The 576,716-nt window shown below is 41.9% G+C and overlaps 2 protein-coding genes across 5 annotated transcripts; one reads left to right on the forward strand and one right to left on the reverse strand.

The window, feature by feature from the left end:
- Positions 1 to 40,577: 40,577 nt before the first annotated feature.
- LOC126334835 (sialin-like) lies at positions 40,578 to 441,269 on the forward strand. 4 transcript variants are annotated; one of them, XM_049997496.1, is made up of 12 exons: positions 40,578 to 40,755; positions 275,740 to 275,783; positions 292,928 to 292,986; positions 387,052 to 387,275; positions 389,105 to 389,341; positions 409,722 to 409,806; positions 410,080 to 410,288; positions 416,944 to 417,093; positions 419,377 to 419,509; positions 420,595 to 420,750; positions 437,001 to 437,086; positions 438,142 to 441,269. In XM_049997496.1, exons 2-12 carry the CDS (start codon positions 275,767 to 275,769, stop codon positions 438,364 to 438,366), a joined length of 1,581 nt encoding a protein of 526 aa, XP_049853453.1. In that variant the 5' UTR covers positions 40,578 to 40,755; positions 275,740 to 275,766; the 3' UTR covers positions 438,367 to 441,269. The 4 variants fall into 4 exon arrangements, with proteins under 4 accessions (XP_049853453.1, XP_049853451.1, XP_049853452.1 ...); XM_049997494.1 differs by having other exon boundaries at positions 40,601 to 40,755; positions 410,080 to 410,300; XM_049997495.1 differs by lacking the exon at positions 40,578 to 40,755 and adding an exon at positions 218,770 to 218,931 and having other exon boundaries at positions 410,080 to 410,300.
- Positions 441,270 to 505,698: 64,429 nt separating this feature from the next.
- LOC126334836 (rho GDP-dissociation inhibitor 1) lies at positions 505,699 to 531,910 on the reverse strand. Its single transcript, XM_049997499.1, has 5 exons — positions 531,772 to 531,910; positions 531,285 to 531,490; positions 531,089 to 531,198; positions 530,897 to 531,011; positions 505,699 to 507,603 (listed from the first exon to the last, which is right to left on the reverse strand). Exons 2-5 carry the CDS (start codon positions 531,475 to 531,477, stop codon positions 507,404 to 507,406), a joined length of 618 nt encoding a protein of 205 aa, XP_049853456.1. The 5' UTR covers positions 531,478 to 531,490; positions 531,772 to 531,910; the 3' UTR covers positions 505,699 to 507,403.
- Between the last annotated feature and the right edge of the window lie 44,806 nt (positions 531,911 to 576,716).

Consider the following 576,716-nt stretch of genomic DNA (forward strand, 5'->3'; position numbering starts at 1 on the left):
CAATACAGATCGGAGACAGGGAATTCGAAAGAATTTAATATTCTTAAAAACTACGGAACTACACAGCTACTCACTGAAAGAGATTGAAAATTATGGTAAATGATACGCATGGTAGAGTTATATAAGATAGGCAATGAAGTGGGGCAAAATTTACCAACAGCTCGAAATATAAAAACATTATTAAACATGTGTTAGCATTATTGACAGTTAGAATAAGAAAATTAAGAACAAATCACCCCAGTACATCTATTACGACGACCCCAACAAAATAGTTGAACGATTATGCTTGCTCACAGGATCATCTACAACTGGAAATACAACACATTCGAATTAAATTGTTTCTATGATTTGTAAGCTTAGATTTCTCAGCTTAGGGAAGAAAGTATCATCAAATAACCAAGGAGAAAGTTGTTCAAGAACTCCATAAACCGGCATGCAGGACTTTCTCGTGTATGTAGGTTATAATTTGTGGTTTGGATTACTTACGTAGGCGGATCTCGTAGATATGAGACAATATTCATGGTAGAAAACGGTGTCAAACATATTTTAGTGGTCAATTGACACATATTCGAAATTTTCTTGGGCTCTGCCTGTGGAAACAAAGACGGGGAAGACTTGCCTGAATTTTTGAAAAACTATTACAGACAGGAAGCAACCACACCCCTCATACTCTACAGACAGCTCATCGAAGGTGAATTCTGCCATAGATACTTCAAGGTGGTAATGAAGCAGTATGTAATGCATCACTGTTTGAAGTTCTCTCAGGTGAAAGCACGTGCTGTGGAGTGTTTGAATTGAGCAACAAAAAGACAAATGTGGATGATTTTTGACTTTCTTGATTCTTTGAAGTGGACTGATATCGTCCCACAAATCATCGACATATATAGCCAATCTGTCAACATGACAATAAAAATCAGGCCAGTTGGCGTATGTGATAATAAGTTTTAAAACACTCTTTACAGACATATTAAAATGCTAGATCCACGCAAACAGAAATTTAATGTGGGTGATTTTGTACGTATTTCAAAACACAAGATACTATTTGAGAAATTGTTACCTCTCAAACTGGTCAAGGAGACATGTGCAGTTTCTAAGGCACAATGAACAAACCACGTAACTTACATCTTAAATTATAGCAAAAGTGGTGAAATTGCCAATAGTTTTCACACAGAAGAATTACAGAGGCTCAGTAAATCATATGTCTTCCTCGTACAACGTGTCATAAAGCGAAGGGGAGAAGCTCTTCCTAAATGAAACTTCCTGTCAGGTTAAACTGCGTGCCGCACCGAGAGTGCACTTGCCCGCGAGGGGCAAAGGTCCCGAGTTCGAGTCTCGGTCCGGCACACAGTTTTAATCTTCCAGGAAGTTTCATATCAGCGGAGTGTGCGCTGCAGAGTGAATATCTCATTCTTCCTAAATGGTTTGGATTCCCTTCATCACATTACAGTTGGGTGGATGACATTGATTAGCTCGCAAACCACAAACAGCACAGCTGCATAACTTGCGTGATAGGGAACATATCAGCAGAGGTAGTGGTACTTTCTTTCGATAACCTACCAATATAACTTCATACCACTACATGTAACTTCTGTAGACCTGGAACTAAGCTTGAGAAACAACTCGCACATGGTGAGAAGGGATCAGTATTTCTAGACAAGCCCTACAGACATCACGATATAGCTTACATAGCAAGTATGTACCAGGACGTCATGCTGCAGGTATAATATTTTGACCAAACCATGGAAATACATTTGAAAATGGATATCAGTACTGGGCAGCTTATCGCCGCACTTTTAGTAGGTAAAGCAATGAATACAAAACTGAAATTGGGTATGTGGATAAATTTCAGTCGACCTATAAACGCCAAGAAAACTACCACTGCAAATCACATGAATTCCTTCCCTTCTTAATTTCATCAGCGTTTGGCAGGGCTTTCCCCATGGGTTTCCTGGCTGGGGGTGCGGCAGCTATAGCCACAATAGTGAAAGATGCGGAAAACGCACAGCAGCAACTTGACGAGGCTAAAAGGAATAATACAGTCGTGGACTATGTGGCTATTGGAAAGGGATTATATTTAAAACATCACAGGAAAATGCTTGGATTGTTCATTTTAAAAAAATTTAGCTATACTATCCAACAGATCACTTATAAACATCGATCTGCTTAAATTAGTCAAAAAGTTCTCTATCGCAAGTATTGTGGAATGTTCACGTAGAATACCTGGAAATTCAATGAATGTGGAATTTTAAATTTAGACATTGTGGGAAGACCTGGAACTCACTGGATAGCATATTGTAGGGGAGCAGCCTACTCACGCCGTAAAAAATTCACAGCAGTCTTTCCATTGTGTGCCACCCAGTCCGCTGTAACTAGCTCTGACGTCATGAATGTTGCGCAATACTTTAAAAATCAAGTAAATAACCTGAAACGTTGCTAGCATGTCAGAAGTGATACTAAATCAGTATGTGTTGAAAATCAGTTCAATAACTTTAACCACTTTCGCAATTTGGACGTTTTTCTGTAAAAATCATTGGCGCAACGGAAAAGAGCTAGAAATTTAAAAATTTATATTTAGATTCCTTTTGCATAACAATTTAGTAGAAACAGTATTCTGGATCTCACAAATTAAAAGTTTAGTTGAAATTCATAATTTTCTGGATTTTGTCTTCAAAATTAAGGAAGCAAGAAAGATTAAGTAGGCGAATAAATAAAACTAGGATGTTTAAATTTCAGTGGAAGGGAGATACGCTACAATCATAAAGATGTGAGAAGTTTCAACTGAATAACTATAAAACTATAGCGATAGCGTATCTCCAAAGGGCAAGTTCAGAGCTCGTCTACTGCGGGTAGTATAATTAAATTAATTCTCTCGCCCAAAATATTGGACTTAGCCACGTCAAACTTTTATTATGAGTACTTACCTGTGTGCTGATTGCACATTTAGATTGAGAGCTTCATTGGCGATCAGCAAAGGAAGCAATGATTTATTTAATAACTTAAAGTGGTGCATTACTAGCCCAGCGGCTAGTCGGGAAAGCCGATTTAATCAGGCGTTCCCTTAGCCGTCCGCACCGCGGTTTTATGTATAAGAACGCTGCTCGAGCTCCACCCCCATCGGGGCGGGAGCCCACAGAGAAAATGGACGCAATGGAAACGGACCCAGATCCAGCACCGCCGCCTCCCAAGAAGAAGTTGGTGGTGTGGATCTCCAAGGACTTGGAAGGGTTGCTTGCACTGGCCGCCTCCGAAAAGGTTGAGGCTGCCACCAAGGAAAACGCAGCCCCGGTCTCCGACGAAGAACAGAAGAAGGTTGTTTCACGACAGCCAACACTCGTCCACATCTTACCACAAGAAGCCGGGAACGATCTCGCCGCCCTCCTCAAGGGGGGGAGCTCGTTCGCCGAGCCACAACGCAGTCGGCGCGTTGGGGCGAGAGAAGCCAAGAAGACGTCGATATCCGATCCTATCCCAATCTCAGATCAATCCGCACCCTAAATCATCCCAGAAATATCTTTCCAAGACCATACTACCAACAACCAAAGAAACATTACTCACGATTCTTCCCAAACCCATCATTCCGAACCCCATATTATCCGACAGAAGGTATGGGCTCGAACAGTCCCGGTCCTTCGAAACGAAACGAGGGATACAGGTATCCCATCTGACAACCACACCGAGAAAGAAAGGCCCCAGTTCTCTCCAGACGCTGTTTAGCGCACCATCTGTGTCGGGAGTCGCGTCGCGTCGGTATCATTGCTATAAACAGCCTCGGATGCCGTAATAAGTTACTCGGGATACGCGTAACCATGAAATCATTTTCGAGTGAAGTGTTAATTCTAGAATGACTTTAATGATATCTATTTCCTCAGAGCTAGAAGCTGTAGCTATAAGTATATTTCTCAGTTGAAGTGGGCACTAGGATTTCTAATTACAGGCTTCACGTTTTGCTAATCACTTTCTGGTTGCCAATATTGTAGTTAGAGAGCCAGTGTTGAGAACGGCAAAGAACAGCATTAAATAAATCATAACAATTATTCAATAACAATAATTCCACCCGCCGCGCCACATATGGTGCATCGTTGGGAAAGACATTCCACATTTATTTTAATAACAATTAATTCCATACGCCGCCCCACAATATGTTACAAAAAGAACCCAAAATAGTGTTTATTACTTACGCTCATTTGGCAATTTGAGGCCCTTACAACTTTCAGCCCTACCAAAACTTCAGTACACACGTTTGTGGTCACCTATGTCTCATGTTTATCCTTAGAACTGCACGGAAGATATAAAAACAGTAATCACGCACACCAGTTTGTCAGCTGAGCTTGAGAAGTGAAGCTTTTTAAGAAAAAAAAAAAAAAAGAGGTGGAGCCCCTCCACGCCCACACCGGCACTATAGGTCTACTACCATCTCTACATAAGGGTTAGTATTCCCTAAAGTGAGGTGTCGCAGGATGTGGGTACTGCTATGTTTGCGTACGTCTGGTTATGGTTAACCATTAAGGCGCGCTCATCTGGAGATAGATTGGGTCGAAATAGAACGAAGGGTAGCGGTTTGAAGGGCAGAGGAAAAAAAGTGCCAAGGCAAGAGCCAAGGGAAAAAAACTTCTGCGATAGTTTGGTCGGGTGGTAAGAGCAGTAGCGGATGTCTTGCTGCCTGCGATAGGTTGAGCAAGGATAGGCTTTGTTAGTAATAGGTATCATCCATGTCGATACCTTGTTGTTATGCGGTTGTGTTGCTCGGAGGCTGGCGCTGGGAGCCGGTATAGAGTCCTCGTTCAGCGCCAGCAACCTGCGACAGTTAGGTTTATTATCGTTTTTGCATCCGATAGGTCATGCATCGGATACACAGTGTAAGGTAATGTTGACGGTTTGTTTGTGCGTCAGTGGGCGAGCTCTTCGGTGTCCCTGCTGTGGCCTGCTAGTCGGCTCTAATAGCACCTGGTAATTACCAGTCAGTGTTGCTGATATGCAGGGGCTTTCCAGCGTTAGTTTGAAATATTGTTCAGATGAAATGACTAAAATCATGGATAAAAAAAGGAGCGTAGTGATTCGTTTAAGCGAAAAAGAAGAGCGTAAGAGGAAAAAGAGGAGAGTAAACAAAAATTGACCAAAATTGACAATTTATTTACTTCTACGAGTAATTCCGACCCAGACATTTGTGTTGATTTGACTCAGATAACGTGGTATGTGTTGAGGAGCCTATTCTGGTATACAATTGCAGTTACAAAGACTTGGAAGAGCAGTTGAATTGAATGGATAGTGTCTTGAAAGAAGGATATAAGATAAACATCAACAAAAGCAAAACGAGGATAATGGAATGTAGTCAAATTAAGTCGGGTGATGCTGAGGGAATTAGATTAGGAAATGAGACACTTAAAGTAGTAAAGGAGTTTTGCTATTTGGGGAGCAAAATAACTGATGATGGTCGAAGTAGAGAGGATATAAAATGTAGACTGGCAATGACAAGGAAAGCGTTTCTGAAGAAGAGAAATTTGTTAACATGGAGTTTAGATTTAAGTGTCAGGAAGTCATTTCTGAAAGTATTTGTATGGAGTGTAGCCATATATGGAAGTGAAACATGGACGATAAATAGTTTGGACAAGAAGAGAATAGAAACTTTCAAAATGTGGTGCTACAGAAGAATGCTGAAGATTAGGTGGGTAGATCACATAACTAATGAGGAAGTATTGAATAGGATTGGGGAGAAGAGACGTTTGTGGCACAACTTGACTAGAATAAGGGATCGGTTGGTAGGACATGTTCTGAGGCATCAAGGGATCACCAATTTATTATTGGAGGGCAGCGTGGAGGGTAAAAATCGTAGAGGGAGACCAAGAGATCACTACACTAAGCAGATTCAGAAGGGTGTAGGTTGCAGTAGGTACTGGGAGATGAAGAAGCTTGCACAAGATAGAGTAGCATGGAGAGCTGCATCAAACCAGTCTCAGGACTGAAGACCACAACAACAACAACAACATGGCATAGGTCATCCTTCGATCCATTGTAGAACTTGGAAACCCATTCAGGGAATATTCGTTCACATTTTTGTTGAACGCAGTTGGTTTTTACCATCCTGTATTAAAACATTTCCTTTTATCAATAGTGCAATTTATAAATAGTGTTTTGTGAGTAGAATAAAATTTCCAATGGTAAACTTAACTGTTTTTTCGATGTTAATTTACCAGTTAACAAAAAATAGGAAAGCCATGAACACCTTCCACTAAATTTAGTTAGTATTAATATTCTTTTACATGGAGTGCAGTGGAGCTGACGCTAAAATCATTAAGTATTTGGTTATATCATCGCTAGTCTCACTGAACTCTTCTGAACTCTATATGTCATGTGTGGTCTGACGTCTCCTTACCAGCAACAGGTCCCAGGTTCAAACTAGTCAATTCCCTAAAAAAACACGCTCACAGCGTCGTTGCGCGAGAGTGGTAGGGAGACACGATATAGAACAAACAGACACCACTAAGAATGTTAGAGAGCCTATCATCAGCTCTTACCAACAGGAATTGGGACTCATCTGACCAGCCCACGGATACGTTCGTCATACACCCCTCTTGGGTTTCTGCAATTATATCACGCAATGTTGCTTTTGGTAACCACTGACAACTCTACGCAAACGGCGCTCATATCGGTCGTTAAGTGAAGGCCGTCGGCCACTGCGTTGTCCGTGGTGAGAGGCTACACCTGAAATGTGGTATCTCGGTACACTCTTGTCACTGTGGATTTCGGAATATTGAATTCTCTAGCAATTTCCGAAATGCAATGTCTTGTACGTCTAGCTCCAACTACTATTCCCTGTTAAACATCTATTAATTGCCGTCATGCGGCCACAATCACGTCAGAAGCATTTTCACATGAATTACATTAGTACAAATGACAGCTCCACAACGCACTGCCCTTTTATATCTTATGTACACGATAATACCGCCATCTGCATATATGCGTAACGCTGTCCCATGACTTTTGTCACCTCAGGGTATGAGAATGACAACGAGGAAGGGAGAGTAGTGACGGTGAGGAAATACAAAAGCAGTAGGAAGGAAGGAATGAAATATTAGTAGTAAGAGAGAGCAAGAGGGGGACAGTGACAATGAGTGGGAACTGTAGAGGTAGGATAGAACGAAGAGAACGGTGGCTGTTACACAGGGAAAATGACAGAGAGACACAAAGAGAAAATGGCAATGAGTTGGGCTGAATGAGAGAGTGAGAAAGGACAACTGGTAGTGGATGAGTATGAGCGAGTTACAGTGATGTACTAGTGGACGAGAGTAAGTTACAGTTGGATAAGTTTGTGGGGGTTTGAGGGGAGTTTCATGTTTAAAAAAAAGCGCGAATATATTTGCATGCCAAATTTTTTGGGAAAATTTTTAAAGGTGCTGGGGAAAGTAGTATGAGGTATCTGGTACCCAATTTTCAGTCAGTCTTGTAAATAAATAGTAACATGTTCGCATTTTTTGTGCTCTGATAGGCGCATTTTTCCGGTGGTACAAAAATACTCTTGTCACAAGGCGCTAAGCGTCGATCAACAGCTAAATAATGGGATCCAGTCGTGATCATAGCATGAATTTGACAGCGACACAATCACTCACTATCCAGAGGATGATTCTGTGAGCGCAGCGCCTCTCGTAAAAGGTTCCACCGCGCAAGTAATGGAAATGAGCAGCTTGTTAGAAGGTGTCGACCACATATGACTGTGGTATTTTTAGAAATAAGTTTCATTCTTCGTTCTAAAGGGTAGAGAGGGCTGCTGGAGACTTTAAATCAGGAGACACCTCATTGGGGCAGAGGGGCGGCAGTTGGTTAAGTCTGGGGGGAATATCCAGTTTTAGCTTATGATATACGACCAACGGAAATGTCGGGAAAAATTTGATCAGGACTGGAGACTGGAGCTAGTTTGGATTTATTTCTGGCAAACTACGCGCCATACAGAAAGGTGAAAATCTTTTGACTGTTTGAGTAGCTGTTAGTGTGTGTAACAGACGAAAGTCGATCTACATCTACACCTACATCCATACACCGCAAGCCATCTGACGGTGCGTGGCGGAGGGTACCTTGAGCACCTCTAACGGTTCTCCCTTCTATTCCAGTCTCGTATTTTTCGTGGAAAGAAAGATTGTCGGTATGCCTCTGTGTGGGCTCTAATCTCTCTGATTTTATCCTCATGGTCTCTTCGCGAGATGTACATAGGAGGAAGCAATATACTGCTTGACTCCTCGGTGAAGGTATTTTCTCGAAACTTCAAAAAAAGTCCGTACCGAGCCACTGAGCGTCTCTCTTGCAGTCTGCCATTGGAGTTTATCTGTCATCTCCGTAACACTTTCGCGATTACTAAATGATCCTGTAGCGAAGCGCGCTGCTCTCCGTTGGATCTTCTCTATCTCTTCTAACAACCCTATCTGGTACGGATCCCACACTGGTGAGCAGTATTCAAGCATTGGGCGAACAAGTGTTCTGTAGCTTACTTCCTTTGTTTTCGGATTGTATTTCCTTAGACTCTTCCAATGAATCTCAGTCTGGCATCTGCTTTACCGACGATTAATTTTATATGGTCATTCCATTTTAAATCACTCCTAATGCCTACTCCAAGATAATTTATGGAATTAACTGCTTCCAGTTGCTGACCTGCTATATTGTAGCTAAATGATAAGGAATCTTTCTTTCTATGTATTCGCAGCACATTACACTTGTCTACATTGAGATTCAATTGCCATACCCTGCACCATGCCTCAATTCGCTGCAGATCCTCCTGTATTTCAGAACAATTTTCCATTGTCACAACTTCTCGATAACTACAGAATCATCCGCAAAAAACCTCAGTGAACTTCCGATATTATCCACAAGGTCATTTATATATATTGTGAATAGTAACGGTCCTACGACACTCCCCTGCGGCACCCCTGAAATCACTCTTACTTCGGAAGACTTCTCTCCATTGAGAATGACATGCTGCGTTCTGTTATCTAGGAACTCTTCAATCCAATCACACAATTTGTCTGATAGTCCATATGCTCTTACATTTTTTATTAACCGACTGTGGGGAACTGTATCGAACGCCTTGCGGAAATCAAGAAACACGGCATCTACCGGGGAACCCATGTCCATGCCACTCGATCCTGTGCAAGCCTCTTCATCTCCCAGTACCTACTGCAATCTACATCCTTCTGGATCTGCTTAGTGTATTCATCTCTTGGTCTCCCTCTACGATTTTTACCCGCCACCCTGCCCTCCAATACTAAATTGGTGATCCCTTGATGCCTCAGAACATGTCCTACCAACCGATCCCTTCTTCTCGTGGACGAATAGCGCGGACTGGGTTTCACACGATCGTCTTTTTCGAAGCCCATGCTGATTCCTACTGAGTACATTTCTAGTCTCCAGAAAAGTCATTATACTCGAACATAATACGTGTTAAAAAATTCTACAACTGATCGACGTTAGAGATATAGGTCTATAGTTCTGCATATCTGTTCGACGTCACTTCTTGAAAACCTGTGCCCTTTTCCAATCTTTTGGAACGCTACGCTCTTCTAGAGACCTACGATAACCGCTACAAGAAGGGGGGCAAGTTCCTTCGCGATGTTGTTGTTGTTGTTGTCTTCAGTCCTGAGACTGGTTTGATGCAGCTCTCCATGCCACTCTATCCTGTGCAAGCCTCTTCATCTCCCAGTACCTACTGCAACCTACATCCTTCTGGATCTGCTTAGTGTATTCATCTCTTGGTCTCCCTCTACGATTTTTACTCTCCACCCTGCCCTCCAATACTAAATTGGTGATCCCTTGATGCCTCAGAACATGTCCTACCAACGGATCCCTTCTTCTCGTCAAGTTGTGCCACACGTACTCTGTGTAAAATCGAACTGGTATCCCATCAGGTTGAGCGGCCTTTCCTCTTTTGAGCGATTTTAATTGTTTTTCTAACCTTCTGTCATCTATTTCGATATCTACCATTTTGTCATCTGTGCGACAATCTCGAGAAGGAACTACAGTACAGTTTTCCTCTGTGAAAGAGCTTTGGAAAAAAGACATTTAGTATTTCGGCCTTTAGTCTGTCATCCTCTGTTTCAGTACCATTTTGGTCACAGAGTGTCTGGACATTTTGTTTTCATCCACCTACCGCTTTGACATCAGACCAAAATTTCTTAGTATTTTCTGCCAAGTCAGTACATAGAACTTTACTTTCGAATTAATTGATCGCCTCTTGCATAGCACTCCTCACACTACATTTCGCATCGTGTAATTTTTGTTTGTCTGCAAGGCTTTGGCTATGTTTATGTTTGCTGTGAAGTTCCCTTTGCTTCCGCTGCAGTTTTCTAACTCAGTTGTTGTACCACGGTGGCTCTTTTCCATCTCTTACGATCTTGCTTGGCACATACTCATCTAATGCATATTGTACGTTGGTTTTGAACTTTGTCCACTGATCCTCATCACTATCTGTTCTTGAGATAAAACTTTTGTGTTGAGCTGTCAAGTACTCTGAAATCTGCTTTTTGTCACTTTTGCTACACAGAAAAATCTTCCTACTTTTTTTAATATATCTATTTACAGGAAATCATCGATGCTGTGACCGCTTTATGTTCGCTGATTCTCTGTTCTGCGTTAACTGGTTCAAATAGTTCGAGTCTGTTTGTCACCAGAAGATATAATATGTTATCTCCAAGAGTCGGTTCTCTGTTTAACTGCTCAAGGTAGTTTTCAGGTCATGCACTTAAAAAAATTTCACTGGATTATTTGTCCCTGTCGCCCGTTATAAACGTTTGAGTCTCCCAGTCTATATCTGGTAAATTACAATCTCCACCTAGAACTATAACATGGTCGGGAAATCTACTCGAAATATTTTCCAAATTTTCCTTCAGGTGTTCAGCCACAACAGCTGCTGAGACATGGGGCCTATAGAAACATCCAGTTACAATGTATGAGCCTGCTTTAACCGTGACCTTCACCCAAATTATTTTACATTTCGGATCACCGTCAATTTGCACTTTTTATCGCTATAAACACGCCTCCCCCATCACAAATGGTTCAAAGGCTCTGAGCACTATGGGTCTTAACATCTGAGGTCATCAGTCCCCTAGAACTTAGAACTACTTGAACCTAACTAACCTAAGGACATCACACACACCCATGCCCGAAGCAGGATTCGAACCTGCGACCGGTTCGGGACTGAAGGGCCTAGAACTGCTTGGCCACCGCGGCCGGCTCCCCCTTCACTGTCCAGCTTGTCTCTGGGTATACATTCCATTCTGAGCTTAGAAATTCGTTACTGTTTACATCTGGTTTCAGCCAAATTTCCGTCCCTAGTACTATGTGGCAATTGTGACTGTTTATTAATGAGAGCAGTTCTGGGACCTTTCTATAGACGCTCCTGCAGTTTGCTATTACCACATTAATATTGTCATTCCCTGTTGCGTTTTGCCTGCTGCTACCTTGTCGCGTCTCAGATGGCGCTTGTCGGGCCTAGGGAGGGAATTCTCTAACCTAAAAAACCCACATGTGCACTCCACACGTACTCCGCTACCCTTGTAGCCGCTTCCTGCGTGTAGTGCTCGCCTGACCTATTGAGGGGGAACCTACATTTCTCCCTCCGATAGCGGAGGTCAAGAAATTTGCACCCCAGATCTCCGCATAATCGTCTTAGCCTCTGGTTTAAGCCTTCCACTCGGCTCCAAACCAGAGGACCGCGATCGGTTCTGGGAACTATACTACAAATAGTTAGCTACGATTCCACCCCGCGAGCGAAGCTTTCCGCCTTCACCAACTCGCCCAACCACCTGTACGAACTGAGGATGAGCTCTGAACCCAGACGGCAGGAGTCATTGGTGCCGACATGAGCAACAATTTGCAGCCAGTTGCACCCAATGCTCTCTATCGTCGCTGGCAGGGCCTCCTCCACACCTCGGATGAGACCCCCCGGCAAGCAAACAGAGTGAACACTGGCCTTCTTCCCCGACCTTTCCGCTAATTTCCTAAGGGGTTCCATCACCCGCCTAACGTTGGAACTCCCAATAACTAATAAACCCCTCCCCCCGTGTGCCTGCTCGGACCTTTCTGAAGGAGCAGCCACATGTCCACTCACAGGCAGAGCGGGCGATGCCACACGGCCAGCCTCCACATTGACCCTCCGCCTCGTGCGCCGCGAACGCCGTTGAACCCGCCACTCCCCTTGGGGAGAGGGTGGCCCAACCGCGCGCGGTATCCGCGAAGATGTCTCGACAGCAGGGAACTTGGGTTAAGCATGTAACACCTGGTGTGTACCATGCGACGCACCAGACTCCCCACTGCCGCTACACTCAGAGGCAGCAGCCGGAAGACGGCTGAGCGTGGCCATCAGCACGTTCAGCTGTTCGCGAACAGTGGTCAGCTCCTCCTGCGTCCTCACACAGCAGTCACACATCCTATCCATCCTAAGAAATCAATTTACTGTAGAGAGTTAATCAACTTTTAACTAGACTGCTAATTCACTAAAGGCGGCTGATACCTGACTAAATTGTGGTTACTAGACACTTCTTGATGGAAACAATGAAAATGAGCACTAACTCTCCCTTGACTGTATTCAAAACAAACACAAAATCTATGGAACACTATTACCAGTACTCGAAAGTTAAGGCTTCCTAAAAACAAAACCACACGGAAAAAGACGTGACAAGTAAGAAAAACACAGTTAATACTTAAATTTACGTAGCTTGCTGTACAGGAGACGTGAAGCAGGCCGTAGCTTGCTGTACAGGAGATGTGAAGCAGGCCGCAGTTACGACTTCGACAAGTGTAGTGTGCCTGTCCCATGATCGTAGGCTGGTCTGCAACCGCTTTTATTTGCAGCACATCGCTACTGGACACGACCATGTGGCTAATGGGGGCATGAAGTGCAGCCACCTGGTGGGTTTCGGCTCGCAGCTGCATGAGCATCTCTAGAAGTGCGGTACTGATAGTGCTATCAAACACAGTCACACTCAACCGGCGGTCACTGTGACGCTGTGTAACGTGCTTGTTACTCCTCAACTAGAGGGGGCTACTGTGCATCCAGCCTGAAGCTGGACTTGACGTGCTTAAGAGAATTAGTAATGGGTGTGATACGGAAGGTGAGTCCGTGAATTTCACTTGGCTAGCCTTTTACAGCCCTACCAATTGTCAAACCGCTCCGAGTACACGTGTTCAGCTGGTTTTCCACCGCCCACCTCATCAGGGATAGTGTTTATCTATCTGAGGTTTAGGCTGCAGTATCGCTAACCATTGTGTGTATACATAGGTATTATTACTCAGCGGTGTTTTTTTGTCTGTACGGCATATCTCCCGTATAATTTAATCAAAATTAATCATTAAGGTATCATTTTCAAAGACTTCATTCACCACTGATTACGAAAAGTACATAAATAGTTTAAAGTGAAGTTATTGTTTTCCCTAAAAACCTTATTTTTAAAACATTTCCATAAAACAATGTAGAATGTGCCATCTATTGACAATATGGGCTAACATGCGCAACTGTTGCACCTGTCGTTAAGTTCTTTACCCACACTTCGCCCATCACGCGATTTCTGCCATACACATCGATGTAAAGAATTTACAAGGCGCCATCTGAATACAGTCTTATTTAACTATTACGCACAACGGTGGTTGGTGTTTACTTTCTTTGAGGAAGCATTGTGTACTGCTCGAAAATGATAACAATGTTCACTAAAAATAGTCATCTCTTTGATCGTTTATAAAGGTCAGACGCTACGAAGGGTGGAACTGTATCTACCAGAACCTGTTTTTTTCCGCACAGACCTTTATACGTGGCCTTTTCACCAGTTCGTATTTTCAGTGATATTTTATGTTTGTGCTAAAGACACAGCCAGAAAGTAAACGATGATCACGTCGTAACTGTTAACATTGTTTTCTAAGAAGTTTTCTAAAATAAGGAAGTTTAAAAAAATAGTACTAATCTGACAAAGGCAATATGTGCCTTTTATATGTTTTGCAATTGACCGTATTATACATAATAATGCCGATTTCTTACAGGGAGACTAATATTTGTTACTCCTATTCAAAATATAGTACAATTTATTAATAGATACTGCCATTTACTCATTTATCAAATGGTTGAAATGGCTCTGAGCAGTATGGGACTTAATATCCTTGGTCATCAGTCCCCTAGAACTTAGAACTACTTAAACCTAACTAACCTAAGGACATCACACACATCCATAACTTAGGCAGGATTCGAACCTGCGACCGTAGCAGTCGCGCGGTTCCGGACTGAGCGCCTAGAACCGCTAGACCACCGCGGCCGGCTACTCATTTATCCATTACTATATTATCTATCGGAGACTGATCAGGATAGAGTGCGAATTATTTGCACTTGTCAGCTAGTTGTTATTTTAAAGGTAAACATATCGACAGACAAACGCTTGAATTACTAACTGTACATACTGGAATGGAAATTTTATGTTTGTTAAGAACTGAATTCAAATGAGCCGCGTATTCGCGGCAAATGACTGTATTTTATGATAATCAATTATTTTTTAAACATCATGGAAGTCGATGCTGGTGTTGATGTCCTTAGGTTAGTTAGGTTTAAGTAGTTCTAATTTCTAGGGGACTGGTGACCTCAGATGTTAAGTCCCATAATGCTCAGAGCGATTTGAACCATAAAAGGGATAAACTGATCTATTACCACCATTTTGTACCAGACATGCGTTGCCTGTTATGGGTGAGTCGTACCTTTAGTAAGGAGCTATACTGGAAACAAGTAGTTTTTGGTAACTGCGTCTCTCTCTGCTTACGAGCATTCCGTATCCACGCGTGATGTAGCAGTCGGCAAAGGGAAACTACTTTGTAGCCATAGAAGGAGGCACACGCAAACGCGTAACATCAGCGCACATTTTCCTTGCACCTTCGCGGAAACTGGGCCGAATAGACTATGGAAGCAGAGGCGTAGGACACGTCTCGCAGCTACCAGGAATAGACAAACTCTGCCGTCGAGTTTTGTTTAAGCTTACATAAACAACAGCAGCACAACAAAGGAATATTTGAAATGCGTTTATACGTGGGACGGTTGCTCTGCCTAGCTGTGGCGTGTTTCCGGGAATTTCGGCTATCGGAGACCTCGCTGAGGCGTCATTCTGAGAAAGATCCAGCTGCAGCGCGCTACTAATCGTACTGGTTACGGAGATGGTTTTCCGGATGCCGTCTTATATATGAGGGGATCCAGTTGGAAGGCCATATACCTCTTGCGTAGGTTACTCCTTACAACATATCCACAGTTCGTCGCGGTGATTGGCTCTCTGATCCTTAAATTCTGCATAAGCGAGGTGAAGTAAATTTCATTTTATGGTGAGTTCTGTGCATTGCGAGTATTACCAGCTAACGGATGTGCTATTTACAGTAAACTTACGTCTTTTCCCTTTAATACCGAGATAAAATTACTTACATCAAGGTGTAGTATACGACATGTTGATTATTTCTGGTATGTTAAAAGTATGTCTAGGCGGAAATGGAATCTTTTTCTGTCTTACGCAATGTTTTTCCAACGTAACGACTTGAAACACTGAACGGACGCTCTCAACAGTTCAACTCGTCACTGCCTCCTCCCGAATAACTCAATATTCGCCGGCTCTTGCTTACAACTTATCAATCTTTATCAAAAAATGGTTCAAATGGCTCTGAGCACTATGGGACTTAACATCTATGGTCATCAGTCCCCTAGAACTAACCTAAGGACATCACACAACACCCAGTCATCACGAAGCAGAGAAAATACCTGACCCCGCCGGGAATCGAACCCGGGAACCCGGGCGCGGGAAGCGAGAACGCTACCGCACGACCACGAGCTGCGGACCAATCTTTATCATTTCATTGTAAATTAATTCTGTTCTTTTAATTATATGCCACAATAACCCGATTTTAGAAAGTAACGCACGTGGCAATTTATCAATAGTGAGTATTAGTTTATCTACCTTAAACATTTTAGCTATACTGGAAGCAAACACTGTTACTCCAACTTTTTCTTCGAAGGGTGCTACCTGACCTAGGTGAATTTTAGTTCTTACTACGTGAGTTGGTATGTTTTCCTCTAAAGCGCTATTTATGGTGTTTTTAATTTTATTTTAACCTGTACTGTATTATATTGGTAAAACAATGGTCCTCACATGGTACAATCCAACTTCGTTTTCTAGATAGTGTGAAACTGCGCCAACTATGTACATAATCTGTTATTGGTTCTAATTTAGCACATGACGTATTTCTTACTAAATCACAGCTGTATTATTTTGTAGACTGGCTACCACATCTCATTAAGAGCACCGACATAATCTTTTGTATTCGGACTTGTGCCGTAATTTCTAATAGTAGATGCGGCATGACATATGATGTATGATTTTCGATACTCTATTTTTAATAAGATACCATATATGAGAATAACGTACGTAATATTCTAGAGAATATTGCGACAGTAGTTTACTTAACGTTATCCACCATCCATAGACAGGATTCTCAACATCTTTGGCCATACCATAACACCTGTTCATATACTAAGATATGGCAGCTTACTGTAGGTGTAGGGTAATGGGGCGTAATCATATACGCTATTGTATTGTTTTTGTGCCAGAGATGTAGTAAAATGCGAAATGAATGGTGAAGCTTAAAATACGTAAGTAACTTATGCACTATTGATGTCACCATTTTCGAACTATTACAGATGCCTGAAAATGACCTATGGTCGAAATTGGCTCACTGCACGGATAATAAACTGATTACAACATACTTGGACCACGTTTTCATTCTCAGAATCAATTATGTGTTTGACCTTTAACGACAAATCTCGATCAGACGTGACAAACGGCAGTCGGTAACGGCGCCCAGGCTAACGTCACGTTTCTAGACTTTCGCAAAGCATCTGAAACATTTATGCACTATCACCTAACGAATAAAATTCTAACTTGCGACATATTTGAACAGCTTGTGACTGGACTGAAAATTTCTTAGGAGACAGCACTGAGACCGGGCTTACCTCAAACGTGTTACGGGACAGGTACAGTTCACTATAAATATACTTGACCTTGAGGATAATTTCGGAAGCTCCATGACGGTGTTCCCGGACGTCGTCGCAACAGCAGGAAAATATAGTGACATCCAAGGAGGACAGCAAAGGATCGACGCTTGGGCAGGAACTGGCAGTTGAGCCTTAACGAAATACGAGTAACGTTTTGTACGGGGAGGAATGAAGGAAAATTAGGGTATAATTTCCCGTCCTGTCATCCAGAATACGAATCCAGTGTCTCTACGAGCGCGCCGCCTTGCTCGGCCGTTTTGTGAGAAAGTACACACTGTTTGTTGTTTACGAAAGTGACAATTAGTCATTGGAAACTATATCAAGAATTATTCGTTCAGGATGACATAAAGTGAACCAACCATATAAGTTTAGTAGAAGGAAAGGTAGAAGCAGGATACCAATCATCTGAAAATTACTCTAAAAATGCAGTTCACTCACGAACTACGAACCATTGTTATTTACTAACAGTATGAAACCCTGACGTGCCTTTGGGGAGAATTGTCGGGCATTATAGGGTTAACGCAAGAGTTTATAGTACGAAACAAGAGTTGAGAATTTAGTCGTGGAAATTTCATGTGAAAGTGTCATGGAAATGCGCATCCAACTCCAGCAGCAGACGCTACAAAATAAAGCTGTGCGTCACAGAGAGGTCTACAGCTAAAATTCCTAAAGTCAAGCAATATATTCCTTTTTTTGGAGCATGTGCAGCGAAATGACACGGACGGTGAAATGAGACAAATTCTAGGCTTACCCGCTGTCATTCTTCCCGCACACAGTTCATAAGCCGGCCGCTGTGACCGATCGGTTATAGGCGCTTCTGTCCGGAACCGCGCTGCTGCTACGGTCGCAGGTTCGAATCCTGCCTCGGGCATGGATGTGTGTTAGGTTAGTTAGGTTTAAGTAGTTCTAAGTCTAGGGGACTGATGACGTCAGCTGTTAGTCCCATAGTACCGGGTGATCAAAAAGTCAGTATAAATTTGAAAACTTAATAAATCACGGAATAACGTAGATAGAGAGGTAAAAATTGACACACGTGCTTGGAATGACATGGGGTTTTATTAGAACCACCACATATTGCTAGACGCGTGAAAGATCTCTTGCGCGCATCGTTTCGTGATGATCGTGAGCTCAGCCGCCACTTTCGTCATGCTTGGCCTCACAGGTCCCCAGACCTCAGTCCGTGCGATTATTGGCTTTGGGGTTACCTTAAGTCGCAAGTGTATCGTGATCGACCGACATCTATAGGGATGCTGTAAGACAACATCCGACGCCAATGCCTCAACATAGCTCCGGACATGCCTTACAGTACTGTTCACAACATTATTCCTCGACTACAGCTATTGTTGAGGAATGATGGTGGACACATTGAGCATTAAGTGTAAAGAACATCATCCTTGCTTTGCCTTACTTTGTTATGCTAATTATTGCTATTCTGATCAGATGAAGCGCCATCTGTCGGACATTTTTGAACTTTTGTATTTTTTTTTGGTTCTAATAAAGCCCCTTGCCATTCCAAGTATGTGTGTCAATTTGTACCTCTCTATCTACATTATTCCGTGATTTATTCAGTTTTCAAATTTATACTGACTTTTTGATCACCCGGTACTTAGAGCCATTTGAACAGTTCGTGAATGGGTCGGAAGGAGGACAAGGGGAGGTGAGAGGGTGTTATGTACTCTCCGCCACGTATCGGGGCTCGTAGAGTACAAGTGTACAATGTCGAGTTACATTAACGTGACCACCTATCGAAAACCTGAATAACCACCTTCTGCAGCGCGGAATGCTGTGGGACGTGCAGGAAAAGAGTCAACGAAGTTCTGGAAGGTATCGACACAGATGTGGAGCCACGCCATGTTAGGTTTCCCGGATGACGATCCATGGCGCGATCAGCCCGATCGTGGTGGTTCCACAGATTTTCGACGGAGTTTCAAACCGGGAGTTTTATGGCCAGATGAGAGCGGTAGACTCATCCTGGCACTCTTCGAAACGCGCACGTACACTACAAGATGTGACACGTTGCGTTGTCGTGCTGGTAGATGCAATCGTGACGAGGTAAAACATACTGCGTGTAGGTGTGGACAAGGTCCCCAAGGATAGATGCGTACTTGTATTGACCCATTGTGCCTTCCAGAATAACGGGATCATCCACGGAATGCCACGAAAACATTCCCCAGACCATAGCGCCCAATCTCCGGCCTGGACTCTCCGACGATTGTTGGTGGGTGTTTTCCCGTCAAGCACAAAACGTGATTCATTTGAAAATGCTTCCTTTCGCCTCTCAGTGAACGTACAACTGCGAGCAAAATCTAGACTTCGTCGGCGATGAACAGCATTCAGCATGTATGCTTGAACCAGGTGCCTGCAGCCAGAGGCCCATACGCACCAACATGCGCTGGACAGTCGTCGAAGAGACACTGTTGGTAGCGTCTCGGTTCATCTTGGAGGTCAATTGCTCAACAGTTAAGCCTAGTTTACAAGACAACATTGGATTGCGCCACTCGCTGTGTGGAATAAGTTGCACGCAAGTGGTTTCATATATGACTGTAGGCAGGCGACACCACTATACACTTCAGTTTCGTCGTTTTGTGGGTCCCTGAGTCGTGTCTGAAATGAAACTTTTGGCAGCTGCACGTCGCTAGAGTTGTGATGGAGTTAAAGCTTGTTGCATGGAATCGTTTCATAAGAAAAAATAAGAAACGTGTTTCGATTCGTGACTGGATGAAGAAAAGACGCCAGCTCGGTTTCTCAGCATCCTTGCTGAAATAATTTATAACGGAAGATCCAAGAAATTCTTTTAATTATCTTAGAATGTCACCAGAACTGTTCACGTTTCTTCTAACTAGAGTTAATTATGCAATAAGGAATAAAGGTACTGTAATGCATCAAGCACTGTCGCCATAACTGAAATTACATATATTGTGTGCATTACAATCGAGATCACTCAGCATGTTATAAGATTCGGTTTTAGTTGTTGATGACACTATTTCATTAACACCAATAATTATTAACCTTAACAGTAATAATTATTAACATTATTAACATTATTAACATTATTCGAAGCAGGCCCTTATTAAGAAGAGAATGGTTTTGCAAACTACTCTATTGAGGATAGATCTGTACAGTGGCAATATTTCAAAATTATAACATATGTGAATGGGGAGCACTGCAGCGACGTTTTAAATACATGAATATTGAATGAAGAATGCAGCTTCTTGCATTTGTATAGCCTTCCCTCCAGTCAACAATATTCCTTAACATAGAGTTGGTCAACTCTAACGACGGGATTTTAGTCCTTTAGACAAGAGCAATGCCACAGCTAGAATTACACTTGCTTGTATTTTTTTTTAGTGCTCCTAACTCAATAAATTTTGCCCTGCAGTTCATATATTGTCAAACCATTTACGTTATGACCGTACATGACGGTCTCAGCGGCAGCAATATGTTGCATCACTGAAATCCCAAAAACGCCTTCGCAAAACATAGGTATATATAAAAAGCCGTAAATTATTCTCCATTTCCCTCTTCATATTTAAGTTTGTCTACACTCTCAAAACTCATGCAACTAGTGTCGCCAATGCTGGAACACGCCGAAAGTGTTAAGTTTCACTAACAAGTTGTTCAAACGCGCGGCGCGATTGCGCAGTGGCCGGTAGCGCAGTTGCCTGCAACCTAGTGTCGTGTAAACTAGGCTTTACACGTCGATTCGCCCGTATACACCTCTACAGCGGTTGTTCATGGTCCATGGTGCAGTACGGTTGGATAACGCCATTTTGTCGAGCATGATATACTCTAGCCACGGAGGCATGCGAAAAGTTTACAGATTTAACCGTTTCGGAAATGCTTCCACCCTTGGCCCAAAGGCAAATGATTATGTCGTTTTGGACATCTGATAAATCGCTCCGCTTACGCATTACGACAATGACTGCACTGTTTTTCGAGTCCCCGGTTCAAATGGCTCTGAGCACTATGGGACTTAACATCTATGGTCATCAGTCCCCTAGAACTTAGAACTATTTAAACCTAACTAACCCAAGGACATCACACAACACCCAGTCATCACGAGGCAGTGAAAATCCCTGACCCCGCCGGGAATCGAACCCGGGAACCCGGGAACCCGGGCGCGGGAAGCGAGAACGCTACCGCACGACCACGAGCTGCGGACTTCGAGTCCCTCCCAACACGCTTTATATACACTCCACTTCTCGTGCTCCCACATACCGTCTGTGAGTGGTTATTTCACTCTGACGTTGAGCAAAGGCAGTGGTCACCTTAATTTGACCAGACCACTTGGAGCTAAACGTTTTCCGTTCATCTGCTAAGATGGCTGGCAGCAACTGTCTATCAGTTATACTGAAAGCGCATATTCCCTATCCTTTTTGATATACTTTTTGTTTTGGGGGGCCATTATTGCTACGGTAGTGTCATGAGGGTTAGTTCATGTCTCTTTTATACTGTCGCAAATACAGTGAGGGATAAAAATCGTAACACCAAAAAATAATTAATACAGAGTAATAAAATATCGGGAATAAATTGTTCAAGGTAATAAAATATAAGTGATTAACATTGCAAGATCACAGGATAATGTAAGCACAAGATTAGTCATTGCAAATGTCAAATGCTGGTATATCAATAACCGGTTGATATGTTGAACGCAAACATGCAAGCGTGAATGCATTGTGTTGTATAGATGGTTCAAAATGGTTCAAATGGCTCTGAGCACTATGGGACTCAACTGTTGTGTTCATTAGTCCCCTAGAACTTAGAACTACTTAAACCTAATTAACCTAAGGACATCACACACATCCATGCCCGAGGCAGGATTCGAACCTGCGACCGTAGCAGTCGTAGGGTTCCGGATTGCGGACCTAGAACCGCGAGACCACCGCGGCCGGCGTGTTGTATAGATGACAGATGTCACTTTGTGGGATGAAATTCCATGCTTGTTGCACCTTATCGGTTAATATAGTGATGGTTAATGCTGGTTGAAGGTGACGCTGGAGTGGTTGCCTGATGATGTCTCATATGTGCTCGATTGGAGGCAGATCTGGTGACCGAGCAGGCCAAGGCAACATGTCGACGTTCTGTAGAGCTTGTTCGGTTACAACAGCTGCTTGTGAGCGAGCGTTATCCTGTTGGAAAACACCCACCTTAAATGCTGTTCATGAATGACAGCAGTACAGGACGAATTACCAGACTAACGTACAAAGTGTACAGGGTGCATGGGATAATCACGAGAGCGCGCCTGCTATCATACGAAATGGCACACCCAACCATAACTCCAGGTTTAGGTCCAGTGTGTCCTGCACGCAGAAAGATTGGTCACAGGTCCTCAACTGGCCTCTCTCTAACCAACACACGGTCATCACTGACATCGAGACAGCACCAGCTTTCATCATAAAACACAACAAACCTCCACCCTGCCATCCAGTGAGCCCTTGCTTGACACCACTGAAGTCGCAAATGGCGGTGGTTTGGGATCAGTGGAATGCACGCTGTAGTGTGTCTGGCTCGGAGCTGCTCTTGAAGTAACCAATTTGTACCAGTTCGTTGTGTCACTGTGGTGCGAACTGGTGCACAGATGGCTGCTGCAGATGGCGTGCGATGCGCCAGAGCCATATGCGGAACACCATAGTTCTACATCTCGTTAGTGATACGCAGCCCCGGATCTACAATATTTCCGAACCAGAACAAACACTTGGTAGTGTCACTCCCCCTCCCCCTCTTCCCCGCCACGAGGGTTTGTGATAGGAAGTCAAACATTTTAAAAGATCCGTTTCTTCAAAAATATGTTCATTTTGTAGCACACATCTTTCTGGACAGTTTGATACATAAAACATATATATTCGAGGAAATATAAGTCTGTTATTTGGTCTTAAGCTTGCCAAAGTGCAGTACCGCGCCTCTTCAAACAGCATTCTTCCAGAATACGTCACAGTTTTTCGCTCTGTGGAATTCAAACGTGTGTATTTTGTAATGGAAATCACCAAGCCTATATTCATGGAGTGGAAATTAAAATGTCCTATCGTGCCTCTCCTGCTCTCAGTCGGCCGGTCTGACGTCCTACCCCCCTTAAAAACTTATTATCCGGTTAACTTCACTAACTCTGCCAGATTTACCGATTCAGCTATCCCGCATTTATCCTGCGGCTAGGCGTTATACAAGTTTTATGCGCTATTCCGAGAACGGAACTTAAGCGGCTGCTAACCGGGGACTGTATAACTGGTAGTGTAGCGATCTAGCAAAAGTTTTCTGTCGAAATTTCGTTTTCTTGGATACACCGAGAAGAAAATACGTAACCATTCTTATATGTTATTCCTGTCAGCCATGTATTTCCACTCTGGTAGTCTGAATCTATGGATTTCGCTAATAATGACAACAACGCTGACAATTTGCACATCCAGTAAACCAAATAAACAGCGATTGGCACTCACTCATATAGATTTATTCGGCTGACAAAACTCTACCATCTGGTGAGCAAGATGTACGAGACAGGAGAAATACCCTCAAACTTCAAGAAGAATATAATAATTCCAATCTCAAAAAAAAGCAGGTGTTGACAGATGTGAAAATTACCGAACTATCAGTTTAATATGTCACAGCTGCAAAATACTAACACGAATTATTTACAGACGAATGGAAAAACTGGTAGAAACCTACCTCGGGGAAGATTAGTTTGGATTCGTAGAAATGTTGGAACACATGAGGCAATACTGACCTTACGACTTATCTTAGAAGAAAGATTACTGAAAGGCAAACCTACGTCTCTAGCATTTGTAGACTTAGAGAAAGCTTTTGACAATGTTGACTGGAATACTCTCTTTCAAATTCTAAAGGTGGCAGGGGTAAAATACAGGGAGCGAAAGGCTATTTACAATTTGAATAGAAACCAGATGGCAGTTAGAAGAGTTGAGGGACATGAAAGGGAAGCAGTGGTTGGGAAGGGAGCGAGACAGGGGTGTAGCCTCTCCCCGATGTTATTCAATCTGTGTATTGAGCAAGCAGTAAAGGAAACAAAAGAAAAATTTGGATTAGGTGTTAAAATCCAGGGAGAAGAAATAAAAACTTTGAGGTTCGCCGATGACATTGTCATTCTGTCAGAGACAGCAAAGGACTTGGAAGAGCAGCTGAACGGAATGGACAGTGTCTTGAAAGGAGGATATAAGGTGAACATCAACAAAAGCAAAACAAGGATAATGGAATGTAGTGGAATTTAGTCGGGTGATGCTGAGGGATTAGATTAGGAAATGAGACACTTAAAGTAGTAAAGGAGTTTTGCTATTTGGGGAGCAAAATAACTGATGATGGTCGAAGTAGAGAGGATATAAAATGTAGACTGACAATGGCAAGGAAAGCGTTTCTGAAGAAGAGAAATTTGTTAACATCAAGTATAGATTTAAGTGTCAGGAAGGCATTTCTGAAAGTATTTGTATGGAGTTTAGTCAAGTATGGAAGTGAAACGTGGACGACAAATAGTTTAGACAAGTAGAGAATAGAAGGTTTCGAAATGTGGTGCTACAGAAGAATGTTGAAGATTAGGTGGGTAGATCACGTAACTAATGAGGTGGTATTGAATAGGATTGGGGAGGAGAGAAGTTTGTGGCACAACTTGACTAGAATAAGGGATCGGTTGGTAGGACATGTCCTGAGGCATCAAAGGATCATAAATTTAGCATTGGAGGGCAGTGTGGAGGGTAAAAATGGTAGAGGTGAGTACACTAATCAGATTCAGAAGGATGTATTTTGCAGTAAGTACTGGGAGATGAAGCTTGCACAGGATAGAGTAGCATGGAGAGCTGCATCAAACCAGTCTCAGGACTGAAGACAACAACAACAACAGTGCGCTACTAGCACCACTCTTATGCACCTTTCGCGAAATGTGAATAGACATCATTTTTCAGATGTAACAAACACGCCTGCTAACTTCCGTTTACATCGCACAAGTCTTTCTTGGTGCTGCGATTTTTTTCCGTCAGTGTATCAAGTGTGTTTGGAGCCAAGAGCCGGCCAGGGTGGCCTAGCGGTTCTAGGCGCTACAGTTTGGAACCGCGCGACCGCTACAGGTTCGAATCTTGCCTCGGGCATGAATGTGTGTCATGTACTTAGGTTAGTTAGGTTTAAGTAGTTCTAAGTTCTGGGGGACTTATGACCTCTGAAGTTAAGTCCCATAGTGTTCAGAGCCTTTTTTTTTTTTTTTTTTTTTTTTTTTTTTTTTTTTTTTTTTTTTTTTTTTTTTTAGCCCAGAGGTATAAAATATTTCTCAGTCGGACAAGTTGATCGAGGCAGGAACTGTATTTCGAGGCGATTGCCCGTGACCATTTGGAACACGGGTGCTACGCTTATAAATCCGTATGAACCTGGCCTAAGTTTGTGAGACCGTCGCTAACGGACTGGCTTGGTCGGTGTATGTTGTCGAGCTGAGCGCACTCCCTCAGCGTCCTTGTGTATCATATTGCGTCTTCCACTTTCGCACAAGGACACGACTGCGCTAGGTTAAATCGCTTGCGGCGTAGTTAGTACGAGGACCATAAAATAAAGTGCAATCGAGAACAGATAATTCACATTAAGCGTTTATTGTGACGTTACGCAAGTTCTACGACCTTGCTTTCCTCTGACTTAGAAAAACAACCAGTTAAAGGAACCTACGGTACAATGTTGAATCCGAGTCATGCTGTACATACACAAAGCATAGTCAAAGATTGATCGAGAGTCGAAACTCTAACTTCCGGATACAAAGTCAGTTTTTGCCTATAGGTTCTTGGGGTCACTGAGTATGAAGACTACATAAGCTGTGAACCAATAAGCTGTGAATCATTTTAATTGTCTTCTTTTTTTTGAGTCATCAGTCTTCTCACTGGTTTGATTCGGCTTGCCACGAGTTCCTCTCTTGTGCCAACCTCATCATTCAGGAGCAGCACTTACAGCCTACGTCCTCAATTATTTGCTGGATATAGTCCAACCTCTGTCTTCCTCTACAGTTTTTACCCTCTACAGCTCCCTCTGGTACAATGGAAGATTTTGTGGTTGGCAGGAGACCCAACACCGTGTTACTAGAGGAGGCCGAAAGGCACGCGTTTTAGCTCACGCAGGCTGGCGTGAGGTCTGGAACACGACAAGGAAATTAAAAGTTAGAAAAACGGACGTAGCTGGTGGAATACTTAACTTTAATCCATTAATAACGAACGTCGCTATTGACGGTACATATTTCACAATATCAATAGTAACAGATAATGGCGCCTTGCTAGGTCGTAGCAAATGACGTAGCTGAAGGCTATGCTACACCATCGTCTCGGCAAATGAGAACGTAAGTAGGCAGTGAACCATCGCTAGCAAAGTCGGCTGTACAACTGGGGCGATTGCTAGGAAGTCTCTCTAGACCTGCCGTGTGGCGGCGCTCGGTCTGCAATCACTGATAGTGGCGACACGCGGGTCCGACGTATACTACCGGACCGCGGCCGATTTAAAGGCTACCACCCAGCAAGTGTGGTGTCTGGCGGTGACAACACAGAAGATATTTCCTGATGGCTTAAAGGATGTCCTATCATCCTGTCCCTTCTCCTTGTCAGTGTTTTTCACATTTCTTTTCCTCTCCGATTCTGCGCAGAACCTCCTCATTCCTCACCTTATCAGTCCAACTAATTTTCATTATTCATCTATAACGTCACTTCTCAAATGCCTCGATTCTCTTGTGTTCCGGTTTCCCCACAGTCCATGTTTCACTACCATACAATGCTGTGCCGGCCGCGGTGGCCGAGTGGTTCTAGGCACTACAGTCTGGAACCGCACGACCGCTACGGTCGCAGGTTCGAATCCTGCCTCGGGCATGGATGTGTGTGATGTCCTTAGGTTAACTAGGTTTAAGTAGTTCTAAGTTCTAGGGGACTGATGACCTCAGCAGTTACGTTCCATAGTGCTCAAAGCCATTTGAGCCATACAATGCATTGCTCCAAACGTACTTTCTCAGAAATTCCTCCTAAAATTGAGGCCTATGTTTGACATAGTAGGCTTATCTTGGGCGGGAATGCCCTTTTTGCCAGTGCTAGTCTGCTTTTGATATTCTCCTTGCTCTGTCCGTGGCGCTTTACTTTGCTGCCTAGATAATCAAATTCGTTAACTTAATCTACTTCGTGATCATCAATCTCGATGTTAAGTTTCTCGCTGTTCTCATTTTTGCTACTTCTAATTACTTTTGCCTTTCTTCGAATTGCTCTCAATCCCTATTCTGTACCCATTAGATCGTTCATTCCATTCAGATGATCATGTAATTCTTCACTTTCACTCAGGATAGCAGTGTCATCAGCGAATCGTATCATTGATATCCTTTCACCTTGTATTTTAATTCCACTCCTGAACCTTTCCTTCATTTCCATCATTGCTTCTTCGATTTACAGATTGAACAGTATAGCCGAAAGACTACATCCCTGTCTTACACCTTTTTTAATCCGGCCACTTCGTTCTTGGTCGCCCACTCTCATTACCCCCTCTTTGCTCTTGTATTTACTGCGTATTAGCCGTCTCTCCCTATAGCTTACCCCTATTTTTCTCATAATTTCGAACATCTTGAACCATTTTATGCTGTCGAATGCTATTTCCAGGTCGAGAAATCCTGTGAAAGTGTCTTGATTTTTCTTTAGTCTAGCTTCCATTATCAATCGCGACCTCAGAATTGCCTCTCTGGTACCTTTATCTTTCCTAAAGCTAAACTGATCTTCTCTACAACATACTCAATTTTCTTTTCCATTCTTGTGTATATTATTTTTGTAACCAACTTGGATGCTTGAGCCGTTAAGCTGATTGTGCCATAATTCTCGCACTTGTCAACTCTTGCAGTCTCCGGAACTGTGTGGATGATATTTTTCCGAAAGTCAGATGGTATGTCGCCAGACCCATACATTCTACACACCAGCGTGAATAGTCGTTTTGTTGCCACTTTTCCCAATGATTTTAGAAATTCTGATGGAATGTTATCTATCCTTTCTGACTTATTTGATCTTAAGTCCTCCATAGCTCTCTTAAATTCTGATTCTAATATTGGATCCCCTATCTCTTCTGTATTGACTTCTGTTTCTGCTTCTATCACATTAGACAAATCTTCCTCCTCATGGAGACCTTCAATGTACTCTTTACACCTATCCTCTCGTTCCTCTGCATTTAACAGCGGAATTTCCGTTGCACTCTTAATGTTACCGTCCTTGCTTTTAATTTCACCTCTCCCATATGCTGAGTCAGTCCTTCTTTTTCGATTTCTTCACATTTTTTATGCAGCCATTTCGTCTTAATGTCCCTGCACTTCCTATTTGTTTCATTCCTCAACGACTTGTATTTCTGTATTCCTGAATTTCCCTGAACTTTTTTGTACTTTCTTCTTTCATCGAACAACTGAAGTATTCCTTGTTCCCCATGACTTCTTCGCAGTCAACTTCGTTGTACCTATGTTTTTTTTCTTTTCAACTTCTGTGATTGCCCTTTTTAGAGATGTCCATTCCTCTTCAACTGTACTGCCTACTGGGCTATTCTCTATTGCTGTATCTACAGCCTTAGAGAACTTCAGGCGTATGTCGTCGTTCCTTACTCCTTCCGTATCCCACTTCTTTGCGTATTGGTTCTTCCTGACTAATCTCTTAAACTTCAGCCTGTTCTTTATCATCACTACATTGTGATTTGAGTCTTTATCTGCTCCTGGATAAGCCTTACAATCAAGTATCTGATTTTGGAATCTCTGTCTGACCATGATATAATCTAACTGAAATCCTCACATATCGCCCACCATTTTCCAAGTATACATCCTCCTCTTGTGATTCTTGAACAGAGTACTCTCTATGATTAGCTGAAATTTATTACAGAACTCAATTAGTCTTTCTCCTCTCTCATTCCTTGTCCCAAGCCCATATTCTACTGTAACCTTTTCTTCTACTCCATCCCCTACAACTGCATTCCAGTCCTCCATGACTATTAGATTTTCATCTCCCTATATGTACTGCATTACCCTTTAAATATCCTCATATGCTTTCTCTATCTCTTCATCTTCAGCTTGTGGCGTCGGCATGTATACTGGAACTATTGTTGTCGGTGTTCGTTTGCTGTCAATTCTGACAAGAACAACCTATCACAGAACTGTTACCAAAAAAACATCCATAAAATACTTGAAAATGTACAATCGTACAGGAAATAAAGAAAATAGTGGCTGAAAGCTTCAAGAAATCATTTAAAAAAAGAACCCTATTCCCGTTATACCATTTTCCGCTGTTGTTGATATTACCCCATACTCATCTGACCAGAGATCCTTGTCTTCTTTCCATTTCACTTCACTGACCCCCTACTATATCTAGATTGGACCTTTGCATTTCCCCCTTTCAGATTTTCTAGCTTCCGTACCACATTCAAGCTTCTGACATTCTACGCCCCGATTCGTAGAATATAAGCCTTTCATTGGTTATTCATGCTTTTTCTCATGGCTACATTATAGAAATATGTAATCTCCTTGTCTGTACATTATTCTTAGGCTAATTATTAATGCAACTGAAATTAGTCCTTTCTATCATTTGCAGCTCCCATGACGTTCAAACCCCCGTTCTGTATTAGAGATTTAAGTTTCTGGGGTTTACTTACATCGCTTAAGGTGAATGTCGGAATGGTTCATTTGAAAAGGCCACGGCAGCTTACCGGTAACTTTTTATAGAAAATACAAGTATATGCTTGTTCTCCAATGATCTCCTTCGTTTTATAATTTCAATTGAACAGGTTAAGTAATTCAAATTACGTGTCTGCTAGATATAATTCGCAAATGAAATTCATAATACGAGGACGTCCTGAAGGATAATTCTTCCGAATTTTTTATGTGAAAACTCTTAATGTTTTTAAATGAAACAAAAGATATTAACATTCTACATAGTCTTAAAGTCCACATATCTACAGCTATCTGCCGCTAAAGGGCACCGAATTGTAGCGTTTAACATGGCAGTGTGTAAAACATTCCCGACATGGTTCCATCCAATTTTCATCTGTTTCCAAAACTTAAAGAACACGTTCGAAGGTTTCACTCTGATAGTAATGAAGCAGTGGAAGAAAAGGTGAGATTGTGGCTCTGTCAAACATTCTACAATGACAGTATCAACAAACTGGTCTCTCATTGGTAGAAATGCGTTTGTCTTACAGGGTGACTATCTTGAGAAATAAATGTGTATAAACGAAGAATAAAGATGTGGAATGTTAATAACATTTGTTTTGTCTAAAAGTTGTAAGAGTTTTCACATAAAACACCTCGGAGACATTACTTTTTAGAACACGCTCGTGGAAAGTTTCAGCTATTAGCGCAGGAAGGTTAGCGGAGCTTAGGGGAAAAGTCCTGAGGAGTATTTGTGTAGAACCGTAATGAACTGTTATTGAGTCAGCGAACTAGAGAAGTTGAAGCTATGCTAAATTAAATTATTGTAGTGATAAGGAAGGTTTTGTAGAAATAGTAAATAATTAAACATTAGTGGATCTACTGCTGTGGAAATGTTAACCATAAGCATATTTGCTATATTTATGTGCCAGATAATGATAATGCTCGTAGACCATGAAAACAAAGCTAAGAACTGTAACAGTATTAGGCTGATATTTTGTAAAGAGCAGTTACCAACTTTTTCGCCAGTTTAGAGGATACAAAACTACTAATTAGGATGCATTTCTAATATAATTTAATGGGATTTTTCTGGAAATAATACAGTCATGTAAAAGTTATTTTTCAAGTACGTTCAGACACTTAAATATTAAGTATATAGTTATTTTATACATGTTAATTTAAAGAGGTCAGTCTTTGGTACGTCAGATGTTTACGTTCTCATCTTGCAGGTCATGTGATAATTTCGAGGTTATTCTGATTCATTTGGGTTTTAATGGTTATTGGCAAGAGAATCTGCTCTGTTGCAAGGTTTTCCCTCAGTTTATTTTGATGTGGAGCATCTTTAGCACATCCCAGTATGGTGGTCCTCAGACCTGTGTTATCTTCTGTCCACTGCATATGGGAAAGTCTGTCAGTCCGAGCTTTTAGAAATTCGCAGGCTAACGTGTGTGCCACAGGTTCAGTCGTGTAATTGATGTAACATGTCTCCTTGTTGCTGTTCCACGTTTTTCTTAGTATCGTGCGATAGACTGAAGCATACGTAAACCCTTTTTCTACTGCGATGTTTGCCACTGCTCTTCCAATTAATGGCACTCCTGTTTTCTTGAAATGTTGAAAAAAATCGGAATGCAGAAGTTGTATAAGTGGCGGTTTCCGTTCTGTGATGTTGTCTTTAGCAAGGTCACATTCTGCTTGGTTGTGCTGCATATGTAAGTGCCGCTGCTTTAATAACATTAGACGAACTGCGTTATTTTCTTTCTTGGATTTCATTATTCTTTCTCCCCGCCATAGGTATTGATATGAGACTTGCATTTGCGATTGCATGTTTTTCGCTAAATATTGAAATACAGGGCGTTCTAGCAAAATCTGATACGTTGAATGTTGGGTGTCCGAGCTCTTGTTGCGACCGTCTGAATGATGTTCTGGCAGGAAGCACAAAACCTACCCAAGGCACAGATTCAAGCACCACGTGATGTTTATGGCAGCCTTTGTGGAGTCACGGATAAACATTGGCGGTGAATCGACGAAATATGCTGGCAGCTAGACAAATGAAGTTACAGGAAAGGATTTCAGTTCACAGAATGGAATTGTCTGTAGAGGCCTCCGAAAGAATCAATTTACATTTAGGAAAGTTGGAGTTTACGTCAACATGGAGGTCACGAGATGCGGATCAGTACCAGGAATGTGGAATGGAATTGACTGTGGTCTTTTTGGAAGAACTAAACTGGTATGAGTCTGAAGTGATGCACGAGAACCACAGAGTACGTACACTACGAATGTCATCTATGTGCACATACAAATATTAGCAGAGCAAGCAACAGGCACAAAACTGAAGCCATATTTTCTGTAATATATCTGAAGTAAAAAAAGAAATGGATTGTGAATTACGTGAAATGAACCACCATTACGGTCGCTCAATCATTTTCGCTGAGTTTAAAGTTGAAAACTTTTGCAGCAATATTTAATCGCCTTCTGGTTCGCAGATTGCTTTTCAGAGCATTCACACAACGTTGGCGCCGGTGGCGACACCTACAACGTGCTGACACGAGGAAAGTTTCCAACCGATTACTCATACACAAACAGCAGTTGACCGGCGTTGCCTGGTGAAACGTTGTTGTGATGCCTCGTGTAAGGAGGAGAAATACGTAACATCACGTTTCCGACTTTGATAAAGGTCGGATTGTAGCTTATCGCGATTGCCGTTTATCGTATCGCGACATTGCTGCTCGCGTTGGTCGAGATCCAATGACTGTTAGCAGAATATGGAATCTGTGGATTGAGGAGGGTAATACGGAACGCCGCGCCGGATCCCAACGGCCTCGTATCACTAGCAGTCGAGATGACAGGCATCTTATCCGCATGGCTGTAACGGATCGTGCAGCCACGTCTCGATCCCTGAGTCAATAGATGGGGACGTTTGCAAGACAACAACCATCTGCACGACCAATTCGATTACGTTTGCAGCAGCATGGACTATCAGCTCGGGGACCATGGCTGCGGTTACCCTTGACGCTGCATCACAGACAGGAGCGCCTGCGATGGTGTACTCAACGACGAACCTCGTTGCGCGAATGGCAAGCGTCATTTTTTCGGATGAATCTAGGTTCTGTTTACAGCAGCATGTTGGTTGCAACCGTGTTTGGCGACATCGAGGTGAACGCACATTGGAATCGTGTATTCGTCATCGCCATACCGGCGTATCACCCGGCGTGATGGTATGGGATGCCATTGGTTACACGTCTCGGTCACCTCTTGTTCGCATTGACGGTTCTTTGAACAGTGGACGTTACATTTCAGATGTGTTACAACCCATGGCTCTACCCTTCATTCGATCCCTGTGATACCCTACATTTCAGCAGGATAATGCACGACCGCATGTTGCAGGTCCTGTATGGGCCTTTCTGCGTACAGAAAATGTTCGACTGCTGCCCTGGCCAGCACAATTTCCAGATCTCTCACCAACTGAAATCGTCTGGTCTTTGGTGGCCGAGCAACTGACTCGTCACAATACGCCAGTCACTACTCTTCATGAACTGTGGCATCATGTTGAAGCTGCAAGGGCAGCTGTACCTGTAAACGCCATCCAAGCTCTGTTTGACTCCATGCCCAGGCGTATCAAGGCCGTTATTACGGCCCGAGGTGGTTGTTCTGGGTACTGATTTCTCAGGACCTATGCACCCAAATTGCGTGAAAATGTAATCACATGTCAGTTCTAGTACAATATATTTGTCCAATGAATACCCGTTTATCATCTGCATTTCTTCTTGGTGTAGCAATTTTAATGGCCACTAGTGTACTATTTGAATTCTATTTCCATCAGTTAATAACACTTGTAGTAAGTAATATTTTTCGTAGTTTATCTGTGTCGATGACGAGCCACGGTTGGGAGCGAGCTCGAGGACAGTATGCGGTTGCCCCCCTACTCCTTCTCTCCCCCCTCCCCCCCCCTCCCCCCTCGCACCAACCAACCAGTGGAAGTTCGCCCTACTCTTTGGGAGAAGAAAGGGCGTGAGATAGGACGAAGTGTCCACCGGTGGCAGATAAATGCCACAACCGCAAGCATTGTTGTGGCTGGGCGTCTGGGCGCCGCCTTCTGGCACTTTTTCGCGTAATGCGCCCTGTGCAATACGGGGTCCAGACCAGCATTCACAGAAATTGTATAACATAGTGTGACAAACACCTGAACTTGTTCAAGGTCTTAGTTTTTATAAGCAGTGCAATCCAGCGGAAAAAGCATTTCAAAGAGACTTTGGTTTGTGCCGACAGGCCGGCTTCCAAGAGCGCTGTGCAGGGGGAAGTCAGCAATAGACAGGAATCTCTGCGTTCTGTGGGAGGTGATGGAGCTATTTTGCGGTCAGGAATTCATTTCTCTTTGTAACACAAGAGGGCCGACTATCTGGTGCTGTCTTATGCGGGGTGAACAACCTCTTGTCTAAAAATTTGTAAGAGCACTCTTCACTGGTTAATCTTAAAAAATAGCAAAGAAGGAGAAGTCAGAACGACAATCTCCGAGAAATGCGGACGTGGAGACTAGCATATTGGCTGAAATAGAAAGCTGAACAGTGGAAGCGCAACTCAAAATTGGTTAAGAACTGCAAACATGGGAGTGAAACGACTGGTTAATTTTGTAAAACTTATGCTAGGAATGGAGATTGTTGTCTCGGTAACAAAAATATCATGATCCATCACTTTGCAGACTCCTTCGCATTGGCGCATGGGAATTGCACGAACTTTTAGAGAAGAGATAGATCTCTGCTGTAAGGGAACTCTTCAGCTGCAGCAGCAGATCACGAGCTCCCAACATTCTACACTGCTGAGTGCAGGGAGAAACTGCAGTTTGGGCTAGCATGGTGTGAGAATTACCGAGCGTTGGTGGGCGTGTTGTTAGGGTGGATTATGTTCCGCACGTCTTATGTTTTCTCAGGTCAGTGATGTTGCTTGTGTGTCGTAGTTTTTTAGTCTTCTTGCAGATTCAGGCAATCACTGAGCGTCCACGGTGCATTTGTCTTCCCGTAACTCATTTGTAGACTACAGTTTTGTCACATTCACCTAAACTATCCAGGACATTCAAATGTTAAATTAGTACTGTCCCATCTCAATAATTATTCCTACCTTTTTTGTTGACTGGTAAAAATTATATTCTAAAAATCTTTTAAATTATTGATAAAGATCTGCAATCCATTATATGAAAAATTGAATATTACAAATCTGGGTCAGCTGGTGCTGAGGAATCACAAAAAGATTGAAACAAATTCATATTAACATCTCAGACAAGTGACTTAATTACGCGCATGATAATAAAATTAATAAAATTTAACCTACAATACGTGGCTATGAACTGCACTGTACCAGCAACAGACTACAACTGCTCTGTAGCAGCGAGCGACTGTAACAACTGCCGGCCGCGGTGGTCTCGTGGTTAAGGCGCTCAGTCCGGAACCGCGTGACTGCTACGGTCGCAGGTTCGAATCCTGCCTCGGGCATGGATGTGTGTGATGTCCTTAGGTTAGTTAGGTCTAAGTAGTTCTAAGTTCTAGGGGACTGATGACCTCAGATGTTAAGTCCCATAGTGCTCAGAGCCATTTGAACTGTAACAACTGGCGAAACTGCTCTGACGTGCAGCTCCATTGCAGCAAATATATTTTCTGTCGCACGCAGCGCGTGAGCAATACATCGAAATTACATTTGCTCCAACAGGGTGGTGTACCCCTTACAAGGTTTAGTCATGAAGGGCTTGTAGCACTGGTAGTACCGTAGTCGAATGCTTCGAGCTGTAGGAAGTTAAGTGCTGTACTTTCGACGAAAATCACGCCGCAAAATTGCAACTAATTTGCAACTGGGAAACGGGGTGGGCGATATGCCTTTTGTAGCTGTGTTATCGGTATCTCGATTAGACCTAGATTGGGAAATACCTGAACGATCGTACGAGCTCACCACTTCAGGGAGATCCCTACCGGTTGCCACAAAAACTAGCAAATTACGAATGGAGCCAACGTTAACTTTTAGATCAGACGTTAATGGGTACTCCAAGTTTCTGCGAGTATCTTTCTTCATGTAGCACATATAGGCTCATGAAATCATTTGAATCGTTTGGATGCACCCTGTTTCATCCACGATTCTCTTCTACAGTTTACGAGGGTAATCCCAAAAGTAAGGTCTCCTATTTTTTATAAGTACGTAGACCTGTTTATGTCTACAATGGTTTACGTCGGTTTACAGCTTGAACATTTAGCTATTTTTCGACATAATCACCATTTCTGTCGATGTAGACGTTGTGGCAGGTTTTGTATGCCCATGTCATACCAGCTCGCCGCAGTGCTGTTCAGAAAGTTATGAACCTGTTCTTTCACCTCGTCGTCGGAGCTGAATCGCTGGGATCACAAACAACGCTGACAGGTACCGTGAGACTCTGGAAAAACTCAAACAGGCAATTCAGAATCGGATAAGAGGAATGTTGAGCAAGGGCGTACACATTCTCCATGACAACGCTCGCCCACACATCGCTAGGCAAACCGTTGCTCTCCTGCAACAGTTTCAGTGGAACATAATCACCCACCCACGCTATAGTCCTGACTTGGTGCCCAGTGATTATCACCTGTTTCCTAGGTTAAAAGAACACTTGGCTGAAAATCGATCCAGCTCCGACGACGAGGTGAAAGAAGAGGTTCATAACTTTCTGAACTGCATGGCGGCGATCTGGTATGACATGGGCATACAAAAACTGCCACAGCGTCTAAAACAATGAATCGACAGAAATGGTGATTATGTCGAAAAACAGCTAAATGTTCAAGCTGTAAACTGATGTAAACTATTGTAGAAATAAACAGGTCTATGTGCTTATAAAAAAAAAAACAGGAGACCTTACTTTTGGGATTAACCTCGTATAACGACATATTAATAATTTTCTAATATTTGCTTGTTTTAATAAAACTATTCTATTTTAGAGCAAATATAATATTCTGACTATAAATGTGTCATTTGTGATGAAGAAAACACACATTTATATAAGACATGCAGTCATAATGCGTAAATCTGGAGTAATCAGTTTAGAAAATGTTGTCAAACAATGTCCGTCTTCTGCCTGATATACTTCACTTGTTTCTTCCCTTTTTACCTTTCCTCCTCCTAACTGCACATGTATAAATCTAAGTTTCTTTAACTGGTAATAACACTCAGTCTTGCTTAAACCTTGTGTCATTTTATTGTATCTTGTACAACTAATACCCTTGGTATGTTATTGACATGTTTTACAGTCGAAGTGTGGGTGAGCCTGTATTTAGGCGAATAGCTGGCTTGCACAATGTCTGTTTAGCCACCACTACTGCTATCTCACTGAGATTGGTACGAATTGTAGTAATTATTCAGAACCTGCCGGATTTTTAATTTACGAAGCCCGATGTGCTAGTGCTAACAGTATTGGCAGACCTGAGAGATTCGAAGCTGACACGGTCGTGAAAATAATAAAACAAACCAGTTATTCCCGCAACTTAAAAGCTAGACGTAGCGCCTACCTGCCTGCAGCCGTTAACGCACAAGGCTCCAGTGGTGTAGGCGAATAGAGCGCAGTTCTATCGCTGAAAGTAATCTGTTGTGCTCAGGCAAGAGTGAGTTGCTGTTGACAAGGAGTTATGGACTGTCGTCGGAAACATCTGCACCACTTGCTTTGCCGTCATGGATTGGCCACTTCATCTGAGTTGACAACTATCCAGAATGCTAGGTAACTGGTAACGATAAAGCATATGTTATTGGGGTCAGACTCCTGAGAGCACATGTTGCCGCCTACTTCTGTCATCTACCAGCGGCTGTGATGCTATACCACCATTTAAAGATCTCGTAAGGTCACCAATAGAAGAATGCGATTCGAAAAAAGTAGGCACTCCTTTCGTGAGATGGTTCGGTAAGACTGTGCAGTTTCCCGGCTTTATAACCAACCATTTCATTGCCCGATAGTGTCCCGAAGTCGCCAATTAATGGACAGAATCATTGGGAACTAAAACTAAAAGTAGTGACAGTAGTATTCTTTCACATTCTTCGCAAAGTTCTTGGACCTACACATAAAGATATTACTCATGATCAGCAGATTCTCTTTATAACAAGAAATAACTAAATATGCCGTGCTTATATCAAACTTCCCTTAAATTCAGTTACGGTACCATTTTACTATTTTGTATTTGATAATGGTAATATCAACTGTAGTAACAGTAGTATGCGTTGTAGCATCGTTCTCATTTATCTCACAGTGAATATACAAATGTAATTGAAATTAGAAGATGCGGCTTAGTGTAGAATACTAGGCACTTGGCTACAATGTAAAATAAATAATGTTACTAGTATTATGTGATTACAGCCCGTCCACACAAGCAACACGACGATATTAAGACGTAATTTTAGATACCAAAGATGGTTGTTATGAAAGCTTCTGAGTTCCAATGCTGCGACACTAGCACAGAATGTTGGTAAATTGTACGCCTAAATAAGGTAATGTCTCACTCCACTTGGTGGCAATGCCATTACCGTCAGGTAGATTTCATTGTGTGTCACACCTTCTATTTAATTTGTTTTATAACACCACGAAATTTTCCTGAAGTTAATAACATGACTATTAGAGTTAGTAGTGGACTTAAATCGAGCAGGACTGCCGCAGAAGTGTTGTGGACAACAAAGGCGTTTGGAACCATAACACCATAGGTGATAATCAGAATTATATCTTCTGTTTCAACATATATGGCAGAACCACTAGATGAAGCTCTCCTTAATCCAAAGATTGTTTTGAACACTGTAGTAATTTACTAGACATGGTCGAATTGGAGGCGATATGCCCTTCTCTTCCTCAAGTCTTGGAATTCACTTGAACAGCCAATTGCAGGGGAACGTACAGTTTAACATGGGGTCTACTTGCTTGACAAGTGGAGATACTATTACCAACTCCAGAGCTTTTAGGTATAGAGACAGGAAAATTGCGAGCAAGTATGAAGTTTCCTAAAATAAAGTCAAGATGAACGAACAGCGTGGCTCTAAGCATCGAACTAGAGTCTTGGTCTCAGACACATGCACCTCTTAAACACTAGCCAGGTGTTGCCATGAATTAAAAGAAGATAAAGAAATTAATATACTTGCAGAAAAGGAGGTAAACTAAAACATAGTATCTCAGCATGCCCTATGCATGTCAACGTAACTGGAGCAGTGTGACCCAAATGTTAAAAAACAGGAAATACCATATCTGTTTTTTCATTATTTTCAATAGTACTTACACAGTATTATTGAATCTTTGAATTTACCTCGAGAAAAGAACACAGTTCTCCACTGCAGAAACTTCACACAACGATCAGAGGAGAAGGGGATCTCTGTCCCTCTAACGCCCATGTTCACATAAACAGCATGTGTCTCAGTTTAGAAATATTTCGTAATTAATCACCGATTCGCATAAGTCGATTATACGTCTATTTTTAAAGTAGTAGCAATTGTGTATGTATGTATGTGTACGGTTATTTTGTTTTCTGCACTCGCTAGTCTGGTGGTATATCAGAAAGTCGACAGTCTATATTTCCTGAAGTGTTTCAAAAGCCTCTGGCAATCAATCACTTCCCATACGAGCTAGTAGAGAGCAAACAGAAATAATCACGTCATTCTTACATCGCTCGATTCGGGAATGCGACAGCAAAAAGTCGCAAATATATTTATAGGAAGCATACTCCGACGGAGACAAAAAGATAAGTTGTGGCTTTACGAAATGTCGGCATATAATATTTTTACATGGGGCTCCTAAAACCGGATTTCGTAAACCGATTTCCCAGTACCGCTTCTAGTTGGTTATGTAAACAACCCTAAATCGGTTTTGGAAATCCGGTTCTAGCTGCGGGTTTTCCACTTTCACAACTGATTTTCGCTGCCATGTAACTGCACAACCGTTTTTGCTTGGGGTGTCAGGTTATGTCTTATATATATATATATATATATATATATATATATATATATATATATATAGTACAGCTAATACAGATGGAGTGACTTTTTGTACAATGAAGAAGGAGTACAAAAGTTAGATTGAGGGTGAAGCTGCCTACACCTCTAATATCTAACTAAAGAGAAATAGCGAGAGTGCTGACTAACTTAAAAACTGGAACAGCTGTTTTCCAGGCGCCATATTTGACTGGGCTACAAATCAGGACTTAACATGTAGACACGATAGAGAAAAAACGGTTTCCGAAATTCCTGTTTGGTCTTCTAGGAGATGTGTCGCAGGTAAACATAGTGATAGCTCTCACAAACAGATTCCTTCGGACCATTAGTGTGTAGATATTTCCATCATGAGAATTAAAAAAATATCAATGCGTGAATGAAAGTGAGTCGTCTCTGTTCTAACTCTGTAGACATCTACGTGGATCATCCCATTTAAAACCTCTTATTAATTATGAAACAATAAACTTCAGAGTGTTTTGTCAATATAATTCATGGGCTGGAGGATCTATTAAGACGAAATTCATGTCAGAAGGGTTTACCTTTTTAGAACGTTTCAAGTAATTTTCACAATGCTCAAAAGTAAAATATTTTGCTAAATGTCGCTAGATACTCCCTTTAGACACGCCTTAAGCAATACTGAATTTTCAGCATTATTTGTCACCAAATGTGTTGTGTCCAAACGTTTGGGAAGCACACAAATCGCTTGTCATACATGTGTTACGAACTTTTACTTATAGTCAAAGTATTATGTAACTGCGAGATTGCTGAAGATCTCTGCACTACATTATGTACGACATTCAACTCCGAAAACTTTCTGATCCGAAGTTTCGGTTCTACACACCGGCGTCGCGGCGCCACTGGCGTATCGATCGCCAGCTGTGAATTGCAAAGGCGTCGTGGCGAGTCTAGCTCCCTGCCGGTTAGCGAGTCTGTAGCTTGTTCGTGCGGACACGCCGGTCGTCGGTCTGTTTCGGCAGCGGGAAGGCGTCAGCGGGCGCAGTTGGTGTTTTGTTGCGGTGGTCAGTGGGCAGCACGCCTGTCTACAGGATTATCTGAAGAGTGCAGCCGGCGCTGAAGCACATGTCGCGTGGCTGTCATACAGGCGGCACCTCTCGCCAAGGACGCGCTCTCCTTACTGCGTCCACGTGTGCGGGTGAGTTGGCTCGAGTTTTCTGAGCAGCATTAAGCGTTCGCTTTCGTCATTCTCCCATTCGTGCCATCCAGCACTGCCGATATTTACCAGTGTTGTTAATTAACCTAAACTGTCAGCGGTTAGTCAACGGCAGTTCATTTATAAATCTGACGATCTTTGCCAAGTTCTGATGCCAGCTTTATTGTCTTAGGTTATTCTCTTAGGCAGGTTATGTATCTGATTACCTTGCTCTATAACTAATGAGTATTAGATGTAATTGTTGTAGAAGTTTAAGAGGGCGTTATAAAAGCCGCGTTCACTAACGAAAGCTGTTAAATGTGTTTTCTGTCGCGACATTATATATGCTTGGTTACATAATACTGGACGGAGAGTGAGTCTGAAATAGCTGTCCCAGTAATTGAGGCACCAACTATTTTTGAGTAAAAGATGCCCTCTGTGAATGTGACTCAAAGCCGCGCGATTGCTGTCGCCACAGAGCAACAGACAACGAAACATTTCAAATATCGCGCCCTGCCATTGAGTGGAAGGAGTAATCGCGTGGCCGGCGACTGTCTTCTTTCCATACGCAAGCAGCGCACGATAAGTATTGTCACATAAAATGCGCGTGCACAGAGCTGATGCCGCATTCCTGCTACTTCGCTGACACAAGTGTACACGACAGCAGAGACGAAGACACCAATACAAATGATCAAGAACAGACTTTGCTGCATAACATGCTTGATAAATACAGTTACAAGAAAACAGCTTTTATCGTTGCTGTTTTTTAAACAATAGACGACAGCAGTGCAACTGTTTCCTTGAAAACAGCTTTACTGTCGAAGTAATAAAAATGCCTAGTTTTCTCCTCACAGACGTGGTAAAATCATTGGAATCCTCTTTTTATAGGGATACATGTGTTAAATTGTGGTACTGCTTTGTAACAATATTGTTATATTTTTGTTTAAGGACTGCATCTTCAATAACCCTCTCGTAGTAAAATCGCGTACTTTCGGCTTTCATCGAAATAATAATTTCAGTGTTGTTAGATTTTCTGGATCCGATGTTCGATGCGAGTTGACAATAAAGTATGGAAACCATAACCTTCATTCGATCTGAGTTACGGAGAACATAGCCAGAACTCTTTTGAAATACAGTGATACTAAAATCAAGCCATAACATGGAAAATAATATATACCCATTTGGGAGATACGAAATCAAATTACATCCATGTGTAATTTTGACAGCGTTTCTGCAGTGTATTGGTTACATGTGCATTTTATGTTCCTAAAATGCTTGAATACTGGCAGTGCAACAACTCTTAACACATTCGTAGTTTTGTACATAGTTTTAAGCAGTGTCTGTTGTCAAGAACAAGTCAGTTTCATTTATTCGGCGCTCGTTATTTCAAAAGAAGTTGCTAGTTCGGCAATATAAGTGTAGAGATTTTTAATAGCGCGCATGTACAGGAGCATGTGTTGCATGGTTGACTTGTGGCCCAGTGAAATAACAGTACTGAGAGATCAATTTTATTCTGGGCTATCTAAAATGTCTTATGCTCTTGCTCTTTTGTTGCATACAATGGATAATTTTATTCCTCAAAGTTAATATTTGAGGGACAGTAAGAATAAGTGGTATAAGTGCTTGCTGAAACAAACTGAGTAAATGACTGCGAAAGTTAAATGGCTATTTATAAATTATATGAGTTACTATTGGAACATCAGATATTTTGCCTAACTGTTAGTTAGTCTATGTATAGTTCAAATGGTTCAAATGGCTCTGAGCACTATGGGACTTGACATCTATGGTAATCAGTCCCCTAGAACTTAGAACTACTTAAACCTAACTAACCTAAGGACATCACACAACACCCAGCCATCACGAGGCAGAGAAAATCCCTGACCCCGCCGGGAATCGAACCCGGGCGTGGGAAGCGAAAACGCCACCGCACGACCACGAGATGTGAGCTCTATGTGTAGTTGTAGGTGTGGTTAGAGACTGTAGTGCCCCTGCATTATTTTTATAATATATTAAAAATACCTATACTGATACCTCTTAAAACTATTTAGGCCTAGTGTAAAACAGAAACAAGAGCAAAACATTTTATTTGCGCGTGCTATATTTGGAAGATGTTTTTGTTACAAGACACATGATATACATAGTACAATAAATGTTTATTTTAGAACAAGGATATATGAGTAATTAAAGATAAATTAATACAACGAGCAGAAAAGCAATAAGTAAATAGCATATAAAATTGCCAAAACGAAAATATATTGGCGTTGTTCCAACACATATGATAAATTATTCATAATCACTTTCTACAATCCCCTCACAATTCAGTATCTGTAGAATCATAACCAATTCCTACTGTGGCATGTCTTGAGGAATGTCCTTCCTGGGCAACACTCGTGAGGCTGTACGTTTGTGTTGTGCATCTTCAATCTCCCTCGTCCCTTTCTGTGATCACGCTCTCTACTTTCTCTACTCCCCTTTCTTACATCCGTGGTAACTGCTGTCCGGGAGTGCGACATATTATTTTAAAACTCATAAAATCTCCTGAAGATTATTGTTTCTCAAATTTTATTTCAAACTCATCTCGATGCAAAGGCTGCAGAAGAGGTTTTGATGGGAGCCCAGTATTGAGCCTCCTAAAATCCACTTCTATAAACTCATAATTAAGGTTTAGTGAATCCTTGAACTATCGTTCTCTGTCTTAATAGCTTTATCCTTTTCTATGGTATTCGTGGCGTCAATGAAAAGAAAATTTTCTGTTCCTTTCCCGCTGTGGAGAACACTATGCTGACCTGCTTCACTGTTTCCATCCTGCCTTTGGGAAAAATACTTGCTTGAAGCATTTCTTTGACTTCAGAGACCAAAATCTTTATCACATTACATTTAAGTATGGCCCAGAAATACGCTGAATTTGCTTCAAAATGTACAAGCGGTATTTCAAAGTATGGCCTGTTTAAAGATTAATTAAATGTAGGTACTCTTAAAAGCATACAGATTAGGCTACTTCTGTACTTAAAAAATACATATTTAAACCTTCATTAAAAATATCAGCAATTCTCGTTATGTACTAGTGACATTCTAGATGCAGTCCAGGTATTGGCTTAGAGCTTAAACTTTATGATCACAGCCTGCGGCACTGAGCAGGATATAGTTTGTACGTCTTTTACTCAGAAGAGATCCGCACTTTAGCTCATCGAATGTGCATTAGGGTAGTTTTCTTGTGAAATGTTCACTTGGGCCACTTATAATCTTAGCCCCTCAGTTTCGACTGCTGCTACCGGCAATCGTGGCACGAGTAGACAAGGCGTGGTGCTGGTTAGAGGTGCAGCGCTTGGCGCCTGCCCTTATTGATTGTCCTGCTGGTGACCTAGCGGGCTCACTGACCTTACGGCCCCAGTCGCGTCTTAGCGATTGCTCCCCAAATCTCTTTCCGCACCGTACCAAAATTGTATTCCCCTTTTCTAAATTTTCAGTACTTGATCCTGAAACAGTATGATTATATTACCAGGAAGCAGCAGCTTATTTTCTCTATTGTAGAGATGCACGCATTGAACTTAAGGGGACACGGACCATCCCCTAGCTGCTAAATTTAAGGAACCTTCTCTCTTACACTTACGTGCACAATAAAGATTTTTTAGCAGTAATGTGGGTAAGTACGACGCCTTTTATCGAAGAGACCGCAGTACGTCGGTAATTATTCGTCAGAAAGACATTTTTTATTGCTGCAGAAATTAAAACTTTTCCGCTACTTACGTTTGTACTTATTTATTAGTTTTGGACATATTATGAAAAGCTATGACAAAAATGTATAAATTTTTACTCTGTGCAAAAACTGACAGTTTTAGTTTTTGTCTCTAGTAGTTCACTTGAAAATTGCCATTATACGGTAAAAGGCACGTTTGCGCGAAACAGAGCTTGAAGTTTCAACCAAAGTTTAACTAAGTCCCGGAGCGTAGCAAGGATTTCATTACCGCCAGTAGCACTGTAGGACTTAACATCTGAGGTCATCAGTTCCCTAGACTTAGAACTACATAAACCTAACTAACCTAAGGACATCACACACATCCACGCCCGAGGCAGGATTCGAACCTGCGACCGCAGCAGCAGAGCGGTTCCGGACTGAAGCGCCTAGAACCGCTCGGCCAAAACATTTCTTCTCCTCCCTTTGTGTATGTAGGACATAGTGCTGATAATGTATTTCGCAGACTACTTTTACATTGTTGTGTACGGCAATAGTATTATACACTCCAAATAGCGGAGTATAATATACTGTCTATAGGTGTTGAATCACTGCATGCCTTGTGTCAAGAAGGACTAGGCACGTAGTGCCACAAATTACCGAGGATCATAGCATGTTTATATAGGTCTACCAAAGACAGTCATGGAAATTACAAATCAATCTTCAGAGATCTGTGCCGACCGCGGTGGTCTCGCGGTTCTAGGCGCGCAGTCCGGAACCGTGCTATTGCTACGGTCGCAGGTTCGAATCCTGCCTCGGGCATGGATGTGTGTGATGTCCTTAGGTTAGTTAGGTTTAAGTAGTTCTAAGTTCTAGGGGACTAATGACCACATCAGTTGAATCCCATAGTGCTCAGTCATTTGAACCATTTCATAGCTCTGTCTGATACTGAATTATTCCAGGCATGTCTTCATGCTTGTACGAAGTCAAAACGAGAGTGTGAACAATGTGATGTGGAGCAGAATTCTGGTCCTAAGATCGCCAGTTAACACTGTACGCATTGTCTCAAGAAACTGTGAGTTATGTTACTTATTTACCTACCTGGATGTTTCTTCTGTTTAAAAACTCGATTACTGTATTGCGCCATGGTTACACAATACAGTTTACAAAGCAACAACTCCTCGTCTGAAATGGAAACAGTTGCCTGTAGGTAGTGTCAAAGTGTGCCAAGTGTGGAAAACATTTTCCACAGTTTTATTGTGTCTGCGATTACTGGACTCTTGTAGAGAAGATGTGATGACAAACCTTCGTCAGTACACATTTAGAAAAATAAGATAAAACTTTTTTTCTGAAAGGAGGTTTGTTTTATTCAGGCTTCCAGTACGCCGTTATTATTTTTCACTATTTTCAACACAATATCCGTTCAACGCCACGGTCTTACGCCACCTTAATAGGAGGGCCCGATGCACGCAAGGTACCAATCTACTGGTCGACTTCAAGCCAACGTTTTGCAGCATCACTAACCTCCACATCATCCACGTAGCGCTTTCCGTAGAGGCCATACTTCATTGGCCCAAAACAGATGGAGGTCGGAATGTGCGAGATCCGGGCTGTAGGGTGGATGAGGAAGAACAGTCCAATGAAGTTTCGTGAACCCCTCTCGAATGCAAAGAACCGTGTGAGACTTTCCGATGTCATGGAAAAGAAGTTCGTTTGCATTTTTGTGAAGATGAACACGCTGAAGTCGTTTCTTCAATTTCCTAAGGGTAAAACAATGCATTACAGAGTTGATCATTGCATCAGGAGGGACGACATCGAACAGGTTAATCCCTTCAGAATCTCAGAAGACTGTCGTTATGACTTCACCGGCTGAGGGTGCAGCTTTGAACTTTTTCTTCGGAGGAAAGGAGGTGTGGCGCCACTCCATGAATTGCCTTTTTGTTTCCGGTTCGAAGTGATGAACCCATGTTTCACCGCCTGTGACAAATTTCAACGAAAAATTGACTCGATCAGCCTCGTAACGCGCTGGCATTCCGCATTCCCCACTGGTGATCCTTCTTCTGTTGGGCGGCGAGGTATCCAGCGGGCAAATATCATTGAGTACCCCAACAGGTGGAAGATTGTGTCAGCACTAACAACAGAGACGTCCAGTTGAGCAACGAGGTGTTTGATTATGACCGTCGATCACCTGGAATGAGTGTACCAGCATGTTCCAACACTGCAGGAGTAACAGCTATGTGCGACCGGCCGGCACGCGCGATATCGGACAGGTTTTGCGCGACCCTTTTGCGATGGATACAGACACCTCGCCCAACGACTCACCGTGCTTTTGTTCACTGACAGGGCTCCAGAGACATTCTGCAAGCGCCTATAAATTTCCGCCAAAAGAAACTGTCACAGCTTTTTGCTTGGAACGCACGTGCATTCCAGACGCCATTCTGAAGGCTACGTATAGCGTAGCCATCTATCGAATCTTTATGAAACTGTAGCGGCTGAAGTGGGAATATTCCACGATGTCCCACAATAAATTCTGCTTTTTTTCAACCGAAATTGGCCGAGAGAAAATGTGATTCATACTTACTGAACGCTCCTCGTATATGTAGAAAATACATATCAAATGATTTGTTCATCACTGCATTAAATGTGAATAAATTTATTCGAGTGCTTTGGGATATACAATATTTTTTGGTCTTTCCGTCTTATGCAAAAACAATTTTTTCGGCTGTCCCACGCGTGAGCATTCAACACATAAGTGAACATGTGAGAAGCATGGAATTTGCAAATTTAATCCACACACTTCAAGGGACTGACCTTGCGTTTTGTTGATGATCATTGAAATTGCTAGGCGAACGAGATACCGTAGTCGTTTAAAATGGAATGACAGGTTGGTTGGAATAATAGGAATGCGTGGCATGAACACATCTTCGTTTGGCTTGCCAATCAAGATTGTTGCCTCATCATGTTTGGCATAAGTTTGTTGACAGCCAACTAGGTTCAATTGTACTATCGAGGAGGATTAATTTGTACAAAAGATTTATTTTAGTGACGTATGGGTGGGACACCAGGGAGATACGAGTTTAAAAACTCAATTGGATAGTTTAAAATACCGTCCACCTTCACGAAGCTGCCACACGTTCGTAAAGCCATCGATGGCTTTTGTAATGTCGAGAATTGCAGCATTGTCTTTCTGGTAATTGGTTCTAACGGGATGCCGGTAAATAATTGATGGAAAAGTTATACACTGTACCTGACACCTTTTCCGGACAAAACTAATCATTTTGAAAAAAAAAAAAAAAAAAAAAACGCACGGAATCGAGCTGTTACATTTTGATATCATACTTTCTGAACAAACATTCATTTTTATATGAATAAGGGCTATGTTTCATATTGAGCGATAAACAATATAAAACTCTATTGAAGATTTAAAAAAAGGTGTCGAGGGGTATAACTACTGAAATAGTTGCCCTTATTTCTTTGTGAGCAGGAAGATTGAACTAAGTAAGACACTGACGTAAAACAAATGCGGGAACTTGTCAGTTTATTTAGTTTACATGATGTATGATAAGTCAGAAACACCAGAAGAATTAAGACTTGCAAAGAAAACTCTAGAATCAACAACCCTAGAACTGCCACAATCAAGCAGAGATGCAGTCCGACTGTTTTGAGATTTTGAGAAGCAGTGGTGGTGTACTTCTGGGAACACGAACAACTAGGACATCAACACTTGGTTGAGTTTTTACTGATGCAAACTTGACATCTTCGATACTGTTCACGTAGTTCGTGCTACTATGCAATTCAATTAATTCAATTTGACAACATTGATAGTATCAGGAAATAATACAATATTGAGACTTTGTAGATGCTGCATACAAGATTGCTCACACGGAGGGGAATTTCAATGGTTTCTGGACGCACTTACTTAACGCTTGTTTCTCACAGATAGACAACACTGTCGGGTGCTGGCAAACGAAAAAAAACTTGAAGTAGCGAAGTTTTGTCATTGACGATAGATCAGAGATCTTCCTGTAGGCTATAAGACAGTCTGAAGTTTTACAGTTGATCAACATTCAGTCGTAGTCACGGTTAATATTTGTGCCGTGTGATGTACACGAGTAAAATGAGTCTGGCACAAGTTCAAATGCCTTCTTGAAAATACTCAAAAAAGCTCGCGTTCTCTTCGTAGCGTGATGCTAAAGAGCTGGGTTTCTTGCAGGACCCTTGTAAGAAAATAGGTTGTCACATTAAACCGTAAAAGAGTGAAGGCAATCGACAGAGAAAAATAGTTCACCTAGGATTTATTCCGCTGGACTTGGACCAGGAACGAAATCTGAAGTTTTAGCTTTAAATCTGATCACGTGCAGTTGCTGAGTTGTGGATGCGCGAAAATATCAAGATCTGTTTGTATCATTAACCAGTCCGAGTCTTGAAAAAATCGAATTCTTAAGTATAAAACAGCTTCGAACGTCTGATTACGTGACAAGAGAGTTAACTGTGTTAAATATTTAACATTTAAGTATGTAATTGAGAAAAATATTTGAAATTATGTGTAAAGTTTTTTTGGAAGTCACTAAGTGCTCATATTATCAAACAGTGGTTGAGTCTACTCTGAGTAACTTGCATTCCGTTTTAGGCAAAACTAGTTTTTCAGGCATCTCACTGTGGAATGTGTGGACACTACATGCAAAAAATTAAAACGCCATACCTGATGCTAAGGTTTTACTGCATGAACAGCGAAAACGTAATAAGCGACAAACTTTTTTCATCATTTTGTGATGGGTGCCATCGGGAACAAGTTTCTTAAATTTTTGAAATTATGTGTAAAGTTTGTTGGAAGTCGCTAAGTACTATCATTGTCATATACTGGATGCATATAATCAGAAATCTGCGCACTGTAAACTACGCTGGCTCAAGATATATACGATATATATTTAATGACATAAACTCAATCTCTTGAAAATGGCATTAAAGGCCGAAACTAGGTCGTAATTAGACAAACAATACGTTCATATGCCGGTGTATTCATTTTAACTGTAATGCCTGACTTACTTTATTAAACTTGTAACACAAGATTATACCTCTTAATGAGTGGATTATGACAGCATTTATTTTTTTGAAATTCACTCTGTAATTGTGTGAAATACTGAAAATGAAATTTTTGTTACCCCTGTAAGCGTAGGCAGCCTGCAACTGGTTTTCCGCGGTGCATATGGTTGGCCGTTTAGTATCTTTGAAGAAGGACCCACAAAACTTGTCCAGGTCCCGTCATAGCATTATTGGTAGAACTGTCTTAGCAGTAACAGTATCGCTAAAGCTAAACGAAGTTGCGCAAACGAACATTTGAAACCGTCAGCCTAGGATTTTGCACCACACAGTGAAGAAACTATAAATGTCTATATTATATCACTGTCAGTGAGATGGTGTAATTTTGAATTCCCAGTGCTTATTTTTCAGACAATATATCAAGCTTGATAGAAAGTTACCAAAAGTTGTCAATAGATCACACAGGTCATGCATTGTAAAGAAAAGTTAATATTTCCAGTTGAAAGAAGAATTTTTTTTTTTTATTGTGTGATGAGCTGCCAGAAGATTCTGATGCCATTTTAAAGGTATGAAGAATTGTCATAGAAATACCGTTGCACGAGCAGCCCTTTGTTTTAAACAATAATTAAGGAATCATCCATAAGACTTCAACTTTGGTAACAAAATAAAATTATCAGGTAATAATGACGGTAGAAGTCCAATAACAAGAATGAAATTTTTACTAAGAATATTCATGAAAAATTGTGAAACGTTTAATGTGAAAACTATACTAGCAATAGCAAATCACATGGTACTTGGAAATAAAAATTCTATGCTTATCAAATTAATGAAAACTCACATTAATATACATTACTAGTCTTCGGAGAGAGGCATTCCTGGAATATTCTGTTTGAGTACAAACAGAGCGCGGACTAAGACGTCGCCGAGTATTCTGTGAATATCTGTCTCCGAATACTAGTAATGGATATTAATGTCAGTATTCATTAATTTAATAACGTAAGGTAATCATTTCACAGGTTTGTACCATCGCTGCAGCTATCGGCAAGCACAAGTGAGAGTTGATACCGCTTGCGGTGCTGACTTTTACTGAGCGTCTCAAATTGATTTTAAACTATTATAGTAGTAAAAATACCTTATTCTAAACTTATAACTTGGATTGAGCAAAATTTTGTGACGCACTTCGTATGACTATGGCACACAGTAAAACGTGACGACACATCGTTTCGGAAACCGTGATCTACGAGAACATCGTGCTAGAAAACCTATCTAGCCCTAATGCCGCAACATTCGGCGAGAGAATGGACATACAGGCATTTCTAAATGGATTATATATTAAAGAACGCATGAAAGATTAACAGAAATGCCTTGAAACATACTCTGAAGTTATCTACAAGAAAGAAGCACTGTGCAGAAACTTCGAATTTCCACTTAAACATAAAGATTTCCAACAAGAAGTGCTGCAATAAAAAACGTGTTATGACCATTCAGTGGTTAATGCAGTCGCAACTCTAACAATCTAAGTAGGCCTTTCCACAACATATAATTGACATGTACAAATCTGGTCATATCTGGCGTCTACGCAATCCCAAGCAGTGTCAAACTGGCAGAAATTTCAAGACACAGATCAATTAAAGAAAGAAACTGGGGCCTACATTTGCGAGGATTGCCACGAATTAATCTGCCTGAGGAAATTGGGTCTTCTAGTGCGGAAATTGCTGTTATAAAATTTATGTGTAATAGGTCGTGGGGCTGATATTGTTTTTGAGGACTACTGAATAAATGCGCATGTAACACAACACAGTATTAAGCAAAAATCTTATCAGTTGGCCAGAAACCATGAACTGGAGGCGTTGAGAACTATAGGCCAAATAATAGAGAAACAGATACAGTGTAATACCAATCGTAATCTTCCCTCTCGTAAACTATCTTCTGTCTAACATACCACAATCAGATTTATTTTTGCGGAAGACACTGGTATTTTGATCAGTTCTAACATAGGCTACATTAAACGACAAAAGAAATGATAAATAATATTCTGAAAAGTTTATTGAGTGGTTTACTGTGAATGACCTGACTATGTTTCAAAAAGACAGAATTTATGCGCATCTAGAGGAAGTACAACAATAAGTATAACATATTGATGAGAATTAAAAGCACATTTTGAAACTCCTAAAACAACTTACTTCAGCCACATTTGCACTTAGGTCGCTGGAAATCTGGGGCGAGGCATATTTTGCATATTTTCATCCGATTATGTCGTGTGAAATAATTTCTGGGGTAACTCAACTTTAAGAAAGAAAGTGCTCATTGCTCAGACACAGGCTGTGTGGTACTCACCTATGCTCATCTTGTAGAAATATAATTAAGGAGTTAGGCGTTCTGGCTACTGCTTCAAAGTACATTTATTTCGTCATGAATTCTGTTGTTAATAATACACTCAGATCAAAAGGATCAGTGGTATACATAACTGCAAAACTAGAAGAAAAAAAACATTCATTGCTCTTTAGCACAAAAAGGGGCGCGCAATGCTAACACCAAAATTTTTGATCGTTTATCCAGTGATACACTCTTAATTTTCTTTTATGTGTTACATGAAATTTCAGCCTTGTATTCCCAGTGCATAATTAGTTACACTGATTTTGTTAATACACCTAAATTGTTTTAACTGCGTTGATTCCGTCTGGAGACTTTTATCATATTTTGATACTAATAACTCGCTACATCCAAAAGTTGCGAGAGAAAGCGTGTTACAGAACTGGACCAAACGTGTCGCGTGTCATATCGCACTAGCAGAACGGCTTTTTGCCTCAGCATTTGTATATTCAGCATCTGAGGAGCACTCTGGCCTTGCTGCGGCTCTACGCTGACTACTCCGCTTGGTTCACCAGCAAGACAGCTGCAATAAGCACGAACTGTACGGAGAGTGAACAAGTGTCTATCTCCAGGATACTGACACAATTTAAAATCTCACTAACGGTAAGAGAAACAACAGGGTAAATGATAGGCAGGAACACAGTTTCCTAATGTGTGACAGAATTCAGCGACCGCTGTAGCTGCTTTAGCGTTTTGCGAATGTTACGTCATCTTTCTTCCAACGATTCCTATGTGTAGCTCGTGACTGAATTGCCTATTACAAATATAGTAGCATCCTTTTGGTTTCCTTGCATCTTTTCCTTTAATTCGATATTGTGTGTGGATTAGAATATCTCTGGTTGTAATTAGGCATTTTCGCACAAGTATGACATTGTCAGATGCAAAATCCACACTGATTGACACCAGAAAAAGTCCTGGTACGAGCAGGAGACCTAATGCCCAAACCTTTTCTTGCGCAGGTTGACATCTAACCACAAAGCTACAACGTCACATAGCCGTCCGTATGGAGTTACGAAATGTTAAATGGAAGGCGACTAAAACAAAAGCTATGTTGCACTGTCTTCACGTACACTGTATACGGCATTATACTGTAGAGGTGAAATACGCATAGTATTTGAACGATGTGGTGTGGTGTTTGCGGCTCATTTGTTGCTTACTTTTCACAGGGACTATCTTGCATCGTGTGACTGTCCCGCTGTTCAAGTGACAAACCCGTAATTTCTCTTATTAATAGGGGCATTTAGTCCATTTTGGTTTTGTTGTTGACCTTGAATCAAGCAAGAGTTTACGTAATGATTACGTCATTTGGGACAAATGGTCGCGAAGGGCGACAAAAATTACGCAAGAGGTTTGCCGAAATAAACGTTCCCAACATTTTCGTCGCTCAGAGTTTCACAACTTTTCACTAACTACGAAGCCGCTGATAGGCAGAGTGCAGGGTATCAAAATCAAAAGACGACGTGCAAATCCATTCAGATGGCGACTGTAATGTGATAGTGGTTTTCGTCGCCACAGCGTGAAATTTGAGGACTCATTTGTCACAAAGATCAATCTGACAGGTTGCTGCAGTCGGCCAAAATAATAAGATACACAGATGCAAAATGTAGAACCGATGTTCCTAATTGGCAGTAACTTATGGCCATCGTAGAAAAAAAATCATATACTCAGTCATGTATACATTGACGCAGCTCTCAATACTAACGTGAAATGTCACTTTAGAACAATGTAATACCATAATCTATTGTAGAAACCACGTAAATTACAATGGCTAGCTTTTATCGCGTAGATGGTTGATGATATGGAAATAGTCTATCAACTCTTCAATATGTCATCTTGTCATTTGTCATTACAAAAACATCAAAGCACTGAAACTTATTTTAATTAAGAAGTATATAACGTGCTACTGTTGTTGTTGTTGTATTAGGTCCGAAGACTGGTCGATGCAGCTCTCAGTGCTAATCCGTGGTTTTCGGGTCACTTCATTTCTGAATATTAGTAGACCACCATATTAATTGCATTTGGGAGAAAGCGCTTCGGTAGGCTTATCGTGAGTCAGCGCATATAGTGATAGTACACGAATATGCACAACCGACTTGAAAACAATGACAGTGCGATGGGGTTTTCTCAGCCACAACTGTACTTGTTTAACGTAATGTCATCTCGTGTTTCCGTTACCGCCAAGTGCAGTCCTATCGTGGTTGAGTAGTAGCGATTGCAGCCAACATTTACTGGAACCTACTCACTGTTGACAAGCCTGCTTGGTCTCCTTCTGCAACTTTTAATCCTCCTCCCCCCCTTTCCTCAACACTTCCTTTCATAACCAGTTTGACAAGTCCTTGAAGCCTCAGGGTGCATTCTAACAACCGATCCCTTCTATTAGTACGTTGTCCCATAAAGTTTTTTTTCTCCCCATTTCGTTAGTTATTAGATCCACCTACATAACCTTAAGGAATAATCTAAATTTCACACTTACGTTCGTGCCTTCCAGACAAACACCTCCAGAAGAGGCTTCCTGACATTTATTTTTATTTTCAATGTTAACAAATTTCTCTCATTTTTACAGAAATACTTGGCTTGCTATTGCCAATACACATTTTATATCCTCTCTACTTTGGTCATCGTGGGTTCTCTTGCTACCCAAATACAAATTATAAAAATTCTCTCATTTTTACAGAAATCTTGGCTTTTTGTTGCCAATATACGTTCTCAACTTTGGTCATGGTGGGTTCTATTGCAACCCAAATACAAAACTCCGCTAGTATTTTTAGTTTCTCATATCCTAATATGACTCCCTCTGCATCGCCTTATTTATTTCGACTTGTTCCATTACCCTTGATTTACTTTTATTGGCGTTCATCTTATAGCCTCCTGTCAAGACTGTATCCATTCCGTCCACCTGTTCTTCCAAGTTCTTTGCTCTCTGTGAGAGAATTATATTGTCATCGACAAACCACAATTTTTTTTCTTCTTCTCCCTGAACTGTAATTCCCGTTCCTAGTTTCTCCTTGGGTTCCTTTACTGCTCGACGTACCGACTGAATGACATCAGTGACCGGTCACATTCCGTCGCAGCCTTTCTCAACTACTGCCTAAAAGTGCTATAAACGTAGGTTTTCCTTTCTTCAATATGTCTTGTAAGATAAGTCGTAGGTTCAGTATTGCTTTGCGTGTTCCTACACTTCTCCAGAATCCAAACTGATCTCCCCCAAAGTCGGCTTCTAACAGTTTTTTCATTCTTCTGTAGACGATTCGTGTTAATATTTTGCAATCAGGACTTGTTAAACTGATAGTTCGGTAATATTCGTGCCTACTTCGTCTGAAATTGGAATTATGATATCTTCTTGAACTATGAGGGTATTTCGCTTGGGTATTTCATCTGTCTCACATAACTTGCATAACACGTGAAATAGTTACGTCATGGCTGGCTCTCCCAAAGACATCAGTTGTTCTGATGGAATGTTTTCTACCCAGGGACGTTTTTTCGATTTAGGCTCTAATGGTACTTGAATTACGTAACCATTGCGGCACCTCACCTCAACCTCTCGATACCAGATATGTTCTACTGTGTTTCTGTAAAGTAGTTAACATATTTCTGAGACAATATTCAGATTTGATTTCATTAATGTAGAGGCACTTTGATACATCGATATGTTTATATTGCAGTGATATTATTCTTATGTGTACTCTTTCTTTTGTCACTATGATCTTTGTCGTACTTGAAACTCTGATTTTTGGGCGCGTAAGCGGTTATTAGAGAGTCAAGTCTTGGTTGTCATGTTGAAAAGACGCAAATTGTAGTCAGTTTATAAAATGTGAACTTTAACAGTGAGGAAGATATTTTCAAGTATTTTTTATATAGTGAAGTGATGTTGCAACAAAAGTAATAAAAAAGATGTGTAACTTAAATTCTGAGTGCTGATTACTATTTTACATCACCATTATCCTAACCTGAAAAAGTTTAATCTTCAAGAATGGTTTATGAAACATATCTATAAAACTTTTGAATATCGCAGAATAACACCTAGGTCTCTTTGCATCCGAGCTTGGAATCATCACCACCTAGATTTTCGACGATTGAGCCATGAGTTCACAACGAGACCAGCGTGGGAAACACGAAAAGATCCGTTATTTCATGAAATGACTTATTAACTGTGCTCTAATAACACCTGCCACATAATACAACTTTGTTGTTGCCCGAAAATGAAATATTTAGCAGCGTGAGCAACACTACAATCATAATTAAATTTTACCTTTGTTGTGGTAGGGTTGTTAGAAGGCCTTTCAGAACATTGTCAAATTCTCCTCGCAATATCACATTCCCGTCATATTCTTGTACGTCGTCTCGCGTATTAGCCATGCGGTCTTGGGTGCATTGTCACGGTTCGCGCGGCTCCCCCGTCGGAGGTTCGAGTCCTCCCTCGGGCATGGGTGTATGTGTTGTTCTTAGCGTAAGTTAAAGTTAAATTAAGTAGTGTGTAAGCTTTGGGACCGATGACCTCAGCAGTTTGGTCCCATAAGATCTTACCATAAATTTCCAATTTTTCTTGTACTTCCTTCTCTCGTTCCAACGTATTGTCTTAGGTTTGTTTCATTCGTATGACCCTCCTATACATCGACGCGCAAGTCGCCGAAGTGGCGTCAAATCGAAAGATTTGCACCAGGCGAGCGGTCTATCCGACGAGACGCCCTCGTCACACGACATTATTACCCTCCTATACAGTTCTTCCACTTTTCAACTTTTCCGTCTATGTTTAGTATCTACTTGCCATCTGAGATCTTGATGTTTCTCCAAAAGTTGCTTTAATTTTCATAGTCGTCGCCTATCTTTTCCTTAGTCCTGCGTACTTTTGCTGCTTTTCATTTCCCCTTTAGCCATTCGTAATTAAACTGCCGAGCTTGTTGCTCGGAAAATTGCCTATGAAAAATTCTTCAGTCTTTGTATGAAAACAATAACGAATCCGTAAGAAGCGATTGAGTTTTAGGTGCTTATAAGCTTAACTCCCCTGAACGCTGTTTTACAACAAAATCGTTTCATTATTTGAGTTCAATTTTTGGCTTCAGGACAGTGTCCATAAACTGACCTTTTCGACCAACCGCTTCCCTCATCGCCTCGTTTGATATTTTTGGATAATTAATTTTGAAATTATTACTTCTGGCCTTACATGACATTATGAAATAGGGCATTTATTCAGGGTGCATCACAGTTGTTATCGTTCATGCGTGTATAGAATCAAAGAAAATACAAGAATGTGCGTACATCCGAACCACTGCATGTGCTTAACGGATCGTTACGCCACTCACGGCCGCCATTGGCATAATCGTACGTAATGTCGCGCTGGCTCCTCGCACATTTATGAGCTTATACATACACTTAGTAAAAATGTTTAAAAATGGTATTAGTCAGGTGTAAATGTGTTTCGTTATTACAGAATTTGATTTAAAAAGTAAATGAAACACGTTCTCAGTTATATCGACGAAGGAAACTGATACATGCTCCTCAGTGTCGTGGACGTACTTAGTTCACTAGATCACCTCGCAGTAACAACAAAACTAGACGGCGGTAACATGTCTGTGGCAGTTATGTGTCTGTACCACAGCAACACAGTCCCGGCTTCTGTACGAGAAAACTTTCGCTGCCATAACGTCCATCATGTCCTGAACGTATTAAGGTATTTTCTTTTTTGCAGCGGCTTTCGAAAGCCGTTCAGTCAAAATGCATGGCTCCATTCAAAGAATATAGTCAATCTCCCGTTTCGATGTGTTCAACTTTTCCGAAAATGTTTTAGCTTGGTTGCTGATGAGTTCACGTTGTCATGTGTAAGAGAGGTAAACTATTGTTCTAGTATTTATACTAATTTTATTGAAAACTTTTATTAATTGTTACTGTACGTCGTTAAGTTAAATATATTTCTGGTTATAAAAGTAGCTCCATTACGCTTAGCACATTTATACATTCTCGGTTTGTTTTACTCATACCGGTGCGTCACGGACATGATGAATACCCTAAATTGGCTGACGACTGAAGATAAACAACAGCCATCCCACGAAAAGCCACCTCGGAGTCTCAAGAAGCAACATTAAGTGAGGATTCTAGAAATACACGAACCCCCACCTCCCAAGCATCGCTCTCGTATAGACCGTGACGACAGGATTAGACATAACGGCGCCCACGGAGGCAGCGAATCAAATCATTCTTCCCGTTCTCTGTACGCAAATGGAATGGGAAGATGTCCTAAAACATGGTGTAATAGGAAGCTGTTTTGCCATGCACTTCATAGGGATTTGCAGCGCATAGATGTAGATGTAATCTGATCATACACTGCAGTTTCCCAATACAGACGCTATCCCCCTCGTCGTGTCACCAGTAATTGGAAAAAGGCATGTCACATCCGTTTGCAAGAAAGGTAGCAGAAGTGATCCACAAAACTACCGACCAATATCCTCGAGATCGTACAAACGACGTAACTCGTGATGCTGCTCTACAATTTATTTTTAACTGTACGACCGGTTTCGGTCAGACTCCATACGCTACCTTTGCATAAAAATATTATTTATAAATATTACATTTAGAAATTTGTTTTTTCAAAAAGGACTTTACAACTTCAAAAATTCATATAAATTTATTGAAAGAAGATGTAGAGCTGGGTTTAGTGTTATTTTGTAGGAAAACGCATTAAGTTCTTTTACCTCAAACTAAAGATGTTGTATGTGGCTTCCGTTGGTTATCCTGCACACATACCATCGGAAGTTAATTTCTTCCTAAACTCGCTGTAGCATTGCAGGTGTAACTTGCTCAGCGACGGCGTAAATTCTTGCTCTAAGTTCAGGTAGAGAAGCCGGCACAGGAGGTACAAACACGATATCCTTGATGAATCACAAAGAGAGAGAGAGAGAGAGAGAGAGAGAGAGAGAGAGAGAGAGAGAGAGAGAGTGATTAGTGGTGTCAGGTCTGGGGAACGTGGGGCCATGCAATTGGAGCATCACAGCCAATCCATTGGCCTGCAAAACGGTCACTGAGAAAATCCCGGACGCCAGTCAGATAGTGGTGTGGTGCACCATCTTGCATGAAGTGAACATTTCGTTTATCCCCATCGATCTGTGCTATCAAAAATTGTTGTAACATATCCAGGTACACTATCCCGCTGATGGTTCTCCACGGAAAAAAGGGGCCGTACGCTTCGTTCTTGCTCAGTGCACAAAAAACGTTCAGTTTAGGGCTATCACGAACACGATGCAACGTTCGATGTGGATTTTCACTGCTTCAAATCGTACAGTTACGTGTGTTAACCTTGCCACTTAAGTGAAAAATCGATTCGTCAGCAAAAATGATTTTGTCCAAGAAATGTTTATCCTCATGTAATCGATTTAGTGCATCCGCACAGAAGAAGATATTGCGAGCAATTTTATCCGTGTTTTTTATTGCTGGTGCGGTTTTAAATGTAAACGGTTTATCAACACACTCCAAACAGTTGTATGTACGTAGGATTTGCAGTTCGCGAGATGTACGCCGGGTCGATTTCGTAGGGCTGTTCACAAAACATTGTCTCATTTGCTCAACGGCGTCGTTAGATGTACTCGGACGACCTGATGATCTCGCATGTCTTACGGAGCACCCTGTCTCTGCAAAACATTTATGCCACTCATAAATCGTACGCCTACTAGGAGGATCTTAGCGTACTGGATACGGAAATTACGCTGACCTCTTGTCGCCGACTTCGATTCTTTAAACCAAAACACAAAGCTAGCGCGCTCGGGTCCAGTGAAGGCAGCCATCTTTAACGCAACTGCCGCTACGCTCCTTACGGTACGATTCGGCGCTAGCGAACTACGCGAGACAAAACTTGGTGTATTTCCCTACAAATCGACACTAAAATCACCTCTATAGGTACTATGAATTAATTTATATGAATTTTCAAAGCTGTTAAGTCCATTTTGAAACATCTTGAATATGTATATACTTTCTTCTCACATGACATCCTGAAAGTCGTAGATGAAAGCAGACAGGAGATACAGATTTTCACGACTTCCGAAAAGCACTTGACTCAGTACCACAGCTTCGCTTATCATCAAAAGCGCACTCGTACTGTGTATCAAATAGATATGAGACTGGGTTAGGGATTTTTTGGTCGGGGGACGTAGTAAGTGATCTTGGATGGAAAATATGCACCAGATGTAGAAGTAACTTCGAGTGTGACTCAGGGAACTACATTAGCTGAGACCCTTGCTGTTTATGTTGTATGTTAATGAACTTGCAGACAATATCAGTGGTAACCTAAGACTTCTCGCAGATGCGGTTATCTATTATGAAATATTATCTGAAAACGTAGCACAAATATTCAGTCTGATCATGATAAGATCTAAAAATGGTGCACAAATCAGAAACTTGCCTTAAATATACAGAAATTTAAAATTGTGCACGCCACAAATAGAAAAAAAACATAGTATTCTGTAGCTACAGTACCAATGAGTCACTGTCAGACTAGATCAAATCATATAGTTATGTAGACGTAACTCTTTGTAAGGGTATGAATGGGAACAGTCACACAGGATCAGTTTTAGGCAAAGCGGGTGGCAGAGTTCAGGTCATTGGTAGACTACTAAAGAAATACAGTCTACAAAAGAAATTTCTTACAAATTGCTCTTGCAACCAGTCCCAGAATACTGCTCAAGTGTGTGGAACTATACCAAATATGACTAACAGCGGACATTGAAATTATACAGAGAAGGACGGCACGAATTGTCATAGTTTCGTTTGACCCTTGGGAGAGTGTCGTAGACATGCTGAAGAAACTGAAATGGCAGGCTCTTGAGGATACGCAAACTATCCCAAAGAAACCTCGTTACTGAATTTCAAGGACCAGCTCGTGCATCGTAATACATTTTATCATTATAAGCGCTGCCTACGCTGCTGGCCTAGTGCGATTTCGTCTGTAAACGAAGAAAAAATCTCGAAGGTTTATGTGGAAAACCTTCTAGAACTGGAAGTGGACAATGCCAGACTCGTTGTTGTGCTATCAGATCAGCGCACGCTGCCCGAGGTTACTCGCCCTGCGTCTTACATAAGCAGTGCAGCCGGTTGGTGATCACATGACGGCTGACGCCGCTGTCATCGGTGGGACGCTTCCTCAGTGAATTCATCCTAGATGCTTCAACGGTAGCAGACTAGACCGTGTCAGAACCATGCGTACTGAAACTGAATCTCCAGTTATTTTTCTGTTTTGGGAAAAAGTCACTGTCATATACACTGCATGACATGCACGTTTTGAGAGTCCAGGTGCACCGTGCCTTCGCAAAATTTATCTTGTCTTTGTATTTATATTACCATCTTTTCCCACGTAGAACAATGTTTGATTCTCTTCCTTTCTGCCCGTCCTTGGGGTGACCAGCGTAAAAGCATTCCTTTTGTTCTGTAGCCGAGGTAGGTAACAGAGGCCTGTGCGGTGTCGCTCGACTCTGAGCTGGTATGTCCACATCCTACGAGTGGAAGAAATGTCGCACAGATAGTTTTGGCCATTAACGGGAGAGATGTTCTGTGTTCCAATTCCCTTCGCAGTGTCAGAAGGAATTGGGGTATGTGACGCTATATGTAGTGATTCGTCCTGTAATGTCTCTTGCAGCGGTCTCTCCGCGATATTTTCAGAAATTTTATAAATTATATAACTCAGTACATATCTCGAAATATCTCTTCTTATCTTACCGATTCCTAAACTTTAATATACGATGATTATCAATGCAAAGTAGTTTCAAGCCCTATTATTCCTTGGAGCGTCCATTTACTCCATGGAATAGCTTCTCTGCTATCTATGTTTTCTCTTACGAAAAGAATGAAGGAGATCTTGCCGATTAGCCGTGAAAGAAGGAGGACGTATATGTATGTATTGTTGAGCTAGTCGCCATCTTGATGAGATTCTGTATGAGAAGGAATTTAATACATGAACTAAACTAAAGTAAGTGCGTTCGCGGATTATTTACATGATTATTATTGACAGTGTCTGCTTACTACGCTGTGTTGCACGGGATCAGTGGGGAACGTCTGATTTACACTGGACGAACCTGCCGTTTTGTACGCTCAAGATATCCAGTTCGTTACTTTCAATAATTGGGCTAACACGGTCTTACCAGCAGATCTCCGGTCTTCCCCATGTGATCACCGAAAGTTAATAATTATTACAAATGTTTTTAGGAGATCGACTGACAATTTTCGTCGCACCGAGACTTCGAAATTGCTTCTCTGACTTATGGAATTTAAGTTAAGCTCAATTTGATCAGGATAGAACAGTATTGAACTGTGTGAATGTGATAAGCCTGCTTTGTGAATGAAAATTCCCTTAACATACGCATGTTTTTACTATCCTGATCAGTGAAGCTAAATAAGGCCGGTGTGAGAGAGGTTTTTAAATTTTATGAATACCACAAAAAAATATTAAAGTCCGTCAAACGAGGACGTTTAAGCTTGGTGGCCCAATTTGTGCTACTCGAGAGTAGTATGTTGCGTGCCTGCACCTGTTTTCCCCTCTCCCTTCTCTCATCAGAAACAAGACAGCACACTAAACACACATCTGTTAGTCACAGTGAATTCGTATTCGCTAGGACGACAGATCAAATCCCTCTACGGTCATCCAAAATTAGGTTTTTCACTAGGACGACAGTTAAAATCCGTGTACGATTATCCAGATTTAGGTTTTCCGTGATTTCTCAAAATCGCTCCAGGCAAATGTCGTTGTGGCTCCTTTGAAAAGGCATGGTTGATTTCCTTCCCCATCCTTTCCTACTCCGAGCTTGTGTTCCGTTACTAATGACCTCCTTGTCGATGGGATGTTAAACTCTAGCCTCCTCCTCTTCCCCTCTTACAGTCACCTACTACGACAGGGCAAGAAAGGAGGGCACTGTGTGCAAAGGAAGAAAACCATTTCCCATTAGACGACTAAATACAACTTCGTGGTAAATCAGCAAACAATACTATATCACTTCTATTTTTTCTTCGACGTTTGGGGAAAGTGGTTGTCCCAGAGGTCACATCATAACGTGAAATAGTCACGGTGAAGTGGAAAGACCTCCAGGGAATATTGACAGGTTTGACAGAAGGGCAGGAAAGTCATACTCCAGTGTGCTGGTGTCGGTGAACTGGTAGAGACGGGGATTTTCGTTGTCGAGGATGTGTAGTAAATTACATATGTTGTTGAGTTTTTGGTGCACTCTTGTTGATAGGCTGCAATTCACAAGAGTTTCACCATAAGCGGAAAGTATTATAGTCTAAGGAAGAGAAAATCACTATCCACCGCGAAGGAATTATCAGAATAGGACGGAACTAGTAATGGAAATGAAGTGAGCGTTTGGCGTCATTGGCCGGGAGGCCCATTATGAGGCATGTCCGGCCGCCTTGGTGCAGGTCTTGTTACATTCGACCCCACATTGGGCGACCAGCGCGCCAGATGAGGATGAAATGATGATGGAGAGACAACACAACACCCAGTCCCTGAGCGGAGAAAATCCCCGACCCTGCCGGGAATCTAACCCGGGCCCCTTAGGACGGCAGTCCGTCACGCTGACCATTCAACTATCGGGGCGTACCCAGTAGAGTGATATGCATGTGCAAACAAACAAAACAATGTCAGAAGCATTGGATCATGTATTCAAGAGAACCAGCTTCACGAATTGAGCGAGCCAGTAACGTGTTAGTCCAACTCTTACCGTCATGCAAGGGGTTATTTAGCTTGGCATTGATTGATAATTCTTGGCTGTACTCCTGAGTATTGTGCCAAATTCTGTCCAGTAGGCGCATCAGATCGTCAAAATCTCGAGATGGTTGAAGGGTTCTGCCCATAAATCTCCAAAGGTTCGGAACTGACCAAGGTAGGCTTTGGCAAGCACAATGACAAACATGAGAAAGACTTGCCGTGTGTGGGCAGGTATTATCTTGATGAAATGTAAGCTCAGGATGGTTTTCAATGAAGTAGACATAGTGGGGCGTAGAATATCTTCGACATACCGCTGTGCTCCAAAGGTGCCGCGGATGACAACCAAAGAGGTCCTGCTGTGCAAAGAAATGGCATCCCTGACCATAACGCGTGGTTGTCAGACCGTATGTGAGGCGACAATCAGGTTGGTATCCCACCACTGTCTGATGTGTCTCCAGAAAAGTCTTCACTGGTCATCGCGGCTCAGTTTGAAGCGTGACTCATCGCTGAAGACATTTCTACTCCAGTAAATGAAGTTCCAGGACGAAGACGTGTCTGGAGATACAAGCCTAACCGTCACCTGTCGTACGCCCTGACAGCCAGGAGTAATGGTCTAGGATGCCATTTTATTTCATAGCAGTCATCCACGGCATCTTTACAACACAGCGGTACGTCGACGATATTCTACGCTCCGTTTTGTTGCCATTCATGGCAGGTCGTCGTGGGCTTACACTTCAGCAAGATAATGCCCGCCCGCACACGCCATTGTCTTCGTTCTTGCCAAACCCTTACCTTGGCCAGCAAGGTCGCCGGATCTCTCCCCAACTGAGAATGTTTGGACCATTATGGGCAAGGCTCTCCAACTAGCTCAGGATTTTGACGATGTAACGCTCCAATCGGACAGCATTTGGCACGAAATCCCTCAGAAGGACACCAAACAACTCTGTCAATCAATGGAAAGCTGAATAAGTGCTTACATAAAAGCCAGAGGTGCGCCAACGCGTTATTGACTTGTTTAATCTGTGAAGTTTTTTCTCTTGAATGAACATACAATTTTTCTGAAATTGTGAACGTGTGTTTTGTCTGTCCATGCACATAACATCTACGGATTTCCGTCTAATTCAGCTAATTATTTCGTGGTGTGTCGTTTTTTTGTGCTAGAGTGGATTGAATCGCATTTGATTATGAAATCAGTATTCGTCTGGAGACTGACATTACCTGTTACGACTTACATAGTTTATAGACTAATACTGTCTCTGCACATTATGTCTCAGGAAAAACTACTGCCTACTGGAGGGTGGCGGAAGTTAAACTGCCCCGAAAAGAGCATTCTGAATTTTGGAATCTTTTTCGTCCGTTTGTGATTCAACTGACAGAAGGTGAACAACCGTGGCTGGATATCATGAGGTATGGAAAGAACCGCCAGCAAAGGCAACAAAATCTCCTGAGCCCCAAGACCGACTGTTCTCTAATTTTTAGCTGTAGCGAAAGCTGAAAAGTCACGTATACCGAAGTGTTTCCTACATACTGAAAACGCTATTTCCGAATTCTTAGCCAGAGTTTGTGCTCGTGTTTCACAGTTTTGATAAATCGTGCGTTATGGTAACCATTCCCAGCATTCTCTGTAAAAATAATTCTTGGTTCGTTATGTAGAGTAAAAAACTTCTTGGAAAACTTGTTAAACATTTTCCGTTGCTATATTGTTTCTGCACTGATGAGAATGCATGGCTGTTCTGTGGCCATTCTGTGGCACAACTTGCCACAGCGGCCGGTCACTGCGGCCGAGCGGTTCTAGGCTCTTCAGTCCGGAACCACGCAGCTGCTACGGTCGCAGGTTCGAATCCTGCCTCGGGCATGGATGTGTATCGTGTCCTTAGGTTAATTAGGTTTAACTAGTTCTACGTCTAGGGAAATGATGACCTCAGAAGTTAAGTCCCATAGTGCTCAGAGCCATTTGAACCATCTGAACTTGCCCAACTGTGCTACGACTGAAATGTAAGTTAGCAGTTTTCGAGTTAATTACGAGAAAGCCAGTACTGTGTTTCCATGTGCGAGCAATCAGGAGGGTCAGGCAAGTCGATGGAACAATTAGGAGCAAACGCGCCTTTAATTATATGAATAAATAAGGCTAAACAACTCTAGTAGTAGAATACATACTGCAGCATCGTAAACGGGGACGACGAATGTTCAACATAGCACACTTGCAGAAGTGTAAGACCTTAACAGTCTTGCTGCCGTTTCATTTTTGAAATGAAGATAGTATGAATAAAAAAAAAGCTGTTATCCAGAAAGCCAGGCCCCTGACTGTTACACTGAAACACCCTGCCTCTTTCTAGCACAAACCGCACGCAATTCTTCTTGCTTCATTCTGATTGTTCACACGCCGAAGCTATTTCGATCGGGAAAAGTTTGTGTGTTGCTTTCACAACACTGAAGCGACTTATTTTCAAAATAATTACAAATATAGTCATAACCGACAAATGACGAAAAACCAAAGTTTTCATTTAATATTTTACAAATCTTCCAATATTCTGTCTGTTTTTTATCAGGCATAATTTAAAGTGATTCTCATTTTGTAATATCTACAAGTGAAACTTTTTCTCTCACTCTTCATTGTTTCATCACTTACATTTAGTGCCTTCCTGATTTTACAAAACAGAAGGAACAAGTGGCGTTAGACTCACTGTACTACCGGGGAAAGCTCTGTTTATCGGGAATATCTTCTCTTTGCCTTCTAATGGACACGTCTTCTGTGACGAACACCATCACGTACGACGCACAAAACTTCATTTTAGACACACTTGTGTGTGATCGTGGGATTAGCAGTTGCTGCACGTTATTATTTCACGAACTGCATGCGCACTCACTAAAATGTTTCTTCCTCACCTTCTTACAAATAACAGACGCAGACGGATTCCTTTATTTTTGGAATGCCTTGCACACTGTACATTGTGACCAAGACATAGGAGTGTGTATGTTCGTACGTAGTGTCTTCATACATATAAGATTGGCTTGAAGACTTTTTCTCGTAGAGAACACGGTACGTTATATTGTGCGACAAATGTTCAGTACTTGTTTGCCCAGAAGTGTAAAATATTGCTATATTCTCAACGTGTATAGAAGGTTTATCAGATAGGCCTAGCATCACCCTGAGGTAGTTGCTATTGTGCTGATGATAATGTCTACAGGTAAGTGTCGTACCGGAAGCCTGTAAGGAAAGGCAGACCAATTTAATGTCTCCATTGTGTGAATTGAATGAAAGCTAGTTAAAAATGTGGAGGAACGGTAGAAAATTCCCTTAAAAATAAAGAAAAGCTTGATAGAATGAGATTTCAAGATTAGTGGTAAACTTCTTGAGTTAATCACATCCTTTAAATTTCTAACTCTGTAATCCCCATAAGCAAGAGAAAATTTTCCGTTCTTGATCTTATTATTTATTCTTCGACGATGGTTACTACGAAATGATATGAAATGCAAGGAATATGGAAAGGGTAGAAGGAAGGCGTCATATTTGTTAGTGCGTTCTGGGCTGTGCACTGTATCAGATACGCAAATCGCCTGCAACGCGCCTGTACGAACTGTTGTAAAGTACCACTGTGATGTTTGGCGTCGTTATTAAGTAGGCCTGGCTGTAGGCATTGACGGAATTACAGGGACGCGCAACTAAATGTAAGGTAGACGGATAGTATTTTAGCCCATGCGAATGTTAAAGTAAGACGGTCAAGGAAATTACATTAGTATTTGGAGAAAGGTCTTGGACGTAAGCTGTTCAACAATGCATCCACCTCCACCATATCCATCGCGGAGGGACCATGACTGTAAGATGAGTGATTTAAACGCGTATGGAAATACATACAGTCTTTTTACTCTCGCCACCTTACGCGCAAGGCACAGGAAGACTGCTGCGAAGTACGCTTCACTAAACACACTAAGTGGCTTGCAGAGCAGATACACTATGTGATCAAAAGTATCAGGACATCTGGCTGAAAATGGCAAGTTCGTGGCGCCCTCCATGCTGGAATTCAATATGGTGTTGCCCGCCTTTAGCCTTGATGACAGTTTCCACTCTCGCAAGCATAGGTTCAGTCAGGTGCTGCAAGGTTTCTCGGGAAATGACAGCCCATTCTTCACGGAGTGCTGCGCTGAGGAGAGGTATCGATGCCGGTCGGCGTTGCAAAACACCCCAAAAGTGTTACATAGGATTCAGGTCAGGTCTCTGTGTAGGCCAGTCCATTACAGGGATGTTATTGTCGTGTAACCACTCATCCACAGGCCGTGTGTTACGAACAGGTGCCAGATCGCGTTGAAAGATACAATCGCCATCCCCGAATTTCTCTTAAACAGTGGGAAGCAAGAAGGTGCTTAAAACATCAGCGTCGACTTTTGCTGTGATAGTGCCACGCAAAACAACAAGGAGTGCAAAACCCCTCCATCAAACACACTACCACACCATAACACCACCGCCTCCGAATTTTCCTGTTGGCACTACACACGCTGGCAGATGATGTTCACCGCGCATTCGCCATACCCACACCCTGCCATCGGATCGCCACATTTTGTACCGTGGTTGTCACTCCACACACAGTTTTTCCACTGTTGATTCGTCCAATGTTTACGCTTCTTACACCAAGCGAGGTGTCGTTTAGCAATTACCGGCGTGATGTGTGGCGTATGAGCAGCCCCTCGACCATGAAATCAAACTTTTCTCAACTCCTGCGTAACTGTTGTAGTACTTGCAGTGGATCCTGATGCAGTTTGGAATTCCTGTGTGATGGTCTGGATAGATGTCTGCCTATTACACATTACGACTCTCTTCAACTGTCGGCGGTCTCTGTCAGTCAACAGACGAGGTCGGCCTGTACGCTTTTGTGCTGTACGTTGCCCCTTCACGTTTCCACTTCACTATCATGTCGGAAACAGTGCACCTAGGAATGTTTAGGAGTGTGGAAATCTCTCGCGTACAGACATATGACACTAGGGAAAACCAATCACGTGACCACGTTCGGAGTCCGTGAGTTCCGCGGAGCGCCCCTTTCTGCTCTCTCACGGTGTCTAATGAGTACTGAGGTCGCTGATATGGAGTACCTGGTAGTAGGTGGCAGCACAATGCACCCAATATGAAAAACGTATATTTTTGGGAGTGTCCAGATACTTTTGATCACATAGTGTACAATGTGAATCCGAAATTCACCGTCACAATTTCCTAGGTTTTCTGAGTTTAAGGAACTCGTGATCTCCGCTGGATTGTTCGAGAGTAATTACATCCTGTTTAATTTCTTACTCTCATTTATCGTTGTATGTGTTTCAGTGGAAATATATGCAGAAAAGTGCAAGTCTTCTTTGGAAACACACTTGTCCCATTCACTCTCGGTACATGTTGTTGAAAACAGCAGTGCCCCTTCACTCCATGCGTTGTTGTCTGTATTCAGTCCTGCTTGTTTCTATCGCGGATTTGTCTTTCCAGCAGTGTTAGGCCCACTTCACATGGAGCCACTGATGACGCTTCACACTGCGCGCCGCTGCTCGCCCCGGTTCTCGGAAGGCGCAGCCGCTGCTTTGATGCTGCCGCTACAGCAACGCCGCTGTGCGTGAGTTCCGTCATGGACTCAGACGAGGAGGATGCCTTTCTTTTACTTCTTACTGAACAACAAATCCAAAAAGAGGAAATTTAAAAGGGAATTCTGGGTACGTCCATTTCTGTATGGTAGAATAGTTATGGATTTGTTTCATATATAACAAGACGACCTTCAACAGGACGACGGGAAGCTTTTCCTTTATTTCTGAATGTCGCGGGGTACCCTTCGAACTTTTTTCCGTGGATAAGCCTGTTATACAGGAAACAGTCCAGCGCATGAGACGCTTGCGCCCACATTAAGGTAAAACGTTTTATACTCATATCCGATCAAACATTTATTTCTTACAAATTACAGATCAACTTGTTATTCAAATTATTCTGAACGTATTTCTGAAGACATACTTGAATCTGATGTATTGGATGTCAGACTAGAACGCTGTTGACGTCCTACGTGCATGTCCGTTTCTGTGCTATTAAGAGTAATTGAATTCGTCTGAGGAAAGAGTGGGAAATTTCCATGTTGTAGATGACGCTTCAGGCTGAAAATAGGGGCCTGAGCAATGTGAGGTGTCAGATGTCAAGCTACAAGCTACTGTGACACTTTGGTTCCTCCCCTTTCTCAAAACATTTTAAATTTCCGCCTTTGTGTCTAAATTTACAAGTTCCGAAAGTTTTTCAAGTTCAGGCACTAAAGATGTTTCACGGCTGTAGAATTTAGATTTAAAAGTTTTGATAAGCTCATCTGTTTCTGTAGGTTCCTTTGTAAGTTTCTTCTTTTTATTATGAGTGTGACCGACATTCTTTTTAGTGCTTTGACTTGTGATTCATCGTGCTGGGAGTCCTCAGTATCTCCTTCAATACTGTCACATGTAGCTTTAACTGACGTTTCAGTAAAAACGCAAATCCACAAATAAAATGTATTGTTTTCTCCCAGAAACTGCAGAACGGGACTGCTCTTTCTTACTTTTTTCCAGTTCTCTAGTGTAAGAATCTCTTAAGCTTTTCTTTGGAAAGGAGATGCTGAAAAAACGAAAACAGTTATCCAATATCTGTTAGCACTGTATTCTGAGTGTTCTTATCTAATGATATGCTTCGAAAATGCTTCTTGTGCGTAGCAGACATTTGTCGTTTCCAGGTATCTTGGAGCCGAAAATTGACGGACTTTGACCTACAATATCGAAATGGCTTGTCAATCATATCTGATATATTGCAAGTGCGTCAGGCTATGTGGCTGTGCTTGAGTTTGTCGCCGCGCGGGGTTAGCCGTGCGGTCTAAGGCGCTGCAGTCATGGACTGTGCGGCTGGTCCTGGCGGAGGTTCGAGTCCTCCCTCGGGCATGCGTGTGTGTGTTTGTCCTTAGAATAATTAAGGTTAAGTAGTGTGTAAGCTTGGGGACTAATGACCTTAGCAGTTAAGTCCCATAAGATTTCACATACATATTTTTTTTTTAGTTTGTCTGCTCCCCCCTCCGACAGTAAGTCGACTTCCGGAATCTGCCACAAACTTTGAAAGGACAGCTGATTTCCCCAACTGTGTGGCAGCTGTAGATAGTAAACATATACGTGTCATCAACTCAGGTGACATTGGGTTGCTTTATTACAACTACAATTTTTTTTTCTCCCTGCTGTTAGTTGCCTTGTACATATTCAGGAACATTGACGTTGGTGCAAATTGAAGATCGTCAGATTCTACAGCGTTCAAGAATTCATTGCTTTATAAGAAGATAACTGAGCAAGACATTAAATTTCCTTAATACAGGCAGTTGTATAAAGATTCTGATTACTTCCTTATGTAACTGTTGATGATGAAGTTTTCGGTATGTCATCGATCTTGCTACTACAATCAGACGGAGGCCATTTGTTAAAAGTTAAAACAAGAGTTTTCAGCTGTCGTCTCTGTAGGGCTAGAAGATACATTGAGTGCACTTTCGGCGTTCTTCCTAATACATGACCAATTTTTGATAGACCACTTAATGTCTCCAGAACTTTCTGAAGACATAAAAACAAGCTCTGTGTTGCAGTTTTGTATGTGATCGAGATGGATACAAATTTGTGGACACTTTGACTGCTGTTTTGATGACATGCCAACAGGTCCAACACAAGTGGGAAGAAATGTGAACTGTGTTCGTGACAAATTTACACACTAATTTACGAGCACTGAGAGACAACTGCAATGGGAATCTGAAAAAATATGTGGTTACCTTGCTCAAAATTTCATCTTTATGAAGTATATTTTGTATGCTTAATCTTTAAAAAAACTGAAAGTATGGTGTGTATGTAATTTGTTAATCATTTTGTTGTTATGACATCCATCAGTTACCTCCTTCTATGCAGCACTTTTGCCTCCTACGTCCGGTACAAAGAAATTAGTGCTTTCTATACTTTCACCTTCTCTAGTTTATTTGAATAGCCTACACAAATCACGTTGCATATTGATGGATACGTTTCAACTTTAGATATCAGATCTTCTGCATTCAGATCTATCTCCAACTCAGTGTAACCTACACGGCTGCCCTACAAAATAACATAACACTGCGACCGGCCGCTTGGGCAGTCAACAGCGCCGCCGAGTTGCGTCGCAAACGCAGACGCAGCAGCTGGACAAGCTTCCGTAGCTCGGCCTGGAGCAGGGTAGGCATAGAGTGCTGTTCCTGTAGTACCTGAAGGGATCGGGATTTGTAACCTGACAGATTGAGGGTCCTAACAGTTGATTCGGATTTGTCCTGAGTCTGCTGCGAAGCGGATCACTTCCGGTCAACGTGTTGTCGGCCTTTGGTGTGGTTGGTGGCCAAGGTCCCTGACGAGCCTGTTGTGGTTTCTCGTAGAACTAGCGTGCTGTAGACCGAAGCGATCCTGTAGTTGATGCGTGGGGTAATTCCTGAGTAGGCGCAGAGCGAATTTAAGCGCCCTGTTTTAGACCGTTTGCAGTGTGACTGTCTTGAAGTCTTTGTTTCCATACGAGACACACAGCACATACCGTCGACATTTATAATGTTGTGCAGCTATTCTCAGTGCAATACACGTCCAAAGATACACCACTGGCCATTAAAATTGCTACACCAAGAAGAATTGCAGATGATAAACGGGTATTCGTTGGACAAATATATTATACTAGAACTGACATATGATTACATTTTCAAGCATTTTGGGTGCATAGATCCTTCGCAATCAGTATCCAGAACAATCACCTCTGGCCGTAATAACGGCCTCCAAACAGAGCTGCCCATGCAGCTCCAACACGATATCACAGTTCATCAAGCGTAAGTGACTAGCGTATCGTCACGAGCCAGTTGCTCGGCCACCACTGACCAGGCGTTTTCAATTGGTGAGAGATCTGGAGAATGTGCTGGCCAGGGAAGCAGTCGAACATTTTCTGTATGCAGAAAGGCCCGTACAGGACCTACAACATGCGGTCGTGCATTATCCTGCTGAACTGTAGGGTTTCGCAGGGATCGAATGAAGGATAGAGCCACGGGTCGTAACACATCTGAAATGTAACGTCAACTGTTCAAAGTGCCGTCAATGCGAACAACAGGTCACCGAGACTTGTAACCAATGGCACCCAATACCACAACGCCGGGTGATACGCCAGTATGGCGATGACGAATACACGATTCCAATGTGCGTTCACCGCGATGTCGCCAAACACGGATGAGACCATCATGATGCTGTAAACAGAACTATCCATAAAAATGACGTTTTGCCATTCGTGCACCACAGTTCGTCGTTGAGTACACCATCGCACGCGCTCCTGTCTGTGATGCAGCGTCAATGGTAACCGCAGCCATGGCCTCCGAGCTGATAGTCCATGCTGCTGCAAACGTCGTCGAACTGTTCGTACAGATGGTTGTTGTCTTGCAAACGTCCACATCTGCTGACTCAGGAATCGAGACGTGGCTGCACGATCCGTTACAGCCATGCGTATAAGATGCCTGTCATCTCGACTGCTAGTGATATGGTATCCAGCGCGGCGTTCCGTATTACCCTCCTGAACCCACCGATTCCATATTCTGCTAAATCATTGGATCTCGACCAAGGCGAGCAGCAATGTCGCGATACGACAAACTGCAATCGCGATAGGCTACAATCCGACCTTTATCAAAGTCGGAAACGTGATGTTACGCATTTCTCCTCCTTACACGAGTCATCACAACAACGTTTGACCAGGCAACGCCGGTCAACTGCTGTTTGTGTATGAGAAATCGGTAGGAAACTTTCCTCATGTCGGCACGTTGTAGGTGTCGCCACCGGTGCTAACCTTATGTGAATGCTCTGAAAAGCTAATCATTTGCATATCACAGCATCTTCTTCCTGTCGGTTAAATTTCGCGTCTGTAGCACGTCATCTTTGTGGTGTAGCAATTTTAATGGCCAGTAGTGTAGATGATGGCACGAAACAAAAAAATGCAATTACTCTGTTACGAACCACCGGAGAACATAAAATCGTTTATAGTCAGAAAATATCCCTGTACCACGTCCGAATTTTGCTCGACGGTGTTGGGATTCACTCTGTATTTATATGGAGGACGCATAGGTTTCGTAGCTAATTCCAAGAAACATCTCCATTTCTCTGAAAAAATAAAAGCTTATTTACAAGTTCTTCTAGAAAAATGGTTAAAATTGATCTGAGCACTATGGGACTTAATATCTGAGGTCATTAGTTCCGTAGAACTTAGAACTACTTAAACCTAACTAACCTAAGAACATCACTGACAACCATGCAAGAGGCAAGATTCGAACCTGCGACCGTAGCGGTCCCGTTGTACCTGACGGAAGCGCCTAGAACCGCTCGGTCACAGCGGCCGGCACAAGTTCTTCTAGAGATTCATTGAGTTGCTTATTAGGGTGAACCGATGTTATCTTACTACTTGTGCTTTCTTCATATGTTTATTACTTTCACCAAGATATGATGCGTGTCTGTGCATTTTACAGCTACGTTTGTCGTTGACACTGGTGTTCCCATCAGGTTTATATTTGCAGCGTTACGCTTCCGAGATTTTTTACTGTCGCCCTTTTGCAAAGCTTTAGCTCACTCGCTGCAGTGAAACCTACGGATTTTTGCTTATAATAATGCAATAAACTTTGTTGTTCATATAAAATATTGAGTGACGCATTCATTAGAAATCTGATGAATCATTTATGTAGTTGCCCTATAACTGAAAAATAGGCACACATTTCGGACAAATCGTATTTCCGAATGCTCTACGCTACGGACCACTGTGCCTGGAACCTCAGATCGAGTAGATTGTAGAAAACTTACTGATAGCGCATCATCAGTCATATGTTTCAGATAATGCAGCTGCAACTGGAACGTTTCTGGAGCACATCTTGTTGCACGCTTGTCGCTTGTTGTCTGTGACATATTTACCAGAACTGTCCCCGATAATACTCTCCAAATAAATTCCAAACTCGGGGAAATAAGAATTGCGCCCCCCCCCCCCCTCCAAATGGTTCTAATGGCTCTGAACACTATGGAACGTAACATCTGAGGTCATCATCAGTCCCCTACAACTTAGAATTACTTAAACCTACCTAACCTAAGGAAATCACACACATCCATGCCCGAGGCAGGTTTCGAACCAGCGACTGAAGCGCCTACAACCGTTCGTCCATAGAGGCCGGCTTCGCCCCCCCCCCCCCTCCCTTGGCGTCACATTATAAAAGACAGATACAACAAATCACTCTTACCCTACGGCTGGAAAACTGCAGCCTTAGAAAAGCCACCTAAGAGAGAGGAATTAAACGAGCCAAGAGAAAGTTGCGCTACCAATAGAGGAGACGACTCCGCAACGTCCATTGAGCCGTGTCACTGCGACGTGGCTACGTCACCCGCCATTCACCAGTGGTCGTTGCCTCTGGCTCGCCGCCTGTCAGGGCTAGCAGTGAAGCCAGCGAACTGGCTGCACCCAACACACGACGAAGCCCGCCGCCTGCCTCTGCCGACGTCAGTTGCCTATCACGTTTAACGTCATTCATTCACCGTGGGCTGCCGAAGATGAGTTGACACTTGCCGCGTGTCTCTTCTAATATTTCGTGTGTACAACTGTTTCATCATTTACACTCCGCTAATCATCGTGGGGTTTGGAAGGTAGGAGACGAGGTACTGGCAGAAGTAAAGCTGTGAGGACGGGGCGTGAGTCGTGCTTGGGTAGCTCAGTTGGTAGAGCACTTGCCCGCGAAAGGCAAAGGTCCCTAGTTCGAGTCTCGGTCTGGCACACAGTTTCAATCTGCCAGGAAGTTTCATCGTAGGGTAGATGACGGAAGAAACGTAGTGTACCAAAATAGTTCCCTCCCACCCCCATTTTCGTGTCTCATTTTCGGATGGCATATCGTAAGAGATTGTCGGTACCCCTCTGTGTAAGTCCAAATGTATTTATTTTTCCCTCGTGATCATTATACGAGATGTTTATTGGGGATAGCAGTGTGTTCCTGGAGTTTTGTTCGTATGTGACATTTTGGAATTTTGAGAGAAAGACGCTCTGCGATTAACAACTTTTTTGTAGCGTTTTCCACTGGAATTTGTTCAACGTTTCTGTGACGCTTTAGCACTTGCAGACCAGCTCTTCATTGAACCTTCTCCCTCTCATCTTCCATCTGTCTTCTCCACTTTGGGAACGGCTCCATAGCAACGAACGTCTGTCAACAATCTATCGAACTGTGGTTTTATAAGAGATTTCTGACGTTTCCCTCACGGGGACACACGGAAAACAGTGATGAAATTTTAACAAGTTTACTGTGAACGAAATACCTCTGCTTCGACGGTAAGAACAAAAGGCACAAAATACTGCATCCCACCAAGTAGTGGTACAGAGGCTTGACAGAGCTGCAAACTAAAATCGCCTGATTGTTTTGAGTATGTAGTAACACCACTAGGAGCTTCTTACGGAAAATACACTTGCAGGGACATAATCAGAGCACAGAGTATGCCGTCCTGATGAGGTCCAACACAGGCACAGAAAAACCTATCCTTAATACAATGTAAGGCCTCAGAGGAAGCAACTATGAAAGCTGAGAACAGCGGCGTCAGCCCCTACGATGGGCTTAAAAGGCCCGCCACACACCTGTCAGGTAAACCTGCACAGATATACCGGAAAGGTATACCTGTGCAGGCTGGAGGGTACACACGCGAAGCTAAACCGGAAGATTTTAATTCAGTCAGTTGAGAAATGGCGAGCAGACAAGAAGACGACGCGATTAGTCGGTTTGTTAGTGGCCATGAAGTGTAGAAGGAAGAAAACACGAAAAACGTGGTGTAAAGAGTGGCTTACAAAGAGAAATGAATACACTCAAACAAGATTAGTAAGAGTTACGTTCAGATCATTCCGATTACCGTAATTATTTGCGAATGAATGAAGACGCCTACCAAAACGTACTGTCGCTCGTGACTCCGTTAATGAAAAGGAAAAATACTGTTATGAGAACTTCTATTTCTGCCCATCAAAGACTGACAGCTACTCTGAGGTTTCTTGCAACGGGTCGATCGTACGAATGTCTCAAATATTCTACTACAATATCACCCCATGATCTTGGCAAAATAATTCCAGAGACCCGTAGCGATATCTACAATGTGCTGAAAGGAGTGTATCTTCAGGTATGTATAATAAATATTTTTAAATTGTTTATTCATAGTAACTCGTTTTACAATTCAAAGAAAAAATTTTAACTGAAGCATAATAATGAGTAATACATAAAATTCGAAAAATAATTGAAAATTTAGTAGTATTCGTCAATTTCGACCATAGAAAAATTAAAAATGTCTCAAAAATCAAATATTATTAAAGCTAGCTAAGTAAGTAGCTGCTGAGTGTGGAAGTTCTTGATTGGTTACAAATCCTACATGCGTCGTTTATTGTGTAAACTGATCATATGAAGCAGCTGCGGTAAGGCTTGGTGAGCTCGTACTTGAGCTGGCACTGCTTCGATATTGGGAGCTGTATGAACTCGTTGGCACGTTAAGTATTCCCATTTCAGCTTCATATAGGAGGTCATTGATTCTTTTTTCAACAATCAAACGCTGTCATTTTTCCAGCGCCCTCATTCTCAATGCAATAGATTTTCCAAATAGATCATACCTGTCATCTTTGGCGGAGGCTTTTTAAAATGATCTCTCACTGATAGCAGGACATCATAGGTCAATTCCACACTTTTCCTTTTTTTGCCAAATTAGGTGGTGATGTTAGGAGTTCTTTGGAATTTCGAGGACTCTCGTTTTTCTCTGAGGGTGTTTGTGGGGTAGCATCCTCGGTTCCATCCTGAAGGAAACATGTTATTAGACCCTAGAAGTCATTTACTCTAGTCTTATTGTTTATATCAGAAATAGAATTTAAAATAAGAGAAGACTGCAAGATAAAAACAACACAGACCTTCCTGAAAAACCTATTAAACAAATAGTTTTACTATAGTATTTTAAAATTCTACTTTTTAGTTTGTTTATAACCCAACTTTTTAACAAGCATTGTTTTGTGATATTTTAAATGTTATTTTTATTTTGCTTGTAAAAGTAAATTTATGAAGCCTGCCTCAATAATCATCGCTTTACATCCACCGCGTGAAGAAATATTATTAATTTTCTGTTGTTTCAGTTTGTAGACTCCGCTGAGAAATGGAAAGTTATTTGCTAAAGCTTTTGAAGACAGATGGAATTTCGCACATTGCTTGGGGCCATGGATGATAAACTCATAGACATAGTTCCCCCAGTGAATTCCGGATCTTTTTACTTCAACTAAAAAGGCAGACACAGTATGGTACTTCTTGCAATAGTGGATGCTAACTATCGGTTCCTTTTAGTGGATTTTGGAGCTAATGGACGTGTTTCTGATGGAGGCGTTCTTCAGAATAGTAAATTTTATGAAAAGATAGAGTAATGAGCTCAACTTCCAAAGCCATGCAATGTTGCAGAAAATTTCCAAAATGTTCCTTACGTTTTTTGTGACTGATGACGACTTTCCTCTTACACTTAATATTATGAAGCATTTTCGACAAGCGCAAACAGATTTAGCTAGTAAAGAAATTTAGAACTACCGCATTTCAAGAGCAACACACGTTGTCAAAAATTGTTTTGGAATACTTGCATCCAGATTTCGTATATTCCATACTCAAATCAGTTTGGAACCAGAAGACATAATAAAAGTGGTGATGGCAACATGTGCATTGCATAATTTTTTGATGGAACCACATCCAAGCTTTTATGCTCCTCCAAACAGTACCTATCAGGAGACGTAGGAGCCGGCCCAGGTGGCCGAACAGTTCTAGGCGCTACAGTCTGGAACCGCGTGACCACTACGGTCTTGCCTCGGGCATTGAAGTGTGTGATGTCCGTAGGTTAGTTAGGTTTAAGTAGTTCTAAGTTCTAGGGGATTGATGATCTCACCAGTTAAGTCCCATTGTGCTCAGAGCCATTTTTAGACGTACGATGCAACTACTGCCATTGCGTGTTTGGATACCTCGGAATCAAATATGATCGCACCGAAACGTCTAAACCACGGGAACATAACGTGTGCTGCTAAACAGCTTAGAAATGGGTTCATTTCATATTGCATGAATGAAGTCAAAGTTCCATGGCAAGACAATAGGGTTCTTCGAAACAAAAAATAGACTAAAAGAGGGTTTGCAGAAGAGCTTCTGTAAAGTTTGAAAGGTAGGAGACGAGATATTGGCGGAAGTAAAGCTGTGAGTACCGGGCGTGAGTCGTGCTTCGGTAGCTCAGATGGTAGAGCACTTGCCCGCGAAAGGCAAAGCTCCCGAGTTCGAGTCTCGGTCGGGCACACAGTTTTAATCTGCCAGGAAGTTTCATATCAGCGCACACTCCGCTGCAGAATGAAAATCTCATTCCTAAAAGAAGTAGTTCGGCCTTATTAAGTTAATAATTCATACAGTTCAAGCCATTTTGCATTAATTAATAAAACATGTGGACTCTAAACATAAACTTTCCATTTGTTAATACAAAATGTAGTTAAATTAAATTATTACTATTGTATATAATTTGAGTACGTACTTCATCGACCTCACATCGATCCTCGTCATCCCAGTTTGACACAGACGCACCGGGAATATCTTGATCGCTAAGGAAATCGAACTAATCAAAGTACCTCAGTTTGACGTGTAACGTTCTCTGTTGAAGCTCCGGATTTCATCGACATTTCACATTTCTTCTTCTCTTTACGTACATTACTTCTTAAATTATTTATTTTTTAAACTAGAGATTGCTTTGTACCATCAGGTTCTAATTCCTTCAATTTAATAACAGGTCTTTCATAGGCTGCATCTCTCCTTTCACGATCGTGGTCCTCTTTACTTTTCACCTGCCACAGCCAAGGTTCCAACCTATACATTTCTAAAACCTCTTCTATCACTTAGTTCCGTTTTCGATTTGATATGTTGATCACAAGAGTTGAGCTCTAACGTGTGTATAGTCACTAGTTAACACAGTTGTACACATAAATACAAAGACAACCGACGCTCTCTAGTCGGGGAGCTAGCCCAGCTAACTAAAAGCCTGTACAGGCGTGCCGGAGTGTCTCGCACAAACGCTCATGTCTACACTCCTGCGCAGGTACAAAGAATTGAATTGTGATTCTTCTCTCGTCGCCTGCGCAGGTCGCGAAGCATGTACAGTTTGGCCTGCAGCAGGCTGGCACACGCCCTCCGGTTTACCTGTACAGGTTGGCCTGACAGGTATACCGGATCGGGTGTGGCGGGCCTTAGATAACAAAAAAAAATGGTTCAAATGGCTCTGAGCACTATGGGACTTAACATCTGTTGTCATCAGTCCCCTAGAACTTAGAACTACTCAAAGCCAACCAACCTAAGGACATCACACACATCCATGCCCGAGGCAGGATTCGACCCTGCGACCGTAGCGGTCGCGCGGTTCCAGACTGAAGCGCCTAGAACCGCTCGGCCACTGCGGCCGGCTGCTCGGTGTTCAGGGGCTATGTAGACTGCAAGCGTCTGGAGAGGTTGCTGCTTCCTCGTGCGTAGATCTGATATCAGAATTCCTTACTGGATGAACTGCACTGCCTTAAGATCCTTAAAAAAATCTAAGACTGGGAGCTGTTTATCCCACAGCTAAATTTGTGGTCGTTCTTCCTTAAATCGATCTGAACAAATACTTCTGGTTGCTTGACAGTTGCGGCTGATTACAGTGACGATACCGAATATTTTAGTCACTTTGTGGGCATACATTATATTTATGTTTAGCGTCGGCTGGAATTCATTTTACCAGTTGCTGAACATCTGAAATTCGGCCGGCCTTTCGTACAGGTCTTCTAATGACATTACTTTCGAGCGCACAGCTGCATCGTCGGCGAGCTGCCTGAGAGATCTAGAAACGTCTGCCAGGTGATGAGTCTTTCACAATTCGTATTACAGGCTATGGGCCGTAATGGGGACTTAGTAGATGAATTTTTGACAAGAACCCTCGTCCGAAAATGTACAAAATGGATGTAAAATAAGTTTGTCGATCATACCACTTTCAAGTTTCCCGCTTCACGACACACTCTCATAGCAGATCTGTGTGCTCTGCAGTGATAATAGTACTCGTCGCCGGCTTCTCTTCAGCGTGCCGAAGGCCATTCTTTTCAAAGTCGAGAATCCCGCACGTCTGTGGAGCACCACAACCAACTCTTGGAGTTGCCAACGTACCAGTTTCTCGTAACCGTAGCTTCGTCGGGACAAAATGATACGCGATGTCATAAATACAACGCGGATTGACAGAAGAGCCCACTTTTCTGTTTACGGCATACAGTGAAGCGGGAGATTTGAAAGTGCTCCTATCTTCAAACTTATTTATACCCAAACGTTGCATTTCCGGACAGGGGTTGCTTATCAAAACTTTGTGTGCTAAGTCCCCTCGAAAAAGAATTCTGAAATACCTCTGCACATACCTTGGTGCCAGTTAATTTGTACATTTCGTGAAAAGTAGCGGTTATATCACATAAGGCCGGTTGCTACCTCGGCTTTTGTAGGGTCTCACCATTAAAAATACACACATAACTATGTTCGAAAGTAACTCTTTCGTCCAATCTATGCATATAGCTCTCTCTTTTTGCGAACAATAGAGTTTAGAGCGATTTGATACGTATTTATTGTGGACTTTCTGTTGAATACGTCGTAATTTTAGTTATGTGGATGTGCGGTAGGGTGGCTAAATGTGTTACGCCCGAATGCGCAGTACAGAATAACTTATGTTATTTCTTGACACAAATCCTGCGATGTCTTGATACATGGGAATCAGACGATTGCTGTACCCTCTGTGGCGTTGTATGTGAAGAGTACCATTCCAGGATTCGAATCGCAGCGTTTAATCACCTTAACGCATAATGACTTGTTTCATTTGGCATTAGAGGAAAGATTCTGTCACTGCTAATTGTGTTTGTATTCATAAGGGTGTAGAAGTTTATTATTTTATAGGAGGAAGACTTCTCCTTCAGACGTTCTTTTGATACCAGTGTTTCGCATAGTACAGTGCGGTTAGTAGGCGCTTGTTGCGAAAAGAGTTACGCTCTATATCGGAATAAACCGCTCTATATCGGAATAAATTTTTACTTTTCCGTTGATATTAAATTACCTATAGATCGCGTGGTTATAACGGACGTAACATTAGATGTGTCTGCTGTCGGAAGGAACGGTCTGGTCGCAATGATCGAGCCATTCTAATGTCCGACAACTAATTCACTTTGATTTCTATCAAACATTCCGACATTAGTGATTTGTATTTGTAAGCGACAGAAATTATGAGTATCAGGATGTGTTGCACCCACAGTGAAAATACAGAATTTTAGTGATGTTTGAGAATTTTCTTCGACATTCTAGCTTCATTTGTTCAACGAGCCCTTCTGTTAGAGCAAGTAACAAACACACTGTTTTCTTTTCTAGAAAAGAGTAACGGAACAGATTACGTTAATATTTCTCCTTCGTTGTTGTCGAAATAAAACGATGATGCAACACGCAAATAATTAAAAGTAAGTGTGGGTCTGCAGTTGCTATTCGCCTATATTGCTTTGACTTGACTTACTGTTACATGAAGCTTATGACCAACACGTGTTCCTTCTCCCACTTTCCTACCTCCAGTCCACATTCCTATTTCAAAGATTCACTATCTCTTGTCGTCTGAAGTTAAGATATTATTAATATATTACTGCAAGGACATCAGCAAAAGTAAAACAAAGGTAATGGAACGTAGTCGAATTAAATCAGGCAAGGAAATGTGACACTAGAAGTAATAGATGAGTTTTGAAGTTTCAGTAGTAGTATAAAATGCCGACTGGAAATATCAAGGAAAGCTTTTCTGAAAAAGACAAATTTAACATGGAAGGTAAATTTGTCTCAGGAAGTCTTTTCTAAAGATATTTATCTGAAGTTTAGTCTTGTATGGAAGTGAAACGAGAACGTCAATAGTTCTGACAAGAAAAGAATACAGGGTGTTACAAAAAGGTACGGCCAAACTTTCAGGAAACATTCCTCACTCACAGAGAAATAAAATATGTTATGTGAACATGTGTCCGGAAAGGCTTACTTTCCATGTTAGAGCTCATTTTATTACTTCTCTTCAAATCACATTAATCATGGAATGGAAACACACAGCAACAGAACGTATCAGCGTGACTTCAAACACTTTGTTACAGGAAATATTCAAAATGCCCTTTGTTAGCGACGATACATGCATCCACCCTCCGTCGCATGGAATCCCTGATGCGCTGATGCAGCCCTGGAGAATGGCGTATTGTATCACAGCCGTCCACAATACGAGCACCAAGAGTCTCTACATTTGGTACCGGGGTTGCGTAGACAAGAGCTTTCAAATGCCCCCATAAATGAAAGTCAAGAGGGTTGAGGTCAGGAGAGCGTGGAGGCCATGGAATTGGTCCGCCTCTACCAATCCATCGGTCACCGAATCTGTTGTTGAGAAGCGTACGAACACTTCGACTGAAAATGTGCAGGAGCTCCATCGTGCATGAACCAAATGTTGTGTCGTACTTGTAAAGGCACATGTTCTAGCAGCACAGGTAGAGTATCCCGTATGAAATCATGATAACGTGCTCCATTGAGCGTAGGTGGGAGAGCATGGGGCCCAATCAAGACATCACCAACAATGCCTGCCCAAACGTTCACAGAAAATTGGTGTTGATGTCGTGATTGCACAACTGCGTGCGGATTCTCGTCAGCCCACACATGTTGATTGTGAAAATTTACAATTTGATCACGTTGGAATGAAGCCGCATCCGTAAAGAGAACATTTGCACTGAAATGAGGATTGACACATTGTTGGATGAACCAGTGTGTACCCGTGGAGGCCAATCAGCTGCTGATAGTGCCTGCACACGCTGTACATGGTACGGAAACAACTGGTTCTCCCGTAGCACTCTCCATACAGTGACGTGGTCAACGTTACCTTGTCCAGCAGCAACTTCTCTGACGCTGACATTAGGGTTATCGACAACTGCACGAAGAATTGCCTCGTCCATTGCAGGTGTCCTCGTCGTTCTAGGTCTTCCCCGGTCGCGAATCATAGGCTGGAATGTTCCGTGCTCCCTAAGGCGCTAATCAATTGCTTGGATCGTCTTCCTGTCTGGACACCTTCGTTCTGGAAATCTGTCTCGATACAAACGTACCGCGCCACGGCTATTGCCCCGTGCTAATCCATACATCAAATTGGCATCTGCCAACTCCGCATTTGTAAACATTGCACTGACTGCAAAACCACTTACTGCAAAACCACGTTCGTGATGAATACTAAACTGTTGATGCTACGTACTATTCAAATGGTTCAAATGTCTTTGAACACTATGGGACTTAACTTCTAAGGTCATCAGTCCCCTAGAACTTAGAACTACTTAAACCTAACTAGCCTAAGGACATCACACACACCCATGCCCGAGGCAGGATTCGAACCTGCGACCATAGCAGTCGCGTGGTTCCAGACTGTAGCGCCTAGAACTGCTCGGTCACTCCGGCCGACGATCTATACCTATGACAAAATTGCGTACATGCGAGAATATCTCGACACCTGATGTTTGCGTCCCACAGAATCTACTTATAGTAAAACGTGGTTAAAGGTTGGAAAGAGGAGGAAAATAAGCTTGTATTAAACCAAAGGATATCTGCCTTCACTACTCTTAGCAATATAACAGTCATTTTAATCACAGCACTTCTTACGGATGGAACGCTGTACGCTACTAAAGGCTTCGTAATCTTTATGTGAGAAATGATATTTCAGCTTGAAAAATAGGTAAGCGGAAAAGAAATAACTCATTCGAATTCGTTTTACCACGTTAAGAAAATTTTAATTGGTGTCTTATCTGAACGGACAATGCAGAATAAACGTTTACAAAATGCAAGGAGAAATTGAACGAGACTCTTGGACAAACATATCTGTTACAGGAAAATGGTGGCACCGGCGAAAGCAGAACAAATCTGCTGCCGTCACGTTTCCCATTTTTTGTTTCAGATAGCAGTCTCTTTGTCCGGTACAGCCTTTCGGGAATCTGTAGCCAGTCTGTAGAAATAATACTTGTTTTTGGACAACACATAGTCTAAAAAAAGGATGGCACGCGAAGAGTCTTCACCATTATTTCTACCAGAGTTTATCCACATTTCGAGGATATACATGTTTTAATTATTTCAATACGTGCTGTGCCTATCATTAATACATGTGCAGAAATCCTTCTGTTTGAAGAATACAATTTTCTATGAAAAAAGCTATGACTGTGATCAGCTGTCTGTCTAGTAACTACAAGGAAAAATGTTGTCACGTAGGATAATCTCTGCTTCTTTGTTTACATAGGGCTATAAGGCAATTAAATGAAATAAAGCATTGCAGTGAACGTTAATATTGGTCCGGTGGTAGTAACACACTCCACGAGAACGTATAATGTTGGAGGAGGTATAATGTTTCGTGTGTCAAGAATTAAGCCAGCCACGTAAAAGGCGTGATTTTAGGTGACTTCTCAGGGAAGTGGTACGATATTGATGGTTCTATACACTGAAAAAGTGCCCTTAAGGAGTATGAGCGGCGGCTGTTTGTTTATAATGACGTCAAAATTCACTCGTGAAAGCACAATGAACGAAAATTGGTGTTCAGTCACTTTTCGTCTAGCTGACACACACCAGTTAACGGATTTACTACACACCGAAGGTCTTCCTAGTGTCCCAAGCAGCATCAGCATGGTTACAAGATTCTGTCGGGTGCTTGAACATGGCCCCCGCTCACTGACATTGTTAACTTATAGTAGTCAGTGTTTCTATTGTCATCTATGAATACTGTATCGGATGCCAGTTACTCTAGATCACAACTTTTATTTCAACAAGAATGCAGAATGTATATCCAACAGTTCACCTAACATTTCCAACACTTTGAGTGTTGTTCAGATAATTGCGATTTGACTACATGAGCGAACAACTTGATACATTGCGGCACTAATGCACCTATCTGGTCTGCAAGTCATGTTCACAGCGTAACACGTTCCAAGTTTGCACAGATAGCGGACCGAACTTAGCTATGAGAACACTGATATTAAAAACAAATAATTGTTCAGCGACGCAATATTTATAAAGTGGACGTTGCACAATAAGAGACAGTCCATGAAAAGCCAATTAACTAGTTTCAAGCAATATATACATGACAGAGTCGAGATATTAGCTAATAATTTTGGTATTGGGTATTTGTACAAAACGTGTCGCGAGTGGATCTGCTAAGCAAATACGAGAGAAAGATGTACGTTGTGCGTATGCCACAGTGCCATTTAGGGAACGCACAACCTTAATTCATACACATATTCTGTAACAAGATAGGGTATCAAAAATTGACCTAGCATTCATCTTCTGCAACTGCAGTGAAAACTTCTCGTGTAGAATACATAGTCTTGGAAACAGAGTTAAAGAGAAAGGATATGTACCATGGAACAGTGTCACATCAAATGCCTGGTATAAAATCACCACTTGTAATGTCACGATATAAAGTGAAAAACCTGCTATAGCATCACCTCTTGTAAAGGTCACGATATCACTGTGTTTAACGTACAAACAATCCTTACCAATCGAATAACTGGACTCTGTGCATTATGTCCGATACTGTGCAAATTTTCATAAACAAGACGATTTACCAGTCACTGGATTAAAACTGTGGCAATCGAAAGGTCTTCCGCGTATCCTTAAAACGGAGCGTCTAAAACTAGGATCGGGTGGCAGGAGGTACGGTGAAAAATGGAATCTCGGCCGTCCTGTCAAAGAAAAAAATGAAATAAAATTATATCAAAGGTATCCTCCATATCCCCCCCATGAACCATGGACCTTGCCGTTGGTGGGGAGGCTTGCGTGCCTCAGCGATACAGATGGCCGTACCGTAGGTGCAACCACAACGGAGGGGTATCTGTTGAGAGGCCAGACAAACGTGTGGTTCCTGAAGAGGGGCAGCAGCCTTTTCAGTAGTTGCAGGGGCAACAGTCTGGATGATTGACTGATCTGGCCTTGCAACATTAACCAAAACGGCGTTGCTGTGCTGGTACTGCGAACGGCTGAAAGCAAGGGGAAACTACAGCCGTAATTTTTCCCGAGGACATGCAGCTTTACTGTATGATTAAATGATGATGGCATCCTCTTGGGTAAAATATTCCGGAGGTAAAATAGTCCCCCATTCGGATCTCCGGGCGGGGACTACTCAGGAGGATGTCGTTATCAGGAGAAAGAAAACTGGCGTTCTACGGATCGGAGCGTGGAATGTCAGATCCCTTAATCGGGCAGGTAGGTTAGAAAATTTAAAAAGGGAAATGGATAGGTTAAAGTTAGATATAGTGGGAATTAGTGAAGTTCGGTGGCAGGAGGAACAAGACTTCTGGTCAGGTGATTACAGGGTTATAAACACAAAATCAAATAGGGGTAATGCAGGAGTAGGTTTAATAATGAATAGGAAAATAGGAATGCGGGTAAGCTACTACAAACAGCATAGTGAACGCATTATTGTGGCCAAGATAGATACGAAGCCCACACCTACTACAGTAGTACAAGTTTATATGCCAACTAGCTCTGCAGATGACGAAGAAATTGAAGAAATGTACGATGAAATAAAAGAAATTATTCAGATAGTGAAGGGAGACGAAAATTTAATAGTAATGGGTGACTGGAATTCGAGTGTAGGAAAAGGGAGAGAAGGAAACATAGTAGGTGAATATGGATTGGGGCTAAGAAATGAAAGAGGAAGCCGCCTAGTAGAATTTTGTACAGAGCACAACTTAGTCGTAGGTAACACTTGGTTTAAGAATCATGAAAGAAGGTTGTATACGTGGAAGAACCCTGGAGATACTAAAAGGCATCAGATAGATTATATAATGGTAAGACAAAGATTTAGAAACCAGGTTTTAAATTGTAAGACATTTCCAGGGGCAGATGTGGACTCTGACCACAATCTATTGGTTATGACCTGTAGATTAAAACTGAAGAAACTGCAAAAATGTGGGAAATTAAGGAGATGGGACCTGGATAAACTGAAAGAACCAGAGGTTGTACAGAGTTTCAGGGAGAGCATAAGGGAACAATTGACAGGAATAGGGGAAAGAAATACAGTAGAAGAAGAATGGGTAGCTCTGAGGGATGAAGTAGTGAAGGCAGCAGAGGATAAAGTAGGTAAAAAGACGAGGGCTGCTAGAAATCCTTGGGTAACAGAAGAAATATTGAATTTAATTGATGAAAGGAGAAAATATAAAAATGCAGTAAATGAAGCAGGCAAAAAGGAATACAAACGTCTCAAAAATGAGATCTAGAGGAAGTGCAAAATGGCTAAACAGGGATGGCTAGAGGATAAATGTAAGGATGTAGAGGCTTATCTCACTAGGGGTAAGATAGATACTGCCTACAGGAAAATTAAAGAGACCTTTGGAGAGAAGAGAACCACGTGTATGAATATCAAGAGCTCAGATGGCAACCCAGTTCTAAGCAAAGAAGGAAAGGCAGAAAGGTGGAAGGAATATATAGAAGGTTTATACAAGGGTGATGTACTTGAGGACAATATTATGGAAATGGAAGAGGATGTAGATGAAGACGAAATGGGTGATACGATATTGCGTGAAGAGTTTGACAGAGCACTGAAAGACCTGAGTCGGAACAAGGCCCCCGGAGTAGACAACATTCCATTAGAACTACTGACGGCCTTGGGAGAGCCAGTCATGACAAAACTCTACCAGCTGGTGAGCAAGATGTATGAGACAGGCCAGATACCCTCAGACTTCAAGAAGAATATAATTATTCCAATCCCAAAGAAAGCAGGTGCTGACAGATGTGAAAATTACCGAACTATCAGTTTAATAAGTCACAGCTGCAAAATACTAACGCGAATTCTTTACAGACGAATGGAAAAACTGATAGATGCGGACCTCGGGGAGGATCAGTTTGGATTCCGTCGAAATGTTGGAACACGTGAGGCAATACTGACCTTACGACTTATCTTAGAAGAAAGATTAAGAAAAGGCAAACCTACGTTTCTAGCATTTGTAGACTTAGAGAAAGCTTTTGACAATGTTGACTGGAATACTCTTTTTCAAATTCTAAAGGTGGCAGGGGTAAAATACAGGGAGCGAAAGGCTATTTACAATTTGTACAGAAACCAGATGGCAGTCATAAGAGTCGAGGGGCATGAAAGGGAAGCAGTGGTTGGGAAAGGAGTGAGACAGGGTTGTAGCCTCTCCCCGATGTTATTCAATCTGTATATTGAGCAAGCAGTAAAGGAAACAAAAGAAAAATTTGGAGTAGGTATTAAAATTCATGGAGACGAAGTAAAAACTTTGAGGTTCGCCGATGACATTCTAATTCTGTCACAGACGGCAAAGGACTTGGAAGAGCAGTTGAACGGAATGGACAGTGTCTTGAAAGGAGGATATAAGATGAACATTAACAAAAGCAAAACGAGGATAATGGAATGTAGTCCAATTAAATCGGGTGATGCTGAGGGAATTAGATTAGGAAATGAGACACTTAAAGTAGTAAAGGAGTTTTGCTATTTGGGGAGCAAAATAACTGATGATGGTCGAAGTAGAGAGGATATAAAATGTAGACTGGCAATGGCAAGGAAAGCGTTTCTGAAGAAGAGAAATTTGTTAACATCGAATATAGATTTAAGTGTCAGGAAGTCATTTCTGAAAATATTTGTTTGGAGTGTAGCCATGTATGGAAGTGAAACATGGACGATAACTAGTTTGGACAAGAAGAGAATAGAAGCTTTCGAAATGTGGTGCTACAGAAGAATACTGAAGATAAGGTGGATAGATCACGTAACTAATGAGGAGGTATTGAATAGGATTGGGGAGAAGAGAAGTTTGTGGCACAACTTGACTAGAAGAAGGGATCGGTTGGTAGGACATGTTTTGAGGCATCAAGGGATCACAAATTTAGCATTGGAGGGCAGTGTGGAGGGTAAAAATCGTAGAGGGAGACCGAGAGATGAGTACACTAAGCAGATTCAGAAGGATGTAGGTTGCAGTAGGTACTGGGAGATGAAGAAGCTTGCACAGGATAGAGTTGCATCAAACCAGTCTCAGGACTGAAGACCACAACAACAACATCCTCCATATGTGACACTTGAGGAACAAAATGAAATTAAAGCTAGAAAAAGACAAAAATAGTATAATTTGTGATAAATGAGCTACAAATAGAAGAGTAATCTGAATACGCGAAAGTATTGAGGTAGTTGTGCGTTACAGGTACAGTGCAAGAACAGCGCTATATGCTAAAAAAGATTAAAATAGTAAAATTTACTAAACTTGTCCTAACTGAACTCGAACCCAACACCTTCGAGTAATAAATCGCCGTGTTCGGGATATGTTCGCTATTTTTGCAGAGGTTAGTGATCTGTCTGTTATTTTTATTTAGGGAAATTGGCATATTCGAATTTTTACGTAGGACAAATGGATTTTTGTTTCTCGTCAGTCTCAATGGATGGGTGACGCGACCATTGTACAACTAGAAATGATCTCACCGGTGAAGGAAGTCGGAACTATCGGCCAGAAATATTACTAAATAACTACTGTTACCAATTTCGTATATTTCGTATAGACTGTGTTACAAAGTCAAGTATCACCTTCCGTGCTATTGCTAAATGGCCAAGAATATACGGATAAAATTAATCGAGTTCAAAGAAAATCATTAAATTAGCTAAGCATCTAGCTAAATCAAAAAAAGATATATTCATGGAAACCTACCTTTACAAGAGACAGTTATCTACATTGCGTTGTTTCCTCTTTTGCGCTAATCACGGTTCGAAGCAGTAGATGTTCCTTATTTACTGATCTGTCTTTTATTTAAAAACTGGTTTTGCAAGACGAAAACGTGGTCTCCTTATACACTGAAGAGCCAAAGAAACTGGCAAACCTGCCTGATATCGTGTAGGGCCCCCGCGATTACGCAGAAATGACGCAACACGACGTGGCTGGGACTCGACTAATGTCTGAATTAGTGCTGGAGGGAATGGACACCATGAATCCTGCGGGGCTGTCCATAAATCCGTAAGAGTACGAGAGGGTGGAGATATATTCTGAACAGCACGTTTCAAGACATCCAAGATATGCTCAATAATGTTATGCCTGGGGAGTTTGGTGGCCAGCGGAAGTGCTCAGTCAGAAGAGTGTTCCTGGAACCACTCTGTAGCAACTCTGGACGTGTGGGGTGTCGCATTGTCCCGCTGGAATTGAACAAGTCTGTCGGAACTCAGAATGGACATGAATGGATGCAGCTGATGAGACAGGATGCTTACGCACCTGTCACGTGTCAGAGCCATATCTAGACGCATCAGGGGTCCCATATCACTCCAGGTGCACAAGCCCCACACCATTACAGAGCCTCCACCAGCTTGAACAGTCCTCTGCGGACATGCAGGGTACGTGGATGCATGATGTTATCCCCATACCCGTAAACGTCCATCCTCTCGATACAATTTGAAACGAGACTCGTCCGACCAGGCAACACGTTTCCAGTCATTAACAGTCCACTGTCGGTGTTACCGGGCCCAGGCGAAGCGTAAAGCTTTGTGTCGTGCAGTCACCAATGGTACACGAGTGGACCTTCGGCTCCGAAAGGCCGTATCGATGATGTTTCATTGAATGGTTCGCACGCTGACATTTGTTGATGGCCTAGCACTGAAATCTGCAGCAAATTTCGGAAGGGTTTCACTTCTGTCACTTTGAACGATTCTCTTCAGTCGTTGTTGGTCTCGTTCTTGTAGGATCTTTTTCCGGCCGCAGCGACGTCGGAGATTTGATGTTTTACCAGATTCCTGATATTAAAGGTACACTCGGAGATACTATGTCCCATCGCTCGTGCACAGACTATAACACCACGTTCAACTCACTTAAATCTTGATAGTCTGTCATTGTAGTAGCAGTAACTGATCTAACAACTGCTCCAGATACTTGCTGTCTTATATAGATGTTCCGGACCACAGCGCCGTATTCTGCCTGTTTACATATCTCTATATTTGAATACGCACTCCTAACCAGTTTCTATGGCGCTTCATTGTAGTATAAAACCAACTGTTGGTTTGTCTTCTTTTCACTTTTCGTCAGGACGTACAGTGTTTCTTTGACAATCCGTTGTGACAGCTGTCAACTATTTTTAAGATTACAGTAGTGCACTTGGCTGAAGAAATTATAAAAAGTGTTACATGATCCCTACTTATCACTGCGCCTGTTTCCATCGTGTAACAGGAATCACACCTCACACAGCACTGTACTATCGCCTCGAGATACCCTTCACTGGAACAATACAACGCACTTGTGAACATAAATTGCTCATAAATGGCCTCTAACTAAGCGCGTCAGTCCACACGTATTCGTTAAGAGTAAATATTTAAAATCGATGTGTAATCGTCGGAATAGGCATGGAATGCTCACTGGGAATTTGACATCAGTCACGAAACGCCAACAACGAGGAAACCGTGATGACTTCATTATAAATATCTCGTCAGTATGCTGTTCTGTCTTTCTCGATAAGCATATGTAACAGGAAAATAAGAACGGTAACGTTTATCGGTGTCGCAGAAAAACAGTGGAAACTGTCACCTCGAGATAACCTTTACTGGGGCAGGGCTTTCTGCTTAACAACGTAAGGGAGTGCGGGGTTTCCTCCGCTTGGTCAAAGATAAGACGCTGCTGATTCGGAGAATTACTAGTAGCTAAAGCCACAGACGCCGGAAAGAAGGTTTATACAAACGGTTGTTTTAGGTCCACGGCTGGGAACTGTCGCTGCGAAACAAGTAACGTTGATGGTAGGAATGGGGGTAGCGCTGCGTCCAGCGATATGGGAGCTACTGCGGCCGCTGAGTAATAGCTCTGCGATGAGGACTGGAGACGAAATTCTGCGGCGTAAACTGAAAAAAGCGTCCCAGTGTTCGCTCGAAGTAATCTGCGGAAACTGCAGAGAACGTGAAATAGATTGAGTGGACGGTGATGCGAAGCCGCTTCGTCAAAGTACCTGTCCAGTGTCTTTGTCTCTTTGATCTGCTAGGCTAGCTCAAGTGCAATATGTTAGCTTATGAGACTCGGACGTGGGCTAAACTCAGATCGAGTCCGCACGATGGATTGACGATGGTTAGTCTGACGCACTGCCCAGACTATAGTTTTAAGCGGTTTTCGACGTTTGCTAGGCAAATGCTGGGTCGATTCCCTATCACCGGCTTGAAAAATACTTTATACAAGCAATTAAAATTAGATAACACTTAGAATAAAGTTTACACGATTCACGGTCAGACGGCGGACACTTCTTCGTTTCCTTATTACTCCTCCCTCCCTCTCCCCCCTTCATGCCCCTCTTTCAGGGTTAACTGACGACCTTGAATGCAAGAAGGGCTTCCGACCGTGAAGTCAAAATACAAGAGCGGTTGATTAAGTAATGCAGCACTTTTTTCCTCGATCAGTTTCTGCTGAAGAAATAGGAATTTTTTGTGGGACATCGTGGAATATTCTAGCTTCAGCTCCTATAGTTTCATGCAGTTCTGATTGGTGGCAGTGCTACACGTAGCTTGAAAATGGCGTCTGCGACGGAGGTGCGTTCTAAGCAGAGAGCGCGCATTGAATTACTTTTGGTGTTAAACCATAGCATCGCACATATTTATAGGCACATGTCTGTGGAGACCTGGTAGGGAAAGAAAGCCAGACGTCTGTCATCGCATCAACGTCGCGCTAACCTGTCCTGCCTGCCTCCGGGTGCTGGCCGGCCGCACACAGCTGTGACTCCTGCTTTGTTGGAACGTGCGGACACTCTCATTCGAGATGATCGTCGGATCACAATCAAACACCTCGCTGCAGAAATGGACGTCTTCTGTTATAGTACTGGCATACTCGCACACCAGATGGGGTATTCAAAGGTGTGTTCACTGGACTGTTCTTCCCCATCTACACTACAGCTCGGATGTCGTACCTTCCGACTTCCATCTGTTGGGCCCAGTGAAGGATGCACTCATCAAGAAACTGTACGTTGATGATTGGGAGATTATTGATGTTGCAAGACGTTGGCTCCGATGTGAACCAGCAGAGTGGTACGCTATGGGCAGTACGTTGTGGCCCAATAAGTTGGGTGTAAGGGTGCCGCACGGCACAGAGATTATGTTAAAAAACAGGGTTTTGAAGACAAAATAGCGAGCAATAATATGGCGTGCTAGAATCCCGAATGAAACCAACCTGATATTGGAATCCTAAATAAAAGCAACCTGCTTTCAGAAAAAGTTTGTGTCTTACTACTTACTGATCATTCCTCGTACAATAACTCTGCCAAATCACGAAAATGGTGGATCCCGTACAACACGGCAAATGCTAGGGAGAGAGATGGTGGCTTTGCCTCTTTTCCATCACTCTCAATAAGACATGCAAGACAGGCTGTTGCAATATAAGGCATATATATGTGCCATAGCATAAAAATGTGTAAAATTCAGGTGCATAGTATTCACTAATATTAAAACCAATGATCTAAGGTAAATTTGTCTTCAACTCGAACGCTGAGGTCAACAACAGTGTTTTACTGCGAATAGGCCTGATTGACGTTGCTTTTCTTCGACCTAAGAACTGAAGCGATGAATGAAAATTATCCCCCGTTTCCTTAGATACTGAAGTTCTCTTCCAGTAGAGTTGGAGAACCTCTGGAATACTGTTCGAGTTTTGGGGGAATCCCAAGTGAGAAGAGGCGGGATTTGGAATTTGAGTTGAGGGAGGGAGGTGCGTTGTGGTAGTTTGTGCATTTGTGCAAAGTTACTGCGGCAAGGTGGCGTAGGCGTTAGCACATCTGCCTAGCGAGCAGGGGACCAGCGTTCGAATCCCGGTCTTGGTATAAATTTTCATTCTTCGCATCAGTCTGCATATATACACCTAAAATTCCCCACTTCACTCTTCCGTTCGCGATTGGTGCTTGGCAAAATCAACTGTCGATGAACCTCCGGTCGAGCTTTTATTATTATTATTATTATTATTATTATTATTATTATTTCTCTTCGTGGTAATTTGGCGAGACTTAAGTGGGAGGTCGTAATATGCTTCTTGACTGTTCTTGGAACGTATTGTGGCGTTACGGTCTGGTCCCGAAGAATTTTACTTACTAAATTAACCCATGCTTGGGACAATATTTCCCACCAGAGCGTAAGCCACATATGTCTTCCCGGATTAGAATGAAATATAAAAATTCTTTTAATTGCATATTCATTAATTGTAATTTGAAGCAAAGTGGATGTTATAAATTTATTGCGTGCGCTACCGGTTTACTCTTTCCTTTTCCAAAAGATTAAATTTTTGTTGCTTTCTGCAAAGGTGCTAAATGTAACTTTTGAACTACCAGTGAAAATAAATTATTTCTTTCTGCCCTAAAATTCCTTCTCAGCACATCTGCATGTGCGCATGTTTCGCTTTGAATTCATATCATTTTATTTTCGTGGATAATATTGGCATCGCACAGAAAGAAATTTAACAATGCAATAGAATCAGTTAATAGTTGCAAATATGTATCTAAATTTTGTAGCACGTAGTAGAAGTGCGTGTGAACTTGACAAAGATCGGAAAATAAGTAAAATTTACAACATTACAGACTTCATTACAGATACATAAAGTCGTTCATTAAAAAAAATATTACATTGCTGTCACTGGCTATCAGGTAAGCTATTCCTGTGTCCGGCTCAGCATCTTTGGCCACTGCAGCGAACATCCTGCTCTCGGCGGCTTGCGTCTCTCGTATTCTGAGCATGCAACAAATGTAACAGACGTTTATGAAATATACAGTGTTGTGTTGTACAAATGCTACGGTGTCTTCTCCACTGTATTCGCTTAGGCGGTAAGTACAGCAGTGAGAAAGTTCCACTATCTTGTAACACTAAAGTTTGCTCTCGGAATTTTGATGGTGAACTTCTCCGTTATTAACAATGTATTTCCTGTAGCGTCTGTCAGTGGAGTTCCCTTGTAATTAATCCGATCTGTAATGATCCCAGACTGATTAGCAATATTCAAGAACTGGTCGAACCTGTGCTCTGTACGCCACTTCTTTCGTGACTGAATTGCATTTTCTTAGGATTCTTCGAAATAATCTCAGCCTAGCATCTGCTTTTCCTGTGGATACTTTCATGTGGTCATTGCGTTTTAAATCGCTTCTAGATATTTTGCGGTGTTTATCGTTTCCGTGGACTTATCGTCAATAACGTAAGCGAGCAGTAGTGGATCTCTTCCCATTTTCGTGCACAATACATTACATTTATTTACGTGGAGATTCAACTGCCAAGTTCATGCACAAAGCATCGATACTCCACAGATCTTCCTGTATTAAGGACAGCAAATTCTATTGTGAGGTATGAAATAACTGAATAACATACGTGGCTACGACCTCAGAGAACAACGGCCTTGCCGCAGTGGTCCCCGTGAGATCAACGAAGTTAAGCGCTGTCATTTGATGGATGACCATCAGGTCTGCTGAGCGCTGTTGGCAAGCGGAGTGCACTCAGCCCTTGTGAGGCAAACTGAGGAGCTACTTGATTGAGAAGTAGTGGCTCCGGTCTCGTAAAATGACTTACGGTCGGGAGAGCGCTGTGCTCATCACATGACCGTCCATATCCGCATCCAATGACGCCTTTGGACTGAGGATGACACGGCGACCGGTCGGTACCGTTGGGCCTTCATCGCCTGTTCGGGCGGAGTTTAGTTTATGGCTTTTAAGGATATTTGTTTGATACTGTTGCAGGCTCTGTTTTCGCGTTGGCTTTTTTACTCTCAAAACAAGTTATGGTTGGTTGAAATGGCTCTGAGCACTATGGGACTTAGAACTACTAAAACCTAACTATCCTAAGGACATCACACACATCCATTCCCGAGGCAGGATTCGAACCTGCGACCGTAGAAGTCGCGCGGTTGCGGACTGAAGCGTCTTGAACAGCGCGGTCAGAAGGACCGGCAAACAAGTTATGTTGTTTGAGGGAATGTGATGATGAAAAAGCACGAAAAATGTTAGGTTATAACTTACAAATTATTTCGTTGCGAGCATATAAGTACAAGGTGATTTCGTAACGACCTTACAAACTTTCAAGGATGATGGAGAAGTGAAAATGTATCAATTTGAGGTAAAGGGCCCTGGTCCGGAAACGAACGAGTCAGAAGTTATAAGCGAAAATGCATCGGATACCTCTGACAGTGGAATAATGTACCGGTACTGTTGTTGCTACGATTGTGTGGTAGACAACTTTCAGAGCAGCTAATACAAACGAAAAAAAGAGAAAAATCCAACAAACATAGGTTCTAAAAAGCATAACTTAAGAGTTATATGCTCTTTCTCATCTTCAGTGCTGTGAAACGCATCTCTTCTACTGAACAAGTTCTTATGGCTCTTGGGGAATGCATTTGAGCCCATGTTCTTCTAGACTCTTATCTTGTTTTGTTCAATGTTACCACCCCTGAAAGGTGCCTGCCCTACAATCTTAGCAACAACAGTACCGGTACATGTATTCCACTGTTAGAGGTATTGGAACGATTTTCGCTTATAACCTTCGACTCGATCGTTTCCGAACCAGAGTCCCTTAGCTCAAGTTAAGACATATACCATTCTCTATCGTCGCTGAAAGTTTATAACATCACGGAATCGCCGTGCATAAAATTATTTTCAAATATCCTAACGTTTCTACCTGATCTAACATCGGTCCAGTTTAATGACCTCCGACCTTGATTTTTTTTTATTAAAAAACGAATGCGTCGTGTGCTATCCCCTCTGACGGTAGCTGCTTTTGAGAGGTACTCAACAAGACATCGAAGTAGATAACAGGAATCTGGCCTCACCTTGTCAGTAGCTGCTTCCAAAATGAATAACTCACTCGATAAGGATGTGTTCTTTGTGCTAGAAATTTACAGACAGATTAAAACTGTCGGACAGGCAGTGAATCGAACGAAGTCCTTTGCCATTTTCGGCCCCATCTCAAGAAGTTTTAAATCAGTACAGTTTCCGTGCAATGTGAAAAACTTCATTCTAGAGTATGTCTTCTTTGTTGCTCGTTCTACGCAAACTGGCAAAGCCTCATGATGCTTGCCCGTCTGTTGGAGAGGTTGCCATCCAGCAGTAATTCAAAGCGTGCCAGCAGCGGTGCCCGCAGCGTTTTTTTGGGCACAGGACGCATTTCGGTTGTTGGCGACCCGCTGGTTAACCTCATCGGCGACGAGGTCTCAGCAACGCAGTGTCTGAGAGTGGCATTGGCGTTGCGGGATGGCCTCTCCCCACGGCCACTGTCTGATGTGTGGGACGCTCACATCCGCGTCGCACCACCCTTACTTTCTCACTTACCACCAGAATGCTAGTCGAATGCCTTAGCAGTGTCGCCTCTCTCGATTGGAGTAAAAGAACTCACACGCCAAACTGGGCAGCGAATGGTCTACGCAAAAAAGTAACATTGGTTATGTCCCAAGGTAGAATAATAGAACCACTTATATTTTCATAAACGCTTTGTCAGATAGGGTCAGGACCACTGTCACATCATTAGCCGACGATGCTGTTGTCTACAAGAAAATGTCTGCGTAAGGAAATTCAGAAAGACGCAGGCAAAATTTTCTCTATATGCAGTGAATGGCAGCTCTTCAAATTTGCATAAATGCAAGATAACACCTATAATACAGAGAAAAGAACGTGCTGCAAGCCGTTTACAATGTAAGCAGTGAACAACTTGAGCAAATCACACCATGCAACCGGGTAACACTGAGAATCCATAAGAAATAGGCGAACGCTTTTAGTCAGTATTATGGAAGTCGAATGGAAGACTTGGATTTATTAGGTTTCTGGAAAATTGTACTGCATCTGTAAAGAGAACTGCAATCAAGAAGCTAGTGCGGCCAACTCGTGAGTGTTGTTCCAGCGTTTGGAGTCCTTATCTAGCAGCTGTGACCACAGACGTCCAACAAATTCGGACAAGCTGCTAGGATCGTAATATGTCTGCTGCGTAGTCCATGTGAAAGTGTGACAGAGATGTTTGGAAGCCTGGGAAGACAGGCGAAACCCCACTAGGTAAATCTAGAAATTGTTTTTTGAGGAAGGCTGTGCGACCATTCTGCTGCCACCGTCGTATATCTCTCATAGTGATGTCAGAATATGACGAGAGACGTATACAGACGTTTAGCCCACGCTCAATATGCGATTGGAAAACGATAGAAAATTTATACAAAGTACCATACTCCATGCACTTTACAGTGGCTTGTGGTACGTATGTGTAAATGGGGAGTGGATTTAAGGTTACAAAAGAACTCCAGATAATTTTAATAATAAATTACATCTGAATTAAAGAGCTGCTCTATGTGTATTCCTGGACTGATTTGGGTACCTGAATCCAAATAACTGTTACCTCACTCACCACACTGCCTTATCTTAATAGTGAAATCTACACTAGTTTCACCAGTAACTCGATGAAAATAAGACTTCTAGGTGTGAAGTTGAAACTGCAAATTATGTGCCCATGTCATACGATAAACTGCCAATAATGCCTACTGATGCTTGAATATAGGGACTATTTTATAATCCTCAATTGGTGAATGTGAATGTGACCAATACTGCATTGTCACAGAAGATTGACTTGACTCTTAATTTGAACTTCTGAGGAATGGTGGTTTGAACATGAGAAACATTATTTCTGACATTACCATGAGTACAATAGCAATGTCAGCAAAAAGTGCGAAACCTCATCTTTCGATATTTGAACACGTTTTTATGAGGTCGCTTTGTTGTCTGTCTGTTCGGTGCAAATATTGCAGTTGATTTTGGTGAGCTAGAGACTTGAAATCTTAAACATACCTCAAAACTGAATGGCAGTGCAGTGTTGACTCACTTTCTGTTCTTCCTGATCCACGTAGCTCCCATGGGGGAGCGAGTAGCAGTGGAAAGGCTGGCAACACCTGACATGTCGGCTGCCCTGCAGGACTGACATGTTGTGTGGATAGTATCCGAATGAGTTACAGGCGGTTTGCGTGGAACTCAGTGATGGCAGCTAGAGGGGACTGGTACATCTGTGAGTGCGCTAGTATTGCCTCTGCAGCACTGGCCTCGTGGCGCTACAGGGCCATGCACTCCTTGCTGGCCAATTAGTGCTCGCAGTCGCACTCGAAGACCATGTTGTGTATTTGCTCTGTCGTCATATCGTTCTCATTACACAGTGGATGGATGATCTTAGATTTCGTACGTCATGTTTCTACCTCTTGGATTACTCACTTGAACTTCGTCATCCTACCGTGCTGTCTCCATTGCCCTCTTCTCGTTACTCCCCAGTTCACACTCGACTAACGACTGTTAATGGTCTCTGCCTGGTCGCCCAGACTCTTGTTTTTTTTAATCGTTCCCGATCCTTGTCAGATTCCAGTTACAATAGATTGCAACAATAAAATAAAAACTTATAACAATCATATGAAATTAATTGTGCTTACTTTTTGTAATATCTTTTAGGAAAATAATAAGCAGGTTGATATAATATTAGTATTAGGTGTAACACTGAATAAAAAGTTCTATGATTTCCAGCTGCGTCGAGTGATTAAAATTGTACGCCGGTGGGTTTCTGGTACGTCCCTTATATACACAAGTCGCCGGCTGTGACGTCGCTGGTGCTCGCTGCATATATAGTCGAACGTTGAATCGGCGTTCGATGTGCCCTCCTCAACCGCGCGATCGCTGGATTCCTTGCCGTACTGAGCTGTAGGCCACCGACTCTATTTGAGGCGTTATCGGTGATTATTTCTTTGGCTTCTTTAATTACATAGTCCCAGAAGCCTTTCGTGCGAGCCACGACGAAGGTTTCGTCAAATTTTATCCGGTGATCGGTTTCTAAAGCATGCTAAGGTAATGCTGATTTCTCGGAGTAGCGTAGGCGATAAAAGCTCTTTCTCATGTTCCTTCCAGCGTTGTTTCTCACTGCGTAAGACTGGCCGCACTCACGAGGTTTCTTATAGACACCAGGCTTTCTGAGACCTACTGCGTCTTTAACTGCTCTCCGTATCTTTAAATGCTCTCCGTAATTGACGGGTTTTTTGTCAGAGGCTTTTCAATAGGCGGCTCATGTTGTTCGTCACGGAAGCACAGAGCAGCAAGAAAACAAATTTATTTTCCTGCTCTTCGTAGTCAGTCTTGTTGTGATTCTCGGTTGAAATCACTTTACTTGACGAACATTATAGCTGTTGTTCCTGGAGACCGTGCTTAGAAGGTTCAGCTCATGAGGCAGGCTATCAACGTCTGATATCATTTCTGCACGATGCACCAATGTTTGCAACACAGTGCGCTTCTGGGCTGGGTGGTGATGGCTGATGGTGTGTAACTACATATCGGTGTAGCTGGGTTTTCTATAAACGCTGTGGCCAAGGCATCCGTTTTGTTTGTGGTGGACGAGTATGTCGTGAAAGGCCAACGCTTTCTTTTTCTACCTCCATGGTTATCTGTTAATGTCAATGCCGTTGAGGTGTTCCAAGAACTCATAAATTTTCTCACGTCAGTGGGGCCAAATGACGAATGCGTCGTCAAGGTATCGAACGAAACATCTGGGTTTTATGACGCTGTGTCTAAGGCAATATCTTCAAAATTCCTCATGAAAAGGTTTGTAACAGCTGGGGCTAATAGGCTACTCACTGCGACGCAGTCCTACTCATAGTAATACTGGCCGCTGTACAGATAATAAGAAGACGGAAGAGTGGAACTTAAACTGTGTGCCGGACCGAGACTCGAGCTCGGGACCTTTGCCTTTCGCGGGCAAGTGCTCTTCTAATTGAGCTACCCAAGCACGACTCACGACTCGTCCTCAAAGCTTCAATTCTGCCAGTACTTCGTCTCCTACCTTCCAAATTTCACAGAAGCTCTCCTACGAACCTTGCAGAACTAGCACTCCTGAAAGAAATAATATTGCGGAGACATGGCTTAGCCACAGGCTGGGAATGTTTTCTGAATGAGATTTTCATTCTGCAGCGAAGTGCGCGCTGTCATGACACTTCCTGGCTGATTATAACTGTATGCTGGACCGAGACTTGAACACGGGGGATACTACGTCCAAAGTGTCTTTGATAGCCACATTCGTAAACAGCGCTACCAGATCAAAACTGACTAGAATGTCATCCTCTCTAAGTCGAAGACGATTAATTCGGCGGATAAAATATGTTGAGTTTTTAATATGACTTTCACAGTGCCCCACTGGCCAAGTACTTCTCGAGATTCTATGTTGCTGAACGGTGGTGGGTACGATGAGGCGGAATGGCGTCCCATCCTTGTGGATTTTCAGTAAAGCATAACCAGTAAGTGGGGTCTTAGTGCCTATGAGAGATGATACTCGACCACAGTGTATTCCACAGAAGAGCGCTTGAGAAATGCAGATGTCTTTCGTATTACCCTCGGTGTTGGGTTGCGTGGGTGTTTCCAGTAAGTATCTTCATCCAGTAGTGCGCAGATCTTCGTTTCATAGTCCGCGTATTGCATAATTAAATGGCTGTATTTCCCTTGTCAGCAGGAAGTACCACAATGCTTCCATCACTGCGTAGCGCTCGCAGGCCTTTACGCTCAGCGCTGGTTACGTTGGGTGCTGGTAACTTTGTCTTCGTGAGAATAAGACGTATTTCGCCCCTGTTTCATTTGGAAGCTCTCAGGCTGTCTGTTCGACGCCACTTATTATTTGACGTACAGAAATGTCCCGCGGCGATGAGGCGAAATTACGTCCTTTAAGCGCCGGCGTAGCACCCGTGTTTGTATCTTTTGCCGTGAAGTTGATGATGGTGCATTCTGAGGATCTGTTGTCCACGTCGTTTTTTTGGGAACGGTGGCTAAACTTTCTTTTCTGCCTCTCTGTAGTTTGTTTCTGTGATGACCTATGTTGGGAAACGCTAGCTGCGTCGACGCAATCCCAGTCCCAAGCTTTGAGTGTCCTTGGTAAGTGCAGATCATGCAAGGCCCTAAGAGCACGTCCATATGCATCCAGCTGTTGCGTGGTGTTACGTATCCTTTCTCATAGTAGGGCACGACGAAATATCCTCATGAAGTCAGCGGTGGGATACCACAGCAAATCGTGGAATAGGCTTCTCGTCAAGGCACCACAATAGGAAGACTGGCGAATTCAGTAAATTTGCCTTCTTGACGCGCAACTTCCCCAGACGTTTAACGCTGCGCCACGTTGTCTCTCCGTAGAGGTACCTAATATTAGAATGCAGTCTCGGGGCGGTAACATTGTGGTTCCCTGTCGGACATGATAATCCGCCTACTGAAAAGACACAAGATCAAATCGAGGCTTCTGAAAAAAATCCTTTAATTACTGAGACCAGTTAAAGACGTAGAAGGTCTCAGAAGACCTGGGGCCTACAAAATAGCTTATGAGTGTGGCCAGTCTTACGTCGCGAAAACAATGTGCACTGTGGAACAGCCCAGGAAGGAGCATGAGGGGTTTTATCGCCTATGCTACCCCGAAAAATCTTCTTTAGCTGAGAATGCTTTAGAAAACTTTCGCCGGCTAAAATTCGACGAAAATTCTGTCGTGGCTCGCAATAACGGCTTCTTGGACTGTTGAATTACAGAAGCCATAGAAATAAAAATCACTGATAACACCCTAAATAGAGACTGTGGCTTGCAGCTCAGCACGGCATGGGATCCAGCGTTGAGGCGAGCACATCGAACGCAGAATCCACGTGGGTCTGTGACGTCACTGGTGCTCGTTTTATACATATATTGGGGGGGGGGGGGGGGTGCGAGCAACAGTCACGTCACAGGTGGCAACTTATATAAGTGGCGGATCAGCAGCCCACTGGGACATACTTCTACACAATGGCCAAGGGGTGCGTAGCCGAGATCTCGTGTAATTTTAATCACTTAACGCATTGTAAACCCGAGAACTTCTTGTTCAATGTTACCACCGTGAGACTCTGCGTTCTTACAGGTATAACAATATTCTATTTCATGTATCTGGTGAAAAGACGTTGAAACAAACTTGAAATTTAACACGTCTTGTTCTTGTAACCTCATCAAAAGTTTAAAATTCCTTGAGAAATTTCACACATAGAAGACAACAAAGCAGAAAATAATTATTTACAAAAATAAAATTTTAATATATGCATTCTTAAACTGACTTAAAAATTACAAAAAATTCTCTTGGCCGCGTACAGATTCTTAACCCCATAGAGAAGTTATGAAAATTTGTGTTTGTGAATTTTTAATAGGTATGAAAATACTATTGTAAGATTTACATCGCAAAATGTGGGGCGCAAACAGTATATAACAGTTAGGAGTTGAATTATTCACGCATCGGTTATGTATTGCTTGTGCTCACGCTTTTCGTTATAAATTTTAAAAGTATTTTCATAGCTTTTAAAAATACACAATCACAAATTTTCATAATTATCTGCATGGGGTTATGGGAAATTACTCTATACATTTCAGTGCGATTTAAAAGCAAAGCGTGTTTATTAAAAAAAATTTTTAGTTCAATAATTATTTCCTTCTTCAGTTATGTTGAGAGTAATGCGGTGGAAAGAAGAAACGAACGTGATGCTTGACAGTTTTACGCACGCACTTGGAACTGTGCGGTGACTTGTCAGGGAGCTGCGTGCTGACTTGTCAGTTCTGTGGAGTCAGAAGGAAGCAGCGAGTGGGGAAGACGTGGGCTGCGCGGCGAGTCCCGGAGGACAGATGGCAGAACTGCTGAACCGGCTCGGTGAACCTGTTTATCGCGTCCTGCCGGCAGCTGCGCTGGCAGCGATACCAACGCCTACTCCACCCCCGCCACCGAGCCTTCGACAGCAGAGCGCCTCCAATCGTGCGTGCAGAAACTACTCCAGCGCCCCTGTCATCTTTCTCTCCTATTAACAACTGCTCTCTTCCAGTTTCCCTTTGTATAGTACATTTCTGATGATTACATTGCCGTTTAACAAACTGACCAAAATGCAGTAGATACGACGAATGTAGGACTGTCAACTAACGAGAAAATTTCCGCCCAGAAATAGACTGAAACGGCTTCAACTATTAACTGGCCGAATATGAATGTCACATCCTTCCGTGATCCCCCATACCCACAGAGCCTTGATCCAGTATATCCCTTTACCTATGTCTTGCTGTATCCATCCCACCAAATTATGAACACCATGTCCTCCTCGATAGCTGAGTGGTCGGTACGGCAGAATGCCATGCAAAGGGGCGCGGGTTCGATTCCCGGCTGGGCCGGAGATATTCTCCGCTCAGGGACTGAGAGTTGCGTTGTCATCATTCTGTCGACACGCAAGTCGCCGGAGTGGCCTCACCTAAAATGCCGAGCACCAGGCGACCGGTCTACCCGACGAGAGGCCCTAGCCGTACGACATTTCATGAACACCATCGAGTCGTCCGTTTTATCTCGTTTACGTTAGTCTTTTTTCAGATTATCAAAGATCCCGCCCTCGTCGCCCGTATTAAAACCTTTGTATCATCGTATATTTCGGACAGCCATCTCCTAGAACCCAATTGTTTCCTTCCTAACACATTCCCAAACCCTACACCTGTACGAACTTCCCTTCCCTCACAGCTTTATCCCTCATCATGAAATTCGCCGCTACATTAATCCCTCTTTTAAGGTCTATTACACTACTCCCCATCCGTGCTCATATCAGTGCCCCCTACCTACTTTTCTTTTCTTGCAGTATTCATGACGCAGCATTCTTTTTTCTTTCACATATCCTAACACAAACCCTCCTCATAGAATTAATCAACATTGCTTCTTATAATTAACGATTTCAGAGTACAGGTATGTGGTCATTGAAGTGTGATGCTTCATTTAATGCCACCACTGTCTCAGTATCGTTCTATAAAAAACGGCTACAGTAAGGACACGTAAATTTCATATTAGTGTAAACCGTCTATACGATAATGAATTTCAAACACATGTTTGTTTAAATGTTTTGTCGTTACTTGTACTTTAAAATCGTGCTGCCTGAAGTGCGGAAGTTCGTGTCGATGTTAAGCCCAGCAACTCAGATACGGAAAGCAACACTCTCATTACTTGACAAAAATCAACTCTGAATTTTTAAAGCGTCTGTGATTCTTCGGTTTTTTATTGTTTGTCTTACAGATTCGGTAAAATCCGAAAATCTGGTTGAACAAGTTACACGGGAATCTGAAATTTAACACGAGAAATGAACATCGGTACTTGTTGATGTTTTTGTACACACAGATCAGATAGATGAGTAAGTAGATATAAATACACGACACATCCAAGAACACACTGGATATCTAACCGCTATGGGGTTGATGAGAACGCAAGGGTGAATCTTTGCTGTACAACGAAACTCCAGTAGCAGTTGCATGTAGCTTACCTTCTACACCATTTAGCATCAGATGCACTGCTGACCATTAAAACTGCAGTGCCACGAAGGGTTGCAACTATGGAAATTTTACTTATCATGATTGTATAGTGTAGTGGTGATTTGGGGGCCAACAACGTGAGAAATTCCTTACGTAGTAACAGTGGCTCTCGTCCGGATAGACAGCGACTCGAATTGAGGCTTGGATGGCAGATACGGGCACGTCATTCCACGCTGTTTCAGTTCTGTGCCAGAGTTCATTAATCGTAATGGCTGACGGGTAGTGTCTTGCCAGTGTCCCGGCAACCCTTGACCGGATGTTTTCAGTGGTTATGACAGATCTGGAGAACGTCCTGTAGAGCGTAACACACGAAAACCGTGTGATTGAGGTGGATCAGAACAGCATGAGAAACATGTGGTCTTGTGGAATGAGATTTTCACTCTCCAGCGGAGTGTGCGCTGATATGAAACTTCCTGGCAGATTAAAACTGTGTGCCCGACCGAGACTCGAACTCGGGATCTTTGCCTTTCGCGGGCAAGTGCTCTACCATCTGAGCTACCGAAGCACGACTCACGCCCGGTACTCACAGCTTTACTTCTGCCAGTACCTCGTCTCCTACCTTCCAAACTTTACAGAAGCTCTTCTGCGAACCATGCAGAACTAGCACTCCTGAAAGAAAGGCTATTGCGGAGACATGGCTTAGCCACAGCCTTGGGGATGTTTCCAGAATGAGATTTTCACTCTGCAGCGGAGTGGTAGAGCACTTGCCCGCGAAAGGCAAAGGTCCCGAGTTCGAGTCTCGGTCAGACAGACAGTTTTAATCTGCCAGGAAGTTTCATATCAGCGCACACTCCGCTGCAGGGTGAAAATCTCATTCTGGAAACATCCCCAAGGCTGTGGCTAAGCCATGTCTCCGCAATATCCTTTCTTTCAGGAGTGCTAGTTCTGCATGGTTCGCAGAAGAGCTTCTGTAAAGTTTGGAAGGTAGGAGACGAGGTAGTGGCAGAAGTAAAGCTGTGAGTACCGGGCGTGAGTCGTGCTTCGGTAGCTCAGATGGTAGAGCACTTGCCCGCGAAAGGCAAAGGTCCCGAGTTCGAGCCTCGGTCGGGCACACAGTTTTAATCTGCCAGGAAGTTTCATGTGGTCTTGTGTTATATTGTTGAATGATAACGTGACGGAGACCTGAAAGAGAAGGCAGAGCCACCACCGGCCTTAACGAATCAGAAATGTACCTGTTTGCTGTCCAAATTACTGTTGTCCGATTCAAATTACTTGATAGTTAGCGTCTGCCACTTGCCGCTACAGGGATGCCACAGCGGCTGCCGACTACTGCTCGATCACTCGGTGAGTCACTGCACAAATATCGGTAATATGTAATGCGGAGCAGTGCAGGAAGTGCCTGCTGCGAGGTATGTCGGGAATGCGTGGTGCTCTGCCGACAGGCGATTTTAAGTGGTCAGTGACTATGTTAGTCAATCTGTATATTGAGCAAGCAGTAAAGGGCACAAAGGAAAAATTCGGAGTAGGAATTAAAATCCGTGGAGGAGAAATAAAAACTTTGAGGTTCGCCGATGACATTGTAATTCTGTTAGAGACAGATAAGGACCTGGAAGAGCAGCTGAATGGAATGGACAGTATCTTGAAAGGAGGATATAAGATTAACACCAACAAAAGCAAAAATAGGGTAATTGAATGTAGTTGAATGAAATCGGGTGATGCTGAGGGTATTAGGTTAGGAAATGAGACGCTTAAAGTAGTAAATGAGTTTTGCTATTTGGGGAGCAAAATAACTGATGATGATCGAAGTAGAGAGGATATAAAATGTAGATTGGCAATGGCAAGGAAAGCGTTTCTGAAGAACAGAAATTTGTTAACATCAAGTATAGATTTAAGTTTCAAGAAGTTGTTTTTGAAAGTCTTTGTGTGGAGTGTGGCCATGTATGGAAGGGCAACGTGGAAGATAAATAGTTTGGACAAGAAGAGAATAGAAGCTTTCGAAAAGAATGCTGAAGATTAGATGGGTAGGTGACATAAGTAAGGAGGAGGTGTTGAATAGAATTAGGGAGAAGAGAAATTTGTGGCATACCTCGACTAGAAGAAGGGATCGGTTGGTAGGACATGTTCTGAGGCATCAAGGGATCACCAATTTGTATCGGAGGGCAGCGTGGAGGTTAAAAATCGTAGAGGGAGACCAAGAGATGAATACAGTAAGCAGATTCAGAAGAATGTAGGTTGCAGTAGGTACTGGGAGATGAAGAAGCTTGCACAGGATAGATTAACATGGAGAGCTGCAGCAAACCAGTCTCTGGACTGAAGACCACAACAACAACAAGTGACTGAAGTGAAGCAGACGACGCGTTTTGTAGCTCTGAATTTAAAATCATGTCCTAAGCTAACCACAACCTCGTAATGTGCAGTGTATCCATGAAAACAGCGGTCAACAATCTGCGGCAGAACTATACGGCGATTAGAGGTAATCTCTATGCGCAAACTGAAGACGGGAAAAATTCAGTTCAGTGCTAAAAGAAAACTGTAATTTGCCTCTGTCATTGATTACCTGAAACTATCCTCACACTGGCTGGACGAGTTGTCGCATTACCGACTGAAGAACAGTTGATCTTTGCTCTTGTTTTACAGATTTTAGGTAACACAGGCAAATTCCGGTCGAGTAAGAGGACACGAAGAAAAATATAAGCAAATAATAAAATCAAGAAGATGACTAAAATGGTGCGGTAAAGAATTAGAAATTTATAAAAATATATTTAAACCAATTAATTGAATAAAATAATTATCAAACTATCTTTAGATTAGATTTATAAATAAAAAATTAACTACATTTGACGATATTCAAACCTACGACCATCTACGTCAGATTCATACGCTATCCATTGCGCTACGCTACAACACTGGGCTAAGCAGTTATATTTATGTCTGTGGTGATCCAGTCGCAAAAGTGTTTTGCAGCCTTCAAAAATTAAAACAAAAAAAAGGTTCAAATGGCTCTGAGCACTATGGGACTCAACTGCAGTGGTCATCAGTCCCCTAGAACTTAGAACTACTTAAACCTAACTAACCTAAGGACATCACACACATCCATGCCCGAGGCAGGATTCGAACCTGCGACCATAACAGTCGCACGATTCCGGACTGCGCGCCTAGAACCACGAGACCACCGCGACCGGCCAAAAATTCAACTTCATACAATGTCGTGCGGAACTTGTGTAATATAAGAGTATCTCTGTTATTATTATAAATGTGCATGTGACGCTGAGTCGTTGTCTTGTGTGAAATGTGTGTATTTCATTTGCATCGATGTATGTGTGTGTGTTTTGTTTTTGGTGTGGTTATAATGTGTGATAAAACACGAAATAAATGTGCCAGAACCATGACTCCGGATGGGAATACACCAAGAAAGAATGTTGGATAGTTAATTGAAAGTGTGGCAATGGCAAACGGTTTACGCGTGATGTTGAGCTTCTGTTTGAAGAAAACCAGCGCCAACGCGTTAATTCTCAACTATCAAGTAATTTTAATCAGATTATAGGTATGCAGACCAGAGTTGATCGTATTGTACACAAAATGGCAACCCCCCCACCATCAACCTAGGTGCTGGCCCCGTATGCCATTACCAGTTCAATCGCCGGTCGATGTGACCGAGCGGTTCCAGGCACTTCAGTCTGGAACCGCGCTGCTGCTACGGTCGCAGGTTCGAATCCTGCCTCGGGCATGGATGTGTGTGATGTCCTTAGGCTAGTTAGGTTTAAGTAGTTCTAAGTCTAGGGGACTGGTTACCTCAGATGTTAAGTCCCATAGTGGTTAGAGCCACTTTTGAACCAGTTCAATCTGACAACGTTCGCTCTTTGCTCAGGGTGTGCACACAGGCATACAGCCACTGTGGTGCTTTACGCAGAACTGGACATTGGGGCGCTCTTCTGCGTCCGATGCAGGTGGGCTCTCCTCTGGCGGGACGCCTCGCCCTGATGCCGCAACAGCACTCGCCGTCGTGGCAGTGACTGCCGTTCCAGGCTGCTTCGCATTACCCGTGTGGATACCTATTGTGCTGCAAACAAACCCATTTCATGTCTCGAAGTACGTCTCCGAGTTATACTGTCCTTCACGGTCAGGCAACCAATATAACTTTGCTCTCGGGCGTTAGCGGAGTGATGCGGTTGACATCCTGCATGTCATTGAGTGTGGGGCTACTGAACCCATCATTCCATATCAGCGCAGCCGTCATGGGGTCCCAACCAACAAGAGTACCAATATGAGATTTTCACTCTGCAGCGGAGTGTGCGCTGATATGAAACTTCCTGGCAGATTAAAACTGTCTGCCCGACCGAGACTCGAACTCGGGACCTTTGCCTTTCGCGGGCAAGTTCTCTACCATCTGAGCAATCTCATTCTGGAAACATCCCCCAGCCTGTGGCTAAGCCATGTCTCCGCAGTATCCTTTCTTTCAGGAGTGCTAGTTCTGCAAGGTTCGCAGGAGAGCTTCTGTAAAGTTTGGAAGGTAGGAGACGAGATACTGGCAGAAGTAAAGCTGTGAGGACCGCGCGTGAGTCGTGCTTCGGTAGCTCAGACGGTAGAGCACTTGGCCGCGAAAGGCAAAGGTCCCGAGTTCGAGCCTCGGTGGGGCACACAGTTTTAATCTGCCAGGAAGTTTCAAGAGTACCAATATTGCGAAACGATAAATAGTAGTCACAGTATACCTGATGCAAGCAAATGCTAGTAATTGCTTCTTCTGCGAGGGGCATAACACGCAAAAAACGAAAATCTAGATATGATTTATAAGTGATATCCCACTACCGAACCTTATCTTACATTTGGAATGTAGATGACGTTAGTCACACCTTCTTCGTGCGTTTTTGCCGAAATGGCAGTCGATTACATATCCACGCATGTATTACTGTCCATGCCAATATGACGTCTGTTGTGCGCCGTTTTTGTCGTATGTAATGTAAATGGCTATCAGTATACTGGAGGTAGGTGAGAGTGTTGTACGTTGGTACACTTTTCCGATTTTCACCTCAAGTCAGCCCTGTAATAGAAGTTAACATATTCCTTTATTCCGTTTTTAATTATGGAACTCACTTTTTGTGTGCCGCAGTCTTTTCCTGAAACTAAAAGTACTACTTCAGAAAATTGAGGCTTTTCCAAATGTGTAAATATGTTCCAGTGTAGAACATGGTCATGTACCTGCGAACCTATTGAAATCTAAAAGTGTTGCAATGGAGAAAAATTTTGTCAATAGTGTATTTAATAGTCTGTGTGTTACACTTTTACTGTAGTACACACAAATAATCAGTCAGTGAAATAAAATGAAGCAGAAGTACCATCCAAAACCAGTGTCACGTTATATACGTTATGAAGGAGGAGATATTGGAACGAACGCGAATTTCCATTTCAAGACAGGCAAAATTTTTAGGACATTAAAGAATCTCAGTTCATTTACAAGCGTTCCATGTTCCAAGGTAAAAGATCTTATCCTTCAAAGTACGAAGATGGTGCACGACCGATGAAGTATGGCTTAACTGTCCGCATGTTATGTAAATAGTTAGAGAAGTGACATGATAATTAATTGGACACCATAGCTGCAAACAGGCGTTGATGTACTTCCTTGGGGACATTTTGAAAATGTGTGCCCCGCGCGGGACTCGAACCCGGGATCTCCTGCTCACATGGCAGACGCTCTATCCATCTGATCCACCGAGGGCTCATCATAATGAGTAATGAGTATGATAGGCAAACATCTATTAGGCACACTACGAATGTAGTGGTGTGGATATGTTGGGAATGTGGGTCTCACGGGGAGCGTGCAAGGGATAAGTCCCTACAGGCGCAGTATCCTCTGTGCCCTCGGTGCCTCAGATGGATAGAGCGTCTGCCATGTAAGCAGGAGATCCCGGGTTAGAGTCCCGGTCGGAGCACACATTTTCAACATGTCCCCAATGAAATACATCAACGTCTGTTTGCAGCTAGGGTGCCCATTTAATTATCATTTCATTTCTAGCAAAGCTGCATGGTCATTGACGGTAACTGTTCTTTCGGGAACAGATACTACCGTCACATATTATTAGAGTAGTATATGTCATTCCACTCACTATACAGTTTTGTACCTGAAGAATTAAAAGAATATTTACAATTGGTTTAAAGTAAAATACAGCATGCAAATGTGTACAGCGCGAAATAATCGCAAATGCTGCACGAAATACCTCATGTATAGTAACTACAAAAAGTGTAGAAAACCTCGGAAACTGCTTATGGCGATCTCTAGCGTGCATACCTTATAACGATTCAAAAATCAGTCACTAGCGCAATGTAACGACCAAAAATCATCATGTGTTTCCATGTAAACTATACTCTAGGAACAACACTCTAACAATGTTTTAGTTCCTTGAAAATACAACTCCTCAGCATTTTGCTGTGTTTGTCTTACATTGTGTTGTCTGTGGCTGTCTTTCTCCGGCAGACAAGCGTGTGGCTGGCAGAACCTACTCAGCACATCCGTTTCTCTCGAAGTCGAAACTGGTTTTCACCAGTGTCATCCGGCTTTACATCTACATCTTCATCTACATCTATCTATACACTGCAAGCCACCGTGTGGTGTGTGACGGAAGGTACTTTGTGCCTAATGTAACTTTCCCGCTTTCCTGTTCCACTCGCGAATGATTGCCGTGTCAGCTACAATCTCTTTAATTTTATCTTGATGGTCGTTTCGAGAAATACACTTACCAGGAATCAATATAGTTTTTGACTTTCCTAGCAACGTAGACTCTCAGAGTTTAACAATAAACCACATCGTGATGCAGAACGCCTCTGTTGCGGCGTCTGTCACTGGATTTGGCTAAGCATCTGCGTTATAATAAGAATAATTGATAATAATTAAATAAATAATTAATTAAAAGGAAATCTACTAAATGTAAAGTAATATGAACCAAAATATTCATACTCACGCCACTTTCTTAGTCTCTATAATAAAAATTATTTTTTGTCCGAAAGTGCACACGATATTATCGACTACGTAAAAAAAATCATTTCACTCCTTAGTTAATTCTACTCTTTTTTAACCTTTTTTTACTGTCTGAAGCGGAGGTCAGTAGACTCGTGGCGTGCTGGAAAACATTTAATTTGGGTTTCTATAATCTCAGGGAAATTACTGTCTTCTCGCCTCAAATTACTGTCTTCTCGCCTCACGAGAGAATTCAGAATAATTTAATTTCGTGGGTATCGCGTTGGCAACGTAAGAAAAAATGTAGTAAAGCAAAATCTGTAACATTTATAAATTGAGGATTGATGATCGTTACTATGAAATGAAAGCAGAAATGCCAAATTAAACAACTATTATTTAATGAAAGAAGTTTTTTATACAGACGTCTGACATCTCCTGGATTAATCTCACGGTTTTTGACATAACAAAGAATTTTTGCCGTATTCTGGCGAAATATGTAAAAATTACAATAATTTTAGCCCGATTCCGGGGGCGAAAGAAAAAAGTGTTCATAGTAAAGTCATATCAGTAATCGCAATTGGCGATAATATAATAATGGCACAATTAAACAAATTCCTAACAGGAATATAATTTCAGTTCATTTGAACAAAATGAAAGGAAATAAGAGTCTGATAGAGTAAGATGCTGTCGGAAAGGCGGGGGACTAAAGAAGAGAAACAAGGCGAGCGTGCATTCTTCTATAGAACAAAGTACATATGGTAATGCTACGCCGCTCTCGTTATCCTAGGCGTACATATTCGCTGAGTTGCAGCGCAGCTCATTGACTCAGTGGTTAAATTATATTTTTAGCTCTTGATATTTCGATAGGAAAGGAAAACAGTATGTTATTACGTCGTGGGCAGGGCGCAATATTACAGCGTGACGCTTTCGTCGTCGCTAAGTGAACCTATAACGAAACGCACTGCTCTTCTTTGGCTCTTCACTATTTCCTCCATCAATCCTATCTGGTACGGATCCCAGACTGTCGAGCAGTATTTTAAGTACTGGTCGAAAGAAGGTTTTGTGAGCTATCTTCTTTGCTAATAGATAAATTTCCTGAGGATTCATCCAATGTATTCGTCTGGCGTCTGTCTTTCTTCTGATTAATTTTATGTGCTTGTTTCACTTTATCGCTCTATATGCATGCTTCTGGATATTTTACGAAACTCGTGGTTCCGCAGTCCTGTAATATACACTAATGGGTATTTCTGTCCATGTATTGGCAATAAGTTACATTTCTTTATGTTGCTGGTGAATTGTCACTCCCTCCACCAACCCTCTTCCTGCATTTCGCTACAACTGCCTAGTGTTGCGACTTCTCTGCATACAACAGGATGACTCTCGAAAATCTTCAAGGGACTAACGATATTGTCTGCTAAGTGATTTATATATATTGTGAAAAATGGTGGGCCTGTAACATTCTCTTGAGCTTCGCACGAAGTCACTGTACGTCTGAAGATCTCTTTCCCGTGACAATGACATTCTGTGTTGTGTTTGCTAGAAACTCTTCAGTCCAATCACACAGTTGGTCTGATATTCCGTACGCTCGTATTTTGTCCATTACGCGGCAGTGCGAAAGAACTGTATCGAATTCGAGGAACTCGGACTCTATATACCGCCCTCTTGGTCTTGTGAACGAACAGAGGGAGCTGGGTTTCACACGTGTTTGTTTTAGGAACCCCTGTTGATTCCTACTGAATAGATTTTGGATCACCATAATCGTCATAATACACGAGGGTTGAATGAAAAGTAATGCCTCCACCTTCGTTAATTGGGTTTGGAAGGGGATATTTTAATAAATCAAATTCAGAAATAATCCTTAGAATGTGATCTTTAATTACCGATATTCACTTTTTCACGTAATCACGAGCCAATTGGATACATTTCTGCCTACGATGAACAAGTTTTCTGAAGCCGTCAAGGAAGAAGTCGACTCTGTTTCCGCAACCACAGTCTCACAGTTCTCTCAACGTCTTCATCAGAAGCACTGCGTTTCGTCTCCTGTCACAGATCAACGGAGAAAGGCGTCACCTTCATTCTCGTAACGCGTGAGGAGTTCTTGGCAAATTTCAAGTCTGTGCGCTTTCATTTCAGGAGTCAGTATTCGGGATCTTCAGATAGCCAAGGCAAGCAAAGCAGTAATGTGACCCACAAGTTCTTGTGGAATGCCGACTATGCTTGCAATTTCTCTCTGAGAGATACGACGACCGTTCTGAATTAATCTCTCAACATTTTGCTTCTGAAACTCGGTGAGGGTTCCATACTTGACTCTGTTATAACACAACCGTTCCCGCCAACTGGAGCTGTAGAGAAGAGGCTACGGAACAAGCCAGTACCTGCCGCATGCCAATGCTGCCAACTGTTGAAAAGTTACGAAGGTAGAGGCATTGCTTTTCAGTCAACCCTCGTAATTTGCTTTGTGTTCTTTCAGACCATTGTGTGGATGAGCACTTCAAGCGTTATCAACAAATTCCTCCGCTGAGATTCTCGGTGCTTGAAGATGAGGAAAGTAAACAATGTCAGTCCTCCTAAATTATTGTTTTTGTGTGTTGACCAGACACAGCCTTAATTAGTGCGAAGCACTAAAACCCAGTCGCTGCTGGTCTACAGCTACACGGCTGTTGTGCAAATCACACTTAAGTGCCTGGCAGAGGGTTCATCCAACCACCTTCACAATAATATTCTATTACTCCACTTTCGAACAGTGCGCGGAAATGACGAACATCTGTATATTTCCGTGCGGGCTCTGAGTTGCCTTATATTATTATTCAGAGGAGAAAGTTCGTGATTGAAATGTCATGGGAAGATCTCGCCGCAGCGAGAAGCGCCTGTGTTTTAATGATCTCCATCCCAAATCCTGTATCATATCCGTGACACTCTCCCCTATTTTTCGTTAATACAAAACGTACTGCTTTTCTTTGAACTTTCTCGATGTACTCCGCCAATCCTTAAACTTTCTCGGTGTACTCCGTCAATCCTATCTGGTAAGTATCCTATACCGCGCAGTAATACTCCAAAAGAGGACGAACAAGCGTAGTGTAGGCAGTCTCTATAGTAGATCTGTTGCGTCTTCTAAATGATCTGCCAATAAAACGCAGTCTTTGGTTCCGCTTTCTCAAAACATTTTCTGCGTGTTCTTTCCAGTTTAAGATGGTGCCTGTCTCTCCGTAGTTAATACGAGTGGATTACAAAAGGTAAGATACACATGTCGTTCCACGCTAAGACCTTGCGCAACAAGAGTGGCACATTGTCAGAAGAGAGTACATAGTCTGGGTTTCCTGCAGACAGTTCTGCTGCGGTATGGATAACAGGTGCATCGCAGTGTGGGAGTGAAATGGCGCGACAACTGGAAACGTACTAAAAAATATGATTCTTGTGGGCAAAACGTCTAAACTTCACATACTTTCACCATGAAATGCTGGAGGTATAGGGAACAAATGTAATGTGGAATCCAGCCGTAGAGAAATGGTGCCAACAATTTGACCGAGGCCGCGCGACATGGGTGATGTTGGTCGGGAAGGAAGGCCATCGACGCCAATGTCCAGGCAACCGAGTAACTGATTCGCAGCAGCTGCAGGTGTTCCAACGATGAGGACATACACTAATGAGCCAAACCTTACCACCTCTGCTTAAAGCTTGTTTGTCCGACTTTGGAACTAAATACATAATTAATTCTTCGACTTTTGTAGTCCTGTATTCCTCAGCTGCATGTAATATTACGGTATATTGATAATTTTTACTTTATGTACCGGCCGACTACAACTGAATGAAACACAATTATCGTGCCATACGCGTTTCGCCTTTATTTTCTGTAAGGCATCTTCAGTGGTAGGTTGCGTGGAAGATTTTCTACATATTACGCTCCTGTTTCATTTTTGGTGTTGTTCCTCTTCTTTGTGTTCACAACGCAAACCAAAAAAATCGCATTCATAGGAGACAAGTCCTGTCTACGCAGCAGCGAGCTCAATCTCCTCCACTGATGATCGTGGCAATCAGTCGCGATCACTGAATAACAAACGAAATTGTGAGATATTCCGCTTACGGTTCGTCAGAGTACTAAGTCACTTTTATTACCGAAGGGGTGGTCTTGCTGCAGGCGCCGGCTCCTGTAACTTCGACGCTCCTAAGCGTTGTTGGATAATATTTCTGGACACAGTTTCCTGTCCTCGTTTTTATTCCTCAAGACACCTTATACAACCCTCGAAGCTTACCGTAAAATTTCTGGCTGACTCTTTCGGTAACTATCGTGAAGGGAGAATCTCAGAGCCACGCGCCGCTCGGGTATCTTGTTCTCCTCGGCTGGGCATGTTACCTTTCCGCACTTAAGAGCCACTACGCTTGTGGCTTAGGGCAGGTACCAGAAGGTCCGGTGGGACGAGCGTATAAGCTGTAACCAGCGTTTCCAGAGTTCGCACTCTGTGCGGCCCAGTGCCTCCTCAGTAGATCAGATTACGTAACAGGGTTTGGACGACTCGAAGAGCTTAGCAGGCCGGCGCAGCGAGGCGTAACTGACTCAAAAAAGAAGTTTGTTTTCAAGTTGGAAAGCCCTGCACAGAAGCAAGTGGTGTGAGGCGCCGAACACCATATGGAACTGTGAAAAACTGCAAGTCCAAAGCCTCCACACGCGACAGTCCAGATAGTTCGCCGTACCTTTAGAACAAGACTCCTTATTGGTTAACAGTAATAATTTAGCAGAGGGGCAGAATCGAGCGCTGGTTTCCAGAAAGTTGAAAACTACGAACCAGCGGGTTGGCTAGAGAGAGAATTCGAAAGTAGTGTGGGGTCGTCAGGAAGATTTGCTCAGAACTGAGTCCTTCCATAGATTAACGTTGCAAATTTAGAATTTGTTTATTTTTTTCATACATACAGGGGATAGACGAAATAATGTGAACATTGGTGGTAATGGGATAGTTGTGTTTGACGGTGAACAGCGCGGGTATGGCACGTGTCGCGCTAGACTGTGCGTGTTCAGTGCGGCCTAGGCACCAGTGTAGTTTGTTTACGAGCAGTGCACAGAGGCCGATGTCGACGTGCAATGAAAGACCTAAGAGAGTTCCGAAAAGGGCAAATTGTGCGAGCCCGATTACCTGGAGCATTAGTAACCATGACAACCAACTTATTGAATGTTTGAAGAGCAACTGTTTCATCAGTCATGACAGCCTACAAAAAACATGGAAAGACATCATCGTGCAAACGTAACGGTGGGCGCAAATCAAAATAAAACGACAGAGATCGTCCTACGCCAGCAAGAATTGTGTCAAAACTACGGCGGCTTAAGTGACTGCGGAGCTCAATAGCCATCTTAGAGACCCCGTATCCATCGACACTGTCAGCCGAGATCTCTATAAAGCCGATATTCGTGGACGAGCCTCTATACCGAAACCATTAGTGACGACAACCAACACAAAGAAGCCTAAAACATGGTGTCAGCACCATAAATCCTGGACGGCTGATGAGTGGAAACACATCATTTGGTCCGACGGCTCAACATTTTCGTTATTTCCAAAATCGGGCCGGGTTTACGTCTGGAGAAGACCAAAAGAAGCCTACAATCCTGATTGCTTGATTCCAACGATTAAGCATGGAGATGGAAGTGTGATGGTGTGGGCAGCTTTATCGTGGTATTCTGCTGGTCCCATCATTACTCTCAAAGGCGGTGTTACAGCCAACGATTATGTGAACGGTTTAGTTGATCAGGTGCACCCCTCTGTTCAAATGTTGTTCCCCAACAATGATGCCATATTCCAGGACGATAATTTACCCATTCACACAGCCAGGTTAGTACAATCGTGGTAAGAGGAGCCAGCAACTGAACTGCAGCGTCTTCCCTGGCCAGCACAGTTCCTGGACTTGAACATTGTCGATCCCTTGTGGGCGGTATTGGAGTGCAGACTCCGGAGCATATTTCGACCTCTTTCGTCACTACAAGAATTACAAGAAGTTCTCATCGAAAAGTGGCATAACATTACACTGAAGGCTTCACAGCCAATATATGATAGTATTCACATTATTTTGCCTATCCCCTGTATATGCCATTGGGCAGAGTTTTGTAAAATCGTCTGACTGGTGCAGCGTAAGGCACACAGAACGGAGAGTTGGCCTGGAGAGTGAAAGATACATCACTTCTCCTCCGACCACCAAATACACTGCTTCTCCTCTGCCGAACAGGGGACTTTTCCGACCGCCGACCAGAACTCTACTTCACCGAGAATCTTCGAGAACTGGCTTCCTCCCCGCCAGCAATACCTAGCACCAGATCATGACTCCTGCTACACTACGGGGAAAGTGCGGTAAGATGAAACGATATTCGGCAAACGATTGAAGAGAAGCGGAAGTTATTGGTAGGCGCATGCACAAAATAACCAACCTTTCGGCGTAATCACTCAGTCGCTGAATAGATGCCACGAGTCATAATTATACAGATGGTTAATTTGGTGAGAACCTCACACATTCCATTTTTATTCTTGTATTTGCCAAGACTTTAGTACTATCCATGTTGAATAATCATTTAACCCCTGTACTTGCCATTCTGACCTCAATCAGATCGCATCATTAAATTCATGTCCTTATGTTCTTATCTTTCGTAATAAAATAACTGGATTTGGAAATGTTCTTTTATTTGATTACTAGATGACCTTCTTGGCACTAGTTAACAACTCTGTCTCTGTATGGCCCTTTATATTAAATAAATTAATCATTTAATTCCATGAGCCTTATGCAAATTTAAGTCACTTTACAAACGGTCGAAATCTAGCACTTATAAAGATAAATCAGACTTCTGAGGGCTTTTTGACTACTCACAAACAATAAAGCTTTTTTTTATTACTTTTTTTTTTAGACAGTTGGGACTTCGAAGTGCAGATGTCATAAAGACTGTGCCAATGCTTCAAATGGTTCAAATGGCTCTGAGCACTATGGGACTTAACATCTGAGGTCATTAGTCCCCTGTAACTTAGAACTATTTAAACCTAACTAAACTAAAGACATCACACACATCCATGCCCGAGACAGGATTCGACTTGCGACCGTAGTGGTCGCGCGGTTCCAGTCTGAAGCGCCTAGAACCGCTCGGCCACATCGGTTGGCTGTGCCAATGCGCCTTGGAACATAAATATTATGTTTTGTCTGTCGGTTACGTCACACTGTTTCATTGTCGCACTCTGTAAGCAACTGACGCACGGTTAGGATGAGATGAAGGCCACGTGCGTGTCAGTGCCCTGCTGACCCTCCCCGCCTCTCTCTCTCTCTCTCTCTCTCTCTCTCTCTCTCTCAGCGCCGTTTTCTTCCTCCTAGTTTATGTCACTCTCCCACATACACACACTCTCTTTTACTCGTTCATGAGCATGAGCTACTACTTTCGAATTATCATTGCCTTTTGTGGGAGAAATAAACGAAGATGGGAAATGTAATATTTTAAAAAGTTACTCGTTTCTTATTTATGTATTCTTACGTTGCTTATTGGTAGAAAAGTTTCATATTTAAGGTGGAATAACAAGTTAACTGTTTTTTGTTCATTTCGGCTTACTGGGCCATCTTCAGGAAACAGGTAACTAGCGTCCACAAGGGACGCTAGTTGTCAGGTAACCAAACGTTATAAACAAAGATAGAATCCATTGGACAGAATGTTGCGCTCCAAACACGTTTTTAACATTGTAAATTACATTTTACTCAATGAATAATATTAAGCATAATAAATAATTAAAATACACGATATTGGAGGATTACAGGCTATAGTATGTTTATAATGCTAAAATTTGAGAACTCGTGACATTAACTGAGAAACTGCCCAAATGAATACTCACCGTATATGTTGTGCACCTACCACATCTTTTAACATTGTAAGTTACACGCTACGCAGCGGAAAATATTAAATAATAAATAAGTAAAATACGCAATATTACAGTATTACAGGTTGCATAGCTATGTTACACATTGTAAGGTCGTGATATTGGTTGATAACTATGTGGGCGTTAGACACTTCCTTTGCACTGTAAGTTGCAGTTTACACAATGGATAGTATTGAAGACGGCACGTGCTTAAAATGCACAGTATTGTAAGTTACGTTGTTATAATTCTGAAGTTCTCATTTGTAATAGGATTTGACCGTGCAGCCTCTCTGGTACTTGAGCGTCACTAGTAAAACTTCGATTCTGCCGAATTCGAACATTGGCATTCTCATTATGCATGTATACCGCTGACGTGCGGAATACTTTAGTTTTGCTTAAGTATTGGTGCCGTAAGCGTTTCTTTAAAGTGGACAAACTGGAATGCAGCGTTGTCCTGAAATTAGTTGGGTTTGCCGGATTATCGCGTGTGGAAAATCATCCTAAGCAATTAAAGCTTTAGGTCTAGATCTTCGTAACACACTCCGCAAGCCACCACCCGGTGCTTGGCGCAAGGCACCTTCTACGCAGATGGTCATGCCTTTCCCATTCCACTTGCAAATGGAGAGAGACAAACACCTGCCCATATGCTTCCGAATGAGCCTGATTTCTCTTATCTGTCTTCGCGGTTCTTATGCGAGATGTACGTTGGTGGCTGTAGGATAATTCTACAGTCTTTCGCAGATATCGATTCACTAAACTTTCTCGTAGCATTTCCATAATACCGCTAGCAAATCTAGCAGCCTGCTCCTTCGTTCTGTACAGCTGAGAAACGGCCAAATGAAATCAAACGTGGGCATACTTCTCTTTTAGATAAACGACGAGAATGGCATCCCAAAAATTCAGACAGACATAAAACGTGGAAAGTGTGTACAATGGTACTGGACGGTCAGCGTTTACCGATGACTGAAGTAGCCGACACTATAGGTGTATTGTATGAAACACTACGGTACATGTTACACGTAGAAGTAACTATGAAAAAGCTTTGTGCAAGTGGATAGCGCGTATACTGAATGCTGATTAAAGCAAATAGGAACTCAGGTTTCTTACACAGAATTCGCCCGTTTTAAAGAGAACTTTATTCCGGTATGTTACGGTGAACGAAACGCAAGACTACCACTAATCAATGATTAAATCAAAGGTTACAAACTCGTGATCAATTCTGTAAAAGGCAAACATTATTTGGTCTGCTGGAATGCTATATTGCTTTGTAAAGAGCAAAATAACAACTCGCAAACACTTTGCGAGTCGTATGGAGAATCTGAACGAAAAAAATACGCGAGAAGAGACCTGAAATACTGCGAAGATAAAAAATTAAAATTTGGTGCTATTTTGCTCAATGGATAAAACTAGGGATTTGAGGTATATACCGTTGGACCGTGTGAGCTCTGACTTTCACCTATACCCACATGTAAAGAAATTTCATGTCTCGAAAATGATTTGAGTCTAGTTAGGAGAGTATGACAGCGGTAGGAGAATATTTTTCAGACCTTCGGAAATCGTTCTCAACGGTTGGAATCTACTCACTGCAGTAACGTAAATCAAAGTCAGTTAACGTACAAGGGGTCTGCATCGAAACATCGTTGCATTTTTACCTAGCAAACACAGTCATTCGCTGCTAGGTCGATATATTTTCCACGTACCGACGTAGAACGCCTGCCATTGAGAGGCATTCGCCCTGGTGAAATGCCTGAGATAAGACGCACGAACTCCATAAATGTGAACCAGGAGTACAGGCAGAGATTCAGTTCGTATGTCTGGTCCGTATTCTAGGAATCCCTGCATGGACACGCTGAGAATACTTGCTCAGGTTGTTTCGCCTTAGTCGCCGCTCCGTTCGCGTGCTTCAGTGACCGTATGTATGCGTTCACACGCGCCCGCTCGCAGTGCAAACATGTCCAGCCTCCTCACCGAGAATCTGTTAAAGCGCATCGTCCGAAGTGAAAATCAGCGTCACTACTGACTGCGTTGTGTGTAAGACGCCTAATCAAAAAGCAGTAACGCTCTGGGGTCACACTACCGCCCAACTCTCCCAACCCCTCTCCACCGTTGAAATGTTGGGTCATCAGCCGAGAAGAATTATCAAGAGAATCGGGAAGACAGTGCAAGAAGGTTTCATGATATCAGCAAACCGAGACAAACTGTGTTGTCTACTCACTCTATGTGAAGCATTTTGCTGTGCTAACCATTGAACAAGGTTTTCTGATAGTCTACAGACTCCTTAAATAACGTCATAGCGGATTATCTTTCGAATGACAAACTTTTTAGTCGATTAATAAAGTGTCCGTACCGGGATTTGAACCCGGAGCCTTGTCTCGTGCGATCGGAGCTCATACCCACTGATCTGTCACAACCGTCCTTCATAACTTCAGCTCTGCCCTTAGCCTTCTTCGACTTTCCAAACGAAGTTTTAAGGTAATCAGATTTCACTACAGCACACTCTTCTCTGAAAAATGAGAGATTAATTCTCTTACGCACGTCCGTAAAATGTGAAAAAGCAGCATCTTTCCGTCAGCACGTGGACGGCATACTCATATGATAATCAGATCGGTTGAGTCTCAGCATACTGCCTGTGAATGTCCTATTTCACATTCGTTTCTACGTATTAAGGCCTCTTAATTTCTTTTTCTTCTGCTTCACTGGTCAGCGAGAAAGTGCTTGCCTGTACTTTTAGTTGACCATTTACGAAGCGATCAATTTGAAGGTACAATGAACAAAAGTCCGTCTGAACAAGCCTCAGAAGGCCCAACGTTCTGACCGACCGCCGTGTCATCCTCAGCCGAGAGGCGTCACTAGAGGCGGATCTGTAGGGGCAAGTGGTCAGCACACCGCTCTCCCTGCCGTTGCCAGTTTTCGTGACCAGAGCCGCTACTTCTCAGTCAAGAAGCTAATCAATTGGCCTCGCAACGGCTGGGTGCATTCCGCTTGCCAACAGCGTCAGTAGGCCCGGACGGCCACCCATCCAAATGCTAGCCAAGCCCAACAGCGCTTAAATTTACTGATCTGTCGGGAACCGGTGTTACCACTGCGGTAAAGCCGTTAGCATATTTATGTGTGTGAAATCTCATGGGACTTAATTGCTAAGGTCATCAGTCCGTAAGCTTACACACTATTTAACCTAAATTATTATAAGGACAAACACACGCCTATGCCTGAGGGAGAACCTCCGCCGGGATCAGCCGCGCAGTTTTTATTCACCAGGTTGCGTGGGACCACGCAATTCAAAGCTACTGAGTCATGAAACGAGCCTATACATACTTTAGAGAATTATTGCTATAAAATTTATGGAGAAAAAGAACTGAAGAATTAATAAAACGTGAAAAAAAGTTGTGGAAGATTATACAAATAAATAACACATTACGTAGAAAAATTCTCTACTACTGTGAGGAATATAGAGAATAGAAAGCGTATGCCACAAGGAAACGTTTCAGTTTAGATTTGAAAACCTGTGGTTTTCCGCGCAGTTGTTTCAGTTGTGGTGGTGGTCTATTGAAACCTGCTCAGTAGTGCAGGCCTTTCAGTGCAATGCCCACGGAAGCGTTAGCCAAGTGCAAATCGTTTCTCTGTCTGTTGTCCATTGAATGAATGTTATGATTTCTTTTGAATGAGTCAACTGCGCTGGTCAGGCGCTCACGTGCGACGCGGCGTCTCGTACGTATCCTGCGTCACGGAGAGACTTATTATTAAAATTTCGGGACAGTACTTTGCAGGAGGAGTCGGACAACATATTAATTGCCCGCCACATACATCTCGTGTATTGAGCACGAGGAGAAAATTAGAGAAATTAGAGTCAATACAGAGGCTTACCGACACTCATTCTTCCCACAATATGTTCGCGAGTGGAAGAGGGTTGGAGGGATCTGATAGTGGTACCGAAAGTATCCTCCGCCACACACCATTACGTGGCTTGAAGAGTATGATGTAGACGTGCTCTGATGGAGCATATTAAGTACACAGATGAAGGAGCTAAAATTCTGAGAAACAGGGGGCTATACGAAGTTCGCGAAATGACACCGCAGATGTGCAAGGGGAAGGTTCGCAGGAGAGCTTCTGTGAAGTTTGGAATGTAGGAGACGAGGTACTGGCGGAATTAAAGCTGTGAAGACGGGCCGTGAGTCGTGCTTGGGTAGCTCAGTTGGTAGAGAACTTGCCCGCAAAAGGCAAAGGTCCCGAGTTCGAGTCCCAGTCCGGCACACAATTTTAATCTGCCAGGAAGTTTCAAGAGGAAGGATGACTAACAATGTTGGTAACTGCCAATAATGATTCGTCATGTGTAGATTGTCCTCCACAGTGGTCAGGACTGGGAGAGCGGTGCTGCGCAGAGGCCGCGGTGTAGTGTAGTGCGGTGTGGAAGCAGCAGCGCCGGCCAGGCGCTCACGTGCGCCGCGCCGGCTCGTACGTATCCTGTGCCGGGCGGCTGTGGCGACTGACCGAACGCACGTTCCTGCGACCCTGACCTGGCCGAGAAGCCGCTTTGCTGCCCCGCTCCGTCTCCATTTTCTCGTCTTTACTTCTCTTCTTCACTTTGTGTAGCTCACCTGCCTTACCCAATGTTCCTACAGCTTATATAACATAACCAGTTCTCAAGTTTTCCGAGACATCTGTACTACTACGTAAAGACAAGTTGTTGTTTAACGTTTATATCAAGTCTCCGAAAGTACTTGACCGAATTTCTTCAATTTTTTACACGATGCCTCAATAAACCCCTTTACTTTACTTTACTTTAATACATGTACAATATGAATATATATTAATACAATACTGGCCATTAAAATTTCTACACCAAGAAGAAATACAGATGAAAACGGTTACTTACTGGACAAATATATTATACTACAACTGACATGTGTTTACATTTTCACACAATTTGGGTGCATAGATCCTGAGAAATCAGTACCCAGAACAACCACTTCTGGCCGTAATAACAGCCTTGATACGCCTGGGCATTGAGTCAAACAGAGCTTGGATGGCGTGTACAGGTACAGCTGCCCATGCAGCTTCGACACGATACCATAGTTCATCAAGAGTAGTGACTGGCCTATTGTGACGAGACATTTGCTCGGCCACCATTGACCAGACGTTTTCAGTTGGTGAGAGATCTGGGGAATGTGCTGGCCAGTGCAGCAGTCGAACATTTCCTGTATTTAGAAAGGCCCGTATAGCATCTGCAACATGCGGTAGAGCATTATCCAGCTGAAATGTAGGCTGTCGTAGGGATCGAATGAAGGGTAGAGCCACAGGTCGTAACACATCTGAAATGTAACGTCCACTGTTCAAAGTGCCGTCAATGCGATGAAGAGGTGACCGAGACGTGTAACAAATGGCATCCCATACCATCACGTCGGGTGGTACGCCAGTATGGCGATGACGAATACACGCTTCCAACGTGCCTTCACCGCGACCTCGCCAAACACGGATGCGACCAACATGCTGCTGTAAACAGAACCTAGATTCATCCGAAAAAATGACGTTTTGCCATTCGTGCACCCAGGTTCGTCTTGAGTACACCATCGCAGGCGCTCCTGTCTGTGATGCAGCGTCAAGGGTAACCGCAGCCATGGTCTCCGAGCTGATAGTCCATGCTGCTGCAAACGGCGTGGAACTGTTGGTGCAGATGGTTGTTGTCTTACAAACGTCCCCATGTGTTGACTCAGGGGTCGAGACGTGGCTGCACGATCTGTTACAGCCCTGCGGATAAGATGCCTGTCATCTCGACTGCTAGTGATACGAAACCGTTGGGATCCAGCACGGCGTTCCGTATTACCCTCCTGAATCCACCGATTCCATATTCTGCTAACAGTCATTGGATCTCGACCAACGGGAGCAGCAACGTCGCGATACGATAAACAGCAAGCGCGATAGGCTACAATCCGACCTTTATTAAAGTCGGAAACGTGATGGTACGCATTTCTCCTTCTTACACGGGGCATCAAATCAACGATTCACCAGGCAACGCCGGTCAACTGCTATTTGTGTATGAGAAATCGGTTGGAAACGTTCCTCATGTCAGCACGTTGTAAGTGTCGCCACCGGCGCCAACTTTGTGTGAATGCTCTGAAAAGCTAATCATTTGCATATCACAGCATCTTCTTTCTGTAGGTTAAATTTCGCGTCTGTAGCACGTCAGCTTCGTGCTGTATCAAGTTTAATGGCCAGTAGCGTATATAAGCGCGAAACATTGTTGTCCTTATTTCGTAACGGTCCTTACCAATTTACTCCTTTTTTTACACGATATTGTATAGAGGACATTTGGATTTTTAATATCAAATATACGTAATATACAGAGGGCAAACGTTGTCACCAGAATGCTCGGAAGTTTCTTCACCAACTTACTTCAATTTTTTACAGGTTGCACTAATAAACATTCATACGGCCATAGGCTACATGTTTTTTAAAATAACTGCGTACTGGTTTTACTCCTAAAACTGTCAGAAAATATTGTGTTGTGCTCCACTGTGAATATATGCGGTTTTGTTTCCTTTATCGCTGACAGTCTTAACTACGATAGTAGGGGATTTAAACCATTAGAGAAATATATATAAAAACCATGGGCCTTGCCATTGGTGGGAAAGCTTGCGTGCCTTAGTGATACAGATATCCGTACCTTAGGTGCAACCACAACGGAGGGGTATCTGTTGAGAGGGCGGACAAACGTGTGGTTCCTGAAGAGGGGCAGCAGCCTTTTCAGTAGCTGCAGGGGCAACAGTCTGGATGATTAACTGATCTGGCCTTGCAACATTAAGCAAAACGACCTTGTTGTGCTGGTACTGCGAACGGCTGAACGCAGGGGGAAACTACAGCCGTAATTTTTCCCGAGGGCATGCAGCTTTTTTGAATGATTGAATGATGATGGCGTCCTTTTGGGTAAAATATTCCGGAGGTAAAATAGTCCCCCATTCGGACCACCGTGCGGGGACTACTCAGGAGGACATCGTTATCAGGAGAAACAAAATTGGCATTCTACGGATAGGAGCGTGGAATGTCAAATCCCTTAATCGGGCAGGTAGGTTAGAAAATTTAAAAAGGGTAATGGATAGGTTAAAGTTAGATATAGTAGGGATTAGTGAAGTTCGGTGACAGGAGCAACAAGACTTCTGGTCGGGTGAATGCAGAGCTACAAATACAAAATCAAATAGTGGTAATGCATGAGTAAGTTTAATAATAAATAAAAATATAGGAGCGCGGGTCACCTACTACGAACAGCAAGCTAGACACGAAGCCCACACACGACATAGTAGTACAAGTTTATATGCCAACTAGCTCTGCAGATGACGAAGAGATTGAAGAAATGTATGATGAGATAAAAGAAACTATTCAGATAGTGAAGGAAGACAAAAATTTAATTGCCATGGGGGACTGAAATTCGATAGTAGTGAAAGGAAGAGAAGGAAAAATAGTAGGTGAATATGGACTAGGGATAAGGAATGAAAGAGGAAGCCGCCTGGCAGAATTTTGCACAGAGCATAACTTAATCCTAGTTAACACTTGGTTTAAGAATCATGAAAGAAGGTTATATACGTGGAAGAGGCCTGGAAACACTGGAAGGTTTCAGATAGATTATATAATGGTAAGACAGTGATTTAGGAACCAGGTTTTAAATTGTAAGACATTTCCAGGGGCAGATGTGGACTCTGACCACAATCTATTGTTTATGAACTGTAGATTAAAACTGGATAAACTGAAAGAACCAGAGGTTGTAGAGAGTTTCAGGGAGAGCATTAGAAAACGATCTACACGAACAGGGGAAAGAAATACAGTAGAAGAATAATGAGTAGCATTGAAAGATGAAATAGAAAAGGCAGCAGAGAATCAAGTAGGTAAAAAGACGAGGACTAGTAGAAATCCTTGGGAAACATAGAAGATATTGAATGTCATTGATGAAAGGAGAAAATATAAAAACGCAATAGGCAAAAGGAATACAAACGTCTCAAAAATTAGATCGAAAGGAAGTGCAAAATGGCTAAGCAGGGATGGCTAGAGGACAAATGTAAGGATGTAGAGGCATATATCGCTAGGGCGAAGATGGATACTGCCTACAAGAAAATTATAGAGACATCTGGAGGAAAGAAAACCACTTGTGTGAGTATTAAGAGCTCACATGTAAAACCAGTTCCAAACAAAGAAGGGAAAGCTGAAAAGAGGGTCTATCAAGGGCGATGTTCTTGAGGGCAATATTAAGGAAATGGAAGAGGACGTAAGTGAAGAGGAAATGGGAGATATGATACTGCGTGGAGAATTTGACAGGCCACTGAAAGACCTAAGTAGAAACAAGGCCCCTGAAGTAGACAACATTCCGTTAGAGCTGCTGATAGCCATGGGAGAGCCAGCTCTGATCTTCTGGGCAAAATGTATGAGACAGGCGTAACAACCCCAGACTTCAAGAAGAATATAATAATTCCATTCCCAAAGAAAGCAGGTGTGAAAATTACCGAACTATCAACTTAATAAGTCACGGCTGCGAAACACTGACAGGAATTCTTTACAGACGAATGGAAAAATTGGTAGAAGCCGACCTCGGTGAATATCAGTTTGGATCCCGTAGAAATGTAGGAACACATGAGCAGATACTGACGCTACGACATATCTTGGAAGATAGATTAAGGAAAGGCCAACCTACGTTTCTAGTATTTGTAGACTTAGGGAATGCTTTTGACAATTTTGACTGTAATACTCTCTGTCAAATTCTGGAGGTGGCAGGGGTCAAATACAGGGAGCGAAAGGCTATTTACAATTTGTACAGAAACCAGATGTCAGTTATGAGTCGAGGGGTATGAAAGAGAAGCAGTGGTTGGGAAGTGAGTGAGACAGGGTTGTAGCCGACGTTATTCAATCTGTATATTGAGCAAGCAGTAAAGGAAACAAAAGAAAAATTCGGAGTAGGTATTAAAATCCATGGAGAAGAAGTAAAAACTTTGACATTGTAATTCTGTCAGAGACAGCAAAGGACCTGGAAGAGCAGTTGAATGGAATGGACAGTGTCTTGAAAGGAGGATGTAAGATGAACATAAAAAAAGCAAAACGAGGATAATGGAATGTAGTCTAATTAAGTCAGGTGATGCTGAGGGAATTAGATTAGGGAATTAGACACGAAGTAGTAGATTAGTTTTGCTATTTAGTGAGTAAAATAACTGATGGCGGTTGAAGTAGAGAGGATATAAAATGTAGACTGGCAATGGCAAGAAAAGCGATTCTGAAGAAGAGAAATTTGTTAAAATCGAGTGTAGATTTAAGTGTCAGGAATTCTTTTAGAAAAGTATTTGTATGGAGTGTAGCCATGTATGGAAGTGAGACATGGAGGATAAATAGTTCAGACAAGAAGAGAATAGAAGCTTTCGAAATGTGGTGCTACAGACGAATGCTGAAGATTAGGTGGGTAGATCACGTAACTAAAGAGGAGGTACTGCATAGAATTGGGGAGAAGAGGAATTTGTGGCACAACCTGAGTAAAAGAATGGATCGGTTGGTTTCCCTCTCTCTCTCTACGCAGACAGTTTTCACAGAAATGAGGAAAGTTATATTTACGGCTTATCTCCTTATTTTTAGAATACTACTGCAGAATATGCATTTGCAATAACCATGATCAAGGCTCAAGGTCATTGAGGGTGGGCGGGGGGATTGGACAGGGAGTGGGAGGGAGGGGGGGGGGGGGCAGGAACTGGACGTAAAGTGGGAAAGGCGGAGATGGACAGAGGCCGTCGGAATGCACATTGGATATAAGTGGATGCAGGTGATGAGGCAGGATGCTTAAGTACGTGTCACCTGTCAGTCATATCTAGAAGTATCAGAGGTCCAATATCAGTCTAACTGCAGAGCCTCCACCAGCTTGAACAGTCTTTTGCTGACATGCAGGGTCCATGGATTCATGTGGTTGTCTCCATACCCATACACGTCCATCTGCTCGATACAATTTGGAACGAGACTCGTCTGACCACGCAATATGTTTCCAGTCATCAAAAGTGCAATGTCATTGTTGACGGGCCAGGAGAGTCGTAAAGCTTTGTGTCATGCAGTCAGCAAGGGCATACGAGTGGTCCTTCGGCTCCGAAAGCCCATATCAATTATGTTTCGTTGAATGGTTCACACGCTGACACTTGTTGATGGCCTAGCACTGAAACCTGCAGCAATTTGTGGAAGAGTTGCACCTCTGTCACGTTGAACGATTCTCTTCACTCGTCATTGGTCTCGTTCTTGCAGGATCTTTTTCCGGCTACAGCTTTGTCAGAGATGTTTTACAGGATTCCTGATATGCACGGTACACTCGTGAAATGATCGTACTGGAAAATTCCCACTTCATCGCTATCTCGGTGCTGCTGTGTCCCATCGCTCGTGCGCCGACTATAGCACCACGTTCAAACTCACTTAAATCTTGATAAACTGTCATTGTAGCAGCGGTTACGGATCTAACAACTGCGCCAGACATATGTTTTCTATATATACGTTGCCGACTGCAGCGCCCTATTTTGCTGGTTCTGTATCTCAGTATTCGAATACGCATGCCTATACCAGTTTCTTCGGCGCTTCAGGGTAAATACTAATCAAGTAATGTAATAAAAGATGACAGAGACCGACCTTAGTTGAAAGATGTTGCGAAAACAGAGAGCATTACAGTCTCGTTAGGAAGACGGTTGGAGGGAACTGCTAGCGAACACTTAAAAGCAACTCGTGTATGCGTAAGACGACCTATGCCTAAAGCCCACAATAATTTTTATAGTCAGGCTCACACTACTTTATCATATATCCTGAAGAATTGAGCATTGTGTTACTTAAAAATAAGTTTTACCAAAATGTAGCTAAATTAAAGAAGGATGCATGTGACAGTCATAAATTTAAATGATCACTAAAAAATTCCTTTTAAGAAATCTAATGAACTTACATTTAAAGACTGTTGGTAGGGTAGTATGAGTAATCCATCGAACTACAGACCTATATCATTGACGTCGGATTGCAGTAGGGTTTTGGAGCATGTTGTTGTTGTTGTGGTCTTCAGTCCTGAGACTGGTTTGATGCAGCTCTCCATGCTACTCTATCCTGTGCAAGCTTCTTCATCTTCCAGTACCTACTGCAACCTACATCCTTCTGAATCTGCTTAGTGTATTCATCTCTTGGTCTTCCTCTACGATTTAAACCCTCCACACTGCCCTCCAATGCTAACTTGGTGATCCCTTGATGCCTCAGAACATGTCCTACCAACGGGTCCCTTCTTCTTGTCAAGTTGTGCGACAAACTCCTCTTCTCCCCAATCCTATTCAATACCTCCTCATTAGTTATGTGATCTACCCATCTAATCTTCAGCATTCTTCTGTAGCACCACATTTCGAAAGCTTCTATTCTCTTCTTGTCTAAACTATTTATCATCCATGTTTCACTTCCATACAAGGCCTCACTGCATACAAATAGTTTCAGAAAAGACTTCCTGACAATCAATGTTAACAAATTCCTCTTTTTCAGAAACGCTTTCCTTGCCATAGCCAGTCTACATTTTATATCTTCTCTATGTCGACCATCAGTTATTTTGCTCCCCAAATAGCAAAACTCCTTTACTACTTTATGTGTCTCACTTCCTAATCTAATTCCCTCAGCATCACCCGACTTAATTCGCCTACATTCCATTATCCTCGTTTTGTTTTTGTTGATGGTCATCTTATATCCTCCTTTCAAGGCACTGTCCATTCCGTTCAACTGCTCTTCCAAGTCCTTTGCTGTCATCGGCGAATCTCAAAGTTTTTATTTCTTCTCCATGGATTTTAATACCTACTCCGAATTTTTCTTTTGTTTCCTTTACTGCTTGCTCAATATACAGATTGAATAACATCGGGGAGAGGTTACAACCCTGTCTCACTCCCTTCCCAACCACTGCTTCTCTTTCATGTCCCTCGACTCTTATAACTGCCATCTGGTTTCTGTACAAATTGTAAATAGCCTTTCGCTCCCTGTATTTTACCCCTGCCACCTTTAGAATTTGAAAGAGAGTATTCCAGTCAACATTGTCAAAAGCTTTCTCTAAGTCTACAAATGCTAGAAACGTAGGTTTGCCTTTCCTTAATGTTTCTTTTAAGATAAGTCGTAAGATCAGTATTGCCTCACGTGTTCCAGTGTTTCTACGGAATCCAAACTGATCTTCCCCGAGGTCGGCTTCTACCAGTTTTTCCATTCGTCTGTAAAGAATTCGTGTTAGTATTTTGCAGCTGTGGCTTCTTAAACTGATTGTTCGGTAATTTTCACATCTGTCAACACCTGCTTTCTTTGGGATTGGAATTATTATATTCTTCTTAAAGTCTGCGGGTATTTCGCCTGTTTCAGTATCTTTTTCACCAGATGGTAGAGTTTTGACAGGACTGGTTCTCCCAAGGCCTTCAGTAGTTCCAATGGAATGTTGTCTACTCCGGGGGCCTTGTTTCGACTCAGGTCTTTCAGTGCTCTGTCAAACTCTTCACGCAGTATCGTATCTCCCATTTCATCTTCATCTTCATCCACATCCTCTTCCATAATATTGTTCTCAAGTACATCGCCCTTATATAGACCCTCTATATACTCCTTCCACCGTTCTGCTTTCCCTTCTTTGCTTAGAACTGGATTTCCATCGGAGCTCTTGATGTTCATACAAGTGGTTCTCTTATCTCCAAAGGTCTCTCTAATTTTCCTGTAGGCAGTATCTATCTTACTCCTAGTGAGGTAAGCCTCTACATCCTTACATTTGTCCTCTAGCCATCCCTGCTTAGCCATTTTGCACTTCCTGTCGATTTCTTTTTTGATACGTCTGTATTCCTTTTTGCCTGCTTCATTTACTACATTTTTATATTTTCTCCTTTCATCAATTAAATTCAATATTTCTTCTGTTACCCAAGGATTTCTACTAGCTCTCGTCTTTTTTACCTACTTGATCCTCTGCTGCCTTCACCACTTCATCCCTCAAAGCTACCCATTCTTCTTCTACTGTATTTCTTTCCCCCATTCCCGTCAATTGTTCCCTTATGCTCTCCCTGAAACTCTGTACAACCTCTGGTTCTTTCAGTTTATCCAGGTCCCATCTCATTAATTTCCCACCTTTTTGCAGTTTCTTCAGTTTTAATCTACAGGTCATAACCAATAGATTGTGGTCAGAATCCACATCTGCCCCTGGAAGCACATACTGTATTCAAACATTATGAATCACCTCGAAGGGAACGATCTATTGATACGCAATCAGCATGGTTTCAGAAAACATCGTTCTTGTGCAACGCAGCTTGTCTTTATTCGCACGAAGTAATGGCCGCTATCGACAGGGGATCTCAAGTTGATCCCGTATTTCTAGATTTCCGGAAAGCTTTTGACACCGTTCCTCACAAGCGACTTCTAATCAAGCTGTGGGGCTTTGGGGTACCGTCTCAGTTGTGCGACTCGATTCGTGATTACCTGTCAGGAAGGTCGCAGTTCGTAGTAATAGACGGCAAGTCATCGAGTAAAACTGAAGTGATATCAGGTGTTCCCCAGGGAAGCGTCCTGGGACCTCTGATGTTCCTGATCTATATGAATGACCTGGGTGCCAATCTGAGCAGTTCTCTTAGGTTGTTCGCAGATGATGCTGTAATTTACCGTCTAATAAGGTCATCCGAAGACCAGTATCAGTTGCAAAGCGATTTAGAAAAGATTGCTGTATGGTGTGGCAGGTGAAAGTTGACGCTAAATAATGAAAAGTGTGAGGTGATCCACATGAGTTCCAAAAGAAATCCGTTGGAATTCGATTACTCGATAAATAGTACAATTCTCAAGGCTGTCAATTCAACTAAGTACAAGGGCGTTAAAATTACGAACAACTTCAGTTGGAAAGACCACATAGATAATATTGTGGGGAAGGCGAGCCAAAGGTTGAGTATCATTGGCAGGACACTTCGAAGATGCAACAAGTCCACTAAAGAGACAGCTAACACTACACTCGTTCGTCCTCTGTTAGAATATTGCTGCGCGGTGTGGGATCCTTACCAGGTGGGGTTGACGGAGGACATCGAAAGGGTGCAAAAAAGGGAAGCTCGTTTTTTATTATCACGTAATAGGGGCGAGAGTGTGGCAGATATGATACGCGAGTTGGGATGGAAGTCATTAGAGCAATGACGTTTTTCGTCGCGGCGAGATCTGTTTACGACATTTCAGTCACCAACTTTCTCTTCCGAATGCGAAACTATTTTGTTGAGCCCGCCCTACATAGGTAGGAATGATCATCAAAATAAAGTAAGAGAAATCAGAGATCGAAAAGAAAGGTTTAGGTGTTCGTTTTTCTCGCGCGCTGTTCGGGAGTGGAATGGTAGAGAGAATATGATTGTGGTTCGACGAACCCTCTGCCAAGCACTTAAATGTGAATTGCAGAGTAATCATGTAGATGTAGGTTGTTCGAAGAACGTAGAACTAATCGGCTTGAGAACTAATGGACAATTTAGTGACGTTCGTGTAATGTTACGCAATGTTACATTTCGCATACTCGACTAAAAACGCGCAATCTTCTATTTATCTGTAGAGTAACGGCAGTTCGTTAGATACCTCACAGCATGGGCATAACGGGCTGCAGCTTCCCAAAATACATGCAACAGTTGATAGTTTAAGATTAAAAATAGCTTTTAACTCTATAAATGCAACGCAGATTGTGCAGCCTCCCGACGACATCCGTGGGCAGAAGCCTCGCATCCGCCGTGAACCCTCGCGGCGGAGGGAGCACGCCTTACGTAAAGCGAGCGGCTGTGGCGGCTACCAGCCCACGCCGCAGCCGGCGTTGAGATGGCTGTACCAGGCGAGCGGCGCAAACTCTCGCGTTACGAAAAGGGAGCATCTCAAGGTCGCACGAGCGTTACTGCAGACGCAAAAACTCGTGTAAATACACGTTGGCTGGAGAACGGAAACAAGAGGAGCGCGCCACCCTGAGACGCGGAGTTGGCACGTGGCACGCACGTGAGCGTGAGGGCGGACTGCAGCTGATCACGTTGCTGGCTGCCCCGGGTACTTGCGTAACAGGCGTAATAAAAAAAATCGTTTTAACGGTGTAGGTGCGTTTTGCTGCGACAGGCGGTAAAAAATTAACTGCAGCTCTATAATAGCACTTTTACTGAGTCTAGATACACTCAGAATGAAAAGAAATGTTTTTTCTCGACAACCTGTGCTAGTATCAGCCTGTGCTAATATCATCGTCTTACTGGACTCTAACAACGCTCACAATAAAAATGCAGTGCACATATGCACAGGAAGCGACAGGCGACAGGCGGTAAAACATTAACTGCAGCTCTATAATAGCACTTTTACTGAGTCTAAATACACTCAGAATGAAAAGAAATGTATTTTCTCGACAATCTGTCGCTTTACCGTTTTCATATCTGAGGCACGTTTTCCCTTCTGGTTCAAAGTGGAATATTTTAAAGCTACTAATATTGCTATATAACGTGGGCTGTGGTAATCAAGCAGAATGGTGCAGACCAATCTTGTGCCCTGTCGATCGACGTTCTTAACTGTTCATGAAACAGAATGCAAGATTGAAAGTCTGACGCACTCACAGAAAATCGACATGTATAATGTCTGGAGCACATAAAAACTGCTACGCTTGGTCAACTAACTATTGTGGCTACGCTTTCAAACGCTCAGCATCATTTTGAAATTGAGGCTACAAAAGTCATTGAATGCCTCCTAATATCGTGTAGGACCCCCATTTATCCTGAGTAATGCAGCAACTCGACGTGGCAAGAGCTCAACGAGTCGTTGAAAGTCTCCTGCAGAAATATTCTATCATGCTGCCTCTATAGCCGTCCACAGTTGCGAAAGAGTTGCCGGTGCCGGATTTTGTGCACGAACTGACCTCGCAATTATGTCCCAAAATTTTGGATGGAATTAAAATGGTTCAAAATGGTTCAAATGGCTGTAATCACTATGGGACTTAAAATCTGAGGTCATCAGTCCCCTAGACTTACAACTACTTAAACCTAAGGACATCACACGCATCCATGCCCAAGGTAGGACTCGAACCTGCGACCGTAGCAGTAGCGCTGTTCCGGACTGAAGCGCCTAGAACCGCTCTGCCACAGCGGCCGGCTGGATGGGATTCATATCCGACGATCTGGGTGGCCAAACCAACGCGAACTGTCCCGAATATTCTTCAAAACAGTCGCGAACAGTTGTGGCTCGGCGACATGGCGCATTGTCATCCATAAGAATTCCTTCGTAGTTTGCGAACATGACGGCCATGAATGGCTACAAATGGTCTCTGTTGTGTTGGCTGAAGAGCCAACACCGTTTTACGAGGGGAGGCTGAAATGCGCGCGTCTTAGCTCACACAGGCTGGCGTGAGGAGGGAAGAACTATACTGACGTGAGGTCTGGAACATTACAAGGAATTAGAATTCAGAAAGCGGACGGAATTAGTTTAATACTTAACTTCAATCCATTAATGATGAACGTCGCTCTTGACGGTACATGATTCACAATATTATCTGTTAGTAACTGAATATGGCGCCATGCTAGGTCGTAGCAAATGACGTAGCTGAAGGCTATGCTAAACTGTCGTCTCTGCAAATGAGAGCGTATGTAGGCAGTGAACCATCGCTAGCAAAGTCGGCTGTACAACTGGGCGAGTGCTAGGGAGTCTCTCTAGACTAGACCTGCCGTGTGGCGGCGCTCGGTCTGCAATCACTGATAGTGGCGACACGCGGGTCCGACGAATACTAACGGACCGCGGCTGATGTAAATGCTACCACCTAGCAAGTGTGGTGTCTGGCGGTGACACCACAGTCTCCAAGCAGTCGAACATCCAGAGGACTCAGGCCGTACCATGTAAACACAGACCACACCGTTATGGAGCCGCCACCAGCTTGCGCAGTGCCTTGCTGAAAACGTGGGTCCATGGCTTCGTGGAATCTGCGCCACAGTCGAACCCCAGCGTCAGTTCTCACCGTCTGAAATCGGGTCTCATCTGGGCAGGCTACGGTTTACCAGACGTGTAGGGTACAACCGATGTGGTGAGGAGCCCAGGAGACGCACTGCAGGCGATGTCATGTTGATAACAAAGGCACTGGCATTGCTCACCTGCTACCCTAGCCCATTAACGCCAGATTTCGTCGAACTATCCTAACGAACACGTTCGTCGTACGCCCCATATTGTTGTCCTCGATTCTGTCGCACTGCGTTGCTTGTCTGTTAGCACTGACAACTACTCAAACACCGATGCTCTCGGTCGTTACATGAAAGCAGTCGTCCATTTCCCTGTCTGTGGTGAGAGGCAATGCTGAAATATGGTTTTCTCAGCACACTCTTGACACTGCGGATTGCGGAATATTGAATTCGCTAACGATTTTCGAAATGGAATGTCCCATGCGTCTGTCTCGAACTACCACTCCGCGTACAAAGTCTATTAATTCCTGTCGTGCGGCTGTAATCACGTCGGAAAAGTTTTCACATGAATCACCTGGGTGCAAAAGACAGCTCCGCCAATGCACTGCCCTTTTATAATAACTTGTGCACACGATACAACGGCCTTCTGTATATGTGCAAGTCACTATCCCATGGCTTTTGTCACCTCAGAGCAATTGTGGCGCTTCTAATTTGTACCTCGAAAACTGATCACTTGTGAATATTTCTACTGATCTATGAATGGTGCTCAGATGCCTAAAAATTGAGAGATTACTTGATGTGTAATCAGTATGCATGAACGCCTAATGCAGATCTGCCATGAGATCCAGCCAGGGAAAGAGAGTTGAAAATTCTCTCGACGCACAACGTTTTTCAAATGGTTCAAATGTCTCTGAGCACTATGGGACTTAACAGCTGAGATCATCAATCCCCTAGAACTTAGAACTACTTAAACCTAACTAACCTGCCCGAGGCAGGATTCGAACGTGCGACCGAAGCGGTCGCGCGGTACCAGACTAAAGGGCCTAGAACCGCTCGACCACTCAGGCCGACCCACAACGTGTTTCTAAGTAACAAAGCATAGAGAGACCCAATTACAAAATTCTATTTTTGATCTATCGACCATATTAGTCATCCTACCGGTTTCTGCTTTGACAGCCAAACTGTTGTGCAGTGAACCGGCAGGAGTGGCCGAGCGGTTCTAGGTGCTACAGTCTGGAACCGCGCGTCCGCTACGGTCGCAGGTTCGAATCCTGCCTCGGGCATGGGTGTGTGTGATGGCCTTAAGTTAGTTAGGTTTAAGTAGTTCTAAGTTCTAGGGGACTGATGACCTCAGCTGTTAAGTCCCATAGTGCTCAGAGCCATTTGAACCATTTTTTTTTGTTTTTTTGTTTTCCAGTGAGTGTTATTTAAGCATTCCTCGGAAGCCCCGTGTTCGACTCCCTTTGCGATAAGCGTTTCTGAGGCAGAATAGTTGGAATGCAGTTTTCTTGATTTCATGACAACGTTTTTCAAATGGTTCAAATGGCTCTGAGCACTTTGGGACTTAACTACTGAGGTCATCAGTTCCCTAGAACTTCAAACTACTTAAACCTAAATAACCTAATGACATCACACACATCCATGCCCGAGGCAGGATTCGAACATGCGACCGAAGCGGTCGCGCGGTTCCAGATTGTAGCGCCTAGAACCGCTCGGCCACTCCGGCCGGCTCAACAGGACGGCTACTTCTTGAGACTGACATGAGAGGTACGAAGCAGCGGCAGATAGCCCATTCAAGCGACTGTCCTTATTAGTAGTGAAATTAATAAATTAGTCCTTTCCATTTGCTGTAGGTACGTTTACTATCGTAATTCGCTTTCTGCCTACGGCGGCGTGAATAAACAGCTTAGCACCAACACTTTAATGACTTGGTGGCTCAGGAGGAGGAGGAGATTAGTGTTTAACGTCCCGTTGACAACGAGGTCATTAGAGACGGAGCGCAAGCTCGGGTGAGGGAAGGATGGGGAAGGAAATCGGCCGTGCCCTTTCAAAGGAACCATCCCGGCATTTGCCTGAAGCGTTTAGGGAAATCACGGAAAACCTAAATCAGGATGGCCGGAGACGGGATTGAACCGCCGTCCTCCCGAATGCGAGTCCAGTGTGCTAACCACTGCATGGCGGCTCAGTGACTACTTGTCAAACCTGATCAATAGGGCTCGGATTCAATCTCCGACTTCTCTTACTTGTCATTTCCTTCACCCATGACAATGTTTTTGCTAACGTGAAAAATGCCGAGATACACTGTGATTCGGTGTCCACGTTAATCTGTAGGTTTCCATATAACTGACTAAGAAAATCATTTTTAAGGTCGGAGGTAGGGAAGAGTATACCACTCCCAATACGACCATGCCTAGTAAAGTTCTGTATAAACCGGCCCTTGGACGGCTTGACTATTACCTTTATCCTAAACGCAGTCATCTGTCAGCAGTAAATGCAGTGGAGAGGGACTGGTGAGCTCGCTTTACAGCTCGTTACGTAGTGAGGCCTTATGTAAACATGGTCGCATTTCTTTTGCGTTTCGCCTCGCACTATGCTATAAAGTAGTTTTCCTGTAGTTGCAATAGCAACTGTATTTTTAATTGCGTTTTAAAGTATCATTACGCGTTATTTATTTGCTAGATTCACATAAAATTATATTTTTTTAAAGCTGAAAAAATCATGTGTAATAGTGCATGTGACTGTAAACATACAGGAGGGAGTACTACAAATTTCATCGAATAACAATACTTAACCTTTTGCACCATACATCAAAACAAGTTTCAGTATCTGACTTATTTGACTTACGTGTTCATCTTGCAACTTTTTTTGTGAACATTTATCAGTGGAATATTCCGTAGCAGGGCTATTAGGAAAGTAAGGAACGATAGGTCGCGAAATGGAAACCACACTGAAAATCAAAACTGTTTTATTTGCAACAGTTAGCTACAACTTCTAGCTACTTATCTCCATAGTCGCGGATCCGACTTAGACGTTTTTCTTAGCGTTGCACCAACTTTCGAATACTCTCGTTATAGAAGTCAGTCGCCAGTGCTTTCCGCCAATTCTCTTCGCTGGCCTACAGCTCGTTGTCTGTGCCAAAATGTTGTCTTCATAGCCAGCGGTTCATGTGAGCAGAGATAGAACTCAGAGGGAGACAATTACGGGCTGTATTGTGGGTAATCAAACATTTCCAACTGAAAACGATGCAGGAGCATCTTCATTGGCCCTGCAGGATGCAGCTCAGAATTGCATTGAAGAAGAAACCTCACGACAGTTATGTAAAATGGTTCAAATGGCTCTGAGCACTATGCGACTTAACTTCTGAGGTCATCAGTCGCCTAGAACTTAGAACTAATTAAACCTAACTAACCTAAGGACATCACACACATCCATGCCCGAGGCAGGATTCGAACCAGCGCCCGTAGCGGTCGCTCGGTTGCAGACTGCAGCGCCTAGAAGCGCACGGCCACTCCGGGTGGCCAACAGTTATGTAATGTTGGCTGCATAGCTTCAGGCGAAATTTCTTACCAGGCCCTCGTACTTGGCGGGAGACATTATTGTTCTAGGTGTCTTTGTGCTCCCTGTGTGTTCGGAACTAAAAATAACGACGTAACGCGATCGACGGGCATACTAGAGACACTGCCCAACACACCTGTGCAAAACCTCATCGGATTTTCACAGTAGTTTCCATTTCGCCACCGATCGTTCCCTACTTTCCTAATAACCCTTGTATAAAGGGCCATCAAAAAGTTATCGCTGGAAGGTCGTGCAGTCCAGAATTGGTATGTGAGTCAGGCAAAATAGCCGCCAGCATTGTGGCAATCATCCCACCAACACACCAGGTTGAAGATACCAGTTAGCTAAACCACCGTATCCTGCTGCGAGCAGAAGTCCGTAACTGCCTGCTGCACATCGTCCAACAGGCATCGTGAGTTTTCAGTGCCTTCTTTAAAGAACCGAAATCGTGGGGAGAGGTCAGAAACATAGAGCGGGTTCTCTAGGGTCTCTCACTGTGGGGTGTTGTCCACAATGGTAGAGGCAGCCCTCCCAGATCGACCAGCATCTTGTGTCGATTTCGTAACCAGCGCGGAACTTGGCACATCATTCCACAACGCTGGTTTTCAACAGTCGCTATGTCCCACATACTTCTTCATTCTGTCGTTTTCCTTCGGAAGCCAAGAAACGAATAACAACACGTTGACCCTGTCTGGTCGCGTTTGGTAATGCGTTTCCACATTTATCGCACACACGTCGGAAAGATAGGAATGCCACATATCGTTGCTTATATATTCCCATCGGAGTCGCGTTACGTTGCATATACATTACAGCAACAGCTCAAACGGAAACTTTCTGATCGCTCCATATACGTTACACATAGAAAATCATACATGACTGGAGAGATGATTCCTGATAGACATAACTAATTTGTATACGGACTGCCACTATGAACATTCATCCAAGTTAGTTTTGAAATCCCAGGTAGATCACTGGAATTAACGAAGTACTGCGCAAGTGCTTCAGCTAACGCAAGCGTGTATTTAGATGTATCGGGCTTACTGGGATAGATACAAGGGCCAAGAAAAGCAAATTACCGGTTTTAGATATATCTGATAAGGGAAATATGAATCGAGAGTACACTGTATGCTAATCAGTTTGATCTCGAGAGCAGTTTTCAGTGTTGACAAAATTAACTCAGTCATCAATAAAAGTAATTGTACGTTCCTTCTATTATTAGTACTCACGCACGCATGAGCCAGCAACCGCTTATAATGAGATCATGGCAAAAATTACTCTATCGAAGAGAAATACTCCTTCTCGATATATACTTTGGAGCCAGTTACGACAGTAACTACGAATGTGTTGCAAATTTTCGTAGAATAATTTTGCTTCGTATGAACAGTTTAATACGGACGTTAGAACGAGAACGAGATTCAGCATGTGTTTTTTTTTCTCGTTCACTGAACATGGAATACGTTTTCGTATGTTAACAGTTGTTGCTGCTCGCCTGTAATGACGTTTATTTCTGTAGGGCCCGTATTCGTTGCAACATCGATAAAATGGTCACCGAGGGCGAAGAACACCCATATACTAAACGTAGTCGCTAAGTCACCGACTGTGACTGAAAGTATATCATCACACAGAAATGTTCTTGGAATAATTGGATAGTATCTAGCGACTGAAGATCTTGTACAATATGACAATGCAGCGTTTCTTCTAATAATCATACGTAGGCGATATTTGCTCTGTTAGATTACGTTTCATGCTGCTATCATATGTCTTTTCTTGTATTTGCATCAATGGACTAGAAACCAGTAATTTTCGAAATACTGTATGAGAATTCGTTTGTCGGCGTTGTTGGAGACTAAAAAATTCCCATTCTCTTAGCCATAATCCTTTTCCTCAATATTCTGCAAGTGGAAGTACAAAAAGAAAGTTTTCGAAGCAATATCTACCATGTAGCAGATAACTGTTTGCACACTGATAAATAGTAAAGGTTGGCGAGGGAAGTAGACGGGGGATCAAGACGTCTTTAATCAAAGGGTGTCATTAAATTATGACCTCCATCATTTTTTGTCAGTTAATGTGCATCAGACTGTCTAGATTCTTAAAAATAGTTAAATTTTCCTCCTTGCTTCGTTTTTTCTTTCTTTTTCGATAAAATAAATGTTTCCAGTTACGGAAGTCTTAGTGCAGAACTTTTTTTTTTGGTTTAGTGGTACTTTTAGTGACGGCTGTAATAACCTCGCCGTCGAGTGCCCATAAACTACACACACACGCGCGCGCACACACACATTGAAATGTTTGTTGTCGGTATGTAAGCTGACGTGCGGGGCTCAACAGTGGAGAATGCAAACTGCCCTATCACACGTAACGTGCTCGACACAAAAATGATATGCAATCTAGTGTATGCTTTGTATAATATTAAACCATCAAATCGCTAGTTACACTAATTGAGACTTTCTGTAATATCAATACTGAAGTAGATATACATGAGAGCAATTCTCACTGGTCATTAGTAATTCAAATGAAGTAAATTCCCTACATCACACATTAAATACTCCACGTAGGGGCACTTGTTTTACAATGGAACGCCATTTTATTTAGTGTCGCCTGACTGGAACTCCCGTAGGACGAGACGAAACACATTCCTAAGCTTTAATATACGTGTTTATTTTCTGAAGTTCGTTTCACAATTAAATGATTTACAGTTATCAATTTAAACCAACGGGTGAATATCAATTCACTTAATTATAACAAAGATGCTTACTTGAAGCTGAAGAAAGGTGATGTAGCTCAAAACGAGTTTCAAGAAGTCAGTTCCACAGCGGAGTACTCATTGACGTGCACAAAAATATAATAAACCACTGCTTGAGTGAAGCTTAATTGATACAGCGTGTACTGTAATAATTGGTAGGTATCTCTGACCAAATGATACGTTGCTACAGAACTGCGATTGCCTTTCCAAATCTGTGGAGCTCGCAAACGCAAGTTAAAAATGGATCGAAGATCGAGATAAATGAAACCACTGAAGAAGCAACACAAATTGCGGAATAAACCTCGCAAATTGTGACCTGATCAGAGCAGAGCTAAAACTAGAAGGGACAATTGCTCAAGACTCGGTTAAGTACGCCGGGCAGCAACAGGTGCCTCTCTCCTGACGTGACCTGACGACCACGCGTATCAACTCTATTGCCCTGTCTGCTTTACATTCCTCTCTGCTCCCAAAAACTGACGACTTGGAAGGGAGGAATCACGACTTTCACCACAGTGACGAACAAGAATTTCCGTAAACACACCTAATTGCAGGGTAAAACTACTAAAACTTCTCCACCATCGCCTCCTGTATGTCAGTGACTAAATATAGGTTGGTACATTCGTTCTGCTGTGTCGTCGCTCATTGGTTCAGATAAGTCACATTACAGCGCCTATGCCGCCTCCCAATATGGCAAGCTGACAACATCCGGAGTGTAGAACTCGGACATTTTCTCACACTGGAGCCTGCAAAATGGTGGTTTCGCAAGTTTGCATACTCAGGGAACTTGCGATCATTATCCTCTAATTTCAAAGGCCCATGCCGACTTGCGGTCAATCAATGAGGCCAGCTTCGGCCGTACATTTCTGCGTAAATATGAACGGTTGGGGTGAAAGGAATGGAAAGGAAATAGGACGTGGAAGAGGTAGGAAGGAAATATTGATTTCCAGGCACGCAGGCGATTGCGCAGTAAGTTTGAAAATTTCTGCAGACCGGGACGCGAACCCGAACCCGGACGCTCCGCTTCTCTAGAACAGTTGCCTTAATCACTTTTTTTATCTCATTTTGTTCGTAATTGTTCGTTGAATATGTTCGGGGCGGACAGCTCATGACACCTGTTGAAGTTCATCGTTGATCCGTTCACTCAGTTTCTTTTATTACAGAGGGCAGCTAACCCTCCTCGGTCATGCAGACACACTTTCCGGAAGACCAAAATTCCCAACTTCCCGCTCGCCGCACCACAACGTCTCCCGTCCATCAATCCCCTGTGGCTTATGATTCTCTAAGGACTTCGGACGTTGCTTGTGCTGAAACCTTTTGATCAAACAGTCGTCGCGCCCATAGAATTATAGACATGAGTGGTGTCTTCAATTGTAGATATTTGTGGTTGTAAACCATCCTATGTGCGAAATGCCAAGGCTACCCAGGTTTCTCGCAATACATGCGCTCTGGCCTGCCTCAGGGACGAAACATTCAAGAATCGTACTCAGGAAGGCACTAGTTATGCATTCCCCTCCAGCAAAGGTAAGAACATGCGACTGCGAAATTTAATTAGTATCGCAAAGAGCACACACACACACACACACAGTTTCTGCGACAAATACAATTTCTAGTTTGTACTTTGGACTATGTTTCAGAAACCTTTCAATGGTTGTTAGAGTGTAACGACGTGTGAGCAGTGAAAGCAAGTGTTAGTTCAATGGTTCAAATAGCTCTGAGCACTATGGGACTTAACATCTAAGGTCATCAGTCCCCAGAACGTAGAACTACTTAAACCTAACTAACCTAAGGACATCACACACATCCATGCCCGAGGCAGGATTCGAACCTGCGACCGTAGCGGTCGCGCGGTTCCAGACTGAAGGGCCTAGAACCACTCAGCCACAGTGGCCGGCGTTTAGTTCAACGTTATGTAGTAGATAACGAGAAGGCTATAGCATCGGTGAGCAAATCGTGGTTTGCAAGAAATGGAATCGTACACTTTTGATGAGGGAACTGTCTCAGCGTAGTAATTTGGGGAAACGACAGAAGATAAAATCAAGGCATTCTGACTCATATTTGATGTTGCCTCCCCACTAACGCGCACTTGGCCCGAGATTAAATCACTAGGATTGCTTTTCGGGTTTTTGCATTGATTTATTTTTCCGTCGTTTCTTGGTAGAATACTTTATACATTATGGATGAAAACACATACAACACTGGTGTAATGCTCTACGATATTTATTATTTATTTCACAAACCAGTTTACGACTGTTACCCCATCATCAGATGCTTATCTTTGTTTTTGACGAAGACGTAACAGCCGAAAACCGGTTTGTTAATTAAATAATAAAATATTAGAATATTAGATCAGTGTCGTTTGCTGTCATTTATAATTTGGGTTTTTTAGACTGGGGAGGGGGGATTAGTGCCACAAAGATTGGATTTTCCTGTAGTTCCTCCGAAATCGGTTTAAGAGAGAAATGGAATGGTTCCTTTGACAGAGCACATTTATCAAATATCTGCGGGTATGCGTAATGATCGTTCCACATTAAATCGCTCATTACGCATACCTCCGCTAACACCTCTCCTCCTACCCCTCCGGGCTCTGTTCCCGGTCTGCCACGTGGTTTCCAATCTGCCAGGAAGTATCAAATCAACGCACACTGCGGTGGAGAGAGAACATTCATTCTGGTGAACTGGGGAGAGAACACGAAGCCTCTCTGTGACAGTGGACGATCTGACTGCTCAGCTACAGAGGTGTAATATATGCAGCTCAGGGAGCAAATTACTTCTGACCGTGCACTCTTATACTGGAGTATCCTTCTGTAAATCCTCGCAAAACAATACTCACTCGATGTTCCGTGGTTTCCCTGAGTCATGCGGACCGAATGTGCTGAGACAATTTCTTAGAAAAGGCTAGGGGCGTCACCCTGACAGGTTGCTCCATGTTCAAAGTTATTCCGAAAACACGGCTGTTGAACGTCGATTGTTAACGATTTCTCCTTAAAATTCTTGTGCTGGTTACATAACTAGGGCCCCTGGCAACTCCTCTATCAAAGTGCTGCCATCGGTTCCGGATCTTTCACTGCATTTTGCGACGCACTGGCTAGGGCAAGTGCACTCCTATTCTGAAATGGCGCAACTGAGATTCCCGTCTGACCATGGCTGATTTATTCCATACATCTCTTGTGGTGAACACCGTGGTGGACAATTTAATGAACTCATAGCCAATTTCCCACTCCATCCGTGACGAAGTGACTCAGTGTCATATCTCTCGTTGCAATATCTCGGTATCAATGGAACGTTAAGCTCGAAGCGGAAAAATGAGTCTTTCTAAAAGCTTGCGAATCCTGTAACTGAGGCGGGATTTCGATAAAAGCCCGGTATTCACCTAATGGGATGTGGGAAACCGCCTATAAACCACAGACAGGATGGCTGGCACACAGACTCTCGTTGTTAATCTCTCCTGTGGATTTAATCTAGGACGGGAGCACCTCCCCATCAGGGAAGCAGTGCTTTAACACGCGGCCGGGTTCAGACGTTAAGTAAGTTGACCGCTCTAAATGTGCGTTCGGTACAGCAGCATCTCTTTCAGCATTTCGAACTGGAAATACCAAGGTCCTGTTTACACAAAGAGACATCATGTCCTGCAGTATTTGGAAAGTAACAGCCACTAAAGCTTTCTAAGCCGGGCTGCGAACTCATCTTAAAATTCGTTCAGCCTTTTTTGCGTTACCGGTCTTTCTGACTGGTTTGATGCGGCCCGCTACAAATTCGTTGCCTGTGCCAACATTTTCATCTCAGAGTAGCACTTGGAGCCTACTTCCAAAATTATTTGCTGGATGTTTTCCAATCTCTGTCTTCCGCTACAGTTTTTGCCCTCCACATCTCCCTCTAATACCATGGAAGTTATTCCGTGATGTCTTACCAGATGTCCTACTATCCTGTCCCTTCTTCTTGTCAATGATTTCCATATATTCCTTTCCTCGCTGATTCTCAGAAGAACTCATCTCCCTCTGATACCATGGAAGTTATTCCGTGATATCTTACCAGATGTCCTACTATCCTGTCCCTTCTTCTTGTCAATGATTTCCATATATTCCTTTCCTCGCCGATTCTCAGGAGAACCATCTCATTCCTTACCTTATCAGTCCACGCAGTCCACGTAATTTTCAGCATTCTTATGTTGCATCACATCTCTAATACTTCGATTCTCTTTTGTTCCGGTTTCCCACAGTCCATGTTTCTCTATCAGACAGTGCTGGGCTCCAAATGTACATTCTCAGAAATATCTTTCTGAAATTAAGGCGTGTATTTGATACTAGTTGACTTCTCTTGGCCAGGAATGCCCTTTTCACCACGCTAGCCTGCTTTTTGTGTCCTCCTTGCTCAAAGGTTATTTTTCTGACTAGACAGCAGAATACCTCAATTTCGTGTGCTTCGTGATCCCCAATTCTTATAAGTTTCTCACTGATCTAATTTCTGCTACTGACCATTATTTTCGGCTTCCTTCGATTTACTCTCAATCCATATTTTGGACTCATTACACTGTTCACTCCGTGCAACATATCCTGTAGTTCTTCTTAACTTCACTGAGGATTGCAGTGTCGTCAGCGAAATTTATCATTGATATCCTGACTTTCAATACAATTCTTGAACATTTCTTTTATTTGCGCCATTGTTTCTTTCATGTGTAAAATTTGAACAGTAGGGGCGAGAGACTAATCCCTGTTTCATATATTTTAATTAGAGCACTTCGATCTGTGTCTTTCACTCTTATTGTTCCGCCTTTTTACTTGTAGATATTACTTGTCTTTCCACATAGCATACCCCTATTTTTCTCAGAATTTTGAAGATCTTGCACCATTTTACATTGCCGAAAGCTTTTTCCAGGTCACAAATCCAAACTTGTCTTGATCTATCTTTAGTCTTACTTCCATAGTCAACCGATAGGTCATAACTGCCTCTCTGGTGCCTTAAACCTTCCTAAAGCCGAACTGGTCATTGTGTAACAGATCCTCAGTATTCTTTTCCATTCTTTTGTATATTGTTCTTGTCAGCAACTTGCGTGTATGGGCTGTTAAGTTGATTCTGCGATAATTCTTGCACTTTTCGATTCTTGCTATCTTCGGAATTGCGTGGATGATATTTTCGCGAAACTCTTATGGTATATCGCCAGTCTCATAGATTCCAAACACCAACCTTAATAGTATTTTTGTAGTCACTTCCTCCTACGGTTTTAGAAATTCCGATGGCATGTTTTCTATCCTTTCCGCCTCACTTGACCCGTAAGTCGTTCAAAGCTCTTTTAAATTCTTCCTCTAAAACTAGATCCCCTATCTATTCCGTATCAACCCCCGTTTCTGCTTGTATCACATCGTCTGGTAAGTCCTCCCTCCTTCAGTGTACTCTTTCCATAAATCCGCTCTCTCCTCTGGATTTAACGGTGGAACTCTCATTGCACTGTTAATGTCACGGCACTTGCCTTTAATTTTACCGAAGGCTGCTTTGGCTTTTCTATATGCTGAGTCAGTCCTTACGACAATCATTTATTTTTCGATCTCTTCACCTTTTTCATGTACCCATTTCGTTTTAGTTTCACTGCACGTCCTATTTATTTCATTTGATATGTATTCCTGTATACCTGAATTTCCGTGAACGTTTTTGCACTTCCTTCTTCCTCGAACAACTAGAACATTTTTCTATTACCCATGGTTTTTTCGCTGTTATCTACCTTGTACCTATGTTTTTGTTAACAACTAACTTGCGTTTTTATAGTTGCCCATTCCTTTTTACTTCAGTCCGGAACCGCACTGCTGCTATGGTCGCAGGTTCGAATCCTGCCTCGGGCATGGATGTGTGTGATGTCATTAGATTAGTTAGGTTTAAGTAGTTCTAAGTTCTAGGCGACTGATGACCTCAGATGTTAAGTCCCATAGTGCTCAGAGCCATTTTGAACCATTTCTTTTCAACTGAACTGCCTACTAACCTATTCATTATCGCCGCATCTGTGGCAACAGAGAACTTCAAGCGGATTTCACCATTCGTTAGTACCTTCGTATCCCACTTCTTTGTGCATTGATTGTTCTTGACTAGTCTGTTAAACTTCAGCTTACTCTTCATAATTACTAGATTTTGATCCGAGTCTGTATCTGCTCCTGCCTCGTCTTACAATACAATATGTGATTTCGAAAACTGACCGCGAAGTAATCTAATTGGAAACTTCCCGTATGACCGGCCTTTTCCAAGTATACCTCCTCATCTTCTGATATTTGAACAGAGTATTCACTGTTATTACCTGAAATTTATTAAAGAAATTAATTAGTCTTTCTCCTCTCTCATGGCTACTATGTACTCTTTCTTTTATTCCTTCCCCTACAGACACATTCCAGTCGTCCATGAGTATCAGATTTTCATCTCCCTTTACGTACTGAAGTACACTTTCAGCACCTTCATACACTTCCTCTCTCTCTACATCTTCTGCTCACGACATCGCTGTCTATACATTAACTATTGTTGTCGATGTTTGTTTGCTGTCAATTCTGATGAGAACAACGCTATCACTGAGGTGTTCACAGTAACTTACTCTCTGCTCTATCTTCTTATTCATAATGAATCCTACTCCCGTTATACCATCTTCCGCTGCTGTTGCTGTTGATGTTACCCTATACTCGTTTGACGAGAAATCTCTGTCTTCTTTCCATTTTACTGACTGACCCCAACTATATCGAGACAAAGCCTTAGAATTTCCCTTTTCTGGTTTTATTGCTTCCATATCATGTTCAAACTTCACAAATTCCAGCCTCCGACGTGTAGAACGTTATCCTTTCGTTGGTTATTCACTCTTTTTCTCATGGTCACCTCCCTCTTGGCGGTCCCCTCCCGGAAATCTGTATGGGGGAGGGGAGTTAAACCGGAATTTTTCCTGTGGAGAGCTCATTAGGACACCTTTCAATTACAGGCCACGTGTTCTGTAGATACACATTGTTTTTTTAATGCAGTGATTACCGTTGCCTTGTGCATCCTCATGCTGTTGATCATTGCTGATTCTTCCGCCTTTAGGGACAGTTTCGTACCACAGAGGCAAGAGAGTAACCTAAACCTCTGTCCCCTCTTCATCCCTCTTTGACAAGCCGTTCGCAAAAAGAGGGTGACTCCTTATGTAGGAAGTCTTCGCCCTCCGTCACTGCTGATTTTTATTCAAAATTTAAACGGTGATGAGGTTCGAACCCTGAATCCACGACGTTTTATTAATGAAAGATGCTACACATGGACCACAGGTAGTTCTCTTAATTTTTGCATAATCAGTGTTCCTCAACAGAATTTTGTTGTACATTGAAACCCACACTCAGGAGTTCCCAAACGATCGTTTGCATCGCTTGGAACGTTTATACAAGCTACTCAGAACCTCGTTCGCGACACTGCCATTAGAAGTCAAGATAAGATAAGCTTCGCCTTCTGGCCTTGATGGGCCAGTGGGGACGAACCGACCACCGTGTCATCCTTTGCCAGAGGCGTCATTGCATGTGGTGTAGAGGGCCGTGGAGTCAGCACGCCGTTCACCGTTCTCCCGGTCGTTGTCAGCTGTCTGATCTTGGAGCCGCGACTTCTCACTCAAATAGCTCCTCAATTGGAATCACGAGTCGGAGTGCACTTCGTTGCAGTCCTCCCACAAAGTAAAAATCGTGGCAGTATCAGGAATCGAACCCGGATCTTCCACATAGCAGCCAGATCTACTGACTACTAAACTACGGAAGCCGAAAATTAGCGGTTCGCTCATACCAAATTGCAGGTTCTGATATTGTGATCTCTCAACTGTTATCAAACATTGGCCTTAATTTGAGAAAGAAATTGATAGAAAGAATTTGAGAAAGGAATTTATGTATGAAATACGGAAGAGAATGATCAGCCCCATCTTAATGCGTCTGTTAGGTGAGGCTGGAGAAGGCACTGATGGCAGAGGGCATGGGACACATTTCAGTGGTGCCAGTTGAGTCTGTCAGTAGATCGGGTTTTACTAGGTATAGCCTGCACCTAAATAGGCATGGGAAGGGGAAGTTGGCAGAGCTTATAGGTGACAGTGTAGTGGGTGGTGGTGGGATCACTCATGGAAAAATTCCTGTAGTGCTTGGTGTTAGAGCTGCACCCTGCATGAAGTAAGTCCCTCTAACTAAGGGCTCACGTTCAGAGAACGTCATGTGTCCAAATAGGAATTAGTGTATTTCATCAAAATATAAGAGCTATTAGAGATAAAGTTAGTGAACTGCTTATAGATGTTGACTCTGAAATTATTGGTATATCGGAGCACCACTTAAATAATTTGACAATTCAGAGGCTTCCTTTACCAGGATACAGATTAGTTGGCTGTTTTTCTAGGAGTTCTTCGCGGAGTGGTAGAGTGGCCATGTACGTAAAAGACAGTATTCCATTTGATCCATAGACGTATCACGACCTGCACTGAACAGATATTTGAATATTGTGCAGGGGCAGTTGAATTAAGTGAAACTAAAATTCTAGTTGTTGTTGTGTATAGGTCCCCTAACTCTGACTTCAGAGCATTGCTGTTCATGCTAGAGAGGTTTCTTGATTCACTTTATAGAAAGTACCGGACATTAGTTATATGTGGTGACTTCAATATAAATTTTGTATATGATGGTGCAAGAAAAAGGGTGTTGGTAGATCTCCTAAATTCATGTGATCTTATGCAGATTGTAGTTTTTCCAGCTAGGGTACAGGGGAACAGTAACACAACCATAGACAATATTTTTAATCATTCTTCATTACTAGATGGGCCTTCAGTTGGTAAAAGGGTGAATGGCGTTTCAGATCATGATGCACAAATTTTAACACTAAAAGGCTTTTGTACTTAGACTAATGTCACATATACACTACGTGATCAGAAGTATCCGGACACCTGGCTGAAAATGACTTAAACGTTCGTGGCGCTCTCCATCGCTAATGGTGGAATTCAATATGGTGTTGGCCAACCCTTATCCTTGACGGCAGCTTCCACTCTCGCAGGCACAGGTTCAATCAGGTGCTGGAAGTTTTTTGAGGAATGGCTGCTGATTCTTCACGGAGTGCTGCACTGACGAGAGGTCAGCTATAGATGACAGGGATGAGCGACAGCTGCGGAGGCGTGTACGCGGGAATAGATGTGCAATTGTTAAGCAACTGCCCGCTAGGTCCACCAAGGCGCTACCATCGTTGTGTCCTCAGCGACACAGCGTTGTTGTGTACGGGCCTCTGCAGCAGGCGCCTGGCTCATGAACCCACGCCGAAGGTTGGAATTTGCACCCTAATACCGCAGCTGGATGCGCACTGAGTGGAGAGACGTGGTCTTCAGATAAATCACGTTTCTCGCTCCATCAGACGGACGTACACATTGACATGAACGGCGTGAAATGTCTGAAAGCGGACACCGTTCAACAATCGCCGGAAAGGACCAACCGGTGGAAGACGCGTTATGATCTGGTAATGTTTTTGTGACATTCCATGGGTGATCTCGTCTTTCTAGAAAGCACACTGCATCACTGAATCTGTCCTGAGGACCATGTCCACACCTACATGCAGTTTGTTTTGCCTCAGCCCGATGGCCAGCATGGCAATACGTGTCACACAGCTTCCAGTATACTTGCGTGATTCGGCAGCAGGATGAGTTTAGTATACTACATTGGCCACCAAACTGCCCGGATTTAAACCCAATCGAGAATCTGTAGCACAACATCGAGCGAACTGTTCGCGCCATGCATTCTCAATCGAGAAATCTGGTACAGGTGGTCACGGCACTGGAGTCGACGTGCCGGTTGCTGTGGCCGAGCGGTTCTAGGCGCTTCAGCCTGGAACCGCGCGACCGCTACGATCGCAGGTTCTAATCCTGCCTCGTGCATAGATGTGTGTGATGAACTTAGGTTAGTTAGGTTTAAATAGTTCTAAGTTCTAGGGGACTGATGACATCAGAAGTTAAGTTCCATAGTGATCAGAGCCATTGAACCATTGGAATCGACGTAGTCCCACATCCTTGACAGTACCATCCGGAACCTCACTGAGTCTGTTCCTGCACGTCTTGCAGAGGTCCGCGCTGCTAAAGGTCGTTTTTTCAGGCTTTTTACTGGCGGACGCTTTAATGTGACTGGATAGTGTAGTTGTGAGTGTGTGGTTAAGAGCTGCTAATGATTTCATTAATACTACAAATGTAATTGAAATGAAAATTGTCCTATTAATGCCCCATCAAATTGGTTTCTAATTTGATCCGTGGCATACCGTAACAAGAAATACAAATCTGCTTCATTACATAAAATGTTACAGTGTGCTGCGTTCTCATACTTAAGGAAGGAGATGCTCCACGTGTCGTCCTCGCATTCGGTGCATTACTGCATTTTTCTCTGCAATGAGTTGCTAGTTCTTTGCTGCACCCACCAGTTCATCTCGTAAGTCTTGACAGAACAGTGCAGTTCGCTGCTCACTAACGAAAGTGCTGTGCACTTCACTTTTGAGAGACCGCAGGCAGAGAAATGCAGAGAATTGAGGTCACGTCATCTTGGAGGCGAAGTTACAGAGCCTACTTTACCATTCCATCTTGGACCTTATTGGCGCATTAGGTGGCGCCTTAAATCAACAACAAAATGTCTCATCACGCCTTTACCACATCCCCTAAACGTGCAGCATACGTGAAATTTGAACCAAATTGGATGAGGACTTAACTGAAAGGTGTACGTTAGAAAATGAGTATTTGTACTAACTAGGGCAGTATTTCATACTGAAGGCAGTGTCGGTTCATAAAAATACTTTGGTAATTATTCTCTAGCGGTACACACCTGCTGTAACGTTTTTGCTTCTATTATAATATACACTCCTGGAAATGGAAAAAAGAACACAGTGTGTCAGACCCACCATACTTGCTCCGGACACTGCGAGAGGGCTGTACAAGCAATGATCACACGCACGGCACAGCGGACACCCCAGCAACCGCGGTGTTGGCCGTCGAATGGCGCTAGCTGCGCAGCATTTGTGCACCGCCGCCGTCAGTGTCAGCCAGTTTGCCGTGGCATACGGAGCTCCATCGCAGTCTTTAACACTGGTAGCATGAAGCGACAGCGTGGACGTGAACCGTATATGCAGTTGACGGACTTTGAGCGAGGGCGTATAGTGGGCATGCGGGAGGCCGGGTGGACGTACCGACGAATTGCTCAACACGTGGGGCGTGAGGTCTCCACAGTACATCGATGTTGTCGCCAGTGGTCGGCGGAAGGTGCACGTGCCCGTCGACCTGGGACCGGACTTCAGCGACGCACGGATGCACGCCAAGACCGTAGGATCCTACGCAGTGCCGTAGGGGACCGCACCGCCACTTCCCAGCAAATTAGGGACACTGTTGCTCCTGGGGTATTGGCGAGGACCATTCGCTACCGTCTCCATGAAGCTGGGCTACGGTCGCGCACACCGTTAGGCCGTCTTCCGCTCACGCCCCAACATCGTGCAGCCCGCCTCCAGTGGTGTCGCGACAGGCGTGAATGGAGGGACGAATGGAGACGTGTCGTCTTCAGCGATGAGAGTCGCTTCTGCCTTGGTGCCAATGATGGTCGTATGCGTGTTTGGCACCGTGCAGGTGAGCGTCACAATCAGGACTGCATACGAGCGAGGCACACAGGGCCAACATCCGGCATCACGGTGTGGGGAGCGATCTCCTACACTGGCCGTACACGTCTGGTGATCGTCGAGGGGACACTGAATAGTGCACGGTACATCCAAACCGTCATCGAACCCATCGTTCTACCATTCCTAGATCGGCAAGGGAACTTGCTGTTCCAACAGGACAATGCACGTCCGCATGTATCCCGTGTCACCCAACGTGCTCTAGAAGGTGTAAGTCAACTACGCTGGCCAGCAAGATCTCCGGATCTCTCCCCCATTGAGCATGTTTGGGACTGGATGAAGCGTCGTCTCACGCGGTCTGCATGTCCAGCACGAACGCTGGTCCAACTGAGGCGCCAGGTGGAAATGGCATGGCAAGCCGTTCCACAGGACTACATCCAGCATCTCTACGATCGTCTCCATGGGAGAATAGCAGCCTGCATTGCTGCGAAAGGTGGATATACACTGTACTAGTGCCGACATTGTGCATGCTCTGTTGCCTGTGTCTATGTGCCTGTGGTTCTGTCAGTGTGATCATGTGATGTATCTGACACCAGGAATGTGTCAATAAGGTTTCCCCTTCCTGGGACAATGAATTCACGGTGTTCTTATTTCAATTTCCAGGAGTGTACTTTATCTCGTTTCAAAAAAAAAAATGGTTGAAATGGTTCGGAGCACTATGGGACTTAACATCTGAGGTCATCAGTCCTCTAGAACTCAGAACTAACCTAAAGACATCACACACATACATACCCGAAGCAGGATTCGAACCTGCGACGGTAGCGGTCGCGCGGTTCGAGACTGGAGCGCCTAGAAGCGCTCGGCCACAGCGACCGGCTACCCATTCTTCTTCTACTGTATTTCTTTCCCCTGTTCTTGTCAAACGTTCCCTAATGCTCTCTCTGGAACTCTCTACAACCTCTGGTTCTTTCAGTTTATCCAGGTCCCATCTCATTAAATTACTACCTTTTTGCAGTTTATTCCGTTTTAGTTTACAGTTTATAACCAATAGATTGTGGTCAGAGTCCATATCTACCGCTTGAAATGTCTTATAATTTAAAAACCTGGTTCCTAAATCTCTGTCTTGCCATTATATAATCAGTCTGATTCCTTCCAGTGTCTCCAGGCCTTTACCACGTATAGAACCTTCTTTCATGATTCTTGAACGAAATTTTAGCTATGATTAAGTTATGCTCTGCGCAAAATTCTACCAGGCGGCTTCCTCTTTCATTTCTTACCCCTATACCATATTCACCTTATACTTTTGCTTCTCTTCCTTTTCCTATTATCGAATTCCAGACCCCCAGGTCTATTAAATTTTCGTCTCCCTTCACTATCTGAATGATTTCTTTTATCTCATCATACATTTCTTCAATTTCTTCATCTACGGAGCTAGTTGACATATAAATTTGTACTACTGTGGTAGGTGTGGGCTTCATGTCTATCTTGGCTATAATATTGAGTTCACTACGCTGTTCGTAGCAGCTTACCCACGCTCCTATTTTTTATTTATTAGTAAACCTACTCCTTCATTACCCCTATTTGATTTTGTATTTATAACCCTGTTTCACGTGACCACAAGTCTTGTTCCTCCTGTCATCGAACTTCACTAATTCCCATTCTTTCTACTTTCACCTATCCATTTCCCTTTTAAATTTTCTAACCTACCTGACCGATTAAGGGATCGGACATTCCACGCTCCGTCCTGTAGAGCGCCAGTTTTGTTTCTCCTGATATGGACGTGCTCCTGAGTAGTCCCCATCTTGAGATCCCAATGTGGGACTATTTTACCTCCGGATTATTTTACCCAAGAGGCCGCCATCATCATTTAAACATACAGTACATCTGCATGCCCTCGGGAAAAATTACGGCTGTAGTTTCCCCCTGCTTTCAGCCGGTTAACGAGAACAATTAACGCAACATTCCTGCGGTCTCTCTCAAATATTTCAAAGGTCCGTATTGATTCTGATTCTGATTATAAGATTTTCATGAATAATTTTTTCAGTAATAACGTAGAAAAAGCTTAAAAATTAATTTGAGTGAGCATAAAATAAAATTAATTTTAGTAAACACACTACTGGCCATTAAAATTGCTACACCACGAAGATGACGTGCTACAGACGCGGAATTTAACCGACAGGAAGATGTGATATGCAAATGATTAGCTTTTCAGAGCATTCACACAAGGTTGGCGCCGGTGGCGACACCAACAACGTGCTGACATAAGGAAAGTTTCCAACCGATTTCTCATACACAAACAGAAGTTGACCGGCGTTTGCTGGTGAAACGTTGTTGTGATGCCTCGTGTAAGGAGGAGAAATGCGTACCATCACAATCCTATCGCGATTGCGGTTTATCGTATCGCGACATTGCTGCTCGCGTTGGTCGAGATTCAATGACTGTTAGAAGAATATGGAATCGGTGGGTTCAGCAGGGTAATAAGGAATGCCGTACTGGATCCCAGCGGCCTCGTATCGCTAGCAGTCGAGATGAAAAGCATCTTACCCGCATGACTGTAACGGATCGTGCAGCCACGTCTCGATCCCTGAGTCAGCAGATGGGGACGTTTGCAAGACAAGAACCATCTGCACGAACAGTTCGACGATGTTTGCAGCAGCATGGACTATCAGCTCGGAGACCATTGCTGCGGTTACCCTTGACGCTACATCAAAGACAGGAGCGCCTGCGATGGTGTACTCAATGACGAACATGGGTGCACGAATGGCAAAACGTCATTTTTTCTGACGAATCCAGGTTGTGTTTACAGCATCATGATAGTCCCATCCGTATTTGGCGACATCGCGGTGAACGCACATTAGAAGCGTGTATTCGTCATCGCCATACTGGGGTATCACCAGGTTTGACGGTATGGGGTGCCATTGGTTACTCGTCTCGGTCACCTCTTGTTGTCATTGACGGCACTTTGAACAGTGGACGTTACATACCATGTCCAATCAATAAGGACACAGGCTTGTAAAAGTTCCATTACAAACAGTGCATTACAAATTTAGAATACTTCTCCGAATAAGATAAACATTATTTCATCATTCCCCCATTTTAGTAAAACCCCAAGGTCAGTCTTAGTTGATCACTGTTCTACGCAGTAGCAGAATCTTTGCAACATGTGAATTACGAAGCGTAAAAGAAAAGGAGCAAAATATCTTTATACAAGTAGCGCAAGCTGTCCTGTAGATTAAGCCAATCGAAGGAAGTCACCCCTCAAAAAAGGGTGAACTTATATTTACATAACTTCAAATATTATAGTATATGCTTATATTAACCTAATAGTAAAGTATCGGAACCTAATAAAAACGCGAATGTTAGGGAAAAAAATTAGAAGGGTGAAGACGCGAATCACTGCCCCAATAAATGCCTCTTTATAGGACAGTGACGCTACTCATTACACTACACACCCAGCATATCTAATTTTATTATGTTTCCCCTTGCTGAAAACCTTAATCGTAGATATGTTACTAATTGAAATTTAAGTATAACAAATTGTACCAAGAACAATAGGTTCTGGGTTGATCTTCAGTGTGTCGCTGCCTTCAAATAGCCTACTCTCATAATACGCAGGTTACAATAAATCTTTTGCCACAAATATGATGTTTTCATTATTTTATTGGAACGAATCACACAGTTAACAACGGGTTTTCCAGTGATTCTGTTTGCTGGGGCTCAGAAACGGCATATACAGGGTGTTACAAAAGGGTACGGCCAAACTTTCAGGAAACGTTCCTCACACACACATAAAGAAAAGATGTTACGTGGACTTGTGTCCAGAAACGCTTAATTTCCATGTTAGGGCTCATTTTAGTTTCGTCAGTCTGTACTGTACTTCCTCTATTCGCCGCCATACGGGATACTCTACCTGTGCTGCTAGAACATGTGCCTTTACAAGTACGCCACAACATGTGGTTCATGCACGATGGAGCTCATGCACATTTCAGTCGAAGTGTTCGTACGCTTCTCAACAACAGATTCGGTGACCGATGGGTTGGTAGAGGCGGACCAATTCCGTAGCCTCCACGTTCTCCTGATCTCAACCCTCTTGACTTTCATTTATGGCGGCATTTGAAAGCTCTAGCCTACGCAACCCCGGTACCAAATGTAGAGACTCTTCGTGCTCGTATTGTGGACGGCTGTGATACAATACGCCATTCTCCAGAGCTGCATCAGCGCGACCGAGCGAGGTGGCGCAGTGGTTAGCACACTGGACTCGCATTCGGGAGGACGACGGTTCAATCCCGTCTCCGGCCATTCTGATTTAGGTTTTCCGTGATTTCCCTAAATCGCTTCAGGCAAATGCCGGGATGGTTCCTTTGAAAGGGCACGGCCGATTTCCTTCCCCATCCTTCTCTCACCCGAGCTTGCGCTCAGTCTCTAATGACCTCGTTGTCGACGGGACGTTAAACACTAATCACCTCCTCCTGCATCAGCGCATCAGGGATGCCATGGGACGGAGGGTGGATGCATGTATCCTCGCTAACGGAGGACATTTTGAACATTTCCTGTAACAAAGTGTTTGAAGTCACGCTGGTACGTTCTGTTGCTGTGTGTTTCCATTCTATGATTAATGTGATTTGAAGAGAAGTAATAAAATGTGCTCTAACATGGAAAGTAAGCGTTTCCGGACACATGTCCACATAACATATTTTCTTTCTTTGTGTGTGAGGAATGTTTCCTGAAAGTTTGGCCGTACCTTTTTGTAACACCCTGTATACATATAGGCTTGAAATGAATGCAAATAGGGCGCTTCACAACTCTGTACTGAAGGGGGATGGCGTGCTTGTGACGTAGGTGTCGTTGTGCCATCTGATTGGTCATCGCTCAGACGCACGCTAAGAATATCTGACATGTCAGATATTGCTCTGCACGTTCGGAAAGACTCCCGAGCGTGCTATTCCACGCTATGACGTCAGAAACTCGGCACGTTTAACGCTCAACGTTCGGACGCACGGTCCGTGTGTCGACGGCTTAACGGTCTAAGTAAGAAACCATATGCAAAAATTCTCCGGGCGTCCAAGTCAGGTGCCACGGTGTATGAGCAATGCTGATGGCCTGCGGTGGAGCTGCAGCCCCCAGACCTGCGCGGCGCGCGCGTTACGTAACCCCGGCAGGGGGCGGTGTGTGACCCAGGCTGTCCTCCGTGCGACCTTGGCGCGCCGCGGCCGCTGCAGCACGGCGCCACCCAAGGCCGGCCTTGTTGTTAAACAGCGCCGCGGGCCCACGGCGCCCGACCGGTCCGCTCCTCGCCTCCTCAATGTGCACACCTGGCGCATTCCGCGGACACCCCGTTTCTGCGGCAGCGGAATGCTGAGTTCGCGTCTTGGCACTGCGCAGTTCGCTGCCCCATCCCTAGCCCCGGCCACAAGGACCAGCTACAGCTTCGACGGCCGTTGACATTCCGCAGCGATTTCCATTCGCTTACAGCAGTGGTTCCCGGCCTTAGTACCCGGAGAGGGATCAAATAGTTTTCTTAAAGGTGGATACAGAGCGGCTTGACTGTGCTTCTCGAAAGCATTTTTATAAGACAATTATTATTTTTACACTGTTGGCCATTAAAATTGCTACACCAAGAAGAAATGCAGATCATAAACGGGTATTCATTGGATAAATACATTATACTACAACTGACATGTGATTATATTTTCACGCAATTTGGGTGCATAGATCCTGAAAAATTAGTACTCAGAACAACCACCTCTGGCCGTAATAATGGCCTTGATACGCCTGGGCATTGAGTCAAACAGAGCTTGGATGGCGTGTACAGGTACAGCTGCCCATGCAGCTTCAACACGATACCATAATTCATCAAGAGTAGTGACTGGAGTATTGTGACGAGCCAGTTGCTCGATCGCCATTGACCAGAACGTTTTCAATTGGCGAGAGATGTGGAGAATGTCCTGGCCAGGGCATCAGTCGAACATTTTCTGTATCCAGGAAGGCCCGTACAGGACCTACAACATGCGGTCGTGCATCAACCTGCTAAAATGTAGGATCCAATGTAGGGTACAGCCACGGGTCGTAACACATCTGAAATGTAACTTCCACTGTTAAAAGTGCCTTCAATGCGAACAAGAGGTGACAGAGACATGTAACCAATGGTATACCATACCATCACGCCGGGTTATATGCCAGTATGGCGATAACGAATACACGCTTCCAATGTGCGTTCACCGCGATGTCGCCAAACACGGATGGGACCATTTTATAAAAGTTTCTTGTATTGTTTTTTGGAAGTCTTTTTCGAATTCGAAAAGTTGGGCATTTTCGTAGATGCTTTTAGTCTGTCGGATTAATTGACGTGTTTCTTTTCTTACAGTTAGAAACGTGTTGTACGTTTTTTTTCAGTTTTGCTACTATTCCAATTTTTGAATGCCTCATGCCTGCCGGCCGCGGTGGTCTCGCGGTTCTAGGCGCGCAGTCCGGAGCCGTGCGACTGCTACGGTCGCAGGTTCGAATCCTGCCTCGGGCATGGACGTGTGTGATGTCCTTAGGTTAGTTAGGTTTAAGTAGTTCTAAGTTCTAGGGGACTAATGACCACAGCAGTTGAGTCCCATAGTGCTCAGAGCCATTTGAGCCATTTGAGCCTCATGCCTAGACTTAACTGCTGTTTCACCATCCGCGTTCCAGCAAGGGTGCTTTTGTTTCTTTTGAAGCGGAATTAAATTTTGTGCTGTTTGAACTTTCTTTGCCAATTGTCGGATTGTTTTTTGTCAGGTTCGCTTGTTAGAGTTAGGGTTATTTTAGCAGTGTCAAATTTTGGGATAATATCTTTTGTTTTAAAGAGTTGAAGTTTTGCTTTTATTCGCGTTAAATAATGGTCAGATTCAATATTTCAATATTAACCCCTTTCCTAACTTGGACATTTAAAATTTCTTTATAGACAAGGTATGAAATTGCTGCACGATCGATTTGAAATTCCCCAATATATGTATTGGGTGCCTGTCAAGTTTTTTGTTTAGAAGGGTTCTTTTTAAAATGTGTTGACATGAACTTTAAGGTTAAAATTTTTGCACGTTTTAACAAGTCTTTGGCCATTTTTGTTTGTCCATTTATGCGCAGGAAATTCACCCATCGTTTTCTTATATTTTTTCTGTTCACCTAATTGAGTATTAAAAACACACATTAAAATTTTAATATGATCTGAGGGAATTTTGGAGATGATGATTTCTAACGATTCCCAAGCTTCGTCAACTTCAGGTTGTTTACGTGTATCCTCCTTGGCTGGCATATGTGCATCAATTAAAGTGTATGCTTTATTTGCGCATTTAAGAATTGTCGTTAGTCTATTATTAATGAGCTTTACCTCTTTTATTGAATTTGAAATATTTTTGGAGACTGCAAAAGCAACTCCGAGAAGTGGTGTATTATTAAGTATTTTTTATCAGTTTTACTTTTCAAAAGACGATAATTGCCGAAATCCATGGTGTTATTATCCGTCATTTGTTTTTCTTGAAGTGCCAAAAATTTGAAACTTCTGTTCTTTTAATCTATCTCCCAATTTATGAAGTTTACCTGGGTGCAAAAGTGTTGTATGTTAAGTGTTGCTAGAAATGTGTTTGTTTTGGTTTTAAGTTGGACAGAGGAGTCCCCGACTTCCTCTGCTGAATCACATTGCATTTTAACGTGGCCGTCCCATAATTCGACAGACCATCTGTGTGAACCTTGATGGCAAAGAAACATGATCATTTCTGTCGATTCATCTCTGGGAAACGTTACGTTTAGATGAATGTCTCCTGGCGCTTGGAATGTGCAGGGCCCCATATACCTGCAAGAAATTTTCCATCAATTTAGCCGGAGGAATCTCTTCAAATAATGCTAGAAGTTCGTTTCCAAGAAAGTATAGATAACGGGCTCGTGCGGTAGCGTGACAGTTCCAGTCAACTGATTGTGTGTCATTCATAACACATCACACATTTACAGAGCAGGGTTCTCAAAATGTGTCTCCACAAGGACATACGTGTTTTCGACGGATTACCGACGTGAGTTACTGATGTTATTGAAACCTACACGAATGAAAGCGTCTTCAGCACTAAACAGTCTTGACAGGATTACTCGGTGATTAGCAAGTGACAAAATTCCAATCGTCTAATTTCATTATCTCTTGGATATTTTGAATCCGCTGTAAATGATAAGCATATGGGTCTTGTCTGCGTAATCTCCTGCCATTATTCTTGTATGTGATATACCGATACGTGTAGACATTCTGTGTGTGTTTGTTGAAGGACTAAGCTCTATCATTATATTTACATATATACTCCGCAAGTCACTTACATCCTTTCCAGTTCCAATCGCTAATGGTTCGCGGGAAAAAAAAGTGCCGGTAGGCCTCCGTGTGAGCTCGTATCTATGTAATTTTACTTTCACGATCTTTCTGGAGATATACGTAGAAGCAAGCAATATATTTGTTGATTCTTCTAGGAACGTACGCTCTCGGAACTCAAAGAATAGACCATACCGTGATGCAGAACTACTAACTTACAGGGTCTGCCGCAAGAGTTGGTAGACCTCCGTGACGTATTCATGCTTGCCTAAACGAACCTGTACAGAAACGCGCAGCTTTTCTTTGTATCTCTATTACCTCTACCACTCCCCACACGTACGAATCCCATACTGGCGAGCAATATTGAAGTATTGGTCGAACGAGGGTTTTGTAAGCTATGTTTCCTGAGAATTCACTCAGTGAATCAGCCTAGCATCTACCTTCCCATTTTAAACAGCTCCGTACGCATACTACTAGGTATTTTATGGAAGTAACTGATTCGAGTGAGTTTTCCGTAATTTTATAAGCGTACAATAATGGGTATTTTTGTCTATGTACACACAATACATTATAGTTGTAGTTGAGGTTCAATTGCTACTCCCTGCACCAGGCGTCGATCTCTGCAGGTCTTTCTGCATTTTGCTACAATTTTTTAGTGTCGTGGGGTACGCCCGAAGTTAATTTGACCTCTGCTGTGTTCTCTTTGCTTTAAGCTCTTTGGTCCAATCACACAGTTGCTCTGATATTCCGCAGTCTCGCAATTTTGTTCATGAGGCGGCAGAGCGGAATTGTAACGGACGCCTTATGGAAGCCAAGGAACACGGCGTCTACCTAGGCGCCAGTATCTGCCAACTTCATAACGCTTTCCTACTTCATCCACACTTTGTTCGTTTACACGTGCCGATAAGATACGACTGCTGGGAACTGCACCACTCTCACGCTTCGTGAAAACATGAATAAACCCCGGTGATCTGATACTCTTTGCTTAGTAAATCACCTATCGTGCTCTGTATAAGCAGCACCAGCAGCGATTTCGTTATGAAACCGCTACAAAAATACAATATCGGCATTTGTAAATTCGTGCGGCGTGTTTAAAGGGTACAGTAGAATAGGTGAACTAACCACAGTCATAATCACAGTTGAAAAATGGAATTACGTAAACTGAAGCACTTGTTAACAACTTGATCTTCAAGATAAGAATGACAATCGATAAATAAACACATAACAACCGGAGTACCAACAGGTGCAGTGAATACGCACCTTCGTAACCAGCTGTACGTATACCTGTAACCTACAAAAATGTTCACATGTGCCGGCCGTTGTCGCCGAGCGGTTCTAGGTGCTTGAGTCCGGAACCGCGCTGCTGCTGCTGCGGTCACGGGTTCGAATTCTGCCTCGGGAAGTTTTGAATTAGGGCGAAAATTGAGGGTTGCTCAGCGAGATTTGTAGAGATGAATGATAGGAATGACTAAGCAAGACAGGAAAATTAAATTAAGTTTACTGTTGTCGAGATCTCAGATCTCTCTCTGTCTCTCTCTCTCTCTCTCTCGCTCTCTCTCTCTCTCTCGCTCTCTCTCTCTCTCGCTCTCTCTCTCTCTCTCTCTCTCTCTCTCTATATATATATATATATATATATCCTAGGGCATACACGTATTAGACAACTAGAAAAAGTAGAACGGAAAATACTTAGGAAAATATTTGGTGCAACTAACACCAATGGAATATGAATCAAGAAACCTACAGAGGAACTATACAAACACACGGAGACAAACAGAAAAGATTAGAAAACGCAGCCTACAGTTCTATGGACACCTATACAGAATGCCATCACACAGACTGACCAAACAGATCTTTGACTGGGTAACCACTAGAAACAACAAATGGGTGGCAGAGGTAAAAAACGACCTGAACCAACTCAACATAACAGCAGACACAATAAACGACAGAATAAAATTCAGAAACATCATTAAGAAAAGTAAATAGATACACTGTGACAAACGAACAGGCGTAAAGTCGACCGAAGAACGCAAGCAAGATCAGAGCCGGAAGATGAAAGAAATATGGGCAACCAAAAAGGCAATCAAGATGAAGCCGAATAAACAAAGCCGACAAGAAGCATGGACAGAAGACCGGAAACAGATACACAGTGAGCGAATGAGGGAAGTTTGGGCAGCAAGGAAGGCAGCAAAAGGAACTGCCCATGTAGTTTAGTCCAACTGCTTTCTTTAAGGGCATAACACCAACAAATTCTTCTATATATAACAAATTCTAATACAAATATTTACAACACATATCCAACATTAAAATAAAGTATGAAAGTATGCATTTGGTTTCTATTAACTGGTGTATCCTATCACTAAAAGAACACTGACACCATGTTCCGCCTCAGTTAAAAATTCATAAATTCCACAAGGACACAATTTTAATTTTTCGTTTTGTGTTTTAAACTGTTACGGTAGATCCGTAGCACACTGGAATATGACAGTGAACAGATTAATTTATTTGATTTCGAAGCACTTCTAGTGTTTCCGACAGTGGAAGGATATCAGGTTTGTTCCCGGTACTGCATTTCTCGCGCATGTCGGATTACTGGTATCTGCAATAGCTTCCATTCATGTGCGTTGCACACTGCGTTTAACTAAATTCCTTTTACAGACGTTGAGCTCAAAAATGCACACTTTAAGAGATTTAAACACTTCTCCATTTTCGATACTGCGAAACGTATCTCTTCTGCTGCAAGCTCTTTGTTTTCCATTTTTCGGGTGGAGATAGTATGGACAAAAACAAGAAAAAAATGTCCAGTACACATGGGATCTAAAATGCCTACCTCAAGAGCAATGAGCACTTGCTCTGTAGCAGAGACGTGTTTCACAGTATCGATGATGGACAAGCACTCATAGCACTTAAGGTATTCATTTTAGAGCCCATGTTTACTAGATCTATCTGTTTTAGTGTGGGAATCGACATCGGAGTTTTCTTTGCTACCATGAAGCCATATGCCAATGAACTATTTGCTGAATTCAGAATTCTGTTATAAATTCTCCCAGTGCTATGTTTAAGCGCTTAATGATTATGCAATCCCGGCCTCTGTTGAAGAATCTGATTGGGTGATGTCGCACGCGCCATATAAAGTGGTCATGCATGTGAACTATTAACATCAAGTTAACCCCGCCAAAATTCGTGACTTGGTTTTAGGACAGGGTTGATGTGTCGATATATGTGTAATATTGGGAAAGATAATCAGATTTATTCCATTTGACAGTTACGTATACTAACAAATTGAATTGATGAAGTGTAGACAAAAAAATGGTTCTGAGCACTATGGGACTTAACTTCTGAGGTCATCAGTCCCCTAGAACTTAGAACTACTTAAACCTAACTAACCTAAGGACATCACACACATCCATGCCCGAGGCAGGATTCGAACCTGCGACCGTAGCGGTCGCGCAGTTCCAGAATGTAGCGCCTAGAACCGCTCGGCCATTTCGACCGGCGAAGTGTAGACAGATTAATGTCTTAAAAAAGAGGAAGGAGTATAACGCGAATGTATAACTTTAAAACATAGCAATGCGGATTGGCACTTCCCCTTAACTGAATGAGAGCACAAGATTCTAGGCCAAGATCTTTCCATCAATATCTAACCACCGAAATAATGGTAGATTGTGGTGCGATACTCAGTGGGCGGCCAGTGGCCACCATAAGTTCTATGAACTGTAAGGCTGATAGTGCTACGGTCGGAGCTGCATATGTTACCCATTCTGCTCTTCTGCTCCACGAAAGGGTCCCCAGCCGGCTGTTCTCATCGTGCTGTAAGGCCGATCAGGTGTGGCGACGCTAGCCGGCCGCTGTGGCCGAGCGGTTCTAGGCTCTTCAGTCTGGGACCGCGCTGCTGCTACGGTCGCAGGTTCTAATCGTGCCACGGGCATGGGTGTGTGTGATGTCCTTAGGTTAGTCAGGTTGAAGTAGTTTTCAATCTAGGGGGCTGACGACCTCAGATGTTAAGTCCCATACTGCTTACAGCCATTTTTTTGTGATGACGCTGCAACTACAGCGGCGCCAGTATACGACACAATTCCGCGAAGTTCCGGATAAGGTACACGGCTATTCCGCAACTAGTCCGTATCGCGCGGTTCAGACTACTGCGTTCTTATCGGACGGGCGCTGAAACGCGAGTGTCTCATTTCTACCAAAATCCAGTGCGGCGTGCTGCTCTGCTGGTGTGGCTGTCCAATCGCAACATTTTAACAAGTTTTTCACCAGTGATCGCTACTCCTGCTCGACTGTGAGTGAGTGGGAAACACTGCTTACGTCGATCTGGCCAATCGCGGTCGCCTTTGGGAGCCTTCCGAAAAACTTTCCAGACGCTTTCTTGGCGACAGCGTCTAAACGGACACGTTCCGCTCCTCTGTCCCACGCTCAAAAAGTATGGAGTGGGGCATTCGCGGAGGTACATTCCTTGGTGGCAATGTCGCCCACGGCGCTTTTGCGACACGGCCGAACGGGAATCAACGTCTCCCTGCGTTATTCACTTTGGGGAGACATTCTGCTTGCCTTGCAGTGTCCTGCCGGAAATGCCACCTGCCTTTAGGGGTGCATCAAAGCCCTGCCGCTGGAGACAGGCATGGCGGGGCACTTCCTGGGATGCTGCAGGTTGTAAAATTCGACCTTCGAGGCAACGCGCTGCTGGCTTCACGCCACCGGTTCCCTGAGTACAATCCCGCACATAGCTCTGTCCGAAAAAATTATTTGCGCTTAACGAAATGCAGTACATTCTCATTGCCTGTCCCTTACCCATCTCTACTAGCATAGCGTTATGAGCCGCAAATTTTTTCACTTTCATGCTGCTACTTGTTATTATTGCCCTAATTATTAAAAAATGCACAGTGGTGATTAATATGGGCGTTGCCCATTACGAGGTGCGACAATAAAGTAATGAGATGATGTGGAAAAAATGTTGCTTACCGCTTTAGTCAAGTTTAGTGTTGTCTCCTTCAGAGTAGTTCCCTTCTGATTGCACACATTTTTTCCTGCGCTTCTGCCATTTATGGTAACATTTCTGGACCTCATCTTCTGTAATATCCTCCAAGACCCTCGTCACAGCTTTTTGGACATCTTGGGATGTTCGAAAATGGTGTCCCTTGACCGCCGTTTTGACTCTTGGAAATAGGAAAAAGTCGCACGGAGCGATATCTGGTGAATAAGGTGGCTGTGGTAGTACTGAAATTTGTTTTGAGGTTAAAAATTGCTGTATTGACAAAGCAGTATGGGATGGCGCATTATCGTGATGCAGAATCCAGTTATCAGCAATGTTGGCACGAACACGAAGAACTCTTTTACGGAGTCTTTCTGAAATTTCTTTGTAGTGACATTGGTTAACTGTTTGTCCAGGAGCCACCTTAATGAAAAACTCCCTTAGAATCAAAAGAGCACACAAAGATGCATTTCACTTTTGACTTTGACATGCGAGCATTATTTGGTCTGGGTGATCCCTTTGAGCACCATGGCGAACTTTGGCGTTTTGTCTCTGGAACGTACTGAAAAAACCAACTTTCATCACCAGTGATAACACAGCTCAACAATTCTGGATAGATTTCCGTTTGCTCTAACAGATCGGCTGCCTCATTTTTCCGTGTTTCTCGCTGTTGTGATGTGAGATTTTTGGGGACCATTTTTGCACAAATCTTTCTCATACCAAGATTCTCAGTTACTATTAGACGAACCGTTTCTCGATTGATGTTCAGTTCTTCTGCAATTATTTTCACTGATAATCTTCGATCAGTATGTACGAGTTCACGCACCCTGGCCAAGTTGACATCCGTCCGTGAGGTTGATGGTCGTCCACTGCGGTCTTCGTCTTCAACATTCGTTCTGCCTTCACTAAACATTTTATGCCAACGAAAAATTTGAGCTGTTGACATAACCTCCTCTCCAAAAACCTTCTGAAGCTTACCGTAAGTTGTCGTCGCTTTTTCACCCAAAAAGAAATGGCATACCGTTCTGCAATATTATGCAGTTCCATTTCCTTGGCGAGCGACACAACACGTGTTAACTTATTACAGTTCAACTCACGACTGAGCAGTTGCATAGATGTACCGCTTCGACTAGAAGCAGCTTATAGACCAAGGTCAAAGATATTGTACCTATGCAAGCCTGCAGGGTTGCCACATATTGCAAAGAAAATCAGTCTCATTATTACATTGTCACACCTCGTAGGTTGCTACCTTGCAAATGGAAGGAACTTGTTCTCAAAGTCTGTTAAGGGAATTTAGTTGTGTATAGTATTGGCAGTGTCAATAATCGTCAGTTTCCTGACACTCGGACTGCCGCACTGAGTGCCATGATGCATATTAGCCTCACTGCAGGTGAGAAGATGAATTATATCTTCAATGATTTCCGAAAGGTGTTCAGCTTGCAGTGCATAGTCGACTGATAACGAAGACACAATCATATAAAGTATCCTCACAGATATGGGACAACTCAACGAATTTTGGATTAACAGAACAGTACAAAGCGAATATTCAACAGAAACCAGAGTAGCGTCGAGTGTGACCCACGCAAGTTTAATAGGATCAGAGAATGTTCACATTATACATAAAAGATTTATCATACTATGTCATGGCATTATAGGACTGTTCGCTCCTTAAGCAGGGTTTGCCGTTGTACGATCGTAAACAAAAGGGGAAACACTTCTACGAAATTTCCTCTTGGTGTAATGGTCAATGTGAAATAGTGTCCACAAAAAGGAGAAAGAACCAGATACTATACTATTAGTGGTAGACGTATGGGGCACATCACAGCGTTTATTTTGGGAGGTGTGAAATAAGATGGAAACATAAAATATGTTGTATATAAGGCGAATGGAAGACTTAGATTTGGTGTAACGATTCTGAGAAAGTGGAGTCCGTCTGCAAAAGAATTCTCTTACAAGACGCAAGTGTGCTCAGTTGTAGAGCACTGCTACTACGTTGGGTGTCCTTATCAGGCAAGCATTACAGTAGAAATCGAAAGAACCGCTTTACGTTTTTCCACAGTCGTTTCAGGAAGGCACAGCGCGTAGGAAAGTGTAACATAGCTGCTGTAGGTACTTAACATTCGAGTCTCTGGAAGCAAAGCGACGTTGTATCGCGAAATCCTGTTAGTTAAATTTAATGCACAGTATTCTGGCAAGCGTTGCTTGTCCCATGTCTCATCTACTGTAACAAGTCAGCACAGAAAATGAGTTGCGCTCATTTTAAACAGGCCCAAACATTGCTTATAAAATGCTATTACCATTCACATTTGTTCGGCATTCAATAAATGCGGCACACGTATTACACAAAGCTTTCTCAATGCTAATTCATCAGTCTTCCATCCGATTTGTCTACAGCGTCTGTTTGTTCATGGACCCTTAATCACCTCTCGTCCAATACCATACTGTGCACTTTCTGGACCATTTTCATGGGGTGTGGAGCGATATTTTAATTCAGTAGCCCATTTCTCAGCTGTTTCAAATGAAGGAGCAGACGCCTTAGAAATCTTCGCCAACTTTAGATTCGTTTCCACTTTCTGCAAAGTATAAAAAATATTGCATGGTATTCCGATTTATTCTGCTGAACTAGTCACCACACCCCTGCTGTAAGAAGTCATACAAAGAAAAGTGTTCCGCACATCAATCTGAAACTTGCCGTGCGTCGTCACACAAAACGTACCAATTTAACAAACGGGAAATTTTATTAATATGAACAGTAACGCTTTCCATGACCAGACATACCCTTGCCCTCGTAAGCAGGAAACATGTGGTCGCTCCTCCACCTGGACCTGCCTCGTTTAAAGCGGGAGCCGATCCCACTGGTCATTACTAGTGCAGTGTGTAAAAAGTGCTCGTGGAATATTTCTCGCTCTTCCGAATTGCTTGTCAAAGTTTTTGATAAATTGTGTTAGACAAATTCTTCTTGACTAAGAAGATAAATGTCATACAACAACTCCAAATGTGCTGCCTTCCATCCCTAGTCCGCTGAGAGATAGAAGAGGAGGAGGAGATTAGTGTTTAACGTCCCGTAGACAATGAGGTGATTAGACACGGAGCACAAGCTCGGATAAGGGGAGGATTGAGAAGGAAATCGGCCGTGCCATTTCGAAAGAATTATCTCGGCATTTGCCTAAGCGATTTAGGGAAATCACGGAAAACGTAAGTCAGGATGGTCGGACGCGGGTTTGAACCGTCATACTCCCGAATGCAAGTCCAGTGTGCTAACCACTGCGCTACCTCGCTCGGCAGGGCTGAGGGATATTTTCTGTAATTTGTTGCTGTTTTCACCTTTGGGTACTGTCTTATGTTTATGACAAATACCATGTTGTATCGTGATTTCGATTTCATCTGGAACTGAATGCCTCCTATAACCGACTAAGTCTGTGGAATGCAAACAAATAAACCCTCCAGTAGAACAATGCGTTGTTAGTATTCAAATTAACCTTCGTGTTGAGGACATATGTATTTTTTAGCTGCCGCGCGATCTTAGGCGCTGCAGTCATGGACTGTGCGGCTGGTCCCGGCGGAGGTTCGAGTCCTCCCACGGGCATGGGTGTGTGTGTTGTCCTTAGGATAATTTAGGTTAAGTAGTGCGTAAGCTTAGGGACTGGTGACCTTAGCAGTTAAGTCCCATAAGATTTCACACACATTTGAACATTTTTATTTTTTATTCTTTAGCTCCATATCTGCCACTCTTTTAGTATTCGTGCACGTATTGGTGGAATCATGCAGAGTGGCAGTTTATGCTTGTAGGAATCGCCATGTACAAAACTGAGTTGAACAGTGACGATTGAATTCGTGACTTCATCTGTGTGATTATTTCCATGAAATATCATTACTGTTTCCATATCTAGACGGCCAGCATGTCTTACTCAAAGTGGCGGACCATTGTCGATTCTCTAGACTGTTTTTCTTTGTGATGAGGGCTGTAACGGGTTGCTATCAGGCTCGTGAGGACAGTTGAAGAGTCCTTTGAAAGAGAAATAGTGGATTTGGATCTAAAAGCCTGTAGAAACGGCCAGGAGAGCCGTGTTAATCAGTCTTATGGGCCTAAAAGTGAACATAGCTAACATGGTGTTGAACTGAGGCAACGCGGCACGCGGTACAGTGTATTCCATATTAATGATCTCCGCTGTTTCCAGACTGCAGTCGCAACGACGAGCGATGTCGGAGACGTAACGGAGGCATCTGGCCCTTAGCCAACGTAGGAAACGGCCTTCTTCCAACTACAGCAAGCTACAATGAGCGTGTAATACTGTAGGTGAAGGAGTTCTTCACGCTCCACGTGACTTCCACCAGTTCCTCTAACAAGTGAAACCTAAACAAACATGTTCCCTTCCTTGTAGGCTTGGAAGCATCGTACTCGACCCCACCTATAGGTGTTAATAAAGCAGTCAGTTTGTACACCGATTTATCACGGTTAATCATGAGGACGTAGCTGAAAGAAAGGGCTCCAAACCATAATACCTGGAAGAAACCACTGCGTAACCGGAATGTGCTTCCGTTATCGTTCAGTTTTTGTTTGTCTTTCGGGCTTTGGCTACATTTAAATTTGCACTACAACTCTTTTCTTTCGTAACAGCTGTGGAACAACGGTGGGTCTTTCCTGTACCTCACTACGTTGCTCGACGCATACCTCTCTAAGGCGAGTTGTGAAGTACTCTTGAACTTTTTCCATGACGCTCAGCATTGCCATTGCTGGAGATGACGTTTTCATGTTGACCACTCTGATAATCTGAAACCTGTTTTTGGGCTTTTAAGCAGAAATATCTCCCAACTTTTCTTTGTGTTCCTTTTTGCAACCGCATTCAGTGATGCTTTAACGACCTTACAATCACTGATTACGTGTTCCACGCTGAGTGAAAAAGTTTGGGCGTGTTGGTGCCCAGGAGATAACGTGTTATTTTCACGAGTCCGTTCTCTGATTAGCTCCTCAAACTAATTTCAAGATAAGACATTTTACAGCAAAACAAAAATACTTCAATACCTTGTGAATTTATCTGATTTCCGTCTCCATCGTTTCTGAAACAAGTTTTTCAATGCATCAGTTAATAATTATTATCCAAACAAAATCTGATGATTAAATTCAGTTAAGTGTCCCAGTTATCTTAAAATATAGTTGCATTCGAGTGTCTCACTACAAATAATCCTCCATATTTATGTACGTTTAGCTATGTCTCAGGTTAACTATGCCCATTAATTCGTTCGTATGACATTTTTGCGGGTATTTAAAAAAACCTGGACTAAAATAATGGTTCTACAGGCAGGAACAAAAGTTATCATAGAGTTTGCTTATAAATCATATTCGATGTGTTCCAGTTTTCAGAAACGTCGATATTAGGTGTCGTTTCAGTACAATGTATGAAGAAGTTAGTGCGCGTCATACATCAGCACTGGTGGGAGCTATTGTGTGGCACAAACCTTTTTAGAGATAAGTCACTTGGTGTCAGACGTGCTTGCAGCCTGAACTGTGAGAAATCAACAATAACACGGTATACCTGCTGACAGAACAACATGGGAAACTATTCGTTTGCAAAGCAATAACCTTCGATACTGTCCTTTAGGACCTATTCAAACTTTCACTTTCACGTAGTCACAACTCCTATGTTCGCACAATTCATAGTTCTCGCGCATGGAATCAAATATATCGTCTCTTTTTTTTTTTTTTTTTTTTTTTTAGCCCGTCGAGGTATGGAACGTCATTGATGGTTACAATGTGTTTATACAGTGTCTATATCTTCGCAATACAATGTTCTTCAGATTCAGACAGACCCGATACAGGGGTGACCACGTCAGACTGTGTGATCTAACCTGCCTCGCACCATAAGACGTTCAACAGAGATTCGACATTTAATCAAGGACATGCCATGGCATTGTCGCTACTGAAATTGGCTTTGTACGTTGAAGAGGCACGGAGGGAAGTAAAGGACAATCTTGATGTAGTAGTGGTTATCGTGGACAGAAAATCAGCATGTTATGTTTCGCTGGCTACATAGCAGTAATCGCTGAAAGCAAACAGAACGTGGATCGGGTGCGTAATGGAATGAAGCGAGAGGTAACTTGATGGCTGTCGTATGCACAAGAACAAAGGCGCGCAACAGGTGGACTTAATGGATGACTAGTTGTTAAGCTTGTACATGAGGCTCCTGAGGTGGTGGAAAATTTTTGCTGTCTACAAAGAAGGAAGATGCCAGAAACACATAGTATCAAGGATTGCGTAAGTCGAAGGACATTCTAGAGAAAGAAACACATGCTAATACCCAAAAATATTACCACAGGGACTGGTCAAAGTCATAAAAAGCCATGTTTGTTGGACAACTCTGTACGAATCAGAAATATGGGTTATGAGGGGGAAAGAAATGAAACGATTAGAGTCCTTAGAGCTGTGTTGTTACAGGAAACTATTATAGATCAGAAAATTGATAGAGTAAGCAATGAAGTCGTCCTACAACGAGCCACTGTGAAAAAATATTCGAATAGAGTGCATAATGAAGCGATGAGAGAGAGTGTTTGGGTACATTCTACGACATGAATCGTTGTTCTGAATTGTCCCGGTTTCTGCTGACGCGATTGACTGGGAAGAGGACCGCGCCTACTCCTCAGCACAGATTTCGTCCAGATTTATGGTCTGCTCAGGAATCGGCCAGAAATGAAAATGAAAGAAGTGGAAGCTCCAGGTAGGCAAGCGTTTAGAAACAGAGCATTTAGCCTGGGTCGGGTGGGACGTTATTTATGTTAGCGTATTTTCCAGGCAGCGTCTGGCGCACTGAAATGAGTACGGAATGGTAAACCGAGGGTCGTCGGATCTAGTCCCTTTACAGAAACATTTTATTATTTTCAATTTTTACGTTACTTACACTACAAATAAGACGAAATAATGCTCAATGTATAGTATTTATTAATATTTTCATAGAAGGCATCAAAAGAAAAAGCAAAGGAAAATTTGGGACTGTGCAGACACCTGGTACCACATACACTCCTGGAAATGGAAAAAAGAACACATTGACACCGGTGTGTCAGACCCACCATACTTGCTCCGGACACTGCGAGAGGGCTGTACAAGCAATGATCACACGCACGGCACAGCGGACACACCAGGAACCGCGGTGTTGGCCGTCGAATGGCGCTAGCTGCGCAGCATTTGTGCACCGCCGCCGTCAGTGTCAGCCAGTTTGCCGTGGCATACGGAGCTCCATCGCAGTCTTTAACACTGGTAGCATGCCGCGACAGCGTGGACGGGAACCGTATGTGCAGTTGACGGACTTTGAGCGAGGGCGTATAGTGGGCATGCGGGTGGCCGGGTGGACGTACCGCCGAATTGCTCAACACGTGGGGCGTGAGGTCTCCACAGTACATCGATGTTGTCGCCAGTGGTCGGCGGAAGGTGCAAGTGCCCGTCGACCTGGGACCGGACCGCAGCGACGCACGGATGCACGCCAAGACCGTAGGATCCTACGCAGTGCCGTAGGGGACCGCACCGCCACTTCCCAGCAAATTAGGGACACTGTTGCTCCTGGGGTATCGGCGAGGACCATTCGCAACCGTCTCCATGAAGCTGGGCTGCGGTCCCGCACACCGTTAGGCCGTTTTCCGCTCACGCCCCAACATCGTGCAGCCCGCCTCCAGTGGCGTCGCGACAGGCGTGAATGGAGGGACGAATGGAGACGTGTCGTCTTCAGCGATGAGAGTCGCTTCTGCCTTGGTGCCAATGATGGTCGTATGCGTGTTTGGCGCCGTGCAGGTGAGCGCCCCAATCAGGATTGCATACGACTGAGGCACACAGGGCCAACACCCGGCATCATGGTGTGGGAAGCGATTTCCTACACTGGCCGTACACTTCTGGTGATCGTCGAGGGGACACTGAATAGTGCACGGTACATCCAAACAGTCATCGAACCCATCGTTCTACCATTCCTAGACCGGCAAGGGAACTTGCTGTTCCAACAGGACAATGCACGTCCGCATGTATCCCGTGTCACCCAACGTGCTCTAGAAGGTGTAAGTCAACTACCCTGGCCAGCAAGATCTCCGGATCTGTCCCCCATTGAGCATGTTTGGGACTGGATGAAGCGTCGTCTCACGCGGTCTGCATGTCCAGCACGAACTCTGGTCTAGCTGAGGCGCCAGGTGGAAATGGCATGGCAAGCCGTTGCACAGGACTACATCCACCATCTCTACGATCGTCTCCATGGGAGAATAGCAGCCTGCATTGCTGCGAAAGGTGGATATACACTGTACTAGTGCCGACATTGTGCATGCTCTGTTGCCTGTGTCTATGTGCCTGTGGTTCTGTCAGTGTGATCATGTGATGTATCTGACCCCAGGAATGTGTCAATAAAGTTTCCCCTTCCTGGGACAATGAATTCACGGTGTTCTTATTTCAATTTCCAGGAGTGTACCTTAGGAAATCAACCAAGTATTTATCGAATCTATCCCACAGAGGGTCATTGTTGTGTTGCTTTCCATAGGCGTACCATCATGCTGTTAAGCAGACGGGCATAAAGTTTTAGCCTATCTCGCGCGTGAGCGCTCTCTCTCTCTCTCTCTCTCTCTCTCTCTCTCTCTCTCTCTCTCTCTCTCTCTGTGTGTGTGTGTGTGTGTGTGTGTGTGTGTGTGTGTGTGTGTTTTGTTCCCCTTTGCCCATCGTGCAAACAAATGAACTAACAAATTTTGATTATTTATACTTGTTTAACATTCTCAAAACGGTCAGTAGTTTGAAAACTGCATGCTTCATGTTGTAAAGGAGACATATATGGGCGTATAGTTTGCTGATTTAGGGGCTGCAGAAATTAAATTCGAAGTTTGTGAAATATTGCTATATGCGTCGCATGATACTATTAACATGAATAATGAGACATCCTGGAAGTGGTCGAAATGGGGCTCAGTATTGTGTGTGTGTATTGTGTGTTAAACCGGGGACCTAGAAACGACGGAGAGGCCTCGTCCCGCCGTAGCCCTCAGTGATTCGCAACCCCACAACAAGCCACAATAGTCCACCCACCCCACCGCCGCCCCACACTGAACCCAGGATTATTGTGCGGTTCGGCCCCCAGTGGACCTCCTCCCCCCTCTCCCTCCCTCCTGTGAACGTCTCATACCAGACGAGTGTAACCCAAAATGTTTGCGTGGTAGAGTAATGATGGTGTACACGACGTACCTGGAGACAGTGCTTGCGCAGCAATCGCCGACATAGTGTAACTGAGGCCGAATAAGGGGAACCAGCCCACATTCGCCGAGTCAGATGGAATACCGCCTTAAAAACCACCCACAGGCTGTCTGACACACCGAACCTCGACACTAATCCGCCTGGCAGATTCGCGCTGGGGTCGACACCCCTTGCTGCTCGGGAAGCAGCGCGTTAGATCGCGCGTGTAGCCGGGTGGGCAAGGCTCAGTACTACGGTCGCAGGTTCGAATCCTGCCTCGGACATGGATGTGTGTGATGTCCTTAGGTTAGTTAGGTTTAAGTAGTTCTAAGTTCTAGGGGACTGATGACCGCAGATGTTAAGTCCCATAGTGCTCAGAGCCATTTGAACCATTTTTGAAGGCTCAGTAGCTTGTGCACGAACTACTAATGTAAAATCTGTGAGCCTTTGACATTCGTTATCACCTCTGCATCTCTTATTCTGTAAAATCGTTCTTGACCACTGCACACAATGGAAACTCGTCACTATGAAGCGAAAATTTGTTGGTTTGCAGGTGGAGTTCGACGCCCGTTGCACTTAGTCGGTCAAGAAAGGGACGCTTAATACTGATTTTGGATGACGCTAGAGCTGTAGTCCGATAATGCCGCATATGCGCTCGGTTGGAGACAGATCTGGTGATTGAGCAGGTCAAGGTAATATTTGGACACTCTGTAGAGCATGCTGGGTTACAACAGCCATATGTGGGCAAGCACTATCCTGTTAAAAACACCCCCTGGAATGCTTTTCATGAACGGCAGCACAGCATGTTGAATCACCGCATTGACGTACAAAATCTACAGTCAGGGTGCATGAGACAATCACGAGAGTGCTCCTGCTGTCATATGAAATCACACTCTAGACCTTCGCTCCAGGTGGAGGTCCTGGTTGGGTGCAGGTCCTCAACTGGCCTCCTCCTAACCAACACACTCTCATCAAATGGAGGCACAACTATCTTTCATCAGAAAAGAACAATAGACCTTCAACTTGCTCTGCAATGCGGTTTCCATTGAGACCACTGAAGTCGCAGATGGCGGTTGGTTGGTACCACTTTAATGCAGGCTACATGGCATCTGGCTCGGTGCTGTCCTTTAAGAAACCCATTTGTAACAGTTCGTTGTATCACTGTGGTGCCAAGTGCTGTCAAATCTCTGCTGCAGATGCAGTACGTTGCACCAGAGCCATACGCGGTACACCACAGTCGTCTCTGTCGGTAGTGCCTTGTGACCACACATTCCTGCGACCACCGCTGCCAGCAGTCACATACGGTGGCTTAAGTCGTGCCAAGTCTTTGTGCAGTATCGCAGAAGGAACATCCAGCTTCTCCTAGCCTTACTACAAGACTTCGTTCAAACTCAATGAGGTGTTGATAATGGAGTCTTTAGCGCCTTATTGCTGACTAACATCAACTCACCATGCCCATTCTCAAAGGTAACTAACGCTCACGACCGTTTCAGCTTGTATTTAAAGCAAAACTTAGTTGCATCCTCACAATGGTGCTAATAGCACCACTCTTACGCGACTGGGGCGAAAGGCAAACCTACGTTTCTAGCATTTGTAAACTTAGAGAAAGCTTTTGACAATGTTGACTGGAATACTCTCTTTCAAATTCTAAAGGTGGCAGGGGTAAAATACAGGGAGCGAAAGGCTAATTACAATTTGTATAGAAACCAGATGGCAGTTATAAGAGTCGAGGGACATGAAAGAGAAGCAGTGGTTGGGAAAGGAGTGAGACAGGGTTGTAACCTCTCCCCGATGTTATTCAATCTGTATATTGAGCAAACAGTAAAGGAAACAAAATAATAATTCGGAGTAGGTATTAAAATCCATGGAGAAGAAATAAAAACTTTGAGGTTCGCCGATGACATTGTCATTCTGTCAGAGACAGCAAGGGACTTGGAAGAGCAGTTGAATGGAATGGACAATGTCTTGAGAGAAGTATATAAGATGAACATCAACAAAAGCAAAACGAGGATAATGGAATGTAGTCGAATTAAGTCGGGTGATGCTGTGGGAATTAGATTAGGAAATGAGACACTTAAAGTAGTAAAGGAGTTTTGCTATTTGGGGAGCAAAATAACTGATGATGGTCGAAGTAGAGAGGATATAAAATGTAGACTGGCAGTGGCAAGGAAAGCGTGTCTGAAGAGGAGAAATTTGCTAACATCGAGTATAGATTTAAGTGTCAGGAAGTCGTTTCTGAAAGTATTTGTGTCGAGTGTAGCCATATATGGAAGTGAAACGTGGACGATAAATAGTTTAGAGAAGAAGAGAATAGAATCTTTCGAAATGTGGTGCTACAGAAAAATGCTGAAGATTAGATGGGTAGATCACATAACTAATGAGGAGGTATTGAATAGAATTGGGGAGAAGAGGAGTTTGTCGCACAACTTGACAAGAAGAAGGGACCCGTTGGTAGGACATGTTCTGAGGCATCAAAGGATCACACATTTAGCATTGGAGGGCAGCGTGGAGCGTAAAAATCGTAGAGGGAGACCAAGAGATGAATTCACTAAGCAGATTCAGTAGGATGTATGTTGCAGTAAGTACTGGGAGATGAAGAAGCTTGCACAGGATAGAGTAGCATGCAGAGCTGCATCAAACCAGACTCAGGACTGAAGACCACAATAACAACATACGCGACTGGGGCGAAATTTGAGTAGATATCATTTTCCAGATGTAGAAACATCCGTACCAATACCTTTTTTGTATTCCGATCTTTTTCCATCAGTGTATTTATTATTTAAGGGTCGCCTAAACATAGTGAAGTTGTTGGATATTAGGGATATTAAAATGTAAGTCAGATGGAGATTATAGAACTTTTTTCTTTAATCTCGTCAAATGATCAATTGACAGTGAATAGTACGCAGCAGTGTTCTGCAATCTAAATTAAAATGATTCTAGACTCTGTGGGACTCGCATTTAATTGAAAGAGTGTAGGAAGCAAAAATGACAAGATTTCCACGTCTGAGCAGTTAGTGAAAGCAAAAGAAATGAGACGAATACTTAATACAGGTAGCTGAACGAATAACGAAGTGAGTTAAATGTGAGCTGATCAGAAGACGGATTGAGTTACTGCCTGAATGAAGCTTAAATTCTTCAACTAGAGCGAGACGTCGCCAGTTAGTATCAGATGAGAGGGTGGAAGCGAATCCTGAACTCCACTTGGAGGAGAGATTGACTGTTGATGCCAGTCTAACTAATATGTTCTCTTTTCTACGTATAAATAGAGGAAAGCAATAGAATTTTGCCACTCAAACCTTACACATAGCATCATTACGCTTCATGAGGTTGGTACGAGTTAGGAACAGTCTTTCTTCATTGGTCAGCACCGACTGCACAGCGTCTGGCGGCAGGGGCGTTACTTTGTTTTGGACAGTACGTAATTTTGGAGGGAAGCAACGAACTTTCTCATACCAGAGAAGCGCCGGTAGGCAGCACCTCTTTGTGTGTGGACAGAAAGGCAAATTTCACACTCGAGAGCCCTTAGGGAAAGCCGTGGCAACCAGTGGCATCATGCCTACGGCAAGCGATTTAGTGCCAGGAACTGTCCACACAAGCTTATCAGAAAACAAGACCGTTTCCGCAAAAATTGACTGCCAGCCTGAATGCGAACGTTCCCTGCTTTTGAGACACTTTAAAAGCCTTCTGCCGATCCTACGGGATGGCTGAGCCCTCCAGATCCATTCCGTTCTGGCGGGAAATCAAGTGCTTTTCACTCTTAGCAAGATGTATCAGGGTTACACAATTGATTATACCTTATCGTGACAGAACTGAAACAAAATCGCAAAGCGATATGTGACACTTATGTCACAAGTACCAAGAGTAATCGTTGTAGCTCGAGACATCAAGGACTTCCAACACATCAGACATCTATCTCTGATACGCCAAGTATTTCGTTACCTGTTCACGGAAGGAAAACTACTGTCGATTCGTCGGGAGTTGTGACCACCACTTTCAATCCAATGATGGTAGAAAACGTCATTTGTGTCGATCGTGTCCCGCAAGACCTGCGTTTCAAATCGTCACAGAATGTGGAAGAAGACTGGTCGGAAGATAAAAAAAAGCTGGAAAATCGGGATAACTGCAGATAAAATTAGTACATTTTCGTCTGCCGCAAACTCCATTGCATATGCAGATGTTAACCAAATGAGCTGAATCGTGAGAGTTTGTGCCTGTCACACTATGTTCTTAAACGGTACCAATCATATATTGCAAAGGTGACCAATGAATGTGAGCGATTTGTGTTACAGATCAGTTTGCCACTGAGGACCGTATAGATCCGCAGGAATTTCTTTCACAACGGCACATTTCCTTGTAGAGCAGGAGTACTTCGGTGGATAGAAAAATTTGAATATGCTGTACGCTGCTGATAAATCATACGAAACAGACGTGTAATCTCAGAACGGCTAAACATATCAGGACTTATAGCAGGAATATGCATCAGATCCCCACTGTCCTTCAGGAAAAATGATATATTTTGACGCCCTTTGATTGCATCATTGTGTCAGTAAGTCGCAACCACACACTGATGTGTGATTAGGCTGTAGCTGGTCTGAATCCAATTCGTGAAAGACATGGTAATCTGTCCGCTGAGCTATGCGGCTTCCTTTGCTTTTACAGTGAGGAGTAGGCTATTTTGCGGCACGGAGTTTCAGCATCTCTGTGCATCCATTTCAGAACGCAAGCATAACATCAGTTTCTTTCTTAGAGTCACGTGCGCGATGAAGCTACGTATTTTGTAGGCCAATAGATGAGATTAAGGTAACTAAGATATGGCTAAGAAAACGATGAGAGATTTCCACGTTACCTCCAAAGCTGTTTAGTGATTTGATAATTCTCATATGGGACTTTTATGAGGTAGGAGGCCGGAACGGGGGTTCACTTAGTCTCCTGAGGACAGATGAGGAGCTGCTGTCTGATCATATGTCCCACGGGCTGCCCCTCATACTGCATTGTAGGCTGCAGTTCGCTTCTCGGAATAATACGTAAATGGTGGTGCTTCTTTTCTTTCCCAGCAAATACTCCAGACAAGAAAAAGTGAACGTGTCGCACGTGATGGCCAGCGTTGCCCTTCGACTGACTGACGCCAAACCTATGTCCAGTAATTAGCATACTGTTCGAAATGTATAGGATCTTGTTTCACATAGGTATTTAGCTGGCGTGACACAAAGGTAGTTCTGTCAGTTTTTACACTTAATTAACACTTAACGCTCCAAAATAAGTTCTTTACCGTACACCTTTTTCCTGGAAAACCCAACTTGCAATTTTTTTGCGTTGTGACGTAAGCACCTTTTTTTTTTAACGAAGTGACAGGCTGGAGTCTGTTTATCAGTGACCCGATAGCTTCGACAAGCGGATTCGCACTGAAGACTGCACGTTTTTTTTACTGACTCCGATCCCACCTGACAACAGAGGGATGTGACATAGTCGTCAGTGCGCTAGACCCGTGTTTAGAAGGCGGTGGTTCAGATCCACATCACGTCATTTAGGTCTCCCGTGGTTTCTCCAAATCGTGTAAGGCTAATGCCAGATCGCTGCTTTGAAAAGGTCATATCCAATTTCTTTCCGTATCTTTCGCCCTTCACGAGCCTGTATTCATCGCTGATGGCCATGTTGTCGACGGGGCTTCAAACTCTAGTCTTCAATTTTTCCACGTGCGTTAGTGTTATCTAAAAGGGGTCAACCTGACGCAATGTGTTTTAGTAAATTTTAACTGTCGCGATAAGATACCGGGAAGGCTTCTTGATTTCTGCTGCTGTTTGTGGCACTACCATCGCTAAGTTTCCTCCTCTCTTAATGCTATGGCGCCCATACCTCTGTTGACAGATGCATATGAGTATTACTTACAATACTCCACTTTTGACTAATTTTTCTCATGCTTTAATTTTCGTTCCTTCTTATCATTGTATCCTTACTTGTTTTCGTTACAGATTGTGCACAGTATCTACTATAAAAAAGTAGAGTCTGTGGCGCAAACTATCGGTTTGACTGCAAGTAGAGTGTGCAGTGTTCGTATTCGCCGTAGCACTAGGAGGGGGGGGGGGGGGGCGGCGGCGGTTTGGAATCGAACCCGGAGTCTCTAGAATGGAGTGTCGCCTCTACCCGTTAGATCACCAGCTCAACGTACTGCTACAAACTGTAATTTGTGTTCGGTCATCAGCTTTCCAGTCATTTTGTGTCGTTGATCCAGGAGTAATTAAGTTTTGCTTTTTAACTTTAAAGTTATTAAGAAGGGATTTTAATAAAAGCGTAAAAGTCCGTATGAAGTACCAACATCTGTGACATTTTCCGCTACGAGGGATACCCCCCGTCATTGTTTTGAACGTCTTTACATCATGGGGACATGCACCCACTTAGTGGACACCTTCCAAGAATAATTTTATCGACATAATCAAAGTCCGTCCTCAACTACTGGCAGTGATACGCAATGTATAAGTTAACGTTGGTCGCAGAAATCCATTGCGTCTTATAATCATCGATCATTCTAGTAATTTTATGCCAGTTGTTCCCAGACTTCCGTGTTCATGGATATACTTCAGACTGTAAAATGTCTGATTATGAGAAGAAACTAGAACCTAACCCAAGTAACTGTAAATAATTTAATTTTCGCCGACAATAAATATATTCTTACACTAGGTTAGTTGTCTTTCAGTAATCACGAGTGCATTCCGGATCTTCGTTGAATCAGCGCCATAGAGGGTGCAATCGAAAAAAGTACAATACAGATGACTGGCTGCTGCCTACTGCAATTTCTGTTACAATCATTGTCGCCATCCTACTTTGTCGTTTCCTGTCACACTTTCCATTAAAATATGAACTCAAAAAGAAAGGCGTGTGCACGTAACGGCCGATTCCATCCACATCTATATACTGCAAGTTTGCATAAGGTTCTAGATTCTGTAGGTCTGTGAGAATGCTTTTGTATCATTGACATCTTACTGATGTGACAAAAAATCTAAATGAAATTCTGTTCCTCCCAAAAAGCGCCAAATACAAGCTATTACGTGTTACAGTAAATTGTGTTAATCCGCGACATTTTCGTCAGCCAAATTACGGAGATAAAAATTTCTTACACTACCGGAGTTCGCATTTGCTCCATTCACAACTTGAGTTTCATGCCTGCAGCTCCACAGATACGTTGATATGCACTGCACGTATTTCACCAGTTCTAGTGCAAGTTGATGGAGGCTATCAGCCTGTGAGGCGTGTTTGGATAATATATAGGTAATTAATTAGGTACCTAATCATTTGATCATTCCGTAGACTCGTTCATGATATCGGTTATGATGACGAGAGCTTCAACTAATTTATTAAATTTACCAATTTTCTCCTTTCGTTTTATGGAAACATACTGCTCATTTATATCTTTAACATTGTATTACATTCTCTCTCTCTAATTTACTTGCACACACACACACACACACACACACACACACACACACACACACACACACACACACACAGCTGCGCGCACTCGCTCGCACAAGTATTATCTATTGAAAAGATTCGTCGGTGGAATACTATGCCGCGCGACTGCTACGGTCGCAGGTTCGAATCCTGCCTTGGGCATGGATGAGTGTGATGTCCTTAGGTTAGTTAGGTTTAAGTAGTTCTATAAGTTCTAGGGTACTGATGACCGCAGATGTTAAGTCCCATAGTGCTCAGAGCCATTTGAACCTTTTTTTTTTTTAATACTATGAGTTTAAGTTTTTTAAAACTATTTCTGCTCCCCATTTTGGTTTGATAAACCTCATCAATGCTCCTAACAATTTTGTTCGCAGTAGATGTAAATCTCATATGTTTTAATCTGCACCAAGCACAGTGGTGCTGCTCTCGCATTCTGGAGTTCGGAAGTTCAAATCCCCGTCTTTACATCCAGATGTAGGTTTTTCGTGGGTTTCCGGACTCGATTAAGACGATGCCGGGATGGGTCCTTTGCAAAGAACGTCACCAATTTGCTTCTCCGTCGTTCCCCAATCCAACTTTGTGCTCCGTCTGACGATGGCAACATCGTCGTCGTTGAACCCTAACCTTTCTTGGAGCAGTAACTACGACTAAATTCACGGAGTTCTATTTTTCGTAGCATTATTCGATTCGTGCTATACTCCTGTAATTTTTGCATTAACCACCCCAGACGACATGTTCATCAGAATGAAACAGGTAATCAAAACAGTATTAAATATAGCAAGTGAAGAAGGTTGTGTTCTTTCTCCAAATTAGGCCTGTATTACCATAACGTGAATAACAGGAACGATCTGCAGGGCCGTGGGTCCTGATTAGTCTAGCACTGAATGATGATTTCTGTGGAACAGAGTATAATTTGTGTTTTGGTGCCACGAGGTGTTGTCATGCATGAATATGGACAGGGCAGGGGCACTCTTGAATAATGTTTGTGCGGGCTGACGAAATACGGCGCCTAAGTCTTCCACACGCGCTGCAAGTCATTATTTCTTCAGTAATTTTTTAATTACGTAATTTCTTGAATCAAGTGAAATGACTGTTGTTTAATTATTTCAAGGACTTTTTCGTAAATTTCCAGCTATTTTCCACTTCCCATTCGAAACACTACTCTGCGACTGCCCTAGGCTTATGTAAGGAACGATCAAAAAGTTTCTGTTTGAGTGCGCTGATGCATCGTATATGCAGCCCAGTGGAACTTCGATGCGAGTATACAGGCAAGGAATTGGTGTGGCCTTCGAACGGAAATTTTCTGATCACCCCTTACGGGTGAGCCATAGTAAAAATTGCAGTTTTGAAGAGCGCGCCGCAGCGCGTAGTGTGAAGCAGTCGCCCTCCGTTACTGGCGGTGGCGCCGCTGTGGCAATCGCAGCTTGGTGGGAAAGGGGAAAAGGTTGCCCTTTCACGTGCATTTAAGGTGCGCTATGAGCTCGCCAGTCTGTCGGTCTGGGTCAGTCTCTCGTCCCCAGCTTGCTAGCCTGTCTCTCGTCCGCATTTGTTAGGCAGTTAGTGTCTGTCTGTCGTTCGGAGTGCTAGTATGTCTGTCCTTCGGATCAACCTATAAAGCCGGCAAAATGAGTCTTCCCACTCAGTCAGTAATAGGTTTTGATCAGTCGCCGGGTCGGGGATTAGTTCTCTGCATCTGAGTCTGCGCGTTAGGCCGCCAGTCTGCTCGAGTTTGCTCAGGCAATGGTCATTGGCGGTTGGATCGATCTATTGGTCGGTCGCGCACTGAGACACAAGATGACTTGTCCGACTAGAGCGTCTGCGCATGTGAGGTCACCACGTGAGTCCAGTGGGCCGCGGCGTATAGCGAGGGGTAGTGACTTCGCGGTCGACACGAGAGCAACAGGAGTCAACCCACGACATCGGTCTGGCCGGTGCGAGCTGCGACGCCGTGAGACGGGAGATCGGCGCGCCTTCCTGCGGCCGTTGAAGCGGCTGCAGCGAACGGTTCGGGAGAGCGATTTGGGGGTGTTGCGCCAGGTCTTCTCGAGAAATCGCAATTTATTAGAAGTTAAGCGATTGGTGATATGTTGTTTGATTTACTCTTGTTAAATTCTACTTGTTTTCTTGGTGAGGTCACCAGCCGTTTTGCTTTGGGGTCGTCCCACCATTCTTCTCCGTTTGCCCACCCGCGGAAAGTTGGTTGTTTAATAATTGGGTGGTCTGTTTTCCCCTTGTGGAGTAGGGGCGGGTTAGAGCAACCTGCGGTTCGGATTGTTCGGTAATCTCCCTATCAATCTACCGTACGTTCGTAGCTGCCTCTGTCATGTTTGTCGGATTTGGTGTGTTAACGAATTTATTGCTTGGAGTATAACGGCCTAATACCTGAAATAGGTTTTGATCTTTGGAAACTTTGATATTATTGACTATGATCTTGAGAGGCGGTATCTGTGTACTGTAGAGCATCCTAGCTATTGTTTGGCCAACCGTGTAGAATATAAGACTGCATTTCATGGGCTTTATTTAAATGATCACTGTAGTATATAAAGTTGCCACCCTTTCAACGTAAAACTTTTCTTAAAAGTTAAAATCAAGTTACACCTTCCGTGGCAAGGTTAATATTTTAATTTAGTGTTTTGTACCATTTCCATCCCTCCTACAGGGGATGCATAGTTTGTGTGCTTGTGTAAATGGTTAAAACTCTTAGTTTAAAGTAATCTGGCGTGTTGCAGATTTGCACCAGTGTAGTGTTTCAGAGGGTGTTGTGAGCGGTCGTGACTACAGCCATGTCTAAAGAGAGCGGCAAGGTTCTCTGCCCAGAAGCTCATACAGTCAAAACTTGTTTCTTTATAATTTTAAATGTGTTTTTTTAATGCTTTTAGGCATTATTAAAGTGAATAAAATTCCCATTTGTTAAAAGGAATTTGGTTATGATTTCATCAGTTCCTCCCTGGCAACTACTTCCATGTTTACGTAGTGTGATTAAATGTGTTAATGTTCTTGATGAATCGCTAGTAAATAGAATAAATTCTGAAGAATATCCCTTGAAAATAAATCACAGTTCATCGGGATTACCGGGGAAAAGAAAATTGTTGGTATGAGGTGTCTGGTGCGCTCTGCGCGCCCTACGCGGCGACAAATTGAGCAACACCAGAGTCGCTGGGATGCATTCAGCAAAGTAGCTTCCTTGACTGAAAATGAGGATCCATTCTTGATATTCCAGACTACCGGTACTGTCGCCCTGAGTTTAGCATCACACGTAGTCAGCTGGTCTGTTCTATCGGCTCGCACAGCTGTTGCGGGACGGTGAAGGTCGCGCGACAAGTGATAGGAGGTCTAACCGGGTCAGGCGGCAACCGGGGAACCACAGAGCGGCGGCCTTATTTGGGGCGGCTGTGCCCCTAGGCCGTAGGCGCACATTCCGCCGCGAAAAGCAATAAGGGCTGGCAGCAAGGGGCGCCTCTAATTCTCGGTGTCGCCGCTTATTGCTGCGCGATGAGTAGGAGCAGGCAGAGCGACGCATACCGCGCAGTCCTCCACACCTCATACCGGGACTAGCTTATAGTCGTGTGAGTCGAGTTGGAGGAGTGGAAATTATGCCCTGTATTTGACATACGTTAATTAAACTCCCTCCAAAATGATGAGTTAGGAATTAAACTTCTATTAAATGAGAAAAGACTCGCGGTTAATTCGATTTATTCCGTCAAAGAAAGTATTTGTCAAACATCTTATTCCAGTTAGTGAAAGATTCTAATAGTCCTGTTAATTAAACAGTTGCAGTCTTGAAGTTGTACCACGATTGTCGCGACGCCGTCGGACATCGATGCTCAGCCGTCCCGTAGGGTCGGCAGAAGGCTTTTAAAGTGCCTCAAAACCTGGGAACGTTTGCATTCAGGCTGGCAGCCAATTATTGCGGAAATGGCCTTGTTTCCTGAAACTCTTTTGTGGATAGTTCGTGGCACTAAACGGGTTGCCATAGGCACAATGCTGCTGGTTGTCACGTCTTTCTGTGAGGCTTCTTGAGAGTGAAATTTGCCTTTCTTAGACACATCAAAGAGCAGCTGCCTACCGGCACATCACTGCTGGGACAAAGTTCGTTGCTTCCCTCCAAAATTACGTACTCTCCTACACAAAGCAACGTCCCTGCCACCACACACAGTGCAGACGGTACTGACCAATGAGGAGAGACTGTTGCAAACTCGTACCAACATCATGAAGCGTAACGATGCTTTTTGTAAGGTTTGAGTGGCTTTCCTCTATTTCTACGTAGAAAAGAAAACACATTCCTCAGACTGGAAGCAACAGTCAATCTCCCCTCCAAGTGGAGTGAGCTATCACTAAAGAAGGGAATCCATTGAACTGATGGTCGGAGTTGGAAAGCAAGCTGCTCCTTGAATCTGGATACAAGTCTTCAAACTGAAGGTTGAAGATATAAACTTCTATAAAATGGCTTTGATGTCCCTAAGCATCGCCTTCCAGTTGCGGCTCGCCCTCATCATCATCATCATCATTTAAGACTGATTGTGCCTTTCAGCGTTCAGTCTGGAGCGTAGCCCCCTTATAACATTCTTCCATGATCCCCTATTCAGTGCTAACATTGGTGCCTCTTCTGATGTTAAACCTATTACTTCAAAATCATTGTTAACCGAATCCAGGTACCTTCTCCTTGGTCTGCCCCGACTCCTCCTACCCTCTACTGCTGAACCCATGAGTCTGGTAACCTTGCTTCTCCCATGCGTGTAACATGACCCCACCATCTAAGCCTGTTCGCCCTGACTGATACATCCATAGAGTTCATTCTCAGTTTTTCTTTGATTTCCTCATTGTGGACACCCGCCTGCCATTCTTCCCATCTACTAGTACCTGCCGTAGTAAATTGTAGGTGGGCTGAAGTAGCTGCAAGTTCAGTCATTGGCGGCACATCAACGAACCTCGCTAATGGCTAAGTGCAGATCAGTCCGAAATCTAAGTGGCTCGATACATTTGCCCTGTGGTGGACACTGGCAGTCAAGACTCTTGGAGGTGAAGCGTAGAAGTAGTAGTAGTTTTGTACCACATTTTCGCTATAACGAAAATTCACATTTCCGCATTTTCGCTCATTGCTCTTTACGGACTGGCTGGGCTACGAATATTTCGAGCACTGATCGAAAAAAAAATTTCATTAAAAAACGCTGTTCCCATTCATCTACATCTACATTGATACTCTGCAAATCACATTTTAGTGCCTGGCAGAGGGTTCATCGAACTACCTTCACAATTTTCTATTTTTCCAATCTCGTACAGCGCGCGGAAAGAAAGAACACCTAAATCTTACCGTACGAGCTTTCATTTCCCTTATTTTATCATGGTGATCGTTTCTCCCTATTTAGGTCGGAGTCAAAAAATATTTGCGCATTCGGAGGAGAAATCTGGTGATTGGAATTTTGTGTGAAGATTCCGTCGCAACGTAAGACGCCTTTGTTTCATTGATGTCCACCCCAAATCCTGTATCATTTCAGTGACACTCTCTCGCATATTTCGCGATAATACAAAACGCGCTCCTTCTTCGAACTTTTTCGATATACACCGACAGTCGTATCAGGTAGGGTTCAAATGGCTCTGAGCACTATGGGACTCAACTGTTGTGGTCATTAGTCCCCTAGGACTTAGAACTACTTAAACCTAACTAACCTAAGGACATCACGCACATCCATGCCCGAGGCAGGGTTCGAACCTGCGACCGTAGCAGTCGCACGGTTCCGGACTGCGCGCCTAGAACCGCGAGACCACCGCGGCCGGCATCAGGTAAGGATCCCACACCGCGCAGCAGTATTCTAAAAGAGGACGGACAAGCGTAGTGTAGGCAGTCTCCTTAGTAGATCTGTTACATTTTCCAAGTGTCCTGCCAGTAAATCGCAGTGTTTGGTTAGCCTTCCCCACAACATTTTCTGCGTGTTCCTTTCAATATAAGTTGTTCGTAATTGTAATTCCTAGGTATTTAGTTTTAGATTTGACTGATTTATCGTGTAACCGAAGTTAACGGATTCCGTTTGGCACTCATATGGATGACCTCACACTTTTCGTTATTTAGGGTCAACTTCCAATATTCGCACCATATAGGTATCTTTTTTAAATTGTTTTGCAAATTGTTTTGATCTTCTATGACTTTATTAGTCGATAAACGACAGCGTCATCTCCAAACAACCTAAGACGGCTGCTCAGATTGTCTCCCAAATAGTTTGTAGAGTTAAGGAACAACAAACGGCCTATACATCCCATCGGCTATTCTTTAGGCAGTTATCCGGTAACGTGCATCCTACCATTTAACACTGAAAAAGGGCACATCGTTCTCTTGCCGTCTCTCTCTGTGGCCTATGAGATGCGTTCTCATCGGCACAGTCGAGTTTCTCTGTTGAACCTGTAATTCATTCACATTAATCAGTCCAGGCAGTTGTAATGTGCGTAATAATATGGTTTTCGTGAATTCAACGTCAATCGGTGTCTCACGTCTTCAGAGCATTCCAAAACTACTGGTTCCACTCCCTTTTCGAGATAGCATCTATAGCCTCCTCTGCTTTCCGGAGAAAACACAGCTTTCTGCGTTTTGTGCACTATAATACCTTCTTTGAAACAGCGTTTCTTCTCATTCCACTTGTGGGTTGTAAAAATGATCACGGCGGGAGGCGTTGCACCACAGGAGATCTTATCTGTGTTTGACTATGGTGCTTCAGATGTCCAGCAGCGGCACTACAAACGACTGTCCAGTGGTCTGCGAGCCATTGGCCTGTATGGCTCCCGGTACTGTCTTTGGTGGTGGGAAGTTCCTATGGGACCAATCTGTTGAGGTCATCGGTCTCTAGGCTTACATACTGCTTAAGCTAACTTTAACTTACACTAAGGAAAAACACACCCACACAGGCCCGAGGGAGGACTGGAACCTTTTTTTTTGGGGGGGGGGGGGGGGAGGGGGGTGCTTGAACCGTAGCAAGGCGCCTAAGACTGCGCGGCTAACCGCGCAGCACTGTCTCCCGAGAACTGCCCCAGGGTTGGTGCCCTACGTGACTCAGCGCCACTGCCGCATCGTACCAGTTTGCGTTCACCCGTCTTCCATTTATATTAGGCATACGAATACGAAAAAAAAGAGCAAATCATCGAGTAAAACTGAAGTGATATCAGGTGTTCCCCAGGGAAGCGTCCTGGGACCTCTACTGTTCCTGATCTATATAAATGACCTGGGTGACAATCTGAGCAGTTCTCTTAGACTGTTCGCAGATGATGCTGTAATTTACCGTCTAGTAAGGTCATCCGAAGACCAGTATCAGCTGCAAAGCGATTTAGAAAAGATTGCTGTATGGAGTGTCAGGTGGCAGTTGACGCTAAATAACGAAAAGTGTGAGATGATCCACATGAGTTCCAAAAGAAATCCGTTGGAATTCGATTACTCGATAAATAGTACAATTCTCAAGGCTGTCAATTCAACTAAGTACCTGGGTGTTAAAATTACGAACAACTTCAGTTGGAAGGACCACATAGATAATATTGTCGGGAAGGCGAGCCAAAGGTTGCGTTTCATTGGCAGGACACTTCGAAGATGCAACAAGTCCACTAAAGAGACAGCTTACACTACACTCGTTCGTCCTCTGTTAGAATATTGCTGCGCGGTGTGGGATCCTTACCAGGTGGGATTGACGGAGGACATCGAAAGGGTGCAAAAAAGGGCAGCTCGTTTTGTATTATCGCGTTATAGGGGAGAGAGTGTGGCAGATATGATACACGAGTTGGGATGGAAGTTATTACAGCATAGACGTTTTTCGTCGCGGCGAGACCTTTTTACGAAATTTCAGTCACCAAATTTCTCTTCCGAATGCGAAAATATTTTGTTGAGCCCAACCTACATAGGTAGGAATGATCATCAAAATAAAATAAGAGAAATCAGAGCTCGAACAGAAAGGTTTAGGTGTTCGTTTTTCCCGCTCGCTGTTCGGGAGTGGAATAGTAGAGAGATAGTATGATTGTGGTTCGATGAACCCTCTGCCAAGCACTTAAATGTGAAGTGCAGAGTAGTCATGTAGATGTAAAGAGTAAGGTACATCTATCACCTACTGACAGTCACTATTACTGTCACAAATGTCTCATTCTCGGTTAATTATTCGAATGGATTGGGTTTTTGCATTATTTTACGTACAATGCAGGATCGTTTCAGAGAACAGTTACATAACAGCGGGATTTCAGCTAGCGGAAGCTTCGTGAACATCAGTACTGCATTGGACACATAAGCGCCCTAGTTGATAGCCACGTTCTTGAGTTAAGGAAATCCTTCTAAGTAATCGAAAAGAATTTTCGTGTCTCCCATGTGATAGCGACTTTAGCTGTTTGGCATTATGCAAAAAGAAATGCCACAGTCTACGACAAAGAAGAGTAGTTTGGTAGATTTAACTCTCATGCTTCAAAGAGACTCATATGTCGATGTAAATCAATCATAATGAACGAATACCAGAAGCCACTTGGATCCACTAGACGTCTTGGGTGATGCCAGATACTCAAAGTGTTGGACACTTTATACACCAACCACTCCACAATGGAATTTGTAGGGGCCCAAGTGTTTTTACTGTCGTAGCCATTCATCTATGATTTCGTTATTAGACATGTGTGGGATGTCTTCAGTTGACGATTCACCTGTACATTCCCTACTAGCGGGTCCTTTCAACTGCGGTGGAAGGCATTTAGAAAAGAAATTCCTGAATAGTACACTCATATACCAATTGGGTGCTGCCCTGTGTAGACATTCTCATTTCAAACCGTTCTGGATTCGCCAAATAATGATTTTTACAATGTAGTAGTATTTTATTGCTCTTTTACATAATTCCTTTTCTTATAATTCAGCATGTGGACAAATTACCATTCGCCTTGGATGATTTCTTCATTGTATTCCATTTGTTTGAAAGAGTAATGTATGTATAACGGTTATGCATTACATTAACAATTTTAAAGTTGCTTCAGGTTGTAACCAAAAAATGCAATTTGTGTTTTGATATATGCATTTCATCTCAATTTATGAAGCATCTTGAATGGCCTGAACAGCTCCACCAACAAATTTAAGGATACATGCAATGTTACACCAATAAACTGTAGGTCATAAAACACATATGGCTCAAAAAACTGCCAAACACAGAACTACTTACAACCTATAAATGCACTGAGAGAACATTCAAGGTAATAGTGCCGCATGTAAGGGAAATGGTTTGTATTTAAATCCACAGGAAATGCTTCAACGAACTTAAACGAAATGCACACAGTAAAACAACAGCTCGGTTGCACATATGCATAACTTCAGAATCATTAGTGTAATATCATCAGCAACTGAAGATTGACAGCAGCATTAAAAACTGTTCTACATGTTTCATACAATAAAAACTAATTTCGTTTACGGGTGCCTTTCATCTACTACAGTCACAGAAAGGTGAGAATGGTTCTAAATTACACTTGGCTACAGAAACACAAAGAATACTGATGTATAAAAGGAGGTAAGATCGGGTTAATCGGAATTTCTCACAGAGTATTTGAGAGTCAACGACTATTCAGAATTTGGTTTTAATTCTTTTGTGGTAATGTCTACCCGTAGAGATTTGAATAGCATTCAGCAGTTGTATGACAGGAGTAATTTCAACCTTCGAATGTGACGGTACGCAGAATCGAGATTTAGGTTGAGAACTGCCTTACTGCTCGATGTCCTTGGCTTCTTTTTCCATAAAACGGTTAACAACTGATGAGAAGACTCGTCTTCATCTGTCAGGCTGTTCCGCCTCCGCTGAGACCTCTCCGGAAACGTATTCAACTTCAGTGCAGTATCAGCACGCAGATATTTAACGGCAGTGTTTAATCAGCATCCATTTACAAGTGTGAATTTAAGGGGGTAAAAGAACTGATCAGCGGAGAAGTCAGACAGCAATGAACAGATGTTTCAGAAGGATATACATTCAAGGAGCTAAAGTGAAAATTGGTTAGACACACACCAGAATAACAGAATAGTACGGAAGGTAACGAAACTACGCAAATCACAAACCTGGGGAAATTACATGGAACAGGTCAACTGTGAATAATAGGCGTGAAGCCCCAAATGTTAAAGGCAACAACAGACACTTTTATGTTTGAAAATTAAAGAATCCTATTAGGAGCTCTGGCCGGAAGTCAGAAACGTAGAATCTGCAAAGTAAAAGGGAAACTGTGCCCTAAAAGCACTGATCTCTGGTGCGTTGCCATCGTAGATCTGTGACGGAAACAATTGTTATGCGCAACCGGGAACTCTGATCTGTTACTTTCCTCGAAAGGAATTTTTTTTCGTTATCTGGAATATCCTAACTGATTTCCCCGCGAAATGACACCTCATAGTAGACACGGACTACGGTGCAAGATGAACAGAACTTACGAAATCAGCGCTAGATCACTTCGAATTTGATAATAATCTGGCGATGAAACCACACGATGAGGTTTCATTAATGAGAGCAAATTGCTTTGCACGCTACTTGTCATTTCTATTTCGAAAAGCAACATATTAATCGGGTAACCTCTGGACTGGTCGGTTAACTCGCATAGCATTTGGTGGTAGTAGGGAATTAATAGGACGTGATTAAGAGCCCTTACCACTGATAAATATAAATTACTGTACATACTGTTTGCAGAGGCTATTTCGAACATCAGTACCTTAATAGGTGACCAATGCGAATTGTTTCTCGTTATGTCTGCATGAGTGAATATACAATGAACAAGTACGTCCTAACAGGAGGAACTGTAGCATTCGGTTAGCACGCAGCTCGGTAGGAAACTGTAGATCGTCTGAACTGCTCCGCTGTATTTTAACCTTGAAATTACGTGGACGAAGTCACGCAAGCCTCATAAACCCTTTTAGAGTGGTAACTCCATCTCATACAATCCAGCAAACAAGGATAATTTGTTGTGATCACTCCTCTGGTCATTCACTTGTTTTATTTCCTTGCAGTTTCTGACTTCGTTCCGCGAGTATTGAACCTAGGGTACCAGATTGCGCACTCAGTCTAAAAGCAGACTTAGTGCTGAAGAATCTCTTGCCCTTCAGGTGGCTGCAGAGGTACGGCTGGTTGCTCTCAGTTGATTTCCAGATCGACATTTTTGTGAACACCCTGTAGAGTTCCTTTCTTGTATTCTCAACGTAGGTCTTTGTTCTAGTATATTTTTCCTCAGCCTTAAAGCGAATTCTGGAATTATGTAATAAGTTTAACAACATCTTCCTATGATGGAGCAATATTACTTGCTACGCCCAAGCTAAATAAAAATTTAAGATTAAAAATAAACATTGCCACAACAGCATTAACTACAACTGGCTGAAAAGAACGCTGCTCTACCAAAGTCCGCCGTTTGTAGAAATATGGCGACAAAAAAATTCAGGGTATTTTCGTAATCACCCGACAGGCAGTAGATCTGATATTAACGAGTAAAACATCTGGAACAAATGCGTCACGGAATTCCATTTCCTTCTAAAACAGGATTATGTCGACGAAACAAAGATGCCAACATAGGTTCCTAAGTAGTACCAAATTGGTGAGTCAGTCTAACGGTCTACAGCTGTGAGAAACAGTAAAAAGTGTCTGTTTCTCACTTTGGTGTTCAGATCTTTCAAAAGGTCTTAACTAGTCAGTGCCAGTTTATCTAATGGAAACTCAAACAGATTTTCGTGGATGTTGTTGCTTTAGTAGACTGCTCTACTATGATTTTTGTCGTCATAGGCTTCTCATGATGTTACTGTCTGAACTGTGATCTATTCCCTCTAGAAGACACACTCTGAATATATTTAGCCGTGATATCTCGCGCATTCTGGATTCGGCTACAAATCGCGCTGAAGATGAGCAATGTTACTTGCCGAAGAGACACGACACAGACTTATCCATGTGTATATGCTCCTTTCCCGTATTTGCGCACATTTTCGCTTGCCATCCTTCTGTCTGTAAATCAAGTCGGACCATCTCCAGAGGTCTTACAAAAAGGTATGGCCAAAGTTTCAGGAAACATTCCTCACACATAAATAAAGAAAAGATGTTATGTGGACATGTGTCCGAAAACGCTTAATTTCCATGTTAGAGCTCGTTTTAGTTTCGTCAGTATGCACTGTACTTCCTCGGTTCACCGCCAGTTGGCCCAATTGAAGGAAGGTAATGTTGACTTCGGTGCTTGTGTTGACATGCGACTCATTGCTCTACAGTACTAGCATCAAGCACATCAGCACGTAGCATCAACAGGTTAGTGTTCATCACGAACGTGGTTTTGCAGTCAGTGCAATGTTTACAAATGCAGAGTGGACAGATGCCCATTTGATGTATGGATTACCACGGGACATATTTCCAGAAAGAAGGTGTCCCGACAGGAAGACGCTCGAAGCAATTGATCGGCGTCTTAGGGAGCACGGAACATTCCAGCCTATAACTCGCGACGGGGGAAGACCTATAGCGACGAGGACACCTGCAATGGACGAGGCAATTCTTCGTGCAGTTGACGATAACCCGAATGTCAGCGTCAGTGAAGTTGCTGCTGTACAAGGTAACGTTGACCACGTCACTGTATGGAGAGTGCTATGGGAGAACCAGTTGTTTCCGTACCATGTACAGCGTGTGCAGGCACTATCAGCAGCTGATTGGCCTCCACGGGTACACTTCAGCCAACGGTTCATCCAACAATGTGTCAATCCTCATTTCAGTGCAAATGTTCTCTTTACGGATGAGGCTTCATTCCAAAGTGATCAAAGTGTAAATTTTCACAATCAACATGTATGGGCTGACGAGAATCTGCACGAAATTGTGCAATCACGTCATCAACACGGATTTTCTGTGAACGTTTGGGCAGGCATTGTTGGTGAGGTCTTGATTGGGCCCCATGTTCTTCCACCTGCGCTCAATGGAGCCCGTTATCATGATTTCATACGAGATACTCTACCTGTGCTGCTAGAACATGTGCCTTTATAAGTGCGACAGAACATGTGGTTCATGCGTGATGGAGCTCCTGCACATTTCGGTCGAAGTGTTCGTACGCTTCTCAACAACAGATCCGGTGACCAATGGAATGGTAGAGACGGACCAATTCCGTAGCCTCCACGCTCTCCTGACCTCAACCCTCTAGACTTTCATATATGGGGGCATTTGAAATCTCTTGTCTACGCAATCCCGGTACCAAATGTAGAGACTATTCGTGCTCGTATTGTGGACGGCTGTGATACAATACGCCATTCTCCAGGGCTGCATCAGCGCACCAGGGATTCCTTGCGACGGAGGGTGGATGCATGTATCCTCGTTAACGGAGGACATTTTGAACATTTCTTGTAACAAAGTGTTTGAAGTCACGCTGGTACGTTCTGTTGCTGTGTGTTTCCATTCCATGATTAATGTAATTTGAAGAGAAGTAATGAAATGAGCTCTAACATGGAAAGTGAGCGTTTCCGAACACATGCCCACATAACATATTTTCTTTCTTTGTGTGTGAGGGATGTTTCCTGAAAGTTTGGCCGTACCTTTTTGTAACACCCTGTAGACAGCTACAAATTCATTCCACGTGCATCTAATTGAAAGAGAGAACCTCTCAGTGCTCAGAACTGCCTTGAAAATGATGCAGTCGATACTGTTTAGGTGGTTGTATGTTATCTTTTGACAAAAGCGCCTCCCACGTCTCCTTTGTGACTGTGTTTTAGCTCATTCTACTTTTGTAGCAGCAGTGTTCTACACAGGTCGTATTCATTTTTGGTAGGTTAGTGGATAAGTGGGAGAAGTGGAGAGGAGACGAGACGAAACCTCCTTGAAGAGTGGGGTCGATGCAACCAGTCTTAAGGAAATTGACCTCTTAATTACGCCTTTGAACTCAGATCCATGTTCAACATTGCGCCCCTTCCCATGAGTGTCATACTGTATATTTTATAAGTGGAGCCTCTTCTTGTATTTTCTTTGCTGCTTGCATATTTGTTATGGTAACAGTTATGCGGGTAACGTAACCATTAGAAAAGAATTGAAAATATCCAAGTTCCGTTGTGTCTCGAGCACATTTAGGGCGCGTGTGCCCCTGTTATTGTTCGGAAAGCTCTGTCACGGCATATCTCTGATCTACACGCTACAGGCTGTAGATCGTCGTCACATTTTTCTGCGTCACTAACGTCAGGTACATTACGCCTTATATCATTGCCTGCAGGCAGAAAAACATCAGTATACTTCACACCCTCGTCACTTGTACACCATCTGCGTGCCATCCTCGAACAAGGTGAAACCGCCCAAGTTGCCCAGAGAGCTCAATGCTGCGTATTTTTCTATAAGGGATGCCACTGACTTCGTACCGATTTATTACATTTCGTTTCCTTTCTTACCCCAGTTATCTTTATCTGTAATGCAGTGAAAATATCTCCACAGTGGTGCAAATGTCGACGATATGCTTTGCGGGTCCTATTTGGAAGCGAACTTATTCCATTCACTCGTGGTACTTGCTGTTGAGAGTAGTATTGCGCACATTTCTCTTTGCGCTGAAGCACTCAGTGCGGTTCGTTTCCGTCCCGGGTTTGTTTTCCCAGAAGTATTAGTTACACGTTAACAGTGAATCGCAGCGGTACTGATAGACTTCCTGATGAAGAGTTGCCCGATATGCACATCGCGAGCTAAATGTGACGCTATGGTACAAAAAATGGTTCAAATCGCTGAGCACAATGCGACTTAACTTCTGAGAGCATCAGTCGCCTAGAATTTAGAACTAATTAAACCAAACTAACCTAAGGACACCACACACATCCATGCCCGAGGCAGGATTCGAACCTGCGACTGTAGCGATCGCTCGGTTCCAGACTGTAGCCCCTAGAACCGCACGGCCACTCCGGCCGGCAGTGACACTATGCTAAGTCGTTCTCGCAGCGAGGAACTACGACATACTGCTGTATATTACTGTTAATGTACAACCAAGTCAACCGAATAAACAAACCAGGAATAGAAGCGAGCACTGCTGAAGAGGACGAAGAGTGAAGCAGGCATTATTGTTAGCATGAGCGAGTGCCTTATGTGGGTGGAACAAGTTTGCTTCAAAACAAGAAACAAAGCGCATACCGTTGAAACATGCACTGTTGTGCAGATATCTTCAGTGTAATACAGACACTAAGATTAATGGGAGTAAGGAATCAAACAAAATTCAATGCTGTAACGAGCCACGGGAGACACCCTTAAGCGACAAAAATCCTCAAGAAACCCCAAAATTTTGTTGTTACAGTTCCAGTTCACTCTACAGTCTACGGTATCGGCTACTGCTCGAGTTTCACCGAGGTGAATTGCATTCTAGGGGGCCATTCACGCGAAAACTTCCTTTTGCGGGAGGTGACACTGACAGTGGGCCCGCGCTAACTTTGAGTTCGCCGAAGGACAGTTATTTCAGCGGAGGAATCACGGTTTTTCTTGCAAAATGACCCAGTAGACTCATTCTGATATGTCGAGGACCGAAACCGTTTCAGCCTATCTTGGATCCGAAACTCCGTAAGGGGCAGTGAGTACGTATGTGGTGGAATATCTTCAGGGGGACGCATTTCCGCCTGGAACTAAAGGGTGCGTAGGTCGATGGTAAGACATCCATGATACCTATGTCTTCGCGTGGGCACAGAATGATTATTTCGTCCAACATTGCGCAGGGCTCTTCTTGAGGAACAAATACCGTGAACAGCTAGCAATGCTGTACTTGGAAGAGAGATTTGGATCTACCGGTCTGAATGCTGTAGGGGGTGTTTGGGATGCTCTTGTGATTCCTCCCTAGACCGCTGCCATATAGCGTTGTTAGAATGGATCTAATATTCTACGGAGCTCGTATGCTCTGTATTCAACTACCTCACAGATCATCGCCTGTTCGTTGTTGCTGCTCGTAGTGCCAACATCCGTGCTTTTACTACTGTAACTGTTAGTGCTACACCAGATTTAATTTGTACAATTCGAACAATCCTACTGTATTGTATGTTAACCGGGGACCTAGAAACGACGGAGAGGCTCCGTCCCCGCCGCAGCCGCAGTGGTCCACAACCCCACAACGACTACCGTAGTCCACTTCACCCCTCCACCGCCCGACAACGAACCCAGGGTTATTGTGCGGTTCGGCCCCCGGTGGACCCTCTTCCCCCCTCCCCCCTCCCCCCACCCAGGGAACGTCTCACACCAGACGAGTATAACCCCTATGTTTGCGTGGTAGAGTAATGGTGGTGTACGCGAATATGGAGAACTTGTTTGCGTAGCAATCGCCAGCATAGTGTAACTGATTCGGAATAAGGGGAACCAGCCCGCATTCCCCGAGTTAGATGGAAACCGCCTAAAAACCATCCACAGACTGGCCGGTTCACCGGACCTCGATACAAATCCGCCTGGCGGATTCGTGCCGGGGATCAGGCGCTCCTTCCCGCCCAGTAAGCCGTGCGTTAGACCGCACGGCCAACCGGGCGGGCCGAACAGTCCTATACTGGAACACAATTACTTTGGATTCAATACTGATTTTATATTTTATTTATCTTGTGTTACGCGTTCTACATTTTTTATCACATTGCTTATACCTTTTTCATAGTTTGCCTCAACTTACGGTAAAAGCTTATATATCAGTTCCGTTATAATATCTGTGATGCTTTTTATGTTTTGGAGAAGGGGCGCTCTTTTTTGTGCATGGTAGAACTTTTATCCCTTGAGTATTGCATCTTAGAATAACTAGGGTTCGTAAGCCCGCAATCTGGTGTTTGATCCAGCTTGTACGAGAGAACATTAGTTATCGAATCGCCACGAATTGGACGGTAACATGCAGAGGGAATCTGTGATCTGCAGCGAACTGTAATAATTACTGTGTAATATTTACAATACTTATTTTTGCCCATTTTCTTAATTTTAGGAAGTATTTCGTTAACAGTTAATACACATGTTCACTAATCCTGAGCTGGTCTCTAGGTCTTCCCTCATCCACTCCTTTCGCAAAAGTAAACATGACATCAAAAGCATTACGTGTTCCAAAAGGAAGTACTGCAGTAACCCAATTAACAGCACAGATCTTAAGAATTTGATATATTTAAACAAAACGAGGAATAAAAAAATCTGCTTAGAGAACAATCCTGTTGGAAGAACATCCGCAACTGAGCATGTGACTAGAGGTTGAAAATCCGCTTCAGTTGTAAATTGCTTATATTATCACGACCGGTTTGGGGCTCTCAGAAGCCCATCGTCAGGTGTCCGGTCGTGATAATAAAAGAAATTTACAATTAAAGTGGATTTTCAACCTCTAGTAACATGCTTAGAGAAATCAGAAAGATACGATTATCAGTGATGCAATTATTGTGTCAGTCTTGTAATGCCTTACGTAAGACCCGTAGGACGTGGTCTTGCCGCTTGTGTCTCCGAGTATAGCAGAACTATGGCCGTCATCATGACGGGCAAAAATGAAGCGCCTCGTATGGTTTAACGAATCCTGTAAGCAGCGTATCGTTATTTTCAAGCTGTACGTCACGAGGGCGCAACCTAAACGATCATTGAGTGTTCTTGGAAAAGAGGACCCTTTATGACCGTGTTTAGGTCATACGTCCTCCGTAGTTCAGCACTGTAACCTAGGTAACATGATCTAACAACCAAAATTTGCTGACATATCTTACGCACACATTCGCGGCTAGCTAGAATACTTTGAAATGTCCTCTATTTGTGCCGTTTTGAACTACATCACTCCACATCACAGTACAGTATTGACCGGACTAATGAAAGCAGATGTTTCTGTTTTACTTCCGAGCGCAAGTATTTTCTCAATCTTCTCAAGAACTGCGATTAGAGATATCCTGCATGTACCGGCTTGTATTTTCAATTTAGAAAAAGTTTCAAATGGCTCTGAGCACTATGGGACTTAACATCATCATTCTCCTAGAACTTAGAATTACTTAAACCTAACAAAGCTAAGGACATCACACACATCCATGCCCGAGGCAGGATTCGAACTTGCGTCCGTAGTGGTCGCGCGGTTCCAGGTTGAAGCGCCTATAACCGCTCGGCCACTCCGGCCGGCTCCAATTTAAAACTCATCCAGGGTGATGCTGGTGCCGTTTATTTTATTTATTTATTTTTTCTAAGGTGATGGAGTGTCGGAGGAATTGCTTCGTGTTCACTGGTCCATATGGGGTGTGAACAAGAAAGACCAGTGACCTACTAGAGCTCATTTTAAGACCCGGATTTTGTTCCCTTTCTTTACTCTGACATACTATGTCAAAGGCCAATTTTTGCTCTGATGGAGTAGCTCTGGAAAAAGGGAAGAAGTTTTATTGCTTTGTTGAACTGTACTGTGTGTTACCGTTAACAGCGGCAGATACTACTCACAACTTCAAGCGGTGTATTCTGTGTGATTATTGACAAAATATCCCGAATGACTTCCCCCATTACTCAAGAAGAATGGTGTGTACTATTGTCGTAAGCGATGCTGTACTAAGTGCAATACTGTTTCTAAGTGAACCATATACGTGCTCAACTAGGTTTCATTCTAGAGAATACACTGACCATGGCATTCGAGTGATGCCATTAGTTTTATACCGTGTCGTCCCTCTATCTGTACGAGGATTGTACTTCATGAAAAGGAACCTATCCTACGAAGGGTGTTAAGTAATGCAACGCATTTTTTTCTGAAAGGAGGCTGGTTTTATTTAGGATTCAAATACATCATATTATTCCCCACTCTTTTGGCTATAAAACCCAGTTTTTCAGCATAATCCCCATTAAATGCGATGGCATTATGCCACCGTAAGGAGGGCCTGTTTGCCCGCATGGTGCCACTCTACTGGCCGACGTCGGAACCAACGTCTAGCTGCATCAGTAAGCTCCGAATCATCACTGCACTGCGTCTTGCAGAGTGCATCCTTCATTGGACCAAAAAGAGGGAAGTGTGGAGGTGCGAGACCCGGGCAGCAGGGTGGAAGAAGAAGAACAGCCCAGTGAAGTTTTGTGAGCTCCTGTCGGGTACGCAGATTTGTTTGAGGCTTTGTGCTGTCGTGGAGAGGGGGAAGCTCGTTTGCATTAATGTGGCGACGAACACGCTGAAGTCGTTTCTTCAGTTTCCTGGAGATAGCAACATCCGTCGATCACCTCGAATGGGAGTGTCCGCACGTTCCTACACTTCGGGAGTCACAGCTTTGTGCGGTTGGCCGATGATGATAGACGCGGCGCCCAACGACTCACCGTGCTTTTGTTCACTGCAAGCGCCTATCAATAACTGCGATATTCTGGTTCTTCGCCAAATGGAACCCAATGACAGCTCTGCTTGGTGCGCACCTCCTTTACAGACGCCATTTTGAAGTATACGTATGGCGCCGACACTTATCAAACTTCATGAAATTATACGAGCTGAAGTGGGAATATTCCCAGACGTCCCACAAAAAATTCTGCATTTCTTAACCGAAATTGGCAGAGAAAAATGTGTTGCAATACGTATTGAAATCCCTTCGTAGATGTACCGGATGGTTATTGTTAATGTGCAGCTATTCACCGTGGCCCAGTGTGGCTGTAATTATCGTGTGACAGCGAAACTTCGTAGATATGCTAATGTGTTAATATGTAACAGATTTACACTCGAAAAAATTATTCTAATTCTAGTCACCAACTGTAAATGTGGAGCTGTACATTGTTTGTATGATAGCCACGCTGTCATTTGACAAGCCGTAACTTGAGTGAACAGTGTGGCTATCGAGAAAGAGAGACCGCGCGCTTTCGGTGACTTTGTTTTATATGAACGGCAGCAGTTACAGCGCTGCATTGAGAATCGCCGACTGAAAGATCCGAGGTGCGGCCCGATGACATTAAAAGGTTTAAAGAAGACGATGATGAAATTCGAATACATCGGTGACCTTGGTGTGGTATCTGAAAGAGGAATGTGCCCAGCCCCGGCTGAAGTTATTGACGGGGTTGATGTTGCTGTAACTTGGAAATTGTGGTAAAGTACTGTGGGGCTAAACTGCTGAGGTCATCGGTCCCTAGGCCTACACACTACTCAACCTAAGTTAATCTAACTTACATTAAAGACAACACACACACACACACACACACACACACACACACACACACACACACACACGCCCGGGAGAGGACTCGGACCTCCGACGGGAGAAGCCGCGCGAACCGTGACAAGGCGCCTAAGACCACACTGCTGTAACTGACATTGCAGCGCGTCCCCCGCGTTGTGCTAGTTTTCGTCCAGAGTTACGAGAATTTTCCATTCTGTGGTTAACAGTACGGAAAGTTTTGCGTTCTCCTTTGCACTGATACCCTTAAATGATCCAGACAATGTAGCAACAGAAACGTACGTTCCGAATTTGCTCTTCAATTTCTGGAACGGTACGAATTTGATGACATGTGGCCTTGCAGTATTCTATAGAGTGACAAGGCACATTTTACAGTGCAGGGTGCAGTGAAAACACTGAACTGCGGAATTTGGCGTACTGTTAAAGCGCGTATTGTGGTCGAAGAGCCATCGCACTCGCCATACGTGACTGTGTGGTGTCGATTTAGAAGCATATTTATTCTCGGTCAGTTCTTCTTTGAAGAGAATACACGCAGAGGGCCTGTTAGGTGTATATTGATGTCTGCTTGTTATCGAAACCTCCTTCTACAGTATGTTATTCCTGCTTTGGAAGAGCGCAACTGCGTGGAAACCACCATCGTCATGCAAGATGGGACAACACCTCATGTCGCCCGCCCAATGAAAGATCTGCTTAATGCAGCCTTCCACGAACGGGTTGTCTCCAAAGGTTTTCCAGATGCATTACCTGCAAAATCATGTAATAGGATCCATGTAACTTATGGCCCTGGGAATATCTAAAATAGCGGTCTCTACGTGATCTGAAGGCCAGTATATAGGAACACGTTGCTCAGATTCCACCGAAACTGAGAGCAACAGTTGATCACGTCATTTTACGGATGCACCATTAATAATAAAATCAACATTGGGCCTTTCTCAATTGTTTGAGGTTTTCTGCCCACGTCCCATTCCTAATATATTACATACGGAGACATTTGTGTTCGTCTTTCTCGCATTCACAGCGCCAGATTTGCACCTGGTGTCCAAAATTAGAACTTATTTTTTCCAGTTTAGTCGGTACTGCAGTGATGCATAAGCACATCTACCAAGTTTCGCTGCTCTATGGTAATAACAACCCACACTGAACCGCTGTGAACAGCAGCACTATAATTGTAACCACCTTCCCCCCGCCCCACCCCACCCCCCCACCCCCGATCAGCGGTACAAGCATATGCCAGAAAAGGAAGTCCAAGGATCATATCAGAGTAACATTGGAGGTGGAAATTCGTTTTTACGTACACCATAAAACCGTTACCACAAAATTTGAGAGAGGAGTTTAGTGAAAAAGTACTGGGAAAGGCCAATCACAGTAGCCCAGGAAAGGAAGATGGAAGTGGCGGAAATGAGGATGCTGAGATGGATGTGTGGGGTAACAAGGAAGGACAGGATTAGAAATAAATTTGTTAGAGGATCTGTGAAAGCGGGACCCAAGTGGAAAAAGATAAAACAGAGCAGACTAAGGTGGTACAGACGCTTGCAGAGAAAAGGGGAAGAGTATATCGGAAAAAGAGTTGAAGATATAAAGATTGAAAGAGCGAGAAGGAGAGGAAGACCGAAGATGAGGTGGAAGGATTAGATATCCGGGGACCTGAGGGAGTAAGGATGGAAGAGGCAATGGATAGAGTACTATGGAGGAGAAGGATCCAGAAGAGCAACGCCGGCCGTACGTAAGGTGGGACAAGACGGCGATAAAGAAGAAGAAGAAGAATAATAATACCGTCACCAAAGTTTTTTTTCCGGTCCCACTTTTCTGTGGATGTAACTGAGTGATCAGCACGGCTGGCTGCCATGCGGAAGACGCTAGTTCGACAACCGCTACTGCCAGGGTTTCTTCCTACTGCCAGGGTTTCTTCCTTGGTGGGTGGATTGGAGTGGGATGCTCTCGGCCTCGTGATGCCAATCCGGTCGGTCCACGAGGACCTGTGGGCGGTATTTGTTTTTAGCCCAGTTGCTTGATTCAACGATACTCCTGTCTTCGCTTCAAGTTGTACATTAGCTGTATATAAAAATTGCAGTATTTGTCACAGCAATGGTCGGACTCACCGTCCCCACTTGAAATGAGAAATAAACATCTGTCATAAATATACGAGGTGCGACAATAAAGTAATGAGACTAACGTGAAAAAAAATATTGCTTACTGTTTTATTCAAGTTTAGCGTTGTCTCCGTCAAACTAGTCCCCTTCCGACTGCACACACTTTTTCCAGCACTTCTGCCATTGATTTAACATTTCTCGAACTCATCTTCTGTAATATCCTCCAACACCCTCGTCTCAGCTTTTTGGAAATCTGGTGTTGTTTGAAAATGGTGTGCCTTGACCACCGTTTTGAGTCTTGGAAATAGAAAAAAGTCACACGGAGCGATATCTGGTGAATAAGGTGGCTGTGGTGGCACTGAAATTTGTTTTGAGGTTAAAAATTGCTGTACTGACAGAGCAGTATTGGATGGCGCATTTCTCATACCAAGATCTTCAGTTATCATTAGACGAACCGTTTCTCTATTGATGGTCAGGTCTTCTGCAATCATTTTCACGGATAATCTTGGATCAGATCGTACGAGTTCACGCACCCTGGCCAAGTTGACGTCTGTCCCTGAGGTTGATGGTCGTCCACTGCGGTCTTCATCTTCAACATTTTATGCCAACGAAAAACTTGAGCTCTTGGCATAACCTTTTCTCCAAAAGCCTTCTGAAGCTTACCGTAAGTTGTCGTCTCGTTTTCACCCAATTTAACGCAAAAAGAAATGGCATACCGTTGCGCAATATTATGCGGTTCCATTTGCATGTCGAGAGACACAAACATGTTTTAACTTAATACAGCACAACTCACAACTGAGCAGTTGCATAGATGTGCCACTTGGACTAGAAGCAGCTTATAGACCATGGTCAAAGATATTGTGCCTATGCAAGCCTGCAGGGTTGCCACATCTTGCAAAGAAAATCAGTCTCATTACTTTATTGTCGCACCTCGTAGGTCTTGTCAGTGAATTTGCTCAGCTGATATCATGGGATGATTTCATCACGTAATCGTGACAGCTTTCTGAAATAATGTAACTTGCTTTCATTATCTTTAAGGCCATTCCTTATCAGTAATAAGGCATTAATTTTTGCTGTGTGCTTATACCCAGACCTCCTGTTGCAGAGGAAAAAGTTAATCGTCGAAAAGATTCTTCGAACTGAACCGTACTCCTCACAATTTTGTTCGGAAATCTACCAATATTAAGCGTCTTTTTACGAAACAATCTGCAAACTCGTGTGGCAGCAACAGTGATCTATTCGCTGTGCAAACTGATGGTAGTCCCCAGCCCATAATTTGCTGTTGAATGACTGACACACTAGAATAAATATTCAATACATTAATACAGAAATATAGTAAAGTATAATTTTATTCTTCATGCCCATTATCTCGTGCGTAGCCACATTTCTAATGTAACCTCTGCTCTTTACACAGTTTGTACATATTTAGAGTGATGACGTAGAGTTATTGCCGACCAATTTTGTCTGCGGTCAAAGCTTGGAACACTATCACTCGGTTTAATTTATAAGGAGCTTAACAGCCACGGATCAACTACCAAGAGAAGCCAATAATCTTGAACTTTGACAGGTGACGCAAAGCCGATCAGAGGCACGAAATCTTGAGAGGCATTCTGAAATACTTATGTAGAACTGAAAACTTAATAGTGTAGATCGTAACGAGATAAGAGAGTTCGCAGAAAACTGGTTACTGTTGCAATACACAGTAGAGCCCATTATGTAAGTTGAAATCGTAGATATTTCACAATATTGCTGTTATCTTTGAAATGTGTTATTGAAAAAGAAAACGTACAAACGGCCAGCCAGAAAACATTAGCAGCCTGGAAAATCGACAAATAGATATAAATATAAATTAATGTGAAGCTGTTCACTTCACAAAATGTAAAAATGGACTGGACGTTAGTAATGCGAGTAGAATAGTCATGTCTTATAAATGGCTAAGAGTAATGATACGTATCTCATATGAAGTTTAACTGCTGTTTAGGCATAGTCGATTACAGCAGGTAACTACCCAGAACTGAAGGAGAGCCCCTAATTACTTCTTACGCAGAATTTGGGAATTCGACTAGAGTAGATCCCAGTGTCCAAGCCAGACATCCTTGTTGTGCAGCCGTTAGTGTCCATAACATAAACTTCTCGATGTATCGCTTTGTGGCGGTTGTATGAGTGACCCACTCACCAACCAACACTTCAGACAGCGTGGTGATATATACTGTCCATTAAAATAAATTTATTACGGGTGATATAAAGACTGTCTGCTAATAAATTACAGCGATTTGTAAGCTTTGCCGTTTCTTGTTCTACTGGTGTGAGCACAGCTCTGCCACAGATGCTGTCTTCAAAGGTGTTACTGCCACGTGCAATTCCTGGAAGGTCAGCATTCCGGCAGTGGTGAAAGAATATTGCTGTAGAACTCGTAGACCGAGCGATTTCAGGCAGCAGCAGCTGGAGCACGTCTAGCGGCTTCTGGCTTGCAGCTTGCTGCGCGCAGTTTAGCTAAACAAGCATTAACGTGATCCTCAGAGAATCAACATTAACTACCATTCTTTATTTAATGAGAGTAAATTGCAGAACTTGAGGATCTGAAGATGGGTTAATGATTTAGAGTGGGAGTTACGTTGCATCTGATAGTATGTACATGTACGGGTATTAGAGTTGATGTGCGGTGAAAAACGAAGACCAAATACAAGTAAAATATCGACATGTGTTTTCTCAAAGAGAAAAGGATTTTAGATGTAGGCTTTGCTCTAAACAAGAAAATTAAGAAAAAATTACTATTAAAAGTATTGTAAAAATTGGCCGCAATACAATTACTTGTTTTAGAAAGAAAGAAATAAAAGATAACGAAAATGATTCAACTCTGTAAAACAATATGCTCGATTCTCACGATGAAATGGAATACCTCTAAAAACAATGACAGAAACTTACGGTAAATCTTGATACAAGTTGATAATGCGCGATATTAATGCAAAAATTGTGCCAAGAAGTGACAGAGGTGACACTTTCACAAAATCTGCCGAGACGAACATATGTGCTTGTCCTTAACATGTACCTATAGCAGAAAAGAAATGGAAAATACCATACAGAATTAACAACCAAGTTAATTCTGTTTGACCAAATAATAAAGATACTGTGTTGGACGCTACGCTTCTATACCAATTTCGAATTTAAAGTAATCATAAACTAGTAAGCAGCTTTTTAGATTAGGTGATTCTGCATCTCATCGAGGTAACGATGGCTGTAGGAAACCCAGTACTATTAGTGAAATATCCTAAGAAAGCCACTCAACAGGCGAGTGTTAAAACCCTGTTAAATGCCGAAGCATTAGCAACAAAATGACAGAGTTTGAAGCTCCCCTAAGAAGCAGTGAAGCTCACAGAAACGTGGATAAAATAAAAAGTTGATGGTTGTGAGATTTTTGAGAAAATTTAAGCATATACCGAAAGGATAATCTTAACTATAACTGGAGGTAGTGTATTGGTCGCAATACACAAGAAACTCTAATCCGCCTGGATAGAAATTGAAGTTGAATGCGAACTTCAGAGAAAACCTAATTTCGCTTGTACGAAAGTTCCCTAATCATACTGTAATTATCGGAGGAGTCTTTAACCATCCAACAGTTGGACCGGATATATACAGTTTTGTCTTATTAGTGATAGGCGTGACAAGACATCCTGTGAAACATTTCTTGTCTGAAAAGTATTTAGAGCAGATAGTTCGGAACCCCCTCATGTCCATATCAAAACTGGTATCAGTGACTATGACCCAGTTGTGGTAACGATGGTTACCATAGTACATAGGACAACTAAAACAAGAAAACAGATGTTCAAGTTCAGTAAACAAGATAAAAAACCAGTAGTGTCATATGTCAGTGAGGAACTTGGAAACTTTTAGTACGGGACAGAAGCACGTAGAGGAACTATGGCTCAAGTTTAAAAGAATAGTTGACCATGCTCTGAATAAATATGGACCCAGTATAACAGTTCGTGATGGGAGGTACCCTCCATGGTAACGAAACTTCTAAAGAAACAGAGGCTACTGCGTAATAGATGTAAAACAAAGCATAGGACTATAGACAGGGACGAATAGACAACGTTTGGCTGTCAGGAAAGCAGTGTGTGAATCCTTCAATGACTACCGTAGCAGCACACTGTTGAGTCATGTTTCACAAAACCCAAAGCACTTCTGGTCGTATATGAAGGCTTTTAGTGGCACCAAATTTAGTGTTCAGACACTCGTGGACGAGATAGGAACTGAGATTGTGGATACCAAAACAAAAACCGAAATGCCTAACTTTGTTCTCAAATGTTCCTTTATAAAGGCAACCCGCGAGTATTGCTTCAGTTTAATTCTCGTGCCACTGGAAAGATGAGTGAAACAGATATGTGTCGCATTGAGAAACAGCTAAAATCGTTGAAACTGAACAAAGCTCCACGGCCGGATGAAATCCCTATCAGATTCTCTACCCAATTTGCAGCTGGGTTCGGCCCTCTGTTAACTACAATCTGTCGAAAAGCCCTCGAATAAAAAAACCTTGCCCAGTAGTCCGAAGAAAATGCAAGTCACACACGTAAAGAAGAAGGGCCACAGAAGTTATCCACAGAACTACCGTCCAGTACCCTTGACATCCATATGTTGTAAAATGTTAGAATATATTCTGAGCTCACACATAATGAGGTATCTCGAATAGAACGACCTCTTCTATGCCAACCGGCACGAATTTCGAAAATGTTGGTCATGTGAAACCCAACTCGCATATTCTCACACGAGATACTGAAAGCCATGGATCAAGGCAGTCAGGTAGATACATTATTTCTCGATTTCCACAAAAATATTTACTCAGTACCAGATCTAAGCTTATCGAAAGTATGAACGTATGGGATATCGTGTGAAATTTGTGAACAGACTGAGGATTTCCTGCTAGGGGGGACGCAGCAAATTATTTTGGACGGAGAGGCACCCACAGATGTAGAGGTAACCTCGGGTGCACCCCAGGGAAGTGTGTTGGGTACCTTGCTATTCACGTTATGTCTTAATGACCCAGAGGATATTATTTACAGTAACCTCACACTTTTCGCAGATGTATGCAGTTATCTGGAATGAAGTACGGTCGTAAAGAACTGCACAAATGTTCAGTCACATGATAATAAGATTTCAGAGTGGTGCAACTTGCTGGAAGTGTTCAGAATTGTGAATTTGTCTACTTCACAAAACGAAGAAAGGTAGTATCCTACGACCATTATATCACTGAGTCACAATTTGAATCGGTAAAGTCATACAAATACGTAGGTGTAATACTTTGGAGGAACATGAAATGGAACGACCACATCGGCTCAGTCGTGTCTAGAGCAGGTGGCAGACTATGGTTTGTTGGTAGAAAGCTAGGGAAATGTAATCTCTACTAAGGAGACCACTTACAAATCATTCGTGCGACCCACCCTAGAATACTGTTCAAGTACCAGATAGGAGCTATTGAACATTTACAGAGAAGGGCAGCACGAATGCCACCGGTTTGTTTGACCTGAGGGACAGAGATGTTGAAAAAACTAAACTGGCAGACTCTTGAAGATGGGTGTAAACTGTTCCGAGGAAGCCTACTAACAAATTGTCAGGAACTGGCTTTGAATGATGACTCTAGGATCCTATAGGGTTTGTGAGAACAAAATCAGACTTATTGCAGCACGCACATATATGTAAACGACCATTCTTCCTGCGCCACATACGTGAATGGAGCGGGAAAAAGCCCGAATAATTGGTACAATGGGACGTACCCTCTGCCATGCACTTCACAGTGGTTTGCAAAATACGGATAAGGATGTAGATGCAAAGTAAAAATAGATACAATGCTAGAAAGAAACAAACTCATCAGACAGGTCGTCCTAACTGTAGATTACGAGAAATTATTTAAGAATATGGAGGTAGGCCTACTTGGGATTAAATTAAGCGAGACATGCAGACGTAGCCGGAAGGTACAATTATTTAACAAATGTACGTGTGCAAAATAGCCAAAGGTTTAGCAGTTAGAAAGGAAGCCAACCAAATCTCACGTGCAACTAGGCCAAGACCATAATCTATTACAGCATATATGGCTTTACTTGGAGCAAAATTGATATGAAGAGGGGCTTTCAAAATTGTTTACAAAAAATCAGCGGAGGAAGACTATTTCCTCAGACTGATTCCTTTAATCATAAAAAAGGACACAAGCAAGAAGAAAAAATTCTATATACCTGCCACCCTCCTCTCTGAAGCATACGAGATATTCACTAAAATTGTCACCAGCAACACTGAGAAAACCTAGGCTTTTAATCGAACAGGTGAAAAATCTGGTTTGAGACGTGGATACAGCCCGATGGATAATTTGCAAGCCGTAAAAGAAATCGTACAATAGCGCAGCGTGGATAAATAGCCAAATTACCCACAATTCATAAATTCTGAGAAAGCTTTTGACAGTTTCGACAAAAGCAGTGCGTCGATTCAACGTATGTTATGTATTTCAAATGGTTCAAATGGCTCCGAGCACTGTGGGACTTAACATCTGAGGTCATCAGTCCCCTAGTACTTATAACTACTTAAACCAAACTAAGAACATCACACACATCCATGCCCGAGGCAGGATTCGAACCTGCGACCGTAGCAGTCGCGCGGTTCCGCATTGAAGCACCTAGAACCGCTCGACCACCTCGGCCGGCTGTTGTATATTTCCACTGGGCTGTAAGAGCAACTATAAATGATTTATTCGTTTCAAATTTTCATTTTCCAAAGTATTACATGTACAGATATGATTGAAGCATGAATAAAACCATAAACTAAAAGTTTGCTTTGAGACCACCAGTTGGCCTTAATTGTTAAAGAGTTCAGTGCCTTGACGAAATGGCGACAAAGCAAGAAAAAAGTTTTTGTGATTTGCGGTATGCGATATGTTTCTGTTGCAAGGTACAGTGAGGTTTCTAAAAGAATTATCGAAAAGAACCGCCATGTAAACAGAAAGGTACCGGCCGACAGAGCGTGCCAAATGCAATCATGGAGAGACTCAGGAAAGTTTTGTACGCAGTTCAAAAAACTCTACGATCCTCTCAAGCCACGAACTTGTAACATTCGTCGCAAAATTTTTCACACAGTTTGTTGCATTATTCCATTTCACACTGGACCTTCTGCTGCTCGAGCAACAATCGAAACCAGTAGATTATGGCCTGCGCCTTCGATTAAACATTACAATGCAGGAAGTCCTTAAGGGTCAGTATTTTGCCTCCAAGCTGATATTCAGCCACGAAGCAACCTTTCTCTTCTCTCTAAAGGTTAATCTCACTACGTGAGAGTTTGGGGCACCGAAAATCCTCATGAAGTTGTGACGCATGAACGAGATTCTCCGGAAGTTACTGTTTCCTTTGCACTGCCACAGACTGTGGGTCCGGTTTTCTTCTGTGAGAAGACTGTGACGGGTGCGTCGTACCTTGATACGCTGCTGATTCCGAGAATCTCATCTTCCAACAAGACGGGGCACCCACTCATTGGAGCATCAGTGTTCCTCGATACCTACACGACGTATTTCCGCATCACTAGATTGGGCCTAGTGTGAAGACGAATTTACTCTCGTCCCATGGCCTACCCCAGCGTGTGCCTTTTCCCTTTGATGGTACATTAAGGACCCTGTTTACGTACCACTACTGCCAAAAATACTGGAACAGCTCAGAAAATGCATCGACGCTGCTATGAGGACCATTGGCAGGTTGTTGATACATAAGATGTGGAACGAACTTGATTATTGCCAGAATGTGTTGTATGACCAGGGGAGCACTCGTAGAACATTTGTAGAATGTAAAATGACAACTTGGTAAGTTTATGGTTCTGTGCATGCATCAGTCATGCTTGTAACATATAATACTTCGGTAAATATGGAGCTTTGGAAACGAATGAATTGTTTACAGTAGCCTGTATTTTGAGATGTCTGTAGTCAAAGGTTATATTTGTATAATTATCAGACCTGAAGGTATATATATGGCCTACATTAAGTCTTCCCCTCAGGTGACAGTCTTTTTTTTTTTTATCACGATTGGGATATAAAGTACACTCTACATCTCAAGAGGTATTCTCATATTTATAATCCAAAGCACTTTTTTCTCGTAGAGGTCGTGATGGTGACTATTTGAGGTCGAATTATTGAAAGTGAATGGAAGACATAGCTGTTGCATTCTGAAAAAAATACGATGCACATTTCAAGGAAATAGCATACAACACGCTAGTGCGAAAGTTCTAGAGTATTGTTCCAGTTTGAGGAGTCCTTATCAGGCAGGCGTGACGATAGACCTCCAACGAATCCAAAGGTTCGCTACTAGGATCATAACAAATTGGTTTAGCCCATTTGAAAGTGTAACAGAAATACTGTGGGAACTTAAATGAGTAGCCTTGGTAGAAAGACGTTCTCGCGAAACCTTGCTTCATGCACTTAAAGAACGTGCATTCGACGGACTGTGCCACCATTGTGCTGCCACCAAATAAATATGGAATAGTAGCTGAGTACCCGACATTGCCCAGGTATGTATTTACTGCAGTCTTCGATTAGTCATGTCGTCCTTCACCCTCTCTCTGCCAATCTCTTCGTTTAGGCCCTCTCGTCCATCTCCTCCACTTCTTTTTTATGTCCTCCACCCACACCCCGACAAATGTCCATCTACTTGCCCCCTCTTTCTGTCCATCTGTTCCTCTGCCTCTATACATCTCAAGCTACTGCTCTCTTTATCCATCTGCACCTCCCCCTCTTTCCATCTGCACCTCCCCCTCTTTCCATCTGCACCTCCCCCTCTTTCCATCTGCACCTCCCCCTCTTTCTTTCCATCTGCACCTCCTCCTCTTTCTTTCCATCTGCACCTCCCCCTCTTTCTTTCCATCTGCACCTCCCCCTCTATCCACTTTCTCATTCTCCCCCCACCTCTAATTCTATCTTCTCTTCCCCCCCCCCCCCCCCAGCCCTGCTGTAATTCCATCTCATCCTTTCCCTGTCTCTGTCTCCGTCTCCGTCTGTCAGTCTTCTCCCCCCTCTCCCTGTTCATCTCCTGCTCTTCCCTTTCTCAGTACATTTTGCCTCCCCCCTCTCTGTTCACATACCCTCCTCTCCCTGCCTATTTCTCCCACCCCTGCCTGTCTATCTCCTTCTCTTCCCTAAAGTGTCCATCTCCTATCCTCCCCCCCCCCCCCTCTGTCTTCCACCTCCTCCTCCCTCTTCTCTCTGCACATTAACATGCTCACCCCAATAGTGGACAGGTACTTCTTACTACCAAAGTGTTTTTTTTTCCAGATCGTGACTAGCATGTGTACCAAATTTGGAAAATAATGCCAGGGGCTTAGGATCAGCTTTTTAGCCGTGGCTTTGCCTGCGTGCGTACGTGTAAAATATATTTCAAATACATTTAACTTACTTGTAGCCGTATTTCACCTCTCTCTGTAGCGAACTTCACCATGGAGTTTAGTTTTCACAGAGCAGAATGTTTATGAAGTCATATCTCCTGAATTATGAGTCTTACAGTCACAGAAATTTTATTGTATATTCAGTGTCGCGAATACAATTAGTAGTAAAGAAATAATAAATTAAAATGTCATGCTTCATGCAGCAGTTTTACTGCACTAACAGCAGGAATGTAGTAAGAAAGAAACATTTGCTCTCTCATCAGCCGCACAGTCCATGACAGCAGCGCCCCAGACCGGTCGGCTAATCCCGCGCGGCTGAAGTCATGACTAAAGTTTGTTGCAAGTTGCAAAGTGCTCTCATTCTCAAATACTGAATGAAGTATGGGTATTCGCGCATCGTGGACTACACTGCTTATCCACTATCCACCCCGACCCCTTTGATAGGAAGGTAGTTCTTACGCCCACAGCAATTCTTTGAAGACGATAAGTGAAATGTTTACCAAGTTTGATCGAAATCGATCCAGTGGTTTAGGAGGAGTATACAGGGTGTCCCAGCTATCTTGTCCACCCAAAATATCTCTGGAACAATAACAGCTATTGGAAAACGACTTTCACCGGTAACAATGTAGGGCTTGGGCCCATGAATGTACATATTTGGAAACATTCTATAACGAAAGCATAGGTGTTTTTTAACACAAACTATTTTTTTAATGGGCCTCCTATATTTTTTCTTCAGCAATCCATAGCATGACAAAGCACATACACAATGGCGTTGATTGCATAGCAATATTCCCATTACATCCCGAGATATTGAGACGCGAAGTTGACGCTTGAAACACCTGACATGCGCTGCTAGCGCACGCCCTGAGGCACAGGCGTGAACCCCATGCTGCCCGTAATCGCGACGTGATTGACATGCGTAGTCACACTTCCATACTTATCAAGAGGTCCGAAACGAATAATACGGTCTGCTGCCATCCTGCATTAACATCGTACATTCCAGCAGGTATTTATCCCATAGGCTAGGGGTGATGCGGTTCTGTAACCGCAACGTTAGTCACAAAGTTAACTTCGCTTATCGTTAATCCGTTACTAAAAAGGTAATGCCGTTCAACGTTAAAACTTTACTGTAGATCTGGCGCAAGTGACAGTTAATCATTCACTGGTAATAGTAAAATTCATATTGATGGTTTTAGTGAAACGAGCAAGTGGACTAAAAGTTTTACCGTTGTTTAGGTAAAAATGTTTTGATTTGGGAAGTTCAGGTAGGACATAGAAGATGAATGTAAACATGTTTAACCAATTGATAAGTATGGAGGTGTGGTTACAAATGTCAATCACATCGCGATTACGGGCAGCATGGGGTTCACGCCTGAACCTCAGGACGTGCGCTAGCAGCGCATGTCGGGTGTTTCAAGCGTCAACTTCGCGTCTCAATATCTCGGGATGTAATGGGAATATTGCGATGCAATCAACGCCATTGTGTATGTGCTTTGTCATGCTATGGATTGCCGAAGAAAAAATATAGGAGGTTCATTTAAAAAAAAAAAACACATATGCTTTCCTTTTAGAATGTTTCCAAATATGTAGATTCATGAGCCCCAGCCCTACATTGTTACCGGTGAAAGTCGTTTTCCAATAGCTTATTGTTCTAGAGATATTTTGGGTGGACAAGATAGCTGGGACACCCTGTATGCATCCGTGGATGTTTATAATACGCGAACATTTAGACTTCTGACGTGCGTAGAAGCGAAGGGAAAGAATGTGTGATTGCGTAACAACCCAGGGGTGGCAGTAATGCGTTGAGCCACGTGCTGGCGGCGGCCGTGGTGCGCCCTGCGGAGGCTGAGTCACGGCGCGGCGAGCTGAGTCCGCGGGCTGCCCCGCGATAACGCGAGTGGGGGCCGAGTCCGCGCTCACGTGTGCCGCCGCAGTCGCGTGCCTGCGTAACCTCCGGCACTGACCAGCAGCCGGCGCCGCTCAGTGCGGCCACACACTCGCTGCCGAGCGGACTGTACTCGCGCCAGCCGCCTGCCGCGCCACTGTGCTCTACAGCCGCTTGCCCCTCGCCGCCGCCTCCGCCTCCGCCTCAGGTAACCGCTGCGTCGCGGCGGCGCAACAGTTGCTACCTACCAGGGAGCGCTCGCACGTCGGTGCGTACTGATCAGTGTCGGGATTTATACCGTTAGCCACATGAAACTTGCTCTCTGTCACGGTCAGGGCTGACAGAGACCTGAAAGCGTATGGTACCTTACTTCTACGACTCTGGCCTTCCATTGGCGAAGTTACGCTTTGCCAATGTCTGAATGCCGAAACGTTCCGTTATTCATTGTACGTTTATATATTTATCCGCAGGTTAAAAAGTTATTTTCAATATTCGTTTACGCTGAAAACTATTTCTGTTCCTTTTTTTCCGCAGCTCTTTTCTGTCCAGCTACAACAGTAGTACATCTTGATTTCAATATTCGTTTACGCTAAAAACTATTTCAGTACCTTTTTTTGGAACAGATAAACGTTTCGTTACGTTATGTGACTCCGTAGGCTTTCCGCGCGTAATAATTTCAAAAATGTTCAAAGGTGTGTGAAATCTTATGGGACTTAACTGCTGAGGTCACCAGTCCCTAAGCTTACACACTACTTAACCTAAATTATCCTAAGGAGAAACACACGCACTTATGCCCGAGGGAGGACTCGAACCTCCGCCGGGACCAGCCGCACAGCCCACGACTGCAGCGTAATAAGTCTTGAAAGTCTCTTCGGGTTTGCTGCGGGAACTAAGATCAACTCGATTCAACATTTCGGCGATCCAGCTGTTTGCCATCTCCAGGAGAACGCTTCTTGTGCTGCTGAGTCCCGCTTAGAAACTGATGCAAAGGCTGCAAATCGACGTCCTATATAGGCCTCAGTACGTTTCGTTACTTTATTGCCTGGAGAATGGAAAGTAATAACAGTTTTATTCAATGTCCATCACTTACAAAAATGTAGACGTGTGATAGCAGTTTCAGTTCAAGGTGAGAAGTAATAGGTGATAGGGATTGAACGCCCTGTTAATTACGAAAAAGGATCACCCCAGCGTCCACCTCTTGTGATTCAAGAAAGCCAGGCACCTGTTCGTCCAACACCCACACACGGTGACTTAACTACTGTTTCCATTGCTCTGTGGGCTGGAGACCCCATTATAGACTTGGTATTGATGTCTCAAATCTGAAATTCGTAAACAGTAGTTTTCCGGGCCCACCCTTTCGCAAAAATTTTAAAATCGGCTATAATGTTATACACTTTAACACCTTCGACTCATATTGTTGTAACAGGCATACTTAAATGCGTATAAAGGAATTACAAAGATTGCACTAATACAATAACTATTACACTTCCACAGTTTTCCAGACAGTGAAAAACCATTTGAAAAATGCTGCTGAAATATGTTTTGAAAATTTATTTGGTTATTTTTTAAATATTTTCTATTTTCTTTTGGTGGGATGCGAAATTTTTGTAACGTCTTTTCCTTGCAAGCATAACAACAAGAAAATAGAAAGCAGAACTGCAGTTTTCGAAGGGTGACTAGTTCCGCCGGCCGGTGTGGCCGAGCGGTTCTAGCCGCTTCAATCTGGAATCTCGCGACTGCTACGGTCGCAGGTTCGAATCCTGCTTCGGGCATGGATGTGTGTGATGTCCTTAGGTTCGTTAGGTTTAAGTAGTCCTAAGTTCTATGGAACTGATGACATCAAATGTTAAGTCCCATAGTGCTCAGAGCCATTTGAACCAATTTGACTATTTCCATTGACGAAGTATACCATTGGCCGGTATCGTTTGCACAGAGCAGAGAGTATGCTGCTTTCTTTGTTTCAAGAAGAGCCTAAACACAGGGACAAACAGTGATCAAGGGTTAGCTTCCACTAGCTTCCACTCCACGACGAGCTCATTAGCAATCAGATGGAAGAAGGTAATCGACCGTGTACGTCTCAATAGAACCATCCCGGCATTCACTTATACAACTTAGAAAACCACGGAAAAACGAAAATCTTGATGTTCTCACGGGAAGTTGAACCGCTGTCCTCCCGTATGCGAGTCATTTATCTTAGCAGTGCACCACCTTTCTCGGTAAGTGCCCGAACAAAAATTTAGGAAATTTATTTAATTCAGGCATCAACAGAAATTAATATAAGGAAATTTATACATTCAGTTACACCCAAGATTCACCGAAATGACCTAATAACATACAGTCTAACAAATAAACAATTCTAAAGTATTTCTGAAAGAAAACTACAAATTGTGCGTGTGCTAAAGCTTTTGTTTTTCTTAGTTTCTCATCAACCTGTTTCCGTATTACAAGACCGTCATTAGCCAACAGGTTACCGCTAGAAATGATATTACACTGCTGAAGAAAATGTACTGGAAATCTTTGACGTCAGTACCTCGCAATGAAGTACATACGTCGGTGGTGAGGTGTAGGAGAGGTGCTGCGTCTTTACTAACTTTCCGCTTTCCTCATCTAACATGCACGATTATTATTTAAGGACAGCTCGCAATCATTTTCGTAATTTCTACCACTATACTGCCTTAGTTTCTCACCGAGCGAGGTGCTGCAGTGGTTAACATACTGGACTAGCTTTCGAGAGGACGACGGTTCAAACCTGCTTCCCGCCATCCTGATATAGGTTTACCGTGATTTCCCTAAATCGCTTCTGGCAAATGCCTGGTTGGTTCATTGCAAACGGTACGGCCGGCTTCCTTCCCTAACCCGATAACCTCGCTGTTTGGTGCCCTCTCCCCGCCCCCCCCCCCCCACCCCCAAAAAATCAACCAAGCAACTGACCTTAGTTTTTGCATCAGATCGTACCTTAGTAGTTTTCCAAAAGGTTCTACCCTCAAAACACTTGTAACATTTCAGATCCGCCCACTTGAACATAGTTATTACCTAAGAATAAAAACTCAACTGTATAAATAAAACAAAATTATCAACTCGTTCAACAATCACTATGTTTTTATCTTAAAAATGAAACTAAACACCAGACGCGATATGCCTTTCGTATTGTAGTTTGTTCGAAAAGGATTCCATTAATTACAGACTTTATTTCTTTTCGGTGGTATGAGAGACACGTGAAAGTGAGGGTGTTTTGTATCTAATCGTATTTAATGAGCAACAGAAAACCAGACGAACACTTCCTTCGATCTTACCTTACGCAACACATTCAGCATGTCATCGATCTTTTATTTCAGTTGCCCGTGAATTACCCAATACTACAAGATCAAACGCTGTAGCGACTCCATCTTCAGCAAAAAGTAAAATATTCTCGAAAATGTGACGTACGGGACCTATCACATTATGTAGTTTATCTGAGTCTCTAAAATATGTTTTGAGATATAGCACAAAATACTGCCTCACTCCTCCCATCGTTTCAGAAGAGGTTGATGATTAATTCAGTAACAGATCTTGTCTTCTTGAACTATCACAACTCAAGTCTTAAGCTCGATCGGCACGTTTCTATACGCTGCCTCAGATTTCCTCTGCACTATTGGTGTTCGTATCTCGTGGTAACAGAAGACACTAAGCTTTTTATCGATTCTTCAATACTTTCATTTTCAGTTTCCTAACCATCAATCACGTAATTCACATCGGTCATAAATGTAGCAGACACTTAAAAAAAACTTACAATAGAGAAAAGACGTTAGAGGCACCATATGCATTACTCAACAATGTCGTTCATTATATTTCTGCCTGTCCAAAGGAAAAAGTTAAATTAATTACAGTCAGTACTGCCGGTATATCAACACTTTTCTTTTCTGTTTCCTAACCATCAATCACTGTTATGCCTGTTTCACATCTGTCATAAATGTTGCAGACATTAAAAAAATACTTATAATAAGGAAAAGAAGTTAGAAGCACCACATACATTACTCAATAATGTTGTCCATTGCATTTCTCCCTGTCCAAAGACAAACAGTTAAATTAATTAAAGTCAGTACTGCCAGTATAATAACAATGATCTATATTGCCTTATGTTGTTCTTCTTTCGGTTTTGAAGTGCATTTGTTTTTTTACCAAACGTGTTTAGTATCGTCATACTTTGAGAATTCTGTTCGCAAATGTTCCATGGAATCATATGAATATGGGAATGTGTGTTGCAAAGTGACCTTGTATGGAGTTCAGATTAGGTTATGGGGCATTTGTCCAGCCATCTGAAGATGAACCAACGATATGCCCGAAGTGAGTGGGGGAGAAAAGAGACCGATTAAAGTGAATTTTAATGCATGATTTCTTCTTATCACTGCGAAAGCGTAGCTTTTTAGTAACATTCTCCGATAATTTGCCACTCTGTGTACTTTGCAGCGGTTTTCTGATAAAGCGATCTCTGTGTGGATAACGGCAACGCTTTTACTGTAGAGGAAGCATTGCTATCGACAGCCGGCGACGGACTAGTATCATCTGCACATTCGCTAAACCGGAAATACGCCACTCTCTCGGTCAGTTTTTAAGTAATCTAAGGAGATCTTTTGCGTGAAACTTCTTTCACGTCTATTACAGCGAATTTTCGGTTCTTTTTACATTTCGAAAACTCGCCGACTGTTGTCGGGGAAAGGCGTTACATTTATTTGTATTATTTTATATAGTAACTAGATACACTTGAAAAATAGCTGCAATATATTTTAAAATTGAATCCCGTTTATTTTTACTTAACCCGGACTAGGCGTTTTCACGATAAAGACAGCTGCTCGTCGTATTATCAGGTGAGTTTTTTTGCGCATTATACTATGAGCAAGCGAACATTTGTAAGTTGCCATGTCAAGACGGGGCCTGTACCTGTCTTTTGTAACCTGCGGTTGAGTTCTTCCGTGACGGCTAGAAGAAAGAATTCTTAAACCCACACCATTTGTGAAAAATTACATATTCGGCCAAAGAAAGTATATCCTGATATTCGAATCCGTAGCTCCTACCTGTCAACAGCTGAGTTTGTAACGAAGATCGTGTACTACTTGTGAAGTCTGCATTTACAGGCAAATGCACCATCAGTGTAAACGTGTTGTGCCGTCGCTTTTTTTTTCTTTCTTTTTAGAGATTACATATCTGGGAAATACCAACGTTTGCGTAACATGTCCGTCAGCAATGCCACAATAGGATTTGTAGTGCATACACGAACTAGAAACGATAAACTTCGTGTATTTTCAAATAACTTGCTTCTAATTGCTAGTCGGTGTGGAGATGTACTGCTGGTTTGTTACCTACACATAGCAGTTTTCATGCGGTTTGAACAACTAAGCCTCTTAGCCTACGATGTTAACGTTCGCTTTCCGAATGAAGCCGGTTCGAGTGCTGACTGCGGGTAAAATTTTCATTATCATAAATACCTGTTTGTGACACTGTATTAAGGAAAATGTCGTGGACAGTCAGACGATACACTTAGGAAAGTGCCTCACACCCTTTGGATTCAAACGAATGACAGGCGACTGTCATTAACTACTTGCGCTTTCCTTTGAACTCATGGTGTTGTTTACCCGCATAGTGACGAGTAGGTGTGGGACACTTCACGAATTTTGCATCTCCGTCTCTTCCAGACGGAAGTTGTACGAATAATGATACCATCTCGTGACAGCCTACTGACTGCTTTTTCTACAGCGCGCAATTTTAAATATAAATGACTAAGGATGTGGCCAAAGTAGACTTAAGACCTAGGCCCAACCACCCACGGCCTGAATATCTGCCGACAGCATCGAAATTCTAATGACTAATGCGATAGTGTCCTCATCCAGTCACTAATTAACGATTCTTTTATTTCACCAAATCGATTTTGGGTGAGCGCCTTTCTTCAATTTCCTGCTGTATTCAAGAAGGTGATTCAAATGTCTCTAAGCTCTATGGGACTTAACATATGTCATCACTCCCCTAGACGTTGAACTACACTCCTGGAAATTGAAATAAGAACACCGTGAATTCATTGTCCCAGGAAGGGGAAACTTTATTGACACATTCCTGGGGTCAGATACATCACATGATCACACTGACAGAACCACAGGCACATAGACACAGACAACAGAGCATGCACAATGTCGTCACTAGTACAGTGTATATCCACCTTTCGCAGCAATGTAGGCTACTATTCTCCCATGGAGACGATCGTAGAGATGCTGGATGTAGTCCTGTGGAACGGCTTTCCATGCCATTTCCACCTGGCGCCTCACTTGGACCAGCGTTCGTGCTGGACGTGCAGACCACGTGAGACGACGCTTCATCCAGTCCCAAACATGCTCAATGGGGGACAGATCCGGAGATCTTGCTGGCCAGGGTAGTTGACTTACACCTTCTAGAGCACGTTGGGTGGCACGGGATACATGCGGACGTGCATTGTCCTGTTGGAACAGCAAGTTCCCTTGCCGGTCTAGGAATGGTAGAACGATGGGTTCGATGACGGTTTGGATGTACCGTGCACTATTCAGTGTCCCCTCGACGATCACCAGAGGTGTACGGCCAGTGTAGGAGATCGCTCCCCACACCATGATGCCGGGTGTTGGCCCTGTGTGCCTCAGTCGTATGCAGCCCAGATTGTGGCGCTCACCTGCACGGCGCCAAACACGCATACGACCATCATTGGCACCAAGGCAGAAGCGACTCTCATCGCTGAAGACGACACGTCTCCATTCGTCCCTCCATTCACGCCTGCCGCGACACCACTGCAGGCGGGCTGCACGATGTTGGGGCGTGAGCGGAAGACGGCCTAACGGTGTGCGGGACCGTAGCCCAGCTTCATGGAGACGGTTGCGAATGGTCCTCGCCGATACCCCAGGAGCAACAGTGTCCCTAATTTGCTGGGAAGTGGCGGTGCGGTCCCCTACGGCACTGCGTAGGGTCCTACGGTCTTGGCGTGCATCCGTGCGTCGCTGCGGTCCGGTCCCAGGTCGACGGGCACGTGCACCTTCCGCCGACCACTGGCGACAACATCGATGTACTGTGGAGACCTCACGCCCCACGTGTTGAGCAATTCGGCGGTACGTCCACCCGGCCTCCCGCATGCCCACTATATGCCCTCGCTCAAAGTCCGTCAACTGCACATACGGTTCACGTCCACGCTGTCGCGGCATGCTACCAGCGTTAAACACTGCGATGGAGCTCCGTATGCCACGGCAAACTGGCTGACACTGACGGCGGCGGTGCACAAATGCTGCGCAGCTAGCGCCATTCGACGGCCAACACCGCGGTTCCTGGTGTGTCCGCTGTGCCGTGCGTGTGATCATTGCTTGTACAGCCCTCTCGCAGTGTCCGGAGCAAGTATGGTGGGTCTGACACACCGGTGTCAATGTGTTCTTTTTTCCATTTCCAGGAGTGTACTTAAACCCTACTAACCTAAGGACATCACACTCATCCATACCTGACGCAGCATTCGAACCTGCGACAGTAGCAGCAGCGCGGTCCCGCACTGAAGCACCTAATACCGCTCGGTCACAGCGGCCGGCCTTCAAAAAGAAACTAGCTTAACACTGTAAAATGAAAACCGCTAAAGGGATCGTAATTCCATTGCGTAAGGAAGAAGGTGTGGGCACCATGAGAGAGCTGAGGGTCCAAACTCGCCACTAGAGGGACACGGGCCCACACCCACTGACGACGATGCGAGCAAGTGCACGCGTCAACCCTCGACTCCACTCACTAGCGCTGAAAACAGAAATGGATTCTCCAAAGGAAGAGCAAGGAGGTGTAGTGCATTTGCTTACGGCGGAAGGAGTGCGAGAAACTGAAATACATTCATGTTCAGAAAAAAGCGGATCGCCATGAACGACTAGATAGGACGTTCATATTCACAGTACAGATACATCAGTATGTTCTGCAGCATTTCAGTCATCTCAGTTCAGCATGTGTCCTGTTGCCCAGTAGGCATACGGTCCGCCATGGTCTTTGATAACTTGTTCCATGCGTGATGACATCGAGGCGTATACAGCGTGAATGGCGTCCATGCTGCGTTCACCTGATTCCAAAGTTCATCTTTGGTGGTTGGCGTTGGGTCACAGCGCTACACATTTTCGATTGTCGACAAGTCTGGTGATTTGGCGGTCCAGGGGAAAAGGCTGACATCCGGCGACTACAGGAAGGCACGAGTTCGTGCAGCAACATGGGGTCGTGCATTGTCTTGCTGAAAAATGGCGTCTGGGGTGTTGTGCAGAAAGGGTGTGGTTACGGATCGTATGGTTAGATTAGATTAGTTTTTCGTTCCATAGATCCGTGTTGAGCAGATCCTCGTGGATTGGAACATGTCACAACTTTTTTAAGGTGAAATAACAATACTAATAGTTTGAATATATACAACACATCATTTGTTTCTTTTAAAAAATTCGTCAGTGCAGTAGAAGGAGTTGGCCACTAGTAAGTCTTTCAGGCTCCTTTTAAACTGATCTTTATTTGTAACTAAGTTTTTTATGTTTGCTGGCAAATTATTGAAGATGAGTGTTCCTCAGTAGTGGACCCCTTTTTGAACTAAAGTAAGTGCTTTTAAGTCCTTGCGCAGATCATTTTTGTTCCTGGTATTGTATGTATGAACTGCGCTGTTTGTTGGAAAGAGAGATATATTATTTAGGACAAATTTCATTAAGGAGTAAATATACTGAGAGCCAGTAGTTAGTATACCCAGTTCTTTGAAGAGGTTTCTACAAGACGTCCGTGAGTTTACTCCACAAATAATACGTATTGCACGCTTTTGGACTCTGAAAACTTTTGTTTGACTTGAAGAATTACCCCAAAATATTATACCATATGACATTATGGAATGAAAGTAGGCAAAGTATGCAAGCTTTTTCACTTTTATGTCGCCTATGTGTGCTAACACTCGAATTGCAAATACAGATTTGTTAAGGCGTTTCTGCAGTTCTGTAGTGTGCTCCTCCCAACTGAATTTATTATCAAGTTGTAATCCCAGGAATTTAAGACTTCCAACCTCTTCTATCTGCTCTTCTTCATACTTTATGCAGATGCTGGGTGGAAACCTCTTACAGGTTCTGAATTGCAAATAGTGAGTCTTTTCGAAGTTTAATTTCAGTGAGTTGGCTTTAAACCATTTATTAATATCCATGAAAATATCATTAGCAGATATTTCTAGAGCTACACTCGACATACCATTTATTGCAATACTTGTCATGTGCAAACAAAACAAACTCTGCTTCTGGCAGTGTAACTGATGGAGATCATTAATGTACATAAGAAAAAGCAATGGCCCTAAGATGGATCCTTGTGGGACACCAAATGTAATTTCTTCCCATTCTGATGATGACTGATGACTTAATTCACTAGTCCCTTGCACTGACACCCTTTGTTTCCTGTTAGCAAGGTATGACTTGAACCATTCTGGAGCACTTCCCGTGACACCATAGAATTCTAATTTATTTAAAAGGATGTAGTGGTTTACACAATCGAATGCCTTTGACAAATCACAGAAAATACCTGCTGCTTGTAACTTGTTATTTAATGAATTAAGTACATTTTCACTGTAGGTGTAAATAGCCTTTTCGGTATCAGAATCCTTTAGAAATCCAAACTGTGTTCTTGATAATATGTTATTTGTGGTCAGATGGTTGAGAAGCTGCCTGTTCATTACTTTTTCTAAAATTTTTGAGAACGCTGGCAAAAGTGAAATCGGTCTGTAGTTTGATGGCATCTCTTTATCCCCTTTCTTGAATAAAGGCTTAACATCTGCATAATTCAGCCAGTCAGGAAATGTCCCAGTTATAATTGACTGGTTACACAAGTAACTTAGAATTGTACTAAACTCACAAGAACATGCCTTAATTAATTTATTTGATATTTCATCGTAACCACTAGAATGCTTTGTTTTTAAAGATTTTATTATGGAAGTTATTTCTTTTGGTGAAGTGAGTGACATATTCATGTACCTGAAGCTATTTGTAAAGGCTAGTTTCAGGTATTCAAGGGCATTATTTACTGATCCTGACAATCCCATTCTATCAGTAACAGATATAAAGTACTTGTTAAATAGATTTGCCACACTGCGCCCATCGGTTACTAATGTGTCGTCTACCCTTAGTGCTATTTGCTCCTGTTCCTTTCTGGTTCTATCAGTCTCCTCTTTCACTACATCCGATATTGTTTTTATTTTGTTCCCTGACATTGCTATCTTCTTCTAGTAGTGCATTTGTTTAGATGTCTGAATTAAATTTTTTAGTATTTTACAGTATTCCTTGTATTTAGCTAAATCATCAGCATTGGAGCTATTCATGGTCGACAGATACATTTTCCTTTTTGTCTTACAGGAAATCTTTATTCCTTGTGTGATCCATGGTTTTATTATAGACTTCTGTTTAATTTGAGTAACTTTTAGAGGAAAACAGGTTTCAAACATGGTACTGACATTGTTCATGAATGTTTTATATTTTTCATTCTTGTCATGAGCACTATAAACATCTTTCCAGTTCATATCTTTGAGCACTTTTCTAAAACACTCAATTTTTGGTTGATTGAATACTCTCCTGTACACAGATTTAGCAGTCTTGATAATCTGCTTAGAATTTACAACTAAAACAAGGAGCTGCATGTCATGATCTGATAGTCCATTTATTACAGGTTTTATGATATGATTTTGTTTCTTTGATTTGTCTATAAAAATGATACCAATGAATGTCCTTGAGGATTTAGTGATCCCAGTTGTATCATTCACGTCGGTCAAACTGGTCACAATGCCCTGGACGCACACCAGTTGTGATTTGTAGTTGTACCCAATAGCACCCCAAAGTGGTTCAAATGGCTCTGAGCACTATGGGACTTAACTTCTGAGGTCATCAGATCAGTCCCCTAGAACTTAGAACTACTTAAATCTAAGTAACCTAAGGACATCACACACATCCATGCCCAAGGCAGGATTCGAACCTGCTACCGTAGCGGTCGCGCAGTTCCAGACTGTAGCGCCTAGAACAGCTCGGCCACTCCGACCGGCCAATAGCACCCCACACCATAACGATTTGAGATGGCGCTGTGATGCCGTTCCCGCCATTTGCGACGAACCGAACTGGGCCATCATTTTCAAACAGTCAGAACCTGGATTCTTTCGAATACGCTGATGCCATTCCTGTCCCCAGTGACACCATTGCCGCCTAGCATGTTTCTGCACATTGGTCAGAGGTAGGCGGCGAAGTGGACAACGCGCACATATCCCATGCCGTAATAGACGGAGACTAACGGTTACCGCTGCGATGTGATCCTCTGTTGCGCCGGAGCCAAGGAGGACGCAGATCCGTCCTTTAATGCCTGACCCATCCTGTCGCGTTGTATGGCGTTTCGTGAACCATTCTGCACACACCCGTTGCAAAACGCTTCGTCCCACACATGTAAAAATTACACAGATGGATACATAACATTCTCTCATGCCAATAATGCGCCCTCCTTCAAACTCACTGATTTCACGGTATGATTCAGTCATACGTATTGCGCCACGATATCGATGTGGACATTGAAACAGCGGCCTGTCGTGGTTCAAATACCAATCACTTCTGCAATGTGAATATGAACGCGCTATCTGTAGCCGTTCAAGGTGTTGTTTCTTCTGAACATGAGTTTACGTCAAAGTGTGCAGAGAGCACAAATTGTGCTCTAACGAACGAAATAACGTTCTGCAAACAATGTTTATGGTCTCAGGTAGATAACTGCTAACAGGCTGACTATTATTTACAAACGGTGGAAAGACGGATGTAGTTATCGTAGCGGCGGCTCTAGCGTGCTGTTGAGATAGGGAAAGCGGTCGGGGCCAGACGACAGGGCAAATTCTGGAAAGCTCTTTCAGCTCCTGGTGGGGCACCACCGCAGCGAGACACGGAACTGGAGAGCTCGAGGAACTGCATTGGAATGTCGGTTACGGTCACCTTACGTCACTGTTGCCGAGCGAGTTTATGGTTCATTTAACACTATCTTCTCTGAGTTCTTGCGCTGTGTTACACCCGTTCGCTGAAGTGCCTTGTCGCAGTGGTAATACCGGTTCCCGTCAGATCAATGAAGTTAAGCGCCATTGGGGTGGGCTAGGACTTGAATGGATGACCATCCGGTCTGCCAAGCGCTGTTGGCAAGCGGGGTGCACTCAGCCTTTGTAAGGCAAACTGAGGAGCTACTTGATTGAGAAGTAGCGGCTCCGTCCTCGTAAACTAGCGTACGGCCGGAAGAGCGTTGTGCTGACCACATGTCCCTCCATATCCGCGTCCAGTGATGCCTTTGGGCTGAGGATTTCATTGTTTGTTGAGTTACTTGTCGTAGCGGGGTTAAAGCCTTTTATATTGTAACAGACCCCTTACACTGAAATCATAGGTGTACGTGCTTTCAACATAGTTCGTAACACGACATAAAAGTACATTATAATTTATATTTTGTAACTACTACACGAAGACAAACATTTCAGTTTAAAAAAAGAAAGACATGAAAAATGAGTAGTAAAAAGAAAAGAAAAAACAGTATAGTGTCTAACAAATTGAGTAACAATATACGAGGCTGCGTTTAATAGAGAATATGTGCTCCGGAAAAACTAAAAGCTGAATTTCCGCCCTGACGATACACAAAGACTTACAGATTTTAGTTTAGTTTTGTTTTGCTTCTCTGATGTTAAAAGCAAGTCCCGACAAGCGTTTGCGACTCGAAGAGGTTGTAAACACTGGCGATGTGAGCGTTCTTCTGAATGATGTTGATCGAAAATTGCTCTATTTATGTTCTGGTTACTGAGTGTGTGTCGTGGAAAATACTGTAGTTTTTTCACCAGTATGTAATCTGCACACGTGATTTGACGCTGTTTACCTGTTGTTATAAGACGGAGATCATCATGGAGTCACCCCCTGGCAACAGCAGTAGTCCGCACGTGGCTTAGTCATCGTGTTGGGGAAAAGGTACTTGTGAAATTCGTGGCCGATTAAAGCTGCTGGTCCGACCGGGTTCCCGGAAAGAGGGATCGAGGTGTTATGAGGGCGGACTGTGTATCGTATTTGGTACGAATATGAATGGATGGTGTTTCGCGAGTGCAGCGGTCGTTGTTTCCTACTACGCACGGTATTGTATATGGTCAGCTGCCAGATACGTTCAGGTAGTAAATCAGTTTCCTTTAGTCTGCGACGCCTCACCTGATTATATCTCCCAGCTGTCCATATAAAACATCGTGCTTGTTAGAAAACAACGGCCGGCTGCAATCCCGAAGCGTCATCGAGTACTCAATACGCTGGGAAAGAGTACTGCCCGCAACATGGAGCGTTCTGGGCTCACACTGAGCTGACAAGTCATGTGATCCCTCCTAATGTTTGTGGAGGATCTCCTTTTGCCCGGCATAGTTTAGCAAAGCGGCGTAGCATGGACTCAACAAGTCGTTGAAGTCCCTGCAGAAATACCGAATCATGCTGCCCCTATAACCGTCCATAACTGCGCAAGTTTCTAGTGCAGGATTTTGTTCGTTAACTGACCTCTCGATTATGTCCCAAAAATGTTTGATGGGATTCATGTGGGACGATCTGGGTTACCAAATCATTCGCTCAAATTGTCCAGAATGTTCTTCAAATCATTCGCGAACAGTTGTAGTCCGTTGACATGTTCGGGAACATGAAGTCCATGAATGGCTGCAAATGGTCTTCAAGTAGCTGAACGTAACCATTTCCAGTCAACGATCGGTTCAGCTGGACAAGAGTACCCAGTGCATTCCACGTAAACACAGCCCACACCATTATGGAGCCACCACCAACTCGTACAGTGCCTTGTTGACAACACGGGTCCATGGCTTAGTGAGGTCTGCGACACACTGCAACTCTTACCAACTGAAACCGTTACTCATCTGGCCAGACCACTGTTTTCCAGTCGTCTATGGTGCAACCGATGTGATCAGGAGCCCAGGAAAGGCTCTGGAGGCGATGTCGTGCTGTTAGCATAAGCCCTCGCGTAGGTCTTCTGGTGCTCTAACCCATTAACGCCAAATTTCGTCGCCCTGTCAAATTGTTGAAATGGCTCTAAGCACTATGGGTCTGAGGTCATCAGTCCCCTAGACTTAGAACTACTTAAACATAACTAACCTAAGAACACCACACATATCCATGCCCGAGGCAGGATTCGTGTCGCTTGTTTGCTAACACTGACAACAACGCAAATGCCGCTGCTCTCTGTCGTTAAGTGAAGGCCGTCGGCCACTGCGCTGTCCGTGGTGAGGTGTAATGCCTGAAATTTGGTAGTCTTTGCACACTCTTGACACTGTGGGCCTCGGAATGCTTAATTCCCTGACGATTTCCGAAAGGCAATGTCCCATGCCTCTAGCTCCAACTACCATTCCGCTTTCAAAGTCTATCAATCCCCATCGTGAGCCCAAAATTGCGTGCCAGCCGGGGTGGCCGAGCGGTTCTAGGCGCTACAGTCTGGAACCGCGCGACCACTACGGTTGCAGGTTCGAATCCTGCCTCGGGCATGGATGTGTGTGATGTCCTTAGGTTAGTTAGGTTTCGGTAGTTCTAAGTTCTAGGGGACTGATTACCTCAGAAGTTAAGTCCCAAAGTGCTCAGAGCCATTTGAACCATAGTTACGTCGGAAACCTTTTCACATGAAACGCGTTTATCACAAATTACACCTCCGTTAATGCACTGCCTTTTTATACTTCGTGTGCGCGGTACTAGCGCCATTTGTAAGTGTGCATATCGCTATGCCATGACTTTTGTCAGCTCAGTGTAAGTCCCAGCCCGATACACAATTTCAATGTACAAGAAGTTTCTAAACAGTACAAACAGCGCTCTAGAAAGGAAGATCATTCTGGAAGATACTTTCTAGCTGTTTTACATTTCCTTACAATACCGTCCCACACCTGAAGCTTCCGAATTTTTCAGAACCATGCACTGGTGTGCAAAATGTAAAGACGAAAGTAACTTTCGCATGACGTGTCACTACCTAGTGACATAAATCCGTGAAACTTGGACCACACATAGGCAGGACTGCTACATTGGGCTACAGAATGTAACAGACAGAAATACGCAATGAGACGAACAGAAATGACACTTTCGTCCAACGACGGTAATTACACTGAAGTCAGTGTGATTTATGATGGTTTTCTGGACATTACGAAAGACGGGACATGGCTCACCACGGATGGTAGTGCTTGCTCTGCAGCGTACTCCCATTCTGGCCACGGGAGTTCTCGTAGTAGGCGTTCCATTCCTTCATCAGTGCGGTTGACAACTGCGGGATGGTCAATGATGCTGCAATACGTCTGCCCAGTGCATCCCACACGTGCTCATTGGATTTAAGTTGGGGGAATAGACATGTCAGTCGATTCGCCGAATATTCTCTCGTTCCAAGAGCTGTGCTGTTAGGAGTGGTCGCGATGTGTAATCCATAAAAATGAAGTCGGTACATTTTGCCCGATGGTAAAGACAGCCCTCCAGCTTTGGAAAAGAGTGGAATATATAAAATCACTTGTAATTGTGGCAAATCCTATATAGGTCAGTGGAGGGCAATCTGCATCCGCTTGAAGGAACACCACAGAAGCTGGAAACTTAGAAAATAAGACTGTACTTATACAGACCACATGCCGGCCGCGGTGGTCTCGCGGTTCTAGGCGCTCAGTCCGGAACCGCGCGACTGCTACGGTCGCAGGTTCGAATCCTGCTTCGGGCATGGATGTGTGTGATGTCCTTAGGTTAGTTAGGTTTAATTAGTTCTAAGTTCTAGGCGACTGATGACCACAGATGTTAAGCCCCATAGTGCTCAGAGCCATTTGAACCATTTATGCAGACCACCTACTTAAAGAAGGCCATAGTTAGGAAGTGAAACATTAAGAATTGCATCACATCCATAAGGGAAGGAAGAGGAACTGTCTTAAAATAAAGGAAATTAATGAACATAACTCCGTCAACCCAAGCTTTGTGCTGAATGAGCAGACACAGTTCCATTAATCGCCACTTATAACTGGATTTGTATGTCACAGCTGCTTAACTTACCTGCTTAATCTCATTAGTATATCTTACGTTTGTAATTTGGGATCTATTAAAGACAGATTATCTTGTTCCTCCACACATTTGGAACATGCCACCGAAGTTTATTGTTAAAGTTATCTTCTTTCACGAACAACAGTTGTAATTTGTACTATGTTCATAGGTTATTGTGTTACGCATTTTATCTTAGTTGAATAATCTTACAGTGCATTTACACTGAAGTAATCCCTTTTGTTTCATTCCTAAATCGAACAAAAAATTGATCATATCTGGAAATCTATATACTCTGTTAGATGCACTAGTTTAAGATCTATGATCCAATGAAATTTCACTGCGCCGCATACTTATTTGTGTACCTAGTGATGGCGTAACAGCCGAAAACTCGTTTATGAAATAATTAACAAATATTGTAGAATTATTACACCAATGGTGTGTGTGTGTGTTTTCATTCATAATGTATGAAATATTCTACCAAACACCGACAGAACAGTCAATACAAGCACCTTATAAAACGAAAAAGTTGTTAAAATGCAGCATAGCAGACAATGTCGCCTACTATGATACTGATAATGTGAAGTAAAGAACATGCGCCACGTGGAAATTGTGTGTCAGTCCCCTGATGGCATGTCCGTCAATATTATCGGAAGTAGTGAAGCCTCGGAAGTACTTGTGGCTATGTTTGCTCTCTCTTCCTTTATTCTGTTTATGATGTGATTGCAGTAGCTAGCAGTTCCTGTTTCCCTCTAAAGCACACTGTTTAACCATATGTTTACTTCCTCGTTTACCACTTAAGAAATAAATTTAATGGCGTAGCGTATAATCACACGTACCTGATCATCTTGGTCCAAATGGTTCTGAGCACTATAGGACTTAAGATCTGAGGTCATCAGTCCCCTAGAACTTAGAACTACTTAAACCTAACTAACCTAAGGACATCACACACATTCATGCCCGAGGCAGGATTCGAACCTGCGACCGTAGCGGTCGCGCGGCTCCAGACTGTAGCGCCTAGAATCGCTCGGCCACTCCGGTCGGCTATCCTGGTCTGTCCTAGGACTTTTTTAAATCTGTTACTTACCAGAGATTTAACGTCTGGAACTGTTTGATGAAGTGAAGAATGGCGAGTGGTACCGTGGTTCAGAAACTCTGCCAAGTGCTCATAATACTGTGTCTTACGAGTATGCGGCATCTCCGTGTCCTCCACAGTAACCACTCAGCATCTGCTGTTCACGTACTTGGTATATCGAAGCAGTCCTGGTAACACAAACAACACTAACGTAGTCTGGTAGCCGTTTGTGAACTGGAACTCTGTTGTGTACGTACCCGCCATTGTTGTGTTCTTATACGAAGTTGCGTCGACATCCGAATATGTATTCTGGGTACTTAACTTTTTTGTCAGGCATTGTGATAAAGAGATATCAACGAGGAGACTGGAAGAGCGCAGCTCGGCAGACTGCCTCTTCAGGACAAGGACCAGGTTGCGTTTCTGCGCTGCGGCCACGTTATTTTGCACGAGCTGTACTGTTCTCATGAGCGGATAATCAGGAGCTGTATACAACATTATTGTCATCAGCGGAGTTATTGAACGCAGCTTTCCGAAATTGCTTCACCAGGGAAGACGAATGGAATATTCCAGGATTTGAAACACGAACAGCTGCTTGCATGAGTTTCTTAGAAGTAGATACCTTAGGGGTTGCGAAGCAACTCAAATCGCTTGATACGGGCAAGTCTTCAGGTCCAGATTGTATACCGATTAGGTTCCTTTCAGATTACGCTGATACAATAGCTCCCTACTTATCAATCATATACAACCGCTCGCTCACCGATACATCTGTACCTACAGATTGGAAAATTGCGCAGGTCGCACCAGTGTTTAAGAAGGGTAGTAGGAGTAATCCATCGAACTACAGACCTATATCAGACGTCGGTTTGCAGTAGGGTTTTGGAGCATATACTGTATTCAAACATTATGAATCACCTCGAAGAGAACGATCTATTGATACGTAATCAGCATGGTTTCAGAAAACATCGTTCTTGTGCAACGCAGCTCGCTCTTTATTCGCACGAAGTAATGGCCGCTATCGACAGGCATCTCAAGTTGATCCCGTATTTCTAGATTTCCGGAAAGCTTTTGACACCGTTCCTCACAAGCGACTTCTAATCAAGCTCTGGGCCTATGGGGTACCGTCTCAGTTGTGCGACTCGATTCGTGATTACCTGTCAGGAAGGTCGCAGTTCGTAGTAATAGATGGCAAGTCATCGAGTAAAACTGAAGTGATATCAGGTGTTCCCCAGGGAAGCGTCCTGGGACCTCTGATGTTCCTGATCTATATGAATGACCTGGGTGCCAATCTGAGCAGTTCTCTTAGGTTGTTCGCAGATAATGCTGTAATTTACCGTCTAATAAGGTCATCCGAAGACCAGTATCAGTTGCAAAGCGATTTAGAAAAGATTGCTGTATGGTGTGGCAGGTGAAAGTTGACGCTAAATAACGGAAAGTGTGAGGTGATCCACATGAGTTCCAAAAGAAATCCGTTGGAATTCGATTACTCGATAAATAGTACAATTCTCAAGCCTGTCAATTCAACTAAGTACCAGGGCGTTAAAATTACGAACAACTTCAGTTGGAAAGACCACATAGATAATATTGTGGGGAAGGCGAGCCAAAGGTTGAGTTTCATTGGCAGGACACTTCGAAGATGCAACAAGTCCACTAAAGAGACAGCTAACACTACACTCGTTCGTCCTCTGTTAGAATATTGCTGCGCGGTGTGGGATCCTTACCAGGTGGGATTGACGGAGGACTTCGAAAGGGTGCAAAAAAGGGAAGCTCGTTTTGTATTATCACGTAATAGGGGCGAGAGTGTGGCAGATATGATACGCGAGTTGGGATGGAAGTCATTAGAGCAAAGACGTTTTTCGTCGCGGCGAGATCTGTTTACGAAATTTCAGTCACCAACTTTCTCTTCCGAATGCAAAACTATTTTGTTGAGCCCGCCCTACATTGGTAGGAATGATCATCAAAATAAAGTTAGAGAAATCAGACATCGAAAAGAAAGGTTTAGGTGTTCGTTTTTCTCGCGCGCTGTTCGGGAGTGGAATGGTAGAGAGATAGTGTGATTGTGGTTCGATGAACCCTCTGCCAAGCACTTAAATGTGAATTGCAGGGTAGTCACGTAGATGTAGATGTAGATCCATAGAGCTCTAAAATTAACCATCCAGTGAAGTGACGCAATGCTTAAGGTACTGCACACGCATTTGGAAGATGAAGGATTTAAATCTCCGTATGACTACCCATATTTTCAGTGTTTCCCGAAATCGCTCACGGCAAATCCTTTAGTGGTTCCTTTGAAAAGTTCTGTAGTGGACTTCTCGTCCTCATGTTCCACCATTTTTTTAAAAAAACTAAGCACTTGTTACCTCTTTTTCTTTCTTTCTGGAACAAATGTCAGATTTGTCACTGCCATGTAGTATCACCCATTCTTTACTTCATACGGCCTTCTAGCCATACGCCTTGAAAATATGCAAATACTGTATCACCTTTTCTGGCAGCACTCTCTCTTTCCTCGTGTTATCGTCAGTTGACTTACTTGAGTTTTCTGCTAGCTGTGGCATCTATCTGTGAACACAGTTCTTATACTGCATAAGGTGCGAAGCAACCTATGTCTCTTTATAGTTACCTCGTCAGATTACCAGGCTTAGTTCCCGAAACGAACAGGTTTGCACTTGACGTTATGTGGTAATGCTTAGGTGCAAAGCTGTGTGGAAAAATAGAGGATAAACATGTCAGCGGCGAGGTTAGCAGCCGCTGGCGCATCAGTTCACAGGTGGTTCGCGATAACTGTTCACGATATCAGCAGCCACGTGTTTCGAAACAGATAGAAATTTTCCTCGCGTAGCTGCTGTTGATTGATAAGAATGAAGCGTTCTCCACATTTTTGTGCCACATGAATGAATCGAGCACATATTACTTTAATGTTCATTTCATAATAGATAGATATTTGAAACTCCCGTTAACCTTCAAACGAATAAAACAAATATCCACATAAGTACACATGTCGGCTAAAATGAAGCCAGCAGTAACTTTAGGCTTTCTGTATAAGTAAATGATTCTTACATTTTCGTTGTTGGTTACCTCACAGACGTATCTTCCACAGCCTCGGTATAGTGTTAAACAGCTCTGTCAATATAACGCGTTACATTATTCCCTTGCTCAAGTTTATGTTTCTGGAGCGAGTTGGGAACCCGAAGGACTGCATTCTTGGGGCCATAGGCGAAATAGTTATTCAGAATCCGAGTTGTCCAGGAGTCAGCAGTTGCGTTTGTGTATCACGTGGGTGACTATGGTGGATGTTTACGAGTACAGCCCTAGATTTTGTGTTGTGTATTATATCGGAATTATAATACTCATTTTCAATTTCCCCGTTCGACGAAATGACGGACAACAGCATTATCGCATTGTCCCACTGGTTAGCGATTAAACGTAAGTTTCGAACTCATTCCACCAAGAACTGTTCGCTGTTCCTTGCCGTCAAAGTGGCACGGAAAGCCACTCCCCCTCCCCAAAGCTAAAACTCCCCACGAAGGTGATTACGTATGTTTGACGTAACACAACTGGTGTTTTTCAGAATTATGCCTCGTCTGCATCATGACACTCTGAGGCACATGGGCTGTCGCCTCTCGTCCATGTACCAAAAGACACCGCCAGTCGCTGTGAATTAACTGCGCGGTATTCCTTATTACGCTAAGTCTTTTCTTTTAATCAGTAGATAAAAACTGAAAAATTCTCAACCTTTTAAGCCAACAACCGCGTATTTTAGGTCAAATAGGCATTCATTTTTCGGCGCATTTGTCCTATCAGATTATTGCATATAGTGCAGTGTGTTTCCAAGCAATGAATTCCATCTCTGTGGTCCGATTCTCGAAGTCTATAAAACATGATTTGTCCACAACGTCTTGAAAACGGCTCCTTAGTTGTGGATCAGCTGCAGCCGGTAGAAGTCGTTCAACTTGGGGCCACGAGCGCCTTGTGTCTGGCGATGTAACAGGACAATACCTGCGTGTACCGTAGCAGCAGTACCGTGCCACACTAGTATTCTCATATCGTCCCCGTACTGCCGAAACAACGAATGTGTATTGTGTTTCTTAGGAGATCCAGGCAATTGGGTGATTCGCAGAATCTTAAAAATCGACTATAATTTAAGAAATCGATTTGCGACTTCTTTGTTATCACATTTGGCAACGGCCTTGCCGCAGTGGATACAACGGTTCCCGTGAGATCACCGATGTTAAGCGCTGTTGGGCGTGGCCGGCACTTGGATGGGTGACCATCCAGCCGCCATGCGCTGTTGCCATTTTTCGGGGTGCACTCAGCCTCGTGATGCCAATTAAGGAACTACTCGTCCGAATAGTAGCGGCTTCGGTCAAGAATACCATCATAACGACCGAGAGAGCGGTGTGCTGACCCCACGCCCCTCCTATCCGCATCCTCCTCTGAGGATGACACGGCGGTCGGATGGTCCTGGTAGGCCAATCGTGACCTGAAGACTGAGTGCTTTTTCTTGTTATCACATTTACAGAAGTTACGATATGAAATTAATGATCATACCTCCCTCCCCTTTGATTAGAGAGGGGAAGGGATGTGTACGTACATTCGTTGTTCTGGAATAATCAAGTCATACTGACTTCTTGCATACGAGCTATACGTAAGTCTGACATATCGGATGCCAACTCCAGTTTCATTGCTGCAAGATAAACAAGAGAATCTACAAACCAGAGACAGACTCAACAGTAAGACTGTAAAAAAAAAAAAACAGCCTAACCCACCGAAAAAATTAACCTGCATCAGGGTCCTTTAAAATGTCTGATTTACGTTCTACGTCACGCTACGTTTGATCGCTCAATAAAGTGCGGTTGTGTTCATAATATTCTCGCGTCATTATCTGTCTCGCAGCAGCTGTCGGAAGCGTTTTTCAGATGTACCTTGGAAACAGACATATATACGGAAGGTAGTTCCTTTCTTTTTAAGGTTACTTCGCTAAAGACCTCTTCAAATTCTGTCTCATAAAACAGTGAAAGACCTTTTTTCTTTCATGGTGGAGTAGGCAGGCATAGTGCACTGGACTTTCAATGCTGTTTTTCTTGTCATTTTTAAATTTTAGACAATCAACGTACAACATAGTGTGGACGACGAAATGACTATAATTTCTCGTGAAACTTCCAGTGATTTGTACCCATCCTTCAAGGGAGGTACATTAGCAAATACAAACTTTTCTTCTCTAACTTGGAACGAATAGTCACACTCCATTTCTGTTCAAAAACTACATGATAAACTGACTGTACGTTTGGATGGGTCTTGCACAGAACGATACACAAGCTGCCATCTATCTTGCATCATCCTCACTTATATAATTTCTAGTAGTTCCACACTGTAGTAATAGAAACATGTGGTGATTTCAGTCGACGCTCCTTTACGGTCTATTTAATTCCACAAGTAACAAGTATTGTCTTGATTTCCTAGATTTATATAATCAAATAATTCACTGTAATTTTTCTCAAGCGTAGTACTTGGTCACGAGGTCACGTGACAGTTTTGTCCCGCAATTGACAGTTTTGTCCCGCAATAACTCTGTGTGTGGTGAACAGCTAAACTTCTTAAGAGTTACATTGTTATACGCAAAGTGACTTGAATAATGACGAAAAGGGGGATTATAGTCGCGCACAAGAAAATTTGTAAGGATATCTTATCAGTGTGACACATTTGATGTTGTTGTGTTTCAAAGTACACTCATTCCATTATGAAGACAGAAAAAATGATATTCCAGATATGTCATATACTCTGCAGCGAGCCTAGCACTAAATTACATACACGCAATGGACCCAAAATTTTTTCCAGCGTATCAAAGGCAACTCATTCGAGTTTTTGCCATAGCATCTAGAAAAATGAAACTACATTTTGAGGTCATCAGTCCCCTAGAACTTAGAACTACTTAAACCTAACTAACCTAAAGACATCACACACATCCATGGCCGAGGCAGGATTCTAACCTGCGACCGTAGCGGTCGTGCGGTTCCAGACTGAAGTGCCTAGAACCGCTCGGTCACTGCGGCCGGCGTGTGGCTTGTCCATCCCCGCATCACAACTCTTCCCGCGGCTGATGACGGTACGCCTTCAGTAGGCGGAGCTTCTTCCCTCCGCTCTCCGCAGTGTACTGTAAATTCGGCCAGGATGTCGCGAGCAAACTATACTTATCTACGGCTTCCAAGCCTCTTTTGCAGCGCAGAACGTTTTCCAGTCACAACCATTCATTTGTAAAAATCTGAGCAAATCAGAGAATTGATGGGAAATGCTTCAATAATTTGTACTTACATTCGCTCAGTGTTTTCATTTCCGACGTATCTTCGTGGAAATGATTTATTTGCGTATGCAATGCAGGTTTCTTTCTCGTACCATTTCATTCTTTTGGTCCAGATGATTTGTGTATTATTCACCAGATACTCTGTCACCCCTTACGGGAGAATCAGTAAAAAGAATCCCAGGTGTATCCGACAGAATGTTGACCGTGATCTTTGCGGCAAATGAACTCGATTTCTCCTTTCTTTTTGTCAGCCGAGTGGGTCCCACTCACTGTTCTACTACTCTTTCGTTCGTGGCGACAAACGAAAAAGTCGGGTCTCATCCACGGTTAGATGTGATTATTGTCGTCTTATAGTAATGGACAAGAAAATTCAGAATGAGATTTCCACTCTGCAGCACAGTGTGCGCTGATGTGAAATTTACTGGCAGATTAGAACTGTGTGCCGGACCGAGACTCGAACTCGGGACCTTTGCCTTTCGCGGCCAAGTGCTATACCAACTTCCAAAGGAAGGTAGGAGACGAGGTACTGGCGGAAGTAAAGCTGAGAGGACGGGATGTGAGTCGTGCTTGGGTAGCTCAGTTGATACAGCACGTGCACGCGAAAGGCAAAGGTCCCGCGTTCGAGTCTCGGTCCGGTACACAGTTTTAATCTGCCAGGAAGTTTCGACAAGAAAATTGTTACGTGGTGATTGTAACTTTATCTTATCTTCCTATGCGTCCTGTTAAAAGGAATGAGTATCAAAGAGAATTTCCATCTCCTCCACTCCCTCTCTTTCTCCACACATCTCTCTTTCTCCACACATCTCTCTTTCGCACTCCAGTGCTCTTTCTCAGTTCTCGGGTTCGTTCGCACATTGTTGCCTTCTTATTCATTCTCGCGGTCACTTCCTCTTCAGTGTGACTTTACTCCCATCTTTACTTGCTTTGCATCCACTGAGTGCGATATATATATATATATTGAGCTTTCGTGTTCAGTAATTATGAGGTCAGAGAACGTGATATTCCAGATACGTGATTTACTGTGCAGTGAATCTGGGATTCTAGAGTGCATAGGCATAATGGAATAGTTGAAATTTGACAATGCTAGTTATACACTGATAAGCCAAAACATTATTACGACTGTCTAACGCGACGAGGATCCCGTCTGGTGGCGTTGCGGGCACGTGATGCAGCAACAAAAGTAGTAAGCGGAGCAGACACAGAAGAGGCATCACCCTAGCGAAGTATGGCCTGTAAATGGGAAAATCCATTAAGATAAGAAACTTTGACAAAGGGCAGATTATTATTATGCAGAGCCTGCGGACGCGTATCTCGAAAACGACGAAACTGGTCGAATGTTCACATACTACTGTCGTTAGCATCTACGGGAAGAGATAAGTGGACAGTGAAACTACCACTAGGAGCTAAATGGTTGGGCGTCCACACTCTTCACGGAATGTTGGGTTCAGAGGCATATCTGCCCTGTCAAGTAGGATAGACGGTTATATGTGGTACCTCTGCCGAAAGAGCACAATGCTGGTGCAAGCACAAGTGTTTCGGAGTACACTGTTCATCGTACCTCGTTGAACATGGAGCTCCGCAGTATACCAACCCTACGTGTTCACATGTTGACCCAGCGACATGGTCAGTTAAGATTGCAGTGGGAACGGGACCATAGGGATTCGGCCGTCGATCAATGGAAACGTGTAGGTTCTTCGGGAGAATCACATTTTTACTAGGCTAGGTCGCTGGTCGTCCCCACAAACGCCACCATCGAGGTGAACGGCGGCTCGAAACGTGCAACGGGACACTTGATAGCCCATTGGTTCATCTGGCCGGTCAGCCCATTGGTTCATCTGGGCGGTCTGTTGATAAACAGATGCACGTCTATTCGCCCGTATACATCTCCGCAGCCATTGTTCACAATGTTGGTGATGTACCACAGTTGCCTTGGGTCTTTTTGGATAGCACCATTTTTCCATGCACGGCATACTTTACCCACGGCGGCACGCAAACAGATCACAAACTTTAGGAACTGCTTCTACCCTTGACCGGAAAGCAAGTGATTATATCCTTTTGGATCAGGCAAGTGGCTCCGTTTCTGCATTACGACGACCGCACTGTTATTCGCTTGTTTTCTCGTCCCCCGTTTCCGACACACTTTATATACCCTCCTGCTACCTGGCGTCTGTGATTGGTTACTGCTCGTTTACGTCGAATGTAGGCGGTGATCATATTAATGTGACTAGATAGTGTAATATAATGTTGTGTAATACAAACTTTGAAGGACGAATAAGACGCACTTTTACATATAGCGTAGGGCAACGCAGTGATGTGCTGTACCGACACAAGGAGGTTAATGAAACTGAGAAGATATATAAATATGCACTCCCCTGGAGTGAATTCGACCCCCCACTACCCACCAGTAGCAGTCAAGAGCACTAAAACACACGAAGCCACCGTGTAATGCCAAAGCAGTAGGGTGCATGCATTGTAAGCGGAATATTTGTCTGAGGTAATATTTTGATAAGTGCTAAAGCCAGTAGCTGACAGAACTGTAGTGGAGGCTGTAGGAGCTTGCTTCCTTAGCGGAACCCCCCATTCATGGCCGTCACAACACGCTACTGTTTTACGTAAGTGCCTTGTTACCACTTTTTGTTGTTTCGCAAGTAATTTATGCAAAGACCTTGATGCTGAAGTACTGCCGTGTAGTAAAACAGTGTTGGATGAAAGAGTGCGGATAATTACCCTATGTTTATCATACTGAGGCTGATCAATTTCGGTGCTGACGCTAGTATGAATACTTAAATTAGATGCACTCAGTGTTTTTGTTCCTTTGTTTGGCCATCATATTTGTACGTAATAACTTTAAGTAAAGGGCAAAAAGAAAGTTAACTCTAAAAAACTTTCGATCGAGGAAGAGAGCGAGCAGAGAGCGAGAGAGAATATGAAAATGCTAACAGCTACACAGCCAGCAAGTTGCCTACGTCATCAAAGGATTATGATGACTTGCAGAATGGTAGTTTCTGGTTCAAGTTTTGCACTCTATGTTTATGAGCTCTTTCCACTTGATAGTAGTAAAATGAACGCAGCCAGGGCTAACATGTCAGATATACTACTGCTGCGCCAGTAGATGAAGGGAGCCTGCCGAGCCTGCCGTTGTGGCCGAGCGGTTCTAGGCGCTTCAGTCTGGAACCGCGCTGCTGCTTCGGTCGCCTGATGTCCTTAGGTTAGTTAGGTTTAAGTAGTTCTAAGTCTAGGGGACTGATGACCTCACATGTAAGTTCCACCGTGGTCAAAGCCATTTGAACCATTTTTTGATAAGTGGAACTGAATTCTGAGTGCTTCCTTGAGGTGCAAAACAAACACGTCATAAATACAGGACACGCCAGCTCCCATCACGAACGAAGTACAGAAATACGTATCCTAAATAGTACTCTGGATGTTCAAGTATATTCCTCATCACTCGCGTACTGAATAAACTCTACAAAAGTTTGCTCATAAAGCTTCGACTGTTGAGACAACCAGCGAAAAACTTTTCGTACATAATGCAGCATTTGGTGTGGTTATTGTGACTTACATAAGACCCCATATACTCGCATCCGCATCGGTGTATAAGCAACACCTACCTTTAAGTGTCTCACTGTTGTTCGCGGCTCAACAGTTTAGAGATCTCTTATAATGTGATTACTTGCTACTTGCTTTTTAAAAAGATTTCACCGACTCATGCCGCTGTCGAGTTCCTTCTTTAAAATTACCTTGGATTTATTTCAAATAGGTAAGACGTGATGGGCTGTGTGTTGTCTCGTCTTTGTGTACAAAATTACTTTGGACTTATTTCAAATAGGTAAGACGTGATGGGCTGTGTGTTGTCTCGTCTTTGTGTACAAAAAACCTAAAACAATAGTTACACATCCCGTGGTTCAGCAGTTACACCGCAGTTACTGATTTTAGTATCCGTGCGGACTCTGAATACGCTACATTAAGCTTACCAGTGTTTGTGACTGACATATTTTAATTTAGAGAACGAGGAAGAAAAGCTGATGTAAGTCTTTACCAAGTTTCTTGAAAATAGCTGACTGGCTTACAAGTTTTCAGCGTGTATTGGGAAACGATACGGACAAATGCTAAGCAGCGTGCGTATGGCTTCGAGGAGCAGTAAATCCGTAGAGTACTAGATTTTAGTGACGAAATCATTCCATATAAATTTTGCCTGTTGTTGTTGTTGTTGTCTTCAGTCGTGAGACTAGTTTGATGCAGCTCTCCATGCTACTCTATCCTCTGCAAGCTTCTTCTCCCAGTACGTACTGCAGCCTACATCCTTCTGAATCTGCTTACTGTATTCATCTCTTGGTCTCCCGCTACGATTTTTACCCTCCACGCTGCCATCCAATACTAAATTGGTGATCCATCCCTTGATGTCTCAGGACTTGTCCTACCAACCGATTCCTTCTTCTAGTCAAGTTGTGCCACAAACTCCTCTTCTCCCCAATACTATTCAATACCTCCTCATTATTTGTGTGATCTACTCATCTAATCTTCAGCATTCTTCTGTAGCATCACATTTCGAAAGCTTCTATTCTCTTCTTGTCCAAACTATTTATCGTCCATGTTTCACTTCCATGTCATGTGCTGAGGATCGAAGAAATAGTCAGTTCGGCAATGGAGGGACTGATGTGGGAAGCTGCATGAGACCAGTCTTTGGACTGACGACCACAACAACAGTTCAGACGTGAAAACAGTGAACAATATTGACGCTGCACTTGGTTAGGGTCTAGTCGTAAATCGAAACCGTGTCCTGGACAACGAAGTGTTGCGGAAAAAGAACGACGGTCTTCTGCAGTGGACCAATCACTTCCAAGAAGTGGCTTTCTCTCTGCAGTTTAATCAGTTGGAGGGCACAAGAAACCAGATAGCGCTGGCGGTGGGAAAGTTCTAGCGCGGCGGAGGTGGGGTGAAAGGGGCGGGGGTGGGGGGAGACAAACGTGTGTACGTCAGCGGCTGCAGCGCAGTTTGGCCGTTGCAGCGGAGGAGCGCCTCGGGTTGCGCAACGGCTTAACGAGGCGGCGATACGGCGGCAATTGGCGGCGCGGGCGGAATTGGATGTCGCGGCCTGCGGCTAGTCTCAAATTCATCTGCGGCTGCAGCTCAACCTAACCAGATCAGCCGTTACGCAACGCTGCGCTACAACAGGCCGCGCAGTTGTCACACACAGAGCGGAGCTTGATCCGTCTCTTGTGACGTACAAAACTAACTCTCTCTCTCTCTCTCTCTCTCTCTCTCTCTCTCTCTCTCCGTTCACAGGTACAAATGTATGGAAACCCCGTGAGAAATGGGGTGCTTGAATATAAATGTTGACCACGAACAGCGCCTGTGCAGCGTCCTCAATACGTTGCAAGTGTCAGTCATTACCTGAACAGTAAATGTCGTGTGACTAGGGCCTCCCGCAGGGTACACCGTTCGCCGGGTGCAAGTCTTTCGATTTGACGCCACTTCGTCGACTTGCGCGTCGATGGGGGTGAAATGATGATGGTTAGGACAACACCCAGTCCCCGAGCAGAGAAAAATCTCCACCCAGCCGGGAATCGAATCCGGGCCCTCGGGATTGACATTCTGTCTCACTGACCACTCAGCTACCGGGGGCGGACACCTGAACAGTAAAGTTTGTAGTCGTCGGTGCTAATGTCGGAACGAAGTAAATCCGAAAGTGGACAAATTCTTGGTGTTCGTATGGTCCCTAACCATTATCTAATGATGTATTTCATATTGTTTCTTTTCGTTGCATTGCTTTCCGTCTGCTTGTGTTCAAAAGTGACGAGATAATCACGAATTACAAATCTGCTGGATCTTGTGGCTATAACGAATAAGGAAAACGAGTTAGCTCCTCCGAAACACTCAAAAGCGTATGCGCGGTATCGAACTTGCATCTTTCGCTCTTAGTCATTTAAAAAGAGCGAAAAAAGTGCGCAAATTTTACCGCTACTTTTTTTTTTTTTTTTTTTTTTTGCTCCCTCGTTCCATCCTATGCTTCATTTCGGTTCGTTCATTAATTCATCTAATCCGCCTGTTGTGGCTCCAGTCCTTCTGCTCACACACCTCCCCCGACCGCCATCCCCTGGATATTGTACTTAACAGAAACTCTCAGATCGCTGTTTTGTCGTGTTGTAGATTCATTTTGTCTTAAGTTCTGTGAAAGATGCGAAGACAGCATTGGCAAGAAATGGAAATTTACGGGCAACACACGAGGACCATCACTAGCCGAGAATTAGAGCATAGACAATAAAGATCCGACACCTGGGGCCAAAAACCGCAAAAAGTAAAGGAAAACGAGGCTCACGGGAAGACCGAAGATTAATTCAGCGCGGAGAGTAGATTCGGCTGTGGCTAACCATAGTGTCTCGGAGCTACCTAACTACGCATTAGTCTGCTTGCATAGGTAATGCATTCTCCTAATGTAAGAATGCAAATAATGCTACTAGTGCCGTTGTCACTACACTGAACGTTGCCAACCAGGAATTTTTTTCTAGAATGCTACATAAGCAATCCGTACCTTGAATTCCATTTAGCTTTAGCTACTCAAACAAAAACGGATATTTGCAACAGACCGCAGAGAGGCGAAGTCCTTCCACATCCTGCTATCTCGCGATGTCGTGCGACCGGTTTCGCATACAGGTTCTGTGGACCAGAATCGCGTAGGTTTTTACTGACCTGTGAATCCCCTTCCAACTACTCTTTAATGACATCGTTAAACTCACCAGTCAAGTTCCACTTTATCCGTGACAAGTATTGACCATCTGGAATCATAAAATAGCAATACACTCAATTAATTGCGTACACACACACACACACACACACACACACATGAGCTGTGTGAACGTGTCTTTACTTTCGGTTCAGATAAAAATCAAATTTAAGCGTATTGATTCAAAAGCCAACAGCGTACAATATTAAAAACGTAAGATACAGGACGAAACATGGTCATTTATTTTGCGTGCCTGTTTCTTTCACAGCCGCTTGCTTGCACCTGGAGCTGGGACTGGGGCTGGTTGCTTAGTGGTATCTTTGCTACGAGTGGGATAATTTCTTGTTCATGTACTTCCTGCTTTTCACTCCTCGTTTCCTTTATTCCCATTAGCAAAGTAATGGGTCGCAAAATTCTCTTTTGATTTCGTTTCTCACTCTCTCCCCCCCCTCTCTCCCTCCCCCCTCTCTCCATCCCCCCTATCTCCCTCCCCCCCTCTCTCCCCCTCCCCCTCCCCCTCCCTCTCCCCCTGTATGTGTGTGTGTGTGTGTGTGTGTGTGTGTGTGTGTGTGTGTGTGTTTTCTCTTTGTAAATTATCATTGTACTAAGCCCAGATCTCAAGGTTCGTTCAGTCAGGCTGAGAGATTTTTAGAACAACGTTAAATCACATTTTTTATGCAAAACTGACGTACTCTGTTTTAAGTCAGCTCTTTGCAGGGATGCAATTTTCTTTCTGTACGTTTGCGCTCTGTATTATTTATTTCCTACGTTTAACTCTTCTCAAAAGCCACTAACTAAAGGTTTTCCACGCAGGCAGGAACCTTAAGTGGTTCTACATCAACATCTACATCCATACTCCGCAAGCCGCCTGACGGTGTGTGGCGGAGGGTACCCTGAGTACCTCTATCGGTTCTCCCTTCTGTTCCAGTCTCGTATTGTTCGTGTAAAGAAGGATTGTCGGTACGGGGAGCTCAAAAAGGAAGTTTTGTATAGTAAAACTGTTGTTTGGTGATAAATGTCGTAGTGTGCACAACCTGTTCGAGCCTTCAGCTCTATACGTTTGCGGTTTTTACTTCTTTGTGCATCCAGCATAGGACGCATAAATAGGGCATCGGTCCAGCTTTCAGGATGACCGGTCTAACAGACCAGTGGTCAGTAAAAATTTTGTCTAGATTGCGAGCTTATAAAATGATATGACCGGTTTCGATTATGCTAGCAGTTGTCCATAGATCGTTGGTTTTCCTATAGCGTTTAATAGGCTGGTGCATTCAAAACATTTTCCGTCAGAGTTCATATGATTTTCAAACGTATCATTCGTAACACAAACCACCATAAATATTGCATTTTAGAAACACGGGTTACACATTTACGCTGTTCATACGCCGGATTTAGTGTTTTGGATGTTCAGTGTTGCACGTCACAAAGCAACAACGGTACAATGTTTTCATTCGGTTGTCAAAAATGAACACATTGTACAGTCTTTGTTTTACGACGCGCAACAGTGAACTTTCAAAACACTAGTTATTACGTGTGAATAGCGTAAACGAGTAACCCTCACAGTATTTATGGTGCTTTGTGTAGCGAACGATACGTTTTTTTAAAGTAGTGATTGTAATACGCGCTTAAACTGTACACAGAGAACCAAAGATCTCAAGATGATTGCTAGCACAACCAAAACCGGTCATTTCATTTTACAAACTCACACTCAACATTAATGAAATTTCTACTGAATATCAAGATCGATTTCCATATGCCTCAGCGTGTCGATCCTTATGAAATAACGATCGAGAAACGGGCCGGTGGCTTGTTTGTGTTTGGTTCTTTCGCTTACCCTAGGTGTAGATGAACCTGTCAGTACACGCCTCGTGGCGGAGCTCTGTAATGCACACTTGCCCGGTTCCGCTCAAATCGCCGGTAAGGTGACGTGTCCCTAACATCTTTCTTTGTGCCAATGTCCTGGATTTTATTTCAGACGTTACCGCAGTGTCTCACTGAGAAAGAGATTGTGACACTGTCGATGGTGAAATGCACTCTGGATGACGAACGTTAAGCTGTGCGGTACCCTTGGCGCTCTTCGAGAGGAATGGACTGTGTGACGGCGCTAGATCACAACCGTCCTCTCTCTCTCTCTCTCTCTCTCTCTCTCTCTCTCTCTCCCTCTCTGTCTCTCTCTCTTTCTCAAGATCATCGTCGTCATGATCATCACCACCATCATCACCATCATCACCATCATTAGATCATCAATAACAACAACACAAACATAATAGTAAACCATCAGACCCCCTCATCGCAATCACCTACGCTCAAAGGATTCACTTGAGATGCAAGTCTTCACCAAGGAAGGTACTAATCTGCACGAAGGAAGAAACCTTTCCAAGTATGCGGCATGCGGCGTAACCTACCGATAACCCCCGCTCCCGTCCCCCCAGCCCCCCCCCCCCCCCCCCCGATATCTCTAAGCCAACAATTCAACAAAACTAAATTCTTTCTTTTGGTCGGGGAAAATGTCGGCTCTTACAAATACAGTACAACGAAGTTCCCATTATACATATTTCATAAAGCTACGACGGCGATACTGTCTTAGTTGTGATAAATACGTTAACGGTTCTGATAGGCGTTCGGAATGTTTTGCGCTTTGCTAAATGTTGGAACACGTGAGGCAATACTGACCTTACGCCTTATCTTAGAAGAAAGCTTAAGGAAAGGCAAACCTACGTTTCTAGCATTTGTAGACTTAGAGAAAGCTTTTGACAATGTTGACTGGAATACTCTCTTTCAAATTTTGAAGGCGGCAGGGCTAAAATACGGGGAGCGAAAAGCTATTTACAATTTGTACAGAAACCACATAGCAGTTATAAGAGTCGAGGGACATGAAAGGGAAGCAGTGGTTGGGAAGGGAATGAGACAGGGTTGTAGCCTCTCCCCGATGTTATTCAATCTGTATATTGAGTAATCAGTAAAGGAAACGAGAGAAAAATTCGGAGTAGGTATTAAAATCCACGGAGAAGAAATACAAACTTTGAGGTTCGCCGATGACATTGTAATTCTGTCAGAGACAGCAAAGGAGTTGGAAGAGCAGTTGAACGGAATGGACAGTGTCTTGAAAGGAGGATATAAGATGAACATCAACAAAAGCAAGACGAGGATAATGGAATGTCTTCGAATTAAGTCGGGTGATGTTGAGGGAGTTAGATTAGGAAATGAGACGCTTAAAGTAGTAAATGAGTTATGCTATTTGGGGAGCAAAATAACGGATGATGGTCGAAGTAGAGAGGATATAAAATGTAGACTGGCAATGGCAAGGAAAGCGTTTCTGAAGAAGAGAAATTTGGTAACATCGAGTATAGATTTAAGTGTCAGGAAGTCATTTCTGAAAGTATTTGTATGGAGTTTAGTCAAGTATGGAAGTGAAACGTGGACGATAAATAGTTTAGACAATAAGAGAATAGAAGCTTTCGAAATGTGGTGCCACAGAAGAATGCTGAAGGTTGGATGGGTATATCACATAACTAATGAGGAGGTATTAAATAGAATAGGGGAGAAGAGGAGTTTGTGGCACAACTTGACAATAAGAAGGGACAGGTTGGTAGGGCATGTTCTGAGGCATCAAGGGATCACAAATTTAGCATTGGAGGGCAGCATGGAGGGTAAAAATCGTAGAGGGAGACCAAGAGATGAATAAACTAAGCAGATTCAGACGTATGTAGGTTACAGTAAGTACTGGGAGATGAAGAAGCTTGCACAGGATAGAGTAGCATGGAGAGCTGCATCAAACCAGTCTCAGGACTGAAGACCACGACAACAATAACAAATCTTCGCTCTGTTACAGGTATGTTTTACAGCTGAACTCCATTACGCTTAAAGCAAGACAGATTTCTGGAAGAACTTAGGTCCGAAATTATTAACCAACACTTCATGCCAGATGTCTTCTGTAGTTGACTAAAAGTAACTCAAACAGAGGTCATTAAGATTACCTGGCACTGAACATTTCCTGGCAGGTGAAAAGTGTGCTGGACCGGGACTCGAACACAGAACCAAAGCTTTTCAAGAGCGGGTGTTCTACGGACTGAGCTTTCCAAGCAGGACTCGCGATCCCCCTTCTCAGCGCTATAGCTCTGCCTTATTCTACATTCCAAACTCAATATTATTGAATTCACTCATGGACACAAAGTTTTCGTGAATTACCTTTTTCCTGTCTGTAGCTGTAAGCAGATGCTCCTTACTCCCAGGCGCTTCCGTCTAGATTTGGTGAGAGGCTGACAGGTAGAGATCTAGTGCTAACAGTCTTCGTAAGATGAACGCAGTGTGACTGTGCTCCTCGAACCAGGAGCTATCCAGTCGCCCATCCGCCCGATGCTGCCATGGAGTCACTACCATATTCTGAATTTGTATAGCCCGAACAACTACTGTTAAACTGATCTTATTCGCGTAACCAACGAAACATTCTGCACTGCTTTTCATATTGCAGGTAAGACGTCAGTATGTATGTCTCTTTCCATATACTCATGCCACAATGGCTTCAAAACCAAAAACAACCGTACTTACTTCAATCTGAATTTGCTGTAGAAACTGCTGGAAAAAATCCTTAAAAAATCTGAAGTACGTGATGTATAAAGCTAATGTTGTAGATTGTTCTCAGAGATACAATCATTTCGGGTAGCTTCCCTGATGGCTTACTTCAGAGAATAATTTTCTTTACTTAGTCACCAACATTACCGTCAAAGATGCTTTGAGTTAGTCATACTTAACACGATAAATTTTACTTTGAGGATCAAGAGATCATTCCGGCAATAAGTTGCGTAACTGCATGTAAAGAGATCTCTGTTGGCAGCGTTGTTTGGCTTACATAACTTCCAGACAACGACATAGCAGTTGGGAGTGAAGTTCAGCTGGGGGTGTTAACAAGCGGGAAACTTCGTTGCGGGTTTTCCTGCCTCCGCCACAAGTAAACGAAGCTATTCTTGCAGATGATATATTTGCCATGCTAGCATTCTGAGAATACAGACAGCCAGTGGTAACCAAAGCGATACCCGAAACGACGTCTGAAACACCCCCTCGATGGATCATTAGTGACTGAGCGCTCGATTTCATTCCGCATTTTGCCTGAAGTGGTCACTGGAAATTACAGGATGACAGTAAGCGAATTTAATATCCGCTACTCTCTAATACGTGTCTGCGATTTGAACTGCTGCGGACCTCATTAGATACATGTAGCACTACATAACGTCATTATGAAGAGCGATTCAATTTACAGGGTGTTTGTGTCAGTAATTTTTGAACATGGGTGTATGTAGTGTCTTTGCAGATAAGCAGGTGTTGACAGATGTGAAAATTACCCAACTATCAGTTTAATAAGCCACAGCTGCAAAATACTAACACGAATTCTTTACAGACGAATGGAAAAACTAGTAGAAGCCGACCTCGGGGAAGATCAGTTTGGATTCCGTAGAAATACTGGAACACGTGAGGCAATACTGACCTTACGACTTATCTTAGAAGAAAGATTAAGGAAAGGCAAACCTACGTTTCTAGCATTTGTAGACTTAGAGAAAGCTTTTGACAATGTTGACTGGAATACTATCTTTCAAATTTACAATTTGTACAGAAACCACATAGCAGTTATAAGAGTCGAGGGACATGAAAGGGAAGCAGTTGTTGGGAAGGGAGTAAGACAGGGTTGTAGCCTCTCCCCGATGTTATTCAATCTGTATATTGAGCAAGCAGTAAAGGAAACAAAAGAAAAATTTGGAGTAGGTATTAAAATCCACGGAGAAGAAATAAAAACTTTGACAGAATTACAATGTCATCGGCGAACCTCAGAGACAGCATAGGACTTGGAAGAGCAGTTGAATGGAATGGATAGCGTCTTGAAAGGAGGATGTAAGATGAACATCAACAAAAGCAAAACGAGGATAATGGAATGTAGTCGAATTAAGTCGGGTGATGCTGAGGGAGTTATATTAGGAAATGAGATACTTAAAGTAGTAAAGGAGTTATGCTATTTGGGGAGCAAAATAACGGATGATGGTCTAAGTAGAGAGGATATAAAATGTAGACTGGCAATGGCAAGGAAAGCGTTTCTGAAGAAGAGAAATTTGTTAACATCGAGTATAAATTTAAGTGTCAGGAAGTCATTTTTGAAAGTATTTGTATGGAGTGTAGCCATGTATGGAAGTGAAACGTGGACGATAAATAGTTTGGACAAGAAGAGAATAGAAGCTTTCGAAATGTGGTGCTACAGAAGAATGCTGAAGATTAGATGTGTAGATCACATAACTAATGAGGAGGTGCTGAATAGGATTGGGGAGAAGAGAAGTTTGTGGCACAACTTGACGAGAAGAAGGGATCGGTTGGTAGGACATGTTTTGAGGCATCAAGGGATCACCAATTTAGTATTGGAGGGCAGCGTGGAGGGTAAAAATCGTAGAGGGAGACCAAGAGATGAATACACTAAGCAGATTCAAAAGGATGTAGGTTGCAGTAGGTACTGGGAGATGAAGAGGCTTGCACAGGATAGAGTAGCATGGAAAGCTGCATCGAACCAGTCTCAGGACTGAAGACCGCAACAACAACAACATGTGCACAAGCGATAGATCTTTTAGGTTTAATAACAGTAGTGTTATAGCGTGGATTAATCAAACACAATATATGATACTATACGCTGTTCATCCTATCCGCTGTAAAATTTCTTTAATAAATCTGATTTTATAAGTGAGTGCAATTGAAATTAATCTCTGGCAAAATCTCGTATCCGAAGTGCAGGTCGTACGTTGCTTAAAGAAAATCGTAATTAATAATGGTCGAAACCAAATATCGCGAGATAGAATTACAGTGAACAACAGACTATAAGGTTAACTATCTTTTCTCTTTCAATCTTTAACAATATATTATTTGATTATTAATTTGATTAATGTCTGAATCGAACTAGGTACATTATATAGATGGACTCAATAAAGTTCACTTGACTGATATTTTACTGTCTCGTAACGATTGCAATACTAATTCTTTATCGAGTCAAGCAGGAACTACAAGATAAGCTGATTAGAAAATGACACGTGAGCGAAATGGCCTTTTCTTTCGTATGTATTAGTCTATTTTATTAACTCACGAAGACAGCGAATGGACGTGAGTAGCGGCAAAGAACCTACAAAATCGTTGAATGTAACGACTTTGGATCTCTCGTTTCCCAGGCAGAGATCAGGCAAGTGCGCAAAGTACGCACTCACAAATGATACTTATAGTGTGTGTTACCATTTACACTACATATGCTATACATTTGTAAACACAAATTCACTTACTGAATGGGAGCAGGCCCAAAGAAACTTGTTTTTTTTTTCTTTTTTTGACGTAACTTTGCTATCGGTCAACAGTTTTATAACACTGGACTGCAGCTCGGACGGATTGAGACTAATTGTTACTTTTAATTAAAAGAATTTATGGTCCATTGGTTCATGTAGTAATGTACTTATGGATATTATCGACCTGCCCGATATACTGGTTTTCTTCTGGGTGAAAGTAAGAGAAATATGTAATATTAAATGAAACGTAACATTTGCGTAGCAACGGATTCTCTCTGACGATAAATAAACAAGTGAACAAGATTCTGAAACACAACGGCATGTACTTTAACGAGAACTCTAGGTTAACTTGGCAAAAGGATAACATGTAAAGAAAACTGGGGCCACTAATATTTGTGAAAATCACAGCCTTCGGAAGTAATTGTGCGAATCAGTCCAACCTCAGAATATGTGTAAAACAGAGTAACAGCAGTAAGTAATTAAGGTTGCGGACGGTTAGAGTACTCGGAAGTCCTACGGCTGTCTGTCTTGAGTGGCCGGAAAGGTCTGTGCTACAACAGTCTTAGGCAGATAAGAGACGTCGGACAAAGTGCAGCCAGTAAACCTCGTCGATTTCAAAAAGCGTAAAATCATCATGTAAGTGAATTCGATTGTGGAGGAATAATCAGTTTCTAGAAAATACGTTCACCGTTCCATCGACATAAACTCCTAGTAGACATAGTCTGCCTGTAATTTGAAGAGCGAGCAGTGCTCATGGTGGAGGAAGTGTTCTTTCCCGGAAGGACGCTACAGCTGCCGTACAGGAACAGTAAGGTTCAACATACCATGTAACAGTGCAGTGCAGCGTGCGGTGACTCACGTAATTCTGTTTGAGTGCGTTTCTCCCTTTAGTTACATTATTCACTAATTTGTGTGTTTCGTATGGTCTTAAACACATTTGCTGAAAAATATTTATTACACGTCCACATCTGCACACTGCGTCGCTCTGGTTTAAGGAAAGGCTGTGATAGAGACCGACGAGAAAATGGATTTTTTAACATAATTTCCATCCCAGAAGCACACAGTTTATGCCTACAAAAGGATTTTTTTGGTTGTGAAAGTATTTTACAAGTTACAGCGTGTTGAATGGAACAGTACGCCTATTGGAATATAAGCACCTGTAGACGATCGATGAATTAGTTCAAGAAAAGACTCGACCAGTATATGAAATTCTGTCCAATGAAGGTGCACCAGTGCCAGTACGCAAAATGACAACGAGAGCTTCGGCGTGTGCATTTGGAGACTGGTGCAGAAGCATCTTCACTGCGGGGCAAAAACGCTTGAAACAGCAGCATATATAGCTGCAGGTATATTCAGCGACTGCTAATAACCTATTATGAAGACCATGAACGTGTTATGAATCGTCATAGGAGCGAACAGCAAAAGCTTCGCTGGGTTATCTGACAGGAAACGCGTGGCCGCCGCGGAATAAGGAGTGTATCAGTTTGTTAAAAGAGCCGGATTGAAAAAAAAATGCACCACAAAGTTCAGAACCAAAGCACACCAAAGACTGCGATTCACTGGCAGAACACTTAGAAGGTGCAACAGGTCTACTAAAGAGACTGCTTACACCAACTTGTCCGCCTTTTTCTGGAGTGTTGCTGTGCGTTGTTAGATATGCATCAGGTGGTATTGACGGATCACATCGAAAAAGTTCAAAGAAGGGCTGCTCGTTTTGTATTATCGCGAAATAGGGGAAATTTTGCCACAGGTATAACACGTGAACTGGAATGGCAATCATTAAAACAAAGGCGTTTTCTTTGCGACGGGATCTTATGAAATTTCAATCACTAGTTTTCTACTCCGATTCCGAAAACATTCGCTTGGCACCCACCTACATAGAGAGGAATGATCATCACGATAAAATAAGAGAAATCAGGGCTGGCGCAGAAAAATTTAAGTGCTCGTTTTCCCCGCGCGCTGCGCAGGGTAGCCGCGCGGTCTGGGGGCCTCGTCACGGTCCGTGCGTAGACCGTGCGGCTGCCCCGTCGGAAGTTCGAGTCCTCCCTCGGGCATAGATGTGTGTATTGTACAAAGTGTAAGTTAGTTCAAGTTAGATTAAGTAGTGTGCAGGCTTAGGAGTAGATGACTTCAGCAGTTTGGTCCCTTAAGACCTTACCACAAATTTCGAAATATTCCCGCGCTCCCTTCGAGAGTGGAACAGTAAAGAGACAGCTTGAAGGTGGTTCATTGAACCCTCTGCCAGGCACTTTCTTGTGAACAGCAGAGCAGTCACGTAGATGTAGGTGCTTGATCCTGGGATAGCAGGTAATTTTTCAAACTAACCATATATAGGCGTTTTTCTTGAAACAGCATTTCTCAGTGCGCGAAGCACTCTAGAGCCTCTGTAGGTTTATCAATTCATTTGATCGTTTTTTAAATGAAAGATAATTAAATTTTGGGGCTTTAGCGAGAATTTTTTAATTGTAATTTTTAATTTATTTAAACGTTTGAACTTAAAAAACATACCAAGAATTGACATGTTTTTCAAAAAGCTCCAATTTTTTTCAAATTATTTTTCAAAACCCTATCGAGATGGCCCCCCAGATTCATTCTAATCCAAGAATATTCTATTTTTATGGGTTTAAGAAATAGCCACGAAATGTACAACACTTCGCGCGAAACAAGACGCGCCGCGAGACACGAAACTCTGACGACGGCTACAACTGCCATTTTTAATTTGTTTTGAGATAATTTTTTTCATATACGAATGCATGTAAGTGGTAAAACCCCATTTTAATAAAAAAAATACTTTTATGAAAAAAAGTCCAAGTGTCCACTGTGATGTAGCTGGATGGGGAAAATGGGTACTCGCTTGCTAGCTTTTCATTTTGTCGGGAGACTATAAGGAACCACGCATTGCGAGAACCTCACAGGATGTCTGGCATCTTGTGCACATGATCGTAAGGGATCATACAATTTAGTTCACATGCTTGCGTAAAAATTTCAGCGGCGTTTACTGGGACTAACTATACAGTGGTAGTGGTGGTGATGGTGATGTTTAACTTCAGGACGCCCAAAGGCATCAGCGTCCTCGCAGAATATGAACTAAATGTTTTGTGAGAATACTGCCTGTGGGCAGTCTTCTTGGGACAATGCCCCATACACACACATTAGTCGACTATCTGCACGCACGCCGTTGCTTCAGCTACAATTGCGCAGAAACCACAAACGACGCAAATTACCGGTGATTCGTCAATGCATTCCGAAATGTTGAGCACGTCAACAGCAGCAGTTACCATAGAGAGGTTATAATAACTGTATGAAGCCCCTACTTCAGACAGCCACACGGCATTTTTCCAACACAGCAATGGTCGACTCCATGTAGGCCATGTACGTTCATGCGACTCATCTCCCATCTGACACTACTGGAATATAGTTGGTCGGAAACTTGTTCATTAATGTTGATACTACATCGACGCCTACAAAAACTGTGTATCGGGAGAGACTGCAAGGAATATCTCTAGACGCACAAGATTGTGTATTTAACGATGGCGCTACGATAAAAATAGAGTCCAATATCTGTTGCACACACAGATACATTTACAGAGTAGAGAGTGAAATACAACAAAGGTATAAGGGTTCGGTCTGTCGTCGGTATCTCAATGACGAGTCTTCAGTAACAAATTTTGAATATTGGAGGTCCACTGACACATAACAGGCGCTTAGGTCTCGCTACTGACCAAAATTGTTGAGAGTTTTTCTTAGGTTGTAAGGCGATTGCTAGAATTGGTAATCCCTTAGCTCACATTCCCAACTGAGAACCCGTTTGTCCGACTTCCAGTTTGCTGGGATTTGTGTGACACGAACAGAGTGCGGCCAGGGAACGGAAAAAGAAAAGCTTCATTTAACTGTTTCTTCGAACCAGAGCTGCTCATGTAGTACAGTAGTTTACCTTGCGCGAGAGTTAACACCTCAATATCACGGTCACAAGCAAGGCAGTCTAATAAGGCACACTACTGTAGAGGTGATGCATTGATTCCGACAGTACTACAGTTCGGTTCAGGTAGAGTGGAGAAGGTCGTGCCACAAAGATCATTTGTGTGGTAGACCATTCTTATCTTCGCACTTTCTTATATGTAAAAGGCGCGTCCGTTACTACTTTGTCCTCCTTGCAGGCAAGGTTACGACATTTCCGTCTCATTGCAGCACTTCCTTTCCTAATGGACGGGATGGTAACAATTGCTCAGTATCCTGAACCATAATCTGGCAATGGCGTTTTGCAGTCCGCTGTGATTATTTCCATGCGGCTTTTCGCGGATGATGCTGTAGTATACAGAGAAGTTGCAGCATTAGAAAATTGCAGCGAAATGCAGGAAGATCTGCAGCGGATAGGCACTTGGTGCAGGGAGTGGCAACTGACCCTTAGCATAGACAAATGTAATGTATTGCGAATACATAGAAAGAAGGATCCTTTATTGTATGATTATATGATAGCGGAGCAAACACTGTTAGCAGTTACTTATGTAAAATATCTGGGAGTTTGCCTACGGAACGATTTGAAGTGGAATGATCATATAAAATTGTTGGTAAGGCGGGTACCAGGTTGAGAATAATTGGGAGAGTCCTTAGAAAATGTAGTCCATTAACAAAGGAGGTGGCTTACAAAACACTCGTTCGACCTGTACTTGTGTATTGCTCATCAGTGTGGGATCTGTACCAGGTCGGCTTAACAGAGGAGATAGAGAAGATCCAAAGAAGAGCGGCGCCTTTCGTCACAGGGTTATTTGGTAAGCGTGATAGCGTTACGGAGATGTTTAGCAAACTCAAGTGGCAGACTCTGCGAGAGAGGCGCTCTGCATCGCGGTGTAGCTTGCTCGCCAGGTTTCGAGAGGGTGCGTTTTTGGATGAGGTCCCGCATATATTGCTTCCCCCTACTTATACCTCTCGAGGAGATCACGAATGTAAAATTAGAGAGATTCGAGTACGCAGGGAGGCTTCCCGGCAGTCGTTCTTCCCGCGAACCATACGCGAGTGGAACAAGAAAGGGAGGTAATGACTGTGGCACGTAAAGTGCCTTCCGCCACACACCATTGGGTGGCTTGCGGAGTATAAATGTAGATATAGATGTAGAGGAGCTTGAATGTTGCCCAGTATGGATAATCATTGGGCAGGAGTGGAACGAGCCTCACTGAATGGCGTAGTTGGACATCAACCCGTCGAGTATTGCAGTTATTAGACCATACAGTAGAGCAACAGTCAGCTGATGACTATAACACTATACTACATTACTTGTTCATAGTATATTCTCATCTGCTGTCCAAGAAGCGACAGCTAGTTTCCGCATTAAGTTTTCGCGGCTTTTAACTTTAGCAGCAAATTTCCGAAGATGGCACCAGTAGGTCAAGTATGGAAGATTGCACCCAAGTACTGGGAGATGGGATGTACTGTAATGCATGACTCTGAACCTGACCAAAGACTGGTTGTTTCCTTTCGTGTTAGCGAGGCGGTCTGTGATTATTTCTGTCTGTAGTGGCTTTGGTTGCACATTCAGTTTCTGAAGTAAGCGTCCATTTTGTGGAAGTCGTCGAGGAGTGTGTCCTCTGCCTCATTGCAGTCTCTTCTTTGTATAGCGGGACTGACGTCGTCAGCATAGAGGCTCCGATTGTGACTCGTAGGCACTCACACATTGAATTCTGAAAGAGCGTTACTATAGTTTACGTTTCAGTACATGCATCCCTATTGGTGCTTCTATTTTCATAAACGTGTGTCTGTGACGGACTACTGTTGCTGTTGGGAAGATGGTGTAATACAGTGCAAAAGAAACTGAAGACACACGGAAAAAATAAAAAAAATTGTTGAAACTTCCTGGCAGGTTAAAACTGTGTGCCGGACCGAGACTCGAAATCGGGACCTTTGCCTTTCGCGGGCAAGTGCTCTACCAACTGAGCTACCCAAGCACGACTCACGCCCCGTCCTCACATCTTTAAGTCTGCCAGTACCTCGTCTGCTACCTTCCATACTTAACAGAAGCTCTCCTGCGAACTCTGCAGAACTAGCACTCCCGGAAGAAAGGATATTGTGGAGACATGGCTTAGCCAAAGCCTGGGGGATGTTTCCAGAATGAGATTTTCACTCTGCAGCGGAGTGTGCGCTGATATGAAACTTCCTGGCAGATTAAAACTGTGTGCCGGACCGAGACGTGAACTCGGGATCTTTGCCTTTCGCGAGCAAGTGCTCAACCAACTGAGCTACCCAAGCACGACTCACGCCTCACGCCGCGTCCTCACACCTTTACTTCTACCATGTCTCTGCAATATCCTTTCTTTCAGGAGTGCTAGTTCTGCAGGGTTGGAGAGCTTCTGTTAAGTTTGGAAGGTAGGAGACGAGGTACTGGCAGAAGTAAAGGTGTGAGGACGGGGCGTGAGTCGTGCTTGGGTGGCACAGTTGGTAGAGCACTTTCCCGTGAAAGGCAAATGTCCCGAGTTCGAGTCTCGGTGCGGCACACAGTTTTAATCTACCAGGAAGTTTCATATGAGCGCACACTCCGCTGCAGAGTGAAAATCTCATTTTTTAAAAAATTGTAGTTTCGAGCAGCTAACCACGAGGTAGTGTGCCTGCCATGGGCCCGAGTTGGGGCTCGCAGAGCCAGTACACACGTTTCGCGCTGCTTGGCCTCTCTGGCGGGTAGCAGGTGCTGTGGGGGCCGCCCGCTGCCGTCTGCGTGTTTGCTTTTTGCCGTTCGTCGTAACATTCCAGCTTCTCGGAGACTGGCACTGGTACTGGCCCTGGTCTTGTAAATCACCTGCCGTCCTTGAGCGCGCGTGAGCTTTGATTCACGCAACTACAGCCGGCCACAAAATTCCTGCTGGGACAAGCGCAGACCTGCCGACGTGGCTGGGAAAGGCAGCAACACTGCTGTATAAAAAGCACTCCGCGTCGGAATCCTGTCACTGTCAGTCGGTTCCTCAATCCACTGGGACCGGTATCGCTGTCGTCTCCCTCTTGTAGTAACTGAAACTCAGTATTTCATTCACAACGGCGTGAAATCGTCCCAGAAAGTAAAAGTTCTATGTACTGACTTGGCAGAAAATCCTAAGAAATTTTGGTCTTATGTCAAAGCAGTAGGTGGATCAAAATAAAATGTCCAGACACTCTGTGACCAAAATGGTACTGAAACAGAGGATGACAGACTAAAGGCCGAAATACTAAATGTCTTTTTCCAAAGCTGTTTCACAGAGGAAGACTGCGCTGTAGTTCCTTCTCTAGATTGTCACACAGATGACAAAATGGTAGATATCGAAATAGACGACAGAGGGATAGAGAAACAATTAAAATCGCTCAAAAGACGAAAGGCCGCTGGACCTGATGGGATACCAGTTCGATTTTACACAGAGTATGCGAAGGAACTTGCCCTCCTTCTTGCAGCGGTGTACCGTAGGTCTCTAGAAGATCGTAGCGTTCTAAAGGATTGGAAAAGGGCACAGGTCATCCCCGTTTTCAAGAAAGGACGTCGAACAGATGTGCAGAATTATAGACCTATATCTCTAAGGTCGATCCGTTGTAGAATTTTGGAACACGTATTATGTTACAGTATAATGACTTTTCTGGAGACTAGAAATCTCTGTAGGAATCAGCATGGGTTTCGAAAAAGACGGTCGTGTGAAACCCAGCTCGCGCTATTCGTCCACGAGACTCAGAGGGCCTTAGACACGGGTTCACAGGTAGATGCCGTGTTTCTTGACTTCCGCAAGGCGTTTGACACAGTTCCCCACAGTCGTTTAATGAACAAAGTAAGAGCATACGGACTATCAGATCAATTGTGTGATTGGATTGAGGAGTGCCTAGATAACAGAACGCAGCATGTCATTCTCAATGGAGAGAAGTCTTCCGAAGTAAGAGTGATTTCAGGTGTGCCGCAGGGGAGTGTCATAGGACCGTTGCTATTCACAATATACATAAATGACCTGGTGGATGACATCGGGAGTTCACTGAGGCTTTTTGCAGATGATGCTGTGGTGTATCGAGAGCTTGTAACAATGGAAAATTGTACTGAAATACAGGAGGATCTGCAGCGAATTGACGCATGGTGCAGGGAATGGCAATTGAATCTCAATGTAGACAAGTGTAATCTGCTGCGAATAATAGAAAGATAGATCCCTTATCATTTAGCTACAAGATAGCAGGTCAGCAACTGGAAGCAGTTACTTCCATAAGTTATGTGGGAGTACGCATTAGGAGTGATTTAAAATGGAATGATCATATAAAGTTGATCGTAGGTAAAGCAGATGCCAGACTGAGATTCATTGGAAGAATCCTAAGGAAATGCAATCCGACAACAAAGGAAGTAGGTTACAGTACGCTTGTTCGCCCACTGCTTGAATACTGCTCAGCAGTGTGGCATCCGTACCAGATAGGGTTGATAGAAGAGATAGAGAAGATCCAACGGGAGCAGCGCGCTTCGTTACAGGATCATTTAGTAATCGCGAAAGCGTTACGGAGATGATAGATAAACTCCAGTGGAAGACTTTGCAGGAAAGACGCTCAGTAACTCGGTACGGGCTTTTGTTAAAGTTTCGAGAACATACCTTCACCGAAGAGTCAAGCAGTACATTGCTCCCTCCTATGTATATCTCGCGAAGAGACCATGAGGATAAAGTCAGAGAGATTGGAGCCCGCACAGAAGCATACCGACAATCCTTCTTTCCACGAACAATACGAGACTGGAATAGAAGGGAGAACCGATAGAGGTACTCAGGGTACCCTCCGCCACACACCGTCAGGTGGCTTGCGAAGTATGGCTGTTGATGTAGATGTAGAAAGTAGCTTCGTTGTAGAACTGCTGTAATTCGCTGTATATGTGACTTAGTAGATAATATGGAAAGCTCCATGAAGTTGGTTGAAAATGGCTCTGAGCACTATGGGACTCAACTGCTGTGGTCATCAGTCCCCTAGAACTTAGAACCACTTAAACCTAACTAAGGATATCACACACATCCATGCCCGAGGCAGGATTCGAACCTGCGATCGTAGCGGTAGCGCGGTTCCAGACTGTAGCGCATAGAACCGTTCGGCTACTGCGGCCGGCTTCCACGAGGTTGATCTTGGACGACATTATTGTGCGCAAGAAAGCCAGAACGCTATAGAATTGTAGTGAGGTGAAGGAAGAAATGAAGGGGTTTGACGCATAGTGCAAAGATTGGTAATTGATCTTTGAATCTAATGAAATGTAACCTATTATACATGAATAGTGGTGTGGCGACTCTTCTGGTAAACCTGGAATTATCACCGGGAACTACATTTTACCTGGAAAATCAGGGTAATCTCAGGGAATTTCAGGGATTCCATAACATCTCAGGGAATTCTGGGATTTTATCCTAGCATTTAAATTGAATTTTATCGAGTTTTATAAATCACAAATTTTAAAATACTTGAATCGATGTGTCAATTACATGAATATTGTTCCATATAAATTGTCGATGTTTAAAAACTGCGGTTAAACTAATGGCTGGTATATAGCTCAGCTGAGAGGAAGGAAAAGTCATTTTTGTGGCATGCTGCCCTCTCCGCTCCCCCCCCCCCCCCCCCTCCCTCCCTTCGCTCTCACCGTTAATTTATTAGGAATATCTTGGTACCGTCTTCCTCATCAGACCTGGAATTCTCAGGGACATTTTTTCTCAAGTTTCAGTAACCACCGTAGTCGGGAAGCCTCATTATGATTCGATTACACAATTGGCACTCGATTGATAGGAACAGTCAAACTCGTAAAATGTCTTGGAATATCCGGTCCATGCATCTTAAAGAGAAATGACCTTTATAAAACTAGAACTAGGAAAGGCAAATGCGAGACTGAGATTTATCGGTAAAATTCCAAAGATATAATATTCATTTACGAAAGAAACAGCTTACAGACCCTCATTAGGCCAGTCCGTGTACTACTTAATGTGGAATTTTTACCTGATAAAATCAGCAGAGAATATAGGGAAGGTTCAAAAAAGAGGTGAGTGTTTTATTACGCTGTAATTTATATCACAAAGAGGTTTGCTGATAAAGTTCTGGGATTTACCGGCAGTTATTATTGCTGCGCAGTAGTCGTGGTGTGGGAAGAGGTGGGGGAGGGGGAGGGGTGGGAAATATAGGTCTTGGTAGTCGGATATGAGGTATCATTTGCAGTATGTAAATGCATATGTAGCAGGTCGATGTAAGGTAAGTTAAAATGAAAAGCTGAATGAAGTCAGATTGAAAACGTAGATCAGTACATTAGGTTTTATCAGTTTGTCGATTTTGAAGACATTACTAGGTGAGAAACAGGACATGGTCTTTCTAAGGAACGATTCCGGCATTCTCCCTTGTCGATTTAAAGAATCGATAGAGATTTGAAATCTCGTAAATACTGCGCCATTTCACTCGACAAAAGATAGAGCAATGCTAAAAATGCACATGAAAAGTTTTATTTCAAGAACAGCGACATTCTTCATATATCTTGCGTAGTTGTGGAATAGTAAGTGGACGTAAATGAATTGGCTAGGAACCAGACACACGTATGTTGAAGCTCTAACGTTCTTCACCAAAACAGCAGTTACCGTATGTGCCACTGTCGTAGCTACTTGTTATAGCTGTCTTGCTTGTGGATACCTGCCCTAGTTGCAGTGCGGCCGTTGAAATGAAAGCTCTTGCTTTCCCTGAGTTTAGAGAACCAATGTGGTCTTTAAAAATGCCACCATCGCATAGAAAACCGGAAATTGGTCGAATGCATCCTCTGCCAAAGAACTGGATCTCAGTACTGCGAACTATTCGCACTGATTGTCGGAATTCCTGTCACATATACGTACGCAACAGCGTAGAACCACCGACCTTGGCTGTGCTCACCATTGGATCTGTAGTCTCGAGCGACTTTAATTTTGTTTAGTTTCGTCAGCCGCATACTGTACTCCATCCATCATGTATACGATAAACGTTATGATGCGACATGTTTCAGTTGGCCAACAGTTGTTTATCTGGCTTCATTGTGGTCGTTTACGGGTTTACAGCTGACTATTTGCTATGGTATAGTAGGAGCTGTCAAGAAGAAATAACTTTGAGTCCCATTTTAACACAGTTGTTGATTGTCCATGGGTCGACTGTGGAAAAGTCTTAAATTTTATATTCGACTGTTTTACCTTTTTCTGTGTTAAAGTTAGGTTCACTAGAAGGTGGAGCAGATGGCTTTATGCTTCTTGTTGCTTGTATTACGTTTGTGAATATCGTATCGATTGATCTCAAAATTCGAATGGATTGCGACGAAAAATTTCATTTGCAAATAAATGTATTGTGACGATGTAGATAGTATCGTGAACTGCCGAAACAGATGCTTACAACTTGCTGCAGATTCTGAGGAATATCTATCGCCAGCTCGGCGCTGACACCGACTATGAATGTTCTGTTAACCTGCAGAATTAGTCTTCTTGTTCGACAACTGTCTCAATGCATTATGACTACATAGGGAAGCCAGAAACAGCCTGAAAAGCATGCATGGAAGTTATATGGTACATATAAAGGTGTTGTGCTGAGAAATAATCGATACGAAAAAAGTTAGATTCGTTGTGCCGTGTCCGAGTTAATTAGCATTGAGGTTAGCCAACCAGGCAGTTGTACGTGCAAATTCAAGCGGCCCGCCATATACAATTAGTGTCAGTTGTTCTCATAACGTAGATGGTACCGCACGAGGCTGCTCAGCCACTGGCTCGGGTTCGACTCCCACTACCGTCCCGTGTCCAATTTCTGTGTTGCTCTCTTATTCGGTTTTAGGAAACCAAACGAATAACATGTTTGGTCTCGCCGTGTACGGCGGACGGATTGAATTTGCTCGCCCTACGGCCTGATTGTCTAACTTCAATGCTAATTATCTCGGCAACAGCGCAACATATCGATTTTTTTCTTAACAATTATTTCTCAGCACATTTTACCCTGAAACGCCCTTAGAAGCACGAATGATCATTATTCAAACCAAATAGCGATAATTGGTCCCTTTCCTAGTCAGGCTACGCCCAGACTCCCGCACCTACGGAATGGTAAGTCACGCCGCTTTGTGTAAAACGTTAGTAAGAATATATACTATAGCAACGTTCTCACTGTTGGAGACAGATTTACTCCGAACGCAGACAGACGGACCACATAGATTCCGCGCCGGGAGTGAGGGAGGGGGAATAGTGGCGTCAGGAAGGGCATCCTGCTACCAATTATCTCCAGCATTACCTCATCCCATATAACAATGTCGACCCCGTAGAAGAAACTGGACAAGGCAAAAGAAGGGCTTGCACTATAGCATGTTACGAGACCGTCTGATTAAAGGATATTTACTTCGCGTTATGTGTATTATTACCGGATAGCAGATTATTTGCTTTAATTATTCAAGGGTAGATCGAATTACGATTGGGGAGGTATTGAATAGAGTTGGAGAGAAAACGAACTTTATCCCAGCTTTATTGAAAGTCGGCATCGACTGATAGCACACATCCTGTGACATCAAAGAACCATCAGGTTGGTAGTGGTGGGAAGTTTGGGGGATAAAAATTGTAAAAAAGCACTAAGGCTTGACTGCACAAGGAAGATTCAAAAGGACGTAGATCGCTGTAATGCAGAGATGAGGATACTTGCACGGGGTATACTAGCGTGGAGAGTTAGTTTTTGGACTGAAGCCGACTACAACAACAACAACAAAAACTTATTCATGATAATTTCCCATTTTTTACGGTTCTAGTTCTTGAGTATTTGGTACGCAGTAATGTAATTAATAGAAAAAAGATTTCACTATAGTAAAAAAATCATTTAAAATCCGATTAGCCGAGAGAGGATGCTTAATTTTTGGAATCTAACCAGGCGTGGCATGTGGTAGCCAGTAACAATTCTCCAAATTTAGCCCACTTCAAATTCTACCGAACTCTGTACAATTTATTTTCAGGTACAAAAAGTTTATAAAAGGACTACCCGGAAGTGATACAGCTCTTTTCTAACTAACGGAAACACTCTAATTCAGCTTCTGGTGTTACCTGTCTGATCTAGAGTTTAGTATCCACTAACGGAATGTGTGCAGTTTAAGAGGATAACGGTTCAATATCTACCCACAAAGGAAAGAGAACCGAGTTCCTTGAAATACAAGTTACCGCATGACTGCTCAACTCCCTGAAATTCAGAGGGCTGCTGGCAATAGATTGCTGTTTATTGTCAATGAGGCCGAGTGGGTTCTTTACTACTGTAGCGCTGCAGCCTGCGTCGCATTTTGGTTTGAATAAAGCAAAGGAGCGCTATAAGGATACTAGTTTTGGACTTGAATGTTAGTCAAGTGTCGATTTCAGTCACAAGCCCATGACAGGCCTCTACGATCTAGAAAATGCAAATTCCGTCAAAAGTTGTTCGTAAGTGTGCCTCGATACGAATCATTTAATACATGACATACATACAGCCAGGTAGGGGATTCAATAACAAGAAAGAGGTCGTATAGTCTTTAGACATAACTGCATACCTGTGAGACTGCTAACAAAAGTCGGAAAATAGAAAAAAAAAGTTAGAGCTGACATTAACGGAGGAAGATTAAAGCTGCTGTAGTCATTTCCTACGGGAAATTAACTTCACTGGCCTTACGAGGCGGCGCTTACTGACGCATTGCCAATTACCGTTTCACGTGAGGCGAAATATGCCGAGCAGAGTTTCAGAAAAAGCTTACGTGCGCATTCACAAGCATCATTAGCTTGTGGCGGTCAAAGCCTTCGGCGCTTGATGAGTAAGTTATCAATTGCATCAGATGATGTACCCGCACAACGAATATCTGGTAGCGTCAAAGACTGTTCTCTAAGTGGGCTGTATTAAACACAAATTTTCTATTATGGCATTGCTTCCAAAAAAAGTAGAGATAACGATAAACGGGGTCCATTTTGAATTTTGAGGCTTTGTGCACCGTGTTCCGGACTTGCTCACCACAGAAGAATCTGTGGTGATTCTCCACCAATGGATATACTGGGTGATCAAAAAGTCAGTATAAATTTGAAAACTTAATAAACCACGGAATAATGTAGATAGAGAGGTAAAAATTGACACACATGCTTGGAATGACATGGGGTTTTATTAGAACCACCCCATATTGCTAGACGCGTGAAAGATCTCTTGCGCCCCACGGCTATCCCGCGCGGCGGTGATTTTGATATCGCGCGTACGTCGTAATGATATTCGGCCTGTGCGAACCGCCTGGGTCATACAAAAGTGTTTATTTTTCGTTCAGATAGCATTGCAGACAGACGTGGAAGCTCGTCAAATCTGCTTTACTTAACGACTAATACGGTTAGCCAGTACTAGCTGCAGGTTGCGCCACTTCTGGGCAACTGAAATTTGGTTTTCAGTACTTAATATAATTATTGACAGAATTTAAGAATTTCAAGTGCTGTCATTATCTAAACATCAAGAAGTATGAGTTTAACTGTTTAACATAAGAAGTCAATTATTAAAATAAGAAACTGTGAGTATGTCCTAAGGCAGTGTAACTCATTGCGCGCAAATTATCAAGACTACATTCATTCAATATTTGAGAATGAGAGCACTTAGCGACTTCAGACAAACTTTGCACTTTCGGCGCCACTTATCACAGTATATATTTTTATTTTTATATATTTTATGATTTTGGTAGGGGTGTCTTTAAATATTGTGAGCTAGCATGAGACTTTAAACTAACTTATACCGCGATAACACTCGTATAACACTCGTACGGACATCGGCTGCCCCGAAGTACGTACGATATAATATTTTTTAAACACAGTGCGCGACTCACCGCCTTCTAATAAATAGTTTGCGTGAGCGATGCTATTTAGAAAAGAAAATATGCGTATTCTTACGCAAACTGTAATTATTAATATAGGTCTCAGGGGCTACTGGTTATTTATATACCAAATTACATAAAGATTAACTGAGATATTGCGGAATGTAATGCTTTTCAATATTTCTTATTCATTATTTGCAAGGCAAAACTGGAGAGAATTTCGTCTGCCGTTAGGTGGCCAAAATGAAACATACTGAACTCATTCAGTGCTGTGAATTTTGGTAACTGAAATTAATCTTAACTTCGAAATTAATGAAAGATCAAAACTGAGAAGTCTCTCGGATTTACATTAAAAATTAAGACTTGAAATTTTAATTCAATAATACAATCAGCGTAATGGCCGACTAAATCCTGCTAGGGGAGATGAACTCCCTGCACTACGAAGTTCTGTAAAAATTTGGTTAATTATAATTAATGGTTGAGATCATGACAACTAACTCAATAATACACACTTTCTAATAACAATTTCTATTATATTTTTCAAAAATACAGACAAAACTTACGTTAATTATCAGACAGCACTACAATGGCGGCCTACCGCTAGACAAAACAAAACAGGAGCGATAGTTCAATCAAAGCATTGTCTCTGATCTTCATGGCCTATGTTACACAGAGATTATAACAAAAAAGTGTGTTTTGTTAATTACATCGATATTTGTGCTTTGATAATAATAACTTACGATCTTTACTATTTGTTTTACATCGCGCACACATTCAGTCTTGAAATAATTTATAATTCACACGTCTCATAACAAAAACTTCCTTTCCCTTTCTCCAAATGTCCATTTATGTACCGTACCGTCACAACCATTTTCTCGCTGACCGACCCCTCCCATAAAATAATGAAAACAAACAAGTTCACCATGTACTACACTTTCCTGTTCATGCTGTTCAGCATTAGGCACGACATTTTAATTTATTACTTTTGCACTACTAACCCTGCTAGCAAAACGTATTGCAGACGGCATCCACATTGTAAAAAGTTAAAGGGACTTTTGAGAAAGGGAATATTTATTCTGATGATACGTCTGGCGGGTGTTCCAGTAATTCGAATTCCAATTCTTTCCGATTGGCAGCATGTGGCCGAGCGTTATCTTGCTGCAAGATGACACCTTTTCGCAGTATTCTGCGACGTTTGGATCTGATTGCAGGTTTCTGTTCAGTTCGCAACACGTCGCAATAGTTCTCACTGTTCACAGTTTCGCCTCTCGGGGTGAAATGAACGGTTACCACACCTTCCATGTCCCAGAATATAGTGTTACCAGCTGACGATTGACGTTTATATTTCTTAACTTCTGGTGACGATGGCTGTTTCCAAACCATGCTCGCAGCCTTACCTGGATCGTGATGATGCTCCTACGTTTCGTCCTCTGTAACGATTTGCTGAAATCCACCTTGCTGGCGATGATAACGGGCCAGATATTTACGAGATATATCCATCCTTTGCGCTGACCTGGCAATTCTTTCGGTACCCACTCCACGCTTTCCGAAAATTGAGCCTGTTGTGTAAGATGGAATACGCTGAAGCATGACTGATATGTTAGGTATTTGCGATTTCGTCCACTGTGATTCGTCTGTTTTCCATCACCAACCCTCAACGGCTCCCAAACTGTCTTCCGTTGTTGACGTCGACGATCTGTCCCATCTTTCCCCGTCACATCGAGTTCTTCCCTGTTTGAAGCCGGCCAGGGTGGCCGAGCGGTTCTAGGCCCTACAGTACGGAACCGCGCGACCGCTACATTCGCAGGTTCTAATCCTGCCTCGGGCATGGATGTGTGTTATGTCCTCGGTTAGGTTGAAGTAGTTATCAGTTCTAGGGGACTGATGACCTCAGAAATTAAGTCCCATAGTGCTCAGAGCCGTTTTAACCAGCCTTGTTTGAAGCGCCCTATCCATTTGTAGATCTTGCTCCGCGATAAACAGCTGTCACCATACTGCGCTTGCATTCCACATATAATTTCTGCAGGTTTAGCACCTTTCGCTGATCACTGCCCTCATATCCTCCTTGGTGCAGATCGACAGTGGTGCTGCTATGTTTCGCGGTCTGCTACAGAGAATAAGAGTGACCCGTTGTATAGAATTTTTGCAGACGACAATAATTCAGCCCTGGATACTAGCAGTGTTACCAACCCTATGGCGACAAACTGCAAAAGTCCCTTTACTTTTTGATGTCCCCTCGTACTACTTAACTTACCTGCAAAATTATATCATTGTACGGTGCATGGTTCAGGAGACATGACGTGTTAAACACCGAGATGCGTGAAAACGGTGTTTCTCTTAAAACTGAGCGCAAATTACTCAGACTACAGTCATCTGCTAAAGAATCCAAAATTAATAAACCCAACATAATTAGGCTTTTGCGCCTTCAGCCATTTAGTAGAGTAACTTACTTATAATCAGACGACTGAAGCTTTTTTATACATGTGTTCGACGCTTAAAATACTTTGGGGTGTAGGTTACTGGTAGTACTCATCATCTCTGAATTCAACAGATATTGGACTGTTGCTGACAAAGTTTCTCTCTCTCTCTCTCTCTCTCTCTATTTCTTCTCAACACACACATTCCACACTAACGCAAGTCACACAAAACTAAATAAACAGCGTAAAACTGAATATAAAAGTAGCTAGGGATGTGGTAGCGTCTTGAATACAATAAATACAATATTAATTATTCCAAACGCTGCAGAGTGTAGCGCAGCAATGAAAATCGTTTGTATAACGTTACGTTAGAATGAGATGGCCCAAATAGTAATGAAATACATGATTTCGGAGTTCACAAATAATAATAATAACTGATCGAGTAAGAGGAGGAATAGAATAAGGGATTGGGTAAAAATTAAACATTGGGTAAATATATAGTTAACTGAACTCTATATTCAGATTGTGAAAGTTACTCTCCGTGTGTGGCGTCGGTTCATACAGTTCTCAATGCACCATTTCGGTAGCGATGGCGGAGTATTCCTCAACATTATTTTATGCAGCTATAAAAAAGTCGCCGAATATTACATAGCACTATAACGTATCAATACCACTCGGTGGAAAAACTGTAGTGACTAGTGATAGTCAATTGCAACATAATTCGCTTGAAATTGGAATGAAAAATGTTAGCGTCATAGGCAGCATCATTCCGTTAAATACATGACTCAAGTTTCGTGTTGCAGCAATGTTATTACCAAAATACGAAGATTGAAGCTGATCTTTAAAGGACTATTAGCTTCCGCGGCTGTTCTGAAGTATTTTATTATTAAACATTCGTCTACGAGTATTAAGAGCTGACAAAATCTTAAAATTCAGCAGATCACTGTCTGGAAAGAACCGTCTCGTTGCGCAAACAGAGCTAGCGTCAATTATTTTGAAGTGCTACTTGCTCAACTTTGATGAGCCAAGCGTTCACGCAGAAGGTTGATGTGTCAGCTTTCCATACCCAAATTTGCAATGGAAGCAGCGCAGAGGTTGAAGTATTTGTTCGCGTATCGTTATGTCTTTTGGAGGTGTAGAGTAATGTCCATCTACACTCTACAGTCACAGATAGTGTCGTGATATATAAGGCGCCGCAGCGGTCAAGGGAGAGAACTCACTTTTGCGAGGTTGTGTTTAGTATCCGTGTCCGCTATCCCGATCCAGGTTTTCCGTGGTTTCACTGTATTAAGGTGAACACCTGGATAGTTCCTATAATAAAAGTATAGACACATCCAATTGACGTTTTTGTATTTCAGCTCAAGTTTGTGCTTTGTCTCCAATGATGTGATTGTTGTTGAAACTTCGAACTGTTTACAGAAACGTAGATTTCCGCAGCTCGTGTCAAAGCAGCTAAACTCCTAAAACATTAAAGGAACTCGATTTGGCCGTGCTGCTGTGGCCCCTCAATCTTTGCCTGGAAAGGGCGGCACGAGCCAGAAATGTTGTTTACTTCAGTACTTCAGTATTTTAGAATTTTATAAGATAACGTGACAGTACACTCAGAAGAACTTTAAAGAGATTGAACAATCTCTATGTAAATGAAAAAAAAATGTAGTTTAACCCCCCGTCCGAACATCCTGATAAACGTTTGTTCCTTCGATCAGGCCACAGCTGACTTACACTTACACTATCTTTAGTCAGCTGACGCACAACTCCGATTGGAGAAGACTGTAAAACTGGTATCTTATGTCATTCTCTCCAAACAAAATGCCTTTCATCTATGGCTTCACTTCTACTTCGCTCTTGGAAAGCCAAAGTGCCATGAATTCGCATAGCGTATTTTCACGACTTTGATTCTTATTTTGCTCCAGTCAAAAGCGTTGATAACTTTATTTTATGGTACAATAAATCGTCATTTCCTGTATCCTCACTGCAAGACGTAAACTTTTCGGAACAGCTGAAATGCTACGTCTGAATTGCCGTAGATAGGAGCGCGCATGGTTTACACACCGATGGAGAGAACAGGAACAGCCTTCAAGCGAACTCCACACTGGAGGCCCGCATAATCAGTTTCACTGGAAAATGTAAAACTACATTTACGTTTCAGAACACCCTGCAGCCAACAATAGCGAAGTTTCAAGACCGACTTAATCGACCGTGACTGTTTCAAAAATACGAAAATGTTTTTCAGAGACAACTGTTGAAAAATAATGTAACTCAACAAAAACTTGTGGCATCTGAAAAACTTTTCGAAACACTTGGTGCGTTTCGTTCGCACAGTTCTTATGATTGATAGTGGAGCTTATGAGGAATTGTCTGCGCTCTGCTTTGGCGCGCTTTCCGCGTCGGACCATCTGACGGCGTGTGTTTTGCCTGTTGCAGGACTAACCAGGGACTGCCGCCACTACCATGGAGGAGGCGCAGAGGTGAGTGACCCGCCGTCTTAGCGACACACATTTCACTATTCGTTCAGAGCTACTCCTCTGTTCGTTGTTCCAAGTAAACCTAACACAACATTGATAGAGGCTCCTGATGTTTTGGTTTATCTTTGCTACTTCTGTGGACTTTAGTCTACAAAGAAACGATATTAGCTATTCAGCTCTGTAATAGAGCACAAATGCAGCGTCTTCAATCCTTAAGGGGAGGCTTACTATCTTTGGCCCGAAAAAACCATGTTCTTTGAGAATTCTTTTCTTGGGATGTGCTATACAGGGTGTTACAAAAAGCTGCGGCCAAACTTTCAGGAAACGTTCCTCACACATAAATAAAGAAAAGATGTTATGTGGACATGTGTCCAGAAACGCTTAATTTCCATGTTAGAGCTCATTTTAGTTTCGTCAGTTTGTACTGTACTTCCTCGATTCACCGTCAGTTGGCCAAATTGAAGGAAGGTAATGTTGACTTCGGTGCTTGTGTTGACATGCGACTCATTGCTCTACAGTACTAGCATCAAGCACATCAGTACGTAGCATCAACAGGTTAGTGTTCATCACGAACGTGGTTTTGCAGTCAGTGTAATGTTTACAAATGCGGAGTTGGTAGATATCCATATGATGTGTGGATTAGCACGGGGCAATAGCCGTGGCGCGGTACGTTTGTATCGAGACAGATTTCCAGAACGAAGGTGTCCCGACAGGAAGACGTTCGAAGCAATTGATCGGCGTCTTAGGGAGCACGGAACATTCCAGCCTATGACTCGCGACAGGGGAAGACCTAGACCAACGAGGACACCTGTAATGGACGAGGCAATGCTTCGTGCAGTTGACGATAACCCTAATGTCAGCGTCAGAGAAGTTGCTGCTGTACGAGGTAACGTTGACCACGTCACTGTATGGAGAGTGCTATGGGAGAACCAGTTGTTTCCGTACCATGTAGAGCGTGTGCAGGCACTATCAGCAGCTGGATAGCCTCCACGGTTACACTTCTACGAATGGTTCATCCAACAATGTGTCAATCCTCATTTCAGTGCAAATGTTCTCTTTACAGATGAGGCTTCATTCCAACGTGATCAAATTGTAAATTTTCACAATCAACATGTGTAGGCTGACGAGAATCCGCACGCAATTGTGCAATCACGTCATCAACACCAATTTTCTGTGAACGTTTGGGCAGGCATTGTTGGTGATGTCTTGATTGGGCCCCATGTTCTTCCACCTACGCTCAATGGAGCACTTTATCATGATTTCATACGGCATACTTTTTTTTCCTGTGCTACTAGAACATGTGCCTTTACAAGTACGCCACAACATGTCGTTCATGCACGATGGAGCTCCTGCACATTTCAGTTGAAGTGTTCGTACGCTTCTCAACAACAGATTCGGTGACCGATGGATTGGTAGAGGCGGACCAATTCCGTAGCCTCCACGTTCTCCTGACCTCAACCCTCTTGACTTTCATTTATGGGGGCATTTGAAAGCTCTTGTCTACGCAACCCCGGTACCAAATGTAGAGACTCTTCGTGCTCGTATTGTGGACGGCTGTGATACAATACGCAATTCTCCAGGGCTGCATCAGCGCATCAGGGATTCCATGCGACGGATGGTGGATGCATGTATCCTCGCTAACGGAAGACATTTTGAACATTTCCTGTAACAAAGTGTTTGAAGTCACGCTGGTCCACTCCATAATGAATGTGATTTGAAGAGAAGTAATAAAATGAGCCCGAACATGGAAAGTAAGCGATCCGGACACATGTCCACATAACATATTTTCTTTCTTTGTCTGTGAGGAATGTTTCCTGAAAGTTTGGCCGTACCTTTTTGTAACACCCTGTAGATATCAATGTCAAATTTGGTCAAAATGTTTATTGATAATTTCCTCTACAAATTGGAATTTTTTCTACCGCAAATGTCGAAGAGCAAATGCGGAAGTACCATCGGAGCGAAACAAAATTTCGGTATAGAGCTCCATGCGTGTATGGTCATAGGTCTGCCGGCTTGTGTGAAATCAAAATTGAGTTAACGTTAGCGAAGTATATAAGAATCTTTAGGAGTTGTACCTCGCTTAAGTTATTTGGACCACAGGAAACAAAATGACCGTCATTTGAAACAAATACATTTATTTCATCAGATTTTTCGACTTCATCTGTACGGTAAAAATATTTGTAGTTGATGGATCGGAATAAAAGTGGGACAACTCCTAGACAATTTAGTTAGCTTTGTCGGAAACAAAAAATGATGCCAATAGGTTCAGTAGATATATATACGTCATTTCGAGAAAAACGTGTTTGAAGTTTTGACTACATATAAATGCAATATTATGCAACGTACGATCAATCTGCTATTCCGAGTCTATAACTAGTCCTTCCTCTTCCTCATAGAGGGCGTTCTGCTCGATCTGTTCCATCTTACGCTGCTCCAGAGCCGCTCTTACGGCCGGTGACATGCGGTTTTCGGCCGCTTGAATCCGGTGGTCGTCCAAATGCTTGGCGAACTGCGTCGATTAGTGTCGCAGGGTGACGTCCATCGTTGTCATGGTCTTCAGAGTTGCTGAATACCCTTCGATGAAGCTGCTCACTGCCATGAAAGTCGCAATCTCCACAGTCTTCGCAGCAGAATGCAAATTCTTGGGGGCTAACTTCCAAACACACGCGTTCAAACTTTCATTTGAATTTTGTGTATTCCTTCCAAGCACCGGTACAATAACTCGTCCTCAGAAAGAAAAAAACTGGTACGTGAAAAAGGCCGATTTCAGGCAGGTGCATTTCTTTTTGTTCAGCCGCGAATAACAAACATTTCAGTTCCGTATTCTAAAAAAACCGTTTCAGGGGTGAATTCTAAACACTTTTATGGATCCAAAAATGCAATTAAAAATCTATTTTTTGAACCAAAAGATAGTAAACCTCACCTTAAATAATGCTGTTCTGGGGAGTAATCATAGAGGGTGTTACAAAGAGAGTGACCTTATTTCAATAATTTCACATTATTGATGCAGCACATCCTACAGAAAAGGTACAAATACTCGAAAAAACCTCGAATACTTTTGCCATGTTATTACAAATGGTGTGTGTGTGTACACTACCAGCCGCAAGGACAACGTCTGAAAGAGAGCTAAAATTATCATACACTTTGAAATTTCTTTTCAACTAAACTGACACCGGAAACACATTCCTTGCAATTGCTAAAGACAAAAGTGGCCCTGGTTCAGGTATGGAGATTTTGTAGGATAATGCCTCAGAGCACTGCACGCTCTATACAGTGGTGAGGCAGTGTCTCAATGAGAAATTAACATACTTTGTTTTGCTAGTGTGATGGAACTTCCATCCTCTTGGAATATGAAAGCCTTAGAGTCTTCTTGAAGTTTTGAAAAGGCCAGGTTTCCAACATTTCACGCCAGATCATTCCAGTCACTGTGTTTCCCTCAAAAGAGCACACTTCTTTTATGAGAAACGGCACAAAACTAGTTCACTTGGCGAGTGGCTTTCATGCTCAGAGTTTTGTTGATGACACTAGAGTCTCGAAAATGTGCACGTTATATAGGATAACTTTAACTCCAACATAAAATGTTTCATCACTGAAAAACAACTGTAGCAAAAATCCGTCGGCTTCCACTAAGAGAGCATTGTTGACGCAACACAGTAGCAACAGTGTACACATTAAAAGGTGAGTGGTGGGACGATGAGCCGTGGCCGGGAGCATTGCGCCACTTGACGCTCCAGTCCAGCCAAAGGCGTCATTTTGTCACGTCTGCAGCGAGCTCTTCATGGTACGCGTATAACATTTAGCGCAAATTATCATGTTGGTTCAGGTATACTGAACGTTCTTGGCCACTGTTGTGTTCATTATGGGTGGCATAAAACACACAAGTATCCGTTAAGAAGCGACTGTGGTGGTTTTCCAAGCATGCAAATTTATCTAGGGAAACTCAGAGGCAGAAATAGTGGCCCAATGTGGGCTTACCTCAACGTTGCCAGATACTAGTGTTGGCAGCAGCTGGAGATCGTGGCATGGTACAGAGAAAGAGAGTACTCTGTAGAGATAAGCAAAACCTTTCTTTTGAAAGGTGAATGGAAGACACACACATTCCCTTTTTAATGCAAGATTACTGCACCTGCATTGTCTCCTTTTATCCTAAAATAAGGAATATAGGAAGAGAATTAACAATCTTAAATTAAGAATATCACAACAAAATTCTGAATATAGGTTCGGAAAATTGTAAAAATAACTCATTTTGAAAACTTCCTGGCAGATTTAAACTGTGTGCCGAGCCGAGACTCGAACTCGGGACCTTTGCCTTTCGCGGGCAAGTGCTCTACGAACTGAGCTACCCAAGCACGACTCACGCCCCGTCCTCACAGCTTTACATCTGCCAGGAAGTTTCATATCAGCGCCCACTCCGCTGCAGAGTGAAACTCTCACTCTGGAAACATCCCCCAGGCTGTGGCTAAGCCATGTCTCCGCAATATCCTTTCTTCCAGGAGTGTTAGTTCTGCAAGGTTCGCAGGAGAGCTTCTGCAAAGTCTGGAAGGTAGGAGACGAGTTACTGGCAGATGTAAAGCTGTGAGGACGGGGTGTGAGACATGTTTGGGTAGCTCAGTTCGCAGAGCACTTGCCCGCGAAAGGCAAAGGTCCCGAGTTCGAGTCTCGGCCCGGCACACAGTTTTAATGTGCCAGGAAGTTTCATATCAGAGCACACTCCGCTGCAGAGCGAAAATCTCATTCTCGATAACTCATTTTTGTTACTTTTTCATAAATTTATTGAAAACAAATTGTAATATAGTAACTGAAATATAATTGAAATTGACAGTTTCTACTTCCTGAAATTATCTACAGTTGTCATTTACTATCAGAGTAAGAATATATGTCTAGTTTGACAATCACTACAGATCCTGGGTGTGGCTTCCTTGGAGCCTACTGATGCTATCATCAAACATCTTTCAAATTGAACCATTTCCACCGTTCATGAAGTTCATTGGTTGGTGATCGGTCTTTCTTGTAATTTCCTTGCATTTCAACAAGTTTTCTTTGGTAAAAAGACTCTTAGAGAAAAACATAACTCCTTTCGCTGTTGGCTTTTATATTTCATGTTGCACAAAGCAACGTAAAGTATATGCAAAATATGGGGCATAGGGAAGGTTCCAAACAGTTGACTTCATGATTGAAGTATTCTCTGTTTTAATTTTTTACTTTGAAATTATATTTGGTCATAACAGCCTACCCAATTTGAAATACTTTCTGCAGTTTCTTTCTTCAGATTGGATGCACTCCAGAACATATGACTTTAACTGCATCTCATCTACGAAATGTGCCTGGGGTGCTTACAAATTAATGTTATTTGCGGTTGTGCACCTGTCGTTGGGCATCAGTAACAAATCTACCAATGTCATTATTAACAACCATTGACTATATTGTCATCAAAAGTAACACAATCCAATAATAACGTTATTTTTAACGTATTTCTGTGACATAACATCAGATCTTTTAGGTATACAAAAGTTCAAAAAAACTGCAAAAGCTGATTGTTCATACTGTTAATCTTAGATTATGATCATTATGTTGTTTTATGTTACGTAGATGCTTAAAAATCGCACAAATGCGGGAACTACAAAGCGAATTTGACTTTTTATAAAAAAAATTATAGAAGCTGTTGGCCTACAGTACTGTAAATTAATAATTTCGTGTAATGTGATCAGCTTCATAGCATTGCCAAATTTACTTATCTGTTGTAAATGAAATCGGTTGGGAATCAAATGACAGTGGCAGGCTGGAAACACTGACACTCGCTTCGATTTCCTGGATTTAGAGCTTCATCCAAAGTGGAGATGGACAGTGGTGAGGACTGTTGTGAGAAACAATTTATCGAATTTCTGCAGAAGAATCATCACTTCACTGGGCTCTTGATGGGATTCCTGACCCACAGGTTTCTAGAGGTACAGCTGCATGCTTGAACTTTAGATCAGTCTTCAGGTCTGTTGAGGAGTCAGAAGTGCAGTAAACTATTGCTGGTAATAACAGTATTTTTCTTCTTTTTAATCCAGTTTGGTAAAATGATACATAATTTGAAACTCTTCCACGCAAAGACTGCTTGGTTCACTTACGTCCTGCACCTTTGAAAAATTTGTTACATTGAAAATTAAAATACTATAAAGGTGCCCTTTTTAAATACCAAAAACTTAAAATGAGAACAGATGTATGCACAATATTGTCTATGATCTACAAGTGCAATGATGTATATATAAAATTTAGTTATGTAATATGCATACTATTATTGTTACAATGAACAATATCGATAGTGAGCTGAACTCAGATGGAGAGTGGTGACTCAGAGATTCATCTTAAACTACAAGCTAAATCATTGTACGAGACAAGAGTGATGTGAGCCAAATCAGTGAGTGAGACTCCTGAGTTGCATTGCAGTCTGCTCCACAAAGTTGGGATGAGTGAGTGGCTGCCGAGAGCCAAATCAATGACTGAATCAAGATCATAGTGAGTCATGAGTCATTTGTGCTCCGAATCAGTCAGGGAGCCAAGAGTGCAGTGCAATCCACTGTTTGCTTAGTCAGGAGTGGTAGGGGAGCCAACCTCATCACTTCACAAGGCATCGTCTCTCACCATGAAGTGTCGAATGGCCGACATGGTAGCTCCTTGGAAGTTATGTTATCAAATCAAAAGCGGAAATATAAGAGGAGAAAGTGTTTTCTGCATTGAGCCAGAGCTCTAATGGAGTGACCTTCCTTTACTGCCTGTTCTTCTCGTTTCTGACAGCTTTTCACAACAGTAAGGTATAGAAACACATACGTAACATATTGTATACAGCGTACTTTTTGCAGAATATTCCACGTCATAGTGACTAATTCAGCATGCTGGGTGGAAGACTGTTGCAGCAGCCTGTCATAGAATCTTTGTTCTGCACACCCTCCGCCACACACCGTCAGGTGGCTTGCGGAGTATGGATGTAGATGTAGATGTAGATGGGCAGTCTTTCCAGATCCGAAGGGCTACCGTTAGTTTCTTTTTTTTTTTTTCTCCAACTCACCGATTGCTCACTCTGTGAAATAATATACCTCAGTGAATCAGTTCAGGAGTAGATTGCCCATATATAGTACACTGGCGATGCTGCAAAATATACTCTGCCCCTCTGCACATTACTCTAAGAGTATGCTCAAACTGTAATCACTATGGTTCGTGGATTAAAAACCACCTTAAATCTAACCAGTCATAATGTGAAATTCCAAATCCTCCTGTTTTACTGTGGGCTGACTTTAACTGTGCTTGTCAAATATTCTCCACAAATCCATCCAAAGTGCGAATTAGATCTGGACCTTTGCCTCATTAAAGATATCGCCACTTTGGAGAAATAGAATATCAACCATGACTACTTTTTGCCTTAGGCATAACACTGAAGGAAAGCTCATTGGTCTACAGTCACTTGCTCACACTTGCTGGACTAAATTACACAAAATGTCATCCACTGAGCAGATCACATCGTGTTTCAGACAGTTTTGAGGTTATAAATGCGGTCATGGAGTAGAACCTAGGGACGTTTCTCTAAATCTCTCGGCCACTTGTCTGTCAACACACTTTTGCTTCCCAGCATGTTCTTTGTGTCTAAATTTAGAAAGTTTTATAATGTGGCAATGGAGGAATTCAGGGAGAGTGTGGTACCTTTGTACACTTTTCAGACATTCACCCCAGTAATAGAAGATTAATGTATTTTCCTGGTCCATTTTTAAATTATGGCCTTCACTTCTTAATGACGTATAATCTTTTTCTGAAATTGGCAAAATTACTCCAGAAAATTTGTTTTTTTCCACATGAGAAAACATGTTTCAAGTTAACAATGATCATGTAGCTAGGAACAAATTCTATTGAACTTTAAAAGCGTTGCAGTAGAGAAAATATTGTTAATTTTATATTTAATCGTTTGTGTGTTACATTACTCTACTACACACCAGTAACCAGTAAGGAAATCGAGCATTATTATCACAAACCAGTTAAAAGTAAAATACATTTCGAAAATGAAAGCTGTGGGAAATCATCATCAATTTCCATTTTCAAAACAGGTAGAATTGTTAAGACATTAAAAAAGCCCAGGTAAATTGAAAGTTTCATATGTTCCATGGTAAAAAGCGTTCTTCTGTTCCAAAGTACAAGATAGTACATAGTTGACGAAGTATGACTGAGCTGTCCATGTGTTACTTAAATAGTTTCAGTAATTGTAGTAACTCAAGAGTTAACAATATATTCCAAATACACTCCTGGAAATGGAAAAAAGAACACATTGACACAGGTATGTCAGACCCACCATACTTGCTCCGGACACTGCGAGAGGGCTGTACAAGCAATGATCACACGCACGGCACAGCGGACACACCAGGAACCGCGGTGTTGGCCGTCGAATGGCGCCAGCTGCACAGCATTTGTGCACCGCCGCCGTCAGTGTCAGCCAGTTTGCCGTGGCATACGGAGCTCCATCGCAGTCTTTAACACTGGTAGCATGCCGCGACAGCGTGGACGTGAACCGTATGTGCAGTTGACGGACTTTGAGCGAGGGCGTATAGTGGGCATGCGGGAGGCCGGGTGGACGTACCGCCGAATTGCTCAACACGTGGGGCGTGAGGTCTCCACAGTACATCGACGTTGTCGCCAGTGGTCGGCGGAAGGTGCACGTGCCCGTCGACCTGGGACCGGACCGCAGCGACGGACGGATTCACGCCAAGACCGTAGGATCCTACGCAGTGCCGTAAGGGACCGCACCGCCACTTCCCAGCAAATTAGGGACACTGTTGCTCCTGGGGTATCGGCGAGGACCATTCGCAACCGTCTCCATGAAGCTGGGCTACGGTCCCGCACACCGTTAGACCGTCTTCCGCTCACGCCCCAACATAGTGCAGCCCGCCTCCAGTGGTGTCGCGACAGGCGTGAATGGAGGGACGAATGGAGACGTGTCGTCTTCAGCGATGAGAGTCGCTTCTGCCTTGGTGCCAATGATGGTCGTATGCGTGTTTGGCGCCGTGCAGGTGAGCGCCACAATCAGGACTGCATACGACCGAGGCACACAGGGCCAACACCCGGCATCATGGTGTGGGGAGCGATCTCCTACACTGGTCGTACACCTCTGGTGATCGTCGAGGGGACACTGAACAGTGCACGGTACATCCAAACCGTCGTCGAACCCAACGTTCTACCATTCCTAGACCGGCAAGGGAACTTGCTGTTCCAACAGGACAATGCACGTCCGCATGTATCCCGTGCCACCCAACGTGCTCTAGAAGGTGTAAGTCAACTACCCTGGCCAGCAAGATCTCCGGATCTGTCCCCCATTGAGCATGTTTGGGACTGGACGAAGCGTCGTCTCACGCGGTCTGCACGTCCAGCACGAACGCTGGTCCAACTGAGGTGCCAGGTGGAAATGGCATGGCAAGCCGTTCCACAGGACTACATCCAGCATCTCTACGATCGTCTCCATGGGAGAATAGCAGCCTGCATTGCTGCGAAAAGTGGATATACACCGTACTAGTGCCGACATTGTGCATGCTCTGTTGCCTGTGTCTATGTGCCTGTGGTTCTGTCAGTGTGATCATGTGATGTATCTGACCCCAGGAATGTGTCAATAAACTTTCCCCTTCCTGGGACAATGAATTCACGGTGTTCTTATTTCAATTTCCAGGAGTGTAGCTTAATATACACATCAAAAAAAGTTTTGCATCACCCCGGTTCCCAGAACTCCTGAACATCGACGTTGACTGTAGATATTTATTCACAGACACAGTCCCTTTGCAGCTGAGAGATGTAAACAACCATGCATGAGCAGCTCCTATTAGACGGAGGGAGTCCGACAGCCGATCAGTTCCAGTCATTCCGCCAGGAAGGAGGTACACGGCTCGTGTTCTCTGTAGTTCAACCATGCCTAGACGGTCAATACCACGGTTCCATCGCGTCCGCATTGTTACTTTGTGCCAGGAAGGGCATTCAACAAGGGAAGTGTCCAGGCATCTCGGAGTGATCCAAAGCGATGTTGTTCGGACATGGAGGAAATACATGGAGCCAGGAAGTGTCGATGACATGCCTCGCTCAGGCCGCCCAATGGCTATTACTGCAGTGAACGACCGCTACCTACGGATTATGGTTCGGAGGAACCCTGACAGCAACGCCACCATGTTGAATGATGCGTTTCGTGCAGCCACAGGACGTCGTGTTACGACTCAAACTGTGCGCAATAGGTTGCACGATGGGCAACTTCACTCCCGGCGTCCATGGCGAGGTCCACCTTTGCAACCACGACACCATGCAGCGCGGTACAGATTGGCCCAAAAATATGCCGAATGGCATATTGTCAGGCGGAATCCTAAAAGGACCCTTTTACTGCATGGGAGCTTCTGACTCTCTCTTCCCACGTTTCAGCTGCCGGTCCTGATTCCTTCCATAATCAATTTCTTTAACACCGCAACGCTCCACAGCATCTGTGCCTTCTCTAGTTGGAGGTTCCTGCACTTAAGCCTGGCAAGGACCCTTCGTCCCACGATAGTTACTGCCCCATCAGCCTGATCGATGTCCCCTGCAAGTTACTAAAATGCATGGTGGCTCGACAGCTCGTTTGGGTCCTTGAGTCTCAGGATCTTTTATCTTCTCACCAGTGCGGTTTTCAGACAGTATGGTCTCCAATCGATCATCTGCTTCGGCAGGCCTTTTTCAACATCGCCATCCTGTCACAGTTTTCTTCGATCTTGATAAGGCCTACGACACAGTTATGCTCCACGCGTGGCGTCTTTGGGAACCCTTCCCGATTGTTATTCACCAGTTCCTGCCCCACCGGACATTGAGAGTCCAATTTGGCACTGTTTTCAGCTCTCCATGGATCCAGGAGAATGGCATTCCACAGTGCTCTGTATAAAGTGTGCTTTTTATAATCGCTATTAATGAGCTTCTGGCCTCTGCTGGACCATTGGTGGATGATTTCTGTATTTGGGGTAGCTCTCGCTCGGTCGTCTCTGTAGAACATCTGGCGCACGTCCACGTGGACACACATGATTTTCAGTTCTCCTTCCTTAAGTCAAGGGTGATGCATTTCTGTCGGTGCACTATGGTCTATTCTGATCTGGACCTCGATATTGACGACCAGCACCTGACTGTGGTCCTCCAGTTCCGTTTCCTGGATCTTCTTTTTGACAACAAGCTTACCATTTGAAGGTTGACTGTTTGCATAAACTCAGTGTTCTTCACTTTCTCACCAACTTCTGTTGGAGCACGGATCGTTTGATCCTTCTCCATCTTACCAGATATTAGTTCTGCCTTGTGTGGACTATAGTTGTCAAGTTTATGGATCAGCTGCCCCTTCCAAGCTCCTTCTCTTGGACGCAGTTAGCCATCGTGGTATCCATTTAACCACCAGTGCCTTTCACACTAGCCTTGTCGACAGTCTTCTTATTGACTTTGGGATTCCTCCCCCCCCCCCCCTTTTGATTCGACGGTCGCTGCTCCTGATTTCCTATGCCATCACTGTCCGCTCTTCCCATGCTCACCACTCATATTTTATTCTTTTCGTGGCAGCGAGCCATTGCCCATCCGCTGCCCGCCCTTGGGTGGGCTTACCCTTTGTTCTCTCCACCGTGACATCCATCCCACTCCTTTTCCTCTTCCCCATGTTCCCTCTTGACCACATCCATTGTTAGTACCTCAGCCATGGATACGGATGGATCTCTTCCAGGGTCTGAAAGCATCTATTGCTCAAAAGGTATTTCATCGTTTGTTTCAAATGGACCTACTGGAGTTTCAGGATGCCATTGTTTTTTTACATCGTTGGCTCTAAATCCGCTGATCATGTGGCATATGCCTTCACGTCTCTTGGCATGGAGCACTGTCTCTTGCCTGCCACGTGTGGGGTGTTTACTATGGAACTGTTTTCCCGTCATCCCTTGGTCTCTGCCGTCAGAGAACTTCTCACTGAGCTTGATGATGCTGCTTGTTCGGTCGACTTCCTTGGGTATCCTGGGGAATGAACCTGCTGATCCCCCATCCTGGGGCGGATTTGTGGCTTTACATAAAATCCCTTTTTGCTTAATCATGGGCTGACTCTTCGGAGGCAGTCCTGTTCTAATAAACTTCGCCCCATCAGAGAGACAACTATGGCGTTCTTCCCTTTGCGTCTTCCAGCGGGAATCTACCATCGTCTGCCGTCTTTGTGTGCGCCACACTAGGCTGACCCATGGGTTCTTACTTTGCTACGAACCGTCCCCTGCTCCCCCTTTGTAGTTGTGGGCTCTGTTCACGTTGATCCATATTTTGCTAGACTGTCTCCGCCTTTTGGGCCTTCACACTAAATATGCCCTCACACCTACCTTGTCTTTGGTGTTAGTGGACGACCTCTCATGGTTACGTCTGTCCTCTGCTTTCTTCGTGTAAGTGATTTGTACTTTCAGGTTTAAGTTCTTGAAATTTCCTCTAGAACTTCAATCCCTCAGCTAGCGTAGGCGTTGGTTATGGAGGCCTTCTCTTACCTCCACGCCAGTCAGGTTCTCCCCTCCTTTCCCTACATTGTGTCTGATCTGTTGTGCTGTTTTGTTTTTCATTTTCTTGTGTCTTCTTCTCCTGGGTGTTGTTCCAGTTGTATCGCGATAATGGTATGGTATGGTATGGTATGGTATGGTGTGGGTGTCAAGACGGTTTGGTTGCGGTGCTGGTGCCCTAACGCGCGTGGCGTTTCTGGGGCACCCCTGCTCTCCCCATTTTCACCCACCCCCCTCCTGTTCTTTCCTCTTCCTGGCGTCCGGACGCCCCTTTTGCCTCTGTGTTTGCACTTGACTGGACTGTGCTTCCGTTGATTTCTGCCATCCTAGAATACGGGACCGATGACCTCTCTGTTTGGTCCTCTCCCCCAAATCAACCGACCAACCAACCAGCCGAAATGCGAAGGCAGTAAGTTTTGTTTGTTTTTCGTTTCGACGACAACTGCCCATCTGTAGAGCACTGTGGCGAGACGGAGGCCTATGTCATTTTTCACAAACATCTGGAGTGTCACAGTTCGGAAATGGAGCAGAACCGTGTCAAGTAGCATATCAGTGAGAAATCATTTGTATGTGTCCTATAAAAAAAGACATTATCGAACTTTTAACATATACTCAGATCAGAATAACAACGTTATTAAGAGCAAGTTACCACTGTGACAACCAACCAGAGAACAAGCTTGGTCGCTCCTAGTGCTTTGCGTGCCGCTGACATGTCGCTCTACGGTCGACAATTGCGGCCGCTAACGTATTTATTACGTAATCAAAATATCCACGGGTGTACTGCCGGTCTATAGTGTCCAACGCAGACAGCTGCCACCACCCTTCACAGAGGAATGGGGTACTTAAAACTCTAGTACATAGGGCGCGCACTATCTCTGACACGGAGAGTCTCCCCCAGGAATTGGAATATCTGAGAACTGTGTTTCGAAAGAATGGGTACTCAGAGTGGCAGATCTAACGTGCTCTCCGCCCAACCACTGCAGCACAACCTGTTGAGATGGATGAAGTCACGAGGGAGGAGGTAAGCACTGCATTTATTCCATACACAGGCGCACTCTCGGGGAAAATCGCCCGCATTCTGAAGAAACACCGGGTCGGAACTGTGTTTTGTCCTCCGAATAAAACTCGTGCACTGGTGGGGAGCGCCAAAGATGACCTCGGTTTGAGGAAGGCCGCCGTGTACCAGATTCCGTGTCAATGTGGCAAGTCGTAAATTGGTCAGACGATGCGTACCGTCGAGGATCGATGCCGTGAACACCAGAGGCACACTCGACTGATGTATCCGAGCAAGTCGGCGGTCGCTGAACATTGTTTGTCGGAAAATCAGGCTATGGAGTATGACCGCACGAGGATTCTGGTACAGACGTCGAGATACTGGGACAGCGTTGTTAGAGAGGCCATCGAAATTCGCACCAATGACGACCTCATAAACCGTGACTGTGGCTACAATCTTAGCAAGGCTTGGGAACCAGCGATTGGGTTAATCAAGAGTAAATCGAGCAAACGCATAGTTGTGACGACCACGGCGGACAGAGCCATCACACCGACGTCATCTCAGACGCCGTCGCAATCTGTTCCACCGCGCTACCGTGGCGCGGGGCGCGGACGGCGGAGGGAGCGCGCCGCGGGCGGAGGGTATTTAAATCGGCCGCCGCCGCGACCGAACCCAGTTCCCCCTGAGCAGCCATAGCGTACGGATCTCCGTGCCGGCACGTTCACAGGAGCTCAGTCCGTCAGTTCACCTGATGATGGCGACATGTTTGATCGCCGAAATATTGTGCCCGTTGGACACTATAGACCGGCAGTACACCCGTGAATATTTTGATTATCAAGTACGCCGGGAGAAACTCAATAATCACGTATTTATTACGATTCATTTTCGTCATGTGCTTTCTTTGTTTGTGCTGATTTGTTTTATAATGAACAAAAGAATGTTTGCACTTAATAGCGAAAGTGAACAGAAAATTAAGCTGTTACAGTGCTGCACGATGAACTCAGTACTGTAGGAAATTTCGGAAATTTGTGAGAAGATTCTATGGGACCAAACTGCTGAGGTCATCAGTCCCTAGACTTACACACTACTTAATCTAACTTAAACTAACTTAACACTAAGGACAAAACAAACACCCATGCCCGAGGGAGGACTCGAACCTCCGACGGAGGGAGCTACGCGAACTGTGACAAGACGCCAGAGACCGCGCGGCTACCCTGCCAATACTGTAGGTTAACACGAAAGGTAAGGAGGAATTCGATTGTGAATTGCACAGCTGTTGTTGCCACAACCATATAGTCCGTGTGAGTAACAGCGAACCGACGACATGGCACTATTCTGTGTTGAGCTATCAACCACTTTGATACTTTGATTCTGTTAGTCGGAAAAGGATAAAATTCTGTTTCATTGTGGCTGTAAAGTTTTTTATACCCACTTAATATATGTAGTACAACTTCCCTTATAAGTGCATCAGTATTGTAAATTACTATCACTTCCCTTGCATCAGCACCCTCATGTTAACAGCGCTACATCTGCGTCCTCGTTAAGTCCATGTTAAGTCTGTCTCATCCTCAGGAAGTGAGCTTAAAAGAGATATAAAAATTAATGTTGGTCACGAATGTTACGATGTTTTGAGTAAAATTTAAGTTTACGATTTTTGTTCATTGGCTAACATGCATATTCATATGCAAAACGATATAAACGGGCGTCATATTTTGGCCGCATAGTTATTGTTGCGGTCTTCAGTCCTGAGACTGGTTTGATGGAGCTCTCCATGCTGCTCTATCCTATGGAAGCTTCATCTCAATGTAACTACTGCAACCTACATCATTCTGAATCTGCACGGTGTATTCATTCCTTGGTCTCCGCCGGCTGGTGTGTCCGAGCTGTTCTATGCGCTTCAGTCTGGAACCGCGCGACCGCTACGGTCGCAGGTTCGAATCCTGCCTCGGGCATAGACGTGTGTGATGTCCTTAGTTAGGTTTAAGTAGTTCTAAGTTCTAGGGGACTGATGACCTCAGATGTTAAGTCCCATAGTGCTCAGAGCCATTTGAACCATGGTCTCCCGCTACGATTTTTACGCTCCACGTTTCCCTCCAATACTTCATTGGTGATCCCTTGATGCCTCAGAACATGCCTTACCAAACTATCCCTCCTTATAGTTAAGTTGTACCACAAATTCCTTTTCCCTCTATTCAGTACCTACAAAATACTGACGCGAATTCTTTAAAGACGATAGAAGCCGACCTCGGGGAAGATCAGTTTGGATTCCGTAGAAATGTTGGAACACGTGAGGCAATACTGACTCTACAACTTATCTTAGAAGAATGATCAAAGAAAGGCAAACATACGTTTCTAGCATTTGTAGACTTAGAGAAAGCTTTTGACAGTGTTGATTGGAATACTCTCTTTCAAATTCTGAAGGTGGCAGGGGTAAAATACAGGGAGCGTAAGGCTATTTACAATTTATACAGAAACCAGATGGCAGTTATAAGAATCGAGGGACATGAAAGGGAAGCAGTGGTTGGGAAAGTGAGACAGGGTTGTAGCCTATCCCCGATGTTATGCAATCTGTATATTGAACAAGCAATAAAGGAAACAAAAGTGAAGTTCGGAGAAGGCATTAAAATCCATGGAGAAGAAATAAAAACTTTGAGGTTCGCCGATGACATTGTAATTCTGTCAGAGAGAGCAAAGGACTTGGAAGAGCAGTTGAACGGAATAGACAGTGTCTTGAAAGGAGGTTATAAGATGAACACCAACAAAAGCAAAACGAGGATAATGGAAAGTAGTCGAATTGGGTGATGCGGAGGGAATGAGATTAGGAAATGAGACACTTAAAGTAGTAAAGGAGTTTTGCTATTTGGGGAGCAAAATAACTTATGATGGTCGCAGTAGGGAGGATGTAAAATGTAGACTGTCAATGACAAGGAAAGTGTTTCTGAAGAAGAAAAATTTGTTAACATCGATAATAGATTTAAGTGTCAGGAAGTCGTTTCTGAAAGTATTTGTATGGAGTGTAGCCATGTATGGAAGTGAAACGTGGACGATAAATAGTTTTGAGAAGAAGAGAATAGAATCTTTCGAAATGTGGTGCTACAGAAAAATGCTGAAGATTAGATGGGTAGATCACATAACTAATGAGGAGGTATTGAATAGAATTGGGGAGAAGAGGAGCTTGTGGCACAACTTGACTAGAAGAAGGGATTCGTTGGTAGGACATGTTCTGAGACATCGAGGGATCACGAATTTAGCATTGGAGGGCAGCGTGGAGGGAGACCATGAGATGAATACAGTAAGCAGATTCAGAAGGATGTAGGTTGCAGTAGGTACTGGGAGATGAAGAATCTTGCACAGGATAGAGTAGCATGGAGAGCTGCATTAAACCAGTCTCAGGACTGAAGACCACAACAACAACAACAACCACCTACTCATTAGTTAAGTGATCTAGCCATCTAATATTCAGCTATCTTCCGTAGCACCACATTTCGAAATCTGCTACCCTCTTCGTGTCTAAACTATTTATCGTCCTTGTTTCACTTCGATACATATAGTATTTAGTAGTAATTAGCGAATTTTCAGGTAGTTTGTTTCGATGAGGTTTTGAGAAAATCTCTCTGTTTGCTGTTTTCCAGATTCGACGAAGCTGTTAACATAAAGAAATACTCGTCATGCTCCTGCCGCAGGATACAAGGTAGGTGGCCTGTCGCCTGTCATGTGGGGGACCATAATCTGGGTCACACGTCCAGGGCCGCGCAGTTTCAGTTTTACCCACGGGCAGACACCGCTCTGCTCGCCAAAGCTCGTCCGCCGTAACTACAGTATACTATAAGGGGGCACAGTCTTCTTCTGTGCCAGTCTCTTCACTTCATATTAACCTTCTATTTCACGGTGTTGCCATTTGGCAACAAACCGTAAATTTAAGTATAATGTTAAGGAAGCCGCTCGTATACGCATGATGTTGTCGTCCGGCAACACACGCACAATCTGGCTGCATCGAGCTAGACTATGTTTAAGAATAATTACGTTGGCCACACGACATTATAATTATAATCATAATTAGTATTGTTGTTGTTATTACCTGTATACACAATTCAGTTTTTACGGAACCCTCGGAGCCCAAGTCCTAACAGCACTTGTCTGACTTTTTTTTTTAATGTAAGCGACGTGTTCAGTTTCTAGATTTTTCGTGCCACATGAACTAAATTTTACAGGTGACACAAAACATTATATTACTGAAGGTTAGCCACTCAACATTTATTATAGACTAGCCGTTACCAGACTCACGTATCAGTAGTTTAGTTATCATGAGTGATAGTGAGTAGCCAAGCTACTACACGTGTAATAATTTCAGCAGCCCTCACGTGCCTGCTTGTGGCAAGCATACCTTGTGGTGAGCGCCCCCTCTCGCTCCTCCCAAGCTGCCCCGAAGCACAATACGGCATACGCGGCGTCGCTGCCGGGCAGTGCATACAGAGGCGAATAGGCTGGGGTGCGCATCAATGCGTCGTGCTACTCAAGTAGCTATCCATTATGCAAAGTGTACATTATGCAACAAACAGTGTGGAAGTAGGAAATAAAAACACTAAAGATTGTATAACCATTGTGCAGAATACTTTTAATGGCGTCATGTAGCACGTATCAACCAATAAAACTATTCTCACAAATATTACAAAGACTGAAAGTCAAAGAGTTAAAAGCTTTTTCAAACAGTAACCGTGTTTCCCTAATTTGCGTAATATTCTTCAGGTCAGTAAGTATAGTGTACTGCACACTTTCTAAAGTAACCTGGGTTTTTCCTCAGTGTTCAAGCTACCTCCGCACCACATTTCATCGAAATTGGTTCAGCGGTTTACTCGTGAAAAGGTAGCAGAGCTACTTTCGCATTTATAATATTATTATGGATAAAACTTTCAATTTCGATATATTTTTTCCCGTGATCCGATTTGATACGTTGTCCTAAGCTGTGCTCAAGGTACCTGTGAAACCCCCATGAAAATTCGTCTAGTGATTTTGGAGCAGCGTATTCGAACAGAGAAAGAGACAGACGCGATACTTTCACAGGTGTATTATTAGTGTATATAGCTTACTTCGACCTTAAAAGATAATGAAAATTCTATACTCCAGATTCCAGGAGTGAATGGTTAGCGGACGGCTGTGCCGGTGTCATATTGTCACGTGTGACGTCGCTCTTACGCAAAAAGATGTAGAATAGAACACTGACAATTTTTTGTGTTATTTTTTGAAATGTAGATTGTGGTGATAAATCCCACAGGTCTAGGTTAGCCTGAAAAGTGACTGGTTGTGAGTTGGCAGAGTCAACGACTGTGATCTCATAAGAATAATTACAATTCTTGTTGTGGCACCATTTTGATGATGTCATGGGTCAAAGGAGACGGGTGTGTGTCGACAGTTTCAGTACTTCCCCTCTTCCGAGTCCCGACTCTGTAACTGTGCGAGATACTTGATTGCTCACAGCCGAAATGGTTAAGGTACAACAGTGAAAAACCCGAAGCCCGGATTGCCGACGTATAACCTTTTTCTACAGAATGTACGCCCTCCTCAGAAAGAACAGCATTTTCCTCTCTAGACCTCAACAATGGACATGGCGTGCAGACTGGGTAAAGGCTGAACTTCCGAAGACGCGACGAACGGAAAATACGCCACTTGTTGTTCTGTAACCTACCTCTACGTTCCTGCTAGGTGGCATGTCTTATGAGCGCTATGATTGGACATAGTATACTACCTTTTACAAAAACCACACTTGAAATACACGGAGTGAGGATCGGTGTCGCAACTGCAGTTGTTAGCGTCACCTATCGTCCCATGAGTACATGTCGAACCGAAATTTTATGTATCGTAACGTATTCTTTTCTATTTGAATTGCCGTCATTTTATATAACAATCACGTTTCATTTCTTCATGATAAATAAACCGCCCCTTTTATATCTAGCACGTTAAGTCAGGCACATATATATTTCAGAAGCATCCCTGAAGATAACAAACTAGTTTGTTATTCATATATTCTAAGAACTTCCGCTGTCTTTAATCTTACGTCCGCCCGCAGCCAGACCTCGTGGAACAACTACGAGCCTTATTGTTTAGAGTGATTAACACTAATAACTTCATATTCACGTTTATGGAACGACTATCAAAAACCCGTGTTTTGGTCGGGTATGTTGTCAAGTTTCCTGTACTATATGGTATCAGTAATTAGTCGGCAGCATAGTGAAAATCACGGATTTGCACTAGCTATCCGAAGCAGACAAGCATAGTAGACTGCGACATACTTGCACGTTTTCGATGTCACTTTATCCATGCGAACCTGCAGTACGTAAGATAGATGCAGTGCATTTTAATACCGTGTATATTGGAGGATAAACACGGGTTCATCACTACGGCTGACTTGCGATATACACTACACAAAATGGTTCAAATGGCTGTAGTTTATTTGAAGAGCCTTCACAGTCCACGTTCCATATTGATGGATATCGTTCAAATGGCTCTGGGCACTATGGGACTTAACTTCTGAGGTCATTAGTCCCCTAGAACTTAGAACTACTTAAACCTAAATAACCTAATGACATCACACACATCCATGCCCGAGGCAGGATTCGAACCTGCGACCGTAGCGGTCGCGCAGTTCCAGACTGAAGCGCCTAGAACCGCTCGGCCACTGCGGTCGGCCTACACTACACACGCGTAAGAGACCGCTATTGGAAAAAAACTGTGACGATTTAGTTCACTTCGCGCCTAAGCACAGACGAGATAATTGCAAAATGATACTTAGTAGTGTGTTACGATTACATACTACGGTGGCTGCCGTATTAGCTGAATAACTATCCCTGTTTTGCCATGTGAAAGAGATAAACTTGTCGTGTGTTAAGATAGTAATATTTATTACTGGATTTTAAGACAAAATGAGCGTAAGAAACAACTCTCGATTGCCAAGCACAAAACGAGGCCCGCTGAGAAGAGAAGTTGTTATTGGCAAATCGTAAGACTTTCCATAGCAATCTAGAAGCGAACGCAATCGGACCGTGACGGTTGAGATTATCAGCATAATGAGCTCGCACGTTTCGTGGGAACTCGAATTGCATTCAATAGTCCGGCAAGGCCATCACGTGAAGATGCGTTAGTTGGCCTGACGCACAGGTGGCGTCACACACACAGTGCTTCAGTACGCATTGCGACGTCAGCAGCTATTGAAGAGCCGGGAAATAGAACAGAGGCGACGATGTAGGCGCCAATAACTCCTGACCACTGACTTACCTGTAGAGCCACACTGTGTTATGGTTGCGTAGCTCGAACAGAGTCAGGCGACAGAGTTCAGTACACCAATAATTCTTACTGAGCGACACTTCATTCATGAAGTCGCTAGATCAGGGGTCTACAAACTTTTTAGTCCGCGGGCTACATTGATTCCTCCACGAAGTCATAAGGGCCAAGGTCTACCTAGTGGGATTAAAGCACCCTAGCACTCCATGATCATCGTAATCTAAGGCTAAAGGAAAGATGAAATCGCAATAATCTAAGGTTGTGGGAATAGCTAGCACTGAAACGAACTACGATTTTTATTTAATTAGATAATTTTGATTGGTGGACGTACCTGACCGAAATTCAGGCGTGTTTCACCGACAAAAAAGTATGTCACTGCACATTATTCACGAAAGCGTCCTGCTAAGTTAACGAAATCTCAAAATCATTGTTAGCGACACTATCACTGCAAGACGCAACAGCGGTAGAGTATGTCAACGCATTGTTATTTCAAGTGGCGCAACAGTAAGTGTAGTTATGTAGTCTCGTAGCGAGTAGCAGAGCTAATGTCGCGGTGTATTGGTCGCGATAGGCCTCTAAACTCAGTTGTTGGCAGTATAGGTACCACCTCAAATATTTGGCGGGCCGGATACCGGGGATGTCTGGCCAGCTAACGCGGGCCGGTTTGCCGGCCGTCGCGGGTCGGTTTCGGCCCGCGGGCAGTAGTTTGGAGACCCCTGCTCTAGATGACTGCAGTTGAGAACCAAGGCGCAGTGCATAAGACTCTGGACTGTTGTTCAGGAGGAGGAGGGGGTTCACTTCCTCGTCTGAACATCCACATTAAGCTTTGATGTGGTTTACCTCAAGCATATCAGACGAACAACTAATTGGTTGCATTGCAAAGTCCATTGCCAATTTCCTTTCCCTTCTCTAAGCATGCGGAACTTGTACTCCGCATCTACACTGCACCACAGAATTATAAGATCACTTTTTAGAAATCGCGTAATTTTCACCCATTGCGTCGCTTAAATTTGAAATTTGGCTCAAAGGTCGCTACAATCTTCGTCTGTAACGGTGCAAAAGTGTGCCGCCCTGCGACGTCACCCTCGGGCACGACGACGTTTCAAACCAGAGCTCAGAAATTCGCGTGAACTGCAAGGTAGGGTAATTATGTCACATTACAATTTCGACACAACTTTGCCCAGCGCCACTGTGAACGTGTCACACAATGGGAAGGTCGTCACATCCTCTCTTACCCTTACTTCACTCCTTTCTTTGACGCCGCTGCGATGGTGGTCAGAACCGCAACACCCAGCGTTTTCGCGTAGGTGACTGAGGCAAACATTTTAGACATGCAGCTGCTCAGAACCGACACGAAATGGTCTGGGGGTCAATGAAACCACCCCTTCCCTTGGTTTGTTGATTCCCACATATTTCGCGGCCGAAAATAATAGTTCACAGTGCAGTGAGCAGCAAGACCATGTTCTTGACAAACATGGCCACTGCTGCCGGTCACTGGGTGTTTAAAACCTACTCTGTGGACATCGCAGGGCTGTAGCCTTACTGAACGTGATCTCACCTCTTAGGAGTGTAACGTGTCAGCAAAAGTTGCTGTTCCATACGAAACCAGTAGGGAGCGTTCAAAACCATTTGCGAAATTTGGACGTGATCCGAAGCAGTAAAGTGCTATTATGCTTTTTCATCCCTCCTTTTCCGCGTACTCTTGTGGCTTGACGTGCAAATTAACAAAAGCTGATTCGAAGTGTCCCTCGCAATTCGTGAATAAATGACCAAAATATTAAACTGACTAAGTGTTCCAAAACACTTCGCTATAAAAACTTTAAAAGTTCCTGAGGTCTCAAAATAATTCCTAGTCGCGACAAGAATTGGACTCGCGGAATAATCAACGTTAAAAACATATCATCATTCTTTATAGGTATACTTAAAATATTACGTTAGTATGAAAATTCTGTTGCTAACATAAGACAATAGGAGCACACAATTGTGATACTGAGATTATTTCTAGAGTGTGCAAATACTGATCCTATAAGTCAATAAATATTTTCAGTGGGAACACGAAATCCGTATTACCTCGAGTCTGTACATCACATGCCCTATAACTTGATGTATAATATTTAAACTTGAATTAATGCTCTATGGTTTTAGTTCGATATTGAAATGTACAACGCCCGTGTTACATCATACCTTTGAAAGGACACGACCGATTTTCTTCCTCGTCCTTTCATAGTCAAAGCTTGTGCTCCGTCTCTGATGACATCGATGTTTATGGGATGTTCAACCCTAATTTTCCTTCCTTCTTCCTGGATAGTGAAATACAGTATATTTAAACTGTAAACAGAATTGCAAAGTACGGTAACAAATATAGTTACTTCAAACAAACTTATCTACGAACTTGTTCTTTGTTGTTTCCCATCACTTCGGGACCGTATGTAGTTCATACGTTGTTTCTTACTTCGGTGCCAACCTCGAGCCACGAGTCGCTGTATACGTAAGAAGTGTTGCACTAGTTGTTGTATGCCTAATTAAATTCTACTGACTTATTCAGTACTCGCAGCAAAGTACAGTTAAGTGCTTCAGTCACACAGTGAAGTAAACAGTCCCTAAAAAAAGGCGAACAGACTGTACTTGCGAATCGCCAAAAGGTTAATGCTGCGCCCCACACAGCACATGCTACTACGACGTATTTCATGCATCTGGGTCATAAGATGGACGAGAATTTAATTTTTGAACGAGCAGATTTTTTCTGATAGGCCCTTTTTTAAAATTTGTATCTGGAGGTAAGTCGCGTTTCTTTGAAACCTTCACACTACCCAGTCAAAATCGTGTACCTGGTGTGTGATTCATGGAGGAGCTACCCACATAAATATTTCGAATGTTCCAACATGACTGATGATCCTTTAGAATATAGTTTCCGCACGCTAAACTGTACTTACACAAACAGCTTGGTATAGCGATGTTAGCCCAAGATCTACGATAGAAACCAGTGCGTCCTCGTTGCATCTTGGGTGGCATGTCCTGCATCCCCCACAGCGGTACTGCACTGCGTATTGCGTCGGGCGACGCGCAGGCGTCGCTATCAATATACTTGCAGCCGCGGACGAGAAGTCCTGTACACGTCAGCGTATTTACACTGAAGTCCAAAATCTAAGCATGATAATTAATTATAAGTATATTTCTTGAAACTATACTCTGAAATGTTATAGAACAATATAAAATTTAGCCACTAGACGTTAGAGGAACGCCAGTGTTCGAAAGATGTAAACCCAGACATCCTGCACCGAAGTACTCATTGAAAAAAATAGTAACATTTAAGAGAAGCGCAAATTACAGCATATTTTTACCTCTGTGACATGTGCTATTCACATAAGCCAAACGTGCACTTTTCCATGGATGACAACTGTTCGCAATGTCCAGATTGAACAGTGTGTTTTCATCATGATGTCACTTACTGAATAATGGTGCTCGAAATATTTTGTTTAAAAGTTATGCAACATTAATGTTCGCGATGTTCAGTACTTACAGGGTTCGCCTGTATGAGTATTACGAGAGTACTTTAAAAAGTAAGTTACATATTAATGCGGCACGCCAAATAATTTTTATTCATTGCTGCACTACACATACAGGTGGCACAGATACATGACACCATATTTCAGCTTAGTGCAAAATGTCTGTAAATAACGATCGGAACGTTCTACCAATCGTTCAGTTCCTCTATGATAGAAATGTGCTTACTGGTCACAGAGCCATTCGAGAACCGCTCTGTTTATGTCCTTGTCGTTGGAAGATCTCTTTCCACAAGATCTACTTTAAACTTGCCAAAAAGTGGGAAATCGCATGGTACAAGATCTGGTCTTTCAGGTCAGCATTACTCACGTCCGTGTGGCCTTGGCACCATTTCACTGCGGGTGGAAGCTACATTGCATTTCGTCCGTATATTGCCAAAATTTCACAGTGAATCCTTGTGCAATTTAGGCGTTCTGCCCACAAGAACCGTGTCGTACACCGCGCGTCAATTTCCAGTTGCTGCACAATTTCAGTCGCACGCTGCGATGCACTTATTATCCGACCGCAGCAGAACTGTGTCTGCAGGAAACCAGAAACGTGTTGTCTTCTTTGTTTTTCGGGGTCTATTTTCACTCGCAGATACACGTTTTTATTAATTAAATACCATTTTTGCGACCGTAATTAAACTCTTAGACCAAACGCGTTTCACTTTATTTTGGAGCACCTTCGGTGGTCACTGTAACAATGCAGTTTTCGTTACAGTTTTGGTGTGCAAGAATCATGAACAATTGTCTTGCGTTAATTTGCTAATATAAATAATATTAATTATTATCGTTTCTTGCGGTTTTTTTTATTACGTCATTCTTCGCATGTTCTGTCTTCTGACAATGCGCCGCTCTTGTTTCTCAACCGCCTTAGCAAGTGACGACATGTGTACATGCAGCCGTGCAAACGTGTGTGGAATCACTCAGCATTGTGATTAAGGGCTGTTACTGAGGAAAAACGAGCCCCAATGTCGCACTGACGTCCAATGTAAGCTGAGGAGTATTGAGCAACCTGTTCCTCTCTGAACAGAAGAGCATTAAAATCTCCGTCGGACACAATACTCTTTGTGGTGGATAGACTTATTACGTCCAATATCTGTACACAAACGTTTTATAAAACAGACAAAACTTCCAGTCACGGTCTGTTTCATTGAATTTCATCTGCACGATTGCGACTCAGTCGCACTTCGTACACCTGTGTGGCGTTATCCGTTTGCTGTGTCATTTCAGGGTGTATACGACCCGGGACAACCGGGAGATCCGGGAAAAAACCAGGGAATTTTTTTCATCCGGGAGACAACCGGGAAAAACCCGGGAATAGTTTAGAATTTCGGGAATTTTTCATTGTTTTCAGTTAAATTTTTGTAATTTTGACTGGTAAGAACCGATACTCCAACAAAGAATATTACTGTATCTCGCTACTGCAGAATAATACTTCAGCAATAAAACATGAACGAGTGAAAAAACGAAAATAAAACTTGAACTGCAAAGTAAATGCGCCATATACATCAACAAAACAAAGTGCTCATACAAGGGTTTGCCAACAGCAAAATTTGTCAAAGGGTTTAGGAAGGATATGCAATGATTGGTAACAACCAATTGCCTCCGATGAGCGCGACGTCACAACTTTTTACATTAGATTCGTTTTAGCAGTTACAAGCGGAATCATGCGCATGCGCAGTCGAGTAGTACCTTCTCCCGCTTCTGGCTACAGAAATGTGGCTGTTGGCTGTGTAAGCAGGCGCAGGCTCGAATGTCTCGTTCCTTTTATGACCTAATGTAAGATCTTTTAATGTTTTACACTTACGAACCTACGGCTCCCTACGACATCGTAGCTGCGCAAGCGCGGTGACGCCTGTCGTCTGGCAACTACTGAAACGAACCTATTTCTAACAGGTCGCGGGAAAATATTCTGAATGGTGGTTCGAAAAGCGTTACTATCAAAGAAAATTTCCTTTTACGCAAGTTGAACTACGAGAATGTACGATGAATTTCTTAAATCAAAGAGCGTTTGACTCTCATTTAAAAATAAACTCTTTGATGACGAGCCATTTAGACGAATTCCGAGCCCAGAACAGACATTTATATCGTCATTAAAAATTTTAATGGCACATTCGTGTGATATATCTTAAATTGTAATACGCGCATGAAAGACCAACATTATATGTGAAAGATTAGCTTCTCTTCCAGCGTATTAATTTTATAGACAGTATTATAAGTGAAAGCTTTACTTTTCTTGTAGCAACACTATGTATATTAACTTAAACCATTAACTTTTCCTATTTGTGTGTTCGCGCAACTTAACAGTGATGTTGCTATTGGCTGACTTCATCACGTGTCATAAGCTCTGAATACGTATCTGGTATCATCGGCTGGTGAAAATCACATGACATGAGCTATGACTGGCTTACAAACGCGCATCGCAAAGTCGATTTCTATGCTTCGGAAAGTAACATGCGCTGTTTGGTGGAATTCGAATTTATACTTTCGTAATACGAAAATATGCGGCGTACATGTTACTGCACATCAAAGATCTTTCCAAAACGTTTTTCCCCCCTGTGTTTTGTTTTCCAAAGCACCAGGAAATTCTACACCCGTGTATAAAACCACAACCATTCAAAGGATGGATAAGTTATACAGCTCCGAGAGAAAATGTACTTTGAGTTAACGGGGAAAAACTATGTTTTCACCCGGGAGAAAATTTATTTTTAACCGGGAAATCCGGGAGAAATCCGGAAATTTTTTTTCTTTGTCCATGTATACACCCTGCATTTGAAACACTGTGCATTCGAAAATGTGGGATTAAAGGGAACAGACTGCTACGGTCATCGGTCATTCGAAAATCACACGGCAAATTTGTTTCTTGCGTATTTGCAAGTAGGGTAACGTGTTTGATTTGTATGGTCTGCTGTGGTAACACAGTATTTGCTACAAACGAGTTGGTAAGGCAAAGAAGGGAAACTACCTGACCAGTCGCCTATGTGTGCAGTAATAATCACGCTCAGCGAATCCGATGGACAAACCATTAACCTGATAGCAGACCCATCCTCGATTTCATGTCCCGAATCAGCCATAAAGTTGTCAGCCGGCTGCAACATTACGCTGCGCAGTTTGCCTGTCGATGAGGTAGCGCTACTGACAGGGGTGCAATGGAGCGGTATCTTAGTAGTAACTCCCCTGGCAGAACTTGTGGGCCGGCCGCGGTGGCCGAACGAGCGGTTCTAGGCGCTTCAGTCCGGAACCGCGCGACTGCTACGGTCGCAGGTTCGAATCCTGCCTCGGGCATGGATGTGTGTGATGTCCTTAGGTTAGTTAGGTTTAAGTAGTTCTAAGTTCTAGGGGACTGATGACCTCAGGTATTAAGTCCCATAGTGCTCAGAGCCATTTGAACCATTTGAGAACTTGTGGATCACGCGTGCCGATCTACCTTTGTGTCGTCTTCTGTCAACGACATTAGAGGCTCACCTCCCAACCGAGGTCACTGACACACACTTATGCAGTGCCTCTAGCTACTGATGTAGCCGGTTTGAATCATGGTAATAGAAAGACAATTCCATCGTCACTGTCCTGCCAGCCAGGAGAAGAGAGGTGGTGGCGTAAAGTTGCATATCATCATGTCGAGCACCAGTGTCATTGATTAAATAAAGATAATTATGTAATGTCTGTACGATACGAGGTCATTTAAGGTGAGACAGAAATTCCCACCCCTAGCGAGAGCGAGTCCGTTTACTATCAACGGCGTCAGCACGATCGACTTCTACATTGTTTTTCAAACCTCTCTACAGTGTCTCAAGGGGAATGTCATTTTTTATATACGCTGATCTGTCCGTGCTAAGAGGACTTTAAGCTTTGCATCCCCTTCATCGCTATTCGAGAACATTAAGGTATATGCCACCATCACATTTCACACAATTTTTGCCACCATATCACTACCACCACCAACAACAATAAGAGTAACTTTACGTGCACTGATTAGCTAATTATACAAGACGGAGTTAAGACACTGTCATCATCTCACAAGGGAAGTGCGTGACCTCCAACGCCCAGAACCGCAGGGAAATGTGCTTAGAATGTAAATCGCTCATCCCAAAAACAGCGGTATGAGCCATTCGTATGCAAAGCTGCGCGTCTAACACGACAGACATTTGAATGATCACCTAACCTATTCAAGGTCTAAGAGAGGAATTTCGGTAACGTGAAGAAACAAAATATCCATATAATAGGACCAAAAATACACATACTTCAATGTCGTGACTTATTGCTACATTTCCCTCTGCTTAAAATAATTGCGGTATCCGAACAATAAACTTTTTCTACTTTTGCTCAGATTTCAGGCTTCACAGATATTTAAGGAAGTGGTCGAAGCAAAGTGGAACAGAGCAGTATGCACATCTGATTAAAGCCACATTTTGACACGCCAGCACATGGAGCGTTCGAGGACACACACTTCCCTTGACATGTGTTGTACAGTGCATGACGAAGGGTGTTTCATTAGGGAAGTGCAACGTTGGTAGTTCATCGGTGCTGATTTCGATTTCGTCATTGACTTCTAAAATAGATGGCCGATAATAATCATCCCCAATACATCGATGTTGAATGTTGAATTCGCGGAATGGCGGAATAAGCGACAGTTCTCGGAATGTTGTAATAAGCGACATATAAATACACGTAACATTTCTTAATCAATAAATATAGCAATAACTAAGATTATCAGCCGACTACGATTGCACCTGGGGGTGAGGGCGCTTCGGTCGGCTTCTCGTGAGTTTTTATCATGATACTTCAGGACACGCTGGACTTCTGATAGTACAGGTATATGCGCAACTGTCTTGAAATCATTCACAGTGCGATGCGTTTTTGTTAGTCACCGCTGTTTTTGTTTACTGTTAACCCATCGCGTGTTTCCGACAACGGCCATGGGAGGCAACATGTAGTAATATCGCGGTAGGACAGTCTGTTCAACATTTCTGAGAGAAGTTTTCTCTATGGTTTGTTACGTTTTTGACAGAGAACAGAAGCTGACGATGTAGGTATACAATTCAATTGTTTCACTGCGGTGTTTCGTAGCGTTGAATGGGTAGAACCGGTGCGTTATTCCGTACTTGTAATGGATCTTGTTTAACATTTAGAAGCCGATCTTTCAAAATATAACTGTACTGTGATGGTTGATCTGTTTCTGTTCCAGTTTGCAAAAGTATTCCTTCTTGTGCTATTTTATATTGTTCAATCTATTAATCAAATTTGGTTTTCCTGAAACGTTTCATCTTCACTGACAGTCGATTCAATAGCTACTTTAAAATCCATGAATGTTTTGATAGCATCCGAGCATGCTAACCCACGTGGAAAATGTATGCTCTTGAACCTACTGAACGAGCAAATTTGATGTCTACATCTACATACATACTCCGCAAGCCACCGTAGGGTGCGTGGCGGAGGGTACCCTGTAGCAGTACTAGTCGTTTCCTTTCTTGTTCCACTCGCAGGTAGAGGTAGGAAAAAGTGACAGTCTGTATGTCTCTTTGCGAGTCCTGGTTAGTCGTATCTTATCCTCGATGGTCCTTTCGCCTAATGTATACTGATGGCAGGAAGATTGTTCTGCAGTCAGCTTCAAATGCTAGTTTCCGAAATTTTCTCAATAGTGTTTGTCGAAAAAAACGTCACCTTCCCACGAGGGATCCCATTTAAGCCCCCAAATCGTCTCCGTAACACGTGCTGCGTGTTGTTCGAACCCACCGGTAACAAATCTAGCAGTCCGCCTCTGCATTGCTTCGATGTTTTCCTTTAATCCGACCTGGTACTGATCCCATACACTCGAGCAGTACTCAAGAATAGGTCGCACTAGCGTCCTATATGCGGTATCCTTTACAGATGAACCAACAGTTGAACCACACTTTCCTAAATTTCTCCTAATAAACCGAAGTCGGCCATTCGCTTTCCCTACCACAATCCTCACGTGCTCGTTTTATTCCATATTTCATTGCTACGCTGCAGCCATATGTTTAAACGACGTGAGTCTGTCAAGTAGGAAACTACTAATGCTATATCCGAACATTACGCTCGCGGTTCTAGGCGCGCAGTCCGGAACCGTGCGACTGCTACGGTCGCAGGTTCGAATCCTGCCTCGGGCATGGATGTGTGTGATGTCCTTAGGTTAGTTAGGTTTAAGTAGCTCTAAGTTCTAGGGGACTAATGACCACAGCAGTTGAGTCCCATAGTGCTCAGAGCCATTTGAACCATTTTATCGAACATTACGTGTTTGTTTTTCCTATTCATCCGCACTACCTTACATTTCTTCTACGTTCAGAAACACCTTCCATTCGCCACATTAACTAGAAATTTTGTCTAAGTCATCTTGTATCCTCCCACTGTCCCTCAACTTCGACACCTTCGCATACACCACAGCATCATCAGGAAGCAGCCGCTGATTGCTGCCCACCCTGTCCGCAGATCATTTATGTGTGCAGGAAAAAATAGCGGTCCTAACACTAACCCTGTGGCACTCCTGACGATATTTTTGTCTCTGATGAACACTCGCCGTCAGGACAACATACTGGGTTCTATTACTTTAGAAGTCTTCGAGCCACTCGCACGTCTGGGAACCTATTCCGTATGCTCGTACCTCCGTCAACACCGTGCAGTGAGACACCATTTGATATGGCTCATACACGGAATCGTCAAAACGTTTTGACCATTCCCATCCTCTTACTGAATGCCCTTTAGTGGCGTTGCGGCCACGTCATGGGGCAAGAACGGAGCAGGGACGAATGAGGAGCGACGACAATGGCCACAAATAGGGAAATACATTGACATAAGCGACTTCGAAGAAGAGTATATTGCTGTGGCGCCTATGGCCCGTTGCATGGGCGCGAGCATCTGAGAATGGGCGAAGCTGAGTGACTGTGCGTGTCGTGAGCATCTGTTGGAAAGCGGTTGAAGGACGATGAAACCACAAGTACACGACAAGATGTAGGACGTCTGTGTCTCATCACAGAACTTGAAGGGAAGAGGCTTCGTCGCATTGTGAAACAGATGGGCGTCGGTCTGACGACAGTTCAGTGCTGGTGCAGGCGCAATTGTATGATTATATGATAGCGGAACAAACACTGGTAGCCGTTACTTCTGTAAAATATCTGGGAGTATGCGTGCGGAACGATTTGAAGTGGAATGATCATATAAAATTAATTGTTGGTAAGGCGGGTGCCAGGTTGAGATTCATTGGGAGAGTCCTTAAAAAATGTAGTCCATCAACAAAGGAGGTGGCTTACAAAACACTCGTTCGATCTATACTTGAGTACTGCTCATCAGTGTGGGATGCGTACCAGATCGGGTTGACGGAGGAGATAGAGAAGATCCAAAGAAGAGCGGCGCGTTTCGTCACAGAGTTATTTGATAACCGTGATAGCGTTACGGAGATGTTTAGCAAACTCAAGTGGCAGACTGTGCAAGAGAGGCGCTCTTGCATCGCGGTGTAGCTTGCTCGACAGGTTTCGAGATGGTGTGTTTCTGGATGAGGTATCGAATATATTGCTTCCCCCTACTTATACCTCCCGAGGAGTCCACGAATGTAAAATTAGAGAGATTCGAGCGCGCACGGAGGCTTTCAGACAGTCGTTCTTCCCGCGAACTATACGCGACTGGAACAGAAAAGAGAGGTAATGACAGTGGCACGTAAAGTGCCCTCCGCCACACACCGTTGGGTGGCTTGCGGAGTATAAATGTAGATGTAGATGAATACACCGACGAGTTAGCGTTATTGAACATGGGGCTCCCTACCAGGCGAATGGGTATCCGAAACAAGCACCGCGCTACTGACACAGGCCGATGGGCAGTGTGAGATTCACTTGGGGTTCCTGAGGACCTCCGGCTGTAATCGAAGACATCGTGACAGCTGTGGACTACGTCAACATTATTGAGAACCACATGCCTCTCCGACGGCGATGGCATCTTCCATCAGGCAAATTGTCCAGCCATAAGGCCACATTCGTGCTACAGTGTTTGAGGAGAGTGAGCGTGACATGTCGTTGTCTTGGCCACAATATTTGTGTGATCTGAACCCGATGGAACACATCTGGGCCGGTATCAGGCGCCAGCTCCGTTCCCCGGGAACCACCGCTCAGTAATTTACGGGAATTTTGTGACGTGCTCGTAGACGTCTGGTGCCACGCATCTCCGAAGACGCTCCTGTCTACTGCATGCCACACAGAGCAAAGATGGAGCAACGCGATATTTTGCAGGTGATCATAATGTTTCGGCTCATCAGTGTCCGCGTGCACGTGTGTGTGTGTGTGTGTGTGTGTGTGTGTGTGTGTGTGTGTGTGAGTGTGTGCTGAAATTAATGATTGCAACATACTTTTTTTTTACTCGAATTTCACTAGCAGCCACTTTTATAGGCCGCAGAATGTCACAACCAACTGCCAGATCCGCAATAACTGCGGCTTTTAGCAAGTGTGGTTGGCGTAGCGTCAGTATATAAAAATGGATATAGTTAAAATACCAAAATGATTACTAATTGTAAATCAAACGAGAATGCTGTGAATTGAGCACCGTAGCTAAGGGGGAAATGTTTGTTTACCAGATGACATCGATATTATAAGAAATGTAGCTGTTTGGTGTCGTAGATTTTTCTGACAGTAGAGGAAAAATAAAGCTGTTATCAATCCGAAGGGTGAACACTACAATGTTTACTAGTCACGGCGACGCTGCACATGGGATGTTGTTGCCTTCCTCTGACTTCTAAACTGACTTACCGAGCCAGTTATAGGAGGGCCTACGGTTTAACGTTGACTCCTAAAGACGGCATAGCTTGGCGTTTCTGCACATTAACACGTACTGCCAGCTCTCACTTACCGCTTCGAAAGAAGCGCTAGGTGAGAGCTACAAATCCTAGTACTGCCTGGATATCCAATCCAAGTCCATTTTATTGATAGTATCAACTTCGAAAATGTCTGAACATACTGATATACCATATCGGTAAAACGGTTGCTAGGTACTTTTTGAAATTAGAGCAAAGTATGTATCACATGACACGGATCGTTCCACAGGAACTATCGTTCAAAATATAGAGCTTGATGTTGGTAATTGTCCAAGCCATTAAACAAACATCTTTCGGTTGTAACGTTCTCTCTCACTCCGTCACCGTCCTTATCTTAGTTATGATTGGTAATCGTTTTACTGCTATGACTACGAATGTGTTTGTGATGACACTATCCGTCCTTGTAGGGGAAATATGGAGTATGGAAGAACATTGTGTTGAAAGTAGTATGTTTGCAATCAGTGCATAAATTTTATGCGAATCAGGGGCGTATGTGTGTAAGTGATTCAATGTGTAACGGAGGTTGGCTGAAGCGGCACAAATAAAAGAAAAAATAAGAAAAACCATACATGATGTACCTATTTAGCTCGTGTTGCAGCACTCGCCTTGTGATGCACTGGTGAGACTCATTGTCGCAGTTCTTTGTCGTGGACGCTTTATGGCAGACTTCTTCGCCGTGCCACGCAAAGAATCATGTCCACATCTAGGTGAAAAATAAAACACGACCTATTCTGGATTCATGTTTTTTTTTCGCTGTGCAACTGTCCTGAAACGACTGCAGGGAAACTATTGGTTAAAAGCATGTGATTATTTCTAATTGTAAGGCTCACATCACAGCCTTACGATGAGTTGGTTATCTTTTCGTTATTGGTCATACTTATTACGATAACTTGAAGTTAAGTTACTCACTGCCCGTACGAAGAATTTGCAGTGAATTAAGACTGCGAACTGCGATCGCAATTCCGAGGAAAGCAGACAATGACAGTCTGAAATCGTCATATTTTTAAATGCATGTCTCTACATCATTGAGAGCTAAATGCTAGGCGAAAAACGTGACCCATTCAGAATCCACAACATTTCGTACGCGAAACCGCACTTTTACTGTCAAACTGACATGGTGAGCAAAACAAGGCTTCACATGACTAGGCACCAGAAACAGGGAGTAATCATAGATCACAGGGGAACTTAACCAACACACTGTCGACTAAAGACAAGAAAGAGCGTATTTGCAAAAAATGCTTGATAGCGTGGCAGCAGCAGCTACTTCCATTGCGCGGTCTCCAGATTTTGGTGAAAGATTCGTACTTCCCTTCAACAACGTAGTGACCCAAGTAGCCAGACAGTCGTAATCGTTTTCCTCTGAGGAAAAAACTCGGACGTACGGATTAATAAGAAATTCATCCAAAAGGTGGCTTCAGGCCATCTAGAAAGAAAAGCCAACTGTCGACGAATAATGTTGACGAAGAAGCTATTTCAACAACGGGGAGACAAGACGGTTCAAACCAGAGGGGCGCCTTTGAAAGGATGTGAGCATCTAAGACACTGTAATAACAAAAAAATGGCTCTGAGCACTATTGGACTTAACATCTGTGGACATCAGTCCCCTAGAACTTAGAACTACTTAAACCTAACTAACCTAAGGACATCACACACATCCATGCCCGAGGCAGGATTCGAACCTGCGACCGTAGCGGTCACGCGGCTCCAGACTGAAGCGCCTAGAACCGCACGGCCACACTGGCCGGCAGTAATAACACCTAAGACACTAACAGTAATAAAATATTCGAAGGCATGTCGCAGTTTAGGGTTAATCTGCCCAACTTCGACGGGCGAATTGACACTGACCGGCTGGAGACAAGAAAATAAGAGATGTAATGGAATACGGCACCAGACATTGCTTCATTAAACTGATGGACGCCACATCTTTAATATCGGGAAGACTTAATCCTCCGAGTTTTCGTGGCCTGGCCACCACTTCATATCGAACTCGGAAGATTTTGCCACAGGCATCGACCGGATAGTTATTTGAGTCTGCGGCCCATGATCGTGGGAAGGGTGAGTATGTGTGCAGTGTAACATATTCTACTGAAAATACAGGTACTCGTATCTAAGACCCACACCTGGAGAAGGAAGCGAAGGTAATGGCGTTCGTGCTCAAGAGTCGCTCCCTGAACACGAATTGTAGCCTCTCGCCAGTTTAGTGTCGCAATATTGGTCGGTTTACGACCCAGTAGGATCCCTAAAGTCTTGTGGCGATCGACCACTGTCGCCAAAGGAATTACCACTTGATACCCGCAGTAACAAGAATTTGCATTTGCGACCAATAATGCGGGCACCAGCAAGGCGAGAAAAAAATTCAAGGTATCATTGAGCACGGAAATGTTGTCGACATTTCGTACTAAAACCATAACGTTGTCGGCAACGCGCGGACCTAAAATCGTTTTCTCAGTACACTCTACCGCTAGACCACCACAACTGATGCAAATTAGATCCCGCTCGCTGCATTCTCGAAGGACTGTTGCTCCCTCGATTATGGCGACTAAAAGTTGGGAAAGGCATCGTTTTCATAATTTAACATTAATTCGTCATAATTCAGACATTCGTACGAAAATTTACAAAAATATTTCTACTGAATCAGTGTATCTATTAACAAAAAATGAATCAAAATCCTTCAGTAGTTCCTGAGGTTAGCCTTCACATACTGACGGACGCAAGTAAACTACATCAATTTATATGTATAAAGAAGAGAAGAACTTAGTAAATAAAGGTGAATGCATTACCATTCGGCGAAAGTTGAATGGCAGTTTCGCTGCTTACTGACTGTTACGTTGAAAAGAACGAAACGAAACGGACTTCTCTTTGAAACAAAGCGTATTTTCTTGAACTGTTATTACTGCTGATGTCAGGTTAAGTGCTTTACGTCTGCTCGCGTTTACATAATTTTTGTCTAATCAAACAGTAGCTCTGAGGACTGTTTTTGCAAGTTAGCACAGAAGAGCCAGGTATGAAGACGGTCGGATCTGGGGACCCGGCAATATCTCTGCCAGGGCAGCCGTAAAGCTGTTTGCTCGTCGTGTGCGGTATGAGGCATTGTTTGCGCTGCGCCGGATCTGGAGGCGCGCGCTGCCCGCGGCGAGATAGCGGCGCGAGCACGCCGCCAGCGCCAGGGGCTACTGGCGCCCTTGCAGTCCCGCGTTCATACATTTGTCCAGCGTTTCAAGGTGTAACGGCGACGCTCTGTGGCATTCAGAGATTTAGCAATAATATCATCAGGCCCTTCCAATGTACTGTATGCACTTCAGGTCTGTTTTCGGAAGGCTGTCTTCCATCACCTGGTGTAGGCATGCGAATAATGAAACAATCTCTGTAAGGATGAATGAAGGTCTATCTATGGTGAAATGACTGTTTCAATTCACTGTAGCCAAATGCGTAACATATACTCTCAAACCCCAAACAGGTCAGAATTTTAGGTGCCAACCAAAGTAGACCGCACAATGCATGGAACTAACATGATGTACGTTCGCGGTAGCGGCTTGTCATAACGTAAGAAGCCGGGAAACTGGTCCCGTGAGCCGTTATCATCCTAACGTGTTCTATTCATTCTATTCGATTAACCTAGGACATAACTTTCCACGGGACCATCATTTGTAACCTCCCCCTTACTAATCGACCTATCCTGCTTGCTATATAAAATGACCGTGGATCACCTGTATACCTAATGGAATTTTTCTAATTGGATAAGGCTATCTTTCCCGAAGAAGTAATACCGATAAGTAGGGGGAAAACGTACAATCGATCTTTCTGATAGAAAAGTCTACTAAAAGTAAAAAAGTAAAACGAAACTTCCTGGCAGATTAAAACTGTGTGCCCGACCGAGACCCGAACTCGGGACCTTTGCCTTTCGCGGGCAAGTGCTCTACCATCTGAGCTACCGAAGCACGACTCACGCCCGGCCCTCACAGCTTTACTTCTGCCAGTGTCTCCTACCTTCCAAACTTTACAGAAGCTCTCCTGCGAACCTTGCAGAACTAGCACTCCTGAAAGAAAGGATACTGCGGAGACATGGCTTACCCACAGCCTGGGGGATGTTTCCAGAATGAGATTTTCACTCTGCAGCGGAGTGTGCGCTGATATGAAACTTCCTGGCAGATTAAAACTGTGTGCCCGACCGAGACTCGAACTCGGGACCTTTGCCTTTCGCGGGCAAGTGCTCTACCATCTGAGCTACCGAAGCACGACTCACGCCCGGCCCTCACAGCTTTACTTCTGCCAGTATCTCGTCTCCTACCTTCCAAACTTTACAGAAGCTCTCCTGCGAACCTTGCAGAACTAGCACTCCTGAAAGAGCTCAGATGGTAGAGCACCTGCCCGCGAAAGGCAAAGGTCCCGAGTTCGAGTCTCGGTCGGGCATACAGTTTTAATCTGCCAGGAAGTTTCATATGAGCGCACACTCCGCTGCAGAGTGAAAATCTCATTCTGGAATAAAAAAAGTAATTAAACCGAACAGGGATACAATTTGGAAAAATGAATTTATTTTGTGCTTTCACTCACGAACAACACTAGACAGAAGACTGATCATGAAGACAAAAGTTATACTAATGAACGAAAAGGAAATAATTACGGTCACCAGCCCACTAGGGCGATTTGCATAAAAAAGCCTGTACAAGATGATGGGAAAGAAAAACATTTATTATTAAATACTGATGAGGCAACTGAAGGCTGTATCGTTTTTTGACACTAATTTTAAGTGAATATGTAATGATAAAGAAAATTGAGAAGTCACTTTTACGTTAAGTTAAATTTTGAAAAAGTCAATCCAGTAATGATTTGAAAATATCCACTTAAACTATACGTTAGTATTGAACTTCGTTACGTGAACAGTGACTTTCAGAGACCTCAACTTAACGTCATCAAAGAAATTTAGAGAAAGGCAGGCACTTTTTACTTTGCAGCTACTTACTTTTCAAATTGGATTTCATATTATTGTCTGAACAACTGAGACTTTTTTTTTACTGACTTGAACAGAATTAAATACTGGAATACGTACCAAACCAAACAGCAATGCGCTCCAAGCTGTATGTAAATTAGATAAAACTTTCGCACTCTTAATTTGTGCATTTTCTTTAGATTTGGAGTTTTTCCAATGATAGATTCTCAAACTTTGGTTAGCATATAAGGAAAAAAGGAACAAGGACCCTGCTTGGTAACAATGTCTGAGGGCAATGAGGGCACAATCGCCCTGAATTTAACTGATTATTATTTAAATAAAGTTCATTAATCAAATCACATTCAGTTATGCTGCTGGGTTAGCCGTTAATACTTTCTACCAATGAACAGTCTTCCTTCAGTGCTGTGCGCGCGACGGAACTCGGAGCCGACGACGAATCCGTGTTGCTGGAACTGCTGCTGTTGTTGAAGACGGTAGCATCTTGTGGGGCCACGGCTAATTACAGGAACGGGCAATCGTAATTAATACAGCCTCTTCCGCCCGTCCTCTGTTCTACCTCCTGCTACTAGTCATCTGGCCGGCGCGAGTACATGATGCCGCTGAAAATGGTACTCTCTACTGCGAGAGCATCAACACCACCCTTCCGCACACGGCAAGCGCTGGAAGCCGTCTGTCGCTCTCTGGGCGCGCTCTGCGCAACAACCCCCTACCCAAAGATTTTACAACGCACAAGCACTGCTATTATCGTTGCTAGTCGATGCAAATAACAATTCCTTTGGCTTTTTCCCGGAGCTTATAAGTTTCACAGTAAAACACAGATAAATACAATAAAACGTCAACAGACTTCTACCTAAATGTACACATACAGTGAAGCAATGTCCTTACTTATTAAAGGAAAGCATTTAAATTATATATATTTACATACAATTAAAAAAATATATATATCCGTAGCAGGTGCCATGCATCCTGCATTTTCGGTGTTACACGCTGATCGGCTTAGCTACCTCTAACCAATAGATGTACGTCAGCGTCGGTCGTTTTCGATTATTTTTATGTATAACTTCCGTCTTACCCCTCATCTCCCCGCCCCCAATGTATATTTGAGAGGACACCTACAGTTAAAGCTACTCTCGTATCAGTGTAACATAGTTACATTGTACATATTCTTTAGCCACTATATATTAGTAATGGTAAGCATGTGAATATTTATGCCTAAATTTGTCCATCATTCACATTTACGGACTTAATTGTATTCAGTATACGCAAAGTTAGGTGTAATTCAAAGCCTGTATCAGTTCTATTACTCTTGCTCTCAAATGTTTACATCATTTCTCTCACTCTCACTCTTTCTCTTAAGTGTTTACATTAGTTCTCTTACGTGTTTACAGCAGTTCTTTTACTCTTACAGTAAGAGCTGCAGGATTAATATAACGGCTAATCACACATGAAGTTGCCGAAATGCACCGAGCAATGAAATAAAACACGAATGTGTGACTCAAGATGCTGTATATTACACTTCCAGTAAATATTAATGCACTCACAGAAAATATAACTGACAAAATACGACAACGGGCATCAAAACAATGTGCCAACGTATTTTATATAAAAAGTGCATGTGGAATTCCGCTTCATATGCGCATCTTTTATTGTTCCACAACCAATTTCAGATATTAATTTTCAAGTTGCATCTGAAGACAATGCATATCTGAATTGTTGCAGAAATACGGTCGGTATTACATTAATTATCTAAGAGCATCATCATACTTGGCTTAAACTAAAGTGCAATGCAACATATCTCACGTAATGACCAATACGAGAGAAATATTCACCTCTGTGCCATACAGTGAAAGATTTATTCTCCCATTTTGAGTTTATGATCATGAAATACGGTAAGATGTTTGCCGACATCAACGGTGGACTGTTCGCAATTGTATTCGTATGCCAGCTCCGTTCAATGTATTTCTATGTACAGTCGATTCGTTTTTAGTATTGGGCGTTACGTGAGTATTCCATTTTAAACCAAATATGATGATGGTGTTTTTAGATAATTGGGTGCTATAATTACGTTATTTCTGCTACATTTTGCTTCGGTATTAAGATACTGCTTGAAAATGTACCCGAAGGATGAAAACCAGGTGTAAAACGTTGTAAGATGTTTAGCTGAGGCGGAATTTTAATGGATTTTTTTTACACTTGTGGCTCTGGTTATCACAAAATGAGAAAAATTTAACTATGGAAATCATTATTCGAGTCTCGGTCGGGCACACAGTTTTAATCTTCCAGGAAGTTTCATTATTTTTAAGTTATAATTATGTTGTACGTTACAAATTTCTTTCTTCGTCTGTCCATTTTGGCCTACTATGGGCCACGTAGAATTTGAGGCTTTCTGGCCAAACTCTTCCCAGAAGATTTTTTTCTTTTAGTTGTTACCTTCCTCTGCTCCTCGGTTAGTAAAACTCCTAATTATTTTCCCATATAATATCTCGGTGTTTTCTGTTCAGCTCCTGTACACATTTCCGTTATTGCTGGTGTGACATCATTCCTTTCACTGTCCAGTCGGGCAGAAGAGCTCAAACAGACAGCTGTCTTTCTTATTATCGTTTTCACGAACTTATCATTGCTTCCCACACATTTAAACTTTATTTACGTCAAAAATAGACTGACATCTTTTCACTAAATAACCATCCGTCATAAAAAAGAAGTAACTCCCAAAACAATGTTGGTATCAAATAATACCCGCACATAACAGGCAACTGCAAATAGTCTTATAAAAGTGCGATCGATAATTTAGGAAATAAAGATTCGTTGACACTAGCATCAAATGTGTAAATAGTAACATCATATTGTTTCCCTAAATCTTGGTTTATTTATCTTTACTAGGCTACTAAGCATGTTATCATCAAATTACGTGGAAAGCACAAAATTTCTGCTACTTGTAACTTCCTCCTTGCCTTTCCTGTTTCCCTGCGGGCTCAACATCTTTTTATATACGTTTTTACAGACATTTGGTGGCCGGGTGACCTTCGTGAAGCCTCCCCCCACCTCACGCCCTCCCCGCATATCCTGATTCCAGTACCATTGAGGCACGAATTTCTAACAGTCAGCAGTCACACCTTATACTCTTAGAAAGGAAAAAGACACACACAAAATAATTATCTGAATGGGACGGAAATCGGTACATATGATGTATATGTACAGACAAATAAATGATTACAATTTAAGAAAAAAATTGGATGATTTATTCGAGAGAAATAGCTTTACAGGGCGCGCTTTGATCCACCTCAGGCCCTTATGCAAGCAGTTAATTCGACCTGGCGCTGGATTGGTTGACTAATTGGATGTTCTCCTGAGGGATATCGTGCCAAATTCTGTCCAATTGTCGTGTTAGAACTATGAAATCCTGAGTTGGTTGAAGAGCCCTACCCATAATGCTCCAAATGTTCTCAATTCGGGAGACATCCGGCGACCTTGCTGACAAAGGTAGGGTTCGGCAAACACGAAGAGAAGCAGTAGAAACACTCGCTGTTTGCGGGCGGCCATTATCTTGCTGAAATGTAAGCCCAGAGTGGCTTGCTATGAAGAATGACAAGACGGGGCATAGAATATAGCGACGTACCGCTGTAGTGTAAAACTGCCACGGATGACAAACCAAGGTGTTCTGCTACGAAAAGAAATGACACCCCAGAGTAACGCTACTGGTTGTCGGATCGTGTGGCGGGCAGCAGTCTGGTTGCTATCCCGCCGCTGTTTGGGGCATCTCCAGACTCGTCTTCGGCGTGGAATCTTATTGACTGGAGCAGAATTGTCTTCAGTGATGAGTCCCGCCGCGAACTGAGCCTCGATGACCAGCTGGGGATGCTTCGGACAGCGATGGAATACCAACTTGACAGTCGGCCGCTATACGTCCCGACAACGAGGAATATACTTTGAGGTGCCATATCATTTCATAGAACGACTCCTTTGGTTGTCATTCGCGGCATCCTTACAACACGGCTGTAGGTCGACAATACTCTGCGCCCCGTTCTTTTTTTGTCCTTCGTAGTAAGCCATCCTGGGCTTCCATTTCAGCAAGATAATGTCCGCTTGCAGACGGCGAGATTTTCTCCTGCTTGTCTTTGTGTTCGCCAAACCCTACTTTGGCCAGCAAGATCCCTGGATCTTTCCCCAGCCAAGAAGATGTGGATCCATAATGGAGAGAGCCGTCCAACTAGCTCGAGACTTCGACGACCTAACGCGTCAGTTGTACAAAATATGGCAGCGTATCCCTCAGCATGTCAATCAATCAATTCCAAGACAAATAACCGACAGCACAAGGGCCAGAGGTGGACCAACGAGTTACTGACTAGCTCAATTCGAGAAGCTCTTTCTCTTGAATAAATCATCCAATTTTTCTGAAATCCTAATCATTTGTTTGTCTATTCATATGCATCACATCTACCTATTTACGTCCCATTCGGATAATTTCTTCGTAGTGCGTCTTTTTTTGTCTTTGATACAATACTACTTAATCCCGCAGATTATTTGTGCAGTCTTATTATCTATTGAAAAGATTCGTCGGTGGAATACTATGCCGCGCGACTTCTACGGTCGCAGGTTCGAATCCTGCCTCGGGCATGGATGTGTGTGATGTCCTTAGGTTAGTTAGGTTTTAAGTAGTTCTAAGTCTAGGGGACTGATGACCACCGATGTTTAGTCCCATAGTGCTAAGAGACATTTGAATTTTTTAATTCTTATTTTGGAGTAGTAAGCTATTTGCACTACATACAGCTGTAAGTGTCATACATCTGCTAGTTTACTTCTTACACAAGTGAGTTGTTGTCCGCTGCTGATGAAACCAAGTCCGAGAAGAGCTTCCGTTCACACTATTGTGGGCGCGTTGCGTAACTACCGATAGCCATCACTGCGCGATAACATACAAAAATAATGCTCACCCGCTTGCCTCTTAACCCATTTCATGGCTCGTTGCCCGTGATGGTCATGAGCCGAAAAATTTTAATGAACGTGTTCGTTTCGAGTCCAGTTTCTACCCTGGTTTGAGACGCAACATGTACTTATGTAAGCGACACGTGATTACCCGAACACCTCATTTGCAGCAAGGTGGCGCTGTTGCAACATTGGACTAATAATCAGGAGCAGGCTTCTTTACATCCAGGGTCGGATCTACCTGACAGTATTCCGTATTTTTTTTTTTTATTTAGTCAGCACTCACTAGACTTTTTTGTTTACCCTCCTACCCCCTTCCTGATGTTCCCATTTCTACTTACATACTACACCTGATATACTCTGTAATCCGTTTTACATTTTCTGTAGTTGTTTTCTTCATACCAAAGACAGGTTTTCTGCAGCTCTCCACGCTAGTTGATCCTCTGCAACCCACTTCATTTCTGTGTAACTAGTGCTACACACATCCAAACTGTGGCCTCCCTCTACAATTTTTACCCCCGACCCCACCCACCCACTCTTCCAGCCCTTACCTAACTAACTAATAAAGGATATCTGGTTTCCTCAAAGTGTATCACATCAACCGATCATTCTTTTAGTGAAGTTGTACTATAAATTCTTTCTCCCAATTTCGATCCAGTCCCTGTTTATTAGTAATTCAATCTGTGCATTTGGTCTTCAGCATTCGTCTATTCCTATGCTCTTTTGTCTGAACTGGTTATTGTCCCCCTTTCACTTCCGTTCAGGGCTGCGCCTAGATTTGTATTTAATGTTAACAGATTTCTCTGTTTCAGGAACGTTTTTCCTGCTATTGTCAGTGTGCTTCGGCCGTCGTCAGTTATTTTGCTGACCAAACAGCTTTTAGTGTCACATTTCCTGATTCCCTCAGCATCACCTGATTTAATAAAACATTTCATTGCCCTTGGATACCCTGAAGAAAAAATAACGGGTGTAGTTTCCCAATGCCTTCCGCAGTACCAGCATAACAAGATCATATAAGCCAAGATTCTAATCTTTGTCTAACATTGTAGTTGCTTGCTTCCGTGTACTGATCATAGAACGCAGTTAATTATTAATGAACAACTTAGCGTGTGTCCTTGTTGTCTGTCACTTATTCCTCTGACTCTTTCCCATAGACTTCTCCCCTCCCCTATTCATTTGAGTACCCCTTTCACGTCCAACTTTTCACATGTTTTTTGGATGGGGGTGGGCGGCTTCATCAGTCTTTTGACTGGTTTCATGCGGTCCGCCACGAATTCCTCTCCTGTGGCAATCTTTTCATCTCAGAGCACCACTTGTAGCCAACGTTCTGAATTATTTGTTGGATTTATTTCAGTTTCCGTATTCCCTACAGTTTGTAACCTCTACAGCTCCCTCAAGTACAGTGGAAGTTATACCTCGAAGTCTTGACAGATTTCCTACGATACCTTTTCTAAAGCCAAACTGATGGTCATCGAACAGTTTCGCAATTTTCCGTTCTTCTTTAAATTATTCTTGTCAGCAACATGAAAGCATGACATGTTAAGCAGACTATGCAGTAGTTCTCTTTTAGAAAGTCTGAAAGTATGGGACCAGACTTGTTGATTCTACGAACCAACTTGAATAGTCGCTTGGTTGCCATTTCCCCCAGTGATTACAGAAATACCGTCTTATTTTATCCCATATCTTTTACAGCTCTAGTAAACTGCAATTCTAATACTTCCATGTCGACTCCCATTACATTTTTGTCACGTCATCAGAAAGTCCCTCCTTCGTAGTGATCGTCAATGTGTTACATATACGCTTTGCATAAAGTGCTTCCTTTTTTTTTATTTCTTTTCGATTAACTGCTTCCAGCAAATAATTCTTAGAGATTTTAGTCAATATAGCTGAGAAAATTTTAAAAATTATTCCCGTCATCAACATAATGCAAATAATAAGTTACTATGGCAAGGTGAGACTTTTACGGTTTGGCTAATAAAAGGCATCGATATCAATGAAATTCTGTTCTTCTGATTTTGATAAATGTAGCATAGTAACGATTTAGCTTAGTAAAGGGAATAGGTTTGTTTTTCCTGTATTTTAAAGTAACCGCGTGTACTTCCTTTAGATGAATAAACCAGAATATTATGACATTATAAAATTCTTCATTTTAGGCGGAAAGTCATCGAAAGTTGGTAGATGTTTATAAGAAAGCTTCTTTATCAGTTAACAAATCTTAACTGCGGATGAACGTGGATTGTCCATTTCACAACTGACACGAGACATTGTCTGGAAGCTTGTCGCATTGCACCAAAAATGCAAAGATGATCACATCGCTCGAAAAGATTGTAACTACTGTTTGCTGAAATGTAAAAAACAAAAAATCATATTTGCTATCATATCTTTTGCAGAGTAGTAGCAATCTGGAAAACACTACGCAAAACTTTGAACCAGTTGAAAAAAAAATACGTTGGAAGAGAGTTGACTGCCAAAAGGAGAAAAAGGCCATTTTTCTACAGGATAATTCACCGCCCATAAAGATGAATTACCAATCGAGCTGGTAGAGTCCAGATAGCACCCAAATTCGCATTCGAAAGTAACGGAATTCTTATCTCCCTCAGGCCATCCACGTTTAGGTTTCCCTTAGTTTTCTTAAATTAATAGATGTGAACACAAGAATGATTCCTTTGAGGAGAGCACATCTACATCCTTGTGCTGTCAGAATTTGTGTTCCGTCACATAAAGCACCATCGTTAACGGGAAGTTAAGCTTTTTCCATGCTTTCGTGTTTACGAAGGTGCTTTAGAAACGGGATAACTAAGGCATGTGGAATGCAGATTGCTCGCGCTTCCTCTCTGTTTATCCGATTTGAAACCTTCTGACTTTTCCCTATTTCCACACCTAAAGCAATTTGAGTGTAATAAAGAAGTTATGGCAATCGTAAATGAGCATTTTGCAGACGTTCAAGAATCGCTCTTGAGGAATAAACTCTACTGGTGTGGGATATTCACAAAGTACACTGAGCTGAAACGGAACTAGGTCGGAATTTACGTGAACTTGTGTCCTGAAAAAAACAATTTTCACTGCCAGGCCCATATGCTTTTTGCTTAGTGTTCTAAGATAGAATAATATGCTCAAAACCGACATCACACAAAAAGTTTTGAGACTTTTGTTGAGGGTGTGTTCTACAGCACTAAAGACAATAATAGGAAATTTTGAGGTTAGTATATTCTTGTCTGTACCACTGAACTCTGAATATGTAGTCTTCCTAACGAAAGAAATTACGAGACTTCATATACGGTGCTTTCCTTACCTTACCTTACACCAAATTCGAAATTCCAGAGGGTCGGTTAATTAGAAATTCTATGGTAGCTACTTGCATTATTAAGTCGAACCTCATTATTCGTCTTCGCCTCCCACGTATTAAAACGGAATCCAGAACCATGACTCTAACACAGACCCTAATTTGTCGCGGTTAGTGTAGTACCGTATGTGCTATCGAGAGCAAATCAAGTCACACTCCAAGCTGAAACCTGCCGCCATTGGTGTAACTGGGGTAGCAGCGGTGCGTGCCATAGGCGTCGTTTCCGCAGGGACACAGTATTGTGACGGGCGATAAAACGGGGAAGGGCAAAATAAAAGGGAAAGAGGTCGAAGAAGAAGAGTAACAAAAGAAGAAAATTGGTTGTTGGGCTTTAAAATGCAAAGGTGTTGGAGATGTGTGAAATGTATTCATGAGGAGATTTGGATAGACTGTTGATTAACAGTTCCAGAAGACCTACATTTCCCCGGTACAGAAATGCTTCTTGTTGTTTCTGGCTACTAGATAAGGTACATTTTGCGTTTGTAGTTTTGTCTGTTACTGTTTTACAATAGTGGATAATGAAACAGCGGTAAAGTAATCGCGTTTTCGTTGCCGACAATACGACCTTGAACTGTCGCAAAATTATATTGCGACATACAAAAAGAAAATATTGAAGTGCCTCCCTTTTACCTCATTGTTAAGTCGTGTTGGTCAAATTAAACAAATAAACACCCTTAAGCAGCAATGAATATTAAAAACGAAAGCTAATGGTGAGACGTTGGTCGTCAGGGAGCAGGAGAGCAAAGTTGTAGTTTGTTCTGAGCAGCGATTCTCCTAGTTACGCCTTCACGTGCCACTACCTCTGATTAATTTCCAAACTAAACAGGAGGTCGCCTGCATGGTTTCCTCAGTGAAGGAATACAATAAACGCAGAGATTATCCCACGTCTCGGCCTTGGCAGACCATAATGGTGGGTACCGAGCCCCATAGACTCTACGGTGGCCTTTACATTCGAAGTTGCTGTGCCTTTTAATGCTCAATTTGCGACGAAAAAGACTATACAAAAAATAAAGATAACCATTTAAATCTTCTGGTAATTGCTTGGTGTCTGCCTCCATAGCTCAGAGGAATCCGGCGCGGTAGCTCAGCGTGTTCAGTCAGAGGACTGGTCACCCTCTGTAATTAAAAATAATAATAATAATAAAAATTTAAAAAAACTGGGTTAAGTTCAGATTGATCGATGGGGTTAGAAAGTCATGTAACATCCGTAGAGAACTGCTGAAAAAATGGCGAAGCAACATATAGAAAGAAAGGGGGGAAAGTTGTGGGCGTGTCTGGGTGCTTTTCGGAGGACGCAGGTTCAATTCCCGGTACTGTCGTGGATATTTCCTTGGTGGGAGGACAAGAACGGTGTACACTCACCCTTGTGATGCCAACTGAGGAGCTACTTGAATGAGAAGTGTCGGCTCCAAAGTCAAAGTGACAACAGCCAAGAGAGAGGTGTGCTGACCCCACACTCATCTATATCGCATCCAAAGATGCCACTGGCAGAGCATTACACAGTGGTCAGTCTGTCCCAGTTGATCCATAAGGGCCTAACGGCATAGCTTTGCTAACTATAATTTCTTGGTATTTCATCAAAAATTCTATTAAAACCTCCGCGTCTTTTCAACACAGTTTGGATACACCAAATAGCTTTCATCTTGAGGGGGGCGAAGTGGGCAAGAAGGCAGTGCAATACTTCTAGGCGCCTGCAGGTAGGCAACTGGCCTCAGAGATGTGTCAAGTGGTTGCCTACCTGCAGGTGCGCCGGACTACTTCACAGGTTTTCGCTATAAATGTACATTTTTAAATTTTTCAATAAATGTGAACGGGTGGCACTGAAGGTTTTGCCGAAATTAGGGTTTCAGAGAGAGCCGTTGCCGTTTTACTGTTGCATGTGTCAACGTCGCACCCCTCTGTGATCATGCCACAGGAAGCCATGAAATCGGAGCACTGAAAAAGCTCCCTTTTCTGCTGCGGATCACATTCGAATGGTTTTGAATGATTCCTGGTGTTCCTAACCTGAACACGAGAACAAAAACTGCGGTCGCGCTATACTCAGATCCACTATGTCCATAGGGAAGGGTTTAAACGCCCGAGGGTGTCAGCACATTCGAATGGTTTTGAATGATTCCTGGTGTTCCTAACCTGAACACGAGAACAAAAACTGCGGTCGCGCTATACTCAGATCCACTATGTCCATAGGGAAGGGTTTAAACGCCCGAGGGTGTCAGCAGTGTCAAAGGTTGTCATAAACATTTTCCCGACGCTCATCACACTGTCGATTGTCGTTTTGGGCATCGAAGTGCGTGGGAATCAATGTCCCAAATATAGGGGTGTTTCATTCACGCATTTTATGCCACCCCCTGTGGCGATTCTGAACGGTGGTGTGTCTGAAATATTTTCCTCGGCCACTCACAAGAAGACTGCTTTTTCAGCGCTTGGCGTCGCGGTTCTGATCTCCATCACATAGGCCTCAGGAAAAGGGATGAAATATGGGTAAGAGGGGCTGTGGCGACCTTCCAATCGTGTGTCATGTCCACGGTGGCTTTGGGCAGAATTGTGGTGAAATTTGGTGTCAGTGTGAAGTCATTAACCCACTTTACACGTCACTTGAAGTTCTGAGCTATGGCTTTTTTTCAGCAAGTGTCGACACCCTGCTGTCTGAAGCGTCGTAGAGCCCGAAGATGACGTCACAGATCGCCACACTTTTGCACCATTTCAGAGGAATGTTGTAGGCACCATTGAGCCAAAGTTCGAAATTATGCTTCGGAGTGGGATTCAGTTACGGGTTTTCGAAAAAGCGATTCTTTAATTCTGTTGCTGCTACAGAAGAATGCTGAAGATTAGATGGGTAGATCACATAACTAATGAGGAGGTATTGAATAGAATTGGGGAGAAGAGGAGTTTGTGGCACAACTTGACTAGAAGAAGGGATCGGTTGGTAGGACATGTTCTGAGACATCGAGGGATCACCAATTTAGTATTGGAGGGCAGCGTGGATGGTAAAAATCGTACAGAGAGACCAAGAGAAGAATACACGAAAGAGATTCAGAAGGATGTAGGTTGCAATAGGTACTGGGAGATGAAGAAGCTTCCACAGGATAGAGTTGCATGGAGACCTGCATCAAACCAGTCTCAGGACTGAAGACCACAACAACAACAACAATTCTGTTGCGCAGTGTACATCGTACGTGTATCGAGGGAGAACAGGGTACAAATCACTCTCTCCGTATCCTGACTCAGTTTTCCAACGGTTATAATAAATCACTTCAACAAGGCGACGGCTGATTTCATTCCCCATTGATATCCAACTTCCTTAGTCCTTCTATATATTTTATCTAAATTACGCCGTTCCTTGTCAAGTGCTTCTTAAAAGAGCCTAGTGGAGAGATAAAGCCAAAACATGAGCACAGTATGATGAGATTCTCTTCAAATTGTCTCTGCGATGACCCAAAATCTTCTGGTTTCAAATAAACAAGGCATTTAGCTTGCGAAATTTGAGAACGAAGTTGTTGTTATTAAATTAATCTAACGGGCCCAAATATTAATTTCAAGTGGTTTATTGTGTTGGGAACGTTGCCCAATTTGTGCTTATCTAACAGGAGCCGAATTTATGTGAGAAAGCTTTCACACTGAAATCGATAACTTCCAGTTTGCGCCAAGGTTACACCTGCCCTTTTTTATTCTGACCTCCTTATATGAGTGTGACCAGGTGATTCTGAGCAGTAAGAACAAGTACGTTTACGCAATAGTGCTCATTATATTGCGTAAAGTTTTTCCGTAACTTGTTTTCGCTAATTGGAAGTGACCTACGTAGAATGATTTTGAGACGCCACTTCTTGATGTGCGAATTACGTAACAACAGCCTTCGCGCCGCATCACATGTTCCAGTGAAGTATTACTCCTCATCCAGGTCACACGTTAACAGATAAACTCTATCTTACGTGACAAAGCTCTCCTATAGCGAAATTAATTGCTGTTCCAAAATCAAACTTAACAAAATAGTTATAAACCCCCTGCGTTACCACAACTGGCTACAAGGGCGCACAACGGAAGACAGTTAATGTAAGTTTCCATTAGGAAGTTGTCCTTTTTCTCTTTATTTTTCGTTATTTACTATCCTTTTCTTCCGCCCTTTACTTATTCTTGTAATCCTCTGCCCCCTTACGTCTCCTCTACCTTTGAGATACTCTACGATTTGAAAAATGGGCCACTTGACTTCTGTGTCCGACCACCGGCAGCCTTAGCGATGTAACAACTCTTTGTGCGATAACACAGTTAAAGTAGTCCCATACTCAGGGAATTAATGTAGGAGAGGAGATGCAGGAATCGTGCATCGCCATTCTAGGAAAGGTTGTAGTGGAGGTACTCTGCCATTGCCGCCTTGCGACCTATTGTGAAACGCCAGGTGTGGATCTGTGGCATGTGGATAACTGTGATCACTGCGTGGACAGTTCATTGTTACGTTTGTGTTGTGTGGTGGTGGTAGTGATGACGATAATGATGATGAGAGAAGTGAGAGGGTGAAACCCGGCGTCGGCACATAGCCCCTACTGTGGAATAGCGCCAAGGGGGCGCCAAGCTTAACTTCCTTTATCCAACGGGAGGATCACGATCTACAGTGTTAAAAGTCCTCACTTCATGGGACACTATGAAGAGATTTGGAATTTTATCCAAAACATTGGCATAAGGATGGTGATCAGAAACCTTACGCCTCCACATCCCTTCTCCTTGCCAGCCAAATACTGGTACTGGAAATGAAAATGAGAGTTTGGACTCATTGGTCGGGAGACCCCTAACGGGGCAGGTCCGGCCGCCTTTGTGCAGGTCTTATCACATTCGACGCCACATTGAGCGACCTGCGCGCCGGATGGAGATGAAATGATGATGAAGACAACACAACACCCAGTCCGTGAGCGGAGAAAATCCCCGACCCAGCCGGGAATCGAACCCGGGCCCGTAGGACGGCAGTCCGTCACGCTGACCTTACAGCTATCGGAGCGGACATACTGGTAGTGAAAATGTTCCAGCCTCATGATTCGAACCAGCTACGAAGGCAGGTTAGGGCGACACTGAAGTAGCCATTATTAAATATGTTTCAGTTCGTTTCACTGTTAAGGGACATTTGTGCTAAAATGAATGGTGAAGCAGTCATGGGACAATCGCAGGCGCTAATTACGATAACTTGTCGAAGGAAGAAAGCTCTGTCCACGCTGAGGGTAGATGGTTACTAGGAAACACAGAACAGCATTGCGAGAGGGACGTGGGACATGTTCCCTTCACAGTTTAGTGATATAATTACAAATCATCGATTTTCGGTTTTTTTTCTTTTAGTTGTACTGTGAAATCATGCTTCTTGGTAAATTTCATGGTTCAAGGTCAACGGGAAGCACCATAAAGGTTCTAACGAGTGAGTTTGCGAGTATCTGAATACATAACATAAACAGTCGTATGTTTTGACTGTATTGACTTAGAAACTTGAATTTTTTTACGCCTTAAAGGGTGCCTAGACTTTAGTATATGACATATATTTCAACGTGATACGTCTATCCGTTCATGACAAAAAGGGTTCTTTACAGTCGGACGGACAGACAGATTGAAATGTTTTTACCGATTGAGGTACAGAACCATAAAAAGCAGCTAAATTCAAACACATAGCGCCAAAATTGGAAGGCCTGCACCAACCTGTGTACCATATTACATTCATTTATTCATTCATTTACAGTTCTTCCCATAGAAAAATTGCTCTGAGCACTATGGGTCGTCAGTCTCCTAAAGGTCAGAACTAGTTAAACCTAACTAACCTAAGGACATCACACACATCCATGCCCGAGGCAGGATTCGAACCTGCGACCGTAGCGGTCTCGCGGTTCCAGACTGCAGCGCCTAGAACAGCTCGGCCACTACGGCCGGCTCTTCCCATAGAGCAGGAGTCTCTATGGAATGAGTATAGCATACTGCGCATGTTGCCAGCATGGACGTGGGAGTGTTACATGACTTTCGTATAAAGTTATTGCTTCTCGTTTTGCACTAAGATTGAAACTGTAAAATTGCACTGAATTGCCACCTTTCCACAGATTTATTTGTTAATAACAGCCACGTATACAAATCGAAACACTTCAAAGGAGAAAAAGATATTTTTCATAGGTAAGCACAACAAAGGTCTTACACTTGTAAGAGGTGCTCTGTGCGTTCAAAAATATCGAGACAGTGTGTAATTGAGAGTTAGTATCGTAGGTCTAATTCATCTGACTGCATGGCCGTATATTTAGGGGACAAATGTCAGATAAATTCAGCAGCATGAATATGTGTGCAAGCCCATCCATTGAATGTCAACAGTTTTCAGCCGAGATTTATATGCGGCGCAGTCTGAAACATTTCCTCTTTTTTATACAATCTAGATCTGAACTGCTATGCTTATTTCAAAGTAGTCACTGTAGGAAACTGTGCTCTTTGCAGTCCTATCTATTATGTGGAGAATGATTATGCGCAATTAATATTTTAGTTTCACGAAGGACGAGCTAAGATTAAAAATATTGTACCAGAAAGTAAAAACGAAAGAATTCCGCTCCTAAAACTATTTTAAAGTGTAGTAAAATGTGCTATACGTTTTTGCTACAATTTCGAAATTTTTTGTAACAGTTTCACTCCTGCTACATCATCATGATCAGTCATTAAAAGGCAATACAACAAAGTGCAGTACAAAACGTAAGAATGAGCGGGGACTGCGACCTCTGAGGTGTTACTTGCTGCAAACAGGCAAAATTTCCTTGCGTTCATCTCTTTAAAGCTTTAAATCAAACTCATTTCAGTACCTATGAATCGCGTGTGCAACATTCATAACATTTTTATACGGGATCTGTTTGTACTAGAGATGTGACGACATTCAATTTTATGCAGGGCGCTTGCGGGCAAACTCTCGCGTGACTTCGGAGGCAATGTTTGTTGGTGACAGAAATTCTCTTTTCGCATTTGAATGCTCACTCTATAGATATTTATATTCTGATGTTCTTCCAAACGCGAGCCCCGGGTGTTTCAAAATGAATATCGGGGTTTTACGGCTTTGTAACATTTATTGCGTTCGCCTTAAAATTGTAAATAATACATTCGAGGAAAGAGCAACTCAAACAATTTTTCTTGTATACCTCTGCGCATGCGATTGCACTGTTTCCTGCGTCTTCCGTTAGAACACAGTGTAACACATACAGTCGCGACACTCCGGCTCATTTTTGTTATACCATGCGACAGCAGCGGTCCAAACGGCCAGCCAGCAACATTTTGAATACGATGTTGGATGAGTGCGAAAAGTATCATTTATGCTGATTTGTAACATAGTTTATACAATGACGAGTTTATTAAAACCGACAATAACTAAAACTGACATAACATTTATGTTTCTTTAGTTTCATAATGACCCTAGGAGGTATGGAATGGTACATTACAGAACTGTTATTTTATATTTCTCTTGTAGGTATTTATTGAAGAATGCCATTTTCTTTTAAGAACAAAAAAAAACTTAATAAACAGCACAAGACCTTTTGCAGATAGACTTTGTATAGATGCTCAACAACGTGAAGTATCATTCATATTTCCAGTCAAATCAGTAAATTTGGAACGCAAGAAACTTGTAACGTACCAAGTAAGCCACCACAACCGTAGCAGAAGGGAAAACCACTCAGACTGTTACCCAATGAAGAAGAAACCAGTCCAGTACACTTGCTACATCTGAGCCACAAACGGCAATAATCTTCAATGCCCTCGCTTTTGAAGCAAAAATAGTTACATTAGATAATATTCGTGCATTTTAAAATCGAGAGAAGTGTGATAATGCGCGAATCGAGACTTCACGCAAAAATTGTTTGCTGTCAAAGAAACTGCCTGTTATAACAAGAGCGGACACCTACGAAAATGTTTCTCATGCATGAACTATGAGTTTACATTCTCTTGATTTCTGTGGCATAAGCTGTAATTATTCACACATTCCAAAGTATTTCTTCATGAATAAGTTGGAACTTATGCCACTGAATCAGCGAAATTCAGCTGTTTCTATATTTATTTCACGATAATTCCAGTCTCTCTCTATAACTTACTAATGCTTCGAAGCCAAAACTGTAGTAAATATTTCGTCGATTAAGAGAAAATAATGAAAAACAATCGTTGATCTTACAGCTGCTTTCACGCCACTAGGGGCGCTGGTGGCGTTCTAACTGTTAGACGGTAACAATTTTCACAGCAATGAATATTGTGACTGTGTATGTTAAACTGTAGTTAGAAAACGCTAGTACCAAAGATGACGACTAGTGAACAAAATGCTTTTTGCGTTACACAGTTTGCAAGGACTTAATCTGTTGTTACAGTGCTCGTACGTTCCGTATTAAGTTCCATTGTAATCCTCCAAGTGGTTATAACATCCGTAGATGGTATCATCAGTTTGAATACACCAGCTGTCTTTGCAAAGGGAAGAGTGCGGGACGACCAAGAGTGACTGAAGAGCGTGTTGAACGGGTGAGAGTCTTTCACGAGTAACCCCAACAAATCAGTTCAGAAGGCTAGTCGTGAATTAGCAGTTCCAGTGATGTCTGTGTGGAGACTTATAAGGAGGCGCTTACAACAAACAACATTATGTGATCAAAAGTATCCATACACCCCCAAAAACATACCTTTTTCATATTAGGTGCTTTGTGTTGCCACCTACTGCCAGGTACTATACACCAACAACCTCAGTAGTCATTAGACATCTTGAGAGAACAGTATGGGGCGCTCCGTGGAACTCACGGACCTCTAACGTGGTCAGGTGATTGGGTGTCACTTGTGTCATACGTCTGTACGCGAGATTTCCACACTCCTAAACATCCCCAGGTCCACTGTTTCCGATGTGATAGTGAAGTGGAAACGTGAAGGGACACGTACAGCACAAAAGCGCACAGGCCGACCTCGTCTCTTGACTGACAGAGACCGCCAACAGTTGAAGAGGGTCGTAATGTGTAATAGGCAGACATCTATCCAGACCATCAGACAGGATTCCAAACTGCGTCAAGATCCACTGAAAGTACTATGAAAGTTAGGCGGGAGGTGAGATAACCTTGATTTCATTGTCGAGGAGCTTTCTCATAAGCCATACATCACGCCGGTAAGTGTCAATCGACGCCTCGCTTGGGGAAAGGAGCGTAAACACTGGACGATTGAACAGTGGAAAAACGTTGTGTGGAGTGACAAATCACGCTACACATTGTTGCGATCCGATGGCAGGTGTGCGGGTATGGTGAATGCCCGGTGAACGTCATCTGCCAGCGTGTGTACTGCCGACAGTAAAATTCGGAGGCGGTGGTGTTATGGTGTGGTCGTGCTTTTCATGGAGGGGGCTTGCACCCGTTGTCGTTTTGCGTGGTCTATCACAGCACAGGCCTTCATTGACGTTTAAAGCACCTTGCTTCCCACTGTTGAAGAGCAATTTGGGGATGGCGATTGCACCTTTCAACACTATCAAGCATCTGCTCATAATGCACGTTCTGTGGCCGAGCGGTTCTAGGCGCTTCAGTCCGGAACCGCGCTGCTGCTACGGTCGCAGGTTCGAATCCTGCCTTGGGCATGGATGTGTGTGATGTCTTTAGGTTAGTTAGGTTGAAGTAGTTCTAAGTCTAGGGGACTGCTGACCTCAGAAGTTAAGTCCCATAGTACTTAGTGCCATTTTGAACAAGACATGTTGATGTATATTGTCACCAAATTCTAACTCTTAACAATAAATATGTTCTGAGAAAAAAATGTGGGGCATTCCTTATTGAACGACGCTCCTACATTTTGAAACATCCGGTATGTAATTGTTAGCTAGGTACTTTTGAAAGCTAAACGGAACAATGCAAATTTTGCCAATAGAACGGATGAGTTGCGACCTCGGTGCCGTTCCAATATTCGTTCGGCTGCGTGTAGGACGCATGCAGTGGAGGTCGCTAGGAATTCACTTCCAGGCCGTAGTATACGCGATTGTGAAAGAAAGAGGCAGCAGAGAAGCTAGCGGGCACGTGGATGGCAGCGACCGCGACGTCAGACGGGTGAGTATTATGTAAAGCGGCGTTTGACACGGCCGCGGCCGAGAGTCCACATCGGGCCGAGCCGCTGACCGGCCGCGACCGACTGAACTCGCCGGGACTTGGCGTCCAGCCCCAAACGAGAAGGGGGCAGCAAGCTGAGAACTGTGGCTTTGCACCTAACAAGTGCACTACCTACAGATTGATACGTTTGTAGATATTCTTTCGGATATATGTACGGGTGTCGTTTGTTGTTGTTGTTGTTGTTGTTGTGGTCTTCAGTCCTGAGACTGGTTTGATGCAGCTCTCCATGCTACTCTACCCTGTGCAAGCTTCATCTCCCAGTACCTACTGCAACCTACATCCTTCTGCATCTAGTTAGTGTGTTCATCTCTAGGTCTCCCTCTACGATTTTTACCCTCCACGCTGCCCTCCAAACCTAATTGGTGATCCCTTGGTGCCTCAGAACATGTCCTACCAATCGATCCCTTCTTCTAGTCAAGTTGTTCCACGAACTTCTCCCAGATCCTATTCAGTACCTCCTCATTAGTTATGTGATCTACCCATCTAGTCTTCAGCATTCTTCTGTAGCACCACATTTCGAAAGCTTCTATTCTCTTCTTGTCCAAACTATTTATCGTCCATGTGTCAATTCCATACATGGCTACACTCCATACAAATACTTTCAAAAACGACTTCCTAACACTTAAATCTATACTCGATGTTAACAAATTTCTCTTCTTCAGAAACGCTTTCCTTGCCATTGCCAGTCTGCATATTATATCCTCTCTACTTCGACCATCATCAGTTATTTTGCTCCCAAAGTAGCAAAACTCGTTTATGCGGTTATTAATTACAGTCGAAATTCTGGACTACAGAAATGGACTGTAAGAGTTCAGATACTCAGTTATTCCACGACATAATGTAACGATATTTCCGGTTTGCGATGTTTTTGTTCTACGATAAAGCCTAATATAAAGTTACAATTTCTATGATATTATTTGTTATATATATTTTTTAGTTCTGTCATTGTCACTAACATTTTAATTTGTACTAATCATTACTTACACTGCATAACAAATCCAGTAGGAGCAGTAGTAATATTTCATTGTGCTATTTCTACTACCATCACGTAGATGTTACGTACTGAAACTATTAACGGCGATAGGAGGGCGTGCTGAAAGGTAATGCCTCCGAATATCTTACGCATAAACTCCTAGAGCTTTTTAAATAAAACAAACTATATTAACATTTTACATCTTCACTCTTCATGTCTACATATTTACAGCCCTCTGCCGCTAGAGGGCCCCGAAAGGTAGCTCGAAACGCAGCAGTAACGTAACTATGTCGTTATCTGAGAAACAGCGTGCTATACTAGAATTCGAAGAGTTCTACCAGGCTTGGAGCACCTCTCCTTTACGCATGACAATACCAGACCACACACGACCGCTGCGACATTTGCAGCAATCCGACGCCGTGGGTTCACTGTCATTGACCCCCACACAGTTTTTACCTGCTTGCAAACTCAAAGAACACCTTCGAGGGCTTCACTTTGATAGCGATAAAGCGGTGCAAGCAGAGGTGAGGTTGAGATTCCGTCAGCAGTCAAACATTCCACAGTGACGGTATCAACGAACCGGTCTCTAGTTCGGAGAAAAGTGTTCGTCATCAGGCTGACTGTGCTGAGAAATAAATTAGTAGACATGAAGAATAAAGATGTAGAATGTTAATGAAGTTTTAATCAAAAAACTTTTTGTTTTTACATAATATACTCTGAAGCATTACTTTTCCGCTTATATACCGACATTTATTTTAACAATTCATTCTTATCCGTAAAGGTAGCGTGGACTATGCAAGTTCTGAGCCATTGTAGACTCATGGGCTTTTCAGGCAAATAGGAAGCAAGGTAAAATGGAAATGACCGTTTGGCGTCATTGGCCGGGAGGCCCCTTACGGGGCAGGTCCGGCCGCCTTGGTGCAGGTCTTATTACATTCGACGCCACACTGGGCGACCTACGCGCCGGATGGGGATGAAATGATGATGAAGACACCACAACAGTCCCTGAGAGGAGAAAATCCCCGACCCCGCCGGGAATCTAACCCGGGCCCGTAGGACGGCAGTCCGTCGCGCTGACCACTTTTTATTTCATTTTGTTCGATCATTTCTGCGGTGCGGATGTCCAATGACACCCGTTCAAGTTGAGGTTTGAGCCGTTGACTCAGGTTTTTTTTATTTATTTATTTTTTATTTTTTTATTGCAGAGGGCAGCTAACCCTCTGACCGAACACGCTGAGCTACCGTGCCGGCTACCACTCAGCTATCGGGGCGGACAGCAAGCAAGGTGACTGTGGGGTAAAGGGAGTCCAAGCTGAGAATACTTGGAGGGGATTTCCAGTTCTGGCATTACTCTTACAGTCAAGGGAAGCCTCCAGAAAATCTTGGCCTTTAATGGTGAAATGTGACCTATTTTGTTTAACAAATTTCTTGCGGCGGCCATTTTCCCATTAGTTGTATATAAATGGCAGTAGCTTAAAGGAAAAACTCCTTTTGCACGTTGCACATTATTTCATTTTATCTTTTATTTGTGCATCCAGACGCGTTTCGCTTTATTTCAAGGAATCTTCAGTGGGTATCCTGAAATATTACATGATTATTCATTTGCACCCATAGGTTATAGATTTAGAAGAGTTGTTGCAAGTTTTTGTTAGTAAAATGGGAAGACACTTACTGATCAGCGTCTAATTCATTATTTTCCCCTTATTAGAAAGCTGTTTGGCTTAGAAATAATGAATTTGACGCTGATGTGTAAATACCTTTCCATTTTATTATGAAAACTTCAAAGAACGCATCTAAATCTATAACCTATGTGTCTAAATTAATAAATCATATAATATTTCAGGTCAACCACTGACGAGTCTTGTAAATAACGCGAAACGCTTCTGAGAGCGCAAATAAAATGATCAAACTCAATGCGCAGCATGCGAAAGGCGCTTATCTTTTAAACTACTGCTATTTGTATTTTATTCTGGGACAGTGTGTCCCTGATAAGAAATATGAAAGCCTGGTGTACGTGTAAGTGTAATTACTCATGTATTTCTCTACAAAGACTTTTCTTCAAATTGGAAGTTCGCTGGTCATTTTTATAAAAGTACAGCTAATATGGAAAAAAAATAAATTTGTCTCTTTTTCATTTTGTAACATAAAATGCAGTTCAAATTATGTTTGCTGATATATTTCATTCCATTCAGCGGAACTAATTGACATGTGAACATTCCTTTTCTTCAAAATTTTGTCAGTGAACAAACTAAAACCCAAGCGAAGTCGTTGTTAAGAAACATAGAGCAGTGGTCGGACGCCGCTCAGAAGAACATCTTCTTGATAATTTTTCATTAAGTGAAATATCTATGAGGTGCGTATGCTCCCAACATCAAACCGGAATGGTCACGTGACGTACGTATAGAGCTGTCTGTTTGCATGTTGAGCTAAGACTGAAATTTAATTACCGTACATATTTACCCTGTTTTTACATATTTATTTATTTATTAGTAACAGCAGTGGTGAGTGATTGTTGTCCTACGATGCAAATCTAAATACACTAAAGGAGGAAAAGTTAGAGGTCTAATTATAGTTATGATACCTATTAGACGTGCTTTGTGTGTTCAACAATATCAATACATAGTGTAGAATTAATACCATGGGGCTAATATACGCACATATATATTTACGAGACAAGAGCTACATTCATTCAGGGTTGTGGGACTGGTCTGCCAATGAATACATTGAATGTATACACATCTCGCGCAGTTTTTATATGCGGCACTCTGTCGTTACCTCCAGATTACGCTCATCTACTTTGCTTATTTCAAGGTAATCACAGTAGGAGAATATATTAATAGTACGTCAGTCAGGAAAAATTTCTCGAAAAATAAACGTAGAATTAACTTATGGTACCATAAAGAAAAATAAAATAAATTCGTCCGTAAAAATTCTTGTTGTGTAATAAATCCCAAATTTACTGCATATCATAGCTCCAAATTCAGTGTTTCTTTTTCATGACTCTCCTACCTTGGAGTACTGGTAAGCCATACCACAATGCCGCCGCAGAATTGTGGCAGTACGACCAAGGGAGTACAGAACCTCTAGAAAATCGCAGTATCTGTCCTTTCTTTTTCCATAGTGAAACAATTAGCGACGTGTGAACTGTGAATACCCTTGCATTAGCTCTTAAAAGTTCTGAGAAAAGTTCATTCCAGATATCGAATGTTAGTAATTAAGACTGTATGAAACGAGTTTACGAAAAGCATTGTACTTGTGGCCGGGACCTGTCCGTACTAGCGATGTAATGGCATTCAAAACCAGCAGAGCGCTTATGGACAAAACTTATACCGCACCATAGGGACGTGACTTCTGGAGCCGACATTGTTTGTGACAAAACCATCGCAGCAGAGTGCTCGCTCAGTAGATATTTGCACTGTGTGCGATTTTCGGTCTGCGTGACAGGCGTAACGGTGATCTGTTTGCGTGCCGTAGTGGACAGGGAGACGAAAATTTAATAGTCATGGGTGACTGGAATTCGTAAGTAGGAAAAGGGAGAGAAGGAAACATAGTAGGTGAATATGGATTGGGGGGAAGAAATGAAAGAGGAAGCCGTCTGGTAGAATTTTGCACAGAGCATAACTTAATCATAGCTAATACTTGGTTCAAGAATCATAAAAGAAGGTTGTATACATCATGGAAGAATCCTGGAGATACTAAAAGGTATCAGATAGATTACATAATGGTAAGACAGAGATTTAGGAATCAGGTTTTAAATTGTAAGACATTTCCAGGGGCAGATGTGGACTCTGAGCACAATCTATTGGTTATGAACTGTAGATTAAAACTGAAGAAACTACAAAAAGGTGCTAATTTAAGGAGATGGGACCTGGATAAACTGAAAGAACCAGAGGTTGTAGAGAGTTTCAGGGAGAGCATAAGGAAACAATTGACAGGAATGGAGGAAAGAAATACAGTAGAAGAAGAATGGGTAGCTCTGAGGGATGATGTAGTGAAGGCAGCAGAGGATCAAGTAGGTAAAAAGACGAGGGCTAATAGAAATCCGTGAGTAACAGAAGAAATATTTAATTTAATTGATGAAAGGAGAAAATATAAAAATGCAGTAAATGAAGCATGCAAAAAGGAATACAAACGTCTCAAAAATGAGATCGACAGGAAGTGCAAAATGGCTAAGCAGGGATGGCTAGAGGACAAATGTAAGGATGTAGAAGCTTATCTCACTAGGGGTAAGATAGATACTGCCTACAGGAAAATTAAAGAGACCTTTGGAGAAAAGAGAACAACTTGTACGAATATCAAGAGCTCAGCTGGAAACCCAGTTCTAAGCAAAGAAGGGAAGGCGGAAAGGTGGAAGGAGTATACAGAAGGTTTATACAAGGGCTATGTACTGGAAATGGAAGAGGATGCAGATGAAGATGAAATGGGAGATACAATATTGCGGGAAGAGTTTGCCAGAGCACTGAAAGAACTGAGTCGAAACAAGGCCCCGGGAGTAGACAACATTCCTTTAGAACTACTGACGGCCTTGGGAGAGCCAGTCATGACAAAACTCTACCATCTGGTGAGCAAGATTTACGAGACAGGCGAAATACCCTCAGACTTTAAGAAGAATATAATAATTCCAATCCCAAAGAAAGCAGGTGTTGACAGATGTGAAAATTACCGAACTATCAGTTTAATAAGTCACAGCTGCAAAATACTAACACGAATTCTTTACAGACGAATGGAAAAACTGGTAGAAGCGGACCTTGCGGAAGATCAGTTTGGATTCCGCAGAAATGTTGGAACACGTGAGGCAATACTAATCTTACGACTTATCTTAGAAGGAAGATCAAGAAAAGACAAACGTACGTTTCTAGCATTTGTAGACCTAGAGAAAGCTTTTGACAATGTTGACTGGAATACTCTCTTTCAAATTCTAAAGGTGGCAAGGGTAAAATACAGGGAGCGTAAGGCTATTTACAATTTGTACAGAAACCAGATGGCAGTTATAAGAGTCGAGGGACATGAAAGGGAAGCCTTGATTGGGAAGGGAGTGAGACAGGGTTGTAGCATCTCCCCGATGTTATTCAATCTGTATATTGAGCAAGCAGTAAAGGAAACAAAAGAAAAATTTGGAGTAGGTATTAAAATTCATGGAGACGAAGTAAAAACTTTGAGGTTCGCCGATGACATTGTAATTCTGTCAGAGACAGCAAAGGACTTGGAAGAGCAGTTGAACGGAATGGACAGTGTCTTAAAAGGAGGATATAAGATGAACATCAACAAAAGCAAAACGAGGATAATGGAATGTAGTCAAATTAAATCGGGTGATGCTGAGGGAATTAGATTAGGAAATGAGACACTTAAAGTAGTAAAGGAGTTTTGCTATTTAGGGAGTAAAATAACTGATGATGGTCGAAGTAGAGAGAGTATAAAATGTAGACTGGCAATGGCAAGGAAAGCGTTTCTGAAGAAGAGAAATTTGTTAACATCGAGTATAGATTTAATGGTCAGGAATTCGTTTCTGAAAGTATTTGTATGGAGTTTAGCCGTGTATGGAAGTGAAATATGGACAATAACTAGTTTCGACAAGAAGAGAATAGAAGCTTTTGAAATGTGGTGCTACAGAAGAATGCTGAAAATTAGATGGGTAGATCACATAACTAATGAGGAGGTATTGAATAGAATTGGGGAGAAGAGGAGTTTGTGGCACAACTTGACAAAAAGAAGGGACCGGTTGGTAGGATATGTTTTGAGGCATCAAGGGATCACAAATTTAGCATTGGAGGGCAGCGTGGAGAGTAAAAATCGTAGAGGGAGACCAAGATATAAATACACTAAGCAGATTCAGAAGGATGTAGGTTGCAGCAAGTATTGGTAGATGAAGAAGCTTGCACAGGATAGAGTAGTATGGAGAGCTGCATCAAACCAGTCTCAGGACTGAAGACCACAACAACAACAGTGGACACCAACATCATCGACCGCTGCACGTGTTAGCTCCACATGAAGACAAAAAAACAACCCCCCAATCAATCCTTATGAAAACAGAAATTGCATGTGCAAAATTTGCTGCGCCTTAACAAACAAAATTTATTAACTTCATAATAATACAATGAATTATAAAACGTAAGGAAAAATGGACATTACGTGTAATTGAGTAATCGTTAGGGGTATGAGTGTTAGTGTCAGCTTTGCCGCTAGCCTTGATCGACAGGCACAGCGTAGTTTTAAGACAATACCGGCTACGATCTGGTGATATAGTTGTTTCACTTTGAATGTGATATCACCCCAGAGCTACTGACAAAGATATGCTACTGAATTGAGCGTAAGTAACTGCCACTGTTGTTCTGCTGGTACGGCGTGACAAGTGGCGCGTTGTTATCCATTCTCAGAAAGTTCACACTGAAAATGTTCAAGCACTATCGACAGCAGCAAGAGATCGCTGCAAAAATTTCTGACTTCAAGAAACCCGGTAGCAAACCTGTCTATCAGAGAAGGCCAGAGAGAAATTGTTTTTCGTAGTGCAGTACAGTTTTCTCATAGTGTACAGATGCGTACCACTTTTCGTAGGCAGCGTTCTCAACGACTGGGGCAACAGTTTTGCTCTGGATGGCTGTTTTTTCCGCTTTAATAAATCCTCCATACTCGCTAAATTCGGTTCTATTTGTGGGTTGCGCTCCCTTTTGCCACTACCACTGCACAAATCACAGAAAATTGGGAATGGTCAATTACAGCATGTTATTTCGTAACAACACTACTTAACAGAATTGGGTCAGAGTCGTTATATGCTGCCTCTTGAAACCAGATAAGGAACTAATTTTTTCAAGTGGTAGTCCTCATGAATCAGGTCCAAAATAACCGTCCCATCCGTGCGTATCACACTGCCACTTGATACCTCGATTAGCTGTAGGCGAGGTCTCTCTAATACACAAGGTGGCCAAAAACTCCCGTTACCCTCTAAAATAAATAAAATAAACCCCTAGACTTAAATAAACAATATGGACGGCAGTTCTTTAGAGGTGTTTCCTTGAGATATGAACCATTGCTTGTCTATAGAATCAGTCTTTCGGAAAATCTACTCACCTTGTTAAGTTTTTTCTAAAGGGCTGATAATATTGACATGAAGAAAGGGCGTAGTAGATCGTTTGCGGACAGTGTTTGGTAATAAAAACAAATAGGGCTACTAAACGACTAATAAGGTAGCACGCAATAGTCGAATTTTATTCGCCTACTTTGCGCCTTTTCTTCTAATCTCGAAACTGCTCGACTCTTTAGCTAACGTGATAGTGGCACACACTTCGCTGAACTGAAAGTAATTGTATACGGCGTACAGAAGTTGTCTCGCATTCCGAAATCTCGTCACAAGTTATTAGTTTTGCACACCATGTACGGTGTTCCAGTATGCGTAAAATGCAGATCAGGAATAAACTGAATGATGTTCCTGTGTGTAGTAAATGACCCATTCTAAGGAATGGTTTTCTTCGGTCGTTTATTAGGTTTCTTACTGTATAGGAACGGTCCCGTGCACTATGTGACACGCACGCATATTACTTGTAGCTAAAACATATCGACATGCCATCGTAGTTTGTTTGCAAACTTCAGACGTGCCTGACAATGCATTCGAGCATCAATTTTAAGAATGGAGCGTGTCGCATTCATTTGTTGTTCGGTGCGGCAGAAATTCCGTGTTCCGGGACCGTTTGAGCGTCAAAGTTTCTGTTCTCAGACAGAAAGCGATCGTATGTATAACGTAGTACCCCACAGTAACGTACGAGTTGGTTCGACAAATGAAGGATTTCTGCTCCTTATTAGGATCTCAAAAATTGACAGCAGTGAGAGTAACCAACAGGCTCATCCACCTGTTTACAGGGTTATCAGAAACAGTGTAAAAAGCTTGTAAGGGTGTTCGCAGCGGAGGATGTGTTGACAAATAATTGTTAAGAAAAAATTCGAAACGTTGCGCCGTTTCCGAGTTGTCTAGCATTGAAGTTAGCCAGTCAGATTCTCGCGCGCTCAAATATACACTACTGGCCATTAAAATTGCTACACCACGAAGATGACATGCTACAGACGCGAAATTTACCCGACAGGAAAAGATGCTGTGATATGCAAATGATTAGCTTTTCAGAGCATTCACACAAGGTGGGCGTCGGTGGCGACACCTACAACGTGCTGACACGAGGAAAGTTTCCAACCGATTTCTCATACAAGAACAGCAGTTGACCGGTGTTACAGATGGGGACGTTTGCAAGACAACAACCATCTGCACGAACAGTTCGGCGACGTTTGCAACAGCATGGACTATCAGCTCGGAGACCATGGCTGCGGTTATCCTTGACGCTGCATCACAGACAGGAGCGCCTGCGATGGTGTACTCAACGACGAACATTGTAAGCGTGTATTCGTCATCGCCATACTGGCGTATCATGTGGCGCGATGGTGTGGGTTACCATTGGTTACACATCTCGGTCACCTCTTGTTCGCATTGACGGCACTTTGAACAGTGGACGTTACATTTCAGATGTGTTACGATCCGAGGCTCTTCCCTTCATTCGATCCCTGCGAAACCCTACATTTCAGCAGGATAATGCATGACCGCATGTTGCAGGTCCTCTGCGTGCCTTTCTGGCTACAGATTATGTTCAACTGCTGCCCTGGCCATCACATTCTCCAGATCTCTCACCAGTTGAAAACGTCCGGTCAATGGTGGCCGAGCGACTGGCTCGTCACAATACGCCAGTCACTACTATTGATGAACTGTGGTATCGTGTTGGAGCTGAATGGGCAGCTGTACCTATACACGCCATCAAAGCTCTGTTTGACTCAATGCCCAGGCGTATCAAGGCCGTTATTACGGCCAGAGGTGGTTGTTCTGGGTACTTATTTCTCAGAATCTATGCACCCATATTGCGTGAAAATGTAATCACATGTCAGTTCTAGTATAATATATTTGTCCAATGAATACCCGTTTATCATTTGCATTTCTTCTTGGTGTAGCGATTTTAATGGCCAGTAGTGTAAGTAGCCTGCCAGAGGTGGTGTCGCCAAACGTGTTCTTCCTTTGGTTTCCTCAAACCAAACAAACATGGCTTTTGCTCGTCTGCCTTAAATTTATCGCTTCCGAAAAAGGCACATTTTAACTGGTAATGTGGGTTTCAACGGGTGGTAAATCACGGACCCACAAATATCTGTGCCTTACCACATTCTACCACGAGTGAGTGCTTGAATTTGCGCGCGCAGCAACCTGACCAGCTAACATCAATACTAATTAAATCGGAAACAGCGAAACGTACCAAATTTTTTGTTGGCAATTATTTCTCAGCCTCCCATGCAACACCCTTACAAGCTTTTCATACTGTTGCTGACCACGTTGTAGATGCAGATAACACTATCGCCACATTCCTAGCGCAACAGCTTCACCTGAATACGTGTGGATGCTTCAACCTTTCGGAAACTATTCTGACTTAAGATGACGTACAGTACATTAAATGTCATATGCCGTTGCATCAATTGCCGCCAACTCTGTGACCACAGTCAAAGGCCGTCGTTACATAATTGCTCCGTCGAAGAATGTGTTTAATGCTAAAGCTAATAGATTTGATTCTCTTCAGTCCATGGAATATTTGATTTCGAGGAAATCCTGCCCCTTTCAAACAATACTTTGTTTTGATGGTAGATATACGTAAAGTAGCTGAATCAGTATATTTTTGTAGTGAGCAAAGTTTAATTTGATTGCAAGTCATGTTTTTGAAAAAATGTATCTAGCAGGCGGTACAGGAACGTGGGGCTACTTTTGTAATTATTGGTACGCAGCGGAATTGCATAAAAGCGCTGTATTAAACTACCGTGTGTAGTCACTTTGTGGGGCATGATTTTTTTTCCTTTGTTCTCGTGGTATTTTGAAGATAAATCAACCAACCGCGGAATTAAATGACTATGAAAAGCCGGCCGGAGTGGCCGAGAGGTTCTAGGCGCTTCAGTCTGGAACCGCGCACCGCTACAGTCGATGGTTCGAATCCTGCCTCGGGCATGGTTAAAAAATGGTTCAAATGGCTCTGAGCACTATGGGACTTAACGTCTGAGGTCATCAGTCCACTAGAACTTAGAACTACTTATACCTAACTAACCTAAGAACATCACACACATCCATGTTCGAAGCTGGATTCCAACCTGCTACCGTAACGGTCGCGCGGCTGCAGACTGTAGCTCCTAGAACCGCTCGGCCACTCCGGCCGGCTCGGCCATGGATGTGTGTGATGTTCTTAGGATAGTTCGGTTTAAGTAGTTCTAAGTTCTAGGGGACTGATGACCTCATATGTTAACTCCCATAGTGCTCAGAGCCATTTGAACCTTTTTTGACTATGAAAACTGCCGAATACTTACTGAAAAGTAGGTTGAATTGCCCATAGACTAGTTGGCATTCCTATTCCAATGTCTGTGTTAATTGGCTCTAGGTTACTTAGCAACTATATCAGTGAATACTAACTCCTCGCTTCGAAACTAAAAGTGTTACTACTTTTCGAAAAGGTATTCTGTTACTTCCATTTGAAACTTATACCAATATTGTTTCGACAGAAATAATCAGTTATTGAAAATTCAATCGACATCCTTATTATGTTGCCTGACGGTCCTCTACCTAAGCATTCCCTCCTGCTATCCTGCACCTAAATATTGTCGATCCCGGTTACTCTTCCACATATTACATCGCAGTCGGATTCATTTTGGACCTAGCTGGACCTATTGCTTCTGTTTGTTGATACATTCAGTTCTCATCCTGGACAGTCTAATCTGTATTTCTGATATACGTTCCATGCGGTCGAAGATTTCGCTACTCTCTAGTACCAACTTTATTTGTAGGAGAGACGTATTTTCTGCGACTTCACTGCGAGTAGTCCGGCGATTGACGACTACCAATTTGAGATTCTCATTTTCCACGTTTGACTCTCCAATCAGTGGAAATAATATTTATCTGGTACTTCTTTTTCTACTGCTGGTCTCGTATTCTTTAAGAAAAATAATATAATGTACTGTGGAATTCATTCCTAGACGGATAAAGGAAGTACCATCACATTGAACGGGATGCACTGATTGGTATACAATCGTGCTTTTTATTGTGTCTGGGTAAAAAAAAATGAATCACTATTAAGAAGTCACTCTTTCTAGATATGACTGCATCCGTTCACCATCGAGTCGAATGGGGGAGTTATTATATATTCTCGTGGGGTACTGTTTGCAGACTTCAGCCTAGCTAAATAACTACGTACACCATACACGATTTGTGCTTCGTACTGGAAGATCTGCAGGGGTGGTGGTGCGACCCGTCATTACGTTTCATGCTTGCCAACATGGAAACACAGGCAGAGACGGTTGCGAGCACGAATGATAAACTGCAATATCTACTGAACTACGCAGTGTATATACTTAAACGATATAAATTTTCAATTGCACGTGACGGGCATAATGACTGAACAGCTTGTTCGGTAGAAACGGCTAGTATGTCAGCTGGCTAGCAGCCACCCTACTCGCCTCCATCGGCGCGATTTCTCGTGTAGCGCATTCAGCAGCACCAGTTTTACTTTCAAAACACTGCATTCAGCACTAAATGTTAATCACTGTCAGTTACTATATTTACAAAGAAACTTAGATTGATCTGTCGTGAGAAAATCCACTGCTAACTGGACATTAAACACAGAGATAACGAGAGAACACGGCAGGTTGCGATGGAGCTGGCAAATTGTTTGAAGTTATATTGTCGGAAATAGCTGTACACTGCTTTCAGATATCAGATCACTTTGTGACTTGCCAGCACGTGAATGGAACCGCACATAAGCGGTTTCCGAGAATCAATGGGGATCGTAGCCTCAACGAATTACGACCGCTGACAGTTGTTCTTGCGAAGGTCGTAGAGCAAGGAGTTTATTGCTTGCGTGCACCACCTTACTTCCATACTCTTCGATCATCTGGTCTCCAGCCGTGGAGATTTCTTAGAACTGCTGTCGCATAATACGACACGCAATATTCCGGTACGAGCACTACCAGTCTTCACTTTCGGAACAGCGGCTGCTCGTAACAAGTGTAGCACGAATGTTGCCGTCCGACCAGCCGAGGTGGCTCAGAGGAAAGGGTCCGGGCTCGTATTGGGATGGAGAGCTGATCATATCCCCGTCCTATGATGCAGATTCAGGATTTCTGTGATTTCCATGGATCGCCAAAGGCGGATGCCGGAATGGTTCACCGGCCTGTGTGGCCGAGCGGTTCTAGGCGCTTCAGTCTAGGACCGCGCTACCACTTCGGTCGCAGGTTCGAATCCTGTCTCGGGCATGGATGTGTGTGATGTCCTTAGGTTAGTTAGGTTTAAGTAGTTCTAAGTCTAGGGGACTGATGACCTCAGATGTGAAGTCCCATAGTGCTCAGAGCCATTTGAACCATTTTGAACTGGAATGGTTCCTTCGATAGGGCACAGCCGATGTCTTTCCCCGTCCTCCCTCAGTCGGAACTTGTGATTCGTCTCTTCATCCCGTCGTTGACGGGACATTAAAAATTCTAATTTTTCTGTACTACTGCTTTAGAATCTGACGAAATTTCTTCATTTAAACAACTCTTACCATCGCTTTGAGGAGGGAGAGGGAGGGGGATGACATCGTGGCGTTCGACCAGTGTTAGCGCAAATTTTCTTCGCCTTGGCAGCTCCCCATTATTGCGTGGTTTACCGTAGTTAGAATTGTACCTTAAATCTTACCAGTTATAAATGGATATTTTGTGATTAATTAATTAATATTCCTCCCTGTACTGTGTGATATATGGTGAATGTGGTGAAGGAAATAGGGGTCGGCAGAGTCGAGCAAGAGCGACCAGCCAGAGTGTACACAACTCTAAACATCGTATGTCCTGATATACAGATGTTAGAAAAGAATCAGGACGCAGATGATGCAGTTTACAACACTCGGATTATGCCAGACGTCACTTTATCCCAGTTAAGAGTCCGACATAGCTCCAGCGCGGAACACGTAGCTTGTGTTATTGCGGGTTGTGTCCGGCGGGTCGGAACAGCGAGTAATGCGCCAGTTGCAAAGTCAAAGGCAGAAAGGTGCGAATTTAGAGATCTGCAACTGGGAAACAAATCTTATTTCGAGAACGTTATTACTTTAAGAAATAGATGGGTTAGAGGAGTTTACTGAACATTCTGTTCATCCTACTTTTACACAGCCTGAAGTCGGACGACATCCTCTGCATTGTTGTTGGTGAAATGAAATGCCGTGTGACGAGGACGACATCCCGTCTGGTAGACCGTTCGCCTGGAGCAAGTCTTTCGATTTGACGCCACTTCGGCGACTTGCACGTCGATGAAATGATGATTAGGACAACACAACACCCTGTCCCTGAGCGGAGAAAATCTCCGACCCAGCCGGGAATCGTACCCGGGCCCTCGTCGCGTTTACCACTCAGCTACCGGGGGCGGGCATTGTTGTTGGTAAGACGCACAGCCATACTGAGCGAGGTGGCGCCGTCGTTGGTACACTGGACTCGCATTCGCAAGGACAACGGTTCATATCCGCATGCGGCCATCCAGATTTAGGCTCTGATTTTTATAAGTCGCTCTAGGCAAATGCCAAGGTGGTTCCTTCGAAATGGCGCGGTTGATTTCCTTTCCCAACCTTGAAACATTTCGATCACGTGCTCCGTCTCTAATGACCCTGATGTCGACGACACGTTAAACCATCTTCATTCCTCCCTTTCGTCCTTCTTTTACGCACTGGTACATAAACGTACACTAGAAGACCATGGCAGAAATACTAAGGTTCTATTTTTCTTGTATAAAACACATAAAGCAAAATAATTATGTCGTGACTGATAAATACTATTTTTGCTAAACTGTGACTCTGATCCAGGTTGCTTGCCTTTCGCTAATAGTCGCCTTAACCTGTGGGCCTGGCACAAACCACTATGATCACTGCTTTACGTACCGTTACTTGTGAACAAACGAAAATCATTGAAAATTAAAATTTGCGTCAAGTGGGGAGGCTTGCTTTCATGTTTCCTTCTCGTTCGACGGCAGTTCATTCACCACAACGCTGGCCCCTCTCGTCAAACAAACTCAGCGCTGCTGAAGCAACGTGAACGCCATCTCTCTGCGATCCTAACGCTTTACCGCTAGTACAGTGTTCTGCTGACCACGCATGTTTGGATTCATTTGGACGATCGTTTCCGGGGAATCCATTTCAGTGACAACATGCATTTACTCAATACATGTAAGTGGCGAAAATGACTGTCTCGGTAACGTACAATGGAAAGACGTGAACGAGTATAAGTTTTGTCGTTTCATACATTGTACCTAGTATATTACAGAGTATTTAAGATAGATTTCAAGTTCCCGCACGAGATAAGAATTTATTGAGGAGTTGGAGATGTTTATATATCTTGTAAAAGCAGATTACCTTCGATTGTGAAACATATTACTTCCTCCGACGTACATCTCTCGTAATGACCACGACGAGAAAGCCAGAGAAACTAGAGACAATCATTCTTCCCATGCCCTTTTTGCGAGTGAAACAGGGTAGGGGGGGGGGGGGGGGGGTATCAGTTAGTGGTACCAGAAGCACCCTCCGCCATGCACCATTAGTTGGCTCCAGGAATATAACGTAGAAACTCCTTAAATTACCTTAACAACTTTCCAGCAAACATTTGCTCTTGAAACTGAACTGCAGTTGTGTCACGAATGAGATGGCTGTAATTCATTCTAAGTTGATTTCTGAACGAATCAGAAGTTGGTGTTTGAATGCGTGCATAGCATACGTGTTGCCAGGGGAATCCCCGTCGCATTAAGAAATTAAAAAAAATCCCTGCAGACAAAAGGGGACGGGGCGATACGAGCTGAGCCGAATAAACCCGAACGGATGAATACCAATCGCTATTTGTTTACATGGTTGATTGGGTGTGCCAATGATCAGCGTTATTATAATTATCAGTGAAATCCACAGATTCATAGTACCAGAATGGAAATAATCGGCTAGCCGGAATAACAGATAAGAAAGATTACGTATTATTTTCTCGGTGTATCCAAGAAAATGAAATTACAGAAAAATTTTTGCTACGTTGCTGCACTACCATTTGTACAACCCCGGTTAGCAGCCGCTGAAGTACTTTTGTCGTTATACGAACGCGTAGTATCGCTCAACCTGAGAATAAACGTGAGATAACTGTGCCTGTGATTCTGGCAGGCTTACTGAAATTAACTGGAGTATAACTTTTGACAATGGCAACAATAGTTACAGAATTAATGATGAGAATATTGATTGTTAGAATGAGAAAGGAGAAAATATGGGGATGTCACACAAATTAAATGGAAGAATATGACGTTTCCAGATTTATAAAACATTTTCGTACTACTATTTTTCGATATCAGGCTTGAGAAACTGGAGCGTATGAATGAAATGTGAAACTATTTCGTAACATAAAACTTTTTGCTTGTAGCAGGCCTCATAGGCATTTGATATTGGTACTTCGTGAATTATGTTCTATCGTGTTATTTATGTAAATGAGGTACATAAAAATGACCGTCCGTGCCAAAACAGTCCCGCTTATTTGGCACACGCTACAACTGCTGCAACATTAGGAGGGTCTACGAGTATTTTGTGTTATCCAGCAGACAGTGACAAAACAGACGTAATGGAGAAACCACAACAGTGTTGGGTACTATTCGTATTAACAGCTTTTTCGGTATTACAGAAAGACATTTTGATTTTTAATGCAGTAAAACGTTTGATAGGTAATAGATTCTTTCGCAAAAAGGAAAGCACGCCATGTAAAGCTGTAGCAAGATTAGAGAGAAAAAACTACTGTTTTCTAAGGATTAAACAAATGTGTACTGTCTTGCTTGACTCTTGTCTTTACTGGTTTTATGTTTCTTATATTTTTTTGTGTCACACGAGAGAGAAAGTTACTAGCTAGTAGGCAATAAAGAGTGCAAGTTTTCTGAAGAGTTCTTAATTTCCCGGTCACAAATAATCCCACTCCTTTTCTTTAAGGGCGGTAGGATGTCAAACCGGCCGATTAGGAGCAGGAGAGACACCACAGGACATTTTAATTTCCACTGTCCTGAATATAGGTTTGATAGATTTCATTACAAAGTATACATGTTTGAATTCCACAGAGCGAAATACAGTGACGTGCGATACAAGAATGCTGTGTGAAGAGCAACCAAGAGCGGCAATGCCACCAAAAAAAAAAGTGAATACACTTTTTGATAGAAAAAAGGAAGGAGATAAGGAAAAGAGATAAGGAAAGGACAGAACACACTTTATTGCCTGTAATAAATCATACAATCGCCGTTGATCTTTATTTTAAAATTGCCATTGCCGTCTTTGGCCCATATAAAGAGGTACTCATCAGCATTTAACTTCTTCTTCCTTCTCGTAGTCAAAACAAATGGCATGCTTGGAACAAGAGTACCATAAGGCTGTTTAGCCAACAGTCCTGTAATCTCAGCAATACTCCCCGTCTTCCAAGCCAAAATGTTAGCATCTGGAAATGCTTCAAGGCCACCATAATCTGCTTGATTGCCCCCATACAACAAGTGTCAGCCAGGTACTACCTCCAAACACTGTTTGTACATCACACGTAAAGTTCAGATGAAGTCCACGAAAAACATTCGGACCTCCAATCAATTGCTGTTTATTAAACTGCCCAGCCAAGTCAATATCAATCGCCTTCAAACTGCGCCGCCAGCGACGACGGTAACCAAATCGCAGAGGCATTGCTGTGGCACGGTAACACAGTTGAACTGCACTGCACTTGGGCACTCTTAAAACCGAATAACATGTCTTACGTTTACTCTAACAAATATGTTTTATATATCATACTCTTCAGAAAGATAAAGTGAACATTTTTTGAAAAACAGATTTTTTTTTAAATTTTTGGCGTCCTATCTCAAACGCCCGAGGCGGGCGCCACTATCAAGTTTCCGCCCCGGTTGGGAAATATCGTAGATCCGGGCTGATCACATCCACATAACATTCGGAGCTGAGTGCATGTGCATTCTTTCTAAAACATTCCCAAACATATGGTGAACTAGTTTTCGCAGCAGCCTTTAGTCAGCAGCCAACGACTGTGACGTCCATCTCACACAATTATTCTAGTATCATGAAGCACTGCGGCTGAATATGAGCAAAACTGCCACTATACTTTCCTCGTCACTGACAGTTGTCAGTATTGCGTACGTGTACGAAGATTGAGGCCAAGGTGTGTGGTGGTCCGCGTAAGCGAAGGGCATTGTATCGTGCGCGTGACAGGCCGCTGGCAGTATCGCCACTTCGCCACTACCTGGAACTCGGTGCGCCGCTGCGACAGCTCAAGGCAGACGCGTGCGTTGTTTTCGGTCAGCTTCTAACGTGCAGGCTGCTTTGATGACACACTATGATTAGCTTCGCGGCAACATGCGAATAGTTAGGATTACGGAGCTGCACATTGCACACTACGTGAAGCATGAAATACATTGAAATACTTGTAGAGTATTGTAAACAGTGGAATACGAGAAAGGGAGTAGGTTGCCTTGAAGTTGAACTGAGCAACAGACGAATACATCTGAATGAAAAATGGTGCCACACTACAAAAAAAGTGACAGATGTGGAAAATCAATATAAAGGTGGTCCCAACTGACACTGCTATCTGATGTTAATTTTGATGTGACAACAAAAAGATTCAGATGGAGATTCATTGATTCCAAAGCTTCTGAAAAATCACTAGAATTACATATTCTAAAAATATAAGCCCAATTATACATTTTTTGGTGGAACTTCTTTTTTTCTGACTGCAGAATGAGACGAATTATATGATATCTCGTTTGTAGCTCTGATTAAAAATTGTTGAGTAAAAACGCACGGTATGAGCGAAGTTCTGTGGTTTGCCGTTCGAATTCCACGTCACCTACAAATTTACGCGACTCTCCACGAAAACTAGCAGCACCGACAAAGCATACATAGTATCCTCACTGTTGACGGAGAGTGGTGTAAACATCGAGGCGATGCACCATTAAAATGGTGGCGACAACAGCTCAGAAATCCCATATTCAATGTGTTTTTACTCCGCAAGTTCTTGCCACACCTACAAAATAATTACACCACTTATTTCATCTCGTATATATCTGCTATTCTGGCGGAACAAAATGCCATAATGCCGTTTTAAAAATTCTAGTGACCAATGTAGTTTTACAGTATCTCATTGAAGTTACTTTATTAGCGTAAGCGTGTAGAGAATTTGGAGCCAAACAATCATTTAATCATTTCCTTGTCACATTAAAAGGAACAAAGCTCTTGCACATGCGAAAGCTTGGTGGAACACCGTGTACATCGAACAAATACGTCGAGCAAAGAATTACGAAGTAGTTGCACATGGTAGAAGTTAAGCCGGTTCACACACGCTACAAAAGTGTCGCCACAGCTAGTCGCATGCAGTAGTTGCACATGTGAACTCCCAGAGTTCAGTGGCGCAACTTGAGAAGCAACTTTTGTCATACCACAAGAAGTTCCACTTGGTCGCACTTTGTTACGCCACTTTCCTTCCACCACTGCTCCCTGGTAGCTGTATTCTGAAACACGAGCATTTTATCGCAGTTATCGTGGAATAAATGCTGCTGTACTCTGTTCGATTTCAGTGTGTTTTCATTTTATTACTGAAAAAAAGTCAAAATAGTGGTCGGCGTGTACACTTCTGCAGCTTCTGGAACTACAAGAACAACAGCCTATGTTTAATTTTTTGTAGCCATGTATGTGTGTGTGTGTCATGCTCGCACAAACACAATATTTGAAAACCTGTGATGTATCACACAGTCCTAAAAATTTTTTGAGTCATTAAGTAAATACAATTAATACAAGTAACAGAAAAAGACTTGCAGCACTGCTTCCAACAGCGGACAATTCGCATGGAGTGGTGCAGGGATCGCTGGGGGACCATTGAAGGGGACATTTCAGTTGCGTAAGTTGAGTAAAGGAGTAAAGAGTTAGAGCATGAGTCCGGTTTCCTTATTGCTACACCTCGTAAGTACCATCTGCAGAAACGCCACTCTTCCAAGATTTTAGGATCTTATTGTACTCGTTGATGTAGGCATTTCGAATAATTAATCTTTAGTTTAATAGGAGCCTTAACACGCTCAGATGCTATTTCCTGCATATAATGCAAAATTTATTCAGTGCTTGTTCTCACAAATCAGGAAGTTTGTACGACTCGTTCTTTTTAGTTACATACGAGTGCATGCCAGCTGTTGGTTAGTTTGCATTTTCGTCTTAGAGTGTTATTTCTTTTATAAGTTTCTTTTATAAATATGTTTGTCGTCCCTGATATATCGCTGCACGACCTCGGGGAAGATCATTTTGGACTCCGTAAAAATGTTGGAACACGTGAGGCAATACAGACCCTACGACTTACCTTAGAAGAAAGATTAAGGAAAGGCAAACCTACGTTTCTAGCATTTGTAGACTTAGAGAAATCTTTTGACAATATTGACTGGAATACTCTCTTTCAAATTCTGAAGGTGGCAGGGGTAAAATACAGGGAGTGAAAGGCTATTTACAATTTGTACAGAAACCAGATGGCAGTTACAAGAGTCGAGGGGTATGAAAGGGAAACAGTAGTTGGGAAGGGAGTGAGGCAGGGTTGTAGCCTATTCAATCTGTATATTGAGCAAGCAATAAAGGAAACAAATGAAAAATTCGGAGTAGGTATTAAAATCCATGGAGAAGAAATGAAAACTTTAAGGTTCGCCGATGACATTGTAATTCTGTCAGAGACAGCAAAGGACTTGGAAGAGCAGTTGAACCGAACAGACAGTATCCTGAAAGGAGGATATAAGATGAACATCAACAAAAACAAAGTGAGGATAATGGAATGTAGTCAAATTAAGTCGGGTGATGCTGTGGGAATTAGATTAGGAAATGAGACACTTAAAGTAGCAAAGGAGTTTTGCTATTTGCGGAGCAAAATAACTGATGATGGTCAAAGTAGAGAGGATATAAAATGTAGACTGGCAATGGGAAGGACAGCGTTTCTGAAGAAGAGAAATTTGTTAACATCGAGTATAGATTTAAGTATCAGGAAGTCGTTTCTGAAAGTATTTGTATGTAGTGTAGCCATGTATGGAAGTGAAACATGTACGATAAATACTTTGGACAAGAACAGAAGAATGCTGAAGATTAGATGGGTAGATCACATAACTAATGAGGAAGTACTGAATAGAATTGGGGAGAAAAGGAGTTTGTGGCACAACTTCACTAGAAGGGATCGGTTGGTAGGACATGTTCTGAGGCGTCAAGGGATCACCAATTTAGTATTGTAGCGCAGCGTGGAGGGTAAAAATCGTACAGGGAGCCCAACAGATTCAGAAGGATGTAGGCTGTAGTAGGTACTGGGAGATGAAGAAGCTTGCACAGGACAGAGTAGCATGGAGAGCTGCATCAAACCAGTCTCAGGAGTGAAGACCACAACAACAACAACATTAATACCTACCCATATGATTTCAGTTGTTTAGAGCTGTGCAACTACGTAGAATTCGTGGCGTCCTGTATGAACGGTAGCTCTCGGTGCCACTACACACAGCCACAAGTTGTGACATAACATCAGTTACGTGTGTGAACCCGCCCTTACGCTGTAATGCGCCATCCTTTGCACAAATCGAGCTTACTTTTTCAGGAGAACCGTAGCACTTTAGAACAGGAGAACGCCGTGTTTGTGGGCGGCTTTCGCCGCACTGCCGCGGACGGCTTGGTTTCCAGAGAATCTGATGCTTAGGCGGCGTGTGGCGCCCTCGGCACGCACGGCCCTAGGGGCGAGTCGGCTGTTGGCTGGCGGAGCACGTAGTCTGCTTCAGCGTCGCTACATTGCTCCGTGTTTCGTTTCACTTCGGCGATTTCGTGTCTTGTCGTGTATGTAATTGTATTATCGCTTAGCAATTCTATCATTGCATCAGACAACAAGAAACTTGTGGAAATGGTAGGAGTTTAACGACGGCTTTCTGGTGTCGCTTTATTTTGATCATAAATGATTGCAGGAAGTTTTTACGAACTAGTTTACTTAGTTTACTCGACGCAAAAGAGGAATCACGAAACAAATTATTATTATTGTTATTATTATTATTGCTACTTTGCTGAGTAAAACCAGCTCAGTTCTAATCCAACTCTAATCCAACTTCGGGGACAACAGTGAATTGCCGCTATGTTATCACTAGGTAAGTCCTAGTGATGCCAGGGCAAGAAGAGCAGGTGGAGAAATCAGAGGAATGGCCTACCTCAGGGAAGCGTCCTCGCCCACAGGTCTGTACAATATATATATATATATATATATATATATATATATATATATATATATATATATATATATGACCAACCAGTGCCAAACATCACGCGCCAATTTATGTATGCCGATGACACTGCAGTTGCAGCCCAAGGTAACAATTTTATGGATGTAGAGGAGAAATTAACCAGTACCTTGGAAGCTCTCTCCCAGTATTATGAGGCAAACCACCTAAGGCCGAACCCTTCCATGACGCAGGTCTGTGCGTTCCATTTAAAGAACAGGGAGGCAAATCGTGAATTAAATGTAATATGGAGAGGTGAACGTCTCGAGCACTGTAAAACGCCCAAATATCTTGGTGTCACGTTGGATCGCACACTGCCCTATAAATATAATTGTAATGCCACAAGGGAAAAAGTCTCAACTAGAAACATCACCAGGAAACTAACCAGCGGATCCGGGGGTGCAAACCCAAAAGTCCTGAGAACTTCAACCCTTGCGCTCAGTGTGTCAGCCGCGAAATACGCCGCTCCAGTGTGGTCTGCATAAACACATGCGAGAAAAGTCGATGTCACGGTAAATGAAATGGCGCGGATTATTACCGGATGCTTGAGGCCAACCCAGTGCACAAGATGTACTTAATCATGGGGATTGCACCGCCCATCATACGACGTGACATCGCTGCCGATGCCGAAAAAACCAAGCAAGAAAAGGACATGCGTCACACTTTATATGGGCACTAGCCTGCTGTCCGACGGCTTTGTTCGAGGAAGAGTTTCCTGTCACGTACCTGAGCCCTGGAAGGGTCGGCTGCAGAGAATCGTTTGGAAAGGTGGGAAATCGACCTGAAAAACCCCCATAAAGATTGTAAAAGAAGAACTGGCGCCTGGTGGAGACCTACCATACACAGTCTGGAGAACCCTAAACCGTATGAGGGTGGAAGTGCCGAATTGCAAGACAAACCTGCAGCAATGTGGTTTCCTAAAAGAGAATGAGAACACTCTCAGTCTGTGTGGATCCTCAACACCTGCTTATCTGTCCATATTTAGACCAGCCCTGCACAATGAATGACTTATGGGAGGCAAATGACAAGGCCATATTGGCTGCTGATTTTTGAAAGTTTGAAGTCTAGTTCCGGACACGGAAAGTAAGTAGTAATGATGCCAGTTTGTTACTGCCCATCCCCCTACTTCTTATGAGTGTAAGACGTATATCTGTATCGTGTGGATGGCAGCAAGGAGTGCCTGTGCAGTATACTGTTATCTTTGTAGTGCTGAAGATAAGTATACAATTAATAGAAAAGGAACGGCTCATAGCGTGCTGAGCCCGAGTAGTAGATTATGGTCTCCAACGGAGACGCATAAACTTGGATTGTGGAAGGATGAGAAAAGAAATCAGCCGTGTCCTCTTTTTTTTTTTTTAAAGGAACCATCGCGTCGTTCGCTTTTAGCGATGGAACGAAGCCGTGGGAAACCTAAATATACATCGCCGGACGGAGATTGTAATGGCAGTCCTCCAGAGTGCTTGTCCGGTGTATTGCCATTGCGCCACCTTGCTCGCTTAGCTACAGCGTGGCTACCAGTTTAGTGTTCACATCAGACGTACTGAACACCATCTGCAGCGTCTTAAACCTACACTCCACGGGATAATATGTCTTACATATCCTCGAACAAATATGTTTTATATATCCGACTCTTCAGAAAAATAACATGAACATATTTTTGAAAAACAGATTATGTATAAATTTTTGACTTTCTGTCTCAAACGCTCGAGGGGGGAGGGGGGCACCATTATCACATTTCTGCCCCAGTTCGGAAATATCGTAGATCCGGGCTGATCACACCGACATAACATTCTGAGTTGGGCGCAAGTGCATTCTTTCTAAAACATTTCCAAACTTAATGATAAATTTGTTTTCGCGGTAGCCTTTAGTCAGCATCCAACGACTGTGACGTCCACCTCACACAATTATTCTAGTGTCATCGAGTTTGGTTTGATATCGTGCCCAAGATGCTGGCGCGTGATCTCATCATGAATTTACACTGTGACAGAAGTCATGGGTTGCATCCTAATATAGTGTCGGATTTCCTTTCGCCCGGCGTAGAGCAGCAACTTGACGTGGCGTGGCTCAACAAGTCCGTTGGAAGTCCACAGCAGAAATATTGAGCAATATTGAGCGACTTCTAATCAAGCTGCGGAGCTATGGGGTTTCGTCTCAGTTGTGCGACTGGATTCGTGATTTCCTGTCAGGAAGGTCGCAGTTCGTAGTAATAGACGGCAAATCATCGAGTAAAACTGAAGTGATATCAGGTGTTCCCCAGGGAAGCGTCCTGGGACCGCTATTGTTCCTGATCTATATAAATGACCTGGGTGACAATCTGAGCAGTTCTCTTAGACTGTTCGCAGATGATGCTGTAATTTACCGTCTAGTAAGGTCATCCGAAGACCAGTATCAGTTGCAAAGCGATTTAGAAAAGATTGCTGTATGGTGTGTCAGGTGGCAGTTGACGCTAAATAACGAAAAGTGTGAGATGATCCACATGAGTTCCAAAATAAATCCGTTTGAATTCGATTAATCGATAAATAGTACAATTCTCAAGGCTGTCAATTCAACTAAGTACAAGGGCGTTAAAATTACGAACAACTTCAGTTGGAAGGACCACATAGATAATATTGTCGGGAAGGCGAGCCAAAGGTTGCGTTTCATTGGCAGGACACTTAGAAGATGCAACAAGTCCACTAAAGAGACAGCTTACACTACACTCGTTCGTCCTCTGTTAGAATATTGCTGCGCGGTGTGGGATCCTTACCAGGTGGGATTGACGGAGGACATCGAAAGGGTGCAAAAAAGGGCAGCTCGTTTTGTATTACCACGTAATAGAGGAGAGAGTGTGGCAGATATGATACACGAGTTGGGATGGAAGTCATTACAGCATAGACGTTTTTCGTCGCGGCGAGACCTTTTTACGAAATTTCAGTCACCAACTTTCTCTTCCGAATGCGAAAATATTTTGTTGAGCCCAACCTACATAGGTAGGAATGATCATCAAAATAAAATAAGAGAAATCAGAGCTCGAACAGAAAGGTTTAGGTGTTCGTTTTTCCCGCTCGCTGTTCGGGAGTGGAATAGTAGAGAGATAGTATGATTGTGGTTCGTTGAACCCTCTGCCAAGCACTTAAATGTGAATTGCAGAGTAGTCATGTAGATGTAGATACTGCTCCTAAAGCAGTCTGTAATTGCGAAAGTGTTGCCGATGCAGGATTGTGTGCACGAACTGACTTCTCGATTATGCCCCATAATAGTTCTGTGGGATTCATATCGGGCGATCTGGGTGGCCAAGTCATTCGCTCGAACTCTTCGGAATGTTCTTCAAATCAATCGCGAACAATTATAGCCTGTTGAGATGGCGTATTGTCATCCATAAACATCCCATCGTTGTTTGGGAACATTAGGCCCATGAATGGTTGAAAATGCTCTCAGAGTAGCCGAACATAACCATTTTCAGTCGTTGATCGGTTCAGTTGGACCAGAGCACCCAGTCCATTCTATGGAAACACCTCGCTACTATGGGACCACCGCCAGCTTGCACAGTACCTTGTTGATAACGTGGGTGCATGGCTTCGTGGGGTCTGTGCAACACTCGGACCCTACCATCGGCTCTTACCAACTAAAACTGGGACTCGTCTGACTGGGCCAACAGTAGTCTAGCGTCCAGCCGACATGATCATGAGCTCAGGAGAGCGCTGCAGGTGACTTAATGCTCTTAGCAAAGGCACTCCTGTCAGTCGTCTACTGACGTAGTCCAATAACCCCAGATTACGCCACACTGTCCTAAGGGACACGTTCGTCATACTTCCAACTGATTTCAGCGGTTATTTCACGCAGTATTGCTTGTCTGTTAGCACTGATAACTCTACGTAAACACCGCTGCTCTCAGTCGTGAAGTGAATGCCGTCGGCCACTGCGTTGTCCGTGCTGAGAGGTAATGCCTGCAATTTGGTTTTCTCGGCATACTCTTGACATTGTGGATCTGGGAATATTGAATTCCTTAACGATTTCAGAAGTAGAATGTCACGTGCGTTCAAAGTCCCCGTTGTGTGACCATAATCAGGTCGAAAACCTTTAGACGTGAATCATCTGAGTACATATGACAGCTCTGCCAGTGCACCATCCTTCTTTTATACCTTGTGTACGTGATACTACCGTTACCTATCTGCGTGAATATTTCTGTCAATGGCTTTTGTCATCTCAGTGTATTCGACACCCGAAAAAATTATTGTGTTTTTTGTACTGTAATAGTTCCAATGGCTTTGAGCACTATGCGACTTAACTGTTGTGGTCATCAGTCCGCTAGAACTTAGAACTACTTAAACCTAACTAACCTAAGGACATCACACACACATCCATGCCCGAGGCAGGATTCGAACCTGCGACCGTAGCGGTCGCGCGGTTCCAGACTGTAGCGCCTAGAACCGCTCGGCCACCCCGGCCGGCCGGCTGTACTGTAATGTCACAGCGCGTTTCGGATAACGGGCACGGGAGATTAAGTGTAGTGATATCGTGGATGAGTAGTTTATAAGATTAAAGATCATGTAAATACAGTGAAGTGAAAGTTACAAATCTTTACTTGACGTAGGTCAGGCGGAGTAGACATTAGTGTTACCGCCACTTAAATGGCTCCAAGCGCTATGGGACTTAACATCTGAGGTCATCAGTCCCCTAGACTTAGAACTACTTAAACCTAACTAACCTAGGGACATCACACATATCCATGCCCGAGGCAGGATTCGAACCTGTGACCGTAGTAGCAGCGCGGTTCCGGACTGAAGCGCCTAGAACCGCTCGGCCACAGCGGCCGGCGTTACCACAACTGTTTGTAACATTTCAACATTGTGGTGAACATAAATTGCGTTCACTTTCCTACAACAGTAAACAGAGGTATGGCACACTGGATCATTTATTCATGATGACTAAATACCTAGGTATTACAATTACGACCAACTTAAATTGGAAGTAACACATAGAAAAAGTTCTGAGGAAGGCTAACCAAAGACTGCATTTTTTTGGCAGGACACTTAGCAAATTTAACAGACCTTCTAAGGATACTGCCTACTCTACGCTTGTCCATCCTCTTTTAGAATACTGCTGCGCGGTGTGGGATCCTTACCATGTAGGACTGACGGAGTACATCGAAAAAGTTCAAAGAAAGGCAGCACGTTTTGTATTATCGCGAAATATTGGAGAAAGTGTCACAGGATTTGGGCTGGACATCATTAAAAGAAAGGCGTTTTTCGTTGTGACAGAATCTTCTCACGAAATTCCAATCACCAACTTCCTCCTCCGAAAGCGAAAATATTTTGTTGACACCGCACTACGTAGGGAGTAACCATCACCACGATAAAATAAGAGAAATCAGAGCTCGTACGGAAAGATATAGGTGTTCATTCTTTCCGCGCGCTATACGAGATTGGAATAATAGAGCATTGTGAAGGCGGTTCGATGAACCTTCTGCCAGGCACTTAAATGTGATTTGCAGAGTAGCCATGTAGATGTAGATAATCACGTATTAGCCTGTCCGGTAGACTATTGTAGTACGGTCAAAATGGTCAAATGGCTCTAAGCACTATAGGACTTAACATCAGAGGTCATCACTTCCCTAGACTTAGAACTACTTAAACCTAACTAAGCTAAGGACATCACACACGTCCATGCCCGAGGCAGGATTCGAACCCGCTCGTAGCAGCAACGCGGTTCCGGACTGAAGCGCCTAGAACTGTTCGACACCAACGGCCGCCTCGTAGTACGGAAGTAAGTGTCTTCTTTTCTCTGTAAAACTGATTCATAATAAAGCCAAAATAGCTTCGTTCATATCAGAGGAGGCAAATACATGTAATTAACATAACTCTTATCGAACACATGTGTTGGCTAGCTGTGGATCACGCTGTCTTTGAAAATCAGTAATTGTGTATCCTATATTCAACGTCCCTTGCAACGCGCAAAGAACGACCTCTCTCGATACGTATGTTTTCCTCGTCGTGCTGACAAGACGCTTTTCACTTGTTTTTTGTTGATGTCGAGGTCGTGTTCCCCGCAGTGCGTGTTTGTCCAATGCCATGTTAGCAACCGTGAATTCATGCGTATTCGACAGCTTTATGCGAAATTAATCGGTCTTCAGAACTGCCTCCTAAGGATCTGTAGCTCATGTGAATTTTAATTTTGGGTTGAAATTATCGGTGACTGCTAATAGGTTACACTGAACAGATGTAAAGGATCTACATGAAGAGTGAAGCTAGAGCAAAGGAGTTGCGTCAACCTATTCGTCTACAGTAGTTACTGCGGAAACGAAAGGGCAGACTCCCAGACTAAAACGTTGCTGCGTCTACTTCCCATCGGCATTCCCCGACCATACAGTGATTTTCACATTACACTCGCCAACAAATAAAAAACCTAATGGAGAGCTTTAGTGGATGTGGACATTACTGCACCACCTGCTGATACTACTACTACTTCTGTTACTATTTTTGTTGTTGTTGGGTGGCTCGATGGTCTGGTTCAAGTTGGTTGGTTTGTTGATTTGGGGAAGGGAACCAAACAGTGAGGTCATCGGTCTCTACTCATTAAGGAATGATGGGGGAAGGAAAGCGGCCGTGCCCTTTCAAAGGAACCGTCCCGGCATTTGCTTGAAGCGGTACAAGTCTTTCAATTGCGTGCCACTTCGGCGACCTGCGCGCTCCTAACCTACTGTAGGTATTCAACCAAGTGAAGGGGAGCTACTATTTAACCTGAAATCAGGAACATCGTTTCGGGCGATTCAGTAAGAGATACCACGCTGCCCTTACTTTCTCAACTCGGCGTTCACGATAAAAGAAATTGTTACTATTAACAGACTACGAGCAGCTCACATGAATGCTAATAAAACGAGTCATCTGGTAAACGTAATACGCCCTCCACGCTATGATTCCTGTCTCTTTGTTGAGGACATTGTGCATAAACTAATAGATTATTGTAAATACAATCGTCCAAGAACAATTACTGTGTACAATATTTATAAAAGTAAAGATTATTGTTCTCTTAGAGTGCTTCTTAGTTCCATGGATAGATCCATTGCCAAATGTATTTGCCATTTCATCTGTCTTAGTAAAAGGAAACCTTAAAATATGAGAACCTGTTTCATGTTTTATGTATATGAGTGCGTTTCATGTTAAAAATTTGTGCCTTTTATTTTAAGAGTGTAGTCAAACTAATGCGCTTCGTACGTTAATTATCTCGCACAGTTGTTTTATATTTTCTAATAAGTCATTCAAATGTCCTGTTTGTGTCTGGTGAAACGTTCCGTCAAATATCCTGTTTGTGTCTGGTGAAACAGTGAAATGCACTTTGCCTGAAACAAACTGAGAAAAGAAGGAAGAAAATGAAGCTACAGGACACGGCGGCAGTTGCTTCGTCTTACATTAATATTACTCATTCCACTGTCCCAGCATTCAAACCCAATATTAACCTGAAAATCTTGCTTTCTCGTTTCCTGTCAGAGTCTTCCAACACAATTTGAAAAGGAAGGAAGGAATTTTATGTTTTAGAGACGAAGCATAAGTGCAGCTACAATAATAAGATATAGAATAAAGATGAAGAGGGAAATCTACATCTCCTTATCCCAGCATTTTATTTTATCTATCTTACGAGCCCACGGAAAAACTAAATTCGGGAGAACTTGGTTAAACTTGACACGGCGTTATATGTGCTTCTTTTCTGTCATATGAACAGAGGTATATAGCTACCGCAAGCTATGGTAGACTAGCATAATTAAGCGTAGGCTACCATAGTTTTCCTAGTAGACTCCGACAGTTACGATTCGATCCGCATTACCTGCACGTCAGGTGTGTTGCATAAGCGTCGGGTGTTACCACAGTCCGAGCGCTTTATTTACTTATGCGATGAGTGTCATCTTAGATTCTCCTAAAAACCAGAAGGGTTTAATCGTCCAGAAACTGATTCGATATATAAAGGGTCATGTAACCTACGGAACATGAATACACTGCTAGCGTTCTTCAGCATGCGTCGTCGTTCGGAAGTACGGAAATTATACAACACAAGGACCATCTAAAACAAGACAGAAGCCACGAGTAAATACTGTGGGACCATATATCATTATGCAGCGCTAATCATCTACGAGATAACCTTCAGACGTGTGGACTCTGTCCACAATTTATCAAATGTGTGGTGCAGGAACCATTACAGAGATCGGGAAAAATTTCGACGGCCGCTTCTGAGTTAACTAATGAAATGCCGATGCCTGCTATTTGTGTCACATCATCTGATGAGCAATCTAGTCTCTCGAGCGCCACATCATCAGTGTCATTGGGCGCTTCAACAACAATTGAGGACCATTTTAATAAAACGCAACAAAAGCCGTCTACAAAACTTTATAGGAGAGTACTTTTTTAGTTTCGTTGAATCAAAAAATTTCAAAAAATAAAATACTACTTATTCATGTAGATAGGAATTGATAAAGGAATAACTGGAGTTCATCACTAAGAGGCTCTCTCTATACCTTCGTAACAGACACAAACTAGATGCCCATGAGGTACAGTGTTTCGTAAACACTGCACCAAAAGACAGTGGTTATCTATTTTTTGTAGCTCAGGTAAAGTTCCGCAGAGGAAGGGCCAGTTTCAAATGATGTGATGTCTGCTCCCATTTTAATGTCGCTTTTCCATGTACCACTCCTGGTCCTCAAGAAAGCTGTTATCTAATAGCGCTGCGTTGTTGAGACATTAACACATTCCAAGAAATGCCTGTGTCCGAAAGGAAAATAAATATGAAAACAGTTCTCCCTTTATTGTGGCGTCTTCATCGTGGAAAATTTTGAGCAGTAAACAGTGACTTTTTCAAGAAGTGTCTGGAGTGAAAAGAATTTTATTTTGAACCTTTAACATTATATCATGGGGTTATATAATTCCATTTAGCCAAGTAGCACGTAATTTTAGGGTCTATTAGCGTATCACACGAATCGAATCGCTCTTCAGTCTCGTAATAATTTATAATCCGTGCTTAAGCTTACTTCAGTCGAATTCTACGAAGGGCTAGAGTGAAATCGTTTTAGAGAGTTAGACGCAGATATCGTTTCCTATAGGATGAATTGAGCGGTTCCCACATAACTTATCGGTACTTATCTTCTTTTTCTTCTTCTTATTCTCGTCTGCGTCTTCTTCGGTACAGGATTAAGATTTTAGTTTCTTACGGTTTCATGTTCACTTCATTACGATAGGTGTCTGCTTTGCAATTATTTTACAATTGGGTCGAATTGTTAGTATTTGGGACATTCTTCTTTCCTCTGTTTTCGTCTGGTTTGTCGACATCTAGTTTAGTGCTGATTTCACGTTTACTTCCTTCCTTTTCACGTTATTTGCGATGTGATCAAGCAAACTACATATTTGATGTTCCGAACAAAATTTGTTCTTGTTGTGTAACTTAAGTTTCCTTTGTGGCCGAGCGGTTCTACGCGCCACAGTCTGGAACGGCGCGACCGCTACGGTCGCAGGTTCGAATCCTGCTTCGGACATGGATGTGTGTGATATCCTTAGGTTAGCTAGGTTTAAGTGGTTCTAAGTTCTAGGGGACTGATGACCTCAGAAGTTAAGTCCCATAGTACTCAGAGCCATTTGAACCATTTCCTTTGGCTTTCTGACTGGTCCGTGTATGAGAACCATGCAGCAGTGTAGGGCTAGCCACAACCTTACAAAATCTAAGTTAGTTTACTTTTGGTGTGTGCCCAAATAACATTTTATTATTGTTTCCGAAACACTTTGGAAACTGCTAATTTTGATCAGTGATGTCTGTGATGTCACATATCAAATGTTTTGTGATCTGAATCTTGCATATATGCCTAATTATGTATGAAAATTTTAGATTTTATTCTACCTTCGCGTCAGATCTTTAAATGTAAGAACGCTATGCTGTTCACATTTTTGGGTGGTAAACATTACAGTTGACGGAGTCAAAAGCCAAGGCAATTTGACATCGAAGGCTGCGCTCTGTTGCCTTCAAACGCATGCGCCAACTGCGATTTGCTCAATGGAGAAGAACGTGACCGCGCCGTTGCCAGAGTCGGTGGTCAGGTCAAGGACGGCTGGAAATGCGGGCGTACGTCAGTGCTTGAATTAACGCCTCGTCGCTACTCTTTTATAATCTACTTTCCACTTAACATAGGTCTTAATAATGGAGGAATTATTTTGAATTGTGAATAAAAGTAAATAATGAACGGTATTCTAAGTATGTAGAAGGCAAGTTAAAACGCGTGGATGTCGGAACGACGTACCAAACATTTGTCTTGATAAAAAAAGGAACAACATAACAATAGAGATGTTAGTGAAAAAACATATTTTAGTCTGCAGCTTACAGCTCGTTTGAGAAAGTAGACTCTCCCAGAAAGTAGTCGAAAGTCATCAATGAGTAGTACCGTGACCCACCACAGTGCGTCGCCAAAGGTTCGCTGACGTCAGCCACGAGTACAGGGCGCATGCGCCCCAACTCGCTCAATCGCACGCCGAGCCGCCTCTGCCGCCGTCTGACGTCACGTCCGCCACGATAAGCGCCGATTGCCGAAAGCGGAATGTTGAACAACTCGGCTCCCGGGACAGTAGCGCGCAAAGCGCCCGTAACGGATAGTGAGAATCGGCAAAAATTTGTCCGCACAGTAGTAGGTATTAATCGTTGCCCATTCTGTGCTAAAAGGTGTGATGTTCGATCTCTGGCTGTGCGAAGCCGGCAGGTGTGTCGTCCAACACATACTGACACCCCAAACCAAGATGGTTCGTACACCCGGCAGCCGAAATGCACAGCGGCGTACGGCAGTTGCTCAGACGGGCTGTGCGGCGGAAGGACAACGAGGAGTCGATATCGTATCGGTGGCACAGTGACGAAAACCCACGTTCGATCGATATAAGTTTCTCCTTTGTCGATACTTTAATAATTACGGAACTCGTGGCATATTTAACATCGGGTCTCGCAGTACCACAAACATTTGCGGAAATTGGTTCATCACTGTATCTACTGCTCTAGAGTCTTTGCAGTCAGTGCGTCAGCGGTAAGTTTTTACCAGACGAATTGTTTCACCTTTTGCTGCATAATTGTGTTGTGGCTTCTGTCGGTTATATCACACATTAAACATATTGAAACATATCAGTGCAGCAAGAGACGCAGCGGAGACCCACGTACGAATGCTCCTCTATCGTGGAAGTTCTGCTTGTTGCTTATGTGTAATGTGGGCATGACAAACGACCGTCTGACCGAGTGAAAGCGGTCGTAGTTTCCCCTAGAGTGTACACTTGCGAAGGCTAGGGGGTTGCCAGCTTCACTGACCTGGGGGTTCTAATCTCACATCGGGCATAAGGTTGGTTTTTAAAGTAGTGTCAGCGGGTGAGTCCAGCAAACATATGCCAATACAATTCGTAGCTATCAGTGTCATTGAACGTCTTGTGCTGTGTCATATGAATACACAATAGTAATAATTAAATGAGTGCGGTAGACGTATTCAAAGATTTGTTACTTAAAGGCAGCAAAGCAGTCATAAGCAAATTTTTAAAAATCTTCTTGCTGTAACAGATACAGGCGAGACACGTTGTACGGTTGTTTTATGCAAATAAAAGGCTGTAAATGCCTTTCTATAATATTCTGTGTCGCGGTATTGTGACTTGATAAACAGCCTATCCATAACTCTTTGACGGCGGAATTAATTTTCTATCATTTAATAGATATGTGTCTGTGTTTACTGTTGCTGATATATGGAAACCAGTTTGTCATGGTAATAGCATACTCGCGCAGCTTCCTCGGCCTGCACACTATCATTATCAAGAGTGCCTTGTTTCTTTTTCTGTTTTCCTTTTTTTTGTTGTTGCTTCACCACCTATTAAGGTGAGTTGCAATCTTTAAGCGACCACAGGCATCAAATGACGGTTTGCTGCACGGGCTGTGGTACTTTATTCCCAGCACGATAACGCGTAACTTTGCAGTAAGACTAGAAGTGAGTTCCGTATTTCGTTCCAGGATCAACATCTTACATTTCCTCCCATGTGGACATGAAACAGTCATGCGTGGTGCCACAGTAGAAAGTGTTTGCCTTAATAGCTAAAAGACAAAGTTTCTTATCTTACTATAAACCATATGCTAGTGCACTGGCATGTCACATATATATCAACAACTGACAACAAATAGTGATCGACGCCATAACGGAATCATTTTTCAGTTTACCTCTCCTCCACTGTGTTAAGCTAAGGTACTTTTACGTCAATCGAGGTGACGTCTAAACATAACACAAACAGAAAATTTTAAAAAAGTAGCTAGTCAAGCAAAAAGTCAATTTGAATCTTGCAGTCCTACGTAAGTTACATTACATTTTTATTTTTGTCTTTCGTACTTTCTGTTCCTCCTAATGCTGTAGTGGATAAATGAAATGACCGCTATAACTAGTACTATAATGTGGACGAATTGCCTTTATTCTCTACTTCTCTATTGCTGGTGGTATTACCAGTGTACTTCACTACGATGCAGTGATCTGGCCTGGACGAAATCCACAGACGCGTACGTATTGTCCAGAGCCCCTGCCATAGGTCAGCACTGCACAGCCTCTTAGAGGAGAGACTGCAGCAGAGAAAGTCACTGCGGTGTATCGAGCGCTGCCTAGTAAGCCCACCAAAGTATATATAATGGCCACACTTGCGTGTTTCAGGTCAGGCAACACGACACATTATCGAGGAGAAATTTTAGACTCTTATCGCACTCCCGTCACACCGATTTTCGGAAAAACATATTTGTGTTCAATATGTAAAATTGCAGATAACTAAACCCAGACCAGAATTTGTCAGTTGTTTTAATCGACGTGGCAGCGTCTAAATGACGGGGAATTTTAAACAGAAGTGCCGCTAGTTTCAAGAAAGCAATTCCTGTTTACCGCCATTTTTTTTAAAAACGTATTCGCACATACTGTGAAAATCTGTGTTGGAATGAAACTTTGCAATGGCGTGTGTGCAACAAAGAAAATTCCTCGCAGATTAAAAGCGTGTTCCGAACTGGGATCTGATCTTCGGCCATGGTCATTTGCCGGCAGTGCTTCTATAGACTGGACTCTTGAGGCTGTAACCTCTGAATGGGCTCATGATGCATGCTCGAATAACTCTGACAGTAAAACATTGGCCGCGAAAGGCAGACCGATTCTTGGTCAGGCAAACGGCTTTAATCTGCTAAGAAGTTTCGTACTCTACTGTGCACAGATGAGTCGCATCAAATAATCTAGACATTACTGTGCGACTGGCTCTGGAACATTTTGTAGCAGTCAAAATCGCTTCCTGGGATTCAAAACGAAATTACCAATTATCTGTGCAAGACAGGTCAAAGTAACTTCAAATGACTGTATTGACGATGTTTATGAAATGTGATCAGGCGCCGTATGCAATAGCAGTAAGATACCATACGGCCCCCACCCATTCTCCCTGTTGCGGTTTCTCTCCTCTTGAAATATCTAGGAAAGCTCACGCCAATAAATTAATCCGCAAGTACTATGCTTTCATTTTCAGATGACGTTGTAGCATTGTTTCAATTTGCAGCACCGAGCGAGGTGGCGCAGTGGTTAGCACACTGGAATCGCATTCGGGAGGACGACGGTGTAATCCCGCGTCCGGCCATCCTGATTTAGGTTTTCCGTGCTTTCCCTAAATCACTTCAGGCAAATGCCGGGATGGTTCCTTTGAAAGGGCACGGCCGTCTTACTTCCCCTAATCCTATGAGACCGATGACCTCGCTGTTTGGTCTCTTCCCCCAAACAATCCAATCCAATTTGCAGCAATAAATACATGCACCATTTTCTTACCCAGACTTTCTACTGGGTTCACAGCTATCGCTTGTTCATAAAATTTGAAGATGCAGATATATAACTGCCGCTTCATGTGGTGATGAAAAAATGGAAATGAGCGTTTGGCGTCATTGGCCGGGAGGCCCCTTGCGGGGCAGGTCCGGCCGCCTTGGCGCTGGTCTTATTACGTTTGACGTCACATTGGGCGACCTGCGCGTCGGATGGTGATGGAATGATGATGTAGACAGCACAACACACAGTCCCTGAGCGGAGAAAATCCCCGACCCAGCCGGGAATCGAACCCGGTCTCGTAGGACGGCAATCCCCCACGCTCATCATACACACTTTTTTTTTTCTCCGTTTTGTCCAATGTTGATCGTTGTGTTCGGTTGTTGCGGACATCACATGACAACCGTTCAAGTTCGTTGTTGATCCTTTCGCTCAGGTTTACTTTTATTTATTTTATTACAGAGGCCAACCAGTTCTCTGACCGAACGCCGGCGCACTCAGCTATCTGGGGGGGGGGGGGGGGGGGGGGAGGCGGTGATGGAATGAGTAAAGTCTGTTTTAATGTTACTGGACGCCCTGCATCATTTGAAAAGAGACATAATAGCGACTCGTCGAGCCACACTACACGTCTCCAGTCAGCTGCTGTCCAATTTCTTGTGTTGGCTGGATCATAAATGATGTGCAGCTTTGTACCCTACTCCAAATGTTAATGGTCGGTCTGAAACTGACTGTGAGATGTAATTAAAGTACCAATTCCTAACGAGTTTGAAATAGATTGTCATTGATAAGGGGTGACATTAGTCTCTGGTTCCTGGCGGTTAGCATCTTTTCACGGCCACTGTTCATGAGCCGTGGAACCATTCCTAGTATGGGTCCCTACAGTGTCTACCACCGGTATCCAATCGGAACTTGTCAGAAAACAAGTTTTTTTCCTACCAGCACATGCCCATTGCAGTCTGATGTTTCTGATTCCTGTACGACAGAAGCCGACGGTGTGCTCTTTGCGGTATGGCTAAACTTGGTTCATGCTATCCAGAGGCATCCTTTCCACCACTCCAACCCCCGTCGAATTGATTTGCAAAATATTTCCATAATGTTCTCAAATTACCACAGATATTGTCAGCAGGAGGAGAAAATTACGTTACAAAACTTCCCCCTCGCTCCCTCTTTTTCTCCCTCGTCCTTCTCTCTGTATACATAATCTGTCGCTCTCTCTCTCTCTCTCTCTCTCTCTCTCTCTCTCTCTCTCTCTCTCACACACACACACACACACACCACACATTGTGTGAGGGAAAGCCAAAATTTAGTGACCTCCACACATCGTCATAGTGGCTCCTAAAAGGGAACCTCCCCATCGCACCCCCCTCCGATTTAGTTATACGTTGGCGCAGTGGATAGGCCTTGAAAAACTGAACACAGATCAATCGAGATAACAGGAAAAAGTTGTGTGGATGGTTCAAATGGCTCTGAGCACTATGGGACTCAACTGCTGTGGTCATTAGTCCCCTAGAACTTAGAACTACTTAAACCTAACTAACCTAAGGACATCACACACATCCATGCCCAAGGCAGGATTCCAGGATTCGAACCTGTGACCGTAGCAGTCGCACGGTAGTTGTGTGGAACTATGAAATCAAAAAGGAAAATATACATACTGAGTAGTCCAAGCGCAAGATAGTCAACATCAAGGACGGTGTGAGCTCAGGAGCGCCGTGGTCCCGTGGCTAGCGTCAGCAGCTGCGGAACGAGAAATCCTTGGTTCGAGTCTTCCCTCGAGTCAAAAGTTTAATTTTTTATTTTCAGATGATTATTATCTGTCCGTCCGTCCGACGCGAGGTAACTGCGCCGTAGTATGGGGACGCTACACCTAAACAAACATCGAAACACACGACGTCAAGCCGGCCGCTGGTGGCCGAGCGGTTCTGGCGCTACAGTCTGGAACCGCGCGACCGCTACAGTCGCAGGTTGGAATCCTGCCTCGGGCATGGATGTGTATGTTGTCCTTAGCTTAGTTAGGTTTAAGTAGTTCTAAGTTCTAGGGAACTTCTGACCTCAGCAGTTGAGTCCCATAGTGCTCAGAGCCATTTGAACCATTTTGAACACGACGTCAGTCGACTACAGCGCACGGAAGAGAGAGTATTTCTGCGAACGAGGTTCCCTGGCTGGCAGTTGGCTGTTCGCTACTTTGGACGAGAGTGATTATCACACCCACAAGAAAACCTAAAGGGCAAGGTAGAAGAATCTTTTTACCTATTCGCCAAGTGGACAAGTTAGTTGGGTCGACAACATATTCCTGTCATGTGACGCACATGCCGTAACCAGTGTCGTATAGAATATATCAGACGTATTTTCCTGTGGAGGAATCTGTTGACCTATGACCTTGCGATCAAATGTTTTCGGTACCCATTGGAGAGTCCTTTCGCCTACTAATCGCACGGTTTTGCCGTGCGGTCGCAAAACGCAGACACTAAACTTGTTACAGTGAACAGACACGTCAGTGAACGAACGGACAGATCATAACTTTGCCAGAATAAAGAAAGTAAACTTTTCACTCGTGGGAAGACTTGAACCAAGGACCTCTCCTTCCGCAGCTGCTCACGCTAACCACGGGACCATGGCGCTCATGAGCTCACACTTTCCTTGATGTTGCATATCTTGCGCATGGACTACTCAGTATATTTTGCTTTTTTTTATAGTTCCACACAACTTCTTCCTGTTTTGTCGATTGATCTGTGTTCAGTTTTTCAAGGCCTATCAACTGTGCCAACTTATAACAAAACCTGAGGGGGGAGCGATGGGTAGGTTCCCTTGTTAGTAGCATTATCTTTTCTATCCTAGCTGTAATCTTCCATTATGGATTACTTTCCATTCGCCCTGAGTCTGTGAAAATAAATATTGGGAATTGCTGATAGTCTGGAACTCTCGAAAGAGTGTCAACATTGTTTGCAGAAAATGTTTGCAAGTAAAATGATTCGAGTCGTTTCTTTTTTTTTTCTTCCAAGCTCGCAGACAAATGATTGGGCACACGAAACGAAAATGTTTATCTTTCCCGTAACCTTGCGCAACGAACCGCCATGCCTTACAGTGCACCCTGTTGCCCTTGCGTCGATTTATTTTCCTAGTGTCGACTGAGGCAACCCGGGCACGCCACACTGCGTCCGCAATTCTCATGCACCCCATTCGAATTATTGAGCGGTTCCATGGTGTGAGATGTTGCTGTTACTTCCATCCACATTGGACAAGCACTCTCAGCTACATTTATCCCGTAATGTGTTACACAGTATAGGAAAAATTACGTCGATATTGGAATTTCTTGTTCGCAGACGATTTGAGTTTTTTTTAATTACTTTGTGGAGTGGTAAGATACTGGACTCACATTCGGGAAAACAGCGGTTCAGATGCCTGGTCCTGCCATCCATATTTAGGTTTTCCGTTACTTCCTTAAATCGCTTAAGGCCGAAATGCTTTCATTGGAAGTGCACAGCCGATTTCCGTCCCCATCTTTAATGACACCACCGTCAAGAGGATGATAAACCCTACTCATCCTTCATCCTCGACCACCGACAGCTGTTTCCTGGAGTGGGTCCGCCATTGCATGCTTTTCTTCCCATCACTGCAGGCTCTCCCATTTAAAATCGGGTATCACAGTTTAGAGGAGTTGATTCGTCCAGTCCTTGCATTGATATGTAATCACACTCCTATTTAGCAAAGTAAAATGTGTAGCTCATTACTGTTCTCAGTATGTGCACGAAGTTTCATTAATTTCAAATTTTAGCCTTGGCTTGTTTATGGTAATACCAGAGCAGGCCACTGTTCGGAAAATCTGAAGTTGGGCCGACAGGGGGCAAACACTCTGCGGAACCACCAGTTTTTAAGCCCGCATCTCGTGGTCGTGCGGTAGCGTTCTCGCTTCCCACGCCCGGGTTCCTGGGTTCGATTCCCGGCGGGATTTTCTCTGCCTCGTGATGGCTGGGTGTTGTGTGCTGTCCTTAGGTTAGTTAGGTTTAAGTAGTTCTAAGTTCTAGGGGACTGATGACCATAGATGTTAAGTCCCATAGTGCTAGGAGCCATTTGAACCAGTTTTTAATCTAGCAGCCTCAGGACGAGAGATCCAGCTTATGCCAAAACTCTGTACAATCTGAAAATTATTAACGAGAGATTACGTACGTGGTCTAAGCAGAAATTGGTGGACGTTAGTGATATCGCTGACCACTGTATAGGAAACGCGACGGACCAGAATTGTTTGCACTGTCACATACAAGCGATCACTTCTATAGCTTTAAACGTTACAGCGAAGAAGAAAGAAAAGCAGACATAAAAATGCTGCTCGTTAAGACAAAATGCTGCTCGCAGAACGTACGTTCTGTACTGAAATACCGCAGAAGCCTGTATCAGATCGACACACGAGCAGTTAATTAAAGGTATCTGTTTTACCTGAGATGGAGTGCTCCCGTCGCCACGACGATGGAATGGTTTGATGCGCCACCTCACACCTTGAGACCATTTTCTGGCCATCAGCGTGACAGTCAAGCGCAGAATGGGCAAGACGCCCACGCACGAAAGAGAAACTCTAGGCCTCGTTACAGACAGACTCCATCTTTACTAGTGTGTCACCAATGAGAGGCGATTCAGCGAGCAAGGGGCTATTACAAGAACGATGTTCACGAAGGGCAAAAGGCGTCGAAAAAGATAGAATATTTGTTTTGGATGGGAGGGACAGTCACTAATGTAAAGGATGAAATGTGTAGATTTAGTTCGCATCTGACAACTGTAGAACAGTTGTGGTTAAAACTGAAAGACGATATCAACCGTGAGCTAGATAATAAGTACGTTCCAAGTTAAGTGATAAGCCTGCCAAAACCAGCCCTGGTTTTAATGATTTTATTCGTGGCTGCGGCTCATAATCATGTTACCTCCAGAGGAACAGCGAGTTGTGAGCGTCCGTGGTATAAATCACGCTATAGTAGCTCGCATTTTGCTCGCAAGCGGATTCTGTCCATGTCACGTCACTTCACCAGTGAGTAAACCAGCGAGATTGCAAAAGACAAATGAATCCTGTCGCTCGGTTCTGATGCGACATAACAGTACGCTCTGAGTAGGTTCTTTCGTCAAATAGTTCTTTTCGCCGATAACACTACCTTTACAAATCATGGGTATGCTGAATGTAATAAATATTGGGCTGAGAATCCGTCATAGCTGTGGCAGGTTAAATATCAGAGGCAGTGGAATGTGTACGTGTGATGCGGGATTATTGAAGACTGCATGATTGGACCTTCCTTCATTAAATGAGTGAGAGACACGCACAGCTTCTTGATGAAGTGCTACCAGCTCTTCTAGAGGACATACCACTTGAAATACGTGGATGTGCATGATACCAGCAAGATGGGTGCTCGGCACAGTACTCACTTGTAGCTAACGGCTCCACGCCTTCAGGCATTATCAGTAGGTGCCGCTGCATTTTCTCTGAGGTAAACTCAAAGATGAAGCCTACGCACAATTTTCGATGATCCAAGAGGATTTAAAACATCGCATTGTCGCAGCATGCGCAGTGATATCGAAGTAATCTCTTCAGTCTGTCTATAAGGCCTTGAAAGAGCGACTGCAAACGTCTATTGCAGTAGTCGGCGGGCATTTCAGACTCTTGACGACATAAATTGAATCGTAAGGACATGTTTATGACCACATTCTTTGGCGATTACCGTTGATGATCTAATTTTGCAATGTGTTTATCGTGTCATTAAATTTATGACGCATAATTATTATTTAACAATCTTCGCAGTTAAATTTCCAGTTTTAGAAATCCATTCAATTTTTTACGTGCACCTTTCTTTCAAGATTCTGTCAGAAACAAGAGCAGAATAGTTACTGTAGCTAACTGGTGAACCATTCTTATATGCCACGTCTCTACCTTCAGTTGGTGTGTCCGTGCAGCCGCATCAATTTTAAATTGAATTTTTCTCCACTTTTGAATAGTTTGTAAGAAGACTGCTTCAGCTGCAGCACCCCATCAGCCTGACGTAACAGTTCCATATAACACGAACTTCCACGTAAAACGACAATCCGTTTCATGTTCAAAGCAGACCAGCGGAAATACTCCTATAGGAGCACAAAAAAACGAATATGCTCAGCTTTATTAAAAGACTCTGACTGAAAATCGGGGTACCAGCTGCCCCATTCTACCATCCTCAGCATCCTTAAAAATTTTCGCAAAAATAGTGGCATGCAAACATACTGGCCCTCTTTTTAACACTTCTCGATCCCACAAGCCTTAACTGTAACTCGCTCACAACCACTAGTCCATCGCTGTCAGTGTCTCAGGCCCATCCATACCCAACTGCCCATTCTCACTCTTTCATTCTGTTCAAATAATTGTCATTCTCTCTTTTTGACTCTCCAACTGCCACTGTGACTTGCCTCAAAAGTACAGTCGGCTTCGTTGTGCCGTGTTACTATTTTCTCTTCTCGCCATCTTTCTCTTCCTCTTTGCCGTTGTCATAGACTCTCAGTATCACTGGCTCTCACTCACTTCCACTTTTTCCTTCTCTTTATTCCTTTCCCACTGGCACTGTCTTCTTCACTCTTTTCCTACCACTGTTCTCTCGCTGTCTTCTCTGTTCCACTCACACTGTCGCCCTCTCTTTCTCGCACACTGCCATGGTTTCCTTCGCTCTTTGTACAGCACAACCGCTGTCTACTACTGCCAGTATTTATTATTTCTCCATCTATTTCCTCACTACCACTGTCTCATTCTGTCTGAGCATAAAAAGTGCGAATACGTTCACATGTCAACATTCTTGCGAAAAATTTTAAAGGTCTGAGGAAGATGCAATGTCGCAGCTGGTAGCCCACTTCTCAGCCAGTCTTTTAATATAGAGCATATTCGCCTTTTTTGTGCTATGACTAGCATTTTTCCGTGTTTCCTTTCTTTACCGTTCCACAGCAGGGCACGTCACTCATTTGAAAAGAATTTGATGGGCCTGTACTATTTGGATAGTTTACTTATGTAAAAATTGAAACAACGCAAAACTAATTTTACACCTCAGACCGGATTCAACAGACACAGAAGTTTTGCATATGCTTCAGTACTACATCGTGGAACTCCCTGAAACCTTCTGATAACGGAGACGCTTTACATCATATTTCTCCGTGCTACGTCACTTTATAAATTACGTTTTTGCGTCAAACCGCATTTTACGTGCAAAAGTAGATTAACTTTGAATCTCTGTATCTCGGAAAAAGATAAAGATATGTAGAAAATTCTCAAGGTTGCTTGACACTGCCGGCCGGAGTGGGCGAGCGGGATCTAGGCGCTTCAGTCTGCAACCGCGCGATCGCTACGGTCGCAGGTTCGAATCCTATCTCGGGCATGGATGTGTGTGATGTCCTTAGGTTAGTTAGGTTTAAGCAGTTCTAAGTTCTAGGGGACTGATGACCTCAGTTGTTAAGTCCTATAGTGCTAAGAGCCATTTTTTTAAATTTTTTTTTTAATCCGCGACTGGGGTTTGGTCCGCCGCTGATGGCGAAAATGTGATGAAAAGGCTTTCCTTGAGGTTTCCTCAGGAACCGCCCATGTTTACGCAAATGCATTCATTCGTTCGTTCATTCATAGGTGTACCCGTCAGTTTAATTAAATTGCGGGTATACCCGTCATGAAACAATCTATTTAAATTTGCGTGCATAGTTTTGTGTGTACGAGCACGGTAACTTTGAACCTCTGTATCTGGGAAAGGGATAAAGATGTCAAGAAAATTTTCAAGTTTGTTCAATACCGGAGTGAACTGTAAAAATTTCGGCCATTTGCTGTGCGTAGCCATTGGAATCTTCGGTCGGGGTTTGAACTGCTGGTGACGGCGAAAATACGTTTTTATGCACGGCGTTCTGGAGCAGAATGGTGAGCATGCTGTCGCATGCACACCGATAAATCCTAAGTTCTCAGTATTGTACTTTGTCCGAAACTACAAAACAGATATGTAAGAGTGAAACTCCTTAGAATTCGTCTCGTTTAGAAATACAATACTAGCAGCAGAAAATACTATAGTTCCATTTGAAAAAGCTAAGTTAATACCTATATCTCTATAATTACTGTAACTGTGACATGTATGCGTCTCTGAAGGATATTGTATTGCGAAGATACAGACATCGTATAAACAAAAACATTGCAACTATCAGAAACTGCATACCTGGCGAAATGTGTATCAGAGGCTCAGAGCAGTTATTCTCTATCTCAGGCATCCAGCAGCGCTTATTGTTAGAGTGATCTGTTTGCAGTGGAATCAGCAACATCGAGATAGGACTAGCAGTCAGTCGAAGAGTGTGCTCTCCATAGATGGTGATTTAGCTTGCATAGCGACTAAATTTTACTGGAAGAAAAGTGCTAATTGACGCAGCCGTTGGAACGTCGTGGAAAGTACCTGTGGTGCTCTCGTGTTGAGAGGAAGTATTATATGCACGCAACAAGACGGTGTCGTGACCTTTCCGACATGTACTACGCGACCCGTAATGTCGTCATGTTTTCGAACATAAATATTTTAACAGTGGATTAATCGACGGTTTTAGTAATAAGAACGTCCCTGACTTTTTAGTCACGCTTAGAACTAGCTATGCTATAGGACGTAGGCTTGTTTGAATGTGTTATATTTTTATTATATTTTACCTTTCTTCTTTCTTTCTACATAACTGCAGCAAATGAGTAAAATTTTTATCTTAATTAATAATTTTTTGTTTTTCACTCAATTTTTTTAAAGAAAGCAGGAAATTGTAAATATCTTCTCTGTATTATGTATTTTTTTACTTTTTTTGTAGAGGACGGCCAATGGAATCTTTTCTTTAAATTTCATATGTAGCATTTACTGATTCCTCCTTCTGCTTATTTATTAGTAAGTATACTTTCGGATATTTTTGATGTATTGAGGAGTTTTGTTTCCTAACAGTAAACCCCAATCCCGATTCTCTGAGGAATCGAACTCCGATTTATAAAATAGCTGCCGACATGTGATTGCTTTGCGAATGAGTTCATGTTTTGAATATCTGCATGTAAACGAGAAATAGTTCAGGAACGGTCAGAAATTATTTTCAATTTTGTTGAAAATCGCCAAGTGCTCTCACTGTCAAAGACTCAGTATAGTTGGGGTAATTTGCGCTCGGAATATGGTGACCGTCCACTAGCTTAGCCGTTTAGTAATGCAGGGTGTACATAAAGTCCAGGAACACTTTTCAATTATTTATTGCACAAGAACTGAACATTGTACAGATGTCGTACAAATTGCGTTGTGAAGAGAAACTCTGAAAGTTCTTTTTTACAAACATTCGATATGCGAACCATGAGTAACCCGGCAGACGTCAATACGGTAATCGAATTATTGCCATACCCGTCCCAGCATGACATCGTCGACTGTGGCAGTAGCTTCCCGTATTCTCTCCCGGAGCTCTGCAACATCACGTGGTAGAGTCGATACCTACAACAGATTTTTAATGTGTCCCCACAGAAAAAGTCACACGGAGTGAGATTTGGTGATCGGGGAGACCATTTCATGAAACAGATGTCCCCTTCTGTAGCACGGTTGATCCATCGATGCGGCAGCTTCGTGTTCAGGTATCGATGAACTTCACGATGAAAATGGGGTGCAGCCCCATCCTGCTGAAAGACGAACGGAGAGTCCGATTGCATTTGAGGCATCAGCCATTGCTGCAACATGTCCAAGTAGGAATATCCAGCGACAGTGCTCTCGGCGAAGAAGAATGATCCGTACAGTTTTCGACGCGACAAGGCACAAAAAGCATTTAGCTTTGGGGAACCACGCTCAAATGGTTCAAATGGCTCTGAGCACTATGGGACTTAACTTCTGAGGTCATCAGTCCCCTAGAACTTAGAACTACTTAAACCTAACCAACCTAAGGACAAAACTCACATCCATGCCCGAGGCAGGGTTCGAACCTGCGACCGTAGCGGTCGTGCGGTTCCAGACTGAAGCGCCTAGAATCACGCTCAAATTCAGTGCATTAGTATGGATGCTTTGTACCCCAGATTCGGCAATTATTCCTGTTCACTTCCTGGCTCTTCGACGCTAAAAATTAAGCGATCAACAATGCCAACCCCATCCTCATTCAATTGTTGGCAACTGCGAACAAAACTCAGAACGCTTGCCTTTGTCGTCGTCATTGAGCTTCTGCCGCAGGTGTTTCCACACTGTCAATGGAGCCATTCCTGCGCGCTCCACATTCACTTCACTTACTCTGGGTCGACCGCTTCTCTTTGCCGGGCACAAGCAACCCGTCGTAACGAATTGTTGTGCCAGTGGCTAATGGCCTTCCTTGTTGGTGGCTTCTTACCGTACTTGGTTCTACACATCCGTTAAACAGCTGTAACACACAGAAAGCTCGCTTCGCACCTGAACTCGCCATGTTTGCGACTATTGCTGACTATCGGCAAATTACCGAACTATGTTGTGGCGGTATACATGAAGAAAAAAAAAACTTTCAGGGTTTCTCTTCAAAATGACATATGTATGATGTCTGTACAATGCTTGGTTCTTGTGCAATAAATAACTGAAAGTGTCCCCGGACTTTATGTACACCTTGTATATTGGCTCTGAGCACTATGGGACTTAACTTCTGAGGTCATCAGTCGCCTAGAACTTAGAACTACTTAAATCTAACTAACCTGAGGACATCACCCACATCCATACCCGAGGCAGGATTCGAACCTGCGACCGTAGCGGTCGCGCGGTTCCAAACTGAAGCGCCTGAACTGCTCGGCCACCCCGGCCGGCACACCCTGTATATTGGGTTGATGCATAAGTTCGTAGCGTTTTTCCATAAGGTTAATAAACATAACAGAGACTTTAGTCATCTATAATATATTCTCTTTCCCTGTTTAGAACTGTCTGGCAACGTTGGGGAACCTTACGATTCCGCGACGGTAGAAATCAGCTAGTTCCGGGGCGAAGAACTGGTCGAGCCATGTTCGGAATGCATTTTCATACGGAAAGGAAATTCCTTGAAGGTTTGTCGATAGAGAGAGGGTGGTAGATCAGGTGAATAAGGTGGTTGACGAATGACTTCACAACCCAACACCTGTATAGTGTTTTCGACAGCGTAGCAGAATGCGGGCGGGCGTTATCATGGAGTAACATCACTTCACGTAATCTTCCTGGTCGTTGTTCGACTGCGTCTGCAAACCGTCTCATTTGTTCAGTGTCAGCAGTGATGGTTACACCTCGGGGAAGCAATTCGTTGTATACCACACCGTCGCTATTCCACCACATGCATAACATTATCTTTGAGGAAAGCGACTGGGCCCTTTTGAAGAAACCATCCTGGCATTTGCCTTAAGCGACGTAGCGAAATCACAGAAAAACTAAATCAGAATGGCCTCACGAGGGTTTGAACCTTCGTCCTCCCGAATGCGAGTCCAGTGTGCTAACTAACCACTGCGCTGCCCCGCTCGGTGCCAATGAACAGCCCTGGTTACCACGTGGAAGAGCCAGCAAACATCCCCCCCTTAGCAGTAAGCGTGCGTGTGGGTAAATCCTCTCTGCATGTGGGTACGCTGCCTAGAGCAAGATGCCGGCGAACCCACCGCTACGATAAGAAGTACAGAAAAGTTTGACGAGTGGCAGGTATTGATATAAACCCACGCACAGCTCAGCGCTCCATTTTAAGTAAAAGGTAGTTTTCACACATCTGGTGCCATACCTCCTGAACAGCGGATCGTACATTGATATAATTTTGCAAGTACATTCAGTGGTATTGTGTGCACACCGTCTGCAAAATGTACTGCGAATAGTGTATGTTGTAAAGAAGCAATAAATTTAAAAAATGATACCTGATATTGAAGTTTTACTGCAAGATCACTATAACTTTAGTAAGTGATAAACTTTTTCCTTCTGTCATCATTTTGTGTGGGGTGTCTGCAACAAAACGTTTCACAACGGTTTCGAATTATGTTTAAAGTTTGTTGGATGTCGCTAAGTGCTCTCATTCTCAAATATTGGATGGATAAATCTGGGGTAATTTGCGCATAGTGAGCTACTCTGCCTGAAGTCATGTACAGTTCATAATTGCAATTCTTGTCTCACTGTGTTAAGCATGTAACGTAAGATTATACCTTTTAACGAGTAGATTATAACAGCATTTTAAATTTTAAAATTCGGTCGAAGATTTGGTGCCCCTTGGAAGCCGTTAGATAGGCCACCTGCAACTAGGATTTTGCACCATGAACCATGAAGTGTCTTAATCTGTCAGTAATGTAGACGTGCCACACCAGCAAACATGCAGCGAAACAGTTAGACTTCTCTATCCCGTTATTGCTCCGTTGATCCCAGTTCTTCTATCTTCTTCCACAGCCATTGGCTTTATTGAAAATTGTAACCAGAATGAGAGTTTCGAAGGGTACAGATATCGATCCTATACTTGAAGGATCGGCTCTACCCTCATGCTACTTTGCTTCAGCGCAGACACATCGCTGACGGGGATGCCCCATCGTTGTGGGAAGAAGAGACTGTTTCCTGGACATCTTTTGGCGCGGATTAAGGAAGTCGAGTTTGAGCAAGCCTACGATGAATTATTGTTATAACTCAGCAGGGCCGGAGTATGCTTACAGAGAAGATCGCGAGTGTACAAAGGTGAAATATTCTGTGAAAAGAATTTTAAAGCTCACATTTAAATTTGGTATCCGCGAGAGGCGTTATGTAATGAAAAGTCGATCGTACAGTAATGAACGGGCAATGGTAAACTCATGCAAGCGGGCGATAAATGAGTGAATGCAATCTGAACCAGTACAGACGTCACTTGAATTTAAAGTGGAATAAAATTACTGTATCGTACAAAAGTGTTCGCATATTAAAACCTCTTCGTTACTAATGGAATGTTTTGGAAGGAGCAGAATCATTGCAAATATTGATTAAGTGTAATCAGCTATAACAGGCAATGAAATAGTAGTGGTGGCTTAACAAGTTTCAGTACAGAAAAAAGTCTTCCACGTATATTTCGAATTATGTCTGAGCAAAGCTTACGATATCGATGTGTACTGTGTACATTTGTCTGAATTGTTTCAAAAAATTGTGAAATTTCCTGTCCACAAGAACAGTTTCATTTTCACACAGGATTTTCTGTGTTTATAAACAACCGAACACAAAGATTCTTTTGCCAGGAACAACCCATCGTCAGTGTTCAAAAAGCTGTTATCTTCAGTTAATTTCAAATAATCTTCACTCAGTTGCATCTGAGAACGAGAACCAGGGTTCTGGACTGTTCCAATAGTTCCTCTTCTTGTTCTTCACAATCCAGTCTTGGGGTTCTCATAATTTGGCACATTTCGACGAAATCTGAACCTTTATCTTTCAGATCTCCTCCTCTTTAAAAATTTGGAAAACACCCAGTCTTTTTATCGCGGGTTCTTTTTCCGCAGTTTCGCATTCGTTTTTTTAATCGGCACATCTGTTTCGTCAGGTGAGCAAGACTTGTGCTGTTCAGCCATGATCCCACCGTTTGCAATTTGTCGATGGTCTTGGCACTTGCTCCGTTTGGAATGCACACAAAAGCAGTTCGTATATTCATCACATTTTCTGTTCAACTCTTGGCGATGACCATCCTTGATACAGCTTTCCTTTCGTTACAGTATTGTAACTATTCCCATTACACTGTATAGAACTCAAGTACCGTACCTTATGAAACTGCACGGCAATGAAGGCTGGGACGAGGGCATCGGCTGACTGTCTGTGACACTTCTGCTTTTGAGGAACGACTGGACACTTGCTCTGATCGGAAATACCACCGTGCAAAATCGGTTGGTCGGAAGTGCAACGGTACCTCTGGTACCTACAATCAGGTCGGAAACACTACAGTCGTAAACTCCACGCAGCCAGTAAGATGACTCCTGGCGAAGTGCTTTTGGGAGTAGCTGAGTTTATGGAAACCGAGCGACATCTGCTGGAATCGTGAACAAATGCTGAAGTGACTTTACATTGCTACAATTCATTACCAGTCAGGGTACCTTTGTCCCACATACTACTTTTGTTTCAAATGGATAGTGTTCCACCTGCTGGCATAATTTTCTACTAAAAGTAATGTTTCCAGTACGTCTCTGTTTTCTCGTTCGTATTTCGTTGTCTTTTCACTTTCCTGAAAGCTTGTTATTCTTAGTTTGTGTAGGCCGTGAAGACAACTTCTGACAATACCGTTTAATTCTTAAACGATTTCAGTTAGATTTGAAATTGTTTTCCAAGGGATCACAATGACCACTGTGAAATAGTATAGCTAGTTGCAGATAGAGCACATTTTAGGGTAACATTTCCCCACTACGAAGTTACCAGAATTGTAGTACATTGTCTACCATATTGGAACTAAAATCACTCATTTCTATTCAAAAATTACTGCAGGCTCAATAATAAATAAACCTCAATATTAGTGAAGTTAAATAATTGCGATACACTATGCTTACTATGTTTTTCTTCTGCTACAGACCATGATACAACAGAAACCTTCCAAACCAGTTGTGGTTCCCAGAAATATCGTACAAAAACTCATTATTCACATGAAACACCGAGCTAGGTGGCGCAATGGTTAGACACTGGACACGCATTCGGGAGGACGACGGTTCAATCCCGCGTCCGGCCATCTTGATTTAGGTTTTCGTGATTTCCCTAAATTGCTCCGGGCAAATGCCGGGATGGTTCCTTTGAAAGGGCACGGCCGACTTCCTTCCCTAATCCTATGAGACCGATGACCTCGATGTCTGGTCTCCTTCCCCAAAGAACCCAACCCAACCTTCACACTGCAGAAAACATCAGCGGAAATTACTACAGGGCTAGGTGGCCAGAGGGATGATGCAAAAAAATACAGCATTCCAAGACAAAACTCTGTGAACCAACTGAATAAGTTGTAAGGTTGGAAAGCCCACGATATTTACTCTAAAATAAAAGTAGGCTGCTTTAAATATAACGTGCCTGAGTAGGAATGGGGAAAGGCATTTTTAGAGAGACATAGTTCTGAATTTTCTCACAAATTTACAGTCAATACTTCAAGGGAGTGGCTGTTGTAGATTAGAAAGTAATCAGAATTGTTTTGAGTAATGCAAAGATGAGATTGAAAACATTCTTGACTCAAAATATTTTCAGTTTTGACAAAACTAGATTTCATGACACGCCAACAAAAGGAAAGCTCTTGTTTCACTGGACAGGCCAGTATTCTGAGAAAACTGGGAATGCCTCTAAATCAATATTTAGGGTCATGTTCTGTGGAAATGCAGGAGCAGATTTCCTTCCTCCATGTGTTATTCTTAAAGGTGAACAAAAATGGACTGACTAGTTTCAAATTCATATCCAAACACAATTGAATTTGTCTGAGAAAGGATGGGTAGAATGGAGTGTGTGGTTGGTTTCAATATCCCTTTCTCCCCTTTGCCTTAAAGAAAGAAAGAAGGGAGGAGAGTTTTGGAGATAATCGCACGTCTCATCTCAGTGAAAACTGTGGAGCTGTGTTAGCAAACCATGATTAAGTTCATGTGCCTGCCATCAAAGGCTGCTTATCTCCTGTCTCTAGATGTGCCGTATTTTTCTTCACTGAAGAACCGGAGAGATGTTGTTTCTCAGTACAGGAAGACTCCAGAAGAAGGATGGGAGAACTGTGTTCCAAAGGATACATTTAGTAGCCTACTGACGAAGGTGTTGTAGTTAGGTGAATGGGGAGTTCTACAAATTTACTGAAAGGGTTTTTGGAATGTAGAATACTGTGATAGTCATATAGTGACTCCCTGGCAGAAATGAGTCTTCTGTGATGATAAATATGGGAACTGAATTCAAGAAATATTTGGGGACAGTGTCACTCAGATCTCAATGTTAAAGTTGTCTAAAAGTGTAAGATGCCCATCAAACCAGGGAATAGTGTGTCTGCAGATGTTACGGCATAAGTCCAGGACACTCATCAGTATAGAAAATCTAACTGACATACAGACAATGTGTCAAAAAAACTAAAATTCATTGCAAACTCATTTCGCTTCACAACACAGGAATCTTTAGCACCATTTAAAAATTCTATAAGTTAATAATAACATTTGTACACTAGGATGGTGAGTAATTTTATCTTCAGTAAACCTAGTTCCATACTGTGAAAGTTTTTCACTTCTAATTTATTATAAACTTTCATAGTCATGTGTTGAGGAGCCTGGATGCAGAGTTCTAGTCTGTCTGGAAGCAGAGTTTGTCTGTGAGATGCTAACAGGAAATTAACTTTGTTTCTTGTGCCATACACAATATTACAAATATTTCTCATGACAATTTTTTTCAATTCATGATATCCTATTTACAGTACTTGCATTCCCTAAAATAGATTATTACATATGATACAACAGTTTCAAAATAGTTGTAGTGGACAGCTTTCCTGTTCATGTCACTTGCATAGGGCAATATTGTCATTGTGAATACAATACTGTTTGGCTACAAATAAAACTGAATGGAATGTTTTATTTAGAGGTAAATCGTTCATGTAAAATAAAAACTGCATTAGGCCTAAAATGGAACATGAGAACAGTTTCCTGTTCCTGATGTTACAACTACCCTTTGCTTTCCATCTGTTAAATGGGATATGAACTACTACAAAGCATTGCCAGTTATTCCATATCTCTCTAATTTATTTAACAGAAGAGAGTGGTGTACACAGTTAAACGCCATTGTAATTCCTGTGATTTTTTTGGGATTTGTAATTTTCTCAAAAAGTTTGTTGGTGGCACGTACTGTACTCTCCCCTTTCTGGAAGCTGAACTGATTTAATGTCATGATATCAGATTTTACTATTAAATTTTGGATCTGGATTGTAAAATCTTCTTCAAATATGACACTTTTGACAATAATGGGAGTAGAATCTGTGGTCACTTGTTTCCTACATCTTCCTTTGTACTTTTCTCAAACAGTGGCTTTTCTACTGCATACTTGAGAACATCTGGGAACCCATATTCTTGAAGTGACTGGTTTATTATTTTAAATAGCGGCGTATTCTAATTACCCCGGTATGTCATCCCATCCAGTCATTTTTTTTATTATTTTTGATGGATATACTACTTTTTCTGTATCTTCAGCTATAATTTATTCAAATTTATTTAAAGCTTCCTTGTTCTCATGATTGAAATCGAAGGTTTGGACAGTGTCTAGGTTACTGCTTCCATCAAAATCTGATTTTGATACATTTACTAAAAACTCATAGCAATATTCCGATATTTCTGAATGGTTTATAATAGATTTGTCAACCGTCTTAATTTTGAAGATCTTTGGATTGCTGGCTATGACACAAAGTTCAGAATTTATGTCTGACCATACTGCCTCTGATTTATTTGTATGGTTCAGAATGAATTTTTTGTGTGCCATTTCCTTTGCTGCCTTTACCACCCTTCTAAATACTGTTTTATACTTTTTTACATAGTTTATAAAATTTAAATTTGTATTATTTTTTGTTCATTATGTAAAAGTCCTTTTCTGGCACTGGACACTGTTACACCAGCAGTTATCGATTTCAGTCTGCTTGTAATTTCTTTATGTGGAAATATTTCATTATAAATATACAAAAAAAAAAAAACTTTCAAGAACTCTGTCATAATTTTTGGAGCTTGTAGTACACTTATCCACTGCCCGTTTTACTGTTTCAAGCCTATAATAAAACACATATTTTCCTTACTGATGTGTTATGTTTTTCTAATGGCTGATTTGTTTATTTTTGTTAGCTCAAAAAACAGTGCAGACTGATCAAAATTATCTTAATCAGTGCAGAATTTTTTGCATCACCAGATGAATGATTTGTCATAATATTATCTATTCAGGTTGCTGTTTGTTTAGTCTCTCTCATGGCATTTGTGAATTTTGGCTTGAAACCAAATGCTTGAATCAGGTCAGTAAAGTCTGTTGATTCACTGACAGTACTGGGAATTGAACCTGGGGTCTCCGTATGGCACTCAACCAAGCTAGACAGACAACTTTCAACATATCTAACCCATAACATATTCATGATGATGTAAATAAAATAGAAAGAAACTTCCACATGGGAAAAATATATTAAAAACAAAGATTCCAAGACTTACCAAGCGGGAAAGTGCCAGCAGACAGGCACAATGAACAAAACACACAAACACACACACAGAATTACTAGCTTTTGCAACTGATGGTTGCTTCTTCAGGAAGGAGAGGGAAAGACGAAAGGATGTGGGTTTTAAGGAAGAGGGTAAGGAGTCATTCCAATCCCGGGAGCGGAAAGACTTCCCTTAGGGGGAAAACAAGGACAGGTGTACACTCGCACACACACACACACACACACACACACACACATCCATCCGCACATACACAGACACTGTCCTTGTTTTCCCCCTAAGGGAAGTCTTTCCGCTCCCGGAATTGGAATGACTCCTTACCCTCTCCCTTAAAACCCACATCCTTTCGTCTTTCCCTCTCCTTCCTGAAGAAGCAACCATCGGTTGCGAAAGCTAGTAATTCAGTGTGTGTGTTTGTGTGTTTTGTTCATTGTGCCTGTCTGCCGGCGCTTTCCCGCTTGGTAAGTCCCATAACATATTCACATATTTTTCCCTGACAGGAAACTGAAAGTGTGCTGAATACTTTCCATTAATGTACTTCTTTTCATTTCTTAATTTTAAATTGTGATCTATTTATTGTGCTGAAAAGTGAGCACGACCTTACAGCTTATTGATGGACGAAACATGCTGACAGGACACATTGTTTTCCATTTCAGACATGGTTCCAGCACGTGTGGTGCTATACTTCCTGTCATTCTCTGGCTTCCTGGTGAGCTTCATGATGCGCACTGACATCAACATCGCCATTGTGGCCATGGTGCGCATCCCGCCACCTTCCACCAATGCCAGCAATGCAGATGCCCTCTACTGCTATGACCCAGCTGCCACATCCGAGGCCACTGCCAATGACTCACTCTCTACTGCTGCAGAGACACCTCCGGTATGTAGATAATCAGTAGCCTAGCACCCGCAGGAAGCCTTATGGTCGCTCTGCATTTCCATGCCACGTGTCAGTTTGTTAGGTTAATCCATCTGAGGTTCTTCCATCCGTAGTCCACTTGCTCACTGAACGAAAAAATGCAAAGATCATTTTACTGAACATTCTTAATGGAAAGAGTACCCACTATATAGCTCAGATCACTGAAGAAAGATAGTGTTCCTGTTTCTTGACCCAGATGCATCGCTGTGAAATCCTGAGTTTGGCTTTGAAACAATATTAATTAATCATAAATCCTCCATCAATAGTTTAAGATCTACTCCAATGTAACAGCCATCAAAAGACCTGCAAATCTGACCATTGAACCAGTAATGATAAGGTGTACAGTCTCTGTTTAACCTTTATTGTGCAACATTCTCCAATCTTGAGAAAGAAATCTTGAGAAAAATCCCTGGAAAAATGTGATTCAACGGATGCTGAAAGGTAAAATTAGTTTCCACGGAAACAGCAGAATTTATTCACATCAATAAAACTTAGTTAAGGTTTTTTTCTCAACCAAAACCATGTTTGCCTAACTGTTAGCTGTGGAAATCAACAGAGGATTGTTGCCAAAAAATTACCCCCCAGTTGGACCGAAACATTCGTTCTGTTCCCTACTACCCTAACTGCAGTTCTCTGCTTCATGTTGTCTCCTAGCAGGACCTATCAGTACTCTTCAATTGAGTACTAACGCCCAGAAAAGTTTCAAATGACACTACAGGAGGCCCAGAAGACCATTGACAGAGTTCTTTGCAGTCCCTGGAAACCTCTACACAGAACCAAACTATACTCATCTCAGGGAAGCCCAGCTCTTACTATGGCAATCTCATTCTCCATTAATTTATTTACCCCATGTCATTTGGTTGTGTCATGTGAGCCATTGTGGCCAAGCCTTGGATGCTACATTGTTGCAGCCCTAGACATTCCCTGGGTCCTAAATACATGCAATACTCTCATCATTTACCATCCTCTTTTTTGTTGCTGGTATTGAGTTGGTCCCAGCTGACTTAAGAGTATTCATTTACTATGTTTACAATATTTGCACTCGTGTGTGATGTGTTCTTGTTGTGTATTATATATAATCACATTTACAACCTCAATATATTAATAATTTTTTCTAACATAAGATTTAGCCATGCAATTTTAGTGCTAATTTCCATTTGTAGTACATTTCATAGTCTGGCAAAGCACAAAGCATTTTATTTTAGTCTTTATAACACAGCTGTGCTTGAAATGCCATATGTGAGTTTAAAACAACTTAAAGCATATTGTGTGAGTCTACTAGTATCACTGACATTGAAACCACACTTAGCCACACCAGAGTGAATAAGAAGCATGGTTTGGTGTGATTTGGCTTCATGAATGGGAACTTATGGCTGTTAGGCTGTATTTCCCTAATACAGTATTTTATTGATGGTTATATGCAACAGTTGAATGGATTATTCAAAAACAGTATATTGAACTACTTCTACAGTAATCTACCACATCATGAGCACATATCAGGCACAAATTACTCTAGCAGTAACCCACTCCTGCCTTATGGCATGGATTAAATGTGCTGCAATTTTTAAATCTGATATGATTTATTTTCATAATAAGCTAATCTCTTGGCTTGTAGACACTTGATATCCTCACCATATACACAAATTATGGCAGGAGTGAAGTTACAGATACTCTTTGACACAGCTTCCATTGTTGTTTTTGTTGCCAGTGGCAGTATTGGTGACTCCAGTCTCATCTTGTTATTGTCTCACAAAACATTTAATTAACTGAGAATGATGTAACATTCACAGGATGAAGGTGAGTTTGATTGGGATCTGCGAACACAGTCAGCAATCTTAGGATCATTCTACTGGTGCTACATCCTCTCACAAGTGGTGGGTGGTGTGCTGACACAACACTTTGGCACAAAGACGGTATTTGGAATGTCACAGCTTACAACTGCTGTCTGCTCACTGCTCATACCAGCAGCTGCATCTGTACACTACTCGCTGATAATTGTGCTGAGATCTATACAGGGCATTGCATCGGTAAGTTTAAACATTCCTTCCTCAGTTACCTTTCTTCCTTTGTTGTTGTTATGTTTTTGGAGAGGTATGTTTTGATTTGAGTATTCATAATGAGTGTATTTTGCAGGCTGCTGCAGGTGAACTGAGATAATGTCATATGATATACTTCAGATTTCATAGAATCACTTCCCTCAAGTGAAAATGTGATCTTTGTTGTACTGTATTTTACAGGTCTACTTGTGTCAACAACATCTCTTCAGCTTTTGCCCTTCAGCTACATTGATATGCAGGTTGATATTGTGATATCTAACACAGCTATTTTACTTCTGAGGAAGAAAAGATTTGAAATTATCAACCAAAACAGAATCTCATAATCATTATTATAATTATTATTATTACACTTGTGTAAAAACTAAAACCTGCATGACATTAGTGGGAAGAGTATTGTGCTAAACTAGAGGTAGCCTGTTAGACTGTCTGATTAATTTGTTTAAGAACATTACCACAAGAACACTTTCATTCATTCTTTCTGTTCTTTTATATTTTGTTGATTAAAATTTTATTTGGTCGTATATTTCAAAATCAAAATAAAAGCATAATATATGAAGATGTGCTGAAAAGTATTGCCTCTGAATTTTTATGTGAAAACCCTCAAAGCTTTTTAAATAAAACAAATGTTATTAATATTCTACATCTTTATTCTTCATCTCTATATATTTGGAGCCCTCTGTTGTTAGAGTGCTCCAAATCATAGAGTGTAACGTGGCAGTGTGTAACATAACTATGTCGGTGCTTGGGAAACAGGAGGACAATGGCAGATCAAACATGAGAGCTGCAACAATCTGACACATTGGGTTCACTGTCATCCTCAACACAGTCCCAACTTGGCCCCAACCAATTTTCATCCTTTTCCAAAAGTTAAGGAACACCGACGAGGACTTCAGTTTGATAGTGATGAAGCAGTGCAAGCAGAGGTGAGGTTGCGGCTCTGTCAACAAAGTCAGACATTCTACAGTGATGGTATCAACAAACTGATCTTTTGTTGGGACTAATGTATTCATTGCCAGGGCGACTATGTTGAGAAATAAGTATGTACACGTGAAAAATTAAAGCTGTAAAGTGTTAATAATGTCTCTTTTATTTAAAAAGCTTTAAGGGTTTCATACAAAAAGTTTGGAGGCCTTACTTCTCAGCATGCTCTTGAAATACTGTGAGTTCAGTGGGTTTAAGATATATAATAGTGCAACAGTACCAGTCAGCTATAGATTGAATAAAGCAGTAGGTGGCATATAACAACAGGTAATCAGATTTGTGCTGTTATAGATTTCTGCCATCCCTGGCCAGAATTAAGTCATCAGTCAACTTGAGTGTTACTGGTAATTGAGATTTTGAAACTAGAAGAATTAGTGATTTTGTTAGTCCTAATTAATTTTGTTAGTCCTAATTCTCGAGTGTAATAGTCACTCAATTTAGATCAACATAGTTTTCAAAAAAATGTTGAATTTTCATTTGGCTTACATTAGTTTGCAATAATTATTCATTTGATCAATCATTCTTCTTGTAATATGTAATATTTCTGGATCTTCCTTCCTTTATCTCTAAATCATATTGTAACTTTTTAATTATTTTATTTTTATTATGCTAAGTTATTTAATTATCATACATTAATACTCATAATAATCAAACAGACCTTCAGTTCTTTCTCTTCTATGTCATGTTCTGCTGTCTGATTCTTTACACATGAAGGCTGTGCTTCTATTTCTCTCTATCATTTACTAATTATGACTTCAATTTTGCCTTTTAATCCAGTAAATATTAGTCAGTCTTCTCTGAACTCAAAGACATTTCTGATCACATCAAACATGTGGATGATCGTATTGTTACCAAAACAGTTTCAAAAAATATGCATCTGCATATGATTCTTTCAAGAATTGCTAGGATGCTTATGTACTGTGTTTTGTGCATACACATTGGTGCCAGTTATTACAATAATTATTCTCAGATATTTCATAATTAACTCTCTCTGTTGAAACTGAGGCATTCAGTAGATTGACAATCACATCTCCTATATATTGCTTAGAGTGGTGAGTGGTGATTGGTGATTAAAGTAGTTTTATAGTAGGTGATGTTATTACAAAAAAAACTGTATTAGTTTTGCAAGCATGTTTTATGATTTATTTTCTGTTCTGAGCTGTTTTTGTCTGAGGCACTTATGTAAATCACCGTCAGTAATAAATACTGTACTTAATTTGAATGAATAAGCATTTTGATAGGTTTCTCAGGCAATTTAATGAGTTTTCTTACAGTGAATGGAATTAGCAAGCAAGCAAGCACGCACGCACGCACACACACACACACACACACACACACACACACACACAGAGAGAGAGAGAGAGAGAGAGAGAGAGAGAGAGAGAGAGAGAGAGAGAGCTACATTTTCCTGGCACTGTGGAGGAGCAGTTGTTTCAGTTGGAGCCAGTGGAATGACATGGAAAGTTAGGGAAGAAAACAGTAGAAGGGAAACTCAAGGACTGCGAAGAAGGAGCAGCGGTGAAGGGGGTAGAAATATCACATTAAAGAAAGCTCGCTCAAGTACAGTCAAAGGTAATTACATGTTGTTCACAGAGATGCAGAGCAGCTGTGGGCGGGTTGTTACAGGGAAGGGAACAGAAGAGACTGCAAAGAGAATTGTGCAAACGAGAAACCAAAGAGACAGGGACTTAACTCAAGTAAGGGTTAAGACAAGTAGTAACTTTAGGTAGGGGGGGGGGGGGGGGGGGAGGGTCAGGAAGAGGAAACAAGATCAGTGCCAGGATGTAGTTAGTTGTATGTTACAGACTGGTAGTAGTAACTGAGGTTAAAAGGACTATGAGACACAAAGATCCCATGAAGGGGCAGTTCCCATGTTCCCAGTGACTTAATTCAAGTAAGGTAGTGAGGGAACAGAGGATCAAGATGTCAAGGGTTGTGAAACAGCCATAGAAGTAAACCACCTTTTGCTGAGCAGTGTGTTCTGCTATTTTGTGCTCAAACTTGTGCCTGATCACAGTTTCACATTGGCTGTTAATATGAGAGGCAGTTAGTTGGTAGTTGCGGTACCCCAGTAACTTATCATAAAAGTCATTTCTGTATGGAGGTATTCACTTGGTGAATAAGCTTGTAGCATTTTTCTGTAAGTTTAATAAGCACTACAGAAACTTTAGTCATCTACAATATGTTCTCCTTCACTATTTACAACTGTCTGACAACACTGGGCTAACTTTTCAATTCTGCATCTGTAGAAATCATGTCGATTGAGGCAAACAACTTGTTGAGCCATGTTTGAAGCACATTTTCATCTAGAAAGGAAGTTCCTTGAAGGTTGCTGGAAGAGGTGAAAATTGAAGGCTCCAAGATCAGGTGAATTATGTGGGTGCAGAACTTCCCAACCCAACCCTGTGTAGTGTCTTTTGTGAATCTAGCAGAATGCAGGCAGGCATTATCGTGGAGTAGTCCTTGGCAGAGGTATGTAACATTTAGTGAAATTTTGTCTTCACAGTTCCTCTGAGAGCATTATGTGAGGGGTTGTAGTGTATTTGTAGATCTTCACTTAAACCTCTGTGAACAGAATTATTAAGCAGTAAAGACAAAAAATTACAAATGCTATATCTGTGTTGCTTCAGGATTACAATAAACCTTTTTTGATAAAAGTATTTCGTAAGTATCCTTTTGCAGGATAGTTGGCATATAGCTAAAAGCATCTGTCAATTCAGATTTTCCCCCATTTCTTTGGTGCTCTACTGTGGTTCGAAAGATACTGAAGCCTTTCATGGTACCACTCCTTGTATATGCTCAATAAATCCTGTTAGTCCTATTTGGTATGGGTCTAATATATTTCAGCATTATTCTAAGATTGGACACACAGATGTCTTGTAAGCAGTCTCCTCTGTAAACTGATTGGTTCATTGACAAGATCTGTGAAAATGCAAAGTCTGCCATGTGCTTTACCCTGACTGAGTCAATGTGATCATTACATTTTATACCCATACAGCCACATTTGAATACACTGTTGTTAATGTAAATGTTGGTGTGGCTTTGAGTCAAATATCTGCCATATGTAAAGAAATTCTGCAACCACCTTATTGAGTGATCCTTGACTTCTTAGGATGGCACGTGAGAAAAGTGTCATTTGGGTTCTTAATGACCAGTGTTTTGGAAATCCATGCAATCTCACATGGAAGAAGTAATTCTGTTCAAGATACATCATTAAGTTTGAACTCAGAATATGTTCTTATATTTTACAGCTGCTGGACATCAATGAAATTAGGTAGTAGTTTTGTTGATCTCTTCTGCTATCCATTTTGAAATCTGTTTTCACTTGTGCTTCCTTCTAACCATTGGGCACACATTTTTGTTCAAGAGTTTAATTGTGTATTATGATTGAAACAGAAGCTATCTCTGTTACCAATTCAGTATAGAATCTGACAGGGATTTCATCAGGGCCTGGAGTTTTGTTAAATTTTACTGAGTTCAACTCTTCTCAGTCAACTGGCACTAGTATCTGTAGTACTCTGCATTCATCTTTGCAGTTGTATAAGAACTGAACAGGGTGATACTTCTGTCCTTTTCCTATCCATGAGCATCAGGACACTAACTTTAGTGTTATTGACAGCCTTTACATATAACAAGAATTTCTTTGGTTCTTGTTAGAAATTTTAGATAAGGTTCTGCTAAAGATGATCATTAAAGGCTTTGTGCATTGGCAAACATATTTCTTTAGAATCTTTCCATCTACAGCCCTATAGCTTGTTTACACACATTATGCAGTAGTCATTGTTTCATTAGAAATGACTGTACTCCATGGAGAGTCTGTTCCAAAATTAACTGTTGTGTACTCCATATGCCTAAAGGATAGCTGTGACAATGGACAGTGCCGTTACCACCTTAGCACAAGATGCAAGAGTTTACTGTCAGCATGGCTTGAAAGCCACAGTTGCCAGCAATAGCAAGGCATTGCCATAGAAACATAAACAAAATGCTCATGGTAGGCATGCAAAAGTAGCAACACCAAACACAATGAAACAGTCACAGGTGTTCTCTCACCACATGGACTACAAGTATCGTGCCTAGTCAACTACACAGTTACTAGATACCAAGATTAAATTAGTAAAGAAACCATCCTGGTACTTGTCTTGTTTTAGGGACACCACAGACAGAACCATTATTTATATGCATTTGATGACACTGCCACACACTTTGCTTATTCTCTACAAACTATGGCAATCAAATCTCACTCTGCCTGAGAAATGGCACTGCAAACAGCTTCTCTCAAAAATAAACCATTCAACTCTATACAGTGCAGTCATAAGGTCCTATGATAAGACAGTAACAAATCTAAAATTAAAGACTGCATGTGTTAATTGTTTATTTATTCATATTTTGAGCATAACATTGCTTTGACTTTTCAATCCCTTCATGGTGCCAGAGTAATTTTCTTTGGTAATTTGGTTAAGTATGTTCTCAGCCTCCTGTATCTCCACAGTATAATTGAATCTTGACGAAAATTTCATTTAAATTTTCAGTTTTGTGAAGAGGAAATTTTTAATTGATTTATATATTTCCTGGAAGGCTGGTGTCTGTCCTAAGCTGCACTTGCTGTTGAACAGTTCATAGCCAGAAAAGAATATTTTGTCAGTCTGTTGGCAATCAGTTTATTGGTAGTATCAAGATGGTTGGTGGTGTCAAGTACTGTGATACCTACTGCCGGCCGCATACATTGTATCAGAAAATTACCTAAAAACGTTACTCTTTCAAAGTGTTGGGCCCTCTGAAGGCAAGTGCCTTTAGTTACTGGCCAGCATTAACAGTCATCAATCAGTACCCACAAGGAACCATAATAAACAATGTTGCCATCCTTAAAGTGAATGCTGGTCAGCTATGCATCAGTATTGAGCCCATGTTACCCCAGGTTCTTAGCCAGCCCCATATAACATACGATAGCTGTAAAAGAACATTCATGATTGTTAAATTTCACTCCTGTCATTTAATGAATCACACCTATTAGCTATAGAGTAGATTTCTGTTCTCAGCACGCATCTGTTATCCACATGCATGAAATTAGTAGTCCACAACCAAATTTTGGTGTAAATTTCAAACAGCCTTCTCATAATCTTTGTTGTGGCTCAAAAAGTATCGCACATACTAACAAATTCTGCAGTGTATGTGACCCAATTACACAAAAAACAACCTTAACTTACAAGTCACAACAGTATAAACAGTTATACGAGGTCTGTAAAAAAATTCCAGAATTTTGTCCACATAATTTTTCTATTCTTATCTTTCACTTATTGTGCATGGTTTCCTTCGAAATACTCTCCTGCACAATTGATACACCACACCCAAAACAGTTTCCACTTCCAGAAGCTGCAAACCTCTTGCTGGATTGTGCGAAGCGCCTTCTGTGAATTTTTTTTATCACATTGATCATTGCAAATCTTTATCCTTTCAATGGATTTTTCAACATTGGAAATAAAAAATTAAAAGAAAGCTCAAAGGGGCCTGGTCTGGAGAGTACAGAGGATGAGGCAGCACAGTGATTTCATTTTCTGTGCGATAGTCTCGAACGAACAGGAATGAATGTGTGGGGGCATTACCATGATTCAAGAGCCATGAGTTTCCACATTTCAGGCTGCTTCTTTCTCACATTTTCTCGCAGGCATCCCAACACTTCCCGATAGTACCACCAATTAACTGTTTGTCCCTGCACAAATTCATGATGAATTAATCCTTCAAAGTCAGAGAAAACTATCAGCATGGCTTTTTGGTCTTGAAGAACCTTTCCCAACCCATTGTGAAGATTGAACCTTGGTGTCAACATCATAACAGTAGACCTATGCCTCATCACCAATAATTATAATTCTCATAAGGAACATCTTGTTCTCATTTGTGCGATCCAAAAGCTCTTCGCAGATTGAGGTGAAGATCTTTCTGGTCTTGACTCATGAGCTGTGGGATGAACTTGGCAGCAACATGATGCGTTCTAAGATGCTGTATCAAGGTTTTATGACAAGGTCCAACTGAAATGTTACATTCTTCTGCAATCTCTTGAACAGTCAGTCTTTGATTGGCACGCATAATTTCATTGATGGTGATGTTCCTCACTTGAGCATCGTTCGTAGATGTTGAAGGGCATCATGAACAACACTCATCTTTAACTTCCATCCGGCCATTTTTAAACAGTGTGAACCATTCATAACTCATCACCATAGGCTTCATGCATCATTTGGTATGTCTCTGTAAAGGTTTTATTGTGTTTCATGCAAAATTTAATGGAGACGTTTTGGTCCTCTAACTCTGGGGTCTTGAAGTTCCCAAACTTTGTGACACAACATTCTACTCAATACAGCATTGAACAATAACTAACAGATATAAAACAATGAAACTTCTGGCAATTTGACATTGAACACAGGTTTTTGCAGGGATGCCAACTGCATTTCACTCCAACACACAGTTTGTGTGAAATTACGAATGTTCTGGAATGTTTTGAACAGATCTCATATGCTCTGCCTTTGCTTCCAAGTAGTAAACCAAAGATATCATACCAAATAAATAAATAAATAAAAATTAAACCGTATAATCAGTACAGAGGTGACAAATCTGGAGAATAAGGTAGAGAGTGCATTACTGAGATCTGCATTTCAGCAAGGAACTGGTGGTTTATTGCTACTAAATGAACTGAGGTGATATTGTACACCAGGTGAAAATGTCTGGGTGAACTAGTGAGTATTTTAACACATCCTGGTAGGATCCATAATTAGAATTTTCTAATTTGTGAATGATCACACTGTTACAAGAAAACATGATAAGTTTCATTTTCACTCTCGGTTTTTCAAAGCACATTTTTATTTAGTCCTGGGCTTGTTTCACTTACCAATTTCAAACTGTGGTATTTTGTTCAAGAAATGCATGAAATTCCACTTGCTGTCACATAATGATGTTATCTGAATGTTGTTGTTGAAGTCAAGAATATGCAACAAACTTTGACAAGACTGTACTAGATCGTCCATTTGCTCGCATGTTACATCATTCAAGGCAAACCTTGAACATAGGTTCCACTACTTTTCTTATTTGTATCTTACATCATACAAGAAATCACTTTCTGATCCTCTTTAATCAGCTTAGAGGCAGCAATGATACTTTCATCAATTCATCACCAAGCAACCACTATATATATATATATATATATATATATATATATATATATCACACACACACACACACACACTAACCATCAGATTATATTTTCATGTCAAAACCACAGTCAAATCCAAATGTGCAGGCAGGGTCATCAGTGAAGCAACACACTTAGAACTGAAAGCTGGTTTGTTACTGGCACCAGTGTACAGCCAGAACAGAACTAATCTCCTGGAAGGAGATCACAGCTATTAATGTGAATGTTTAATATTCCAGAATGTTACTATTTATACATGATAGGGAATATTCCAGAATATGTGAACATTATAAACATAAGTCAGAAACCTCCCAGAAACAGTAAATATTAAATAAAAATTTCTAGTGATCAGGATTGAACTGGCAACCCGAAGTGTGCCAGCCAGTGATCTGAAGCCTGCACTAAAATGAATGTGCCACACCTCAGGGCATGTCAGAAGTTCTCACTGGAGCTGATTACAGCATCATGGATCTGTATCTTGTCAGTGGTCCTCTGTATGGCAGCACAAGGAAGTCCTCATCTTCTGGTCATGTTGTCACATCCTCTTCACTATGATGGGCATCACAGATTGCAGTTTCCATCTAAGCTTCATGTTTGTTGAGTGGATCTTCAGTTTCCTTGAACCCCCCATCATTAACTTGCACCTCTGGACTGTAGAAGGGCTTCGTTGGGGAGACATAAATGATCTCTCTTTTTGATGAAGGGTGATAATCCTTGACTTTTTGTACGATGTCTGACAGATGACAAAGCATGTAATATGGCTCAACAAAAGAACTTAAGTAACTCTTCTGACTGTCTCATTTTCTGCAAAGGCATAAAAATCCATACCAAGTCTCATGACCTGTATCTCACTGGTCAGTGGTTGACATTACAGTGCTCTCACTTTTCCTGGTGTCCAGGGCCCATAAGTGAGCTAGCTTCCTTGCTTTCTTGGTCCTGGTGAAGAAGTGTTTCAGTAGTCTTAATGAATATGATCCAGATGAAAATGGAACAGTTTATCCATTGTCATTCTGGCCTCACATCTGTGAAGCAGAAAGAATTGTATAAAGCCTGTAATGTCTTGCTTTGCTGTATTGGTTATGAATCTTAAAATGGGCGGTATTGTATCCCAACCTCTCTGTTCAATGTCAACGCAAGCCATGAGCATATCTGCAAATCTCCCATTAAAGCATTCTGTGAGGCTATTCATCTGTGGATGGTAGTCAGTTGTCATCCTATAAATGATGTCACATTGTTAAATTATCTCAAGTTAGTCAACTTGGGGATAATCCCAAAGAGGTTGATTCCAATTTAGTGGAATGGTGCCATTGCTGGTGGAATTCATATCGGATGCCATGAATGTAATTGTAGCAAATGCTTTCATCATTGGCATTCCTTGTAGTAGCTCATATAGTGTATAACACATTGACAGAGATATGGCCAATGTTACCTGCATCTGACTCAGTCTAGAGTCTTCATGAATCCCAAGTGACTAGATGTTGGAGCATTGTGGAAATACTTCAGGATTTCTGGCAACAGATGAATTGGGATATGAGCAACCATTTCAGCTCCAGCAGATCATAGTTCTCCTTATAAAATGTTCTCTTTATAATCTGGAATACTTTGGAGCTCTTCTTTGATTGGTTCTTCATTCTGCCAGGCTTCTCTTGTTTTCAGCATTGCAGGATCTCCCCTCTGCTCAGCAGCAGTGTCACATAATGTAGTCATGACAAAGATTTCATTCACACTGATGTGTTCTGCCAAATGTTTTCTTGAAGGGTAGTCAGGGTCCTTCTGTTCGACTCCTTTTTTTTTATTCCATTGTGACATTGCACTCCTGAAGCCTCAGCACCCATCTCGCCAGTTGGCCTGAGGGATCTTTCACGCTGGTCAGCCAGCAAAGAGAATGGTTATCCATCACAGTGAGGAAAATAAATATGACCGTAACTTGTTGACACCCCGAACAACTGCATGGCACTCTTTCTTTATTGTAGGGTAGCTCTTCCCAGAGTTGGAAAGTACGCGGGAAGCATAAGGTATCACCTTTTCAGCACCTTTCTAAATTTGCACTAGAACTGCACCTATTCCAAAATTACTAGCATGAATGTGATATTCTGTCTCAGCATTCTCATCAAACGGTACTAGAATTGGATAATATGTTGGTGCATCCTTAAGGGGAAAGAAATATCTTTCTTACAACTCAGTATAGCAATATTTGGCGTCTTCTTGGCGGTAATTCTTGCAAGGGATGTTGTTTGGTACAAAAGTCCTTTGTCAATATCTGCTAGTACAAGCATATTTCAAGGAAACCTCTCAAATCATCAATGTGCTGAAGAGTCACAAAAAACTGTGACTGCTCTTATTTTCTCACGATCTGGATGAACTTCATTGCCATTCACTAGGTGGCCCAAGTTTTTTCTCCTTAGGCAGCGAATAGTCACTTTTTTCAGATTCAGCAGAGGTCTGCAGGCTGAATGCATTCCAGCACAGTTGTCAGTCGTCTAAGATGTTCTTCAAATGTTTTCAAGAACAGAAAACAATCTCGTCAACCAGATAACAAAGACACTTCCCATCCAGTGAAGACATGGGTGGGCACCTGGCAGCTCGCAGGCTGGACCTGGCCTGCAATTGATTCCAGTCTAACCCACAAAAGAAATTCAGAAATAATTAAAGAATGTTCATGATGCACAAATAAATGTAAACACCTGAAAATATGTTGAATATAAAATGAATGTATTCCCAAAAAAGAGTGTTTTGAGACTTAATTCATTGACGTGCATGTTGGGTTATCCTGTAAACATTGGCACATTAGAGGCAGCCCACAACTTAAGTAAGTACGCATAACTTTATTGTAATAGAGTCCATCAGGAGTTACGAAAACAGTCTTTTCCCAGTCAGCCTTGTGAACCTTGATTTGGCAGCAGCCTGTCAGCATGTCTATAGTTGAAAAATGCTTTGCTCCTTTCAAGCAGTTTAGGATGTCATCAGCGTGCAGCTATAGGTAGTTACTTTTCTTCATGATTTTATTCAGTTATTTGTATTCCACTCAGAAATGCCATGTGCCATCCTTCTTCACAAGAGCCGCCAGAGGGAGTCAAGGATTCTCTGATCATTCAGCGGTGTAATCTTTCATCATCTTCGTCACTTCCTCTTGCATTTTCCATCATTCAGCTTGTGCCACACTATACATGTCCTGGCTAATTGATGGGTGTCCCCAGTGTTGATACATGGGCTGGTTGTTCTGCCTTTACTGCCCTCCAGGTTTGGAAGCATCCAAAGCCTGACACAGAATGGCTATTACTTGCTGATGATGATCTCCTGTCAGGCCAGAGACTATTGGCAGTTTGATAACAGCTTTCTCCCATGTGTTGTCTGTAGTGGTAGCAGAACACAATTATTCTTCAGTGACACCAAGCTATCCTTTCTGGGATGGTTCAGTTGTCCCTATGCATGCATGAATGTACCTTTAGAGATCGGCTGTGCCTGCTCATGACAGTTAGTGATACAGTGTTCTCCTTACCATTCACAGTGTTTATGATCATCACTAGGATGTAGATTTCTTTTGAGAGTCCATTGTGAGAAGCTTTTTGCAATCATCAAAAGCTTCACACTTTAACTGTGTGACAACTGGAACCCATCTCAGACATTGTTGGGATAACATCATCTTCAGTGGTAAACAATTGCAATATTTATTATGTGTACTTACTGGAATAGCTTCATTAGTCTGGAGTTCTTATCTTTCACAGTCTATGGCTGCTTGTGATGCCTGTGAGAAGTTCAATCCAAAAAGATCGTGACTGAATTCTGTTCAAACAAAAAATTTGAACGGTTGTGTTCTATCATTCATAGTTATTCTTACAATACATGTTCCTATTGGCGGGAAATGTTTCCCATTTGTGATCATCTGCACAATCACTTTCATAACACAGAACATAGTCTCTGCCTGGACTGGTTGGCTGTCAGTGATGATATCAATGAGATTTCCTGGCATCTTGGTAAATGTTGTCCATGGAGGATTTTTATTTGTAGCAGCATCACCTCCATTGATGTTCACATTGCTTAGTTTTACTGAACCTGGCAGCTAGGTGAGTGGTTGGTACTTCTTTACAGTGATGCAGAACAGCTACAGTGTGTTGGGGAATGACTCTTCTAGTATAGGGGTATGTCGTGACATTTGATGTCATGCAATGTAATGGTTCTTGAACACTCGTTTTCTTTCTCTGTAATACTGTACACTGTGTTCAGTGCATTTACATGTCCTACGAATGTCTTATTTTATGGGGCATTTTACTTAGTGGAGGAGTTGGTTGTACCTGTGTTGGTTGGATGCTGGATTGTTGTTTGACAGTGGCACCATAAGTCCAGGTTGGCAGAGTTCACTCATCCTGGCATGTTTGGATGGCGCTGGAGATTAGTGCTAAATACCAATACTCCTTCAGTATTATCTATTACCTCCTGATGTATGGGTTACCATTCATGGCCGCTTGCTCTTGTGTACTCCAGCTGACAGTTCTGGCTGCCATAAAATGCTGTCTCTTCTCTTACAGTGTGGTGTAGAAGAGTGGTGAGGCCATGGTGGTCTTCCACCAACTGCCACAGGAGCCACATTTGAAAGTCGATCATACCTCTTTTATCAGATTTTTTTCTGTTGCATTTCCTCGGTGCACTGGCATAACTTGATAAATTCTGTAGTTGTGACATTGTTTACCAGAAGAGCTTGGTACCTTTATTCTGTGACAACTTTTATCAAATGTGAGATTTTGTCAGCTTTTGTCATATTCAGATTCACAATGTATGACTGTGTCATTTCACTATGATGGTGGGCTCTGTTCTTCAGTTGTTGTTCTGCTAAACGAACTTGTTGTTGATTGTCTCTAAATGTTTTCTTCAGTTCAGCCTGGCATTTGTCCCAGCTGTTGAGCTTCTGTTCATTGTTCTCGTACTGTTGCTGAGCTATGTCATCCAAGTAAAAGTATAATTTTGCCAAACACATCATATCGTCCCATCTGTTGTGTTTGGCATCTCAGTCAAATCCTTTCAACTATTTCATTGGGTTCTGATAAGTGTCTCTATAATGCACTAATAGATGTCTGATGTGCAGATGTTTTCCTGCTATTTTGCAATCCATGTGCCTCTAAAATACACAGATCTAAGGAACTGTGTACTGTTTGTATTCCAGTTCCTGTCTGTGTAGGTGATAGCTTTTATGTTGCCTAATTGGAACATCAGTGAGGTAGATGTTTTGAAATATCCATGTCTTCACCAAACAATGTCACGTGAAAACCATAATCAAGTCCAAATCCAAAGGCAGGGTTGTCACTGAAGTACAACAGTCAGAACCGAAAGCATGTACAGCCAGAACACAGAACGTAGACAGTGTATGCAGCCATTTATATGAACATCGATCATTGCAGAATGCTGCTGCATATTTATAAAAAACATAAGCTATTTTAAGAACCATCCAGAAATGATAAATACTAAATAACAAATGATTGCTGATGGTTGAGTTTGAAATTGTGATGCACAGCATGCCAGTCAGTGAAGCTAACCCTTACAGTACATGCACGTGCAACAGCTGGTGGCAGTATCAGTCTTCAGTATATTTCAACAACAGTGACAAGGAAAGAAGCAGTTTCCATCATATACCATGTTGATGACTGTTCTCCTACTGCACCACAGTCACCAAAATATGGTGAAAGAAGGGTTTGATTCAACATATTTTCTGATTTTTGCAGTTATTGTTGAAGCAGTATTAACAGACCAGACTCTCACATAAAGACCTTTACTAGTAAGACACTAGATAATGCATTTTGGATAATGTTTTTCACCCCTGTAGCCTTCCATGTGCATTTATCCATCACTGTAGTGATGTAATATTAAAGATAATTCCATGATGAAAAGAAACTCTTAGACAACATGCCTGTCCTGTATTTATAATCCCTGTAGCTTGAGCTATATTAATATGTTGCCAATAAATTTTTGTGCAAAGAATAAATTGCATGAAATCTATAATACAAGGAAAATCGTTGCACAATCATGGCAAACTATAGCATACTTCTACTAGGGCTGCATTTTTTTAAATCAAAATTTGAGGTAAAGTTTAATGTTCTTTTGTGTCAAACCAGATAATGTGATCCCATACTGACATCACATGGTCTTTTTTAGTCTCATGTTAATGATTAACATTATCCAAATGCTCTTTGTGGAGGCACACATTTAAACATGTAATATAGTTGCAAAACAAGAAAAGAGAGAAATCACTTATCCAAGATGGACCTCTGATAACAATTGAAACAGAGACATACTGTAATTAGTGGATATGGCTTGGCTAAAACAGAGGCTAAATTATATGACACAGAATGCTCAGTAATATAATTACACTGCTGGCCAATAAAATTGCGGTACACTGAAGGCAGTCTGCAACTAACATCAGATTATCATGAAGTGTACAGCTTGCTTGGACATGTGATTATCATGTACAGTCACATAACTTGGTAGCAGTATCATTGTGAACATTCTGTATAGTACAGTGAAAGATTATACAGTGGGTTTCTCATTTAGAAATCATTTTTGAATCTTGGTTGTTTGTTATGTTATTCCTCTTGGAAGAGGGAGAAACTTCTATCAGCAAGTGTTGAAACACAACAATGGCAGGACTGTGATTTATTGTAACTGCAGTTTGTTGTTCCGCAATGTTGCTGCTAAAAATGGTCGGGATTCCATGACTACTGTGCAAATATCGAATAATGGTGAGGAGGACCATATTCAGTGTCGTGCAGAATCTGAATGCCCTCATGCAGTTAGTGCTCAAGAAGTCAGACATAAGAGATGTGACAATTAAATAATGAGACTGGTACTACAGAACATTTTATGGATCAACAATCACATTACAAAGCTCATTACCTTTAATTTACTCTCCTTGCAATCCTTACAATGCTCCATGCAAATTTTCCATTTTTCAAAGCATTGCTGGAATTGCTTCTGTCAGCTTGTTGAAAACCTCTGTCACTTTTGCTTTCACCATTCCCACACTGTCAAACCTTGTCCCCTTATGTGCCGGTTTCACATTAGTAAATAAACAAAAGTCACAGAGGGCCATGTGGAGAAATACAGTGGGTGGTCCAACATAGTGATGCCGTATTTGGAAACATCGCCTTTACAGACAAGGTGGAATGGGCTGCACATTGTCTTGGTGAATTATCCAGGACTTGCTGTTCCACAAATTGGGTCTCTGTTTCTCACTCACCCCCAAAGGGGAGTCACAACCTTGGTTTAATAATGTTGATTGACCTTCTCACCTTTGGGGACTCACTGAATATTGATATTTTCACAGTTGCGCGCGCGCGCGCGCGCGCGCGCGCACACACACACACACACACACACACACACACACACACACACACACACACAGAGAGAGAGAGAGAGAGAGAGAGAGAGAGAGAGAGAGAGAGAGAGAGAGAATCATAACTTTGAAATTTGATTTGCTCTTTTTTTTACCATGGTGAAGTTGGATTCTCCCAGTGCATTGAATGCCACTTTGTATCAGGATTGTAAGCATAAAAAAAAGAAGATTGACTAAAAATTCTGGATCATTATCAATGTTGTTTAAAAAAGGCAGACAACATATTCGTTCTTGATTTCTTTTGTTCTGGAGTGAGAAGTTTTGGCACCATTTTTGTGCAAGCTTTGTGGATACTGCATGATTCATGCAAAATCTTACTAAACTTTCTGTTACTTCTTGAGATTGTAGCAAGAGCCCAATCACTCAGACAGTGATTTTTACAGGCCAATTTACCAATTTTCTCAATGTTACTAGCCATGTTTTATGTTGAGCATCGTCCAGGGTGAGGATCATCTTCAGTTGTTTCACATCCCTCCTCAATCTCTTTGAACCACTCAAAAAATATTCTCTTCTGTTCCACTTCCTTTAATGTGGTATGAACTCCTGCAGCAGATTTCCCCAGTTCCATGAAAAACTTGAGGTTAATTCATTGCTCCATTCAAACACTTTGTTTTTCCTGCCAAGATGCTAGCACAAAGACTTTAACGGATGATTGCTACAATACGACTGAGCAGTATGTAACCATGTCCATGAGCTCAGTATGGGGGAGGCACCAACCGACACAACATGTTCTAACTTGTTGTGGTGTGCTGGCTTTTATGCTTGTAACAGCACCATTCCAGTTATTTAATTGCCACACTTCATATTGTTTGCTTGGATGCCACAGCTTGTATCCTGAGTCAGCAAATTGACTTTTTATGCTACAAACAAGTATTTATATAAACCATTTGATGACATATGGAGTACTGTGTACTGATTATGATGCTGATTTTGGTTTGTGGGGCACCCAACAGCATGGTTGTCAGCACCTGTACAAATTCCCAATCTTTTCACTGTCCAGTCTCGCCATTTTCCCGAATGATGAGGACAACACCAACTCCCAGTCCCGGGGTGTAGAAAATCCTTGACCTGGCCAGGAATTGAACCCAGGACCCTGCGATCCAGAGACAGCAACACTAACCACTAGACCATAAGCAGCAAACTACCGTGTACTGTCAGCACAGAGACCATTGTTGTGGCTCCTCTTGGCACAACACCAGAGAAAAGAATTCAATGGTTTGCCAAAACAACACCACTGAGCACAATAGTGGCACAATCTTTTCATCTGGGTTCCAGATCTGCGTACAGCATTATGATGTTCTTACCCGAGTGTGGAAGCTAAAAGGAGGACATGATTGCATTTTTCATTTTCATATGGGTCCAACACCTAGTGTGATGGTATGGACAGCCGTTAGGTACACAACACAATCACTCTGATTTTTCATAGCTAGTAATTTCAGATGTATTAAGGTCAATGGCTGTGCTGTATCTTTGAAATCTCCATGATGCTACGTTTCAACACGATAAAACAAAATTCCATGTTACTCGTACTGTCTGGACCTATCTCAGAACAGACTGTCTAGTCTGGCCAGCAAGTTCTCCAGATCTCTCACCCATTCAAAGCCTTCAGTCACGTGTTTCCATTAGACTGGCACACCACCACTTACGAACCACTATGATTGATGCAGTCTAGCACAGAGTTGAAAAAGCAATGAATGGCATACCCATGTCTATCGTCCTCAATCAGTTTTGACTTGGAGCCCAGCCGCAGGATTAGAGCCATTGTTGCTGCCAGAGGTGGGAGCTCTGTTTGCTAAATTTCACTTCCTTCCCCAAAATGATACATAAATTTAATCAGTGACCCTCCCCAACTACTGTATGCACACAGCAAGTAAAATTTCAGTGTTTGCTCCTCTTCATTGTCAAGCAATTTTAGTGGCCAATTGTGAAGTGAATGGTCAGTTTAACAGGGACAGGGTTTTGGATGTAGCAGTGGAATGACTAAGATATGTATTCATAACTTCATTTCATGAAATAGATTCATTAGCTGTTGTCAAGTTCTTTGTTAGGTGATTGTGTTTCAAATCTTCTGTGTGTCAGCATAATTACTATGTATGTTGTATTTTGTGTGTCCATTGATGACGACAGATCAGTTGTGTTTTACTGAAAGATACTGAAAAGAATCTAACTTGCTTACGATGTCACCTCAGAAGACTTCTGTTCAGTCACATCATATGACATACACAGAAAGTTTGTGGCTCCTCTTCCGGTAGTGACACAGGTGTATTCAAACTTTGAACAAGCTTCCAAACTGGTGTGTCCTGGCTGGCAGTCTTGAATATAGCCACATATTCTTCCATGCACCATTTTGCAGCATTATGGGTGCTGGTAGATTGTTAGATAGATCAACCATTGCAAGCCCATGATACCTGAATAGTAAGTGGTTACAGTTTTATCACTTTCTATAATGAATTCTGAGCTCATTTTCTTCATTGTACTTTCTAACCCATAAAATCCCACACCTCCCTTTCTATAAGATTTATTGGGGATTAGGATTTGTTTTATTTGTGTGGAAGGTGGAAGAAGCCACTTTTAATGGTAAGAGAAAGACACAGTGTAACATGTATGAAGTTGAAGCACACTTGCACTGTTGCCAAATTAATACATCCAAATTTCCCATCTGTGTTATGTAAGTTCCCCAAGTGATAAGCTTAACTACTGGTCATTTACATTTGAAGCCTGTTTTACATGCCTTTGTGGTGTATGGGATAAAGCCTTCCATATTTGAAGGTACAGTGGTAAATTATAAGTGGTATGAATAAATGTTTTGTTTGTTAGAGGAGAAATGTTTTAAAAACTTAGCACTTTATGCAGTTCAATGAACTGGTCATGAAATTTACGTGTATCAAAGTGACATTATTATTTCTCAGTAGTATCAAATATGAAACTAATTCCCTAAAAATACTAGGAGTTATAAAAATTTAAATAAATGGACCCCATAGCCACAAATCCTCATGTAGCTTTACACCCCAGAATCACCCAAAATTGCGTTAAACTGTTATATAAAGTCTATTATGTAGTGTCTCTCAATCCCACCAGTGTTTGTCTCTCCTCTATTCATCCTATAAAAACAGTTATTATGACCCAGGTACTTGAATAACATTCAGGTTCATAATCAACATTGTTTATAATGTTAATAATGAGAAGATCCATATTCTGTTAATTTGTTACCAAGACCATTCCTCTATCCATACTAACAAAAATAATATGCTTCTTATCTTAACCATACTTGCTCCTATTTGCCTTGAGCATCAGTCACTTCCTCCACGAAGATTTTAACTTCAATAACTTGTATTTTTTCATATTACAAGCTTACATTGATGTGCTTGATAAATCTTTAGTTTCTGTTCTACATAGTTTGCAGCTTAGTCATTAGAGATACAGTGTTTATTAAATCTTTTCCTTAAATGTTGCAACCGTTAGCTACAAACAGTATTCAAGTACAGAAAAACTGATAAATAGGTTGCTTATAGTAGCTCAGTCGCAACTAATGTACTGCAGGACTCCTCCATATCCATGTTTCAGATGCCCAAGTTTGTAAATATGGATTTAGGAATTAAGCATACATACTGGCCTCACAAACCATTAGATCTTGACTTGAGTTTTTTGTTTGGTTACATGAAACATGGCAGTATCTTCCCCACCCACCAGTCATTCTTATCATCTCCACATCTCTCTCTCTCTCTCTCTCTCTCTCTCTCTCTCTCCCCCTCTCTCTCTCTCTCTCTCTCTCTCTCTCTCTCTCTCTCTCTCTCTCTCTCTCTCTCTCTGCCCCCCTCTCTCCCCCTCTCCCTTTCTCTCTCATCTTTTCCAACTATCTTCTCATTCCACTGTCTTTCCTGCTTCAAAACTGCATCAGTTTATGCCTCAACTACAAAATTTGCCTAAACTTCTAGATTTTTTTCAGCTCTATTTACTTATTTCTCTCCTACTTAAATCTCTCCCTTCTAGTGATGCACTTGTCTGTTGTCTGTGTGTACATTTTTCTCTTGAGTTTGAAATAAAAACTCTCATTACCTGTTACTAAAATAAAGATTCACATGCATGTGCTACTGAACAGTACCCAATTTGCTCATAAAGATTAGTAACTTAATTATTTTCTTGATGGGGAAAATTAAGTGTTTGTTGCACAATAATTTGATATTAAAGTAATGGATGATTCAGTTATTCAATCTTTCATTACTCATAGGCATTATACATATTCACTCACCTTTATAGAATCAAGAGGGGCTTGCAGAGATCTCTGAAAGAACATTGGCTGACACAAATCTGTCTGTCTGTAAAATTGGTCAGTTCTGCTATAAATCTAACTCATGAGCTGTCAACAGATGTACATCCAGAAATAAATTCTTTTGATTCAGCTGTGCTTTGCATATTTGTATTTTGTGCTGCAGCCTGATAGTAACAATAAAAAAAGAAAAACTGCTTAGAAGTAAAAATTGTTTCATCCAGTGACATCATTCAAATCAATATTGCTTCCATTGTGGTTGCTAAAAAATTCTCACACTTCCCAGAAAATCAGTATAAGTCATGATTTCCTAGAAAATTGTGAATTTCTTGAAAAAGAAAGAGGCATTCAGTTTGTGCTTTTGTGCCATATCAAATGATGCGTGCATTTGGTTTCAGATTTATGCTGTTTGACTCTTTGCCTTTACAGATTTTATTGCTTCTTAATTTCAGCTCAAATTTTATTTGACAGACTCAGTTATGATTTTTTCTGACATTATAATTATGTTTGGTGATCTCATTTTATGTTTTTGACGCACCCCCAGGGGCTAACATGGCCAGCTATGTATGCCATTGTAGGCCACTGGATACCTGCTGTTGAGAGGAGTCGCTTCATGTCTTCTTTCCAAGGTTATTATTTTAATATTACTCAATGGGACACATATAGGAGATCTATAGATGCTTGATAACATACTTACTTTGTCAGCTTTACATATTAAACACATACCATTGCAGTTAATATATTATCCCAGTAATAATATTGCTAACTTGATTAATATTTCATTGGTAAATTGTGAAATAAACTGAGAATTATATTTTTGAAAATAAATATAAAATTCATTTATGCTAAGTTATTTCCTTATAAGAGATAATAAATAATTTCAGATTTGTTATTATCACCAGGGTTCAGCTTTGGCATTGGATTAACATATCCCCTATGCGGATTCATCATTGCCCACTTTGGATGGAGAGCAGTGTTTTACACAACTGGAACTATTGGGGCTCTGTGGTGTATACTCTGGTGGCTGCTTGCTTTTGATACTCCTGCAAAGCATCCACGCATTACTTCCTCAGAAAAACGTTACATAGAGTCCAATGTTGGAAATACAGTTGTAGGTGACAAGGTGAGCATTGTGCAAATAATGAGTGTACAAATAATATACAATAATGTGCATCTGAGATAAATTTTAGAGACTGTTATGTAATCAAACAGATATAATTTATGAAAATACTTTTTAAATTTTTATAGTATATTTTATATGTTTTCTTATAGCGTGTGTTAAATTAATCAAAGGATTTATGTGAAGATATTATTGTTTTCAACTCAGACTGACATATAGTTCTTGCATTTGGCACCTTACCTTCTTTCTAAAATAGATCTTCAAGGTTTTCACCTTCCTGTAGAAAACAATGTTCCTTACAACTAAACCTCCATTCATACAGAAAAATATTTCTTAATATTTTCCCCCTTAAAAAATAACAACATAAGAATTTAAAGTGATCATAGACATGTAAGATGTAGATTAAATATATGGAAGTAGAAAGAAACAAACTCATTAAACAGAAAGGCAAAAATGTAGATTATGAAATTTAAGAGTAGAAAGAAGTACCAGACTGAATCGAGCAACTAGTTCATCATTTTAGCAAATGAAAATTTCGCAGGCATAGATGAAAGTGGCAACTATTTAACATGATAGCCACACAAACAGCAAAAGATGTAGTAGACGCACAAAAAAGAAAAAAAAGAAAATAGAGAGGGGCAGCAAAAGAATAGAAGATCTCAAATGAAATGAGGCAGTCATTAAAGAGCAGGTGAAAGATTCAAGCAAACAATAATAGATACAAGTTGAAAATATGCTGAACTGCTAAATTATAAATATTTACTATCTCCTTACCAGCAGATTCTTAGTGAGTCACTGTGAATCCAACATTTATTTACACCAACCACCTCATGTCTTGCAGCCATGAAACACCAAATTTCTTAGTGTCTGTTACCAAACCCACCATCTCCTTCCTAGTCATTTTGGCCAACCACATCCAGACCCATAATTATTTCTTCTTTGAAGCCAAGATTTACAAAAAATAAGGTGGAACTGTCATCAGTACCCACATGTTATCATCATGTGCAAACTTGTTTCTGGGTCATCTAGAGGAATACTTCCTATCCACTCAATGCCTGAAATTCCTTATCTAGTTTAGATTCATTGATGACGTCTTCTGTACTTCAGAACCTCAACATGTACTCCCAAATCTGATTCTCTAGATTTCTATCAGCTCATTGAGTTACCTTACTGGATGTTGATCTCAGGCTCTCAGATGGCATCACAAAAACCTCTGCCACTTCAAATATTCCAACAGCAAACAGTAGCTCCATTTCGAGAGGTGTCACCTATTCTTCATCAAAAAGTCTGTTTTATAAAGTCCTGCTAATTGTGGGTACATCTGAATTGGGAAGCAGGAGTTAGACAAACATGCAGGTAACCTTGCTACAGCATTTCCAGGCAGACAATAGCCTGCCCAGCTTCTCCAGAAATAGACTTTCTTTGCCATCCCTTCCTGTGACACCAGTGAAGCACTGTAAAGCAGTCTCTGACCAGTACTCCTGTTATCATTTAATGTCACTCAGCATAGAACAACACAATAAAGTCTTTCATCAGGTCTTGGCTACCTCATCTCATGCCATGAGGTAAGGGATATTGTACCTGAAATCTAATCCTCGTCATCCTGAGTTGTAGTTTTGTATACCCACCCACAACCTCCAACTGTAATCCAATCATATGCATTTCATGACCTATAAAATGCTGTGACGTGTAAAAGTAACCATATTATATAAGTCATCAGCTTTGCTGCGATTACTGAACAACATTCTTCATAGAGATGATAATTAACTAGTTATTTACTCCCTTGCATGACCCATACAGACGCATTGCTACAACACAATACAAATGTTGCAATAGTTGCTTTAGCACCCTTACCATGTGGATCTCTCTCCACCCTCTACTTCCAGCACCTGCTCCCATTAACTACATAGGTAAGGTCTGTGCTCTAACATGTAGTTAAATGTGTTGGTATCTCAAACAGAAAAACCATCCAAGCAGGAATTGAAAAGCCAAGTGGTACTGACCTCCCACCATGTGGTCCTCAGCCAGTTGGTGTCATTTGATGCAGATACAGATGGGCATGTGGCTGGCACACCACTGTACTGGGTGTTGTCAGCTTTCATGACTGAAGCCACTACTTCTCAGTCAAGGAGCTCCTCAACTGGCTTCACAAGGGCGAAGTGCATCCCACCTGCCAACAGCACTTGGCAGACCTGGACGATCAGCCATCTTAGTGCTAACTTTGGTGATCTGACAGGAAACTTCAGTTGATCATAACGCCACTCCATTACCCTCACTTTTCCTCTGTTGTCATTTTCCACACCACGCCTCCCTGTCTATATCTTGAACATACATTCATGTTTTATACTCCCCCCCCCCCCCCCCCCCCCCCCGTCCCCACATTCAGTTTTCTGAATTACCTATTCAGTACTCCTTTTGCTATTTCTACTGAGAGTCATTTGTCTCCTCCTCTATCAAGTCTCTCCTGTCCCTCCTTATCACATGAACATTACATCCTCTCAGCTACCACACTCAGCATAGACAGTCATTATGCATTTGCATTTCTATGTGCTTACTTGAGTGTGAGAGTGCATATTTAAGAAAAAGAGTAGTAGCACCTGATGGGAGTGGCGACTGGGTGGGGGTAAGGAGGAGGCTGAGGTTGGGAGGGGCAGGGATAGTATAGTGGGGACAGTGGACAGTGAAGTGCTGCAGGTTAAATGAAGGGCAGGGGAGAGGTGGAGGGAGGGGGAAGTAGCGGAAAAGGAGAGAAATAAAAAGACTGGGTGTGTTAGTGGAATGACAGCTGTGTAGTGCTGGAATGGGAACACGGAAGGGGCTGGATGGGTGAGGATAGTGACTAGCAAACATTGAAGCCAGGAGGGTTACGGGAATGTAGGATGTATTACAGGGAAAGTTCCCACCTGCGGAATTAATAAAAACTGGTGTTGGTAGGAAGGATCCATACAGCACAGGCTGTGAAGCAATCATTGAAATTAGATATTATGTTTAGCAGCATGTTCAGCAACAGGGTGGTCCACTTGTTTCTTGCCCACATTTTGTCGGTGGCCATTCATGTGGACAGACAGCTTGTTGATTGTCCTGCCTACATACAATGCAACACAGTGGTTGCAGCTTATCTTGTAGATCACCTGACTGGTTTCACAGGTAGCCCTGTCTTTGATGTGGTAGCTGACATTAGTGACTGGATTGGAGGGGGATGTGGTAGGAGGATGTATGGGACAGGTCTTGCATCTAAGTCTATTACAGGGGTATGAACCATGAGGTAAGGGATTGGGAGCAGGGTTTGTGTAAGGATGGAGGAGTATATTGTGTAGGTTCGGTGGATGGCAGAATACTACTGTGTGAAGGGTCGTGATAACTGGCAGGACATTTCTCATGTCAAGTCATAACGAGAGATAATCAGAACCCTGGAAGAGAATCTAATTCAGTTGCTCCAGTCCTGGATGGTACTGAGTTATGAGGGGAAAGCTCCTCTGTGGCTGGGTGATTTGACTTTGGTAGTTGGGAGACTGTAAAGATAAGGCACGGGAGATTTGTTTTTGTATGAAGTTAGGAGGATAATTATGGTAAGTGAAGGCTTCAGTGAGACCCTCGGTATATTTTGGGAGGGACTGCTCATCACTGCAGATGCGATGACTACAGGTGGCTAGGCTGTACAGAAGGGACTTCTTTTATAGAATTGGTGGCAGCTGTCGAAGTGAAGATATTGCTGATGGTTAGTAGGTTTAGTATGGATGGAGGTACTGATGTAGCCATTTTTGAGGTGGAGGTTAACATCTAAGAAGGTGGTTTGTTGGGTTGAGTAGGACCAGGTGAAGCAAATGGGGGAGAAGTTGTTGAGGTTCTGGAGGAATGTGGATAGGGTGTCCTCACTTTCAACCCAGATAGCAAAGATGTCATCAATGAATCTGAACCAGGTGAGGAGTTTAGGATTCTGGGTTTTTAGGAAGGATTCCTCTAGATGGACCATGAATAGGTTGACATAGGATGGTGTCATTTGGGTGCCCATAGCCATACCCCTGATTTGTTTGTAGGTAGTGCCTTCAAAGGAGAAGTAATTTTTGGCAGAGGATGTAGTTGGCCATGGTGACTAGGATTGGGTTTGCTGGTTTGGAATCTGTCGGGAGTTGGGAAAGGTGGTGTTCAGTAGTGGTAAGGCCATGTGCATTAGGAATGCTAGTGTACAGGGAGGTGGCATCAGTAGTGACGAGCAGGGCACCATGTGGTGAAGGGATGGGAACTGTGGAGAGTCAGTGAAGGAAATGGTTGGTATCTTTTATATGGGAGGGTAGGTTCTGAGTAATAAGTTGAAGGTGTTGGTCTATGAGAGCTGAGATTCTCTCAGTGGTGGCACAGTAACCAGCAACCATGGGGCATCCTGGATGGTTAGGTTTATGGACTTTAGGAAGCATGTAGAAGGTAGGAGTGTGGGAGTGGTAGGGGTGAGTAGAGAGGTGGACTTAGAGGAGAGGTTCTGGGATGGGCCCAAGGATTTGAGTAGTGACTGGAGATCCTGCTGGATTACTTGAATGAGGTCACTGTGGCAAGGTTTGTATGTGGAGGTATCTGACAGCTGGCAGAGTCCTTCCACCAGGTAATCCTTGTGGTTCAAAACAACAGTGGTGGAGCCTTTGTCCGCAGGTAGGATTATAAGGTCAGTATCAGTTTTTAGATGGTGGACTGCAGTTCTTTCTGCAGATGTAAGGTCAGTTTGCATGTTGAGGGATTTGTGGAATGATTGTGAGGCAAGGTTTGAGGTTAAGAAATTCTGCAAAGTTAACAGTGGGGATGGATCACAGTTGGATGGAGGAGTGAACTGAGTTAGGCAAAGTTAAATATTGGTCTTTGGTTGAGTCTGATTGTTAGGGTTGGTGGAGAAAGTGTTTCCACTGTAGAGGACCAAGAGAAGGTCTTCAACAAGTCCTGCATGATTGAATTTGGGAGTGGGGCAAAAGGTGAGGCCTTTGGAAAGGAGTAATATTTCGGTGTGACTAAGGCTTCTGGACGAAAGGTTCATGACTGTGTTGCAGGTTTGTTTAGGTTCTGGATTGTGTGTGGTGGTGGGAAGGAGTTTTGGAGGGTGGGGTAAGTGAAGTAGGTCTGCGAGACAGGGTTTGTCAGCTCTGAGGGGATCTGGGGGAGGTTTGGAGGTTGTTGTTAAGATAGTGAGCAGTGGTGCTCCAAGGTGCAATTAGGAAGTGAGCAGGATGGAGAGCTTTTTGAGGTGGTTTTGTGCATGTTGCTCATGTTCCTGAAGAGTTTCAGTGGTTGTTATGGGTTCTAGGAATTTGGGATTGCATAGCAGGAGAATTTTGCAGTTGGAGAAAAGGTACTGCAAGGAGGTTTGGGCTTGGCTGATATGGTTTTGCAGGACTATGTCGGTGAGGTCTAAGGATTGGTGGAATCTGAACAGGTGAAGGTCATTGTGGAAGGAGGGGTGGCAGCCAGAGATGGGTAATTTGATGGTAAGGCCATTAGGGGGGATTCCATGAGCCAAGCAACAATGCAGGAACAGTATGTGGGACTAGGATATGGCTAGGGATAAGAAAAATTTTCTGTATTGATGCAGATGGAAGGAGGGAGGTGTAAAGGTAACAACTCGCCAAATAGTTTAGGCACTGATTCACCAATACAAATATAATCTGGAGTAAAATTGTTTCTAGCTTCGACACAAGTCTTCCTTCAGAGCTATAGAGTACAAATACACATATATCTGCATGGCTGCATGATCACTGCTGATCACATTGTGTTTGCACTGCAGGTCAGGGTGAAGTGGATGAGGGAAGAAAAGTAGTGGAGTGGGAGGAAGAGTTGTTTACATGCCTATTAACAACAATTATAATTTATGATGATGGGTAAACAGTACATTAACAACAAAGAGAAAACTGTACAAGCATTTGAAGATGTATGTACATGTATGTAAATTTCAAGAGATGAATCAGAAACACAGACAGTTAATAATGAAAATAAACACATTCTTTAACATTACCATATGAGATTGATAAAGTCATTAGAAACATGATGGAAGAAAAGGATTTATAAATATATAGTGTTTAAATACACGTTGGTAATCTTAATCCTCATCTCATTTTCATGGCAGCTTAAGACCACATCCTAGACCAGACTTTAAACTAAAATTGAAACTCATAGCTACACCTTTTTAATATACTGAAAAGTCTTGTGTCCAGTTTTATATTTCCAGTGTGCCACATTTGTTTGGATGTAAGAGTCTTTGTCTATAGATTTTATGAATGACAATTCAGTGGATAAATATTATACACTAATGTGCTTTGAACTTTAGTCATTGCTTTTGCTTGCATGATTAAATGTTAACTGAATTAATATATTCTCTTTGTGTGTGTGTTTTGTTTTGTCCACTCCCATTAATTGCACAAAAATTATAAATCATTAACCATAATAACTATAATTCTATAGTGACCGTTTTGTTCTAATGATGAACTTTTCCTGTCTCCTTCCTCCTACTATTTTTTCTCCTTTCCCTGTTTAATGTTTTATTTTATGTTTTTTAGTTTAATTACATTCTTCTTAGTTTAAAGTTAATCCATTTTGTTGTTGTTGTTTTTTTTAATTTGAAATTACTTTTATTTCTCCTTTCCTGTGGTGCTTGATTTATCTGTTTCAGGGCTTACCAGTACCATGGAAAGCAATTTTCACATCATTACCAGCATGGTCTATAGGAATTACAACATTCGGACGCATATGGGTTCATTACACATTCATTATTCCAGGACCACTCTATATGAAGACTGTTTTAGGTTTCAGCATACAAAAGGTGATCAAAAGATAGTACAGTGTTTTATAAAATAGTTAGTGGTAATTTCTGGTAATGTACCCAGTCATGAATGAAGGAAAGGGAAACTGTTTGGTGGAGGGTGTGAGGACAGCAGATTACCTGAGACTGAGACAAGGATATTTCATTATTCATGAAAATTACAAGTTATGAGCCTATATATTGTATTGCTGTATGCAAGTAATATAGTACACCGATGATTTAGTAACTTATTCCACTCTTTGAATCTTTATACCACTCTCATGAGACTGAAAATAATAGAAGCATGAAATCTGGTGCAAATTTCAATTTGTTTCTGTTGTTAAGTACAATAGTTACTTGCAGATTGGGATTTCACAGTTTTACAAACAGATCACCTTCAGCAATCTATATACACTAAAAATATGTGTGTGTGCATGAGAGCGAGTGAGAGATAAGTCATGAGTAATTTGGACCAAACTATGTACAAATGTCTTAGTGCCAGGAAACAGTTGACTTGGGGTGAGACACTTTTGTCCTATCTGTGGAGATGAGGGACAGTAACTGGTGGCATGTGCACTTAACATTGGAACCAATGGAGCAATTTCAACCAAACTGTGTACAAATGTGATTAACTATTTGGGAAACACTGGGAGGGAAAAGGAGGGTGTGTGAATTATGCTACCATAGTGCTGTCAGGGACTGAGTAGGGTGGGGGGGGGGGGGGGGGGGGGGGGAATGGTGACATGCCAAAAAAATGACCAATACTAACATCAAATCTATAGTTTATGGTGCTGCTAGGCTGATGGGCAATGGTTCTGACAACAAAAAATGGTTCAAATGGCTCTGAGCACTATGCGACTTAACTTCTCAGGTCATCAGTCGCCTAAAACTTAGAACTAATGAAACCTAACTAACCCTAGGACATCACACACATCCATGCCCGAGGCAGGATTCGTACGTGCGACTGTAGCAGTCACTCGGTTCCAGACTGTAGCGCCTAGAACCGCACGGCCACACCGGCCGGCCTTCTGACAACATCACATTCTTAAGAACGAGGATGGAAAAATGATCGTGTTGTGTCCAAATAATGATTAGATCATTAGGCACAGAGCACAAACTCAGCTTTGGTAAGGAACAAGACAATGTTTTATACAAAGCAACATTCTGGTAATTACCATAAGTGATGAAGAGACCGCAGAAAATCTGAATCTTGATGGATGGACAGTAATTTGTACCACAGTCTTTCCAAATGTAAGTGCAGTGTGCTACCAGCCACTCCTGACAAGGCTCTGTGTGTACTTATTAAATACACAGCAAGTGATCACAAGCAAGAAAGAAAATGTATAATTGGCTGATGACTGGCATCTACAATCCACTTCAGACATCTCAGTTACAAAGTTATTTTAATCACAGTATAGTGCTATCCAAGAAGGATTCAGTCTTTGGCTGATTGGTGATAGTCATAATGACATTTTGCCTGTAGTGGTAAAGTAGATTTTATCGTATAAACACACTCATGAGAAAGGAGACTTGAAATTTCCCAGATTTGTCTACTAAGGAACAAACAAGAAAGCTGTCAAAATTTTTATCAACCATCTTTTGGATATTATAGCTCTTCTTAATTCCCATCATTGAAAATTTTATGTTATATGCACTTGGAAGAAAGCACTTCTTCTTTTCGTACATTAACATTATTTGTTCTCATGAGCTTACCTAACCAAAATTTCCATTTATCATAGTATAAGCCGAATTTAGATGTGCCTCTTAGCCTAAATGTATATCATATGTATGCTTTTTTCTGTTTAGTCACACTGGTATCACATTTCACAGTATTTCACACTTTTACCTGCCTGCATCCTTTACTCCAAAAATAAAACTCCCTTTAAACATTAAGATATCAGACCAGACAGTCATGGTGCATGGTCATCAAGGCACGTCACATCATATGATAATTCAAGTATTAAACTTGATTTAAGTGTAATACCAAGCACTTTGACTTTATCACTTGTCTTAATAGTTATATATTACTTTGTATTACAGTGATCAATATTACCACAGATCTTGTATAATGGAACCACTCAGACTTAGTGAAGCAATTCATGCCTAATGAAGCAGATGTTCTATCAGTGAAAACTTTCACTTATGCTACATTAAGATTAATTAAAAGATAGTATTACTGGCATGTAACTACCACAGTAAAAATACAGATATTATGGTTTCACTGTATAGCCCTTATAATAATATACCATCAGTCGTTTAAAGAAACAGGTTTTCATTGTTTTTCTTTCAATCTAATTTTTTCAGAATGGTTTGCTCTCTGGCGCACCCTTCCTCTGCAGTTATGTCTCGTCAGTATTTTTCTGTTATTTTGCTGATGTTTTGGTTACTCGGAAGATTCTTTCTTTGACAAATGTTCGGAAGCTTTTCACTGCCATGTGTGAGTATTGTTACTTCTTGCCATAACTGAATAAAACAGTGAATGTATATATAAGTTGTAAATTGCTGTTGTATGCAGAAATTAGAATAGTTATTGAAGCAAATTATGTAATTTATACAGTGATACATTTATAGCAATATTGTGAAGCTATTTAAATATGACAAAATATACAATAATACAGTCATGTGTTGTGACTTCAGGATGGTCTCACCAGCACTCATATTACTTAGAAATTGTGATGCATTCATAACATCAGTTTTAACAAGTCCTGCAGTTACAGCACCAAATAGAACAAACAATATTATTTGTTATGAAATATGGATATGTGCACACAAGTATTCTATTGGACTTTATTATTTCTGCTGTCTACAAAAGCAGCTTATGGGTAAAGCATAGGGCAAGTCAGTTCATAAGTATGCAGGTGAATCAGATTTCTATACATATTTATTTAAAATCACAAACAATACATGTTGTACATTTATATATTTTTATTTATTAGTCCATGAGGTCTTATGGGTACATAGAATGTATGGTAAGACATTGGATACCATTTAACCCAACACTGTTTCTATCACTATAAAATATCATCATGGTTATGGTATTGGTTATTGGTAAATTGTCATTGTTATTAGTTCAGAGTTTACACTACTACTATGGTTTCAATGCATTATCTAGCAAAAGACTGTATCAGGCTATAGAAGCAATAGTCAGTCAGATATGCCTCCAATGCAACTCTGTATCCTGCAATGCTGTTTACTGAGTTCATGTTGTTTGGAGATAAAAAAGATACCTAGAAAATAATCAGAGTTGCACAACTTCATTTAGGAGAGTTTGTTTTTGTACCACTTGCGAGGAAGAGTGCAGGATTTTCATTCGCATACTGCTTTATAAATACTAAGATATCATATATTGCATTCTAAATAGCTTAATGTTGTTTGGAGAAGCTCCCACAAAATGACTCCATACTTCAGAAGTGACTGAACATTTGCATAGCATAGAAGAAAATTATAGAGGTTTACATGTAATGTTCTGCAGCCATTGTTAAATATTTTTGTTACTACAAAGTTATTCTTTTTCTCTTTTAGCTCAGATAATTCCAGGACTACTTGTCCTTGCAATTGGATACTTAGGCTGTGAGATAGTATTGGTGCTGATTGCTTGGTTTCTTGCTGTTACCCTTATTACAGCATCTTATGCTGGTGCAATGGCTAATGTGGTAGATATTGCGCCAAATCTTGCTGGTAAGTAGTGTATTCAAATACTGTGATACTGATTTAACATCATTTTGCTATTTTTGGGTTAAACATGTGATGCGATGAAGCTAATGTAGTGTACGAAGCAATGAATCATAGTAGTTGGTAATTTTGTCAAAACTGAATAATATATTTTTGTAATCCTGTAGTGTGTGACAATTTCCATGAGCCTTGCAAAAAATTTCCTTTTGGTTCAGAAGTCATTTCAGTTATTCTAATGAAGCAATTGATTCAGCATTTCACTTGTTTACTTTGTCCTGATTAATCAAAACTTAGGACATGAAAATGGAAACAGAAAAAAATATTTGCCCTTTCCAGTGTGTTGCTCTCAGTGGTGCGTAAGCTCAAGTTTGCAGTTCATATATGGCATTATGGTATCCCTCTCATTATATTTATAAGTGTTTTCCAGCATAGCTCTGGAACAGCTGGAGCTATTTCAACTATCATCATACAGGTAGACTTACTATGTGGGAAAATAAATTATTGTGGTAAGACACTGCTAGCACTATTAGGAATGAGGTGGGGATGTGAATTTTAATCTAATCCATAGTTTTTGGGATTCCTAGGTGGATTGGTATCAGTCCTGGTGACATTTAACCTCCGGGGGGGGGGGGGGGGGGGGGGGGGGGCATATGTAGTGGTAGAGAGGTGTAACATGTTAACTATAACTCTAGAAAGATGGGAATATTTTCTGCCAAGGCTGGTAAATATGACTTACTATCTGGAGGGGAAAAAAAGTTTTTGGACTAAAACTACCCTAGCAATGCTAATGATGGGAATAGGGATCAGATGCTCTTGGCAGATTGATGACTGTAGCCTGATACATAGGACACCCTGAGTGTGGCATTTAGGATGATTGCTATGCTCATTTAGGCAAATGCTGAGCTGATTCCAAACTTCTGCATCAAAGAATACAATACACAAACAATTAAAATACAATAACACACAAAACAAAGTTTACATGATTCCCAGACAGATGGTGCTCACAGCTTCCCTCCCTTAGGTTATCTTTATTGTGGTGTCAGGAAGGGCTTCCAGACAGATAGTTTAAAAAATAAAATAAAATTTTGCAAATCCTCAAAAAGCAGACCCATAATAGATGGGATAAATGCTAGGTATTAGGAGAAGACTGTGGATGCAAATTGTGTAGTTCATACTAACTTCATTCCTGTTTCTAACCACAAATTTTAATACAATTGGGTAGTATGTACATATTGGCATGCAAGTGTAAGAGTCCCTAAGTCCCCGAAGAACCTTCTGCAAAATCTTCAGTTATCAGGTTAGCTCAGTATTCTTTTTTTGCACAATATTCTCACAGCATGCTTCTGCAGAATACATACGTTATTGACCTTAGGAGGTGAAACTGACGGTTTCTATAAATGCTGGTGCCACCTAAGTTTATTGTTCATTTGGATACCTAGCAGTTTTCCCAAATGTCTCCTCATCCAGTGTGTGCCCAATGAGCCCTGCTTCTGGAATCTTTAAATCATTTTATGTATTTGGTACTGCATCATAATATACGTTTTTGTAAGATCAGTGCATAAGCCACTTGCTGTGAAACAGTTGTAAAAATTTTCTATTATTCTCCTGACTGCATTTGATGTTGATATGTTTGAGGCCTTTATAAGTGTACTTGCCATTGGCAGACATAACAGTTTTTAAGAGTTGTCCAATCTCCTCAGTAAATTATTTATGTTGGGCAAGAAGGAGATTGTGCCAAGCATCTATCTTGTGGGATATCACACTAAATACTCTCCCACTGGGAATATAATCTTATTCCTGCAGTATCATTTGCTAATGTGACACTCTGTTTTCCTTTGTTAAGGTATGGCTTCAATTGTGCAAAGAAGAATGCCTTTAATGCCATATCATTCTATTATCTGTCGTAGAAATTTATGATCTGCTTAATCATAGGCCTTGGGAAGATCGCAGGGGAATTTATATATATATATTAAAAATAAAGATTCCAAGACTTACCAAGCGGGAAAGCGCCGGCAGACAGGCACATGAACAAAACACACAAACACACACACAGAATTACAAGCTTTCGCAACTGGCAGTTGCTTCGTCAGGAAGGAAGGAAGGAGAGGGAAAAATGAAAGGGTGTGGGTTTTAAGGGAGAGGGTAAGGAGTCATTCCAATCCCGGGAGCGGAAAGACTTCCCTTAGGGGAAAAAAAGGACAGGTGTACACTCACACACACACACACACACACACATATCCATCCGCACATACACAGACACAAGCAATATAGGCAAAATGCAACAGGGAATAACAATATTAATGTGCTAACAGTAAACTGCAGGAGCGTCTATAGAAAGGTCCCAGAACTGCTCTCATTAATAAACAGTCACAACGCCCATATAGTACTAGAAACCACATGTAAACAGTAATGAAATCCTAAACTCAGATTGGAATGTATACCGCAGAGACAGGCTGGACAGTGAAGGGGGAGATGTGTTTATAGCGATAAGAAGTGCAATAGTATCGAAGGAAATTGACGGAGATTCGAATTGTGAAATGATTTGGGTGAAGGTCACGGTTAAAGCAGGCTCAGACATGGTAATTGGATGTCTCTATAGACCCCCGGGCTCAGCAGCTGTTGTGGCTCAGCACCTGAAGAATAATTTGGAAAATATTTTGAGTAGATTTCCCCACCATGTTATAGTTCTGGGTGGAGATTTTAATTTGCCGGATATAGACTGGGAGACTCAAACGTTCATAACGGGTGGCAGGGACAAAGAATCCAGTGAAATATTTTTAAGTGCTTTATCTGAAAACTACCTTGAGCAGTTAAACAGAGAACCAACTCATGGCGATAACATATTAGACCTTCTGGTGACAAACAGACCCGAACTATTTGATTCAGTTAATGCAGAACAGGGAATCAGCGATCATAAAGCGGTTACTGCATCAATGATTTCAGCCGTAAATAGAAATATTAAAAAAGGTAGGAAGATTTTTCTGTTTAGCAAAAGTGACAAAAAGCAGATTACAGAGTACCTGACGGCTCAACACAAAAGTTTTGTCTCAAGTACAGATAGTGTTGAGGGTCAGTGGACAAAGTTCAAAACCATCGTACAATATGCGTTAGATGAGTATGTGCCAAGCAAGATCGTAAGAGATGGGAAAGAGCCACCGTGGTACAACAACTGAGTTAGAAAACTGCAGCGGAAGCAAAGGGAACTTCACAGCAAACATAAACATAGCCAAAGCCTTGCAGACAAACAAAAATTACGCGAAGCGAAATGTAGTGTGAGGAGGGCTATGCGAGAGGCTTTCAATGAATTCGAAACTAAAGTTCTATGTAGTGACTTGGCAGAAAATCCTAAGAAATTTTGGTCCTATGTCAAAGCGGTAGGTGGATCAAAACAAAATGTCCAGATACTCTGTGACCAAAATGGTACTGAAACAGAGGATGACAGACTAAAGGCCGAAATACTAAATGTCTTCTTCCAAAGCTGTTTCACAGAGGAAGACTGCACTGAACTTCCTTCTCTAGATTGTCGCACAGTTGACAAAATGGTAGATATCGAAATAGATGACAGAGGGATAGAGAAACAATTAAAATTGCTCAAAAGATTAAAGGCCGCTGGTCCTGATGGGATACCAGTTCGATTTTACACAGAGTACGCGAAGGAACTTGCCCCCCTTCTTGCAGCGGTGTACCGTAGGTCTCTAGAAGAGCGAAGCGTTTCAAAGGATTGGAAAAGGGCACAGGTCATCCCCGTTTTCAAGAAGGGACGTCAAACAGATGTGCAGAACTATAGACCTATATCTCTAACGTCGATCAGTTGTAGAATTTTGGAACACATATTATGTTAGAGTATAATGTCTTTTCAGGAGACTAGAAATCTACTCTGTAGGAATCAGCATGGGTTTCGAAAAAGACGCAAGGCATTTGTCACAGTTCCCCACAGTTGTTTAATGAACAAAGAAAGAGCATACAGACTGTCAGATCAATTGTGTGATTGGATTGAGGAGTTCCTAGATAACAGAACGCAGCATGTCATTCTCAATGGAGAGAAGTCTTCCGAAGTAAGAGTGATTTCAGGTGTGCCGCAGGGGAGTGTCATAGGACCGTTGCTATTCACAATATACATAAATGACCAGGTGGATGACATCGGTAGTCCACTGAGGCTTTTTGCAGATGATGCTGTGGTGTATTGAGAGGTTGCAACAATGGAAAATTGTACTGAAATGCAGAAGGATCTGCAGCGAATTGACGCATGGTGCACGGAATGGCAATTGAATCTCAATGTAGACAAGTGTAATGCCATGCGAATACATAGAAAGATAGGTCCCTTATCATTTATCTACAAAATAGCAGGTCAGCAACTGGAAGCAGTTAATTCCATAAATTATCTGGGAGTACGCATTAGGAGTGTTTTAAAATGGAATGATCATATAAAGTTGATCCATCGGTAAAGCAGATGCCAGATTGAGATTCATTGGAAGAATCCTAAGGAAATGCAATCCAAAAACAAAGGAAGTAGATTACAGTATGCTTGTTCGCCCACTGCTTGAATACTGCTTAGCAGTGTGGGATCCGCACCAGATAGGGTTGATAGAAGAGATAGAGAAGATCCAACGGAGAGCAGCGCGCTTCATTACAGGATCATTTAGTAATCGCGAAAGCGTTACGGAGATGATAGATAAACTCCAGTGGAAGACTGTGCAGGAGAGACGCTCAGTAGCTCGGTACGGGCTTTTGTTAAAGTTTCGAGAACATACCTTCACCAAAGAGTCAAGCAGTATATTGCTCCCTCCTACGTATATCTCGCGGAGAGACCATGAGGATAAAATCAGAGAGATTAGAGCCCACACAGAAGCATACCGACAATTCTTCTTTCCACGTACAATATGAGACTGGAATAGAAGGGAGAACCGATAGAGATACTCAGGGTACCCTCCGCCACACACCGTCAGGTGGCTTGTGGAGTATGGATGTAGACGTAGATGTAGATGTAAACTGACAGAAATCCTCAATACAGCACTGCATGGAGGATATCTTCAAATGTTATTTACAAATATTCAATATGGCTATTCTGTAATATGGCAAATGTCCCATTTGTAATCAGTTTACCTCCAGATACTACGAAGCAGGTCTGACGTATGGTGGCAAGTGCTTGTGTTATCTGTTGTCGCAGCTTGTTAATGTTTCCCAGAAGTGGACAGTCAAACACTTTATCTTTAAAATAACATCATATGCAGAAGTCCAGTGGGATTATATCAGTTGATTATTGTGGTCAGGATATTATTCCATCATGTCGAGTCCAGTTCAGCGTATTCCTATGGAGATACACAATGACTTCTACATGACTACTCTGCAATTCACATTTAAGTGCTTGGCAGAGGGTTCATCGAACCACAATCATACTATCTCTCTACTATTCCACTCCCGAACAGCGAGCGGGAAAAACGAACACCTAAACCTTTCTGTTTGAGCTCTGATTTCTCTTATTTTATATTGATGATCATTCCTACCTATGTAGGTTGGGCTCAACAAAATATTTTCGCATTCGGAAGAGAAAGTTGGTGACTGAAATTTCGTAAAAAGGTCTCGCCGCGACGATAAACGTCTATGCTGTAATGACTTCCATCCCAACTCGTGTATCATATCTTCACGATGATAAGTCGTGGCACACCAGCTTGTTAGTAAATAAATTCTGTGCTCATGTCATGTTGTAATAGAGGTATTAGATAATGTTGAAGCATTTCCAGTTATGATGCACCAGTTACCGTTGACTCTGGAGAAGAAATAAAAAATACTGTAAATCTTGTTAAAGCTTACAATGTAAGAACATTTACCTTATGTCATGTTGTAATAGAGGTATTAGATAATGCTGAAGCCTTTCCAGTTATGATGCACCAGTTACAGTTGACTCTGGGGAGAAAGAAAAAAAACTGTAAATCTTGTTAAAGCTTACAATGTAAGAACATTTACCTTAGGTGAGACCCATACCTGTTTGATTGTTTGACATGGTTTCTGCACAACTCATATATCTGAGCATTAAGCTGATTCTCTTTACCACAGGTATGGAAAATGGTTTCATTATTAAACACAAATTTATTAAGAAACCCATCTTCAGTCTGCATTTTGTTAAACATTTCTACACAAAACTCAGCTCATTTTCTTTGCCACTTTCTCTTAAAGCTTAAAACTGCTCCAGTTTGTAGGATTTGAATGACAGGCATTTCCATAATACCTTTTGACAGTGTTACACTGGGCATATTCAGTTCTAAGCTGGCACATTTCATTTATCTAGATGGACTTCAAATACAAGACTGGCAAATTTGTTCAATTACTGTGTCAGATGCAGCCAGTTTTGATGAAACAATTGTACAATGTTACTTAAAAACTGGCTTGATTGCAAATTTTTTTTATTCATATGACCGGTTTTGGTTCATTCAAAACCATCTTCAGAGCTGTAAAAATAATGATACTAATTTACTATTTCACGGAAGTTAAAACTTTTTCATCCTATCTAATCAACATCAAATGTACCAGAGCATACCTGATATTTCAGTTACAGGAGTAACCCGTCGAAATCCAGCAATTTTCACATGCTACGTCACATAGAATCGGTTAGCAGAGTGCATGTCATTTATATTAATTATAACACTATTACCGACAGGTGGCGTGTGGTACATTTGTTACATTCCATTTGCACATACTGTATTCAGTAGATCTTTTTTTTAATTAAAAATACTTAATTAAAATATGTAGATGCCCTCCTGTGGCTCTCTTGCCTGCGGCGATAGACATCAGACGACTGAGTGGACCGCGGCACAACACCGAAATGGCGGGAACTACGGAAGCAGACCGTAGAGGAAAACAAGTTCACACCATCACCATAGATATATAAATCGCCCTATGTTTTTAGATCGTATAAAAATGATAATTGTACTGTTTTTTAATGCTGACAAGTACAGATTTTAAGCTTGACATCTACATATTTTAATTAAGTATTTTTAATTTAAAAAATATCTACTGAATACAGTATGTGCAAATGGAATGTAACAAATGTACCAGATGCCACCTGTCTGTAATAGTGTTATAATTAATATAAATGACATGCACTCTGCCAACCAATTTTATGTGACGTAGCATGTGAAAATTGCTGGATTTCGACGGGTTACTCCTGTAACTGAAATATCAGGTACGCTCTGGCACATTTGATGTTGATTAGATAGGATGAAAAAGATTTGCTTCCGTGAAATAGTAAATTAGTATCATTATTTTTACAGATCTGAAGATGGTTCTGAATGAACCGAAACTGGTCATATGAATAAAAAATAATTTGCAATCAAGACGGTTTTTAAGTAACATTATAAAATCACTGATTGCTGTTATCCCATAAGACATTATGTTTGTTTTTGTACACAATTGTACCAGTTAATAACAAATTGTCTTTGCGATGGTGGCTTTCAATATTTAGTCCTGAATTGTCCCTGAAGTTTAGTAGTTGATTTAGATTCATCAAACCATAAGCAACACTGTGCACATACTGCACCTTTATATGACTCCATGATGACTGTTGGAATAACTCATCCGCACATGCCACCTAGCATCAAAGCTGGGAACTTACAGTGTTAGGTGCTAATAAAACTTGAAAATGTACAGCATTCAGTGCTGTATCAAACATTTATGTAAGTTATTTACCCTTATCGCAATTAAAGGTTACTTTTGTACAACTAATTTATAAACACCATATAACGAACATGCTGAGTCACAGATAGGCACAACAAAAAGACTGTCACAATATGAGCTTTTGGCCATCAAGGCCTTTGTTGAAAATTGACAACACACACACACACACACACACACACACACACACACACACACAATTCTCACACACATGAATGCAGCTTCTGGCAGCAGAAGCAGTGTGGCTTCACATGCTAGAGGCTGCAGTCATGTGTGTGAGAGCTGCATTTGTGTGTGTGTGTGTGTGTGTGTGTGTGTGTGTGTGTGTGTGTGTGTGTGTGTGTGTGTGTGTTTTGTCAATTTTCGACAAAGGCCCTGATGGCCAAAATCTTATATTGTGACAGTCTTTTTGTTGTGCCTATCAGCAACTCAGCATCTTCGCTATATGGTAACAACTTTCGTTTTTGTAATATTGTTACATTTCATCCTGGATTTTTCATTGTTTGATTTAATTTATAAACAACCTGCATGTAAGCAGAGCAGAGATAAATGAGGACAGTCTAGTGGCAATACGGGCTGCAAAGGAGAAAATCCTCTGATATAAATGAGTTTGGCAAAGGGTAGATTGTTATTACCCGGCACCTGGAATCACATCTATTCTTATACTAGGTCAATGGTTGAGTCTGGATACTCTCTCATTCAGGCAAACGGTTGCTCAGAACATGCAACATGTGATGCAAATAAAATTACAGCCATTGAAAGAAAAATTTCTTTGCTGTTGCATCACATGTAGTGGTTACCACAATTCTCTCCAGATATCTTACCCATGGTTTGCAAGTGAACAATTGTCTTGGAAATTCATCAAGTCTCTAGCATGTACTAACAAATGAAAGCTTGTTAGAAGATCTGTGCACTAGAACACAGAATCCTAATGAGCACTAAAAAAAATCAATTAAATTTCATTCACAAGATAAATTGCACAAATTGAGAGGTTGTCAATTTAACAAAATTCAAAGGGATTAAAATTATGAAAAACCAAAATTGGAATGATCATATGGAAATGTGGAGTACAGAGTAGTCACATTGTAGGAAAGTTCTTGTAGAATGTAAATGCTTTAGGATTAAAGGAGACCATTCTCTGAAAAGCATAAGCATTGAACTGTTGATAGACACATAAAAAAGGAAAAAAAGTCTTGCTAGATTTTAGAGGTATGATAACTCTGAAAGCCAGCAAGGTTTTTTTCCCTGGTATGTGCCTACCGACAAAGTGCTTCTGCTTTTCAGTGAGTGTTCTCCCTTAATTCTAAATTATTTCCAGAGCAGTCATGTAGACATAAATGTTAGCATTAAACGGAGAGGAAGATTCATAATGGAAATTGTGTATCTTCTACTGCAGCTGTGTATATCTCTGTTCATCTATAATTTATTTTTACTATCAACAATATAAACTGTTAAGAAGTACACTGCTGTCCAAAATTAAAGCAACAAGCCACTATTTCCCTGCCCTGTGTCTAATTCATGATATAACCCTACAAACTGTCAGCACATGTCTGTATGACCATGTTCTGCATGGAATGTGGCATTCCGGTCAATGGACAACGACGCCAACGATGACATCATGGCACCTATCAAATAGGCTACTGTTTGCCGGGTAGTCCCACATCCACAACCGCTGTGTACACAGAGACAGACAGTGCAATATGGCACAGAGAAGACATCTTCCAGACTCTCTCCAGTGGAGGGCCATAGGAAGAATGGAAATGGAACAGTCGCACATTGATGGGGTCCAATGGCTTAATGGTAATCATTCTGTTGTTTCTCAGTTGTGGCTACAGTTTACAGAGACCGAAACTGAATTCTGAAGACTTAATGTGGGGTGGACCATGTGTGGCATCAGAAAGAGAGGGCCATTATTTGGTTGTAAGGACCTGTAGGATTAAGGCAGTATGCCTTAGTACTGCTTTGCAACTGGCATCAACCTTGCGGGATCCACTGAACATGATTTATTGAGGCAAAACATGTACAGAAAGGCTTCAGCAGAGTGGCTTTTATTGTCAGAGACTGCTGTATGTGCATCTCTGATGCCTCTTCACAGAAGTGAACGTCTAGAGTGGAGCGTTGACATGCCACCTTGATGGTCGAATAATAGGCCAATGTTCTTTTCACAAATGAGTCCCAATTTGGTCTCTAGAGAGAATCTCGATGGATTCACATCTAGAGGGAATGTGGAACATGGTTTCAGGACCCAAACATTGTGGAAAGAGACCAATATAAAGGAGGATCATTAATGATGTGGGCAGGGATTATTTTGGCAACTGTTCATGATATTGTACAGGTGAATTGACGAGCTTTAACTGCTGTCAGGTATCATGAAGAGAAGTTGGGACCTCATGTGCATGTGTTACCAGGTGCTGTAGACCTAGACTTCATATTAATGGACAATTATGCTCAATGTCACAGAGCACGGGTGGTTGACATTTTCTTAGAAATGGAAGATACTGCATGCAAGATGTAGCCTGCTCTCCTCCGGATTTGAATCCCATACAACATGTCTGGGATTCACTAGGGAAATGGGTTGCTTCACATCAGTATCCACCAACCACTCCCCAACGCTTGCGAACTGCTCTGTAAGAAGAATGGGCGCTATTGCCTCATCATGAAATTGATGACATCATTCCCAGCATGCCCCATTTTATCACACCTGTATTTCTGCCAGAAGTGGCACGCCCCCTTCTGAGCACATTAACCAGTTGTCGGAACATGTGTGCAAGTCCGTTAAGTTGGAAAAAAGAACATTTTTGTCTTCTGTTATGCATGTTGCAAATGTTTGTGTTCTGTATTCCTTACACTGTTTCTACTTTACCATCTCCTGTTCATTCTGTATGGTGGAAAAATAAATGTAACCTCACAAAATTTCCATTTGTTGCTTTAATTGTGGACACCAGTGTAAATGAACTGAGGAGAGATTGACTCCCAAGATCTTTGATATACACAATATTCCTAAGGATTGCTATTGCTGAATCTACTGTAGTACATTGCCAAAGAGAGAATTCCTTAAGAAAATGCAGAATGACGGGCATGAGAGGGAAACACTAGTTTACAATGGAATGAGACAGGGCTGTTGCGTAACCCTGTTGTTACTGTGAAGGAAACCAAGGAGTAATTTAGAAAGGAAATTAAAGTTCAGGGAGAAGAAATGAGAACTTTGAGGTTTGCATATGACACTGCATTTCTATCAGAGACGACAAAGAACTTGGAAGAGCAATTGAAAGGAATGGGCAGTGTCTTGAAATGATGATATAAGATGTACACCAACAAAAGCAAACCAAGTATAATGGAATGTAGTGAAATTAAATGAGACCATGCTAAGTGAATTACACTGAACAGCCAAAGAAACTGGTACATCTGCCTAATATCATGTAGGACTCCCGCATGATCGCCGAAATGTCACAACATGACATGGCATGGACTCACCATGTCTGAAGTTGTGCTAGAGGGAATTGACACCATGAATCCTGCAGGACTGTCCATAAATATGTGAGAGTACGAGGGGGTGGAGATCTCTTCTGAACAGTACGTTGTAAGGCATACCAGATAATCTCAATAATGTTCATGTCTGGGGAGTTTGGTAGCCAGCAGAAGTGTTAAACGCAACGGTGTGTTCCTGGAGCCACTCTGTAACAATTCTGGATGTGTGGGGTGTTACATTATCCTGCGGGAATTGCCCAGGTCCGTTGGAATGTTCAATGGACATGAATGGATGCAGGTAACCAAACATTATTCAGTTGGCTTTATGTGGTTTTTAAAATAATTTTACAGTCACAAGAATGTATAGACAAGGCAGTGTTAGACTCTCCAACTTCAAAAAGATTAGTTTGCAGGAGTTTCCATGTTTGCTTCCATACTGACTCTTGAGGCTGTCTTCTAGATTCTGAAAGTGCTCAGAGCATATTGTAGAATTTCCCCAGAATATCACATCATATTTTAGATGGGCTTGTATTTACATTTGGTGAGAACATGATTTCAGCACACTTAGTGCATAGCAGCCAGTATTTACTCTGTCCTTTACCTTTTCAGTATGTTGATTCCATTTCAGGTTATCTTATCCCCATAGACTCAGGAATTTGAATGCAGCATTGGTAACCATTGGTTGGTATTTATTGTTACAATTGGTTGACAGGGGTTTGCATTTTATGTGGTGTGAAAGTTCATGAAAACTGTCTTTTTTAGTGCGGAATGTTAATCAGTTGATTGTAGCCCATTGGCTGAGTTGGTCAGTGGCCAAATTCACAGCTTTTTGAAAAGTCTCTGTGTTTTCCCCTTCAAGGAGCAAAGTTGTGTCTCCTGCAAACATTTTGGTTTTGAGTTCATCTACATTCAGGCTCAAGTCATTAATATACAGGAGGGATAGTAGAGGTCCCAATACTGAGCCCTGTGGCACTCCTTGTTTAACAGTTTTACTACTAGACTTTGAACTTTTTGCACTTTTACTTGTAAGCTATCACTGTGTGTGCACTGTGAAATGTGTAGCTTTTGCCAGGCACCATTCTGAATCCTGTATTCTAAATGACTAGCCAGGATTGTAAGATCTGTGGCATCATCACTGTCAACTAAGCTGTTGATACAAGTACTACCCATGAAAAATTTTTCTCTATGACCATCAGTCCACTAGGCCACAGGATGTTGCTTAAAAACTTTGCTTTGAAGGTATCACATGTAAGGTCCTCACTTACATAATCTTCAGACCATGCCACAGCTTCCAGATCTAGCATCTGCCATATGAGAAACCACTTGTTGCATTTTGTAATACATTTTGTCTGGAAATATACTTTAAGGTTACACAATAAAGCCTGAAGTCCCCCACCCCCACCCTTCCTTTGGAATCTAGAAAATTCATCATTAGTATACTGCATATTCAATAAATTCACCTCCTGTCTGTCTTTCTTCACACCTTGCGTGAGTGCATTTATGTTTGCTTTGTGTAGTCTCATGAAAACCAGTGTGGTACTGACTCTGCTAATCACTGCTATACTGATGTTAACTAGTTGGCTCTTCCCACCTAGTCTCTCTCTCATCTGTGATTCGAGGTTAGTCTTAACCCCTTCTTCTATTCCACTGTCTCTTTACCAACATCATGTGTGATAAAATGAAATTCAGTGCATATGTTACTGACTAAATCATTAACTTTCTTCATTATACCTTCTAACTCTGCTTCTAATGCAGAATTACAATTCTGAGTTCTCCCTTAATTTCAACATACTGTCCCCTTCCATATTTGTCATCACATTTAGTAGTCCCTCCATGCAGGTGAAATGAGGGGATGGAAGTGCTTTTGCCTCAATGAGAGCATGGCTATCTTCCACAGTCATGGGTGTGTCTGATTCTACACTACTTTGTGTTCCTGGCTTTTTGTATTGAAAACAATCTCTTTTGAATGGCCATGTCTGATTCTATGCTAATTTACATTCCTGGCTTTCTGTATTGAAAACAATCTCTGTTGAACTCAATAATATGCACTATCTTTGGTACATTCCTCATTCTAACACATTACAATTATATGAATATAATAGAAAGAAACATTCCACATGGGAAAAATAGATGCTGTGACTTACCAGACGAGAAAGCGCTGGTAGATAGACACAATAAAAAACACACACACAAATTTCAAGCTTTCGCAACCCACGGTTGCTTCATTAGGAAAGAGGGAAGGAGAGGGAAAGATGAAAGGATGTGGGTTTTAAGGGAGAGGGTAAGGTAAGTCTTTCCGCCTCCGGGATTGGAATGACTCGTTACCCTCTCCCTTAAAACCCACATCCTTTCATCTTTCCCTCTCCTTCCCTCTTTCCTGATGAAGCAACTGTGGGTTGCAAAAGCTTTTATGGACTCAATTAAGAGTGAAAAATACAGAAGAAAATGATCTTTAACAAGACAGCAAAAAACATACTGTCAAACAAAAATGAACACACAAAAGCATATCAACATTGCTGTACAATGAAATTGCCTTAAATGTCTATTTCAATGCAAGAGAGCATGCAGGGGAATAAATGACAGCATTAAACAAATTACCAAGTGCTTCAATAAACATACCATAAATAAATTGTACATGAGGTACACCAAACTTGGCCCATACTGGGACTAAGCAACAACTGCACACTAGACCAAGCTACTGAATCCCACACTCTAGCAGCTGTCCTAATGGGGTACAGGTGAAGAAGAAATAGCATTCATTGATATCAATGAGCAAATGTACATTTTATTCCAGCTCCTCCATCCCATCCACAGCATGTAGTCACTAAATCGCACACTGTTTTTTTCTGCTTGTTTTGGCATCCTGTCTTCCAGCAGCAAAATGAGTTATGTGAGGTTGTACCATATGGTTTGGTGATTTAGTTGGTTCGTGCTGACTACACATTGTAGGTTAGGTGCCCAGTTCCCAATGTCCCCAAGGAGTTTTTTTCTGTTTCTTAGTGTTTCTTTCAGCTACAGCAGTGATTTGTTATTGTGAAAAATGAAAAGTTGCTCCTTACTTCAGAGTCTATGTTAAACTGTAGATTCCTCCATATCTGACTGAATGAGTCAATCCAAAGGTTAGATAGAGAAAGGCAGGACATACCATATCCAGTAGGACCTCGCCCAGTAAATAACTGCAGTGTTAAAACTAACCTTGAGGTTGAGTACAGCTTTACTTAAAGTTGTATCAGCAGCATAACAGATGAGGGTCTATATGCAATTTCAGTCTTTCTCGGTGTATTCCACTGATGAATTCTGATGAATTATCAGCCGAGTGATGGCAACGTTCTTCAGAGAAGATCATGGGTACGAAACTCATTGAAACGTTGCAACAAGAAAACACCACTACTCTGCTGATAATCCAAGAAGAATTCATCAGATGAGAGTCTACGCTAAACAATGGGACACACAAGTGATAAAAAGAATATAAAAAAAGTAGCTTAGGACATAGTCCTGTGGAACACTAGTACTCATTTTTACAAACAAAGTATATGTTTCTTCTTGAGAAAAACTGTTTTTATTGTCAAAATATGAATAAAAAAATTACTGATGTGAAATCATTTGCACCATGAAGCTCATTTACACTACTGTAGTGAACCGCCTAAATGAATGCAGTCCAGTTCTATATGTGGATTGCTGAACACTGGTAACAGTTTTTTTTTCCCCCAAAGCAGTTAATTTCAATGAAGGTTGGTTAGTAACACTGCCTCACTTATGTTAGTTTTTCATTTCACCATAGCTCATCCACTGTAACCATTATTTATCCCTTTAACTCATATGCCTACTTTGGGTCCTCCATATTCAACTATCTGTTCACTCTGTTTCCTGGAATATCCTCTTAAGGAACCATAACCTACACCTGCACACACTGACAAGATCTACCCCAGAACAGTCGTTTATAACTTGTCTTGCTCTCATGTCTCCCACTGCACACCCCTCCCACCCTCCCTAACAGTTCCAACCACTCGTCATGGGAGCAGATTGCTGTATGCCCCAGTGAGATGTCTGCTGGTAACTTTATGATCTAAATTTAAGCAATTTTCCATCTTTGTTACTGAGCACCTCATCTGTTGAAGAATAGTGATCTATTGCCATATGCACATAATGGAAAGAAACCATACTGAAACATGTTGAAAATAAGACACATTTGCCCCCCCCCCCCCCCCCAACCACCACCACCACCACCTAACACAACAAACACACACACACACACACACACACACACACACACACACACATCACATGACATGACATGTGACATCATATCACATGAATTGTCGTCCTCACATTTGGGGACTATGACAAATGCTTTCCACAAAACTTAAATATCAACTGTTTATTCCTTAATCCCAAGAGGAGATTTTTGTAGATTTAATTTGGCCAATGCCTATAATCAAAATGAACATTAATGTGGATGAACATTACTGAAAGAGGCAAATAGAATTTTTTTGTAGACCTTCCAGAACTTGAAAAAAAAAAAGTTACATTGAGATTGTGAAATCATTATTGCTGCTATTTAATATACATTAGATTTTATGTTTATTTATTTATTTATTTATTTATTAATTTCATGTTCCGTAGATCCAGTTAGTGAGTCAATCACAAGGATATGGAACGTGTCAAATATGTGAAGATATGAAGGAAATAATTGAAGCACTGAGAACCTTAAGAGCATAAAGCACATTTCATTGGGCTCATATAGAATTGAATATCAGAAAAATTGGTGAGATAGCTTTTCATTAGTGTTTATATGTGTAGTGTGGTCTACAGCACAGATAAACCTAACTCACCATAAGATCAACATATATCATGAGCATGCATACATGCTAAGGTCTTAAAATCAACAGCAGTGGGCTTTAAGCCCTTACGGTTCTCAGATTTTTTTTAGTGTGTCAAAGAACACTATTTTAGTAACTATTAAAAAGTATTTGTGCTTCACTTTTAATTCCCAGAAATGGTAAGTGTTATTAGTGTCATTCGCCAAGGCTCAATATTTCCAATCTGTTCATAGTTAAACAGTTTGGAATGAAGCAGGAAAACCCTTTCTTAATAACAGAGTTTCCTTTTTGTTTCTTTAGGACCAATCCTAGCATTTGCACAAACAATTCACATGACAGCCAGTTTTCTATCGCCACTGGTTGCAGGTGCACTACTGCAAGAAAGTGTAAGTACCAATACTTCATACAAAAACATAAACCGGCTCTAGAAAGATAAAGTATTAGGTAGTAAAGAGAGTGGCATGTCCAGCATTTATCACTATATTTTATAAGCTATTTCTATGTCAAAAGGAGAGTGCCATTGTGGTCTATATTGTATTCTGTATGTATAATGACCTTCAGTTATAAGTCGCTTTAAAACTATCTTTTCATAATGCTTCATTTGTTTCTGGTGCAGTTGTCATTTTGTCCCCTCCTCTAAATTTGTCTCATCACCTTTCCTCTGTCATCCATTTACCCTTGCACTAGCTCTACTCTTTCTTATTTTCATTTTAGCAACAAATTTGAGGCCATAAAATTTAACTCATATCCAACTTAGAGGTTCATTAACTGTCTTAAATTTTACTTTATGTATCAAAACACTGTTTTTAAATATAAGCAGCCTCCAAAAACTAAGTTCACATTATTATGGCAGGCCAGGTAACTTCTATTGAATGTGTGCATGCACTTAAAAAGACACTGATATATGACACTATTTTTCACATTTTCACCAAGTTAAAACTTTGTACCAGTTGTTCAATTCTTCAACAATAGAAATCCACTCCTTGGTCACAGAACCATTTAAGAACCATTGTATGAATGTAATCCTCTTCACCAGAAAATGTAGGATTGTTGCAAATCTGTCCCTTGATTGCCTGTGATCAATGTCAGTGGCTGTCCTCCTCACTCAGTGTAATCTACATCTTTGTAGCCTCAGTCAAATTCTTGGTAGTATTTCACTATGGCTGGATGTGACTTTGCATTTGATTCATAAACAGCCAGCATTTCATGGTGAAAGGATATACCTATATGTGTAAAGTTCCTATTTACTTTGTTCCCAAAGCTAGCAGTAAGGGCTACTTTTTGTGTGTTCAGCTACAGTCTAGCATTTTGATGTAGCACTTCTCACTTGCTTATGATAACACTAAAGGTTAAAAATAAAGCTTGTTTTTTGTTATAGTTTTTAATTGTTCAATTGTGAGTTCAATTTTGAGGTTATGAAACTTGTAATATTTTTTTCCAGCCAACTTTGGAGAACTGGCGTCATGTGTTTTGGGTGTCTGCAGTAGTGTCATGTACGACATACATCATGTTCCAGATATTTGGAACAGCTGAAATACAGGCTTGGAACTATCCTGATCAGAAATATCCACTGACCCCTTCTGCAGAGGGCAGTGATCAACTACTACCTTTATCAAAAAAAGAAGATTTGCAACAAAGGAGGAATCATGATGCTGCTGAAGGCTGATCATCAGGGTCTACATTTTTTTATTGACCACATGTGCTTTCTATTTCTGTCTGACTGGCAGACAACAAACAATTTAACTAACTTCCAAAAACTTATACTGTTGCTCATCTTTTGTCTGTGCTCGAGATGCATCAACATTATGGTTCCCAAGTTCCTCTTTGTTTTTCTTTGTGGAAATAGTGAATTATGTTGGTGTAAGTCAGTAATCTTGTATTTCACAAAAACTCTTTGGCTTAACATTTCTACATAGTTCTTATAGGTGTTATGTGCATACATTACACATGATGTGTTCTGGTCATTACGCAATGGTACTTGCTTGATAAAACAGAAAGATATTAAGTTATCTGAGAGTGTGGATATAAGGATTGGCTTGTATTTCTTTTTTTTTTTTTTAATAATGGAGATTGGAAACAGCATGCAAGTCTTTGTGGGCAGATGAAAATGGATATGGGACAGTAAGATATATAAAATAGTATGTTAATTTATTCCCCTAATTGTCATAATTGCTATCTAAATATGGAGCTTTTGTGTGTGTGTGTGTGTGTGTGTGTGTGTGTGTGTGAGAGAGAGAGAGAGAGAGAGAGAGAGAGAGAGAGAGAGAGAGAGAGATATCTGGCCAATGGTCCTTCTTTACTGATGCTGTTCACTTTGCATTTCTTAAAGAGTTTAGAGACCATGTTGAGTTTTTATTATTTTGTTTTCTAATTAACTGTGGTGGTTATCTTGAAAACTTTGTTACTTCATTAACCAAAATAAATAAAAGAACTTCCAGAAGTAGTGATGATAAGTGCAGGATGCAATCAAAGAGATTCACTATTTTTGTGGCAGTATATTTGTGTAATAGTAGTTTCTTTATAGCAAAACCAGCTAACAGAATGCTTCGAGCATGGTTGGTTATTTTAAACGTGGAATAGTATTGTACTGTAAGCACTAAATTCCTTTCAAAGAAGTAGCTAGACTATTAAACTTTTGTATGCCCCATCACAATACTGTATCATGAAAATTGTCATTCCGGATTACTGAGAAGTATTATTTTCATTTGTGTCAGTGACAGAGTCTGAACAAACTGTATGCAGTGTGTACTTACAACTAATGAAAAGTGCCTAGAACTTATGTGATGAGAAAAATAAGATAATATTATAAAGGAACTTTTGTGATTGTTGTGTAGTTGCTGTCCAAGATAATTGTAAGTAAATGATATCATGTCATTTTGAGTTGTGAGCTAATGTAAATTTAAACAATGTAATAATGGGACTATAGTAGAATTACTTAAACACTGCAAGTTGAGTATGCATTAAGCATGCATAAAAATGGTGCTATTGTAGAATACATTGAACACTCCATATTGATATATAAAATAAAATTGTATATAATAAATATAAATGTGAACAATTACACATAATACTGGATTCCCCATGTGTGGTAATTAACTGGTTTAATTCTGAGCAATGTCACAGCCTCTTGTTATTTATTCTGACGTTTTCAAACTGGTCAGCGAAAATGGTCCCTCTTTAGCTGACAAGTATTTTGTTGTCAGGGGCAGAACTAAAATGTGTAAGTTATCAAAATGGTCTGCTTTTTGTGAGCTGTAAAATTTTAGGAGACTGGTGACATATTTGCCACAGAAACCCTTCATTTAACAGAGTTCAGTATAATGTAGTGTGGAACAGCTTGTAATTTACATGTAAGCCTTACAGATATAATTTTTTTCAAATTTTGACCAGCATACTCTTGACTAATGGTGGTGATCAACCTAAGAGATTAGTACTGAATTTTATTGAATGCCAGAGGCCAGTTTGAAAAGTGGCAGACGACAGTATCAAATTAATAACTGACAGAGCTGCCATTCTATATTACTCAAACATTGTGATGCACAGAGTTCAATGCTCAGTCTACATGATAACAGAATTCTCAAAACAACTTTTTCTGTAAGTATTTCAAAACACATTGCAGCAATTTGTTGCAATTTCAGTGAACACAGTACTTATTTTCTAGATGTTGTCACTTCAGACACCTTCAAAGAGATTTGTTATACTGTTGCAGTTTCCAAGATTACACCCAACACTTAAGCAATTCACTCCTTTCTGTGGATGGTCACTGTGTTTACAAATGTAGTAACTTAGTCCCAAAACACAATGGATTTTAATTGCATAATATTTATTCTTATTTGCAGCAGATCGTTAGAAAATTAGATTTAAATTTCACAAAGTTATTATAATTTAACTTCTGTGTTCTACTGCCTAACAGCAAATATTGGGAAATAAAATACAAAAACAAAATTTAAAGCATTATTTGACTGATATACTCATCAGTATTGACATTATGCACCAGGTTCAACAAAGATGTTGCTATGGTATAAAATAGCTCTTGCAGATGCCTCTGTGTAGAAGCGCAATCCTTTCAGATAAAATTTGTCAGTCAGTTTCTGTTTAAAAATACTAAATTTGTAATGTGCAAAATGAATATCATTATGACAAAATTGTATTTAAAAAGTCACAAATTGTACTGTGTTAATGTAACTAATTGTAAATCCTTCATGGTATTAGTCTTAAAATTTGTATTTTTAATGTTCTTAAGTTTGTCCAAGTTTTGTTTTTTGGGTTACATTGTCTTTCAAGGACAACAGGTTGTGTAAAAGTACAAAGTATATTGATGTTAATAATTATATTTTGGAATGCAGAAGAAGAGATAAGTAAAAAGAGAGAAGAAATTCTGCGAACTGCAAGTATCTGTTGCCCCAGTATAAAAAGACACAAGTTCTTTTATACAGGAGTAGTTGTTCCTAGCCTATCATCCAGTTATTTTATGGAGCACAAAAAGTTTACATGTATATCTTTCATAAATGAATGCAAGAAGAGTGACAATAAACCCTAGATGTGTGTCAGAACAACAAGACAGGTCCCATTCATTATTATTGAAACTGCACTAGTAAGCATGTTAAAATGAAATGAAGATCAGTCTCTCTGCATGACATTAACGTGCATGTATATATATATATATATATATATATAAGTGTGTGTGTGTGTGTGTGTGTGTGTGTGTGTGTGTGTGTGTGTGTGTGTGTGTGTGTGTGTGCATGCTGGAAGTGTTCATTGAGTCTTCAATCTCACAAAGTTATTCATCAATCAGCACTCATCTTTCAGAAACTTCAGTATGATGCTGAAAATATAAAGCACGACAATATTATACTATGCGTGTGTGCTCATTCATGGAAGAATGTATTCAGGGATTTACTTTCTGGATTATGTATGGGAAGGCCTCACGGCAATCATGTCGAGCAGTTCACTATAACAGATATGTTTCTTTAATCATGTAAATTAGAATTCTGCAGATGTATGTTTCCCAACATTATATTTTTGTCTTATTTCCTGTAATAGTACATTTATATTTTTGTAATGCATTTAGTAGTAAATGTCTTGAGATATTTTTATTTTCTGTGAAAATAGACCAATTCTTGTGTGTTTAGTCTACTTCAGTACTTAACAGTTTAGTTTTCTGATTAATTCTGAATATAAGAATGAATATAGCATCAGTGATATTTATTACCTGAGGTTTAACTGGAAGAGTGCTGTAAAGGTAACATGTTTATCACTAGAAGTTTCCATTGTACAACATAGCTGCATCAAATAGGTTTGCACAATGAACCACTTGTCCATTTGATGTTGCTAATACTTAATGAATCAGCATTATATTTTGTAATCAATTTTCAGTAATAAAATAATTGCACAAAAATTAAAGAATTCCATGTGGTTTAAAATCTTATTTAACTATACCTATGGATGGGAACTTACCGTTTTTGATAAAAATAGCCAGAAGCATGTCTGAAAATATTGAACCTAGCTGCCTTCTCGTGACCAAGTATGAAATTCAACATACTTTTAGTGAAAGAACTATTTTCTAGGAGTGCGGTTTTCAGACTGACCCTAAAGCTCTGTACACAGAGCTTTTGTTAAACTACATATCGACTAAAAATGGTTGTTTCAATCTCAATCGTGCTGTTATGCAAACAATCATGTATGACATTTGTGCGAAGTGACAGCAATTTTAAATAGTCACATTTTTCTTTGATCTGTGACAACATGTTCTTAAGTTATTATGGGAATAACAGTTTATTTACAAGAAGAGGATGTAGAATGGAAACTTGTTGCAATGGTATTCAGAAACAAATACATTTCATTATCTTCCATAGAACAGAGTTATATTTGCTCTTCCATTGAAATAATCCACAATTTCGCTGTGTTCTAAACTTTGTATTCACAATTATTAATCCCAAGTCCAGAAATAAATCACAAAGGTTAACAAAATATAAAAGTTATTATTTAGTTTGTTGATTTCCCTTAAATTCTTAGACTTACAGCCACAGCTGCAGCCCAAATGTGTACAAGATGAGTGTACGAAGATGAGTCAGTGCTTCTTTACAGATGCATAATAAGATGTCCTGGAATTGGAGACTTGCATTTCATTGAAAAAATAATGAGCAACATGATATATTCACATAATGAAGGCAAGCGTACATAAATGTGATGAAACAGTAGTAGATAAAGTATCCTCCGCCACATACTGTATAATGATTTTCTGAGTATAGAAGCAGATGCAAAGAATTTTTTTATCTTCCACTGGGATTGCTTCTGCTGCAAATTTTATAATACAGTTTCTATACAATATTCCAGAACAAGTAAAGGCTCTGCACTGTCCTGATGTTAAAAATTCATGAAACATCTTAGAATCCTGCACTAACAGCAATCATGCTGCACATAAAAATGATATAACAAAAACACTTCAAGAAGAATTGATACTGTCAGTTAACAAATGCTCCCAAACTGCATTTCTGCTGAGAAACCAGACATCAGATTGTTAAGGCTTTTAGTAATTTGTGAATGAAAGCTACGTGTTTTTTATGATTTCTGTGCTTTTTTTTTTTTAAAAAAAATGGCAATTTCATGTTTTCAGCCTTCCCTGTATTTGATTCTGTTGCAGTAATTCATCTCCACACAACAATCAACAACAGCTTGTCTTTGTATCAGAATATTCTTTTTGTAATTTTCCATAAACATTTAAAAATTGGTGACAGGGACTATTAAAAGAAAAAAAAGGAATACCCTTAGAGTCTGAATACCTGATGTATTTCAGAAATGCACAGCTGCTTAAAATGTTTCATTTTCCTTGTAAAATAAATACTACAGAGTCTGTTACTTTTAGCGCACAATGTTAACACAACTATTCAACTGTTAAACAACTTCCAAGCTAAAACTCAAGGTGCCTGATTACATTTTACTCACAGTGCAAAAAAAAAGGGGGGGGGGGCTGTTTAATGCATAGGTGCCATATTAATGTAAAAAAATTTCACCCTCACCATCAGAAAATGAACATACTGTCATTATTTGTCATTCCTAGTAATCTATGAATAAGAGCTACCAGTTGATGCCTTATAGCCTTGAAATATTTCAGAGCACTTCAAATAGTAAATCATACCCATTTTATTTTGGCCAAGAACAAATATGTAGTTAACTTTATTTTCTAGGACACCTGTGAAAATTCTCAAGCCCCACAATTTCTTCTTCACTACCATCAATATGCGCTAAAAGTACTGAGTTAAGTACAGCAAGTGGCAATGGCTCAAATGAAGTGTCTTAATTTTTCTTGTGTGTTAGGCATTGCAGGTCTACTAAATTGCACATTTACTATATGCTTTGAAGAGAAAGTCACACTCTTGTTTATGATGGGACCTATTGGCCCATTCCACAAGAATCCAAGCCAATTGTGGTCTGGTGCTCAGAATGCCAATGTGTGTACATTCCTGATAGTTTCATAAGACGTGTTTTATGAGAAATGCATTAAGAATTACTTGGATATCCTGAAATATACTCTCTCCTTTCTTGTCCCTAATTGTACTGGGGAAAAGTGGAATAAAACCTTTTTTTAAATAATGAGACTTAATGCAGAAAATCAAATATCTCTCAAACTTTGTAAACAAATATTATGGCTTCCAGTAAAATGCTTCACAGTAGTCACTCCAATATGTGAGTAATGTAATCCATTTGTCTTTTATCAACTTCCTTAAAAAGTCTGAAAACAGAAAATGGAATCCATACCTTATTACAAGATTATATGACTTCCAACATTTTTACCTTTGCATAGAATCACAGGCAACATTTCATAAGTTTTCAATATATTGTGGGTATTTGGATTCTTCTGTTCTATACAATAGTATCACTACAATTACAATGACATGAAATGATTATGTATACTACGAACTGTGTTTCTTCATTATCACTCATAATAAACACTCTAACATGACAGCAGAGTGGTCACCAAATATTGCAAATAAATAGTGTGTTTTTATTTTTTGCGGCTACTATAAAAGAAAAGTTAGTGAAATTCAATTAAACCATCAGGTAAAAATTTTGAAATGTAGATTGTGTGAATTAATTAAATAAAACTACTTGTAAATGTATTACAAGAAGAGCCCACAATAGGTTGCTCTCCGATACAAACAAAGGGCCATAGAGTGAAAATAAAGGGAGATCTTTTTCAGCTCGGGTGCCAACCCTCAGTAGTTTCCAAGAAAATGACATACTGTCAACGCCACTTCATCAGTCCACTTGTGCAGCATAAAACCAAGTGACTCAATGGTGCAGTGACTAAGAGTACAGTTTCAGATTTCTGCACACAGTATTCAAATCCAATCTTATCATTATTTCTTTAGTTGCAGCAGTAGAGATTGTGTTTGTGAGATCATGAAATCCAATAGAACCCTTGACAAAAGATATGAGCACTTCAAATCTTATTACAAATAGATTCTACCATCACAAACTGTATATAATTAACAGTTACTGAAATTGAAAATCATATAAATTCTAGCATTTCAGTTCTTGCTTTATTTTTACTTTTGTACTTCAAGAGAATCAGTGCATTCCCGAGGACACCTATCATAAAAACATTCAAAGCACAAAAATTCAGAGCACCAAGTGCAAGAAAAGCAACCTTGTTAGCATTGCTGAACATCTCATAATCTGCCAATAATTTTGTGGCAAACCATCCAAGATGGCCGCCGAGTAAGTGACGCCGGAATCTATTTCCAGAAATTTAAGTGATTTAGACAGGAATATAATTTAGTTTAACACCGACAACAAATTAAATACATGCATTAGTGTATCGTTTAGTCTAGCCGTTACAGGTTTCACTTTTATTTGCGAATTTTTTTCAGAAAACACGAAAATATCGTAACTTCGCGAAGTTGCGGTTAGGCTTACATTTTGTCAACGTGCTTGTTTCTTGTTTCACGGTAATTTGACAAGTTTCTCAGTAACAAGTAAACTAATGTAAATAGCATATAACTTCATTGTTTTAATAAAGATTTCAGAAAAACAGCGTAACTTTATATCAGAAACTTGCTTATATACATTTGTTTATAGGCCTAATTCTCGTAACCTTTTTTGGAGAACGAAACTTAAAGTATCTCATTTAATTGTCCTTTTTTTTCATTCCATCTAGTGAAATATATAATAAATAGTGTATACCTTCATTGTTTTAATACAGATCTCAGAAAAATAGCTGAATTTTAAATATTTGTGAATAGGCTTAATTCTTGTAACGTCTTTTTTGATTTTCGGTAATTTAATTGATTTATTCTAGCTAAAGTATTATTTTTGCCATGAGTGAGAAGTGCCTGACGTGCCGTAGAATTGTTAATTCTGGGGTTTGGTCTGATGGATGCAGTAGTTGTTTTCATTGAGGGAACTGCAGTGGCGTGAGTGTCGGGAAAGTGGATCAGACTCATCAGTGGTTATGTAGGATTTGCAGCAGAGATAGGAAGATAGTGGAACAGGAGGGGAAAATTGCTGCCCTTCAGGCTGAGCTATATCAGGCTAGGGAAGATCTGGACAGGTTAAGGAGGGAGAAGGGCAAAGAGAGGTGGGAAGTGGCAACAGGTAACAGAAGGAACACGCTTAGAACAAAGTCTGACAGTTTTGTGGTGAATGTGAATGTTAAAAATAAGTTTGACCTGTTGCTTCAGTTAGAAACTGATGAGCCTCAAGCAGAGGTATGTGTAGACAGGACACAAAAGGTGTAGGCCAACTTCTGCTGGAGGAATTAGGACCAGAACACCAGGTCTGGATCAGGTGACAGACGATTTAGGTTCACTCTGTAAAGGATTTACCAGGGAAGACACCGTGGCTATTGTGGGAGGGCCAGGGAACAGTATCGACAGAGATCCTGGGTACAGTATAGAGTGTGACCTGGTAAAGATTGTGTTGGCATTGAAACACACCAATGTTGAATTGTATCTGTCCTGAGACGCCATGCCCAATCTCATTTGAACTCTTCTGTTGGGAGAGTTAATTTGGAGTTGGAACGGCTGCTTGGGTCGGGTGTGGGGGCTCATATTGGTGTGGTTCCTGTTGATTCTCCCAGTAGGTGGGACTATACCAGGCACGGCCTACATCTCAACAGCAAAGGGAAGGGTAAACTGGCTGGAATAATAGCAGGAAATTTAAGGGGGGAGGCACTGCCATGAATGGTAAAATACCAGTGGTTACAGGCGTTGGAGCAGCACCTTTTTTAGGATAGGTAAGACAGAAAGATGTCAAGTTCTACGAGAGGTCAGGATTGAAACAAATCTTCAGTTTATGAAAGAAATTAAACAGCACAATTCTAGCACATTGGATCACCAATCACAGCTGTCAATTATAAATTTTCACCAATCACCAGAAATTTTATCTCCACCAAGTTGTATCTCAGTCCTAGGTAATTGCATTGATGAACTAAAGTCACCCAACCCAGTTGACATAATCTGCCTCTCTGAACACCATGTGACCACTGGTATAGGAACTAGGCCTAAGCACAATGAGAAACTCAGACAGGAGAGTACTGCAAATGTTAGAATAGGAAAGGTTCTCATAAAAGTATAATTAAAAATAATGTAAGTATATTTCATCAAAATATTGGGAGTTGAACTTCTGGTTTGTTTACAAGATTTAGAAGCTGAGGCTGAAATAGATATACTATGCATGTCTGAGCATCACATTCTTACTGATATGGATAAGGTAAATGTAAGTGGATATAAGCTCTCTGCACATGTAATTAGAGAAAATATGGAGAAAGGAGGAGTTGCCATATATGTCAAAAGTTATCATTGTGCAAAAAAGTATAGAAACAAAAAAGTTTTGTGTAGAGAAACATATAGAAGCATGTGCCTGTGAACTTAAATTAAATAAAGGCACATTTATAATTGTAACTGTATATAGGTCCCCATTGGGAAATTTTCATCTATTTCCGAAAAATTTGGACTCCTTGTTGTGCTATCTGTCAGACAGGGGGAAGCAAATTACTATTTGTGGGTCTTCAGTGTAGATTCTCTGAAAGAGGGTAATAGGAAAAATGACTTTGAAGTATTACTTGGTTCTTTCAGTGTGACACCCGTTATTGATTTTCCTATTCGGGTGGTAAAAGATAGCAGCTCACTGATAGGTAACTTCTTTATAGACCAAGATAAGTTTAACCAGATAAATGCTCAGCCTGTTGAGAATGGTCTTTCTGATAATGATGCACAGCTAGTTACAATATATGACATAGCGCCATTCAGCAGTACTAAACAGTCCTCCAAAGTAGTACGTTCAGTCAACGATTTAACAATTGCAGATTTCAGGGAAGGCCTACAGCAGTTAGACTGGGATGAGGTGTACCGTGAACCTGATGCCAATTTAAAATATAATTTATTTCATGACACTTTTGTAAATGCCTTTGAAAACTGCTTCCCCAAGAAAATAGTTAAATATACTTGTAAGAAACCATGAAACAAACCATGGCTTACTAAGGGTATAAAAATATCTTGTAACCGGAAAAGGGAAATGTATCTGACAGCAAGAAAGAGTAGTGACCCAGAAACTATCAAATATTACAAAAACTACTGTGCAATATTAAGAAAAGTTATTAAAAAATCCAGAAGTATGTGTATCATGTCTGAAATCAGCAACTCTGATAATAAAATTAAAACAATTTTGAACATTATTACATCTACATCTACTACTCTACATCTACATCCGTACTCCGCAAGCCACCTGACGGTGTGTGGTGGAGGGTACCCTGAGTACCTCTATCGGTTCTCCCTTCTATTCCAGTCTCGTATTGTACGTGGAAAGAAGGATTGTCGGTATGCTTCTGTGTGGGCTCTAATCTCTCTGATTTTATCCTCATGGTCTCTTCGCGAGATATACGTAGGAGGGAGCAACATACTGCTTGACTCTTCGGTGAAGGTATGTTCTCGAAACTTTAACAAAAGCCCGTACCGAGCTACTGAGCGTCTCTCCTGCACAGTCTTCCACTGGAGTTTATCTATCATCTCCGTAACGCTTTCGCAATTACTAAATGATCCTGTAACGAAGCGCGCTGCTCTCCGTTGGATCTTCTCTATCTCTTCTATCAACCCTACCTGGTGCGGATCCCACACTGCTGAGCAGTATTCAAGCATTGGGCGAACAAGTGTACTGTAACCTACTTCCTTCGTTGTCGGATTGCATTTCCTTAGGATTCTTCCAATGAATCTCAGTCTGGCATCTGCTTTACCGACGATCAACTTTATATGATCATTCCATTTTAAATCACTCCTAATGCGTACTCCCAGATAATTTATGGAATTAACTGCTTCCAGTTGCTGACCTGCTATTTTGTAGCTAAATGATAAGGGACCTATCTTTCTATGTATTCGCATCACATTACACTTGTCTACATTGAGATTCAATTGCCATTCCGTGCACCATGCGTCAATTCGCTGCAGATCCTCCTGCATTTCAGTACAATTTTCCATTGTTGCAACCTCTCGATACACCACAGCATCATCTGCAAAAAGCCTCAGTGAACTTCCGATGTCATCCACCAGGTCATTTATGTATATTGTGAACAGCAACGGTCCTATGACACTCCCCTGCGGCACACCTGAAATCACTCTTACTTCGGAAGACTTCTCTCCATTGAGAATGACGTGCTGCGTTCTGTTATCTAGGAACTCCTCAATCCAATCACACAATTGATCTGATAGTCCGTATGCTCTTACTTTGTTCATTAAACGACTGTGGGGAACTGTGTCAAACACCTTGCGGAAGTCAAGAAACACGGCATCCACCTGTGAACCCGTGTCTAAGGCCCTCTGAGTCTCGTGGACGAATAGCGCGAGCTGGGTTTAACACGATCGTCTTTTTCGAAACCCATGCTGATTCCTACAGAGTAGATTTCTAGTCTCCAGAAAAGACATTATACTCGAACATAATACGTGTTCCAAAATTCTACAACTGATCGACGTTAGAGATATAGGTCTATAGTTCTGCACATCTGTTCGACGTCCCTTCTTGTGAACGGGGATGACCTGTGCCCTTTTCCAATCCTTTGGAACGCTTCGCTCTTCTAGAGACCTACGGTACACCGCTGCAAGAAGGGGGGCAAGTTCCTTCGCGTACTCTGTGTAAAATCGAACTGGTATCCCATCAGGACCAGCGGCCTTTCCTCTTTTGAGCGATTTTAATTGTTTCTCTATCCCTCTGTCGTCTACTTCGATATCTACCATTTTGTCAACTGTGCGACAATCTAGAGAAGGAAGCACAGTGCAGTCTTCCTCTGTGAAACAGCTTTGGAAGAAGACATTTAGTAATTCGGCCTTTAGTCTGTCATCCTCTGTTTCAGTACCATTTTGGTCACAGAGTGTCTGGACATTGTGTTTTGATCCACCTACCTCTTTGACATAGGACCAAAATTTCTTAGGATTTTCTGCCAAGTCAGTACATAGAACTTTACTTTCGAATTCATTGAAAGCCTCTCGCATAGCCCTCCTCACACTACATTTCGCTTCGCGTAATTTTTGTTTGTCTGCAAGGCTTTGGCTATGTTTATGTTTGCTGTGAAGTTCCCTTTGCTTCCGCAGCAGTTTTCTAACTCGGTTGTTGTACCACGGTGGCTCTTTTCCATCTCTTATGATCTTGCTTGGCACATACTCATCTAACGCATATTGTACCATGGTTTTGAACTTTGTCCACTGATCCTCAACACTATCTGCACTTGAGACAAAACTTTTGTGTTGAGCCGTCAGGTACTCTGTAATCTGCTTTTTGTCACTTTTGCTAAACAGAAAAATCTTCCTACCTTTTTTAATATTTCTATTTACGGCTGAAATCATCGACGCAGTAACCGCTTTATGATCGCTGATTCCCTGTTCTGCATTAACTGATTCAAATAGTTCGGGTCTGTTTGTCACCAGAAGGTCTAATATATTATCGCCACGAGTCGGTTTTCTGTTTAACTGCTCAAGGTAGTTTTCAGATAAAACACTTAAAAATATTTCACTGGATTCTTTGTCCCTGCCACCCGTTATGAACGTTTGAGTCTCCCAGTCTATATCCGGCAAATTAAAATCTCCACCCAGAACTATAACATGGTGGGGAAATCTACTCGAAATATTTTCCAAATTATTCTTCAGGTGCTGAGCCACAACAGCTGCTGAGCCCGGGGGCCTATAGAGACATCCAATTACCATGTCTGAGCCTGCTTTAACCGTGACCTTCACCCAAATCATTTCACAATTCGAATCTCCCTCAATTTCCTTCAATACTATTGCACTTCTTATCGCTATAAACACGCCTCCCCCTTCACTGTCCAGCCTATCTCTGCGGTATACATTCCAATCAGAGTTTAGGATTTCATTACTGTTTACGTCTGGTTTCAGCCAACTTTCTGTTCCTAGTACTATATGGGCGTTGTGACCGTTTATTAATGAGAGCAGTTCTGGGACCTTTCTATAGACGCTCCTGCAGTTTACTATTAGCACATTAATATTGTTATTCCTTGTTGCATTTTGCCTACTCCTGCCTTGCCGCGTCTCAGGAGGCGTCTTGTCGGGCCTAGGGAGGGAATTCTCTAACCTAAAAAAACCCCATGTGCACTCCACACGTACTCCGCTACCCTCGTAGCCGCTTCCGGCGTGTAGTGCACGCCTGACCTATTCAGGGGGACCCTACATTTCTCCACCCGATAGCGGAGGTCGAGAAATTTGCACCCCAGCTCTCCGCAGAATCGTCTGAGCCTCTGGTTTAAGCCTTCCACTCGGCTCCAAACCAGAGGACCGCGATCGGTTCTCGGAACGATACTACAAATAGTTAGCTCTGATTCCACCCCGCGAGCGAGGCTTTCCACCTTCACCAACTCCGCCAACCGCCTGTACGAACTGAGGATTACCTCTGAACCCAGACGGCAAGAGTCATTGGTGCCGACATGAGCAACAATTTGCAGTTGGGTGCACCCAGTGCTCTCTATCGCCGCCGGTAGGGCCTCCTCCACATCTCGGATGAGACCCCCCGGCAAGCAGACAGAGTGAACACTGGCCTTCTTCCCCGACCTTTCCGCTATTTCCCTAAGGGGCTCCATCACCCGCCTAACGTTGGAGCTCCCAATAACTAATAAACCCCTCCCTCCGTGTGCCTGCTCGGACCTTGCTGAAGGAGCAGCCACATGTCCACTCACAGGCAGAGCGGGCGATGCCACACGGGCAGCCTCCACATTGACCCTCCGCCTCGTGCGCCGCGAACGCCGCTGAACCCGCCACTCCCCTTGGGGAGAGGGTGGCCCAAACGCGCCCGGTACCCGCGAAGATGTCTCGACAGCAGGGACAGTGGGTGAAGAATGTAACACCTGGGGTGTACCTTGCGACGCACCAGACTCCCCACTGCCGCTACACTCCGAGGCAGCAGCCTGAAGACGGCTGACCGCGGACATCAACACGCTCAGCTGTTCGCGAAGAGTGGCCAGCTCCTCCTGCATCCGTACACAGCAGCCACACATCCTAGCCATGAGAAACTTGTCAACCAAGAGCACAGGAAGACAGTATTACCATCAAATTGAATGAAAACTTTACGAACAAAAAGTCAGAAGTTGAAAATATTTTTAATAATCATTTTCTATATGTTGTGGAAATAGTAGGATCCAGGTGTCCATTAGAAAATGCTAGGCTGTTAAGGGAAGAGGCCATACCTATGCAATTTGATGCAATTGAAAGCTCACCCACTTCCCCCTCTGAAATTAGGAAATAATAAACTTGCTTAAAAGCAAAAACTCACATGGAATTGATGGCATTTCCAGCAAGATACTAAAAGCTTGTTCTCAACAGATAAGTAAGATTCTCAGCCACCTCTCTGGAACAGGGCATTTTCCCTGATAGACTGAAATATGCTATTGTTATACCTTTTCATAAAAAAGGGGATAGATCTGATGTCAACAATTACCGTCCAATCTCCCTTCTAACAGCTTTATCCAAAAATTTTGAGAAAGTAATGTATTCAAGAGTAGCTTCAAATATCTGTAAAAATGAAGTACTAACAAAATGTCAGTTTGGTTTCCAAAAAGGTTTATCAACAGAAAATGCCATATATGCTTTCACCAATCAAATTTTGAATGATCTGAATAACCAAACACCACCCATTGGAATTTTTTGTGATCTCTCAAAGGCTTTTGATTATGTAAATCATGAAATTCTTCTAGACAAGTCAAGTTTTGTGGCATGAGTGGGACAGTGTGCAAATGGTTTAATTCGTACCTAACTGGAAGAGTGCAGAAAGTTGAAATAACCAGTTCTCATAATATCCAAAGATCAGCACATTCCTCAAACTGGGGAACTATCAAGAATGGGATTCCACAAGGGGCGATCTTGGGTCCTTTACTATCTTAATATATATCAATGATTTGCCATTCTATATTCATGAAGAGGCAAAGTTAATTCTCTTTGTTGATGATACAAGTATAGTAATCACACCTGACAAATAAGAATTAACTGATGAAATTGTCAATAATGTCTTTCAGAAAATTACTAAATGGTTCCTTGTAAACGGACTCTCACTGAATTTTGATAAGACACAGTACATACAGTTCCGTACATTAAATGGTATGACACCATTAATAAATATATACCTTAATCAGAGGCATATAGCTAAGGTAGAATATTCAAAATTTTTAGGTGTGTCCATTGATGAGACATTAAATTGGAAGAAACACATTGATGATCTGCTGAAACATTTGAGTTCAGCTACTTATGCAATAAGGGTCATTGCAAATTCTTGTGATAAACATCTTAGTAAATTAGCTTACTACACCTATTTCCACTCATTGCTTGCATATGGCATCATATTTTTCATCACTGAGGAATAAAGTATTTATTGCACAAAAGTATGTAATCAGAATAATAGCTAGAGTCCACCCAAGATCATCCTGCAGACATTTATTTAAGGATCTAGGGATATTCACAGTAGCATCTCAGTATATATACTCTCTTATGAAAGTTATTAACAACCAAACCCAATTCAAAAGTAATAGCATTGTCCTTAACTACAATACTAGGAGACAGGATGATCTTCACTATTCCAGATTAAATCTAACTTTGGAACAGAAAGGGGTGAATTATACTGCCACTAAAGTCTTTCGTCACTTACCAAATAGTATCAAAATTCTGACAGATAACCAACATGTATTTAAGAAGAAATTAAAAGAATTTCTAAATGACAACTCCTTCTACTCCATAGAGGAATTTTTAGATTTAAATTAAGAAAAAAAGAAAGAAAAAAACAAACAAAAACTATTTTTAAAAAATTAAAAAAAAAGTTGTTATATTAACTTAATCATGTTGTTAAATTAACTTAATTATGTCATGTATTGGAAAATTTGACTCATTCCACATCATTACGAAATATCGTATTCATGATCCATGGAACTAGTATTAATCTAATCTAATCTAAACACACATCAAACCATCTTCTCAAAAGCTGAAATCTGCAAAAAGAGTATGAATCAATTAATGTATTTTAAATGCACCACTTCTACTTGTGATTTCCATTTGCAGTGTGTTGAGAATAGGGCACTTATGAATAGTGAATAGTGTTTTATTCATCTCATAACATACAATTTCTAATCATATGATTAGTGTACAGGAGATATGTCAAAAAAATGGATAACACAACTTAGGCCTAATTGGTACAAAGAATTTTGACATTACTATAAACTTTTATTTTTCTTTCCTCCCTTTTGTGAAGGACAGCTACATTTACACACAAGACTATATGTAAAGTTATCCTTCTCAAATGTTCAGTTCATACTTCATTAACTCCTCAACAGTGTAATAGCAGCGTTTGACAAGTATATCATATAGCTTTGTTTTCAGTGTCTCTAGGTTCATACTCAGAGCATTCTTTCCTTTTAGCTTGTTAGGAATTTTCATTGCCATATACTGAGGGGACTGCGCATATAGGTTTAAGCTATGAGTGGGCAGCATAAATTTGTCTTTGTTTCTCGTGTTATACATGTGATTGAAACAGATTTTTTCGAATAACTCTAAATTGCTGTGTAGAAAGGTGATAATATCATAGATTTATAAGGAGGAAACTGTTAATAACTTGTTTTTCAAATAGTGGGCAGTACACATGTTCCTTATTATTCTTTTCTGTAACTTTAGTATGCGCAATATATTGGTAGAATTTCCCCAAAACATAATACCATACCTCACAACTGATTGAAAGTAGCTGTGGTATGCAATTTTCCTTGTATTCATGTCTGTTGCAACAACTAATATTTGCATAGCAAATGCAAACCTACATAATTTGTTTAACAGGTAGTCAACCCTAAAAACTTCACAGAATCCACTTCTTCTATATCCTGATTTATATCAGTTATTTTAATTTCTTGGGGCTTTGGCTGGTTTGTTCTGAATTGGACCATGTGGGTTTTGGGAATGTTCAATCTCAATCCATTCAGTTGGAACCATGTTTCTAGTTTGTTCATTGTGTTTATTATGTAGAGAGGGATGTTTTCTGGCTCCTGGTTTTCAATTAAAACAGATCTGTCATCTGCAAATAAAATCGATGGAGCATTTATATTGTTTGGTAAATCATTAACATAGAACAAAAACAAAATAGATCCTAGAATCTAGCTTTGAGGGACACCTTGGGCTACTGATTTCCATTTTTAATAGTAATTTTCTGCATTTGATGAGACAATCACTCTTTGTTTCCTATTTGATAAGTATGAAGTAAGCCAATTTAGAACATTACCCTTGATCCCATACTTGTCGAGCTTATAGATGATCAGTGCATAAATTTACAGAGTCAAAGGTTTTTGTGAGATCACAAAAGATTCCTGCAACTTTAATTGGCAAATATAATTCTTTACCTGTTGTAAAAATATATGTCACTGGATTGACAGAACTGCATACACTTTGCTGGAATTACTTTTAATGAACACATTGGTATTCTGATTTCATCAACAAACAGCCCATTGTATAAGGAGAGATTGCTTTACCTACGCCGTGAATCAATAATGTACAGGAATGGCTCCATTTTTATGTAAGATAGGAAAACAGTGCTTGAAAACTTACTATAAGTTTTGTTTCTGAGCTTTCCTGATTTTGTGGCTATTATGTACACAGTGTAAGGCTGTTCCTTTAACTGTTTTATATGTTGTTGACTCTAGGAATTTTATGCTTTGAATGATTTTATGATAGATGCTGCTAGCTGTGGCTGCACTCACATTTCAGTACTTTTGTTATGAGTGATGGTGACTAAGCAAGCAACTGCATGTGCAATAATCAGCTGCCCTTATCTGTCTGTGTATCTGGCTCATGACATGCATGCTGATCTCCTCCTCCTCCTCCTCCTCCTCCTCCTCCTCCTCCAAGCTGTCACAATACATGATGCGTTGACATGCACAGTGTCGCTGCATGAGCAGTGCATATAGAGGGGCATGGGCAAGTGCATGCATCTATGCATTGTGCTACTGAAATAGCTATATATCTGTGGGAATCGCTGCATAAAGAAAAGATCACACACAGTGTATTTTATGTCTTTCAAACAGATGCTGTTGATAGTATGTTTACTCTTTGGATTTGGATGCTACTCTTAGACTAGTTAAGTTTGCCTTGACAGTTTGTAATACAGAGCTAAGTAAAATGAAAACTTTCATTGTAGCATCCCCAAGAATATTTTCATTGCCTAAAATGATGAACATTCAGGATGGCTATAAACAGGTAACCCTGAAAATGCAGTAAAAGTCACAGGCGGTAGAACTACAAAGAGTCATATGATATCATTGTATCAAGATGTCAATTGAGCTCAAGCCATACTGCAGCTGCTAAAGTTACAAGAAGCCTTGCAGAAACAGATTAAGGACCTTGAAGATGCAACAGAAACACAAGACAGAGGAGAGACATGCCCACATTCACCGATAGAAGACAAATATTCAATTCACAGACAGGCCAACAAATATAAGTTGTGAGTCAAGCCTAGAACGAAAGTACAGACTCTGCGGTGCTTGCCTGAAAAACCGGAATTGTGGTTTGCAATGTCGGACCCTTCATTTGTCCAGAATTAAGTGACTGATGATGAAGTAAAATTCACGGTAGTAGTAAACAATTTGGACGCTAAGTTGCTGCTATGATCATGGGCGTCATATTGCAGCCACCTCAGAAACAGTACACGCAGCTAAAGAAAATGCTAATTGATCAGTTGTGTAAGTCAGTAGAGCAATGGGTGCAGCAAGTGTTGCACAGCAAGCAGACAGGTGATAGAATACCAGCAGAATTCTGGTGACATTTATGAAGTATCGTCAGTGAAGAAAAGTTATCAGATGCCATGCTGCAACACGTGTGGATGGCAAAACTGCCAGTTATGGTGCAAGCAACTGTTGTTACTTGTGGCAGTACTGACATCAGCAAGATAATTCCAGTTGCAGACAAAGTGTATGCAACATTAGCCAAGACAGATGCATCAGAGCAACAGAGCAATGAAATTGCATGAGGGAAGCAACATACAAGAAACTGTGGTTATACAAAAAGAGTGACATACAGATGTTAACAGGCAGTACAAATACTTGATAGAAGAGAGAGAAGCATTGCAGGAACAGGTAGTGGCACTGATAGAAGATATGAAGGATATACAACAAGACACTGAAAGTAAGAGTCAATAATATTATAGAAAGAGGCAAGACTCAACATGTTGGTATCATTGGCGTTTTGGGGAGCAAGCCATGAAGTGTACTTCTCTGTGTTCACACCCAAACGGCACCAGCAGTTGGCAATAGGTACAGCAGCCAGTCTACTAATATTGTCATGAAGGTTGTATGTACTAGATGTTATGGCATATCACTACTGTCCCATTGATTCAGGCTCTGATGTTAGCACATTATCAGCAGGCACAAAAAAAAATGAAATGTCAGCCAATCCCCACTCACAATTTGCCGATAGCGATGTACGGACATCGTGAAATAGAAGTGGCTTTCGAATTTAGGAAGGAATTTATGTGAAATTTCTTGCTGGTAGATGTATCAGTGCCTATCCTTGGAGCAGATTATATTTGTCAATAAAGGATAGAGATAAACCTCAATGCAGCACAGATAAAAATGGATGGTGAGGTCGTCACAGAAACTCTGGGTCGAAGTGCTGTGAGCACCTTGGGTAGTTGAGAACAAGTAAACGCAATGCTGCATAACACATTAAGACCACACCAGGACAACTGGTGTCATGACAGCTTAGAAGACTGGCTCCTGATCGTTTCAAGGCAGCAAAGGAGACTTTGAAGACATGGGCATTATCCACAGATCAGACAGCCTGTGGGCATTTCCACTACATCTAGTAAAGAAGAAGGATGGCACTTGGAGACCCTGAACAAATGCACAATCCCAGACTGGTGCTTGGTTTCAAATATTAAAGACTTCATAAACGTACTAGCAGGTTCCACAATATTCAGTATAATCGATTGCAAGAAGGCATATAACCAAATAGCAGTGGCAAATGAAGACTGCTGTTATTGGATTATTCAAGTTTTTACGAATACCCTTCAGATTCAAAATGCTGCAAAGAATGGCAAGTTTTGTGGATGAAGTCCTTACAGGACTGAATTTTTGCTCTGTGTACCTGGACGACAGCTTTGTATTTTCCAGAACTACCACAGAGCATGAACAACACATCAAAGCAATCTTTGACTGAATGCGCAGCTATGGCATAGTGGTCAAGAAAGCAAAGTGTTTTCTGCATCATATGTAGGAAAATTTCTTTGGCTCCATCATTTCAGCATCTGGCATGCAACCTTTGAAATATAAGATTTAAATCATAAAGGACATTCCTTGCCCGACTGACTTTCATCAGCTAGGATTCCTATTAGCCATAAATTTGTACCAGTGGCACCTACCAGGAGAAGTCAAGGTACAAGCACCACTGACAGCAGCTCTAGCAGGTAAACATGGCACAAGTCAACGACCACTGTATTGGACACTGGAGATGCAGCGAGCTTTCAACCAGGTAAAAGCCAGCTTGCATAAAGCAATTTTGTTAGCACATCCTGTACATGACACGCCTTTAACAGTAGTTGTAGATGCCAGCCAGCATGCAATTGGTGCCACCCTCCACCAGTATGTTGACGATTGTTGGCAGCCCTTTAGTTTTTATTCCCACAAGCTCATGGCATCCTAAGTCAAATTGAGCACTTTTGATTGTGAGCTACTAGTTACACATGAAGCAGTGCGGTACTGTCGCCTGTATATTGAAGCCAGACCATTCATCATATATAAGGACCACAAACTGGTAACTTTTGCCTTCAGCACACATAAGGACAATCGGTCCCCAAGACAATTTCAGAAACTTGAATTTATTGGGCAGTTCAATACAGATATTAGGCACATAAGAAGGGCCGAAAATGCACTTTACATAAACAAGATATGGGATCTTAAACAACAGAGATGATATATGAAGAGACCCTACGTCTGCTGTCAGAATTTTTTTGTCCCCATCAGAACTGACAGGAAATAATTTACCATACTTGCTGCAATAAATACAAAGCCACTTTACCAAACTCCAGCCGTCACCAGCAACACGACATGGTGAACATAAGTTTTTTGTGCTCAAGATCTCAGCACATGCTCAGATGTAATGCTGAGGACGGATGCAGTAGGTCCCCCTCTGCAATCAACATGTGCAGTGCCATACAGTCATAAGACATGACAAACATATCATGCAGATATAATGTAATGGCAAACAACATACAGTGTCCCTAGAAAGGGTGAAGCCTGCATATAAATTAGTGTCAGACAATGAATTCTTTCCAGAAAAGCATGAGGAAACTATGCTTGCAACTGCAAAAAAGACAGGAGAAGGAAATCAATTGGAGCAAATGAAACTCTCAACATGGCATGCAGACCCAGAGGAAATGCTAGAAAATCCAGTAGTTCGCACCAGGGCTGGTCGACGCATGCAGTACAAAATTAAAAATACCCATACTTTACAGGAGACAGGAGCTTATCCCTACTGCAGTGGGAGGGGAGGGCTGTGTGGGAATCGTCACACAAAGAATAGATTGCACACAGTGTACTTTACATGTTTGAAATGAGTGCTATTGACAGTATGTTTACTCTTTGGAATTGGACACTGCTCAGTTCACTTTGACAGTTTGTAATAGTAAGCTACGTAAAATCAAAACTTTTGTTGTAGCTTCCCCAAGAACATTTTCATTGTTTAAAATGATGAACATGCAGGATGCTACACATTTTCTAACATGTATATTATGCAACAAAGGATGGGGTAGTATAGATTAAATACACTAAAGATCATATACACATTGTGTTCATTACTACGAATTGTATCATCTTGGACAAATAAACCAATAAAAGTCTTTTCACAAATATGATAAAGATCAAAAGTCAAAAAGTAAATAGTTTTTTCGAGGAATAAACTTTTTCCCTAATTCATGTAATATTCTTCAAATCAAAAAGTATCTTACACTACACTTTTCCTAAACTAGCCTCAGGGCTCAAGCCATCTCCATAGCAAATTTCATCGAAATTGGTTAAGTGAGTTAGTCAAGAAAATGAAACAGACAGATGCTTTCCCATTAATAATATTAGCATGGATAAAACTTTCAGTTATGATATCTTTTTTCTGTGATGCAATTTTGATGAAATAAAGCCTATATGGTGCCCCAAGTATATTTCAGTTCCCTGTAAAAACGCCATGAAGAGATTAGCATGTTCAAACAGACAGATGTGATGGTTGTATATACAACTTTAACATCTACATCGACATGATTACTCTGCAATTCACGTTTAAGTGTCTGGCAGAGGGTTCATCTAACCAATTCGTACTACTTCTCTACCATTCCATTCTTGAATGGCTCGTGGGAAAAGGAACACCTAAATCTTTCCGTTTGAGCTCTGATTTCTTAAATCACAATACCTTTCTCTCTATGATCCATTTTAGGTTAAATAAAGCTTATGTGGTACTCCAAGCTATGCGCAAGTTAACTGTGAAAAAACTATTCTCAGCAACACAATAAGAAGTTTTCAAATCTTCAAAGTGCAAAAATGAAGAATGAATATATGGTAACACAACATACAAGAAGCATTTTTATTTTGTTGATGACATTTCACAATTTATCTCTAAATATCAATGATCATATGAACAATATATAATCAACATATGAAAAAGAAAATAAAACAAATTAACAGTAAAGTCATAGGATCAATTGATGAGTGTTTGCATCTAGGATAACTGAAGATAAAGGTTCAATGGTCATCGAAGCAATAAAAATGACCAAGAGTGCTTATGATAAATTTTAGAAAAAGAGTTCATAAAACAAATAGCGTGCCTGATTCAGAAAGTTTAGTCAGTGTGTATTATCAGTTCTGAGAGACATTGATATCTGTGAGATATCGATTGTTAATGCAAAGCTGATTCACCTTGACAACACATGGGAGGGAATTTTATTGGCAGGTTGTTTTGACAACACTGCAGAAGATCCTTTACACATCCTCCAAACAGTCTTGATTTCTCACCATGCAATTTGGAGGCAAGCACAAATATTTTGCATGAAGGCACACTTCACTGTCCGCCACTCTCACCATACTATCCCTCCCCCTCCCTGCTGCAGCCTCCTACTTACCACCACCCAGTCGCCAATCCCATCATGCACTGGTGCTGCTGTTTGCAGTGTGGGTTCAGCTCTCTCAAACTGCAGACGTGTGTGAAAGGTGTGTTTACGTGTGTGTGTGTGTGTGTGTGTGTGTGTGTGTCTACAGCTGACAAAGGCTTTAATGGCCGAAAGCTTTAATTGTGTGAATCTTTTCATTACACCTATCACGACTCAGCATCTCCACTATATGGCGAGTAGCAACTTTCCTTCTCTGGTTTTGTATAAGAAATGAGATTGACAGAAGTGCAAAATGTCTAACAGGAATGGCTAGAGGACAAATGTAAAGATATAGAAGCATATATCACTGTCAGAAAGATAGATACTGCCTAGGAAAATTAAAGAGACCTTTGGAGAAAACAGAACCACCGGTATAAATATCAAGAGCTCAGATGGACAACTAGTCATAAGCCAAGAAGGGAAACCCAAAGATGGAAGGAGTTCAAATGGTTCAAATGGCTCTGAGCATTATGGGACTTAACATCTGTGGTCATCAGTCCCTTATAACTTAGAACTACTTAAACCTAACTAACCTAAGGACATCACACACATCCATACCCGAGGCAGGGTTCAAACCTGCGACTGTAGCAGTCACGCGGTTCCAGACTGAAACACCTATAACTGCACGGCCACACCGGCCGGCTGGAAGGAGTATACAGAGATGTACTTGAGGGCAATATTATAGAAATGGAAGAGAACATAGATGAAGATGAGATGGGAGATATGATACTGGTAGAAGCTGACTTTAGGAAAGATCATTTAATGCCCCCATCCGACTGACATCTGTATTTTTCTTTCATCATGTATAGGCCTGAGGAGGATTACCGGGGTGGTTGCACCAATAATCACACCCATTTAGCAATAGTTCATTTATTAATCTTCACACATACAAGGATCACAAAGAACTGAATTGAACATGGCGGAACAGCCAAAGATAATGCTTAGAGTCCAAAGATGAATGCATATCGATGTTGGTGTCGATTTCATCGGCGCCACATATCAAAATCCCCCCCCCCCCGCGTTACTCTTAAGAGGCCGGGGGGAAGGGGGGTGGCTATGGCGTCGGCTGGGGTGGTCCACGGGAGCAGGAGGACCATAGTCAGCTCAACAGTGTTGTTGGGGAGCTGTGAGGGTAGATGTCATGAAGGAAGGTTCGGCATCATACTGGGCATGCTGGTCATGCGGTGACAGGTAGGCTGGCAGTTTGCGGGTGGAACTTTGGAACGGAACGATGATGATGATGTCTCCGGTGGGCTTGGCGAACACATGATGCATGTCCAGGTCAGCGTCGAGCGGGAGGGGAACGCATTTCATGGCAGAGAATGGCAGAGGTTGTGTCATGAGCACTGGATGAAGAGAAACACACGACGAACAGTGTATCATCGCACAGTATTATTCAGATGTTGTGGACTATGTCCGGGGGGGACTGGCACAAACACCTTGAGTGAGGGCACATTCAAGATGGGGGAGTGTGAGAAACCTCGACAGGGTGAGGCAAGCGACAGTGGAGAGGTCAAAGGGACCGGCGAAGGGCCTGGTGGCGAGAGCGTAGAGGGCGAGGTCGGAGGAGAGCTCGACGATTGGAGCTGGAAGTCACTCGATCGAGTGTGTAAATCCGATGTGGAGGGAGTGGTCGGAGCATCGTGAGCCACAACAGTGAGTGGCGTGGTCGTGGCCTGAAGAGGGGTAGAAGAAGGCTCGACATGAGCAGGGTTAAGTCTGTTGAGAGAGACTGTAAGAGCTGAATCTTTCATCTGGATGTCATAGGTGTTGGCTGAGCGCCAGAGAACTCGGTACAAGCCAGTATATGGAGGTTGGTGGGGGGGGCACAGTCAGTGTCATCTCGGAGCATGATGTACACGCAATTGTCCAGAGATTTTGGGACGTGAACCTTAGGGTGGGAGTGGCTGGTGGGTGGAGGGATATGGAGGTTGATAAAGTGGCATCTGACGTGGTCCATGAAGGAAGGTAAGTCAGACTGAGAGAGAGAAGCGGAAGGGCTCACAAGTTCACCAGGGAGAACAATGTTCTGGCCGTACACGAACTCAGCTATTGTGCCTGTGAGGTCTTCCTTATAGATCACACCAATGCTGAGTAGCACAAGGGGAAGGGCCTCCATCCATATAGAGTAGTGGCATCGAAGAGCCACCTTGAAAGTGCGGTGCCAGCACTCAACTAGCCCGTTAATTTGCGGGTGATATGCTGTGGTATTGATGTGCGGATGCCACAAATGTTACAAATCTCATTGAACAGGGCCAACTCAAATTGTCTGCCCTGGTCAGTCGTGATGATAGCTGGACATCCAAAATGTGATACTCATGACTCGACGAAAGCTCGAGCAACAGTTTGTGCTGTAATATAGGGGAGGGGGACAGCCTCGACCCAGCGAGTTGTTCGGTTGATAGACAAGAGAACATAACGAAAGCCGTTAGAGGGGAGAGAGAGCCGACAATGTCAATGTGAATATGCTGGAAACGCCCAGGAGGTATCGAAAAGGCGCTGCGGGGGCTGAAGTGTGCTTGTGTACTTTGCAGCATTGGCACGCGATGCAGGAGCGTGCCCATTGCTGGCAGTCCTTGTTGACATTTCTCCACACAAAGTGCTCCACTATGAGGTTGGCTAAATAATGCAATGCGTTGAAGACAGCTTGAAGGAGCATGTTTGGGATGAGGGGGCGTAAGATGCCCGTACTATCGCTGCACCAGATCTAACCAGAAATGCCAGGGAAGGTGGTGCGGATGAAGTGTAGTGAAGAAGTAGAGTCTGAAATCAGTTTTCATGTTTCCTCATTGGTGGGTTGCAGGTTAGGCTGTTCAGAGAGGCCTAACAGCAAATGGATGGCATCAACTCGTGAAAGGAAATAAGCAACTATATTGTCACCTTTATGTGTCTGACATCGGTGGTGAACTGAGATATGAAATCCATGTACCTGAAGAGGCGAGGAGGCGGGTCAGCTGGCAGGTTTGTAATGGCCGCAGCCAGGGGTTTGTGGTCCGTTAAAACATAGAAAGGGCATCCCTCAACGTCAGTCTTAAAATGCTTAATTGCTTTTTAGATCGCGAGCCACTCCCTGTCAAACACGGAATATTTCCATTGTGCATTGGTGAGCTTGAGCGAGAAGAACTGCAGAGGTGAAGTTTGGCCGTCGATTGTCTGGCTAAGGACAGCGCTGATAGCAGTATCGCTCACATCTGTGGTGATGAAAAGCAGCGCATTGGGATGAGGATGTGCGATGGTGCAGGCCTCGGCAAGAAGATTTTTGAGGGCAGTGAAAGAGGCAGTCATAGCAGAGGTCCATGGAATAGGCCGAGATCCAGAAGTGTTGCTGCCTGTGAAAGCATCCGTCAGTGGAGCCTGAATCTCCGCAGCCTGAGGCAGATGTCAGTGATAATAATTAACTGTCCCCAGAAAGCGCCGGAGCTCTATGAATGATGAAGGTTTGGGTAGGTTTAGTATTGTTTGTACTTTCTCAGGAGGCAGTGAAATGCCATCATCAGAGACCCGAAAACCAAGGAAAGTGACAGCGGGTTGATGTAGCTGCAATTTGTCCTGGTTGGTCTCGATGCCTGCTGCTGTGAGAGTGTTCATAACAGTTTGCACATGTCGAATGTTGTCCTCGACGGAGGAGCTGAACACAAGAATGTCATCAAGAAATGCAAAGCATAATTTTGGGTCAAATAGCACTTCGTTGATGAAGTGTTGGCAGGTCTGGGTTGCGTTTTTCAGACCGAAGGGCATGAATTAAAACTGAAATAACCCAATCGGGATGGTGATTGCTGTCTTCTCGATGTCTTCAAGTGCCATGGGGATCTGGTGGTAGGCCCATTTGCAATCAATGACAGAGAACTTGGTCGCACCTGTGAGGGAACTGGTCAAGTCAGCAATGTTGGGTATGGGGCAGGTGTCCATAATTGTTTGTGCATTTAGTTGATGGTAGTCTCTGCACATGCGCCAGGACCCATCTTTCTTGGGTGTCATGTGTATGGGCGTAGACCAGCTACTGGCAAAGGGTTTCATGACGCCGGAACTTAGTAGTTCAGAAATCTGATTTTTAAGGTCGGAGAGGCGCTCGGGACAAAGTCGATGTAGTTTACTGGAGATCATGGGACCTGGCATGACGCAAGCTTGTGAACCATGCCATTTGTGATGATGGAAATGTTGCCGGTGGCATGGGAGGTGGTTTGTTCACAATGTTTGGTGGGTGGGGCAGGCAAGGCGTGGTCACGGTGTTCGGGGCCACTCAGTTGATCCGATGGGAGCCAAGGCAGCAAAGTGTCCGAGGAGTCAACACGACAAGATGGCCAGCAGCCCAAAGCAGTGGCACTAGTCAGGTGAGCTCGGTAGAGTTCATGAGCCGTTAGTGAGTCCATTGTCGGAGGGCGCAGCCTGTGGCAGCACGGTCGCGGGCGAAACTCTTGGCATGAGTGTACTGTTTGTGTTGTCAGTGGTGGTTGCACAGCAGTGCACAGGAGCTGTACTTGCACAGTTTGAGGTGCTGTCCGCGAGGGGCGAGGTAGGAGCCGTCAGTTTGGGAACACGTGACGCTCGTCGTGCATGCGCACTTGTGTCTGGCCTAGTGTCAAACACTGGCATGTTAAGAGGGTGTGGCACTGTGGAACTGTTAGTGCACATTACGGCAGTCTTGATAGCACATTTGCGAGGGGTAGCGGGATGTAAACACACGGAGGCTCGATTGCTGGGATTGCAAGCAGATTTGGCACACTTACTGACCTTGCTCTGTCGTAGCTGTAGTGTCTGTAATTCCTTTGTTGCATCAGAGAGCTGGAGCTGTGTTTCATGGAGCTGGAGGGAGAACTCGAAGTTTTCCTTGTGTAGGCGAGTGACATGTTCAAGCTCGACAAGGCACTGAGTCCGGACCGATGTGTCACAGGCTGGGGTTGCTCGACGGAGCACAGGGGAAGTGTGTCTTGGACGGATGATGAAACACGGTGTTTCTCACTAGGTCTGGTGAAAGTGTGTGGTGTCACAAGAAGTCAATGCCTAGTATTGGTTTGTCAATTTCGCACATTAAAAAAGTCCACTCGAGTTTGCAGTTTGCAGAGAGTGAGATGACGTGGGAAGTTGAACCCGAGCATTGTAGTTTAGTTGAATTCACAGCTTGCAGTGAAGTATGATGAGGGTGGATGTTCGACAACGCTAAGGACATATGCAGCAGTGAAACATCGGCGCCTGTGCCCACTAGGAAAAGGTATCCCGACGAAATGTCTTTAATGTAAAGTCGTCTGCAGTTATCCGGTCGTTACCAGAAGACAGAACGAAGCAATGGGGGTTGTCTGGCATGTTGTGTGCAGGAGGCGGCACCCGGACCTACCTGCGATTGGTGTTTGGGAAGTAGCAAGGTGGTCTGCAGTTCCGTGCCGCGTGACCAAACCGTGTGTGGAAGTAACAGTATGGGTAGTGCGGTTGCATTTCCTGCGGAAAGTTCGTTGCCAGTGGTGGTGGCCGAGGTTCGGTGGCTGCAGCTGGTTCTGTTACGAGTGGGGTGGGGGGGGGGGGGGGAGGGGGGGCGTGACCATGGGCAGAGCCGGTGATATCCCAGTTGCTTGTTTACTACTTCCTGGAGCGAGCGGAATAGTCGGCACAGTATGGCCCCGGCCGCGTCCAGCTGCAGGGCGATGAACCTGAACCTGAGACTTGTCAGGTAGGCAGTGGCTGGCGAAATAGAGCAGTGATGCATCGTGTAGCTTGTCAGCAATTGTCATTCTTTGCTCGACAGGTTCAGGAGACCTTTGAGCCAGAGCAAAGTGGATGTGAGGGGAGAGTTTATCTGACCAAATGGCGAGGAGAGCCGTGTCAGAGAATAGATCGGCGCTGACCAGGGCATGTAGCCTTCTCCAGAGCTGGGAAGGTTTGTCACTGTCTACTTGCTCGACGTGGAGCACTTGCCGTATTGCTGCCTCAGTTGAGCATGCGAGGCAACATAGAACTGTCTTTTTGGCTAGAGTGTACCGGGTAGATAAGTTTGGGGTGTCGACCAGGTCAGCAATCAAGTCATCCTGTTCGTGCAGGTGGATGATGAGACACAGAAGCCTGGTTGACTCGTCGAGTTTGTAATGGTTGTACACTTTGTCCACTATTTTGAACCAGCTTGTTGCTCTGTCGGGATTAAACAGCAGCAGCGTCGGTAAGCATTGTAGAATGTTCGGAAGAACAGATTGAGTTGAGTTTGTCGGGGGACTGCCTGAATCGAGCTGTTGTTGCTGTAGTATTCCAGGAGAGTGTGCCACCAGGGGATGTGGCAACAATGGCAGTTCGGGTGTCAGTGTGAAGGTGACACGTTGTGGTTGAGCACAATCCGTCTTGACGTGGAAGGCCAATGTGGGTGAGACACCGTAATGTCTCAATTGCGGATGCGGAAGCTCAACACGTTGCAGGTGTGTTTTTCTGTCACTGGAGCCCTCTAATGATATTGCATTGTCACAAAATTGATTGCAGAAATATGAAAAACAGTTTGTTGTAATTGTCTTTACATATTTTCCACAGTGTCTGAGCACTTTTCATTCACTGAGGCTTCCCTGAAGTACTCTGTTAGAACCTCCAGCAGATTAAGTATGCACTTACAGCCAGGCTCAATTGAGATCCCTCATGTTTGACAGTTTGTAGTATCTTTGAGGGATTCTCATCAAGTGTATTATACAGATCATTCTTTACAAGAATGAGAAACTTGCAACTGGATGAAGTGACAAGAACATGGTATGAGGACTAGATCTGGTATTTCTCACTTAAGGAGAGAATAAACTCTATTGTCTTTGCTCACCATAACAGATGTGTTATTTTTGCTTGTAACACGTGTTTTCTGTCAGTTCAAATCCATGTCAGCTAATATAGCTTTCACAAATTTAACAATTGTTTTTGCATTAATAAATCTCTAACAGTTTCAAAAATGTTGAAACTATGCACCTTTTATTGTCAAAGAAGAACAAAATATAAATACCCTGCTATTTCATAATAGTAATGTTGGTGCCCTCACATACAAGTGTGCTATACAAACTAGCACCAACATTATTTTTCAATAAAAGTTTAAAGTGGGGATACATTACATTTTTATCACTTCATTACATTTTGTGAGATGTATTTTCAGAGCACTGATTAGGAAGCATCATTTGTTCAACTTACTGAGATGATCAACACACTTCACAGCACAATGCATACACCCAAATAGGGTCATTCCAGCCTCAGCTCTAGCTGATGTGACTGATAGAAATATAATCTGAAAATTCAATTTAGATAGTCTAGTACAACAAAATGATTTAGCCATTTTTACATGTTTTTCCAATTTAGAATTCTCTGTCAATCCTGAATACTCTTTGTCTTTTAACCATTCTTCTCTCAATAGTTGTATATATGTTGGTTACTTCAGCATTTAAAAAAAGGTACATACATCTAATAACACTGAATTCTTATTCAAAGTGAAAAGAGTTAAATACATACAATGAAAACAACTAGAAACAGCTGTCAGTGTATTTTTGGTAATCAGAATGGCTGTCATAGCATTGCAGACCATATTGTAGCACGTGAGATTGTTGTTCAAGCAACCCATTGTTGTCCCACTGCAGTCTTTATGGCATCTGACGTCACACAATGTGTAATAATAAAACAAAATCAAACAATGGAAAATCCAGGATGGAATGAAATAACATAATGAAAAGGATGGTTGCTACTCACGGTGTAGTGGAGATACTGAGTCACAGATAGGCACAATGAAAAGACACCTTCATCAGAAATAGACAAAAAACACACACACATATGGATGCATGCAAACACAGCTCACAAAACATGAACACAGTCTCTGGCTACTGAGGCCAGACTGCAAGCAAGAGCGCATGATGGGAGAAATAACAACGTGGGGGGGGGGGGGGGGGGGGGGGGGTAAGGAGGAGGCTGGGACAAAGAGGGGGAGGGATAACGAAGTATAGGTGAGGGATGGTAAAATGCTGCTTGGAGGAGAGTATATGGATGAGGTGGAGAGAGGATAGGGCAGCTGGATGCAGTCAGGAAATTGGACGATGGACGGAAAAGAAGAGAAGTAAAAATACTATGAGTGAACTGGAGGACTAGAAGGCTGTGTAGTGCTGGAACAGGAACAGGGAAGGGGCTAGATGGATAGGACAGTGACTAATGAAGGTTGAGGCCAGGAGGGTTACAGGCACATAGGGTATTTGGAAGGGGAGTTCCCATCTGCACAATTAAGAAAAGCTGGTGTTGGTGGGAAGGATCGAGGTGGCACAGGCTGTCAAACAGTCATTGAAATGAAGAACAGCATGATGGGTGGGGTGCTCAGCAACAGGGTAGTCCAGCTGTTTCTTGGCCACAGTTTGTCTGTGGCCACTCATGCCAACAGAAAGTAAGTTGGCTGTCACACCCACGTAGAATGCAGAACAGTGGTTGCAGCTTAGCTTGTAGATCACACAACTGATTTCACAGGTAGTCCTGCCTTAGATGGGATAGTTGATACTCATGACAAAACTGGAGTAGGTAACTGGGAGGATTATTGGATGGGTGTGCATCTATGTCTACTACAGGGATATAAGGCATGAGGCAATGGGTTGGGATCAGGGGTTGTATAGGGATGGACTAGAATACTGTGCAGAGTTGATGGGCATGGAATACTACTGTGGGAGGTGTGGGGAGGATAGTGGGTTGGATATTGCTCATTTCAGGGCATGACGAGAGCTAGGTGAAATTCTGGTGGAGAATGTGATTCAATTGTTCCGGTCCTTGGTGGTACTGAGTCACGAGGGGAATGGTGGATGGTGGAGCTTTGAGGGCTACTGGGTGACTGGAGCAATAATGCACAGAAGGTCTGTTTTTGCACAAGTTTGGGAGAGTAATTATGGTTCTGTGAAGGCCCCAGTGGGATCCTACACCCTAGACCAGTTTTTAGGTGGTGGACTGCAGTAATCTGTGCTGATGTAAGTTTAGTTTGCATGTTGAGGGATTTGGGGAATAATCAGAATACTGACTGTTAAACAATTCATTAACCTATGTATTCAAAAATTCCATCCATAATATTGATTACATTGTTATCTCAATGGAATCTCTTGTTTGGACATTAATATTGTAGTAAAAATGTGAATTAAGTTAATTAAATTATTTAATTGTGTGTTTACTAAAATACAACAATATAAGAAATCTGCTAGATTTTTGGCTATCAGCTGAGAAATATTTTCCAGTTTTAAGGAACACAAATCTGCCAGAATCAGCCAAAAATCAGTTGAGTTGGCAACACTGAATGTATACCAGAAAGATAGTGCCACTACCCATCTTAAACCAACATTTAAATACCACTAAACCTTGGTATAAGATGGCAGACAGCTATAAGGCAGTTAGAACACACTTCCAGTCTTTCCCCTGAAGATGGCTGCATCTAAGTGGCAGAATGTAACAGATGTAATAAGAGGGATCAAAAGAATGCACAGCAAAAGCTACTAGATATATAGCAAAAAGTTGATGTAACAAATGTGTCAATCATGTCAAGGGATTGGTATATTTGCAGGTATTGAGCATTCTTGTAGTGATACCATGAGCAGCATTTGCAGTCATGTACTGGTTGATGTGGCAGCCTTAAATCTTCAAGGGGAAGCAGGCAGCTTGCACATTGGTGTCAGACAACAGCAGACTCAGTCTCGCAGACATAATGGCTCTGAGCACTATGGGACTTATCAGGTCATCAGCCCCCTAGGACTTAGAACTACTTAAACCTAACTAACCTAAGGACATCACACACATCCATGCCCGAGGCAGGATTCGAACCTGCGGCCGTAGCAGTCGCGTGGTTCCGGATTGAAGTGCCTAGAACCGTTCGGCCACCACGGCCAGCTCGCAGACATAAAAAACCTAGTGTGCAAGCAATGCTTGTCCACAGCATTTGCATCATACAGGTTAGAAACCTATAAAAAAAAATACCAGCAGCAATATCAGAGTAATTCCGCCTAGACTATCAGGAAGCACTAGCAGGGTGTATATGCTGACAAGGAATAAAAAAATCCTGGATTTCCCGGTTAAAAATACACTTTCTCCTGGGTGAAAACACGCTTTTTCCGTGTTAAGTGACAGTATGTTTTCCCTTGTCAATCCTTTGAATGGTTATGGTTTTATACACAGGCATAGAATTTCCCGGCACTTTCGAAGACGAAACTCAGGGGGGAAAAAAACATGTTTTGGAAGTATCTTTGATGTGCAGCAACATGTACACTGCATATTTTCCTATTACGAAAGTATAAACTGGAATTCCACCAAACACCGCATGTTACTTTCCGAATTATTGAAATCGAGATTGCGATGCGATTTTGTAAAGCAGCTCATGTCACGTGATCTCGCCAGCTATTGACAGCGGATATTCAGAGCATAGGACATGTGATGTAGTCAGCCAACAGCAATGTCACTGTTAAGTAGCACGAACACACAAACAGGGAAAGTTAATAGTTTAATATACATAGTGTTCCTACAAGAAAATCAAAGCTTTCACATATAATGTTGGTCTCTAAGGTTAATAAGCTGCAAGAGAAGTTAAACTTTCGCATATAATGTTGATCTTTTTTGCGCGTGTTACACTTTAAGATATATCACACAAATGTGCCAGTAAAACTTTTAATAATGACATAAATGTCTGATCTTCAGGATTCGAAATTCTTCTAAATGACTTGCTCATCAAAGAGTTGATTTTTAAATGAGAGTTAAACGCTCTGTGATTTAATAAATTCATGGTACATTCTTGCACATAGTTCAACTTACGTAAAAGGATATTTACTTTGAAAGCAACGCTTTTAAAACTACTATTTGCAATATTTTCCCGTGACCTGTTAGAAATAGGTTTGTTTGAGCAGTTGACAGAGAGCGCCGGTAACAGGTGACACCACGCTTGTGCAGCTATCATGATGTAGGAAGCCTGTATATACGTATGTGTAAAACATTGAAAGCTCATACATTATGTCATAAAAGAAACAAGACATCAGAGGATACTCCAAGAGCATCAGAATTTGGTGAACCATATTATAATGTGCACATATAAAGTGCATACTTAAAGTTCACATTCTTATGTCCAGATTCCCAATGAAATAGACCTGCACCTGATATTAAGCTTTTCAGTGTGGTTTTCAGGATGTAAGTTTTCTTGGAGCACCAATACTGTATTATGTTTGGTTCTTTATTGTGCCATACGTACTAGAAAATGAAAACGTGCACTTGAAACGCAGTGAGTAGTTGACTGCCTCTGTGGAAAAGGTTAATAAAAGTCAAATTTCTTTAGAAAACAGACAAAAATAGCTTTATTGTTTCACAAGGTGATTAATGCTTGACTGTGAGAAAGGTGGAAATAAAAAAAAAAAATCTGAAACAAATGACATATTTTAGCCTTCCGTAATTATGTGAATGTATTTTAATTCACTTGAAAGCTCCTGACCACAGACAATCATTTTGTTTTCATTTGACGTGACAGTAAACGAAGGGGGAAACAGGAAAATCACTAAATGTAAACACGGGTCACATGGAGACTACCCACTATAATTCAGACTGCTCTCCATATCAGCCTGGATCTATGATATTTGCAAACTGGATCAATACTAAAAAAAAATCGAATATTCAAAAACATGCTCATCTTGTAGCGCACATCTTTCTTAAAAGTCTTAAACATAAAACATATGTGTTTGAGGAAATGTAAGACATATTATTTGGTCTTAAGTATGCCAAAGTGCAATGCCACACCTCTTCATAAAGCATTCTTCTACCGCACGTCACTGTATTTCGCTCTGTGGAATTTAAACGTGTATATTTTGTAATGGATGCCATTAAACTATATTCAGAAGAGAGGAAATTGAAATGTCCTGTGGTGCCTCTCCTGCTCCCAGTTGGCTGGTTTGACAGCCTGCCCCTCTTAAAAAAATTTTGCAATTAATAGCGGATGGGATTATTTGTAATCTGGAGAACAAGAACTTTTTATTGCTTATTAGCTACTAACTTGCTGTTTTGTGTGACATAAAATTAAATATAGGATACATAAAACCAATCAAGACAAGAGATAAGCAAGAATTTACACATTTCTTCAAACCTTAGCTCCTAGCATTTTTTTCTCTCTAATCTTGCTAAGCTTTACATGGCGTGCTTTTCTTTCTGCAAAAGGATCTATTACCTCATCAGAGTTTGTCAAACATTTTGCTATCTGAAAAATCGAAATGTCATTATCTGAAAAAGCTGTTAACATAAACAATACCCAAGAATGGTGTGGTTTCTTGATCTGATTACATCTATTTTGTCACTGTCTGCTAGATAAAACAAAATAGGCCTTTCTAATACCGTATGGCAGCAATTTTTCAACACACACCAAATAAGCGAGACTGTTTTGGCACAAATGGCCATTTTTATAACACGACAGAATATATTTCACGAAGTACCAATATCAAATGCCTATTAGGCCTACTACAAGCAAAAAACTTTATGTTAGGAAATATTTTCACATTTCATTCATATGCACCAGTTTCTCAAACATGAGATCAAAAAGTAGTATTACGAAATTTTTATATAAATTTGGAATCGTCTTATTCTTCCATAATATGTGTGATCTCCCCATTTCTTCTCCATCCTCGTTCTACCAAACAGTCTTATCATTACCACTTCTGTAACTATTCCTGCCACTGTCAAAATTTGTTCACCGATTAACTTCACGAACCCTGCCAGAATCACAAGTTTAGTTATTCTGCGATTAATTTCCGGTTAGGTGTTATTACGTGTTCATACAACACGCTTTCCACATTACTTCCAGAATAGAACTTAAGCGTCTGCTAGCCGGGGACTGCACTACTGGTCCTTACTAGTGTGGCGATCTGGCCAAAAATTTTCTGTCAAAATTTCATTTTCTTGGATACACCGAGAAGATAATACATAATCTTTCTCACCTGTCATTTGTTTATTTCCATTCTGGTAGTCTGAATCAAGGGATTTTGCCAGTAATTATAACACCACTGATCATTCGCAAACCCAATCAACCATGTAATCAGACAGCGATTGGCATTTATCCGTTTAGCTTTACTCTGCTCAGTTCGTATAACACCATCCCCTTTTGTTTCGGAAAGCTTATTTCGAGATGCAACGAGGATTCTCCTGACAGAGACATCACGTACACTATGCATGCATTCAAAAATCAGCTTATGATTAATTCAGAAATAAACTTAAAATGTTCAAAAACCAACAGGAAAGAATTTCAAAATCATATGAATAATCGATAGACAAACATGCGCTGGATGCTAGGCACTTTGTGAAACAAGTTTTTTTCCTCAAGAATATGTATTTGGCGCCCCCTTTTCCCGGTATCATTTAGCTGCTTGCTGTGACTGCTTCCACAGCCAGCAGGCACATTCCTGTAGCCAAAACCAGGAGAATCTACTACTCAAATGCGACTCAACTGCGCATGCACAAGAGCCCGCTCGTAACTGCTAAAACAGTTATGAGTTCACACTCATCAGAGGCAATATGTTGTTATGAAGCACTGCATAGTCTTCCTTACGCCTTTGACACATTTTGCAGTTGGCAGACGCTTGCATATGCACTGTGTGTCATTGTTGTATATGGCGTATTTCCTTTAGAATTTAAGTTATTTTTGTTTTTTTCTCTCGTTTATGTTTCATTGTTGAAGCATTATTCTGCAGTAGCGGGGTACAGTAATATCCTTTGTTAGAGTATCAGTTCTTACCAGTCAAAGTACAAAAATTTAACTGAAAACTAAAACAATGAAAGATTCCCAGAATTCAAAAAATCTTGGGTTTTCCAGGTTTTCTCCCGGATTACAAAATTCCCGGTTTTTCTCGGATCTCCAAGTTGTCCCGGGTCCTATGCACCCTGACTAGTTGATACTTGGTGCACATCATTTAAATTGTGGTGAGGTGGGTGTTCGGGTTGGTTACACCAAACAACACCAATTTAACAGTAGTTTGTTTATTCACCTAAACACCAAACACCACCAATTTAACAGTAGTTCGTTTATCCACCTAAACACATCAAAGGCTCACAAAGAACTTAAATGGCAGAAAAGCCCAACACAATGTGTAGCATCCAAAGACAATGCTCGCAGTCTAGAGACAAATGTACATCACATCGCCTCCCCCCACCTCTCCCCATCTCCCCATAGTATGGAACACTCTTGAGAGGCCGGGGAGGGGGGGGGGGGGTGAATAAAGCGTCGGCAGGGGTGGTCTGTGGGAGCCGGACTATGGTCAGCTTGACAGCATTATCGGGGAGCTGCATGGGTAAATGTCATGAAGGAAGGTTCGGCCACCAAACCTGGAAGACGTTGAAGCGCGCCGGGCGTCATACTGGGCTTGCTGGTCGTGCAGCGACAGGTAGACCGACAATCTGCAGGTGGAACGGAGCGACGACAACGATGTCTTGGTGGGCGTGGCAAACACATGAAACATGTCCAGGTTGACGTCGAGTGAAAGGGGAACACATTTTACCAGGTGGCAGGTAATGGCAGAGGTTGTGTCATGAGCACTGGATGAAGGAAAACACACGGCGAACAGTGTATAATCGCATAGTATTATTGAGATGTCATGGACTATGTCCGGGGGGACAGGCACAAACACCTCAAGCAAGGGCACGTTCAAGATGGGGGGGGGGGGGGGGGAGGAGTGAGAAACCTCGACAGGGCAAGGCAGGAGACGGGGGAGAGGTCGAAGGGACCGGTGAAGGGCCCAGCAGCGAGGACATGATCGTAGGTAAGCTCAACGGGGAGCATGTGGTCACTTGACTGAGTGTGTGAGACCAGAGTAGGGGGCGAGGTCACAGGAGAGCTCAACTATTGGGACTGGAAGTCACTTGACAGAGTGTGTGAGACCAGCATAGCGGGTGAAGTCGGAGGAGAGCTCGGCGATTAGAGCTGGAAGTCACTTGATCGAGTGTGTGAGTCCAATGTGGAGGGAGTGGTCAGAGCATCGTGAGCCACGACAGTGAGTGGCGTGGTGGTGGCCTGATGGGAGTTAGAAGAGGGCTCCACACGAGCAGGCTGTTTATGCGTCCGGCCACCTCGTAGCGGAATGCTTTGTGTGGAGAAATGTCAACAAGGACTGCCAGCAATGGGAACGCTCCTGCGTCGCATGCCAATGCTGCAAATTACAGAAGCAAACTTCACCCCCACCCCCCCATCAATGCCTTTTCGATCCCTCCTGGGCGTTTCCAGCATATTCATGTTGACATTGTCGGCCCCCTCCTCCCCTATAACAGCATTCGTTACGATGTCTCTTCTCTATCGACCGAACAACTCGCTAGGTCGAGGCTGTCCCCCTTCCCAATATTACGGCAGAAACTATGCTTGAGCTTTTGTCAAGTCATGAGTATCGCATTTTGGATGTCCAGCTATCATCACAACTGACCAGGGCAGACAATTTGAGTTGGCCCTGTTCAATGAGATTTGTAACTTTTGCGGCATCCGTGCATCCATACCACAGCATATCACCCGCAAAGTAACGGGCTAGTTGAGTGCTGGCACCACACTTTCAAGTCGGCTCTTCGATGCAACTCTCTATGGATGGAGGCCCTTCCCCTTGTGCTACTCGGCAATGGTGTGATCTATAAGGAAGACCTCACAGGCACAATAGCTGAGTTCGTATACGGCCAGAACATTGTTCTCCCTGGTGAACTTGTGAGCCCTTCCGCTTCTCTCTCTCAGTCTGACTTACCTTCCTTCATGGACTACGTCAGATGCCACTTTATCAACCTCCATATCCCTCCACCCACCAGCTATTCCCACCCTAAGGTTCACGTCCCAAAATCTCTGGACAATTGCGAGTATGTCATGCTCCAAGATGACACTGTCCGTGCTCCCCACCAACCTCCATATACTGGCTTGTACCGAGTTCTCTGGTGCTCAGCCAACACCTATGACATCCAGATGAAAGATTCAGCTCTTACAGTCTGTCTCAACAGACTTAAGCCTGATCATATCGAGCCTTCTTCTACCCCTCTTCAGGCCACGACCACACCACTCACCGTCGTGGCTCACTACACTCCGACCACTCCCTCCACGTCGGACTTACACACTCCATCGAGTGACTTCCAGTTCCAATCGTTGAGCTCTCCTCTGACCTCACCCTCTACCCTGGTTTGACACACTCCATCACTTGACCACATGCTCTGCATGTCAAGCTTACTTACAATCACGCCCTCGCAGCCGGCCCCTTCGTCGGTCCCTTCAAACTCTCCACCATCGCCTGCCTCGCCCTGTCCAGGTTTCTTGAACGTGCCCTCACTTGAGGTGTTTGTGTCTGTCCCCCCAGACATAATCCACGACATCTCAATAATACTGTGCGATGATACACTGTTCGGCGTGTGTTTTCCTTCATCCAGTACTCATGACACAACCTCTGCCATTCCCTGCCACCTGATGAAATGTGTTCCCCTCCCGCACGACGCCGACCTGGACATGCTTCGTGTGTTCTCCACGTCCTCTGCAGACATAATTGTCGTTGCTCCATTTCACTTGTGAACCGCAGGCCTACCTGTCGCCACGCGACCAGCACACCCAGTACGACACCCGCCTCGCTTCAATGACTTCCAGGTTTGGTAGCGGAACCTTCCTTCACGACATCTACCCACATCTAGGATTTGTAAATGTTTTGAGAGTGCTATTGATAATATCTTTGTAGTCAAATCTAGCAAAAAAAAATCATACCACAAAACCAATAGTAAATGGGCTATCTGATGATGATGTGCAACATCTTGTGTTAAATGTTGAAACTTGTCAGGATTAAAAAATCTATTAAATCTGAGTACAGGAGGTTAATACATCAGTCAAAAATTGAGAAATTTAGGAGATTATTCAAAGACATGAACTGGATAGATGTTTATAATACTTCTGATTCAAATGGAAAATAAAAGCATTCATTAATGAAGTTACTTCTATTTTTGAAAATTGTTTTCCCCTAAAGGTAACCCAAATCAAACAGAAGTCAAAAAATAAACCATGGATTACACAAGGAATAATGATATCATGTGGGACCAAAAGGAGAGTGTGTCTACTATCTAGTAACATCTCTGATGTTAGCATTGTAATGTATTACAAAGAATTCTGCAAAATACTGAAGCAAGTAATCCAGAAACCGAAGCAGCTTTATTATCTACATCTACATGTCTACTCTGCAATTCACATTTAAGTGCTTGGCAGAAGGTTCATTGAACCACAATCATACTATCTCTCTACCATTCCACTCCCGAACAGCGCGTGGGAAAAACGAACACCTAAACCTTTCTGTTCGAGCTCCGATTTCTCTTATTTTACTACCAGCTGAGTGTAGTGAACTCCTGACCTATTCAGTGGAATCCAAAACCCCACCACCCTATAAGAACAAGATAATTACATCAGGCAATAAAATAAAAATTGTATGGGATATAGTGAAGACAGAGACAGATGGGGGCAAATCAGAAGAGAAACAGATAGCTCTAAAAATAAATGAGACACGTAGTGTTGCAAACCTCTTAAACAAGTACTTCATTTCTGTTACTGACTGCTTGCGGTTATCCGGTTCAGTGAACTGTGCAATGGACTATTTGAGACCAGTCTTTAAAAATAACTTCAGTAAAATGGAAATGACCCTCAAGTCTTGCGAAGAAGTAGCATTGATCATAAAATCCTTAAAATCTAGGTATTCTATTGGGTACGATAACATATCAATGAAGTTAATCAAAGAGTGCTCGTGCAAGTTGAGTTCTATCTTAAGTTATTTGTATAATCAATCTCTTATCAGTGGAACATTTCCAGACTGGTTAAAATATGCTGTAGTTAAGCCTCTTTAAAAGAATGGAGATAAAGAGATACTATCAAACTACTGATCAATGCATCTGACTGCAAATAATATTTTGTCTAAGCCACAGTTTGGGTTTCCGATACAGAGAAAGCTATTTACACTTACAGTGAGAATGTAATTAATTAATTCTATAATAAATTATAGGCTACTGGCATTTTCTGTGACCTCTGAAAAACCTTTGACTGTGTGAACCACAGCATTCTCTTAAGTAATTTAGAATATTATGGTGTCACCAGCAATCCTGCAAAATGGTTTGAGCTACAGGAAACAAAGGAGGTCACTGTAAAATACCTGTGCAGTAAGCAGTCAGTCGTCATTACATGTGGTTTTTCTCAAGGTTCCATTTTGGGTCTGTAGCTTCTTCTTGCGTACATTAATGACCTCTTGTCTGTTACATTGTCAGATGCTAAGTCTGTTTTGCTTGTAGATGAAACAAACACTGCACTAAGTAGCAAGTCAAGTACATATTTAGCAATAGCTGCTAATCAAGTTTTCACTGACATTGCTAAATCATTTAAGGCTAATTCATTGTCACTAAACTTTGAAAAGACCCACTAGATTCAGTTCAGGACCTGTAAGAGATTTCTTTCCAGCATGTGTATAACATATGAAGACTTGCAGATCAAAGAGGTTGACAGTGTTAAATTTCTGGGATTACAATTCGATAAAATTCAGTTGGGAAGGATGTACCACAGAATTGCTAAAGCACCTAAACAAGTCTGTATTTTCAGTGAGAATGATGTCAGATGTAGGAGACATAAATATAAAATAAACTTGCATTCTTTCATTTATTATGTCATATGGGCTCATATACTGGGGTAACTCATCAAACTGAGCAGAAGTTTTTAGCATGCAAAAGCATATAATAAAAGAATCATTTGTGGTGTAAATTCAAGAGCATCATGTAGAACCCTATTCAAGGAACTTTGTATTCTAACTACTGCTTCTCTGTGTATTTATTCCTTAATGAAATTTGTTGCAAGTAATATATCTCTGTTTCCAACCAATAGGTCAATACATAACATCAATACTAGGAATAAGAACAATCTACATAAAGACCTAAAATCACTTACCTTAGTCCACAAAGGGATCCAATATTCAGGAACACACATTTTCAGTAAATTGCTATCAACCATTAAAAACTTGGTTTCAGATAAAGCACGGTTTCAACAGAGTTTGAAAGACTTTTTTATAGGCAACTCCTTTTCTACTCTATAGATCAATATATTAACAGGGACTGTTATACTAGCTTAAGTAAAAATGTCTGTTAGATTTTAGTTTTGACTGCACTTGGTCACAACAATCACAATTAGGTATTTTGTGTATGATAAATGTATTGAAAATGCATAACAATGTTTCATTCTGACAGTGTATTAATTCTGTAAACAGCAGTTCTAGTTTACTGTAATGTATTCACCTATTCTGACAATCTCCTGACAAATGATCAGGGTAATAAATATTGTACTCAAATGTATTATGTTTTTTATGTTATTCTTTCTGACATGTTCCACACCCACAAGAATCATCTAATTTTTGGGTCTATGGAATGAAAACTGAATCTAATCCAATCTAATTAATAATTTATTTCTACACAGTATTATCTTTCATCAAATAAATGTGATTGCCATAACAAATCATTTATCTGACATGATGGTCAAATAGCAATGATCAAGCATCCCAATTAATCAGGTTTGACTATAAGTTGCAAATGCTGACTCAGTTACACTGTTCAGAGGAAATTGAACATTTGGGAGGAGATTACTAAGGATGCACAGAAGATGGGAAATTTGATAATTTCCTAAAAATGTTTATAGAATCTGTTTTCCTTTGCAACAGGTCGTGAACAACTGAAATTGTGACTGTTGAATGGAATTAAGTCCCAATGTTAGAATTTTCGGAAACAAATCATCAATTTTTAAGTTTCAGGGTTTCTTCTTACATTAATTTTCTGCTGATATGCATTGATGTTTTCAGTTACAAAAAAATCCAGTCATGTAGATGTATGCAAATTTTTGGCAAAATTATCAAATTTTAACTTAAAAAAGAAAATATTCATACACAATTTTGATGAAATGATCATAATAATATTGAATAATACTGCTGTTAATTCATATTTTAAAAAGAAAAATGAAAGCTTTGTAGTAGCATGAAATAATGTTAATTCAAAAGCAAATAAGTAAACGTAGTAGACATTAACAATGCACATTAGTCTTAGTAGAACATCATAAAATAGCCTCATAGAATGCCTTTAAGTCTTTCAAGCCAATAACAACAATTAACTTTTCTTATAACCTCCATTTTTTTATTCTTTTTAAGAGAACTTTTCCTTCAGGTTAGGCTTAATTATACCCTTGAAAACATTTCTTTCTGTCCTTTGCCCAGGAAGCTGAAAGTGTTCTCCTCAATACTTCCAATTATGAGGAGATTATTACATGGCATGGATAAGATGTCAGATGCTCAAACTCCAGGAATGGAGCTGGAGAAAAGAAATCATTGTTTCTTCAGGACACATCGGCCGCAGGATCACACTTCTTAAACTTTCCTTTAAAGTCGAAGGTCCATATCACAAGCAAGCAACGAAAGGCCTCACACAAGAGAGTGATGGACAGTCTCAGACAATCCCACAAACGTTCTTATGAATGAATGATTTTTGTTTTCTACTGGATATCTATCACAATACAGGTGCAATATTCTACTGTCTTCTCTAATATTATGATGGATTAATTCATAAGAAAAGAGCACTCTTTGTTTGCTCTCTTTTCTGGAACCCATTCATGGTGAATGTACAAGGGACATTCAATAAGTATTGCAACACTTTCTTTTTCTGAAATCTGGTTGGTTTGATTCAGGATTCCAATACACCATATTATTCCCCACTCTTTTGGCTACAAAACCATACTTTTCAACATAATCTTTGTTCAGTGCAATGGACTTATGCCACCTTACTGGGAGGGCCCATATGCCTGCATAGTACCACCCTACTGGTCAAAGACGGAGCCAATGTCTTGTTGCATCAATAGCTTCCATATCAACCATTTCTTGCTTCCCATGGATTGCACCCTTAATTGGGCAGAAGAGATGGAAGTAGGAAGGTGTGAGATCTGGGCTGTAGGCTTGATGAGGAAGAACAGTCCAATGAAGTTCTGTGAGATCCTCTCACGTGCACAGACTTGTGTGGGCCCTTACATTCTCATGGAGGAGAAGAAAATCATTTGCATTTTTGTGACAATGAACGAGCTTAAGTATTTCTTCAATTTACGGGGGGTAACATAATACACTTCAGAGTTGATCATTGCACCATAAGGGAGGATATAAAAAGTAACCCCTTCATAGTCCCAGAAGACTGTCGCCATGACTTTATCTGCAGAGGAGAGGTGGTTTGGCACCACTCCCTGAATTGCCATTTTGTTTCCGGTTTGATGTGGTGAACCTATGTTTCATTGCCCATTACGATGGTTGGCATAAAATTGTCGCAGTCAGCTCCATAATGCACAAACAATTCCACAAAACTGGTCCTTCATTGTTCTTTGCAACATCCTGGTAGGTGATAAGGAACCTAGTGGGCCCACACCTTAGAGTACCTCAACTGGTTGACAAGTGTGTCAGCATGACAAGCAGAGATGACCAGTTGAGCAGTAAGAATCATTCCATCAATCACCTTGAATAAGAGAATCTGTACATTCCAACACTGAAGGAGTCCCAGCTGTGTGCGGCCAGCCGGTATGTGTGAGATTGGACAGGTTCGTGCTACCTTGTTGCTATGATGACAGTTGCCTCGTCCAACAGCGCTCCATGCTTTTGTTCACTGACAGGTCTCTGCATACATTCTGTTAGCATGTAGAAAACTCAAAGCCTATGGAACGCACCTTCATTATGAGTGTCAGTTTGAAGGCTCTGTATAGCACTGCCACCTACTGGAACTTAATGAAATTGTAGGGGCTGAAGTTGGAATATTCCACAATCTTTCTTTCTTTTGCTTGTGCCTTTATCCCGCAGTTTTGTAGGGTCAGATTTGGAAAGGTTAATGTTAAGGGGTGGCAAGATGCCCTTCCCGTCGCCACCCTATACCCCCCGGGATGGAATTAGTGTATCCTAGCTGTCTGTGTCTAGTGTAACCCATGGAACAGTGTGAACATGTGCAGATGTCTGCGAGTTGTGTAACTGAGGCAGGACGTGGGTACCAGCCCAGTATTCACCTAGTGGTATGTGGAAAATTGCCTAAAAACCACATCAAGGCTGGCCGGCACACCGTCCCTCATTGGTAATCCACTGGGCGGATTCGATCTGGGGCCGGCGCGGGGCCGGCGCGCCTACCCAAGTCCAGGAAGCAGCGCATTAGCGCTTGGAATATTCCATGATGTCTCACAACAAGTTTCACATTTTTTCAACCAAAATTGGCTGAGAAAAAATATGTGTTGCATTACTTATTGTATACTCCTCATAGAATTGACAGTGGTCATGTGGAGATCATGAATGTGAAATATATTACCACAGTTGTCTCAAATAAAATATTTCCTGCACAATGAATACGCTGAAGTGGCAGATCCTGCATATAATCAAATACCAAGTAGTGTATGACATTTTTCTTTACAGTTTCACTACATGTTTTCATATATGAATGAAAGTCTTTACTCCTTGCCATAAAGGCTACCTTTGACTTAGCAGACAACTTTATGTTTATAGGCAAATGTAGCGTCTTAATTTTTGTGTCTAGATCTTTGAAAACACTGCATACATCAATGTGAGGTCTTCCAAAACAAAAAGAAAAAACTTCCTCATTTTTTTAAAAAGGAAATTCATATTTTACATATTAGAACAAATAAGCCCTTGACCACAAATATTAAGGGCTTTTTTTTTTTTAAATATAATTCTGACACGGTCACTGAACCTTAGCAGCTATGTTCAAAGTCATATTTTACAGTATAATTAGAGTGTTGTTTATTAAAAAGTTGGTGCATCATTTTAACATTTAACCTGGAATCTAATTATGGTTTTCTTTTCCTACATAGTGGTCTTTTAAAAGTGGAAACTGTTCTCTGTTTTTTCTGATTAAACTGTGTATTTGTCTGGAAATGGTTTGTGTTTTGGAACTGGATCCCCTTTTATCTGCAGGAGTTTTTCCTTTGGATAGTAAAGATGTGAGTCTGTAAAGATGTTTTTGTGTGACAACATGCATATTCATAAAAGCCTCTCAATACATTGGTCCAAGTATTTCCACTAAACACAAAATATATAAAACGAGACACTTCTTTGACTCGTCATCAGTAGCTTTGTGTCAGCATTTCAAGAACACCATCATGAAACACAATGATGTTCAGTGGGACATTGCAGAGGGAGGTCTTGTTCGGTTTTGCTTGATATATATAATGGAACATTTTGGAGATCACAAGCCTTTCCTCTTCTAAGATTCAATGGTAATATTGAGGTTTACAGCTAAAATGAACAACTACTTTCTAAATACAGAAAACTTACTTTTAAATGCAAAACACAAAGTATTTCTCTTATTTACCCAGATATGTTTCAGCATCAAAGTGTTTTCTTCTGTGGTTCAGATTTATTCATGATAAATATCATAGAAAGTTCATGGTCATTTATTTTATACCTAACAACTGTAACATAAGCATTTTGTTTAGTTTGTAACGATTGTTCAGCTGAAAATTACATTGCTAGTGAAAATAGATTTTTTAAACTCATTTTAATAGCATGCCATCTGCAAAGCAGTCATGAACAAAATTGGTTTTGCTTATTTTTGAAATACTTCGTGGGTAGTAGTTTTGTATGTCACTGTACTTACATTTTCCATCCTCCTGAGCATATTGGTGGTTAAACCTTTTTATTGCTGTTGTATAGACTGTCTTCCATAATTTTTATATATTTCTCTCTCGTCTTTTTTTTCTTCAAGAGTATTTCACACAATATGAGGTTAGCGCAAACACTTGTGTGTTCACATGCATTGAGGCACTAAGTTATTGTTGCTGCGCATTTGCTCATTGTTTTTTCTCTGTTATATACACGGTGGGGCAAATAAAAGTGGCCTGGAAATTTTGGAACCATTTGTGGCAGCATTGACAGAGGAGGAAAACACCTACAATTACTTCCAACAGGCTCGAGCAAATGTCCATAGAGTCAGGAGAAACTTGGAACACATTTACACAGTCTTCATGCCTAACAGAGTTGTTACGAGAGGGCAATCTCTTCATGGCCCTTGTTGACCACCCAGGTCACCTGACCTGTCAGTGAGCGATTACTTTCTGTGGCAAACCTTCAAGTCTAAAGTGTATCGCAACAACCCTCATAGTCTTCAAGAACTGCAGCACAACATTTCGGATGAGAGTGCAGCAATCCCAGCAGTCCAGCTGCGATCTGCATTCAGCAACTTGATAATGAGGGCCCAAAAGTGCCAAGCAATGAATGGTGATCACTTTCAAAATCTACTGTAGTTAGGTTAGTATTGTATTTCCTTTTCTCTGCCGTGTTTCTTTGTACCCTGGAACTCTGTTCTCCAGGCCATCTGTATTTGCCCCAATTTGTATGACATAAATTTCATTAAAAAATCCTTACCCACAGTTTTCTCCAACAGATTTTGCTTACACAGAATTACAACTGTAGTTAGTGTACTCTGTACCTTTAATAAATGAAGCCTTAATACTATTTCTCCTGTTAAAACATTTACTTCTTCCTCGTTTCCTACCATTATGGCCAACCATTTCTTTGTTAGACATTTTAAGTTCACAACATCACAAAATACTAAGGATAATACTTATATGATTGCATGTTTCACAAGGCAAAAATAACCTGGACAGCCTGAAGCAAAAATCAACAAACATTATCTACAGGACTGAGTGTTCGTGCATGTTTCCCCACTTGGTGTGGAAGGGAAACCAATCATCAATTGGAAATGGAAATGAGCGTACGGCGTCATTGCCCAGGAGGCCCCATTAGGAGAAGTTTGGCCGCCAAGTGCAAGTCTTATTTCATTTGACACCACATTGGGCGACTTGCACATTGATGATGAAGATGAAATGGTGATGAGGACAAGACAACACCCTTCCACAAGTGGAGAAAATCTCGAACCCAGCTGGGAACCGAACCCAGGCCCACTTGCATGGGAGGCAAACACATTACCACCCAGCTAAGAAGGCAATCATTCACTTAATATCTGTCCACACTCAATGTATTATTCTAGTCCTTTAAAAAGGCTTAAATACTACCTTGGTTTGGATCCAGTCTTCACAAAACAGTCAATAAGTGTAGAAAAAATGGAAACCATTTTGAAATAAGAAATGTCAAAATATGGGATTAGTTCCTTTCAACAATCAACACTTCATTTACAGTGGTAGCTGAGAGAAAGGACGACAAAACATCTGGAGTTAAAGTCTGGTGCTCGGAAGAGAGATCTTTACTAATGGAGACTAACCAAGACCTACAAATCCACTATAAGCAGTACTGCAGCATTCTTTACCATGACATAAAAAGGGCAAAAGTCAAGTAATGTGCACAAAAAATTTCCAAGAACAGAGCAAAAGCAATCTGGAGCATTATTAGGCATGAAACAAATTAAGACAGTGGAATTATGTTCCACTTAAGAATGACAGTAGCAGCACATGACATGCAATTCAAATCAAATTCAAGGAAGTTTTCCTAACAGTAGCTAAACACAAGGGACAAGACGGACAGCAAAAGGCAGATTCATTAGATTTATGCTGGCAGACATTTCATTTGCTACCATGAGACAGCAGTTTAAGTTCTCTGTTAAAAAAGACTACAAAATCTTTAACTCACTATAAAGCAGGAATCAGATGACTGTATCTAAAGGAAAGTAATAAAATCTTGCACTGACTTGGTAGCACCCACATTGAATTATTTTTGTTTTTAGTTAATGAGTCAAGGTTTATTTCCTGCAAGACTGAAATGTGTGGTAGAAACACGCATTTATAAAAATGGAAATAAGCAACTGACATCTAACTATAGATGTACCTACTTCCTTCCAGTGTTCTCAAATTTTTTGAGTAGGTAGGTTACAACAGAACATTGAAACATGTTTCTGAGGATAACCTTTTAATAGCATCAGTTATGCTTCTGTAAAGCTTTCTCTGTAGATAAAGCAATTAATAATCTTGCAAACATGATTCTGGCTTGAACTACGTGAGAAAATTTACTCTGTGGTCTTACCAAAGCCTTCGATTGCATTGGCCATAAAATTCAACTACAGGCACTAAAATAGTACATGGCATTCAAAGCAAATACACTACATGGAAAATCACATACGGAAAATAAAGTAAAATAACTAAATAAACCAGAGGGTCACATTAAAAAGTGACACCATAAGAAGGAAATTAAATGTGGCGGGAAAACATGAAATACAGTATCTTGCAAGGTTCAATACTTGACCCACTCCTTTTCCTGACCTACATAAATGATTAACCAAAAATACTAGAGGGCTCTTCAAAAATTGTGATGTTTTCTGATGGCACAAACAGGTCCATACTAGACACAGCTAGGAGAATAATGGAACAATTTTACAACTGGTTCACAGCAAACAGTTTATGCATTATGGCCAATTCAGACTAGACATCAATAAGTGACATCAGTGATATATTGCGGTTTAGTCCCACCAGACGGAACAGCAAAACACTGTCACTTTGCTTAGACTAGCACCAGTGATGAAAGTATGATTATGAGGTACCACCCATAATATAAAAAGCGCAGAACAGGGAATCAGTGATCATATGGCTACTGCAGCATCCCTGAATATGGAAGTAAATAGGAATATAGAAAAAGGGAGGAAGGTTTATCTGTTTAGCAAGAGTAATAGAAGGCAGATTTCAGACTAACTAACAGATCAAAACGAAAATTTCTGTTCCGACACTGACAATGTTGAGTGTTTGTGTTAAAAGTTCAAGGCAATCGCAAAATGCATTTTAGACAGATACATGCCTTCCGACACTGACAATGTTAGTTGTTTGTGGAAAAAGTTCAAGGCAATCGTAAAATGCATTTTAGATGGATACATGCCGAGTAAAACTGTGAGGGACAGGAAAAACCCACAGTGGTTCAACAACAAAGTTAGGAAACTACTGTGAAAGCAAAGAGAGCTTCACTGCAAGTTTAAACACAGCCAAAACCTCTCAGAGAAACAGAAGCTAAATGATGTCAAAGTTAATGTAAGGAGGACTACGCATTAAGTGTTCAGTGAATTCGAAAGTAAAATTCTATGTACCGACTTGGCAGAAAATCCTAGGAAGTTCTGGTCTAACATTAAATCAGTAACTGGCTCGAAACAGCATATCCAGACACTCTGGGATGATGATGGCATTGAAACAGAGGATGACATGCATAAAGCTGAAATACTAAACACCTTTTTCCAAAGCTGTTTCACAGAGGGAGACCGCACTGCAGTTCCTTCTCTAAGTCCTCGCACAAACGAAAAAATGGCTGGCATCGAAATAAGTGTCCAAGGAATAGAAAAAGCAACTGAAATCACTCAACAGAGGAAAGTCCACTGGACCTGATGGGTTACCAATTTGATTCTACACAGAATACACGAAAGAACTTGCCCCCCTTCTAACAGCCATGTACCGCAAGTCTCTAGAGGAACAGAAGGTTCCAAATGATTGGAAAAGAGCACAGGTAGTTCCAGTCTTCAAGAAGGGTTGTTGAGCAGATGTGCAAAACTATACACCTATATCTCTGACATCGATCTGTTGTAAAATTTTAGAACATGTTTTTTGCTCACATATCATGTCATTTCTGGAAACCCAGAATCTACTCTGTAGGAATCAACATGGATTCCAGAAACAGCGATCATGTGAGACCCAACTCGCTTTATTTGTTCATGAGACCCAGAAAATATTAGATACAGGCTCCCAGGTAGATGCCATTTTCCTTGACTTCCAGAAGGCGTTCAATACAGTTACGCACTGTCACCTGATAAACAAAGTACGAGCCTACGGAATATCAGACCAGCTGTGTGGCTGGATTGAAGAGTTTTTAGCAAACAGAACACAGCATGTTGTTCTCAAAGGAGAGACGTCTACAGACATTAAAGTAACATCTGGTGTGCCACACGGGAGTGTTATGGGACCTAGTAGATAGTGTCGGAAGTTCCATGTGGCTTTTCATGGATGATGCTGTAGTATACAGAGAAGTTGCAGCATTAGAAAATTGTAGCGAAATGCAGGAAGATCTGCAGCGGATAGGCACTTGGTGCAGGGAGTGGCAACTGACCCTTAACATAGACAAATGTAATGTATTGCGAATAAATAGAAAGAGGGATCCTTTATTGTATGATTATATGATAGCGGAACAAACACTGGTAGCAGTTACTTCTGTAAAACATCTGGGAGTGTGTGTGCAGAACGATTTGAAGTGGAATGATCATATAAAATTAATTGTTGGTAAGGCGAGTGCCAGGTTAAGATTCATTGGGTGAGTCCTTAGAAAATGTAGTCCATCAACAAAGGAGGTGGCTTACAAAACACTCGTTCGACCTATACTTGAGTATTGCTTATCCGTGTGGGATCCGTACCAAGTTGGGTTGACAGAGGAGATAGAGAAGATCCAAAGAAGAGCGGCACTATCTGGTATTATTTGGTAATCGTGATAGCATTACGGAGATGTTTAGCAAACTCAAGTGGCAGACTCTGCAAGAGAGGTGTTCTGCATCATTGTGTAGCTTGCTGTACAGGTTTCGAGAGGGTGCGTTTCTGGATGAGGTATTGAATATATTGCCTCCCCCTACTTATACCTCCCGAGGAGGTCACGAACGTAAAATTAGAGAGATTTGAGAGCATGTGAAGGCTTTCCGGCAGTTGTTCTTCCCGCGAACCATACGCGACTGGAACAGGAAAGGGAGGTAATCACAGTGGCACGTAAAGTGCCCTCCGCCACACGCCATTGGGTGGCTTGTGGAGTATAAATGTAGATTTAGATATACAGCATCAGAAAGGAACCAGCCATGATAAAGTTTATTTATGGCATACACAAACTTCATAATGGATGTTTTTGATAAAGTTTGCATGACGAACTGCTGAGATATGAAACAACAGGAAGTGTGTTGTCCAAATGTTTTAAAACATCAACATTTATTTTTTACATAAAATATATATACACTACATACAAACTGTGAGGGTACATACATTTCTCTTTAAACACAGACAAGCATTTGTACCATCAACTGTCTTGTATGATTGAGCAAGTGCGGACAGTCCAAACTAGGTTCAGCTGAACTATAATTGGTATTCACTAGTTAAAACATTAGCATGATCCTGTTTTTGTTTGGTGGTAATTTTATGTTTGAGGTACTTCTGGGGCGTCATGCTGAAACAAGAGGTCGCCTTATGATGTGCCTACATTATCATGGTGTCTCCTCAGCATCTGAAATGCCGTGCACCATGCCATGGAGCCCCTCCTGGAGTAGTTCTGTGCTGTGGGATTCTCAACAATTGAAATAAATATTAGGAATTTGATGTTAAAAGTTCAGTTAGTTCAGATTTGATGTTGACTCAGCCTGGAAAAAGTATCAAAGTTGTCAAACAAATGTTCTGGTGTTTCACGATTTAATTCATTCATAATAAAACAAGTCGTTGAACACCACAAGACTTTTTGTCAGTAGCTTGGAAACCACCACAAGAAGATTTTTTGAGACTCAACGGGAGCCATTCAACCAACACCAGGACCTAATTGCAAGACGCACTCTGTTGGCATAAATCCTTGCAAAACGCATCAAACAGTATTTAGGAGCATTTTAACTTATCCTTTGTGGTTTTTTTCACACTACCAAGTACCAAATAATGTTAAAAACAACTGTATTTTTCTCCTTTGGTAGTGGTGTCATTGTCACTGTTAAAAAAAAGACTATGTAATGAAAATTGTTTCATCAATTTGTTTCCTTATTTGCGCACTATGCAGGTTCTTTCTTAGCCCACGTATTTAAAACCTAAGGCATTTTTCACTTTCGGTTATGTCGCCATTTTTGTGAGAGAGAACTAGTGAGAAAAAGTATCAAATCACCAAATATTTACAATGCACCATGAAGCACAGTAAACAATAAAATAGAGACTACAAAGATACAAAAGCATGAAGTCGAGACTATAACATAAAAGAAGCAGTGATAATGATTTTATCAGACGATCCAACCTTTTCCCTCACCCTCAGAACTTTCTTCCTGAAAATCCTTGATGGTAACATCCTGTTCCATTCCATACCATACCATACCGCTCACGGCCTATGTGAATGCCTCCTCCTTTGAAAAGTATTTTGGTCTGTTTCGACATCCCATTCAGTTCTGTCAAATGTGAATCCATCTTTAATACTTCAAGAATTCACATTACACAATTTCACACTAACAAATATCTTGCAAGTACCAGAAAGTAGTGATCAATGGACGCAATGCTGGATGAGACTCCAGTGTGTGAATTTTTTAGGCACCCAAGAGGACAATATACAGAGATAACACTAAAATTTATTGAATAAACAAAAGGTTCAGTTCTGTCTGCTATCTTGTGAAAAATCACCTTCATTATATTGACTTGCAGGCAGGATTGACGATGTGACATTCATTAGTGTTCTATGGTAATGTAAGTCGAGGCGGAAGTGTGGAGGCAAAGATGATGTTGAATGACAGGTGAGGTATGAGTGGCGGCAACTTGAAATTAGCGGAGATTGAGGCCTGATGGATAACGAGAAGAGAGGATATATTGAAGGGCAAGTTCCCATCTCCGGAGTTCGGATAGGTTGGTGTTGGTGGGAAGTATCCAGATAACTCGGATGGTGTAACACTGTGCCAAGATGTGCTGGCCGTGCACCAAGGCATGTTTAGCCACAGGGTGATCCTCATTACCAACAAACACTGTCTGCCTGTGTCCATTCATTTGAATGGACAGTTTGTTGCTGGTCATTCCCACATAGGAAGCGTCACAGTGTAGGCAGGTCAGTTGGTAAATCACGTGGGTGCTTTCACACGTGGCTCTGCCTTTGATCGTGTACACCTTCCGGGTTACAGGACTGGAGTAGGTGGTGGTGGGAGGGTGCATAGGCCAGGTTTTACACCGAGGGCGGTTGCAAGGGTAGGAGCCAGAGGGTAGGGAAGGTGGTTTGGGGATTTCGTAGGGATGAACCAAGAGGTTACGAAGGTTAGGTGGATGGCGGAAAGACACTCTTGGTGGAGTGGGGAGGATTTCATGAAGGATGGATCTCATTTCGGGGCAGGATTTTAGGAAGTCATATCCCTGCTGGAGAGCCACATTCAGAGTCTGATCCAGCCCCGGGAAGTATCCTGTCACAAGTGGGCCACTTTTTAGGTTCTTCTGTGAGAGGTTCTGGGTTTGAGGGGATGAGGAACTGGCTCTGGTTATCTGCTTCTGTACCAGGTCGGGAGGGTAGTTGCGGGATGCGAAAGCTGTTTTCAGGTTGGTGGTGTAATGGTCCAGGGATTCAGGACTGGAGCAGATTCGTTTGCCACGAAGGCCTAGGCTGTAGGGAAGGGACCGTTCGATATGGAATGGGTGGCAGCTGCCATAGTGGAGGTACTGTTGCTTGTTGGTGGGTTTGATGTGGACGGATGTGTGAAGCTGGCCATTGGACAGATGGAGGTCAACGTCAAGGAAAGTGGCATGGGATTTGGAGTAGGACCAGGTGAACCTGATGGAACCAAAGAAGTTGAGGTTGGAGAGGAAATTCTGGAGTTGTTCTTCACTGTGAGTCCAGATCATGAAGATGTCATCAATAAATCTGTACCAAACTTTGGGTTGGCAGGCTTGGGTAACCAAGAAGGCTTCCTCAAAGCGACCCATAAATAGGTTGGCTGTTCCCTTTAATTGTTGGTATGTCTGGCCTTCAAAAGTGAAGAAGTTGTGGGTCATAATAAGGTGACGAGGAAAAAGGTTTTAGGTAGGGTGGCAGGTGATCGGCGTAAAAGGAAGTGCTCCATTGCAGGGAGGCCCTGGACGTGCGGGATATTTGTGTATAGGGAAGTGGCATCAATGGTTACAAGGATGGTTTCCGGGGGTAACAGACTGGGTACGGATTCCAGGCATTCGAGAAAGTGGTTGGTGTCTTTCTACATCTACATCTACATCCATACTCCGCAAGCCACCTGACGGTGTGTGGCGGAGGGTACCCTGAGTACCTCTATCGGTTCTCCTTTCTATTCCAGTCTCGTATTGTACGTGGAAAGAAGGATTGTTGGTATGCTTCTGTGTGGGCTCTAATCTCTCTGATTTTATCCTCATGGTCTCTTCGTGAGATATACGTAGGAGGGAGCAATATCCTGCTTGACTCTTCGGTGAAGGTATGTTCTCGAAACTTTAACAAAAGCTCGTACCGAGCTACTGAGCGTCTCTCCTGCAGAGTCTTCCACTGGAGTTTATCTATCATCGCCGTAACGCTTTCGCGATTACTAAATGATCCTGTAACGAAGCGTGCTGCTCTCCGTTGGATCTTCTCTATCTCTTCTATCAACCCTATCTGGTGCGGATCCCACACTGCTGAGCAGTATTCAAGCAGTGGGGGAACAAGCGTACTGTAACCTACTTCCTTTGTTGTCGGATTGCATTTCCTTAGGATTCTTCCAATGAATCTCAGTCTGGCATCTGCTTTACCGACGATCAACTTTATATGATCATTCCATTTTAAATCACTCCTAATGCGTACTCCCAGTTAATTTATGGAATTAACTGCTTCCAGTTGCTGACCTGCTATTTTGTAGCTAAATGATAAGGGACCTATCTTTCTATGTATTCACATCACGTTACACTTGTCTACATTGAGATTCAATTGCCATTCCGTGCACCATGCGTCAATTCGCTGCAGATCCTCCTGCATTTCAGAACAATTTTCCATTGTTGCAACCTCTCGATACACCTCAGCATCATCTGCAAAAAGCCTCAGTCAACTTCCGATGTCATCCACCAGGTCATTTATGAATATTGTGAATAGCAACGGTCCTATGACACTCCACTGCGGCACACCTGAAATCACTCTTACTTCGGAAGACTTCTCTCCATTGAGAATGACATGCTGCGTTCTGTTATCTAGGAACTCCTCAATCCAATCACACAATTGATCTGATAGTCCGTATGCTCTTACTTTGTTCATTAAACGACTGTGGGGAACTGTTTCAAATGCCTTGCGGAAGTCAAGAAACACGGCATCTACCTGTGAACCCGTATTTTCAAAACCCATGCTGATTCCTACAGTGTAGATTTCTAGTCTCCAGAAAAGACATTATACTCGAACAAAATACGTGTTCCAAAATTCTACAACTGATCGACAGTAGAGATATAGGTCTATAGTTCTGCACATCTGTTCGATGTCCCTTCTTGAAAACGGGGATGACCTGTGCCCTTTTCCAATCCTTTGGAACGCTTCGCTCTTCTAGAGACCTACGGTACACCGCTGCAAGAAGGGGGGCGAGTTCCTTCGCTTACTCTGTGTAAAATCGATCTGGTACCCCATCAGGTCCAGCGGCCTTTCCTCTTTTGAGCGAATTTAATTGTTTCTCTACCCCTCTGTCGTCTATTTCGTTATATACCATTTTGTCAACTGTGTGACAATCTAGAGAAGGAAGCACAGTGCAGTCTTCCTCTGTGAAACAGCTTTGGAAGAAGACATTTAGTATTTCGGCCTTTAGTCTGTCATCCTCTGTTTCAGTACCATTTTGGTCACAGAGTGTCTGGACATTTTGTTTTGATCCACCTACCGCTTTGACATAGGACCAAAATTTCTTAGGATTTTCTGCCAAGTCACTACATAGAACTTTAGTTTCGAATTCATTGAAAGCCTCTCGCATAGCCCTCCTCACACTACATTTCGCTTCGCGTAATTTTTGTTTGTCTGCAAGGCTTTGGCTATGTTTATGTTTGCTGTGAAGTTCCGTTTGCTTCTGCAGCAGTTTTCTAACTCGGTTGTTGTACCACGGTGGCTCTTTCCCATCTCTTACGATCTTGCTTGGCACATACTCATCTAACGCATATTGTACGATGGTTTTGAACTTTGTCCACTGATCCTCAACACTATCTGTACTTGAGACAAAACTTTTGTGTTGAGCCATCAGGTACTCTGTAATCTGCTTTTTGTCACTTTTGCTAAACAGAAAAATCTTCCTACCTTTTTTAATATTTCTATTTACAGCTGAAATAATTGATGCAGTAACCGCTTTATGATCGCTGATTCCCTGTTCTGCATTAACTGATTCAAATAGTTCGGGTCTGTTTGTCACCAGAAGGTCTAATATGTTATCGCCACGAGTCGGTTCTCTGTTTAACTGCTCAAGGTAGTTTTCAGATAAAGCACTTAAAAATATTTCACTGGATTCTTTGTCCCTGCCACCCGTTATGAACGTTTGAGTGTCCCAGTCTTTGATGAAGGATGGGAGACTGCATGTCATGGGTTGAAGGTGTTGATCTACGTAGGCAGAGATACGTTCTGTGGGAGATTGGTAACCAGCTACAATGGGGCGGCCTGGATGTTTGGGTTTGTGAATTTTAGGAAGTAGGTAGAAGGTAGGAGTGCGAGGTGTTGGTGGGGTCAGGAGTTTGAGGAGTCAGGTGAAAGGTTTTGTAGGGGGCCTAAGGTTCTGAGGATTCCTTGAAGCTCCGCCTGGACATCAGGAATGGGATTACCTTGGCAAACTTTGTATGTAGAGTTGTCTGAAAGCTGACGCAGTCCCTCAGCCACATACTCCCGACGATCAAGTACCACGGTCGTGGAACCCTTGTCAGCCGGAAGAATGATGATGGGTCGGTCAGCTTTCAGATCACGGATAGCCTGGGCTTCGGCTGTGGTGATGTTGGGAGTAGGATTACGGTTTTTCAAGAAAGATTGAGAGGCAAGGCTGGAAGTGAGAAATTCCTGGAAGGTTTGGAGAGGGTGATTTTGAGGAAGTGGAGGTGGGTCCCGTTGTGATGGAGGATGGCACTGTTCCAGTCAGGGTTCAATTTGGATAGTGTCTTGGGGAGTTGGATCATTAGGAGTGGGATCAGTATTATTTTTCTTCGTGGCAAAGTGATATTTCCAGCAGAGACTACGAGTGTAGGACCGTAAATCTTTGACAAGGGCAGTTTGGTTGAACCTGGGAGTGGGGCTGAAGGTGAGGCCTTTGGATAGGACAGAGGTTTCGGATTGAGAGAGAGGTTTGGAGGAAAGGTTAACTACTGAATTGGGGTGTTGTGGTTCCAGATTGTGTTGACTAGAATTTTGAGGTGTTGAGGGAAGTGGAGATTGATTGATGGGAGATTGAGTAGATGGGAGAGACTGGGTCGATGTGCAATGAGAGGAGGTTGAGGTTTGTTGGAAAGGTTGTGGCGGGTGAGTGAGTTGCCTTTCCGGAGGTGGGAAACCAGGAGATTGGATAGTTTTTTGAGGTGGAGGGTGGCGTGCTGTTCTAATTTGCGGTTGGCCTTCCATCTTTCCTGACGAAGCAGCCGCCGGTTGCGAAAGCTCGAAATTCTGTGTGTGTGTTTGTGTGTTTTATTTATTGTGCCTATCTACCGGCGCTTTCCCGCTTGGTAAGTCATGGAATCTCTGTTTTTAATATATTTTTCCCATGTGGAAGTTTCTTTCTATTTTATTTACATCAGCATTAATTTGAACCCAACAATTACGTTTGGTATTGTCTCTGTTGCATTGCGAAATCTTCTCTATCGTCTTACTTTCTCTTTTTGTTTGTACAAGTAGTTTCACTTTGTATTCATCTTCCCTTTTTCCGTAATCTACCATACATTTTATGCTGCCTAATTATATTCAATAATACGTAATTTACTTCCAAACCATAACCTAAAAAATTTTTACGCTTTCAACATAACCGCTGCTATAAAATCCACTGTTCCAAGTTTACAAACATTTCGTGTAATCTCGTGAATACTATTTCACAGCTTCAGTTCCTTTCACCCATTAAACAACCATCTCAGCTATTTCCAACAACTTTCGTTTTATTTCCATTCCCGTTTTCCCCACATAACCGATCATTTTTTAGCAGCTTCCCACAGGTTTAAACGTTATTATTTCTTCATCAAACAATTGTTAGCCTCATTCTCATAACCTGCCAGTACACAACCAGCCCTTTGAATACATTTACACGCATTTTTTTCGAGATTTTTTTCGAAAAATTTTTTCGAAACTTTTTTCGAGAAACTTTTTTCGAAATTTTCCTGAATTTCCCCACCCTTTAACGTGTTTTGGAGACAACACAACTACCTAACCTTTGAACCCAATGTTGTTCACCAATCTAAGTTCAGCACAGGATCAACATAGCTCATCTCAAACCAACACTTTTTCGACTTTTTTCACACCTTTATCTCTCCATATATATATATTTCTATTTATTTTCACTTTAACCTTATATTACCCTTTCCACCTTCTAACACCATGTCAACCTCACAACATCCCTACAACAACCCCATTAAATTCTATCTACATTCCCTCCGCAAACATGCCTTCACCCTAGCCAGATTACGCTCCCATATTTTATTTACTCGGGCTTGTCAGACATTTGGCATTACCCCCAAAGGCCTCACACTTAAAGTTCCCATCTCTGGCTGCAATCCTTCTTTCCATCAGCCCTTATACCAGATCCAAAGTGCACAATCCATAGCCCTCACCCGACTAATCCTTCACCTATACATCGACTCGGCCAATGAACACACCCGTCAACTCCTATCCCAAATCAAAGTCCTCAATCTTTCCTCTCCCACATCCACACCGGCTGTTCATAAAAACATCCTCCTACAGGCCAACCGCAAATTAGAACAGCACGCCACCCTCCACCTCAAAAAACTATCCAATCTCCTGGTTTCCCACCTCCGGAAAGGCAACTCACTCACCCTCCACATCCTTTCCAACAAACCTCAACCTCCTCTCATTGCACACCAACCCAGTCTCTCCCATCTACTCAATCTCCCATCAATCAATCTCCACTTCCCTCAACACCTCAAAATTCTAGTCAACACAATCTGGAACCGCAACATCCCAATTCAGTAGTTAACCTTTCCTCCAAACCTCTCTCCCAATCCGAAACCTCTGTCCTATCCAAAGGCCTCACCTTCAGCCCCACTCCCAGGTTCAACCAAACTGCCCTTGTCAAAGATTTACGGTCCTACACTCGTAGTCTCTGCTGGAAATATCACTTTGCCATGAAGAAAAATAATACTGATCCCACTCCTAATGATCCAACTCCCCAAGACACTATCCAAATTGAACCCTGCCTGGAACAGTTCCGTCCTCCATCACAGCGGGACCCACCTCCTCTTCCTCACAATCATCCTCTCCAAACCTTCCAGGAATTTCTCACTTCCAGCCTTGCCTCTCAATCTTTCTTGAAAAACCTTAATCCTACTCCCAACATCACCACAGCCGAAGCCCAGGCTATCCGTGATCTGAAAGCTGACCGATCCATCATCATTCTTCCGGCTGACAAGGGTTCCACGACTGTGGTACTTGATCGTCGGGAGTATGTGGCTGAGGGACTGCGTCAGCTTTCAGACAACTCTACATACAAAGTTTGAAAAGGTAATCCCATTCCTGATGTCCATGTGGAGCTTCAAGGAATCCTCAGAACCTTAGGCCCCCTACAAAACCTTTCACCTGACTCCATCAAACTCCTGACCCCACCGACACCTCGCACTCCTACCTTCTACCTACTTCCTAAAATTCACAAACCCAAACATCCTGGCCCCCCCATTGTAGATGGATACCAAGCCCCCACAGAACGTATCTCTGCCTACGTAGATCAACACCTTCAACCCATTACATGCAGTCTCCCATCCTTCATCAAAGACACCAACCACTTTCTCGAACGCCTGGAATCCATACCCAGTCTGTTACCCCCGGAAACTATCCTTGTAACCATTGATGCCACTTCCCTATACACAAATATCCCGCACATCCAGGGCCTCCCTGCAATGGAGCACTTCCTTTCACGCCGATCACTTGCCACCCTACCTAAAACCTCTTTCTTCGTCACCTTATTATGACCCACAACTTCTTCACTTTTGAAGGCCAGACATACCAACAATTAAAGGGAACAGCCATGGGTATAGATTTATTGTTGACATCTTCATGACCTGGACTCACAGTGAAGAACAACTCCAGAATTTCCTCTCCAACCTCAACTCCTTTGGTTCCATCAGGTTCACCTGGTCCTACTCCAAATCCCATGCCACTTTCCTTGACGTTGACCTCCATCTGTCCAATGGCCAGCTTCACACATCCGTCCACATCAAACTCACCAACAAGCAACAGTACCTCCACTATGGCAGCTGCCACCCATTCCATATCGAACGGTCCCTTCCCTACAGCCTAGGCCTTCGTGGCAAACGAATTTGCTCCAGTCCTGAATCCCTGGACCATTACACCACCAACCTGAAAACAGCTTTCGCATCCCGCAACTACCCTCCCGACCTGGTACAGAAGCAGATAACCAGAGCCAGTTCCTCATCCCCTCAAACCCAGAACCTCTCACAGAAGAACCTAAAAAGTGGCCCACTTGTGACAGGATACTTCCCGGGACTGGATCAGACTTTGAATGTGGCTCTCCAGCAGGGATACGACTTCCTAAAATCCTGCCCCGAAATGAGATCCATCCTTCATGAAATCCTCCCCACTCCACCAAGAGTGTCTTTCCGCTGTCCACCTAACCTTCGTAACCTCTTAGTTCATCCCTATGAAATCCCCAAACCACCTTCCCTACCCTCTGGCTCCTACCCTTGCAACTGCCACCGGTGTAAAACCTGTCCTATGCACCCTCCCACCACCACCTACTCCAGTCCTGTAACCCGGAAGGTGTACACGATCAAAGGCAGAGCCACGTGTGAAAGCACCCACGTGATTTACCAACTGACCTGCCTACACTGTGACGCTTTCTATGTGGGAATGACCAGCAACAAACTGTCCAATCAAATGAATGGACACAGGCAGACAGTGTTTGTTGGTAATGAGGATCACCCTGTGGCTAAACATGCCTTGGTGCACGGCCAGCACATCTTGGCACAGTGTTACACCATCCGAGTTATCTGGATACTTCCCACCAACACCAACCTATCCGAACTCCGGAGATGGGAACTTGCCCTTCAATATATCCTCTCTTCTCGTTATCCATCAGGCCTCAATCTCCGCTAATTTCAAGTTGCCGCCACTCATACCTCACCTGTCATTCAACATCATCTTTGCCTCCACACTTCCGCCTCGACTTACATCTCTGCCCATACTCTTTGACTTTAAATATGTCTGCTTGTGTGTGTGTGTACACATTCCTTGCACACAAATAAAAAAAAAAAGATATTATGTGGACATGTGTCCGGAAACGCTTAATTTCCATGTTAGAGCTCATTTTAGTTTCGTCAGTATGTACTGCTCAATGGCGCACGTTATCATGATATCATACGGGATACTCTACCTATGCTGCTACAACATGTGCCTTCACAAGTACGACAGAACACGATGGAGCTCCTGCACATTTCAGTCGAAGTCGCTTCTCAACAACAGATTCGGTGACCGATGGATTGGTAGAGGCGGACCAATTCCATGGCCTCCATGCTCTCTTGACCTCAACCCTCTTGACTTTCATTTATGGGGGCATTTGGAAGCTCTTGTCTACGCAACCCCGCTACCAAATGTAGAGACTCTTTGTGCTCGTATTGTGGACGGCTGTGATACAATACGCCATTCTCCAGGGCTGTATCAGCGCATCAGGGATTCCATGCGACGGAGGGAGGATGCATGTATCCTCGCTAACAGAGGACATTTTGAATATTTCCTGTACCAAGGTGTTTGAAGTCATGCTGGTATGTTCTGCTGCAGTGTTTCCATTCCATGATCAATGTGATTTGAAGAGAAGTAATAAAATGACACATGTCCACACAACATATTTTCTTTCTTTGTGTGTGAGGAATGTTTCCTGAAAGTTTGGCCGTTCCTTTTTGTAACACCCTGTGTGTGTGTGTGTGTGTGTGTGTGTGTGTGTGTGTGTGTGTAAACATCCCTCGTAGAGGATGTTAAAGTTATCTGTGGTATTCAGCTATGTGGCATGATCCTCAGTCCTGAAACGTGTTGACAAAAATATTGGCTTCTTGCTGTGCCCATTCTCACGATATGGTTGACACACTGAACAACACAAGCAAAAGACATAGTGCATGGTAGATTTTAAAGTATACCAAGAGAACTATATACAGAAAGGAAATACTAACAGCTTGTTTTGGAACCTTTTTACACTTCACCACCTCCTCACCCCCATCCCGAAGGGTAGTAGGTTGACTCACTCGTAACTTTTTTAAAAAATACGAGTCATGTGTGTTCCACATTTTTTGATGTCACCCCGTCCCCCTTTTCTCCACACATCAGCAGTGGCAACGCTATGAGTATCTTACATCCACAGTATTTTTTTTCCCCAACTGCAAGTACTATGTGTGTCAGACACATACACAACGTACGTGGGCAAAGCCTCAGGTAAATTGCCAGCATTCCAATAAATGATAGAAGTGGTTAACAATATAATCTTTTCATGAATACATGGCGATTTTAAATTTTCTTAAATTATTACATCTCCTATGTCATCCCATTTGGAGGTACATAGTTATTACACCCAATACTTCCTTTCAGACAATAAGTAATGTGTGTACCAACTTCAGTTGGAGTCCAGTGGCTTTGGGAGGACATGTGGAATGTTAACTACTGGCCATTAAAATTGCTACACCACAAAGATGACATGCTACAGACACGAAATTTAACCAACAGGAAGAAGATGCTGTGATATGCAAATGATTAGCTTTTCAGAGCATTCACATAATGTTGGCGCCAGTGGCAACGCCTACAACGTGCTGACATGAGGAAAGTTTCCAACCAATTTCTCATACACAAACAGCAGTTGAGCGGTGTTGCCTGGTTAAATGTTGTTGCGATGCCTCGTGTAAGGAGGAGAAATGCGTATCATCATGTTTCCGACTTTGATAAAGGTCGGATTGTTAGCCTATCGCGATTGCGGTTTATCGTATCGCGAAATTGCTGCTCGCGTTGGTCGAGATCCAATGACTGTTAGCAGAATACGGAATCGGTGGGTTCAGGAGGGTAATACGGAACACCATGCTGGATCCCAACGGCCTCGTATCACTAGCAGTTGAGATGACAGGCATCTTATCCGCATGGCTGTAACGGATCGTGCAGCCACTTCTCGACCCCCGAGTCAACATATAGAGAAGTTTGCAAGACAACAACCATCTGCATGAACAGTTTAACGACATTTGCAGCAAGATGGACTATCAGCTCGGAGACCATGGCTGCGGTTACCCTTGACGCTGCATCACAGACAGGAACGCCTGCGATGGTGTTCTCAACGACAAACCTGGGTGCATGAATGGCAAAACGTCATTTTTTCAGATGAATTCAGGTTCTGTTTACAGCATCATGATGGTTGCATCCGTGTATGGTGACATCACAGTGAACGCACATTGGAAGCATGTATTTGTCATCGGCATGCTGGCGTATCACCCAGCGTGATGGTATGGGGTGCCATTGGTTACACGTCTTGGTCACCTCTTGTTCGCATTGATGGCACTTTGAACAGTGGACATTACATTTCAGAGGTGTTACGACCCATGGCTCTACCCTTCAATTCAGTCCCTGCGAAACCCTACATTTCAGCAGGATAATGCACGACCACACATTGCAGGTCCTGTATGCGTCTTTCTGGATACAGAAAATGTTCGATGCTGCCCTTACCAGCACATTCTCCAGATCTCTCGCCAACTGAAAATGTCTGGTCAGTGGTGGCCGAGCAACTGGCTTGTCACTACTCTTGATATACTGTGGTGGTGGTGGTGGTGGTGGTTAGTGTTTAACGTCCCGTCGACAACGAGGTCATTAGAGACGGAGCGCAAGCTCGAGTTAGGGAAGGAAATCGGCCGTGCCCTTTCAAAGGAACCATCCCGGCATTTGCCTGAAACAATTTAGGGAAATCACGGAAAACCTAAATCAGGATGGCCGGAGACGGGATTGAACTGTCGTCCTCCCGAATGCGAGTCCAGTGTGCTAACCACTGCGCCACTTCATTCGGTATGAACTGTGGTATCGTGTTGAAGCTGCATGGGCAGCTGTACCTGTACACGCCATCCAAGCTCTGTTTGACTCAATGCTCAGGCATATCAAGGCCGTTATTAAGGTGAGAGGTGGTTGTTCTGGGTACTGATTTCTCAGGATCTATGCACATAAATTGCATGAAAATGTAATCACATGTCAGTTCTGGTGTAATATATTTGTCCAATGAATACCCATTTATCATCCACATTTCTTCTTGGTGTGGCAATTTTAATGGGCCGCAGTGTACATGCTTACATCCATTTTCATGATAAATATTGATAAAAAATCAGGAATGTAAATTTCACTTAATATAATATTTATTTTAGCATATCTTGCCAATACTATTACATTAATTCTTAGATAAAAATCAGCATCTGAGTAGAGAGAGTAGATTTTTTTTAAGGTAGCTGTCGTTCTCCAAATATATATACCTACTGAGAGCCAAACTGTTGTGACCACCTGCCTAACAGTATGTCAGTCCACCTTTGGAATGGCACTACAGCAGAGAATCTGTGGCATGGATTTGAAAAGTCCTTTCTTGGCTTTCTGAAGGCATCTGGTACCAGGTGTCTATGCACAGTTTGTGCAATTCTTGTAAATTACATGCTTTTGATTTACAGGTGCAGAACTGGCACCCACTAGCATCCCAGATGCATCAGGCTCAGATCGTGAAATTTGGTGGCCAAGATATTAACATGGGTTTACCATCACGTTTCTCAAACCACCACAATACGATTCTGGCATTATGACATGGATAGGTATCATGCTGGAAGATGCCACCACTGTCAAGACAGACAAGTTTGAAGTGATGCAAGAGGGTTTGCAACAACATGCACATAGTACACACTGTCATGGTGCGTTTATTACCCCAAGTCCCATAGAAGCACGGTAAAATGTCACCCATAGTACTGTATACACCCCATCAGCTTGCATCTGTGGTGTGGTGCACATTTCAAGCAACTATTTGCCTGTATGACGCTTTATCTAGGCACCACTGTGAACCTGGTGTAACAAGGCAACACGTTTCCACTGAACCAGGATCAGTCTCCATGATCCCTGTACAGAGAATGAAGGCTCCAAGCTTCATGTTCTGTGGTGAAACACAAATATCTTAACACCTTGTCACCTACTCGTGGTTTCACCATCCTTCAACCACTTTTCACAGATGCTCTATATGTTCCCCGACAGCTGTACGTGAATAGCCGACCACCTTCGCAATTTACTAGGTGCTTGTTCCCAGGTGCTGGGCCCTAACTACCCTTTGTCAAAGTTGGTTTATTTCAGTCAACTTTGCTGCTCTACTCATTTACTTTCTTTATGTCATGTGCCCACAACACTACCACACAGCTTTCAGTCTCTCAGAGAGCACTGATTGCAATATGCTTATAATTCCACAGTTAATAAATTAGCACTTGACAAATTATTGTTACCATGGATTAAAACAGTGCCAAACAGACTCAAACTCAGGACCTTTGCATTTCACAGGCAAGTGCTCTACCTTCTGCGCTACCCCAAGCACAACTTACAAACTATCCTCACAGTTTTACTTCTGCTAGTACCTCATCTCCTACCTTCCAAGTTGTGTTTGAATAGCTCAGTTGGTACAGCATTTGCCTCCAAAAGACAAAGTTCCCAAGCTCGAGTCTCAGTCCACCACACAGTTTTAATCTGCCTGTGAGTTTCACATCAGCATACATTCCACTGCAGAGTGAAAATTTCACTGTCGGCATAGAGGTAGTGTATTCCTCAACTCGTTCACCATTTGTGAAGGCTACCCCTTCATGGTTACATAAATAACATTACGTTAAAACGAAAATCATAAGTGACAGTGTATTAGAATTCATCAGTAGGTCCAGTTCCCCAACCTACCTTAATTTTGATTAGTAGGTCCCATTTTCTCACTGTCACAAAGGGAAATAGTCATACTCGTGCACAATCATTTATACGTCAGTACAACTGTATTTCACCTGAACAACCATCTGTCACACTGGCATACAAGCTAACTTCAAGGTTGAGGATTTCTTTGTACAAATTTGCACCTTCTCACAAACTGAATACAGACAACTTGTGGCACCAAGTACTTACCAGACAGGAAAACCAATGTCCATGTCCTCATGAACTGACCATAACTAGCTAAGTTTATCTGGGTAGTTGACCAGGGTAAAAAGAAAAGGAGGAGGGGGGGGGGGGGGGACTAATGATAGAAATCCCACTTACTACTGTGAAAAAATGCAGGGGACGAAAGAATATTAATGAAACACTGTTCTATTTTCCAACCAACTGACTTATTATATATATGTACTATCCAACATCTCTACAAATGATAACTCTCCTGAAAGTTAATGCACCTTGCTTATCCTATCTCCCTTTGTCTTTTTGATCTTTCTTAGAGCCACTTCCTTACTATTTTACCACCTTTCATTCATTACAGCACAAAAAATAGGTTTTTCTTACAGGGAATCAATGAAATAAAACCTAAACAGTGCATTACATAAATGTATTTCCAAGGCAACAGCAAACACTTGATTACACTTATACATCTCCATTTAATCACATTTTGTTACATCTCCACTTAATCAAGAAACACACATCCTTAACATAATGGCAAAACTTCCAACATTGTTCTTATAATAGCAGATGCATTAATAAATAATGAAAGCTCCACCATCATACCTAAGACGCTTTAATTTCCATCTCCTCGAAGTGAAACAAAAGCTTAATGTTTATAATGAATATATAATATATATATATGTGTATAAGCTGTAGCACAGTTTAAGTAAATATTTCTTCACATCACACATTTTTAAGAAACTACACTCTTTACATAAAGGCTACTTTGCATCGAGGCATGTGGACAATATCAAAAAGTTTCAATACTGTCTAAATAGGTTCACCTAAACTACAGACTATGTCAATAAAAAAATTTCCACCAAAATACTATGACTCCAGTTTCACAACGAGGTGTAGCAGGCCCTCATGGTACATGAATAAGTAGCATATGTCTCCAAACATGCACCAGAAAACCTACTCAACATTCCACCAGTACACAGCCAGCTCCAATTCCAATTCATCCTAACTTATGACACATGCAACCTGCACATCCAAGGCTATATTTATCTTGGTCTCAATTCATACTAAAATTAGATTGCACTTTGGTTTCTAAAGTATTATAAAAAACAATACCTGCTTCTGGGAAACATGCTCCTCAATTCCAATATATCCAAAACTAGTATCTATTTACTATTGATTTATAGTCTCCTCAAATGTCAAAGTTCAGAGGAATTAAATTTGTTCAGTTACATACAATTTACACATTAAATGCAAATTTGATTTATAATTTTGAATAATGTGCAGATACTGTCATCATCAGAAAAGAATATGAGTCTCCGATATCATTGGGAACAAATGACAACTGCGCAATAATACTGCACAGATATGCTGTTGACATGAACACACAGGTGAATTCATTATGTAAGAATAAGTGTTGACATTTTTATCCTCTAGAATGCACATAATGCCAGAGAAATGTGATGAAACTCATTACAGGATCTCTTATCTATATATATTGCAAGTATAAAAACTACAAAACTGTATCAGGAAACACAATCACAACAGCTTCGCCATGGAAATGGAAGCAATGTGAGAACAGAAACAGTAAATTACAAAACAGTATTACAAAAAGAAATGAACTACTCTGAAGTACTGACACTATAAAACCAACCTAAAAATGCCACCTAAACTAATACTTTTTATGAGGAAAATAGATTTACAATTCTGTTGGTAAGTACCATTGTTAGGTATTACATCACTAATTGACAGTGACAAAATTAATACAAATCAAGTATAATACAAACTGAAGAGTTGTGGAAGGCAATTTTCCTGACCTGAACAACATATTTTCCTACCAGTGTTGTAAGCAATTTGCATCATGGAAGATAAAATCAGAATGCAGTAGTGGTATGGTCCTCCAAAACAATCTGGAGAACCACTAAAAGTGACATTGCACAGGGTGAAAATATAAACAATAGGGACACAGGAGCATGGTCTATATGACAGGAATATAAAAGGAGTGTACCAGATTTTTTTCCCAGCAGAAAGGTTAGGATAATGTCAGGACAGGGCAAGGCAACTAACAGCACCAACAGCTGGTTTTTCTCGGCAATCACGCACAGTCTGCAAAAGTGGTATTCAGTCCTTCCAGTCTTTCTTTATTTCAAAACTCCACTCCCACTTCAAATGCTCATGCTTATCATCATCAGTAAAAAGTGAGTGTACAATATAGCTTCCACGTGCCACCATCCCAGATGGCGCATCTTCAGGTGGTGTCGTGTATGACTGCACTTCAGTCTTCGGGGGATAGCTGCCTACCATATGCGTCATCTTGTCCACTGTAACACAGAAATTTTTAAAATTTTCAGTTACTGGCAAAAATCAACGGGAGTTTCACCAACAAACAAACTTATTTTATACCTGTATTCATATGCAATGCTTCAAAATAAGTTCACTTCTACTTGACCATTACTGTTTAGCACCACCAAGAACAACCACTGCATATCAGGCCAACCGAAAGAATTTTTATCAGAAGCACACAATTTTTACATACATTAATTTTTAACTATCAGAGCTAACTTTCCCAGTCTTTTAAACATCTTACAAGGCAACTGTAGTTGTTAGTGCCGCATTTGGTGTTCTTGTAAGTAACCTATGAGAATTCCCTCTTTTGAACAGAATACAATTTTCTTCCAACGTTTTAGCAGTTCAGGTGTGCGAATGACTTCATTTTAATGACTATGTCTTTCTGAATTATGAAAGTAATGTGGCAAAGTGGTGCACAATTCACAGCCAGAGCAAGAAAATGCAAAGTGCAGTCAAATTAAGAACATTATTGCTCATAAAGGTACTGATTGTATGCAGTAAAGTTGCAAAATGGAAGACTATAGAGTTAACTGCAGCATTTATATGTTGTTGCTGTTGTTGTTGTGGTGGTCTTCAGTCCTGAGACTGGTTTGATGCAGCTCTCCATGCTACTCTATCCTGTGCAAGCTTCTTCATCTCCCAGTACTATTTATCATCCATGTTTCACTTCCATACATGGCTACACTCCATACAAATACTTTCAGAAACGACTTCCTGACACTTCAATCTATACTCAATGTTAACAAATTTCTCTTCTTCAGAAACGCTTTCCTTGCCATTGCCAGTCTACATTTTATATCCTCTCTACTTCGACCATCATCAGGTATTTTGGTCCCCAAATAGCAAAACTCCTTTACTACTTTAAGTATCTCATTTTCTAATCTAATTCCCTCAGCATCACCCGATTTAATTTGACTACATTCCATTATCCTCATTTTGTTTTTGTTGATGTTCATCTTATATCCTCCTTTCAAGACACTGTCCATTCCGTTCAACTGCTCTTCCAAGTCCTTTGCTCTCTCTGACAGAATTACAATGCCATCGGCGAACCTCAAGTTTTTATTTCTTCTCCATGGATTTTAATACCTATTCCAAATTTTTCTTTTGTTTCCTTTACGGCTTGCTCAATATACAGATTGAATAACATTGGGGAGAGACTACCACCCTGTCTCACTCCCTTCCCAACCACTGCTTCCCTTTCATGTTCCTCGACCCTTATAACTGCCATCTGGTTTCTGTACGAATTGTAAATAGCCTTATGCTCCCTGTATTTTACCCCTGCCACCTTTAGAATTTGGAAGAGAGTATTCCAGTCAACATTGTCAAAAGCTTTCTCTAAGTCTACAAATGCTAGAAACGTAGGTTTGCCTTTTCTTAATCTTTCTTCTAAGATAAGTCGTAAGGTTAGTATTGCCTCACGTGTTCCAACATTTCTGCGGAATCCAAACTGATCTTCCCCAAGGTCCGCTTCTACCAGTTTTTCCATTCGTCTGTAAAGAATTCGCGTTAGTATTTTGCAGCTGTGACTTATTAAACTGATAGTTCGATAATTTTCACATCTGTCAACACCTGCTTTCTTTGGGATTGGAATTATTATATTCTTCTTGAAGTCTGAGGGTATTTCGCCTGTCTCATACATCTTGCTCACCAGATGGTAGAGTTTTGTCAGGGCTGGCTCTCCCAAGGCCGTCAATAATTCTAATGGAATGTTGTCTACTCCCGGGGCCTTGTTTCGACTCAGGTCTTTCAGTGCTCTGTCAAACTCTTCCCGCAGTATCGTATCTCCCATTTCATCTTCATCTACATCCTCTTCCATTTCCATAATATTGTCCTCAAGCACATCGCCCTTGTATAAACCCTCTATATACTCCTTCCACCTTCCCTTCTTTGCTTAGAACTGGGTTTCCATCTGAGCTCTTGATATTCATACAAGTGGCTCTCTTTTCTCCAAAGGTCTCTCTAATTTTCCTGTAGGCAGTATCTATCTTACCCCTAGAGAGATAAGCCTCTACATTCTTACATTTGTCCTCTAGCCATCCCTGCTTAGCCATTTTGCACTTCCTGTCGATCTCATTTTTGAGACGTTTGTATTCCTTTTTGCCTGCTTCATTTACTGCATTTTTATATTTTCTCCTTTCATCAATTAAATTCAATATTTCTTCTGTTACCCACAGATTTCTATTAGCCCTTGTCTTTTTACCTACATGATCTTCTGCTGCCTTCACTACTTCATCCCTCAGAGCTACCCATTCTTCTTCTACTGTATTTCTTTCCTCGATTCCTGTCAATTGTTCCCTTATGCTCTCCCTACAACTCTGTACAACCTCTGGTTCTTTCACTTTATCCACGTCCCATCTCCTTAAATTAGCACCTTTTTGTAGTTTCTTCAGTTTTATCTACAGTTCATAACCAATAGATTGTTGTCAGAGTCCACATCTGCCCCTGGAAATGTCTTACAATTTAAAACCTGATTCCTAAATCTCTGTCTTACCATTATATAATCTATCTGATACCTTTTAGTATCTCCAGGATTCTTCCATATATACAACCTTCTTTTATGATTCTTGAACAAAGTATTAGCTATGATTAAGTTATGCTCGGTGCAAAATTCTACCAGACGGCTTCCTCTTTCATTTGTTCCCCCCAATCCATATCCACCTACTATGTTTCCTTCTCTCCTTTTTCCTACTGACGAATTCCAGTCACCCATGACTATTAAATTTTCGTCTCCCTTCACTACCTGAATAATTTCTTTTATCTCATCATACATTTCCTCAATTTCTTCATCATCTGCAGAGCTAGTTGGCATATAAACTTGTACTACTGTAGTAGGCGTGGGCTTTGTGTCTATCTTGGCCACAATAATGCGTTCACTATGCTGTTTGTAGTAGCTTACCTGCATTCCTATTTTCCTATTCATTATTAAACCTACTCCTGCATTACTCCTATTTGATTTTGTGTTTATAACCCTGTAGTCACCTGACCAAAAGTCTTGTTCCTCATGCCACCGAACTTCACTAATTCCCACTATATCTAACTTTAACCTATCCATTTCCCTTTTTAAATTTTCTAATCTACCTGCCCGTTTAAGGGATCTGACATTCCACGCTCCGATCCGTAGAATACCAGTTTTCTTCCTCCTGATAACGTCGTCGTCTTGAGTAGTCCCCGCCCGGAGATCCGAATGGGGGACTATTTTACCTCCGGAATATTTTACCCAAGAGAATGCCATCATCATTTAATCATACAGTAAAGCTGCATGCCCTCGGGAAAAATTTGTGGCTGTAGTTTCCCCTTGCTTTCAGCCGTTCGCAGTACCAGCACAGCAAGGCCGTTTTGGTTAATGTTATAAGGCCAGATCAGTCAATCATCCAGACTGTTGCCCCTCTTCAGGAACCATATGTTTGTCTGGCCTCTCAACAGATACCCCTCCATTGTGGTTTCACCTATGGTACGGCCATCTGTATCGCTGAGGCCCGCAAGCCTCCCCACCAACAACAACGTCCATAGTTTAAGGGGGGGGGGGGGGGGGTAGCATTTATATAACTCTTGGTTTTGGGAAGGAAATTAAAGTTTTATAAAATTTTGCCACTGATTTATCTACGAGTTAAACAGATTAACTTTGTGTAACTGAAGACGGTAGTAGGCTGGAAAAACTATTGTAGAGAAATGTGTGTGGAAACATGATTGAAACAAAGTGATAAATATTGTGTTGTGGAATTACACAAAGTAATGCCTGACAGAGACTTAGGAGAGCAGATAAAGTGAAAAGAATGGACATATTCAGGGGAACAGAAGAACACAAGTTGTTCCAAAGTGCAGGAAGGTGGTGTTACTAAGTGTCAATCATTCTGGATTCAAAGACCTCAGATTGGTGCTCATACAGATAGCATTTAAGGCACTTGCTTGTCTATATAAGATCGCTGCATGGGACTAGACAGTTATTATTATTATTATTATTATTATTATTATTAGCAGCAGCTTCCCACAATTCCTTGTGGCAAGTGTTACTATCACATAATTCAAGTTAATAATGTGGACAGCCTTTTGTAAAGTTTTACCATACATTATACTATTTACTCCCGCACTATTTATTTAATGGCATAACATCATATGCAGACAGTGTTTATTCCCACACTTTGAATTTTTTTCTGAGTTGTTATAACATTAATAGTATGAGCTGTAAGAGAGAAGTACTTTAGCATTGTAGCACTTTACAAGTTTGTGCACGCAGAGAATTCGGACAACTAACTTAACAGAGATTGCAAAAATATTTGCTTACAGAGGGTGTTCAAAGTGGAATGGTCAATATTCAGGCATAGAAAAGGCACGATCATTAGAAAAAATCTAGTAAACAATGGATTTAAAAAGGATACCTAAAGAGATAGCCTATTAACAAGAATAAGAATGAATTCTGAGGGGACTCCAGGGAGCAGAGGAAGCAAACTCTATCCTCTGCCTCCCAGTACATAGGCTGCTGAGGGGTAATGGTAAGTGCAGGGGAACAAGCTGCACTGTTACACAGTGCTGGCACCACACTTGGGTTCACATACAATTAGTGCTCCAAACAGTGCTGGCAGTGCCACCTACTGGCTGCTGCTGTAATAGCTGTTGACTGCTGGATATGGTGCATCTACAGAAGTAAAAACTGAGATGGGCATGATAAAAGCATACAGGAGTCATGAAATATAAATTTATAGTTTCCTGTTGAACAATGGTAATTGTTGCTATTAATTCTGTATTGCTCCTCATATAAAATTCAAAATCTGCAGTAGTGGGACTTTCATTGTGGTAAGCAGTCAGTTTTACTGCACCCAAATCACATTTTGTTGATCTCACACTTCTTTAAGCAGTTCTACATGCTTGAATTAAAGCAAACAGGGCCTGCCCCCTCATGCTCTCATTACAGGCACTACACCCCTTTTGCAGCCACTACAACATCCTTCCTTTTGGTATACTATACTATACTATGGAGAGCAAAAGGAACTGCTCCAACCGCTATCTCAGCCTACAGGATGGACAGTGAAATACTTAAGGACAAGCTTCAGATCTCTGAGAAGAGTTTGCAAATTTTGTATGGATAATCCAGCTCTCTGTTATGATATGGAATATTCTCTATCACAATGATTAACTTAAGAGGAAGATTTGGGAGAAACATATTTGTAAACCACATTTCAAATTTTCCGCAATTCATCTGACCATGGGAGTCACCTTTTGTGGATTTAGTCCAGAATTTTAGTTTGACCTCCTTAAAAAACCTTCCTTGATCTAACAATTTCTGGAGGAGGTTCCCCATCCCATAATGCCTACATCATCATTCTGCTAACATTTACAAACAGTCATATTACTGTCTATCAAAGCTTGACCAGACAGAACATTTCTGTGGCTATTTCTACAATGAAATGCAACTGCCAATCAATAATATCTCCATGCTGTAGCAGTACAGACCTCTCATTCTACACTTTTTCCAGGTGAATCTCAAGGACAACAAAATATTCTGCAAAGATGTACTACCCTGATGCCCAGTCAATATTTTCCTTGAGTACTGGTCAAAATTTCCACAGGCTGGGAGTAGTCTACTGCACCAAGTAGAAGTCTTTGATTATCTGAAGAAGCCCTTGTAAAAGTTATCCAACATAATTTTGGCTTAACTGAAAGAGAATAAGGAAGTCCAAAAGTAGGACTGCATTCTACGCAGGATGTAAAGGTGCTAATAATGAGGAGAAGTCTCCAGGGGAAGGAGAGTTCTTGGGACTGCCTGTACAGTCGTGTAGGTTACAGTCCCAGATATCACACTATGCAGCCATGAATAAATAAATGAAGACAGTCATTTCTACTAGGATGTAAAAAAACTGACACATGACAGGACTCAAGTCAACTACCTTCAACTTACTAAGCCAGTGTCTTATCCATAACACAACATGGCGGTTTCTAAAAAATGGGTTTTGTTATTATGACACACACACACACACACACACACACACACACACACACACACACAAATAAACACTTTAAAATAAGTCAGACAAAGGGGAATGCACTTCCAAAGCACCACCTAACAGAAAAACTTTAATTTCTCCCTTTTTGCCAGGCGTTTCTGGTTATTTCCCGGGATTATCCATACAAAATTTGCAAACTCTTCTCAGAGATCTGAAGCTTGTCCTTAAGTATGTCACTGTCCATCCTGTAGGCTGAGATAGGGGTTGGAGCAGTTCCTTTTGCTCTCCAGTTGAGTGACATCATTAATTATTTTTCTTGATTCGCTCCATAATGTACTATCCATAGCCCTTCTCTGAGGAGTGGAAGCACTACCTGGCACTGCCTGCAATGGGCCAGGAAGCACACTGTAACCCATTACGAGACATCTGGGACAACCTGCATAACTGAGCACCACTGTAATTTTTGGGCTGAATGCTATCAGTGAAAATTTAGTACAAATTTCCCCTATTTTCAGCAATTAGATTTCACTATTTTCTTACACTACTTTCAATATTTTGCACGCATTTCAAGGTGGCAATCCATTAGCTCCAAGTGGAATGTCATGAGAACCTTTGGTGGGTGACAAAATGATTTGGCTTTTAACAATTTTGCACACAAGTTAACAAAACTGAAGTAAGACATTATCTACTTAATCCATTCCCAAACTGTTTGCAGTCTCTAGTAGTCCCATGTTACTTGCACCCTACATTCAACCATATCGATGATGTGGTATTCACAAAAGCAAAATTTTTGAAGATGAAATATGTGCAAGAACTACAATGTTTTGAAGAAGGTATGCAAGTATTACAGTGTTTTAGAGGCGATATATTTAACCAGTGCAACAGTCAGAAATAAAACTAAGGGAATATGGCAAAAAATTTAACATTCTTGTGTGGTAGCTTATTATAAAATGTTCTGCTACAGCCTACAAAGTTCATCAAATCACAAAACAACAAGTACAAAATAAACCGCATTACATATTAATCAAAAATCTTTTTCAGCAACAACAATACATTAGAGCAAAAAAGTGCAGTGCAACTGTTTGTTTAATAAATATTAAATCCTAAAAATAAAAAGAAGAGGATTGGTATTTCACACTCACCAATGACAGGGTCATTAAGATTGAGTATGAGCATGGACTGTATAAGGATTGATAAGAAAGTAAGTGGAGTCAAAGGAGTCAGCCAAGTAACAAGGAAACCACAGAAGTTCATTTAAGCTTTTGATATTTTCTTCATGGTGTAATTTTAACAGTTGTGTGCTCCTTACCAATTAACATTTTTTGCTTTTTTAAATCACTGATTTAAAAACAATTTTTAGATGGAACTGCTTTATGTCCTTTGGCAATTGATTTATTGGACTTATTTAATATTTTAAAATGGAAACAAAATTTCAACTTTCTTTAATTTCTTCGAATGCAATTTCTTTACATCTAACTCCTCATTTTTCTTTAGAGAAGAATAGTTACATCAGTGACTTTTGAAGTTGAAAAGCAAGCATGTCAAACTGTCTGTCATTTGTTTATCATAGTTATTTCAAATAAGTGTTGCAACTTGACAGCCCACCAAATGTAAAATCTGTTCAACAATATTACTTTTAGTGGGGAGATCTTTAATCTGTTGACATTCATTGTGAAAATCATGAAATGAAATGAACATGTTTTGCATAAGTGGTGGACAGAGTAATCAGGACAATAATATTTGGCCATCCTGTATTTATCAACAAAGTGATACATCAAATAGTCAAAAATAATTGTGCACACAATCATTTTGCTATGAACTGTCAGACGACCTTAACCTGATTTAGCTCAATGTTTTACACGAGATCACGAATGGAAATTCTGGGCACCAAAACTTCTGTGTTCGTTTGAGTAAAAAAACTCCATACTCAGCAGAACAAACTTCAGCACAGAACTGTTTCTCTGGACGTTTTATTAGAAACATATGAGGTGGTCTATAATGCAATTTTGAGCAATAATGAGCAATGGATTTCATGTGCAAACAAGACAAAAAGGCATTCAAATTTTTGGGATCTACTGCCTCACCAAAAAGCACACCAAGTTATGATTGGTTGGATTAAAAGAGGGGGAAAGGGACCAAACTACAAGGTCATCAGTCCCTTGTCCTGAATAAAACAATGCCACTAGTATAAGAATAAAATAAACGAGACTGATAACTCAAAACAGAATGAAAGGATAAATCACAAGAACAAAGGGCAACAACCACGTAAATGGACAAAAGGAGAGAAGAAAACCATAGAAACGCAAGAAAAGGGATGAAGAGATTGAAACAACCAAGCAGATTACCATGGCTGACTGACCACGAGAATAAAAAAGGAGCAGCCAGCCACTCTGCAATGCATTTAAACCTCCACCCTAGAAGCACTAGCGCAGAGGACACAGAAGGACAAAGGACATGTGCTAGAACCTGGATCAAATGATAAAACCCACCCTCATGAATAAAACCTAAAACTAAATTAGCTGATGAGGCGTTGTCAGATAAAATTTGCGACAATGAGTCCAGTAACCCAACATTTCGTTGCTGGGCAGTCAAAGTGGGACACTGCAATAGAATATGGGCCACTGTCAACCAGGCGGGTCTTCACAGCACAGGAGGTAACCGTGGTTTACCCAAGTGTGATCAATGCGGAGCCAGCAGAGGACAACTAATTCCCTGTGAGAAGCCTGCATGGAAGTCTTCCACACATTCGTAGTCTCCTTAATGGCACACAGTTTGTTGTGTGTACTGTTATGCCATTCCGTCTCCCAGAGCCAAAAAACCCTACAGCATAAATCAGAACGCTGGTCAGATTCAGATATGCCCATCTCCAGAAGCAGTTTCTTCATAGCCTGTTTAGCCAGCCTGTCGGCAACTTTATTGCCTGGGATGCTACATGTCCTGGGGTCCACACAAACACCACTGAACGAAGAGACCGGTCCAGGGCATAGATGGACTCCTGGATGGATGGCGAGGGTAGCACTGGTGGGTAGCTTGTAGGCTGTTCAAGGAATCAGTACACAGAAGAAACGATTCCCTGGGACATGAATGGATATACTGAAGTGCACTAGAGATGTGACCAGGGAGGGGAATGACTTGGGGTCTCATTTCTTAGCACTGAAGTTAGACTATGCCCACTTAGAGACTCCTGGCGGCGGACCAACAGCAACAGATGATGTACTACGCTTCATGGAGTGTCATCCTCTCTGATGCCACCTACTCCGACCAGAAGGCCTCTCCACAGGTGCCACCCAACCACAGCAAAGGCCACCTGGCAGGATGGCCATTGCCGGGAGTAACAATGCCCCAGGGTGATGGGCATTTACTCCTTGGCATACGTGGGGAGTTAACGGTGCAGGCATCAGCAAAGCGATCCCCGTGTAGTCAGGCGGCTACAACCAACAGGGTACATGGTGGCCCCACCACAACGGACTGGTTAAAGTGCTGGATATGAGGTGCAAAGAAGTCCATGATGGACACGATGCACCGTTTAAAGCGCCCTTCTCCAACTGACTCACTCTTCGGGATAATTGAGAACTGGAGGTCAAACCCGACAGGGGACCATCACAAAGGCCGAAACATGAGAGACTAAACGCAGTCGCCTCTTACGACAGACAGGAATACCTCAGGCCTATTCTAATCCCCGGGCCCCCAGGGAGGCACCAAATTGTGAGCCAGAAATGTTATAATTATTTTTTTAAATTTCGTATGAGTTATTTATTGATTTTATGGTATTAGGAATGACAATTCACAAAACTAAGGCAATTCGTACAAAATATGTGTCAGTCTCTTTCAGTACTAGTGACTTATTTGAAAGACAATCCTCAACCAGCCAATGTGCATTAAACAATAATTTTTTAGTCAGTTCAAATGAGAAGTTATTTAGCATCTCTTACAGCCTGCACTGGGCTACATAAGATTTTCACCCTACATGCACATGCAGCCTATAATTTCAGGTGCCAGAATTTTACACACATGGAATTTGTCATTACTGAAAATAAGATAAATGTTAGGACAAAATTTTACTTGTTGAGGTGCGGAGGGTAGTTTCCGTAGTGTGAACGACTAACATTGAGAATGGCAGTAGCATTAAGCTGGTAGTCAGTCAGTTGCTGGTCTTCCCCTAATCTACAAAATCTGTTTCATGCACAATTAAGAGTTTCCATTTGACAATTTGTCATAAAGTAGATAAAAGTATAGCACTTGCAGGACAAAACACTCAGACTTAAATTTGTAAGTACCATTGCAAATCAAGTACTGTCAAACTTACACTCATTGCTAACAGTGTCAACATTATTACAACCTGGATCACCGAAATTTCAGCATCATTTATTTTCAAAGATACACTTATCTATTTTTACGTTTTGTTGACAACAGATACCATCATCTGCATATTTCATTCTATGCCTAATTCACCAGTGAACAGTAGTCATGGAAAGTTTGTATCCTTTCCACACAATTCATCGTTTAATAACCTTCAAATTAATGGTAAACATACATATCCACACAGAATGACTGCACAGTTAATCCCAACACACAGAAATTAATTATTATTATTATTATTTTATTATTACTTAGATGTTATGTCTGGTCAGAAGTAGAAAGTGACGCGGACCTTGATCAAGCGTGACTTCCTTTTAACTGTATGGTATATGTTATAATGCATTTAGGAACTTTCGGGTAATTTAACATGTATCAATAATTACGGATTTTTGTAGTTGTATATATAAGTTTGCATGTAGTTGTATTGCATTGATGTACTGGTGGATATTGTGTGGTATGACTCCTGTAGTTGATAGTATAATTGGTATAATGTCAACTTTATCTTGATGCCACATATCCTTGACTTCCTCAGTCAGTTGGATGTATTTTTCAATTTTTTCTCCTGTTTTCTTTTGTATATTTGTTGTATTGGGTATGGATATTTCGATTAGTTGTGTTAATTTCTTCTTTTTTTTGGCGAGTATGATGTCAGGTTTGTTATGTGGTGGTGTTTTATCTGTTATAATGTTTCTGTTCCAGTATAATTTGTATTCATCATTCTCCAGTACATTTTGTAGTGCATACTTGTATGTGGGAACGTGTTGTATTATAAGTTTATGTTGTAAGGCAAGCTGTTGATGTATTATTTTTGCTACATTGTCATGTCTTCTGGGGTATTCTGTATTTGCTAGTATTGTACATCCACTTGTGATGTGATCAACTGTTTCTATTTGTTATTTGCAAAGTCTGCATTTATCTGTTGGGGTATTGGGATCTTTAATAATATTCTTGCCGTAATATCTGGTGTTTATTGTTTGAGCCTGTATTGCAATCATGAATCCTTCCGTCTCACGGTATATATTGCCTTTTCTTAGCCATGTGTTGGATGCGTCTTGATCGATGTGTGGCTGTGTTAGATGATACGGGTGCTTGCCATGTAGTGTTTTCTTTTTCCAATTTACTTTCTTCGTATCTGTTGATGTTATGTGATCTAAAGGGACAACAAGTGGTTATGAAATTAAAGTGGTGTAGCCGATGTATTTATATGAGTGATTGCTTTGTGTATTTCGCTAGTTTCTGTTCATTCTAAAAAGAATTTTCTTAAATTGTCTACCTGTCCATAATGTAGGTTTTTTTTTGTCGATAAATCCCCTTCCTCCTTCCTTTCTGCTTAATGTGAATCTTTCTGTTGCTGAATGTATGTGATGTATTCTATATTTGTGGCATTGTGATCATGTAAGTGTATTGAGTGCTTCTAGGTCTGTGTTACTCCATTTCACTACTCCAAATGAGTAGTTCAATACTGGTATAGCATAATTATTTATAGCTTTTGTTTTGTTTCTTGCTGTCAATTCTGTTTTCAGTATTTTTGTTAGCCTTTGTCTATATTTTTCTTTTAGTTCTTCTTTAATATTTGTATTAGCTATTCCTATTTTTTTGTCTGTATCCTAGATATTTATAGGCATTTGTTCTTTCCATCACTTCTATGCAGTCGCTGTGGTTATCCAATATGTAATCATCTTGTTTAGTGTGTTCCCTTGACTATGGCATTTTTCTTAAATTTGTCTGCTCCAAAAGCCATATTTATATCATTGCTGAATACTTCTGTTATCTTTAGTAATTGGTTGAGTTGTTGATTTGTTGCTGCCAGTAGTTTTAGATCATCCATGTATAGCAAGTGTGTGATTTTGTGTTGGTATGTTCCAGTAATATTGTATCCATAATTTGCATTATTTAGCATGTTGGATAGTGGGTTCAGAGCAAGACAGAACCACAAAGGACTTAATGAGTCTCCTTGGTATATTCCACGCTTAATCTGTATTGGCTGTGGTGTGATATTATTTGAATTTGTTTGGATATTAAGTGTGGTTTTCCAATTTTTCATTGCTATGTTTAGGAACTGTATCAATTTAGGACCTACTTTGTATATTTCCAATATTTTTAGTAACCATGAGTGGTGTAAACTATCAAAAGCTTTTCAGTAATCAATGTACGCGTAGTGTAGCGACCTTTGTTTAGTTTTAGCTTGATATGTCACCTCTGCATCTATTATCATTTGCTCTTCACATCCCCGTGCTCCTTTGCAACAGCCTTTTTGTTCTGTGTTGTATGTGTCATTAATTTCTGTGTAATGACAGAAGTTAATATTTTGTATATTGTTGGTAGGCATGTTATGGGGCGGTATTTAGCTGGGTTTGTTGTGTCAGCTTGATCTTTAGGTTTCATATAAGTTATTCCATGTGTAAGTGTATCAGGGAATGCGTATGGGTCTGCAATGTAACTGTTAAATAATGTAGTTAGATGTGAATGTTTTGAGGTGAACTTCTTTAGCCAGAAATTTGCTATTTTATCTGTTCCAGGGGCTTTCCAATTGTGAGTAGAATTAATTGCTCAGGTGACTTCATGTTGCAAAATTATCACTTCAGGCATTTGTGGTATCATATTGTATGTGTCTGTTTCTGCTTCTATCCACCGTGCATGCCTGTTATGTTGTACCGGGTTTAACCATATGTTGCTCCAGAAGTGTTCCATGTCTGTTATGTTTGGTGGATTGTCTATTTTAATGTGTGTGTTATCTATTGTCTGGTAAAATTTCTTTTGGTTTGTGTTGAATGTTTGGTTTTGTTTCCTTCTATTTTCACTTTTTTTTTTGTATCTTCTAAGTCGTTTGGCCAATGCTCGTAATTTCTGCTTCTTTTCATCTAATTGCTCTATTGCTTCTTGTTGTGAGATTTTACCTAACCTTTTTAGTTTTTTTCTGACATTTGATGTCTTATAAATTGTGTTAGCTGTCCAATGTCTTTTCTCAGTTTTTCTATTCTGATCTGTAGCCTGTGTTGCCATGCTGGTTTTGTGAGTTTCTTCTGTGTGTTGGTTGGTTCTGATCTCTGCCTAGTGTGTATATTTAGTGTAGTGAGTGCTCCTTTATAAACCAGTAGTTTTAACTCTTCCATAGTTGTGTTTTCATTTATTTTGTTGTGTATGATTTTGTTGATAGTTTTTATTGTTTTGACTTGTGGGTTATTTGGCGGTCTATGCAAGAATGGTCTAATGTCTGTATTTGTGTCTTTGTATTCTATATATGTCAGCTGAAATTTTCTTCTATATCTAACATCTGTGTCACTTCGTGTTCTATTTTTACTTATTCTGGTGGCAGTCTTAATATTTCGTTTTCCTCTGATTGTTTAATTGATGTGTGTTGTTCTTTGTTTGTTTGCTCTGGGATGTTTGAGTCCATTACTATATTTTCTACTTCTGATTGCACATTTTTTGTTCCAGTATTTGTTGTACTTGTTGTTTGATGTTTTCTAATTCTGACTGGGGTACCTGTTATTTTTTATTATTACACGGATCTGATCAGCTAGTAGTTGTTCTGTTAAAAATTTTAATTCTAGGTATCTGGTAATAAATGTTGTGTATACTTGTGATCTGTATCCAGGTTTGTTGCTTGGTAATAACAGAACATGAGGTGTCGATTAACATTATCATTATTATTGACTATTTCAAAACAACTTCCTCACCAGGGCTATGAAATGCTTTTGAAATCAAGTCCTGACCATTCACACTATTTTCACCATACCTCATAAGAATAGATCTTAACACTACAAAATCCTCATTAAACCTCACAAAACAAGGAATGGCAGCATGTAACTCATGACACATATCTGAGGAACAGCAGCATGAATTCCTGCCCAGCCACCCTTATTTCTACACAATGCCATTCCTCTAAGCTACAATCAAATGTGTATCCTTATTTCAGATTTCTCAACTGTCCTCTATAACACTAATGGGAAAGGATTTATAATCTTGACTATCACTAGATGATATGCCCATCTTGTAACAACTTTGATCCTGTGGTCCTTCTACCATTCCTTTTAACCTTTAAAGAAATAGATTTTTTGGGTCCTTTTGAAAACCTAAAGGATGTCCAAATTGAAATAGACCACATCTGTCATCTTCTCGAATGTACGAAAAGTGTGTTCTACATTCAAATAATATCCATTTGGATAACTCATTTTAGCACAATTTTGTAAATATTAGAACAGAGAAAACATACACCATTACTTTATCATATTACCTGGCACTATGTCTGATGATAGCTCCTAGATTTAAAAATATGCCATGCACTACTCAAATGTGTATTGGAACAAAAAGTACAGTAACTGACTTAAATCACTTAACAAGGGACAAAAATTATGAACAACAGAAGCAATTCACTGAGGGGGTATATTACAAGGATTACCATTTGTGCAAGAAATTGTAACCCAATGTGCTTAAATCTATGTAGTGTCAAAGCAGAATGTGCTAAATTGTTGGTGTATCAGATACACTACTCATTTACTCACTACTTTCCTGTAAAGAAGCACAAAAACAGTACTTACCTACAGCAGCTGTAGTTCCAATGACAGCAAAAATACATAAAAATGAATTTTCAGTCATTAGTTAAGAAAATGGCTGATAGCATGCTGGTCTCAAACTGCTTGTGCTGCTCCTTATTTTGAAAATTGATATTTTAAAGGTAAACACATGAACAAAATGGTTAGGTGTAAGAGTGGATCTATCAGGATAGAAAATCAGTTTATGCACAACAGTATTCCTTTACCTCAGAATGCCACATCATTCCATATATATATTACACTATAACATTTTTAACTCAACAAAAATAAGTTTTGATCCATTTGTGAAAGTATGATGATGAATGAAGTCTTTATATATAAAGTTTCACACTGAAACTATGCCCGAATGGAAACAACATACTGCTTCAGGGAATAGACGCTACCTTCTGTAATTTAACGAATATGATGATCACTACACATGGAAAAGTAGAGTGGTATGTCAAAGTCAATGGTAGGAGAAACTTTCTCACAAATAAAGGCATAAATGTGCTTCACACACAAAAAATAATAAAAAAAAAACAACTCTTAGATGAGGTGTCACAGAAGATGTGCAAATGCATTTTGTGTACGCCATAATAGACTGGTGTGTGTAAAAACTGCAATATCAAGGTGTTGATGTCTTACGGTGGCTAATTATCTCTTTCTAGTTGTGACAAGCAAAACTAAGCAAAATAAAATCTTTCTCCAAAGATAATCACTGTAATCTGTCCCAGAGCACACTCATGAAGTGTCTTAACCACACTAACGGTAGATGGTAGGCACGGCTCATAAAGGAAAGGCTGAGGCAGAGCTGCTCCTAAACAATACATTAGAATAAATTTCTGAATAATATATTACAGAAATTAAATGATCAGAATGCATTTTGCATATTTAGCACTCAGATTTAAATAATGCTAGTCTATGTTTTTGAAACTCTTGACATTTAATATCAAGTGATATTTTCTGAACAGGAAGTAGCGAGTCTTAAGGCTGCACCTCGAATTGCCACTTAGCTCTAGGCTAAGGCTTCCTCCGAGTACAGATCTTATGGGCACCGTAAAGGCTCTGGTGTTTCAGCCTAATGCTGTCCAAAATTTTCATGTGCAGCACTTACATCAACAGGGAACAGAGCTTCTGGAAGTTTAAGTCCCTGTCTCTGTATATTTATTATGCTTTGATGTTTCATTACGCTAACGTTTAATATTACTGTTTTAGATTTTTTTGTTTCCGTCATTAACTTATGTCCACCATTTAAATAAGTTTGCAAATGTCTCACCAGAGAGGACTAGAGTATTGTAATATACGTATAAAGTACAATAATGTAAGTACCACCACCTAGATGCAGTTTCACGAATGATTAGAGAAAACAAATGTGAAAAGTATGTCCTGCTACTTTAGTTTCCTTACTTGCTGACTGCAGGTAATGTTCCTTATTAGCAAGTTTCTTTTCTGACTGTATTATTATTCATCAGCAAGTTAATTTCTTGCGAATCACAGCAGCATACCATGAGATTGAAAACAATACAAATTGAGTGTGGAATTTATCAGGTAAAATTATGGGACATGCAGTTAGGATGAAAGCGAAAAAACTTAGTGCACCCAGACCACATGTAAACAAATCCAGAACAAAAACATTTTTAATTCAGGCAAGGGTACACATGCTATTTTAACAGAGCAATGTACAATGGAGCTGAGTGGTTGTGTGTGCTGTATCACTTGAAATGAATATTTTTGTATTACACAAGTATAAATATGACAAATACACAGTGTAATTTACCATGGAGGTTGCTGGGGTTGCTTATGTCAGCCAATCACGGCACAAGATCAGTGACGTCATGAAAACATCACAGTTTGACATAACACGCCACAGCTTGAGCACACATAACATTAAAGTTTAGAAAAGAAAACACCAGACACATTAAACATGCAGCAAGGCTAACATACACCACGTTAAACATCTCTCCAAAACTCATCTTTTGGTATGATTTGTAGGGGTAAACTTGCAGGATATGTGAATTGGGGGATAAATAAAGTATCTATAGTTATCTTTTCATATTATTTAGCAGTGGGTTATAAAACGAAAAGAAGGTACAATTTGTAAGCATTTAGCAGAACTGTGATATTGACGACCCCTCCGCCCCAAAATCTTGGCTGTGGTGACAAACTGATCTGTAGTGAGGTCTAGGTCTAGGTCAGTTCCTATCGAATGTCTCAGCCTTCCCCACTATGGAAACCAAGAGCTGTACATGGTACTGGACAATGATCTCCTTTAACACATTGACTGCCATGAGAGTTAAATATTTAACTCACAGGAAGTATTCTCTTCGGGCCACGTGAAGTAAATACTACTCACAGACATTTTTCCAATTAAAGCTCTGTGGTGCAGTTGTAACTCACAGGAGCATGCCGTGACTGTGTTATGGTGGCAGTAACAAATCATGTTCCTGGTCTACAGTTCTCAACAGTAATTACTGACATTTGAATTCGTCAGTAACTCACATGGCTCAGTCATATTGAACTTTTCTTCTTTTTATTATTTAGTTTGACGTATTACTTACGCAGTAGATTGCAAATGACAAACAGTTTTATTAACATTCCTCAACTCTAATTGCAACAATGAAACTGAAAAATTTGGGTCATTCCACTTTATTTCTCTAACACCTGCATGCACTGTGCTTTATGAAAAACCACTCTAAGCTAAAATATGAGTCACAATTCTTACATTTCCATGCAGTTTGCATTTCTTGACAACTTGCCCTCGTCCAAATTCATTCTTCATTTTTTCGTAGCACACTGTACACCTACATCTGGCTGCTCCCATGTCCACAAAGGCACAATCTGCAGGTAATGCGGTTGCTTTGGTGAGAGATGTTGACATCTTCTGTATGGAATAGTCTCAAAGTCACTTCCTCTGAATTCTGATTGAGATTTTATTCTTGTTGATGTGTTGGTAAATCACATGATTAGTTTTTACCAGTGCTGATCCTGTCAGCGATTCAATTGCAAGCTTCCTGTACCATTTCATACCCCGTCTTAGACAATGCAAGTCAGAAAGAGCTATAAAAGACTGATTATAGTTAATTATCATTGTTGGTTTCTTCTTTGTGCCCTTCCTGGTTTGAACTTTTTTTTCTTCTTCTCCATGAACAGTACTCTCACCATCAGAACTTCCCTCTTACCTTTCCATGTCAGTACTACTACGCCTGTGGTACTTTCCTTTGCTTTGTGTTTCCCCTTCTTCAGTTCTGCCTGTACAACATCTTGAAGATTCAGTTTTCTGTTTAAGAAAACCAACTAAATGTGTTTACTGTTCAAGAAGCTGGTGGGCTACATGAACACTTGTGTAAAAATTGCCTGTCTATAAGAATCTGCCTTCATTTTGTAATCCACTCATAAGGCTCACAACAGAAGTGGCAAAAGGAACACCAGGATTCACATTCTTCCCACAAAATAAATCTTCATATTACTCGTGTAGCCACCCTTTAGACAAAGTTTGAACAATATAATTACAAATTTATGGCACTTATTCTTTATATACTGAATGAAACTTCCTCCAAATGGCACAAGTGTTTCGTCAATGCAAACTTCTTTCTGAGGGACAACTGCACTTTGAAATCTCTGCAGTAATTTATCAATAAGAGGTTGAATTTTGAATAAGTGGTTTCCCGGTGAGCACACGTTATTGGAAAAATGCCACATACGTAAAAGCAGTTCAAAACAATTGTGTGACAAATTTTTTTTATTTTTTTTTTTTTGACGTTGTTGTGATAGAGCATATTTATTGACCAATAATTTTGAATCCTCAGGTTTACATTTAGTAACATCCATAACAAAAATCCTAAAAATTGTTCAATCTCAGTTTTGCTGATATCAGTCCACTTTTTCAGTCGTGAATTAACAGTTACTGAATGACTTTCTAAGACTTGTTTTGCATACAAATTAGTTTGTTGAGTCACATATTCTAAAATTTCATCAGTTACAAAATATCTGAAGAAGTCGTATAGTGTCTTGCCTTAGAGTTCGTGCAAGAGAAGCATTTTCACCAGAACTGGGACAAATAAATGTGAAGTTTTTTTCATATTTTTGCCCCGTAACTGGCCCCCAGACAATCTCATTAGAATTTGTTCTAAATGTGTCATCTTCATCTTCAGAACTTTCTGATATTACACTTAGGCCCTACTTCAATCGAACCTGAATCAACAGCAGAAGTTATGGCACTAACACGGTACGAGGTGCTTTGTTGCCTGCTTTTTACAGCTCGTTCTTTGACTGAATGTGGACATAAAACTCTTCTTCCTACCTTCACTGATTTAATTCCATCATCAGAACTTCCAGTTTCGCTTCTGGTCTCCTCTCGTAAAAATTCGTCTGAGCTATCACCAAATAGACACAGAATCTTCTTCACTTATGTCCATAACTTCATCAAAAAGCTGCTGTACATGCCTTTGTTCACCTTCATAACTTCTACGAGACATTTTCTTCTGCCACAACATTACTTTGTTACAGGGAAAACAACACTGACTAAAGACTGTAGCAACAATGCAGGAAAGCAATAATGGAACTGTACACAAACAATGCTGTGGAATGAAAAACTGACAGGAGTACAAACCTAAAATTATTAATGACACAGTAAATGACACACATGGTACCTTTACTCTGGGGCCATGTGACTTGTACGTAAGTCACACAAAAAATTTAAAAAAGGTACTAAAATGTCATATTTTCGCTTTATTTGCAGTTAACAAGTTTGCTTGGAGCAAACTAAAGCAGGATATTGAGAAAAAGTAAATGGCCCCAAGGGATCAGTACCCAACTATACCATGGCAGTCAATGTGTTAAAAAACTGTATCCATCTGAATGATAAATCACTAGATCAGTACAAATTAATTTGCGTGTAGCAGAAACAAACATCAAAAAATTCGAATTCCCCAGTCCTCTGTAATTCTACGTTTAATAAAATTAAGCCTGTGAAATTACACCTTGATGCTTTATGCTCAAGCAAAAACAGCTTACATCAAAACAGCAAATGGAATTTTCTGAAAAATAACCAATTTACTTGATTCAATTGCAGATTGCACTGTCTTTTCACACAGTTACACATGTGTAAATGAAAAGACTCTTGACCGACAAGTAACCGGAGTTTTCATTGTATTCTTGTCCATATACACAGTGTGGGTGATGGTTTTGTTAACAGTTTATTACATACTGTCTTCAAATAAAGTCAACCTCTACAACTGTAAGGATGATTGCAAGAAAGAACACCCATGTCTGTCAGTGCTTATTATTATTGCATTAAAAATGTGTGTTTTATTCACAAATGTAACAAGCTATTTTTAAGAGCAGAAACTTTAATTGTTACAAGGAGACTATCAACATAACTAATGTATCACCACCATTATGATTGTTTTGACTGCTTCACTTCATTCAGGAGGTGTGTACACCAAGTGGCCTTCTCACTAAATCTAGGACTTCAGCATGCCACCAGCCATGACTGTCCAATGCCACTGCCCTCATGACAAATTAGCAATGCTAGCCTGATTATTTCCTTTCTGTCTGCTTAATGGCATCAACTTCTTGTTTATTCTGATGTTTTCCCCATAATCTGTGAACTTTGCTTGTCATGCTACTGCAATCAAAATTTGATGAACTCATAGCTTACTCCAGATATGGCTATTGGTATTTGGTTCTTCCTTGATGGTTGTGCAGAACACAATGCTGACTTTTCCCGTAGTTCTTAATATGGTTCACAAATCTCTTCACATTACTGTCCACCTGCTTAGCTGAGTGGTAACATGCTTGCCTCCGACACAGTGGGTCTGGGTTGGAGATTTTCTCTGCTCATGGACTGGGTGTTGTGTTATCATCATTTCATCCTTATCACCAGCACACGAGTCGCCCAATGTGGCATCAACTGAAATAAGACTTGCACTCTGGCCGAATTTCCATGGATGGGGCATCTTGGCCAGCAATACCACTAGCTCTTTTTTTTCCTTCAGATTACTGTACTACTACTGTATTATCCATAAAAAACAGTAAGGTAACTCAGTAACAATTGCAGTAGACTTAGAACTACACTTAAAAGCAAGTTTCTAAAATTTGAAACTGCTAACCGTATTTCACTCTCACAAATTGTTTGGAGGCGAGATTTAACAGGAATTTTCATGAAGCATAAGATCTTTAAATAATGTACTTCATGTATAAATGATTTTTTTTTTACTTCCAGTTAAATGTGAAGTTTATACGCAAGTACAGAACATGGCACTTTTTAGAATGATAATTCAGCCATTGCAGTAACAGATTTGAAAATTAATACACAGCACAACCCAACTTTAATGTAATTTTAACAAAGATTATCAACAGAACTGTGCATTAACCTCAGTGATGCCAACACACCTTTGAAAAACTACTTATAGAAGCCTCTTAAGTCTAGAATACTAAAATAGTAACCTATTCAAACTGGTGATAATTAAGCAGTCACTCACAAGTAATGTTAGTATGAGACTGAGTAAGATTATTGCATCCTGAATCAGCACATGAATTCTGCTTAAGTTTAAGTTACGTGAGAGCCCATTATTTACTGGTGGTTTCTTTCAATACATTACAAATGTGAACAGATTGTAAAAGATAACACATATGGTTTCTCTTGCTTGTGATGTGTATTGCCAACCTTCAATTTTGAAGTGACAGAAATTTAAATATTTTCAAGTAATTCTGAAAATGACCTGTTTACTACAAATGCACATTTGAGGAAAATATTTACTTCACTGTAATACACATTTCTACGCAAATTCTCTTTCCTCGATTTTCTATACACTTCAGAAATTCCTGTACAAATACACAGTGCAACCAGTTGCCATTAATCAAAGAAAGTAAATTAGAAAAACGCTGTACGAAATTTTGAATAGGTTTTCACAGAAAAAACTAGAAAGGATTAAGAAAAATGTGCACGAGAATATGTAAGAAGATAATATGATAACTGCCAAGTTCCATACCGTTTTAAGGTAGCGAAGAGCATACACATGATTACTCAACATGGGAACAGGCAACAAATGTCACAAAAAGCATGAGCATAAAACTATAAATATATCCCACAATTCATGCATGTGACACTATATGATCGTGTAATAGGGAGGGCAAGTATCCAGCAAAATTATGTTACACAATTTGAAGGATACCAACACATCAAAATTAATATCAACGTCTGAAGGGTGATCTTGTCGTATCAGTGCCATTCAGCAGGGAAACCCAAAAGGATTTCAGTAAAATAATTGAGTTAACTGAATAGTAATGAATGCAAAATATCTTATGCATTTTCTTTTTAAAAAAAATAGGAATTTAAATAAATGTCAAATAAGATATTCAGACTATTAGCTGCGACACCCAAAAAAATTTCTGAATATTTGTAAATTTAGAAAGTGGTTCTATTTCTCCAATATGAATCACTTTTCATTATTTAGCAAAAAAATTACAGAAACTGGATACATCCACACCATTGCTTCATTCCTAAAAATAGGTGCAGTATTTTAGGCATTTTAGACATCAAATATAAGAAGAGGCCTTAAAAGTTATGTTCTGTAGCCAACACAGGGCTGAGCATCACACTAAGCCACTTGAAGGCAAAGGTCATCAAATTCTTAGGGACTGCACAAGCAAACAAAAACTCTAAAATACTCAGGTAAACCAAGTTATCAGGGAATAAGATGTGAGAAAACTACTTACCAAAAACATGTTCATGTTCAGAAGATTTATTTTCTTCGAAATATGGATTTAAAATTTAATTTCCATTAAAAAAAAAAAAAACAGGATTTCAAAGTACCTTTCAAAATTACACATTCATAGCTGCTGTCCTATAAGCTGTTCAATAGCACATGCACGAGATAAAGAGTTTGAAACAGAATGCATTGTCAACCAGCAGCATGCAGCTCGGTGATTTAACTGTGCTTTAGTCACTAAAAATACACTTTAATGATAATCAGAAGACAAGAACAGTATCTATAAAAGATCCACACACCCATAAAAAAAACTTGTCCGTCACAAAATTAAATCTCAAAGGGAACGCTCACTGGCTGTTGACAAAACACTAACTTTCACCTCCAATACGTATCACTGATATTAATCTCTTGGCATCAAACTGTTATGCACACAATACTTATGGACCTGCTGCACAGACAGGAAATATATTCAGGTAATTTCCACCTTTGACAATTTTCAGCACCTTCCCTCTCCACAAAGAGTTCATTAATATAAAAACTAATATTGACACATGTGGATTTATTTCACCACTAAGTCGTTTAAATTACCATAAAATTTAAATTTACTGTGAACACAAAGAATTTGAGTATAAAACGTGACGGTATGTCCATACCGTACCTGTTTCCAAAATGATATGTTAAAAATCAATAGCAATCCCTACATCATTTTAACTGACTTACCAGGAACACCAAGTCTGTATGTTTTCTGAACATATTTCAGCCCATGTACAATTTCTCTCTGTACAATAAACTCTATACGTATTCTGTATGATACACCCTCTTTGATCACGAAGACCTGCAATGATTAAAAAATTAGGTTTATTTACTTTAATTACAGTACAGTGACATTATGTGATACAAGTGATATGATACCTGTTTTTTTAGCTGTGTGAGATCTCCAGTTAAATCAAGTTCAACATCCGGCCTGTCAGTTACACACAGAACAAGCTTTTTCACGATTACTTTTCTAGGGTCATCCGGATCTGTAAGGAATCAAAGTATATCAGTTACCTATAATGGAAAAAAATAATATGCAAATTCTCATGCGAATAATTAGGTAGTAACCTACCAACAATAATTTTGCCTTCCTTCGCTTCTCCCAAAAGCGCTTCCTTATATTTTCTGAGACTTTCATCCTCTTTATCTGCTTCCAGGAGTTCTTCTATTGTCTTCTCTGGGGGTGGTTTATAATTTGTATCAATCTCATCTTCAGGTGTATTTATATGAAGATCTTCAATTCCTTCTGCTGCCGTATCGGCCATATTCAGCTAAACACTGCAAATAAATGACTCTCAGATTTTCTGTAAAATTTCTGTGCGACTTCTGAACAAAAACCTCTCGCTTGGAATCCTTTGCAACTATAAACATCAAATCTATGAGACCCTGTCAAATGACTTTCTGATATTACTCATGGGTACTTCAGAGACATAACCGTGAATGGAAACACTTCAGTTTCATCGACCGGTCACTATACAAGATCGTACGTCCTGCTACCAAACTGTGATGGAAAAATTGCGATATACACAATTAAAACTATTTCTCTGTTTTATACGTACCTCAATAACCCAAGAGTAACAGTACCAAATCAACAAACCAAAACTGGAAACCACCAAACTGACTCCACCTAGTTACAAAGCAATTCGCGTGAAAGATGATACATCCAATGGATCTGGCATTTCTACAAAGGTGACTACTCTGACGCCCGCACCTTCAATCAAGAACACCAGACCGCAAATAACGGCGCAAAACCCAGTAGCACCAGCACTTTCACCACTAATAATTTCGAATGTAGAATAAGAAATTTAGATGACCACTGAGGTTTTCTGCATAAAAGCATATTAAACCAGCCCCCCTGATTTGCAGGAGGCCTTGATTTTCGCATGAAATAAAAATAAACATAGACCAGATTTGAAAAAGCGTTAAGTACAGGTATAGAAACCAAACTATACAATAGTTTATCACGAAATCTGAGACCATGCATAATTATTTGAGAATTCAGTAAGGTACCTCCTAAATCATTACTATTTCTTCTGTACAGACTTCCCGAAATTATTTCGATTTGGGTACACGCCATCCAGTCAGTAGCATATTACGTAATTTGTTTACCTGATGAATAAAAATACATTTGTGGAGGTAAACACAGAGCTCATAATAGATAGTAACAGATCATAACTATTAACACACAGTACTATGGTTTTAAACACAGGTATATTTGATATGATTTGCTTCTGTTTTTATTTAGTCCTGTTAAATTACTACCTGTACAAAGATTGTACTTAATGTAGGACAGGTCAATGAAAACAATAATACGTGGACAAAAAAAGGAAGGAAAACAAACAATACTGTAGAAAGGATAAATACAATTCACTGTATACTGTATTACATTCAAGGTTGCAAGAAAAACAACAGTACCACAAAAAACATTCATACAATGAAGTACAATATTACATACAATAGCATACAAATTACATCATTTATAATATAATGCCTCTTTTACAAAACTTACAGCTACAGAAACTCATTTACTTTACATACGGTGTGGTTTATGAGACACTGTTGAATGTGTTACGGTTTTCAATATCCTTTTTCATGTACAGTGCGAGCTTATTTTGAATTCTTTTTCCAGCCCAGGCAAGTTTTTTTTGCGCTATACTGAGAGTTTCTGAGTCTTTGCGAAGGCTTTGCTTCTGTTTTGTGTCATGACTGTGAATATCACACATACTTTGGATGGCATTTTGGTTCATAAATATCATCAATGAGTAGAAGTACTGACTTTCCGATTTGTAACATCACTGATCCTTTTCTGTATTATAGAAACTTTTTTCCACTTTTGCAGCATTTCCTCAGAATATTGGACCATACAAAATCAGAGACTGGAAATTGGCGAAATATGACTACATTGATCTGATAATCAATATGGGTATCCATTTATAACGTCCCCAAATTTTACACAAAATTTACTGAAAGTAATGTGACTATGCCAGTCACCTCTGGATAATATATCGATAATCATACATAGATCGTAATGTGCAATTAGCATAAACAGTCGTAAACCAATGGCGCCACTCTCTTTTCTTTTTTGCTCTTCTCTTTTGCTCTTTTCTTTTTGCCATTGTGATTATCTCCCTCTTGGCTAGCTTGATTCATGTGAGGCAATTAATTTTGCAGATTCAGTGAAATGCTCATAGGACAGATTTCTTGGATTATTTATAATTGGAACAGTTATTATAAATCAGAATATCAAGTACATGCATTTGAATATCGCGTGTTTCATACAGGGAATCTTTTGTTTTAAATGTTAGGCCACGTGGAAAGTAAGTTTACTTTTATTTCATTAAAAATATATTTATAAAGTTCGTTTATAAACATGTCCTTTCCTTACAGATTCATAGTTTTGTGTGTTTTCTTAAATACAGAAGCATTTCTTTTGGTTACTGTAGTTGTGTGCCCCATTTCATGCACTGTAGTCTTTTGTTTGTGAAATACTACAGAACCTGCAATCGCTTTAATATTACGAAGTCCAATAATCAGTTTAATATTAATTTCCACAAGGAAGCAGATTTAAATTCATAGTCAGTAACAGAACTTACCTAAATACTTGCTCTCCAAGCCAAAACTGTGGCCATTGCTACTTTTAGAATAAATCGCATTAACTATTGGAAAAGTTCACAATTATTTCAGTCATCTAATGAAAAGAGCCCCCAGTTTGTTTTAACTCTGCCGCCATTGTACATAATTTCTATATAAAAATAGCTCACAATCTGAAATCGCCTTTAATATTAATTGCAAGTATAATAATTAAATCCCAATTAACAGGTGGTGACCTTGAACATTTTAATCCATTATCCATTTGTATTTCTAAAAAAACATACAGCCCATCTCTCCTAAGAGCCGTTAGACGTGTTTTCTATGGTAGTTCAGCAGATATCTGCAATTTCGTTTCTGTGTTGTGTACCTGGAGTCAGCCCAAACAAACAGCGCTAATCATGACTTTTATGCTACGTCCAGTATCGATGGAAAGCATCAGTGTGTTCCCCATTACAAACAAAATTATTTTTATAGCCGAATTTTACGTGCCCATTCGATAGAGAGGTCCCAGAGTAACCAGAGCGAAATTTGTGTTTTCGATATGTACTAACAGGGACAGTAAAACTCGATGAATATCCAGTACTCTAGCAGCGATAACGCTGTCCTGGTCAGCATCAACTGCTACCACCAAGAATGCAGTGCTTCTGTGTGGCTACTGGATTGCAGGTTTTCTTCGTATTTTACCATTAATACATATCGATAAAACGAATATTGGACTAGACTAATTTGGGAGCCCACTATCGAATGGGAATGTAAAATCCCGGCTTGTTTTTCGAGTGTGAAACAAATTAACAGTTTCTGTTTACAGTGAGTGTCACATGAAACACGTGAGGAGCAGTAATTGCTCAGACTGACTCCAGCTATACCATGCAAAAACGAAATTGCAAATATCGCCGAAACACCAACTAAAATGTACCTGACACCTATTAGGAGAGACGTCCTCTATGTGTGAAGTTTCATTCATTTTCTGGCCATTTACAACGATTTCAAGAGGTTGCAGATTCTTAGTTTTGTCTAAAACTGTTCTAACTTTGTTTTTGAGAGGTTTAATGATAGCCTATTTGCCGTGAACTATTTGTATACTTGTAACGTTGTTTCAGCTGTAATCTGCATTAAGAGTTCGTGCCCTTCATTAAGAAATTCATATCATCAGTGAACACTACCATATTTGCATTGCTGCTTACTTGTGCAAGTAGGTCATTAATTTATACAAATAAGATCAGGGGACCAAGGACAGAGGCTTGGGAAACACCATACTTAATAATTCCACACTCTAATTTTATTATTTCACCTCCACTTACTGGGGCAACTCTTTATTTTCTGTTTGTAAGTAGAATTCTAGCCAAATTAATGGTTGATCTTTGATTCCATGGTGTGGGAATTTTTGTACTAATAAGTTACGTTTTACACAGTATAAAGCTTCGGTGAGCCCACAGAAAATCCATACACAATACATTCTAGAGTTCCGTTCATCTATAATTTCTTTAGTGAGGCTAAATAATGCTCCCCGATGGAGAGCTCTTTGCGAAAGCCAAACTGAGAGGGTGTTAGTGAACCATTTTGTGTAAGGTGTTCATCTAGCCTGTTGTAGACTACCTTCTGAAACATTTTTGAAAGTACTGGGCAATAGTTGGAAATCACATGTCTCTCATCACCTTTGTGTACTGTAGCATGTTTTAAACTGTTAGGTAGTACTCCAGTTTTTATAGGCTCGTTGCATAAACAGCATAATACGTTCTTATCAAGCAACCACACAATTTTAGTGGCCTGGACGATATTCTGTCATATCTACAAAAGCTGGTGCTTTCTAGGGACATTATGATTTTTATAATTCAATTGGCTGATGTGGATTTGAAGTTAAGTGTCGTCAGTGGTGTACCTTAACTAAGGGAAGCAGTTTTACGGCCTTTGAATGTTTTGTGCTACTATGTTTTTGGCTACAGAAACGAAGAAATTATTCACATCAGATGCTGCCCTTGTCAGATTATTGTGATCTGTCCACTTTTGTATAAACTGTGCGAATTCTGAACAAAAACCTCTCGCTTGGAATCCTTTGCAACTATAAACATCAAATCTATGAGACCATGTCAAATGACTTTCTGATATTACTCATGGGTACTTCAGAGACATAACCGTGAATGGAAACACTTCAGTTGCATCGACCGGCCACTATACAAGATCGTACGTCCTGCTACCAAACTGTGATGGAAAAATTGCGATATACACAATTAAAACTATTTCTCTGTTTTATACGTGCCTCAATAAACCAAGAGTAACAGTACCAAATCAACAAACCAAAACTGGAAACCACCAAACTGACTCCACCTAGTTACAAAGCAATTCGCGTGAAAGATGATACATCCAATGGATCTGGCATTTCTACAAAGGTGACTACTCTGACGCCCGCACCTAGTGATACAACTAGTTCTTCTGATATCTTGTCCATGTTTGCTTCAGATTGGATCTCTTTGCTGTCTGTCTGTCTGACTGATAAAAACTCATCTTCCCCAAAACTATTAGATATATCAAGTTAAAATTTATGCTACATGACAAAGTCTACAGTCCCTTGGTGGCGTAAAAAATGTTACGCTTCTAAGTCAATGGGATCAAGAGACATGTCCATTTATGTTGCATACTTTGACAAAGTCACTCATCAAAACCTAGAGGTTACTTCGTATTCACAAGCAGTTATGGAACTCGGTAACAAACAAGACATCATAGGATAACTTTGTTGTCCATGTGTCTGTCTGTCTGACTGCTCAAAATCGTTTTAGTCTGGGACAGGTAGACATATCAAGTAGAAATTTAAGTCACACATTAAGATCTGCAGGTCCCTTGGCGCTGTAAAAAAGTGAAGCAACAAAGGCAATGCAGTCACCTTTTTTTTATATTCGTGGACACGCTCATCAAAACCTACAGGATAATTCCCTTCGAATCATGAATTTCGCAAGAAGCAAGGTTTCATAGCGCAAGCAAATGAAAAACCTGATAATTTTTAATTTTTACTTATTTCGCAAGAAAAAATAATTTTTGTCGTCTGTTACCTGAATATTTGCCTGTTTGTCTATCTGTTAAGATGCCTTTTTCTCGGTAATGGGTAGATGTATTAAGTTGAAATTTATGTCACTTACTAATCTCTATAGTCCCTTGATGGTGGAACAAACGTAAGCATCTAAGTGAGTGCTATCAAAAGATAGGGCCACTTATGTCATGTATATCGATATCAAAAAGTAGCCCATTAAATCCTGCATGGTATTTCTCATGGACCTCTAATTGCAAAATTTGGCAAGTAGCAAGCTTTGCTAATAAAAGTATGGAAAAATCAATAACTTGCTAATTTGTAATTATATTACACGAAATATATTGCTATTGTTTTTGTTATTCAACTTCAAACTTAAAACTTTCTCGAAAGTCTTAGAATTCCCAGGTCCAAGATTTTGCAATATCAGTGTCAACAACAGACGAAAATCATCGAGATTCTCAATCACAGGATGGATGAACTGACTATATACATAATTAAAGTTATACGGAACCTCCCTACTGCTATTTCTACTTGCAACTGGCCAATTTATTGTTTTACTGTATGACCTGTTAATTTGCTGTGCTTAATGCATGTTTTTGGCCTTCCTTATCATGCAATTTAAGTTTTTATAATATCTCTTGTTGTGTATTTCAGTGCTTTGTGTGTATGATTCGCCTATCCTAGATAAAGTTTCCTTTTCCTTGACATGATATTCTGATCCTAGATTTTATTCAGTCTTTCTGCCTACTTGGATTTGATTTAGTTTTGATTTATCTTTGGGAGAAGTTGGGTTCAAAATGTTTGACAATAGGTTTATAAATGAATTTAATTTACTATTTATAATGTTTCTTGGCAGACTTCTTCCAGTAATTCCTGTTGTATGTAATCACATATACAGGATTATCATTCAGAATGCTTTTTTGTCTTAGAGTGAATTCTGGTTTAAATTTGTTTTACTGTTCTAAATTTAGTTGAAGCATCAATATTTCACATTGACAACTTTCAGCTTCATCACAACAGATTTCCCCAGAAAATAAAAACAAATGCTTTTCTGTAGTATCATGTCATAAAAAGAGTGTAAAAACAAAGTGAGTGCATGTATTCAGAGAGTTTTAGTTACTAACAAAATCGTGATACACACATATTACAAATAATCATTTATTCCGTGGTACTGAAGATAATATGTCCTCCTTTACACATCATAATGTTCACTTGAGGAGCTTGACTGAACTTATTTAACTGAAGAATTTTCATTTTTCTTCTCTCCAAAGTTCTTCGTCTTCTCAGTTTCTCTGCAAACTGAAGATTCTCAACAAGTGCTCTGAATGCAGATCCATCCTGGTCTTAACTTTCTTTTGGTTATTTTATTTTTGTTTGTTGTACACAATCCTATACACTTGTGTGAGCAAATAAACTGCTTGGGCGTAGTACGGAATTTCTTATGTAGACTATTACACATGGAATATAAATATCAATATGTAGAATATAAACAATAATGTGTACAACAAAGATATTTTGAAGTAGTAGTAATAAACTTTAGAAATAGTGGCGTATTTTTTGTGACATCTTATGTTTATTACATTTTGTCGCAGGTGATCATAAGGAATTTATAAATCTGTTTAGGGTGTTAGTGTCATTTTTAAAGATTTTTACCATATTATTGCAACAGAATTCTTTTATAGTGTGATCTGGTATTTCAAGCACATACTTTAAATAAAAAACTGTATGAAGACGTATTACTTCTCATCCCTTTGATATTATTTGGTAATGAATTGTAAATTTTAGCAATTTTACAAACCACAGAATCTCCCACTAGGAGAATCTGCTCTCATTTTGCTCTCATTCATCACACAGTACTAAGTTTACTACACAAAGACAATACACACCTTGAATCATTTTGTTTAAATATATGAATAGTTAAGGTCATGACAAAATAATAGGTTTTGTCTTAAACGAAATCAATACTCTAAGGCATAATGTTCTTAAACTGTGAGACAGGAACATCACTGTAGCTCTCATCAATTCATTTTAATCACTATTTGTAGTAAAGCAACATAGTATCATTGGAAGTGATGTACAAATTCAAAACTTATTCTAATTAAGAGGTGTGCATATCGAAGTTCATGTTACTGTAGAACAGGCAATATTGTAAAGCTTTTTCATCATTTCAATATGATGATAATAATATTTCACTTTAGCCATCGAACGTAATTATTATGGTGAAGTGGAAATATAAAATTTATTTGTGCCTTTAAAGATTTAAAGCTGTTCTTGCCGCTATTTAACATCCTATGTAAATACAACAGTGTCTGTATTGGTGCAATGACAAAGTAATGACTGTTCTAGACAGCAGTAGAAAGTTAAGTTATAAAATTATGTACTGTGTTGCTAAAGGAAACTTTCCGATCTGTCTTTGATGTATTGTGGATAGCATACAAGTACACAATATGACGATTTAGAACTGGTGTTCTTTGGAATGCAGTATGGTATTTCACATATGAGTACTAGATTTTTGTACAGACCAAAACTGATTGTACATTCGAAAATGAATTATGTCCTCTGCAGACAGAGTTCTGTGACATACCAAATCAAATCAAATGAATTTTTTTTTATTTTACTGAAGACAACAGTGCTGCAGACTGAGACACTATCTGGCACATGTTATTTTTTTACAGAATATAGTATTACATATTTAATTTAAGTAAATGCCAATTTACACTTTAAATTAAAATTTTCACATTATAATTAAATAATCAAAAAGTTTACACTGTTACATATAAATTCCTCAACATTATAGATGTCCTTTCTTTTTAGCTGCGTTCCATCACCAAATTTATTGCATGTAAGTTCCTTCACACTTGGTGGTATCTTGTTCAGAAACGTATGGAAATTTATTTTTTGTATTGAAGAGTCTGGTCCTGGGGAAATTTATCATATTTCTATTCCTGGTTTCATAAGTATGGATATTAGCCCTAATTTAAGTACATTTGCATCCTATTTGGTATGTCCAATGAACAAAATTATATGACAAAACCAATAGTCAATGGCGTCTCAGACCATGACATGGAGTTCCTTCTGTTAAATGTTAATACTGAACATGATATAAAATATGTTAAATCTGAGCTCAAGAGGGTAATCAATAAGCCAAAAATTGATCATTTTAGGACACTTCTCAGAGACATTCACTGGACTGATGCTTACCGTGCTCATGGCATGAATGAAAAATATAACACTTTTGCTAATAAAGAGCTTACCTTATATGAACAGTTTTCCCCCAAAACCTACCAAGGTTAGAGCAAAGTCTCCAAAGAAGCCATGGATAACTCAAGCAATAGGAGTATCTAGTAAAACAAAATGAAAACTGTATCTGTCAATCCAAAACAGTTCTGATGTTGATGCTATAGCCAATTTCAAGAAATACTGCAAAATATTAAAGACTGTAGTGCGGACATCAAAGCAAATATATTACGAGGAAAAGATAGCCATTTCAGATAACAAAATAAAGACAATATGGGATTTAGTGAAGGAGGAGACCGGTAGAACCAGACATGAAGAGGAACAAATAACATTAAGAGTAAATGATACATTGGTGACAGATGTGTATAGTGTTGCAGAAGTATTTAACAAACCTTTTATAACTGTTACTGAAAAGATGTGGTTGTTAGGTTTGGTAGATGCTGCTGTAGAATACCTTAGACCAGACATTTCATGTAACTCCCATAATATGAATTCGGCCCTCACTGCCCCAGCAGAAATAATGTCCATCATAAAATCTTTAAAATCAAAAACATCTAGTGGGTATGATGAAATATCAACAAAGTTAATTAAAGAATGTGATTCTAAGCTAAGTAACATATTAAGCTATCTGTGTAACTAGTCGTTTATCAGTGGAATACTTCCTGAATGGTTGAAATATGCTGAAGTTAAGTCACTGTTTATGAAGGGAGATAAAGAAATAGCATCAAATTTCCGTCCAATTTCACTGTTGCCAGCATTCTCAAAAATTTTAAAAAAAGTAATGTACAATTGGCTTCATAACCATCTTACCTCAAATAACATATTGTCAAAGTCGCAGTTCGGATTCCTAAAGGGTTCTGATATTGAGATGGCTATCTACACATACAGTGAAAATGTGCTTAATTCATTAGACAAAAAATTTCAGGCAACTGGTATATTCTGTGATCTGTCAAAGGCATTTGACTCTGTAAATTACAATATCCTTTTAAATAAAGTAGAATATTATAGTGTAACAGCAAATGCTGCAAAGTGGTTCAAATCTTATATCTCTGGCAGGAAGCAAAGGGTGTTATTAGGAAAGAGACATGTATCAAGCTATCAGGCATCATCCAACTGGCAACTAATTGCATGTGGGGTCCCACAAGGTTGCATTTTGGGCCCTTACTTTTTCTTGTGTATTTCAATGAGTTTTCATCAGTAACATTATCAGATGCCAAGTTTGTTTTGTTTGCCGATGATACAAACTTTGCAATAAACAGCATATCAAGTGTAGTCTTAGAAAGATCGGCCAATAAAATACTTGTGGACATTAATCACTGGTTCCTAGCCAATTCTTTGTCACTAAACTTTGAAAAAACACACTACATGCAACTCAGAACTTGTAAGGGGTGTCCCACGAGTATATGCCTAACATGCGATGACAAGCAGATAGAAGAAGTAGACAGTGTTAAAGTCATGGGATTACAGCTTGATAATAAATTCAGCTGGGAGGAGCACACCACAGAACTGCTGAAGCATCTTAATAAATCTCTATTTGCAATGCGAATTGTGTCAGACATAGGGGATATAAAAATTAAAAAGCTGGCATACTATGCTTACTTTCATTCCATAATGCCATATGGGATTGGTTTTTGGGGTAATTCACCAACCCAAGCTAAAGTTTTCTGGGCACAAAAACGTGCAGTAAGAGTTATATGTGGTATGAACTCAAGAACATCCTGCAGAAGCCTGTTTAGGGAACTAGGGATACTAACTACTGCTTCCCAATATATTTATTTCTTAATGAAATTTGTCATTAAAAATATATCACTTTTTCAAACCAACATCTCAATTCATGGAATCGATACTAGAAATAAGAATAATCTTCACAAGGATTTAAAGTCACTTAGTCTTGTGGAAAAAGGTGTGCATTAGTCAGGACCACACATTTTCAATAACTTGCCAGAAGCCATTAAAAGCTCAACAACCAATGAAATTGAGTTTAAGAGAAGCCTAACGGATTTATTGGTGGCCAACGCCTTCTACTCCATTGCTGAATTTCTCAGTAAAACCAACTGATTTGTGTGTGTAAGTACAATATAACTTCTGCACAATTTCAGTGCAGTAATGTGTTCATTGTAAATAAGTATTATAGCAGTTGTATTATACATTTATAACGTTATAAATAAATTAAAAATTGTTTATTTTAAATTCAGTATTTGTAAAATGACCCTTTCATATAGTGTTCATTAAAAAACGATGATCATTCCACTTGGGTATTGTGAAATGTTACATTAGCTTATTTATTTTAGTTGTAAATATTTGTCATATATTGTTGTTTATCTGACATGTTCTGCATCCTGGAGGACCTTCTCACTGCGGATCAATTGGGATGAAAGTAAATATAATCTAATCTAATCTTATGAAACTAGAATGTTGGGGTCTGTGGACTTGCCTTCAAATGGTTCAAGTCTTACCTCTCTGATAGACAACAGAAAGTACAAATATGTCATGATGGCAAAGAGTATCTTTCATATTTCAAAGAAACTAGCTAAGGAGTGCCCCAGGGTTCCGTGTTAGGCCCTCTGTTGTTCTTGGTGTACGTTAACGATTTGCCAAGCCATCTGACAGTTACAGAAACGGTGATGTTCGCTGATGACAACTAGCATTTATATAAAAGGATACACTGAGGACGATCTACAGCAGAGTGATTCTAGCACAATAAATGAGACAGGAAAATGGTTTAGTGATAATGCTTTGATCATAAATAAGAATAAAACGGTATTCAGTAATATTAAAAGTAAGGCTAGAAGATGAGTAAAAGCTGAGTTAGAGAACTATGTTATTGCAGAAGCTCCGTACACTAAATTCCTCGATATATGGATGGATGTGCACTTGAGATGGGAAAAGGATCTAGAAGTTTTGAGTAAAAGATTAAGTAAATGCTGCTATGTGCTAAAAAAAGCTTCGGGAATGCTGCAACACTGAATCATTGGTGTGTGCCTACTATACTTACAGGAACAATTTACTTAGATATGGTGTGATCTTCTGGGGAAATACAGGTACAGTAAAGTAAGGTTTCAAACTTCAAAAAAGGGCTGTCAGAATAATGAAAGGGGTTCCATGCAGAGTGTCATGCAGGGAAATATTTAAAGAATTTAAAATAATGACTCTTCCTAGCTTATGCATCTATGAATGTGTGTGCTTTCTGAAAAATCACTAGGAATTTTCAGCATAAAATAATCATGTTCATAACCATGAAACAAGGAAGAGGGATGATTTTCACAGAGCCAAAATACTTTTTAGTGCACTGGCTTCTACACTAAAGAAAATTAAAGAATTTCATAAATTCAAAGTAGATCTTAAAAAATTTTTACTAACACATTGTTTTTATAGCATTGAAGAATATCTGAATATGGAAAAGTAATATTATTTATATATACTGATATAAAATATTTGTATTTATTATCCAAGTTTTTCAAACAAATTGAAGATAAGAAACTATATTGTAATTGATTACATCCATACAATCTATGTTATTAATGGATGAATAAAGAGATTGATTGATTGATTGGTGAAAGGAAGAACTTGGTGTAGTTTCAAGCTGGGGACAGTAAGTATTTTTATTTGTCAATTTTTTTGCAAGAAGTTGTATTTTGCAGAACAAAAATACATCTTAATACATTCTTTTGTCAGAGGAAGACATTCTTAGCCCAAGGAGAATTTACTCAGAGTATAAGCCTATAATTTATGTGTGTCTGGAAAATTGCGTAACAGTCGATCAGGATGAGGTCTTGATTAACATAGCTTTCTAATTTTCTTATTAGATACACTACTCTAGATGTCTTATAACAAACTTTTTCTGTATGGGTATTCCAATATAACTTATTGTCTAGACGGATGCTTAATATTTTCACTGACCTATTCTTAAGATTATGGGGTGCACTCAGCCTCGTGATGCCAACTGAGGAGCAACTCGACCGAATAGTAAGGGCTCTGGTCAAAGAAAACCTTCGTAACGATCGGGGGAGCAGTGTGCTGACCATACACCCCTCCTATCCACATACTCAGCTGAGGATGACAGAGTGGTCAGATGGTCCCAATGGGCCCCTTGTGGCCTGAAGACAGAGTGCAATCCTTAAGAGTATGCAGGTAGGTATCAAGATTCCTCAGGGAGAAAATGTGTGTTTTGTTCTATTTTCATTTAGTGTCAATCTATTATCCTCAAACCACTGAGCTGCCTCTGTCATCAAGACGTTATTTATATGTGCTGTGACCTTTTCATCTCTATGAGATGCTTACATCACTGCTTTACATGGCACAACACCTTTTAAATCATTTACATATATAAAGAACAGGTAAGGTCCAGCACAGAATCTTGTGGAACACCATACCTTAAATTCAAAAATAATAATTTTGGTTAGATTTAGTATCACCATTTGTTTTCTGGTGCCTAAATATGATTTCAGCAGGGTTAGTTATTGCATGTTTTTCTGTAATGTTCAATATTGTTTATTAAGACTGTTTGCAAGGCCTTTCTAAGATCCATTAGAGTGGCATGGTGTGTTGTCTATTTTCAAACCCATGTAAGACACATGACATTACATCTTGAAATGCCTTAATTATAGATAGTCCATTTTGAAAACCATATTGTGCTTTCTTTGAAAAAGGGTAATTCAGTTGGTTTTCTATTAGATCAACATCTACATAAATATTCTGCAAGCGACCGTGCGGTGCGTGGCGGAGGGTACCCTTACAGCTTCTTGTTATTTAGTTTCCCATTTCACTCGCAAAAAGAGCGAGGAAAAGACGGCTGTCTATATGCCTCTGTATGAGCCGTAATTTCTTGTATCTTATCTTCGAGGTCCTTATGCACTACGTGTGTTAGCGGTAGCAATATCGTTCGACAGCTAGCTTCAAATGCCAATTCTCTAAATTTTCTCAATGATGTTTCTCGAAAAGAACATCACCTCCCCTCCTGGGATTCCAATTTGAGTTCCTGAAGCATCTCTGTAACATTTATGTGTTGTCTGAACCTACAGGTAATAAACCCAGCAGCCCACCTCTGAATTACTTTGATGTCTTCCTTCAATCTGGCCTGGTTCGGATCCCAAATACTCGAGCAGTACTCAAAAACAGGTCGCAACATAGTCCTATTTCCAGTCTCCTTTACAGGTGAACCACCATTTCCTTAAAGTCTCCCAATAAACCGAAGTCGACCAATTCTTCTCCCTACCACAGTTCTCACATGCTTATTCCACCTCATATAGCTTTGCATTGTTACACCCAGATATTTAAACGACTTGATCATGTCCAGTGGGACACTAGACTGTATCTGATTGTTACATTATTGATCTTCCTAGTCATCTGCATTAACTTATATTTTCCACATTTAGTGCTACCTGCCATTCGTCACACCAAAACGAAACTTTGTCGTAAGTCTTCTTGTGTCTTCCTACAGCCACTCACATATGACACGTTACCATACACCAGCCTGTCCACCAAATCGTTTATGTATGTAGAGAACAACAGCAGTACCATCACACTTCGCTGGGGTACTCCTGACGATACCCTTGTCTCTGATGAACTTTCGCCATCGAGGACAACAACTGGATGCTATTACTTGAGAAGTCTTCAAGCCACTCACGTATCTGTGAACTTATTTCACATACTCATACCTTCGTTAACAGCCTGCAGTGGGGCACCATGTCAAATGCTTCTACCTGTTGCCCTTCACCCCTCGTTCACAGTGTATCATGTGCGAAAAGGGCAAGCTGAGTTTCACATGAGTGATGCTTTCCAAAACCTTGGTGATTTGTGGACATAAGGTTGTCAGTGTCAAGCAAATTTATTATATTCGAACCGAAATTCTGCAACAAACAGAATTTAGTGATATTGGTTTGTAATTTTGTAGATCTGTTCTTTTACCCTTCTTGTAAACTGGATTCACCTGCGCTTTTTTCCATTTGCTTGGAACTTCGTGCTGGGCGAGAGATTAAAGGTAAATGCAACCTGGGTAAGGGGCCATTGTCATAGAGTACTCTTTGTAAGATCGAACTGGTTTTCCACTTGGATTTATTTGCTTTCAAATCTTTCAATTATTTCTCTACACCAGGTATGGTTATTACTATTTCGTCCATACAGGAATCTGTCCAAGGGTCAAATGACATTACGTTTGTACATTTCTCCTGTGGGAACGATTTGTTGAAAGTGAAATTTAAAACTTTGGCTTTGGTTTTGCTGTCTCCAATTGTCACACCAAACTGGTCAACATGGGACTAAATGGAAGTCTTAGATCCCCTTAGCGATTTTATACACAACCAGTTTCTCTGCCAGATCTTTTGCTAAGGTGTGACTGTGGTAGTTGTTAGGAGCTTCACATATAGATCTTTTCACAGATGCACGAATTCCTACTAAACTTTGCTTGTCATCATTTGAAGGTTCCCTTTTGAACCGAGAGTGCAACAGTCTCTGCTTCCTCACCATCATCTGAATTTTCTTATTAAACCATGGAGGGTCTTTTCCATAACTCATAACTCTAAAGATAATATTCACAATGCTTAAACTTTGCCCATAATTATTCTACATCCCTCTTGCTGTAACTAAGTAATTCTCTGTCTATCAGAAACACTCTCTTAGCCTTCTTGACTCATTTATTAACTTTCATAATCATAGTTGCTATAATGAGATGGTGATCGCTAATCCCCACTGACAATGTCGATAAGGTCTGGCCTATATGTCAATAGTTTTTGGTAATATTGGTGTATTTCTGTCTCCTGATTTTTACAGACACAATATGGTCGCTAACTTCAAGCTGACTGAAAAGAAACATTTTTTGAACATGAAATTTATAAGGATACATGATGGCTGACTGATTGCATTTACTGTTTTTTAAGGAATAAAATATAGATGTCCTTTGTTTTGGAGAGCTCAGCTTGGAGACAATGTTTATTATATTCTGAGGATAGGCAGATTTCCATCGACAAGTTTCTAAACTGGTGTTAGCTCCATCCTTCCAAGAAGCAAGCAAGAAAAAAGCCTTTTTTTAGCAATAATTAGTTCTTTCCTATTTATGTTTTTTAGTTTGTCATAAGGAGGTTGAGAGTGGATAGAGGTATGGGATTTTTCGTAATATATTCTTAGAAGGATCCTTAATCTACAGAGATGTGGTGGTTACCAGTTGATGGAAATTTTATTCTGCTTCTTAAAGTGTAACCAATTCGATTTTGTTTTGAGTGGGCTACACTCTTTAAAGGTATTCACAATATTGCTGCTGTAAGTGAGTCAAGCTGCATCACAATGGAATTTCAGTCTATATTAATAATTTTATTTTTCATTTTTGTATCGACTGTATTAATATCACCATGTAAGTAAAAACCATAAAAATTTCACCATATGGTCCACTGTAACTTTTGACACAGTACTGAGAGAATGGTATACAGAAACCACAATAATCAGGCATTGTGGATATTCAGAGCACCAGCTGCAAACTCTCCCTCTTGAATTAAATGCTTAATGTCTCAACTTAAATTTTACACAAGCCTTTACAAGTACACCTACACCCTCTTTCCTTATACTGTACCTAAAACAAGCAGCTGCTATATTATAGCCTTCAGAAATGTACAGCTGGCTTTCATATATTGCGAGCCAGTCCTCATTAATCCAAACAAGATCACAATGCAACTCTTCTACAAACAGTTTGAATTTAGGCAGTTTACTTTGTATTGAGTGTATATTTATGTGGAAGAAAGAAAGAAATTCAGTATTTACCTTTGATCAATCTAACTCAGATTTTGTGTTATGTAGTAGCTGCTTAGGATGTTTGCTTTTATAATTATCTTGGTCACCTTTTGGATAGCTATTTTATTTCACATCGTAAGTTAGAGTTAGTGTTTTGTACAGGGTGTCCAGAAACAGATTCCCTTATTTCAAAATTAAATATCTCGAAAACAAAGATCGATAGAGGAATGCAGTAAACGGTATGTTTATTGAGAAAACTGTAAGAAGTTTATACGGCAGTTTGAAATAATAGTTACAAAAGCTGCTAACAGATTGCGCTGTAATCGCTATACATAATGCCTAGTATAAATAGTGATCCGAAGCCCAGAGCGATCAGTTCCACTATTGAAACGTGAAAGGAGGTTAGCGTAGCGAAGGAAGACATTTAAACCATGTACTCCATTGAACAATGCGTTTTTCTGGTGCTAGAGTACACAGGTTAGAAGAGAGTCCTACAGTAACAAGGCGAAGTTTTCAATCACAATTTAATGTTCCAAAAGGACCCGATGCGAAAACCATTCATACGCTCTTCACAGAATTTCAACGAACAGGCAGCGTAACTGATGATCTTGTGGGGCATGTTGGCCGCAAGCTAACTGCAGTTACGCCTGAAAATATCGCCACAGTTTCTGGATTTATTCAACGAAATCTAATGTCATCCATCCGTAGAATTGCATCTGAGACTGTTTTGAAGCATTCCACACGCAGAAAATACTGAGAAAGAACCTACACATGTTTTCCATTCAAAATTCAAACGCATCAGGCCTTCCCCATACGAGCTGTACAACAAAGGGTTGCCTTTGGTAATCAGACGCTCACAATGATTGATAGTAAAGGATTTGATGTTGGCTGCATTTGGTTTACAGATGAAGCACACTTCCACCTGAATGGATACGTGAATAAGCAGAACGGGCGATTTTGGGGTTCCGAAAAGCCATATTGGTGTGAAGCGAAACCCCTTTATTCTCCTAAAGTTACTGTGTGGCTTGCAGTATGCAGCAGAGGCATTATTGGCCCTTTTTTCGTTCGAGAAACGGTCACTGGTGCACGTTACATTGCAATTTTGGAACAATTTTGTCGCCACACAGCAAGCGTTAGAGGATCGACCAGGTACTGAATGGTCTATGAAAGATGGAGCCCGACCACATCGGACCGAACAAGTGTTTCGCTTTCTTGAGGAATACTTCAGGAATCGAGTCATTGCTTTGGAATATCCCAAATTTACTGGTGTAGACATGGACTGGGCTCCATATTCGCCGGATCTGACTTCCTGTGACTTTTCTTGTGGGGCACAGTGAAAGACATGGTCTACCCGAAGCATCCCGCCACGCTAGACGAGCTCGAATCGGCGATCTCTGTGGCATGTGAATCCATTTCGATTGAGACACTACGAAATGTGATGGCTAATTTCATTATTCGTTTGCGCCACCTCTGTAGTGCCAATGGTGAACATTTTGAAAACATTGTGATGTTATTGTTTGCAAAGATTGTTTTCATACGATTATTTCACTTATGTATGCTGATATGAGCTGTAGAGCGTACAGCGCCATCTGTTAGCAGCTTTTGTAACTATTATTTCAATCTGCTGTATAAACTTCTTACAGCTTTCACAATAAACATACCATTTACTGCATTCCTCTATGGACCTTTGTTTCGAGATAGTTAATTTTGAAAACAGGGAGTCCTTTTCTGGACACCCTGTAAATTAGCTGTATGCCCATAACAAATTGTATTGGCCATTTACATGTTCCCCTGGTCTGACCATAGAAGTGATTGCTTGCAATATTTGCTTCTAATTTGGAGCTTAGCTAGTTTATAAGATCATTGGTAATTTCCTGTTACCCAGTCTGTTGATATGAAAACTATGAGTAGCGAAGAAGTCTCAGACTATGAGTGGTGAAGAAGTCTCTTTTATTACCGCGAATATCTAATACATGGACATTATTGTGCATCCAGGAAATATTGAACAAGTTTGAATTGGCTTTTCCAATCTCCACATTTACATACAACCAGTGAGAGAGGTCATATCGTTTTCGGAAATATCGCGACTATTAGTTTTAAGTTTCTTAACCAGTGCACTTTTTCACACAGCAGAGTTTGCATGTTACACGATTCAATGCAGTAAGTATCATTGAAACCAGCACTAATAACAACATTATCGTTTTTACGGAGTTTAGTTTTACACGTATTGATGTCTTATAAAACATTTTTTAGTTTGGCTCCACCTATTACAGTGGCAGTAACCTTGAAGCTCGTGCTTTTTGCAGAATGTTTGAGACCCTTTTAAGATGATTGTCACAGAATGCTTGTAGCTTCCTCATGAACTATACCTTGTGGAGGTGATGACCGATCTTGCAGGAATATTAAAGGAGTTGCTTTGTTGTGTGTGACCTTTGTTACTGCTACATGCATTGTTTGTTTTGGCTCTATTGTTAGTAATTTGGACAGTGCTCTTTAGCCGCTGGGAGAAGCGCAATAATTTCCAATCGTAATATTTTTCGAAAACTTTCGGCGCGCTTTTTTTACTATGATTCTCTTTTCATGTTCTTTTCTCTTCAGTGTTGTTGATCCGCCGTTTTTCGAGATCTATGCTTTCAGCTTCATTTGTCTGACTGCCTGAATCGGTAAGATCTAACACTCATAGTTGACAAACACAGTTGTTGTGTGTACGGAATTTGTTTTGGATTTTCACAATTACACTCATTACATTTCTACCACAGTGCATACTTTTTATCCCTCTTCACTGATGGATTCACTTTACCACAGCGAAAATGAAACTTCTTATTGCAGTGTTTACTTATGTTTCTGGTGTTCAATGTTTTGGAGCATTTATTGCACAGGTAAGTGCCAATAGCAGTGTTTTCGTGAAGTAGAATGAATACTTTGCCGCTGTATATGCTCTGTTTCACATACTTATTTAACATGTTAAGTTAAAATTTTGTTATTTATTTTTTCTGCTTTTTATATTCAACTTTTACGCTTGTAATCTCGTTTATTAACATCGATATGATCTGTTCAGAACTCTCTTTGCTCCTAAGTTTTATACCTAGTCTGTGGATGTCACATTTGTCGTATATCCAATTTTTCTGGTTGGTGTTTCCACTTGCACAGCTATAGTGGAACAAAGTCTTGCATTTTACGCACATGATACCTTTAGCAGCATGATTTTCACAGGAACAGACGTTGGAGTACACCTCATGTTGTGGGTAGTTGTGAGATAACGTGGTTGCTGTGCAGAAGATCTAACTTCCATGCTTTTTTGTTCTTCTCGAAGTTATTTCGGCTATCTTTGTTAAAATATTACACGAAAGACCTTCTGTCTCGCAGTATATATCAATTTTTTTGCAGCTGAGACACTTTTACATAGAAACTGGCTAAAATTGAAGTCATCACGGGTACAGAACTTACACCCACTACCATCTTGTAACACAATATCAGTATATATACTTCAATCATTTCAATATCATTTAATATATAATCTGTTTAACTCTATGATAAAGAATGATGTTCCATTCCATAATCGATTTGAATAAGTTAAATCAGCTTTGAAGTCTTTAGTTGCCACATATCTGGCACTGTGCAAAAGTCTAATACATGTACTGTATGGAAAGTGCTGTGCCAGTTCACATCAAATTATAAGTAACAGTATAATCTCTGGCAACTAGAGTCACTGCAATATACATATAGAATTCCGAAGAGCATTAGTTTTAAATTCTAAATTGTTATATTATCTAGAATACACTGAAGGCACATTGTAATGTAAGGATTTATTTTCATTTATTCAGTGTTCTGATAAGTCACATGGACTGTAAATACATGTTTGTTTTACCGGCATGGTACTCAGTTTCGTAACCAAACATTGTACTACCATGCAGAAGACTCAGGGAATGGTGGAGGAAGCGACATTGCGCAAATAAGTACTCTGTTATATTTAGATATGAGTTTAATGGGCGTCAAGAGTAGTTTTAAATCTCTAAACCACAAATAAAATTTCCATTTCACAGTTGTGCTTGAACTCAAAAATAAAGGCTAAAAATTATTATCATTCATCCCATTAATATGGGGCTCTGATAGCTTTTTAATCAAATTCGTCACTTCATATGATGGTGCATTACTCTGTTACAAATACGTGATTATAAGAAATTGCTGAATGTTAGAATGATATTCCTAACCATCGTTCAAAAAAATTTTACCACTTTAGAAAGTATTTACTTACTTAGTTGAACACTAAGTCCATTATTCTGGCATGACACTAAGTGTCCACCGACATAAACAAACGATTCTAGATATGTACTGTTGAATGAACCAGAGCAGAACAAGAGCAGCTCCCCCTATCGGCAGTTGCTGAAGCTCATAGGGAATGGTGGAGGAAGCGACATTGCGCAAGTAAGTAGAATGCCTTTGAACATTTGTAACTTATGTGTAAGTCGGCTCGACATTGTGCAAGCAGTGTTTCCACAGAGATGTGAGTTTAACCCAAAGCTTCCTGGTAAGCTATGAGGCTTAATGGTGAGCTTAAGATGATACTCATTTCTCCCTACGAAATTTAACTTGTTGCCAGTGTGAAAGTCTCGTAAGTAGCACCTGCAACTTTGGCATGTAGAAGTGCAATCCTGCATGTAAAGGTATTATTGAGGGGGATGTATATGTAAGTAATTCATCCTGTGGAAACACAGCTTTACACCATTCCATGTAAGTACCAAATGCTCCACATCAGAGTGGAGATAATTTGTTCTTCTTGTGTTATTGTCATGATGTTGGCAATTTCTCTTAGCCTGAACTGTATTATTAATGAGAAAAGAGATCAAGAAGTAGCCTGTATGACCGATATGTTCTGAGATACTGTTATCATTATACTGAACTGTTTGAAAATGTTACAGCATGAGAATCAACAAGGCAGACTACACATGATTTGTACAGCTATTTTGTGGACTGTGATGTTTTTTTTGTGATAACCTGTTGCCCCAGATTATTTTTTTGTAACACATTATTTATTTAAAAATATCCGAATGCTGATTTTGAGATGCTGCTGTCACCAGGATGGGAAATTACTCGTAGAGCAAACGTTGTCATCGTTTTACTGGCTGAAGGAAATGGTCCTACTTCAGAAATTTAAAAGACCCTTTTTGCATTATTATTTTTTCGTTAAGCTCAACATTTATTCTTCTGAGTCCTTGTGATCTATGTGGAAATGAATGAAACTATTCTTTTTTAGACTAATTGAATGGGAACTGATTGTGAACTAGGCCAGAACTTTGTCATGCATGTCATATGTAGTGCTTGAGATACATGTGTGCGATTTGTGAGCGTACATGCCATGTTGCTGTACACATAGGCCTTTGATACATGGTTTGTTTAAATGAAGCACACTAGAATGCACTATTACAGTGCACAGGTACACCCTTCTGTTTATTTTGTATATACATAATTGAAATTCATATAAACATGACTAATCGAATTTGTGAATTTTTATTCAGTTGTGTTAACCGATCTTTCGAGTGTGGTGTGGGCGGCTCTGGCGACTCAGTCCTCTCGGCCTGCCCTACAAGGGACAGTGGGATGTAATATTTAATGTAAATAATGTAACAACATCAATGCTTGTTCTTGTTTGGTTTTGAATTATTTTTAAACTAGCTCTCTTCATATGCATGTCTCTGCCACCATGAATTTCATGGTTTTATACTGCGCCATGTACCTGATTATGTATGATTCTCTACTTCCTGTACAAGCTGTACTTAATGTTTGCTGATGTTACAAAGCAGAACCAGTGCCAGTGGGACTGGCTACTACCTCCACTACATGCACTGAAATCATTTTGATATTTATTATGTAACAGGAAAGTTACTCAGTGATGAGGAAAAATATGAACATCTGACAGAATCTTTAGAACTACCTTGCCATTATGAATATCCAGAGTAGACAGAAGGTGAACAAAAAAAGTACTGATCTGATTGACTAAGGGAACACACTCTGCTAGTCTATAGGCAACAACAGAATAAGGCATATTGTTTGCCTTGCACACTAATTTCTGTTCCAGACTGTGGAGGTAAGCATTCTGTTGCTCTAGGATCTTTAGTCACTCGTCCACTTTTCAAATATAAAAAAACTCTAGGAATCTTCAGAAACCATTCTGCTACCTATCAGTGCAAAACGGCTATGTTAAAAAGTATACATTTCAAGAATTCATATGAATACTCTGAAAAGGCTGACATTATTTTAATCGAAACTGATAAAGTGAAAGTTAAATCAAACAGAGAGCAGCTGATTTCTATAGTAACGATGGCCATACTATGTGGTCGAGAAAGTAGATATAACAGACCACTGAGATGATGATACATTGAGTGAAGATATCGACTGTGAAAAATTTGAGCAAGATTTCTCCAAAACAAGACAACACCAAAAAAATGGTACGTATCTGAGCAAAACAACCTATAATCAGCTTATTGATTGTTGAAATTCTCTCATAAAGAAAAAGGTACTCGACATAGCCAAAGACGCAAAATTTATTCTGTCCTTGGCGACGGAACATCTAATGCCAGTGCTACAGAACAAATCAATGTATGTGTCACTGGGTATACAAAAGAGCACAATACACAAAAAGTTGATATACTTTCTATGTGCAACTGACTTGACATTTGCTGCATTAAGCAATCAAATAGTTTAAGAATTATATCAAGTCAGCGTACAAGTCGAGAATTTCAGAATTCAACGTTAAGACAGGTGCGCCAAATGAGTCTGGAAAGTTTAGGGGTGACAATCACGAATCAGCACATAAACTGAACCATGTTGCCATGAGGCCCAGCAGTTTACCTAGTGTTCTTGAAATGATGGGAATTATAAGTAGCGTTGCAAATTTTGTATATGAGACAGCAATAAGGTTAGAACTTATCAAGTGAGTTATCCATGAAAAGTAGCACATGAAAAATACCAGGTGCAGAAAGATTTAACTTACGAAGTTTTCCCAGATATTATTGCTACATTAGCAGTATCCACACGCAGTGTGGAGTGTAGCTTCTCTTCACTTAAATTAATAAAACCATACCTTTGTACAACAATGATGGAAGGCAGGTTGAATGGCTTGGCTGCCCTACATATGCACTAAGATATATCTGGCAGCTTACAACCTGTCGAAGCCATTGCAGAATTTGTAAAAAGTTATCCGAGGAAACTTGATATGCATTAAATGAGTAAAATAAAATTTTGTCATTTTTCAGTGTTTTAGTGTTTACCTTGATAAAGCTTAACTTCAGCTGGGTCAATTCCCTTCCAAGCCAAAATCTTGGATTTCGTCACTGATAAGGATTATACCACCACCCTGACCCCAAGAGAAAATTTTAGTAAAAGCATTTATATTTTTACATAAACCAGTTTCCAAATTTCTCGGCTAATGTAGAAGAATACAGTAACATGTATACTAAGAGCGTTTAAAATGCCTAGTAATTCTTGCATTAGAAGCTCCATATAATGCAAGATAGTTTTCAGTTACTTGCCTGAGTGTTAGCCCACATAGACAGAATTGTGACCTCTCCTTTTGCAGAAAACAGTGTAGCCAGTTAAATGCGCCTATAGACAACAAACCATACCTGCTGCTAACAACAAACATGCATTTAGTGAGTCCTCGTTTAGAGTGCGAAACCACATACTTATACGTATGTGACTATCACAAAGCGAAAAAAATTGGTCCAACCAAAACATTCATATTTCTTTACATAGTACACGAATATATAATAAACATGGGAGTTCCTATTTTAAAAAATGCAGTTGATATCCGTTTGACCTATGGCAGCGCCATCTAGCAGGCCAACCATAGCGCCAACTGGTTTCCCCCTTCAAGCTAGACAGGTTTCGTTCTCTGTAGTTTTTTCGTTTGACGCTTATTTCGTGAGACATTTGGCCCGGTCACGATCAATGGACCATCCTGCATATACACAGCCGGAAATAAAATTAGTATACTCTTTTTAAAGGTATACGAATCACTCACGATTTGTTATTGTATCAGTGTGGGGGCAATGCTTGCTCAAGGCATTCATGTAGTTCTGTAAGAGCTGTTGGCTGACGAGTCGCATGAGTCACTTCTCACCCCATCACATCCCACATGTGTGTGAACGACTGTTATAGTGCCAGAACAACACATCAACTTCTTGTTGCAAGAACAATAAAAGACTGGGTCTGACAACATACTGCACATACCAAGTGCTGGTTAGCGTCTCCTCCAGAAACAACAAAGGTGAATGAGAGCTGTAGTTTACCCCAGACGACGAGGCCTGTGGTGCGGCCAGTGTGTCATGGACGAAGGCGTTCGATACAGTTCCGCACTGTCGCCTGACAAACAAAGCAAGAGCATACGGACTATCAGACCAGCTGTGTGGTTGGATTGAAGAGTTTTTAGCAAACAGAACACAGCATGTTGTTCTCAATGAAGAGACGTCTACAGACGTTAAAGTAAACTCTGGCGTGCCACAGGGCAGTGTTATGGGGCCATTACTTTTCACAATACATATAAATGACCTAGTAGATAGTGTTGGAAGTACCATGCGGCTTTTCGCGGTTGATGCTGTAATATACAGAGAAGTTCCAGCATTAGAAAATTGCAGTGAAATGCAGGAAGATCTGCAGCAGATAGGCACTTGGTGCAGGGAGTGGCAACTGACCCTTAACATAGACAAATGTAATGTATTGCGAATACATAGAAAGAAGGATCCTTTATTTCATGATTATATGATAGCGGAACAAACACTGGTAGGAGTTACTTCTGTAAAATATCTGGGATTATGTGTGCGGGACGATTTGAAGTGGAATGATCATATAAAATTAATTGTTGGTAAGACGGGTGCCAGGTTGAGATTCATTGGGAGAGTCCTTAGAAAATGTAGTCCATCAACAAAGGAGGTTGCTTACAAAACACTCGTTCGACCTATACTTGAGTATTGCTCATCAGTGTGGGATCCGTACCAGGTCGGGTTGACAGAGGAGATAGAGAAAATCCAAAGAAGAGCGCCGCGTTTCGTCACAGGGTTATTTGGTAAGCGTGGTAGCGTTACAGAGATGTTTAGCAAACTCAAGTGGCAGACTCTGCAAGAGAGGCGCTCTGCATCGCGGTGTAGCTTGCTGTCCAGGTTTCGAGACGGTGCGTTTCTGGGTGAGGTATCGAATATATTGCTTCCCCCTACTTATACCTCCCAAGGAGATCACGAATGTAAAATTAGAGAGGTTCGAGTGTGCACGGAGGCTTTCCGGCAGTCGTTTTTCCCGCGAACCATACGCGACTGGAACAGGAAAGGGGGGTAATGACAGTGGCACATAAAGTGCCCTCCGCCACACACGGTTGGGTGGCTTGCGGAGTATAAATGTAGATGTAGATATAGAATGCACTCTACGAGACAGCACTCTCCAGATCTACATTGTATGTGTATATGACTATCACTTCCATGCAGGCAGATCGGCTTTCATGTCTGAAGACCACAGCACACTATTCCACTTTCCAGGTGATGCTCTGATGGCATTAGTTGACTGATGAACATCAGTGGTGTAGTGCGAGTGGAGATAGGATAGAGGTGTGTGTGCCCATTGTCCTATTACTGATAATGGATTCGCAACAGTTCGTATTGATGTGTTTGGGATCACAAACTATCTAACTTACGTTGTGGTAGTTATACAGTCTGCCACTACTGCTCCTACAATACAATGATCCTGATGGGCGTCTGTGTTGTGTGGACATCCAGAACCTTGTCTACAGGTGTGAGAATGTTGACATGACAACTGATACCAGTATTGTTGAACACATTATGCAGCTCATTCAACTTGTGTGGCGATTCTCTGAAAGGCCCATCCCACCACTTAGAAGGCCACACTAGATGGCTGTAGGAAGCATGAGTGCATCTCTGTGACAGTGTTGCCTGATTGCTTTACATGTTAGCAACACACTGAGCCCTCTGACTGTGAGCATTCGCTGTTAAAGGGTAGAAACAGATGGCTCCCTGGTCGCTATGCCACTATGCTAACTGTTGGCAGATGACGTTGAAATCATTACCAGTAGCCGGCCGCGGTGGTCTCGCGGTTCTAGGCGTGCAGTCCGGAACCGTGCGACTGATACGGTCGCAGGTTCGAATCCTGCCTCAGGCATGGATGTGTGTGATGTCCTTAGGTTAGTTAGGTTTAAGTAGTTCTAAGTTCTAGGGGACTAATGACCACAGCAGTTGAGTCCCATAGTGCTCAGAGCCATTTGAACCATTACCAGTACATCTACTGTTTTCCAGGTAGCATATGGCGTCAGCAGTCAAAATCGATGTCATCTTTACAGGTGCAGTAATTTCTTTTTCCAGCAGTGTGTCTGAGTGGAGTCTGTTCTGTCAGACATGTCTGAGGAGTCTGCTCTTGGCCGTGGTGAGCTGCGGACATTTTGTTTCCATCACGGCAGCAGAGCTGCGTTCACGCAGCTGTTTACTTCCCAGCTGTTACGAGTCGCTAGGCACACATTCTAAGTAAGGCACATTCCTATATACAGGCTCCAATTAAAATCACTTTTCAATGGAATCTTGCCAGACTGAGCACATATAATGTTTATGATTCCTACAAGACAGTCTATGTTTGAATCCCCTGGACGATGTGGTTATCCACTTCTCAGTTACAGCCAGCATAATTTATGTCGAGGTGATAAAATCCAAGATGCACACAACTGTAGTGAGCAAATCCGATGGTGCCATCAGGATGGTTATAGTGGACCATACTAGCCTGGACTTGCACATCCTTAGAGTCTTTGAACTCTCCTTTGAGGTGCCAGGTGATGTAACTGGGGCCTTCTGACCATGCAGAAACGTGATGAGCCATGTGGTTGAGAAATCACAGTTATTTGAAACATACAAGGTGTGGTATGGTGCAGGCTCTCCTATATTGTGATTGAATTCAGGGGCTTGTACAAATTTTAATTCATTGCTTTGGCCTGCATTATTATTGTAAATAAAGGTGAGACACAATATATCTGAGGAACATCAATGGTGTGTGATTAATATGTCACCTACGCCTGAGGTAAAGGCGCGAATAACCCTACTTCACTCGTTGCTAAAGTGCTTCTTCAGTATCGGAGAGCCTTTGCAATACTGATGCGAGTTTACAAGGGAAAATACCAATCTGGTGATAAAAATGTATGAGAAAGGCGAAATACCCTCAGACTTCAAGAAGAATATAATAATTCCAATCCCAAAGGAAGCAGGCGTTGAAGACGTGAAAATTACCGAACTTTAAGTTTAATAAGTCACAGCTGCAAAATACTAACGCGAATTCTTTACAGACGAATGGAAAACTAGTAGAAGCCGATGTTGGGGTAGATCAGTTTGGTTTCCGTAGAAATATGGGAACACGTGAGGCAACACTGACCCTACGACTTATTTTAGAAGCTAGATTAAGAAAAGGCAAAACTACGTTTCCAGCATTTGTAGACTTAGAGAAAGCCTTTGACAATGTTGACTGGAATACTCTCTTTCAAATTCTGAAGGTGTCAGGCGTAAAATATAGGGAGCGAAAGGCTATTTACAATTCGTGCAGAAACCAGATGGCAGTTACGAGAGTCTAGGGACATGAAAGGGAAGCAGTGGTTGGGAGGGGAGTGAGACAGGATTGTAGCCCCTCCCCAATGTTGTTCAATCTATATATTGAGCAAGCAGTAAAGGAAACAAAAGAAAAATTTGGAGTAGGTATTAAAATCCATGGAGAAGAAATAAAAACGTTAAGGTTCGCCGACGACATTGTAATTCTGTCAGAGACAGCAAAGGACTTGGAAGAGCAGTTGAACGGAATGGACAGTGTCTTGAAAGGAGGATATAAGATGAACATCCACAAAAGCAAACCGAGGATAATGGAATGTAGTCGAATTAAGTCGCGCGATGCTGAGGGAATTAGATTAGGAAAGGAGACACTTAAAGTAGTAAAGGAGATTTGCTATTTGAGGAACAAAATAACTGATGATGGTCGAAGTAGAGAGGATATCTAATGTAGACTGGCAATGGCAAGGAAAGCGTTTCTGAAGAAGAGAAATTTGTTAACATCGAGTATAGATTTAAGTGTCAGGAAGTCATATCTGAAAGTATTTGTATGGAGTGTAGCCATGTATGGAAGTGAAACATGGACGATAAATAGTTAGGACAAGAAGGGAATAGAAGCTTTCGAAATGTGGTGCTACAAAAGAATGCTGAAGACCATCGTCAGTTATTTTTCTCCCCAAACAGCAAAACTCCTTTACTACTTTCAGTGTCTCATTTCCTAATCTAATTCCTGAGCATCACCCGATTTAATTCGACTACATTCCATTATCCTCGGTTTGCTTTTGTTGATGTTCATCTTATATCCTCCTTTCAAGACACTATCCATTCCGTTCAACTGCTCTTCCAAGTCCTTTGCTGTCTCTGACAGAATTACAATGTCATCGGCGAACCTCAAAGTTTTTATTTTGTCTCCATGGATTTTAATACCTACTCCGAATTTTTCATTTGTTTCGTTCACTGCTTGCTCAATATACATATTGTAAAACATTGGGGGGAGGCTACAACTCTGTCTCACTCCCTTCCCAACCGCTGCTTCCCTTTCATGTCGCTCTACCCTTATAACTGTCATCTGGTTTCTGTACAAATTGTAAATAGCCTTTCGCTCTCTGTATTTTATCCCTGAATTTGAAAGAGAGTATACAGTCAACATTGTCTAAAGCTTTCTCTAAGTCTACAAATGCTAGGAACGTAGAGTTTTGTCAGGACTGGCTCTCCCAAGGCTGTCAGTAGTTCTAATTGAATGTTGTCTACTCCTGGGGCTTTGTTTCGACTGTGCTCTGTCAAACTCTTCACCCAGTATCATATCTCCATTTTCATCTTCATCCACATCCTCTTCCATTTCCATAATACCGTCCTCAAGTACATCGCCCTTCTATAGACCCTTTATATACTCCTTCCACCTTTCTGTTTTCCCTTCTTTGCTTAGAACTGGGTTTCCATCTGAGCTCTTGATATTCATACAAGTGGTTCTCTTGTTGTCAAAAGGTCTCTTTAATTTTCCTGTAGGCAGTATCTATCTTACCCCTAGTGAGATAAGCCTCTATATCCTTACATTTGTCCTCTAGCCATCCCTGCTTAGCCATTTTGCACTTCCTGTCGATCTCATTTTTGAGACGTTTGTATTCCTTTTTGCCTGCTTCATTTACTGCATTTTTATATTTTCTCCTTTCATCAGTTAAATTCAAAATTTCTTCTGTTACCCAAGGGTTTCTACTAGCCCTCGTCTTTTTACCTACTTGATCCTCTGCTGCCTTCACTGCTTCATCCCTCAAAGTTACCCATTCTTTTTCTACTGTATTTCTTTTCCCCATTCCTGTCAATTGTTCCCTTATGTTTTCCCTGAAACTCTGTACTACCTCGGGTTTCGTCAGTTTATCCAGGTCCCATCTCCTTAAATTCCCACCTTTTTGCAGTTTCCTTAGTTTTAATCTACAGTTCATAACCAATAGATTGTGGTCAGAGTCCACATCTGCCGCTGGAAATGTCTTACAATTTAAAACCTGGTTCCTAAATATCTGTCTTACCATTACATAATCTACCTGAAAACTGTCAGTATCTCCAGGGTTCTTCCATGTATACAACCTTCTTTCATGATTCTTAAACCAAGTGTTAGCCATGATTAAGTTGTGTGGTACGGTCGCAGGTTCGAATTCTGCCTCGGGCATGGATGTCTGTGATGTCCTTAGGTTAGGTAGGTTTAAGTAGCTCTAAGTTCTAGGGGACTAATGACCGCAGCAGTTGAGTCCTATAGTGCTCAGAGCCATCTGAACCATTTGATTAAGTTGTGGTCTGTGCAAAATTCTACCAGGCGGCTTCCTCTTTCGTTTCCTATTCCCAATCTATATTCACCTACTACGTTTACTTCTCTCCCTTTTCCTACTGCCGAATTCTAGGCACTCATGACTATTAAATTTTCATCTACCTTCACTATCTGAATAATTTATTTTATTTCATCATACATTTCTTCAATTTCTTCGTCGTCTGCAGAGCTGGTAGGCATATAAACTTGTACTACTGTAGTAGGCGTGGGCTTCTTGTCTATCTTGGCTACAATAATGTGTTCACTGTGGTGTTTGTAGCAGCTTAAACGCACTCCTATTTTTTTATTCATTATTAAACCGACTCCTGCATTGCCCCTATTTTATTTTGTATTTATAACCCTGTATTCGCAAGACATTACACACTCCGATCCAAAGAATGCCAGTCTTGTTGCTCCTGATAACAACGTCCTTCTGAGTAGTCCCTGCCCAGAGATCCAAATGGGGACTATTTTACCTCTGGAATATTTTACCCAATAGGACGCCATCATCATTTAACCATACAGTAAAGCTGCATGCCCTTGGGAAAAATTATGGCTGTAGTTTCCCCTTGCTTTCAGCCATTCGCAGTACCAGCACAGCAAGGCCATTTTGGTTAGTGTTACAAGGCCAGATCAATCAATCATCCAGAATGTTGCCCCTGCAACTACTGAAAAGGCTGCTGCCCATCTTCAGGAACCACAAGTTTGTCTGGCCTCTCAACAGATACCCCTCCGTTGTGGCTGCGCCTACGGTATGGCGATCTGTATCGCTGAGTCACGCAAGCCTCCCCACCAACGGGAAGGTCCATGGTTCATGGGAGAGCAGTGTCATATATCAATGAAGAACTTGAAACTTTCAGCACAGGGCAGGAACTTGGAGAGGAACTTTGGCTCAAGTTTAAAAGAATAACTGACCTACACTGGATAGACATATACCCAGTAGAAAAGTTCATAATGGGAGGACCCTCCACGGTATAGAGTCACTGTAAATAACCTTCTAAAGAAACAGAAATTTCTACAAAATAGATGTAAACCCAAGCATACGGCTGTAGATACAGAGACACTGAATGAAACGCATTTGCCTGTCAAGAGAGCACTCCGTGAAGCCTTCAATATGTACTGTACCAGAGTAATGTCGAAATTTATATCACAAAACCCAAAGTAATTCTGGTCGTATGTAAAGGCTGTTAGCGGCACCAAAATTAGTGTCTATTCACTCATGAACAAGACAGGAACTGAAATTGAAAGTGGGAAATCGGAAGCTGAAATGCTTCATTATGTTTTGAAATGTTGCTTTACAAAGGGAGACCTAGTACTATTGTCCAATTTATTCCCCGTAGAACTGAAAAGATGAGTGAAATACACTGATGAGCCACAACATTATGACCATCTTCATAATAGCTTGTTTGTCCGTCTTCGTAAGGAAGGTATGTGTACGCACATGTCATGTAATTCGCGTAAATAACGGGCCACTGATTTGCGTACACGGTGATGACCCCTGATAGCGACGCAGATGGGTTCCATGGGCCTTACATCAGGTGAATTTGGTCGCCGAGACATCAATGTGAGTTCACTACCATGTTCCTCGAACCATTATAGCACTTTCTTGGCTCCGAGACACGGAAAATTATACTTCTGAAAGATGACATCGCCGTCGGGGAAGATATCAAGCATGAAGGGCTGCAGGTGGTTCGCAGTTGTGAGCTTGTCTTCGATTACTACCGCAGGTCCCATGTAAGCACAGGAGAACGCCTTCCATTGGCACAACACTGCGCCCACCAGTCTGCGTCCGTGGCGCATTGCACGTTTCGAGCCGCCTTTCACGTCGATGACGGCGTTTGTGGAGACGACCAGAGACCTAGTGTAGTAAAAAAAAGTGTGATTCATCAGAAGAGACAACAAGTTTCCATTGATCTACGGTGGAATCCCGATGGTCGCGTTCCCACTGATGACGATGTCGTTGGGTCAACATGTGAACATGTAGAGATGGTCTACTGTGGAGCTCCATGTTCAATAATGTACGATGAACGGTGTGCTCTGAAACCCTTGTGCGTCCACCATCGTTGTGTTGTTTCGGCAGAGATAGCACGGATCACCAACTATTCTATTTTACAAAGGAGACAAGCCTCCGAGCCCAACATTCTGTGAAGAATCGTGGACGTCTAACCATTTAGCGCCTAGTGATATTTCATTCTTTCTATCTCTTTCCGCAGATAATCACGACACTAGCACTTGAACATTCGACTAGTTTCGCCGTTTTCGAGGTACTCGTTCACAGGATCTCATATAATAATCTGCCCTTTGTCAAATTTGCTTGTTTCAATGGATTGTCCCCATTTGCAGTCCATATTTTCGCTAGGGTGATACGCCATCCGTGTCTGCTCCGCTTACATACTTTTGTTACAGCTTAATTCCACGGCGTCCAACGTCACGGTGTGCAGTGACCATAATGTTTTGGCTTATCAGTGTGGGTATTAGTGCCAGTGGCGTTGAGAAACGCCTGTAATCGTGAAAACTGAACAAATCTCCAGCGCCCAGTTGAATCCCTATGAGATTCTGTACCCAATTTGCGGCAGAGTTAGCCCCTATAATTTATCGTAGATCCCACGAACAAAAAACTGTGCCAAGCAGCTGGAAGAAAGCACAGGTCATACCTGCCTACAGGAAGGTAGCAGAAGTGATCCAGAAAACTGCCGTCCTATATGTCTGATATCCATTTATTGTAGAATCTTAGAAATTATTCTGAGCTCAAAGAAACGGGGTATCTCGAGCAGAACTATCGCCTGCGAACCAACCAGCACTGATTTCAAAAGCACGATTGTAAGGGATATCAGGCCAAATTTGTGACTGGACTGAGGACTTCTTGATAGGGAGGACGCAGCATGTTGGCTGGAGAGTCATCGACAGATGTAGCACTAACCCGTGGAACTGTGTTGGGTCCCTTGGTGTACAAGCTGTATATTAATGACCTCGCAGACAGCATTAATAGCGACATCAGACATCTCGTAGATTATGCAGTTTGAACGTAACTGCACAAATATTCAGTCGGACTGTGATAGATTTCAGAGTGATGCAGTTTGGCAACTTCCTTTAAATATTCATAAACGTAAAACTGTGCACTTCACAAAACGAAAAAACATAGTGACCTATGAACATAATATTATTGAGTTACAGCCGGAATCGGTAAACTCATACAAATTCCTGGGAGTAACAGTAGGGTCATGAAATGGAACGGTCACAGAGGCTTCGTCATGGGTAAAGCAGGTTGCAGACTTCGGTTTAATGATAAGGAAATGCAATCAGTCTACAAAGGAGACTGCTTGGAAATCACTCGTGTGGCCCATCCTAAAATATTGCTCAAACATGTGGAACCCACACCAGAAAGGTCTAACAGGGGATATTAAAAGCATATAGAGAAGGACAACACGAACGGTCACAGGTTTGTTTGACTAGCGGAACAGTGTCACAGAGATGTTGAAAGAACTGAACTGGCAGATACGTGAAGATAGATGGAAACTAACATAGCCTCAACAAACGGCTCTAAATGATAATACGATACTGCACTGCCTGTGTTTGTAAGAAGTACGAAGTATCATTGCACTGGACTTTTACAAACACAGGTACTGCAGTACCGTATTTATCCGCCAATGCCACGCTAGGGAGTTTCGAATAAAATGTCATACCTGCACAAGAATTACAGTTGGTGTACGAGTGCAGGTTAATGATGCATCGACGACGGCATATGGAATTTTGGGTCCAGCCGTGAAGCGTGCACAGGTAGCCCAATGGTTAAGGCGAACGCTCGCGATAAGTGCGAAAGCCACTCCCAATCCCAGTGTGGCACAAATATCAAATGTGGTCATTCTGATCTACCGTTGGAGGTTGTAACTGCGAATACATTTCCCGTATTTAACTGATGACTCCAGGAATATTCTACAACCCCCTAGATATCGCTTCCAAAGAGGTCGTGAGAACACGATTAGATTAAGCGTAGCACGCACAGAGGGGTTTAAACAATCATTCTTAACACACTCCAGGATAACTTTGGGTAACACATACATGTGTATAAAGCAGTGAACCACGCTAGCAACAATTTTTTATTTCTGTGGGCACTAGATATGAAATATGCTACGGGCTTCAGTTGGTGAATCAGAAAAGTGTTTTATTTCCTTCATTCAACCGAAACAATAGGAAGTATGCATGCCGTACACATGTTTTCAACTACGAAAAAATGCAAAACAAAACTTGTACACGACAGAAGGTAACAGAAAAATGCGCAAGCCACTGAAGATGGGTGTCGCGCACGGACGTGGTTTGGAAGAATAAAACCGGTAGGTATCATTGCTGCCTCACCTATTGTAGGATTCTAGTAGTCCTCGATCGCCAAAGACTTGCTCAATTACAACACTCACAAATAGACATCGAATAGTGGCCCTTGTTACAATACAATTACATTCATAAATGCATATCACGGCATGACATCTGTCAAATTATCGTTGCAGGTCTCCAAATCATTACCTTTACTCGTGCAGTAATCCTAGCGCGAGGAATCGTTAGTTCCGAAACAATACGAAAAGAAATAAACTTCGCACTCAGGCTTTTGAGCGACTGGTTTTTGAGCAATGGCAGCCTCTTTGTGGTAGCAGACAATGTCGTATCTGCACTAGTCTTACAGGGTCGTGCTAACGCGAGAGAAATATCTGTTCAGAGCGGATGAGGTGTCTACCAGTCCACGGAGATATCAGATCTCGTGGTCTGCTACCGGATATTTGACGCCTCCGGTCCTTTATCGTCCACTGATTCTGCACTGGCATGTCATTCTGTTGTAAGTAAACCCTGGTTTATGCAAGCCAATATTTTTTTAAAATAATTATTCGACCTCTGGTCACTTTGTACTACTCTAAGGGCAAGACACATTATAAAGGGGTATACAGTACACTACATACAAAAGAATATGTGTATACCCCCCCCCCCCCCAAAGAAAACATTAAAAATATCCCGCTGAACTTTATGGACAGCTTCCTTACACCAAAATAAGGGAAAAAAGTCTTGTGAACAAGGATTCTAAAGTGCGTGTCTTAAGAGATGTGAGCGCTTGTGTATCCTCGATATTATGAAACACATTTCTTCTATCTTTGCTCTTCATATTTTGGGAGGAAATTGTACGGATCAAAACAAGAATAAAATGTCTCGTGAAGATAGACACTAAAATGCATACTTTAAGAGTTATGAGCATTTGTTCAGTAGAAGAACTGTTTCGCACTAGCGGAGATGAGCAAGTGCTCATAGCTGTCAAGGTATGCATTTTAGAGGCCAAGTTTACCAGACATTTTTGACTAATTTCTGTATAAGGCTCAAATGGTTCAAATGGCTCTGAGCACTATGGGACTTAACATCTGAGGTCATCAGTCCCCTATAACTTAGAACTACTTAAATCTAACTAACCTAAGAACATCACACACATCCATGCCCGAGGCAGGATTCGAACCTGAGACCGTAGCGGTCACGCGGTTCCAAACTGAAGCGCCTAGAACGGCACGGCCACACCGGCCGGCTGTATAAGGAACCTAGGAACCTGTCCTTAAAGATTGTCGGTGTTTCTATGGTATATCATGTATAAATACACAAATAACTGATACCCTAATCATATATAATTATTTCTAGAATCTCACATAAGCAGCACCATCCCACTTCACTTATACCACTTCACTTACACAACCTGTCGAAAACAGGTTTTGCTTCGCCAGGTTCCTTTAAGGAGGTCAGTGTGCAGCCGATTATTATCAAGCAATCAAAACACAAAATAGCAATAAGAAAGAGAAGCTTCCTTGGCATGACAAGCGTACCAAACACAGCTGACACATTCCTTAACGTATGGCAGAAGAGAGGCGGTATAAATACTCACGTACTACTCAAAGCTGTACTACAATCAGATATTAGGTTTTCCTTTTAGCTATATAAATAAAAATGTAATTGTTAGTTTGTTCAAAATCTTAAATCTCCAAAAGTTCTTCACGGAACGCTTCGAAATTTTGAAACAGCATTTTTATAAGCCTAATGGAGTGCCAAATTCATATTTAATATATAATAGGGAAAGGCTGTTACCAAAAATCTCGAAAAATGCTCGTCAGATGTACTTCAGTGTTTGAAAGAATATTGCAATAAACGTTTGGACGGTCACAGGCTACATATTTCTTTTATATAAGGGAAACTTTGTTAGCAAATATCTCGAAAAGTTGAAGACTGATTTTCTTCAAGTTTTCACACGATACTATAATAAACGTTTGGGCGGACCGAGGCTACACGTCTTTAAACATATGTTGTTGTTGTGGTCTTCCGTCCCCAGACTGGTTTTATGAAGCTCTCCATGCTACTGTATCCTGTGCAAGCTTCTTCATTTCCAAGTAACTCTACATCCTTCTGAATCTGCTTAGTGTATCCATCTCTTGGTCTCCCTCTACGATTTTTACCGTCTACGCTGCCCTCCAATACTAAATTGGTGATCCCTTGATACCTCAGAACACGTCCTACCAACCGATCCCTTCCTTCTAGACAAGTTGTACCACAAATTCCTCTTCTCCCCAATTTTATTCAGTATCTCCTCATTACTTACATGATCTACCTATCTAATCTTCTGTAGCACCACATTTCGAAAGCCTCTGTTGTCTTCTTGTCTAAACTATTTATCGTCCATGTTTCGCTTCCATACACGGCTACACCCCATACAAATACTTTGAGAAATGACTTCCTGACACTTAAACGTATACTCGATGTCAACAAATTTCTCTTCTTCACAAACACTTTTCTTGTCATTGCCAGTCTACATTTTATATCCTCCCAAATTCGACCACCATCAGTTATTTTGCTCCCCGAATTGCAAAACTCATCTACTACTATAAGTGTCTCATTTCCTAATCTAATTCCCTCAGCATCACCTGATTTAGTTAGACTACATTCCATTATCCTTGTTTTGCTTTTGTTGATGTTCATCTTATATATTCCTTTCAAGACATTGTCCATTCCGTTCAACTGCTCTTCCAAGTCCTTTGCTGTCTCTGACAGAATTACATTGTCATCGGCAAACCTCAAAATTTTTATTTCGTCTCCTTGGGTTTTAATTCCTACTCCGAATTTTTCCTTTGTTTCCTTTACCTGCTTGCTCAATGTACAGATTGAATAACATCACGGATAAGCTACAACCCAGTCTCACTCCCTTCTCAACCACTGCTTCCATTTCACGCTCCTCGACTCTTATAACTGCCACCTGGTTACTGTACAAATTGTAAATAGCCTTTCGCTACCTGTATTTTACCTCTGCCATCTTCAGAATTTGAGAGTATTCCAGTCAATATTGTCAAAAGCTTTCTCTAAGTCTAGAAATGCTATTAACGTAGGTTTGCCTTTCCTTAATCTATTTTCCAAGATAAATCGCAGGGTCAGTATTGCCTCACCTGTTTCAGCATCTCTACGGAATACAAACTGATCTTGCCCAAGGTCGGCTTCTACTAGTTTTTCCATTCGTCTGTAAAGAATTCGTGTCAGTATTTTGCAGCCCTGACTTATTAAACTGATAGTTCGGTAATTTTCACGTCTATCAACACCTGCTGTTTTTGGGATTGGAATTATTATATTCTTCTTGAAGTCTGAGGGTATTTTGCCTGTCTCATACATCTTGCTCAACAGGCGGTAGAGTTTTGTCAGGGCTGGCTCTCCCAAGGCTATCAGTAGTTCTAATGGAACCTTGTCTACTTCCGGGGCCTTGTTTCGACTTAGATCTTTCAGTGCTCTGTCAAATTCTTCACGCAATATCATATTTCCCATTTCATCTTCAACTGCGCACTCCTCCATTTCCATGACATTGCCCTCAAGTACACCGCCATCGTATAGACCATCTATACGCTTCTTCCACCTTTCTGCTTTCCCTTCTTTGCTTAGAACTGGGTTTCCATCTGAGCTCTTAATATTCATGTAAGCAGTTCTCGTTTCTCCTAAGGTGTCTTTAGTTTTCCTGTAGTCAGTATATACCTTAACCCTAGTGGTATATACCACTACATCCTTAAATTTGTCCTCTAGCCATCTCTGTTTAGCTATTTTGCACTTCCTGTCAATCCCATTTTTGAGACGTTTGTATTCCTTTCACCTGCTCCATTTACTGCATTTTTATATTTTCTCCTTCCAGCAATTAAATTCAATATCTCTTCTGTTACCCAAGGATGTCTACTAGCCCTCATCTTTGTACCTACTTGATACTCCAATGCCTCCACGATTTCATCTCTCAAATCTACCCCTCGTTCTTCTAATGTATTTATTTCCCCTGTTCTTGTCAATCGTTCCCTAATGCTCTTTCTGAAACTCTCTACAATCTCCGGTTCTTTCAGTTTATCCACGTCCCATCTCCTTAAATTTCCAACTTTTTGCAGTTTCTTCAGTTCGTAACCAATAGATTGTGGTCAGATTCCACATCTACCCCTGGGAATGTCTTACAATTTAAAACCTAGTTCCTAAATCTCTGTCTTACCATTATATAATCTATCTGGAATCTTCCAGTGGCTCGAGGCCTCTTCCACGTATACAACATTGTTTCATGATTCTTAAACCAAGTGCTAGCTATGATTAAGCTATGCTTTGTGCAAAATTCTACCAAGCGGCTTCCTCTTTCATTCCTTAGCCCCATTCCATGTTCACCTCCTACATTTCCTTCTCTTCCTTTCCCTACTATCAAATTCCAGTCCCCCATGACTATTAAATGTTCGTCTCCCTTCACTACCTGAATAATTTCTTTTATCTCATCATGCATTTCTTCAACTCTTCGTCGTCTGCGGAGCTAGATGGCATATAAACTTGTACTACTGTGGTAGGTGTGGGCTTCGTGTCTATCTTGGCTATAATAATGTGTTCACTATGCTGTTCGTAGTTTGCTTACCCACGCTCCTATTTTTTTGAATTCATTATTAAAGCTACGCCTGCATTAGCCCTATTTGATTTTGTATTTATAACCCTGTATTCCAATGACCAGAAGTCTTGTTCCTCCTGCCACCGATCTTCACTAATTCCCACAATATCTAACTTAAACCTATCCATTTACCTTTTTAAATTTTCTAACCTATCTGCCCGATTAAGGGATCGGACATTCCACGCTCCGATCCGTAGGACGCCAGTTTTGTTTCTGCTGACAACGACGTCCTCCTGAGTAGTCCCTGCCCGGAGATCCGAATGGGGGACTGAAACATATATGGTATATAAATCCACTGCGGTGCCGAAAGTTATGGGATACTTCCTAATATCATGTCGAACCTTCTTTTGGGCGGCTTAATGCAGCAACTCGACGTGGCATATATTCAAGAAGTCATTGGAAGAGCCCCCGGAAATACTGAGCCGTGCTGCCTCTCTAGCCGTGCATAATTGCGAAAATGTTGCCGGTGCACGATTTTGTGCACAAACTGACATCTCGATTATGTCGCATAAATGTTTGATGGGATTCATGTCGACTGATCTGGGTGGCGAAATCATTCGAGCGATTTGTCCACAATGTTCTACAAACAAGTGGAATCAATCGCGTGACATGGCGCATTGTCACCCTTAAAAACTCCATAGTTGTTTGGGAACATGAAGTGCATGAATGGCTGCAAATGGTCTCCATAACAATTTCCAGTCAATGATCGGTTCAGTTGGACCGAAGGACCCAATCTATTCCGTATAAGCACAGCCCACGCCATTATGGAGCTTGCACGGCGCCTAGCTGACAACTTGGTTCCATGGCTTCGTGGGGTCTGCGCCACACGCAAACACTGCCATCAGCTCTTACCAACTGGAACCGGGACTCATTTGACCAGTCGACGGTTTTCTAGTCGTCTAGGGTACAACCGATATGGTCACGAGCCCAGGAAAGGCGCGGCAGGGGATGTAGTGGTGTTAGTAACTACACTGGCGTCGATCGTCTGCTGCCATAGTCCATTAACGCCGAATTTCGCCGCACTCTCCTAACGTCGTACGTCCCACGCTGATTTCTGCGGTTATTTCACACGTTGTTACTTGTTTGTTAGCACTGACAACTCTACGCAAAAGCCGTTGCTCTCGGTCGCTAAGGGAAAGATGTCGGCCACTGCGTTGGTCGTAGCGAGAGGGAATGCTGCAATTTGGTGTGCTCACAGACTCTTGATACTGTGGATCTCGGAACACTGAACTCCCTACTGATTTCCGAAATGGAATGCCCCATGCATCCAGCTGCAACTGCCATTCCGCGGTCGAAGTCTGTTAATTCCCGACTTGCGGCCATAATCACGCCGGAAACCTTCTCACAAGAATAACTCGCCAATGTACCGCCGTTTTATACCTTGAGTACGTGATGTACCGTCATCTGTATGCGTGCATATCGCTATCCCGTGACTTCTGTCACCTCAGCGTGTATCCATAATAATGAATAAAGAGGGAACGCCGTTGGCAAAATGGTTCAAATGGCTCTAAGCACTATGGGACAACATCTGAGGTCGTCAGTCCCCTAGACTTAGAACTACTTAAACCTAACTAACCTAAGGACATCACACACATCCACGTCCGAGGCAGGATTAGAACCTGCGAGCGTAAAAACAGCGCGGTTCCGGGCTAAAGCCCCTAGAACCGCTCGGCCACAACGGCCGGCGCCGTTCTTCACCGATTGACTTCAGATTTTTACACAATGCTCTAATAAACATTTGGTCAGGTACAGCAACACATTTATACATATAGTAATATATAAATATAGATATCTATGAAATGGCAACGCTGTTAGCAAAGACATCAAAAAGTTTTTCGCCTATTTATTTCAAATATTTACACAACGTTCTTTATTAAGTGATGCATTATCAAAAAATACGATTAATGAATTTTTTTATTGGCAACTGCTGACACTACAACCATTCCATGTTATTTGTCCGATAGCCTGATCCGTTGAGACAGGCAACTTCGTCAAGTAGTCAGTCAGCGTCCAAAGATACTAGAGTATGGTTGTACTTATCGCGTCTGCTGCAAATCATTGATTTCGAACCACATGTGAACATTAAGTTCTCTTTCAAGTTGTAAAAGAGTGTCAAAGAATCTCAGGAAACGTTGAAGTTGGTTTATGGCAATAATGCTATAAGTCTGAAGACTGTTTACAATTGGAATGTGCGATTTAAAATCCGAAAGCAGTCGTAAGAAGACGACGACCAATCGGGACGTCCATTAACCTCAAAAACAGAAGAAAACTTGCTAACCGTGGCAAAAATTGCTCATATAAACAGGATAACAACTATTCGAGAGCTTACCGAAAAACAGAGCGTCTTGTATGGGTCCATGAAAAGCATTGTAACCGATAATTTGCAAATGAGAGGAGTGAGTGCAAAATTCCTTTCCAGACTTTTGAGGTATGAACGGAAAGAAAATTGTGTGTCAGTTTGCCCTTAGCTAAAGGATCATCTTCATTCAGATCCGGACTTCATGGCCAAAATTGTAACTGTAGGTGAAACTATGGTCTGTGGTCATGACTCTGACACGAAAATACCAAGTTCCCAACGGAAAACCAGTGAATCTCCTCGCCCTAAAGAAGCTAGCCAATCAAAACCGAATATAAAAGTCACGTTCATTGTTTTTTGTTCGATACTGAGGGCATAGAGCGATCAGAATCCGTTCCAAGAGGAACAGTTGTAAATTCCAAATTTACCCAGAGCGTACTGCAACCTCTGCGAAACGATGTAAGAAGAAAGAGATCCAGAAAATAGACCACTGGTTTCCATTTTCATGACAATGCGTCATGCCACACCTCACTCTTGATTCGTGAGTTTTTGGCTGGAAAAAGTGTTCGTGTCTGTCCACATCCGCCGTACTCACCAGATCAATCACCACATGACTTCTGGATCATTCCAAACTTGAAACGCTGCTTGAAGGAAAATGTTTCGACACAATTCCTGACGTTGAGAGCACCCAAGAGAGCAGCTGAAGGCCCTTCCAGAAGAAACCCAGACATGCTTCCAGCCACGGGTTCAAAGTTGGGATGAGTGCACTACTAACCTAGACAAACGTTGTTAGGAAAAAATCTCGAAAAGTTCTTGACTGATTTAGTTAAAATTTTTGCGTAATACTCTAGTAAATATTCAGACAAACATCTGCTATATATTTTCTTAACCGACAAATTGCACGTTTTCTGGTAAAACCGACTACAAGAAAGAAAAATCTTGTTCTACGCTGTGTTGTGAATATGTGGGGACTAGTTTTATTTCTCGCAGTCAGTATGATCTACGACAGTAGGACATTTAACCCTAGGACAGATAAGGGGGGGGAGGGCATCGCTGACCCCACAATATTTTTTAGTAACTTTCATGCTACATATTCCCATTGAGTTATTGTCTGTTGGCTTTTTTATGAAACGTTAATGTCAATATATTTTATAGAAAATTCCAGCTTTGAAAGAAAAAATAAATAAGCTTATTATGGGTCCAACAACCCCCCCCCCCCCTTTGGCTTAAATGCTATAGAAAATTTCCCTTTGTAGGATTTCATATTTCTCATCTCAACAACAATGCAAGTTAGTTTCTTGTTGGTTGGTATTCTTGATATTCCCAACAATCGGTTTACTTTCAGAGGAAGTGATTGTTGATGTAAGTCAGCTGTTATTTATCTTGTAAACTTACAGTGAGTTAGTGCAGTTACCAACACATAGGCCTCCAGTAACTTTGGTGTCCTACACAGCATAAACGAAACCAAGTATAAACTTACTGATGTTGTCAACAATGCACCAAGATAAAGGCACTGTTGGAGGAGAATAAAACCGAGATAAATGCATATTATAATTCCAATAAAGGTGGAATTGATACCATTGATCAAATGGCGCTTATGTACACCTGCAAGAGGGGAACAAAGAGATGGCCTCTATCTGTATTTTACTCTCTCATCGACATTTGTGCTATCAATGCAACCACCATATTCATCCAGGAACATCCAAGATGAAATGAAAAGAAACACAACCAACGGAAACTTTATCTTCTGCAAGCTGGGATGGAACTATTGAAATTGCAGGTAGAAGAAAGAAGTGCCAATGCAAGAGGGTTATCTAACCAAATTGTTCAATCAATGGAGACTCTTCTACAAAAGAAAATCAAAGAAGTGACAACAGAAGCACGTCAGCCTCCTGCACGGAAAATTTGGTGCCATATTTGTGTAAGAAAAGCTAAAACAAAGAAGCAAAAGTACAACAATCCAAGTAAACCAAAACAGTATTGTGGACAGTGTCATAAACATGTGTGTAGCACTCATTCAGAAAAAAATTGTGAAGTGTGTCTCTTGCCTTGGAGTTGAGGACTCAGAGTAGTCTATTGTATATGAACACATCTGTATTTTGTATTGTAATATGTCAATTTTTTATTCACTCAATCCAATATCTATAACAATTAATAACATTTACAAACCGGTTCCTTAGTTCAAATACATAAACCATTTTGAAAGTTGTAATTTTTCGTCAGTAAACTTATTTAATACCCATGGGCTCGCAGAACCCCCCTTAAGCACCCAAGTTAGAAAAAAAAGGCTTGGGCGTCCTAGGGTTGAACCGTTAGTCCTTACACATAATTTTATCAATAAATTGTATACATAACTATGTGTGGTTTTGTTTTCTTCCTCGCAGTCGGTTTTAACAGAAAACAGGAAAGTTGTATTTATGATTTATCAGCTTATTATTGAAATACTACTACGCAACCTGAATCGTCTGAAACGTGGTACTCTTACCTATTTGCAAAATAAAAGTCTGTGAAATACTGTCATTGAAGGTACTGTGTTAACAGATCCAAGCCCACAAGCGAGATTAGGGTTTAACGTCCTGTCGACATCGAGATCATTAGATAGAGAACACAAGGTGGGGAAGGAAATCGGCTGCACCCTTTCAAAGGAATTATCATGGCATTTGCCTGGAGCGACTGAGGAAATCACAAAAAAACGTAAATCAGGAAGGCCGGTCGTGAATTTGAACCGTCATCCTCACGAATGTAAATCTAGTGTGCTAACCACTGTGTCACCTCTCTTAGTTCACAAACCCAGCTGCAGGAGAGGTATATCATACCCCTTATACCAATGATTCCAACCTATTTGCTCATTCTTTTTAAGCAGCTTTAGTTTCCTATTAATGTTTCGTCAGCACCAATAGTAAACAAGGCGCAAGGTCATAGAGAGAGGGAGGAAAGAGTAGATGGGCAGGGAGGAGAAGGGGGAAGAAAGAGACGGGAAAGATGGAGGTGGACAGAGAAAGGGAGGTGGAGGAGTGGAGAGATGTAGGGGAGAGGAGGAGACGGACAAGGAGAGTGGGGAAGAACTGATGGACAGAGAGGGGAGAGGAGGAGATTAGGACTTATATCCAATTCCAAAACACATTTAGCAACTGCAAAGTATTGCTGGGACCACTAGTGTATATGTATACAGGTGTGTAAAACTTAAAGACGAAAGTTACTTTCGCATGATGTGTCCTATCAAGTAACATAGCTCGGTGATATTTGGAACATACTTAGAAAGAACTGGTACAATATAGTGCACAAGTTAACTCAAAGAAATACGTAATGAGACAAACTGAAATGACACTTTTATTCAAAGGAAATAATTACACTGATGTCACCACAGTTAATGATGGTCTTGTGGATGTTACAAAAGGTGTGACATGAATAGTTATCTATTGTGGCTTCTGGCAACAATAACAACCTAATCACAGAGTCACTGATAAGAACTTCTATCTTCAGTCCTCTTCCCTCTCCCCCCTCCCCCCCCGTGAGGAATCACTAGCAATTGCATGTGGTACATTCAAGGTCATCCCAGGTAACCCTCACCCTACGCATGCACTGCCCCTCTCCCCTCTCCTCCTGTCCTCTCCCCTCCTCACCTCTCTTCACCCTTCCATTACCCTCTCCTCCCCTCTCCCCCACCCAGATTGGAAACACTTGGACTGTTAGGAATCGAATTCTCCCCTCCCCTTTATTATTTTCTGAATACGGTTGCCTGAGTCTCCCTCATTTACGTTTTGTGTGTCACAGTGAAAGGACCACCATGAAGCAACAGTAGGGACCAGCC

Source organism: Schistocerca gregaria, chromosome 2 (assembly GCF_023897955.1).
Source record: "Schistocerca gregaria isolate iqSchGreg1 chromosome 2, iqSchGreg1.2, whole genome shotgun sequence".
In the NCBI taxonomy this organism is placed as follows: Eukaryota; Metazoa; Arthropoda; class Insecta; order Orthoptera; family Acrididae; genus Schistocerca; species Schistocerca gregaria.

Coding starts and splice junctions, on each gene's coding strand:
- LOC126334835 (XM_049997494.1), top strand. Junction 410,301..416,943: donor ATACAGTTGTAGGTGACAAG/GTGAGCATTGTG, acceptor TATCTGTTTCAG/GGCTTACCAGTACCATGGAA. Junction 419,510..420,594: donor GAAGCTTTTCACTGCCATGT/GTGAGTATTGTT, acceptor TTTCTCTTTTAG/CTCAGATAATTCCAGGACTA.
- LOC126334836 (XM_049997499.1), bottom strand. CDS start 531,477: ATGGCCGATACGGCAGCAGAAGGAATTGAAGATCTTCATATAAATACA. Junction 531,012..531,088: donor TCACACAGCTAAAAAAACAG/GTATCATATCAC, acceptor TAATCATTGCAG/GTCTTCGTGATCAAAGAGGG. Junction 507,604..530,896: donor ATACAGACTTGGTGTTCCTG/GTAAGTCAGTTA, acceptor TCTGTGTTACAG/TGGACAAGATGACGCATATG.